The 576716-nt window shown below is 40.0% G+C and overlaps 7 protein-coding genes, 3 long non-coding RNA genes and 2 pseudogenes across 21 annotated transcripts in view; 9 read left to right on the top strand and 3 right to left on the bottom strand.

Moving 5' to 3' along the window:
- LOC307180441 (doublesex- and mab-3-related transcription factor C1-like) overlaps window positions 1-2460 on the top strand; it is a 4174-nt gene extending 1714 nt beyond the window's left edge. Inside the window, exons 4-5 of the mRNA XM_079910708.1 lie at window positions 651-798; window positions 1778-2460. Of these exons, the coding sequence (XP_079766834.1) occupies window positions 651-798; window positions 1778-1890 (261 nt within the window). The 3' untranslated portion in view covers window positions 1891-2460. The remainder of the gene's footprint in view (window positions 1-650; window positions 799-1777) is intronic.
- Window positions 2461-7610: 5150 nt separating this feature from the next.
- Window positions 7611-9401, top strand: LOC307180314. Its single transcript, XR_013825720.1, has 3 exons — window positions 7611-7637; window positions 8962-9125; window positions 9266-9401. It is a non-coding gene; the product is annotated as an uncharacterized lncRNA (long non-coding RNA).
- A 107286-nt stretch (window positions 9402-116687) lies between these two features.
- Window positions 116688-247392, top strand: PHKA1 (phosphorylase kinase regulatory subunit alpha 1). 5 transcript variants are annotated; one of them, XM_079911219.1, is made up of 32 exons: window positions 116688-117167; window positions 117904-118062; window positions 124400-124447; window positions 126468-126636; window positions 134680-134762; window positions 138266-138346; window positions 149586-149684; window positions 150641-150787; window positions 151764-151817; window positions 153154-153276; window positions 157111-157206; window positions 158516-158623; window positions 160078-160156; window positions 166491-166625; window positions 199536-199645; window positions 200702-200846; window positions 208829-208907; window positions 210850-211016; window positions 213392-213568; window positions 215150-215241; window positions 215600-215739; window positions 224593-224749; window positions 225224-225303; window positions 226463-226541; window positions 226682-226811; window positions 229974-230075; window positions 230977-231092; window positions 231222-231260; window positions 238586-238756; window positions 240913-240966; window positions 242996-243196; window positions 244403-247391. In XM_079911219.1, exons 1-32 carry the CDS (start codon window positions 117090-117092, stop codon window positions 244574-244576), a joined length of 3672 nt encoding a protein of 1223 aa, XP_079767345.1. In that variant the 5' UTR covers window positions 116688-117089; the 3' UTR covers window positions 244577-247391. The 5 variants fall into 5 exon arrangements, with proteins under 5 accessions (XP_079767345.1, XP_079767344.1, XP_079767347.1 ...); XM_079911218.1 differs by having other exon boundaries at window positions 231222-231269; XM_079911221.1 differs by lacking the exon at window positions 153154-153276 and having other exon boundaries at window positions 231222-231269; window positions 244403-247392.
- Window positions 207444-208481, top strand: LOC307180772 (large ribosomal subunit protein eL31-like). The gene has a single exon (XM_079911223.1). The coding sequence runs from the start codon at window positions 207529-207531 to the stop codon at window positions 207901-207903; it is 375 nt and encodes a 124-aa protein (XP_079767349.1). The 5' UTR covers window positions 207444-207528; the 3' UTR covers window positions 207904-208481.
- Window positions 247393-250732: 3340 nt separating the features above from the next.
- HDAC8 (histone deacetylase 8) lies at window positions 250733-495622 on the top strand. 2 transcript variants are annotated; one of them, XM_079911615.1, is made up of 11 exons: window positions 252313-252530; window positions 253051-253103; window positions 255666-255796; window positions 257976-258117; window positions 331653-331765; window positions 335548-335625; window positions 336215-336323; window positions 357503-357675; window positions 360194-360288; window positions 471692-471797; window positions 495342-495622. In XM_079911615.1, exons 1-11 carry the CDS (start codon window positions 252420-252422, stop codon window positions 495362-495364), a joined length of 1134 nt encoding a protein of 377 aa, XP_079767741.1. In that variant the 5' UTR covers window positions 252313-252419; the 3' UTR covers window positions 495365-495622. The 2 variants fall into 2 exon arrangements, with proteins under 2 accessions (XP_079767742.1, XP_079767741.1); XM_079911616.1 differs by lacking the exon at window positions 495342-495622 and having other exon boundaries at window positions 250733-252530; window positions 471692-471907.
- On the bottom strand, window positions 298758-441042 carry LOC307180951. Its single transcript, XR_013825834.1, has 3 exons — window positions 440796-441042; window positions 311822-312004; window positions 298758-299819 (listed from the first exon to the last, which is right to left on the bottom strand). It is a non-coding gene; the product is annotated as an uncharacterized lncRNA (long non-coding RNA).
- On the top strand, window positions 394535-395137 carry LOC307180735 (ADP-ribosylation factor-like protein 4A; annotated as a pseudogene). The gene has a single exon. The product of its transcript is annotated as an ADP-ribosylation factor-like protein 4A (transcript).
- On the top strand, window positions 409037-409792 carry LOC307180098 (eukaryotic translation initiation factor 1-like; annotated as a pseudogene). The gene has a single exon. The product of its transcript is annotated as a eukaryotic translation initiation factor 1-like (transcript).
- A 19676-nt stretch (window positions 495623-515298) lies between the features above and the next one.
- Window positions 515299-518119, bottom strand: LOC307180985. Its single transcript, XR_013825838.1, has 4 exons — window positions 517914-518119; window positions 516427-516587; window positions 515824-515979; window positions 515299-515510 (listed from the first exon to the last, which is right to left on the bottom strand). It is a non-coding gene; the product is annotated as an uncharacterized lncRNA (long non-coding RNA).
- On the top strand, window positions 517023-522731 carry CITED1 (Cbp/p300 interacting transactivator with Glu/Asp rich carboxy-terminal domain 1). 5 transcript variants are annotated; one of them, XM_079911688.1, is made up of 4 exons: window positions 517313-517416; window positions 517940-517958; window positions 521412-521536; window positions 522130-522731. In XM_079911688.1, the coding sequence occupies exons 3-4, from the start codon at window positions 521477-521479 to the stop codon at window positions 522655-522657; spliced, it is 588 nt and encodes a 195-aa protein (XP_079767814.1). In that variant the 5' UTR covers window positions 517313-517416; window positions 517940-517958; window positions 521412-521476; the 3' UTR covers window positions 522658-522731. The 5 variants fall into 5 exon arrangements, with proteins under 5 accessions (XP_079767810.1, XP_079767814.1, XP_079767812.1 ...); XM_079911686.1 differs by lacking the exon at window positions 517313-517416 and adding an exon at window positions 519053-519170 and having other exon boundaries at window positions 517746-517958; XM_079911684.1 differs by lacking the exon at window positions 517940-517958 and having other exon boundaries at window positions 517023-517416.
- Window positions 522732-538570: 15839 nt separating this feature from the next.
- On the bottom strand, window positions 538571-539062 carry LOC307180348 (reactive oxygen species modulator 1-like). Its single transcript, XM_079910547.1, has one exon. The coding sequence runs from the start codon at window positions 538873-538875 to the stop codon at window positions 538636-538638; it is 240 nt and encodes a 79-aa protein (XP_079766673.1). The 5' UTR covers window positions 538876-539062; the 3' UTR covers window positions 538571-538635.
- Window positions 539063-545545: 6483 nt separating this feature from the next.
- RPS4X (ribosomal protein S4 X-linked) lies at window positions 545546-551453 on the top strand. Its single transcript, XM_079911425.1, has 7 exons — window positions 545546-545620; window positions 546584-546661; window positions 547428-547608; window positions 547980-548077; window positions 549459-549630; window positions 550559-550716; window positions 551275-551453. Exons 1-7 carry the CDS (start codon window positions 545618-545620, stop codon window positions 551374-551376), a joined length of 792 nt encoding a protein of 263 aa, XP_079767551.1. The 5' UTR covers window positions 545546-545617; the 3' UTR covers window positions 551377-551453.
- Window positions 551454-576716: the final 25263 nt, after the last annotated feature.

The raw sequence follows: 576716 nt of genomic DNA, 5'->3' as shown, positions 1-576716 counted from the left end.
GCGAGAGTCTAATAACCGTCAGAGAAAAGTTCCTGGAGATGAGCCAAGCTGGCCCTTCAAGTGCCTTGGGAAACTTGATTGGGGAATATGGAGGCAAGAACCAGTCCTTGGACAGGGACAGTAATCACGTCACTCCAGGTGCCTTGAAGATTAAAACACAGACACCTCTGACTTCCCATAATCTTTACTGTTGCCTTGGGAGTTTTGAAAAAGCTGGGAGGAATTAGTGTCTCAGGAAAGATATAGAAAAAGAAAGGTACAGAAAAGAAGACAGTCCAAGCAGGGGAACGGACTTGTCCAAGCCACAACGACTAATGGCCAGCTGGCGTTCAGACTCCCACATGCAGATATTGCAAAATCCTTGCTCCTCTCTCTCTACTGGTAGTATGTGCCTGCCAGAGGGGTAAATCCCCTGGCTTCTCCTTTCCTTGTTCCTAGATGCTCAACTCTGATCCTCCAGCCCTGTGCCACCCTTAACCCCCTTCTACTGCAGCCACGGATTCTGGGGAAATTGTGGGGTCCAGAACCCTGGCAGGGGCCAAGCTTAGTGAAGGAGAAGAGCAGAAGGCCTCAGGGTGGCTGGGGACTGAAGGGGCACGGGGGAGGTGTGGGTTCCCAGCTCCCATTCTCTCACATCCTTTGCTTCGCAGGCTCCCAAAGCTTCCGACCAGGTCTCGGTTTCTGCCTCCTCAGAGTGGCAGCAAAAACTGGAAGCGGCCGAGGCTCTGCTGGCTCTGAGAGAATCTTCCCAGGCCCCTTCTGGCTCCATCTCTGTGCTCCAGCCCTGTGTTGCACCAGGTAGCCTGGTCTTTGAAAGGAGAACATGGGGTTGGGGATAGTTGGGAAATGCGAGGCGGTTGTGTTAAGCAGGGCCTGACTGGGAAGTCAGAGTAGGAGGGGGGTTGGGGGTTGAACCTCTTTGGGCCCAGGCAGCCAAGCTCCTCAGTCTGACTCTTGAAGTGGCAGTACATGGTTGTTCAGTGAATCATCGGTTTATCGAGCATTGTGCTCAACACCAAATGTCCAGTGCCCTGATGTCAAGAAATAAGGAAACCAAGTCCCTAAGAGTAGCAGGGACCTACCCTAGGGCATGCAGCATATCAAGTGGAAGAACCAGGTCTCCTGACTCTCAGCCCAGGACTTTCTATCCAGACCCCTGAAGTCTGCTGTGACCTGGGAAGGACATACATAGGTGGCAAGAGCCTAGTGCAGAAGGAGATCTGGTTCCTGCCTTCAGGGAGCTTCCAGTCTCAAGGTGGAGCATGGATGCCTTCACAAGTCGTGTTTTGCGGCTGTATCTCACTGATGAGCCTGGGGAGGAAGGACTGGAGGCGAGATAGACACCTAGGGAGGCTGAGAGGGAAGGCTGGGCACGGCCAGACCAAAATGGTGCATTCGGTATGGAGTGTGAGTGAAGCAGCCACCCTGAAGGAACTGCTGGAACAGAGGGGATGAGGGTGGAGAGGCTACCAGTCACGGAGGTCTGGCATGCCAGGCTTAGGAGGTTAGATCAGCCACTGTGGGTGATGAGGAGCCAGGGAATGTCTGAACTAGGGAGGAGCATATTCAGAGACACTGGGCTTGACAAAAAGAAATGTGGTGGCTGTGATGGAGGGTTTGGAGGAGGCAGGACTTGAGGTGGGCAAACCAGCAAGGGAGAGTTCTGTGCAATACAGTCCAGGTGACAAAGCCTTGATTGGGTGGAACAAAAAAGAGGGGAGAGCCAGGAGGGGAAATGGGTGTGACCTGACCCTGACCCCTTTCTTTGTGTCTACAGCTCCTGCTGGAGATAGAGGACTTCAGCCTCCTAACGCCTCTCTTGGACCTGCGCCAGCCAGCTCTGTTTCTCTGCCTAATGGACACCTGGGGTGCATCTCCCCCTTGAGCTAGAAGCCCAGAGGGGGAGAACTCACTAAAATACTGCCTATGTATGCATTTGCAAAATGCTTAATGTCCAAAATTCTTAATGTCTTTTTCTAAGCCCTTAGGCGCTTATATAAGCTTTCAGACCCGTTTTTTTATACGGGGCAATTCCTTGACTGAGGATGGATATTCTTGTACCTCCATCCTTTACTTTCTTGGATCCCAGGGCCTTTTAATGTCTCTTATGAAAACAGGGTTGTACAATCTAAGCTGATCAGTCTCTAAATAGGGTTCTGTGTGAGTCCATATGTTCATCTGCCAGAGGTTTTATTGGATTCGTGATTGTGAACATACTGACACGCTCATATACTTATCCATGCATGTGAAAATCTGAGGATGTTTTCATTTTGTGTCTAGGTTTGTGTGTGTGAGCAAATAATAAACCCTTGTTGTAAGGCACTGAGATATAGGAGTTGTTTGTTACCACAGTATAACTTAGACTCTCCTGACTCTAACAGACTTGTTCAATTCACTTTTCAAAGGGAGAAGCTCTTTACTCAATAACTGGGATTTCTTAACATGGCTAGATAAGAAAATGGTAGAGGAAAAAAAAAAGGGTAGGAGATTTATTCATTCAGCAAGTAAGTGCCTACGCCTTTCCTGGCATAGACTGCTTCCAGTTGTCCAGAGGGCCACAAATTGAGATGTCTGCAGAATCAAGCAGATTATATAAATGAGTAGAGCAGGCCAGATGGGGTCTGGCCAATTGACAGTGCATGCTCTACCTAAGGGGGCAGCTGTCACTTGGCTCTAGCCAATTGTTGCCATGCAGGAATGTGGGCTCATTGTTGCCCCATCTCCTGATTTTTCAAGAGAAGATGAAATTCTAGATTTCTATGTAAAATATCTCAATTTTCAAATGTTGGCTCTGGTTTCCTCTTTAAGCCCTTTACATGGGCCAAACAACACATCCAAGCAGGCCAACTTTGGCCAATGGAATGCCAGTTTGATTCTAGTCCAATATGTATTTTACAGTGGGGGGGAACTGAAGCCAATCAGGACAAGAAGAATCAAAGAGGGGAGATGAATTAGACCTGGGGACTACTTTTGAAGGACCCAGGAAATACAAGGAAGAATCATTATCATTTCGTTATTCTGTGTTCACCGTATGCTAAGCACATATAACCTCACAACAGCTCTGTAAGCTAAGCATTATTATCACCCTTTTACATATGAGGAAATGCGCTCAAAGAGTTGCACAAGTGTTTGAAGGGAAATGTTTAGCCAAAGATGGGTGGAGACTCCCTTCTCTTTGCCTTGCCCTAAATTAGCTAATAAATTTACTTTTTTACAAAGTGTCGAGTGAGAAGTTCAAAGCTTCAAGCCACAGACGCCCAGTCAGAAGGGTCTTTCAAGAATCATCCCTTTATTTCATACTCAAAGTAACAATCTATAGGAATTGATCAGATCTACCTGCACTTGTTTCTCAGTCCTCTGCTGATGTTCATGATCCTGCCCACCCACCCCCACCACACCCCGACACATGTTGAGCTATACCTCTTTTAAAAGTCTCTTAATGGCATAGTATGGGCGTCTTAGGACATTGTTATAAATGGTAGACGTTAAACATCTTTCGTGAACCATCCTTTGGTCGCAGGTTTAAAATATCACTTTACATAACAGTTGTGAGTTAGCCCTTGACTCTGGTATGGTATATAACAACACTGGTTGGATCTGAGGATATCCACCACACCAGGGTATCTGCAGAGTGGATCAATCTCAACCAGTGCCATGCAGGTAAATGTTTAACAACAGGCTCTGTGGGGGAGGACGAGGGTTGGAAGAATCGCACTGTGTTGTAGCATTTGCCGATTTCAAGCTACCAACTTGATGGCCTTTGACGCAGAGTTGGGAAGAGATGCATTTCCATCATTCAGTTACAATAAATAAGCACAATCTCAAGAGCATAGCTAATAGAAAAATGTAGGAAAATAATTAGGAGTCGATGACTTTTGATCATGTATTATGTTCGTTTTCAATATAATGTATGTAATGTAATTGTTACTGTATACGATTTAGTTTTAATGACAGCTGTGTTTAAAAGCTGGCTCACAAAATTCCCGACAATGTGATAGTCGCCTCTTATGTTCCAGTAAGAGTACCCTCCAGCACTCCACTGCTTTCGGCTCTTGCCCAGAGAGGCACCTCTTCCAAAATAGGTCACACTAACACTGCAGGGCTTGATAGGGCTGCTACCACTGCTTTCTGACCAAGAACAGACTAAAGTGAGGGGAGAGTATTCGTTATTGATTTTTTAAAAATCTTTAATGGAGCATAATTGCTTTACAACGGTGTGTTAGTTCCTGCTTTATAACAAACTGAATCAGTTATACATAAACATATGTTCCCATATTTCTTCCCTCTTGCGTCTCCCTCCCTCCCACCCTCCCTATCCCACCCCTGCAGGTGGTCACAAAGCACCGAGCTGATCTCCCTGTACTATGCGGCCGCTTCCGACTAGATATCTATTTTATGTTTGGTAGTGTATATATGTCCATGCCACTCTCTCACTTTGTCACAGCTTACCCTTCCCCCTACCCATATCCCCAAGTCCATTCTCTAGTAGGTCTGTATCTTTATTCCCATCTTACCCCTAGGTTCTTCATGACAATTTTTTCCCCTTAGATTCCATATATATGTGTTAGCATACGGTATTTGTCTTTCTCTTCGGACTTACTTCACTCTGTATGACAGACTCTAGGTCTATCCACCTCACTACAAATAACCCAATTTCGTTTCTTTCTATAGCTGAGTAATATTCCATTTCATTCATGTGCCACATCTTCTTTATCCATTCTTCCAATGATGGACACTTAGGTTGCTTCCATCTCCTGGCTATTGTACATAGAACTGCAATAAACATTTTGGTACATGACTCTTTTTGAATTATGGTTTTCTCAGGGTATATGTCCAGTAGTGGGATGGCTGGGTCATATGGTTGTTCTATTTGTAGTATTTTAAGGAACCTCCATACTGTTCTCCATAGTGGCTGTACCAATTCACAGTCCCACCAGCAGTGCAAGACTGTTCCCTTTTCTCCACACCCTCTCCCGCATTTATTCTTTCTAGATTTTTGATGATGTCCACTCGGACTGGTGTGAGATGATACCTCATGGTAGTTTTGATTTGCAGTTCTCTAATGATTAATGCTGTTGAGCATTCTTTCATGTGTTTGTTGGCAATCTGTATATCTTCTTTGGAGAAATGCCTATTTAGGCCTTCTGCCCATTTTTGGATTGGGTTGTTTGTTTGTTGTTATTGAGCTGCATGAGCTGCTTGTAAATTTTGGAGATTAATCCTTTGTCATTTGCTTCATTTGAAAATATTTTCTCCCATTCTGAGGGCTGTCTTTTGATCTGGTTTATGGTTTCCTTTGCTGTGCAAAAGCTTTGCAGTTTCATTGGTTCCCATTTGTTTATTTTTGTTTTTATTTCCATTTCTCTAGTAGGTGGGTCAATAAGGAACTTGATGTGATTTATGTCATAGAGTGTTCTGCCTATGTTTTCCTCTAAGAGTTTGATAGTTTCTGGCCTTACATTTAGGTCTTTAATCCATTTTGAGCTTATTTTTGTGTATGGTGTTAGGGAGTGTTCTAATCTCATATTTTTACATGTACCTGTCCAATTTCCCAGCACAACTTATTAAAGAGGCTGTCCTTTTGTGTTTCCGTACAAATTGTGAAATTTTTTGTTCTAGTTCTGTGAAAAACGCCAGTGTTAGTTTTATAGGGATTGCATTGAATCTGTAGATTGCTTTGGATAGTAGAGTCACTTTCACAATGTTGATTCTTCCAATCCAAGAACATGATATATCTCTGCATCTATTTGTATCATTTTTAAATTCTTTTATTAGTGTCTTATAATTTTCTTCATACAGGTCTTTTGTCTCCTTAGGTAGGTTTACTCCTAGATATTGTATTCTTTTTGATGCAGTTGTGAATAGGAGTGTTTTCTTGATTTCACTTTCAGATTTTTCATCATTAGCGTATAGGAATGAAAGAGATTTCTATACAATAACTTTGTATCCTGCAACTTTACCAAATTCATTGATTAGTACATGGCATTGTATCACAAAAGGGAGTTGAGTTGTCTGGAGGAGAGCAAGTAAATGAAGTATACTTGCAAAGTACCTTATAAAATGATTTTTATGTTATATATGCATTGAGATCTCAATGTATAAAATCTTACTATACATTGAATTGGGCAATTGGTATTGACATGTATACACTGATGTGTATATAATTGATGACTTATAAGGACCTGCTGTATAAAAACAATAAATAAAATAAAATTCAAAAAAAAAGAATGCATGAAACAAAAACGAATCAACTACTAGGACACAAAACCTCAACTAAGCCTGGGTGGAAATGGTGAAAGTCATATTCTCTGACTACAATGTATCAATAATAAAGCTGTAATTTAATGACAACAGTTTAAAGAAAAAGGCTCACCATTGTGTAAAATGGGAAAGAAACATGTCCTAAATAATTGTTTGGTTAAAAGAAATCCAAAGCTACCGGTAAAGAATATTGAGAACATTAAAAAAATAAGAACTCGTTCCATTAAAATGTAGAAGACATGGCAAAGTTATATGGAGGCAAACGCATAACCTCTTATACTTTATTATTTAATGGGGAATAACAATTTAAAAGAACAAGCACTTTAACACAAATAAAATGGAAGATGTTAGAGCAATGAAAATAATAAACTAGAAACTGAAAAAAAATAAATCTTACTATACATACCCCCCGACCTCTCCCACACACAATGCAGAGATGCAACGAGGCAATAGAGAATGTTAGTAGTGATACTATTGAACAGTGGAATTCAAGTGATTTTTATTTAATTACCTATATTTTTTTCTCTAGTGTCCAGGGTTTAGCAAAAATTCTCCTTGTCTGTCAAGAAGGCAAGAAATGGTAATTCTTTACAAAACTGGAAAATATGCTTAAAATTTTTTAATTACCTTTATTTCACCTATCAAAGATGTTAAAATTCCATTTTTCCTTTTATTTAAAAACACAGGAAAGTTTAAATAGGAAGACACAAATGATCTGTTCTTCACCAACGCACACCAAAAATAAATCATTGCTAAGATACTGATAGTTTCTTCTCTTCTTTCTGCTGTGTATCCATGAAAACTGAGATTTTAATTATTAAACGATATTTGGATTCAGGTTTGTCTCATGGCTTTGGGAGTCACCTTGATTTTTCCCATATAGTTAAACAGTGGTTACAAAACTATTTACTGAAATAATGCTTATTCTCCCCAGTGATTGAAAATGTCTTATTTATCATTTTGCTAATACTTGTGTGACGTTGCTACTGTTTCTTGTATTTAGCTTCTACTCACAGGCCTTGTGTCAAGATGAATGCATGTTTACATATGGCAGTGTGAGTATGGCAACCCAGTTTTTCTCGGGTTGCAAGGGCCAGATGATGTGATATTGATTTATTCAAGGTGCTGTTCATGATTGGCAACACCCTGGGAACTCAGATCTCTTGACTTTGGCACCAATGTTCTGTCTAGTAGACTCATCATTATACTTTGTGCCTCTTCATTTTCTTGATTTCCAAGGGTTCAACTACAACATAGGACATAAAACTGAGCAAAAATCAAAGTACAGGGATTAAAGGAAAAGGCTTTCTTAATCAGTGTCTTGTGTTTCAGGAGCTGGAGGTGGAAGACATCCACGCAATTCATGGGCCTCCAAGGTATACAACTACAGGTTAAAATAAGGGGACCGAAGAGCACAATGAACTGAGCCCTTTGTCTTTAAACTTAGGATAAGATGTTTTAGTATTTTTATTCATGGTATTTTTTCATTTCATGTTGTGTAACCTGAGTTTTGTACTTATACTAACAGTGGATAAAAGAAAGAACTGAATTGATTGGTTTTCCATCTTTCCCCTTTAATTTTTCTTGTTGAAGAAATGTGGCATGTCATTGTTTAAGTACAAGATGAACCTTGGGATCTGGCTAAATATGTTTCTAAAATTGTGGCGAGTCACTGTGTGAACAGAAAGGAATGGAACAGAGAGAAAGGACAGCCTGATAGGGCAAGATCAACAGTGCCAGTGCAGTCACTGTCCAAAAGACACCTTAAGTGAATCAGAGAATAGCAGCCGAACCAGACAAGACTGAATGGTAAATAAGCATTTAGACAGATGTGGTCTGGTGTATGCAACATTATAAATGAAGTGAAAAAAAAAAGATATTTACTACTGCCCAGGAAGGGAAAATGGAAAGAATAGACAATTGATAAAAGAAGAAATTCAGTAAACAGAGGAAAAATGTTCAATCCTCCCAATTATCTAAGTCATTTTAATGTATACAATAGGAGCAGCCTTTTGACTTTCACAATGACAGACTGCCACATGGTAAGCACTCAATAAACATTTGTTGGCAAATGAAGGAGCACGTATAAGAAGGGTTGTCTACATCTGGCAGTGACATCTTGGATCATTCAAAGAGCTCTGAATTGCCTAGCTGAACCCTCTCTAACAAAGGTTTATTTTATCACAGCATTATTCAATTTGTTGGGGCAGATCCTACAATTGTCACAAAACTTTTTTCTATTTTAATAAAGACAAATATAGAAATTAATGTTTCTCCTTATTTGTTTCTGAGCTAATGGAAATGGCATGAGGACTTTTCCTGTTCACTTAGGAGTGTAGAAGTAGGATGAAGCTATTAAATGCAGCAATTATATCATTTAGGAGATTTAGACTTAATGGGTTCACCTACTTGTCAGACTGTGTTTCTGAAGATAATTTCCAAATAAAAGCAACCCAAGCTCAAACAGAGTGGGGTGAAAAGGGTCTCCTAGCTCGAGGATCTAATGGGGGGGTTAAGGAGGGGACAGATGTTCATATCTTAATGCCCACCACAGACTTCAACCCTAAACCATGCCCTGTATATGCATTGGGACATCACTTAAGGAAGAACCCTGGGAGTCTTCCCCAGGGCTGTGTGAAGAGACAAATGATAGGGCTTATAGGGACTACTAGAGTGATGATATTTCCTTTCTTTCTGCAGGCTGTCAATGACCCAGATGAGGAACCCGTGGCCTTTGTTGTTTTGATTGATATTATTGAGAACAAATCTCAAGTCAGTGGCTTGTCAAGCCAACCTGCTGCTCCCCATGAGTCTTGGAAGACCCCATTCAGGAGAGCCCTGGATTGCTTCACAAGATGCTTTGGGTGAGAACTATGCCCCACCTTCTAACTCTCTGATTTCTCCCTTCCAAAATGTCTCCCCTTTCTGATAAAACAGGAGAATCCCCAGGTCTCCTGACTTCAAGGTTCTCCCAGATCAGCTGACCTTCCATTTTCCTTTGTAGGATATAATACACATAAAAATTCCATGGCCTGGAACCATGCATGCTGCAAACACAGACCCATGAATGGATATAAATACACCTCTACTGCCACATTCCCCTCTTCTGTTCCATTGGTTGTTTTGTAATAAATGCTGGCATGCTTGGTTATTTTTGCTTCATCATATTTGTAGTGTCTATCAATACAGGCAGCAACCTCAGGTGGGATGGGGTTGTCAGGATTGGTGAGGGTGGGGAGTTAACCATGAGGAGTTACCACTTTACTTAGCCCTATGAAGCTATACTTCCACCATCTAGGGGCAGTACTGCCTGTTCCTGAGTCACTGATGGAATAGGACTGTGACCAGTGGACAGTGTTTATTTTTCCCACAGATGTCAGTTCTCACCTTGAGTATGACCATTCCATGTAGAAGTTAGGAAGAAATAATCTCTCCCCAACCCTTAGCTCTCTAGATATACCAGCACATCATATAGTAGGCAGATGAGCTGTGATTTGAGGGGACCATTAGGCGACAAGTTGTCTCAGGATTCTAGAGAAAGGCCTTAAACTTTTTATTGTAATCAGTTTACAATCATCTCCAATATTTCCTTAAACTGAACCCCAGCAACATAGCACACCACCCCCAACATCAGGTTGTTCTTTCTCATATTAGGATGATTTTCCCCTTCCTCAGCTGCCCTTGGTAGGTATTGAAACATAATATTTTCCAAGAAAGAGGAAAGAATTTGGAGCATGAATGAACCTAACTCCCACAGACCTGGAGGAGACCTCCAGAGAATTTGTTTTAGGAATTTTCAAAATACATATTCCAGAGTAAACATGTATATTACTTACTAGATAGAATTAACAAGCCAAAAGCACATGCCACAATCAGCCACTTATACATATAAATCTGTAAATGAGTAGCAGTTATTTACAATTTGGAGAACACAGAAAAAACTCTTTCCAAAATCTGATGCAAACTATGAACTCTCTTCACAGAACAGTTCTTAGGCAGTCCACGATATTTTGCACAGAATTTCCCTGGAGAATTCAATCAATACATAGCAAAAATTAATACCAAACATACACAAAGTTTATAAGAAAATAAAGGAGGGAACACATCTTAACTCATTTTATGAGGCCAGCATTATCTTGATACTAAAATTCACAAAGATATTAAAAGAAAACTACAGGTCAATATTACTCATTAGCATAAATGCAAAAATCCTTAACAAAATACTATCAAATTGAATCTACTGTTACATAAAAGAGGATAATACATCATGAACAAGTGAAGGTTAACTCAGAATGCAAGACTGGTTCAACATTAAAAATCAAAATTGAAGGGCTTCCTTGATGGCGCAGTGGTTGAGAGTCTGCCTGCCGATGCAGGGGACGCGGGTTCGTGCCCCGGTCCGGGAAGATCCCACATGCCGCGGAGCGGCTGGGCCCGTGAGCCATGGCCGCTGAGCCTGCGCGTCCGGAGCCTGTGCTCCGCAACGGGAGAGGCCACAACAGTGAGAGGCCCGCGTACCGCAAAAATAAAAAATCAAAATAGAAAACTTCAGCTCCGTAAAGGACTCTGTGATGAGGATAAAAGAAAGCTACATGCTAGGAGGAAAGATTTGCAAAGCACATATCTCACAAAGGACTTGTATCTAGAATACATATTTTTTTAAACCTCAAAATTGACAGTAAAAAAATCCTCTAATTAGAAAATGGGCAAAGGACATGAACAGACATTTCACTGAAAAGGATATATAAATGGCAAGTAAACACACGACACGATGTTCATTAGCCATTAGGGAAATGAAAATTAAAACCACAATAAGGTATCACTACACATCTTTCTGAATGGCTAAAATAAAAAATAGTGACAACAACAAATGCTGACAAGGAAGCAGAGAAGCTGAATTACTCATACGTTGCTGGTAGGAATGTAAAATGAAACAGTTACTCTTGAAAACAGTTTGGCAGTTTCTAAAAAAAAAAACAAAAAACAACTGAACATGTAGCTACCATATGACCCAGCAAATGCACTCCTGGGCATTTATCCCAGATAAATGCAAGTTCATGTTCACACAAAAATCTGAGCACATTTATTTATAGTAACTTTATTTGTAATAGCCCAAAATTGGGAACAACCAAAATGTCCTAGGTAGCTAAATGACACAGTAAACAAAGTGTGGTATATCCATACTGTGGAATACTAGTCAACAATAAAAGAGAATGAACTGTTTATATACACAACAACTTGGATTTTTCTAAGGGCTTTATGCTCAAAGTAAAAGCTGGTCTGAAAAGATCATATACTGTATGAGTTCATTTATATAGTTTTCTTGAAGTTATGAAAGTCAAAATGACAAAGTTATAGAAATGAAGAACAAATTAGTGGTTGCCAGGGGTTATGGGTAGAGTGGCGGACAGGGAAGGGTGGCTATACAAGGGCAACTTGTGGTATCCTGGTGATAATAGAAATACCCTGTATCTTGACTGTGGTAGCGGACTCATGAACTTAAAAAATTGAAATCGAATGTGGCAAAATCTAAAAGAAACGACCGCACACGCACACACACACATACACGAGTAGATGTAAAACTAGGAAAATGTGTTTAAGATCAGTGGATTGCATCAATGCCAATATCCTGCTTGTGATAGGGTACTATAGTTTGTCAAGATGTTATTATTGAGGTAAATTGGACAAAATGCATACAGGACCATTCTGTATTATTTCTTAAAAATGCATCTAAAGAGGGAGGAGGTATGGAGATATATGTATACATAAAACTGATTCAGTTTGTTATACAGCAGAAACTAACACAACTTTGTAAAGCAATTATACTCCAATAAAGATGTTAAAAAAAGCATCTACATTTATCTAAAAATAAAAGTTTAATTAAAAAAAAGATGACATTGAAAGCTGGCCTTCATCCCTTGCTGGACGTTATATTCCTCTTAATACTACTATCAGTCACTTTGCAACCCAGGTAGATATGGTGGAGAGCAAAGGAGAAGGATTTCAGGAACCTGGTCCTCCAAGATTTCATCAAGCCACTGGAGCAACAAAATCTAAATCCTTCCTAAACTCTGGACTTCCTATTATTCAAGATAATACTCTCCTCATGGTTTAAGCCAATTTGAGTGATTTTTTGTTATTTGCTGCCTAAAATATCCTTAATGATATTCAGATAATCTGTGGGTGCTGTTTTCATTTGATTTGCTATAGGGTTACACATGAAGATTTTTAAAAGTGTGTCTAATATGTCCAAGAATGTCTCTTTCATTGATTTTTTCCCCCCTAGAATGTGTTTAGTTCTCTTGATCTGCATGCTCACAACTTTTTCTGACTTGGCCAGATGTTCCTCACTTACACTTTTGAGTATTGCTCCAGTTGCAGCAAGTGTGAATCCTCCTCAGGACACCCCTAATCTAGGGCCCTTTCCCTGTTCTCCCTTGTGATCATTGTTCTTGTCATCCTTTTCACCTATCTACTTTTTGCAACCGATTGTTTAATTTCGTTGGCACCATTAATATATGCTTTTCCTTTTTATACATGATACATTGTTTTTTTCTGCTGCTTCAAATGTGGATTTTAAATCTGCTACTACATTTTATTTTACCTGTCACTTTACTGATAAAGAAACTCTGGTTGGAAGATTAAAGGAAATTGCACAAGGGTGCACTGCTGGAAGATAGCTGAAGTGGGATTCAAACTCAGATATGTCTAACTCTAAAGCTGATGCTTTGCACCACAGTGCTCTTCTGAGTTGCTGGTTGATAAACAGGGAGGTAAGTCAGTGCCTGTGTCGCTGCTTAAATTTATAATTAAAACCTTCAAGTAGAAATTAGAGGTGAGGTTATTTTAAAATCTGACAGGCTCATGACTGTGGCAAAGTGGACAGATAGCTTATGCAAGAAGATTCATACTGGCAGGTTAGGCACTTTTTCATTCTCTCCCTCTTAGAATGAAGGAGGAAGGAATCTTTTTACTGTCTATTGCTGTAGCAACGCACTGATCCCCATAAATAAGGGTCTCCCACAATGCTGGGGGTGAAGGGGATTCTAATACGTGAATCACAAGAGGATTGACCATATGGATAGAATCAGATAGCTCATCGGACAGCCCTACTTTCCTCCTCCCTGCGCCCATCACTGAAACTCACAAGCAAGCCTATTGCATCTCACCCTGTCCCTGGTTTCCCTTCTCTTGGTTCCGCCCTCTGTCTCATTCTAGGTTCCGAGGCACTGTTATGTACTGAATGTCTGTGTCCTCCCCAAATTCATGCATTAAAGCCATAATCTCTACTGTGATAGTATTTGGAGGTGGGACCTTTGGGAGATAATCAGGTTTATATGAGGTAATGAGGATGGAGCCCTCATGAATCCGATAGTGCCCTTATAAGAAAAAGAGAGAAAAGTTCTCTCTCTTTCTCTCTACAAACACGCAGTGAAGAATGTCCATGTGAACACACATCAAGAAGGTGGCTGTCCGAAACAGACTCACAGATATAGAAAACAAACTTATAGTTACTAAAGGGGAAGTGGGGGATAAACTGGGAGTATGGTATTGACAGATGCACACTACCATATACAAAATAGATAAGCAATCAAGATTTACTGTATAGCACAGGGAACTAGATTCAATATCTTGCAATAAACTGTGATGCAACAATAAGGGAAAAGAAGAATATATATATATATATATATATATATACATTCATATATATATATTCAGTTATATGTTTTGAATAATTGAATCACTTTGCTGTATACCTGAAACTAACACAATATTGTAAATCAACTATACTTCAATCAATCAATCAAAAAAAAGGTTAGTAAGGAAGTAGGCCTTCACCAAGAACTGAAGAAAAAGGAAGAAGGATCCTAAAGGCAATTCAGATATCATCAGGGCTGCTACGCCCACCACAGGCCCAGAGTGCACAGGCCCAGAGTACACAGCTGTCTCCACCTTGGTTTCAAAGGGCAGGATCACTACAGAGAGCTGCAGCATGGGCTGGGCCTTCATAGAGAGTCATGTGGGCTGTGTCCTGCCTAGCTGAAGGGAGGGTTCCCCAATGAGTCGTAGGTGTGATGCTGCCTCCCCATTGGGCCTGAAGGGTGGAGCCAAAGAGGATTATTCTCCTGCCTTAAGATCTAATCATATTTGCCTTGCTGGGTTTTGGACTTGCTTGGGACCTATCACCCCTTCCTTCTTTCCTGTTTCTCCCTTTTGGAGTGGAAATGTCTATCCTATGTTCATGACACCATTACATTTTGGAAGCATGTAATTTGTTTGGTTTCATATGTTCACAGCCGGCGAGGAATTTTCATCAATATGAATCATACCTTGAGTTTCATCTATATTTGATTTAAATAATATTTAGATGAGCCTTTGGACTTCAGACTTGAGACTTGATGCTGCAATGGGTTAGGACTTTGGGTCTATTGGGATGGAATGAAAGTATTTAATACGTGAGGACATGAATTTTGGGGAGCCAGGTATAAAATGTTATGAACTAAATGTATCCCCCCACCAAGCTCATGTCTTTCACTAATCCCCAATATGATGGTATTCGGAATGGAGCCTTTGGGAGGTAATTAGGCTTAGATGAGGTCATGAGGGTTGGGACCCTCATAATAATATTGGTGTCCTTGTAAGAAGAGGAAGAGAGAAGAGATCTCTCCATCTCTCTCCATATGCGTGCACCAAGGAAACCATGTGAGCATATTTCAAGAAGGAAACTGTCTAGAAGCCAGGAAGTGGGGTATTACCCACTGAGTCTGCTAGCACCTTGACTTTGTACTTCCTGGTCTCCAGAACTGTGAGAAATAAATATCTGTTGTTTAAGCCACCTACTCTATGGTATTTTATTCTAACAGCCCAAACTAAGACAAGTGTATTTATACACTTACCTTTATGTGAGCCTTCTCTGTCATTCCTTTTTCACACATAGGCCAAAAGAAGTCTCTTTGCTCAGATGTCTTTCTTATTCCCTTTTTTCTCAAGGTTGACTAACTGCCACTTTTCCAGGTTGGCACCTCTTTTCTATTTCCCTTGTTCAAACCCTGATGAAAGATTTGCACAAATACTACATACTTGTGTAATCCTGAGCACAGATGTGGGTAGTAGTCGAGTGGGTGGTGGTGATTCTATGAATCTCCTTTTTATTCCAAGGTTCTAGGGCCTCTCCAGAAGGCCAAAGGCTCTACAATATTGATTTGAATTAAATAATTTTACTCTTTTCAAATGACTTGTTTAGCTATAACCACTTGTTAATGTGTCAACTCAAGTACAGCAAGTTAGGGAGACCCATTATAAGCAAGGTGTGGAAGGAATGATTTACACTGTTTGTGCTAGAATGTCAAGCTTTACACACACATGCAGAAACACACACACATACCCAAACAAACACACGTCTATATTGTTATAAATTTTAGATGAGTAGAATTAATTCCTTTGACTACTTACATTGGGAAGTATCATGTAGCCCAAGCAAACAACTACCAGCAGGTCATGTGCCTATACAATAAAGCTAATCTCAAATAAGTCAGACTTCCAAAAGTTAAGATGTAAATATAGTATGCTTACTGTAATAGAGTCTGATGTTTGACTGCTTGCATCTTTCAAGCTCCACACTTACCTCCTCCTCTTCCTCATCTGGGCAAGGTGCTAAGAAAGCCTAGGAGCGCCCTCCTTTTGTGCTAGTGGGAAGTTTAAACCATGCAGGGGACCCTCACCCTAGTCTCACCTTTTTACCACAAAACCAGTCTCTTATATTTGCTCCATCAAGTCATTTCCAGACCTACATGGGAGCCTGCCCTGTTCTCCCATGAAAGTCCATTGTTTGAGTAAAAAAAGAAATCTCTTTATACCCTCTTAATGCATGTGTGGCATCATCAGTCTCACCATCTAAACCAGTCTTGGATGGAATGGGTTCACCCTGATTCTTCAGGATGACCACCACAATTGACACCGTGAGAAGGGTATCTAGAAGATGACCATCACCACTAGGCCTTTCTTCTCTTACTTTGGCTTGCTAACTGGCTCTGTTATCTGCTGGCTAGCATGCTTTTTGAGTTATGCTGCTATCTGCTGGCAAGCTTATGCTTTTAGCTGTGCAGGGTCTTCAGGATTGAAATTCACTATACAACACCTATTTAGAGAAGGAGTCATTATCTCCACTGTTTCTCCATTTAACAGCCCAATTTAGCCTGTTCTTAAACCTGGAAAATACAAATGGTACACTTTGGTGAATTTCCACAACCCACCTAATAAGGTCCCAACACCCAATATTATTGAAACTACTGACTCCATCCAATCAAAAACTGGTAAATAATTTGCAGCTACAGATTTGGCTAATATATTCTGCTCAATGCCTATTTTAACAGCTTTTCAGTTGCAGTTTGCATTCACCTTCAAAGGGACACAGTACAAATTTATCTGGCTATCCATGGACGCCTCAACAGCTTTGCCATCATACACAATCTTTTCAGGTGTATAATTTCCCATTACTGCTATTATAAATTATTATAAACTTAGTGGCTTAAAACAATACACACTTTATTACCTTACAGTTACAGTGGTCAGATTTCCAAAATGTATCTCACAGGGCTAAAATCAAGATGTCAGCAGGGCTGCATTCTTTCTAGGGGATAATCTGCGGGGGAGTTTTTTTTGTTTGTTTTGGTTTGGTTTTTTTGCCTTTTACAGTTTTTAGAGGCAGCCCACATTCCTTGTCTCATGGCCCCCTTCCATCTTAAAATCAGAAATAGCATCACTTCAAACACTGCTTCTATTATTACAACTTTTCTGACTCTGATTCTCCTACATCCCTCTTTTACTTATAAACACTTTGTGATTACACTGAGCCTACTAAACGGATAAACCAGGATAACCTCCTTATCTCAATATCTGTAACTTGTATCACACCTGCAAATCCCCCCCCTTTTTTTGAGATGTCTGGTGTTCCTTAATTAACAGTAATTTTTTTAACATTTTTATTGGAGTATAATTGTTTACAATGGTGTGTTAGTTTCTGCTTTATAACAAAGTGAATCAGCCATACATATACATATATCCCCATATCTGACCCTTTTGTCATGCAAGATAACATATTCACAGTTTCTAGGGATTAGGGCATGGTCATTTTGTGGGGGGAGCCATCGTTCTGCATACCAGAGTGCAAGATATTAACTACATCCAATTTTCTCCAAGAGCATAGGTGTGACATTACAATGATGTCATACTTCTCCAAGCATATCATTTGACTCATTCAGGACATAAAACATTGATAAAGGAGGACAAAAAAGGAGATGGGCCATTGTCACACACATAACAGTGTCTCACTACTTCAGTTAAATTCTTGAAAATTATCTGATAAGCTGAGGGCTGCTCTACCTCTGGCATTGTCAAAGAAACAGCTATTGGCATTCAGCACTCACAATGTTAAGACAAACACAACATCTTTTAGGTCCTTTTGGTTCTAGAAGCAACAGATTTTCTCATTTACAAATTTTGCTTAAGCTCATTTCTTCTCTTATTTGCAAATAAACTCACTACAAAGTGTAACCTCCTATAATAAAAAGCTCTAGACTCTATACAAATTGCAATACAACAGGTATTCCCATTAGTGACAGCAGAAACTCCTTCACTATAGAGGCTTGTGTACATTCCTTTCATGCCTTCTGGCGTCTCTGACAATGATGGTCATAAGTTGCCCACACATTTCTGGTGCAAAAATCTGCTCTTCTCCAACCCATGCTACACAGCCTTAAAGTGACTACTGCTGGCCAAATACTGAGCCCTTCTGGGAATGGAGGGTATCACAGGACTGCACTTATGACTTTCTACATCTAGTTACCCATTATGCCTCAATTCATGGATATAGGAACTCTACAGAACTTATATGGCCACAGAGGCCCTTTTATTGAAATAAAATGGTACTTACATGATAGATCCAAACCTGAGCCCTCTGGTGTATCACACCGACAAGAGGAAATGATTTCCTTCTCCTCAGTCCCTTGACAGATCCAATGGTGCCAGAGGGGGTCCACTTCTCTTAGAACCCATTGGCCACCTGGGGACCCCGTTGGGAACAACTGAATGATTAGAAATGGGAGTCGATGTGCTACATGGTGGTATTGCTGTCATTGCATATGATAGTGCCTGCTGGAGAGCTGATGCTATCCATCCCATAACTGAGACATCACTGATAAAGGATGGGATCTAAAGGTCAGGATAATTGGCCAAACTTCAGGCAGTCATTTGCTGGCCATCTTGTCTGAGCAATGGCAACAATTCATGGTCCAAAGTTGCCCCAACTGGGGCAAAGAACTCTGCAAATTTCTTGCCTTATAGGTAAAGATAACCAAAATATAAATCAAAGTTGCACATTTCTCTGTACATAGTGGAGTCAGAACACAAAACTATACCAAAACTCTTCTAACTCCCTTCAGAATTCCAGACATCACTGATGGAAAGTAGAAGTTGTATTGAATGACTTATTCAAGAACTCAATGTTGTATATTTTGAGAAGTTAAAGAGTAACTTGAACATTTACTGGCCTCAGGCCACAAGTCCCATAGAGTGCCATAATGCTTAGTTAAACAGGTTTGAATTCAATTAAATGCAATATAACATATTTCAGTCATGAGTAAAATATCAGAGGTGAATTTTAATAAATAATCTGACTCCATTTTTGATGTTTGATTACTGAGAATATTTAGGCCCCACACCTCTCCTTCTCCCTCTTGCCCTACATCTGGGCAAACAAGTAAGAATGTCTGAGTGCTCTGTGCCATGGTGCCTGTGGGGATGTTCAAACTATGCAAACCCCCAGCCCATGTGTGGAAACCCTCATCTGGTCCTACTCCCTAAACATAATAAAAAACAAGGTCGCTTCTCCTCCTTTCACGGAAGCCAATCTAGACCATCTTGGCTGTCTACCCTACTATCCTCAGAAAGTTACAGTGTGTGAAGAATCAACCTATTAAGTTTTACTTTATATATCTATGATATCCTCAGTTGCCACATTAGATCCGATTTTGGGTAAATAAGAGCTGATCCCAATCTCCAGAAGCCACCACAAATAGTCAAATAGTTGGATCTACATGAATGATAAATGAGCATTGGTGAAGGGATAAATGAATATAAAATAAAATTTGTAACTTTTTCTTATTCTTAATTTATCAAGAAGATAAATGGTTTTAATAAACCATCTTGGATGGAGCACAAACACTGTACCTACTATGCAGAGTCCTTAAATCGTCTACCCTAAATATGCACAAAGAGCCAAAGGAAAACATGGACAAAAAAATAAATTGCAAAAAGGATTTATGAACAAAATGAGAATATCAACAAAAAGATAACAATTATAAAAGGAAACTGAAGTTGAAACGTAAAATAACTGAAATGACAAACAGCAGATTTCAATAGACAGAAGAAAGTATCAGGGAACCTGAGGACACGAAAATTGAAATTATTGATATTAAGGAGCAGAGAGGAAAAGAAAAAAGGAAACAAAGTCTAAGAAATGAGTGGGATATCAGCAACTAGATCAACATATGCATTATGGGAGTCCCAGAAGTAAAAGAGGGAGAGAAAGGGTGGAAAAAATATTTGAAGAAATAATGGCTGCAATCATCTCAAATTTAATGAAACACATGAATCTACAAATTCAAAAAGCACAAACAAATACAAGCAGGATGAACCCAAAGAGAACCCAGCAAGACGCATTATAATCAAACTGTCAAAAACCAAAACCAGAGAATATAAAAGGCAGCAAGAAGTGACCTATCACATACAAGGGCTTCTCAATAGATTGTCAGCCAATTTCTCATCAGAAACTAAAGTGCTTAATGGAAAAAAAAAACTCTCAATGGAGAATTCTATAACCAGCAAAAATGTTCTTCAAAAAAGAGGGAGAAATTAAGACATTTCAAGATAAACAAAAGTTGAAGGAGTTATCACTAGAACTACCCTAAAAGAAATGCTAAAGGGAGTCCTTTAGGTTAAATAAAAGGTAAAAATCACACTAGACGATAACTAGGATCTGTATGAAGATATAAAGATCTTTGGTAAATGTAATCACATGATAGAAACAAATGTCATTATTTTTTTTAATTGAGGGGTAAATGACATTATATTAGTTTCAGTTTTACAATATAATGGTTTGAAATCATCTATTTCTTCCTGATTCAAACTTGGCAGTTTGTATACTTCTAGAAATTTCTCCATTTCTTCTAGGTTGTCCAATTTGTTGGCATATAACTGTTCATAGTATTCACATATGATTTTTTGTACCTCTGTGTTATAGAAAATGTCACTTCTTATCAGTAAGCTATTTAAACGTAAATGGTTTAAGCTCTCCAATTTAAAGGTAGAAATTGGCAGGATGGCTTGAAAAAAATCACCCATCAATATGTTGTCTATAAGTGACTCACTTTAGATCCAAAGACACAAACAGGTTGAAGGGAAAGGATTGAAAAATGTGTAACGTGCAAAGACGAATCAAAAGAGAACTGAGATGACATAGTAACATCAGATAAAACAGACTGTAAATAAAAAAGTATTACAAGAGACAAAGAAGCACATAACATTGACAAAAGGGTCACTCCACCAAGAAGATATAAATATACACACACTGAAGAACAGATACACAAATTTTATCATGCAAAAATTGACAAAAATGAATGGAAATAGTATCTTGGTAAATAAATATTGAATGGCAATAGTAGTTGAAAATTTCAACATCTTGTGATCAATAAGGGATCAAGACATCTAGAAATCTAGACAGATCAATAAGGAAACTGAGAATTTGAACAATATAAACCAATTCGACCTAAAAGATGCATAGAACATTTCACCCAACAAGAACAGAATACATATTTTTCTCAAGTGCACATAGAATATTCTCCATGATAGACCATATGTTAGGTCATAAAACACTATCAATAAGTTTAAAAAATTGAAAGAGTACAAGACATCTTTTCTAACCACAATGGAATGAAACTACATGTAAATATCATAAGAAAAACTGGAAATTTCACAAATAATGGATATTAAACAACACACTCTTATTTTTTCCATAAAAGAAAACTTTACTTTGACTGTATATAATTTAGAAATGTTTAAAGTATAATGAGTGTTAGAAACAACACAACAAAATTTTAAGAAAGAAACAAATGCTTACCAAATGTCAACTCCCCAAAATTGATCTATGAATTTAGGGCTAAATTAATAAAAATATGAATAAGTTAACAAGGGTGTGATAGTTGATTTGATTGTTTTGTTTTGTGTTGTTTTGGTTTTATTTATTTTTTTACATCTTTATTGGAGTATAATTGCTTTACAATGGTGTGTTAGTTTCTGCTTTATAACAAAATGAATCAGTTATACATATACATATATCCCCATATCTCTTCCCTCCTGCGTATCCCTCCCTCCCACCCTCCCTCTCCCACCCCTCTAAGTGGTCACAAAGCACCGAGCTGATCTCCCTGTGCTATGCAGCTGCTTCCCTCTAGCTATCTATTTTACATTTGGTAGTGTATATATGTCCATGCCACTCTCTCACTTTAAACAACACGCTCTTATGGGTCACCATAAAACAGTCCAATGTATGCATTATGGAAATCCCAGAAGGATAACAAAAGAAAGAGAGAGCTTATTTGAAGAAATAAAGACTGAAAACTTCCTAAATCTGAAGAATGAAATGGACATACAGATCCAAGAAACTCAAAATCTCCAGCTATGAAAAATCCAGAGCGCCACATTTAGTCACAATATAATCAGTGTCTAAAGTCAAAGATAATCTTGAAAGCAACAAGAAAAAATAGTGATTCATCACATAAAATGGAGTTTCCATAAAATTGTCAGAGGATTTCCCTGCAGAAACTTTGCAGTCCAGAAGGGAATTGGGTGGAATATTCAATTTGCTTAAAGGTAAAGAATTGTCAACCAGTACAGAAATACCTCATTTTGTTGCACTTCACTTTATAGCATTTTGCGTATACTGAGGGTTTTTTTTACAAATTGAAGATTTGTGGCATCCCTGCATCAAGCAAGTCGATAGATAGCACCATTTGTACAACAGCATTTGCTCACTTCATGTCACAAATTTTGAAATTTTGGTAGTTCTTGCAGTGTTTCAAACACTCCACCAGAAAAAGACTATTAATCACTGAAGGCTTAGAAAATGATCAGCATTTTTTAGCAATAAAGTATTTTTAAATTAAGGTATTGAAAAAAAATTAAGGTATGTACATTTTCACTAGACACAATGATATTGCACACTTAGACTACAGTATAGTGGAGAAGGGATCAACATGGTGGAGTAAGAGAAAGTGGAGCTAACCTCCCCAAAAAAACACATTAAAAATACATCTACATGTGGAATAATTCTCACTGAAAACTAACAGGAAACTGGCAAAGGACTCTTGTAAAACCAAGGCTGTAAGAAAGATACACATGTAATTGGGTCGAAAGGGAAGAAAAGCAATCAGGCAAGGACCCATCCTCTGGGAGGGAACTCAGAGGAAAAGGAAGAATACATGGCTGGACAGGCACCCTGGGGAGTTAGTAAGTCAAGCCAAAGATTGGGCACCATAATCCTGGGGTCCTACACAAAGGAGACAAATCCCCTTGGCTGATTGGAGGACCCATGGGACACATAGAAGATCTATGGGAAGCCTGGACTCCACTTGTGAGGAGCTCCTACTTGCTGGCTAGGTACCAAGGCAGGGTGAAGAGAGGTCTGCTGTAGTGGCTGCTGAGTTTCCAGTGACCAACTAGCCCTCAGAAGCAGACCAGACATCTGACGGTGATCACTCCACCATAGCTCACCCCCTTACACACATGCAGTAGAGACCATGTGGCCCCACCTGCCCAGCAAAATGGTTCCACAACACAGCAGGAGCAGCAGAGGCTGAGGGCAGTGATCAGCTGTGAGAGACAAAGAGGATCTGCTCCCAAGGCAGAGGAGAGAGGTCTACTCTAGCAGCTGTGGAGTTTCCAGCAACCACCTAACTGCACGCCCAAGCCTGAGCCAAGTGAATGCTCTACCCTTGCTCACTCCATGCCCCTGTGGGACGCTGGATGTGGGTCACTGATGATGAGGAAAAAGAGTAGCCCATGGGACAGAGAGGTGATCTGGTCCCAGGGCAGAGCCTGGGTGAGGTAGCAGCAGCCATTGTTGGTGCTTACTCAAGCAGCACCTCAGAAGCTGCCCAGGTGTCTGACAGCAACCGCTCCAACACAGCTCATCTTCCAATAGCTGATGAGAGTCCATGCGGGCCCACCACCAGCCTTGCAGAGCAGTTCCTCAGCAGAATGGGGAGCAGAAGAGGCTGGGGACAATGATAGGCTGTGACAGAAAAAGGGGGAATGCACCCAAGGCTGCTTATGAGCAGAGTTGTGGGTACCCATACAAGCAGCACATCAGAAACCCGTCCACAAACAGGCCCCACCTGCTTCACCACTGCCCTACTCTGGGGCAAGTGTTCTAGTGTGAAAGGTAAAAACATGCTTAAAGGGAAGAGAGCCAGCTAGGTCCCAAACCTCAGGGCTTCTACTCCAGAAACTTGCCATCAGATGTCACCCCTGATAGGGCTGTGATGGTCACTGAGCATGGAGGAAGTCTTGCTTCACACTCAACACCAGCTCTAGCCCCTCCATCTCCAGCCCCACCCCCTACCAAGTTGATAGCTACTAGCACTCCCTGAGGAAAGACATTCATGAAACTCCTAGAAGAGAGTATAGGCAGAACACTCTTTGACATAAAACATAGAATATTTTTTGGATCTATCTCTTAAGACAAAAGAAATAAATAAATGGCATTCTCTGTATGGCCTACTTCACTTAGTGTGATAATCTCCAGGTCCATCCATGTTGCTGCAAATGGCATTATTTCATTCTTTTTAATGACTGAGTAGTATTCCACTGTATATATGTACCACATCTTCCTTATCCATTCATCTGTTGATGGATATTTAGGTTGCTTCCAGATCTGGGTTATCGTAAGCAGCACTGTGATGAATATTGGGGTGCATGTATCCTTTTGAACCATGGTTTTCTCTGGATATATGCCCAGGAGTGAGATTGCTAGATTATATGGTAGTTCTATTTATAGTTTTTTAAAATTAATTTCTATTGGAGTATAGTTGCTTGAAAGTGTTAGTTTCTGCTGCACAGCAAAGTGAATCAGCTATAAATATAAATATATCCCTTATTTTTGGTTTTCCTTCCCATTTAGGTCACCACAGAGCACTGAGTAGAGTTCCCTGTGCTATGCAATAGGTTCTCAAGAGTTATCTATTTTATACATAGTATCAATAGTGTATATATCTCAATCCCAATCTCCCAATTCATCCAACCCCCCCTTCACACTTGGTATCCATGCGTTTGTTCTCTATGTCTGTGTCTCTATTTCTGCTTTGCAAATAAGATCATCTATACCTTTTTTTCTAGATTCCACATATACACATTAATATTCTTGGTTGGCAGTTTTTTCTTTCAGTACTTTGAATATATCCATCGCCCTCTCTCCCACCCTGCAAGTTTTCTGCTGAGAAATCAACACACTGATATATTTCTGGAGGTTCCTGTGCATGTGATGAGTTGCCTTCCTCTTGCTGCTTTCTAAATTCTCTCTTTGTCTTTGACTTCTGACAATTTGACTATGTGTCCTGTTGAAGACCTCTTTATGTTCAGTCTATTTGTGGTTCTTTGCATGTTATGGATCTGTATGTTCATTTCCCTCTCTAGGTTTGAGAAATCTTCTCTCACTATCTCTTTAAGTAAACTTCCTGCTCCTTTCTCTTCCTCTGCTCATTTTAGTATCCTATAATGCATATATTGGGGGTTTGGAGGGGGTGGTTTTATTCCATAAGTCCCAAAGGCTGTCTTCATTTTTTCCCATTCTTTTTCCTTTGAGTCCCCCTGACCTGGTAATAGGAAATGAGCTGTCTTCCAGCTCACTATTCTCTCTTACGCTTTATCAACTCTGATATTTATGTTCTCTATTGAATTTTTCAGTTCAATTACTGTGTTCTTCAGCCCAAAATTTCTGTTTCATTCTCTTTTATGATTCTTATCTCTTTTATTGGACATACCAATTTGTTCATGTATTCTTTTCCTGATTTCATTCAGTTTTCTATCTGTGTTCTCCTGTGGCTCAGTGAACTTCTGTAATATAATTATTTGAATTCTTTATCAGGCAGTACATATATCTCCAGAAAGTGAAATATTGAGGGTTAGTTACTGGTGCTTAATTTTCTTTCTTTGATGTTGTCATGTTTCCCAGACTCTTTGTGATCCTTTTAGCCTTGCATCTGTGTCTGGACATTTAAAGCAGTAAGCACAGAGTCGAAGCAAGAAGAACTACAATCCTGCAGCCTGTGGAATGAAAACCACATTCACAGAAAGATAGACAAAGTGAAAAGGCAGAGGAACATGTACCAGATGAAGGAACAAAATAAAACCCCAGAAAAAAAACTAAATAAAGTGGAGATAGGCAACCTTCCAGAAAATGAAGTCAGAATAATGATAGTGAAGAGGATCCAGGACCTCGGAAAAAGAATGGAGGCAAAGATTGAGAAGATGCAAGAAATTTTTAACAAAGACCTAGAAGAATTAAAGAACAAAAGTCTAGGGCTTCCCTGGTGGCGCAGTGGTTGAGAGTCTGCCTGCCGATGCAGGGGACATGGGTTCGTGCCCCGGTCCGGGAAGATCCCACATGCCGTGGAGCAGCTGGGCCCATGAGCCATGGCTGCTGAGCCTGCGCGTCCAGAGCCTGTGCTCCACAACGGGAGAGGCCACAACAGTGAGAGGTCCGCGTACCACAAAAAAAAAAAAAAAAGCCTAGAAGAATTAAAGAAAAAACAGAGATGAACAATACAAAAACTGAAAAGAAAACTAAATTAGAAGGAATCCATAGCAGAAAAACTAAGGCAGAAAAACGGATAAGTGACCTGAAAGACCGAAAGGTGGAATTTACTGCCATGGAACAGAATAGAGAAAAAAGAATGCAAAGAAATGAAGACAGCCTAAGAGACCTCTGGTACAAAATTAAATGCACCAACATTCACATTATAGGGGTCCCAGAAGGAGAAGAGAGAGGGAAAGGACCCAAGAAAATAATTGAAGAGATTATAGTAAAAAAATTCCCTAACATGGGAAAGGAAATAGCCACCCAAGTCCAGGAAGCACAGAGTCCCAGGGAGGATAGACCCAAGGAGAAACACAGCGAGATACATAGTAATCAAATGGACAAAAATTAAGACAAAGAAAATTATTAAAACAACAAGGGAAAAATGACAACATACAAGGGAACTCCCATAAGGTTAACAGCTGATTTCTTATCAGAAAATCTATAAGCCAGAAGGGAGTGGCATGATACATTTAAATTGATGAAAGGGAAGAACCTACAACCAAGATTACTCTACCTGGCAAGAATCTCATTCAGATTTGATGGAGAAAACAAAAGTTTTACAGACAAGCAAAAGATAAGAGAATTCAGCACCACCAAACCAGCTCTACAACAAATGCTAAAGGAACTTCTCTAAGTGGGAAACACAAGAGAAGAAAAGGACCTACAAAAACAAACACAAAACAATTAAGAAAATGGTAATAGGAACATACATATCAATAATTACCCTAAATGTGAATGGATTAAATGCTCCAACCAAAAGACACAGGCTCGCTGGATGGATACAAAGACAAGACCCATATATATACTGTCTACAAGAGACCCACTTCAGACCTAGGGACACATACAGACTGAAAGTGAGGGGATTAGAAAACATATTCCATGCAAATGGAAATCAAAAGAAAGCTCATAACAATACTCATAACAGATAAAATACTCATATTTTATACTCATAGATTTAAAATAAAGAATGTTACAAGAGACAAGGAAGGACACTACATAATAATCAAGGGATCAATCCAAGAGGAAGATAATAATAATCAAGGGATCAATCCAAGAGGAAGATATAACAATTATAAATATATATGCACCCAGCATAGGAGCACCTCAATACATAGGCAAAAGCTAACAGCCATAAAATGGGAAACTGACAGTAACACAATAATAGTGGGGGACTTCAATACCTCACTTACACCAATGGACAGATCATCCAAACAGAAAATTAATAAGGAAACACAAGCTTTAAATGACACAATAGACCAGATATATTTAATTGATATTTATAGGACATTCCATCCAAAAACAGCACGTTACACTTTCTTCTTAAATACACATGGAACATTCTCCAGGATAGATCATATTTTGGGTCACAACTCAAGCCTCGGTAAATTTAGGAAAATTGAAATCATGTCAAACACCATTTCTGATCACAATGCTATGAGATTAGAAATAAATTACAGGGGGAAAAAAGTAAAAAAACAAAAACACATGGAAGCTAAACAATACGTTATTAAATATCCAAGAGATCACTGAAGAAATCAAAGAAGAAATAAAAATATACCTAGAGACAAATGACAACAAAAACATGATGATGATCCAAAACCTATGGGATGAGGAGGGACCTTCAAGATGGCAGAGGAGTAAGACATGGAGATCACCTTCCTCTCCACAAATACATCAAAAATACATCTACATGTGGAACAACTCCTACAGAACACCTACTGAAAGCTGGCAGAAGACCTCAGATTTCCCAAAAGGCAAGAAACTCCAGACATACTTGGGTAGGGCAAAAGAAAAAAAGAAAACACAGAAACAAAAGAATAAGGATGGAACCTGCACCTATGGGAGGGAGCTGTGAAGGAGGAAAAGTTTCCACACACTAGGAAGTCCCTTCACTGGTGGAGAGGGTAGGTGGGTAGGGGAGAAGCTTCAGAGCCCTGGAGGAGAGCACAGCAACAGGGGTGCAGAGGGCAAAGTGGAGACATTCCTGCACAAAGTGTCAGTGCCAACGAGCACTCACAAGCCTGAGAGGCTTGTCTGTTCACCGCCGGGATGGGTGGTGGCTGGGGACTGAGGCTTGGGCTTCAAAGGTCGGACACCAGGGAGAGGACTGGGGTTGGCAGCATGAACACAGCCTGAAGGGGCCTAGTGTGCCACAGCTAGGAGGGAGGGAGTCCAGGAAAAAGTCTGGACCTGCCTAACAGGCAAGAGACCATTGTTTTGAGATGCATGAGGAGAGGGGATTCAAAGCACCGCCTTAACGAGCTCCAGAGACAGGCGTGAGCCGCGGATATCAGTGCAGACACCAGAGTCAGAAATGAGACAATAAGGCTGCTGCTGCCACCACCAAGAAGCCTGTGTGCAAGCACAGGTCACTATCCACACCTCCCCTCCCAAAAACCTATGCAGTCCGCCACTGCCAGGGTCCCGTGATCCAGGGACAACTTCCCTGGGAGAGCACAAGGTGCACCTCAGGCAGTTGAAAAGTTACGCTGGCCTCTGCCGCCACAGGCTTGCCCCACATACCGTACCCCTCCCTACCCCCGGCCTGAGTGAGCCAGAGCCCCCGAAGCAGCTCCTACTTTAACCGTGCACTGTCTGGGGGTAAAACAGAAGCCCTCAGGTGACCTACATGCAGAGGCGGGGCCAAATCCAAAGCTGAGCCCCAGGAGCTGTGTGAACAAAGAAGAGAAAGGGAAATTTCTCCCAGCAGGCTCAGGAGCAGCGGATGAAATCCCCACAATCAACTTGATGTACCTGCATCTATGGAATACCTTAATAGACAGTGAATCATCCCAAAATTGAGGCGGTGGACTCTGGGAGCAACTGTAGACTTTGGGTTTCCTTTCTACATCTAACTTATTTCTGGTTTTATGTTTATCTTAGTTTAGTATTTAGAGATTATTTTCATTCATAGATTTGTTTATTGATTTGGTTGATCTCTTCCTTTTTTATGTGCATATATATTTTTTCCTTTTTCTCTTTTTGTGAGTGTGTATGTGTATGTTTCTTTGTGTAATTTTGTCTGTATATCTTTGCATTCACCATTTGTCCTAGGGTTCTGTCTTTTTTTTTAGTATATTTTTTAGCACTTGTCTTTGGTGGATTTGCTTTATGGTTTGGTTGATCTCTTCTTTCTTTTTGTGTTTTTTACGTTTTCATTTTTTAATTTTTAATATTTTTTAATTTTTTATCTTAATAAACTTATTTATTTTCTTTTATTTTCATTTTCTTTCTTTCTTTATTTTTCTCTCCCTTTTCTTCTGAGCCATGTGTCTGACAGGGTCTTGGTGCTTCAACCAATATTCAGGCCTGAGCCTCTGATGTGGGAGAGCTCAGTTCAGGACATTGGTCCACCAGAGATGTCCCAGCCCCATGTAATATCAAACAGCAAAAGCTCGCCCACAGATCTCCATCTCAACGCTAAGACACAGCTCCACTCAACGACCAGCAAGCTACAGTGCTGGAGACCCTATGCCAAACAGCTAGGAAGACAGGAACACCACCCCACCCATCAGCACAGAGGCTGCCTAAAATCATAATAAGTTCACAGACACCAAAACATGCAGCACCAGAAACGGTCCTACCCACTAGAAAGACAAGATCCAGCCTCATCCACCAGAACACAGGCATGAGTCACTTCCACCAGGAAGCCTACATAACCCACTGAACAAACCTTACCCACTGCAGTCAGACACCAAAACAATGGAAACTACAAACCTGCAGCCTATGAAAAGAAGACCATAAACACAGTAAGTTAAGCAAAATGTGAAGACAGAGAAATATGTAGCAAATGAAGGAGCAACGTAAAATCTCAACAGACCAAACAAGTGAAGAGGAAATAGGCAGTCTACCTGAAAAAGAATTAAGAATAATGATACGAAACATGATCCAAAATCTTGGAAATAGAACGGAGAAAATACAAGAAAAGTTTAACAAGGGCTTAGAAGAACTAAGAGCAAACAAACAATGATGAACAACACAATAAATGAAATTAAAAATTCTCTGGAAGGAATCAATAGCAGAATAACTGAGGTAGAAGAACAGATAACTGACCTGGAAGATAAAATGGTGGAAATAAGTACCACAGAGCAGAATAAAGAAAAAGGAATGAAAAGAATTGAGGACAGACTCAGAGACCTCTGGGACAGTATTAAACCCAACATTTGAATTATGGCGGTCTCAGAAGAAGAAGAGAAAAAGAAAGGGACTGAGAATATATTTGAAGAGATTAGAGTTGAAAACTTCCCTAATATGGGAAAGGAAATAGTCAAACAAGTCCAGGAAGTGCACAGAGTCCCATACAAGGTAAACCCAAGGAGAAACATGCAAAGACACATAATAATCAAACAAACAAAAATTAAATACAAAGAAAAAATATTAAAACGAGCAAGGGAAAAATAATAAGTAACATACAAGGAAAGCCCCATAAAGTTAAGAGCTGATCTTTCACCAGAAACTCTGCAAGACAGAAGGGAGTGGCAGGACATATTTAAAGTGATGAAAGGGAAAAAACTACAAGCAGGATTACTTTATCCAGCAAAGATCTCATTCAGACTCAACAGAGAAATTAAAACCTTTACAGACAAGCTAAAGCTAAGAGAATTCAGCACAACCAAACCAGCTTTACAAAAATGGTAGAGGAGCTTCTCTAACTGGGAAACACGAGAGAAAGAAGACGTCTACAATAACAAACCCAAAGCAATTAAGAAAATAGTAACAGGAATATACATATCAATAATTACCTTAAATGTAAATGGATTAAATGCTCCAACCAAAAGACATAGACTGGCAGAACGGATACAAAAACAAGACCCATATATATGCTGTCTACAAGAGACCCACTTCACACCTAGGGACACATACGGACTGAAAATGAGGGGGTGGAAAAAGATATTCCATGCAAATGGAAATCAAAAGAAAGCTGGAGTAGCAATTCTCATATCAGAAAAAATAGACTTTAATTAAAGACTATTACAAGAGACAAAGAAGGATACTACATAATGACAAAGGGATCAATCCAAGAAGTAGATATAACAATTGTAAATATTTATGCACCCAACAGAGGAGCACCTCAATACTAAAGCAAATAGTAACAGCCATAAAAGGGGAAATCGACAGTGACACAAAAATAGTAGGGGAGTTTAACACCACACATTCACCAATGGACAGATCATCCAGACAGAAAATTAATAAGGAAACACAAACGTTAAATGAAGCATTAAACAAGATGGATTTAATTGATATTTATAGGGCATTCCATCCAAAAACAATGGAATACACTTTGTTCTCAAGTGCTCATGGAAGATTCACCAAGATAGATCATAATTTGGGTAACAAATCAAGCCTTGAATATTTAAGAAAACTGAAATCATATCAAGTGTCTTTTCCAACCAAAACACTATGAGACTAGATGTCAATTACAGGAAAAAGATCTTTAAAAACTACAAACACATGGAAGCTAAAAATTACACTACTAAATAACAAACAGATCACCGAAGAAATGAAAGAGGAAATTAAAAAAATACCTACAAACAAATGACAATGGAGACACGATGACCCAAAACCTATGGGATGCAGCAAAAGCAGTTCTAAGAGGGAAGTTTATAGCAATACAATCCTACCTCAAGAAATAAGAAATATCTAAAATAACAACCTAACCTTACACCTAAAGCAATTAGAGAAAGAAGAAAAAAAGTCCCAAGTTAGCATAAGGAAAGAAATCATAATGATCAGACAGAAATAAATGAAAAAGAAATGAAGAAAACAGGAGCAAAGATCAATAAAACTTAAAGCTTGTTCTTTGAGAAGATAAACAAAACTGGTAAACTATTAGCGAGACTCATCAAGTAAAAGGGAGAAGACCAAAATCAACAGAAATGAAATGAAAAACGAGAAGTAACAACTAGCACTTCAAAAATAAAAAGGATCATGAGAGATTACTACAAGCAACTATATGTCAATAAAATGGACAACCTGGAAGAAATGGACAAATTCTTAGAAAACCACAACCTTGTGAGACAGAACCAGGAAGAAATAGAAAATATAAACAGACCAATCACAAGCACTGAAATTGAAACTGTGATTAAAAACCTTCCAGCAAACAAAAGCCCAGGACCAGATGTATTCACAGGCGAATTCTATCAAAGGATTAGGAAACAGCTAACACCTATTCTTCTCAAACTCTTCCAAACTATAACAGAGGGAGGAACACGCCCAAACTTGTTCTATGAGCTCGCCATCACCCTGATACCCAAACCAGACAAAGATGTCACAAAAAATGAAAACTAGAGGACAATATCACTAATGAATATAGACGCAAAAATCCTCAACAAAATACTAGCAAACAGAATCCAACGGCACATTAAAAAGATCATACAACGTGATCAAGCTGGGTTGATCCCAGGAATGCAAGGATTATTCAACATACGCATATCAATCAATGTGATGAACCATATTAACCAACTGAAGGAGAAAGACCATATGATCATCTCGGTAGATGCAAAAAAACCTTTGACAAAATTCAAAACCAATTTATGATAAAAAAAAAAACTCTCCAGAAAGTAGGCATAGAGGGAACTAACCTCAACATAATTAAGCCCATATATGACAAACCCAAAGACAACATCATTCTCAATGGTGAAAAACTGAAACCACTTCCTCTAAGGTCAGGAACAAGACAAGGTTGCCCACTCTCAACACTATTATTCAACATAACTTTGGAAGAATTAGCCACAGCTTCCAGAGAAGAAAAAGGAATCCAAATCAGAAAAGAAGAAGTAAAACTGTCACCATTTGCAGATGACAGGATACTATACAAAGAGAATCCCAAAGATGCTACCAGAAAACTACTAGAGCTAATCAATGAAGTTGGCAAAGTAGCAGGATACAAAATTAATGCACAGAAATCTCTTGCATTCCTATACACTAATAATGAAATACCTTAAAGAGAAATTAAGGAAACACTCCAATTTACCATTGCAACAAAAGGAATAAAGTATCTAGGTATAAACCTACCTAAGCAGACAAAAGACCTCTATGCAGAAACCTATAAGACACTAATGAAAGAAATTAAACATGATACAAACAGATGGAGAGATATACCATGTTCTCGGATTGGAAGAATCAACATTGTGAAAATGAGTATATTACCCAAAGCAATCTACAGATTCAATGCAATCTCTATCAAACTACCAATGGCAATTTTCACAGAACTAGAACAAAAAATTTCACAATTTGTAAGGAATCACAAAAGTCCCCGAATAGCCAAAGAAATATTGAGAAAGAAATGCGGAGCCAGAGGAGTCAGACTCCCTGACATTAGACTATACTACAAAGCTACAGTAATCAAGACAGTATGGTACTGGCACAAAAACAGAAATATAGATCAATGGAACAGGATAGAAGGCCCAGAGATAAACCCACACACATATAGTCACCTTATCTTTGATAAAGGAGGTAAGCATATACAATGGAGAAAAGACAGCCTCTTCAATAAGTGGTGCTGGGAAAACTGGACAGCTACATGTAAAAGAACGAAATTAGAACATTCCCTAACCATATACAAAAATAAACTCAGAATAGATTAAAGACCTAAATGTAAGGCCAGACACCATAAAACTCTTAGAGGAAATCATAGGCAGAACACTCTATGACATAAATCACAGAAAGATCCTTTTTGACCAACCTCCTAGAATAAGGGAAATAAAAACAAAAGTAAACAAATGGGACCTAATGAATCTTAAAAGCTTTTGCACAGCAAAAGAAACCATAAATAAGACAAAAAGGCAACCCTCAGAATGGGAGAAAATGTTTGCAAATGAAGCAACTGGAAAAGGATTAATCTCCAAAATATACAAGCAGCTCATGAAGGTCAATATCAAAAAACAAACAACCCAATCCAAAAATGGGCAGAAGTCCTAAATAGACATTTCTGCAAGGAAGATATACAGATTGCCAACAAACACATGAAAGGATGCTCAATATTGCTAATCATTAGAGAAATGCATATCAAAATTACAATGAGGTATCTATCCACCATTCCTCATTACTACTGATCATCTCCCCAATCCAAGCCACCATTATGTCACCTGAACAAGTACAGTAGCTTCTGTAGGTCCAATCCATAGACCATCAGAGGGATCTTAATTAAATGTAAATTAGGCAATGTGTTTCCCCTGATTTGAACCTTATATACACCATTTTCCACTGCAAATAAAATCAAAACTCCTTTCTATGGTCTGAAAGCCACCACACAGTCCAACCCCTGCCCAGATCCTGACCACAATCCAGGTTATTCTGCCTCTCTCACCCTAGTTGAGTACACTTTCTCCATCTCTTTTTTACATCTAGATAGTAAACAAAGCAGGGAATCAAGCCTGATATGTAGCATTTGCCCATTTCTAGGGTGTAAATACACCCATCTTGACCAATTCCAAGCTATGAATACAATGTCACTGGAAAGGGAGCTGGGCAGAGATGCACAGTTGTCCCCCTTTGTAGTGTTTCCACCATACAGATAACAGGAGGTGTAAAAGCTGCTAGAGCACAGATAATAGTAAATTTTATAATATAATTAGGAAGTAATAAATTTTGAGTTTTTATTGCCATTGCTTTCAATAAAATTTAATTGTAAGGTTAAAAAAAACTACAATGAGGTATCACCTCACACCAATAAGAATGGCCATCATCAACAAAATCGACAAAAAAAAATGCTGGAGAGGTTGTGAGAAAAGGGATCCCGCTTACACTGTTGGTAGGAATGTAAATTGATACAGCCACTATGGAGAACAGTATGCAGGTTTCTTAAAAAACTAAAAATAAAACTACCCTATGACCCAGCAATCCCACTACTGGGCATATACCCTGAGAAAACCATAATTCAAAGAGATACATGTACCACAATATTCATTGCAGAACTATTTACAATACCCAGGACATGGAAGCAACCTAAGTGTCCATCGAAAGATGAATGGATAAAGAAGATGTGTCACATATGTACAATGGAATACTACTCACCTATAAAAAGAAACAAAAGTGAGTTACTTGTAGTGAGATGGATGGACCTGTCATACAGAGTGAAGTCAGAAAGAGAGAAACAAATATTGTATGCTAACACATATACATGGAATCTAAAAAAAAAAAAATGGTGCTGAAGAACCTAAGGGAAGGACAGAAATAAAGATGCAGATGTAGAGAATGGACTGGAGGAATGGGGAGGGGAAGGGTAAGCTGGGACGAAGTGAGAGAGTGACATAGAAATATATACACTACCAAATGTAAACTAGATAGCTAGTGGGAATCAGCTGCATAGCACAGGGAGATCAGCTCAGTGCTTTGTGTCCACGTAGAGTGGTGGGATAGGGAGGGTGGGAGGGAGAGGCAAGAGGGAGGAGATATGGGGATATATGTATATGTATAGCTGATTCCCTTTGTTATACAGGAAAAACTACCACACCATTGTAAAGATATTATACTCCAATAAAGATGTTTAAAAAAAAAACCTATGGGATGCAGCAAAAACAGTTCTAAGAAGGAAGTTTGTAGCAATAAAATCTTACCTCAAGAAACAAGAAAAATCTCAAATAAACAGTCTAACCTTACACCTAAAAGAACTAGAGAAAAAAGAACAAACAAAACCCAAAGTTAGTAAAAGGAAAGAAATGATAAAGATCAGAGCAGAAATAAATGAAATAGAAACAAAGAAAACAAAAGCAAAGATCAATGAAACTGAAAGTTGGTTCTTTGAGAAGACAAAAAAAATTGATAAACCTTTTGCCAGACTCAACAGAAAAAGAGGGAGAGGACTCAATAAAATTAGAAATGAAAAAGAATTTACAACAGACACCACAAAAATAAAAAACATCATAAGAGACTACTGCAGGCAACTCTATGCCAATAAAATGGACAACTTGGAAGAAATGAACAAATACTTAGAAAGGTATAACCTTCCAAGACTGAACCTGGAAGATAGAAAATATGGGCAGACCAATCACAAGTAATGAAATTGAAACTGTGATTAAAATCTTCCAACAAACAAAACTCCAGGACAAGATGGCTTCACAGGTGAATTGTATCAAACATTTTGAGAAGAGCTAGCACCCATCCTCCTCAAACTTTTCCAATAAGTTGCAGAGGAAGGAACACTCCCAAATTCATTCTAAATGGTCACCATCACCCTGATACCAAAATCAGATAAATATGCTACAAACAAAGAAATTTACAGACCAATATCACTGATGAATATAGATGCAAAGTCCTCAGCAAAATACTAGCAAACAGAAACCAACAACACATTAAAAGGATCATATACCATGATCAAGTGGGATTTATCCCAGTGATGCAAGGATGCTTCAATATATGCAAATCAATCAATGTGATACACCATATTAACAAACTGAAGAATAAAAAACATATGATCATCTCAATAGATGCAGAAAAAGCTTTCGAAAAAATTCTACACTGATTTATGAGAAAAACTCTACAGAAAGTGAGCATAGAGGGAACCTACGTCAACATAATAAAGGCCATATACAAAAAAAACCCACAGCAAACATCATTCTCAGTGGTGAAAAACTGAAACCATTTCCTCTAAGATCAGGAACAAGACACAGATGTCCACTTTCGCCACTATTATCCAAAATAATTTTGGAAGTCCTAGCCACAGCAATCAGAGAAGAAAAAGAAGTAAAAGGAATACAAATGGGAAAAGAAGAAGTAAAACTGTAACTGTTTGCAGGTGATATGATACTACACATAGAGAATCCTAAAGATGCCACCAGAAAATTACTAGAGGTAATCAATGAATTTGGTAAACTTGCAGGATACAATATTAATGCACAGAAGTCTCTCGCACTCCTATACACTAACAATGAAAGATCAGAAAAAGAAATTATGAAACAATCCCATTTACCATCGCAACAAAAATAATAAAATAGCTGGGAGTAAACCTACCTAAGGAGGTAAAAGACCTGTACAAGAAAACTATAAGACACTGATGAAAGTAATCCAAGATGACACAAACAGATGGAGAGATGTACAATATTCTTAGACTGGAAGAATCAATACTGTGAAAATGAATAAACTACCCAAAGCAATCTACAGATTCAGTGTAATCCCTATCAAATTACCAATGGCATTTTTCATGGAACTAGAACAAAATATCTTATAATTTGTATGGAGGCACAAAAGATCTCGAATAGCCAAAGCAATCTTGAGGGAAAAAAACAGAGCTGGAGGAATCAGACTCCCTGACTGCAAATCTACAGTAATGAAGACAATATGGTACTGGCACAAAAACAGAAATATAGATCAATGGAACAGGATAGAAAGCCCAGAGGTAAATCCATGCACCTATTGTCAACAAATCTATTACAAAGGAGGCAAGGATTTACAATGGAGAAAAGACAGTCTCTTCAATAATTGGTGCTGGGCAAACTGGACAGCTATATGTAAAGAATGGAATTAGAACACTTCCTAACACCATACACAGAAATAAACTTAAAGTGCATTAAGACCTAAATGTACAGCCAGACACTGTAAAACTCTTGGAGGAACACATAGGCAGAACACTCTATGACATAAACAACAGCAAGATCCTTTTTGACCCACCTCCTAGAGTAACAGAAATAAAAACAAAATTAAACAAATGGGACCTAATGAAACTTAAAGCCTTCTGCACAGCAAAGGAACCATAAACAAGACGAAAATACAACCCACAGAATGGGAGAAAATATTTTCAAATGAAACAACTGGCAAAGTATTAATCTCCAAAATTTACAAGCAGCTCATGAAGCTCAATATCAAAAAAATAAACAACCCAATCCAAAAATGGGCTGAAGACCTAAACAGACGTCTCCAAAGAAAATACACAGAATGCCAACAAACACATGAAAGGATGCTCAACATCACTAAACATTAGAGAAATGCACAGCAAAACCCTAGTGAGGTATCACCTCACACTGGTCAGAATGGCCATCATTAAAAAAATCTATGAACAATAAATGCTGGAAAGAGTGTGGTGAAAAAGGAACCCTCTTGAACTGTTGGTGGGAATGTAAATTGATACAGCCACTATGGAAAACAGTATGAAGGTTCCTTAAAAAACTAAAAATAAAACTACCCTATGACCCAGCAATCCCACTACTGGGCATATACCCTGAGAAAACCATAATTCAAAGAGATACATTCACCCCAGTGTTCATTGCTGCACTGTTTACAATAGCCAAGATATGGATGCAATCTAAGTGTCCATTGACAGATGTGGCACATAAATACAATGGAATATTACTCAGCCATAAAAAGAAACAAAATTGAGTTATTTGTAGTGAGGTTGATGGCACTAGAGTCTGTCATGTAGAGTGAAGTAAGTCAGAAAGAGAAAAACAAATACCATATGCTAACACATATGTATGGAATCTAAAAAATACATGGTTCTGATGAAGCTATGGGCAGGGCAGGAATAAAGATGCAGACATAGAGAATGGACGTGAGGACATGGGGAGGGGGGAGGGGAATCTGGGGCAAAGTGACAGAATGGCATTGACATATATACACTACCAAATATAAAATAGATAGCTAGTGGGAAGCAGCTGCATAGCACAGGGAGATCAGGTCAGTGCTTTTTTACCACTTAGAGGGGTGGAAAGGGAGCGTGGGATAGAGGCTGAAGAGGGAAGGGATATGGGTATATATGTATACATTTATGTATACATATATGTATATAGATAGCTGATTATACTCCAATAAAGATATAAAAATAATAATAAATATTTTTAAAAATTTTTAAAGATTTATGATGCACATTAGGATCTGCAAATTGAGGCAAGTCCCTGAGGGAGGGAGGAAGTAACAGGGAGAGGGAGGAGAGAGAGTCTGAGAATACGTATATGACAGGAGCCCACTGTGGGACTTTTTAATAGTGCCAGAAGCAAACAAATTTCTTCCAGCCCATGGCAGGAATCGGGTAGTGGAAGAAGAAGAGCAGGGTTAACAGTGTGCAGGTGAGGCTGCTAAGAATGAATTTAAAAGCGAGTTTCTAGAACAAAGCTTTAAGTATAACAAATAATCCTAAAATTTGTATGGAACCACAAAAGACCCTGAAGAGCCAAAGCTATCTTGAGAAAGAACAAAGCTGGAGGAATCATGCATCCTGATTTCAAACTACACTATAAAGCTACAGTAAAGAAACAGAATGGTACTGGGACAAAAACAGACACATATCAGTGGAATAGAATAGAGAGCCTAGAAATAAACCCACACACGTATGGTTAATCTATGGCAGAGGAGGGAAGAATACACAATGGGGAAATGACAATCTCTTCAATAAGTGATACTGGGAAACTGGAAATCTACATTTAAAAACTGAAACTAGAACATTTTCTCACGCCATATACAAAAATAAACTCAAAATGGATTAAACAATTTAAATGTAAGACCTGAAACCATTAAAATCCTGGAAGAAAATATAGACAATTCACTCTTTTGCATTAGTGTTAGTAATTTTTTTCTTGGATCTGTCTCCTCAGGCAAGGGCCACAAAAGCAAAATTAAACAAATGGGGATACATCAAACTTAAAATATTTTGCTCTGTGAAGAAAACCATCAACAAAATGAAAAGGCAACATACTAAATGGGAGATGATATTCACAAATGATATGTCCAATAAGGGGTTATTATCCAAACTATTTGAAGAACTTATACAACTCAATAGAAAAAAATAATCAAAAAACAAAAACAATCCAATGTAAAAATGGCCGTAGGACCTAAATAGACATTTTTCAAAGGAAGATATACAAATGGCCAACAGGCACATGAAAAGATGCTCAACATCACTGATCATTGGGGAAATGCAAATCAAAGCCACAACGACGAGTTGAGGAAGATGGCAGAAGAGTAAGAGGCGGAGATCACCTTCCTCCCCACAAATACATCAGAAATACATCTACACGTGGAACTACTCCTATAGAACACCCACTGAACGCTGGCAGAAGACCTCAGACCTCCTAAAAGGCAAGAAACTCCCCACGTACCTGGGTAGCAAAAAAGAAAAAAGAATAAACAGACAAAAAAGAATAGGGACAGGACCTGCACCAGTGGGAGGGAGCTATGAAGGAGGAAAGGTTTCCACACACTAGGAGGCCCTTTGCAGGTGGAGACTGCAGGTGGGGGAGCGGGGAAGCTTCGGAGCCGCAGAGGAGAGCTCAGCCACAGGGGTGCGGAGGGCAAAGTGGAGAGATTTCCGCACAGAAGATCAGTGCCAACCAGCACTCACCAGCCCAAGAGGCTTCTCTGCTCACCCGCCGGGGTGGGCGGGGGCTGGGAGCTGAGGCGCAGGCTTCAGTCGGATCACAGGGAGAGGAACGGGGTTGGCGGCGTGAACACAGCCTGAAGGGGGTAGTGCACCACGGCTAGCCGGGAGGGAGTCCGGGAAAGAAGTCTGGAGCTGCTGAAGAGGCAAGAGAATTTTTCTTGCCTCTTTGTTTCCTGGTGTGGAAGGACAGGGTTAAGAGCGCTGCTTAAAGGAGCTCCAGAGATGGGTGCAAGCTGTGGCAAACACCGCAGACCCCAGAGACGGGCGTGAGATGCTACAGCTGCTGCTGCTGCCACCAAGAACCCTATGTGTGAGCATAGGTCATTATCCACACCTCCCCTCCTGGGAGCCTGTGCAGCCCGCCACTGCCAGGGTCCCGTGATCCAGTGACAACTTCCCTGGGAGAACGCACGGCGTGCCTCAGGCTAGTGCAACATCACGCCAGCCTCTGCCGCTGCAGGCTCACCTGCATCCGTACCCCTCCCTCCACCGGGCCTGAGTGAACCAGAGCCCCCGAATCAGCGGTTCCTTTAACCACTTCCTGTCTGAGCGAAGAACAGATGCGCTCAGGTGACCTAAGTGCAGAGGCAGGGCCAAATCCAAAGCTGAATCCCGGGAGCTGTGTGAACAAAGAAGAGAAAGGGAAATTTCTTCCAGCAGCCTCAGGAGCAGTGGATTAAATCTCCACGATCAACTTGATGTACCCTGCATCTGTCGAATACCTGAACAGACAACGAATCATCCCAAATTGAGGAGGTGGACTTTGAGAGCAAGATTTGTTATTTTTTCCCCTTTTCCTCTTTTTGTGACTGTGTATGTGTATGCTTCTGTGTGAGATCTTGTCTGTATATCTTCGCTTTCACCATTTGTCCTAGGGTTCTGTCCATCCGTTTTTTTTTTGTTGTTGTTGTTGAATTCTTTTAAAAAATTTTTTTCTTAATAATTGTTGTTTATTTTTTATTTTAATTATTTTATTTTATCTTTATTTTATTTTATCCTCTTTCTTTCTTTCTTTCTTTCTACTTTTTCTCCCTTTTATTCTCAGCTGTGTGGATGAAAGGCTCTTAGTGCTCCACCCAAGAGTCAGTACAGTGCCTCTGAGGTGGGAGAGCCAACTTCAGGACACTGGACCACAAGAGACCTCCCAGCTCCATGGAATATCAAATGGCGATAATCTCTGAGAGATCTCCATCTCAACACCAAGACCCAGCTTCACTCAACGACCAGCAAGCTACAGTGCTGGACACCCTATGCAAAACAACTAGCAAAAGAGGAACACAACCCCACCCATTAGAGGAGAGGCTGCCTAAAAGCATAATAAGGCCACAGACACCCCAAAACACACCACCAGTTGTGGACCTGCCCACCAGAAAGACAAGATCTAGCCTCATCCACCAGAACACAGGCACTTGTCCCCTGCACCAGGAAGCCTACACAACCCACTGAACCAACATTAGTCACTGGGGAAAGACACCAAAAACAGCGGGAACTATGACCCTGCACCCTGCAAAAAGTAGAACCCCAAACACAGTAAGATAAGCAAAATGAGATGACAGAAAAACACACAGCAGATGGAGGAGCAAGGTAAAAACCCACCAGACATAACAAATAAAGAGGAAATAGGCAGTCTACCTGAAAAAGAATTCAGAATAATGACAGTGAAGATGAAGCAAAATCTTGGAAATAGAATAGACAAAATGCAAGAAACATTTAACAAGGAGCTAGAAGACCTAAAGAGGAAACAAGCAATGATGAACAACACAATAAATGAACTTAAAAATACTCTATAAGGGATCAATAGCAGAATAATTTATGCAGAAGAACGGATAAGTGACCTGGAAGATAAAATAGTGGAAATAACTACTGCAGAGCAGAAAAAAGAACGAAAAGAACTGAGGACAGTTTCAGAGAATTCTGGGGCAACATTAAACGCATCAACATTCGAATTACTGTGGTCCCAGAAGAAGAAGAGACTGAAAAAGGGACTGAGAAAATATTTGAAGAGATTATAATTGAAAACTACCCTAATATGGGAAAGGAAATAATTAATCAAGTCCGGGAAGCACAGAGAGTCCCATACAGCATAAATCCAAGGAGAAACATGCCAAGACACATATTAATCAAACTATCAAAAATTAAATACAAAGAAAACACATTAAAAGCAGCAAGGGAAAAACAACAAATAACACACAGGGGAATCCCCATAAGGTTAACAGCTGATCTTTCAGCAGAAACTCTGCAAGTCATAAGGAACTGGCAGGACATATTTAAAGTAATGAAGGAGAAAAACCGACAACCAAGATTATTCTACCCAGCAAGGATCTCATTCAGATTTGAATGAGAAATTAAAACCTTTAAAGACAAGTAAAACCTGAGAGAGTTCAGCACCACCAAACCAGCTTTACAACAAATGCTAAAGGAACTTATCTAGGCAAGAAACACAAGGTAAGTAAAGGACCTACAATAACAAACACAAAAAAATTAAGATAATGAGAATAGGAATATACATATCGATAATTACCTTAAATGTAAATGGATTGAATGCTCCCACCAAAAGACACAGACTGGCTGAATGGATACAAAAACAAGAACCATATATATGCTGTCTACAAGAGACCCACTTCAGACCTAGGGACAAATACAGACTGAAAGTGAGGGGATGGAAAAAGATATTCCATGCAAATGGAAAACAAAAGAAAGCTGGAGTAGCAATTCTCATTTCAGACAAAATAGACTTTAAAATAAAGGGGAAATTGACAGTAACACATTCATATTAGGGGATTTAACACCCCGCTTTCACCAATGGACAGATCATCCAAAATGAAAATAAATAAGGAAACAAAAGCTGTAAATGATACATGAAACAAGATGGACTTAATTGATATTTATAGGACATTCCATACAAAAACAACAGAATACACATTTTTCTCAAGTGCTGATGGAACATTCTCCAGGATAGATCATATCTTGGGTCACAAATCGAGCCTTGGTAAATTTAAGAAAATTCAAATTGTATCAAGTATCTTTTCTGACCACAATGCTATGAGACTAGATATCAATTACAGGAAAAGATCTGTAAAAAATATAAACACATGGAGGCAAAACAATACACTACTTAATAACAAAGTCATCACTGAAGAAATCAAAGAGGAAATTAAAAAATACCTAGAAACAAATGACAATGGAGACACAAGTACCCAAAATCTATGGAATGCAGCAAAAGCAGTTCTAGGAGGGAAGTTTATAGTAATACAGTCCTACCTTAAGAAACAGAAAACATCTTGAATAAATAACCTAACCTTGCACCTAAAGCAATTAGAGAAAGAAGAACAAAAAAACCCCAAAGTTAGCAGAAGGAAAGAACTCATAAAGATCAGATCAGAAATAATTGAAAAAGAAATGAAGGAAACAATAGCAAAGATCAATAAAACTAAATGCTGGTTCTTTGAGAAGATAAACAAAATTAATAAACCATTAGCCAGACTCGTCAAGAAAAGAAGGGAGAAGACTCAAAACAATAGAATGAGAAATGAAAAAGGAGAAGTAACAACTGACACTGCAGAAACACAAAAGATCATGAGAGATTACTACAAGCAACTCTATGCCAATAAAATGGACAACCTGGAAGAAATGGAAAAATTCTTAGAAAACCACAACCTGCCAAGACTGAATCAGGAAGAAATAGAAAATATGAACAGACCAATCACAAGCACTAAAATTGAAACTGTGATTAAAAATCTTCCAACAAACAAAAGCCCAGGAACAGATGGCTTCACAGGCGAATTCTATCAAACATTTAGAGAAGAGCTAACACCTATTCTTCTCAAACTTCCAAAATATAGCAGAGGGCGGAACACTCTGAAACTCATTCTACAAGGCCACCATTGCCTTGATACCAAAACCAGAAAAAGATGTCAAAAAGAAAGAAAACTACAGGCCAATATCACTGATGAACATAGATGTAAAAATCCTCAACAAAATACTAGCAAACAGAATCCAAAAGCACATTAAAAGGATCATACACCATGATCAAGTGGGGTTTATTCCAGGAATGCAAGGATTCTTCAGTATACGCAAATCAATGTGATACACCATATTAACAAATTGAAGGAGAAAAACCATATGATCATCTCAATAAATGCAGAGAAAGCTTTCGACAAAATTCAACACCCATTTATGATAAAAACCCTCCAGAAAGTAGGCATAGTGGGAACTTTCCTCAACATAAAAAAGGTCATATATGACAAACCCACAGCCAACATCATCCTCAACGGTGAAAAATTAATACCATTTCTACTAAGATCAGGAACAAGACAAGGTTGCCCACTCTCACCACTCTTATTCAACATAGCTTTGGAAGTTTTAGCCACAGCAAACAGAGAAGAAAGGGAAATAAAAGGAAATGAAATCGGAAAAGAAGAAGCAAAGCTGTCACTGTTTGCAGATGACATGATACTATACATAGAGAATCCTAAAGATGCTACCAGAAATCTATTAGAGGTAATCAATGTATTTGGTAAAGTAACAGGATACAAAACTAATGCACAGAAATCTCTGGCATACCTATACAGTAATGATGACAAATTTGAAAGTGAAATTAAGAAAACACTCCCATTTACCACTGTAACAAAAAGAATAAAATATCTAGGTATAAACCTACCTAAGCAGACAAAAGACCTGTATGAAGAAAATTATAAGACACTGATGAAAGAAATTACAGATGACACAAATATTGAGAGATATACCATGATCTTGGATTGGAAGAATCAACATTGTGAAAATGACTCTACCACCCAAAGCAATCTACAGATTCAATGCAATCCCTATCAAACTACCACTGGCATTTTTCACAGAACTAGAACAAAAAATATCAGACTTTGTATGGAAACACAAAAGACCCCAAATAGCCAAGGCAAACTTGAGAAAGAAAAACGGAGCTGGAGGAATCAGGCTCCCTGACTTCAGGCTATAGTACAAAGCTACAGTAATCAAGACAGTATGGTACTGGCACAAAAACAGAAATATACATCAATGGAACAGGATAGAAAGCACAGAGATAAACCCACACACATATGGTTACCTTATATTTGATAAAGGAGGCAGGAATGTACAGTGGAGAAAGGACAGCCTCTTCAATAAGTGGTGCTGGGAAAACTGGACAGGTACATGTAAAAGTATGAGATTAGAGCACTCCCTAACACCATACACAAAAATAAGCTCAAAGTGGATTAAAGACCTAAATGTAAGGCCAGACACTCTAAAACTCTTAAAGGAAATCATAGGCAGAACACTCTATGACATAAATCACAGCAAGCTCCTTTTTGACCCACCCCCAAGAAAAATGGAAATAAAATCAAAAATAAACAAATGAGACCTAATGAAACTTCAAAGCTTTTGCACAGCAAAGGAAACCATAAACAACACCAAAAGACAACCCTCACAATGGGAGAAAATATTTGCAAATGAAGCAACTGACAAAGGATTAATCTCCAAAATTTACAAGCAGCTCATGCAGCTCAATAACAAAAAAACAAACAACACAATCCAAAAGTGGGCAGAAGACCTAAATAGGCATTTCTCCAAGGAAGATATACAGATTGCCAACAAACACATATCATTAGAGAAGTGCAAATCAAAACTACAATGAGACGTCATCTCACACCTGTCAGAATTGCCATCATCAAAAAATCTAGGAACAATAAAAGCTGTAGAGGGTTTGGAGAAAAGGGAACACTGTTGCACTGCTGGTGGGAATGTGAATTGGTACAGCCACTATGGAGAGCAGTATGGAGGTTCTTTAAAAAACTACAAATAGAATTACCATATGACCCAGCAATCCCACTACTGGGCATATACCTTGAGAAAACCATAATTCAAAAAGAGTCATGTACCAAAATATTCATTGCGGCTCTATTTACAATAGCCAGGAGATGGAAACAATCTAAGTGTCCATCATCCAATGAATGGATAAAGACTATGTGGCACATATATACAATGGAATATTACTCAGCCATAAAAAGAAACAAAATTGAGTTATTTGTAGTGAGGTGGATGGACCTAGAGTCTGTCATACAGAGTGATGTAAGTCAGAATGAGAAAGACAAATACCGTATGCTAACACATATATATGGAATCTAAGAAAAAAAATGTCATGAAGAACCTAGGGGTAAGACAGGAATAAAGACACAGACCTACTAGAGAATGGACATCAGGATATGGAGAGGGAGAAGGGTAAGCTGTGACAAAGTGAGAGAGTGGCATGGACGTATATACACTACCAAAAGTAAAATAGATAGCTAGTGGGAAGCAGCCGCATAGCACAGGGAGATCAACTCGGTGCTTTGTGACCACCTAGAGTGGTGGGATAGGGGGGGTGGGAGGGAGGGAGATGCAAGAGGGAAGAGATATGGGAACATATGTATATGTATAACTGATTCACTTTGTTATAAAGTAGAAACTAACACACCATTGTAAAGCAATTATACTCCAATAAAGGTGTTAAAAAAAATCTGTAAATGTCCTTTCACTGATCTTTGCCTGGAAGGTATTTACACAAATGGAGTTTCCCCCCAACGATTCAGCTGAAGTACTCACTGAGTTGGACCAAGGTTCTCAACTCAATAATATGTACATCTGAGACTCTTTATATTTCTTCCTATTCAAAGTGCCATCCTACCCATGGCTCATAGAAAGTTCATGCTGAATAAAGCTCTGATCATCTGTTGAATCCCTTCTTTGTTGAGTTTATTTTTTTCCCCTAGGAATAAGGTCTCTTGAGATTTATTTGATTATTGACCAGATTTGTGTAGCTCCCTGGGAAAATTGTTTTCTGGCCTTCTAACAGCTTCTTTTATGGTGTATCTTCTTGTGTAGTGTCTTAAGTGTCATTTGTCTATAAGGTGAAAAGTCAATAGAAATCTTTACGGGCACTAACCAAATACGTCTGTCCTTAAGCCAGTCTCAGAGGTGGAGGAGCACCGGAGGTCTCCTCAGACCTGTGCTTTTAGACATGTGTTGCCTCAAGTCACCATAGCAAAACACTATAAAGGCTTCTCCTCAGTCTTGTCTCTGTGTCCTTGAAAAATGCTTTGTTTAGGTTCACCTGCCCAGGATCAGGAGATTTTACATGGCCCCTGATTGGTGAAAATTGACCTTTCACCAAGTTTCTGAGACACCACGTTAAACAAGCATTATCCTTATGTATCTTTTTTCTCATGGGGTCATCTTAATCTAAAACTGCATTTCTTTTCAGCCAGGGACCTCTTTCCTTTATGTTTTCTCATTATAATGCTAATTGGTATACTTGTCTCTAACTAGCACAATTTCACTAGGGATAAATTTAAATTGCTGAAGACTTTTGTGGGACTTATGACATGAAGTAGATCTTTTCCTTTGAGAGGCATCATTAAAAAATAAGTGGAAAAAATCCTCATGAGGAGATAGATTTTCCTAGTTGTCTAAAAGAAAGAACTTTTTGTTTAATATACGAGGCAGTTCCTTCATTTCCATCACTTGGGGGATTAATAAGTGCTGGCTTTTTAAATTAAAGACTTTATTTTTCAAAGTATTTTTAAGTTCACATCAAAACTGAGAGAAAGGTACAAAGATTTCCCGTATGCCCTCTCTCCCCACACGTAAAGCTTCCTCAATTTGTAACATTCCCCACCAATGTGGTACATTGAGGAACCTACACTGACACATCATAATCACTCAAAATCCATAGTTTACATTAGGGTTCACTCTTGGTGTTGTACATTTTATGGACTTAGAATTTATCCATCATTATACTGTCATACAAAGTATTTTCACTGTTCCAAAATTCTCTGTAATCTATTTATCCCTACATCCCTCCTGGCACCCAATCCCTAGCAATCACTGAACTTTTTACTGTCTCCATAGTTTGCATTTTCCAGAATGTTATACACAATGAGCCTTGAACAACATGGGTTTTTTTGAACTGCATGGATCCACTTATACATGGATTTTTTTCAATAAATATATATTGCAGTACTACACAATCTGAAGTTGGTTGAATCTGTGGGTGCAAACCACAGATACAGAAGGTGAACTGTAAAGTTATATGCAGATTTTCAACAGCTCAGGGGTCGGCTGCCCTAACCACCTCTATGTTCAGGGGTCAACTATAGTTGGAACCAAACAGTATGTAGCCTTTTCAGATTGGCTTCTTTCACTTTGTAATATGCATTTAAGGTTACTCCATGTCTTTTTATGGCTTGATAGCTCATTTATTTTTATTTTTTTATTTTTTAAAGGGCTTCAAATGCTTGGCATTTATTTATTTATTTATTTATTTATTTATTTATTTATTTATTTATTTATTTATTTTTGGCTGTGTTGGGTCTTCATTTCTGTGCCAGGGCTTTCTCTAGTTGTGGCAAGCGGGGGCCACTCTTCATCGCAGTGCATGGGCCTCTCACTATCGTGGCATCTCTTGCTGTGGAGCACAGGCTCCAGAGGCGCAGGCTCAGTAGTTGTGGCTCACGGGCCTAGTTGCTCTGCGGCATGTGGGATCTTCCCACACTAGGGCTTGAACCCATGTCCCCTGCATTAGCAGGCAGATTCTCAACCACTGTGCCACCAGGGAATCCCTAGCTCATTTATTTTTAGTGTTCAATAATATTCCATTATCTGGGTGTAGCTCAGTGTATTTATTCATTTACCTACTGAACGACGTCTTTGTTTCTTCCAAGTTTTGACAGTTATAAATAAAGCTACTATAAACATCTGTGTGCAAGTTTTTGTGTGGGGATAAGTTTTCAGCTCCTTTGGGTAAATACCAAGAAATGAGATTTCTGGATCATATGGTAAGAGTATGTTTAGTTTTGTAAGAAACTGACAAACAGCCTTCCAAAGTGGCTGTAACATTTTGCTTTCCCACCAGAGATGAATGAGAGTTCCTGTTGTTCCACATCCTTGCCAGGATTTGATGATGTCAGTGTTTGGATTTTGGTCATTCTAAAAGGTGTGTAGTAGTATCTCATTGCTGCTGTTTTTGCTTTTTTTAATTGAAGAACAGTTGATTTACAATATTGTGTTGGTTTCATGTGTATAGTATAGTGATTCAGTTATTTTTTGCAGATTATATTCCATTTAGATTATTAAAAGATATTGAATATAATTCCCTATGCTATACAGTAAATCTTTTTGCTTATCTATTTTACATATAGTAAGTTGTATCTGTTAATCACATACTGCAATTTGTCCCTCACTCCCTCCCTCTCCTGTTTAGTAACAATAACTTTGTTTTCTGTGTCTTTGAGTCTATTTCTGTTTTGTATCCAGATTTATTTGTATAATTTTTTAGATTTCACATATAAGTGATATCATATAGTATTTGTCTGACTTATTTTACTAAGCATAATATTCTCTAGGTCCATCCTTGTTGCTGCAAATGGCAATATATCATTCTTTTTAATGGTTGAGTAATATCCCATTATATATATATATATATATATATATATATACATATATATATATATATATATATATGTATATGCACCACATCTTGTTAAGCCAATCATCTGTTGATGGACACTTGGGTTGTTGCCTTGTCTTGGCTATTGTAAATAGCGCTGCTATGAACATTGGGGTGCATGTATCTTTTCCAATCAGAGTTTTCATTTTTTCCAGATACTATATACCCAGGAGTAGAATTGCTGGATCATATGGTAGCTCTAATTTTAGTTTTTAAAGAAACTGCTATACTGTTTTCCATAGTGGTTGCACCAATTTACATTCCCACCAACAGTGTGTGAGCATTCCTTTTTCCCCACACCCTCTCAAACATTTATGATTTGTAGACTTGTTTTTTTCACTTCACAGGTCACTTTTTTATTATATTTAATTTTTTTTATTTTATATTGGTGTATAGTTGATTAAGAATGTCATGTTAATTGCAGGTGTACAGCAAAGTTATACATATACTTATATCCATTCTTTTTCAAATTTTTTTCCCATTTAGGTTATTACAGAATATTGAGCAGAGTTCTCTCTGCTGTATAGTAGGTCCTTGTTGGTTATCTATTTTAAATTTAGCTGTGTGTAAATGTCAATCCGAAACTCACAATCTATCCCTCCCCCCAACCCTTCCCCCCGGTAACCATAAGTTCATTCTCTAAGTCTGTGAGTCTGTTTCTATTTTGTAAATCATTTGTATCATTTTTTTTAGTTTCCACATATAAGCGATATTATATGATATTTGTCTTTCTCTGTCTGACTTACTTCACTTAGTCTGATAATCTCCAGTTCCATCCATGTTGCTGCAATGGCATTATTTCATTCTTTTTAATGGCTGAGTAATATTCCATTGTATATATGTACCACATCTTCTTTATCCATTTCTCTGTCGATGGACATTTAGGTTGCTTCCATGTCTTGGCTATTGTAAGTAGCACTGCAATGAACATTGGGGTGCATGTATCCTTTTGAACCATGTTTTTCTTTGGATATATGCCCAGGAGTGGGATTGTTGGATCATTTAGTAACTCTATTTTTAGTTTTTTAAGGAACCTCCGTAGTATTCTCCATGGTGGCTGTACCAATTTACATTCCCACCAACAGTGTAGGAGGGTTCCATTTTCTCCACTCCCTCTCTAGCATTTACTGTTTGTAGACTTTTTGAGAATGGCCATTCTGACTGGTGTGGGCTGATACCTCACTGTGGTTTTGATTTGCATTTCTCTAATAATTAGCAATGTTGAACATCTTTTCATGTGCCTCCTGGCCATCTGAATGTCTTTTATGGAAAAATGTCTATTTCGGTCTTCTGCCCACTTTTTATTGGGTTGTGTGTTTTTTTTTGTTTTTGAATTGTATGCGCTGTTTGTAAATTTTGGATATTAACCCCTTATCAGTCATATCATTTGCAAATATTTTCTCCCATTCCATAGTTATCTTTTTGTTTTGCTTATGGTTTCCTTTGTGGTGCAAAAGCTTTTAAGTTTGATTAGGTCCCATTTGTTTATTTTTGCTTTTATTTCATTTGCCTTGGGAGATTGATCTAAGAAAATATTGCTAAGATTTATTTTGCAATAAATAAAGAATATTTTGCCTATGTCTTCTAGGAGTTTTATGGTGTCATGTCTTACATTTAGGTCTTTAAACCATTTTGAGCTTATTTTTGTATACAGTGTGAGGGAATGTTCTAATTTCACTGATTTACATGTAGCTGTCCAGCTTTCCCAACACCACTTTCTAAAGAGGCTGTCTTTTCTCCATTGTATATTCTTGCCTCCTTTGTTGTAGATTAATTGACTGTAGGTGCATGGGATTATTTCTTGGCTCTCTATTCTGTTCCATTGATCTATGTGTCTGTTTCTTTGCCAATATCACACCGTTTTTATTACTGTAGCTTGGTACTATAGTCTGAAGTCTTGAAGGGTTATATCTCCAGTTTTGTTCATTTTTCTCAGGATTGTTTTGGCAATTCTGAGTCTTTTGTGGTTCCATATAAATTTTAGGATTATTTGTTCTAGTTCTGTGAAAAATGGCATGGGTATTTTGATAGAGATTGCATTAAATATGGAGATTGCTTTGAGTAGTATTGACATTTTTAAAATATTAATTCTTCCAATCCAAGATCACAGGATATCTTTCCATTTATTTGAATCATCTTCAATTTCCTTTATCAATGTTTTATAGCTTTCAGCATATAATCTTTCACCTCTTTGGTCAAGTTTATTCCTAGGTATTTAAATTTTTTGATGCTATTTTAATCAGGATTTTTTTAAACTTTCTCTTTTTGATATTTTATTGTCAGTGTATAGAAATGCAACAGGTTTCTGTATATTAAGCTTGTATCCTGCTACCTTGCTGAACTCATTTATTAGTTCTAACCGTTTTTGTGTGGAGACTTTAGGGTTCTCTATATAGAGTATCATATCATCCACAAATAGTGACGGTTTTACCTCTTTTACCTTCCAATTTGTTATCTCATTGTGGTCATTTTTTTCTTTGCTTTATTGTTATAATTAACACACAACATTATAGTTTCACGTGTACAACATAATGATTCAATATTTTTATATAGTATGAAATAATCACAATAAGTTCACTTACCATCTGTCACTATAAAAAGTTCTTACAATAGTTTTGATGGAATATTCCCTATGAGTACTTTACCTCCCCATGAATTATTTATTTTATAACTGGAATTTTGTACCTCTTAATCCCCTTCACCCATTTCATTGTCCCCCCACTCCTCTCCCCTCTGGCAACCACCAGTTTGTTCTCTGCATCTGTGAGTCTGTTTCTGGTTTTTTTGTTTGTTCATTTGTTTTGCTTATTAGATTCCACATATAAGTGAAATCACACAGTATTTGTCTTTTCTGTCTGGCTTATATAACTTAGCATAATACCCTCTAGATCCATCAATGTTGTCACAAATGGCAATATTACATTTTTTTTTTTTTTGGTACGTGGGCCTCTCACTGTTGTGGCCTCTCCCATTGTGGAGCACAGGCTCTGGACACGCAGGCTCAGCGGCCATGGCTCATGGGCCCAGCTGCTCCGTGGCATGTAGGATCTTCTCAGACTGGGGCACAAACCCGTGTCCCCTGCATCAGCAGGCAGACTCTCAACCACTGCGCCACCAGGGAAGCCCAATATTACATTTTTTATGCTGAGTAATATTCCATTGTATATACATAGCACCGGTTCTTTAGTCACTCATTTACCAATGAACACTAAGGTTGTTTCCATATTCTAGATATTGTACATTGGTGTACATATATATTTTCAAATTAGTGTTTTTGATTTCTTGGGATAAACACCCAGAGGAGAAATTTTTGGTTCTTATAGCAGTTTTTTTGTCAATGTTTTAAGGAACCTCCATACTATTTTCCATGCTGGCTGTACCAGTTTACAATTCCACCAACTTTGAACAAGAGTTCCCTTTTCTCTGTATCCTCACTAACATTTGTTTTTTGTTGTTTTTTTTTTTGATGATAGCCATTCTGACAGGTGTAAGGTGACATCTCACTGTGATTCTGATTTGCATTTCCCTGATCATTAGTGATATTAAGCATCTTTTCATGTGCCTGTTGGCCAACTGTATATCTTCCTTGGAAAAATGCCCATTCAGTTCCTCTGCCTATTTTTTTTTTTTTTTTTTTTTTTTTTTTTTTTTTTTTAATTTTTTTTTTTTTTTATTAACATCTTTATTGGGGTATAATTACTTTACAATGGTGTGTTAGTTTCTGCTTTATAACAAAGTGAATCAGTTATACATATACCTATGTTCCCATATCTCTTCCCTCTTGCGTCTCCCTCCCTCCCACCCTCCCTATCCCACCCCTCCAGGCTGTCACAGAGCACCGAGCCAATATCCCCGTGCCATGCGGCTGCTTCCCTCTAGCTATCTACCTTACTACGTTTGTTAGTGTGTATATGTCCATGACTCTCTCTCGCCCCGTCACAGCTCACCCTTCCCCCTCCCCATAACCTCAAGTCCCTCTGCCTATTTTTTAACCAATTTTTAAAAATTTAATTTGTATGAGTTCTTTATATATTTTGGATAGTAACCTTTTATCAGATGTGTCATTTGCAAATATTTTTTCTTAGTCAGTAGGGTGCCTTTTAATTTTATTGATGTTTTCCTTCACTATGCAAAAGCTTTTTAGTTTGATGTAGTTCCATTGTTTATTTTTCCCATAGATAGTTGCCCTATAAATAGTCAGAATTTTGGTGTGCCTGGGGGAGGAGGTGACCTCAGGGTCTTCCTACTCCATCATCTTGGCCACACCTCTTACAGGTCCTATGGTCTTTGTTTTAAAATCTATACTATCTGATATGAGTATTAATATCTCAGCTTAATTTTCTTTTTTATTTGCATAAAATATCTTTTCCCATCCCTTCACTTTCAGTCTGTGTGTGTCTCTAGGTCTGAGGTGAGTCTCTTGAAGGCAGCATACAGACAGGTCTTGCTTTTTTTATCCATTCAGCAACCCTAAGTCTTTTGATTGGAGCATTTAGTCTATTGACATTTAAAGTAATTATTGATAAGTATGCATTTATTTCCATTTTGTTAATTGTTTTATGGTTGTCTTTGTAGTTCTCTGTTCCTGTCTTCTTCCTTTGGTTTCTTCCCTTGTGGTTTGATGAATTTGAGGAATACTTTCTCTTTATTTTTGTGTCTCCATTGTATGTTTTGGCTTATGGTTACCATGAGGTTCATATACATTGACCCATATATATAACTATCTAGTTTAATGTGGTAATCACTTAAGTTTGAAGACATTATAAAAGCACTACATTTTTACTCCCTTTCCCCCACATTTTATGTTTTTGATTTTACATATTTTTATTTTGTATATCCCTTAACTAATTATTGTAGTTATAAGTGATTGTACTACATTTTGTCTGTTAACCCTCATAGTAGCTTTTTTTTTTTTTAGCTGCAGGGGTCTTCGTTGCTGGGTGTGGACTTTCTCTAGCTGCGGTGAGTGGAGGCTACTCTTCATTGTAGTGTGCAGGCTTCTCATTGTGGTGGTTTCTCTTGTTGCAGAGCATGGGCTCTAGGAGTGCGGGCTTCATTAGTTGTGGCACATGGGCTCAGTACTTGTGGCTCATGGGCTCTAGAGTGCAGGCTCAGTATTTGTGCTGCATTGGCTTAGTTGCTCCATGGCATGTGAGATCTTCCCAGACCAGGGCTCAAATCCATGCCCCCTGCATTGGCAGGCAGATTCTTAGCCACTGCACCACCAGGAAAGTCCCCTCATAGGAGCTTTTTAAGTGGCTGATCCAGTGCCTTTATATTTGTCTTTAACAGGGAGATTATTTTCTTTCATATATTTTCTTATTTCTAGCTGTGGCCTTTTCTTTTCTGCTTAAAGAAGACCCTTCAATTAGCTAACCTCTTGGATGCTCCTGTAGGTGCTCAGGATCGCTTTTCACCTGCCCTTTAGGGATCTGGGTGTCTCTGCTGCAGTATCTATTGTGCTGTGAACTGCATGGGTGGCAGGAGTGGAATGGAAGATGCCAGTGAGACCCCAGAAGCCAAGAAATAATTTTATTGATTTGGAGAGGAGTCAAGATGGCGGAATAGGAGGATGTGGAGTACTTCATTTCTCACAAGTACATCAAGTATACATCTATAAATGGAACAATTCTCACAGAGCACCTGCTGAACATTAGCAGAAGACTTTGGACACCTAAAAGGACAAGAAAAACTCCCCTCACAACTGGGAAGGATGAAAGAAAAAGAAAAGAGGAATCAAAAAAGGGACCAGCAACCCTGAGAGGAAGCTGCAGGTGAGGGGAGGTCCCTGCACTCAGAAAAATTCCCTCATGGTTGGGAAATAAGCTGGGGCATAAAGGCTCCTTTGGGAGAATCAAAGGAGAATGCAGCAGATGGTCTGTGGAAGGCAGGATAAAGGAAGAAGTGCACACATGTTCTGCGCCACAGCTCTGCGCATCCCAGACTGAGTTGCCTGCTATGGAAGGGGGCTGGGTGCTGTAAAGTGGGGTTTAGAGCACGGATCCAGGGAGAGGACAGCTGTTGGCTGTGAAAAGACAGCCTGAAATGACAGGAGTAAGGAGCTCTATGACCAGGAAAGTCTGTGGGAAAAGCTCGGGACACCATAGATGCAACGCATCATTGTTGAGTGGCGCGCAAGGGGCACGGCCACCATTACAACCCATTTCCCAACCCGTCAGCTTCTTCAGCTTCTGTGGGCACTGGGAGGGGCTCCCATCTGAGCAGGCTCACCCACCAATCAAGTGGAGGCCAGCTCTGCCTGCATAGACTCTGGGGTCCTGAGCCCTGCCCATTGCAAAGCCTCCTTGGGAATCAGCCCTGGGCTCCCCTGCCTGAGAAGAGAATCCACCAATGCTGGTGGGGGCAGAGTGCTAAAGCATGGGGTTAAGGGAGGGGATCCAGGAAGAGGACTACTGTTGGCTGCACGGATACAACAAAGGGTATGCGAGTGAAGGGCTACGCGACCTTGAATGCCCCTAGAAGAAACGTGGTCTGCCTAAGAAATGAGGTGTCATTTTTGAGTAGCATGCAAGGGGTGGAATCCCCACTGCCCCACACAACAGCCCCTGCCTCTGTGGGCACTTGGAGGGTCTCCCACAAGAGCAAGTGCACCACAGTCTGTTGCAACTGCCTGCTGGTCCCCACCACAGCAGGCAACTCGTGCACACCCCAATTGTGGCCACCACACCCTTCCCCAGTCTGAGGGAGTAAGTGTGCCCCAATCAGGTGCTGTTTTCATTCCCTTTCACATGGGTTGGAACAGATGCCTGAGGGTTGCACACATGTAGAGGTGGGGCCAAAACCAAACCTGAGCATCAAGGGTGGTGCAACTAAGGAAGAGGAACAGAAATATTTCCATGCAGCTGCAGAAGCTGCAGATTAAATCCCTGAGATCAGCTTGGTAAATACTGCATCTGTGGAATACCTGATTAGACAATGAGTGTTTCCACATCTGAGACTGGTCTAGCTTTTGCAGCAGTGGACTATGGGGGCAAGTACATGTGGGAGTTGAGCCAGGTCAGAGTCTGAGCTTGACCCACAGTGCCCACAGCAGGTCCAGAGACCTACTTAGAGGTATTGGAGGACCTCCTGGGGAGGCTGAGATTGGCTTTGGCTCACTGTGGGAGCAAGAACAGTGACAGAGGAGGCCCCAGGAAAATATTCTTATTACTATTATTCTTTTTGGTTTCTTTCATTTTCTTTAGTGTTGGATATGTTGTTTTAATTATTCTTTGTTTTTATTTCTTATTTTTTTAATATATATTTCTTTACTTTTCTGTTTTTACTTTACTTTTTTGATGTTTTGGTTTTTTCTCTTTTTTGTTCTTTGTTTTTATTTTATTTTTTGATTGTTTTATGTGTTTATGTTTTCTTCAGTTTTTTTTCTTTTTTTTCTTCAGTTTTTTGTTTCCTTTCTGTTTTTGTTTGATTTTCCATTTTTTTTTTGTTTTTGTTAGTTTAGTCCATACTGAGTGTTCTCATTTTTTAATTCCTTTTTTCGTTTGTTTGTTTGTTCTCTTGGGGTTTCTTTTCTTTTTTTTCTTTTTCTCTTTTCTGTCTGCTTCTTTATTTCTTACTGTTACCTTGGTTTTGTTGTTATCATTTTTCTTGGATTTGGTGTGTCTGTTTGTTTTCTTTCTTCCTTTTTTTCTGTGTGTGTGAGTGTTGTGTTGTTGTTGCTATTTGTATTTGCTTTTGCTATTTGTCTTGGGTTTTGTTTGTCTGTTTGTGTTCTCTTTTTTTCCTTTCCTTTCTTTATTCTCTGGCCACACTGCACACCTTGCAAGCTCTTGGATGCCCAGTCAGGGGTCAGACCTGGGCTTCCGGGGTGGGAGTGCAAAGTCCAGGACTCCAGACTGCCAGAGAATTCACGGGCCCAGGAAATATTAATTAGCATGCACTTTCCCAGAGGTATCCAACTCAACTGCAGGACCCAGCTCCACCCAACTGCCTGCAGGCTCCAGTGCTGGATGCCTCACACCAAACAACCAGTAAGACAGGAACACAAACCCACCCATTATCACACAGACTGCCTAAACCTATACTAAGCTCACAAACATCCCAAAACACATCACCTGATGCAGCCCTGCCTATCAAAGGGAAAAGACTCAGCTCTACCCACCAGAGCACAGGCAACAGTCCCTTCCACCAGGAAGCCTACAGAAGTCTCTGGACCACGAGGGAGCAGACAACAGAAGCAAGAGGAACTACGACCCTGCAGCCTGTGGAAAGGAGACCATAAACACAGTTTTAGACAAAATGAGACAACAGAGAAATATGTTGCAGACCAAGGAGCAAGGTAAAATCCAAAAAGACGAAATAAATGAAGAGGAAATAGGCAATCTACCTGAAAAAGAAATCACAGTAATGATAGTAAAGATGATCCAAGATCTTGGAAATAGAATGGAGGCATGGATCAAGAAGATAAAAGAAATTTTTAACAAGGGCCTAGAAGAACTAAAGTACAAATAATCAGTAATGAGCAACACAATAACTGAAATAAAAATTACACTAGAAGGAAAAATACCAGAATAACTGAGGCAGAAGAATGGATAAGTAAGCTGGAAGACACAATGGTGGTAATAACTGCCAAGGAGCAGAATGAAGAAAAAAGAATGAAAAGAAATGATTACAGTCTCAGAGACCTCTGAGACAGGACTAAATGCACTAACACTCAAATTATAGGAGTCCCAGAAGAAGAAGAGAAAGAGAAAGGGCCTCAGAAAATATTTGAAGAGATTATAGTAGAAAACTTCCCTAACATGGGAAAGGAAATAGTCAATCAAGTCCAGGAAGTGCAGAGAGTCCCATACAGGATAAACCCAAGGAGAAACACACCAAGATATATAGTAATCAAATTGACAAAAATTAAAGACAAAGAAAAAATATTAAAGGTAATGAGGGAAAAACAACAAATAACATACAAGGGAACTCCCACAAGGATATCTGCTGATTTCTCAGCAGAAGCTCTGCATGCCAGAAGGGAGTGGCAGGACATATTTAAAGTGATAAAAGGGGAAAAGCTACATCCAAGATTACTCTACCTGGCAAGGATCTCATTCAGATTCGAAGGAGAAATCAAAAGCTTTACAGACAAGCAAAAGCTAACAGAATTCATCACCACCAAACCAGCTTTACAATAAATGGTAAAGAAATTTCTCTACATGGGAAACACAAGAGAAGAAAAAGACATACAAAAACAAATGGTAATAGGAATATACATATCAATTATTACCTTAAATTTAAATGGATTAAATGCTCAAACCAAAAGACACAGAATGGCTGAATGGATACAAAAATAAGACCCATATATATGCTGTCTACAAGAGACTGACTTCAGATCTAGGGACACATACAGAATGGGAGTGAGGGAATGGAAAAATATATTTTATGCAAATGGAAATCAAAAGATAACTGGAGTAGCAATACACATATCAGACAATATAGACTTTAAAATAAAGACACAGGAGACAAGGAAGGACGTTACATAATGATCAAGGAATCAATCCAAGAAGATATAACAATTGTAAATATTTATGCACCCAACAGAGGAGCACCTGAATACATAAGGCAAAGGGTAACAACCATAAAAGGGGAAATTGACAGTATCACAATAATAGTGGGGGAATTTAACACTCCTCTTACACGAGTGGATAGATCACCCAGACATAAAATAAGGAAACACAAGACTTAAATGACACATTAGACCAGATACACTTAATTGATATTTATAGGACATTCCATCCGAAAGCAGCAGAATACACTTTCTTCACAAGTGCACACAGAACATTCTCTAGGATAGATCACATCTTGGGTCACAAATCAAGCCTCGATATATTTAAGAAAATTGAAATCATATCAAGAATCTTTCTAGACCACAATGCTATGATATTAGAAGTCAATTACAAGAAAAAAATGTAAAGAACAAAAACTTGGAGGCTAAACAATATGGTACTAAATAACCACGAGTTTACTGAAGAAATCAAAGAGGAAATTTTAAAAACCTAGAAACAAATGACAATGAAAACACGACCACCCAAAACCTATGGGATACAGCAAAAGCAGTTTTATGAGGGAAGTTTATAGCATTACAATCCTACGTCAAGAAACAATAAAAATCTCAAATAAACAAATTAACCTTACACCTAAACCAACAAAGGGAAAAAGAACAAAAAAAACCCCAAAGTTAGTAGAAAGAGAGAAATCCTAAAGTTCAGAGCAGAAATAAGTGAAAGATAAATGAAGAAAACAATATCAAAAGATTAGTAAAACTAAAAGCTGGTTCTTTGTGAAGATAAACAAAATCGATGAACCTTTAGCCAGACTCATCAAGAAGAAAAGGGAGGGGACTCAACTCAATAAAATTTGAAGGGAAAAAGGAGAAGTAACAACTGACACTGCAGAAATACAAAGGATCATGAGAGATTACTACAAGCAACTATATGTTAATAAAATGGACAACCTGGAAGAAATGGACAAATTCTTCGAAAAGTACAGCCTTCCAAGACTGAACTAAGAAGAAACAGAAAATAGAAACATACCAATCACAAGCACTGAAATGGAAACTGTGTTTTAAGATCTTCCAACAAACAAAAGTCCAGGACCAGATGACTTCACAGGAGAATTCTATCAAACATTTAGAGAAGAGCTACCACATAACCTTCAAAACCCTTCCAAAATATTGCAGAGGGAGGAACACTCCCAAATGCATTCTAGCAAGGCAACCATCACCCTGATACCAAAACCAGAGAAAGACATCACAAAAACAGAAAATTATAAACCAATATCACTGATGAACACTAACACAAAATTCCTCAACAAAATACTAGCAGACTGAATCCAACAACATATTAACATATACACCATGATCAAGTGGGATTTATCCCAGCGATGCAAAGATTCTTCAATGTATGCAAATCACCAATGTGATACACCATAGTGACCAATTAAAAACTAAAAACGATATAAGCATCTCCATAGATGCAGAAAAAGCTTTTGTCAAAATTCAACACCTATTTATCATAAAAACTCTCCAGAAAGTGGGGATAGAGGGAACCTACCAGAACATAATGAAAGCCATATATGACAAACCCACAGCAAACATTACTCTCAATGGTGAAAAACTGAAAGCATTTCCTCTAAGATCAGGAACAAGACAAGGGTGTCCACTCTTGCCAGTATTATTCAAAATAGTTTAAAAGTCCTAGCCATGGCAATAAGAGAAGAAAAAGAAATAAAAGGAATACAAATTGGAAAACAAAAAGGAAAACTGGCACTGTTTGCAGATGACATGATACCATACATAGAAAATCCTAAAGATGCCACCAGAAAACTATTAGAGCTAATCAATGAATTTAGTAGAGTCACAGAATACAAAATTAATGCAGAGAAATCTCTTCCATTTTCATACACTGACAATGAAAAATCAGAGGGCTTACCTGGTGGGGCAGTGGTTGAGAGTCCGCCTGCTGTTGCAGGGGACATGGGTTTGTGCCCTGGTCTGAGAAGATCCCACATGCCACGGAGCGGCTGGACCCATGAGCCATGGCCACTGAGCCTGCATGTCCAGAGCCTGTGCTCCACAATGGGAGAGGCCACAACAGTGAGAGGCCCGCGTACTTCAAAAAAAAGAAAAAGAAAAATCAGAAAGAGAAACTAAGGAAACACTCCCATTCACCACTGCAACAAAAAGAATAAAATACCTAGGAATAAATCTACCTAAGGAGGCAAAAGATCTGTACACAGAAAACTATAAGACACTGATGAAAGAAATCAAAGATGACACAAACAGATGGAGAGATATACCATGTTCTTGGATTGGAAGAATCAACATTGTGGAAATGAGTATACTTCCCAAAGCAATCCACAGATTCAATGCAATCCCTATCAAATTACCAATGGCATTTTTTACAGACCTACAACAAAAATTTTTACAATTTGTATGGAAAGACAAAAGGCCCCAAATAGCCAAAGGAATCTTGAGAAAGAAAAGCAGAGCTGGAGGAATCAGGCACCCTGACTTCAGACTATACTACAAAGCTACAGTTCAAGACAGTATGGTACTGGCACAAAAACAGAAATATAGATCAATGGAACAGGATAGAAAGCCCAGAGATAAACCCATGCTCATATGGTCACCTTATTTTTGGTAAAGGAGGCCAGAATATACAATGGAGAAAAGACAGCCTCTTCAATAAGTGGTGCTTGGAAAACTGGACAGCTACATGTAAAAGAATGAAATTAGAACACACCCTAACACCATACACAGAAATAAACTCAGAAGACCTAAATATAAGACTAGTTACTCTAAAACTCTTAGAGGAAAATATAGGAAAAACACTCTTTGACATAAACAACAGTAATGCCTTTTTTGACCTACCTCTTAGAGTAATGAAAATTAAAACAAAAATAAACAAGTGGGACCTAATTAAACATAAAAGCTTTCCACAGCAAAGGAAACCATAAACAAGATGAAAAGACAACCCTCAGAATGGGAGAAAATATTTGCAAAGCAATGGATAAAGGATTAATCTCCAAAATATACCAACAGCTCCTGGAGCTCGATATCAAAAACACAAATAACCCAATTAAAAAATGGGCTGAAGACCTAAATACTCATTTCTCCAAAGAAGAGATACAGATGGCCAAGATGCATATGAAAAGATGTTCAGCATCTCAGCATCACTAATTATTAGAGAAATGCAAATCAAAACTTCAATGAGGTATCATGTCACACCGGTCAGAATGGTCGTCATCAAAACATTTACATACAGTAAAGGCTGGAGAGGGTGTGGATAAAAGAGAACCATCTGGCAATGTTGGTGGGAATGTAAATTGACAGAGCCACTTTGTGGAACAGTATGGAAGCTCCTTAAAAAACTAGAAATAGAACTACCCCATGACCCAGCAATCCCACTACTGGGCATATACCCTGAGAAAACTATAACTCAGAAGGTCATGTACCCCAATGTTCATTGCAGCACTATTTACAATAGCTAGGACATGGAAGCAACTTAAATGTCCAATGACAGTTGAATGGATAAAGAAGATGTGGTACATATATACAATGGAATATTACTCAGCCTTAAAAAGGAACAAAGTTGGGTCATTTGCAGAGATGTGGATGGACCTAGAGTGTGTCATACAGAGTGAAGTAAGCCAGAAAGAAAGAATCAAATATCATATATAAACACATATTTGTGGAACCTACAAAAATTGGTACAGATGAACATATTTGCAGGGCAGGAATAGAATGTAGACATAGAGAATGGACATGTGGACACATGGGGGGAAGGGCAAGTTGGGATGAAATGGGAGATGAGGTTTGACATAAATACACTGCCACGTGTAAAATAGATAGCTAGTGGGAACTGCTGAATAGCACAGGGAGCTCAGCTCGGTGTTCTGTGACAACCTAGATGGGGGGGATGGGTGGTGAGAGGGAGGTTTAGGACGGACAGGATATAGGTATACATCTAGCTGATTCACCTCACTGTACAGCAGAAACTAATACAACATTGTAAAGCAATTTTACTCCAATAAAACATCCTCTAAAAGATAATAAATTTTTTTAAATGGGCAGAAGACCTAAATAGACATTTCTCCAAAGAAGACATATAGATAGGCAAAAAACACATGAAAAGATGCTCAACATCACTAATTGTTAGAGAAATGCAAATCAAAACTACAATGAGGTATCACATCACACGGGTCAGAATGACCATCATGAAAATAATCTACAAAAAATAAATGCTGGAGAGGGTATGGAGAAAAGGGAACCCTCTTGCACTGTTGGTGGGAATGTAAATTGATACAACCACTATGGAAAACAGTATGCAGGTTCCTTAAAAAACTAAAACTGGAACTACCCTATGACCCAGCAATCCCACTACTGGGCATATACCCTGAGAAAACCATAATTCAAAGAGATACATGTACCACAATGTTCATTGCAGAACTATTTACAATAGCCAGGACATGGAAGCAACCTAAGTGTCCATCGACAGAGGAATGGATAAAGAAGATGTGGCACATACATACAATGGAATATTAGCCATAAAAAGAAACAAAATTGATTTATTTGTAGTGAGGTTGATGGGCCTAGAGTCTGTCACACAGAGTGAAGAAGGTCAGAAAGAGAAAAACAAATACTGTATGCTAACACATATGTATGGAATCTAGAAAAAAAATGGTTCTGAAGAACCTAGGAGCAGGACAGGAATAAAGACACAGACGTAGAGAATGGACTTGTGGACATGGGGAGGGGGAAGGGTAAGCTGGGATGAAGTGAGAGAGTGTCGTGGGCATATATACACTACCTAATGTAAAATAGATAGCTAGTGGGAAGCTGCTGCACAGCACAGGGAGATCAGCTCAATGTTTTGTGACCACCTAGAGCAGTGGGATATGGAGGGTGGGAGTGAGACGCAAGAGTGAGGAGATATGGGGATATATGTATATGTATAGCTGATTCACTTTGTTATAAAGCAGAAACTAACACCACTGTAAAGCAATTATACTCCAATAAAGATGTTAAAAAAATACTTCCAGGATTGTGTCATGTATAAATGTGGCATTTTGTTAATTAAAAGAACCGTTTATTTTAATTTGGAAAATTTAATCTAAAGATAGTTTTCATTTCACCTTTCCTGGTTCCTTTTATATTCTGTGCCTCTAGACCATAGAAAATGTGTGGTAGACAAGATAATTAGAAAATCAGCATTTTACAAATGAGATGCCAGATGAGCGAGATATGTTATTTTAGAATGCAACTTGTAACCTTCACCTTTATGTGTTATAAACCTATATAGCCTGAAAAAAAATTTACAAACAATAAATGCTGGAGGGGGTGTGGAAAAAAGGGAACCCTCATGCACTGTTGGTGGAAATGTAAATTGATACCGCCACTATATAGTATGGAAGTTCCTTAAAGAACTAAAAATAGAATTACCATATGACCCAGCAATCCCACTACTGGGCATATACTTAGAGAAAACCATAACTCAAAAAGAAACATGTACCACAATGTTCATTGCAGCACTATTTATAATAGCCAGGACATGGAAGCAACCTAAATGTCCATCAACAGAGGAATGGATAAAGAAAATGTGACACATATATACAGTGGAATATTACTCAGCCATAAAAAGGAATGAAACTGGGTCATTTGTAGAGATGTGGATGGACCTAGAGACTGTCATACAGAGTGAAGTAAGTCAGAAACAGAAAAACAAATATATTAATGCATATATGTGGAATGTAGAAAAATAGTATAGATGATCTTATTTGCAAAGCAGAAGTAGATACACAGATGTAGAGAATGAAAGTATGGATTCCAAAGGGGAAAGGTGGGGTGGGCGGAATTGAGAGATTGGTATTGACATATATACACTATTGATAGTATGTATAAAATAGATAACTAAGGGACTTCCCTGGTAGTCCAGTGGCTAAGACTCTGCACTTCCAATTCAGGGGACCTGGGTTTGATCCCTGATCAGGGAACTAGATTCCACATGCCACAACGAAAAAAGATCCTGCATGCCAAAACTAAAAAACAAAACAAAACAAAAACATAACTAATGAGAACCTACTGTATAGCACTGGGACCTCTACTCAATGTTCTGGGGTGACCTAAATGAGAAGGAAATCCAAAAAAGAGAGGCCATAATGTATATGTATAGCTGATTCATTTTGCTGTACAGTAGAAACTAGCACACGATGGTAAAGCAAGTATATTTCAATAAAAATTAATTTTTAAAAAGATATTAAAAAATAAAATAAAGAAGGCCCTTTAACATTTCCTGTAAGGCCAGTTTCATGGTGATGAACTCCCTTAGTTTTTGCTTGTCTGGGAAAATCTTTATCTATCCTTAAATTCTGAATGATAACCTTGCTGGATAGAGTATTCTAGTTTGTAAGTATTTTACTTATAGCACTTTAAACGTATCCTGCCACTCCTTTCTAGCCTGTAAATTTTCTGCTGAAAAATCAGCTGATACTCTTATGGGATTTCCCTTGTATGTGGTTAGTTGTTTTTCTCTTGCGACCTCTAAGATTCCCTCTTTACCTTTAAATTTTGCCATTTTAATTATAATATGTTTTGGTGTGGATCTCTTTGGGATCATCTTGTTTGGGACTCTGTGCTTCCTGGACCTGGATGTCTGTTTCCTTCTCCAGGTTAGGGAACTTTTCAGCCATTATTTCTTCAGATAAGTTTCCTGTACCTTTCTCTCTCTCTCCCTCTTCTCCTTCTGGGACCACTATAATGTTAATGTTAATATGCTTGATGTTTGTCCCAGAGGTCCCATAAACTCTGCTCATTTTTAAAAATTCTTTCTTCTTTTTGCTGTTCTGATTGGATGATTTCCACTATTGTCTTCCAGATCACTTATGCATTCTTCTGTATCATCAAATCTGCTGTTGATTTCCTGCAGTGTATTTCTTTTTTATTTCACTAAATGGTTCTGTCTTATATTTTCTAAGTCTTTGTTGACATTCTCATTGTGTTCCTCCATTCTTCTGAGTTTGGTGAGCATCCTTATGAACGTTTCCTTGAACTCTTTATCAAGTAAATGACTTATCTCTGTTTCATTAGGGTTTTTCTGGGATTTTATTTAGTTCTTTTGTTTCTAACGTACTCCTCTGTCTACAAATTTTCTTTGACTTTCAGTTTTTGTTTTTATGAATTGGGCAAAGCAGGTACATCTTCCAGTCTTGAAGGAGTGTCTTTGTGTGGGAGCATCCCCTGTGTAGACTACTTGCACCTTGAGGCTTTGGCAGGCCAGACAGAGCTGAAGCAGTTGTGGGCCAAGGGAAGCCTCATGGCATGCCACACAAAAGCTACCTTGGCAGGGTGACTGGAGCTGGAGAGGGCACAAGCCTGGGGCAGTCCTGGGGTGCACCATACCTGAGGCCACCTTGAAGGATGGCTGGAGCTATAATGGGTGTGGTCCAGGGCGTGTTCTGGGGGAACTCAAACAGTGGCACTCACCATTGCCTCTGACTCTAGAGAGGGATCCAGCATTTCCCTACCCGTTTGGCAGAAGCTCTAGTGTTAGTACATGGATTTTCTTTCTGTATAGTCTAGATGCCCTTAAACTGCTGGGGGTTTTGCTGTGTCCCAGTGCAGGTGAATCTCTACTCAGGCACCTCAGCTATACCCCTCCCTACTGCATGTAACTACATCAGGGATGGAGTTCCTCTGGATATCATACCTCTGTCTTTCCTACCCATTTCTATGTGGTGCTTCTATGTGAAGTAGCTCTTTAATCAGCCTTCAGGTCTTCTTCAGAAGGAATTGCTCTATATGTAGATATAGATTTAATGTGTCTGTGGGAGGAGGAAAGCTCAGGGTCTTCTAAACCACGATCTTGGACCTGAATCCCATCATTGTTGTTTTAATTTCCCTGATGACGTATGGTATGGATCATCCTTTCATATGCTTATTTCCCATCTGTATATCTTTTTTGTGAGTTATCTGTTACTGCTGGCTTTTTATTCATGTGGCTTGATAGCGTGCCAGTGGCTCAAGTTGTGTAAACCAGCTATACTGTCACTCTCTTTAGTGTGTATGTTTATAAAAATTTGTTTCTCTACATCTAAATATTTTTTCTCTCCTTACAAGTACCCCTATAAAACGGATATAAAATTTTAAAACCTTGAGATGGTTTTACCTAAGAAGACAGCAGTAATAAAAGTGGAGTTTAATAGAAATGCTTCAGGATATTACTTACAATAGCAGAAATAAGTTGGCCATGATATGGAATCAACATTGGTTAGGTAATTTTAAGGATATTGCCTAAGATGTTTCCAATGTATATCCCATCTGCCAATGACACAATCCTGGCAATAGTATAAAGGTAGGACATGGACAGAAACCAAATCGTCAAGGCCCTTTCGAACACTTCCAAATGGATTTTACACAAATATCCCTAAGAAATGACCCATAAATATGTTCTAGCTATTGTTTGTAATTTTTAGAGTAGGTGTACTCTCTTAAATGGAGAGCTTTGGTTATAACGATTTTTAAAATTTGATTTTCTCTTCCAAAATTGAAGGTTTCCAATTTTACAGTAACAGGGAAACATATTTCACTGGTACTGTTATTAAACAACACTTTAAAGCCTTTTACTTAGAATCCCACTGTCCTTATCATCCACAGCTTCATGAAAAGTATTGAGAGCTAGTGGAATTCTCAAACTCTAATTATCAAAGCTCTCAGAAAACTTCAAGCTTCTAAGAGCCAAACTATGGACATTAGCCTTAACGACAATAAGACCAATCTCCTCTAGGATCTACAAGTTGTCTCCTCCTGAGTTAATAACAGGCTGCCTCATGCATTTGAAAATTGCTTCCAGCCCTAGATTCTTCCATAATGAAGGCTAATGTGTCTGAATATAAGAGATTGTTTGGTGTTTTCAGATGTATCACCAACAAGCACAAGCTTTATTTCCAGAATCCCACCCAAATAGCTTCTGTATGATCTGAAGCTCGGAGATTTAATGTTGCATAAATGACATAAGAGAAAAACCACCCTTGAGCCTCAATGAATTAAACCATATCAGGTACTCCTAATAACTGGCATAACAATAAAATAATGAGGTGTTCATCCTTGGAATCATATTTTTCAATAAGAAAGACATTGTCTTGGTCCATTTGGGTTACTATAATAAGATATCACAGACTGGGTGGCTTATAAATATCGTAAATTTATTTCTCAAAGTTCTGGTTGAGTGAGGGCCCTTTTCCTGGCGAGGGCCCTTTTCCTGGTTCATAATCAGCTCCTTCTCACTCTGACCTCAAAAGGTAGAAGGCACAAGAGATCTCTGTAGGGCCTTTCATAAGAACACTAGTCCCATTCATGAGGACTTCACCATTATGAACAAAGCTCCTCTCAAAGGCCCCCCTCCCTAATACCACCATTTTGAGAGTTTAAGATTTCAACACATGAATTTGGGGGGCCACAAACATTCAGAGGCTGGTAGACATACATCTTTTTGTCCTGACTACTAGGTGTCCATTCCACTGAGAGACATCAAACTGATAATTCTTAGGAATTCTCCAGAAGCAGGTGAATTCAGAAATACACTGATTCTGCATTCTGTTGGGCAAAACACACTCTCAAAGGGAACATACCTTGATGGAGCCCAAGCCTCAAGGCTTCTACTCCAACAACAGGAGACAAGACCCCATCCCTGACAGGACGGCAACAACCACCAAGCCAAGAAGAGGTTCCATTTCACATGCTGCACAGGCTTTAGCTCCTCCAACACCAAACACACCACCCCCGTCAAGGTGATAGCAGTCAGCACACCCTGAGTAAAGACATGGCTGGCATCCACATCAAAACCAGCCCCTGCCCCCAAAACATTTAACATACACAGTCTACATAGGGACACTCCCACATAAAAACACCACTTAAAGGCAACAATAGATAACTGTTTCTCCTAAATTCAGAGAGGTGGAGAAAGTTAAGGAAAATGAAAAGGCAGATGAACTACTCCCAATAGAGATAGTGAGAGAAAACCCCTGAAAAAATAAATAATGAAACAGAAACAATTAGTGTACCAGACAATGAGCTCAAAAAACTTGTAATAAAAATGCTAACTGAATTAAGATTTTTTTAATTCTTTTTTTTAACATCTCCATTGGAATATAATTGCTTTACAATGGTGTGTTAGTTTCTGCTTTATAACAAAGTGAATCAGTTATACATATACATATGTTCCCATATCTCTTCCCTCTTGTGTCTCCGTCCCCCCCACCCTCCCTATCCCACCACTCTAGGTGGTCACAAAGCACTGAGCTGATCTCCCTGTGCTATGCGGCTGCTTCCCACTAGCTATCTAATTTACGTTTGGTAGTGTATATATGTCCATGCTACTCTCTCACTTTGTCACAGCTTACCCTTTCCCCTCGCCATATCCTCAAGTCCATGCTCTAGTAGGTCTGTGTCTTTATTCCCGACTTACCCCTAGGCATTTCATGACCTTTTTTTTTTCTTAGATTCCATATATGTGTGTAAGCACACTGTATTTGTTTTTCTCTTTCTCACTTACTTCACTCTGTATGACAGACACTAGATCCATCCACCTCACTACAAATAACTCAATTTCATTTCTTTTTATGGCTGAGTAATATTCCATTGCATATATGTGCCACATCTTCTTTATCCATTAATCTGTTGATGGACACTTAGGTTGCTGCCATGTCCTGGCTCTTATAAATAGAGCTGCAATGAACATTTCGGTACATGACTCTTTTTGAATTATGGTTTTCTCAGGGTATATGCCCAGTAGTGGAATTGCTGTGTTGTATGGTAGTTCTATTTGTAGTTTTTTAAGGAGACTCCATACTGTTCTCCATAGTGGCTGTATCAATTTAAATTCCCACCAACAGTGCAAGAGTGTTTCCTTTTCTCCACACCCTCTCCAGTTTTTATTGTTTCTAGATTTTTTAATGATGGCCATTCTGACCGGTGTGAGATGATATCTCACTGTAGTTTTGATTTGCATTTCTCTAATGATTAATGATGTTGAGCATTCTTTCATGTGTTTGTTGGCAATCTGTATATCTTCTTTGGAGAAATGCCTATTTATGTCTTCTGCCCATTTTTAGATTGGGTTGTTTGTTTTTTTGTTATTGAGCTGCATGAGCTGCTTGTAAATTTTGGAGATTAATTCTTTGTCAGTTGCTTCATTTGCAAATATTTTCTCCCATTCTGAGGGTTGCCTTTTCGTCTTGTTTATGGTTTCCTTTGCTGTGCAAAAGATTTTAAGTTTCATTAGGTCCCATTTGTTTATTTTTGATTTTATTTCAATTTCTCTAGGAGGTGGGTCAAAAATGATCTTGCTGTGATTTATGTCATGGAGTGTTCTGTCTATGTTTTCATCTAAGAGTTTAATAGTGTCTGGCCTTACATTTAGGTCTTTAATCCATTTTGAGTTAATTTTTGTATATGATGTTAGGGATTGTTCTAATTTCATTCTTTTACATGTAGCTGTCCAGTTTTCCCAGCACCACTTATTGAAGAGGCTGTCTTTTCTCCACTGTATATTCTTGCCTCCTTTATCAAAGATAAGGTGACCATATGTGCGTGGATTTGTCTCTGGGCTTTCTATCCTGTTCCATTGATCTATGTTTCTGTTTTTGTGCCAGTACCATACTGTCTTGATTACTGTAGCTTTGTAGTATAGTCTGAAGTCAGGGAGCCTGATTCCTCCAGCTCCTTTTTTCGTCATCAAGATTGCTTTGGGGGGCTTCCCTGGTGGCGCAGTGGTTGAGGGTCCGCCTGCCGATGCAGGGGACGCGGGTTCGTGCCCCGGTCCGGGAGGATCCCACATGCCGCGGAGCGGCTGCGCCCGTGAGCCGTGGCCGCTGGACCTGCGCGTCTGGAGCCTGTGCTTCGCAACGGGAGAGGCCGCGGCGGTGAGAGGCCCGCGTACCGCAAAAAAAAAAAAAAAAAAAAAAAAAAAAAAAGATTGCTTTGGCTATTCGGGGTCTTTTGTGTTTCCATACAAATTGTGAAATTTTTTGCTCTAGTTCTGTGAAAAATGCCCGTGGTAGTTTGATAGGGATTGCATTGAATCTGTAGATTGCTTTGGGTGGTAGAGTCATTTTCACAATGTTGATTCTTCCAATCCAAGAACATGGTATATCTCTCCATCTGTTTGTGTCATCTTTAATTTCATCAGTGTCTTATAATTTTCGGCATACAGGTCTTTTGTCTCCTTAGGTAGGTTTATTCCTAGATATTTTATTCTTTTTGTTGCAATGGTAAATGGAAGTGTTTCCTTAATTTCCCTTTCAGGTTTTTTATCATTACTGTATAACCATGCCAGAGATTTCTGTGCATTAATTTTGTATCCTGCAACTTTACCAAATTCATTGATTAGCTCTACTAGTTTTCTGGTAGCATCTTTAGGATTCTCTCTATATAGTGTCATGTCATCTGCCAACAGTGACCGTTTTACTTCTTTTTCCAATTTGTATTCCTTTTATTTCTTTTTCTTCTCTGATTGCCATGGCTAGGACTTCCAAAACTATGTTGAATAATAGTGGTGAGAGTGGACATCCTTGTCTTGTTCCTGATCTTAGAGGTAATGCTTTCAGTTTTTCACCATTGAGAATGATGTTTGCTGTGGGTTTGTCATATATGGCCTTTATTATGTTGAGGTAGGTTCCCTCTATGCCCACTTTCTCGAGAGTTTTTCTCATAAATGGTGTTGAATTTTGTCAAAAGATTTTTCTGCATCTATTGAGATGGTCGTATGGTTTTTATTCTTCAACTTGTTAATATGGTGTATCACATTGATTGGTTTGCGTGTATTGAACAATCCTTGCATCCTTGGGATAAATCCCACTTGATCATGGTGTATGATCCTTTTAATGTGTTGTTGGTCCTGTTTGCTTGTATTTTGTTGAGGATTTTTGCATCTATATTCAGGGATATTGGTCTGGAATTTTCTTTTTTTGTAGTATCTTTGTCTGGTTTTGGTATTAGGGTGATGGTGGCCTCATAGAATGAGTATGGGTGTGTTCCTTCCTCTGCAATTTTTTGGAAGAGTTTGAGAAGGACGGATGTTAGCTCTTCTCTAAATGTTTCATAGAATTCACCTGTGAAGCCATCTGGTCCTGAACTTTTGTTTGTTGGAAGGTTTTTAATCACAGTTTCAATTTCATTACTTGTGACTTGTCCGTTCATATTTTCTATTTCTTCCTGGTTCAGTCTTAGAAGGTTATACCTTTCTAAGAATCTGTCCATATCTTCCAGGTTGTCCATTTTATTGGCATAAAGTTGCTTGTCTCTTAGGAAGCTTTGTGTTTCTGTCCTCTCTGTTGTAACTTCTCCTTTTTCGTTTCTAATTTTATTGATTTGAGTCCTCTCCGTCTTTTTCTTGATGACTCTGTCTAATGGTTTATCAATTTTGTTTATCTTCTCAAAGAACCAGCTTTTAGTTTTATTGATGTGTGCTATTGTTTTCTTTGTTTCTATTTCATTTATTTCTGTTCTGATCTTTATGATTTCTTTCCTTCTGCTAACTTTGGCATTTGTTTGTTCTTCTTTCTCTAGTTCCTTTAGGTGTAAGGTTAGATTGTTTGAGATTTTTCTTGTTGCTTGAGGTAGGCTTTTAGAGCTATAAACTTCCCTCTTAGAACTGCTTTTGCTGCATCCCATAGGTTTTGGATCGTCGTGTTTTCATTCTCATTTGTCACTAGGTATTTTTTGATTTCCTGTTTGATTTCTTCAGTCATTTCTTGGTTATTTAGCAATGTATTGTTTAGCCTCCATATGTTTGTGTTTTTACGTTTTTTCCCCTGTAATTCATTTCTAGCCTCATAGCATTGTGGTCAGAAAAGATGCTTGATATGATTTCAATTTTCTTAAATTTACTAAGGCTTGATTTGTAACCCAAAATGTGATCTATTTTGGAGAATGTTCCATGCACACTTGAGAAGAAAATGTAATCTGTTGTTTTAGGATGGAATGTCCTATAAGTATCAATTAAATCTATCTGGTCTATTGTGTCATTTACAGCTTCTGTTTCCTTATTTATTTTCATTTTGGATGATCCGTCCATTGGTGTAAGAGAGGTGTTAAAGTCCCCCACTATTATTGTGTTCCTGTCGATATCCTCTTTTATAGCTGTTAGCACTTGCCTTATGCATTGACCTGCTCCTATGTCAGGTGCATATATATTTATAATTTTTATATCTTCTTCTTGGATTGATCCCTTGATCATTATGTAGTATCCTTCCTTGTCTCTTGTAACATTCTTTATTTTAAAGTCTATTTTATCTGATATAAGTATTGCTACTCCAACTTTCGTTTGATTTCCATTTGCATGGAATATAATTTTCCATCCCTCACTTTCAGTCTGTATGTGTCCCTAGGTCTGAAGTGGGTCTCTTGTAGACAGCATATATATGGGAATTATTTTCATATCCATTCAGCAAGCCTGTGTCTTTTGGTTGGAGCATTTAATCCATTCATGTTTAAGGTAATTCTCAATATGTACGTTCCTATGACCATTTTGTTAATTGTCTTGGGTTTGTTTTTGTAGGTCATTTTCTTCTCCTATGTTTCCCACTTAGAAAAGTTCCTGTAGCATTTGTTGTAGAGCTGGTTTGCTGGTGGTGCTGAATTCTCTTAGCTTTTGCTTGCCTGTAAAGCTTTTGATTTCTCCTTCGAATCTGAATGAGATCCTTGCCAGCTAGAGTAATCTTGGTTGTAGGTTCTTCCCTTTCACCACTTTAAATATATCATGTCACTCCCTTCTGGCCTGTGGAGTTTCTGCTGAGAAATCAGCTGTTAACCCTATGGGAGTTCCCTTGTATGTTATTTGTAGTTTTTCCCTTGCTGCTTTCAATAATTTTTCTTTGTCTTTAATTTTTGCCAATTTGATTACTATGTGTCTCTGCGTGTTTATCCTTGGGTTTATCCTGTATGGGACTCTCTGCATTTCCTGGACTTGGGTGGCTATTTCCTTTCCCAAGTGAGGGAAGTTTTCGACTATAATCTCTTCAAATATTTTCTCTGGTCCTTTCTCTCTCTCTTCTCCTTCTGGGACCCCTATAATGTGAATGTTGTTGTGTTTAATGTTGTCCCAGAGGTCTCTTAGGCTGTCTTCATTTCTTTTCATTCTTTTTTCTTTATTCTGTTCTGCAGCAGTGAATTCCACCATTCTGTCTTCCTAGGTCACTTATTCTTTCTTCTGCCATTGATTCCTTCTAGTGCAGTTTTCATTTCAGTTATTGTATTGTTCATCTCTGTTTGTTCTTTAATTTTTCTAGGTCTTTGTTAAATGTTTCTTGCATCTTCTCGATCTTTGCCTCTATTCTTTTTCTGAGGTCCTGGATCATCTTCACTATCATTATTCTGCATGTTTTTTCTGGAAGGTTGCCTATCTCCACTTCATTTAGTTGTTTTTCTGGGGTGTTATCTTGTTCCTTCATCTGGTACATAGCCCTCTGCCTTTTCATCGTGTCTATCTTTCTGTGAATGTTGTTTTTGTTCCACAGGCCGCAGGATTGTAGTTCTTCTTGCTTCTGCTGTCTGCCCTCTGGTGGATGAGGCTATCTAAGAGGCTTATGCAAGTTTCCTGATGGGACCGACTGTTGGTGAGTAGAGCTGACTGTTGTCCTGGTGGGCAGAGCTCAGTAAAACTTTAATCAGCTTGACTGCTAATGGGTGGGGCTGTGTTCCCTACTTGTTGGTTGTTTGGCCTGAGGCAACCCAACACTGGAGCCTACCTGGGCTCTTTGGTGGGGTTAATGACATATTCTGGGAGGGCTCACACCAAGGAGTACTTCCCAGAACTTCTGCTGCCAGTGTCCTTGTCCCCACGGTGAGCCACAGCCCCACCCCCGGGGTCATTGCTCCTTTCCCTGGGTCCTGATGCACACACTACTTTGTGTGTGCCCTCCAAAAGTGGAGTCTCTTGTTCCCCCACTTCTGGCAAAGTCTTGTCATCAAATCCCAGTAGGCTTCAAAGTCTGATTCTCTACGAATTCCTCCTCCTGTTGCCGGACCCCCAGGTTGGGAAGCCTGACGTGGGGCTCAGAACCTTCACTCCAGTGGGTGGACTTCTGTGGTACAAGTGTTCTCCAGTCTCTGAGTCACCCACCCAGCTATTATGGGATTTTATTTTACTGTGATTGCGCCCCTCCTACCATCTCATTGTGGCTTCTCCTTTGTCTTTGAATGTGGGGTATCTTTTTTGGTGAGTTCCAGTGTCTTCCTGTCAATGATTGTGCAGCAGCTAGCTGTGATTCTAGTGTTCTTGCAAGAGGGAGTGAGAGCACGTCCTTCTACTCCACAATCTTGGTTCCAATCCCTCACTTTTTTATAAAGCAGAAACTAACACACCTTTCTAAAGCAATTATACTCCAGTAAAGATGTTACAAAAAGAAAAAGTAAGAGCACAATCTCTATCTTGTGTTCCCATTGTTCCTGACATGACTGATAAACTGTTCTTGGTATGACTTAGCAAGGTACCATATACATAGAGCATTCCTATTTGGGGTTTCCCTAGGAATGAAAAACAGATAATTGACCAGAACCCTGCATTTTAAATGTTTGCAAGAGTCAATCTGTCATTCCCATTAGAGAACAGGGAGGATGTAACCTCACAGGGATTATAAAGATTTATTTACTTGGTTGGGGAGAGGGTATAGAATACTTATGAGAAAACAAATCGAATCAGGTGATTGACTTCTGAGAGGATGTGGTTGGCTGAATGTAAGAAGGGGAAGCAGAATGAAAGCACATTTTCTGGAATATATACTGCTGAGGAGAGGAGTTTCTTAGAGGTTATAGTCCACTGCAGCACTTGGAAACAGAGATGGAGAAGAAAGAACTTTTTCACTCAATAAGTCTCTTGGAAATAATAGAAAATTGCCACCAGTCTCCTTCTTCAAAGGCCTAAGGCCAGGCCTGTTGGCCCAGACAAAGCTGTTTATGTCCCTTGGAGGTCTTTGTCTCTTGCACAAGAGACTTCTGGGGATTAAAGGCCTTGGTAGCACCAGTACTGGTAGGGTGATGCATTGACACTAGGCTTTCATATTTATTAAGAACAACTGGGTACTGCTTCAAAAACGTGGGAAATCAAGAGGCTCCAAGAGACAAAGAGATATAGAGAACAAACTAGTAGTTACCAGTGGGGGAAGGAAGGGGGGAAGGGCAAGATAGGTGTAGGGGAATAAGAGGTACAAACTACGATGTATAAAATAAATAAGCTACAAGGATATATTGTACAACATGGGAAATATAGGTGATATTTTATAATAACTTTAAATGGATTATAATCTATTAAAATATTGAATCACTATGTGGTACACCTGAAACTTGTATAATATCATACATCAACTATACCTCATTAGAAAATGAAGAAACATGCAAGAAATTGTGACTGGATTGAACATATTTTCAGAAGAAAATGAGGCTTAATATGAGAATTAAGAAGTTTGGTATAATTACAAATAAATAATTCAGAAAATCACGAGGAAATTCTTGACATCTGTTGGCCTATCTCAGAATAATTCATTTGGAATACTGTGGTCTTATTGATCATCAACGACTTTTCTAGTATTCAAGCACTATCAGCAAAAATGATCTCTGCATCATTGCTCAGAATTTGGCCATGCAGATTTGCATTTTTGTGTTTATTGCTGATATTTGAAGTACCATAAGCTTTTTATCAAAGTATAGTTGATTTACAATGTTGTGTTAGTTTCTGGTAGACAGAAGAGTGATTCAGTTATATATACATATATATGTATTGTTTTTCAGATTCTTTTCCATTATAGGTTATTATAAGATTTTTAATATAGTTCCCTGTGCTATACAGTAAAACCTTGTTGTTTATCTATTTTATATACAACAATAGTATCTCTTAATCCTAAATTCCTAATTTATCCCTCTCCCCTCTTTCCCCACTGGTAACCATAGGTCTGTTTTCTATGTCTGTGAGCCTTTCTGTACTGTAAATATGTTCATTTGTATCATTTTTAAGATTCCATATATAATTGATATCGTATGATATTTGTCTTTCTCTGACTTACTTTACTTAGTATGATAATCTCTAGGTCCATCCATGGTGTTGCAAATGGCATTATTTCATTTATTTTTATGGCTGAGTAATATTCCATTGTATATGTATACTACATCTTCTTTATCCATTCATCTGTTTATGGAAACTTAGGTTACTTCCATGTCCTGGCTATTGTAAATAGTGCTGCAATGACCATTGGGGTGCATGTATCTTTTCAAATTATAGTATTCTCCAGAAATGTGCTCAGGAGTGGGATTGCTGTATCATATGGTAGCTCTATTTTTAGTTTTTCAAGGAACTTCCATACTGTTTTCCATAGTGGTTGCACCAATTTGCATTCCCACCAACAGTGTACAAGGGTTTCCTTTTCTCCATGCCCTCTCCAGCATTAATTATTTGTACACTTTTTGCTGGTGGCCATTCTGACTGGTGTGAGGTGATACCTCATTGTAGTTTTGATTTGCATTTCTCTAATAATTAGGGATGTTGAGCATATTTTCATGTGCCTCTTGGCCATCTGTATGTCTTCTTTGGAGACATGTCTATTTAGGTCTTCTGCCCATTTTTTGATTGGGTTGTTTGTTTTTTTATATTGAGCTATATGAGCTGTTTGTATATTTTGGAAATTAAGCCCTTATCAGTTGCATCATTTGCAAATATTTTCTTCCATTCTGTAAGCTGTCTTTTCATTTTGTTATGGTTTCCTTTGTTGTGAAAAAGCTTTTAAGTTTGATTAGGTCCCATTTGTTTATTTTTGCTTTTATTTATTTATTTTTTTGCCTTGGGAGACTGACTTAAGAAAACATTGCTACTGTTTATGTCAGAGAATGTTTTGCCTATGTTCTCTTTTAGGAGTTTTATGGTGTAATGCCTTATATTTGTCTTTAAGCCATTTTGTGTTTATTTTTGTATATAGTGGGAAGGAGTGTTCTAACTTCATTGATTTACATGTGGCTGTCCAGCTTTGTCAACACCACTTGAAGAGACTGTCTTTCTCCATTGTATATTCTTGCTTCCTTTGTCATAGATCAATTGACCATAGGTGTATGGGTTTATTTCTGTGTTCTCTCTTCTGCTCCATGCATCCATATCCCTGTTTTTGTGCCAATACCATGCTGTTTCGATTACTGTAGCTTTGTAGTTTTGTCTGAATTCTGGGAGGGTTATGCCTCCAGCTTTTTTCTTTTTCAAATTACCATAATCTTTACATACATTCTAGTATCTTTGACTTCCAGAAAGTTTCCCCTTAACGTATTCAGCTAGAAAATTCTTATCAGGATGTTATTTAAGAACACAAAAGTTATCATAAACACTATCATGTGACAAAGCAGGAAGAAAAGCTTCAGAAAGTATTTCAGGGTTCTAGTTCAAGATGGCAACATAGGAGGATCCTAAACTCGCCTCCTCCTATGGATACACTGAATCTACAGCTACATACAGAACAATTGCCTCTGAAAAGAAACTCAAAAACTAGCTGGACAACTCCTACACATCAGGTGAATGAGAAAAAAATCCACATTAAAATGGGTATGAGAGGCTGAGACACAGTCTCACCATAAACCTTACTCCCATCAAGGTAACCCACAATCAAGAAGGAATTCACAATCCCAAACTTCTCCTTGAGGAGAGAAGGGTTTGAAATCCACATCTGGCATCCTAATGTTTAAGACCTGCACCTAAGAAACAAGGCCCCAAAACATCTCACTTTGAAAGACAACAGGGCTCACCTCCACAAGACACACAAGGCTATAGTGATCTGAGAAACAATTCTTAAAGGGTTCATGCAGACCCAACCATCGTAGTGTCCACAGCAGAGGCAGCAACTGAAAAGCACCCAAAACTTCTGTGAAAGTGGCCTATTTGCTTATCTTAAACCTTTGGTCTGGAGTGACATCAGCATCATGGCAGCATGACATGCTTTCTTCATCTCTCCCCTTCAATCTACAATTAGTAAAACATCCATAACTCAACAAAAGTTTCTCTACCCACACACCAGGAGACATACCTGTATGTCTGAAGGTGAGCGGACTGGAACACATAGAGGATGCAGAACCAGGGAGACGTTAGGGGCAGTGTCCGTTATTCCAGTCCCCCAGCTGCCTTGGCTGAGCCTGAAGCCACAGAGAACTCAGTAGTAGCAGAGGAGGTGGCACACATGACTCCAGCCTGCCAGCTGCAGCAGCACCAGCAGCTAAAGGTAACTGAGCTGCAGCTGTGGCAGGACCCACGACCCCAATCCCTCCAGCCAAAACAGAGCCTATGACTCTTGCGCCCAGCCCCCCGACCCCTGCAGTGGCAGCACCCACGAATCCAACAAACCTGAATGCAGTGGAGGTGATTAAGACCCTGGCTTCTTCCCCACACCCTCCTCCCCACCACTTCAGTGGAAATAAATGTTGTTTCTAATAAAAAATAGAAAAGTCAGTGAAACTAATAGCTGGTTTTTTGGAAAGATAAACAAAATTGACAAACTGTAGCTGGACTCACTAAGAAAAAAGGAGAGAAGACTCAGATAAATAAAATCAGAAACAAATGAGGATAAATTATAGCAGATAAAACAGAAATAAAAGGATTATAAGAAAATCTATTTGCTGACAAATTGGACAAGCTAGAAGAAATGGATAAAGTCGTAGAATCATATAATCTTCCAAGACTGAATCATGAAGAAATAGAAAACTTGAATAGACAAATCACTACTAAGGAGATTGAAACAGTAATCAATAACTTCCCAAAAAATGAAATTCCAGAATTAGACAACTTTACAGGTGAATTCTACAAAACATTCAGAGAAGATTTAAAACCTATCCTAAAACTCTTCCAAAAAATTGAAAAGGAGGGAATGTTGCCAAACTCATCTTATAAGACCAACATTACTGTGATACCAGAACCAGACAAGGACAACACAAAAAAGAAAATTACAGGCCAATATATCTGATGAACGTAAATGCAAAAATCCTCAACAAAATATTAGCAAACTGAATACAACAATACATTAAAAGGATCATACACCATGATCAAGTGGGATTTATTCCAAGGATGCGAGGGTGGATCAACATCTGCAAATCAATCAATGTGATACACCACACTAATAAAATGAAGAATAAAAATCATATAATCATCTCAATGGATGCAGAAAAAGCATTTGAAATGATTCAAAACCCACTTATGATTTAAAAAAACTATCAATAAAATAGATACAGAAGGAATGTACCTCAACATAAAAAAGGCAATATATGACAAACCCACAGCTAACATCATACTCAATGGTGAAAAGCTGAAAGCTATCCCTCTAAGATCAGAAACAAGACAAGGATGCCCACTCTCACCATTCTTATTCAACATGGTATTGGAAGTACTAGCCACTCCAATCAGGCAAGAAAAAATAAATAAAAGGCATCCAAATTGGAAAGGAAGAAGTCAAATTGTCACTATTTGCAGATGATATGATACTATGTATAGAAAACCCTAAAGATTCCAAAAATATTTCAGAAATAACAAATACAGTAATGTTGCAGGGTACAAACTCAATATACAAAAACCTGTTGTGGGGACTTTCTTGGTGGTCCAGTAGTTAAGACTTTGCCTTCCAATGCAGGGGGTGCAGGTTCAATCCCTGGTTGGGGAGCTAAGATCCCACATGCCTTATGGCCAAAAAACGAAAACATAAAACAGAAGCAATGTTGTAACAAATTCAATAAAGTCTTTAAAAATGGTCTACATCAAAAAAAATCTTTAAAAAAATCTGTTGTGTTTCTATACACTAATGAACTATCAGAGAGATTAAGAAAACAATCCCATTTATAATTGCAACAAAAAGAATAAAATACCTAGGAATAAATTTAACCAAGGAGGTGAAAGATCTCTATACTGAAAAATATAAGACATTGTTAAAAGAATTGAAGAAGACACAAATACATGGAAAGATATTCCATGCTCATGGACTAGAAGAAATAGCAATGTGAAAATATCCACATTACTTAAAGCAATCTACAGATTCAATGCATTCCCAATCAAAATTCTGACATTTTTCACAGACCTAGAACAAAAAAATCCTAATATTTTTATGGAACCACAAATGACCCCAAATAGCCAAAATAATCATGAGAAAGGTCAAAGCTGGAGGCTTCATGCCTCTTGAGTTCAACTATATTACAAAGCTATAGTAGTCAAAACAGTATGGTACTGGCATAAAAACAGACACATAGATCAATGAAACAGGCTAAAGAGCCCAGAAAATAAACCCACATATATATTACAATTTACAGCAAAGGAGTCAAGAATATACAATGGGGAAAGGATAGTCTCTTCAATAAATGGTGTTGGGAAAACAGGACAGTCACATGCAAAAGAATGAAACTGGACCACTATTTTACACTTTACAAAAAATTTAACTCAAAATGGGTTAAACACTTGAATGCAAAAATTGAAACCATAAAACTCCTAGAAGAAAGGATAGGTGATAAGCTCTTTGACATCAGTCTTGGTGATGATTGTTTGGATTTGACACCAAACACAAAGGTAACAAAAGCAAAACTAGACAAGTGGAACTTCATCACACTACAAAATTTCTGCACAGCAAAGGAAACCATAAACAAAATGAAAAAGCAACCTACAGAATGGTAGAAAATATTTGCAACTCATCTGATAAGAGGTTAACATCCAAAACATATAAAGAATTTATACAACTCAATAGCAAAAAATAAAATCTGATTAAAACGTAGGCAGATGATCTGAATAGGCATTTCCCAAAGAAGACATACAGGCAGCCAACATGTACATGAAAAGGTGCTCAATATCCCAGTCATCAGGGAAATGCAACTCAAAACCACAATGAGATATCAGCTCACACCCGTTAGAATGGATATTATCCAAAAGACAAGAAATAGAGTGTTGACAAGGATGTGGAGAAAAGGGAATTCTTGTGCAACATTGGTGGGAATTTAAATTGGTGCAGCCACTGTGGAAAACAGTATGGAGATTCCTCAAAAGAATAAAAGTAGAGCTGATAGATGATCTAGCAATTCCATTCCTGGATATTTATCTGAAGGAAATGAAAATACTAACTCCAAAAGATATATGCACCCCCATGTTCACTGCAAAATTATTTATAATAGACAAGATATGGAAATAACCTAAGTGTTCATTGGTAGGTAAATTTATAAAGAAAACATCATACACACACACACACACACACACACACACACACACAATGGAATATTATTGAGCCATGAAAAGGAAGGAACTCTTGCAATTTGCAACAACATGGATGGACCTTGAGGGTATTATGCTAAGTTAAGTAAGTCAGACAGAGAAAGACCAATACCATATGATCTCACTTATTATGTGGAATCTTTTAAAAATACCTAAACTCATAGATACAAAGAACAGATGGTGGTTGCCAGAGGCAGGGGTCGGGGTGGTCAAAATAGGTAAAGGTAGCCAAAAATACAAACTTTCTGTTATAAAATAAATAAGACCTGGGAATATAATGTACAGAATGGTGACTATAGTTAATAATACTGTATTGCATATTTGAAAGTTGCTAAGAGAGTAAATCTTAAAAGTTCTCATCACAAGAAAAAAAATTGTAACCATGTGTAGTGATGGTTGTTAACTAGACTTATTGTGGTTATCATTTTGCAATATATATGAATAGAATCACTATTGTTGTACACCTGAAACTAATATAGTTCTATATATCAATTATATCTCAATAAAAAAGATATTAAGAAAGTCCAATTCCATTTACAATAACATCTAAAAGAATAAGATATCTCAGAAGAAATTTAATCAAGGAGGTGAAAGACTTACACACTGAAAATTACAAAACACTGCTGAAAGAAATTAAAGACCTAAATAAATGGAAAGATATTCTGTGTTTATGAATTGAAAACTTAATATTGTTAAAGACGTTATTGCTATCCAAAGCGATCTACAGATTCAACACAATCCGTATCAAAATTCCATCAGCCTGTTTTGCAGAAATGAAAAAAACAATCTGCAAATTCATATAGAATTTCAAGGGGCCTCAAATAGAGAAAATAATCTTGAAAAAGAACAAAGTTGGAGGACCCACACTTCCCTACTTCAAAACATAGTAAGCTACAATAACCAAAACAGTATGATATCACTTGTATGTGGAATCTTAAAAAATGAAACCTATTAAAAACAGAGTAAAATGTTGGTTACCGGGGAATGGGGGTTAACAGTGATGGTGTTTAAGGGTACAAACTTATAAGGAATGGTAATGAATCATAGACATCTAATGCACAGTATAATGAATATAGACAATAATATTGTACTATAGTACATAACATGATAAATATAGCTACCTTGGCAATCATATTACAATATATAAATGTACCAAAGTAACATAGCTGTACACCTTAAATTTATACAATGTTACATGTCAAATTTATTCAATTAAAAAATTGAGATATGATTCACATAAAAAATAAACCAGTATGGTGCTGGCAAAGGATAGAAATGTGGACCAATGGACTAAAATTGAGGGTCCAGAAATAAACCCATACATTTATGACAAATTAATTTTTGACAAGTCCATTCAGTGGAGACAAGTTCTTTCAACAAATAGTACAGAGACAACTGATTTACGCATACAAAAGAATGAATTTGGGCCCCACTTCACACATATACAAAAATTAACCAGAAATTGATCAATTACCTAAATATAAGAGCCAATATCAGAAAACTCACTAAAGAAAACGTAAGGGTAAACTTAATAACTTTGGATTTGGCAATGGATTCTTAAATATAACACCAACAGTATGAGCAACAAAAGAAAAAATAAATAAATCAGACTCTATCAAAATTTTTAAACTTTTGTGCATAAAGAATGCTATCAAAAAAGTGAAAGAACAACTTACAGAATGGTAGAAAATATTTGCAAATCACATATCCAATAAAGTTTAATATCCAGAATAAAGAACTCCTACAACTCAACAACAAAAGAACAACCCAATCAATTGAAGTCACTTATGCAAACGACTTGAAGAGATGTTTCTCCAAAGAAGATATACAAATGGCCAATAAGCCCAACATCATTAGTCATTAGGGAAATGCAAATTAAAACCACAGTGAGATACCATTCATACCACTTCACATCTACAATTTTTTTTAAAAAGGAAAATAACAAGTGTTGACAAGGCTGCAGAGAAATTGGAACCCTCAAACCTTGCTGGTGGGAATGTAAAATGGTGCAGCCACTGTGGAAAACAATTTGGCAGTTTCTCAAAAATGTTAACATAGAATTACCATAAGACCTAGAAATTCCTCTCCTAGGTATATCCCAAAAAGAATTGAAAATAGAAACTTAAACAGGTACTTTTATGCCAGTGTTCATTGCAGCACTATTCACAATAGCTACAAGGTGGAAACAACCCAAGTGTCCATCAATAGATGAATGGATAAATAAAATGTGGTATATACGTGCAATGGAATATAATTCAACTGTAGAAAAAAATAACATTCTGATATATGCTACAATATGGATGAAACTTGAAAACATTATGCTAAGTGAAATAAACCAGACACAAAACACATAAAGTAGATTAGAGGTTACTGGGGCAGGGGGGAGAGGGAAAATGCAGAGTTAGACCTAATGAATACAGAGTTTCTATTTGGGGTGATGAAAAAGCTTTGGAAATAGTTAGCAGTAATTGTTGTACAACATTCTAACTATAATTAATGCCCCTGAGTTATACATTTAAAATGGCAAATTCTATGTTTTATATATATTTTAGCACAATAAAAAATTTTTTCAAAATAAAAAGAAAGAAATCTAGCATTACAGGAGACACAGCCTGTGCCCCACAACTCCTTTACCTCAATGTTTAAGAACATTCAAATTGAACACAGTAATGAGATACTGTAAGCCACAATTCATAAACAATGCTTGGCAGCAAACTTCTTTCAGTATCATCATAACAGCTGTATCTGAGGCAGCTGCTAACTTTCCTCTCTCTCTCTTCTGCTTCTTTGGTTACAGCTTTACCCTAACAACTTCTCTTTCCCACTCTGCCAGCATATTGGCTGTTTCTCACCAATAACTTCCTGTGAAAATCCTCTGCCTATATTTATGACCCTATCACCATGCTGTACATTATATTCCCAGGTCTCATTTATTTTATAACAGAAAGTTTGTATTTTTGGCTACCTTTACCCATTTGGCCCACCCCGAACCCTGCCTCTGGAAACCACCATCTGTTCTTTGTATCTATGAGTTCAGGTATTTTTAAAAGATTCCACATAATAAGTGAGATCATATGGTATTGGTTTTTCTCTGTCTGACTTACTTTCCCCCTGTGAAAATCCTCTGCCTATGTTTATACCCCTGTCTTATGACCAATCTATGGTCTAGAACAGGACTATTAACACTATCCTACTTTAGGTCATACCTCCAGCTTGACAAGACTGTTTGAATAGTCAGTCTAGAATATGGTAATTGACTAGGGCAAAGACATTTAATATTAAGCCTACATTTTACCTTTATCCTGGCTCTATGTGTCATCATAGATAAAATATCACTCTGAGCTCAACATTCTCATCTATAAGATAGAAATAGCAGCATCTTCCTCCAAGAGTTTTTTTTTTTTAGGATTAAATAAGATTAACATATGGAATGTATCTAGCACATAATGGAATCAGTAAATTTTAGTTAACTTCCACTTCTCCATAACATGTTATTAAGAGAAACTTCAATGCTGGGGTGGGGGTGGCCTGTAATTCTTACATTTTGAGAACCACATCAGGGGTATAACCTTACCTTCAGACACACTATTATTCATGCCTCTGCCAAGTAACAATCATGAGCTGAAGAGTGGATACGTTTGCCTTATTATGGCAAAACTTCTGTTATTCTGCACTAAAGGCACTTGACATTCAGACAAAACTCTCTTGTGAATAATTTTGCAAATTAACTACTTTTGAAGCAATTGTTACATCTTTTGAGTAAAGCTGAATTTTCATATATTTTACATATTAAGCTTGACACACTCTATAATAGAGTACTACAGTACTGAGAAAGTGGAATTACCCTTCTTTTTTTTTTTGCAGTACGCGGGCCTCTCACTGTCGTGGCCTCTCCCGCCACGGAGCAACAGGCTCCGGACGCGCAGGCTCAGCGGCCATGGCCCACAGGCACAGCCGCTCTGCAGCATGTGGGATCCTCCCGGACCGGGGCACGGACCCGCGTGCCCTGCATCGGCAGGCGGACCCCCAACCACTGCGCCACCAGGGAAGCCCAGAATTACCCTTCTTGCAGACAAAGAGTTATTCATTCATACATGTATCCATTCAACATATATTATGTGTCTGATATGTCATCTCCTGGGGATACAGAGATGAATAAACCATGGTTCCTATTCTCAAGGAGCTCACAGTCTAATGAGGGAGACAGACGAGTAATTAGACAATTACTAAATAGTGCACTAAGTGCTATGATTGAGGGGAATTTTAACAACAGGTACTCAATCCAGGCTGGTAGGAAGTGACACCTGAATTGTCTTGAAATTCATGTATGAGCTATAAAAGCATACACAATTGCTATTATTATTTCTCTGGATCTGTACATATGTATATAAGTTCATAAGAAATCTTCTGGAAGGATCACACCAAACTAAAATTTTTTATGCAACAATTATCTCCTGAATGCTTACCACATGCCAGGTGCTTTTCTAGGCACTTAGGATAAATCACTGAATGTGACAGAACAAGATCCCTGTCTGAAGTTGGGGCTTATATTTTGCAGGGGGAGATACACAATAAAAATTAAATTTAAATGAGTAAAATATATATTGTATGTTATAAGGCAATAAGTGCTATGAAAGGAAAAATAAAAAGTCTAGTAGAGATGAGGAGTGCTTGTGGAAAGGTAGTCAGGGTGCAGTATTAAATAGGGTGATCATGGTTGACTTCATTGAAAAGGTGCAAGTTGAGTAAAGACCTGATGTAGCTGAGGAAATTAGCCAAGTGAATACCTGGGGACATAGTGTTCCACGCAGAGGGAAGAATTATAGAAAGGCCCTAAAATGGAAGTGTGATTGACATGGCACATGGGAGAAACAGCAAGGTCACTACTGCCAGAGCCAAATGAATCAGAGACAGAACAGAATGAGGGAGGCTAGACAGCTAAGAGGAAAGGGAAGCCAGTTAGATGCTATCTTGTAAAATATTATAATAATTTTGGGTTTTACTCTGAATAACATTGCAGGAATTTGAGAAGAGAAATAATGTGCTATTTAATGTTTTAATATGATATAATTTAATGTTTTATCAATCTGGTTGCTGTGTGAAAAATAGGCTTGGGGAAAGGGGCAAGGGTGGGAGCAGAAAAATCAGTTAAGAGCTTTTTGCAATAATCCAAGTGAGAGATGATGTTGGTTCAAAGCAAGGTGATATCAGTTCAGGTGGTGGAAAATGGTGGGCTTCTGGATGTATTTTGTTGGTAGAACCAATTGGATTTCCTATGAATTTGGACATGGGTGGGAGAGAGAGAGATGTTAAGAATGAATCCAATATTTGGGCTTGAATAACTGGGATAATAGAAACTGTGGTTAGAGCAGATGTGGGGAGGATGATCAGGAGTTCAATTTTGAACATGCTAAATTTGAGATGTCTATTGACATTCAAGTAGAGAACATAAGTAGGCAGTTGGATATTTGGATCTGGAGTTCAAGAGACAGTTCTGGGCTGGAGTTATAAATTTGGGAGTCACTGGAATAAAGATGGTATCTAAAGCCTCAGACTGGATGAGAGCACCAAACAAATGATTGTTCTAGTTAGAGAAGAAAAGAGTGATTCAAGGAGTGAGCCCTGGGGACTTCACTGGTGGTCCAGTTGTAAAGAATCCACCTTACAATACGAGGGACACAGGTTTGATCTCTGGTCACAGAACTAAGATCCCACATGCTGCAAGGCAACTAAGCCTGCATGCCACAACTACTGAGTTCACGCACCTCAACTAGAGCCCACATGCTGCAAACTACAGAGCCCATGCACTCTGGAACCCATGCATCACAACTCCAGAGCCCACACATCCTGGAGCCTGTGTGCCACAACTACAGAGAGAAAACCCACACACCACAACAAAGAGCCCGCTCACCACAACAAAAGATCCAGCATGCCTCCACAAAGATCCTGCATGCCGCAGCTAAGACCCAACGCAGCCAAAAAAGAAAAATAATAAATAAATTAAATTAAATAATTTTTTTTAAATCCTTTAAAAAAATAAAAAAAGAGTGAGCCCTGGAACATTTCAATATTAATAGGATGGGGAGAAGACGAGGATGCAGCAAGAAAAATAAGAAAAATCAGGAGTGTTTGGTATTCTAAAAGTTAGGTGACAGATGAAATCACACCTCATTTGGAAGGTTTCCCTGACTCCCATGTGTGATTTCCTAAGGGCACCTAGCTGAGTAGCATCATTCATCCTATGTGGTCCTCTGTGTCCTCATCCATAAAATGGGGGAAAACTATTGCCCACCCCCTAGTGTTGTTGTGAGCCTTGAATGAGGCAATCTATGTGAACCTCACTAGTGCTTAATTAATATTACCTACTGTAGCTCTCTCTTCCCTTTAGACTGAATGGTCTTGAAGGACCCGAGGTCTTACTCATCTTAATATCTTATTTCTGCTTTTCCTTCTTCCTTCCCTACCTCTTGGCCATGATCCCCTAGTACAGTTTCTAGCACAGAGGGCACTCAATAAACTATTTTTGAATGAAAAACACCTACCCCCCCCAATTATTCCAACATCTTCCTAAACAAGTTTTATGTCTTCATCATTCTGATTTTTTTTAATACCCACATTGATGTGTTTCTACTTTGTACCTCTATATACTAGTCTGGTCAACACTTTGTGTCTCAAATGTGAGTAATTTATGGACTCTTTAAACATTACAATAGAGGATTAGCTCAAGAAGGTGAAGTGGGGGGAGGAGTCAAGATGGCGGAATAGGAGGATGTGGAATTTGTTGCTTCGCAGAAGTTCATCAAAAACACATCTACAGGGGCTCCCCTGGTGGCGCAGTGGTTGAGAATCCACCTGCCAAGCAGGGGACACAGGTTCGTGCCCCGGTCCGGGAAGATCCCACATGCCATGGAGTGGCTGGGCCCATGAGGCATGGCTGCTGAGCCTGCGCGTCTGGAGCCCGTGCTCCGCAACGGGAGAGGCCACAACAGTGAGAGGCCCACGTACCGCAAAAAAACAACAACAAAACAAAAATACCACATCTACAAACAGAACAATTCCCACAGAGCTCCGGCTGAACAGTAGCAGTAGACTTCAGACACCTAAAAGAATGAAAGAAAGAAGAAAAAAGAAAGGAAAAATAAAAAAAGAGACCAGCAACCCTGATGGGAAGCTGAAGCTGAGCAGAGATCCCCACATTAAGAAAGACTCCCTCACTGAGGGGAAATCAGCTGGGACAGAAAAGGAACTTCAGGGGATCAAAGGAGAATGCAGCAGACGGTCTGTGGAAGGCAAGACAACATAAGAACCGCACACATGATGTATACCACAGCTCTGTGCATTCTAGCCTGAATCATGAGTCACTTGTTGCGAAGGGGAGCTGTGTGCTGGAAAGACAGGTTCTGAGTGCAGACCCAGGGAAAGGACAGCTCTTGGCTTTGAAAAGACAACCTGAAGGGATAGGAGTAAGGGGTGTCACAACTGGGAAAGTCTATGGAAAAAGCCTGAGACACCATAGCAAGGTGTCATTGTTGAGCAGGGTGCAAGGGGTGGAGCCACAATCATGACCCCCTTCCCTACCCACCAGCTTCTTTGGCCTCTGCAGGCATTAGGAGTGGCTCCCACCTGAGCGGGCACTCCCACCCCTTGGGCTGGGGTTGCCTCCGCCTGCGTAGGCTCCAGAGGCCTGAGCACCACCCACCCCAAAACCTACTTGGGAAAGAGCCCTGGGCATCCTGCCCGGGACGAGAGTCCACCAAATTTGGCAGGGTCAGAGGGCTAAAGAATGGGGTTGGATGAACAGACCCAGGGAGAGAAATGCAATTGGCTGCACAGAAACAATAGAAGGGATGGGAATGAGGGGGCACATGGCTGGGAATGCTCCTAGAGGAAGTGAGGTCTGCCTGGAATGCAAGGTGCCATTGTTGAGAGGTGCATGGGAGGGGGTGACAATGCTCCCATACACCAGCTCCTGCTGCTGCAGCTACTGGAAGTACCCAATTGTGCTCCAAGCAGCCGCTGCTTTCGCTCCCATTCACCTGGGCAAGGATCAGATGCCTGAGGGCAGCACACAGGCAGAGGTGTGGTTAAAAACAAAACTGAACCTGAGGGGCAGTGCAACTGAGGAAGAGAAACGCAAATATTTCTATGCAGCAGCACAAGCTGTGAATTAAATCCCCAAGATCGGCTGGGTAAATCCTGTGCTTATGGAATACCTGAATGGACAACAAGTGTTTCAGCATCTGAGACCAGTGTAGCCTTTGCAGCACTGGATGTTGTGGGCAAATACACATGGGAATCAGGCCAGATCAGAGTCTGAGCTGGCCCAACAGTGTCCAAAACAGATCCAGAGACCTACCTAGAGGTATTGGAAGGCCTCCTGGGGAGGTGGCCCCAAGAAAATATTCTTATTACTAATATTCTATGTTGGTTTCTTTCATTTTGTTCAGTTGTTGGTGTTGTTGCTTTTATCATTTTTATTTTTTATTATCTACTTTTATTTTTTATCTTTTATCTTATGTAATTTTCTTAATATATATAACGTTTTTATTTTTATATTTTTCCTTTACTTTTTTGTTGCTCTATGGCTTTTGTCTTGTTTTGTTCTTCACTTTATATATTTTTTCCCTTTTGCTTTTTTTTCAATTGTTTTTAAGTGTATATTCTATGTTTTATTTGCTTTGTTATTGTTGATGTTGTTTACTTGCCTGCATTTCTGTTTTATTTTTCATTCTTTGTTTTTGTTAGCATAATCCTTATCAACTGTTCTCATATTAAAATTCTCTTATTTGGTTGTCTGTTCCCTTGTTTTTTTTTGTTTCCTTTCCTCTGTGTGTGTGTGTGAGAGTGTGTGTTGTGTTGCTGTTGCTGCTGTTGGTTTGCTACTGTTATTGCTATTTGCCCTGAGCTTTGTTTGTCTGGGTTTTGTTGTTGTGGTGGTTTATTTTTGTTTGGTTTTGGGGTTTTTTTGTCTTGTTTTGTTTTGTTTGTCTTTATTTAATTTCTTTTCTCTATATTTTAACAGTTCACACTGTGTGGCTTGTGGGATCTTGGTTCCCCAATCAGGGGTCAGTCCTGGGCCTCTGGAGTGGGAATATAGAGTCCTGGATGCTGGAATACCAGAGAATGCCCGGGTATAGGGAATATTAATTGGCATGTGTGTTCCTGACGGTATCCATAAACACAGTAGGTTAGACAAAATGAAATAACAGAGAAATACGCTGCAGACAAAGGAGCAAGGTAAAATCCCACAAGACCAAATAAATGAAGAAGAAATAGGCAAGCTATCTGAAAAAGAATTCACAGTAATGATAATAAAGATGATCCAAGATCTAAGAAAAGAAATGGAGAAAATACAAGAAACATTTGACAAGGACCTAGAAGATCTAAAGAACAATCAGTGATGAACAACACAAAAATTGAAATGAAAAACACACAAGGAATCAAGAGCAGGACAACTGAGGCAGAAGATCAAATAAGTGAGCTGGAAGATAGAATGGTGGAGTTAACTGTTGAGGAACAGAATAAAGAAAAAAGAATAAAAAGAATTGAGGACAGACTCAGAGACTTCTGACTTCTGGGACAACATCAAACAAACCAACATTCAAATTATAGGTGTCCCAGAAGAAGAAGAGAAAGAGAAAGGGCCTGAGAAAATATTTGAAGAGATTATAGCCGAAAACTTCCCTATAAACATAAATGCAAAAATCCTCAACAAAATGTTACCAATCCGAATTCAACAACACATTAAAAGGATCATACACCATGATTAAGTGGGATTTATCCCAGAGATGCAAGAATTTTTCAGTATCTGCAAATCAATCAGTATGATACACCACATAAGCAAATTGAAGAAAACCATGTGATCATCTCACTAGATGCAGAAAAAGCTTTTGACAGAATACAACAGCCGTTTATGATAAAAAAAAAAAAAACTCTCCAGAAAGTGGGCATAGAGGGAACCTTCCTCAATATGATAAAGGCCATATACAACAAATCTACAGCTAACATCATACTCAACAGTAAAAGCCTGAAAGCATTTCCTTTAAGATCAGGAACAAGACAAGGATGTCCAGTCTCACCACTTTTACTCAACATAGTTTTGGAAAGCCTAGCTACAGCTATCAGAGAAGAAAAATAAATAAATAAAAGGACTCCAAATTGGAAAAGAAGTAAAACTGTCAGTGTTTACAGATGACATGATACTTTACCTAGAAAATCCTAAAGATGCTACCAGAAAACTACTAGAGCTCATCAATGAATATGGTAAAGTTGCAGGTTACAAAATTAATACAGAGAAATCTGTTTCATTTCTATATACTAACAACAAATGATCAGAAAGAGAAATTCAAGATAGAATCTTATTTACCATCGCATCAAAAATGGTAAAATACCTAAGAATAAACCTACCTAAGGAGACAAAACACCTGTACTTGATAAACTATAAGATGCTAATGAAAGAAATTGAAACTGATATAAACAGATGGAAAGATGTACCATGTTCTTCTATTAGAAGAATTAATATTGTCAAAATGACTATACTACCCAAGGCAATCTACAGATTCATTGCAATCCATATCAAATCACCAATGGCATTTTTAACAGAACTAGAACAAAAAATCTTAAAATTTGTACGGAGACAAAAAAGACCCTGAATAGCCAAAGCAATCTTGAGAAAGAAAAACGGAGCTGGAGGAATCAGGCTCCCTAACTTCAGACTATACTACAAAGCTATAATCATCAAAACAGTATGGTACTGACAGACTATCAAAATTATACATCAATGGAACAGGATAGAAAGCCCAGAAATAAACCCATGCACCTATGGTCAATTAATCTACGACAAAGATGGCAAGACTATACAATGGAGGGATGACAGTCTCTTCAACAAATGGTGCTGGGAAAACTGGACTGCTACATGTAAAAAAATGAAACCAGAACAGTCTTTAACACCACAGACAAAAATAAGCTCAAAATGGATTAACGACCTAAATGTGAGACTGGAGAGTATAAAACTCTTAGAGGAAAACATAAGCAGAACACTCCCTGACATAAATCAGAGCAATCTTTTTCAATCTGTCACCCAAGTAATGGAAATAAAAAGAAAAATTAAAAAATAGGACCTAATTGAACTCAAAAGCTTTTGCACAGCAAAGGAAACCATAAACAAAATGAAAAGACAACCCACAGGATTGGAGAAAATAGTTGCAAGTGATCTGACGGACAGTGGATTAGTCTCCAAAATCTACAAACAGCTCATGTGGCTTAATATCATCAAAACCAACAACCCAATCCAAAAACGGGCAGAAGACTTAAATAGCCATTTTTCAAAAGACATACTGATGGGCAAGACACACATGAAAAGATATTCAATATAACTAATTATTAGAGAAATGCAAATCAGAGCTACAATGAGATATCACCTCACACCAGTCAGAAGGGCTATCATCAAGAAATCCACAAAAAATAGTTGCTGGAGAGGATGTGGAGAAAAGGGAACCCTGCTACACTGTTAGTGGGAATGTAAATTGGTAAAGCCACTATGGAGAAAAGTATGGAGGTTCCTTAAAAAATTAAGAGTGGATCTACCATATGATCCTGCAATCCCACTCCTGGGCATATATCTGGAGAAAAACGGTCCGAAAGGATACATGCACCACAATTTTCATTGCAGCACTGTTTACAATAGCCAAGACATGGAAACAAACTAAATGTCCAATGACAGAAGAATAGATAAAGAAAATGTGGTACATATATACAATGGAATATTGCTCAGCCATAAAAAAGAATGAAATAATGTCATTTGCAGCAGCATGGATGGACCTAGTGATTGTCATGAGTGAGGTAAGTTACACAGAGAAGCAGAAATATCCTATCGCTTATATGTGGAATTTTTTTAACGTCTGTATTGGAGTATAATTGCTTTACAATGGTGTGCTAGTTTCTGCTTTATAACAAAGTGAATCAGCTATAAATATACATATATCCCAATATCTCCTCCCTCTTGTGTCTCCCTCCCACCCTCCCTATTGCACCCCTCTAGGTGGTCACAAAGCACTGAGGTGATCTCCCTGTGCTATGAGGCTGCTTCCCACTAACTGTCTATTTTACATTTGGTAGTATATATAAGTCCATACCACTCTCTCACTTCGTCCCAGCTTACATTTCCCCCTCCCCGTGTCCACAAGTCCATTCTCTACATCAACGTCTATATTCCTGTGATGCCCCTACGCTCTTCAGAACCTTTTTTTTTTCTTTTTTAGTTTCCATAAGTATGTGTTAGCATATGGTATTTGTTTCCCTCTTTCTGACTTACTTCACTCTATGTGACAGAATCTGGGTCCATCCACCTCACTACAAATAACTCAATTTCACTTCTTTTTATGGCTGAGTAATATTCCATTGTATATATGTGCCACATCTTCTTTATCCATTCATCTGTCGATGGACACTTAGGTTGCTTCCATGCCCTGGCTATTGTATATAGAGCTGAAATGAACATGGTGGTTCATGATCCTTTTTGAATTATGGTTTTCTCAGGGTATATGCCTAGTAGTGGGATTCCTGGGATGTACAGCAGCTCTATTATTAGTTTTCTAAGAAATGTCCATGCTGTTCTCCATAGTCACTGTATCAATTTATATTCCCACCAATGGTGAAAAAGGGTTCCCTTTTCTCCACACCCTCTCCAGCATTTACTGTTTGTAGATATTTTGATGATGGCCACTCTAACTGGTGTGAGGTAATACTTCATTGTAGTTTTGATTTGCATTTCTCTAATGGTTAGTGATGTTGAGCATCCTTTCATGTGTCTGTGGGCGATCTGTATATCTTCTTTAGAGACATGTCTATTTAGGTCTTCTGCCCATTTTTGGATTTGGTTGTTTGTTTTTTTCACGTTGAGCTGCATGAGCTGCTTGTAAATTTTGGAGATTAATTCTTTGTCACTTACTTCATCTGCAACTATTTTCTCCCATTCTGAGGGTTGTCTTTTCATCTTGTTTCTGGTTTCCTTTGTTGTGCAAAAGGTTTGAAGTTTCATTAGGTCCCATCTTTTAATTTTTGTTCTTATTTCCATTTCTCTAGCAGCTGGGTCAGAACAGATCTTGCTGTGACTTATGTCATAGAGTGTTCTGCCTAGGTTTTCCTCTAAGAGTTTTATAGTGTCTGGCCTTATATTTAGGTCTTTAATCCATTTTGAGCTTTTTTTTGTGTATGGTGTTAGGGAGTGGTCTAATTTCATTCTTTTACATGTAGCTGTCCAGTTTTCCCAGCACCACTTATTGAAGAGGCTGTCTTTTCTCCATTGTATATTCTGGCATCCTTTATCAAATAAGGTGACCATATGTACGTGGGTATATCTCTGGGTTTTCTATCCTGTTCCATTTATCTATATTTCTGTTTCTGTGCCAGTACCATACTGTCTTGATTACTGTAGCTTTGTAGTATATTCTGAAATCAGAGAGCCTGATTCCTCCAGCTCCATTTTTCTTTCTCAAGATTGCTTTGGCTACTCAGGCTCTTTTGTGTTTCCATACAAATTGTGAAATTTTTTGTTCTAGTTCTGTGGAAAATGCCAGTGGTAGTTTGATAAGTCTTGCATTGAATCTTTAGATTGCTTTGGGTAGTATATTCATTTTCACAGTGTTGATTCTTCCAATCCAAGAACATGGTATATCTCTTCATCTGCTTGTATCATCTTTAATTTCTTTCACCAGTCTCTTATAGGTTTCTGCATACAGGTCTTCTGTCTCCTTAGGTAGGTTTGTTCCTAGATATTTTATTATTTTTGTTGCAATGGTAAATGGGAGTGTTTCCTTAATTTCTCTTTCAGATTTTTCATCATTAGTGTATAAGAATGCCAGAGATTTCTGTGCATTAATTTTGGATCCTGCTACTTTACCAAATTCATTGATTAGCTCTAGGAGTTTTCTGGCAGAATCTTTCGGATTCTCTATGTATAGTATCATATCATCTGCAAACAGTGACAGCTTTACTTCTTCTTTTACGATTTGGATTCCTTTTATTTCTCTTTCTTCTCTGATTGCTGTGGCTAAAAGTTCCAAAACTATGTTGAATAATAGTGTTGACAGTGGGTAACCTTGTCTTGTTCCTGATCTTGTGGAAATGTTTTCAGTTTTTCACCATTGAGAACGATGTTGGCTGTGGGTTTGTCATATATGGCCTTTATTATGTTGAGGTAAGTTCCCTCTATGCCTACTTTCTGAAGAGCTTTTATCATAAATGAGTATTGAATTTTGTTGAAAGGTTTATCTGCATCTATCGAGATGATCATATGGTTTTTATTCTTCAATTTGTTAATATGGTGTTTCACATTGATTTGCATATATTGAAGAATCCTTGCATTCCTGGGATAAACCCCACTTGATCATGGTGTATGATCCTTTTAATGTGCTGTTGGATTCTGTTTGCTAGTATTTTGGTAGGATTTTGCATCTATGTTCATCAGTGACATTGGCCTGTAGTTTTCTTTCTTTGTGACATCTTTTTCTGGTTTTGGTATCAGGGTGATGGTGGTCTCATAGAATAAGTTTGTGAGTGTTCCTCCCTCTGCTATATTTTAGGAAGAGTTTGAGAAGGATAGCTGTTAGCTCTTCTCTAAATGTTGCATAGAATTCTCCTGTGAAGCCATCTGGTCCTGGGCTTTTGTTTGTTGGAAGATTTTTAATCACAGTCTCAATTTCAGTGCTTGTGATTGGTCTGTTCATATTTCTGATTTCTTCCTGGTTCAGTCTCGGAAGGTTGTGCTTTTCTCAGAATTTGTCCATTTCTTCCAGATTTTCCATTTTATTGGCATAGAGTTGCTTGTAGTAATCTCTCATTCTCTTTTTTATTTCTGCAGTGTCAGTTGTTACCTCTCCTTTTACATTTCTAATTCTATTTATTTGAGTGTTCTCCCTTTTTTTCTTGATGAGTCTGGCTACTGGTTTATCAATTTTGTTTATCTTCTCAAAGAACCAGCTTTTAGTTTTATTGATCTTTGCTATCATTTCCTTCATTTCTTTTTCATTTATTTCTGATCTGATCTTTATGATTTCTTTCCTTCTGTTAACTTTGTGGGGTTTTTGCTCTTCTTTCTCTAATTGCTTTAGGTGTGAGGTTAGGTTGTTTATTTGATATGTTTCTTCTTTCCTGAGGTAGGACTGTATTGCTATAAACTTCCCTCTTAGAACTGCTTTTGCTGCATTCCATAGGTTTTGGGTCATCGTTTTTTCATTGTCCTTTGTTTCTAGGTATTTTTTGATTTCCTCTTTGATTTCTTCAGTGATCTCATGGTTGTTAAGTAGTGTATTGTTTAGACTTCACATGTTTGTATTTTTTACAGATTTTTTCCTGTAATTGATATCTAGTGTCATAGCTTTGTGGTTGGAAAAAGATCCTTGATACGATTTAAATTTTCTTAAATTTACCGACGCTTGATTTGTGACCCAAGATATGACCTATCCTCGAGAATGTTCCATGAGCACTTGAGAAGGAAGTGTATTCTGTTGTTTTGGGATGGAATGTCCTATAAATATCAATTAAGTCCATCTTGTTTAATGTATCATTTAAAGCTTGTGTTTCCTTATTTATTTTCATTTTGGATGATCTGTCCATTGGTGAAAGTGGAGTGTTCGAGTCCCCTACTATTATTGTGTTACTGTCGATTTCCCCTTTTATGGTTGGTAGCATTTGCCTTATGTATTGTGTTGCTCCTATATTGGGTGCATAAAGATTTACAATTGTTATATCTTATTCTTGGTTTGATCCCTTGATCATTATGTAATGTCCTTCTTTTTCTCTTGTAATAGTCTTTATGTTAAAGTCTACTTGGTCTGATATGAGAATTGATACTCCAGCTTTCTTTTATTTAACATCTTTATTGGAGTATAATTTCTTTAAAATTGTGTGTTAGTTTCTGCTTTATGACAAAGTGAATCAGTTATACATATAAATGTGTCCCCATATTTCTTTCCTCTTGCACCTCCCTCCCTCTCTCCAGGTTTCTTTTGTTTTCCATTTGCATGGAATATCTTTTTCCATCCCCTCACTTTCCATCTGCGTCTGTCCCTAGGTCTGAAGTGGGTCTCTTTTAGACAGCATATATGTGTTTTTGCATCCATTCAGCCAGTCTATGTCTTTTGGTTGGAGCATTTAATCCATTTACATTTATGGTAATTATCGGTACATACATTCCTATTACCATTTTCTTAATTGTTTTGGGTTTGTTATTGTAAGTCTTTCCTTTTCTTGTGTTTCCTGCTTAGACAAGTTCCTTTAGCATTTGTTGTAAAGCTGGTTTGGTGGTGCTGAATTCTCTTAGCTTTTGCTTGTCTATAAAAGTTTTTAATTTCTCTGTCAAATCTGAATGAGATCCTTGCTGGGTAGAGTAATCCTGGTTGTAGGTTTTTCCCTTTAATCACTTTAAATATGTCCTGCCACTCCCTTCTGGTTTGCAGAGTTTCTGCTGAAAGACCAGCTGTTAACCTTATGGGGATTCCCTTGTATGTTATTTGTTGTTTTTCCCTTGCTGCTTTTAATATTTTTCCTTTGAATTTAATTTTTGATAGTTTGATTAATATGTGTCTTGACATGTTTCTCCTTGGATTTATCCTGTATGGGACTCTCCGCACTCCTGGACTCAATTAACTACTTCCGTTGCCATATTAGGGAAAATTTCCACTATAATCTCTTCAAATATTTTCTCAGCCCCTTTCTTTTTCTCTTCTTCTGGGACCCCTATAATTCCAATATTGGTGCATTTAATGTCCCAGAGGTCTCTGAGACTGTCCTCAATACTTTTCATTCTTTTTTCTTTATTCTGCTGTGCAGTAGTTATTTTCACTATTTTATGTTCCAGGTCACTTATCTGTTCTTCAGCCTCAATTATTCTGCTATTGATTCCTTCTAGAGAATTTTAACTTTCATTTTTTTATGTTGTTCATCATTGTTTGTTTGCTCTTTAGTTCTTTTAGATCCTTGTTAAACGTTTCTTGTATTTTCTCCATTCTATTTCCAAGATTTTGGATCATCTTTACTATTGTTACTCTGAATTATCTTTCAGGTAGACTGCCTATTTCCTCTTTATTTTTTTGGTCTGGTGGGTTTTTACCTTGCTCCTTTATCTGCTGTGTGTTTCTCTGTCTTCTCATTTTGCTTAACTTTCCGTGTTTGGGGTCTCCTTTTTGAAGGCTGCAGGTTCGTAGTTCCCGTCGTTTTTGGTGTCTGCCCCCAGTGGCTAAGGTTGGTTCAGTGGGTTGTGTAGGCCTGGTGGAGGGTACTAGTGCCTGTGTTCTGGTGGATGAGGCTCTATCTTGTCTTTCTGGTTGGCAGGACCGTGTCCCATTGTGTGTTTTGGGGTATCCGTGACATTATTATGATTTTAGGCAGCCTCTCTGCTGATGGGTGGGGTTGTGTTCCTGTCTTGCTAACTGTTTGACATAGGGTGTCCAGCATTGTAGCTTGCTGGTTGTTGAGTGGAGCTGGGTCTTAGCGTTGAGATGGAGATCTCTGGGAGAGCTTTTGCCATTTGATATTACGTGGAGCTGGGAGGTCTCTAGTGGACCAATGTCCTGAACTCAGCTCTCCCACCTCAGAGGCACAGGCCTGACCCCCTGTTAGAGCACCAAGACCCTGTCAGCCAAACAGCTCAGAAAAAAAGTGAAAAAAATGAAAGAAAAAAATAAAATAAAGTTATTAAAATAAAAAATAATTAATAAAATTTTTTAAATTAAAAAGTAATTTAAAAAAAAGAAAGAAGAGAGCAACCAAACCAAAAAACAAATCCACCAATGATAACAAACGCTAAAAACTATACTAAAAGAAAAAAAAATGGACGGACAGAACCCTAGGACAAATGGTGAAAGCGAAGCTATTCAGACAAAATCACACAAAGAAGCATACACATCCATACTCAGAAAAAGAGAAAAGGGAAAAAAATTTATATATCATTGCTCCCAAAGTTCACCACCTCAATTTTGGGATGATTCACTGTCTATTCAGGTATTCCAGAGATGCAGGGTAGATGAAGTTGATTGTGGACATTTAATCCGCTGCTCCTGAGGCTGCTGTGAGAGATTTCCCTTTCTTTTCTTTGTTCACACAGTTCCTGGGGTTCAGCTTTGGATTTGGCCCCACCTCTGCATATAGGTCTCCTGAGGGAGTCTGTTCTTCGCTCAGGCAGGACGGGGTTAAGGAAGCAGCTGATTAGGGGGCTCTGGCTCACTCAGGCTGGGGGGGAGGGAGGGGTACGGAATGCAGGATGAGCCTGCAGCTGCAGAGGCCCGTGTGACATTACAAGAGCCTGAAGTGCTCCGTGTGTCCTCCCAGGGATGTTGCCCCCGGATCACAGGACCCTGGCAGCGGTGGGCTGCACAGGCTCCTGGGAGGGGAGGTGTGAAAAGTGAACTGTGCTTGCACACAGGATTCTTGGTGGCTGCAGCAACAGCCTTAGCATTTCATGCCCGTCTCTCGTGTCCGCGCTGATAGCCGCGGCTCACGCCCATCTCTGGAGCTCATTTAGGTGGTGCTCTGAATCCCCTATCCTCGCGCACCCTGAAACAATGGTCTCTTGCCTCTTAGGCAGGTCCATACTTTTCCCCAGACTCCCTCCCAGCTAGCTGTGGTGCACTAGCCCCCTTCAGGCTGTGTTCACGCAGCCAACTGCAGTTCTCTCCCTGGGATCTCAACTCCAAAGAAGCCAGAGCCTCAGGTCCCAGCCCCCAACCATGCCGGCAGGTGAGCAGACAAGCCTCTCAGGCTGGTGAGTGCTAGTTGGCACCAATCCTCTGTGCAGGAACCTCTCTGCTTTGCTCTCTGCACCCCTGTTGCTGCACTCTCCTCCATGGCTCCAAAGCTTCCTCCCCCACCCCCATCTCTGCCAGTGAAGGGGCTCCCTAATGTGTGGAAGCTTTTCCTCCTTCACAGCTCCCTCCCAGAGGTGCAAGTCCCATCCCTATTCTTTTGTCTCTGTTTTTTCTTTTTTCTTTTGCCCTACCCACGTATGTGGGGAGTTTCTTGCCTTTTGGGAAGTCTGAGGTCTTCTGCCAGTGTTCAGTAGGTGTTCTGTAGGAGTTGTTCCACATGTAGATGTATTTCTGATGTATTTGTGGGGAGGAAGGTGATCTCCACTTCTTACTCCTCTGCCATCTTGAAGGTCTCCCCCTGTATGTGGAATCTTAAGAAATGATACAAATGAACTTATTTACAAAAAAGAAAGAGACTTACAGAGTTAGAGAATGAATTTATGGTTACCAGGGGGAAGGGTGTGGGGGGGGAGATAGTTAGGGAGTTTGGGATTGACATGTACACACTGCTATATTTAAAATGGATAACCAACAAGGACCTACTGTATAGCACATGGAACTCTGCTCAGTATTATGCAACAACCTAAATGGGAAAAGAATTTGTAAAAGAATAGACTCATGTATATGTATGACTGAATCAGTTTGCTCTACACCTGAAACTAACACAACGTTGTTAATCAACTGTAGTCCAATATAAAATGTTTAAAAAATTACAATAAATTCTAATATACTTCTAAAAAATAAACAAATAAAAGTTGGGTGAAGAAAATAAATCAAGGAGGGAGTGATCAAGTGCATCACATGCTACCGATAGGTCAAGTAAGATGAGGACTGAGAAATGACCACAAGATTTAGCACATTTTTTAAATGGATGAAAGGAAGTCTTCAGACAGAGGGAATAGTGCAACTGTGTGAGAATGCACAGTGATTTCAGGCAACTGCAAATAATTTAAGATAACTAAAGTTTAGGGATATAGCAGAAACGAGAGAGCAGCACTGCTGGGTGGATACACACAGGCTAGATCACAATGTCATGCTAAAAATTTTGGATTTATGCTAAAGGCTATGAGAATCCACAGGAAAACTTTAAGTTGGGGAGTAACAGAGCCAAGTATTTAAAAAATCAATTTGAGACCAGTATGAAAAATGGAGAACAAATCTGAAGGCAAGGAAACCGGTTAACAGGCTGTTACTATAGTCCAGGGAGAAACTAAAGGCAGTGACAGCGGGGATCAAAATGAGAGGATGGGTCAGATAGTTAGGAAGTTGTAGGACTTTGTGACAATTTTGAAATGCAGGAAGGAGATATTAGAGGGAGGAAGGAGTCAAGGATGACTTGGGTTCTGGTTTGGACAAGTGGGTAGGGGTAACCATTCACAGAGGGAACACTGGAGAAAGAGTAAGTTTGGCAGTAAAAAAAATCACGCACAAAGGAATGCAGAAGACCATGTGGTATCTTGGAATTATACAGTATGTCACATATACTTTCTCATTCAATCCTGTTAGTTAGGGAGATGAGAAACAGGCTTGTAGAGATTAAGTAATTTACCCAAGTTTACACAGCCAGGATGTGAGAGTGTAGACTAGAACTCAAGCTCACTGTTCTTCCACTTCTTCAAAGCTACTGTGCCAAAGATTTTGAGGCAAGGAGGAAGAGCACTTAAAAAAATGAGTGAAGATGAGCAAGCGGAGAAAGAAGGGGACTCTCAGCATTTGAGGGCAGTTTTCCCAAATATCTTTTTCTTTAAGTCTGCCTGGATGGAAGATAGAGACAATAAAAATGTTGATCAGCAACATATTTGGCTTATTAAATTGAATGGTATGTTATATAAAGTAGGGGAGATAACAACTTGGTAGTTTTTCCACACCTCTCAGTGTCTTCTTGGCTTATCTTAATCATCCTAAGTTTGTCCCCAATAACTATCGATGAACACAGGAATAGTGCTGAATGGTCCAGGCTCTAGTAGTTCTCACAGTCTAGTGAGGGAGATAGACACATAATTATAATAGAGGGTAACCATAAAATCTAGGAAGAGAATTTAAAAATAAACTATTTTGGAATAATTTCAGATTCACAGAAGGGTTGTTGCAAAGGTAACAGAGAACTATTGGATAACAGTAACCCAGTTTCAGTTTCTCCTAATGTTATCATTTTACACTACATTTATCAAAACTAAGAAACCAACATTTGTACATTACTATTAACTAAACCCTAGACTTTGGATTTCACCAGTTTTTCATTTATGTCATTTTTCTGTTCTAGGATCCAATCTGGTGTCCCCCATTGCATTTTCACTTGTCATGATTCCTTAGCTTCCTCTGATCTATGGTAGTTTCTCAGTCTTTCCTAGTTTTTCTGGAAACATAGATATTTTAAAACATTACATATAATATACAGCATATTACATATACATATATTTTACAGATTGAACCCTCTTGATTACCTTTGCTGGGACACGCTAAAGGCACAAGCTTATTCAGTGAAAATCAGAGATGTAAAACATCTGAGGCAATGCATCAGATACCTTGTGCAAAGATTGCTACATATGCGCTGTATTAATGCACTGTGTTCATGGCAATTTTGCACAGTGCATTGAACTATGCATTGCCAATGGGGAATAAACATTGAACATATCATGCATTGTAATGTAATTATTATATGTATTTACCCATGTCTCTGAATTTTATTGCAACCCTGTACAAAGTAGTAATTTGTAAATTTAACATCATCCAAATAAAAATATCAACAGAGTTAATTTTTTAATTGGGCAAGCTAATTATAAGTTCATATAGAAAAATAAATAAGCAAAAATAACCAGGAAATCCTGGAAAAGAAGAATAGTGACAGGTAGCCCTACCAGATATTAAAATATTTTAAAGTTTCAATAATTATAAACAAAGGGTATGGCCACATAAATAGACATACAGACCAATTTAAAAAAAACGAAAGTTCATAAGTAGAAACAAATAAATATTGAAATTTAGGATCTGATATAGACGACATTTTAAATTAATGGAGAAAAGATAGACTATTTGGTAAATAGTTGGGACAACCGGTAGCCATCTGAAATAATAAAATAGTTCCATACTTAAGGCTGTACACCAGGATAAACTACAAATGAAAAAATGATTTGAATGTACAAAGGAAAATAATAAAAGAGCACTAGAAGAAAAGTTGGGAGAATTACTCTATAACATTGGAGTTTTGGGGAAAGCCTTTCTAACTATGATTCAAGATCCAAATGCCATAGAAGATGCCATCACATTCCATAAAAGACCAACACCCCAACAGAATATGGGCAAAACTCATGAACAAATAACAGAAAAGAAAATATAAATAGCCCTCAAAGATTCTTGTCCTCTAGATGACATGATACTATACATAGAGAATCCTAAAGATGCTACCACAAAACTACTAGAGCTAATCAATGAATTTGGTAAAGTAGCAGGATACAAAATTAATGCACAGAAATCTCTGGCATTCCTATACACTAATGATGAAAAATCTGAAAGAGAAATTAAGGAAACACTCCCATTTATCACTGCAACAAAAAGAATAAAATATCTAGGAATAAACCTACCTAAGGAGACAAAAGACCTGTATGCAGAAAACTATAAGAGACTGATGAAAGAAATTAAAGATGATACAAATAGATGGAGAGATATACCATGTTCTTGGATTGGAAGAATCAACATTGTGAAAATGACTCTACTACCCAAAGCAATCTATAGATTCAATGCAGTCCTTATCAAACTACCACTGGCATTTTTCACAGAACTAGAACAAAAAATTTCACAATTTGTATGGAAACACAAAAGACCCTGAATAGTCAAAGCAATCTTGAGAAAGAAAAACGGAGCTGGAGGAATCAGGCTCCCTGACTTCAGACAATACTACAAAGCTACGGTAATCAAGACATTATGGTACTGGCACAGAAACAGAAATATAGATAAATGGAACAGGATAGAAAACCCAGAGATATACCCACGTACATATGGTCACCTTATTTTTGATAAAGGAGGCCAGAATATACAATGGAGAAAAGACAGCTTCTTCAATAAGTGGTGTTGGGAAAACTGGACAGCTACATGTAAAAGAATGAAATTAGAACACTCCCTAACACCATACACAAAAATAAACTCAAAATGGATTAAAGACCTAAATATAAGGCCAGACACTATAAAACTCTTAGAGGAAAACCTAGGCAGAACACTCTATGACATAAGTCACAGCAAGATCTTTTTTGACCCAGCTCCTAGAGAAATGGAAATAAAAACAAAAATAAACAAATGGGACCTAATGAAACTTCAAAGCTTTTGCACAGCGAAGGAAACCATAAACAAGACTAAAAGACAACCCTCAGAATGGGAGAAAATATTTTCAAATGAAGCAACTGACAAAGGATTAATCTCCAAAATTTACAAGTAGCTCATGCAGCTCAATATCAAAAACACAAACAACCCAATCCAAAAATGGGCAGAAGGCCTAAATAGACATTTCTCCAGAGAAGATATACAGATTGCCAACAAACACATGAAAGGATGCTCAACATCACTAATCATTAGAAAAATGGAAATCAAAAGTACAATGAGGGCTTCCCTGGTGGCACAGGGGTTGAGAGTCCGCCTGCCGATGCAGGGGACACAGGTTCGTGCCCCGGTCCGGGAAGATCCCACATGCCGCGGAGCGACTGGGCCCGTGAGCCATGGCCGCTGAGCCTGTGCGTCTGGAGCCTGTGCTCCGCAGTGGGAGAGGTCACAACAGTGAGAGGCCCATGAAACGCAAAAAAAAAAAAAAAAAAAAAGTACAATGAGGTATCACCTCACACCAGTCAGAATGGCCAGCATCAAAATATCTACAAACAATAAATGCTGGAGAGGGTGTGGAGAAAAGGGAACCCTCTTGCACTGTTGGTGGGAATGTAAATTGATACAGTAACTATGGAGAACAGTGTGGAGGTTCCCTAAAAAACTAAAAATAGAACTACCATGCGACGCAGCAGTCCCACTACTGGGCGTATACCCTGAGAAAACCATAATTCAAAAAGAGTCATGTGTCACAATGTTCATTGCAGCTCTATTTACAATAGCCAGGACATGGAAGCAACCTAAGTGTCATCAACAGACGAATGGATAAAGAAGATGTGGCACATATATACAATGGAATATTACTCAGCCATAAATAAACAGAATTGAGTTACTTGTAGTGAGGTGGATGGACCTAGAGACTGTCATACAGCATGAAGTAAGTCAGAAAGAGAAAAATAAATACCGTATGCCAACACATACATATGGAATCTAAAAAAAATGGTTCTGAAGAACTTAGGGGCAGGACAGTAATAAAGATGCAGACTTGAAGACACAGGAAGGGGGACGGGTAAGCTGGGACAAAGTGAGAGAGTGGCATGGATTTATATGTACTACCAAATGTAAAACAGATAGGTAGTGGGAAGCAGCTGCATAGCACAGGGAGATCAGCTCGGTGTTTTGTGACCACCTAGAGGGGTGGGATAGGAAGGTTGGGAGAGAGATGAAAGAGGGAGGAGATATGGGGATATATGTATATGTATAGCTGATTCACTTTGTTATAAAGCAGAAACTAACACACCATCGTAAAGCAATTATACTCCAATAAAGATGTTAAAGAAAAAAGAAGATTCTTGTTCTCTCTTACATAAGAAAAATGCCAAATATAACTACTAAGATTTGTAACCACCCCCAAAATTGATAACACACTTTTTTTTTTTTTTTTGCGGTATGCGGGCCTCTCACTGTTGTGGCCTCTCCCGTTGAGGAGCACAGGCTCCAGACACGCAGGCTCAGCGGCCATGGCTTATGGGCCCAGCCACTCTGTGGTATGTGGGATCTTCTCGGACCAGGGCATGAACCCGTATCCCCTGCATCGGCATTCGGACTCTCAACCACTGCGCCACCAGGGAAGCCCGATAACACACTTTATTAGCAAGGCTGTGGGAAATTATACACTCTCATACATTCCTGGTGGGAATGCAAATTGATACTACCCTGATAAAGGGCTCTTTGGCTATATCTATTGAAACAAAAAATACATTTTTCATTGAATGAGCAATCCAACTTCCGGGTGCTTACCAATATACCTGAACATCTATAAAATAAAATATGTACAAGATTATTAATTTCAACTTTAGCATATAGCAAAAGATTGGAAACAATCCAAGTATCTATCAACAGGGTACTGATTAGATAAATTAAGGATCAATCACACAATAGGATATTATGACATATAAATGAATGAGGAAGATCTACTTGTATTGATATGGAAAGATATCCAAGTGAAGAAAAATAAAGGTGCCAATCAGAATGTGTAGTATTCTATACTATGTAAGAAGGAGATAAAATAGAGTATATATTCATAGTTACATAAAGAAACTCTGGAAAGTATGTATTTATTGAGATTAACTGATTGGAGCAATAGGGTGAATGGGAAAGATGGGAGAGGAGTAGGAGCAAGACTTTTCACAATATACCCTTTATTGCTTCAGTTTTGAATCATATGAGTGTATTACCTATTCAAGAAAAGGTAAACTACAAATAAAGATAAATATAAAACTCCAGGTTAGAATAACAAGATGAGAAAAGGGTTGTTCAATGAGTCAGTAAAGCATGCTACAAACTTTGTTGTGTTTCAAAAAATAACAGAAATACTGAATCATTTTAGGTATGTTAAAACATTTTATAGTTAAGTGTACATATTAAAAATTAAGGGCAGCCACTAAAGGAATATAAATGCAAACTATAGTTTCTAAGCCATCACAGGAAACAAAAGGGGATATAGACAAATTTATCAATTCAAGAGAAGGAAAAAATGTCAGAAAGCGTGGTAAAAAGAAAGTACAAAACAAAATGGTGAAAACAACTCTCCAAATGTGGCAATCATAATACACTTAAACAGGTGGAATTAATCAATTAAAAGGAAGATTTTCAGAATGAATAAGAGACATGCACAAGGTTATTTCTTGCAGCGTTATTTATAATAGGAAAAGGCTAGAAACAATCCAAATGTTCCATCAATAAAGGTCTGGTACATCCACAATATGAAGTACTCTATTGCTTTGAAAAGGAATTAAGAATATATATACTCTGATGGAGTGATCTACAGGACTTAATATTCATTAAAAAAAAAAGCAAGGTGGAGGGGCTTCCCTGGTGGCAGTGGTTGAGAATCTGCCTGCTAATGCAGGGGACAAGCCCTGGTCTGGGAGGATCCCACATGCCACGGAGCAACTAGGCCCGTGAGCCACAACTACTGAGCCTGCGCGTCTGGAGCCTGTGCTCCGCAACAAGAGAGGCCGCGATAGTGAGAGGCCCACGCACCATGATGAAGAGTGGCCCCTGCTTGCCACAACTACAGAAAGCCCTCGCACAGAAACGAAGACCCAACACAGCAAAAATTAATTAATTAATTAATTCCTACCCCCAACATCTTTAAAAAAAAAAAAAGCAAGGTGGAAAAAAGTGTGAATATGACATAAGAAGGGAAGAGATAGAAATACCTATATACATATTTGTTTCTATAGGGAGTATGAAGGAATAGCATAAAGAGACAGGGATTAAAAACTAGACTTCTTTGAGTATACTTTGTTCCATAGATTTGACTTTGAAACCATGTAAATATATTACAAAATTGTGAAACTATTTTTTTAAAAAGCAATCTCTAAAAATCAAAAGCAAAATGAAACAAATGAATCTGTGTATCCAGATGGTGACATAATAACACAGAAAGTGACTTTAAAACACAGCAACATTAATGTATATCCCTAACAGGATACATCTTAAGGTAAGGACAAAAAATCTATAAAAGAATCTTAAACTCTTTGTAAGTAACCATATTTTTGGTGGTATGGTGTTGGTATTGTTATTCTGAAACTGTTGTCTCTATATTATGGAATAAAGCAAATTAGTGATTATGTTGTTATTTTGAGAATCAGGATATTTGTTGTGGGAGAAAGGAGATATAGATTGTTGAGGTGAAGTAAAAATCCTATACTGTAGCCCTGAATTTAAATTGGAAGGATCACGATGCCCAGGGCCCAGATTTTTATTTCAAAATACCATTTCACACTAAAAAGAACCAGGACTCCTGAGAGAAATGGCTGATTTCTAGTCTGAGGTAGGAAACATACAAGTAGAACCTTCAATATCTTGCTTTCTCAGAAAACAAGGAGGTTATCACAGACCACTAGGGTTGTGTCAAAAGGACACAGGGGCCAGAGTGTAGGGACCAAAGATGGGACAATCTAAGCTCAGTAAGGAGAATAACTGTAATGGACTGAAATATATCAAATGTTTAAATCCATATGTTTATGATAATACTAAAAAAAGGTCACATTTGAAAAATGATAGATAATTAACTCATTATTTTGCAAGTCAATAAATAAAGGCATTTAACCTGCCTTTCCTATGTGAACTGTACCACTAGGTACAAAATAGTAGAGGAGGGGAAGTTTCTTTTTATAAAAGAATTTCAGCTAATAAATGAATATGGAATGATAGAATATCACTATTTTGCAACTCTTAATGAATAACTGGATCTTACCATTGAGAGACAACCAGACATTATGTGCCTCCTGATGGGAGAACTCCATATGAGCAGTCTAGCCAAGAAAACTGAACCTGAATCTGATTAAGCCTTTAAAGTGAAACACCAATCTGTAGGAAATACAGAAGACAGAGAATATGTTAATACCATGGGAATGGAATCAGGAAAGTCCAGCTGGGGAAACCCTACAAGACAAACAATCAGATTTCTTCAACAAATTGCAAGGAAAAAAGGAGAGATAAGAGGGAAAACCTATGGCTTAAAAGAGACTTAAAAACCTTATGAGACATATAAACCAAACGCAATGCATTGACCTTGTTTGTAGCTTGATTCTCTCTCTCTCTCCTTCACGCGCACACACACACACACACACACACACACAAAACACACACTCATTTCTGAAACAGTTGAGCAATTTGAACAAAGAAAGCATATTTGATGATATTAAGGAGTTGTACTTTTAGGAATAATAATGGTAGTGTGGTTATATTTAATAAGGCCTTCTTATCTTTTATAAGTATTAATATATAATATTTATGGATGAAAGGATATGAAGTCTGAGATTTACTTCAGAATAATATGGGAGGAAGAGAAGATGGGAGTATAAATGACAGAAACGAGATTAGCTATTAGCTGATAATTGTTGAAAATAGGTGGTGGGGCTTATTGTATTATACATTTTCTTTTTTTATAATAAAATATTTTAAAAATTTGTCCATTTATTGGGTCACAGAGGTATACAAAAATAAAGATATAATCAATCAATAAAGCTAAGAACAGGCTCTGGGAAAAGAGTAATAAAGGAGACAAACTTCTGGGCAGATTCATCAAATAAAAGAGAGAAGACACAAATAAAGTATGTCAGGAGTACAAAGGTGGCCATGATTCAGATTCAGAAAAGTCAAAAGCAAAGTTTTGCACAACTTTCTACTAATAAAGTTTGACCCCCAAAAGATATTTGGCAGGATCTGGGGAGTGGTTGTCACAACCTAGGTGATGGTATGGGGCAGGGGATGTGGGGGGGAGTGCTACTGACATCTAAAATGCACAAGACAGCCCCCACAACCAAGAATCATCCAGCCCCAAATGTCAGTAGTGCCAAGATTAAGAAACTCTGACTTGGATTAAATTGGCAAGCTTCTAGGAAAGTATTATTATCAACAATGACCCAAAAAGAAATTGAAATCATTTTCATAAAGCCACCTGTTTCCAAAATCCACCAGGTCAGCAAGTTCTGCCCGATGAGTTCTACCAAGACTTCAAGGAACACATGCTTTTCTTTTCACATAGACAGTTTTAGGAAATAGAAAAAGATGGGAAACTACCAAACTCATTTCACAAGCAAGCATAACCTTGTTACTGAAACCAAACAAGGACAGCATAAAAATAAAAGATTATAGGCCAATATAATTTAAAAACAATGATGCAAAAATTCTAAAAATATATTAGTAAATTGAATCTAGTGCATATTAAAAGAATAGTTTATCATGACCAAGTGATATGAATGAAAATATGGATAAAAATATGGATCATCAAAAGGAAACCTATTGATGTAATTCACACATTAACCAAGTAGAGGAATAAACTATATGACTTTTTCAATACATGCAAGAAAAGCATCCAATAAAATTCAACATTTATTCATAATAATATTAATGATAAAGTTCTAGGAAACCAAGGAGAGAAAGAAATTATTTTAAAGTGATAAATGGTAACTTCCAGAAACCTACTGCAGACATATTTAATAGTGAAACATTAGAATCAGTCTGTTAAAGTCTGGAACAAGAAATGATAACCACTATACCCACTACAAGAGTTATAAAGATTCGAAAGGTAAAGACACAACTGTTACTATTTGTCTATTTAGAAAATCCAAAACCATCACCTTTAAGCCAGTACATCTAGTGAGCTAACATAGAGACTGGATATAAGATAAACATACAAAATCATTTTCCTATACATGATAATAACCAATTAACGTATAACAGGGGAAAATGTTAATAGCAACAAAAACTAAAAAGTACCAAAAAATAAGCTTAACAAAAAGTACAACTCTTTCATGGAAAAAACTATAAAGTTTACTGAAAGAAATAAGAGAAGGTCTGAATAAATAAATAGACATTGTAGATAGGAAAGCTAAATATTCTCAATATATCTATTCTCCTCAAATGAATCCATAAATTCAGTGCAATCACAATAAAAATTGGGATTTTCCTTAGAACCTGACCAGATAATTCTAAAGTTCTTATGGAAGATTAAAGCTCAAGAATAGCCAAGGCAGTTCAACAATGGTGAAGGAATAGAAAAATAGATTAATGGAACAGACTAGTGATCCAGAAACAGACCCATGGGTACTTGACATAGCATTTCAAATCAATGGGAAAAGAATATTCATGAAGTGGTGTTAATGCAATTAGCACTAACATTTAGGAAAACATTGTTAAATTTCTATCTAAACCCATTAATAAAAATAAATTATAGAGGAATTAAGAGCATTATGGAAAAAAAGCAAAACAATAAAATTAATACAAAAAATAATGTGTTGATGATCTTGAGGGCAGGAAGGCTTTATCAATTTCTTAGGGCTGCCATAACAAATTACCACAAACTGGGTGGTTTAAAACAACAGAAATTTATTCTCTCACAATCTGGAAGCCAGAAGTCCAATATCAAGGTGTCAGCAAGGTTAGTTCCTTCTGGAGGCTCTGAGGGAGAAGCTAGTCCATGCTTTTCTCCTGGCTTCTTGTGGCTGTGGGCAATCCTTGGCGTTCCTTGGTTTGTAAATGCATCACTTCCATCTCTGCCTCTGTCTTCACATGGCTTTCTCCTCCCTATGTGTCTCCTTTTCTTAGAAGGACACGTATCGCTGGATTTAGGGCTCAGTAGGAAAATCCAGCATGATCTCATCTCCAGATCCTTAATTACATCTGCACAGGCCCTGTTCCCAAATAAGGTCTCATTCACAAGTTCTGGGTAAACATATCTTTTGTTGGGCCAACATGCAACCTACTACATAGGCCTTCTAAAATAAGACAAAAAGGAAGACTCATAAATTTGACTTCATTAAAAACTATATGAATGAAAAGACACCATAAATAATGTTAATAGAAAACCACTTATGGGAAAACGTTCATTATCTCTTTTGGATTTCTTTTTTTTTTTAAGTTAAATTACAGATTATGTAGTTTTTTAAAAAATCCTATAAATCAATAAGAAAAACAGTCCAATAGAGAAATGACTAAGTATATAAAGTTGTTACCCAGAAGAAATAAAATAAAATAAACAAATATTACATAAATTAAATAAGATAAACATAAAAAGATGCTCAATGACATTAGTATTCAGATAAATTAGGCTTAAGGTAAGATACCATTTTTGTACCCATCAGATTGCTCAAAATTAAGGTTTAATAATATCATGTATTGGTAAGGATGGGGAAAATGGAGACTTTCATATACTACTGGTTGGTGCAGATAATTTAAATGTGTTTTTGGATATATCAAAAATTTAAATGCGTATTTCCAAAACACCTGTTTGCATTCACAAGCAGACATACATGTATGTTCACTGAAGTATTTTCAAGAGTTCTAACCTGGAAACAAAGTGAATGTTCATCAACAGAGGAATGCCTACATAAACCACAGTATATGAAGTAGATCTCTATGTAATAACATGACTAGATCTTCATGACATAATTTTGGATGAATAAGGCACTCTGCACAACAGTAGGTACAGCATAATATTGTTTGCATTAAAAGAATACGCAGAAAACAACAATATTTTATATGTATTGCTGTGTGTGTGTGTGTGTGTGTGTGTGTGTGTGTGTGTGTGTAAATTCATAGGGAAAAATCTGGAAGGATACAAACCAATCCTGTAACAGTGGTTACCTTTGGGGAGGGAGATAAAGGAGACTGTGATTATGGGTGACAGACATGGGGAACTTTAACCTTACCTATAATATTTAAATTATTTTCATAAAGAATGTGTTTATATATTACTTATACAATTTTTAAAAAATTTAAAGAGAGTGAATGGGAAACAACAGAAAGGAGACAGTGTGTGAACTCTTTTTTCAAGAAATGTAATAATAAAAGATTTATTATTAATAGTGAGAGAATAGCTAAGCAAACTGGAACATCTCCTAGAAGGAAGATTAATGTAGACATTAACATAAAATGCAAAACCATGGAAAACATTTATAAAATGTGAAGTTTAAAAAATTTTGGATTTTTGAAAATTAGTATGATTAAAACTTCCAGGTAATATAAGGGAGCAACAATAAAATATTCCCAGGAACTTGGAAATAAAATGTTATTCAAGAGTTAAACTATAAAATTAATGTATGGTGAATCAAATGGAAAAATCACCTTCAAGAAATATAATGGCTTCCAGACAAGCAAGATTTGACTATAATTTGGGTGGATAGTTTTGACATATCTAAAGCAAGAATGTGTCAGTGAACCATGGAAGCGTAGAAAAAGGAGACAGTGAAGTCCACATAGAGCAGACTTGTTAGTTACTTAATCTTAGGGCGCCTTAGCTTCTCCATCTCTAAAGCGTGGTTAATCATAGTATTTACTTCATAGGGTTATCGTATAAAACAAAATAGCACTTGGTAAGGACGGAGGCTTACACATTATTAAAGGAAGGGAATGTGGTGGTCAGGCCACTATACTCCAATATAAAATAAACTGTTACTGTTCTATTTCTCATCAACAACCAGCATCCTGGTTTTCACACATCAGTCTCTCATGAGTTAATCAGTATGAGTCAGCCTCCTGAGACTGACCAGTTCAGGGACACTGAGGAGATCAAGTTTCTGAGATGGAAAGGTCCAGCCTGGACTGAGATTGAAAGCACCAAGGTAATGCCATCCAACAAGGCATCTTGGTAGCCAGCCAGTTAACCTTCCTTGGTGACACACTACCTTTGGCTTTTCTAATCTATTCATACTTCTGAATAACTTGCCAGGGAAGGTGGTCTATGCAGAAGGAATAAAAAGACTAGAAAAAATAAGCTAAAATATTAACAAGTGGTTGTTTGTGAGAAGGAATTATGGGTGATTTGCTCTACTTTTCTATACTTTCCAAGTTTTCTTTAGTGAGTATATATTACTTTAATATTTTAAAAACATCTTTAAAGGATGATGAGGTGAAGAAAAAGAGAAGGCAGTAGCTTCAAGGGGCCAAGGGTAGAGTTAGGATCAGAGTAGGAGCAGGCAAGCACTCTTTCTTCCAAAATGAAGTAGCTTTCCCTGGAAAGACTTTTTCTCCCCATGTGTACCTGGGCCTTTAAGTAGCTTGTTATTTGCCAGTCATGGCATTTGCATAACCAGTGAATGCGATGGAAACCATTTGCTTGAGAATTCTAAATGTATCTCTGTATCTAACTATATCGCTGGCTGGCCGTTGAACCCAAAAGTCCCAGATCTGAGTTCTTGAGCATTCCCTCCCTCTTTCTTCATCATCATTACCAAATATTTGCTAGTCACCTCCTAGGTGCCTGACTTTATGCTAATTTAGGCGGGGGTGAGTGTGGGTTGGAACGGAGGGAGCTTACGAGGAGAGACTATACTCCAATATAAAATAAAAATTAAATTGAAAAAAAGATAAACGAAAATGCAAAATCACTGTGGCCTAGGTGAGGTGGCTAGGGAAGGCTTAGAATCACAGATTTTCCGAGTTGGACCTGAAAGGTCAATCGGTCTAGTTCTCTTACCCCGCGATTCAGGGAGCAGGTGGTACTCAAACCTTGACTTGAAAGACGTGCAGGGTTTGGATCGACTGAGATCAAGATGTGGGGGTTGGGGCAGTAAACAAAGGGAGCAAAGGCCCTGGGGCCAGGACACCTAGCGGGGTGTGGTCCGATTACCCTGCGGCCAGTGATCAGCTTTACCTACAGGTTTCCTTTCTAGCTTCCCTTTCTGCCTTTATTTTCAGCTGAGTCTTTGTTGCCTCAGTCTTGTGACCTACGTACGCACGAGGGAGCCTTCCAAAGCCGTTATACAATCTCCTCCAGCTCCTCTCCGGCCAAGGCTGCCCTGAGCACCGCTCCCTCCCAGCCCAGTTCCCGCTTGGGGCACTCGCTTCCTCAAAGCACACCACTGCCCTCCTTCCCAAGCGCGCCGATTCGCCACTTTCTGAGGAATAAAGTATTTACCTTAGGGAGTTGTTTCTTGTTTGGTTTGGATCGGAGTAAGGAGTTGAATCTGAGCTTTGAGTCAAAAGGATAAAATACAATAAAGACCCGGAAATTCCAATTCTTTAGACCTTGAATGCAAACGATCGTTCTTTCCTTTTAGGTTTGAAGTTACCATAAGTTCCTAAAACTAGTCCGGCAGAAGAAACAGCCTCCCTAACATCCTGTGTCCACAGCAAGTGTGGACAACTGAAATAGTCATTTGAGGTGTTTCGAAAATAACCCCCTGATAGCACATTGCCTACGGTGACACATTCTCGTCCCCGGGGCGGGCTGGGTCGCCGGGGGCGGGGCGAGTCCCCAGGCGCCGAGCGCAGCTGCTGGGACACCGGGCGTCAGCCCCGCCTCCGGCTTGCGTCTCGTGGTAGGTGGAGGCGGCCCCGCGGCCTGTGACCTGCAGCTGCCGGCGGCCACGCTGGAGGCTGTGGGCCGCGGTTGTCTTCGGTCTCTGGGAGTGGAGCAGAGGATGCAGGAGGCACCCGCGGAGACCGGACGGACTTAAGAGAGACGGCGAGCGGCGCCGGAGGCACTCCAGCTGGGCTCTAGAGCGCGGGAGGCTCGGGCGCGCGCGGGGCTGTGGTGGCCGCGGAGGCCGCCTTGGCCGGGACAGCCGGCCCCAGGCCCGAGCGGTGGTAGGACTGTGCCCGGGCCTGGTACTCGGGCTTCCCACAGCGAGGGTGGGGCTGCGTTGGAGCCTCCTTTCTTGGAAAATCGTGGGCCCCTGTGGTACTGCGGCCGTCTCTCTGAGAGGATTGGAAACGGAGCGCGATGAGGAGCCGGAGTAACTCGGGGGTCCGGCTTGACGGCTATGCTAGGCTGGTGCATCAGACCATACTGTGCCATCAGGTAAGTGATGGGGTGTCGCTTGTGATCACCGAGGATGCGCAGTGTGATAACCTGGACGGAGACCCTGGGTGAACCTGTGTGTGTGTGTGAGGGGGGTGTATTGCAGGTTCTCCCACCCCCTAGCTGGGGAGGCCGTAAAGGACCCTGAAGAAAGGTGTTGGGCCAGGAACAGAACCAGAGTCAGGCACCATTAGCCACGAGTCCTGAGTCAGAGCTTCTGAGTCCCCCCTCCCAACCCTCCGCGTCCCCCAAACCACTGCTGGGTTCCAGGGGCTGGAGTTGTAAGATGTGTCGAAGCTTGTTTATCGACACCGCCCCCGGCCCGCTCCGCAGGCTTGGGAGTCGTTTCCTTCCCCTCCTCTGAAGGAAAAAGAGGTAGAACTTTTAGCCATCTTAAGACTAGACTGTTGTGAAGATCTGAAGTACCGTGTATATACTCTTCATTATAGTTTTTCTAATCTTTTAATGCTGATTTTTCGTTGGTAGTTCATTCTTTCTAAAACACCTCCTTTCTTTTAAGAATTCCCACATTTCAGACTTGTAAGGCTTCAGCCAGCTCTTTCCCTTTATTCAAGATAGCATTTGCTTGCACTTGGTCAGAAGAGGAGATTTTAAAACTCAGGAGTGGGGACATAGAAGAAAGACCAAAGTCCCTCAGTACCCATTTGATAGATTCTGTTTCCTCATATTAACACCCTATGGTTACCTGCCTGTCCCCCTTTTCTTGTCCTTACAGAATCCAGTGACTGGCTTGCTTCCAGCCAGCTATGATCAGAAAGATGCCTGGGTCCGGGATAATGTGTACAGCATCTTGGCTGTGTGGGGTTTGGGGCTGGCCTATCGGAAGAATGCAGACCGGGATGAGGATAAGGCAAAGGCCTATGAACTGGAGCAGGTACTCAATAAAAATACAAAGAGCTCTGGAACTGGGAGGAGGAGGAAGGAAATGTAGTCCACAGGAGCTAAGACAGATATGTTTTGCCTCTCACTCTTTCTTCACCTTGCTGAAATTGCATTCCATAAAGCTTTCCTGTATTGTACGGAGTTTTTTTTTTTTGCAGTGGAAACATGAAACTTGCTGATTCAGGGGGAGAGGACACAGTCTGTTCTGTTACAGTGGAAAATCCTATCCTCAGATCTTTGCTAAAATTTGTAATCCTCTTTCCAAGTAAATGTATTTTGTAGTCTCCAGCATATTTATTCTAATTGAGAAGAATTTTCGGCAGCAGGTATCTACCATTTTACTTCTTTTTTGAAAATGATAGGTGGTATTTATATGAGGGTAACTGATATAAATTAGCAGACTTTCCCAACTAGACACAAGTAAAAGACATTATTTGTTGATTTTTATACCTAGGCCACTGTTTCAGAGTCTGTTGTGTGTCCTCCCCCTGCCCCATACCCACCCTCACCCCTTGGGGCAAAATAAGGTCAGAGTCAACAGATGCCTTTAAGCCAACTTTTAAGGCCCTCCCCTCAGTAAAGAAGTATCCTCTATAGAACTGTTTAGACACAGGATGCTACGTCCTCTTGAATGACCAAGAAATTAATATTCTGGGCTACATGAGACTCTTAATGTTAAGGTACTCTGCCGTCAGTTATAAGGTGTATGTGAATTCTTTTACATTAGTGGAAAAGATTCTCTCCACACCAGCCATTTTCTCAAGTGGTCTCCCTCAGCTTAGGCAATCTGAGCTCCAGCCTTCATCTATAAATCAGAATATTGAGATTTGGTTATTTTTAAGGGCACCAACATATTGTGGGGTTATAGTCCTTGGCAGCAGGAAAGTTTCACTGTGTTGTCCTCTGCAACAGCAGGTGTTTCTTATTCCCTCAAGCCATAATTAAGAGGTACTTAGGTCCACCAGAAAAAAATTGTTGGAGTGTTTGCTCTAGCCCAGGAAGTACAGATCATAACCATTGTGACATACATAACCATTGTGAGAATTTGGAAAATATAGAGGAGTGTTAAAAAAAACATCTGTAATCTTACTCCCCTCCCTTATCCTATGTCCTACTCTAATGTTTTGCTATTTTGATCTCAGTATTTTGTTTGTCTTGTTTTGGTAGAAATTGATATTGGTGGAACAATACCCAAGATTTTATACCCAGTATGATTTGACAAATTTCTTTTTCAACACTGTTAGAAGAAATCTGTGTCTCCTTGTTGATCAGTCATTCTGCAGAGTTGACATTTTTCCTTATGTGGCCCAGGAAGAAAGAATGTAACAGAGGAAGAGGGGAAAAATGAACAGAAAATTGTTCATTCTAAAATTCTAATGTTTCATTAAATAATTTTTCACACAGAACAAAAATATTTTCCATACCACCTCAGTAATAACCTTGGGATGTCTCAAAAACATTATGGCAATAGGAAACATCTTCAAAAAAACACACATTTCTCTGGGAATTCTAAAATTTCTACCAACTTTCATTATAAATTAAAACAGATTATATTATTAAGTCTCATTAATTTTCTTCTCAAATTTGACTTAGTTAATTCAGACTAGGGATCAGAGAACCATCTCTGTAAAGGCCAGATTGTAAATACTTTTGGCATTGTGGGTCATGTGTGATCTCTACGCAACTACTCAGGTCTTCTGCTACTATGTAAAAGCAGCCAGAGATGATACATAAATGAATGAGTGTGGTTATGTTCCAGTAAGTTCTTTTTTTTTTTTTAATCAGTAAGTTCTATTTACAAAAACACACCGTGAGCTAGATTTGTCCCCACTCTACACGAATGATTCTAAACTCTGGCTGTGCGTTGGAATGATTTGAGAAGCTTTTAACAATTACCCTTACTGGACCTCACCCTAGAACGATTTAGATAAATCTCTGTAAGTGGAGCCCCAGGAGCATCAATATTAAAAAAAAAAAACTGCTCTAGTAATTCTAAAGTGCAGCCAGAGATAATCACTGATCTATGGCTAATAAGTGAGCATAGGTGAAATCAAATAGAATAAATTCATAGATTAAATTCCTGCCTACTGTGAGCCTTCCATTACTGTGTAGATTTTCCCAAACCATTGACTGTTAATCATTTCTACCCTTCCTTCCAACTCTCAACTAGATTTCTCTCTGAGAAATAATGTCAGAGAACTAAAGAGAATTCTGGATGAAGAGGGGACAAGGGTTTAAGTGACTGTTCTATCCTAGGTTGAGAATAAAAGTATGCACGTACATGTTTTTACAAATGCCCTTTCTCTTAGTCACACAGATAAAAACTCACACCCATAAAAATAAATAGACACACAAATAGAGATAGCTCTTTGGCTGCCCCCAGTTCCACTTCTTCCTCAGTTTTGTTCTCCTTGTGTAGTCTCTCATTTTTTCTCGTGTCTTTAACTACTACCTTTATGAGAATGACTTCCAAAGCTTCATCTTTAACTCTGACCTCACTTCAGTTTCAAACCCAGATTTTTATTTGTCTTCTGATCAGTTGCACCTGAATATCTTGTGGCTCCTCAAAATCAGCAGGTCTGAAACCCCACCTTCCCTACTAAAAACAAACAAAATAGACTACTAAACAACAGCAACTCACCAAATGTCCCTTTTTTTCTTACTGGTGTCCTCATTCTACTAGTCACCTGGGCAACATTACTTAGAACATTTCCCATAGTGTGTTCCATGGAATACTAGATTAACTAAGTTTGGAGCTATGTTAAACAGCAGGTTTCTTACTCTGTAATTTCTCAGAGCTTTTGATGTACTGATGTGCATTTTGAATCTAAGATGGGGGTGGATTTTACAGCCTTCCCAGAATTTCCTGGACTAGTGTTTTATAAAACAGTGTTTGAAAAGTGCTGCCCTTTTGGTGATTTTTGACTTGTCCCTTTTGCCTTTTGATACATGCAGACCAAAGTCTGTTAGTTCTTATAATTTTTCTCGAATCCATCCCCTCCTTTCTATTCCCTTCTGCCTCAACCCTAGTCTAAACCCTGATCACTTAGTGAAAGGGTTTAGACTTTAAGTTAAAACACTTAAATTATGTATTTTCATTCTCAGCAATCTTTTTGTAGTTCTCATTTCCCTACAAGTAAAATCCAAATGTTTTGGATTGGTAGACAAGGCTCTTTAGGGTTTGGTCCTAGGCTGCTTTTTCAATATCATATCATGCTGTTCCCCTGCATTCTACCCCCAGTTCCAACCAGGTTGGTGTCTTCATTACTTCTCTAACAGTACCTTGATAAAAATACCTGACCTTTGTGTAAAGACTTTTCATTGTACTGTATACTTTCCCATAATTACTAGTATTTTATTCCTGTAACACCCTATGAATTAGGTATTATTTTCCCCAATTTACAGGTGAAGGGATTGACAGAAGGAGATGAAGTTGGAATTTGGTGGTGTCATGAATACTACCTGGGTCTTATGACTTCAGATTCAGTCTTTTTGAATATTTCCTCCTCCATGGAAGCCATAGACATTCCCACCTCCAAATCATTTTATGAGCTGTTTCTTCCACCTGTGAAGCCTGCCATCAATCCCACTTTTTCTGTGGTTCCTGACCTCATAGACCTCTCAGTTTCACAGTGATCACTTCTTTCTCAGGACTGCTTTCTTGGAACTTCTAGATTACTTATGGTCTATGCCATTCAACATGTTCAGTTTTTCATTTAGCAAATTTTGTGTAATTGTTATGTGCCAAGCCCTACAATAGGTATAAAAAATAAAATGGGACAAAATGTTTATATTTAAACCTCAACTTTTAATTTTTTTAAATTTTAAGCTTACAGAAAAGTTTTAGGAATAGTAAAATGAACATATTTGCATGTACTCTTTATCTAGATTCACTAGTTGTTAACATTTTGTCATATTTGCATCCTCTCTATAAACATGTTCCCCCCCCAGGCACACAGGTTTTTTGGTAAGCCATTTGAGAGTTACTTGCAGGCATGGAATATATATTTTTAAAAACACAATCTGCTTATTTAGTCCATTGGCTTAAAGGTCTATTTCTGAATCTGGTCTCTGCCCCTTTTTCTTAAGGAGTTCATAGGGTGATAGGGGAGACAGATATATATAAACATAGTTACAGTGCATTAAGACAGATACTGTAGGTACCGTATTTAGGAGATAAGTACAAAGTTTTGTGGGAACACACAGGCAGGAAAGTCTAATTTCCCTTGAACAAGACAAGGAAGGGTTCATAGAGGAGTTGGGTTTTAAAGGATAACCAGGAATTGTTAGGTAGACTGTATTTGTAGTTTAGTGGGTTTTTTTTCATTCTTTCTTTCCTTTTTTTGTAGTTTAGTGTTTTTAAAAAACATATCTGTTCTGTCTCCCTTTTCTTTATGTTTTACAAAGCCTAGTAGAGTGCTTTGCATATGTTAGACGCTCATATGTATCTGATTGTAAATATATCTGGAGAGAGAGACAGGTATTAATACTTACATGGCTATTGTTGTGTATAAATAGTTATATATCCTTATATGGTCAGTTCACAAACACATAGATCCGTATCCTCAAAAAAAAAGATAGATTACAGGAGGGTATCACTTGGTGTGGTTAGAAGCCCTGGTGTATGTATAAACATGTATAATTAATGCCAACTAGTGCACCTGAATCAGGAAATGGGCAGTTTGGGGGAATACAAACTACAGATACTTCCCTTCATTCTTACCTCTCCGTGCTTCCTATTCATTTTATCCTGACTTGGAATTTGGAACTTGAGGACAGAAATGGCTGACAGTGGCCATTCCAAGAGGACAAAAGTGGATGGCAATCAGGACTCCTCCACTGCATCTATAATCTCCCAGGTTTGCTGTTTAAAGAAAATGTAGATGGTAGTAGTAGGGCTGGGTGGTGAAGAGAGTTGAAAGGATGGGATAGAAATCTGTGAGTATGTGGTGACATGTAGAAGAGAATTCAGAATTGAATAAAGTCACCCCATAGAGTAAGAAGGCTGTGTTTAATGCTGTCTGTAACAGTATATTAAAGGATGGTCTCTTTCATTAGGATCAGAGTAATGATAGAGATTTTCTTGTAGGGGTTGCAGTAAGTTTCATTACTTTATAACAAATGCTTCATGCTTTAAAAGGTGACAAGATCATGCACTGCCTGTTTGTTCTGTCGAGAGCACTCTCACTCCCTCTTTATTTCTTCCCTTGATCTGTAAGGGGAGGGGACCATCTGTAGACAGAAATTACTTAAAGAAAGGAAGTCTCCCAAGGAAACACTTTATTTTTCCCTCAGTAAAAGATTTCATAAAGCATTAGAACATAATTTAATAGGTACTTATCCTTGTCCTGCCTACTGCTTGTAGTCCCATTTGAATATTTTGAAGGAATAACAGAATGGTGCAGCTCCCAAGTAGATTAGTTTTCAGAGGTGTCCTGAAGCCACCTCTGAGGCAACATTCCCTGGAGTAACCTGGCTGTATTTCTTCTGGACTGTGAAACAGAAAGCTTAGAGAAATGGAGAAGCTGTTTGGTGCTATATTCTTCCAAAACATATTGCCTACCCATCCCAGTGTTGACGGGCTCTTCTAGTGTCATGTAGTATAACAAGTATACTGTTACTATACTATATTATAATTAAATATACTTATTATATTATTACTGTATGCATTATACTAACTAATATAGTACATTGTTATAACTGATAATCAAAATTTTGGAGTGTTATGATTAGAAAACTACTTAGAAATTGTCAAGTCCTAGCAAGGGAAATAGTGATGACTTGAGACTTAAGTTTGTGGCTTTTTTTTTCAGGGAAAGAGGGTTGAGTTGCACTAACAATTCCCCTTTACAGTTATTCTGAATTGAAGTTCATTTATTCTTTAGGGAAAATGTCCAGATAAATATTTCTGTGGACTCTTGAAGATAAGTCTTGGCTAGTTCAGAAAAAAATAAAAGTGATGATGCTGGCTTTTCTAGGACATAGGATATATTTTAAATATTCTCATAGCTTTATGATTTTTGAGCTGACTTGCCCATTTTTTTCCAGGTGGAATGTCCTCTAATAGGATAGTTGACTTAGTTTTACATAAGCCTGTTGGAGCTTGGATTTTTTTTTTTTTAACTTGAAGGAGTCACCAGCTGCAGCTTTTAGTTCCACTTTTAGCTACAGTCTTCTCTTCTGTGTACCTATAAAGTAAATGCCATGTAAATAGGAACCCAGGATAAGGTTACTTGTTCTCAAAAGATCATGTACCAACTGCAGTTGCTGAGTAAGTGTTCCTGCATCTAGTGATGTTTATAACAGCTTGTTTCCATTTATTTCTGCAGAGTGTAGTGAAGCTGATGAGAGGACTGCTGCACTGCATGATCAGACAGGTATGGCATTGTTAACATCACCCTCTCCAATAAAACCACATTGTAATATATATATATGGCTTATATGTTTTTCAGTTTCACAAATAGTACATACTAATTTTAGAAAATCTGTAGAATTGAGGAGGGAAAGGTCAACCATGATCTCACCACCCAGTTACCACTGAAGTATTACCTTCCAGTCTTTTCCCCCCTCTACAAATGATTTTTTTATATACTTCATCATTACTGTACATGCAATTATGTATATTGAGTAAAGGATGATACAGGTCTATAAGTTCTCCTCTGAAGCCCTTGGGACCAGATAAATTTTATAATTCAGAATTTTTCAGATTTTAAAAGGTAGTGCAGTGCACATACCATATATTATGTTATGCCCTCAGCAAGTCCAGACATCACCCTATCATCAAAAACATTAATCTCTCTATAGGAAAACATGCATTTTTACAATAAGTGGAATAAATAAAAGCTACAAATAGCCCCAAGTCAGTCTGAATCAGGTATTGCCACCAAATGAATTTTGGTACAAAACTTAGGGAGAAAAACCTTTTGGAAGTGTTTTAGATTTTAGGGTTGGAGATAAGGGGCCAAGGACTTATATCTTCTAGCATTAATATGCATTTTCCTGATCTTGAGTGAAGTTGAGCATCCTTTCATGTGTGGGTTGAAAATTTGTATTTCCTCTTCTATTAATTGCCTGTTAGGTCCTTTGCCTCTTTTTCTCTTGGGCTGTCTCTTTCTTGCTTATTTGAGGAGTTACTGTCCATGATGGATATTAATCCTTTGTCACATGTACTACAAATATTTTTTAGCTGTCTCTGGTTTATCTTTTGGGTTTGTTTATGATATTTTTTCCACTCAAACGTGTTTTACTAAAAGAAAAAGTATTTTACTTTTATCCTAGGAGATCTTTACACATGTTGTGCACTTTGACTCAGAATTGATTTTTGAGCCCAAGATTACATTTTATTAGAAGGAGAAATTGAGGCCCAGATTAATAAAATGACCATCCTGAGGCACACAACAAGTCTAAAGTAAAAAGAAATCAACTCTAGACTTCTGAACTTGATCAGTGATCTCTAGTCCGGTAGAAACTATCTCACAGCCATCATTTTTTTTTCCTTCTTTGCTACTTTTTAATTTTTTTGTATTTTAGATATTTGCATTTTCCACCTTACCAAATAGGTTTAAAGTCACTAATTTCTTGAACCATATTTAAAGGTATGATAGTTACTATCATATAGCAGATGCACACATGATCAAATTGAAGTTTCAGGAAATAAGTCTTTCATTTGTCCCTTGCACAGTGTTTCATTTCTGACCTTGGTTTCAGCTTTCTTTCACATCTTTTCCTTGTCATTCCATGGGTCTCTCCCTAGCTCCTTTCATTACTCCTTCAAAATATATCCTCTTCCCTCAAAATTCCTACCTCTGTTTCAGGAACAAATGTATCTTTTTTTTTTTTTTTTTTTTTGTGGTACGCGGGCCTCTCACTGTTGTGGCCTCTCCCGTTGTGGAGCACAGGCTCCGGACGCGCAGGTTAAGCGGCCATGGCTCACGGGCCCAGCCGCTCCACGGCATGTGGGATCTTCCCGGACCGGGGCACAAACCCGTGTGCCCTGCATCGGCAGGTGGACTCTCAACCACTGCGCCACCAGGGAAGCCCAAATGTATCTTTTTTAACAACTCAGTTATCTCTTACTAAGCTGTTGTCACCTCTCCACACCTCAGTTTTTATCTACAAAGTGGGAAAACAACCATCTGAAGAGTGAAAGAGAGGTAATGAATAGGAAATAGCTGGTTTTGATGGATATTATTTTCTAATTAAATTGCTTAAATTGAAAAACAGCAAGAGCAGACTTTCCTAATTGTATAAGTGTAGGGAAAAAGAGGTAAATGCATTTTAAATACTCACAATTGCCTGAAGACCAAATGGAATGATATGTATCAGATTACTACCAAAGTATGGCATATGGGTTGATTTTTCTGCATAGCCTTCTTTTACTGTTTTTGTTTTCTTCAGGTGGATAAAGTAGAATCCTTCAAGTATAGTCAGAGTACCAAGGATAGCCTCCATGCCAAGTACAACACCAAAACCTGTGCCACTGTAGTGGGTGATGATCAGTGGGGACACCTGCAGCTGGATGCTACCTCTCTGTACCTGCTCTTCCTAGCGCAAATGACTGCCTCAGGTCAGTACAAGGACAGAAGTACTGGGAACGACTGCAGTGTGGAGCACTTGTCCTGGCACACGTGGCTTCTCCAAAGGTGTTGGCCAGCAAACAACATAGCTGTTTACATTACTTAAAGATACACATTGGAGACATAATATTTTGCAAATTTTATACAGAGAAACAACTCGCTAAGGTAGTTAGTGTTCTTTTACGTTGAGAAACAAGTCTGGAGTACTAAGTAATATATATTTTTAATTGAGAACTGAGAAATCTGGGGTAGATTTTCTTTAGACAGGTATTTTTATCTTTTATTAATCCTCAGATGCTATAACATGGGAAAGAAGGACTATTGCTTATTCCCATACTGTGCACTGACAAGCCTATAGTTAGTGTCAACATCACCTGCTTTGTACTGCTCTTTATGAGTATATTATAAACAAGGCATCTGTTTACAGTCATCTAAATTATATTAAGGGAATTAACTTAGGAATCAGAATTCAGTGTTTTTTATTATTGAATAACACACCCTTTTCAGATGGTTTTGTTAATTGCTTTAGATGTTTTACCTGAAAAGGAAATTATGAGAACCAGCGTAATTCCCTTTTATTTCTCCTAAATTGGGGAGGACTATGAATCTGATTACATTCAGTTTATAAATTAAACAGGACTTTGCCAGATCTTCCTGAATAGATACCTATACTTCTCACAATACCACATTTTTGACATTTCAATTTCTTTATCTTTCTATCTAATTACAGAGCTCCTTGGTACTAAAGGCATTCAGGGTCAGAATACTCTTCTCCTTTTCTTGCAGAAATAAATACTTGGTGATAAAGCCTCCCTTTTTTTCTTTCCTCTAGAACAACGCACATCTCAGAGGCTGAATAACCTTTTCTTAAAATTATAATGTCTATTCACATACTTCTTTCTTTTGGAGGGGAGATTCCTCCCTGAATAAATATATTTTTTAGGTTTTATTTGTTTAAATAGAATGGCAAGTATAACTCCGTTTCTAATATTCTTCTAATACCAACTCTAGAGTGCTTTTCTACAAAGCAGTGTGTAAATATCCCTTGTGGTTTTTCATTTTGAGCCCAGAAGGGAAGCCGAAATATACTAAGGAGGCTTATAAGAGACATATTCATTCAACAAAAGTTTGTTGATTCCTGACTTAACATTTGATTTTCAACCCCATGAGCTGACTTTGATAGGTACTTGGAATAGGGTTGATATTTGATCAGGCCTTTGAGGAATAAGTTAGAATAAGTAGAAATTCACAAGTCAGAAAAGGGAAGGGAATAGCGTGACTATAGCACAGAAGTTTGAAAGATACTGGCCACCAAGGTAAGGCTAGGTGTCTTCTATGGTTAGAGTGCAAGATATTCAATAGGTCTGGAAAAATGGCAAAAGATGGAGCTGGAAAGTTGGGACTAACTGTTTAAGGGCTTGTGTACCATGCTAAGTAGTTTGGAGTTTAGTCTATAGTCAGTAGAGAGCCACTCAAGATAAATAATCAAGAAAGTTTCAAATGATTCACTCCAATAGCAGGAGGATAGATTGGATGGGGGAGTTAAAAGTTTAGTAAAATACTTTAGGCAAGAAATGATGCAGAACTTATGTAAGGCGGTTGCCTTGAGGATGAAAAGGATAGCTGTGAGAGATAATTGAGAGGTAGAATGTGAAAGATCTTCACGGAAAATGTAGCAATTCTCTGAACATTTTTGAATTCTTAAAAATTTCAACCTTGGTTAACAGAGGCTTAGACAGAAGCTGATTGCCACTTACAGGATAGTGGCAGAGAAGCTCCACAGACCCTCTCCCCAGCAAAATAGCCATAAATGGTGAAATTTAATTTTATAAAACCGACCATTTAAAGTCACTGGAAATTGTCCTAAGGGCACACAGCAAGTGGAAAAACATTTACTCAAGGAAATCTAAATCTTAACAGTAAGAGAGTATGGCATTTGGGCCACAACTATTCCCTCCCCTGCCCCAAGGTCACCATGACAGAAGCACTACTTGAAGTGGTTGTAGCCAGGAGTACAAGGCTCCCTCTCCCCTCAGCTCCCAGTCTAGGGCTATGATATCTCCCTGAGAGAGGTAGGTTGCCAGCATTTCTCACCATCCCCAGCTCTGTGTTGCAGAAGTTCTAGTCTAGCCAAGAACAATTAAGAGGTTTGGAACTCCCTTCCTACCCCCCAGTCCCACTCATGGAGTGGAAGCTTAATCCCAGGCAGAGCAGGCCAAGAATAATAGGCCTGGCCCACCTTTCTAGTAGCATGGATGATGGGGCTGGCCATAAGAACAGAAAGCTCCATAGCTTCTCCCAAGAGAACTGACTTTATCTGGAACAGAGTGTGGGAAAGTTCAAGCCTAAGGGCACTCAAAAACAATTGAAGATTTTGGTTCTAAGAAATTGAGAGGAGGCTGATAACTCAATAATAAGAGCAGCAAGCTAACCCATAGACTAGCTAGAAGTCTTAACAGAGAACCAAGGAAAGAGAGAGCTAAAAACAGCCCTCCTAGGGTTAGAACAAATTTCAAAGACTGGCATCAAAGACCACCTGAAGTGGGGCCTGAATTTAATTGAATGAGATTGTGGAGCAATTTATGCCTTGGGGCATTGTACAATATAATAGAACAATCAGCTGGCAATTAGTGGAGATTAACATCTGGGAAAGATACCAACAGAGGCAGATATTTAATGGATCACAAAAAGATACAGTCGCTAAAGCTAAAACCACTGTCTTCCTGGGGTGACAGTGTACATGTCCAAAGCAGCACCCTCTGAAGAACAACTTCAGAGGCTGCATACTATGGGGAAAATAAATTTCACCAAAATAATCCAAGTCACTAAACAAATAAACAGGTAAACAAAAAACAAGTCCCGTAGGGGAGGGTATCAATATCTATAGATTACTACAACATATTATCTATAATATCCAGTTTTCAGCAAAAATTTATGAGACGTGCAAAGAAACACGAAAGCCTGAGCCAACACAAGAAAAAAAGCAGGTAACAGAAGCTGCCTTTGAGAGGAAGCATATGTTGAACTTAGGAAACAAAGACTTCAAAGCAGTTACTATAAAAGTGTCCAGAAAGCTAAAGGACACCATGCTTAAAGAAGTAAAGGAATATATGATGATTGTATTTCATCAAATAGAGAATATCACTAAAGAGATAAAAATGAAGCAAATGGAAAGTTGAAAATGAAAGATTCACTAGGGAGACTCATAGATTTGAGCTGGCAGAGGAGAAGATCAGCATACTTGAAGATAGATCAACAGAGATTATGCAGTCTGAAGAATAAGAAAAAATAATAAAGAAAAATGAATAAAACCCCAGAGAAATGTAGGACACCAACTTGTGTAATAAGAGTACCAGAGGAGAGTAAGGACCAGAAAATATTTTTAAAGAAATAATGGCTAAAAACATCCCAAATTTGATGAAAAATATTAATCTACATATCTAAGAAGCTCAAAGATCTCCAGGTAGGATAAACAGAGATTCATACCCAGAAACATCATAGAAAAAATGTTAAAAGCCAAAAACAAACATCTTGAAAGCACTATGAGCAAAATTACTTGTTATGTATAAGGGAATCCAAATAAGATTATCAACTGTCTTCTCATCAGAAAAAAAGTGGAGCCCAGAAGGCAGTGGAATGATATATTCAAAGGGCTGAGAAAAGGACCTGTCAACCAAGAATCTTATATCCAGCAAAACTCTCTCTCAAAAACAAATTGAGATGAAGACATTCCCAGATAAACAAACAGTGAGAGAATTTGTTGCTAATAGACCTACCTTACAAGAAATACTAAAAGAAGTTCTTTATACTAAAATCAGAGGACTGCAGACAGTAATTGGAATACACACACACAAAGAGATCACTGGTAAAAATAATTATAAAATATGATATAATTGCATATTTCTTCTTTCTTAACTGACCTAAAAATCAATTATATAAAACAATATACTTGTATTGTTGGACTTATAGCATATAAAAATGTAAATTGATAATATCAGAACTAAGGATGTGGGTGGGAGCAAAGCTATATTGAATTAAGGAAATGATACCAAATGGTAACTCAAATCCACAGGAACAAATGAGAGAATCAGAAATGTTAAATTAGAAAGACATCCTGTGTTCATGGATCAGAAGACTTACTGTTAAGATAGCAACATTTCCCAAACTGATCTATAGATTCATTGCAATTTCTGTGAAAATCCCAGCTGTCTTCTTTGCAGAAATTGACAAGCTGTTCCTAAAATGTATATGAAAATCCAAAGGACCCAGAATGGCCCAAACAACTTAGAAAAAGAACAAAGTTGGAGGACTCACACTTTCTGATTTCAAAACTTAACTTGCAAATACTGTGATGCTGGCATAAGGATAAACATATAGAATAACAGAATAGAATTGAGAGTCAAGAAATAAACCATCACATTATGGTTAGTTGATTTTTGACAAGGGTGCCAAGATAATTCAATGGGGAAAGAATGGTCTTGTCAACAAATTATGCTGGGAAAACCAGATATCCCAGCATTTCCTTCTCACAAGGTTAAACAGAGTTACCATATGATCTAGCAGTTTCACTCTTAGGTATATACTCAAGAGAAATGAAAACATGTTCACTCAAAAGCTTGTGCACATACATGAATGTTCATAGCAGCATTGTTTATAATAGCCAAAAAAATGGAAGCAACCTAAATGTCCCTCAACTAACTACTCATTGGATAAATAAAATGTGATATATCTGTACAATGGAATATTTTTTAGCAATAAAAAGAAATGAAGTACTGATATGTGCTACAACATGGATGAACCTTGAAAACATGCTAAGTGAAAGAACCCAGACATAATATGTCACATATTGTATGATTGCATTTATATGAATATCTATTAAGGCAAATCTATAGAGACATAAAGAAGATTAGTAATTGCTCGGCAAGAGGTGGGGTAGGGGAACGATGGGACAAGTGTTGAAGGGAAATGGGGAGTGATGCTACAGATACAGGGTTTCTTTGGGGAGTGATGAAAATGTTCTAAAATTGACTGTGGTGATGGTTGCAGAACTCTGCATACCCTAAAAACCATTGAATTATGTACTTGAAATGGGTGAATTGCATGGTATGTGAGTTATATCTCAATATTGTTTTTAAAAATAAGGGAGAGAAAGGCTAAATTTTAGGTGAGTGCAAGTCAGTGTGTGGAGTAGAACACTGAGTCAGCCTCATTTCTCGAGCCCTACATATTTTAGTATGCTTTATACAGCACTGCCATCTTTAGCCTTACCCAAGCCTACTTCATTTAACCTGTGTGTCTCACCTCCGCATCCTCTGTTCTACAAGCAACACCTTGGCTCCATAGAAGGGACAGGAACCACAGGTCCTACATGTATGGCTTTGCTTCAAGAGACAGGTCCCTCTCCTGTGGTTGACAGGGTTGTTTAAGATCATTCAATAAGTAATTATTGAACATCTACTATTCAATATTGTTTAATACCACTCACATTAGTATGTGAGATACTTTTAGGGGCTATGTGAGATACTTTTGGGGACTTACAAATGTAAATAAAATTCCTTCAAATTCAGGTAAAGATTTATCTATGGTACAAGTAAAAAATAAGTTCATAAGAGTAAGAAAAATAAAATTCTGTGAAGCACCAAAGAGGGGAATCAATGAGAGCATCATAAGAGGAGATAGCATTTGAGCTTGGCCTTGAAAGAACAGTTAGGATTTCAAGATGTGGAGAAAGCCATGTAAACAGAATATCATGAGCAAAGGGACAAATGGTAGACATATGGCATTTATATGGTATAGTGACTAGTTAGCTGTGACACAAACCTAAGAGATGGACAAAACCAGTTTCACACCTACTGCCTTCTCTCAATCTCTGTTCAAGCACCTTGGCACACAAAGGTGACAAGATAAAGCTATGAAGCTGATATCCAATATTACTACCTCTCTTTTCTTTTTTCCTCTCTATCCAAGAAATTAAGGTAGGTCATTACTGCTACAAGAAAGACCCTTTGCTGCTGATGCTGCCCTGTGCTGTGGTTGCTGTTTTGACAGAGGCACGGATCAGGAGGAGTTTGCAATCTGATGATCTGAATCATATAGTCCTTTTTAATTTTAAAGTTAGAGTTCTGTGATTTAACATATTTGTCAATAGATCAAAGATTTAAATGCAAAAAAAGAAACGGAAAGTACTAGAAACATTCATGGGATAAAGCTTTTTAATAAAAGCTTCTGAAAAGAAAAATATACTGTAAACAAAATCAAAGTTCAAACAAACTAGGAAAAATACTTGTAACATATGATGGGCAAAATTCTAATTTCCTTAATATTTATTAATATATTAATAACAGAAGGACCAGCAATTCAATAGAAATTGGTGAAGGACATGAAAAAACAAACAGTTCATAGGAAAAGAAATAGAGTTGGCTTATAAACATAAGAAAAGACAACCTTACTCAAAATAAAAAAGCTACAAATTAAAGTGCAAGGAAATTCTATTTCTCATCCATTAGAATGGTAAAGATCAGAAACTTTTATTAAAGCCTGTGTTTACAAAATGTGTTGGAAAAAGGCAGGCAGCGCTAGTTGGTATGTAAACTGTGGAACTTCTTTGCAGAATAACTTGGTGATGATCATCAACATTTAATTGTACATGTGGTGAAGTATTTAGAGAGAAGTGTACCCATATTTGAAGCTTACTTTGAAATGTATCAAAAAATAAGGTGGACTGTTGCATGGATATATATGTGATTAAAAAGTACAGTAAAATGTTAGTGGTTGAGTCCAGATGGTGTGTAAAATCTACAGGTGCCATGTAAAATTCTTTTATTTTTTTGTCTGAAAATATTCAAAATAAAATGTTGGGGAAAATGCATAAATCTGTGACTCAGCAGTTAAGAATTTACCTTGATATACTGGTGCATGTACACAAAGATGTAAATACACAGATATTCATTGCAGCATTGATTGTAGTGATAAAAGATTAGATACAACCTAAATGTCTTTCAATAGGGAACAGGTTACATGAATAGCCATTCAGTGGAATGCTATGTAGCCATTAAAAAAATGAGGCAGATATATTTAAACTTTTCTCCAAGTTATATATGAAAAAGGTAAGGTGCAGCATAGTATACTACTCTTTGTATAATTTTTGTATATGCATAATGTATCTCTGAAAGGATACGGAGGAAACTGGTAAGACTGGTTTCTCCCAGAGAGGAGATTTGGCAGGGTGGGAGTGATGTGATTCTGGGTGGGGGAAAAACTTTCACTGTGTAATTGTTGGTATTTCCCTTGATGGCAGGGGAGGGGAAAGAAGTTAGTTTTTAAACAAAAATGGATCATATTGTGCATATTTGGAAGCAGTATAGCATCTTGGTTGGGAACTCAGTCTCTGAAGTGAAACAGAAGTTGATAGTCAATTGAGTCCTGGTTCCACTATTTATTAGTTACATGACTTGAGGCAAATGTTTAACTTCTCTAAGCCTCAGGCAGAAAACAGAGGTACCCACCTCTTAGGGCTGTTTTGAAAATTGAATGTATGATTCATGCAAAACATTTTATTTATAAGCCCTATCTTTATATAGCTTATATTTAGAATAATTATCATTTTTACTCCCCAAAATATGGTTTTGAGTTCTTAAAATCATAATCTTTATCTACTTCTTAGTATTTAGACTCCCTCCAAGTCTTCTTTGAAATATTTGTCTTTCTTTTTCCAGATGCCTAGGTTTGTATATTTAAACACAGCACAAATTAGTTACCTGTAGAATTAGGAGCCGGATACTTTCCATTAAAGCCTACAAATAACAATTAAAATTCTTTCATGTTAAAATATGGTGGTATCTTACTTAGTTGAAGAGTAGCCTAGGACTGATTTGTGGTGTTATTTTTATGCTTTAGGAATCAAAGTGTCTCCCATTATTCCTAAGCGGGAGTGGGATTATTTGGTATAGGGGGGTCAGTTAGTCACTGTGGCTGCCTGTAAAGCCTGTAGTGATAATTGACTAGCTCTATATCTTTATTCTCTTTTTCCTCAGGACTTCATATCGTCCACAGCCTAGATGAAGTTAATTTCATACAGAACCTTGTGTTTTACATCGAAGCTGCATATAAAACTGCTGTAAGTACTCATTTTGGAATGAATTATAAACATGTGATGTTCTTAAAATACTGGACAACCTAATCCTTCTCTTAATGCTCCCCTCATAGTGAACCAATCTATAACGCTTCTGGCAGAAATTGCCTTCAGCCTCTTTACTAAGCTCTGTCGTCCTCTGTTTGCCTTTCCCCAAGGGATTTACAGAGGCAGGAGGGTCAAGGTGCAATGCTTTCATTCCTTTCAAACTCTGTAATACTTCATGGTATGTATTGGGCAATCTGGGGCTAAATTGTGGTCTTATTTTAATGTTTGTGGTTAATGGGAGCAAGATGGCTAAGGAGTATTATGGGTCAGTTAGCTACTTAGAAGTAAAATTTAGTCATGTATTTAATATCATCTGTAGACATTGATTCAGTGCTTACTATACAAAAATAGTTACTCTTTCTTATGACTACATATGAGGTAGGTTTTTATTGTCATAATATATTTAACATCTCTCTCAGGGTTTGCTGTTCTTCATTGCATGATGTTCATTGTATTGAAAATGGCTGTGTCATAAGTAGTCCAGTTTTTTTTTAGCTGTTTAGTTGTTTTAGTTTGGTTAGCTGTTTTTTAGTTGTTACAGATGTGAGGATAAATCTGCAACCTGTCAATCCATATTTACCAGAAGGATAATTCTAACATAGACATATCTGATGCAGACAGACATTATTTGTTGATGGATTGCTTTGTTTTCTGATGCCATAGGCCTGCTGTGATCCAGGGTAAAAGCCAGTGTTCTCTGACCTCTCTGTTGCAGCCAAGGGTTGCAGCAGTAGAATTAATGATATTTGTGCCTTCTCATACTCTAATCTTTGCTGCACAGACTAGTGTAGAGCTGGGTTTAGGGGCAGATGAGACTCACCATGGGATAAATATGGCTTACCTTTCTGAAGCTCCATCTTTTGACTCAAAGATTTGATATTAAAAGTAATTTAAGGTAAATACCAAAATAAATATAGGTGTGTGTGCATGTGTGTGCATGCACATGCATGTGTGCACATGGGTATTTCCAAGTTCTGTTCAATGAGAGGGCCTAGAAGCCTGACACCACAGTGGCAATGAGGACCAGCATCCAAGTCTTGAATGTAACTATCATTCTCTAATAAAAGAAACCAGGATTCCTTGTAGAATTGGTTGATTCCAGGGCTGGGGCAGGGAAAATACGAGATGAGACTGTATTTGGGTATCTTATAGTGACAAAAAGTGAGGAAGTGTTCAGAAAAATGGAGCATGTCAAAAGGGCACAGGAGCCAACCTAGAAGAACTCCCAGTGGCCAGAGCTGGAACAATTTGAGCAAAATAAATAATGATAACATTTTATTACAACCCAGAGAATAACCTAAATATCTATAAGTTCATACTGATGTAAATAAATAGCTGAGTAAATAAATGAGGGAGAAAAGATAACTCTTCCTTAGAGAAGAATTGCAGTTAATGAGTGTAGAGGTAATGAAGGAACTAGAAAATCACCATTGAAATCACCACTGTAATAACTGTCACAGGTACAATTCACTGATGGATGCTAAATTAGTGGGTGGATGTTTGAGGAGAAACAAGATATTTGCACAATCGTAAAGTATCTCTCTGAAGATAATTATTAATTACAGGCACACCTCATTTCACTGTGCTTCCTTCGCTCTATTGCACTTCACAGTTAATTGTGTTTTTTTACAAATTGAAGGTTTGTGATAACCCTATGTCAAGCAAGTCTATTGGTGCGATTTTTCCAACAGCATTTGCTCATTTCATGTCTCTGTGTCACATTCTGGTAATTCTTGCAGTGTGTCAAACCCTCTGCCAGCAAAGAGATTATGACTTGCTGAAGTCTCAGATAATGGTTAGCATTTTTTAGCAACAAGGTATTTTTAAATTAAGGTATGTGCATTGTTTTTTAGACATGATACTATTGCACACTTAATAGACTATAGTATAGTGTAAACATAACTTTTATATGCACTGGGAAAGCAAAAAAATCATGTGACTTGCTTTATTGCAGTATTCACTTTATTGCTTTGGTCTGGAACTGAACCCACAATATCTCTGAGGTATGCTTGTAAGTAGTATAGTAATACAATAGTATAATAGAAAAATAGTAACAGTAGAATGGAGAAACTCTGCAGACACCACCTTAACCAAGTCATTAAGGTTAACATCACCAGTAATGACATCAACATCGTATACCTCTGATACGATGTGCTAAGAAGGAGCATAATGTCTGTAGTATTCTAGTATTCTTGCCAAAAATGCATAACCTCAATCTAATCAAGAGAAGACATCAAGCAAACCCAAACTGAGGGAAATCTATAAAATATATGACCACTAATCTTCAGGAAGTGTCAAGGTCATGAAAGATAAGGCTTGAGAAACTAACTGATTGGAAGAGACTTAAGGAGGCATGACAAATGCAGCATGGTATTCTGGATTGGATCCTGGAATACATAGAAAGGTCGGACTGCCATGGCAGTCCAGTGGTTAAGACCTCACCTTCCAATGCAGGGGGTGCGGGTTCGATCCCTGGTCGGGGCGCTAAGATCCCACGTGCCTTGCGGCCAAAAAACCAAAACATAAAACAGAAGCAATATTGTAGCAAATTCAATAAAGACTTTAAAAATGGTCCACATCAAAAAAAATCTTTAAAAAAAAGGCTATTAGTGGGGGAAAAAACGGTGAAATCCTAGTAAAGTCCATAATTTGGTTACTAGTATTTTACTAATACAAATTTCTTCACTTGACAATTGTACTGTGGTTATGTCAGGTATTAACATTAGGGGAAGCTGAGTGAAAGGTGTATGGGAACTCACTGCTATTTTTGCAACTTCTCTGTAAATCTAAAGTTATTTGGAAATGAAAGGTTTTCAAAAAGTAATTTTAAATGTTATCTTTGTATTATCCAGGGGCCGTATAGAACTATGGTTAAGAATGTAGGCTTTGGAGCACTTAGACTCTAATCCTAGCTCTGTTATTCATTAGCTATGTGACCTTGGGTGAGTCACTTGACCTCTCTTTGTACCTCAGTTTCATCATCTATAAAATGTAAAGATTAAGGAAGAAACTGTAATAGTGTAAAGTGCATAGGTAAGTGCATGGTACATTGTCAGTGCCAATAGAGAGTAAAATTAGACTGGATGTTTATGATAAAATATTTGGATGATGTTTAGGCTCTGTCTCCTAGACCCCCTAGGTGTCTGCTTTGATGAAAAATTTTGAGAAGCACCTCTTTAGATGAACTAAGGTACAGTTCTTAGTCCTGATCAACTGTCAAGATATCTTCTAACTTCTTGGAGGCCCCAATAGAATTTAAAACTACTGGGAGAATAGCTACAGGGGGAACCCAACTCATTGGCCTCTCCTTAATAAGCATTGTGGGCAAGCGTATGTATGGCGAGTTAGCTAATACTTGTGCCTTTTATTCAAGGTTTGTATATCTAGTAAGTGTTTAGTAGTGATGATTTGATAATGGTGTGTTGGTTATTTTATGCCAGGACTTCGGGATATGGGAACGTGGAGATAAGACCAACCAAGGAATCTCAGAATTGAATGCCAGTTCAGTTGGAATGGCAAAGGTAATTTTCCTTGCTTTGTTTTTACCAAGTGTGGGATAAGGAATTCTGGTACACCTTTGCCATAGATAAAGCCTTAACGTGAATGTGGACCATCATCAAATTAATTGGTCTTTTAAACCATAGGCAGTATTCAGAGTCTCCAGTATAACTATGGACATATAGGTGAAGACTTCTTTCATAAGTTCCAGATTTTTATGTACAACTGCTTTTGTAGCATATCTCTATTTACATATCATATAAAGACCTTAGAAAACATATCTTAAACTAAACTCATCATCTCTATCACTACAAAAGCAAACAAAAGGAGGCTTTTTTTCCTTCCATACACTAGTTGACAAAGCTTGATATCAGGGAACCATCTCTCAATCCTCCACCCCCCTCACTCTCCTGCATCCCCTATATTGTTATCTTCATCATCATTATTGTGTTCCACTTGCCTTCATCTCTTCCTTCCCACTGCTACTGCCTTAATTTCAGCTTTCATCTATGGAAACAGCAAGAAGGCATAAAATAGGATAGTAGGAATAGGATCAAACATATTCATTATAATGATAAATACACATGGCTTGATTTGTTTCCCCTACCTAGAGGCAAAGGCACAGATTGATTTAAACAACGAAGAAAGGAAATCCAGTCTATACCTATACCACCTCTAAGAGCTCTAAGATGACAAATTGCTACAGAAAGATTAAAAACAGAAGGATGGACAAAGTGTGGCCAAAATAAGCAAAAAAGAGTACGGGTGACTACGTAAATTCAAATGAAGTAGAATTCAAAGCAAAAAGTATTACATGGAACAAAAGAGGACAAAGAGGGTCCAGATAGAAGGCACAGCCTACAATGAGAAAGTCTGGCCTGGAATGTAGTTTCAATTAATACAGAGCAAAATGTATTAGAAATACAAGGCAAAATAGAAACAGTTATAAAGGGACAATTTAACAAAAGCCACTGCTAGGCTATGACAGATAAAATAAACCAAAAATAAGTTCATAGAAAATTTAAACTATATAATTAATGTGGTTGAATTAATTAATATAGAACTTTGTCCCTACAAAATATATATTCCCTAGGTAACCATTTTCTTTTTTATGTATTTTAATTACCAAAGTGATACAGATATTGAGCTTATTTTTAAAAACTAAACCCTACTCTATTTACCTCTATGTAACCTGAATTTTTAAATTCAACAATCTCACATTTCACTGAACAACATAACCAAACATCCTCTTTCATACAGGTAATCTAATTCATTCTTTTCAATATTTAATAATTACTTTGTTGATGATAATGCTTTAGTGTGGATCCTTGTACATATATCCTGGTGAACTTGCACAAATAGTTTTGTAGGATAGATTCCTAAAAGTGAAAACATTGGGTTAAGGGATATACACTTTATTTATTTATTAATGTATTTATTTATTTTGGGCTGCATTAGGTCTTTGTTGCTGTGCGTGGCCTTTCTCTAGTTGCGGCAAGCGGGGGCTACTCTTCGTTGTGGTGCGTGGGCTTCTCCTTGTGGCGGCTTCTCTTGCTGCGGAGCACGGGATCCAGGCACGCAGGCTTCAGTAGTTGTGACGTGTGGGCTCAGTAGTTGTGGCACACGGGCTCTAGAGCGCAGGCTCAGTAGTTGTGGAGCACGGGCTCAGTTGCTCCGTGGCATGTGGGATCCTCCCGGACCAGGGATCGAACCCGAGCCCCCTGCATTGGCAGGCAGACTCCTATCCACTGCGCCACCAGCGAAGTCCCTGCTTTCTCTTTCTATTTACACATACACATTATTGTTTTTGAACCAGTTGAGAGTAAATTGCAGACATGATGCCTCATGTCTCCTAAATAGTTCAGAGTGAATTTCCTCAAAGACTGTCCCATAACCATGGTACAATCATCAAAATCAGGAAATGAACACTGGCATTATACTACAACTTAATCCAAAGACCCCATTCAAATTTCTTTAATTGTCCCAATAATATCATTTATAGCAAAACACAAAAACAAACAAGAAAACCCTTATGATCCAGGATCCAATCCAGGATAACATGTTATGTTTAGTTGTAATGTCTCTTTGGGCTTCTTTAACCTGATAATACTTTAGACTTTACTCACCTTTTATGACCTTGGCATTTTTAAAGATTGTTTTATAGAACGTCCTTCAATTTGATTTTGTGTGATATTTCCTCATGATTTGTTTCAAGCTATGCATTTTTGGAAAGAATACCACAGAGGTAAGATGTGTCCTCAGGACATAATCAGGAAGTACAAGATGTGGATTTGTCCCATTACTCTTCATGTTAAGTTTGATGGCTTCATTAAGGTGGTATCTGCCATATTTCTCTGCTGTAAATTTGCTTTTTTTCCGCCTCGTAGTTGATAAGTATTTTGTGCCTGGATGATATCTGTTTAACCCATTAGGTCTCAGTTTAGACATTTCTCCAGGGAAGCTTTCCAGAACTACCTGCTATCCCAAAGACTAAGTCAGTTCTGCCTCACAATTGAGGAACTACAAATAACTAATAAATACATGAAAGAATATTCAACCTTATTAGCAAATTAATGCAACAGAATCACCATTTTTCTATCAAATTAGGGAAAATTTCTAAAATAATACCTGGTTTGCATTAAAGAAGGTTGTATCATACACTGCTGGTGATAGTTATATTGGTACAACTTGCATGAAAGGGAATTTAGCATTATGTCCTAAAAATTGTTTATATCCTGTACTTCAGGGAATTAGTGCTTAGAAAATAACTCATTCTACTCTGTTTTTATGAGTTTGACTTTTTTAGGTTCCACATATAAGTTATATAATACAATATTTGTCTTCCTCTACCTGCTTATCGCACTTAGCATAATGCCCCCAAGGTACATCCATATTTTCGCAAATGGTAGGTTTTCCTTCTTTCTTTTTTTCTTTATTCTTTTTGAATTTTATTTATTTTTTTATACCGCAGGTGCTTATTAGTTATCCATTTTATACATATTAGTGAATATATGTCAATCCCAATCTCCCAATTCATCACACCACCACACCACCCCCCACCACTTTCCCCCCTTGGTGTCCATACTTTTCTTCTCTACATCTGTGTCTCTATTTCTGCCCCGCAGACTGGTTCATCTGTACCATTTTTCTAGATTCCACATATATGTGTTAATAAAAAAAATTGTTTTTCTCTTTCTGACATACATCACTCTGAATGACAGTCTCTAGATCCATCCACGTCTCTACAAATGACCCAATTTCATTCCTTTTTATGGCTGAGTAATATTCCATTGTATATATGTACCACAACTTCTTTATCCATTCATCTGTCGATGGGCATTTAGGTTGCTTCCATGACCTGACTATTGTAAATAGTGCCGCAGTGAACATTGGGGAGCATGTGTCTTTTTGAATTATGGTTTCTCTGGGTATATGCCCAGTAGTGGGATTGCTGGATCATATGGTAATTCTATTTTTAGTTTTTTAAGAAACCTCCATACTGTTCTCCATAGTGGCTGTATCAATTTATATTCCCACCAGCAGTGCAAGAGGGTTCCCGTTTCACCACACCCTCTCCAGCATTTGTTGTTTGCAGATTTTCTGATGATGCCCATTCTAACTGGTGTGAGGTGATACCTCATTGTAGTGTTGATTTGCATTCCTCTAATAATTAGTGATGTTGAGCAGCTTTTCATGTGCTTCTTGGCCATCTGTATATCTTCTTTGGAGAAATGTCTATTTAGGTCTTCTGCCCATTTTTGGATTCAGTTGTTTGTTTGTGTAATATTGAGCTGCATGAGCTGTTTATATATTTGAAGATTAATCCTTTGTCCGTTGTTTCATTTGCAAATATTTTCTCCCATTTTGAGGGTTGTCTTTTCGTCTTGTTTATGGTTTCCTTTGCTGCGCAAAAGCTTTGAAGTTTCATTAGGTCCCATTTGTTTATTTTTGTTTTTATTTCCATTACTCTAGGAGGTGGGTCAAAAAAGATCTTGCTGTGATTTAGGTCAAAGAGTGTTCTTCCTATGTGTTCCTCTAAGAGTTTTATAGTGTCTAGTCTTACATTTAGGTATCTAATCCATTTGAGTTTATTTTTGTGTATGGTGTTAGGGAGTGTTCTAATTTCATTCTTTTACATGTAGCTGTCCAGTTTTACCAGCACCACTTATTGAAGAGACTGTCTTTTCTCCATTGTATATTCTTGCCTCCTTTGCCATAGATTAGTTGACCATAGGTGGGTGGGTTTATCTCTGGGCTTTTTTTCTTGTTCCATTGATCTGTGTTTCTGTTTTTGGCCAGTGCCATATTGTCTTCGTTACTGTAGTTTTCTAGTATAGTCTGAAGTCAGGGAGTCTGATTCCTCCAGCTTCGTTTTTTTCCCTCAAGACTGCTTTGGCTATTCTGGGTCTTTTGGGTCTCCATACAAATTTTAAGATTTTTTGTTCTAGTTCTGTAAAAAATGCCATTGGTAATTTGAGAGGGATTGCATTGAATCTGTAGATTGCTTTGGTAATATAGTCATTTTCACAATATTGATTCCTCCAATCAAAAAACATGGTGTATCTCTCCATCTATTTGTATCATGTTTAATTTCTTTCATCAGTGTCTTATAGTTTTCTGCATAGAGATCTTTTGTCTCCCTAGGTTGGTTTCTTCCTAGGTATTTTATTCTTTTTGTTGCAGTGGTAAATGGGAGTGTTTCCTTAATTTCTCTTTCAGATTTTTCATCATTAGCATATAGGAATGCCAGAGATTTCTGTGCATTAATTTTGTATCCTGCAACTTTACCAAATTCATTGATTACATCTAGTAGTTTTCTGGTGGCATCTTTAGGTTTCTCTATGTATAGTACCATGTCATCTGCAAACAGTGACAGTTTTACTTCTTCTTTTCCAATTTGTATTCCTTTTATTTCTTTTTCTTCTCTGACTGCCGTGGCTAGGACTTCCACAACTATGTTGAATAAGAGTGGTGAGAGTGGTCATCCTTGTCTTGTTCCTGATCTTAGAGGAAATGCTTTCACTTTTTCACCATTGAGAATGATGTTTGCTGTGGGTTTGTCGTATATGTCCTTAATTAAGTTGAGGTAGGTTCCCTTTATGCCCACTTTCTGGAGAGTTTTTATCATAAACGGGTGTTGAATTTTGTCAAAAGCTTTTTCTGCATCAGTTTAGATGATCATATGATTTTTATTCTTCAACTTGTTAATATGGTGTTTTCATATATTGAAGAATCCTTGCATCCCTGGGATAAACCCCACTTGATCATGGTGTATGATCCTTTTATTGTGTTGTTGGATTCTGTTTGCTAGTATTTTGTTGAGGATTTTTGCATCTATATTCATCAGTGATATTGGTTTATAATTTTCTGTTTTTGTAGTATCTTTGTCTGGTTTTGGTATCAGGGTGATGGTGGCCTCATAGAATGAGTTTTGGAGTGTTCCTTCCTCTGCAATTTTTTGGAAGAGTTTCAGAAACATGGGTGTTAGCTCTTCTCTAAATGTTTGATAGAATTCACCTGTGAAGCCTTCTCATCCTGGACTTTTGTTTGTTGGAAGATTTTTAATCACAATTTCATTACTTGTGACTTGTCTGTTCATATTTTCTATTTCTTCCTTGTTCAGTCTTTGAAGGTTGTACCTTTCTATGAATTTGTCCATTTCTTCCAAGTTGTCCATTTTATTGGCATAGAGTTGCTTGTAATAGTCTCTTAGGATGCTTTGTATTTCTGCGGTGTCTGTTGTAACTTCTTTTTCATTTCTACTTTTATGGATTTGAGGCCTCTCCCTCTTTTTCTTGATGAGTCTGGCTAATGGTTTATCAGTTTTGTTTATCGTCTCAAAGAACCAGCTTTTAGTTTTATTGATCCTTGCTATTGTTTTCATTGTTTCTGTTTCATTTATTTCTGCTCTGATCTTAATGATTTCTTTCCTTCTCCTAACTTGGGGCTTTGTTTGTTCTTCTTTCTCTAGTTCCTTTAGGTGTAAGGTTAGATTTTTTATTTGAGTTGTTTCTTGTTTCTTGTGGTAGGCTTGTATAGCTATCAACTTCCCTCTTAGAACTGCTTTTGGTACACCCCATAGGTTTTGGATCGTCGTGTTTTCATTGTAATTTGTCTCTAGTTTTTTTTTTTTTTATTTCCTCTTTGAGTTTTTCAGTGATCTCTTGGTTATTTAGTAATGTATTGTTTAGCCTCCCTGTGTTTGTGTTTTTTACGTTTTTTCCCCTGTAGTTGATTTCTAATCTCATAGTGTTGTGTTCAGAAAAGATGCTTGATATGGTTTCAATTTTCTTAAATTTACTGAGGCTTGATTTGTGACCCAAGATGTGATCTATCCTGGAGAATGTTCCATGTGCACTTGAGAAGAAAGTGTAATCTGCAGTTTTTGGATGGAAAGTCCTATAAATATCAATTAAGTACCTCTGGTCTATTGTGTCATTTAAAGCTTGTGTTTCCTTATTAATTTTCTGTTTGGATAATCTGTCCATTGGTGTAAGTGAGGTGTTAAAGTCCCCCACTATTATTGTGTTAGTATTGATTTCCTCTTTTATAGCTGTTAGCAGTTGCCTTATGTATTGAAGTGCTCCTATGTTGGGTGCATATATATTCACAATTGTTATATCTTCTTCTTGGATTGATCCCTTGAACATTGTGTAGTGTCCTTCCTTGTCTCTTGTAACATTCATTATTTTAAAGTCTATTTTATCTGATATGAGTATTGCTACTCCATCTTCCTTTTGGTTTCTTTTTGTATGGAATATCTTTTTCCATCCCCTCACTTTCAATCTGTATGTGTCCGTAGGTCTGAAGTGGGTCTCTTGTAGACAACATATATATGGGTCTTGTCTTTGTATCCATTCAGCGAGCCTGTGTCTTTTGGTTGGAGCATTTAATCCATTCACATTTAAGGTAATTATCGATATGTATGTTCCTATTACCATTTTCTTAATTGTTATGGGTTTGTTTCTGTGGGTCCTTTTCTTCTCTTGTGTTTCCCACTTGGAGAAGTTCCTTTAGAATTTGTTGTGTAGCTGGTTTGGTGGTGCTGAATTCTCTTAGCTTTTGCTTGTTTGTAAAGCTTTTGATTTCTCCTTCAAAACTGAATGTGATCCTTGCCAGGTAGAGTAATCTTGGTTGTAGGTTCTTCCCTTTCATCACTTTAAATATATCATGCCACTCCTTTCTGGCTTGTAATGTTTCTGCTGAGAAATCAGCTGTTAACCTTATGGGAGTTCCCTTGTATTTTTTTTGTAGTTTTTCCCTTGTTGTTTTCAGTAGTTTTTCTTTTTAATTTTTGTCACTTTGTTTACTGTGTGTCGCGGTGTGTTTCTCTTTGGGTTTATCCTGTATGGGACTCTCTGTGCTTCCTGGACTTGTGTGGCTATTTCCCTTCCCATGTTAGGGAAGTTTTCAACTATACTCTCTTCAAATATTTTCTTGGGTCCTTTCTCTCTCTCTTCTCCTTCTGGGACCCCTATCATGTGAATATTGTTGTGTTTAATGTTGTCCCCGAGGTCTCTTAGGCTGTCTTCGTTTCTTTTCATTCTTTTTTCTTTATTCTGTTCTGCAGCAGTGAATTCCACCATTCTGTCTTCCAGGTCACTTATCTGTTTTTCTGCCTCAGGTATTCTGCTGATTCCTTTTAGTGTATTTTTCATTTCAGTTACTGTATTGTTTGTCTCTGTTTGTTTGTTCTTTAATTCTTCAAGGTGTTTGTTCTTTATTTCTACCAGGTGTTTGTTAAACATTTCTTGCATCTTCTCGATCTTTGCCTCCATTCTTTTTCCAGGGTCTTGGATCATCTTCACTATCATTATTCTGAATTCATTTTCTGGAAGGTTGCCTATCTCCACTTCATTTAGTTGTTTTTCTGGGGTGTTATCTTGTTCCTTCATCTGGTACAAAATCCTCTGCCTTTTCATTTTGTCTGTCTTTCTGTGAACGTGGTTTTTGTTCCACAGGCTGCAGGATTATAGTTCTTCTTGCTTCTGCTGTCTGCCCTCTGGTGGATGAGGCTATCTAAGAGGCTTGTGCAGACTTCCTGATTGGAGAGACTGGTGATTGGTAGAGCTGGGTGTTGCTCTGGAGGGCAGAGCTCAGTAAAACTTTAATCAGCTTTTCTGCTGATGGGTGGTGCTACGTTCCCTCCCTGTTTGTTGTTTGGCCTGAGGCGACCCAACACTGGAGCCTACCTGGCTTTTTGGTTGGGCTAATGGCAGACTCTGGGAGGGCTCATGCCAAGGAGTACTTCCCAGAACTTCTGCTGCCAGTGTCCTCCCCGGAGTGAGCCACAGCCCCCCACCCCCGCTCCCGCCTCTGCAGGAGACCTTCCAACACTAGCAGGTATGTCTGGTTCAGTCTCCTATGGGGTCACTGCTCCTTCCCCTGGGTTCTAATACACACACTACTTTGTGTGTGCCCTCCAAGAGTGGAGTCTCTATTTCCTCCAGTTCTGTCAAAGTCCTGCAATCAAATCCCACTAGCCTTCAAAGTCTGATTCTCTAGGAATTCCTCCTCCTGTTGCCAGACCTCCAGGTTGGGAAGCCTGACATGTGGCTCAGAACCTTCACTCCAGTGGGTGGACTTCTGTGGTATAAGTGTTCTCCAGTTTGTGAGTCACCCACCCAGCAATTATGGGATTTGATTTTATTGTGATTGCGCCCCTCCTACCATCTCACTGTGGCTTCTCCTTTGTCTTTGGATGTGGGGTATCTTTTTTGGTGAGTTCCAGTGTCTTCCTGTCGATGATTGTTCAGCAGTTAGTTGTGATTCTGGTGCTCTCACAAGAGGGAGTGAGCGCACGTTCTTCTACTCTACCATCTTGAACCAGTCTCCTCCTTGTTTCTTATGGCTGAATGATATTCCATTATACACACATACAAACACACACACACGCACACATACATACACACACAGATGCAGGTATGCACACACATACCCCACATCTTCTTTATCCATTCATCTGTTGACAGACACTTAGATTGTTTCCGTACATTGTGAATGATGCTGCAGTAAACATAGGAGTGCATATATTTCTTTGATATCCTGTTTTTATTTCCTTTGGATATATACCCAGAAGTGAAATTGCTGGATCATATGGTTGTTCTAATTTAATTTTTTGAGTAACCTCCATACTTATTATTTTCCATAGTGGCTGAACCAACTTGCGTTCCCCCCAACAGTGTGCAAGGTTTGCTTTTATCCATGTCCTCGCCCATACTTATCTTTTTTATGATAACCGTTCTGACAGATGTGCGGTGATATTGCATTGTGGTTTTGACTTGCATTTCCCTGTTGATTAGTGATTTTGAGCATCTTTTCATGTACCTGTTGGTCATTTGTATGTTCTCTTTGTAAAAAATGTCTATTCATTTCCTTTGTCCATTTTTTAATTGAATTATTAATTGTGTATGTTCTTTATATATTTGGGATGTAAACTTCTCATTATATATGTGGTTTGCAAATATTTTCTCCCATTCTCTAGGTTGCTTTTTCATCTTTTTGATTATTTCTTTTGTTGTGTAGAAGCTTTCTATTTATTTATTTATTTATAAACATCTTTATTGGAGTATAATTGCTTTACAATGGTGTGTTAGTTTCTGCTCTATAACAAAGTGAATCAGTTATACATATACATATGTTGCCATATCCCTTCCCTCTTGCATCTCCCTCCCTCCCAGCCTCCCTATCCCACCCCTCTAGGTGGTCACAAAGCACTGAGATGATCTCCCTGTGTTATGCGGCTGCTTCCCACTAGCTGTCTGTTTTACATTTGGTAGTATATATAAGTCCATGCCACTCTCTCATTTTGTCCCAGCTTACCCTTCCCCCTCCCTGTGTCCTCAAGTCCCTTCTCTACGCAGAAACTTTTTAGTTTGATGTAGTCCCCCTTATTGATTTTTGCTTTTGTGCTTATACCTTTGGTGTCATCTAAAAAATCATTGTCGAGACCAATGTGAAGGAAGAGTTTTGTGATATCCAGTCTTAATGTTTAATCCATCTTGAGTTAATTTTTGTGTGTGGTGTAAGATAGGGGTCCAATTTTATTGTTCTGTATGTGATTATCCAGTTTTCCCAAAACTGTTTGTTGAAGAGACGATATCATTTTCCCATTGAGTGTTCCTGGCTCCTTTATCAAATATTAATTGACTGTGAATGCAGGGGCTTATTTCTGGGCTCTCTATTCTGTTTCATTGGTCTATGTGTCTACTTTTATGCCTGTATCATACTATTTTAATTACTATACCTTTGTAGTATAGTTTGAAATCAGGAAGTGTGATGCCTTCAGCTTTATTTTTCTTTCTCAATAGCTTTGTCTATTTAGGGTCTTTTGTGATTCCATACAAATTTTAGGATTTTTTTTATTTCTGTGAAAAATGCCATTGGAATTTTTATACGGATTGCATTGTATCTATAGATGACTTTGGGTAGTGTAGACATTTTAACAATATTAATCTTCTGATCCATGAGCATGGGGCTATCTTTCCATTTGTTTTTGTCTTAAATTTCTGTCATCAAAGTATTGTAGTGTTCATTGTACAGATCTTTCACCTCTTTGGTTAAATTTATTCTTAAGTATTTTATTGCTTTTGATGCTGTTGTGAATGGGATAGTTTTCTTTATTTCTTTTTTAGATGTTTTGTTGTTAGTGTACAGAAAACACAACTGATTTCTGTATGTCGATTTTATATCCTGTAACTTTACTGAATTTGTTGATTAGTTCCAACAGTTTTTTGGTTGAGTCTTTAGGGTTTTCTATATATGAGATCATATCATCTTCAAATAATGACAATTTTACTTCTTCATTTCTGATTTGGATGCCTTTTATTTCTTTGTCTTTCCCAATTGCTTTAGCTAGGACTTCCAGTACTACGTTGAATAAGAGTGGTGAGAGTGAGCACCCTTGTCTTGCTTTAATCTTGCAGGAAAACTTCCAATTTTTCACCACTGAGTAGAATGTTAGCTGTGGGTTTGTTGTATATGGCCTCTATTATGTTGAGGTATGTTCCTTCTATACCAAATTTGTTGAGGGTTTTTAATCATGAAAGTATGAATGCAGCCTCCATCTCAAGTGTCTCTGGGACAATATGGGAGACCAGAAAAACCCTCAGAGGCGGAATAAAGAATGTTATTGTATTTTCTGTTCTGCTGAACATATTTAAAATGATATCATGTTCATTGATATGATACCAGGGGTAGAGGGAGAAGAAATATACGCATTTGTAATGCTGAAGTTGTACTTTCCTTCTTTGTTCCTCAAAGGCAGCCCTGGAGGCATTAGATGAACTGGACCTGTTTGGTGTGAAAGGTGGTCCCCAGTCAGTTATCCATGTCCTAGCTGATGAAGTGCAACACTGCCAGGTAAGAGAATAATGGACAACGTTATAGAAAAATGTATTTTTACTCAGACTCAGATTTAGCATGAGCTTTAGAATAAGCAGAACTGAATGAGAGTACATAATCTGATTTATTACCATGTACCAAAAATGTCTTGTTAAGCATCCTATAGAGATAAGCCTGATACAGCATGAGCTATAACAGAGATCATAGTGCTGTTCTCTCACCCAAGGTTATAAAGTGATCCTATCACAGTATATGGAATTCTCCACTATTATTGTATCAAGGGTATATGGGCTCTGCTCCTGAGTATCTCCTTTTCTAAATATCCCAAGAGAACAAGAGGTGATCGATTTTGAGTGTTCTTCTTGATAGTGGCTCTGAAACTTTCTCTTGTCCCTGGTTGGCCCTCGGGTTAGATGTTTAGAGATTAGACTGTTTAAGTGGTAAATGCATATCTTCAGTTTTGTTTAGGATTACTCTCTGTATTGAAAGAGTAAGGTTCTTGTCATTGACAAGATGGCCTTTCTTGTCTTCTTCAAACCTTGATTAGATACCCATGGTGTTCTAGTGAATACAGTCTTACCCTCTAATTTTAAAAATGCAAAATTTTCCATGGAAAAGATAAATTTCAGGGATATAGGAGCTAAGCCTTCCACATCTTGCTTCCCAGCAGCTACATTTTATCTTTATGCTTAGATAGTTGCTAATGGAGCAACAGCATTATGAGTGGGATAATGATGTTAGAGTATTCTTTATCCATTAGCAGCTGCTTAAGAATCAGGATTAGGAGGCACTGAGAGCAGGATTAAGACAAGGGATGATTTATAGAAGTAGTCTTCTAAGCTTTCACTATTAAATCATTTTTAGATTTTCAACTGAATGATCCTCTTCAACATACATCTTTTGAAACTAAAGCTAATAACTTAATAATGCTGAGTTATTTACTAATGTGCCACATTTGACTTCCTTTCTTTTAGTCTATCCTTAATTCGATACTCCCCCGGGCTTCAACATCCAAAGAGGTTGATGCTAGTCTACTTTCAGTTATTTCCTTCCCAGCCTTTGCAGTAGAGGATAATCAGTTGGTGGAGCTCACAAAACAGGAAATCATCACTAAGCTTCAGGTATGTCCATATGTGCCTTTCTTTTCTTTCAGCTCTAATTTTAAGGCTAAATTAGTATCTTTGTGAGTCTTGAATATGACCTATGTTGGTGATTTAACCAAGTGATCAGGGTTAACATCACCAGTAATAAGATGTACTGATATCATGTACGCCCTGATATGGTGCACTGAGAAGCACAAAGCACCTCCGTGATGTCCTTCCCAGGAATGCGGTACCTCAATCTAATCATGAGAAAACATCAGACAAAACCAAATCGAGAGGCATTCTACAAAGTAACTGACAAACACTCTGCAAAAATGTCAAGATGATGAAAAACAGGGAAGGACTGAGGAACCATCACAGATTAGAAGAGACTAAGGAGACATGCCAGCTAAATGCAGTGGTATCCTAAATTGGATACTGGAACAGAAAAAAAGCATCAGTGGAAAAACTGATGAAATCCAAATAAGTTCTATACTTTGGTTAATAGTGTTGTACCAAGGTTAATTTTTTGGTTTTGGTAAATTTTCTGTGGTTATTTAAGATGTTAATATTAGGGGACAGTTGTTGAAGGATATACAGGGACTCTGTACTGTTTTGGGAACTCTTCTGTAAGTCTCAGATTATCTCAAAATTTTTAAACTGTGTTTTCTTTTTTAAAAAAACTGTGGTCTCTTATGAATTGTGTGAGCAGGACCGCATAGATTAGTAATGGGGCTGTCACAGACTTATCCTATTGTGGAAAGCCATGGAGAAGATAAAATAAAAACACTGCTTTAGGGAAAAGCCTGCAACTTAGCCCTCGCTTGAAATCACATTGCTGAAATCACTTTCTGCTGCTGGACTGATATCAGGGTTTTTTAAAATTATTTTTTAAGTATCATGTCTCTATTGATGATAGGTTGGCACATGTAGCTGTTGCAAAGGATACATTTCTGATTAATTATATTGCTGTACCAATGTTCATTCTTCTGGCTTGTTTCCTCTGCATTCCCAGGGTCGTTATGGTTGCTGTCGCTTTCTACGAGATGGATATAAAACTCCTAAAGAGGTAGGTTTGTTTTCCCCAAAATGAGTCCAAGGTAGGATGGTCACTACAGCAGCCTCATTCAGAGAAAATACCTCATTCAGAGAAAATACTTACCTCATTAATGGTACTTCAAATAATCACTAAATAGGATAACCATAACTGATGTTTGCTACCTTTGTTAGGATTAGTTGCCAGGTTTTGCTTGTGAGCCCTTCTGGATTAAATAAAATAGAGGAAGGTGTAGTCCTTCCACCTCTTGAAGTTGGTTAGTTTCAGGAAAGAGCTACTGATGGATGCTTAAGTCAGTGGATGAAAATTTCGGCAGAAACAGATTATTTACATAGTCTCAAAATATTCCCCCCCAAATATTTAATTATTACAAAGGGAAAAATCTTTCTGTCAGTAGATCCTTTTGGATCCCTTCCACCTTTTGCAGTTGGTTAGTTCTAAACAGTACTTGATCTTGAAAAGTTAACTTCCTTTCGTTCCACTTGTCAAAAGTTCTCCTTGGAAATATCAATGGAGAAAATTTAGTATTATTAAAAGGGAATGAATGGTTGGTAACCACTTTCATTGAAAATGTAAATATAGTTTAAGGCTCAGGTTTGCTGGTTGAGAGCCATTATATATTTTTTTAAATTACCGAGCTCAAACTCTTCTGGTTTACTTCCTGTCTTCCATTTTATTCTTTAAGCCTTTTGACTTCTGCCCCTACCAATCTATTAAAATTGTGCTCTGAAATATCATCATAATCTCCTAAGTAAGCAATCCAGTAGCCTTTTCTCAGTCCTTATTCTCCTTGACTTCTCTGTAGTACATCACTATTACCTACCCCTACATTTTCTTGAAATTCTTTTCCTATTTTAACTTCCACAACTCTACACCATCTTAATTTTTCTCCTCTTTCTGTCCTCCCTCACCAAATTGAGGGTTTACCAAGATTCTGTTCTTGGGCTGCTTGTTCATTATATATAGGTACTACATCCATAATTTGTGATTCGTGTGTCACCTCTATAAGGATGATTCCCAAACCCTCATCTCTTGCTGTCCTTCTGAACATTTCTATTTGTATGTTCTGCTGCTACCTCAAACTTAACAAGTACAAAACCAAACTCAGGCTTATTACAAATTAGTCTCACTTCCTCATACACCTGCCTGTAGTATCATTATTATACCAGTTCTGCTAGTTAGAATCACATGACAAAAGTACTTGCTAAAGGAGGGGAGTGTGTATGTGCTCTGCCTTCTCTGAAACAAACTATCAGTGGTGAAAGGCTGTGTTGTAATACCTCTGAACTAAAGATATAGTCTGACCTTGGAGTGATAAGACAGACTTTGTTTATTGTGTTTTTACCAGGATCCCAATCGTCTGTACTATGAACCAGCTGAGCTGAAGTTATTTGAAAACATTGAGTGTGAATGGCCATTGTTCTGGACATACTTTATCCTTGATGGGGTATTTAGTGGGAATGCAGAACAGGTAATGCACTGGGGAAAGAGCTTTTTAGCAGATTGTTATTATGTCTTCCTCTTTCAGTTAATGACTGTGCTGACCCTGTGTCCAAATGGAAGTCTTCCCTAATAGGGAGGAGACAGAGTTATCTTCTAGAGACTAGTAGTTGAGGGCACATGTTAAAGAGTTAGAAGACCTGGATATTGCTATCACTCAGACTTGACTTTTAATAAATATAGAAAGCAGAATAGCAAGTCCTGTATACTTGCCTTAATCATCAGAGGTACTTGAATTTACCTCCTGACTTTGTATGTCTTTTTTTTTAATAAATCTTGGAAATGATATTCTGACTTTAGCAAAAACAAACAAAAAACAAAACAACCACCCACTTATACCCTGTCCTCACCCCCCAAAATACAGTCATCATTGCTTTTTGAGCTACATGAATAAAGTAGTTTAGAAACCATTGTTGGAAAACAGTGAGACTGGACAATTTAATCAAGTTAGTTTAATGTCAGGCATTCTGCAAATTGGCTGTGTTCTAAACTTGGACATAAATCCAACACATTTGGAAGTCGTTTATACTTGGCTACATAAATACAGTTTTGTGTAATTTGAATACTTTGGCCAGTAGTAATCTGTAACTGCCAATATGAGTTTAAATAATAGGGGTACACCAAAGTTTCAGGGGCACAAAGTGCTGTTTTACTCTAAGCTTTATATAGAGTATCCTTATTTGAGCAAGAAATAAGATAAGCAATAATAGAGATACCTGCCCTATTTTGAGCACCCTATTTTTTTAAACCAAACTTTTAAAAAATATTTATTATTTATTTATTTATTCATTTTGGCTGCTCTGGGTCTTAGTTACGGCACGCAGGATCTTCATTGCGGCATGTTTAGTTGGTGGCATGCGGGCTTCTTAGTTGCAGCATGCGGGCTTCGGCATGCAGATTCTTGGTTGCATTATGCATGTGGGATCTAGTTCCCCGACCAGAGATCGAACCTGGGGCCTCTGCATTGGGAGCACAGAGTCTTACCCACTGGACCACCAGGGAAGTCCCTTGACCACCCTATTTTGATTCTACCATTTTTCTCAGTCCTTCTCAAATTCCACAGAATTGTTTCTCAAAAACTGTGCTTGCTCAAAGAAAGATTTATTTATTAAATGTGCCAACTAAGTACAAAGCATATTCAGGTGTTTTGAACTCTCAGGGGAAAAAAGGAGCTGGATGGCCTGGATTCTTATTTATTGTTTTTTTTTCCTGGCTTTGCTGCTGACCACTGAGTAGTCCAAGTACTGTCATTGACTTCTTCAGTTTCTCTGTACAGGCATACCTCAGAGATATGCAGGTTCAGTTCCAGAGCAGCACAAATATTGCAAATATCTCAATAAAGCAAGTCATATGAAATTTTTTGGTTTCCCAGTGCATATAAAAGTTATGTTTACACTACATTCTGTTAAGTGTGCAATAGCAGTATGTCTAAAAAAACAATGTACATACCTTAGTTAAAAATATTTTATTGCTGAAAAATGCTAACCATCATCTGAGCCTTCCATGGGTCATAATCTTTTTGCTGATACATGCTTTGAAATACTTTGAGAATTCCCAGAAATGTGACACAGAGACACAAAATGAGCAAATGCTGTTAGAACAATGATGCCAGTAGACTTGCTCAACACAGGGTTGCTGCAAACCTTCAGTTTGTAAAACAAAAACAAACAAACAGAAAGCAGTATCTGTGAAGCACAATAAAGCAACGTGCAATAAAACAAGGTATGCCTGTACATATGATGAGAATAGTTTTTCTTTCTTCATTGAAGAAGTGGATAGCCCTAAAATTCTTTGAATTTCACAGATGAAGACATATGATAAGTGCATGGTACAGTCAATTTGGCTATAATGAGACACATAGGTGTTCCCTAAAAATCACCATGCTCTGCATATTTGAGAAGTAAAAACTATAGGGCTTATGGGAAAATGTGGTTGGGGAAAACACTTAAAAAGTTTGTCAGAAATACATACAAAATGATAGGAACCTAATAAAAACAGTACCACAGATAGGCATTAATGGCTTTAACACATTCATTCATTACTCTTTCAAAAATTATATTCTGAGAAAATTATTTCAAGGGTGGCATACATTTAGATACAACGCTGCTCATCACTGTTACATTCATACAAATTAAGTCTGGTCGTAATTTAAATGTTCAACAAGAATGAAATGTTAAATTAGAGATCATGTGTATAAAATATGCTGCTATTAAAATGTGTATTAAAATTTAATATCATTGTTAAAAATTCAGATTAACTGTTGTTTTATACTTCAAATATAATTTTATTTTAGTGTTTGGTTTTCTCATAATTGAAAAAAAACAGTACCACAGCCTTATACACGTTAAATGGTTAAGAAATATATAAATACCACAAAGATATGGCACTTGTACCTTGAAAAACACCTGAAGTTTTCTTGTGGATATGTGCAACCATGTTCCTACCACCTCACTTGCAGGGCTCCCGTGCACACCACCCTACATGCCAGAGGAAGAGAGGAAAAGAGAGATAGCATAAGAGAAAAGAAAAAAAAAATATCAAACAGAGAGGAAAAATTAAAAAAATAGGGCAAGGAGGGAATAGAAGGGGAAATTAAATAGAAGGGAAGGCACAGAGCCATGCAGCCAAGTCGGCCATGAGAAGGGAGCAGCTCGGGAGTGGTAGGAGAGTTATCTGAAATTGGATGGAAAGTTGTAACACCACATGTGGATGGGTTGTGGTTCATGGTTCTGAGGTGTGTGCATGTGTGTGTGTTGTGTATTCTTACACGACTCAGTTCAGCTGAGTGCCTTCTCAGGTTGAAATTGTGCATAAGCAGATGTGAAATTCATGTTATGCTCAAATTGTTCTGTAATATATCAAATGCATTGGAACAAATTTGTGTTTTCAAAACAACTATCATAGCAGACTGACTGTTAGTTTTTCCACCATAAATTATAGTGGGGTTTTTTTTTGCTTTTTATTTATTACTAATCTACAGCAAATTTTTAAGCAAAAAAATGGAAACTTGATCATAATAGAAACTTAATTTGACAGGGAAAATACAGTTTTAAAAGCAATTACATGTAAAGTCAAGAAGCTGTACTCAGTGTAGTACACAGTGGGTAGAAGCATGTATGTGGAGGCAGGCTGACTTGGGCTCAAATCTGGGCTCATCCTTGCACTCGCTGTATGATCTTTCAGAAGCTCATAACCTCCTTGAGCCTTAATTTCCCTGTAAAAAGGCTTTAATTACAGACACCTGGATGGTTATTAAAATTAAATTTATTCATCAGCAGAACAGGAATAAAGATGCAGATGTAGAGAATGGACTTGAGGACGTGGGGAGGGGGAAGGGTAAGCTGGGATGAAGTGAGAGAGTGGCATTGACATATATACACTACCAAATGTAAACTAGATAGCTAGTGGGAGGCAGCCACATAGCACAGGGAGATCAGCTCGGTGCTTTGTGACCACCTAGAGGGGTGTGATAGGGAGGGTGGGAGAGACACGCAAGAGGGAGAGAATATGAGGATACATGTATACATAGAGCTGATTCACTTTGTTATATAACAGAAACTAACACAACATTGTAAAGCAATTATACACCAATAAAGATGTTAAAAAAAATTAAATGCGTTAAAAGTATGCAAAACTCCTAGCATAGTATCTGGCCTCCATCAGCATTTAGTAAATACTACTTCCCTTTCTTTCCTTTCAGTAGGTGAATATACCCCTTTGCAATAGGACCTTCTTTGGCTACAACCCTCCCTAGATCCCCAAAGGGAACTCTATGAATTTTGTTCCCCTTTTCTTTTCTCTACAGGTTCAAGAATACAGAGAGGCTCTTGAAGCAGTCCTCATCAAAGGCAAAAATGGAGTCCCACTTCTGCCGGAGCTGTACAGTGTTCCTCCTGACAAGGTAAGCTGGACGGTGCCATAACATGGAGCTGGGAGAAGAGGAGCAGCACCTCAAAAGGACTGCCTTATTTGAGTCAAATAATTTTTAATCTTCTGATTTTAATGTTCTAAAGTCTTTCTTTAGGTATAGAACAATTAAAATATGATTTTATTCCTTTGAAAGTATATTTATAAAGCAGACTCAGTTATGGCACTGTTACTGGGCAAGACGAGGGCAAGATCATATCTTATAGAGGTAGTTTCACGGGTGTATATTTGTCCTCAAACTCATCAAGATGCATATGTTAAATATGTATGGCCTTTCTATATGTCAGCCAAACCTCAATTTAAAAAAATAAAATGAGTTGTTCAGAGATTGATTTTTAAAAAAATCAAACTTTAAGGTTGAGAATGATACGGAGATCAGTAAGCCGAACTAGAGTGATGTTCTGTGTGAACTCTCAGTATTTGATATTTTCTGCTTTGAGGCTAGTCATCTGGGATTAATTGAGTAGATCAGGCTTGGAAAATGAAGTATGTCTCCATTTTCTCAAAATGCCAGTTCAAATTACCATTATTCCTCTTCTTCATTGCAAAAGAGCATTAGCCGGGGGAGAGATGCAATATTCCATGCTGGTGGGGATGAGTGGACTAAGCTCCTAGCAACATCAGCAGCATAACCTGAGAGCTTGTTAGAAATGCAGATTTCAGGCCTTTCCCTACATCTACTCAGTAAGAATATGCCATTGGACAAGATCCTTAGGTGGGGTGTATCCATGTACAGTTAGAGGAGCACTGCCCTAGACTGTAGTCATAGTGCTTGACTTTTCAGTGCATTGCATATATGACTGTTTTATAGAGTATGAATCACAATCCAGACTCGGGCTTTTTGTTGTCTAGTATTTTAAACCTCCTATTCTTTTTTTTAATTAATTAATTAATTTATTTATTTTTGGCTGCATTGGGTCTTCATTGCTGTGCACGGGCTTCCTCTAGTAGTTGTGGTGAGCGGGGGCCACTCTTTGTTGCGGTGCGTGGGCTTCTCATTGCGGTGGCTTCTCTTGTTGTGGAGCACAGGCTCTAGGAGCACGAGCTTCAGTAGTTGCGGCACACGGGCTCAGTAGTTGTGGCTCACTGGCTCTCGAGTGCAGGCTCAGTAGTTGTGGCGCATGGGCTTAGTTGCTCCGCGGCATGTGGGATCTTCCTGGACCAGGTGTCGAACCTGTGTCCCCCGCATTGGCAGGCGGATTCTTAACCACTGCACCATCAGGGAAGCCCTAAACCTTCTATTCTTTTCCTTTATCTCTTTATTTATTTATTTATTTATTTAGGTTGATGAAGAATATCAAAATCCTCACACTGTGGACCGAGTCCCCATGGGCAAACTGCCTCATATGTGGGGTCAGTCTCTATACATCTTAGGAAGCTTGATGGCAGAGGTAAGGGGAAACTTCAAGGCTCTTCCATTTTTCTGCTTTAGTCACCATAACAATCAGATTTGTGAGTAGCTCATTAAATCTGAAGGATATATCTTTTGCCTTTTGTATTCTGCCTTAATTACAGATTTTCCTCCAGATTCTTAGAGTGAGAGCATGGCCAGTCCTTGGCAAAAATCTTTCCCTCTGGCAACTATGTCCGTCATGCTTGCCCAGGGGTTCCTACCTTGGTACTGTACTTGAAGTTGCTCTGGGATCAGACCCTAGATAGTTCCTTTTCAAAACGCCCCCTAGTGCCTGTCTGGTAACTGCAAATGCAATTGTGCTTGGATAGTAATGACTTATAATGGATTTAAGTGCTAACTTTTCCAAGCAACATAATGTTTCATTCTTTAATTAAATAAACTGATAAGATAATTTTAGGTACCATGACAAGTGTTTGGGAGCATCATAGTTTTTTATTTGTTTGTTTGTTGATAAGGGGCCCTTTAAATGTTCCTTATATTAAACTCTGTTGAGACAGCTCTTAATGAAGCACTTTGGAATTTCTTAGTTTACGTCAGCTTATTTGTGACATTTTGAACCATAAGAAGGGTTCCCTTTCTCAAAGTTTTCCAGTTTTACTGAAAAATCTATTTCCCCATTATAAGTTATTATATAAGGTAAGCTATAACCCAGGCTCCTAGAGGATCTAGGGTGGGACTTAGCTTTCCTTTCTGAGCCATACTCTTCGACCTGTTTATGTATAACTGTTTACTTTCTGGAGCTGTTTTTATTTGTTTTGTTTTGTTTGTCCCAGTTTTATTGAGATGTAATTGACATATCACTGAGTTTCAAGCGTACAGCATAAAGTTTATCTTTAGTTGACATTATTATAAATGTAGCAGTAATGGGCAGAATGATTTGTTTAAAATAATCCTTACCTGGTGACTTTCTCATTCAATTAGAATAAATTAATGCTATGAAAAAATGAGGAGATGAATGGTATTCTTAAGGGCTGAGTGGGTGAGTTCATCGCATTTCATCAAAGGCAGAAACTCAGGTCAAGTCAAAAGATATCTGCTAAGCAGAAATCATAGCAAGCATATGCGTAAATATGAAAGCAACAGGACTAATGACTTAAATTATTGATTAGAAGCATTGTGATCTGATTGTCTAATCATGTGCATCCAGAGAAAGTGGAGGTATAACTAGAAAACTTTCTGTTTATCTTTTATACCCCATCTATTTCCAAAAAAATGATTTTTGGCAGCCACTAGAAATTAACTCCAGATAAAATTAATTTGGATGTGAATTCAGGAGTTCAAACATTTTCATACAGTAAAGGTATTTGTTTCCTTTCCATACATGCCTCTCACATGTTATGGTACGGGGTTTTGGCACTGGTATGTTGTTTCTCCTCAAACATTAGCTTTTTTGGAGATATAGTAATATGTCTTTTTATGGTTTTTCTTTAGGGATTTTTAGCTCCTGGAGAAATTGACCCCCTGAATCGCAGGTTTTCTACTGTACCAAAGCCAGATGTTGTGGTTCAAGGTATGTATTCTTATTCCCAGCAGCAGAAATTTAACATTAAAGGTCTGGTTTGGGCCAGTAAATGATGACTTTATTCTTTATGATGTATTTTGTTAGGCTTCAAAATGTATAGTATAAACTTGACTCTGTTTGGTTTCAAGATTTCTGTTAATCTTAATCATGAACAAATGCTTAACAAAGGATGTTATCTGATTCTCTTAATACTTCTTATTTCTGGAAACTCTTTTCTTATCACCATGATGATATTATAGCCTTCTGATTATCTCTGCTTTTGTTCTGAGCATTCCTTCTGTGCTTTTTCTGCTAGTATTTCTTTCTTCTCATATCCTCCTAATGGTTGTGTACTTAGTCTTACACTCTTGTCTTTCTGTATTTATACCCTGCATGTGTTTGCTAGGGCTGCCTCCTCCATAATACATTTGCTTCCATGGCTCCAACTATTACCTCTTTAGAGAGTACTCCAAATCTTTATTTTTTGTTCCTAGCAATCAACTTAAATTTTGAGGTTATCTACTCTATGCAAAACACTGGGCTAAGCTGTATAAACGTTTTAAGAAGTCTAGTCCCAATATATATACACAACATTTTCATCACTTATACTTCAAATGCAAAACTGACCTTTTTTTGTCTCCATCCTATTCTTTTACCTCTCCCAAGAAAAGCAAATCTTGCCACCTTCCTTAACTCTCTCAATGACATCACTATTAGGCTACTCTCCTAGGGTAGAAAACTCCAGGTGATTTTTGACTCCCCAGAAACGCTATCCAATGTGGTACTAGGTCCTCCTGAGAAGCTCCTCTGAAATGTCTCCACTTCAACCCCAACCTCCATTGGAGTTGATTCTATATAGAAAATAATCCTTAGTATTTTCTAAACCTTCTTATACTTGGCATCCTATGTGGTAGGATAGGATAAAGGTAGTCATAAAGGTAGTCTTTGCTTATCAATGTACAGGCGTATTTCATTTTATTGTGCTTCACTTTATTGTGCTTTGCAGATATTGTGTTTTTTACAAATTGAAGGTCTGTGGCAACCTTGTGTCAAGCAAGTCTGTTGGCACCATTTTTCCAAGAGCATTTGCTTACTTCGTGTCTCTGTCACATTTTATAATTCTAGCAATACTTCAAGCTTTTTCATTATTATTATATTTGTTATAGTAATCTGTGATCAGTGATCTTTGATGTTACTACTATGACTCATTGAAGGCTCAGATGATTGTTAGCATTTTTTACTAATAAAGTATTTTTTGTTTTGTTTTTTCTTTTTGTGGTACGCGGGCCTCTCACCGCTGTGGCCTCTCCCATTGCAGAGCGCAGGCTCAGCGGCCATGGCTCACGGGCCCAGCCGCTCCGCGGCATGTGGGATCCTCCTGGACCGGGGCACGAACCCGTGTCCCCTGCATCTGCAGGCGGACTCCCAACCACTGCGCCACCAGGGAAGCCCAATAATAAAGTATTTTTAATTGAGGCATTTACATTGTTTTTTTGGATACAATGCTGTTGCACACTTAACAGACTAAAATATAGTGTAAACATAACTCTTTTTATTTGGTTTTATTTATTTTTTAATTGAGGTATAGTTAATTTGCAGTGTTGTGTTAGTTTCAAGTGTACAGCAAAGTGATTCAGTTGTGTGTATGTGTGTGTGTGTGTATATATATATATATATATACATATATATATTCTTTTTTATATATATATATATTCTTTTTCAGATTCTTTTCCATTAGAGGTTACTACAAGATATTGAGTATAGTTCCTTGTGCTATACAGTAGATCCTTGCTGTTTACCTATTAATATTTTATATATAGTAGTGTGTATATGTTAATCCCAAACTCCTAATTTATCTACCCTTGCCACCTTGCTACCACTTTTGGTAACCATAAGTTTGTTTTCTATAAGCATAACTTTTATATGCACTGGGAAACTAAAAATTTGTGACTCGCTTTATCGTTATACTCGCTTTACTGCAGTGGTCTGGAACCAAACCTGCAACATCTCTGAGGTATTCCTGTACATAGCGAACGTTATATAAAAGACCATTACTCTTCCCCTCCCATGAGAAAGCTTGTTCTCCTTCGAAACTTATGCCATCTGGCTATATTGGTCTCCTGGTTACTCTCATTCATTCATTAGAGACTTTGAGGCTTGGCTCATAGCCTTCCTCTTCTTCCCCAATTCCTACCATAGTACTAGATTTCAGCATCAGAGTAAGTGCCATCTAATATTTTAGCCTCAAAATTCTTGGATATCTAGAACCCTAGTGACCCTTCCCTCTGCCTCTACTCCACTCACTTTTAGGACGAAACTTTAGAACTGTTTCACCTCAGATATTCCATTCCCAAAAGTCCCAATCACCAGTCATAACTGCATATTATTTCAGTTTTCTTCCCCCCGACCCATTACACTTGTGTCTATTTTCTCCTAGTCTACACTCCCCTACCTTTCGGTTGGTCATCTAAATCTCTTAATTACCAGCACACCAAACTTCTGCTACACCCACCAGAAAAATCACAGCCCCAGATCAGTTTTACTCTCTATATTTTCTGATCCTGTACCTGGCCTGCTAAAATCTTCTAGAAAAAAAAAAAATCACACAAATGAGCAGAGTGGTAGCATTGTAAATCCACAGTCTCCAACTTAACTAGGCCTACAGTGCCTCCTGTCAGTCCTTGTTCTTACTGTTAGTCAGCATTTTCATTCTCCTCAACTATTCCACACGTTCTCTGTTTTCAACCCCACTGCTTGTTTTCAACCTCATTCTTGGCCTGCTACTTTATGCTGGGTAATCTTAATGTTTTGATCTTTGTCAATTTCCCAACCCCCCCACTACAGTCTTACTTATATCTTCACCCAGCCTTGCCTCCTTTTCTTGAGTCTCAGAAAAGCTGTCTTTTCTCCTCTTCAGCACCAACTCTTCCTTCTGATGCTTGATCCTATCCTCTTCCCTAGCCTTCATAGAAACCTACTCTTTCCTATCTTCAAACTCTTCTCTGTTGGTTCTGATTTTTAATACATTGACATGTTCATCTCCCTCTAGTTATCCTATCCTTCCTTTCTCATCCAAACTTCCACTTCTTTACATTTCATTCATTCTGCATTCATTTACAACTAGCTTATCATTCCTCTGAAAGTGATTTTGCTTAAGTTATTGCCAAACTCGGTAGATATTTTTCAATCCACTTCTTAGAGGATCTTTCTGTTTCATTTGTTGTTTATGTTTCTGGAAACTCTTAACTCACATGTCTTCTGTGATACCATACTCCCTTGGCTCTCCTTCAACCTAAGTTTTGTACTTTTCTGTCTCATTCTGGGCTTCCTCTTCTTCCCCTTGCCCCTTAACTATTGGTATTTCTGGGAGTTTTGTCCGTAGCCCACTGCTCTCATTATTCAGAATATTTGTTATTGTCTCTCAGCTTCCTCCCATTCCTCACCTTTTCCCTTTTCCTGCCTCCTAACTTCTCCCCTCTCAGAAGATGACCTCACCTCCTATACCATAGAGAACATATAAGCCATGAGACAAGAACCCCTCACTCCCGCCCCCAGGCTTTTTCATCATCTGCGCATATCTTATATGTTGAAATTTCTCAAGGTTATATTCTAGGTCCTTTTCTCTTCTTTTCTATATATTCTCCTTGACCCATCTCTTTCTATGCTAATGACTCCTGAATATATCACATTCACTTTAAACTCAACATGTCCAAAATTAATCAGCTGCACTCTCCTAGTTCTACATCATCTGTGCCTGCTTTTCTCCCTATTTGCCTATGTCAGTAAATGGCACACTTTTCTCTCAGTTACACAAATAAACACATGAAGAATCATTCTCGGTATCTCTCCCTCTCATCTCCTACGTTCAGTTAACAAGTCCCAATTTCTTTACCTTCTAAATAATTCATAAATCCATCTAGTTTATCCAGTACCAATGTCATGATCCTAATCTAAGTAGTCAGCATCTCTTCCTTGCATTAATGCAATAACTTTTTTTTTAAATGCAATAACTTTTGAAGTGGTCTCCCTGTCTTCAGTGTAGGTCCACTACAGTATATCAGCTTATTCTTTAATCATCAACATGAATATGTTCTTTTTAAGACGGAGATCTGGATATGCTATTCCCCTGATTACAACTCTGCAGGGGCTTCCCATTGCCAACTTTCTTAACATGGCTTGCAAGGCTCTTTATGATCTGCTCCCTGACCCCACCTTCAGCGTCATTTCTCACCACTGCTGCTTCACACTCCATGTTCCTACTATAAAGAACTTTTTTTTATTATTCCTAGATCTGCCTTGTTCTCTGTTGCCCTTGAGCCTTTGTCTATGCTATTTCTTTTGTCTGGAACAGCTTCTCCCTTAGTTTTACCTTCACTTTTACCAGAATAACTCCTATTCAGCTCTCTAGCAAGACTCAGTGTCAATGTCATTTTCTCCAAGGATCATGTCTATCTTTGTATCCCTAGCATATGGCAGTACCTAGCACATAGGTGGTACCAAATAAGCATTTTCTACATACTTGATAAAACATAAACAAAAAGCTGAGTTGTTGGGGTTGAAAGTAGCCCTGGGACCCCAGAGTGTTGTTCATTTGCCTCTCCTTTAGTCCCCTTTACTCCTGCTACCAACTGCATTGCCCTCTGCAGAACCCTGAGGCTCAGGAGAATGCAATTTGGAAATCATTACCCAAGGATAAAATACAAGTTCCTTAAAGTGACACACATGCTCTCCATGATGATCTAACCCCTATTTGCCTTTCCAGATTCATTTTGTTGGTGGTTGGTGGGGGGGTTGTTTGTTTTTTGTGTGTTTTTTTCCACTGTGCAAGGTGTTTCATGCTACAGCAATATGGAAATGTATGTAGTCCCCACCCCATCTCTTACACACACACACACACAAACACACAAACACATACTTTTCCATTTTCATGTTTTATGATCATTCTGGATCTTCTACCTAAAATGGCTTTCCCAATTCCTATTCCCTTCTTTCTCCTGGCTAACTTATTCATTCTTTCAAGTTCACCTTAGACATCAGGAAGCCTTTTCTGAAACTTCCCCCTGCCAACTCCAGACTAGATAGTGTCACTCTTGGGTGATCACACAATGTTCTGTGCATATATTTATTTACTTAACAGGTTATTTTATAATGAGTTTATGTGTGTGTCACTTTCATTACACTATGAGCTCCTTGAGGGAGAGACTAACATATTCATCTCTAAATCCCTAGTGCCTAGCATAGTACCTTACCATTTAAGTGCTTAGTAAATGTTTATTAATGAATGAATAGATGACCACATATGTTTCCCTGGACTTTTGTCAGCCCACTATTATTCTTCCTCTGTATATTTTTCCTGGAGAATCTTTGTTGTTTTCAGTTAGAAGTAATCAAGATGGTGTTATGTCCAGGGGACTCTGTAATCACCATACCCTGCATATCCTGCCCCAGACCACAGCAGCACAACACCATGAGGTCCCCAAGGTAGAAAAATACACAAAAGATAATGGCAAAGGAATGCAGAGTAGCACTTTTTTAACTAGGCTTTTGCCCCCCAAACTCAACAAATACAATACTTGTAAGCTGGAATGAACCAAATGGCACCTTCATTTTCTTATAAACCCAATTCAACATATCTAGCAGTACTAGAGGAGCAGGAATAGGGTACATGTTTGCCCCTGGTGCTTAGCATTAAGCCAGCTGAGGCCCCATTCAGGTTATTGGCCTCCAGACAGATTATCAGTCCCACAGAGGGGGAATAAACAGAAGAGTCAGTGAGGTGGCCTGGACTTCTCCTTTGTGAGTATGATTACCACTTTTGAGACATGAGTGTGAGAGGAAGAAAAGGGAGCTGTCCAGGTTTGGCAGGCTCTGAGTCTAGAGAAGTCTTATCCCCATCCCCCAAAACAACTACACAGAGTTTCAAATATGGTACCTCAGTGCTTTATCCTGAAGTTACCTTGCCTTCTACTGTTCTCTAGCTTTGAGCAATTCGTACCATTAGGGTGTTCTTTATTATCCTCATAATGCTGTCCCTGGTCTTTTTTTTCCTATTTAAACATAGAATCACAGATATAAGTGAGTGTGGCATTCTCTAGAAGCACATAGGTATTTAGACAAAAAACAGAATTAAATATTCTAATCATGAAATCTTGTTTCCTTTTCCATTTAGATAATATCATTATGTACCAAGCATGATGATTGTTTCATCAAGTCTACAATAACTGTTAATTTCCTTACCTTCCTTTTGTTTTCCCTTCAAAAAAATATTGTGTGGCTCGAGAGATCTTTAGGTTCCTGTTGAAATAAAATTTTCTGTTGACCTCATCTTCTTTCTTTCCTATAGTTTCCATTCTAGCTGAGACAGAAGAAATCAAGGCCATTTTGAAGGACAAGGGAATTGATGTGGAGACCATTGCTGAGGTGCACCCCATCAGAGTACAACCAGCTTGTATTCTCAGCCACATTTATTCCAGCCTAGGTAAGGAGATTGGCCAGCCTGCTAGAATCAAAGCATTATTTGATACAGGCTGGTTTCCTTCCTTTTTATTTTTCTCTTGATCTTTATTGCTTTATTAAACTGCATCTGAAAAGGAATTTAGAGTCTCTGGAATCTAAGTTTCTAACCCTATATATCCTGAGCAGGCTTGATAATTTTCAGTGTGTTTTATGAACTCTTTGGTACAGAGGGCATGACTGTTATCAGGCAACTTTGTATCTTCATTCCAAGTGTGTGCTTAACCAACTTGTTCTTCTCCCCTTTCTTGGGACCTATATTTCCATTTTGAAAAAATGCTAACTTTATATACATTAATAGCCAAGGAACTTGTTTTTAGTTCTTTATACTTTGTCATGTAATGAATTAGTTGACAATATTTTAAAATTCCATTTCTTAATCTAATACTTATTTTTAATTAGTACTTATTTTTTATTCAACTTATATATTAAATTTGGTGATAGACACATTAAACAAATTACTACAAGTTAAAAATTTATGCAAGTTACTACAAATTTCACATTAAACAAATTACTACATTGTTAAAAAAAGGATGTGCAAAATTTCTAAACCACCCTTGTGGAAGGCTGAATAGTGGCCCCAAAAGATATTCAGGCCCTAATCCCTGGAACCTGTGAACATTACCATTTAAGGCAAAAGGGATTTTGTGGGTATGATTAGATTAAGGAGATTGAGATTGGTGGGGAGGATTATTTTGGATTATTCAGGTGGACCCTAAGTATAATCACAAGTCTCCTTATAAGAGATACCCAGAGGGAGATCAGACTGTAGAAGTAAGAGATGTGATGACAGAAGCAAGTGATCAGAGTGATAAGGCTGTTAGGCTTATCCTCTAGAAGCTGGAAGAGTCAAGGAACAGATTCTCCCCTGGAGCCTCCAAAAGCAACCAGCCCTGCTTGACACCTTGATTTTTATTTTACGTCATAGTAGCCATAAGGTTCATTTTGAACTTCTCATCTCCAGAACTGTAAGAGTATAAGTGTATGTTGTTTTAAGCTACTGAGTTTATGTTACTTTGTCATAGCACCAATGGGAAATTAATACAATCTTAAATCAAGCCACAAAGTAAATTTATAAATGAAGAATGTACCTTACATAGTAGATTGCCACTTACAAACCCTAGTTGTGTGTGTACTTTTTTTCTTCACCAAGAGTGGTCTGTTAGTAATTAAAGCCAAACCAAATTTTGTCCGGCTCAAAACCAGCCTCCATCCCTTTTTACTAACACCTACTCCAAACACTCAATTTCTGTGGCAGTTATGTAGGTCTAAACTGAGAGGGAATCAACCAAGGAGGGAAGGACCAACAGTCAGAGCTGACTGTTCTTTATCTTTCCTAGCACCCACATTTTATGCCAGCACGACCTGAACTCCCAGAGCTATTAACATTACATTTGGCTTTAGGAATATATGGATTTCCCCCACTCTTCCATTCTAGCCATAATGTAGAAAATCCCTTTTCTTTTTAAATTAAGTGCAAAGTTGGAAGTTCCTAAAGAAATTTTACCAAAAAAATGGAAAACTAAAATATAAACACATAGAAATTATCAAGTTTATTGAATATAGGTCTCAGGTCCTAATAAATAAAACCTAGCCACAAATTAGCTTGAATAGTACAAATTACTGAACCCCTGGTTCCCTCCACTGACTCAGCCCTATTAGTGGTAAATGCCAAGTCAAGACTCTGAAACTTCTGAGATTAATTTGGATTGATGCTTTACTAGGTGGGATGGGGTACCTCAGTCCTATCTAGAACCTGCTTCCTGGGTTTTTTTTTAATCTCCTTGGCTATTCCCTCTAGCTTCAGACTATAATGTACTCCTAGTCTCCAGATACCAGTCCCCTAGCACTAAATCTCTTGAAATAAGGAAGGTATTTCTCTATCTAGCCCAAATCTTACTCCATGAATATTATTTGATCTTGTAATCACTATCTTCTTTGCCCTTCTGAGAAGTCTCTATGGTTTGGGGTCTGTGGAAGTCCTGTTGATGCCTTTGATGTGATTCTCTCTGGCTCTCACTTAAAAGTTGATGCCTTTTACCCTTTTCTTCTTCACATCCATTGTTGTAAACTCAGCATAATCTTACGAGGATATAGGTAACTTCCAAGCTCTGGGACTTCATTCCTGGAATCTACCTGCATCACATCAGATCTCTCTAACAAACAGAAGCAAACTCCTTACTGACTACTTTTTCAAAGTCTGCACTTTGTTTTGGGCCTCTTACGAAGTTATTATTTCCTAGCCAGAGAAAATAGGGACTACTAGGTCTTCGGGACTTCAGTTTAATGAATGCACAAACATTTCAGGGACTCAAGTAGCAAGTTATATTTATTTTCCAAATGTGCTCCTTCATTCGCTTCATTCATTCATTCTTTCATAAGGCTCTATTGCTTACTTTTATGTACCAGGCTCTGGGTGTGATGCTGTGAGAGACATAGACATATAACCAAATAATTATAGTACAGTCTTATAAATGCTATAACAATGGCATTACGTACAAAGTACAGGAGAAAGAGAATAGATTTGCCTGGGAAGGTCAAGAAAGGCACGTTTTGATGATTTATAAAATGAGTGACTCTTCATAATTCTATTATTGCAATAATTTCACAATAACAAAAATGCTTTCTTTTAAATTTATTTATTTATTTTTGGCTGCGTTGGGTCTTCGTTGCTGTGTGCAGGCTTTCTCTAGTTGTGGTGAGCAGGGGCTACTCTTCGTTGAGGTGCATGGGCTTCTCATTGTGGTGGCTTCTCTTGTTGCAGAGCACGGGCTCTAGGCACCTGGGCTTCAGTAGTTGTGGCACGCAGATTCAGTAGTTGTGGCTCGTGGACTCTAGAGCTCAGGTTCCGTAGTTGTGGTGCCCAGGCTTAGTTGCTTTGTGGCATGTGGGATCTTCCCAGACCAGGCTCGAGCCCATGTCCCCTGCATTGGCAGGCGGATTCTTAACTACTGCGCCACCAGGGAAGCCCCAAAGTTGCTTTAAGGATATGTTGAATGACAGCTGTAATTCCACCAAGGAAAACAGGCTATTTCTTCACCAGGTATGTTCATTTATATATGTTCCCAGAAGTGGGATTCTGTGCCTCACCTCAAACACTCAGTATTTCAGTTCTATAATTTTTTTTAAAATTTTTAAATATTATGTTGTTAATCAACTTTGGGAACATAAGAACTTTATAGGAGAGTGCTGTCAGAAACATGGTGGAGTGAAAAGCTACCTTTGTCTCTCCCCTTGAAGCTACAACCAGTAAAACATCTACAACACAACGAAGGTGCCTTTGCCCAACACAACAGGATGCCAGAGAATTCCACACATCTGTACATCTATAGGTGGGTGAACTGGAACACATAGAGGAGGCAGAACAGAGGGAACAGTGGAGTTGGTACCTGCAATCCCAGCCCTCTGACTGTGGCAGCTGAGCCCATAGCTTCAGAAAACCCAATAGCAGCAGGGGAAGCAGCACGCATGACTCTGCCTGCCACCACAGGCAACTTAGCAGCAGGAACAGTGGGGCCTGGGACCCCATCCCTCCAGTCACTGAGGAACCCATGACCCCAGACTCTTGCCCCACTATTTGCATTGGCAGAGCCCCCGAACCTGACAGCACCAGACACATGGAGGCATCTGTGCAACCCCAGCTTCCCCTCCCACACTGTTCCCCTCCCCCCACAGCAGAGCCTGTGTCTCAGGGGATCTCCCACAAAAGAGAAGAGCCCATCATCCCAGTAATGACAGCAGCTCTGGCAGAAGCAATACAGCAATAAGCCTAGAGGCACAAGAAGCAACAGCAAAAGCACAGAGCCACACCTGTTACACATATGGTGGAGGCTGGAAAGTGCCAACTCTCAAGTATAACCAGAGGTAGCTCAGGTGAGCGAAACCAAAAACTTGTGTGATAGCGCCACCTACTGGAAAGCAAAAGAAAGGATTGTAACTCCTAACCGGTCATTTAACTTCAAATGTGCCAGCAGAGGAACAATTCATCAAGCAATATGAAGAATCACAGTAACACTATATCACAAAAAGAAAATGACAATTCTCCAGAAGCCAAACTTAAAGTCATGGAATATTGAGATCTAACTGATAGAGCCATCATATAGAGCCATCAAAATAGCCATCATGAAGAAACTCAATGAGATACAAGAAAACTCAGAAAGGCAGTGTAATGAGTCAAGAATAAAATTAATGAACAGAAGGAATACTTTACCAAAAAGATTGAAACTCTAAAGAAGAACCAAACAGAAATTCTGGAAATGAGAAACACAATAAACAAGATGAAAATGCATTAGAAAGGATTGGAAATAAAGCAGACAATATGGAAGAGAGCATTAGTGAACTCAAAGATAGAAACCTAGAAATGATACAAGTAAAAGAGGAAAGAGAAGTAAGACATATATAAAAAGAGGAAATCCTATGAGAGCTACACATCTCTTTTAGGAAAGGCAGCATTGGGATAATAGGTATCCCAGAAGAAGAGAGGAAGAGCAATTATTTAAAGAAACAATAGCTGAGATCTTCCCAAACATGGGGAAGAAACTGTACAATCAAGTCTGTGAAGCAATGAGAACACCTAATTAAACTCATTGCAAAAAGACCTTTTCCAAGACACATTAAAATTGTCAAAAGTTAATGACAAAGAGGGGACTTCCCTAGTGGAGCAGTAGTGAAGACTCTGTGCTCTCAATGCAGTTCCCTGGTCAGGGAACTAGATCCCACATGCATGCAGCAACTAAGAGTCCACATGCTGCAACTAAGGAGGCATCGAGCAACAACTAAAGAGCCCTCCTGCTGCAACTAAGGAGCCCATATGCTGCAACTAAGGATCCCACGTGCTGTAAGTAAGGAGCCCACCTGCCACAACTAAGGAGCCCACCTGCTGCAACTAAGACCCAGCGCGACCAAATAAATACAATTTTTTTTAAAATAAAGTTAATGACAAAGAATTTTAAAGGCAGCCAGGGAAAAAAGGATGGTGCCCTACAAAGGAACCCCTATTAGGCTATCAGCAGATTGCTCAGCAGAAACCCTAACATCCAGGAGAGAGTGAAATGACATTTTCAAAATACTGAAAGAAAAACTGTCACCCCAGAATACTCTATCTAGCAAAATTATCATTCAGATATGAAGGAGAAATAAAGTCTCCCAGACAAAAGCTGAGGGAATTCATCAACACTAGACCTGCCTTACAAGAGATATTGAAAGGAGCTCTTCTACCAGAAACAAAATAGCAAAAATACATAAAACTTTAAGCAGGGTGATAAATAGAATCAGAAAACTGCAGCTCTTTATCAGAACAGATTTTTAAACACTATTATAAAGGTTAAAGGGGAACAAAGAAAGCAGAAAAATAATTATAGCTATCTTATTTTGGTAACAAACCCACAACCATAAAAAGGGATAATTTGAGACAACAAAAACACTAAAAGGGGAGGAGGAAAAGGATGGAATTCATATAGGTGAGTGAACATAAGATGCTATCAGCAGAAAAAGGACTATTTTATCTATGAGAAATTTTATACAAACCTCATGGTAACCACAAAAATAAACATAAAATAGAGACACACACACACAGAGAAGAAACTGAGAAAAATATCACAGAAAACCATCAAACCAAAATGGCAGACAGAAACAAAAGGAAAAAGAAACAGTGGAGATATAGAGCTACCAGAAAACAAAAGATAAAATGGCAGTATTAAGTCCTCATATATCAATAATCAACCTAAATATAAATAAATTGAATTCGCCAAATGACACACAGTGGCTGGATGGATTAAAAAACAAGACCCAACTATTTGCTGCCTCCAAGAGGCACATCTCAACTCTAAAGACAAACATAGGCCGAAGGGAAGGGATGTAAAATGATATTCCAAGCAAATAGCAGCCAAATGAAGGCAGGTGTAGCCATATTCATATCAGATGAAATAAAGCCAAAAAAGGTAACAAGAAATAAAAATGGACAGTATATAATGATAAAAGGGACAGTTCATCAAAAGACATAACAGTGATTAGTATATACGCACCTAACATGGAAGCACCAAATTGTGTAAAACAATTATTAACAGGCCTAAAGGGAGAAATTGACAGCAACACAATAATAGTAGGGGACTTTAACACCCCACTTAACATCAGTGGTTAGATCATCCAGACAGAAAGTCAACAAGGAAACAACAGTCTTAAATGAAACTTTTGACCAGATGGATTTGATAGATTTGTATAGAACATTCCATCCAAATGCAGCAGAATACACATATGTTCTCAAGTGTATATGAAACTTTCTCAAGGATAGACCATATTTTGGGACACAAAACAAGTCTCAATAAATTTAAGAAGATTGAAATCACATCAAGCATCTTTTCTGATCACAATGGAATGAAACTACAAATCAACTACAAGAAGAAAACTGGAAAAATCACAGATATGTGCAGAATGAATAGCATCCTACTGAACAACTATTGGGGCAACGAAGAAATCAAAGGAGAAATGAAAAATTACTTGAAGACAAATGAAAATGAAAATACGACATATCAAAATCTATGGGATGCAACAAAAACTGGGAGGGAGGTTTATAGCAATACAGGCCTACCTCAAGAAACAAAACTGAGCAGCACCAGAAACCAGAGCCCAGGCTCCAGGACCAAATGTTGGCCTGGGCCAGGAGCTGGACCCCCACAGACTCATAGGACCCTCAAAGAGCTGCTGCTGCCAGGGGAGTCACTGGAACTCAGATGTCCCATCCTAGTGTTACCTTGCCAGCTCTGAGGTGGGGCCTGACAGTGGAAACCCCATCCCCTGCCCACAGGTAGAGAAGAATTTTTTTTTAGAAAGAAACAAAACTCTCAAATAAACAGTCTAACCTTACACCTAAAGGAACTAGAAAAAGAAAAACAAAACCCAAGTTAATTGAAGGGAGGAAATAATAAAGATCAGAGTTGAAATAAATGAAATAGAGGCTAAAAAGGCAATAGAAAAGATCAATGAAACTAAGAGCTGTCTTTAAAAAGATAAACAAAATCAACAAACCATTAGCTAGACTCACTAAGAAAAAAAGAGAGAAGGCCCTGATAAACAAATCAGAAGTAAAAGAGGATAAAGAACAATGGATACCACAGAAGTACAAAGAATTATAAAAGAATATTATAAACAGCCATACACCAACAAATTGGACAACCTAGAAGAAATGGACAGATTCTTAGATTTATACAACCTTCCAAGACCAAACCATGAAGAAATAGAAAACTTGAGTAGACCAAGTACTATTACAGAGGTTGAAACAGTAATCAAAAAAGCTCCCCCAAAACAAAAGTCCAGGTCCAGACAGCTTCACAGGTGAATTCTACCAAACATTCAAAGAAGATTTTATACCTATCCTTCTCAAACTATTGCCAAAAAATTGAAGGGAACACTTCCTAACTCATTTTACAAGGCCAACATCACTCTGATGTCAAAACCAGACAAAGACAACACAAAAAAAGAAAATTACAGACCAGTATTTCTGATAAACATAAATGCAAAAATCCCCAACAAAATATTAGCAAACCAAAGTCAACATCTAAAGCAAACCAAATTCAACATCTAAAGGGTCCTACACCATCCATGATCAAGTGGGATTTATTCCAGGGATGCAAGGATGGTTCACCATCTGTAGATCAATCAACGTGATACACCATATTAATGAAATGAAGGATTAAAAACCATATTATCATCTCAGTAGATGCAGAAAAAGCATTTGACAGAACTTAACCCTCATTCATGATAAAAACTCAATAAAGTGGGTATGCAGGGAACATACCTCAACAAAATAAAGGTCATATATGACAAACCCACAGCTACCATCATACTCAATGGTGAAAAATTGAAAGCTGTCTCTCTGAGATCAGGAACAAGACAAGGATGCCCACTCTTGCCACTCCTATTCAACATAGTATTAGAAGTCCTAGCCTGAGCAGTTAGGAGAGAAAAAGAAATAAAAGGCATCCAAATTGTAAAGGAAGAAGTAAAACTGTCACTATTTGCAGATGACATGATTTTATATAGAGAGAATCCTAAAGACTCCACCAAAAAACTATTAGAAATAATAAATGAATACAGCAAAATTTCAGGATACAAAATCAAAATATAAATATCTGTTACATTCCTATATGCTAACTATGAGCTAGCAGAAAGAGAAATTAAGAAACTAGGAATATGCTCAACATTGTTAATCATCAGAGAAGTGCAAATTAAAACCACAGTGAGATATCACCTCATGCCTGTCAGAATGGCTATCAAAAAGAACACAAATAACAAATGTTGGAGAAAAGGGAACCCTTGTACACTGTTGGTGGGAATGTAAATTGGTGCAGCCATGTGGAAAACAATATGGAAGTTTCTCAAAAAACTAAAAATAGAACTACCATATGACCCAGCAATTCCACTCCTGGCTATATATCTGAAAAAAATGAAAATACTAATTTGAAAACATGCGTGCACCCCAATGTTCACATTCACAGCAGAAGTATTTACAGTAACCAAGATATGGAAGCAACCGAAATGTCCATCAACAGATGAATGGATAAAGAAGATGTATACACACAATGAAATACTACTCAGCCATATAAAAGAATGAAATTTTGCCATTTGCAACAACATGGGTGGACTTGGAGGGTGTTGTGCTAAGTGAAATAAGTCAGACAGAGAAAGACAAATACTGTATGATATCACTTATATGAGGAATCTAAAAATACAACAAACTAGTGAGTATAACTAAAAAGAAACAGATTCACAGATATAGAGAACAAACTAGTGGTCAGCAGTAGGGAGTGGGAAGGGGGAAGGGGGAAGGGGCACGACAGGGGTAGGGGATTCAGAAGTACAAACTACTATGTATAAAATAAATATACTACAAGGATATATTGTACAGCACAGCGAATATAGCCAATATTTTATAATAACTATAAATGGAGTATAATCTTTAAAAATTGTGAATCACTATGTTGTACACCTGAAACATAATATTGTACATCAACTATACCTCAATAAAAATTTTGAAACACGATTTCTGGTGTATTGATAATTATTAAAATAATCCACTAAAATCTAAATACTGTACTCTGCTAACTTGATATCTACAATCATCCCTTTAAAATATACATGAGCAAGATATTCAACAACAACAACAACAACAAAATGACAATATCTAGGAATTAACCAAGGAGGTAAAAGACCTATACAGTGAAAACTATAAGACATTGTTGAAAGAAATTGAAGAAGAAACAAATAAATGGAAAGATATTCCACGTTCATGGATTGCAGTAATAAACATTGTCAAAATGTCCTTATTAAGCAATCTACAGATTCAATGTAATCCTTATCAAAATCCCAAGGAAATTTTTCACAGAAATAGAAGAAAAAATTCTTAAATTTATATGGAACCACAAAAGGCCCCAAATAGCCAAAGTAATCCTGAGAAAAAAGAGCAAATCTGGAAGTATCACACTCCCTGATTTCAAACAGCAAAGCCACAGTAATCAGAACAGCATGGTATTGGCAGAAAAACAGATACATAGATCAATGGAACAGAACTGAGAGTCCAGAAATACACCCATGCATATATGGGTGTGTATATATATATATATATATATATATATGCATACACCCATGCATATATGGGCAAGTAATTTATAACAAAAGAGCAAAGAACATACAATGGAGAAAGGATTGTATCTTCAATAAATGGTGTTGGGAAAACTGGACAGTCACATGAAAAAATATGAAACTAGACCACTGTCTCACACCATACACAAAAATTAACTCAAAATGGATTAAAGACTTGAATATAATACCTGCAACTGTAAAACTCCTTGAAGAAAACATTGGCAGTACACTCTTTGACATCAGTCTTACCATTCTTTCTAGCTATGTCTCCTCAGGCAAGGGAAACAAAAATAAACAAATGGGATTAACATTAAACTGAAAAGCTTCTGCACAGCAAAGGAAACCATCAATAAAATGAAAAGACAACCTACCAAATGGGAGAAGATATTTGCAAATGGTATATCTGATGAGGGGTTAATATCCAAAATATATTTAAAAAAAAACTCATACAACTCAACAACCAACCTGATTAAAATGAGCGGAGGAACTGAATATACATTTTTCCAAGAAGACTTACAGATGGCCAATAGGCACATGAAAAGATGTTAAATATCACTAATTGTTAAGGAGGTGCAAGTCAAAAACCACAAAGAGATATCACCTCATACTTATAAGATTGAGTGTTATGAAAAAGACAGGAATAGAATACTACTTAGCCATAAAAAAGATGAAACCTTGCCATTTGTGAAAACATGGATGGACCTTGAGGGTGTTATGCTAAGTGAAATAAGTCAGACAGAAGGAGAAACACTGTATGATTTCACTCATATGTGGAATATAAAAAAAACTATTAAAAGCAAACATGTAGATACAGAGAACAGAGTAGTAGTTACCAGAGGAGAAGGAACTGGAGAGTAGGGGGTGTGAAATCAATGTTTCCTCAATAAAAAAAAGAACTTTATAAATATTAAACTCAAATCTTTCTGTAATGCTAATTCTTTTCTAATTTATTAGTGCACAGAGATACATTTTCATAGTTATATTCAGTGTGTACATATTAACTTGTGCTGTTTTTTTCACTTATTCTTTCATGTAAGTATTTCCACATGTTGAAAGAGCTATATATTCATCAAATTTAAATAATTGTTTCCTTATTATTGGATACTTGAATTGTTTTCCAAACTTTTTATCCTTCTATGAATACCTTTTTATAGGCATTCATACATATACTCCTGTTTCCTTGGAGTATATTCTTAGAAAAAGGATTCTGGATAAAAGAGTATGAACAGCTTTTTAGCTTTTGTTACATGCTGCTGGATTATTCTTTAGAAAGACCAACCAATTTTTAGTGACATCATAAAATATACCTTTTTATTAATATTTTTACTACCCCATCAATGTTGGGTTTTTATCATTTGCTTTTGTTAGATCAATCGTTTTAATACACATCAAGTTATTCTAGTTTCCTTTCTTTAATTCCCAGTGAGGGTATGTGTTTTTTCATTTTTGCTTCACTTTTTAAAAAATTGTGTCTCCTATTGCTTGTATATCTATCAGGATCTGTACATTTTTGTATATATTTATCAATTCTTTATATTTTATTTAAGCTTTTGTCAATGAGGCTTGCATTGACTTTCTTTCTTTTAGATAATTATTTTCTTGCCTTTGTGCAACTTTTAGATAATTATTTCTTTTAGATAATTTCTTTCTTTTAGATAATTATTTTCTTGCCTTTGTGCAACTTTTAGATAATTATTTCTTTTAGATAATTTCTTTCTTTTAGATAATTATTTTCTTGCCTTTGTGCAACTTTTTCTACATCAGATACATCCATTTTATCAAGATGTATCTTTCATTTCTTCAGGAATTGTGAGTTTATCTCCTAGTTTCATTTGAATAGATATACTATTCTCATTCTCTCCAATTTTCACAAGTAGCAGGTTATCTGATTCCAAATTCCTATATACATGTTGACTGCAGGGAACTGGAAGATAGAGAAAAGTGCAAAAGAAAAGATAAAAATCTTTAAATTATAAATCTATAATTCTCCAGTCTCGGGAAATCACTGTTTCCATTTTGGAATATTTGCTTCCAATCATTTTTTGTAAAGTAAATACACAATTGTTTTTAGAAAAATGGTGTCAGAAAGAACAGTCTACAGTCTGTTTCTTGCAGCATAATATATGCTGAACCCTATTATATTTTCTTAAATAACCCCCTACAACAGTATTTTAATATCTATGTTAGCATAATATCATGAATTGGTTTTTGGTCATATTGATGATAAATTTTTTTTTCATAAAATAAATAGCCCTTTTTTTTCTATTTACTTTGCACATTATCTACTTATATTCTTTTCCCTTTTTTCTACTGGAAAATTGTCAGTTTCTTATTGGTTTATACAAGATTTATTATCCATGAGGGATGCTAACACTTTGTCTTCCATATGTTATTGCAATACGTTGCTATTTTACTATTTGCCCTTTAATTTTACATTTATTTTGATATAGAGAAGTTTTACATTTTTATGAAGTAAAATTTTCTCCTTTTTGATTTCTTTTTTGCTGTTATGCTCAAAAGATCCATCCCTAGATCAGCTACATTTTCACTGCATTTTCTCTTAGTTCTTTATGGTTACAATTTTACATGTAACTCTTAGTCTAGAATTTTAAGTTTAGTTTATCTTATGAGGTAAGAATTATAACTTGTTTGCCAAATACTTAGCCCATCTTTCCAGCACTGTTGATTGAATAGTTCATATAAACACTCTTTTGAAATGCCACCTTTATCATTTACTGTACATACATAGAATCACACAAGTATGTGAATACACACACAAGTATGTATATGCTTCTGGTCTTACTTTTTGGTGATGTTGATCAGTTTCTCCTTTCCTAGTACCACAGTTTTTAAGTTATCATAGTTTCAGCCTCACCAATGATTAGAGAACTGTAAGGTAAAACAACAATGAAATATAAGGTTTTGCCTATCAATTTTATAAAAGCTAAGATTGATAATATCCAGTGCTGGTGATTATGTGGGGAAATGAACACTCTCAGCACTCCTGGTAGTAATGTAAATCAGAGGCAGTTTGGCATCACCTGTAAAAAATTTTAATGCCCATACCTTTGTCCAACAACCTTACTTCTAGGAATCTATCTTATATAACACTCACATGAGTGCATAAGAATATATGTACAAAGATGTTCATTACAACATAATTTGTTGTATGGCAAAACAACATTTAGAAGCAACCTAATGTATATGAACAAGAATGGTTGAATTATGATATGTTGTGCCACAGTTTAAAAGAATAAGGTAGACTTTCAGCTTCCAGCTATGTTGAAATAGCTTTTATCAGACTAAGCTTCATAGTAAGAACAACTACCCTGGATGGATTTTAAAAATAAAAGTGAATGAAGGCGTCAGAAAGTAATTAAGACAGCCAAGACATGAGAAGCCAAAACCCTGGAGAGAAGAGGACCTCGGAGAAGTAAGCTCACCTCTCTCTGTGCACTCTCCTTTTGAGGCATTTGCTACTGCTTAAGCTGTGCTTGCATGGAGTGAGGGGCCAAGAAACCAAGTATAAAGTGGCACTGCTAGGAAGACAGAAATTCCATTTCAGGACCTTTTTATGTGGAAGGGGATATGATAAACACCTGAGGCTTTCAGTTGAATCCCTGAAGGATGGGCTACACCCTAAAAGTAAAGGCAAATCAGAAATAGACCATTTCTCGGAAAGTCTGAAACACAAAGCCTAAAACACAAATAAATGGAAATACATCCATGTTCATAGATTGGAAGAGTTAATATTGTTAAGACATCAGTACTATCCAAAATGATTGACAGATTCAATACAATCTCTATCAAAAACCCAATGACATTTTTAGCAAAAATAGAGAAGTTCATCCTAAAATTCATATAGAACCTCAAGGGACCCCAAAACAATCTGGAAAAAGAACAAAAATGGAAAACCTACATTCCCTGATTTCATAACTTACAAAACTACAATAATCAAAAGAGTATAGTATTAGCATAAGGAAATCTGTAGAAAAATGGAATAAAATAGAAATCCCAGAAATAAACCCTTACAGATATGGTAAAATGATATTTGACAAAGATGCCCAGTCCATTCACTGGGTAAAAGAACAGTCTTCTCAAGACATGGTGCTGGGAAAACTGGATATCCAGGTGCAAAAGAATGAAGTTGGACCCTTGCTTTATACCATATACAAAAATTAACTCAAAATGGATCAAAGTCCTAAACCCAAGAGCTAAAATTATAAAACCCTTAGAAGAGAATAGAGGGGAAAGCTGCATAACATTGGATTTGGCAATGATTTCTTGGAAATAACACCAAAAGCACAGGCAACAAAAGAAAAATTAGATAAGTTAGACTTCATCAACATTTAAAACTTATGTGTCAGTGAGACCAGCTCGGTGCTTTGTGACCACCTAGAGGGGTGGGATAGAGAGGGTGGGAGGGAGATGCAAGAGGGAGGTGATATGGGGGTTATATGTATACGTATAGCCAATTCACTTTGTTATACGGCAGAAACTAACACAACATTGTAAAGCAATTGTGCTCCAATAAAGATGTTAAAAAAAAACTTATGTGCATCAAAGAACACCATCAAAAGTGTGAAAAGACAACCCATAGAATGAGAGAAAATATTTGCGGATCATATATCTGGCAAAGTGTTAATATCCAAAATGTATAAAGAACTCATACAACTCAACAACAAAAACCAAAGCAACCCCCCAAAATCATCTATAGATCCAATGCAATCCTATCAAAATTCCAATAGCATTTTTCACAGAAATAGAAATAACAATTCTAAAATTCATATGGAAACATGAAAGACTCCTTATAGCCAAAGCAATCCTGATAAAGAAGAACAAGACTGAAGGCTTTAAACTTCCTGATTTCAAACTATATTACAAAACTATAGTAATCAAAAGAGTATGGTACTGGCATAAAAATAGACACATATACAAATGGAACAGAATCAAGGCCAGAAATAAACCCACACCTATATGGTCAACTAATGTGTGACAAGGGAGCCAAGAATGCTAAATGGGACAAGGATGATCTCTGACAAATCATGCTGGGAAAACTGGATATCCACATGCAAAAGAATGAAATCAGACCCCTATCTTACACCATTCATAAAAATTAACTCAAAGTAGATTAAGCACACACACACACACACACGTTTTTTTGGCTGCACTGGGTCTTCATTGCTGTGCGCAGGCTTTCTCTAGTTGTGGCGAGCAGGGGCTACTCTTCATTGTGGTGCATGGACTTCTCATTGTGGTGGCTTCTCTTGTTGCAGAGCGTGGGCTCTAGGTGCATGGGCTTCAGTAGTTGCAGCACTCAGGCTCAGTAGTTGTGGCACATGGGCCCTAGAGCACGTGGGCTTCAGTAGTTGTGGCACATGGGCTCACTAGTTGTGGTGTACAGGCTCTAGGGCACACAGGCTTCAGTAGTTACAGTGTGCAGGCTCAGTAGTTGTGGCGCACGGGCTTGGTTGCTCCACAGCATGTGGGACCTTCCCGGACCAGTGATCCAACCCATGTCCCCTGCATTGGCAGGCGGATTCTTAACCACTGTGCCACCAGGGAAATCCCAGATTAAGCACTTAAATGTAAGACGTAAAACTAAAATGCCTGGAAGAAAATATAAGGTAAAAGTTCCTTGACATCAGTCTTGGCAATGATTTTTTTAATATGACATGAAAAGCACAAGCAAAAAAGCAAAAATCAGTAAGTGGGACTACATCAAACTAAAAAGCTTTTGCCCAGCCAAAGAAAGAATCAAAAAAGTGTAAAGCCAACCTATGGGCTGGGAGAAAATATTTCCAAATCATATATCTGATAAGGGGTTAATATCCAAAAAATATAAAGAACTCATACAACTCAATAGCAAAAAAGGAAACAATTTAATTTAAAAAATGGACAGAGGAGGGCTTCCCTGGTGGTTCAGTGGTTGAGAGTCCGCCTGCCGATGCAGGGGACACGGGTTTGTGCCCCGCTCCGGGAAGATCCCACATACCGTGGAGCGGCTAGGCCCATGAGCCATGGCCACTGAGCCTGTGCGTCTGGAGCCTGTGCTCTGCAACGGGAGAGGCCACAACAGTGAGAGGCCTGCGTACCGCCAAAAAAAAAAAAAAAAAAAAAAAATGGACAGAGGACTTGAATAGACACTTTTCCAAAGAAGACATCCAAATGACCAATAAGTACATGTAAAGGTACTCAACATCACTAACCATCAGGGAAATGCAAATCAAAACCACAGCATGATACCACCTCACACCTGTTAGAATGGCTGCTATCAAAAACAAAAACAAAACAGGAAGGCTGGGAAGGATGTAGAGAAAAGGGAACCCTTGTACACTGTTGGTGGGAATGTAAATTGATAGAGCTACTATGGAAAACAGTATGGAGGTTCCTCAAAAAATTAAAAATAGAACTACCATATGATCCAGAAATCCCACATCTGGGTATATATCTGAAGGAGATTAGATATCTTCACTCCCATGTTTATTGCAGTGTATTCACAATAGCCAAGACATGAAAGCAACCTAAGTGTACATCAACAGATAAATGGGTAAAGAAAATGTGGTGTGTGTGTGTGTGTGTGTGTGTGTGTGTGTGTGTGTGTGTATAACAATAGAATATTATTCAGCCACGAGAAAAAGGAAATCCTGCCATATGTGCCAATATGCATGGATCTTGAGGGCATTTTGCTAAGTGAAATAAGTCAAACAGAGAAAGACAAATACTTATGGTCTCACTTATATATGGAAGCTAAAAACATCAAACTCATAAAAACAGTAGAATGGTGGTTGCCAGGAACTGAGGGGTAGAAGAAATGGGGAAGTGTTGATCAAAGGTTACTAACTTTCAATTTTAGGATGAATACGTTTCTGGGATGTAATGTACAGCACAATGACTATAGTTAACAATAACACATTGTATACTCAAAAGTTGCTATGAGAGTAGAGCTTGTTATAGTCTCACCATAACAACAACAAAATGGCAGCTATTTGAGGTGAAGGATGCATTAACTAACCTTATTATGGTAAACATTTCACAGTATATCTGCACATCAAGTCATCACATTGTACACCTTAAACTTACACAACGTTGTATGTCAATTATATCTCAGTAAAGCTGGAGGAAATTTTTTAAAATAAAAAATCACACAAATACAATTTAAAAAGGCAAAGGACTTGAATAGACATTTTTCCAAAGAACATATACAAATGGTCAATAAGCACATGAAAAGAGGCTCAACAACACTAATCATTTGGGAAATGCCAATCAAAATCTCAGTGATATATCACTTCTTACTCATATAATAGCATGGCTATTTTAAAATAAATAAATAAAACCAAAAATAACAAGTGTTGATGAGAATGTGGAGACATTGGAACCCTTATGCTCTCTTGGTTGGAATATGAAATGGTGCAGCCACTGTGGAAAACACTGTGGCAAGTTCATAAAAATTAAACATAGAATTGACCATCAATTGCACTTCTATATATACTTCTGTATATAATACCCAAAGGAAGGGAAAGCAGGAACTCAAAACAGATATTTGTCACTAATGTTCAAAGCAGCATTAATCCCAGTAGCCAAGAGGTAGAAATAACCCAAGTGTTCATTGACAGATGAATGGATAAACAAACTTTTGTATATATATGATAATATATTTTATATATTATATATATATAGGAATATTATTCATCTTTTTATTTAAAGGATGGAAATTCTAACACATGCCACAACATAGATGTACCTTAAAGACATTATATTATACTAAGTGAAGCAAGCCAGATAAAAAAGGATAAATATGTATGATTCCACCTATATGAAGTACTTGGTGTAGTCAAACTTATAGAGACAGAATATAGAATGGTGATTGCTATTCCAGAATTAAAGGGTGGTTGCCAGAGGTGGAGGGTAATGGGGAGTTACTGTTCAGTGGGTAAAAAGTTTCTGTTTGGGATGATGAAAAAGTCCTGGAGATGGATGGTGGTGATGGTTGCAGAACAATGTGAATGTACTTAATGCCACTGAGCTGTATGTTTAAAATGTTAAACTTTATGTTATATATATTTTACTACAATATAAGTCAATTAAATTTTAATATATTTTTTGAAACACAGATAATTCACATTTTGGGAGTTATCAGATGGGACTCATAAGCTATGTTAATATATTCCAAAAATAGGTTTAGAAGATGAATTTCACTAGAAAACTATCAATAGAATGTATAAAAAAGGATCAAATAGAATTTCAAAACTGAAAAATACAATAAATGAAATTAAGAATGCAATAGATGAGGTTAACACCATATGAGACACAGCAGAAGAGAAGATTAATGAACTGAAAAGTAAATCGGTAGAAAATACCCCGTTAAAGCACATAGAAAAAAGGATTGAAAATTAAAAGAGCATTAAGAGACAGAGGGAAAAGGTCTGGAGCTCAAGAACAAGAAAAAGAATGGAACTGAAACTATTTGAAGAGATAACAATGAAAATTTTTTTCAAAACTTACTAAAGATAATCAAGTTACACTTTCAAAAAGGCTAAACATCTGTGAGCAAGATAAATACAAACCTAAATTTAATAATCAAACCTCTGTAAACCAAGACAACGAGAAAATCTTAAAAGAGACAGAGTTAAGAAAAGATAACAACATTGCTTTCAAAGGAACAGTGATCAAGCATACAGATGACTTTTCAACAAAACCAATGAACTCCACAGAACAACTGATGGACACTTATAAATTACTAGGAGAAAATAACTGCCAGACTATAATTCTATATAATTCTATATCCAGGGAAAATATCCTTCAGAAATAAAGGTGATATTAAGGCATGTTCAGGTAAGTAAAAACTGAAAATATATTACTAGCAGACTCACACTAAAAGACACTAAAGGGAGTTCATTAGGCAGAAGAAAAATGATCACAGACAGAAGCATAGGAATGCAAGAAAAGAGAAATGGAAAGTGTAAATATAAAAGACTGTTGACTGTTTAAATCAACACTAATAACAATACCTTATGGATAAAATAACAAGTAGAAGTGAAATAAATGACAAAAATAGTAATAAATAAATAAAAGGCAGGATGTGAAGTCAAGATGTTATGAGATTCTTGCATTATTCAGGAAGTGTTAAAAACACTAATTTAACATAGCCTCTAATTAGTCAAGGATGCATGTTTTAATCTCGAAGGTAACTTTTGTCAAGTAGGAGTTCATGACAGAATTAAGCCCTACAGAAAATGGGGTTTTTCTGTTCTCCCGAGGGTGGTGCACACTAGTTCCATTTTAAATACAAGGAAGATAAGTTAATATATGCAATGAATATCTAGATAATTAAGACGTAATCTCTGGTGGAATCCAGTTGAGAAGAGCTTCTCTGGAGTAACCATTAAAAGAATAATAAAAGAATGTCTTAAAAGCTGATGGAGGGGAAGTGCTACAATAAAATTCTTGATTAATCCAAAACAAGGCAAGAAAAGAGAAAAAAAGGAATAAATGGGACAAATGGAAATCAAGTAGTAATATGTAAGTTTTAAATCCAAATATTCAGTAATTTTATTAAATATAAATGGGCTAAATGCTTCAATTAAAAGACAGATTGTCAAGTTGCATAATAAAGCAAAATCCAACAACATACTACATAAAGGAGACTCACCTGAAATATAAGGACACAGGTTGAAAATAAAAGGATGGAAAACAATATGCCGTGCAAATAGTAAACAAACTGAAACTGATGTAACTATGCTAATATCAAAGTTACTAAAGGCAAAAATATTAATAGAAATAATGAATAACATTTTATGGTGGTAAGGTGTCAGTTTAACAGGCAGCTATTAAAAATCTGAACATGCACATCCCCTGGGCCTATTATTTCCACTACTAGGTATATACTCAACAGAAATGCATACATATATGCTCTAAAAGACATGGACAATGTGCAGAAAAGAGTTAACATGACAGGTCAGAGAATGCTTTCCTTAGAAAGGCCTGCTTGCAAAGTTGGCCCTTGGCTAGCATCTGAAGACTTGGATTTCAGGAAGGTTTCCACCATCCCCTAACTAATAAGGACAGTTTGCTCTGTCTAAATTGAGCAAACAACATGGCTTGTGCTGAATACCTGATTTCCTTCTGAGAGTCTAGAGTTTTGGTGCAGGCCAGGCAGAAGGTGCTCATGCGACCAGCACTTAATAAAAATATTGAGTACTGAGTCTCTACTGCTGGTAGGCAACACTTCACACGTGTTGTCACAGTTTGATGCTGGAAGAATTAAACACGTGCTGTGTGACCCTACTGGGACAGGATATTGGAAGCTTGTTCCTGGTTTCCTTTAGACTTTGCCCCATGCATGTTTTTTTTCCTTTACTGATTTTGCTTTACATCCTTTTGCTATAATAAATATTAGTGACAAGTATGACTATTTGCTGAGTCCCATGAGTCCTCCCGTGATTCACCTCATCACCAAACCTGGGATGGTCTTCAGGACTCCCAACACACTGGTGATAGTGTTGGGATTGTCTAGAGTGGCCTTAACTCACTTAAATATGGCAAAAGCATTGTTTGAGAAAAGGATGGTAGAGGATGACAAACCTGTGGTACCTGGGTGTCTATGGAGTTATCCATGGTATGAAAAAGCAACTGAGCTGCTCTCTGTTGTAAGAGGTAGAAGTTACCTATGGAATTTGAAAATGTTAGATCCAACTCCAAGAGAGTTGGCTCGAAGGATCCTCTGGCTACTTTTGGCCACAGTGGCTAAAGTGAGGGGGGAAAAGTACAGCCTGGGTGATGCCTTTGGTTTTTCTTTTCTCCTCCAGGCTGGAGGAGAAAGGGTCCAAACATTCCCAGAGGTGAACTTTGAATGGGCCAAAATGTTGAAAAGTTTGTGTGCCTTTTGTTCAAGTGGGAGGGGATAAAAAGGTTAAATCACTTTCCAGTGCTAGAGCAAAGTTTTATTTAAAAAAAATCAGAGGGAGAAAAACACTAACCACTGCTGCCATAGCCCTCTAGCCCCACTCCCACATTACAGCTGGGATCTCCCTGCAACTATAACATTAAGCTTGTAAATGCTGGATTTCCTGCTCAAGGTTTGAGTAAACTTTCGATTAGGGGAAAAGGAGGAACTTTTAAAAATGGCTTTGTATTTTGTGGCTCTTGCATCTGGATGTATGACAAACATTGATGTAAAATGTTATATTCTTGTAGTCTCATAAAGCTAGAGGGATCATCTTGATCAGGAAAAGTTGCAAAAAAGAAAAAAGAGCATCACTAGGATACAATTACCTTGCTTTTTGCTGCCAGTGGGCAGATTGGAATCCAAACTCTTTGAGTATTGGAAATAAAACTAGTCTCCATAACTAATGATTTTTGTTATCATTTTTTAACTATTGGAACTTCTGGAAAAAGGAAAAGACAACATGAAAAGAGAGGCAGTCTTCAGGTGAAAATACACTTTTTGAGTTTAAAAGCAGTTTTTAGTTGCTAATGAGCTTTCGTGAAACCAAACGTCTGACTCTTAAGAAGCTGATGATTTTTTCATCCTGATGTGTGTATTTTTGACTGGGTTAGTTTGGACTGTAAGGCACAATAAGAAGAGCTTAGCAAAGTCTTACTTGTCATTTGGACTTGGACCTAGACCACGGTTGACCAGCCCTGCACCATCTCAGCGTTGATGCTCCCTAAGAAAAGCCACTAGCTTTTCTGGCATCCTAAATTCACAGATTCTGATTGCCTGAACCTGACTCTCAGCTGAAACCTGATAAGGTCTGCTATAGACTGTTCGCACATCAGCACCAGATGTGCTGAACTGAAAGGAGGCACAGGCTAAATGAACTCTAAATGAACTACGTAAACTTTAAATGAACTCAGACTTGGATTATTGCAGATTTGGATCACCCCTCTTGTGATCCTAAACTGTGAAACCATCCCTGGTGCTGGCTGGACCATTTGGGTCAGTTGAGTTGCAGATGCCCACAGGAAAAGTCTTGTTCTCTGATGAGACCATCTGAAATTGATCCTCCCATTGGCTGTATATTTCTGATACAAAAGCTGATTGCATTACTAATGTGATTTCTGCAAAAGCTGCAAATTGGAGGAGGGCCTAGCATGAGGAATGTGACCCCCTCCCCCACTCCTGACAGATCAAACTCTTGATCCTTTCTGAGGCTGTGTCACTGCTGTTGATGATTGTGTTTGACTTTCTAGATTAGTTGCAGCTTAAAATAGACTGATAGCCTGACTCTACTTACTTGCCCTTCCTCCTGATACATAAACCTTAGTAAGGCAGTGTGCTTATTAAAGGTAGCTGTCCCCATAAAGAGAGTGATCTTTTCTAGGCTGCTCACTGGATAAATGATCAGGATGAAAGGAGTGGGAAGTATGAAAACCCATTTTTTAAATATTTGAAAATTCAGGATTTCATCTTGACCAATTCCTGGACATGATATGTCTTTCTGAATAAGTTGTATAAAAGTGTTTGCCTCTGAAAATGCTTTTAAACTTCTTACATACAACTCTTCTAGGCAAAAGGTCTAGATGAGAGGAGAGGATGATTGTACAACTATAACAGCTAAATGGGACGCACAGATTTTGTAACACTGGAGAAAAAAACAAAACACCTGGGGAGGCATGAGTGAAGGATGAGGGCATTAATGATCTTTGATTTTTAGGACTGCTCCTGGAAGCTTTCCCCTCCTCCCTAATAAAAGCACGTGTTGTCTTCCCTGGTGCTGAGAGTGCTTTGAATTCAAACTGACTGCTGAGCCTAAGGTCAGATCTGACAGAGCTGACTCTGAGACAGCAGGTGGTGGCCTCAGCACCTCCACATGTCGTCTACGCTTGCAAGGCAGATGAACTGGTGCTATGAACAAACAAAATTGTTTGGATCCAGCTGCCTTCAGGAAACACTCCCTTTGAAACCAAGTTCTGAACTGAATTTTTTGGATTGGATTGGAAACCCTAGGGTGGGAGGCCTCACAGTGGGAGATTAGCCACATTAGGGGTTCTGTTAGCCTAAACTGCCTAATTAATGTATGTCCTGCTTGGGATGCCCTAACAATTGTAAACTTTTTTTTTTTTATCCAACGGTACTGCATATGCCCTCTGGAATTGTACTTGTCAGTGAGCCTTGACTATCATGACACTGCCTCAGCCCTGGAAGGCATTCAGGTCAGCTTCAGTTTACTGAACAGGCCTGTGCTGTGCCTGGATTGATGCCTCAAGCCAGGTTAAAAAGTAAAGGGTTAATTATGGAAACTTAAGGAGGAAGCCACCTGGTTTTTGAAGATACATGTTTATGATAATGGATTTCTTTTATCTGGCTCAATCTAAGACCCCTGAGGACATAACTGAGGACAATACTGCAGGTTGGTCTCACTCTACTGTGTAGGGTCCTACTGACAAAGGCACTTCGGCCAAGAGCCAAGGGGGTGGTCTGTACAAAGAGTTCACATGGCAGGCCTGAGAATGTATCCTTAGAAAGGCCTGCTTGCAAGATTGGCCCTTGGCTGGCATCTGGGGACTTGGATTTTGAGAGGGTTTCACCATCCTCTGAATGATAAGGGTGGTTTACTGTGTCTAAACTGTGCAAACAGTATGGCTTATGCTGAACACCTGCTTTTCTTCTGAGAGTCTGGGGTTTTGGTGCATGCTAGGCAGAGGGTGCCTATGTGACCAGCCCCTAATAAAAACAAACATTGGGCACTGAGTCTCTAATGAGCTTCCTTGGTAGACATTTCATACATATTGTCACAATTTGATGCTGGAGGAATTAAGCATGTGCTATGCAACTCCACTGGGAAGAGGAGTCTTGGAAGCTTGTGCCTGGTTTCCTCTGGACTTTGCACCATGCACCATTTTTCTTTGCTGATTTTGCTTTGTATCCTTTTGCTGTAATAAACCTTAGCCATTAGTATAGCTCTATGTTGAGTCCTATGAATCCTAGCGAATCACCAAACCTGGAGGTGATTTTTGGGACCTCCCAAACAACAAGAATGTTAATAAGAGCTTTATTTATAATAACAAAAAATTGGAGGAAAAATTCAAATGTCTGTCAACAAGTGGATGGATAAATAATTATACATTCGTACAGTGGAATATTATACAGCAATGAAAATGAATGAACTAATTCTATGTACAATAATATGGATGAATCTCATAGATATAATGTTGAGTGAAAGAAACCAGATACAAAAAGTAGATACTGTATGATTCTATTAATATAAAGCTCAAAAATGGACAAATCATACTTACTTATGATGGTGGAAGTTTGAATGGTGGTTAACTTTGGGGCCTGTGGGAAGTTAATACCTGGGAAGGGGCACAATGGAGGCTTCTGCAGTGCTGATAATGTTCCATATTTTGATTTAGGTTATGTGTTTGCTATGTAAAAATTCATCAAATTTTACATTTAAGATTCATGTACTTTATATATATTATACTATAAGCAATTTTTAAAAAAAGAACCTAGCATCCATTGATGGATGAAAAGATAAACAAAATGTGGTATATACATACAATGGAGTATTATTCAGCCTAAAAAAAGAGTAAAATTCTGACACATACTATAAAATGTATGAACCTTGAGACTTTATGCTAAGTGGAATAAGCCAGTCACAAAAGGATAAATATTGTATGACTCTACATATATTAGGTACCTAGAGTAAGCAAATTCATTGGGACAGAAAGAATGGTGATTGCCAGGGATTGGGAGGAGGGGAGCATGCGGAGTTATTGTTTAATGGGTACAGTTTCAGTTTTGGAAGATGAAAATTTTCTGAAGATGGGTGGGAGTAATAGTAGTACAACATTACAAATGTGCTTAATGCCACTGAACAATTTAAACTGGTTAAAATGATAAATTTTATGTATATTTTACCATAATAAAAAAGAAACAAAATGGAGGGAACAATGGATACTGCTTATAATATCAGTCTCAGGTAAAGTGTGTGTTTTACAGAGTGGACACTGGAATATAGAAAAAGACACTGACAGCTCTCTGGTTCTGTCCCTAAGACTGAAGCAACACTAAAAATGTGGCATATATGATAAGTATCATACATAGGATAAAGAAGGGGCAAAAATGAAATCCCCAAGAAAAGTGTGTCCCAGCACCCCCAAAACAGTAGTACTAATTCTGTCAGTACTGACATGAAAGGATATTTAATATAGATTTTGGGGAAAAAGAGTTTGGGAACAATGTGTATAGTGTTATCCTATGTTATAAAAGGAAAACATGTGTCTGAATAAATGAAATACTTCCTCATTGTAAGAGGCATTGTAATATGTAATAATTGCCTTTTGAAAGACAAAAAGAAATTCAACTACATTTAGCACAGGCATCAGTTGACAGGTATATTCTAATTTCAGAATGCTAAACTGTAAAAAGAAGACATCTTTTACTCAGAGAAATAAGGTGGATGTGTGTGAATGTGCACACGTGTATGTATACACATACATACGTATATACACACATAGACGACAGTGAGACACATGATGTATATACTCTATTTAAATTTTCATCAGAACTGTACCTTACTTTTGTGGCTGTCTGATAGTTCAAGTCTCCCACCTCTTCACAGTTTTCAAAATAGCTGCCCTACAAAGCAAATTTTACTGTAACCTTCCACAAAATTTCCTGTCAGACATAAGAATGTTAACATATCTTGACTTATTTGGATAAAATGTGTTTTCCCATTGAATAAAATCTGTAAGTACTATGCTATTGAAGGAGATCAAGATGCACTCTTTTTTCACTTTTTCCAGTTTAGTATGCCATCTTTAAACTGAGGACTTTTTTTTTTAACATCTTTATTAGAGTATCATTGCTTTACAATGGTGTGTTAGTTTCTGCTGTATAACAAAGTGAATCAGTTATACATATACATATGTTCCCATATCTCTTCCCTCTGGCATCTCCCTCCCTCCCACCCTCCCATTCCCACCCCTCTAGGTGCTTACAAAGCACCGAGCTGATCTCCCTGTGCTATGCGGCTGCTTCCCACTAGCTATCTATTTTACGTTTAGTAGTGTATATATGTGTGTGCCACTCTCTCACTTTGTCACAGCTTACCCTTCCCCCTCCCCATATCCTCAAGTCCATTCTCTAGTAGGTCTGTGTCTTTATTCCCGTCTTGCCCCTGGGTTCTTCAGGAACATTTTTTTTTCTTAGACTCCATATATATGTGTGAGCATACGGTATTTGTTTTTCTTTCTGACTTACTTCACTCTGTATGACAGACTCTACGTCCATCCAGCTCACTACAGATAACTCAGTTTCGTTTCTTTTTATGGCTGAGTAATATTCCATTGTATATATGTGCCACATATTCTTTATCCATTCATCTGTCGATGGACACTTTGGTTGCTTCCATATCCTGGCTATTGTAATAGAGCTGCAATGAACATTTTGGTACATGACTCTTTTTGAATTATGGTTTTCTCAGGGTATATGCCCAGTACTGGGATAGCTGGGTCATATGGTAGTTCTATTTTTAGTTTTTTAAGGAACCTCCATACTGTTCTCCATAGTGGCTATATCAATTTACATTCCCACCAACAGTGCAAGAGGCTTCCCTTTTCTCCACACCGTCTCCAGCATTTATTGTTTGTAGATTTTTTGATGATGGCCATTCTCACCGGTGTGAGATGATATCTCATTGTAGTTTTGATTTGCATTTCTTTAATGATTAATGATGTTCAGCATCCTTTCATATGTTTGTTGGCAATCTGTATATCTTCTTTGGAGAAATGTCTATTTAGGTCTTCTGCCCATTTTTGGATTGGGTTGTTTGTTTTTTTCTAATTGAGCTGCATGAGCTTCTTGTAAATTTTGGAGATTAATCCTTTATCAGTTGCTTCCTTTGCAAATATTTTCTCCCATTCTGAGGGTTGTCTATTGGTCTTGTTTATGGTTTCCTTTGCTGTGCAAAAGCTTTGAAGTTTCATTAGGTCCCATTTGTTTATTTTTGTTTTTATTTCCATTTCTCTAGGAGCTGGGTCAAAAAGGATCTTGCTGTGATTTATGTCATAGAGTGTTCTGCCTATGTTTTCTCTAAGAGTTTGATACTCTCTGGCCTTCCATTTAGGTCTTTAATCCATTTTGAGTTTATCTTTGTGTATGGTGTTAGGGAGTGTTCTAATTTCATTCTTTTACATGTAGCTGTCAAGGTTTCCCAGCACCACTTATTGGAGAGACTGTCCTTTCTCCATTGTGTATTCTGGCCTCCTTTATCAAAAAATAAGGTAATCATATATGCATGGGTTTATCTCTAGGCTTTTATCCTGTTCCATTGATCTATATTTCTGTTTTTGTGCCACTACCATACTGTCTTGATTACTGTAGCTTTGTAGTATAGTCTGAAGTCAGGGAGCCTGATTCCTCCAGCTCCGTTTTTCGTTCTCAAGATTGCTTTGGCTATTCGGGGTCTTTTGTGTTTCCATACAAATTCTGAAATTTTTTGTTCTACTTCTATGAAAAATGCCAGTGGTAGTTTAATAGGGATTGCATTGAATCTGTAGATTGCTTTGGATAGTATAGTCATTTTCACAATGTTGATTCTTCCAGTCCAAGAACATGGTATATCTCTCCATCTATTTGTATCATCTTTACTTTCTTTCATAGTGTTTTATAATTTTCTGCATACAGGTCTTTTGTCTCCTTAGGTACGTTTATTCCTAGGTATTTTATTCTCTTAGTTGCAGTGTTAAATGGGAGTGTTTCCTTAATTTCACTTTCAGATTTTTAATCATTAGTGTATAGGAATGCCAGAGATTTCTGTGCATTAATTTTGTATCCTGCTACTTTACCAAATACATTGATTAGCTCTAGTAGTTTTCTGGTAGCATCTTTAGGATTCTCTGTGTATAGTATCATGTCATCTGCAAACAGTGACAGCTTTACGTCTCCTTTTCCAATTTGGTTTCCTTTCATTTTTTTTCTTCTCTGATTGCCATGGCTAGGACTTCCAACACTCTGTTGCATAAGAGTGGTGACAGTGGGCATCCTTGTCTTGTTCCTGATCTTAGTGGAAATGCTTTTAGTTTCTCACCACTGAGGACGATCTTGGCTGTGGGTTTGTCACATATGGCCTTTATTATGTTGAGGGAAGTTCCCTCTATGCCTTCTCTCTGGAGGGTTTTTATCGTAAATGGGTGTTAAATTTTGTCGAAAGCTTTTTCTGCATCTATTGAGATGATCATATGGTTTTTCTCCTTCAGTTTGTTAATATGATGTATCACATTGATTGATTTGCGAATATTGAAGAATCGTTGCATTCCTGGGATAAACCCACCTTGATCATGGTATATAATCCTTTTAATGTGCTGTTGGATTCTGTTTGCTAGTAATTTGTTGAGGATTTTTGCATCTATGTTCATCAGTAACATTGGCCTGTAGATTTCTTTCTTTGTGACATCTTTGTCTGGTTTTGGTATCAGTGTGATGGTGGCCTCGTAGAATGTGTTTGGGAGTGTTCCTCCCTCTGCTATATTTTGGAAGAGTTTGAGAAGGATAGGTATTAGCTCTTCTCTAAATGTTTGATAGAATTTGCCTGTGAAGCTATCTGGTCCTGGGCTTTTGTTTGTTGGAAGATTTTTAATCACAGTTTCAATTTCACTGCTTATGATTGGACTGTTCATATTTTCTATTTCTTCCTGGTTCAGTCTTGGAAGGTTGTGCATTTCTAAGAATTTGTCCATTTCTTCCAGGTTGTCCATTTTATTGGCATAGAGTTGCTTGTAGTAATCTCTCATTATTCTTTGTATTTCTGCAGTGTCAGTTGTTACTTCTCCTTTTTCATTTCTAATTCTATTGATTTGAGGCTTCTCCCGTTTTTTTCTTGATGAGTGTGGCTAATGGTTTATCAATTTTGTTTTTCGTGTCAAAGAACTAGCTTGTAGTTTTATTAATCTTTGCTACCGTTTCCTTCATTTCCTTTTCATTTATTTCTGATCTGATCTTTATGATTTCTTTCCTTCTGCTAACTTTGGGGTTTTTTTTGTTCTTTCTCTAATTGCTTTAGGTGTAAGGTTAGGTTTTTTATTTGAGATGTTTCTTGTTTCTTAAGATAGGATTGTATTGCTATAAACTTCCCTCTTAGAACTGCTTTTGCTGCATCCCATAGCTTTTGGGTCGTCCTGTCTCCATTGTCATTTGTTTCTAGGTATTTTTTGATTTCCTCTTTGATTTCTTCAGTGATCACTTCGTTATTAAGTAGTGTGTTGTTTAGCCTCCGTGTGTTTGTATTCTTTACAGATTTTTTCCTGTAATTGATATCTAGTCTCATAGCGTTGTGTTCAGAAAAGATACTTGATACAATTTCTGTTTTCTTAAATTTACCAAGGCTTGATTTGTGACCCAAGATATGATCTATCCTGGAGAATGTTCCATGAGCACTTGAGAAGAATGTGTATTCTATTGTTTTTGGATGGAATGTCCTATAAATATCAATTAAGTGCATCTTGTTTAATGTATCATTTAAAGCTTGTGTTTCCTTATTTATTTTCATTTTGGATGATCTGTCCATTGGTGAAAGTGGGGTGTTAAAGTCCCATACTATGATTGTGTTACTGTCGATTTCCCCTTTTATGGCTGTTAGTATTTGCCTTATGTATTGAGGTGCTCCTGTGTTGGGTGCATAAATATTTACAATTGTTACGTCTTCTTCTTGGATCGATCCTTTGATCATTATGTAGTGTCCTTCTTTGTCGCTTGTAATAGTCTTTTTTTTTTAAGTCTATTTTGTCTGATAAGAGAATTTCTACTCCAGCTTTCTTTTGATTTGCATTTGCATGGAATATCTTTTTCCATCCCCTTACTTTCACTCTGTATGTTTCCCTACGTCTGAAGTGAGTCTCTTGTACACAGCATATATACTGGTCTTGTTTTTGTATCCATTCAGCCAGTGTGTGTCCTTTGGTTGGAGCATTTAAACCATTTACATTTAAGGTTATTATCTATATGTAAGTTCCTGTTCCCATTTTCTTAATTGTTTTGGGTTTGTTATTGTAGGTCTTTTCCTTCTCTTGTGCTTCCTGCTTAGAGAAGTTCCTTTAGCATTTGTTGTAAAGCTGGTTTGGTGGTGCTGAATTCTCCTAGCTTTTGCCTCTCTGTAAAGCTTTTAATTTCTCCCTCAAATCTGAATGAGATCCTTGCTGGGTAGAGTAATCTTGGTTGTAGGTTTTTCTCCTTCATCACTTTCAATATGTCCTGCTAGTCCCTTCTGGCTTGCAGAGTTTCTCCTGAAAGATCAGCTGTTAACCTCATGGGGGTTCCCTTGTGTGTTATTTGTTGTTTTTCCCTTGCTGCTTTTAATATTTTTTCTTTGTATTTAATTTTTGATACTTTGATTAATATGTGTCTTGGCGTGTTTCTCTTTGGGTTTATCCTGTATGGGACTCTCTATGCTTCCTGGACTTGATTAACTGTTTCATTTGCCATATTAGGGAAATTTTGAACTATAATCTCTTCAAATATTTTCTCAGCCCCTTTCTTTTTCTGTTCTTCTTCTGGGACCCTATAATTCGAATGTTGGTGCATTTAATGTTGTTCAAGAGGTCTCTGAGACTGTCCTCAATTCTTTTCATTCTTTTTTCTTTATTTTGCTCTGCAGTTGTTATTTCCACTATTTTATCTTCCAGGTCACTTATCCGTTCTTCTGCGTCAGTTATTCTGCTGTTGATCCCTTCAAGAGAATTTTTAATTTCATTTATTGTGTTGTTCATCACTGTTTGTTTGCTCTTTAGTTCTTATAGGTCCTTGTTAAATGTTTCTTGTATTTATTCTATTTCCAAGATTTTGGATCATCTTTACTATCATTATTCTGAATTCTTTTTCAGGTAGACTGCCTGTTTCCTCCTCATTTGTTATGTCTGGTGGGTTTTTGCCTTGCTCCTTCATCTGCTGTGTGTTTTTCTGTCTTCTTAATTTGCTTAACTTACTGTGTTTGTGGTCTCCTTTTCGCAGGCTGCAGGTTCGTATTTCCTGTTGCTTTTGGTGTCTGTCCCCAGTGGCTAAGTTGGTTCAGTGGATTGTATAGGCTTCCTCGTGGAGGGGACTAGTGCCTGTGTTCTGGTGGATGAGGCTAGATCTTGTCTTTCTGGTGGGCAGGTCCACGTCTGGTGGTGTGTTTTGGGGTGTCTGTGGCCTTATTATGATTTTAGGCAGCCTCTCTGCTAATGGATGGGGTTGTGTTCCTGTCTTGCTAGTTGTTTGGCATAGGGTGTCCAGCACTGTAGCTTGCTGGTCGTTGAGTGAAGCTGGGTGTTGGCGTTGAGATGGAGATCTCTGGGAGATTTTCGCTGTTTGATATTTATGTGGGGCTCGGAGGTCTCTTGTGGACCAGTGTCCTGAACTTGGCTCTCCCACCTCAGAGGCACAGCCCTGTCGCCTGGCTGGAGCACAAAGAGCCTTTCATCCACATGGCTGAGAATAAAAGGGAGAAAAAATAGAAAGAAAGAAAGAAGATAAAATAAAGTTATTAAAATAAAAACTAATTATTAAGAAAAAATTTTTTAAATGTAATAAAAAACGGACAGACAGAACCCTAGGACAAATGGTAAAAGTAAAGCTGTAAAGACAAAATTACACACAGAAGCATACACATACACACTCACAAAAAGAGAAAAAGGGAAAAAGATATATATATATCTTTGCTTCCAAAGTCCACCTCCTCAATTTGGGATGATTCGTTGTCTATTCAGGTATTCCACAGATGCAGTGTACATCAAGTTGATTGTGGAGCTTTAATCCGCTGCTCCTGAGGCTGCTGGGAGAGATTTCCCTTTCTCTTCTTTGTTCGCACAGCTCCCAGTGTTCAGCTTTGGATTTGGAGCCGCCTCTCTGCATGTAGGTCGTCTGAGATCCTCTGTTCTTTGCTCAGACAGGTTGGGGTTTAAGGAGCAGCTGATTCGGGGCTCTGGCTCACTCAGGACGGGGTGAGGGAGGGGTACCGTTGCGGGGCTACCCGGCGGCGGCACAGGCCGGCATGACATTGCAATAGCCTGAGGCGCGCCGTGTGTTCTCCTGGGGAAGTTTCCCTGGATCACGGGACGCTGGCAGTGGCGGACTGCACAGGCTTCCGGGAGGGTAGGTGTGGATAGTGACCTGTGCTTGCACACAGGCTTCTTGGTGGCTGCAGCAACCTTAACGTCTCATGCCTGTCTCTGGGGTCCACGCTGATAGCCGCGGCTCGCGCCCGTCTCTGGAGCTCCTTTAAGCGGCGCTCTTAATCCCCTCTCCTCGCTAACCAGCAAACAGAGAGGCAAGAAAAAGTCTCTTGTCTCTTCGGCACCTCCACACTTTTTCCCGGACTCCCTCCCGGCTAGCTGTAGGGCACTAACCCCTTCAGGCTGTGTTTACGCATCCAACCCCAGTCCTCTCCCTGGGATCGGAGCCTCAGCTCCCAGCCCCCGCCCACCCCGGTGGGTGAGCAGACAAACTTCTCAGGCTGGTGAGTGCTGGTCAGCACCGATCCTCTGTGCGGGAATCTCTCCACTTTGCCCTCCACACCCCAGTTTCTGCGCTCTCGTCCGTGGCTCTGTAGCTCCTCCCCTCCACCACCCGCAGTCTCCGCCCGCGAAGGGGCTTCCTAGTGTGTGGAAACCTTTTCTCCTTCACAGCTCCCTTCCACTGGTGCGGGTCCCGTGCCTATTCTTTTCTCTGTTTTTTCTTTTGCGCTACTCGGGTACGTGGGGAGTTTCTTGCCTTTTGGGAGGTCTGAGGTCTTCTGCCACCGTTCAGTAGGTGTTCTGTAGGAGCTGTTCCACATGTAGATGTATTTCTGATGTATTTGTGGAGACGAAGGTGATCTCTGCATCTTACTCTTCTGCCATCTTGAAGCTCCTCTAAACTGATGAGGTTTTTGTTCAGCTTTGTTGAGGCGTAGTTTACCCTGATAAGTTTGATAATCAGAATAGCTTTTGCACTTTTCATGGGCTTTAAGGAAATTCAGTGAATTTCCTTATGAATATAGATAATAACATTCTATCATTCATAGAACTCTTAATTTTTATATGCATCTAGATGATTTAGCTTCTTTATAAGAGCATACATTTCTTTAAGAACAGAGATAACTGCCTAGTCTTTCTCTTGGAAAGCCCCACAGTGCTTAGTATGGCCCTGTATATGACATGTACACTAATTTTGAGACACAGAGCTTAGTTTGTTCAATGAGGAAGTGTAAACTATTACAAAAATGTTTGCTGATAGGATTTGCAAAAATACCTTGACCATTTCTCAATTCTATATCAGGATGCAACAGCAGAATGAAACTCAGTGGAAGACCCTACAGACACATGGGAGTCCTTGGAACTTCAAAACTCTATGACATTCGGAAAACTATCTTTACCTTCACTCCACAGGTGGGTGGACTGAGCTTTAATGTGCATTGAGATGAATGGAAATAAAAGAGAAACACTATAGAAATAAAGCATTTAGTGGAGTTGAGACAAGTGTCAGAGTTTCATGTGACCTTGTATATATTAAGTTGCTCAATAAATAGGGTTGGCCAAAAAGTTCGTTTTGGTTTTTTCCATAAGATGTTATGGAAAAACGTGAACGAACTTTTCGGCCAGCCCAATCTTTGTTGGGTTGGACTGAATTGATCTTGAAGCACAGAGCTATGCCAAGTGACTGTGGCTACCAAGAGTAGTCCTGGGTGTTGCAGATTAAACAGTGATTAAGGATTTTATAAATGTTGGAGTACTTTTAAAAGTACTCTTTATTAAAGATTAAAAATACTGTATTCTTTATAAACAAAATATAGTCTTTTTTATTCAGCTACTGAATTAAGTGTTCTATTTGTTTTGGGGAAGTGCCCTTTTTACATGCCCAGAAATCTCTGATATCCTCTTCTAAACAAAAATGTCAGTACTGTTTTAGCCATGATTATACACTATTTATTAGCCTGATGTTTATTACCCATATTATAGTAGCAAGCCTTATTATATGTATGAATAGGAGGATAAACTATTTTCTGAAAAGAAAACTTAAGCTTTCTTTTGTCATCTTACATCTGAAATAGTGCAACTGAGGTATAGATGAAAGAATAATGGACCATAGATTCTATCTCTGATTTTGCCATTTGCTAGTCGTATAACTTTGCTAATCTACTCAGTGTCTCTTGGCCTTATTTTTTTATCTATTAAAAAGGAGAAAAGCCCTCACTGGGTTGTTAGCATTAAATAAAATCATGTACTTGAAAACACTTTGTAAACTATAACACACTAAAAATGTCCAGAACTACTGTTTGTACCAGTAAGCCACCAGATACTTTGGGAAGAATTAGGCATTAAATTTGGAGGTATTGTTGCCCCTGTGATATCTTATATACGCTTGTGTATATGTGAGCACTTTGAAATATTATTTGATAGTTGTGAGAGTAAATTATTCTGAACTGTTATTTTCCTTTTTCTCAGTTTATAGACCAGCAACAATTCTACCTGGCTCTGGACAACAAGATGATAGTGGAAATGCTTAGAACAGACCTCTCCTATCTCTGTAGCCGCTGGAGAATGACAGGCCAGCCCACCATCACCTTCCCCATCTCACACAGCATGCTTGGTAAGGATGTATGAGGCAAGGAACTAATGTATTTTTGAAATAACTCATGTGGTTGGCCCTTCAAAATCATAGAGTCACTGAAAAGCTACTTTTTGTCATTTATTCTTTCATCAGTTTTTTTAAGCTCTTGTTTTGTGCCAGGCACTTTTCAAAGCACGGGTGAATATGGCAGATGAGGTTTCTACTCTCACGGAGCTTATGTTTTAGAATAAATATGTAACAAATAAACCAATACACAAGAATATTTCAGGTGGTTTGAGAGCTATAATTCAAGAGATGTAATAGAATAACTTGTTTGGGGCTACTTCAGATAATTGGTTTCTAGGCCAATTTACAGAAACTTTATTAATACAATTCATTTTAAAGACAGTAATACTATATTCTGCATCTGTCTTACTCCAGTGGAGCATCAAGATTTTATAGATAAGTTCCTAAACTTCTCTTTGCAAGGCTTGCCTAACTGAAGCAATAAAATCTAGCAGGGAAAAGTAAAAAGCCTTTCAATTTATCTTTCCTTTATTAGCTGGGCTTCCTGACATTGCTTACTTGAAACTGAGTGAAAAGCTTTGTTGTTCTCTCAGTTCCTGGAGGACTAGAGCCAATACTGAAGCACTGCTTCCTTTCTGTATCTCTGCTGTTGCTTCCAAAGGCCTGTTTGTACTACCAAAGTACATAGAATTCCTTTTCATTAGAGAAGAATCCTTTGTCATAAATCATTCAAAGTCCAGACAGACTGTTAGGGATTTTGGTCACATCTCTAAAGTGCTTCAAAAGCACAGGAGTCCAGTGTACTTGTGTACCCATGAATAGTTGAAAGGTTCATTTCTACCTCGACATGTCTTTTCTGTCTGAGAAATACACACATTTTATCCAGTTTGATATAAATAAAGCACTCAAAAAATGTAAAAAAAAAGAAAGCACAGGAGTTGAGGAAGTAGGGTAGTCTTTCTTCTTTTTGTCTTTCTTCTTTATTTAAAACAATTAACAAGTGCCCATTTAATAACTACTGTGTTCCCAGAACTGTCTTTAGAAAGTATAAAGTCTAATTGGAGAAACAAAGCTAATTCACAAAATTAATAGAAAACAATTCAAGACAGTATATAAAGAAGTACTAAACCATTAGATTAGTATTTTACAGTGACAGTGATCAAGTTGTCAAAGAAAATTTCTTGGCTAGGTGGGACTTATCCAGGCTTTTTGGGATGTGTAGTATTCATATGTGAGGAGAGAAGAAGGAAAGGTACTTTAGGTGAGGGAAAAAATACCATGGGTGAAGCCTGGAGGCAGGGATGCCCTTGACTTGTGAGTGGACAGTGAAGAGGCCATGCTGAATAGAGTGGGCCTTTCATGTTGGAATATAATTATCAACAAAATTGGATTAGTCAAGTGGGGTCAGATTATGAAGACCTTGAAAATAAGCAGATAAATTTAAGACAAATTGTCTCAGAAGTCTGAAGCTATTAAAAGTCTTTGAGCAAGGAGTGATATGATGAAAGTGATATTTAGGGAATATTGACTTAGTGACAGTATACACTGTAGTTAGAAGAATCTGATATCAAGGAAACTAATCCAAGTATGAGGTGATGAGAAGATACACTGGATTGATGATAGTAAAAATTGAGTGGGAAAGAAGGATACAATAGTCATTTTAAACACCACCTGCAAGTCAGGTGTTGGCTGACTAGATATGAGATATGAATCAAGATAATGCCAACATTTAGAGAGACTAGGTAAATAATGCTGCCATTGATAAAAGCAGAGAAATTATAAAGGAAGATGCCAGTTGTAAAGGGGCATGTTGAGTTTATAGTGACAAAGAGGTTTCAAAATTGAAATGCCTAATAGTTGGGATGAGATATACAGCCATAGCTTGGGAAGAAGAATAAAATTAAGATCTAGATTTAAGTCACAAAGTTTTGATACTTGGAACATGGTCACACAACAAAAAACAGAAGTATCAATAGCAATAATAACTGCAATGTTTATTGAGCACTTTCTCTGTGCCATGCACTGAGCTAAGTCCTTTCAGTGCTTTATTTTGACATCTCCACAACAACCCTATTCAGGTAGGTACTGTTAATAGCCCCCATTTTATAGATGAAGAAGGTGATTCATTTTGTAGTCACAAAGCTAGTAAGCAACAGAATCAGGCCTCAAACCAGGTCTGTCAGTCTCCAAAACCTACATTACTAATAGCTGTGTATTTTTGTCAGGGAAAATTTTGTGCTGGTGAAATGAGAATGAACATATTAGTGATCACATTAAAATGTGAATTAGTTAAATTCTCATATTAAATATAGATTCCTAGGATAGGTAAAAGCAAAATCTAGCTAGATGCTACTTACAAAAGCTATCCCTAAAATAAAATTGTATGGAAAAACAGAAAATAAAGGAAAACATAAAGATATATCATGTAAACGCTAACAAAAAGAAAGCAATGATGGCAATATTAATATCAAAAATAGCAAATAGAATTCAAGGCACAAATCAGTAAATGGGATATAAAGGATATTTTATATTGATAAGAGTTATAGTACATGAAGACAGTGGAACATTTATAAATTTTTATATACTGAAGAATATCAATGAAATGCATAAAGCAGATATTTAGGAAAACTTAAGGACAATATGATAAATCCATTGTACAGTCATAGTGGGAAACGATAACATACCTCTATCATAATGTCACAGATCCATTATACAAAATCACTAAAGATATAGAGGATTAACAGACTTGATTTTTGTGTTTACGGGTGTATGTGAAAGTATACCCAGAAAGACAGAATACACAAAGAATGTTTATTTTTTAAAAATAGAAATAATATAGATGATATTGCCAGACATAGCACATAAAATTAATTAAAACAAAAATAATTTCTTAAAAACCTGACCATGAAGGAATTAAAATTTTTGCAAATAATTCTTTGATTAAAGAGGAAATCAAATTTGAAATTATATAGTGTTTTAAAATGAAAAATGATACCACTACTAATCAAAACTTAAGAGATTTGGCCAAAGTCATATTTAGAAATTTTCATATTCTTGAATATTTTCACTTTTGAAAAAAAAAAGAGTTCTGTTTCCAGACAAAAAGGAATAGACACTTCTCCCTATTCTTCCTGCTAAGTACAGCTAAAAACCCTGGACATTACTCTAATACAAACATAAGAAGACTCTGAAAGTTGGAAAAAAGAAGGGAGACTGGCTAGGGACTTTGAACCTAAGAAATGACACAGCAGTGAATTTCCTGGGTTTTCCTTCTGCCTCATATATCCTGGACTGGGTGCTGGAGAAGTTATCATCCCAGAAACACAAATGGGTACAGATTTGAAAAGGTCCAGGAAAGACCTTCTGCCTCTAGCCAAAGGAACAGGAAAGGGACAGCCTAGCCAGACAGAAAACTTCTAGACAATAAATGTGTTCTAATCTACCCAAATACCACAGAAAAAAACTACAGCCCCATTCCCATCCCTATCAGCGAGGCTGTGTGGGGAACCTAGACTACTGCCTTCACACAGTTGTGAAGAGGTGCCCCCTCCCTCCTTAGGGATAGTGTCTGAGAAGAACTAGTGGGGAGCTTAGACTTTCATCCTTACTGAACAGTAGAGGAACTCCTTCCACACCCACCTAGCAGTAACAAGGCAGTGCTCCCTTCCCTGCTGCACAATATCAGAGGAGACTTGCTGAATCAGAAGATTCAATAAGATCCACAGTCTTGTAAGATGATACCCCAAATTTCCAGAATACAATAGAAAATCATTCATACCAATGCCCAGGAAAATCTCAACTTCAATGAGAAAAGATGATCAACAGATACCAATACCAGGATGACAAAGATGTTGGAATTACAACAAAGATTTTAAGGCAGTCATCATAAAAATACTTTACCAAGCAATTAAAACCACACTTCAAACTTGAAAGTAGGAAGTCTCGGCAAAGAAATTGAAGAGATGGAGAACCAAATGAAAGTTTTAGAATTGAAAACTATAATAACTGAAATGAAAACTTACTAGATAGGCTCAGTAGCAGAAGAAAATAGACTGAACTTGAAGGTAGAACTATAGAAGTGAACAAGAGTAAAAACAGACTGAAAAATATGAACAGAGCCTCAGAGACCTATGGGACTAATAATGAAACATCTAGCATTCATGTTATGAGTCCCAGAAGGAGAGGAAAAAGAATATAGGGCTGAAAAAAGTATTCCAACTAATTATGGCTGAAAAAAATGGCAAAAGGCATAAACCTACAGATTCAAAAAGCTGAGAGAGTCCCAAACAGGAAAAACCCAAAGAAATCCATGCCAAAACATAATGATCAAACTCCTGAAAATTAAAGAAAAAGAAAAAATCCTGAAAGCGGTAAGAGAAATGATACATTGTCTATGTGGGAAAACAACTAGAATGACAGCAGATCTCATCAAAAACCCTGGAGAACAGAGGGAAGTGGCATAACATTTTTCAAGTGTTTAAAGAAAAGAATTAGTAAACTAAGAATTCTGTATCCAGTTAAAATGTACTTGAAGAATAAAGGGAAAAAAGACATTCTCAGGTGAAGCAAAACTAAATGAATTTGTCTGAAGGAGATCTGCTCTAAAAGAATAGCTTAAAGGAAGTTCTTGAAATAAAAAGGAAATAATGCAAAATGGAATGTTGGAACATCAAGCAAGAAAAACAACAGTTGAAAGAGTAAGAATACAGGTAAATACAATAGACTTTCTCCACTTCAGTTTTCTAAATTATGTTTGACGTTTGAAGGGAAAATCATAACACTGTCTGATGTGGTTCTCAAAGTATGTAGAGGAGATCTTTAATGCAGTTATATATTGGGGGAGGTAAGGGACTGAAAAGGAAATAAGTTTTTTTTCAAGCATAAACATTGTAAAGCAATTATACTGCAATAAAGATGTAAAAAAAAGGAAATAAGGTTTTTACACATCACTTTAAACTTGTGAAATGTTGACACTAATAGACAATGATATATGTATAATGCATGTTTGTATATATTATGTAATACCTAGGGTAACCACTAAGAAGTCTATACAAGGAGATAAAGTAAAAAACACTATAGATAAATCAAAATGGAATTCTTGTGTTTCAGAAAGCAGGAAGAAAAAATAGAAGAACAGAGGAACAAACAAAAAACAATAAGTAAAATGGCAGACTCATTCCTAATATATCAACAATTACATTAACTGTAAATAGCCTAAATATACCAATTAAAAGACTGAGATTGGCAGAGTAGATTTTAAAATGACCCACATATATGCTGTCTCCATGAGATTCACTTCATATGTAACAATATAGGTAGACTAGAATAAAATAATGGAAAAAATATGCCATGTAAAATTAATTTTAAAAATCAGAAGTGGCCATGTTAATATCTGGTAAAATAGACTTCAGAATAAAGAGAAAAAATATAGATAATAAAAATAATGTTAAGAATGAGGAAGGGGATATAGCAACAGAAATGGAGGAGTCTTTACAAATTATAAAATACAAATATTATTTGTATTATTTGTATTATTTGCCTAATACAAATGTACCAAATACAATTTTATAAATCTAGATAAAATTGACAAATGTCTAGAAAAGTAAATAATATAAGAATAAGCTTAAGAAATAGAGACACATATAGAGAACAAACTTATGGATACCAAGGGGGTGGGATGAATTGGGAGATTAAGATTGACATATATACAGTACTATGTATAAAATAGGTAACTAATGAGAACCTACTGTATAGCACAGGGAAACTACTCAGTGCTCTGTGGTGACCTAAATGGGAAGGAAATCTGACAAAGAGAGGGTATATGTATACATATAACTGATTCATTTTGCTGTACAGCAGAAACTAACACAACATTGCAAAGCAACTGTACTCCAATAAAAATTAATTTAAAAAAAGAATAAGCTTAATAAGAAATATGCATAAAACTATGTAAAAAATTATAAAGCTAATAAAAAACATAAAAGAAGATTTTAATTACTAGAGAGACATACCATGTTGCTAGATGGAAATAGTTAATATTGAGAAGATGTTCATTCTTATTAAATTAATCTATCAATTCAGTGAATTCCAAATCAAAATAAAGACAAATTTTTATGAACAAGCTGAATCTAAATTGCATATGGAAGAGAAAATGTACAAGAATAACCAGATTTTTTAAAAACTAGAAACAAGAGAAGATAGATCCATTGGAATTACAATAATGATAAAGACAGCAATCCAAATAGCAGCAAAAGAATATAAATAAATACATTTGGGAAAATCATTCATTTAGGCCTGCTACTTTACATTTTATGCAAAATTAAATTCTAAATAGATTAAACAGCTAAGCAACAAGAAAAACTATAAAAGTATTAGAAGAAAGTATGGAAGAATGTTTTTGTGATCTTGGGCTGAAGAAAGCTGTACTTTGCAAGATGCAGAAAGGAAAACTTGACAGATTTTAAAACATGAAAATCTAAATTAATCTTTGTTTCTAAATAAATATTTTATACAAAAATGAAGTGTGGTTGAGGCTGAAAGACAAATAATAAAGTAGATAAAATATTTGCCATACATATGATAGAGAAAAGGGTAATAGTCACAAAACATAAAGAGGCCTTGAAAGTCAATTGAAAAAAAAAAGATTAGTTTTTAAAAACATGGGAAAAGAGCTTTCCAACCCAAGCCTGGCAGAATGGCTCCTGCAAAGAAGGGTGGCGAGAAGAAGGGCCAGTCCGCCATCAACGAGGTGGTGACCAGAGAATACACTATCATCATTCACCAGCGCATCCATGGAGTGGGTTTCAAGAAGCATGCCCCTCGGGCACTCAAAGAAATCTGGAAATTTGCCGTGAAGGAGGTGGGAACTCCAGATGTACACATTGACACTGAGCTCAACAAAGCTGTCTGGGCCAAAGGAATAAGGAATATCCCATACCATGTCCATGTGCGGTTGTCCAGAAAACATAATGAAGATGAAGATTCACCAAACAAGCTCTATACATTGGTTTCCTATGTACTTGTCACCACTTTCAAAAATCTACAGACAGTTAATGTGGATGAGAACTAACAGTTGATTGTCAAAGTTTTCGAACCACCAAAAAAAAAAAATGGGAAAAGAACATGAACAGGCAGTTCATAAAAGAAATACAAATAGCCAGTCTATACATGAAAACATGCTCAATCTTACTAGTATTAAAATTAAAACAATGTATTTTTTAACGTATCAGATAAACAAAGATTAAAAAGATTATTAACACCATTGTTGTTAAAGATGTGGGGAAATAATCACTTTCTATACTGATGGTAGACATAGTGGCACAACTTTTTTAGTGTGCAGTTTGGCAGTCTATAAAGTTTTTAGTAAGTGTTCCCTTTGTTCTAACAGTTCTACTTGTAAGAATTTATCCTAAGGAAATAATAGAAAAATTGCATCACAGTGTTGTTTATAATACAACAGTCTAAATATCTGTTATGGAATCATTTTTAGCTTTTGCAAAGAATTAGTTAGAAAAAGTGGATCACAAAAGAGTATGTGTAGTATGATCCCCTTCACATAAAGTTGGATAATTGTTAGCCTTCTAAATATTTTTTATGCCTACACACATGTAAACCAAAGCTCATTGGATGAGATAATGTATAAAATGTTCAGCACAGTACTCAGCACATAACATTCAACATATGGTTGCTGTTGTTATTATTGTCAGCATTCAGTAATCATTCTGTGTTCTGCAATCAGGCAATGTGCTAAATACCTACAATAAATAAGATACTGTCTGTGAGGAACTCTCCTCTCTTGGTCATCATCCCTTACCATTTCCCATGCTGCACAGCGTCATTGGCTCTCAGATGAAGTGTTGAAATACAGGGTGGTCAACGAGGACTGTCTCATTTGTACCATCACCACCAGAAAGTTGGTTTAAAATAATTGAAAGATTCCCCTTATTTCAAAGTTAAAACCACAAAGATTGTTTTAAAATTCTCTTCATTTTAAGATGAAGATGGAACCAGCTTGAATTCAAGTATCCTGGCAGCACTCCGAAAAATGCAGGATGGCTATTTTGGTGGGGCAAGGTAAGTGACCTCTATGCACTCAGTAGTGAAATGTGAAATTTGGATGCTGGGTATAGTAATGGTAGACTTGTGATGCCTTTCTCTGTATCTTTAGCAACATATACCCATCCTATTCCAGGAGCTGGTGTTTGATAGATTGAATCAAGGAATTTAATGTTAAAGAGAAGGGTTGGAATTTTTCCCCACCCTGTTCTTTGCCTACACCCCATAAATTCAGTGGATCAGGAAACTTACCCTGGAAGGAAGGAAGAATGGAAGGGAGGGAGGGAAGGAGGGAGGAAAGTAGGTTACTGGACTAGTCAATTCTCACTGCTTTTCTTTTTTCCCTAAGTTTTTATTTTGAAAAATATCAAGTAGACACAAATATGCAAGAATCTTATTGAATACCATATACCCTCCCTCAGAACTCACCTGTTGTTAACATCTGTCCCACTTGTGTGTTCTCTCTCCCCCATTCCCTCCCTTCCTTCCTCTCCTCCCTCCCTTCCTCTCTTGTTCCCTACCCTTCTCCCTCTCTCACACATACATATGTGCGCACGCACACACACGCACACACACACACACACAGGCACACACACTTTTTTTGCTAAAGTGTGTGAGAGTTAGTCAGAGATATCATGACTCTTTAACCCTAAATACTTCAGTTTCTGTCTTCTAAGAAAGAGGGCATTCTCATACATGACTACAATATAATCAGCACACTCAGAAAAGTTAATATTGATACGATACTATTATCTAATACGGAGTCCATATTCAAAATTACCCAGTTGTCTCAATAATGTTTTCCCATAACTTTTTTCCCACTCCAGCTCCAATGAAAGATCACTCGTTGGCTTTTAGTTATTATATCTCCTTGATGTCTTTTAATCTAGAGCAATTCCCCAGCCGTTTGTTAATATTTCATTACAATTTTCATTACAGTTTTAAAGAAAGAAGGTCAGTTATTTTGCAGAATGTCTCTCAGTTTGTTTAAAATGTTATCTTCTGAGTCACTTTCCCCTGTCTGAGTTTACTCATTGGTGACCTCACAATGGACGTGTCTATTGCTTGCCAGCCCTTCCATGGGGAGAGCACTTCTCTCCATATTCTTCATAATCCTCCATTCGTGTCTAGATTCCATTATGCTTTCCGCAACAATCTTTGACCAAATGGCTTTATCTTCCATTGATCAATCAGTTATTACTAATGGGGTTGTAAAATCGTGATTCTGTGTTTCTATCATTCTTTGTACATGTATTAGTTGGAATCCTTCTGTTAAAAAAAAAAGCTCTCCCTTACCCCCTTTAATTTTGTAGTTTTATTGCCAGCATAGAGTCATAAATTCTTATTTTATTTTTATGTCATGCTTCATTCCATTGTCTATTTCAGTGTACATATTATTCAAGATCTGGCCATTGGGAGCCCCCTCAGCTGACTTCTTTAGAAAATCAGTACTATTGACTTTCCCTTTGGGTTTGGTTTTGCAATTGGCTTTATAAGTAGGGGAAGATATGGCTTACAATCTACTATAATTCTTAAAATTGTCAGATACCATTTTTTTCTTTTCAAAATGGTCTTTTTGAGTATTTTTTGAAATGATATGACAGATTTGTGGTGATTTATCTTCATTCTGTCCTAGCTTCTCTTGCAGCCAATGGAAGTTTTTGCCAGATATTTGGCATAGTTAGCAATATAGTATGTGGCAGTGAAAGCGAGCAAAACTGATCTGCTGGTGGATTGTGAACCCATAATTGTAGTCTTTATTAACATAGTACCCTAACCTATACTACACTATGTCTAGGAGTGCTGTAAATTTTCACTTTTACAAAATTTGTACTAATGTATAAACGTTAGTAATCCCCCAACAGAACATTCTAGATATCCTTTTTATCACTAAACTGTTGTTGTTTTGAAAATGATTTCCTCTGATTTTCTGTTTTCTGTTTACCCTGTTAATTGTCAGGATTCAAACAGGTAAACTGTCAGAGTTTTTGACAACATCTTGCTGCACACATTTGAGCTTTATGGAACCTGGACCTGAGGGTAAATTGTACAGTGAAGATTATGATGACTATGATAATGAGCTGGAATCTGGTGACTGGATGAATGGCTATGGTTCAACCAGTAATGGTAAGAAGGCTTCATAAATGCACTGGCCTTACTGGACAAGAATACAAAGTATTGTTGAGCATCCTCCTTAATATTTCTCCTGCCAGCAGTCTCACTCCTATTTAATACACCTAATACACCTTTTGTTTGGCTTTACTTTTCATTCTTCTACTTACCTTTGGTTTCTGGTCTAATATCCCTGTGGTGATTGTGGAGTATAGAGTTGGACTATCCCTTACTAAGGTTAGGGGAGATTTCTCTCCCAGGTACATAAAATGACTGGTACTTTAAAAATGGGAGGAAGCAATGGTGAGTGAGAGATATTTAATCAAGTATGTAGTAGGAACACTAGACATATACGTACTGCTTTTTGACATTAAAAAGCATAAAAAGTATAAAATTCCATCAGAGTTCTTTTATATAGAATATTATATAATCTATAATTTTATATTCTAATATATTCTATATATTCTAATTTTATATAGTTCTTTTATATAGAATATTATAGGGGTACATCAGAATCTCTGGGGAGGTCTGCGTAGTTTGAAAAACCCGATTTGGTACGCCTATTGCTTTCATATTACAACTAGACAAATAACGCAGAACAAAATCTAATTGGCTTCTATGAATACAAAGATGATATAGTGAGAAAGCATCGTGGGGGCCTGACAAACACCCTAAAGTGTTAAAATGCTGACCTAGGCAGGGCAAACATTACATTATTTGAATCCCACAGAGAGAAGGGCCAGTGGGAGTGAATTATTGTTCTAGTTATGTAAAACATGGTTTGCCTTTCACTGTCTGGTTTTCTGATTGTTAAGCCTATATCTTAAGGCAGTCAGTTTCTTTATCTTAAGAGTGGTGTGTTGGAGAGAAGAAAAATAAATAAATTAGCTTTCCTTAGTGAGCTAGCAAGCATAATCTCATATACAATAAACCAAAACACTAGCAGTCAGAAGGACTATTTTCTCATTTGGGCTCAGCATTTACTCACCTAAGTACCGTTTAATTCACTCTGTTTTTGTAAGTTCTAAAATAGTGTGAATTTCTTTGTTTGAAGAGTACATTAAATACAAGATTATTTCCTGTTATCAGTAATACCCAAAGTCATGATATCTATCTTGGCATAAGCTGAAATATTTTGAAAACCAAATAAGACTGGTCAGATATTGAGGTTGTTTGCTATTGCATAGGTAGTTGTGATTTACATCTGTAGCACTCATTCTCTTAGATTGCTTTCTTAAATATATCTCTTTAATGATATGTTTTACTAAGCTTGATATTATGCATTCTGGGTCACTTTCCCCTGTCTGGGTTTACTCATTGGTGGCCTCACAATGGACGTGTCTGTTGCTTGCCAGCTGTTCCATGGGGAGAGCGCGTCTCTCCATATTGTTCATAATCCTCTACTCAAGTGTCTAGATTGTATTCAAGGTTATAATATTTGTCATTAAGATGTCACTGAGTATGAGGTCCACTCCTGCAGCTCTGCTAGTTCCCATTAGTCACATCAGAGTACAGAAAGACATCTGGAGAGTTCCCCAGAGGTAATCAAAATCCAGATGATACATGACTGACGTAGCAAACTTCAGTATTGATCCAAACATTGGGCTTTTCCAACTATAAATGTTGCAAGTGTTCATGTAAAATCTGAAATGTTAAGCAGCCACAAGATATATGTATTTTTTTTGTTTCCATTATCCATAGTCAGAGAGAATGTTATAGAAGGTGTGGGGGGGAGGGAGAGACCAAGAGGATAAGGACTATATCTGTCTTCTTCAGCACTGAAACCTCAGCACCTAGTACACCACCTGGTCCATAGTGGGCAGTAAATATTTGGTGAATAAATGAAGGGGGTAACAAAAAAGACCAACGTGTGGTCAGTAGTCCTTTTGACACCAGTGCCACATGGAGCTTGTTTTTTCTTTAGCAATTGTAGATGCCATTTGTGGAATCTGTCTGTTTTCAGCTAGGCTCAATGTTTAGTAGAAGATTTTTGCCCTTCCCCACAAGTCTCCTCATACCAGTGAGACTCAAAGGGCCCTATTCTACTCCTCCACCACAACTGCCACCACCACTACCATCACACACACATACATAGATTATGAAATGCTCCACCTGGCCTATAATAAGCTCATACTACTTTCAGGGAACCTAATATTGTCTCAACAAAGTTGAAGAACAGGTGGATCCTGGTAAGTAGCCATAGTTTCTGAATAGTAAAGCTATGAGATTGTATAATGATCACCAGCTATTTTCCCCCATGATCTAAAACAACCTGGTTTTGGTGCTGTGTTGTGGGCACAGGAGCCAGTCATTCTGTTTGGTGGGGTAGATTGTGAAGTAACTAAAATGTTTATTTTTTTCTCTCCCCCCTCCCCCCACTAACCTTGCAGCTCGCTGTGGTGATGAAGTTGCTCGTTATTTAGATCACCTTTTGGTGCACACGGCTCCCCATCCTAAAGTAGCCCTTACCTCACAGAAGGGGGGGATAAATCGGTTCCGAGCTGCTGTGCAGACAACCTGCGATTTAATGTCCTTGATGACCAAGGCCAAGGAGCTGCATGTACAGAGTGAGTAATGCCATGACTCACTGGAGTCAGGAACAGGATGACATGAAGCCCAGGATGGGGGTGGAGTGTTTATTACAGTGTAGTCAGGAACTTTGTTTTGTTCACTGCTTTATCCCAGCATCTCAGACAGCACCTAGAACATACTAGATGCTCAAATATTTGTAAAATTAATGAATTTTTACAATTAAAAATGGGTAATTAATGGGTATAGTTTTGCTATAGATAGTGCTGTGTAGTCTGGTTTAACCAGTTACATAGCAAGAAGAGACAGAACAAGAGACATGGAGCATATTCAGTTTTAACATCAAAGTATTAAAATGTGGAAAGGATTTTTTCCTCCTTTGGAAAAGTTACTAATTTGGAAGTAATTTTATTTAAAGAGAAAGCATTGCAGACTATTACAAGATAGCCTTGCAATGGAAAGGGAGATATTCTCCCTTAAGTAAGCTAAATCTGGTTCCTTAGGCCAGCTGTAACTTATACAGTCAGTTGTTCCAGCAGTGTAGAGCTGTATTTGTCAACTACAGTATCATTCTTCAACAGCTTTACCATTCTTCTCCCCAAGACTACTATCCTCCCTCAGTAGTATTCACAGTGGAGGATGTCTTCTACCACACATTGCCAGGAGTAGTCATGGTTCCTAAGAGTGTTCAGTACCTGTATGATAGTTGCATATGAAGGGACAGAAGGGCTCCTTGGCCATACCTAGAGGACCTAAATGTTAACATTTCACAGATGATGAGAATGATTGAGATGCATGATCACACTGTCTAAAATTTTATTGACCATTACTAAACAAAGATATTAAGCATGATCATTGGGGAATCATTTAACAGTTAGAAAAGGGAAAAGCTTAGCATACATAGCCTTTGCGTATGCTTCCTTGACAAAGGGCTTATGCAAAGACATCAGCTTTATTAAGTTATACTTCTTGATTGTGAATCAGGAAACTTGAGCTTAATTCCCAGCTCTGCTACTTACTTGCTTGAACAGTTATCTGAGCTCTGTATCTCTCTTTCTCTATCTGTAAAATGGCAAAAATGACAAGAGAGTCTCTCCTTAGAGGTTACGGTAAGTGTTTCAACAATGAACTGTAAGTAAAAATCTTAGGAATATCTCGAAGTTGGTCAGCCACTACATTTTTTGATTCCCTAGATAGGGTCATCCGTTTGTCTGTTCTCAAGCAATTCCAACTGCTAGCAGCCAGATATTCTTCTGAGAGAGTCCAGAAAATATAAAATGTAACTGGGTTCTTTCTGTTATATGTGGTATTCTATTAAAGTATCAGTGATGGCACCATTGTGGTATTGATTACGTTTGTAGAATTTAATATCTTATATGTCCAGCTGATGCTATAATTCTAGATATTCCATTCAAAATATGTTGATTGATTGATTGAATATCCTTTGATTTATCTGACCTTCATATTTCTTTTCTTTGCTATTACCAAGAAAGGGTAAACTTCTCATTCTTGTTCTATAAAGAACCAACCCATATGTAACTTCATTGTTGAGGTCAACTGTGCATTTTTATTAATCTCTTAATTATCTAAGCTTTTCCGTAAATATCAACCTCTTGCAGATGTACACATGTATCTTCCTACAAAGATATTTCAGGCTTCCCGGCCTTCACTCAACTTACTTGACTTACTTCATGCACCACAAGAGGACCAGGTAAATTTGCACAGGAGGTATTTCTATCAGCTTTTTGCAAAACTGCCATTCTTACAGAAAATAATAGAACTAGCCATTATGGTTTCTACTAGTAACTGGTGGTAGGCAAAATGCCACCATGGTGAAGATATATGTCCTTTTTAGTTCACTTTTTAAATGGGCAAGTTTTTCTAGTCAGGCTTAAGAAAACTAGATTGCTGTATCATGCATTCTGAAGGTGTCATTGTTTTTGCTTTACTTTTTGTCAGAATTTAGGAAACTCTTATGGAAAAGGTTTAGAAAGTGAAAAGATCAACACTCTAGGGCGTTATTTAAGGTGAGCACTTGTGGATTTTTTTTGTCTTTTCTCAAACTAAAGGTTCCCTCTGTTCGTGTAGAAATACATCTTCCTAGAGACCCATCTGGGGAGGTGGACTTCAAAGCACTGGTTTTACAGTTGAAGGAGACCTCCAGCTTACAGGAGCAAGCTGATATCCTCTACATGCTATATACTATGAAGTAAGTGATGGATATTATCAATCTACTTTCATGATCATATAGAAAACGAAGTATAGCATAGTAAGTATAGCACTGCTCTGGAGTCTCACTGATGTGGATTTGAATAGTTTTGCAACCTACCCACTGTGTAACTTTAAAGTCTCAATTGTCCTCATTTATAAAATTTGGATTATACCCACCTCATAGAATTGTTTTAAAGATTAAAATAAGATAAAATATCTGCAGTCTCTAATACAATGCCTGGTACATAGTAAGTGACTAATAACATAAACATTATTATCATTATTATGGTTATTTTAAGCCTCCATTATTTGGTAAAATCTATAGATAAATAAATTTTAACTCAAAAGAAGTAAAAATATGGAGGCTTACAGGAAAAAAAAAGTAGCATTAGTGAGTGTTTGCTGTGTGTCAGGCACCCTCTGCTAGGTACATTTTATCTAGGTACCTCTAACTCTACGTACCTTGAACTCCTCTTTCCTGTCCCCCAAATTCCCCCACAAAATTACCTGTTCTTCCTCATTTATTCATGTTGTCAGCACCATGAAGAGGCAGCATGGACCCCCGCCCTCCCCTAATTGGTTTTGGATGTCATGACTGATGATGCCATACACATACCAGAAGGGTGTGGGTCCTTAAAAAGCAGGGAAAGAGGCTGGATTTGGAATTTTATTATGATTAGGAGGTGAGACTGGGATGAGGGTTCATTCTCAACAGCACCAAAAGAGGGAACACTCAGACTTTTTTATCAACTTGCCCAGGAGTTGGCTGGAAAGGAAAGGGGAATGGTAGGACTTGAAAGCAGTCAGCAGTCAAATATCAAAAATGGAGTCGCAAAAAAAGAAAAAAAAGTGGAGTCGCTCCTATGAAATTCTCCATCTCTATTGTTGGAATCAACACCTACCTAATCATCAAGCCTTCTCCCTATATCCAGTTAATCACCAAGTCTGTCCAGTTTTACCTCTAAATATTTATCTTCTGCATCTCTAATATTGCTGCCTTCATTCAGACCTATGTCTCTCCCTAGGACTATTGCTACAGTTTCCTAACAAGTCTTTCTACTTCAATCTAGTTTTCCTCAAACGCATCCTCAACAGAGGAGGGAGAGTAACTTTGATGATGTTGCCGAAATGCCCAGGCTTACACAAAAGTAGAGAGAATAGTGTGATGAACACTTCTGGACCCATCTCCCAGCCTGAACAACTAGAAACTCATGGTTAATCTTGTCACATCTATATTCTCATTCTCTCTTCCTCCTGGATTATTTTGAAGAGGATACACCAAACATTTTATCATTTTATTCTTAAATATTTCAGTATTATTTCTAAAAGACAAAAACCTCTTAAAACATAACCACAATGGGACTTCTGGTTCTGGACAAGATAGAGTAAATGCATTTCTCTCTGTTCCTCCTGCTAGGTACAGGAGGACATTATTTATAAAACAAACATAACAAGATGTTGAAAGGTGGAGAGAAGGCAGCAGGCTGGCTAAGGACCTCATGATTCGAGGACTGAGAGGGTGCTGACGTCCCCAGGTTTTCTTTGTTGCCTCACTGGGTGCTGGAGAAGCCAGCAGCCTGAAAAGGCCAGTCAGTGGGCACAGACAACAAAAGCCCTAAGGAAAACCCGTTCTTCCCAGACAAAGGGCTAGGAAAGAGGCACTCTAGCAACACAGACAACTTTTAAACAATAACCACTCTATTCCAGCCAAGCACCAGAGAAAAATCTGTGGTGCTACCCCTGTCAACAAAGGCTGAGTGGAAAGCCCAGACTTCTGCTCTCACCAAGGCAGGCACTGCTCCACCTTTCTCACTGCCAGGGGAGTGTCAAAGAAGGCTAGGTAGGGATTTGGGACTTTCATCCCCTCTAGGTGGTAATGAAGTCCCCTTGGCCTGACTCCAGAGTCTATGCCATTTCCATCAGATTATGGTGTTTAATGAGTAAGTAAAAAAGGAAGCTGAAAAGCCCGCCAGCACTAAAGTCAAAGTTTTACACATCCAATTTTATTAAAAATAGCCCAAACATATTTTAAGCCATTTAGGGCCTGCCTGCTTTGTATCCTCCTCAAAACTCAACCTGTATCTGCTAGCAAGAGATAAGCCCTGGGCCATGAGTGTCCCAAACCATTGCTGCCATTCAGAACTTTCTAACCTAGAGCCTCCCCACAGTGCTACTGAGGGACTACACCTAGACCTGTAACCCCCCTCCTCCCCTCTTCCCTGGGAGTTCCCTTGCCCTCCTCCTGTTATGGATGGTAGAACTTGTGCCTTATATAAGCCTCCTGACAGTCTGATGCTGGGAGGGACTTTGCCTCTCATACAACCCTGTCCAAGTGCCAACTGTTAAAGCTTGTTATGTGCTACTACCAAGAAAAAGACATGGGTTTTATTACCCCGATACCTCTATTCCTTTCCTTTTTCCTTTAGGATAAGCAGTCTGTTCAAAAAGTATCAGTTGAATACTTATGTACCAGTCACAATGCTAAATGCAGAGTAATGAAAAGATAGAGTAGGTGAGAAGAGATAAGGGTTAAGGACAGAATGACTAATGACTGTAGCTTGAATGAAAACTGAAGATTCAGCAGGGTCATTGGGATAGGCAAGCAAAGGCTTGAAACACTCATGCTTTCCTACCAATTCAGATAGTCCATGGTTGACTGCCAATTCTTCCACTCCTAACACGAGTTTTCTTCATCTAATCCTGTACATACTAACTTCACCATAACATCTGATCAAAACCTGTAATCTCACTAGAACTAGTTACTCTAGTATCAAACCACTTGAGTAGATTGTTTGATGTGCTGCATGGTTTTTAATACACTTGGAATTCTGCCCAATATCCCTTGTGGATTTGAGTAGAAACTGGGAGGTGGGGTTTCCTATGTCTGTTGACTAGTATTCCTTCTGTGAGTTGTCTGTTCATAACCATTGTTTGCTCTCCATTGGGTTATTTATATTTTCCTTATAGTAATAGTATATATTACTATTTTGTTTGTTATATTTGTTGCAGATATTTTGTCCAAGGAATTTGTGTTTTAACTTTGTTCATATGCTTTTCTCTATGCAAAACTTTAGTTTTTTAAAAAATATATTTATTTATTTACTTATTTGGCTGCACCGGGTCTTAGTTGCGGCACGCAACATCTTCGTTGTGGCGTGGGGGATCATTAGTTGTGGTACGTGGGATCTTTAGTTGCAGCATGTGGTGTCTAGTTCCCTGACCAGGGATCGAACCCCGGCCCCCTGCCTTGGGAGCGTGGAGTCTTAACCGCTGGACCACCAGGGAAGTCCCAAAAGTTTTGTTTTATGTAGTCTTTTTTTTTTGGCTTCTGAGTTTCTTATCATGCATGGGGAGAACCTTCTCCCCTCCCAGAATTTAAAAATATTTTAAATACCTTTAAGAATTTTAAAAAATTTAAGTCCTTAATCTACTCAGAATTCATTTTTATGTCTTCTTACTCAACATGTCTAAAGTCAAATTCAGTCTTTACCAGAAACCTACTACTGCCTGACGCTTTTCATGGTATTATCATTCTTTCAGTCACCCAGACTTGAAATTGTGTCAACATCAAGTCCTTCTAATCCCCTGCCTCTCCCTACCACATCACCACCACTACTGTTGGGAATCAGTGACCAAACCTATATCGTCTATAATCTAACTTTCAACCTTTACCATTGCTCCCCCATCACAATGTGAATACTGCCACCAAAACAGCCTGCTACTTATCACATCCAAAACAAAGCCTGTACATGACCACTTTCAGACCTTGGTTCATGTTTTTTCCTCTGTCTGGACTACTCTCCTTTTACCACATCCCATCTCTCTTCGTTGGAATTCTAGCTATCCATCAAGACCTGGATCATCTGTCACCTCCATGAAACTTTCTCTGATACCTAGGAATAAAAAGGATCTTCCCTGATTATGAGATCTCATAACATTTATTTTCATATTATTTATTTTTATTTTGACTATTTCAAACTTAGAGAAAAGTTGTAAGGATAGTACAAAAAAAAGTTCTGAGAAAACCATAATTCAAAAAGTCATGTACCACAGTGTTCATTGCAGCTCTATTTACAATAGCCAGGACATGGAAGCAACCTAAGTGTCCATCAACAGATGAATGGGTAAAGAAGATGTGGCACATATATACAGTGGAATATTAGCCATAAAAAGAAACAAAATTGAGTTATTTGTAGTGAGGTGAATGGACCTAGATTCTGTCATACAGAGTGAAGTAAGTCAGAAAGAGAAAAACAAATACCGTATGCTAACACATATATATGGAGTCTAAAAAAAAGAAAAACAAATGGTCATGAAGAGCCTAGGGGCAGGATGGGAATAAAGACACAGACCTACTGGAGGATGGACTTGAGGATATGGGGAGGGGGAAGGGTAAGCTGTGACAAAGTGAGAGAGTGGCATGGGCATATATACACTACCAAACGTAAGGCAGATAGCTAGTGGGAAGCAGCCGCATAGCACAGGGAGATCAGCTCGGTGCTTTGTGACCACCTCGAGGGGTGGGATAGGGAGGGTGGGAGGGAGGGAGACGCAAGAGGGAAGAGATATGGGAACATATGTCTATGTATAACTGATTCACTTTGTTATAAAGCAGAAACTAACCATTGTAAAGCAGTTATACTCCAATAAAGTTTAAAAAAGTAATAAAATTAAATTAAAAAAAGAAAAAAGTTCTGGATATCCTTCACCCAGATCCCTCAGATATTCACACTGAGCTTTAATATCTCTCTCCCCCCCCGCCTCCCTCCCTTCCTGTCTTGTTCTTCATCATCTCATCATCACCATCACCACACACACATTTTTTTTCTGAACCATTTGACAGTATGTGGCAAACATGATCCCCTTCTACCCCCAGATACTTCAGTGTGTATTTCCTAAAGACTAGGAATTCTCTTATATAAGCACAGTATAATTGCCAAAATCAGAAAATTAATGTTAATATAATACTGTTATCTAATCTACAGACCTTAGTGAGATTTGTTGGTTGTCCCAATAATGTCTTTATAGCAAAAGAAAATCTAAATGATGCATTTCATTTAGTTCTTATGTGTCCCTCATCTCCCTTAATCTGGAACAGTTCCTAAGTCTTTATTTTTAATGTTATTGACATTTTTGAAGGATACAGACCAGTTGTTTTGCAGAATATCCCTAAATTTTGGTTTATCTGTTGTTGCCTCATAATTAAATTCAGGTTATGCATTTTGGGCAAGAATGCTACTGAAGTGATGCTGAGTTCTTCTCAGTGTATCCTATCAGGAGGCACATAGTATTGATGAGTCCCATTTCTGGTAACTTTGACCACTTGGTTAAGGTAGTATCTTCCACGTTCCTCCACTGTAAAGTTACTATGTTATACTTCAAAATTAAAACTATCTTGTAGAGATCTACTTTGAGACTGTGAAAATATCCTGTTACTCTTCAGACTTTCATTCACTGTTTCTTGAATCCATTGATTCGTATAGTATAGATTTAGTTTTATTATATTAAACATTTATATATAATTTAATATATTGAATAGATAACACATTATCATGGTTCAAACATTTTAAAGTACAAAAGGATACAGTGAAGGGGTAAAAAGTCTTTCTCCCACCTCTGTTCCCCAGATACCTGGTTCCCCTCCTCATAGGCAATCAATGCTATTGATTTTTTGTGTATCCATCCAGGGACATTTTATGCATATATAGGTAAATACAGATATATATGTGTTTACTTTTATACCTGTTTACCCAAATGGTAGATTGAACACCTTTTCTTAAGTTTAAAAGCCATTGGTACTTATTTTGCCAGATGTTCTTTTGTTGTTTTTTATTTTCTTATCTATTTGTTGGAATTCTTTTTTTTTAACCTCTTAATCTCCCTCACCTATTTCTCTGCTCCCCCCACTCCTCTCTCCTCTGGCAACCATGTTTGTTCTCTGTATCTGTGATACTATTTCTGCTTTGTTATGTTTGTTCATTTGTTTTATTTTTTAGACTCTATATATAAGTGAAGTCATACAATATTTATCTTTCTCTGTCTGACTTATTTCACTTAGCATAATATCCTCTAGGTCCACCATCCATGTTTTTGAAAATGGCAAGATTTAATTCTTTTTTATTGCAGAGTAATATTCCATTGTGTGTGTATGTATGTGTGTATATGTATATGTGTGTGTATGTGTGTGTGTGTATGTGTGTGTGTGTATATATATATATATATATATATATATATATATATATATATCTCACATCTTTATCCATTCATATTGATGGGCATTTAGTTGCTTCCATATCTTGGCTATCATAAATAATGCTGCAATGAACAGAGCTGTGCATATATCTTTTCAAATTAGTGTTTTCATTTTCTTCAGATAGATACCCAGAAGTGGAATTGCTGGATCATATGGTAGTTCTATTTTTAAGGGTTTTGGTTTTGCCTTTTTTGAAAATTTTATTGAAGTATAGTTGATTTACAATGTCATGTTAGTTCAGGTGTACAGCAGTGATTCAGTTTTTCATATATATATATATATATATATATATATATATATTCTTTTTCAGATTCTTTTCCCTTATAGGTTAGTACAAAATATTAAGTATAGTTCCCTGTGCTATATAGTAGGTCCTTGTTGGTATTTCTAAGTTTTTGAGGAATCTCCATACTGTTTTCCATATGACTGCACCAATTTACATTCCCACCAACAGTGCATGAGGGTTCCTTTTTCTTCACATCCTCACAAACACTTGGTATTTCTTATCTTTTTGATGATGGCCATTCTGACGGGTGTGAGGTGATATCTCATTGTGGTTTTGATTTGCATATCCTTGATGATTAGTGATATTGAGCATCTTTTCATGTGCCTATTAGCCATTTGTATGTCTTCTCTGGAAAAATGTCTATTCAGATTCTCTGCCTATTTTCAATCAGATTGTTTATTTTTTTTGATGTGAATTGTATGAGTTGTCTGTTTTGGATATTAACCCTTCATTGGATATATCATTTGCAGCTGTCTTCTATTCAGTAGGCAGCCTTTTTGTTTTGTTGACAGTTTCCTTCTCTGTGCAAAAACTTTTAGTTTGAGGTAGTCTCATTTGCTTATTTTTGCTTTTGTTTCCCACACCTGAGGAGACATATCCAAAAACATATTGCTAAGACCAGTGTCAAAGAGTATACTGTCTATGTTTTCTTCTAGAATTGTTATAGTTTCAGGTCTTACATTTAAGTCTTTAATCCATTTTGACTGTATTTTTATATATGGTGTGGGAAAGTAGTCCAGTTTGATTCTTTTGCATGTGGCTGTTCGGTTTTCCCAGCACCGTTTATTGAAGAGGCTGTCTTTTCCCCATTGTATATTCGTCTCCTTTGTTGAACATTAATTAAACATATAATTGTGGGTTCATTTCTGAGCTCTCTATTCTGTTCCATTGGACTGTGTGTCTGCTTTTGTGCCGGTTCCATACTGCTTTGAAGACTGCAGCTTTATAGCATAGTCTGAAGACAGGGAGCATGATTCCTCCAGCTTTTTCTTCTTTCTCAAAATTGTTTTGGCTATTCAGTGCCTTTTGTGTTTCCATACAAATTTTAGAATGATTTGTTCTAGTTCTGTGAAAAATGCCATTGGTATTTTGATAGGGATTGCATTGAATCTGTAGATTGTCTTGGGTGGTATGGTCACCTTAGCAATGTTAATTCTTCCAATCCATGAGCACGGTATGTCTTTTCATTTGCTTATGTCACCTTCAATTTCTTTTATCAATGTCTTACAATTTTCTGAGTGCAGGTCTTTTACCTCCTTAGTTAGATTTATTCCTAGGTATTTTATTCTTTTTGATTTGATTTTAAATGAGATTGTTCTTAATTTCTCTTTCTGATAGTTTATTGTCAGTGTATAGAAATGCAGCAAATTTCTGTATATTAATTTTGTATCCTGAGACTTTTCTGAATTCATTGATGAGTTCTAGTAGTTTTTTGGTGGAATTCTTTATATATTAGGAAAATTGGCCTATGAATTGCAAATATTTTTCTCAGTTTGTAATTTGTCCTATGACTTTGCTTATAGTGGTTTTTGCAATAAGAGTTTTGTATATTTATATATACATATATATATATAAATGTATCAATCTTTCTTTTATGGCTTTTGGTGTATAGTTCACAGTTTAAAAGTCCTTGACTCTGAAATTATAAAATAGTTCTCCCATATCTCTTTTAGTACTTTAACACTTAAATTTGATACATTTGGAATTTTGGTGTACAGTGTGAGGCATGGATTCAGTGTTTTATCCAGATGGCTACTTGATTGTCTTAACATCATTTAATAAATAATCTACCTTTTATCATCTATTAAACTCCCCAATTTCATAGCACTTCATATATCTTTTATGGTACTTCACAGTTGACTTGTGGTATAGGAACTTTTACGACAATAATGTATATGATGTGTGTGTGTGTGTGTGTGTGTGTGTGTGTGTGTGTGTGTATATATGTATCTTTTAAAAATAAGCACACATTCTTCTTACTTCTTCATTAGTTCCCTAAGTGTAGCATACTTTCTGAACTTTCAGTAGTTAAATTAAATCTTTAACTTTAATTTCAGCTACTTTGAAGCCCATTAAGAGGGTAAAAGAATGTATTTTGTCAAAACACAACTGAAACTAAGACTTATTCTTGTCTAGGTATTCGGCTTTCAGTACCAACTTAAAAATAGTTTTATGAGAATTCGTAGTAAATAACATTCATTTCCTAATGAGAGAAACCTATCAAAAACAGGCATATTCTCTATGACACAAACAAAGTATTGTTGCCTGTAGCTTTATTTATAATTAATGTAGACCTGCCTTTAACATTCCAGAGGACCTGACTGGGACACTGGATTGTATGATGAAGGGAGTGCAACAGTCAGAGAGCTGCTTACTGAGCTCTATAGCAAAGTTGGAGAAATTCGTCACTGGGGCCTGATCCGATACATCTCTGGAATCTTAAGGAAGAAGGTGGAAGCACTCGATGAGGTACTATAAATTCTTCTTGAATTTATACCAAATCTAAATGGAGGTGCTTTTTATAAATTGGTTTCTGCAGTTGTTTTTTAAGGCAGTCACCACAGCATCTAACCGTTTAAGATGTTGTTTTTCCCACATAACATTTCTGATTATCAGGTAGCTTTTTTTGTTTACGAATGTCAAATATATAATACTGAAGCATATAAACTGTAGACTTATAGAGGTGTTATAAACTATGAGGATTCTAGGTCTTAAGAATGAATTTATACTAGGCTAAAAGTTCCTACCTTTTAGGAGATAAAAATACTTCATTGTTCCTTCCTAGAAATCCCTCTTTTCTGATCTTCATCGCATTTCCTGAGGAAAAGATTGATGTGTCATTAAGTTAAGGGGGAGCAAAGGTTTCTAGGCTGAAAACAGAAAATTTCGTGGAAATGTGAGGTGTTATGGGAAGGATAATACTATTATACTATTTATTCCTAGGCCTGCACAGACCTTCTCTCCCACCAGAAACATTTGACAGTGGGACTCCCTCCAGAACCTCGAGAGAAGACCATCTCTGCGTTAGTATGGTTTTTGTTTGGGTTTGATGAAGCTTCTCTGAGACTTTAAGGAGCTGTGTGGACTGACTGCAATTCTCTTGTCCTAATCTATAAGTGGATGATAAGTGTGTGAGCTTCTATCAGGGACAGTGAATGTGAGAATGTTGGTAGTGATAGGACATGAGTAAATGAAAGAGAAGGCTCACAGGGAGTAGTACTCAAATGTATTTTGCTCTTTTGGGGTTTTTTTGTTTGTTGTTTTTACTTATTGGCTTTACCAAACGTTTTATTCAAAAAACAAACAAACAGGGCAACTGGAATTAGCCCCCACAAAAAATCAGCTATACTCTAGACTTTGTTCCAGGCCTCTCTCCTTGGCTTATAGATGGCTGTTTTTTCCTTATGTCTCTTCACATTTCTTCTCTCTCTGTGTGTCTCTGTGTCCAAATTTCTCACTTATAAAAGACACCAGTCATATTAGATTAGGGCCCACCCAATTACCTCACTTTAGCTTACCTCTGTAAAGACACTCTGAGATACTAGGGATTAGGATTTCAACATAGGAACTTAGAGGGAACACAGTTCAATCCATAACACCTTATTCCTGGCAAACAGAACCTTTTATTTCAAATCAGATCAATTTTGTGGCTACTGTGGGCAATCCAAAAGAAGATGGCATGCCCCATGCCCCCAGAGTGCTTAGTATCAACAGGAGAGTCAGAAGTGTAGGAGGGTGTGTGTGTGTGTAAACTGATGAAACTATAAAAAATCAGTATAACTCTATAAGGTGTGATTGTAAAGTAATAAAATGTCTTCCAAAAGGCACAGCTTAAATTTAGTTTATTACTTTTTAGCCATAATAGTTACTTGTCAAATGTTAAGAATTAACCATGAAAGAGTGGTCTGGAAGGACGTCATGGGGTGAGTTTTAAATACAATTTGGAAGGAGAAGGGCAATCCAGGCTTAGAGACGGGAGAGCAGAGCTCTCCTGAGTTGATATGGGCCAGAGTGCTTTGGGGAGGCAGTGAACTTTGAAGACTGAAAGAACCAGAATGCTACCAGTAATGATGAGATGTTGAGACACTGACTTGGACTTGGGAGGAGCTTTTTTATTTTCTCAATAAATTTAGCTTTAAGTAGTTGCAGAATTTTGTCTTTCTTCACTGTCCTCTTCCTTAGACCTCTGCCCTATGAAGTACTCACTCAGCTGATAGATGAAGCCAGTGAAGGGGACATGAGCATTTCAATTCTTACACAGGTGAGCAGAATTATAAAGCCTAATCTGGTGATTGATATTTAAAAGTTTGTTTTCAGTTGATCTGGCAATTTCTGAAGACCACAAAATAAGCCTTGTGAGATCTAGGGCATAATTTTTGTCTATATTCATTCCATGCACAGGAAATAATGGTATATCTAGCCATGTATATGCGAACTCAGCCTGGCCTCTTTGCTGAAATGTTTCGACTTCGAATTGGTCTGATCATACAAGTTATGGCAACAGAACTGGCCCACTCCCTTCGATGCTCAGGTATTCAATTAAGTAACTGTTTGAGGCAGAATTCACTTTTAATAGAGTTCTATTGAGTTTTGAATCAGGAGGGAAAGGAATCTAAAAGATTTTTATCGGTAGCTCAGAAGCTGCATATAGCAGTCTTGTTCCCATGTTAGTCAGTCTCTATACAAGTCAAGGGACTGCTATGACAAATTTATATATTAGTTATCAACTTCAAAATTCCACCTCCTAGGGGCTCTGCACTCCCAATGACATTCCTACTAACTCCTAGAGTGATCCGAGGCATACATCAAACTAAGTGTGATAGACTGGGTTCAATTCTGATTCAGGCATGGCCACCTCTGGCTGTCAGATTGAGTCACCACATCAGTTTGATTATAGTGTCAGTATTCTGTCTAGTCAACATCAGGATCAAATAAAGGAAGGCAATATTTCTATTCATATTTATCTGACAAGACTCTTTTTGATATTAGCTATAGGTATATTTGGCAAGGTAGCAATTTTAGTTAGAAGAATAGATGGGGCCTTTGGAAACTGTAGCACAGAATTATGGGGAGACCCCGTGGCATGACTATTTTTTCCTTCGGTATTTGATTTCAACAAGAATGGCAAAGTAATAGAGATAGGGATTGAATACAAAGATAAAATCACAGTTGCAAAACTCAATTTTAGCCATTGTTTCAGTTACATTTCCCCAAAAGGCTTTTAATTGAGCTGTTAGCAAGTAGCTAAATTTATTGGTTTGAATCTAACCTAAATTACATGAGATAATGTATATTTAAATAACCCTTTAAAGGAATAAAGCTAATGATTATTTTATACCTACCATATGCCAGACACTGTACTTTTTGCTTTTTATTTACATATATTATCTCATTTAATCCTTACAACAACCAACTGGAGAAGGTATTTTTATCTCACTTTTACTGATGGTAAAAGGAATTGAAACTCAAACTATTGGATGTAAAATAGGCTCAAGAATGTATTGTATAAAGAAGATGTGGCACATATATACAATGGAATATTACTCAGCCATAAAAAGAAACGAAATTGAGCTATTTGTAATGAGGTGGATAGACCTAGAGTCTATCATACAGAGTGAAGTAAGTCAGGAAGAGAAAGACAAATACCGTATGCTAACACATATATATATGGAATTTAAGAAAAAAATGTCATGAAGAACCTAGGGGTAAGACAGGAATAAAGACACAGACCTACTAGAGAACGGACTTGAGGATATGGGGAGGGGGAAGGGTGAGCTGTGACAAAGCGAGAGAGAGGCATGGACATATATACACTACCAAACGTAAGGTAGATAGCTAGTGGGAAGCAGCCGCATAGCACAGGGAGATCAGCTCGGTGCTTTGTGACCGCCTGGAGGGGTGGGATAGGGAGGGTGGGAGGGAGGGAGATGCCAGAGGGAAGAGATATGGGAACATATGTATATATATAATTGATTCACTTTGTTATAAAGCAGAAACTAACACACCATTGTAAAGCAATTATACCCCAATAAAGATGTTAAAAAAAAAAGAATGTATTGTACAACACAGGGAATATAGCCAATATTTTGTAATAACTGTAAATGGAAAGTAACCTTTAAAATTGTATAAAAATTTTAAATTCTTTAAATAAAGCTAATGAGCAATTTTTAAAAAATGAAACTCAGAAAGGTTAATAACTTGCACGAAGTTACATAACTGGTAAATAGTGAAATTTGAGTCCAAGTCTGCCTGATTCCAAATGATCGCCAGTTCAGCACATTGTTATAAGATTACATGTATATATATTTTTTTTTCTCAAGCTTTGGTATCAACTGATGTTTTATGAGAGTCTGATTATTCAATAATAAACCTCAAGAAGGGATAAATCCGCAAACATTCTTCACTTTTCCTTAATTGCCCATTACAGATTTTTTTTTTCCTGTGGATTCATCAAACCATGGCTATTTATTTCTTCTAGGATAAATCCGCAAACATTCTTCACTTTTCCTTAATTGCCCATTACAGATTTTTTTTTTCCTGTGGATTCATCAAACCATGGCTATTTATTTCTTCTAGGATAAAGTCAAGATCCCTGGGTCTGATATTCAAGACCCTCAACAGTCTGGCCTCTACCTCCCACTTCAACAGTACTTCCCACTAATTTTATCAGTCCCCATCCTTGGAGATTGATGTCTCCTCTTATTTCCAAAGCATTTATTGTCTCTACCTCTCATTTGACACTTAGTATAGCCATGCCATGTTTTACTGTTGTTTATCTTGTTTACATGTCCAGTCTTTCCCAAATAGTTGGTCAGCCTCACAAGGTCAAGTACCATGTCATACCTGTTTGTATTAACATTGTTTAAAATCATGACCTACATGTAGTAAACTCATAATAGGTGTCTGATGTTGATGAACAAATTCAAGTTATATTCTCAATATTCTTCATAATTTCATAGATTCATATCTATTCTCTTTTTAAATCCCCATATTTCCAGATAGAGAGAAGTTTTGATTATTTTAGCCCATCTTCATAGATACAATCATTGCTTTCTCCGACTGGTTTCCAGTTCCATTGTACTCCTTTCATCCTTCCCACTTTCAAATAAAGATTCTACTGAGTATCCTAATGATGTGGAAGAGGGGTGAAGAAGAAATCAAGGGCCTAGTTAATCCATAAACTGGATAATCAGTCCTTAAATTATTAAGAATCTGTTGGAGGATGAATACCTAGGCAGTATGGTGCTGGAAATTTATTTTCTTTAACATCTTTATTGGAGTATAATTGCTTTACAATGTTGTGTTAGTTTCTGCTGTATAACAAAGTGAATCAGCTATATGTATACATATATCCGCACATCCCCTCCGTCTTGTGTCTCCCTCCCACCCTCCCTATCCCACCCCTCTAAGTGGTCACAAAGCACCGAGCTGATCTCCCTGTGCTATGCAGCTGCTTCCCATTAGCTATCTATTTTACATTCAGTACTGTATATATGTCAATGCTACTCTCTCACTTCATCCCAGCTTACCCTTCCCTCTCCCTGTGTCCTCAAGTCCATTCTCTACGTCTGCGTTTTTTTCTTCCAATCAAGTGACTCAGAAATTCTAAGCAAGAAAGGAAATAGAGAAAAAAATAGGGTGAGAGTGGCAGGTCAATTAGAAATCCCTCTGTTCTAACATTTCTGCTGAGTAGCTGAGGAAGCCACAGATGGCCTGATGAATCTCAGTCCTTCAGCCATGAAGAACCTCCTGCATCACATTCTCAGTGGCAAGGAGTTTGGCGTGGAACGAAGCGGTAAGGTTGAATCACTGCATTTCTATTTCAGAATGTTTGTTTTAAATGTCTCATTGATTTTAAAGTGTTTCTTTTATCAGCGGAACTTTTCTCCCAAATAAATAGGACCCCAGTATATGAAAGTTAAAACCAAAGCTGTCTTCTGGAACAAGATTTGGAAACCACTGTGTGTCTTTTTTTCCCTTAAATGATATGTCAGTTAAGTAGATTACTAGCATATTTTGTTTTGGACTGTTTTATACATTCCCTTACATTATCTTAAGACTCTACTTTAGGACAACTAGCAACCTGTATCATCTGAAACTTTCTTGTATTCCAGTTGCCAATAATTCAGTAGCACTTATAGTGGTGTGTATGTGTGTGTGTGTGTGTGTGTATGTAGCTGCTACAGTGCACCTGATACATCCTTTCATTTTTAAATTCAAATACGTTTAGGGGTCTATCACAAATTAACTTTACACCTGCACTTGGTGGTTTGGTAGTGGTATTTGATATCAAGTACCTAAAACATCAGAGCAAATTAAAAGAGTTATCTCTCATGCTTAACTTTTAGACTTAGAATAAATAAATATATAATGTCAGATGGATGGATACTAGACCTTAGATAGTTATAAAGCAGTGTTCCTCAAGCCTTACTGTTCATAAGAATCACTTGGGTATCTTGCTAAACTGCAGGCTTTAATTCTAGAGTTGGGCCTAAAATTCTAACAAGCTTCTAGGTGAAGCTAATGCTGCAGGCCTGTGGACCACACTTTGAATAGCAAGGTTTAGTTGGTTGTTTGGTTTTTATTATTATTAACATAAAAGGAGGACATACATCTAAGTCTTTTAAATGTGGTGGAGAAAAAAATTTGAACCTGGTTATCCTCCCTCTTTCTCTTTAATCTGTCATGCTATATAGTTCGTCTCACTGATTCAAATATCAGCCCTGCTATTTCTATCCGTGAGATTGGTGCTGTTGGAGCAACCAAACCAGAACGAACTGGGATTATGCAGTTAAAAAGTGAGATAAAGCAGGTAAGATACTACTTGGGAACTGAGCTGGGATACTTTCATATTTAAGAACATTCTTTTGGACTCAGACTTTGTTAAGATCATGTATTTTGTTTCATATTCTGAGTTTAATTTGAGCCATTTATTTTTCAGGTGGACTTTCGTAGACTGTCTATCTCAACTGAGAGTCAGGTGAAACAAGTAGGGATCCTTTAATATAGATTAACTTGCCTTTAGTTCTATAAAACATGCATGAGCTTATGGCTTTTTTACAAATAAGATAAGCCACAGAGTAGCTTGTTTGATTCTCCTTTTTAGCAATCTTTCTGCAGATAGCTTTCATTTTTCTGGGCCAAACTATCTTGCTGATTTTAAGAGGAAAGTAACTTGTTTCTGATAGCAAGAAATTGAAACCTTGAATTCCTCTTGTTAGGATTAATACATAATTTTGGAATTAATTTTATGGAAGTAGACTTACATTTCTTGCTTTTAAGAACCAGACTAGGTAAGGGCTTTTTTAAACATCTATTTTCAGTTATTGTCCAGAAATTAGATTTTTATCATTGTCATGATAGAGGTATACGAAAGGTGTTGTGAACACATAGAGGAAAAACATATAAATCAATCTGAGAGTTGGTGGGAGTCACCAAACATCATACTGTAGGCTGTTACTAATTTTTTCCTTGAAGATGAGAATAGATGAGTTATTGTGTTATACAAAGAAATAATTAACACAAACTTCCATAGTGTTTTTCAGAACTCTGGGAAATGGTGTGATTTCAAAGTCTTTTAATGAAAAGCTTAAAAATACTCCTTCTACTTCCAAAATAGACTTATGCTAGCTTACGATATTAAAACACGTCCAGAAGAGGAAAGGCAAAATGGAAATTTTGCTTGTTTGTGTGCTTGTGTGTCTGTTTGTTTTAGGAGTCAGAAACCATTTAGGAAAATAAAGAGCCAATGCTTGATGTTTAACTTGAAGTAAACTTAATTTAGGTATACCTATCAGATACCCTTTTATGTTTATATTATGCAAGTACAAGACCAGAATGGAATAAGAAAGGGCCTTGTGATAGAAAAGTGTTCACTTTACAGGATTTTTTCCTAGACAATTTGTATAATATGACCATTTTCCTATCTGAAAGGTTAAAGAACTACATTTCATACTGAAGAGTTAAAGTGATGTTCCTGGTAAACAGTTCTTGTTTTGGTTGAGAGTGATTGGCTAAATACTTCATGGTTGTTTATAGTCACAGAGTATTACTTACATGTTCATTATATATTTAGAACTTGAAGTCCATGTTCCCAGCTAGATTAGTATGATATTAAGGACTTGACCTACCCACCCAGCTATATCATTTAATTTTTTTTACACATACACTACCTATAGGACTTTAAGAAAGCCAAAATCATTAGGACTGTAATTTAGAGGATTGAGAGCTCTAAATTTTCATTACTTTCTTTCTTCTAAATACCGATTTCCATCCTCACCTGCCTGTCTGGTATTTTGTATTGTTCTAAGCCCTTTTCTCTGCCACTCACCAATGCCCTCTTTTCTGATTATAGAAAAAATACTTGTAAAGGTAGTTTTATTTATTTTACCCTTTACCATGACTTTTAGAGTCAGGCTATTTCATCAGCTTTTCTAATGATAACATGCTGGCTAGTTACTTGAATAGTCTGTAATTTTACTCTACTAATAACTTTTAAAAACACATAATGTTTGCCTTGCCTCATCCCCTTTAAAAATTTATTTTCTCAAATATTTTTTATAGCCCAATGGTAGTCATCCCCTGGGTGTAGATTTGATGTCACTGTTTTTTTCTGGTAACTGCTGTTATCTTGTATTATATGACAATCAGATTGACTGAAAAAAAATGAATCAGGCTTCCCTGGTGGCGCAGTGGTTGAGAGTCCGCCTGCCGATGCAGGGGACAGGGGTTCGTGCCCCGGTCTGGGAAGATCCCACATGCCGCAGAGCGGCTGGGCCCGTGAGCCATGGCCACTGAGCCTGCACGTCCCGAGCCTGTGCTCTGCAACAGGAGAGGCCACAACAGTGAGAGGCCCACATACCGCAAAAAAAAAAAAAAAAAAAGAATCAAAAAGTAAAATTTATACTTATAAATCAACTTCATGCAGGGTGATATCTTTCCATTTCTTTTCCAAAAAGGCAGGTGAGGGGGTTCAACTCCAACCTCTTTTCCATTTCAGAAAACAAAATTCAATTTAATAAGTATTTATTTGTTAAGTATCTGTTCAGTCATTTATTCTTTTGACTAATATAATTAATTAAATGCCTGCTATGTGCCAGGCACTGGAAAGCATCGGTATCCGCTGGGAACTTGTTAGAGATGTGAAATATTGTTCTCATCCTAGGCCTACTGAATCAGAAAGACTTAGGTGAGGCCCAGCAATCTGTGTTTTAATAAGCTTTCTAGGTGATTCTGATGCACTTTTAAGTTTGAAAATCACTGGGTTACCTATTCTTATTGTTTATTCATTTGTAAATATTAATTGAGTGCCAATTTTGTGCCAGGCACTGGAAATACAATAGTGAACAAAACAGATGTGGTCCTTGCCCTCATGACGCTTACAGTTTAGGAAGACTGATCTCTGATTTAGTTTCCTTGGTTTAAATCAATAATCCATAATGGCCTATGATTTCAGATTTCTTAGGCTGAAGAGATTAAGGCCAGATGACAACCAAACAAAAAATGGAAAACAATTTGGAAACAATATTGGTATTTCTGTTGACTTTAACCAAGTATATACCCTGTAATGAATTAGTGTAGTATGACTTGGCCAACTTTGTCATATCTACATTAATAAAGGAAGACAGAGGCATAGAGGAGGAGTTAATCTAAAAGCTCAGAACTATTGATATTTGGTTTTGGAAAACAGTCTGAATAGCCTTTGTGGTTTGACTCCGCTTTCAGCAGCCTAGGATCTTTTTTTTTTTTTTTTTTTTGCGGTATGCGGGCCTCTCACTGTTGTGGCCTCTCCCGTTACGGAGCAACAGGCTCGGGACGCGCAGGCTCAGCGGCCATGGCTCACGGGCACAGCCGCTCCGCGGCATGTGGGATCTTCCCGGACAGGGGCACAAACCCGTGTCCCCTGCATCGGCAGGCGGACTCTCAACCACTGCGCCACCAGGGGAGCCCAGCCTAGGATCTTGATGGTAGAGACGAAGACAATGAAGATAAATCAAATGGAGTTCATCTACTTGGTGCATCAGTGTGATAGTCACTGGCCAATAGAAGTGCCTTAGGGCACTTTTCTCTTTTACATAGCAGTGGTGATATAGGCATTTGATCCAAATTAAAATGTAAGAAGTTCTTTTCTCAGAAAATATTTCTATTACCTTCTTTTTATTTTATATTTATTTCTGAATCTAAACTGTCAAAGAAACACTTTCCCCAATGTATTTTATCCTTTACTTTTATAAGTTTTATGTTGTAGCATGTACCAATACTTCATTCCTTTATATTGCTGAACAATACCTTACTGTATTGATATACACCACATTTTATTTATCCATTTATCAGTTGATGAACATCTGAGTTGTTTCTGGGTTTTGACTGTTATGAATAACGCTGCTATGAACCTTCATGTACAAGTTTTTGTGTGGACATATGTTTTTATTTCTCTTGGATATACATCTAGGAGAAGTGCTGGGTCATTTGGTAACTATGGTTAGCATGAGGAACTGCCAAATTGTTTTCCAAAGGGGACTGTACCATTTTACATTCCCACTGGCAATGTCTGAGGGTTCCAATTTCTTCATATCCACACCAATCCTTGCTATTGTCCATCTTTTTGATTCTAGCCATTTTAGTGGGTATGAAGTGGTATCTCATTGTGGTTTTGATTTGCAGTTCCCTAAGGCTTATGATATTAAACATCTTTTCATGTGCCAATTGACTGTTTGTTTATCTTCTTTTGGAGAAATGTCCATTCAGATCCTTTACCCATTTGTTAATTGCATTATTTGTCTTTTTATTGTTGAGTTGTAAAGATTCTTTATATATTCTGGATACAGGTCCCTTATCAGATATGTGATTGGCACATAGTTTTTCCCATTCTGTGTGTTGCTTTTCACTTTTTTTTTTCTCTGAAGCATATCAACCACACAATTTACTTTCTTGATAGTGTCATTTGAAGAACAGAAGTTTTTAGTTCGGGTGAAGTCCAATTCATCTAATTTTTCTTTTAGTGTTCTATCTAAGAAGGCGTTGCCTAGCCCAAGGTCACAAAGATTTATTCCTATTTTTTAAGAGTTTTGTAGTTTTAGCTCTTACAATTAGGTCTATGATTATGTTTATGGGTCCCCAAGACCACCTCTCGGGTTCAGTGATTCACTAGGAGGACTCACAGGACTAAGCATACTCAAAGCTATGACTTATTACAGCAAATGAATACAAAACAAAGTCAGCAAAGGGAAAAGGTGCATTGGACAAAGTCCAGGGAAAACAGGCACCAGCTTCCGGAGTGCTCTCCCAGTAAAGTCACACAGGATGCAACTCCCCGTGCAATGAGTTGTGACAACATGTATGAAATATTGCCAACCAGGGAATTTCATTTAAGACTCAGCACCCAGGGTTTTTACTGGGGGCTGGTCACATAAACAGCCTCTGTCTGGCATGTACCAAAACTCTAGACTCCCAGAGGGAAAGCAAATGTTCAACATAAACCATAGAGTTTCCACAAACGGTTTAGGCACAATAAGCCACTGTTAATCAATTCTGAGAATGGTGGAAACCCTCCCAAAATCCAGCTCTCCAAATGCCAACCAAGGGCCAATCTTATAATCAGGCCTTTCCAAGAATAGCATTTCTGGCCTTCTATATTAACTCTTTTTTGCACAGTAACCCATTTGGACTTAATTTTTGTGTATGGTGTGTAGTAGGGGGTCCAACTTCATTCTTTTGAATGTGACTATCCAGTTGTTCTAGCACTATCTCTTAGATAGAAGACTGTCTTTCCTCCATTTACTTTTCTTGACACCCTTGTTAAAAACTGACAAAAATGCAGTGGTTTATTTCTGAACTCCCAATTTTATTTCACTGATCTACATGCCTAGCCTACGCCTGTATGACGCAGCCTTTTTTTTTTCCAGAGAAGGAAGGATTTATTACTTGCAGCAAGTAAGGAGAACACTTGTTTTCCCAAAGCAGTGTCTTCTTGACACAGTCTTGATTATTGTAGCTTTATAATAAATTTTGAAGTTGGGAATTGTGAGTCCTCCAACTTTGATCTTTTTTAAGATTGTGTTAGCTATCATGGGTCCCTTGAATTTTCACATGAATGTTAGGATAAGCTTGTCAATTTCTGCAAAGAACCCAATGGGATTTTGATAAAGATTGTGTTCAATCTATAGATCAGTTTTGAGAGTATTACCATTTTAACAATATTAAGTCTTCTGATCCATGAAAATAGGATCTCTATTTATTTAGGTCTTTAATTTCTTTCAACAGGTTTTGTAGTTTTCACAGTATATGTTTTACACTTCTTTCATTAAATTTATTCCTAAGTATTTTATTCTTTTTAATGCTGTCTTAAACAAAATTGTTTTCTTAATTTCATTTTCAGATTGTTGATTGCTACTGTTTAGAAATACAATTAATTTTTGTATATTGATTTTATATCGTGCAGCCTCACTGAACTCATTTATTAGTTCTAATTGTTTTTTAGTGAATTCCTTATATACAAGATCATGTCATCTGCAAATGACTTTCCACTCTGAATGACTTTTGTTTTCCTTCTTAATAGCCCTGGATAGAGCCTCCAGTACAATACTGAATAGAAGTAGCAAGATTGAACATCTTTGTCTTGTTCTGATCTTAGGAGGGAAAACATTCAGTCATCAACCATTCATTATGATGTCAGCTGTGGGTTTTTTGTAGATGCCCTCTATTAGATTTAGGAAGAACCCCTTTGTTCCCAGTTTGTTGAGTGTTTTTTATCATTGAAGCGGTGTTAGAATTTATTAAATGCTTTTTCTGCATCTATTAGGATGATATGGGTTTTATCCTTTATTCTGTTGATAGGGTGTATTACATTGATTGATGTCCAGATGTTAAAACAACGTTGAACTCCTGGAATAAATTCTACTTCATTGTGTGTATTAAAAGGTGTATCATCTTTTTTATATGTTGCTGAATTTTTAGGTTTGCTAGTGTTTTGTTGAGGATCTTTGTACCTCTGTTCATAAGGGGTATTGATCTGTAGTTTTCTTGTGATGTCTTTGTCTGATTTTGGTGTAAGGCTAATACTGGCCTCATAGAATGAGTTGGGAAGTTCCTTCCTTTTCTCTTTTTTGGAAGTGTTTGTGAAGAAGTGATATTAATTCTTCTTCAGATGTTTGGTAGTATTAACCAGTGAAGCCACCTGTACCTGGACTTTTCTCTGTGAAAGTTTTATAATTACTAGTTATATCTCTTTGTTATAAATCTATTCAGATTTTGTTTCTTCTGGAGTCCATTTGGATAGTTTGTGTCTTTCTAGGAACTTGTGGTTTTCACCTAAGTTATATATCAATAATTTGTTGACATGTGACTGCCTTATGTCCTTATAATGTCCTTATAATCCTTTCTATTTCTTTAAGGTTGGAAGTGATGTCCTCTTTTTCTATCCTGACTTTAATACATTTCCTTTTTTTATTTTTTGGGTATGTCTAGCTAAATATTTGTCAATTTTTTTGATGTTTATTTTCAAAGAAACAAATTTTTGGTTTCATTGATTTTTTTCTATTATTTTTGGTTCTCTATTTTTCTTTCTGTTACAGTCTTTGTTATTTTCTTCTCTTTGCTTTCAGTTTAATTTGCTCTTCTTTTCTTCTTTTTTTCATTGTCTTAAGGTAGAAGGTTTGGTTATTGATTTGAGATCTTCTTTTTTAATACAAGTATTTATAAAATAAACTTCTCTTTAAGCACTGTTTTAGCTGCATCCCATAAGTTTTGGTATGTTGTGTTTCCATTTTCATTCATCTCAGAGTGTTTTCTAATTTTCCTTGTGATTTCTTTCTTAACCCACTGGTTATTTAGGAATGTGTTGTCTAATTTCCACATATTTGTAAATTTCCCAAATTTCCTTTTGTTACTGATTTCTAATTTAATTTCATTGTAGTAAGATAATATACTTTGTGTCTTATTTCAATTCTTTTAAATTGAGACTTGTGTTATAGCCTACAGGAGCAACAAACCAAGCCATAGACCAGTTAGAAGTTTAACAGAAATAACCTGGCAAAGAGACAGTGAAGAACCTCCCATGTCATCAGTATTTTTATGGCTTTTCTTATGTATCACTAGATGCTTTCTGAAAGGCTCATACCTGTTTACATTGCTGCTATCTACTCATAAGTCTTCTAGCTTCTCTATAACCTTTTTGTCTTGGGTGTTACACTTAATTTGTGGTTTATAATTCTGCTGAGTGTGTTTATTATTCATTGTGCTATAATACTTTAATCATAGAAACAGATAACTCTTGATTTATGTTCTTTCCTCTACTTTTCTCCCAAGTCACCTGGAACCTCTATGAGTCCAAGTATTGGGTCCTTCCCTAGTGCATGTGGTCAACAGACATCTAAAGATAGTCGTCAAGGTCAATGGCAACGCCGAAGAAGGCTGGATGGAGCACTAAACAGAGTCCCAATTGGATTTTATCAAAAAGTATGGAAAGTTTTGCAGAAGGTGAGCATAATACACTGTAGATGTCTCTTTATTTCACACACCCCCATGAAATTATCAGTCTCCTTGTCTGAGATATGACATGACTATGATATCACTGCAATTATATAAAAGTCATGTGCTCTTATGGATAAAACCTAGAAGAAAACATTAAAATGAAACAGTTGATTTGTTATTTTGACATTACTGATAATTTAGTCTCTCTCCATAACTGTTACTGTTGCAGTGTTTATAAATGAGATTTCAAAAATCATCACTTCTCTGCTTTTTGGCCATGGTTGGATATTGTGGGACATTGTGATACATTTACTGCTAATCAAATGAATGTGGTGATAAAGACTCACTTTCTTTGTAGCTATTGTAGAGTAGAAATGTTATTTGTAGCAATGTGCTGTTAATAACAAATGTTACTACAGTAAAACAACTGTGGCATCTGGGAAGCTTTATGAGACGCTCTTACCTATTTTTTTTCTTGGATGAAAACTACTAAATAAATGCAGTCATAGTGATGCTAATAGTCCAGAGACTCTACTGGTGTGACCAATTTTTGTTTTTCTGTCAAAGGCCTAGTTTGCCAAAGACTTTCAAGGGGACATCACACCATTATGATTGTGACAGATTTAGAAGGCCAAGAAGACTATTGTACTCATTCATAGATCTCATTCATAGTCTCATAGGTGCCACTTTTTGCTTCATTGCCCTTGGTAATGACCTGAAGAACACTTCAACCAGGACTTCAAAACCTTTAGTTATGTTTCTCCCCTTAGCACACTGATATTCCAGGGACAGAATCAGGTGATCCTTTGGAAAGGTGAAATTTGATTCCTCGAACTATCAACTCTGGCGATCTTCCTTTCAAAGAGTACCTATCAGTTATTTTCCTTCCATTTAACTGCTATAGCACAGTGGTAACAGATATGTGCTGTATCTCTCCAGCTCTGCCTGGCTTATGGCAATTCAGTTTCACAGACTACATGTAGTAGGTGCTCTTCTACCCAGATACCATGGAAAGTGTCTGTTCTTGTCATCAAAGAGTTTAATCCATAGTTATCTTCTTACATAGCAGCTGTAATGCAAGGCCAAAAGTGTTATGATAAAAGTGCAAAACCAGAAGGCTGTGAGAATACAAGGGAAGGAACATTCAAGTCTGACTGGGAAAATTGGGTATTTTGTGGCAGAATCAAAGCATGAATTTGAAATCCTAATGTAAAGGGGAAAAACAAATGCCGTCTGTTTTTATTTTCATTCCATTCCTTTCAGAGTATGAATGTAACATAATCACTCTGCACATATGTTTCAAGGCTGGTAATTCTCAAAGATTGTTATTTGGCATATGGAACATGGGATGGAAGTGTCTGGTAGGGTCGATAAACTTTTTGGATTGGAATATTTATCTGTGGTTTAATATATAATGTTTTGATTTATTTAAAATCTAAAATGGCAAATCATTAATTCCCACTGCTTTTTAATAATTGAATTGATGGTGGGGGGAAGATAAAATATCATTCGTTCATACAGTATTTCTTGAGCATCTGCCATGCACTAGGCAATGTCCTAGGTGCTCACAGGAATACAACAGAAAACAAAACAGACGACGATCTCTGTCCTTATGGAACTTACATTCTACTAAGGAGAGACAATAAATAAGAAACACAATAAATAAGTAAATTATACAGAATGTTGAAAGATGACATACTGTAGAGAAAGTAGAGCAGAGTGAGGGGATCAGGAGTGCTGATGGGGGATGCTTAACTAGAAAATGTAACTATGCATGTCTGGTAAATGCATATCTTGAGTTTTTTCTCTTCAGCCCAAAAAAATCTTTATGAAAGTCTATTTGTGATGGCTCTGGGACCTACCGTAGTATCCTCTCAGATAGTCTCTGAATCTTTAGGGCTAGACTATCTCAGCAGGTAGACCTTCCCGACCCTTCCACTCCCCTAAGTAGAGGATGAAGCTTGAGTTCCCTATAGTCCAACCCTGCTTCTTGCCACACAGTAAGCGTAACCCCTTGGCAAAGACCCGTGGGCTGCAGGGCCTTTCCCTGGCCTGTGATTACTCAGCATCTACCCAGGGGAACACACTTAGAAATACTAAGTGTCTCCTTACAGTCTCCCAGTTGTCAGCATATCCTGGGTGACGTTTTTGCTGTTTTGCAGTGTCATGGACTTTCTGTGGAAGGTTTTGTTCTTCCTTCTTCAACCACTAGAGAGGTAAGATTCTGTGTCTTTCACATTTATTTGATTGATAGCTTGTCTGGCTAAAGTATTTCAGTGATCTCTTTTCAAAATAACAAATCTATGCTTTTATAAATCAACTGAACAAGAAATGCATTGGAAGAAAGGAGAGAATGTTCTTAAAAAATAGAATGGGAATATTAGAGAATAATTATGTGTTACATTAATTATATAAAGGCAGTTTCTTTTAATGGTTGATTAAGTTAGGCTGATTTATGTGAGTGTTGCCAGAATTAGAAATGGCAGATGAGATAGAAATCTAAGAATGAATGAATGAATGACTTCTCATGTCCCCATCCTGCTCATCCCTACCTTTCTCTACTAACATGTTTGTAGACTATAAACCAGTGATCATAAACCAATGGTCCTTAGCTCTAACTATATATCACAGTAACCTGAGCTCCTATCTCCAATTCAGTGGATTAGACTCTCCAGGGATGGGGCATGAGCACCTGTACTTTATTTTTTTATTTTTATTTTTTTTAATTTTATTTATTTATTTATTTACTTATTTATTTATGGCTGTGTTGGGTCATCGTTTCTGTGCGTGGGCTTTCTCTAGTTGCGGCGAGCGGGGGCCACTCTTCATCGCGGTGCGCGGGCCTCTCACTGTCGCGGCCTCTCGTTGCGGAGCACAAGTTCCAGACGCACAGGCTCAGTAGTTGTGGCTCACGGGCCTAGTTGCTCCGTGGCATGTGGGATCTTCCCAGATCAGGGCTCAAACCCGTGTCCCCCGCATTGGCAGGCAGACTCTCAACCACTGCGCCACCAGGGAAGCCCGAGCACCTGTACTTTAAAAAAAAAAAATCCTTAGAATAATCCTGATATATCACCATGGTTGGAAAACATTGCCATGAACCACAGACATAGATTAGGAGGTGCTTTTATATTTCGCTTTTTGCCCAGTCACACTGAAATTATAAAGAAATAGCTTTTATACAAAATCAACAAAGGAGCGAGAATTGGGAAGCTGAGAATAGTAAGACTGGATAGTAGAAAATTCTCAAAAACTCTGGAGTTCTTGTAGATCATGGCTGCAAGGGTGGGTACAGAAAGTTAATGCTGTGTTTCAGGGCTCCACTCCTTCCTAGAAGCCTCTTCCCTAGTAAAGAACACTGTGTCCTCTCTTGGTCTTCTCTCTGCCTTTAAGCAAGATTGAAATGTTAACAGAATTAATAATAATACATACCTGAATGTACCTTTAAGAGTCTCCAAAACACCTTTACACAGTCTTTAATTTGATCTTCAGCACAACTATGTGAGATAGCTAAGGAAGGCATTGTAGTTCCTAGTTCACAGATAAGCATACAAATTTAGAGAAGTGAATTGTCCAAGGTCATAGAACCAGTAACTGACAAAGACAGGACTTGAACCCAGGTCTTTAGACTTCAAATCTACATTGCCACCCTAAAGTATATACTTAATACAGTTTTACCAAAAATTAGCCCTCAATCCCCTTCACCCTAAAATAACTTCATATTTCTTCATGCCCTTTTTAATCTAACAGTATATAAATATTTTACATAATCCTCATCATCACGTATATACAATTTTAGTTTCTACTTAGATTTTTCCTTTATCCACAGTCATCTTATTTATTCTTTTAATGATTCTATAGAAACTCATGAAGTTGCTGTACCATGATATGCCATTATTTACACAACCATTCCCATGTTTAGATTACTTCTAGTTTTCCACTTGTGACTAACGCTGCTATAAAACACTCTTGCACATAGGGCTTTTCTCCTCTCTTGAATTATTTCCTTAGGATGAACTTCCAGAAGGAGGATTATGGATTAGAGGGCATTGATACTTTTATGACTCTTGTTATGCTTGCCAGATTGCCTTCAAAAACAAGATTGAACCTATGTACTCACTCAATTATATTAAAGGAGACTGAAGCAGTACTCTTGGCTACAGTATTTCTTCTGCCTTTCAGAATAGGTAATTGATGTCTCCTGCATGATGGGCTCTTAGGAAGTGATTTTCTTCTTCTCTATCACAGATGACTCCAGGTGAGATTAAATTCTCTGTTCACGTGGAGTCTGTCCTGAATCGTGTACCTCAGCCGGAGTACCGCCAGCTTCTGGTTGAAGCCATCCTTGTCCTCACCATGATGTCAGACATTGAAATTCATAGTATTGGAAGCATCATTGCTGTGGAAAAAATAGTGCATATTGCCAATGACTTGTTTCTTCAAGAACAGGTAGGCAAACCTGTTGTTTTCTCAAAGAGGAATGTCTGATACTAACCTGACTGCATTCAGAGCTCTTCAAGAAGCCAAGGTCACTTTCTTGTGTCCTCTTCCTCATAGCTCTTTTCTAGGCCCCCTTTGTAGTGGCTCTGAGCTCTATCTGTAAAAGAAGTAAGCTGTGGGATGACCTCTGTCTTTTACCATGAGTTTTGTGGTTGTGTTACATGGTAAAGTTGCCTGGAACTCAGGAGACTTTTATGCTTTTCGTCATATTTCAGACTACTTTTATCACACTACTTTTCGTAGCGATAAGGACTTAATAAGAAACTATTGGGTAGTATATCCTTTCTGGACTATTAAGGAAAAGAGAAGATTTGATTTTGGTTTTGTTTTGGTTTTGCTTTTCTCTCTTACCTGTAGGAAAATATTAAAGTGAAACTTTTAATTCTACATTTCCTTATTTTCTTAATAAATCTTATTCCAGGAAATAAAGCACATTTTAAAAATGCAAACTATTGAAAGCTTTCCAAATATTTCTTAGATTAAGAGTAGGACCACATAAAGTGAAGGACATGCACTGCTGTTAATAGAACAGTCTCCAAAACATGTAATCAGTGTTTCATTCTATTAGGCCCTGGGGGGGAATGCAAAGGAAATTAAAAGTTTCTCTAGGACTTTTCAAGGATTTTCTAGGACAGTCCTAATTTTAAATATTCTGATTGCTCTTAGTTCGTTGTAGCAGAAAATGTGATCCCTTTTAGGCATAGACTCTAGATTGGAAAGCTTGAGGTCTATTTGAATTAAGTTGACTTAGAAAGAAATAATGATGAAATGCAAGATAAAATAATACATGCTGAAATCAGTGGTACTAGAAGGATTCAGACCAAAGTCCCTCTAGGGTGATTTGTAAGTATTAACATTTGACTCTTTAACAAACACAATTGTAATTACCTATTATATTTAACTTTCAAAAATTCAAAACAATTAATGCTTTAAAAATAATTTCATGTGATTTTAGGATCTAGTGAAAAATGCATATATAGAAACTCATAGTCACCATTTTGTGCATAACCCTGATCCCTTCCTGTCTAAACAGCCTAAGATCCAACTAGTTGGTGATGGGGAGGAGGCTCTGAGTTATTCTAATCAGGACTTTAATTAGTAGGATTAGTAATTTTTCCTTTCCCCTGTGTTCTCCCACCCTTAAAAACCAAACAGAAAACCCTCGGCGCAGATGATATCATGTTGGCCAAGGATCCTGCATCTGGCATCTGTACTCTTCTGTATGACAGTGCACCCAGTGGCAGGTTTGGCACCATGACCTACCTCTCCAAGGCAGCTGCCACCTACGTGCAGGAGTTCCTGCCTCACAGCATCTGTGCCATGCAGTGAGGCCTCTAGGCCCTGGCTGCTGGGAGCCTTTTGACAGCTGGCTCCTGCCTCATTGTGCATGGAACTGAAATGTGATGGCCTGATCACTCCCGACCGTGCCCCTTTCCAACCCATCCCTCCCAAGAAGAGCGAACTTTTCTGATAAACTAACTGGTGTAGAAGACGTGAACCCTTGCCTGGAGGCATCTGCTCACCCAGGCTTTTCAGTGCCTTAATTCTTTCATGGTTCATAAAAGTTTGCATGTGTTTTTATTCTCTAGATCTGTTACAACCTTAGTTTTCTAACGCCTGTTTGGGGAGCAGGTGTTAATAATAACTTATTCCTAAAGTTTGATTTTTCTTATGTTTGGTTCATTGTGTGAACGAGTAGTGGGTGCTTTGGAACATTATTTCAAGTGAGTAAACCCTAAATTGTTGGACTTTATGCTGCTATAAATTGGAAATGTCTATCCTAAGTGCCTTTTCTTGGGAAAAGAGTACCAGATCATGGTTTTCTTCTTTACTCACATGCTGCCTCACACTGAATGATGAACTCCTTTCTGTGCAGAACTTACTGTCTCTGCTTTTGCCTTCTCTATATCGGCACACATAATTCTTACTCTCCCTTTGGTGAAATATCAAAAAAATGCAAGTGCAGTGTGCATATTTAAGGATTTCAGTATTAACACTTAAAATCACATTTTATGAAGATTGCTGGTACTCAAAGATGTATTTGTAGTAGAAAATGTAGAATAACCCAGAGAAATGGAGCCAGGATCCCAATTCCAGAAAGGAGGGGGGCAGAAGAGAAGATGTCTGGGTAGAGTCTTACACCTAGGAAACAGAGAAGGAATTAGAGATGGGTTAGTGCCCTGAAGAGAGCCTTGTACACTAATCCATGGCTCTGAAGAGTGGGCCAGCATACAACACAGAGAATAATTGAAGCCTCTGTCTTTGGCGAACAGGCATATAGCAGTCCAGTCTATAGCTGCTTTACTGAGCACTCTTTCTTTGTGCTCACCTGGTCTCCGTCTCACTCACCTATTCACTCTCTATAGCATCCACCCCCTCCAACTCCCTGCCCTCCTATCTACTTTTAAACTCATTCATTTACATTTTTACTTCCTGATTCTCTGTGTTCATATCTATGTATATCTTGATATCTGCAGGCATGTATCTGTCTCTCGTAAACACCTGCATTTGTATGTGTGTCTAAGCACACGTGGGAATTTTTCTGAATGTTAAGTAGTTTTGACATGTCTGTATATCTGTCTTTATCTACATTTGACGAACTGAGTTAAGTATGTAAATATGAGTGTTGTGTGTGGGAGAGGGGTGTGACTATGGCCTCAGGCTGATATGCAAAAGATAGTGGAGGATTCCTTGAGTCCTCTTTCCTAGTCTCATGTTTAGGTAGCCAGTTGAAGAATGTTTCTCCTAACTTTCTGTCTTAGTTCCAGGCCACTATAACAAAATACCATAGACAGGGTAGCTTAAACAGCAAACATTTATTTCTCACAGTTCTGAAGGCTGAGAGATACAAGATCAAAGTACCAGCAGATTCAGTGTCTGGTGACGGCCCTCTTTCTGGTTTGTAGATAGCTGCCTTCTTGCTGTATCCTTACATGGCACAGAGAGAGTGAGCTCTCGGCTCTTCCTCTTTTTCTCAGGGCACTAATCCTACCATGGGGACTCTACCTGATTATCTCCCAAAGGCTCCCACCTCCAAATACTTTCACATTGGGGATTAAGGCTTCAAGATATGAATTTTGGAGGGATGCGAACATTCAGTCCATAGCATTTTCCTTCTCCTGTTAAGACTCTACTAATTTCCCTGTTTATACTCAGATAACCTCCTACTTCAATCCCCTATTTTCCTTCAGATTTTTTCAGGTTTTTCTCCAAGAATGGGGATGGGGGATTCTCTAAATAATTGTAACAGAACCAGTGACAATATTATGAGTACACATGAATAAATGAGCATAGTAGGGTGATAGAAAACAGATAGTGGAAACAAAGAAAGGATGGCCAAACTTTTCAGTACCTCTCTTATAGGAAATGGAAACACACAGTAAGTAGCTTTCTGATTACGTGATTTTCTGGTCACATATAAAGAAAATTTACACCCTGTTCTGAAACTGTCTTTTCACTGGCTGCAAGTGTACCCCAGCCACAGAGAGTACATCTGGAGTGGCACAGTTGAAAGCCACCACTCCCTCCCACACAAATTTACCTGAACTGACCCTGATGGCTACATTTCTCTGGGTTTATGAAGTTATCTATCACTATGCTTCCCACACACAGCTACTTCACTTTTAAAGCAACTGTTTAGAAAACTTGATTCATATTTTGTTCATTTTAAGCATGTGGTACTAAAAAACACATTGGACACTTTTTAAGCACTTATGTTTTGAAAACAGAATAAAAAATTAGAATTTCCAATTAAATCATGTCTGGTGCCAATGTGCAAAACTTTATATGTGTTTCTGTGATTGGAGTTTATTTCATGGCTCTATTTTACATACTCTAATTATGCGGTACAGTCAAAGTTCATAATTGGGTCAAAGTAGAATAATATTAATACATAAATCATATATTATACATTATATAATATGGTATGTAATATATGTAAAGAAATGCAGTTTTATCATTCGAGTGCATGACTGCTCAAACTAGGCTCACTGAATTCCAACTAGCTTATTGACATCTGTCGGGAGCCTGTTCTGATGAATGAATAAGACTGATTTTTGGTCAGCATTAAAATTGTTTGCAGGTGGTGCTCCTGCACAACTGGAGGGTACCTAAAAACAGTTCGTTCTCCTAAGTGTTATAACTATTCGGCAGAATCTTGTTCAACTACTCATTAGCCTTTTGTGTAACAAGAGAGGGTTTATCCAGCAAGGATGAACAGTCTCTGCAGTCCCATCCTGGTTAATTAGGTTATACTACATTCTGAGAATTTTATGCAGCTGATGGGTCCAAAGTTATTCTTACTCTGACCCTTTTCTACTTACCAAATACCTAGTACCTGTACTAATGCAATGGAGATAAATATAGTGTCTTCCACACTTAGTCTTCATTTCCTATTAAACTTGAGTGACCTTAGGTCTTGGTTTGCCCAGGACAGTCCCCGTTTATGCCTGTTGTCCTGGCATAATTATTAATAGCACTCTCTGTCACTCAAAAGTGTCCCAGTTTGGATGGTATGGTCACCCTCTATTTAGCAGAAGTCCGATTTCTTTTAAGGCTCGGCCTAAAAGCAAAGGACCTGTTCTCAAACCAGTAACAGTACTCTTGCAGTAACGGTATGTGGGTGAGGATAGCAATGGGGTGGAGACTTTCCCCCAAATTGAGGAATATTTGGCATAATAGCTCTTAAATGATAATCAATATTTGAGTGCTTACCAAATGCCAGACATTGTTATACAGGCACTTGGTATGACCATCTTATTCTGTTTTCACAGTCACCATGTGAGTTAATTACTGTTGTCATCCCCATCTTCCATATGAGGGAACTGAGGCGCTAAGCATTATAAGCAAATTGTTGAAAATCAGACAGCCAGGAAGTGGTAGAGCTTGGATCTGAGCTCAAGCAGTTTGACTCTATAGAGTTCACATTCTCAACAATGACACTCTCCAAGGAAAAGACATTAGGAAGTGGTGTGAAAACAAGGGTCAGTTGGTTCACTACAGTTGAGATATCAGTGGGCATATTGTAAAATGCACAAAGAAGGTGGCCAGAGGGGTGGTGACTTCTTAATGTGTTTGCTTTCCCTTCTGCCTGCTTCTGCCACCAAGTGAAGGCAGAGGAGATCATCAAAAGAAGTGGCATAGCCCATCCTGACCTTGCTGGTTCAAAAACTACCTTTAGCAAAAATGGCTAAGGAAAGTGAGGCCAAGAACTTGTCCAGGGTCACCACACTAGTAAACTTTGGAGCCAAGATTCAACCTATTTCCTCTGACTTCAAGTCCTCTGACTGCAAATCTGGTGCTTTGAGAAAGGTTTTCTTCCCAAGTTAAGGATAGTATGGGTATTAAGCTTGTGGAAAGTTGAGGTTGGGACCTGTGGCATGGTTTGTGCTCTATCTTAATCATGAATAAGGGTGCAGCCTCCCTGTGGGATTTGCTGTTGCAGATCCTTGTGCAACAATTTATCTTTTTCCATAGTTGAATCATCTTGCCACATTGTATGCCAAATGAGGATACTGTTTCCAGTTTAAAAGCAATGCTCCCCATGTTGAAGTGTTCAGCTACCTGTTGCTAGAACTGAAAGAACACATGGAAAAATCAATTTTCACATCAGAGTCCAGACTTTAGAGTCTCAGTTGGCCAGTCTGTATCCTGCCCTCCTTCTCCACTGTCTATCCATGAAAAGCCCTAGACAAGTCCTGTTTCCTCCTTATATTGCCAACTTGTCATGATCTCACCTTTTAGTCAACTCCTACAGCCCCATAGACTCCTTCCCCTCTGTAAACATGTGCATTTCTCTCTTATTCTAAAAAAATATTCCTGGGCTCTGACATCCCCCTAGGTTGATATACTATAATAATTCCTTCCTTTCACAATCAAATTTCTTCAAAAAGGAAGTTACACTTGACAGCATTGGCTTCACTCATTAACCCCTTGCAATCTGGCTTCCTCCCTTGCCTCGTGTGTTTTTCATAGAGCACCAGTGAACTCCTAATGGCAAAAGGGGTTTCTGACCCTTTTGCAATACATGACATTGTTACTACCTCTCCCTTCTTGTAACCCTCTCATCCCTTGATTTCTGTGAAACTGTACCAGTTCTCACCCAACTATTACTTTTTTGTCTCCTTTTTGGCATCTTTCTCTCCCAACTCCCACAAACGGCATTCTCCCAAATCACTCTCTTCTTCCTAGCTCAAAGATTCTCACCATGGCGTGGGGCAGGTTTTAAAAAGTGACATGATCTGATTTACATTTTTTAAGAAGCTCACTCTGCGGCTACAAAAAGAATGGATTGTAAGTCAACAAGAGTGGAAGTAGAAGCCAGCTAGGTATTGCAGGAAGTCCAAGTGAGAGATGACAGTGCCAGGACTGGGGTGGCGGCAGTGCAGAGGAGAGAAGTGGAGGTAGTTAAGACACGTCTTGGAGGTGAAACCAATGGAAATTGATGGATTAGATTTGGGAGTGAAAGAAAAGGAGGGAATACAAATAACTCCCAGGTTTCTGGCTTAGGCAACTGGATAGACTTTGGTATCTCTACTGAGCTATGAAAGATGGGGAAGGGGTGGCAAAGACTTGGATAGGAAAATCAGGAGTTTGGTTTGAAAATGTTAAGTTAGATATGATTAGACATTGCAGTGGAGACAGCCATGTTCCCTTGACTATCTCACCCACTGTTATGACTTTAGCTATCTCTTATCTATGTGGGGAAATAAACTGGGTTAAGCACCTGCCCTACCCTCTGAGTTCTTCCTTCTCATTTCCCTCTTCCTTATATTGATACTGCTGGCCTTCTCTTCACACAGACTTTAAGAATTTTCAATAACTTCTCCATCTGCTCTCACCAATATTCAAGTACTAGTAGTAAGGAAGTCCTGTTGAACCTACCCTGTGCATTGTTTCTCCCTCTCTGTTTCCATTGTCCCTACCCTAGTTTAAATCATCATTGCTTTGGAATTCCCTGGCGGTCCAGTGGTTAGGACTCCATGCTTCCACTGCAGGGGGCACGAGTTCTAACCCTGGTCGGGATCCCGCATGCCACGCGGCACAGCCAAAAGAACAAAAAAACAAAACAAAACCATAAATGATCATTATTTCTTATCTGATCCATTGCAGCACTCTCACTGCTTGTAGTCTTTCAATAGTTAATCTTCCCTACACACTACTGCTGTAGAAATCTTTTATTTTAAGATTTCTGTTTATATGTCTCCCCATTTCCCACAGGGTGAAGTCTATTCTCTTTAGTCTAGTATTCAAAACACTTCATGAGCCAGCCCCTTCAACTAAACTAGCCTAGAAATGTTCTCCTTTTTGTTTTTGCTTATGCTGTTGATTCTAGTCAGCATGCCCTCCCCTGGCTCCCTTCTTCACCAGGTAAAATCCCATCTATCCACTAGGACCCTCTCAGATGTCACTGAATAAGAACCCTAGTTGCCATTTACTAAGTACCAGTTATTAAGTACTTAATGCTTAGTTATTAAACAAGCATCCTACATTCATTATCTGACTCTGCTTCTTGTGTATCCGTCTCAACTACAAGAATGCAAATTCCCTGAGAGCAGAGATCAGACTGTAATTCATCTTGAGGATTGAATCCTCAGCTGTACTGTACACTTAGTTGATGTCAGATAAAGTTTGATGAATGATTGAATGATGGCAGAACTTTGAGCTAATTGCTATGGGAAGATACAAAAGGAGCATGAGAGCTTACATTCTAGCTAAAGAAACACATCGCAGGAGAAAAAAAAAATCCAGAATACTAAGTATTGAGGAGATACTAAATGGAGGGTTGAACAAGGTTAGATTTAACACAAAGTCATCCTGGAGGAATCAAGTTTATATAGTAAAGGGAATGTTCAAAAACTTCGGTGTCAGGCAGACCTGGTTTTGAATTCCTGCTTTTCTGTTTGTGTGTGTGACTTTGAACAGTTACTTTCTCTAAACTGCATCTGTAAAATGGGTGTATTACAACCTCCTTTATAGGACTGTTGCAAGGATGAAATGAGATAGTATATCCAAGTGCATATCACAATACTCCATAAATGTTTAAAGAGTAGGGGAAAAAAGCAAACTAGAATATTGGATTGTCTGAGAGGTTAATTCATGTTGATGTGAGAGTTGGGGCCTTGGGCATTGGCTAGTTTGTGTCAGATCATAGGGGCCCCCAGGAACCTGGAAATACTGATGGTAATTCTAAAACTGCTCCAGGATACTCTTTAATGTGAACCCTCACACTAAACCTAAAATATTTCCCTAACTCTTGTATAGCTGCAGAGAAAAAAAGGAGGGAAGGAAGAAGAGCTGCAGTTTCCAAACATCACTGAAAGTATCTGCTTACACACTTAACTCCAAGTGAATTTTCAAGGAGTGATTTGACATCATTGCTTGACTGGAATCTACGAAGCAATTTACAAAGTACCAGCCAGCGTCTTGGGAAAGTGGTACCAGCTTTGCCAGAGTGAATTATTGAGATTGTTAACTCTTATATGGACATGGATAGTTAATGATGAAAAGCAGTGAACTAAGTTGCAGCACAGAATTGACTGTGTAAACTTTTCAAACAGTTTGTACCATTAATTAATCCCCCACCAAAAAGAGCCCGTCTGATGTGTTGGGTGGTGCTGGGCTCTTAGTGGCCACACTGTGTCTGTCTTTAGATATTTATATGGGTGTGTTTGCAGATTGAGACAATTCATAAAGCGTTGACGGTGATCCATTTTTTTTTTTAGCGCTAAAACTCAAATTCGCGGCTATTTTAGTAATTAGCCCTGACTCTTCCGCTACTCAAATCCCTCGAAACTACATCTCCCAGCATGCTCTGAAGCTGGTCTGACTTCATCTCAAATGGCCCCGTAGGGCAACAATGGTTAGTTTTGACTGTGCTTATTTGTGCTATAAAATATCGATCCTAATTGGCAGCTATTTGGGCTTTTATATCTGCCGACCTCCGTTTTTGAACTGTAGTCACTAAATGTAGGGGTTCTGGCCTGACAAGGCCCATGCATTTCTTCAATTGGATGGGGAGCAGGGACAGTGTCACCGGCGATCTCGAAACTAGGAGGGAATGTTGACCAGGGAGCACCGCTGCGGCCGATCAGAGGAGCAGGAACCGGAGCCCGGGCTGAGTCCGAAAAAAGCCGGATCCGGACGGTGGCTCCGGAACGGCTGTAAGTGGAAGATGGAGGAGCCGGAGGAACCGGCGGACGGTGGGCAGTCGCTGCCCCCGGTTTACATTTACAGCCCCGAGTATGTTAGCATGTGCGACTCCCTGGCCAAAGTCCCCAAACGGGTAAGAAAGGTTGGGATGAAAGACCGTGGGTTTTGGGGGTGTGGGTGGGGGGCCGGTGGACGGGAGGGCATTAGGAAGAGAAGAGGATACAGGGCTGGGGGAAATCTTCAGCAGAAATTTGGGCGGCTGTACCAGGTGATGGAGGAAGTGTTCCCTTAGAGAGTTTCCTGAGAGCGCAGCGGGGCGTCCAACGGACAGGTGGGGGTGGGGTGGAGGTGCGGGGGAGGGGGAAGGGATGGCATGGAGGGGATGGTGTCTCTACTGCCAGGGATCCCCGAAGTGGAGAAGAAGCTGCAGGAGAAAAGTGTTCCAACACCTCCGTAAGGCCCGATAGCTTGCTCCTTAGCGATTTAGATACTTTGTATTGTCTAAAGTGCTTTGTAACTGTTAAGTAAAAAGGGAGGGGAGTTAAAAGTTAGTTCCTTTGTTCAGGATGATGAAGTCGATGGAATTTCTCTGAATTAAACATTTGAGACTATTTTCTGCCTTTTTTTTCTTCCTTTTTTGCTGATGTTTTTAGGCCAGTATGGTACATTCCTTGATTGAAGCATATGCACTGCATAAGCAAATGAGGTAAGTTGTGCTTGAACAGAGCCCTGAACCCAGGTGTTCATAGCCTTAACTTCCTGCTTCACAGTGGGGCTAATTAGGGAGAGAATGGTCCTTTTTTAAAAGTTTTTTGTGATTCACAGTGTTGGTAATCTGCCTGTAACCTAGTAAAAGCTCTTGAAGAATTAAGAAAACTCGAAAAAAGTACATGAAGCAGTTAAGAAATAGGACTTTATTGCTGGGAGGGAAGTATCCTAGGGATAGGTGTTTTGTGGAGGTTTCGGGGTGAGTACTTTTGGGTACTAAAACCTATCTGATAGAAAAAAAGATGTTCAGCTGGGAGGTGTTCTGGTTTTGGGGTTGTTTGTTTTTTGTCTTTCCTAAGCCAGCTCTGAGAGTATGGGTTCAACTTAAGACTTTTAGATACACCATTACCACCACCAAACTTTAATGATGAGCCTGGAGACAGTCAAGACCAAAGGAAACTCCTGGAGCCAAGGCCATAACTCAGCACAGAGCTAAGTGCTTCTTTAAAAAAAAACAAAAAAATGAAGTTGCTGTTTGTTGTTATAAGAGTAAATATTAGAACCCTGACACTTGTAGGATTATTTGTGACATTTTCTGGCCAATTGGATGAACATCTGTCTATGCTGGCTAGTGTGATATGCTTCATTTATCTCCCAGAAGGTAGTGTAAATTTTATCCTTATTATTAACAAAATCATTTATTGAGTATCTTCTTTATGAATGTTTTTCAACCGTTTTTTAACCCATAGGTTTGGTAAACAGAAAAACTACATGCTTTCCATTAAAGTTATTTAACAGTTCAAAAAATTACTTTGACAAACAAGAAATCAAAGCAAAGCAAAACTGTCTAATTTCCTTGCTGTTAAGTAGGGAGGCTCTCAGTAAGGATTTGTTAAGGAAGAGGAAGGGTATTAAAAGAGGGAGCAATTAGGGCCGGGAAACATGGTACAAGAAACTGTAAAATTTTTATTTTAATGGGCAGAGTTATCACTTCTGAGGGTGTAGACATGTTTTCTTGAAGAAGAAGCAAGACTCCTTGGATCTTAGCTATATATATTTACTTTTTGAGGCTGAGCTTGCTTGGTGATGGTAGTAGCCTGTATAACCATATTAATTCAGGAGAAACTCACGGGCATGTTCCCCTTCAGCAAACAAAAAAAACACTAATGCCTCCCTGTGGCCTGGGTCATGCGTTTTAAACTTGAATGTGCATATGAATTACCTTGTTAAAATACAGATTCTTTTTTTTTAATTGTATAGTTGATTTACAATGTTGTTTAGTTTTTGGTGTACAGCAAAGTGATATATATATATATTCTTTTTCATATTCTTTTCCATTATGGTTTATCACAGGATATGGAATATAGTTCCCTGTGCTATACAATAGGACCTTGTTCTCTTTCCATTTTCTATATAATAGTTTGCATCTGCTAAGCCCAAACTCCCAATCCAAAATATATGGAATGTTTCACAAATTTGAGTGTCATCCTTGCATAGGGGCCTTGCTAATCTCTGTATCATTCCAATTTTAGTATATCTGCTGCTGAAGTGAGCACTGAAGTACAAATTCTGATTCAGTAGGTCTGAGGGGAGGCTGAAATTCTGCCTTTCTAACAAGCTCCCAGGTGATGCTGCTGCTGGTCCACAGACCCCCCTTTGAGTGGTGAGGGCTAGAGAGCAGTAGTGGCAGTGGCAGAGTCAGGAAGAGGATATGGGGACTAGGCAGCTAGAAGTTAGAGGTGGTTAAGTCCTGTTGTTAGGTTAGCACCCTGTATTCTCTCCGTCACTCCTATTTTCACTTCTTGTGAACAGTGGGTTGAGAGCTTCTGAGCAAAGCCCAGTTCTAGCCTGTTTGCTCCTTCTCTCCTTCCTCTCAGAGGCAGATGTGAGGGACCAATTATAGAAACTTTCACATTTTTTGGTTGCCTATTTTTTAATCCTTTAATATTAATAATAATGACAGTTATCCACAAGGCATTTTCATGTATGTTATCATTTAATCTTCACCTAAGTCCCATAAGATATCCCCACTTTACAGATGAGGAAACTGAACTACAGAACAGTCAGCTTATCTGAGGTTATAGAGCTGGTAATTAGGACGGGAAGCCAGTTCTCTGACTCCAAATTCAAAATTCATGACAATACAGCTGCCTATTAAAGTAAAAATGTAGTTGAAAGGATTGTATTTGCCCAATTAGGAAAACTGATTCAAATGTAAATATCTCTTCCTACTGGTTTGTCATGAAAGTTGTAACTCACAGAGCAAAATTTGTCTAATACCTGATTATTTAACTTAAATATAATAACTCTTTTTTTTAACCTGCCTATAAACTCAAGGGAGATATCTATCCTCTCACCCCTTTTTAATGGAGTCAACATGTAGATGTGAGGAAATGAAGACTGTATTGCAGTGGAGGAACAGAACGTGTTTATTGCTTCAGCCTCCTGGAACCAGAAGCTGGAAGTTGTATTTTCACTCCAACTGCTGGCTCCTGCTTCCAGGTTCTGGCATACTCTGGATCTGACTCACTCACCTTTCTTTGTTCCCTGTTATTATTAGGATAGTTAAGCCCAAAGTGGCCTCCATGGAGGAGATGGCCACTTTCCACACCGATGCCTATCTGCAGCATCTCCAGAAGGTCAGCCAGGAAGGAGATGATGATCATCCAGACTCCATAGAATATGGACTAGGTAAAGTCATTACTAGGCAATGATGGGAGATAGATGACCTCCATCTATAGATCATAACTACTTAATCTTTTATAACTTGCATGATGGTCTTTAATACTTTTAAATTAACAACTAATGTGTTAACCACAATATTAATCTTCCTTTAACCACACTCCCATATGAATTGAGCAAAATTAATGCTGGATCAAATGGAGGAAAACCTTTCAGTTGCTTGGCGCCCTAATAGCAGTGCCCAGATTGGGTCTGGCTGTATGTACACTGATTTAACTGTCCTGTGACCTTATATTTTAACTTCAGTGTATATTTATATTCTTGCTAAGTTTGATGCCTTATCTCTCATTAAACAGCTGCATTTTTAAAAGCCATAAGTGGCCAATAGGATAGTCTAGAGAAACAACATGATTTAATAGAAGAACACTGGACTGGAGGTATGTGTATAGGGCGGGGGTGCGGGCTTAAGACACCAGGGGGTCCCAGACCTGGCTCTGTGTCATCACAGATATGACATATCACCTCTCAGTCCTCAGTTTCTCCATCTATAGGATGTGACTAGTTAATCTTCAAGGTTTAGTCTTTCTAGCTGTAATACTGAATAATTCCTTCCCCGACATTGAAGGTGTTTAGCTCTCATTTTGGAGCTGGTGTTAGCACAGTAGCTTTCTGGTAGGGTATGTTGTTGTCATACCTCAATCTACTCCTCCTAATAGGGTACTGGACCCAATTCCAATGTGTGGAGGGGGGAATTTCCCCCCACACCACCAAACAATGCTCAGGACACCAGCTTGGTGTCCTACAATTCAACTCAGTTCTGATACTCTCTACCCGGAGAGAGCATCAGATTCCACAGGTGAAGTGCTCAGTCCCACAAGACTTCTCTCCACATCAGACATCAGTTGCAAACCCAAGCTGTTACCTGTGCTCTGGCTGACAGGCTGCAAATTGGAGGTTCTAGCAACCTCACCAACTCAGAATGCCAAGCACAAGTCCAAGTTGTTACCTGTACTTCTGACCAACTCTCTATAAATCAGAAATTCCCATGACCCCCTCGAATTTAATTAATTTGCTAGAGCGGCTCACAGAACCCAGGAAACCCATATATTCACTAGATTACCAGTTAATCATTAAAGGATATAACTCAGAAACAGCCAGATGGAAGAGGTGCATAAAGGCAATGTATGGGGAAAGGGCATGGAGTTTCCATGCCCTCTCCAGGTGTGCCACTCTCCCCAAATCTCTACGTGTTCACGAACCCAGAAGCTCTCCAAACCCTCTCCTTTGGGGTTTTTATGGAGGCTTCATTACATAGGCATGAATGATTAAGTCATTGGCCAATTGGTGATTAAGCTTGTTGACCTAAACAAGTAGGCTGCCAGATATTTCTCCATCAAAGATGGGTTTGTTTGGGATCAGCAGAGAATTGCAATTTGGGGTCTGCAACCATGGTAAGCCATGGCAAGGGAAGGAGAACACTTTTACAGAGAGGGAAAGGAACTTGGGAGAGCTATGGTTTAAAAAAAAAAAAAAGAGTCCATGGCTTTTTCATTGAGTCCTTGCCAGGAAAGAAAAGTCTTTCTTCTTGTTAAACTTGGTTATTGTTTCAGGGTGTGAGAGCGCCCCCTTCTGGTCTCCTGACTATTTAATTTAAGTTTCTGTTTATTCATTTTTTACAAACTCAATCACCAGTTCCTCTGGCCTCACACAGGAGGTCAGGGGGATGGAACTGATAGTTCCAACCCTCATAATTCTACTGGCAACCAACCCCCATCCTTAGATGTGGTCCACAAGTTACCTCATTAATACAACCAAGACACATCTATAACTCATCATTTAGGAATTCCAAGAATTTTAGGAACTCTGCCACAAACTGGGAAGAAATACAGTTGATCCTTAAACAGCGCATGGGTTAGGGGCACCCACCCTCCGTGCAGTCGAAAACCTGAGTATAACTTATAGTTAGCCCTCCACATCTGCAGTTGCGCATCCGCGGATTCAACCTACTGCTAATGGTGTAGTACTGTAGTATTTACTGCTGAAAAAAAATCCACCTGTAAGTAGGCCTGCGCTGTTCAAACCCATGTTGTTCAAGGGTTAACTGTATATTCTTTATTATAAGTCATAATATCACACCCCTCTTTATCCAGCTTATTTTTTAACAAGCTCTTCTGATGTTTGCCTGAAGGTTATGACTGCCCAGCCACTGAAGGAATATTTGACTATGCAGCAGCTGTAGGAGGGGCTACAATCACAGCTGCCCAGTGCCTGATTGATGGAATGTGCAAAGTAGCGATCAACTGGTCTGGAGGGTGGCATCATGCAAAGAAGTAAGAAAATGACCTTTCTGCTTTCTATCTCTTTCCTTGAGTCAGTTTCTTATTTATGTAAACTCTTATGTTTATTGTATTGGCAGTTATTGAGAGACGTGGGGGGTGTGTGTGTATGACACTTTACTACACCTTCTGAAGAGATACAAGTAAAATAAAAGATGACATAATATAGTGGAAAGTGTACTATTGAAAGTCAGGACACCTGGGCTTTATGCCTACTTTTTCTACAAACTTGGCTGACTGACTTGGACAGATTAACCTCTCTCGGTCTCAGTCTCTTCATCAGGAAAATGGGCAGAGCAAAGGATATTAATCTAGATATCTAGACAATCTCTAAATTCCTTTTAAGCTTTCTGGAAATTCCCCTGTCTTCAAGGAACTTATACTCTAGAAACATTATTAAAACTAGAATAATTGGGGAGCAACATCAATTTTGGTACCAATTGAATATATGTATGAGATGAAGAGATTTAGCAATAAGGAGCAGTTAATCATGGAAGTCTTGGAAGAGGTGAATTTTGGAGCTAGTTCTTGAAAGGAGTGGCAAACAGATTTTTGAATAGATGGAGAATTGATGAGAACAGATTTAAAACAAAAGGCTGAAGAATCAAAAAGGAGACTTAGGGCTTCCCTGGTGGCGCAGTGGTTAAGAGTCCACCTGCCAATGCAGGGGACACGGGTTCAAGCCCTGGTCTGGGAAGATCCCACATGCCACAGAGCAATTAAGCCCATGCACCACAACTACTGAGCCCATGTGCCACAACTACTGAAGCCTGCGTGCCTAGAGCCCGTGCTCCGCAACAAGAGAAACCACTGCAATGAGAAGCCCGCGCAACACAATGAAGAGTAGCCCCCACTCGCCACAACTAGAGAAAGCCTGCACACAGCAACAAAGACCCAATGCAGCCAAAAATAAATAAATAAAATAAATAAATTTTTTTTTAAAAAGAGGCTTATGCTGCCATCTCTAAGCAGCAAAGTGGCAACTTAGAGGTGTTACCCTAAGGAGAAAGGGCTTGTGCAACAGCTATTGGGTGCTACTTGGAGTTACAGGAAAAGTCCTTTCTGAGTTTGATGTTAACGTTTCAAACAGCTATACTCTGTGTCTGACAGGGACTGCTGAGCCTTATTCAGCATTTGGTATCTTGCTTAAGATGGCTGTAGTACATGTTGGAGGAGAAGGATTTTATTTATTGATTTATTTATTTTTATTGAAGTATAGTTAATTTGCAAAGTTGTGTTAGTTTCAGCTGTACAGCAAAGTGGTTCAGTTATACTTTTCAGATTCTTTTCCATTATAGGTTATTACAAGACGCTGAGTATAGTTCCCTGTGCTATATAGTAGGTCCTTGTTGTTTACCTATTCTATATATAGTAGTGTGTATCTGTTAACCCCAAACTCCTAATTTATCCCCCCCTCCAGAGGAGAGGGAATTTAAAAACTGAATTTATCAATGTGCTATTTGAGTGAAATAAAGCAGCAGTGGTAGGAACTGCCAATGCATCATTCACACACCAGTTGTTCATACTATCTGCCATGACCTTGATACTCTAGTGCTCTTGAGTCTAGAGAAAACAGCACTTTATTTTTCAGAATAAAATCTTGAGCACAACTTCAGCATATGCAGATTAAGGTAATAATATGGAATTCTTTTCATCAAATGGATAGATTTCATGACCAAGGAAATCCTTGAGTAAGTTTACTACTAGAATCTACAACTGAGGTGGTGGAGCATAGAGAAGCTGTGTTTAGTAATGAGTTTTACATGGTCTTAAAAACAAAGAGAAACAACCTGCCTTTTGTTAGTTTTTGCTCTATTAAAAAAATTCAAAATCAAGACAGTAATCTCTAGGAGGGAAAAATGACCCTGTCTGCTTCAAGCTATAGATAAAAGGGACAAAACCAAGCTTCTCTGAACCAAGGACTTCTCTGCCTTCTCATGCTTAGCAAGTTGAAAAGAAAAGTAGTGTGGTTTCATGGGAAATGCCCAGTCCTACAAGTCAGCTCTAGTTTCTGCATGTGGCACTGGAGCAGCTTATATATTTAAATTCACCACTTAAGGCCTCCTAGGGCCTGGGTCAGTTTGCAGTGGAATACCCAGGTACCTGCCACTTCTTATTACTGTTTTGCTGCCAAAGGAAGCACACTCTATCTCCAGCCAATTATGGCTGCCTCTGGGCTGTATGCAGGCGTGGGCATACCCACACGCCATTATCTTAACTGTTTCAGACAGCTTGCAGCTGATCCTACCTGGAAACAGACATGCCTGTGGTAAATATAAATTACCAAGAGTCTCTAGAGATTGCCCCAATTCAGGTCCAAATTCCAAGGCGTTCTTGGCGCCTCTAGAACCTCTGCAGATGGAATACAGGCATTTAGCCCACAAACTTACATCTAGCGGGCATTTATCTCTTACAACCACAATATCTGTTTAAACCCCCGTATCCCCAAATACATGTACAGGTTCATACATGCCATTTATTCATTCAGCATGCATTGATTAAGCACCTACATAGTGTCAAGCATATTTTTATCATTACTAATAAGCAGAGATACAGAAATTGAAGCATGGCACATTTTTCCCCTACCAATTTTGAAAAAGAAATCTTTTATTTCAAAATATCCAGGTGCTGGCAGGATTACAGTGAAATTGGCACACTCTTTGAAAACGTTGGAAATGTTAAGAGTGGGGAAAATGTTTGTACCTGTTGACCCAGTACTATTATTCCCAGCAATATTCTAAGGAAATAAACCAATTCTGCCCTCAAGAAGTTTATCTCTTAGAGGTAAGACAGCAAATAATTGCATCTGAAAGCCAAAGAAGAGTGATTTTCAAAGAAAATTCTGCAAAAGAAGAGTAATGAGAGACTAATGCTATTAGATATTAAACATAAAAAACTGTGATAATGAAAACACTGGTACCACTGGTATAAGATTAGACAAATGATGTTATAGTATACTCCCCAAAGAGACTGTTGCATATAAGAATTTAATCAGTTATAAAGGATGTGTTACAAGTGATTGGAAAGGATTGTTCAGTAAATGATGTTGTGACAGCTTGTAGCATTTATACTCTCATCTCCTGTAATAAACTAAAATAAGTGGCAGCTGGATTGAAGAGTTAAATATAAAAAAGCAAATTAGGAAAAAAACCCTAGAATGAATGAATATTCATCAGGCTTCTAAAGGGGAATAGTTTTCTAAGCTTAGGAAAGAATAGAAGAAAAACAAAGGAAAAGATCAACATATTTGTATAAAATTTTAAAACCAAAATAACTTTTATGGCCATTTCAAAAATAAAATCTAAACACAGACTAGAAAGGCATATTTGACATAAATATGACAAAATGTGACAGGTTTGCATTTTCTCAGACATTCATACAGTATGATGTATAAGAAGAAATATGGGCAAAGAACATGAATAGACAATTTACAAAGGAGTTTTAAGCACAACTGGAAAACATGGGACAATGTTCATCACTACTAATCAAAGAAATGCAGATAAGTAGGTAACTTATCTAGCCTATCTTTACCTATCTTTACCTCTTTACCTAGCCTATCTTTAATAGAACTGAAAAAAAATGGTACTGAGTTTGCTAGTAATAGTGTGGTTTGGGTCAACCCCTTAAGAAAACAGTTTGGTAGCCAGCATGTATTAATGCCCTTTTATCTAGTAATCTACTTCTGAGAATGTTTCCTAAGAAAATAATTCAAAATATGGAAAAGAAACCTGAAGATATTTACCAGTGTTATTTATTTTTTAAAATTAGACATAACATGAATATCTAGCAATAAGGAAAGGGTGAATCCATTCCATGGAATATTATGCTATTATTTTAAATGATGATTATGAAGACTATGGGGCATTTCAGAAAAATACTTCTGGGTTAATAAAACAGGTTTTAAAATTGTTTGCACACTGCAGTTACAACTTTGTAAAATACATGCATTTTTTTTAGTACATGCATTTTTTTAAAAAAAATTAGTGGGAATGATAGTAGTGGTTACGTTAGGGTGACAGAATTAAAATGATTTTTTAATGTGTTTTTCTAGTTTTCAAAATTTCAGTAATGAGATTTTTTCTAACTTTTGCAGCTAAAATTTTACCAAAATAAAAAGAGGCAAAAAAATAGTTACAGCAAATATTAACAAAGGGTTAAAATCATTAACTATTCTAACTGACTTTTTAAAACACTAATATTCAGATAAATTAGTAAAAGACATGAACAATTTACAAAAGAGGAAACAAATAGTAAACAAACATGAAAAAATATTTAGTATCGCTAATAATTAGAGGAAGAAAAATTGAAACATTATATATACATGTATATATTTTACTTCTACCAAATTTGAACCAAAGGAAGAAAGCTCTTAACTCATACATCTATTATTCTTGGTAATCTAAGGAAATAAGCCAATCCAAAATATGGAAAAGCTGTGTATATGAAGATGGTAATTTCTCTTTCACGTATAGTAGCCAAGAAGAAAGGAGGGAAGGAGACCTAAATATTCAACAACAGTGGGATGGTTACGTAGTATACTGCAACATATCCACTTGATGGGCTACTATATAACTATTAAAAATGGTGGTTAGGACAACTGCATAACAAGAAAAAAATGCATATCGTATATTGTTGGCTTTGCTTTTAAAGGGCAGGTAGCTACAGCATCATATATTCACTCTGATTAGAGATATGTAAAAAAAATATCTGCATATGAAAAGAATTTCTAGAAGGAAATACAACAAAATGATACCAGTGACTTTGTGACGATGATGATAGTATGATATATATATATATATAATATATATACATACACACACTATATATATATACTATATGTATATGTGGGTATACACACACAGATATATACATGTACCTTTTCTCTGTTTTATATATTTTCATATATTTTCTCTAATATGATTATATTACTTTTATTAATAAAACTTTTTATAATAAAATCTGCTTGGAACAAAGTGGGAAGCTGTTACAATAGAGGCATGATATGGTCGGTGTATGCTAGAGTTAGGCACAAGGTAGTGGGGTGTCCAGAAGGAGTGGAATGCACCACTTACTAGTTGTGTATGTGACCTTGGGGTTATTTCAGGAACAGCATGTGCAGAGGCACAGAGGTGTGAAAGCTGAGGGCACTTCCAGGTCTATAATTAAAGCTGAAACCAAGGGCTCCTATAGGCAAGTGGCTGGAGGTGAGGTGGGAGAGGTATGAAGGGTCCTGTTTGCCAAGCTGAACAGCTTGGACTTGATCCTTCAGGTCAGTGGTTCTTGACCTATTTTGGTCATGGACCCCTCCGAAAATCTGATGAAAGCTATATAACACTGTCCCTAGAAAAATGTACATACACAAATTTTTCCTTATAGTTTCAGAAAGTCTAAGGATCTCCTACAGCCCATGTGTGGATCCCTGGTTAAGAACCTTGGTTTAAAAGAGTAAAGAATCACTGAAGGAATCTTTAGCCAGGAAGAGGTAACATGATCAGATTTGCATTTTAGGAATATGATTCTGGCAATAGTTGGTAGATAAATTGGTGAGTGTTGGGGGCCAGAATGTTGACAGAGAAATCTGTTAGGACCTTTACTGTGATAATAATCTATCCTAAAGGAGGTGAAAGCTGTGGTGATGAGCATAGATGAGAGAATAAATTCAGGAGTCATTTAGTAGCTAGAATAGGTAGGAATGGTAACCAGTTTGATATAAATGATAAGGAAGGAGTGATCTAGATTTCTTATGTAGATGACTGAGTAATTGTGTTACCTTTAACCAAGAAGAGTAGGGGATGGGGACTGCTCTGCCTATGGAGCATCTAATTAGAGATGTCTATTACAGAGTCGGCAATGGGGTCCAGCCTATGACTTCTCAACTTTAATGTGCATACAAAATACCCAGGGATCTTATTAAATTGGAGATTCTGGTTCAGGTCTTGGGGGAACCTGAGAATCTGCATTCCTAACAAACTCCCAGGCAATACTAAAGGCTGCCAATTTGTGGCCCATACTTAGACTAGCAAGAGGCTGGAGCTCAGGAGAATCATCTTCACTGAAGATACAGATTTGGGAGCCAGCATGATAGGTGGTAATTAAAATTAAGGAAATAGACAAACTAACCTGGGAAGCATGTGTAAAATAATACAGGGGAAAAAACTCAAATAATGAGCCTTGTGGAATGCCAGTGTTTACAAGGCAGGCAAGAGAAGAAAGACCTACAAAGTTGAGTCTTGAGAAGGAGTGGTGAGAGAGATAGGAGGAGAATCAGAAAAGACTTATCAGAGAAACCAAAGGTGAACCTCAAGAAGACCGGTTTGGATAGCAGTGTCTTCTGCTGCTGCAGAGCGTGTATTCTCAATGGGAGTGATACTGCCCCCAAGGGAGCAAAAATTGATTCTTGCTGGGGCAGGTGGTAGGGAAGCGGGGGCGGCAAGAAACTTAGATGTTACATAGTTTATGGTTTTCCAAAGGGTCACAGTACATAACAGATGTACAGTACATCTGTGATATAAAATTTCGCGGAGAGGTCAATTAGAAAAAGGTGTCTAAAAAGGCTCCTTGGGTGAGGGAATGATAATGAAAAAATGGTTGAGAAACAGCTGTACAGAAGGAAAGTAAGATTTCTCAGTAAGGAGGTTGTGGTTAAGAAGACTTCAAAGGATGGAGAGGAGTGTGCTGGGGAGACAAGTAGGTGAAGGGCCTTGCAGAAGCAGCACTGTGAAATAGCTTGGCGGATTGGGGGAACTACACACATTGCTGGAGGGTTAAGGTTCAAAGTAGATAATGGCAGCAGATGAGGTAGAAAAGTAGGAAATGGCTCATGAAGGGCTTCATGTATGTCGGAGTCACTCAGTTGAAAAATGCAGATTTCTAGACCTCTCAGAGATCTTGATCAGGTAGGTTTGGACTGGGGCATCAGAACCTGCACTTTCAAAATCTAGGGGTGATTCTGATGCACACACTTTGAGAAACTCTTCAGTAGGAAATGGGGGGGCACTGAAATATTATTTTAGGTAGTAACGTGGTTAGATTTGTGTTTTAGGAAACTGACTGTAGTTATAGAGGATGGATTGAAGGAGGTGTAGACTATAGGTCGAGGGACTGAATTGGGTATCGGCACTCTCACTGACAAGTGATGAGGACCTGAACTAAGGCAGAGCAATGAGAGTCAAACCCAGGCAATCTAACTCTTCAACCTGTGTACTTAACCCCTGAATTATACCACCTCAGTACACGGGAGTAGGTGGTGGTATGCAGCAGAGGTAGTACCCAGGGAAATTGGATTCTGAGATTTGGAGATGGAGGTGGAAGCTGGAACTAGAAGCAGATGTGTTGCCTGTATATGAAATGGTAGCACAAACCAGGAAAATGGGTGTGATTACTTAGGGAAAAGGCAGAGAGTGAGGAGAAAAAGAAAATAGAGCCTAGAACCCCAGGAAATACCAACTTGTAATGGGCAAGTATAAGAAGAAGCCCCAGTGAGTTCAGCTGAAAAGCAGCAATCAGGACTGGCCAGGTAATCGAAATAGAAAGGGACCATAGAATACCAAGGGAGCAGAAGAGTTTAAAGAAGAAAAGAGCTCTCAACAATCCAGAGCAGTACTGAAGTGTCAGTCATATTTGGCAATTAATATAGTCATTAATGACCTTGGTAAGAGAACTTTCTGGAGAGTGATGGGAATACAAACTGTTGAGGGGTGAGCAGGAACTAAAGAAATGGACAAGAAAGGAACATTAATCTGTCCAAAAGTTCAAATGAGAAAGAAAGGAGAGGAGGGCAGTGGCCAAGGGAAACAGGGTTGAGGGCTGACTTGTTGGGTTTGTTTTAAGAGCTTTGAGAACATTTGTAGACTGAAAGGGAAATAACGGAAATATGAGAAGGATAAGAAATGGAGCAAAGTCTCGGAGGAGGCAGGAGAGGATGGGAGGAATGGCTTTGGGAGGAGGAGACCCACCTCTTCTGAAGCCAGAGCAAAAGGAGTCAAGGAGGGTATAGCAGAGAAGTATCTGGGTTGCCTACTAGTGAGTGCTGGCCCCATGGCCTCTACTTTCTCCATGAAATGACTCTTGTCCACTTCTATCACTTGCTCACAGGCCTCTTTGAATTCTTTGATTCTGCTTTTTGTAGTCAGTCTCTTAAGAAGCCATCTTGTCCCATCTAGATCCCCTTAAATGGGACTCACTCTTTCCATGTAAACATGTACTAGGAGGTATTAAAACCCAGCATGGGACAGTGACTCCTAACCTCCAGAATTTGCCGAGATCGCATCTTCTTTGTCCACTTTGACTGGCTGTTTCTCATCCTCACCTCTTCCTGTTTGACTCTGCATTACAGCTCCCAGTATTTTCCTTTATCTCATTCTGATAATCCATTTAAGACTTATTTCCATCTCTAGCTCAACCTGCCCTTCTTCTTGCCACAATTCTGTTATTTGCCATCTTATCCCATGACATTTCAGCCTTCCACCTGGTGACACGGGATCTGTGCCAGCTGGGCCCCCTCTGCCTGCTTCGCTGCTAGGAGAGGAGAGATTATTGCCCTAGAATGCCATTGGTTTCTGGGACTTCCACCTGGGGGCAGTGAATGATAGAGCCATATAACTCTGCCTTGTGTCTTGGCAAACTCAACAAGAAGAATATAGAATGAGACCTCCAGCTCTTAGTTACCGTCCAGCTAGCAGTTGGGATCAAAGCTACTAGAGCTCTGTTCTCAAGAGCTCCAGCTCTTTATGCACAGAGTGAATGACAGTGGATTGCATTCCAGTTCCAGTTCTCCAGAGTGCTGTATGTGCAGTATAACTCATTAACCAAGCAGCCAGAACCCCCCTCCTCTTCTGACATCATCCCACCTCCAGCCTTTCCAAACCAATAGATGACTGCATGAAAATGGAAACCTGGATTCAGGGTCAGCCACGTCGCCTCAGAACCAAGGCAGACTCCTCCTTCAGCCATGGAGCGCATGTCCTTATCACTTCCTCTTTACACCCATTCCATCCTGGCACCTGCAGAACAGACCCATCATGAGACAAAATAAACAAACCTTTCCCATAGTAGCCCAGATCAGATGAGATCTAGGGAAGATAGTCTAATACAGTGGTTCAGTGTTGCACAGGGAATTCCAGCTCCATCAGTTACCAGCTGCAAAACCTCTCTGTGCCTCAGTATCCTCAGTTGTAAATTAGGGATAATAATAGTACCCACCTTATAGGGTGATGGGGCTTAAATCTGATCATTGTATTAAAGAGCCTAGCAAAGAGCCTGGCACATAGTAAGTGTTTGATGAAAGTCACTTATATCCAGATTGGGTTACACCCAGGGGGTCTTAGGTAGCCTCTCAGGCAAGTCTCTGGTCCAGTGGGGTCCCACTGCCTGTCCAGCTAAAGTGAGCCCTGGTACTGTTTGTCACCCACTGCACTTCCACGTCCCCTTTGCCCGTAAGCTCCTGGCTGAAAGTAGACTATTCACGATCAGCTTAAAGACTCAGGCCCTTTGCTTTATCAAAGTTTCACTGCCAGCCTTCCCTATACCCCTACTCCTCCCAAACATCACATGAATTCACTGTTCGACCTCCACTACTAGGTCCAGCCCATACTCATAAGGCAAATGAGGATACTCCTTACCAAGAGACAGTGGGACCACCCCTAATTGGCAAGGGTGACTGTGCTGTAGTGCTGATATCCAGGACTTTTCTTCTTCCTAAGGAGCAGGTGCTCTCTGAATCTAAAATCAAGGCCTTCTATAAAATAAAAACTCTGGACAGCAGCTGGCAGCGGAATTCATCAGATTCTCCATCTCTTCCACATTAACCTTGAGACCCTTTCTGAAAATAAAAAGCAGGGAGTTCTTCTTGTCAAGATTATTCTGTCCTCAGTGTAATCACTATTCAAAATCCTTTCTGTTACCCCAGAACCTTCTAGCTCAATTCCATAAGGCTCTGGCCTTCACAGGGTTATGTATCCCCTAGGGGCACCTACAACCTCATCTGGATCAAGAAAGGTAATGAATGGAGGATTCCTGTGCAGTGTCCCCACTTGCTTCCAGCAAATGAGATTACACACCACCTCCTAGAATATTTACCTGGGCAATATTTTGATAAATTCGCTTAATGAGATGTCACAGAATGTCTGAGCTGCGTGGTAGTTGAATGATTACAGTAGCACTATCCCCAGGCCAAGCCCCAAAGTGTGAAAGTGATATTTCTGGGCAGAGTTTACATAGTGCTGGATAAGATGTACATTTTTCTAAAATGATTGAAGACATCAGCAACCCCTTGATACTGCCCACAATTCATCTACTACCTCTGCATCTTCACTTCCCCAGTATCCTTTCTCTTAAGGAGAAATGAATTTGGTCCCCAGACACAAAAATGACCTTCCCGTAGCTGAAGGCCTTCTACCCCAGCCCTGGTCTATACCACTGACTAATGCCTTCAACATCCAGGTACAGGGGTGTGGGTGAGGAGGGGGTGATGGGTGGGGAGTATTGTCCTGTCACAGGAGGACCTAGGTACTTTTGATCTCTGGACCTAAGCTGGCCCTAAACAAGGCCAATTACCCCAAGTGGGAATGAGAGCTCTTCAAGGCCACCTTCAAGATAGGGAGACACTTCCTTTGAGAGGGACAAGCAGTTTGTGATCATGAGCTCAAATTGTTATAGCGCAGAGGAGCCGGGGCAGCAAGTGTAGAACATAAAGATCCAGGTCCATCCTGGGGCAGCCCAGAGGTTTATGTTGTTCCAAGATGCCCCATTCTGTTAGGATCGGGGGTTGCCTGTGCCCAAGGGCACCCCTCCAGTGGGCCAACATAGCCTATTCAGACTTGCATATAATCTCATGGAGTGTGTTTCGTAATGTGGCCTGCAGCCCACCTGCATCTTAATTCTAAAATGAAGATTCCTAAATCAGACCCACTAGGGGTAAAGCCCAAGAATATTCTTTTTTTTTTTTTTAACCAGTGTCTCCCTAAGGTGATTCTGATGCACAACACAGTTTGAGAACTCCTGGACTAAGGGTTCTTCTAGTTGCCCCATATCTGACCTAACCTCTGGTATACCTCTGTGATCCTACAGTTGAGACAAAGACACACCAAGGTAACCTTCAGGTCCTTGGGATATCATTCCAATGAACTTCAGTGCAGATTTTTCCTCCTCCCACATCTGTAACGCCTTCTTAGTGGTGGATCCCTCTTTCCCAGCCATTGCTGCCCATGCATCTAAAAGGCCTTCCACTTTCACAAGTTCCATAGCCATCTGCTCTCCAACCACAGCCTCCAGTTCATATACTAGTTTTGGAGAATGCCATTCAAAGTCCTCCTCCCCCACATTTACCTCTCCACCATACCACTACCAGCAGACAACCTTCCAGGCCATATGGATTGACCAGGTCCTGGCGGAGCAGCAGTACTGCTACACCTCTGATACATAATACGATTGGTTCTCCACCTCCAGCCTCCTCAGAATTCATTTCTAATCCACTATACCCCTCCATCCAGACCTCTTCCCTTCATGGCATTAATTATTTCCAGCCCACTCTCACCCTGGCTATTTGCTAGAACCACTGACATCCCTGAGTCTGGTCAATATCTTGACTACCCAAGTATGGACCACCCAAGGGCACATTCTGTTAGCTTTCACCATACAACATGGCAGAGGGGGTAAGAGCAGGGACTCAAGTCACACTGCCTGGGTTTGAATCCCAGCACTGCCGCTTCCTATGTGATCTTGAACAACCTGCTTAAACTCTGTTCCTTGATTTCCTCACCTATAAAATGGAGATAATAATAGTACCTATCTCACAAAGCAGTTGTATTACACGAACTAATGTGTGTAAAGTACATAGACTAATACTTGGCCCATACTAAGCACCAGAAAGTGTTTGCCATATATGAATTACACTAACTGGATCATTCAGGTGTGATTTCCTTTTGGCACAGGCACATCTGCCATGGCAGAAATTGAAGGACTCTTACCTGGAAACCTTTGAAGTGAAATTCAGTCATCCGCCCACACACCTCCTACATCAGCAGCCCATAGAACTTCATGCCCTTCTCACTCCATGATCACTCATCCAGTCTTGCTACTCCCCGATGCACTTGTCTACCTTGTACCCTGCGATTATCTCCAGCAATCTAAGGCTGAGAGACCAGTTTCATCATGAAAGAGGTGTTAGCTTTCCAGTGGCATCATGGTTGGCCCACTGTCTGATTCACTGGAAGGTTGTTGATCAGGAAGTATTTGCGGGGGGGCACTCAAAGCAACCTTGATCTCATAATCTTATTATAGGTATGCTTTCCCAGCTCAACCTCAGCATTCTCTCTCTTTTTTTTAAATTTATTTACTTTTGGCTGTGTTTGGGTCTTTGTTGCTGCATGCGGGCTATCTCTAGTTGCGGCAGGGTGGGGGGGGCTACTCTTCGTTGCGGTGCACAGACTTCTCTTTGCAGTGGCTTCTCTTGTTGCGGAGCATGGGCTCTAGGTGCGCGGGCTTCAGTAGTAGTGGCGCACGGGCTTAGTTGCTCTGTGGCATGTGGGATCTTCCTGGACCAGGGCTCAAACCCTTGTCCCCTGCATTGGCAGGCCGATTCTCAACCACTGCACCACCAGGGAAGCCCTAGCATTCTCTCTTAAATGTAATTCTGGCATTCGCTTTCAGGTCTAGGTACCAGGGAAGGGAGTAAATGACCCTCTTACTTATGCCCTGCCCCTTGCCTCCACCTCCTGACCCCAGATCCACTGGACCTGTCTACCCAGTCTCACTAGTAAAGGAAAAGATCAAATTGCTATGCTCAAAAACCAGGGGAGAGATCTTGAAAGTATGAACAAAGGTGGTGACAGTGGATGTGAAAAGGAAGAAGAGCACTTGAGAGTGATTTTAGAGGCATAACTGACAGAACTTGGTGATCAGTTAGCTCTTGGGGGTAAGGTGAAGGGAGACATCAAAAATACCCAGTTTTTTGCCAAAGTAGGAGGCAGTATTGTTAGTAAAATTGGAAGTGGCACACCGAAAGACATACAGAGATGTCAAGGGATTTGTGACATAGAGAAATCTGAGTGAGTAAATGGATAGCTAGGTAGGAGATGGTAGAGAGTAAATTGATTGGTGGGTGTGTGGTTGACATCCCAAACTTAATATATGTCCAAAAGCTAACTCCTAATCCCCCCTCATACGGCAGCCCTACTCTTCCAGTTGTTGAAACCAAACATGTTGGAATCATCCTTGACTCCTTTTCTTTCACACCCCACGTTCAGTCTGTAAAAAATCCCAACTCCATCTTTAAAATATATCCAGAATCTGACCACTTCTCACTGCCTCCAGCACTATAACCCTAGTTCATCTCTCTCGGATTATTGCAACCACCTCCCAACTAGTGTTCCTGCTTCTGGCCTTGCCCCTGTTAGGTCTATTCTCCACACAGCGGACATAGTGATCCTATTAAAACAGAAGTCAGATCCTATTACTCCTCTGTTCAAAACACTGCCTTGGCTCCCTGTTTCACTGAGTAAAAGCCAAAGTGCCTACCGCGGCCTACAAAGCCCTGTGCATTCCCCCTATTTCTCCTTCCCCCCCTGTAGAACTACTGTTCTTTTCCTCGCTATTATCTGGCCACTGGACTCCTCTTTTCCCTTGAACATACCAGGCATGTTCCCACCTCCAGGCCTTTGCCCTTCCTGTTCTCACTGCCTGAAATATCCTTCTCCCAATTAATGACCCTTTACCTCCTTCAAGTCTTTGCTCAAATATCACTTTCTCAGTAAGGCCTTCCCTGACCACGTTTTTAAATTTGCACTGCAGAAAAGCCTCCCATTGCCCTTTCCCTGTTCTATTGTTCTCCATACTATTGATTGTCTAAAAAATTATTTAATTTACTTATTCATTATTTATTTCATGCCTTACACCCCTTCCCACTAGAATTATAAACTTCATAGGGGGTAGGGATTTTTATTTGATTTTGTTTATTACTGTAGCTTCACTGCCTAGAACTCTACCTGGCACATAGAAAACTTAAAAAATTTTCGTTGGGTGAATGATCGAGTATGAAAGTTGGAATGGATGGGCAGAGAGAGATGAGTGGGAAACATTGATTCCCAACCCTTTGGGGGAGTGTCTCTCCTGGTACTACCAGTTGACTTATGGAATGTCAATATGTTTGAAAAATAAAGAATAAAGTTATTTAAATTGGAAAGATGAGTTAGTGCCTTCTCAAGGTAGGACTTCAATAGATATTGGTTGAATGAATCAATGGTAGTATCGTAACAGGTATTATGAAATTAGAGAGAGGGAGAGGGAGAGAGAGAGGGAGCGGAGAGAGAGAGAGAAGGAGAGAGAGGAGATTCCACACAGCAGTCAGAGGTCTGAGTGTTCACGAAGTCCAATGAGTAGTCAGCACGTCAGATTTCCAGCATATTGAACATGACCTACCAAACTGTGGGTTATATAAGCTTTGCATTTTAACCAAGAGACCAATAGAGGGCGTGCGAGGTTAAATCAAGAATGTTCTCTGCTTGATGAGGTTCTATTAACGTCATCCACATTTATATTTATTGATCTGATGTTCATCTAAACTGTTTCATCAGTTCAGAGTGTTCTCTTGAGCTAATTTCTTTCATGAGCCCAGTATCTGGCTCATAATACTTCTTTAATAAATATATATACTTTGAATGAAAGAATGAATATATAGAATCAAGAGATTTTCACCTTGAAATTTGTGTTTTACTAATTAACCATGGTCAGTATTTCCATTAAGAAACTATCCTTCAGCGTTCATAACCTGACTGACGAATAGAGCTCCCATGGTCCTTGGTGCTTACTGAATCCTTAGGCAAGAGGAGGGCAAGAGTCTGACTTGGAGTTTGGGTGCTTTGTCTGTGTAAGCGATAGTGTTAGACAACATCAACATCGTAGTGCCTGAGGTAGGAGTTGCTAAAGGCCCAGGCTGCCTCTGCTCCCATACCAGCTCCTCTCTCCATCAGGAGGGGCTGGCAGCTGATGGAGGATGCAAGTCACCAGGGATGGCTTGTCCCCCACCCCACCCCCCCAATTGTTAGTTTGACTTCTGCAAATGGGGATTTCACTGCTTTTGAAACCTGCTGCCTACAATGTGTTTTCAAGATGTAGGGTTGTTTGGGATGAAGAAAGTTAAATAGGCTTTGCTTATTATCTTAATTATCAACTGTTCCCACTGAAATTCTCTGAAGGGATTTTGGGTGCCTGGATTTGCGGCTTTCTGAGCTGGATTACTATGGGGGTATGGAGTCCTTGTCCTGTTCTTATCTGATGGCTGAAGTCTCTGAGTGCCCTTGATCCAGGCCCGTGAGCTAGGCCCTCAAGTATTAGATCTTTTTCACTAGTGTAATCATTTCAAATAGCCTGAGAAATAGAACCCACTTTTAATAAACTTTATTTTTTAAGAATAGTTTTTCATTTACAGAAAAATTGAGCAGATAGTACAGAGAGTCCCAATGTATCCCATACCCAGTTTCTCCTATTATTAACATCTTACATGAATATAATACATTTGTTAAAATTAATGAACCAATATTGATATAGTTCATAGTTTATTCAGACTTCACCTAATACTGTTTTTCTGTCCCAGGATCCCATCCACGTGTAATGATACTATGTTACATTTAGTTGTCATGTCTCCTTAAGCTCCTCTGGGCTGTGACATTTTCTCAGGCTTTCCTTGTTTTTGATGACCTGGACGGTTTTGAGAAGTGCTAGTCATAATATTCAGTAGTATGCCTTTTTCAGTCTATTTTAGGTATTTTAATGTGTTTTTCAGTCTATTTAATGGAATCATTTCAAATAGTCTGAGACATACAACCTTTCTTTATTGTTCTTCCCAGTACCTGTTTTTATAATAAATCTGAACAGTTCCTGAAGCTGGTCCTTGCTAGAGCAGGGCAAGTATCTACAGCATTGGTGAATTTTTCTACAACAGTGTGCACTTTGAGTAAGCCTTGCAATTTATTGTCCATAGTCACCAAACCCGTGCTGGTATCATCTTTTCTCAGAAAACTTAAATGAAAATTGAAGGTGCAAATTCAAAATGTGTATCTATAGAATTAATTGGTCTGACTTTCTGTTTTTTTCTAATGTCTGAATTGTAGTGAGAGTCTTTGTTTCCTCAGTTTTGCTGTTTAAATATAAGAACCAAGAATTCTGTGGAAGAAGAGAAGAAGGAATGAGAGTTGGATAGAGCCACGTGTGATTCTACAGTTTTACCTTCATTTAATTTTCTACCCCAACCTGTCTTTAATACGAACTGTATTATCACTAAGATAAAACTCAACTTTCTTTTTCTTTTTTCAACGTATTTTCAAATATTTAATCCAACTACCCACACACATTCTTTTTTTCTTTTTGACATCTTTACTGTAGTATAATTGTTTTACAATGGTGTGTTAGTTTCTGCTGTATAACAAAGTGAATCAGCTATACATATACATATATCCCCATATCTCCTCCCTCTTGCATCTCCCTCCCACCCTCCCTATCCCCCCGCTCTAGGTGGTCACAATGCACCGAGCTGATCTCCCTGTGCTATGCAGCTGCTTCCCACTAGTTATCTGTTTTACATTTGGTAGCGTATATATGTCCATGCCACTCTCTCACTTTGTCCCAACTTACCCTTCCTCCTCCCCGTGTCCTCAAGTCCATTCTCTACGTCTGCGTCTTTATTCCTGTCCTGCCCCTAGGTTCTTCAGGACCAATTTTTTTTTAGATTTCATATATATGTGTTAGCATACGGTATTTATTTTACTCTTTCTGACTTACTTCACTCTGTATGACAGACTCTAGGTCCATCCACCTCACCTCAAATAACTCAATTTTCTTTCCTTTTATAGCTGAGTAATATTCCATTGTATATACGTGCTACATCTTCTTTATCCATTCATCCGATTATGGACACTTAGGTTGCTTCCATGTCCTGGCTGTTGTAAATAGAACTGCAATGAACATTTTGGTACATGACTCTTTTTGAATTATGGTTTTCTCAGGGTATATGCCCAGTAGTGGGATTGCTGGGTTGTATGGTAGTTCCATTTGTAATTTTTTAAGGAACCTCCATACTGTTCTCCATAGTGGCTGTACCAATTCACATTCCCACCAGCAGTGCAAGAGTGTTCCCTTTTCTCCACACCCTCTTTAGCATTTATTGTTTCTTGATTTTTTGATGATGGCCATTCTGACTGGTGTGAGATGATATCTCATTGTAGTTTTGATTTGCATTTCTCTAATGATTAATGATGTTGAGCATCCTTTCATGTGTTTGTTGGCAGTCTATATATCTTCTTTGGAGAAATGTCTATTTAGGTCTTCTGCCCATTTTTGGACTGGGTGGTTCATTTTTTTGATATTGAGCTGCATGAGCTGCTTGTAAATTTTGGAGATTAATCCTTTGTCAGTTGTTTCATTTGAAAATATTTTCTCCCATTCTGAGGGCTGTCTTTTGGTCTTCTTTATGGTTTTCTTTGCTGTGCAAAAGCTTTGAAGTTTCATTAGGTCCCATTTGTTTACTTTTGTTTTTATTTCCACTTCTCTAGGAGGTGGGTCAAAAAGGATCTTGCTGTGATTTATGTCATAGAGTGTTCTGCCTATGTTTTCCTCTGAGAGTTTTATAGTGTCTGGCCTTACATTTAGGTCTTTAATCCATTTTGATTTTATTTTTGTGTATGGTGTTAGGGAGTGTTCTAATTTCATTATTTTACATGTAGCTGTCCAGTTTTCCCAGCACCACTTATTGAAGAGGCTGTCTTTTCTCCATTGTATATTCTTGCCTCCTTTATCAAAAATAAGGTGACCATATGTGCGACCCACACACATTCGTATACAATCGATACCACTAAATTTAGTTGGAATGCTAGTAAGCGACATTCACTTCCTACCTGGTCTTTACTAGAATTCAGTGGATTTTTCTTCTGAGAAACTTTTTTTTCCCCATGCCTTTTATATCTTGTCTTTGGAATTTAGTAAAAAATGGCTCTTTAAGCTCTTCTGGAGACTGGGGGCAAATCAGGGTAAGGTATAAGCAGAGAGGAGTTGAAATCACTAATCTTGCCTGATGTACTTTAATATAACAGTAATTATAGATCATACAAGGTGGATTGAGTCAAGGGGTAATTATGGACTTTATTCCAGACAACTAACAAAACTTCTTTAAGAGATTATTATAGTTTCCATTAGGAGGTATCTTGAAGGTTGTTAAGCTCTTATTAATGCCTTGACCAGGAATTCCTACCTGTGAATTTCCTATAGGAGAAATAGATACCTGTAAAGAAGGTGCCCCAATTAACTTTAGAGACTTGCCTTTCAAGGCTTATTTCATATAAATAATATCAATGTCTAGTAAAAATTTCTCAGAAATGCATGCTAATTTTAGGAAATGTGGTGTAAATAGTTGGAATTCAAGCCTTTTACTTGAAATAAAGTTAATTATTGGGGGGAATAATACAAATTGTGAAACTTTGAAAATTGTTCAGGTAAATAGGGGTTTTTCCACCATATTAAATGGCAACTTTGGAATAGGCTTCATGTTGAATTCAAGTCCTGGAGACTGAGCTATTAATTTATGTGTTAGTACTCCAGTACATTTCTGTTTCTGATGAAGGTTGGTTTTCTCACAGGCAATATCAGTGGCTAGTTAGCTCAGGCATTTAGAACATAGTGCTAATAGGACCAAGACCATGATTTTCGTCCTTGTACAAACCAGTTAGTTTCCGCTGATTCCAGTGCTATTGGCCGCACCATTTACCTTGGCTGACCATCTCTTCAAAAGCAAGGAAGGCCAAGCTGGGAGATGCAGACTGAGAAGTGTAAATCTTTACCACCTTTGAAAGAACAGCCCAAAGCTCTGTTTCTCTTGATGCAGGGTCAATTGCGTCATTTGCACGGGTTTGCCTCACTGTGTTGTTATGAGTACTCTAAAATGCAGAACTATGTCCATTGCCTTTTCTGTTTTATATTCTATTAGCTCAGGAAAGATTTTCATTCCATTGAGCACCAGACTGGGGGGTATATTTTTGGAAGCAAGTGTAGGTGTACCAGAGCCAAAAAAGGTTGGGAACAACTGTAGACAAACTGATCTCACTGTTCTTAGAGCTGCCAACTCCAGGCACAGAGCCCTTAAAGTGGACTATAAATGTAAAGTGGGTGGTTAAAAGAAAATCCGTCATGTGGGACTAATTTCTGGTTTCCCACAATCAGGTGCATGTATTTTGTGTGTGTTTTTTATGTGGAAAGAAGCAGGTGTGCATAAAGCTGATTTATTTAGCTCTGTCAAATTAAAATTGGGGTCTTAATGAGAGAAAAATTGTGAGTTAGATAATTAGGACAGTACTTTGGATTTTTTATGCATGCCTTTATTTAAACTTATCATGATAACATTTCTGTCAAGGAGGTGGGGTATGGTAGGAACTTTTTGATAAGTCAAAAAACTGAAGCAGAGAGACACAAGGTCCTACCTCAGTTTCTATCATTGGAACATGTAAATCTCTAAAAGGACTTGCTGGACGTAACTATGAAATCAAATTACAGAAGATTTCTGGTTTTTCAGTCTCCCTCTTTGACAGAGGAAACAATGGTATTATAAATAAATACAGAAACTCTTGATCTGTAAAAGTCATTGAGTCAATTCTCACAAGAGACAGTGACATGAACTGGCCGCAGGGGTAGTAAACAGGGTGTTAGAAAAGGGAGCCCACAGAAGACCTGACGAGGCTTGGACATTAGGCATGGAAATACCCTATTATATGTTAACCAGGGCTTCCCTGGTGGTACAGTGGTTAAGAATCCGCCTGCCAATGCAGGGGACATGGGTTTGAGCCCTGGTCTGGGAAGATCCCTGTGCCACAGAGCAACTAAGCCCGTGCACCACAACTACTGAGCCTGTGTTCTAGAGCCCACGAGCCAGAACTACTGAGCCCATGTGCCACAACTACTGAAGCCCGCACACCTAGAGCCCGTGCTCCGCAACGAGAGAAGCCACCACAATGAGCAGCCTGCGCACCGCAATGAAGAGTAGCCCCTGCTCGCTGCAACTAGAGAAAGCCCGTTCACAGCAACAAAGACCCAATGCAGCCAAAAATAAAATAAATAAATAAATAAATTTATTTTTTTAAAAAAAAATATATATGTTAACCAGTCATAAGCTATAATGACACAAGCTAGGATTTGTTGGTTCACTTTTCCTTCCCTAGATCATTATACTCAGCAGAGAGGAAAAGAAAGCTGTGTTCTAATAGTGATTTCAGCACTGTCTTAAAGATCCAAGTATAGGTGTGCTCCAATTTAAGAAAACTCAGGGAATAAAAAACATGCATGTTGCCAAATGGATAGATACAGAGGTTGGATGGAGAATTCATTTTATAGAAGGAGCCTTCACTATGACAGAATTCATCCACTGAGTTCCTTAAATTAACTCCTCTGGTGAATTCAAGATTTGATTTGCAGAGTCAGTTATCACATAACTTTTTAGAAGTGTGTCTGCCACCGGTTTACTTTAGTAATACTATTTGTAAAATATGTATATTTTACAATACATAGTCTGTGTACCAACATAAAGAACAGATTTCAAGAATTTTATTTTCCTGATTTTTCGTAATACCATATGACCTGTGTAGGTTTACAGGTGGGTCAAGGCATAAAAGCAGGATTATGAGTACTGTCTAGAGAGAAGGAGAGACATGCTAATACCAAGAGAGGATTAGAATTAGATGGGCAAGAGATATAAAAAGGAAAAAAACACTTAAAATTTTTGGCCAGTTTTGATTTCTGCGATAGCCACCTTGCTTTCCATCTCTGGTGTACCTCTCACCTCTGACCAGTTAGTTTAATTTTTCTCTCCTGCTGATCTCCTATAAACATTTCAGCTCTTAAACATAGAAATCATCCATGACAGTACAGATAGCATCATTTAATGAAGCAACAATAGAAGCACCAATGGCACATTCCTGGAATGATTAAGAGGTTTGATTAGCAAGTACTGGAAATAAGGGGAAAAGTACCTTATTTGAAAGTAAGAATGCAACTTTGTTAAGCACAAAGTTGATTTGTGCTGGATCATAAAGGCTATAGGCTTGGGTGGGGGTGCCCTTAAATGCCAAAATTACAGCTAGAAAGACTGCCCTTGTCCTGAATTACCAACAACCATGGAAATTTGCAGAAGTTCCAACAACTGCAGCACTGTAGAAAATGGACAAAATTGTAAAAACTTTTCAGAACTTCTAGCAAATTGCAGTTAAACACCCAAAATATATGAAATAAATAAATTTCTAAAGGGCATCTCCCCACATCCAAAAAAAGCATCAGCTGTTTTCTTTTTTTTTTTTTTTTTTTTTTTTTTTTTTTTTTTTGCGGTACGTGGGCCTCTCACTGTTGTGGCCTCTCCCGTTGCGGAGCACAGCCTCCGGACGCGCAGGCTCAGCAGCCATGGCTCACGGGCCTAGCCGCTCCACGGCATGTGGGATCTTCCCAGACCAGGGCACGAACCCATGTCCCCTGCATCGGCAGGCGGGCTCTCAACCACTGCGCCACCAGGGAAGCCCTCAGCTGTTTCCTTCATCCTTCACGTAACAATCAGCATATTTCAAGTTCTGAAACTACCATCTCTAGCTCTACTAGGACAGGCCTCTTGAAAATGTACATTTCAAGAATCATAACTTCTTTCCATTTCTTTAGATATTCTTTAATTTCTCTCAATAATGTTTTTGTAGTTTTCAGTATACATTATTTTCCAAATACAAATATATTTTTCTTGCCCTTCTTTTGTTAAATTTATTCGTAGATGTTTATTCTTTTTGATGCTATAATATATAAGTAGAATTTTCTTAATTCCATCTTTGTATTGGTCATTGTTATGGTATAGAGATACAATTGATTTTTGTATTTCGATCTTGTATCCTGCAGTCTTGCTAAAACTCATTTATTACTTTTAACGGTTTTTAGTAGAATCCTTAGGATTTTCTGTATACCAGATGTCATACTAGCCTCATAAAATGAGTTGAGAACTGTTCCCTCTGCTTCTATTTTCTGGAAAACATTACAGGTAATTGGTATTATTTATTCCTTAAATATTTGGTAGAATTCACTGGTGAAACCATCTGGGCCTGGGCTTTTTTACAGAAATTTACACGATGACCCTAAAATTCATATGGAATTGCAAGGGACCCAGAATAGCCAAAACAATTCTAAAATAAGAAGAACAAAGTTGGAGGACTCACACTTCCCAATTTCAAAATTTTCTACAAAGCTACAATAATCAAAACAGTCTGTTACTGGCATAAGGAAAGGCATATAGGTAAAAGAATAGAATTGAGAGTTGAGAAATAAACGCATACATCCATGGTCAGTTTTGGACAAGGATACCAAGACCATATGATGGGGAAAGAATAGTCTCTTCAGCAAATGGTCCTGGGATAACTGGATAACCACATGAAAAAGAATGAATTTGGAGCTTTGCTTCACACCATATAGAAAAAATAACTCAAAATAGATCAAAGACCTAAATGTAAGACATAAAACTCTTTGAAGAAAACTTAGGAGTAAATCTTTGTGACCTTGGGTTAGGCAGTGGTTTCTTAGATACAACACCAAAAGCACGAGTGACAAAAGAAAAAATGAACTGGACTTCATTAAAATTAAAAACATTTGTGCTGCAAATGATATCTGCAAGTAAGTAGAACGACAACCTATAGAATGTAACAAAATATTTGCAAATCACATATCTGATAAGAATCTTGTATCCAAAATATACATAAAACTCTTACAACTTAGCAATAAAAAGACCAATAACCCAAATGAAAAACATGCAAAGGATTTGAATAGACAATTCTTCAAAGAAGATGTACAAATGGCCAATAAAGACATTAAAAGATGTTCAACATCATTAGTCATTAGGGAAATGCAAGTCAAATCTGCAATGAGATACCACTTCATACCCACTAGAATGGCTGTCATCAAAAAGATGAACAATAGAAGGTATTCAAGAGGATATAAAGAAATTAGAGCCCTTATACACTGCTAGTAGGACTCTAAAACGGTACAGCCATTTTGGAAAACAGTTTGGCAGTTCCTCATAGTTAAACATAGAATTAAAATATGTAACCCAGAACTTCTACTCCTAAGTATATACCCAAGAGAATTGAAAATGTATGTCCACACAAGAATTTGTATGCTAATGTTCATTGCAGCATTATTCACTATAGCCAAAAGGTAGGGAAAAATCAAATGTCCATTAACTGATAAATGTAAAATGTGGTATATCCATACAATGGGATATTGTTTGACAATAAAAAGAAAGGAAGTACTGATAGAGGGTAAAATATGGATGAAACTTGAAAACATTATGCTAAGTATGGATGAAACTGAAAACATTATGCCAAGTTAATGAAGCTAGTCACAAAAGACCACATATTTTATACTCCATTTGTATGAAATATTCAGAGTAGGTACATCTATAGAGACAGAATGTAGATTAGTGGTTGCCAGGGCCCAGGAGCTTTCAAGAAAAATGAGGAGCAGTGACTGCTAATGAGTACAGGGTTTCTTTTTTGAGTGATAAAAATGTTCTAAAATTGATTGTGGTGAGGTGAACATACTAAAAGCCATTCAATGGGTAAATTGTATGGCATGTGATATATAGCTCACTAAAGCTGTTTTCGTTTTTTTAAAAAAGAGGAAGAAGCAGAGCTTCTGGGGTTTATAGTAGACTTGTTATATATTTTAGTGACCAGAAAAGAAATTTTTTTCTGAATAATCAACCTTCTATTTTTCTGTTCAGTGGAAAAAATGGATAAAGAAACAGAGGGATTAACTCAGAGATTCCTCAGACTCAGAATTCTGATCATTGTTTTACTCGTTTAAATAATATAGATTTTATATAGCAATCCACAGTTAAAACATCCTCTCTGCAGTACAGACGTTCTATTGTGGGTGCTTTTCACATGAAATAGAAATCAAAGACATTGGTTACCCTTCATATATAAAACACAAGTCCAGACACTTGCCAGGATGGCTTTAAAAGTCCGGCCTTAGCCTATCTTTCTAGCCTCATCACCTACCACTCCCTGCTCTAGCCAGTTCTTTTTTTTTCACAACTCCTCTGTGCCTTCCTATGTGCTCCCTCTGTCTAGAATGTCCTACACACCTCTTCTCTTCCTGGAAAACTACTTCTCCTTCAAGACACAGCTTAATTGTCACCTTCCTGGAGTTCTTCCCGACTCCCATAGACAGAATTAATTGCTCTTGCCTCTGTTTTAATGGTATTTTGTTTTTGCCTCTAGCATATCGTGTTATAATGTGTTAGTTTAGCAGTCTTTGACATCTAAGCCTTCAATAACAGAAACCAAGTGTTACTTCTGTATCCACTGAATGTACCAAGTATATGCCTGGCCCATGGTAAGAAAATAATCAATGTTGGATGGATGGATAGATAGATAGATAGGCAGATCGATAGATAAACTGAGTCAGCTTGCTGGTTGTGGTCTAGAAAATGAAGCATAAAATAACAGTCTTCCCTACCCAGTTTCTTGATTATCAGCAATACGTAAGTATTACCTGAGTCACTCTGAAGTGTCTAGTATCATGGAAGAACTAAATATATGTAAAAATCATGATCCCTGCCCTTAAGGATCTTACGTAATTGAACAGATAAGATTCAGATGTGTGATGTAACTAGAAAACAACATAAAATAGCATATAATAGAGTGTTCAACAGTTTAGAGCAGATTATAATTGCCATCAGAGTTCAGTGAAAAAGAGACTATATTTTGTTCCCACTCTCAGGTAATAGGGCTTCAGGGCACAGCATTTCAGGCAACTGAGGGCCCTAGAAGTGCCCCCTAAGTAGATTTCCAAAATGGCAACCGGAAGCTAACAGCTACCAGCACCGTGGTGGGCAAGCAGTAAGCTGCACAAATAATCCCCAAGCTGGCCTAGTCAAGGGAAAAGCAAGTCATGGCTCCTTGGAGCATTTTTAAAGCTTTTAGGCTCTCTTCTACTCAGTAGGGAATCCCTGTATCTTTATCTCTTTTACAGAACTTTTTTAAAAATCCACTTATTCCCAAGTATTTATCAAGTGCTATATTGGTTTCCTATTGCTGCTCTAACATTATCACCCATTTAGTGGCTTAAAACAACAGGAATTTATTCCCTTACAGTTCTGACAGCCAGAAGTCCAAAATGAGTCTTACACAGCTAAAATCAGCATGTCAGCAGGGCCACGCTCCCTCTGGAGGCTCTAAGGGAAAAATCTGTTTCCTTGCCTGGTGTCTAGAGCTATATTCCTCGCTCATGGTCCCTTCCTCCATCTTCAAAGCCAGCAGCTCAGCTTCTTCTTTCTGACTCTGCTTCCACTGTGTGGCCTTCTCTTTTGTGTCAACTCTCCCTCTGCCTCCCTTTTATAAGGACACTTATGATCACATTAAGGGCATACCCAGATAATCCTGGATAATCTCCCCATCTCAAATCCTTAACTTACTTACATCTGGGCATTAAAACGTGGACAGCTTTGAGGACCATTATTAATTCTTCCATGAGTAACTACTCCATAGCCAGCACTGTGCTAGGCACTTTATACCTCTGCTACACTTATTGTATCATAGTTTCTCTCTCCTGCCACACTGTAAACTCCTGGAAGAGAGAGTCCTATTGCTTCCCCTCTCACAATGCTTAGCATGTGGCCTTGTTTGTAATATTATATAGACACCCAGTAAATGATGATTAATGAATGATATGAGCCACGCACTGTCACATAGTCGAATTTAAATTAATTTCATTCAAAAAATGTTTATTGAGTCAGAGAGGGGAGTGGTCTTTGATATCAGAATAGTCAGATACAATTCAGCAAACAGTTGTTGAGCTCCTACTATGAGCCCGATACCTTGCTGGTTTTTAAAGATAAGGATAGGAATAAGGCTATCCTGCCCCTGAGGAGAAATAGTGAGCAGCTAAATGTGCCTGGGCTGGCTAAGAAAGGTCTGGTTGGTGGAGAAGCCATGTCCCAGTCCACGGGCACCTTTGAGGGGTGCAGGTTAGTGGATGCCCCATCCAGAAGGAACCCCAGGGATCATCTAGCACCACCACCACCATCACCCCCAATCAACACCCCACCTTCACCTCCCTGTCTGCTGTTGAAATTCCCTCTCCAGCATCACTGCCTAGCATTCCCTAGCCTCATTGCACACCTCTCATCACAGGGAGTTCACTTCCCCCAGCAGCAGCCCATTTGACCCTCAAGCCATTCTAAAAGTTAAAATTCTTTCTGCCCTTGAGCTAAAATAATGCTTTTCCCAGCTCTTCTGCCTCCTGCAGCCACATAGAATAGTCTGCTTTCTTAGTCCAGCACAGCCTTTCAGATATTTGTAGAGACTCCCCTAAGTCTTATCTTCTTATTCATCCGTTTATTCAGTCAACAGATGCTCTCTGGGGACTTCCCTGGTGGTCCAGTGGTTAAGACTCCGCGCTCCCAATGCAGGGGGCCCAGGTTCGATCCCTGGTCAGGGAACTAGATCCCACACACATACCACGAGTAAGAGTTCTCAAGCTGCAACTAAGGGATCCCTTGAGCCGCAACTAAAAGGAGCCCGCCTCCCGCAACTAAGACCCAGCACAACCAAATAAATAAATATTTTTAAAAACGCTCTCTGAACATCTCTTGTGTGCCTGCCACTGTGCTAGGCACTGGAGATACAGACACAAGTGTAACAAAAGTCTGTCCTCAAGGAGTGCCCAGTCTAGCCGGGAGGCAGCCATGTGAATAGTGTGACAGGGCAAGTGTTCTGGCAGAAGGAGATACAATGGGCTGTGGGGTTTGGGGCTGGAGACCAACCAGCTACACCCAGGGCTCTTAAGAGGTCAGGAAGGTGCTTTTTGAGCTTGGTCTCATCCATTCACTCAGTATTTATTGAATACCTACCGTACATCAGGTACTCTGCTAGGTGCTAGGGATACAATAATGACCTAGGAATTTACCAGGCAGAGTATGCCAGGAAAAAGGATCAACATTTGCAAAGCCAAGTAGGCCTTCACTTATTTAAACATTTGTTTTGGTTGTTGAATTTTTACTGTATTCCAGGCAAAGATGCTAGGCTCTGAAGATATAGAGATACAGACACTGTCCCTGACTTCAAGAAGCTTGTGGTGAACTGGGAGATACTGACAAGTAAACTAGCATTCTGACTTAATGTGGTTAATGGTTGTAATAGGCACAGGGTACTAGGGAAGCGTAAACTAAGACACTAAGCTCAGCGGGGCTGTGGGGAGGTACTGTGTTCAGAGCAGGCTTTGTTGAAGTATTGAGTCTGTTGTGATGCTTGAGCTGAGTGTTCAGGGGCAAAAAAGTGTAAGCCAGGCAGATACAAGGGAAAAGGATAAGGAAAAGGGAACTGAACATGCAGAGGTGGGAAGGCATGAGAGAATAAGATTTGTGAGGAGAGTTGGCAAGAGTTGAGTATGGCTGAGTCAGGAAGTTGGTATGGGCCAGTGGCAGGAGGTGAGGCTGGGAACTGATATGAGGCCAGATCCTTAAGGACCTTGTGTACTATACTGAAGTGTTTGGGCTTTATCCTGAAGGCAGTGGGGAGCCAGAAAAGATCATTAAGCAGGGAAGTGACAGAATCAGATTTTTCTTTGACAAAGATAACTCTGGCCACAGTGTGGAGGATTAAATCCAGGGGATGAGAGTAAAGGCAGGAAGATGGGTTAGAAGGCTGGTGCAGTCATCCAGGGGGGTGATAATGAGGGCAGTGGCAGAGGAAACAGGAAGGAGGAGCCAGAAGGAGGATTTCTGAAATAGAATCATCAGGGAGAGGAAGACAGAATAATCAAAACTGTCAGTAGGGTTGCCAGTTTTAAAAATGACAGTAGGATTACAGGAGGAAAAGTGGGTTTCAGGAGTGATGATGAATTCATTGTTGGTCGTGGCGTCTCTGCTCTGGGGTACCTGAGAGGCAGCACGATGTCTGGTAAGCAGAGTCTGGAGTGCAGCAGAGTGATCTGGCCCTGAATGAGAATGGCATGTGGAAGCAACAGTCCTTAATTCAACAAATATTTATTGAGTGCCCAAATGTCTTACACACGGGAGGAGGTTCTTGAGTTTCCTGGGGTTACAAAGAAGAGTAAGACAGTCTGTGCCCTCCAAGAGCCCTGCCTCGTCAGGAAAACAGATGTAGAAACAAACAACGATAAGGTAACAATAGAGGTCTGCACAGGATGTTGTTTCGGGAGCACTGACAAGAAGCACCTAACCTGAGGGAGAAGAGGGAAGGCCTCCTAGATTTAAGTGCTGTCTCAGCTGAATCTTGAAAAACAGGAGTTAACCATACAAAGAAAGAGGGAAGGGTCTGGGCAAAGGGGACAGCAACATCAAAGTCAGGGAGGTGGGGAAAAAATGCAGTGTATACATTTCAGTATTGCTAGAGTACAAAATAGCAGAGATGAAACTAGAGTACATAAGGGCTGGGTCATGGAAGCCCTTACCTGCCATGTTCAGGTAGTTTGGACTATCAGCAATGGGGAACCAGTGTAGGTTCTAAGGAGAATGACATGGTCACAGCTGCATACAAGTGGTTCACTCTGATGATTGTGTTTCCTCCCCTAGAATACAAGCTCCATGAGGACAAAGATTTTTGTCTCAGTGCCTAGAATAGAGAGCATCTAGCAGACACTCAGTAGGTATTTGTTGAATGAGGGAATTAACATAGAGCATCAATGTGAGGGGCCAAGATTAAAGGCAGGGAGGTTGTGACAATAATCCAGAGTGTAAATGATGAAGGCCTGGCCTGAGGTTGGCAATGGGAGATGCAAAGAAGGTGCTGGAGTCAAGAACTATGTACTAAGCTTTGTAGGTAGATGGTGACACCTGCAATGATTTTATCCTCCTTTTATTTAACATACTGATGGTCTGCTGTGTCCTGGATACTTCTAGATGCCAGGGATGCAAAGATAATTAAGATATATGCCCTGCTCTTAGGAAGCTCTCAGTTTAGTGGGGTAGACAGACCAACCTGTGGAAAGATAGATATGGTACAATGTATGTATTATGTATTCATCCTATGATAGAGTTCTGGACTGGTGGGGGCACCATGTGGAAATGGCTAACCCATGTGGGGAAAGGCGTCATGGTTGTGACATTCGAGGTGGTTGTCAGACACGGAAAAGGGTCCTGCCAGGCAGAGCAGGGAGAGTATGGAATTTGGGGTGAAGAATCACGTGCGGGTATGTAGAAGTATGAAAGGGTTTGGTCAGGTTCCAGGACCAGTGAGAAGCTGGGTGTGGCTCTGCTACAGGGATGACAAATAAGTTTTACCTCATGTGCTAACTGCACATAATGCTGATTCTACCTCCTAAATGTTTCTTGACTCCAACCCCTTCTTTGTACCCCCCACTGCCAATCTCAGGCCAGGCCTTCATAAAGGGTTGTATTAAGAAAGATTCTGAGGCCCCATCGGGGCTTAATGGGAAAAAGTAATGTGATCAATTAGCAATGTCTGCCATGGGTGAAAAAAAGAGGAATAGCAAGTATGCATGTCACATCCCTGGGCTAGAGGGTAGGAAGTTGGGAATGGCAGGAACTGGTATCTTAAGAGTCCAGTTTCGAGACTGCTGAAATTGAAGTACTTATGAGCTAGAGGTGTTCAGCTGATTGGTAGATAGAGAACTCAGAAGATAGGTCAGTGATGAAGATGTAGATTTTTGGAGTTATCTGTGAGCAGAGCAGAAGCAGATAAACTTTTCCTGTAATGGTCCAGATAGTAAGTATTTTAGACTTTGCAGGCCACAAGGTGTCTGTTGTACCTATTCAACTTTGCTGTTTTAGCTTCAGAGCTAGCATAGACAATATTTAAGTGAGTAGGTATGGCTGTGTTCTGATAAACCTTTATTAACAAAAACACATCAGGCTGGATTTGGCTTGTGGGCTGTAATGTAGACGATATACAGCATACAGTCACAGGATGTAATATAGTCTAGTTGGCACCAGACAAGACTTGGGTTTCAGCCCCAACTCTGTACATACTAATTTTGTGACTTTGGACAAGTCAGTTAAACTTTCCTGACTCTGTTTCCCCCTCTATAAAATAGAGCTTCATGCTAGTACCTGCCTTATGTGCTTCCTGTGAGGAATAACTTAACGGAGCTATTCCATAGCAGCACTAATTACAGTACCTGGCACATGGTAAATGCTCAATAAATGTTTGCAATTATTCATATCATTATTACTATCGGGATTGTTCATGTTGTTAGAGATTTCAATTACGATCATAAGAATGGATAAGATCACTGAGGAAAAGTGGGTGGGGCAGAGTGAAGAGAGAGCATCAACATTTAAGGGGCAAATAGAGAGGAAGAAGCCAGAGAAGAAACTGGCAGCATGGTAGAACGGGACTCAGAAAGAAGTAGTGTACAGGAATCTAAGGAAGGAAACTCTTTTAAGAAAGGGATGAGAGGCAAATGTCGTCCACATTAGAAAAGTGAGCAAAGGACATGAAAAGGCAGTTATCCAAAGACATATGAAGAGGCAATAAACATATAAAAAGTTGTTCATCTTCACTGGTAATCAAAGACATGAAAGCAAAATTGTGTGTTTTTGTTGTTCGTCTGTGAGATTGGCAAAGATTTAAAAGATTGAACAGTGTTACGAAGGCTATGGGGAAACAGACACTCCTGTGTACTTACTGCTGGGAATGTAAATTTTTTTGGACTTCCCAGAGGACACTTTAACAATATGTATCAAAATGAAAAATAAGCACATTCTATGAGACAGCAATCTTACTTCTGGGAATTTACCCCAAAGGAGATAGAAAATTGTACAAATGGATTTTTAAAACACATGTAACAACATTGTTCCCAGCATCATGATAGCAGAAACAATCTAAAATATTCAACAGTAGGAGAATTATTACGGCAGATACACACAGTGGAATAGTATTCAGCCATTAAAAGTTATGACATAGCTCTACACTTATTGACATGGAAAGATGTCCATGACACATTATGGAAGGTTATAAAGCAGCAATGTAACATTTTCTTCATTAAATAAAACTTTGCTTCCTAGCAAACGGTGGTTTTGGGTTTTTTCCCTGGTAGTGAGATTTCAGGTCATTGCACTTTTTGTTAAAGTTTAAATAGTTGAACATATTTTATTGAGCATGTGTCATTTATAGAAACAATAATAAGTAGTGTGCTGGTAAATCAGATCTCTGAAAAAAAGTGAAGCCCTAAATTTGTAGCATTTGCTAATTTCAGTGATATAAATAATCCCAAGGGCTTGCAAAATTCCTGAATATTGAATAGTCAGATCTCACTAGCTGACTATGACACAACACTGACAATAACTCTATTTCAAACAAAGGAAAGAATCAGGGTATGTTTACTAGTGTCAGATGCTGATCAAATAAGTTGAAGATTAAAAATTACTCGTCACTGGTGAATGTGGTAAAAGGGGTGTAAGTGGAACAGACAGTTGCAGAGTAAATGGGAAAGAAGGAAGTGGAGAAAGCAAGCAATTTTGTAGAAAAGCAAAGGAAAGAAATAGTCACTTGAGGGAGATAATCAAGGAAAGTTTAATTGGGCAGGGTGGGGGGAGGTTTGGGAAGAAATACCAAACAGGAGAAGTAAGAACTTTTTCATTTCTTACTTTTGAATAACCTTTAGAGTTCACAGTGTGCACATGAATGTTCTTGAAACAACCCTTAGAGTTGGTGTTATCATTCCTGTGTTGTGTGTGGGGAACCTGAGGCTCAGAAAGGGGAAGTGCCTTGCCTCAAGTGTCACAGAGAGTGAGCCATATTTGTGTATACCTGTTGGAGTCCACCCACTGGTTAAGCCCTGAAAATACCAAGATGGAGAAAATGTGGCCACTAACACCTATACCCCAACCCTTCTTCAACCTGGGTCTTCCTCTCCCATGGTTTTAGGTTCTTTTTCTGCTCACCTTCGGTAGGCCATGGTAAGCCATGAACCTGGATATGGATTGTTTGTCCCTGCTTTGGAGGAGAGGAGAAGAAAGTCTAGCATGGGAGGGCAAGGGTTACTAGTGACAATGAAGTTGAGTCTGTTGAGGACTGAGAAGCGTCTGTGGGATTTGGCAATCAAATGATTACTGGTATAATTTTCAGTGCTGTAAAAAGAGAAGACTGAAGAGCAAATGAACGATGAGAAAATAAAGGCAGTGGAGAAGGAGACAGGTTGAGAGAGAGAGAAGGGGAATTATAGATGAGGCTTAGTAAAATATGGATAATTTTTAAAGCACTTCTTTGTAATGCTCAAATTATCCCAAATTTGGCCAATAGAGCCCCTTCAAGCCAGCTCCTATGTGTTTTTCACATGACCCCATCAGTTCTTTAGTGCATCTTTGCTTTCTGGTGAACAATGTTTCCCCAATTCACACTGGAACCAGCCAGTTCTCTCAGGAGCTCTGGTTCCTGAGAATAGGAAATGGTATTTCAGTACCACAGTCTAGGCATTAGGTATGCTCAGTGCTACTGATGTGCACTGCTTTTAGGCCTTTTCTGTAGACTGGGCTAGGAAATATATTTTTTAGAAATTGTGAAAGTATTAATGGAAATGGATTATAGTGGTAAAATAATAATGATAATGATAATAATAATCCATTAGTCCGACGGGGAGGGTGAAGGTTAAGCTGGGACGAAGTGAGAGAGTCTCATGGACATATATGCACTACCAAATGTAAAATAGGTAGCTAGTGGGAAGCAACTGCATCACACAGGGAGATCAGCTCCATGCTTTGTGACCACCTAGAGGTGTGGGATAGGGAGGGTGGGAGGGAGATGCAAGAGGGAGGGGATATGGGGTATATGTATACCTATAGCTGATTCAGTTTGTTATACAGCAGAAACTAACACACCATTGTAAAGCAATTATACTCCAATAAAGATGTTAAAAAAAAAAAGAAAAAAAAATAATTGATTTTGGCAAAGATCATCAAATTGCTGGTAAAACCATTGGGTAAAAAGTTCTTGGGGAACAGGATATTCACACAGTCTCAAATTATCACCCCACAGATTCCTTGATAATTACAAATGTACATTTACAATGGGAAAATCTGGCAGTCACTAGGTTAAACAAGTGATTAAACCCAGCATTGTCAATACCAGGACAACCTGACATTGTGCCTCCTGATGTAATGTAATAAGAAGTACAGAACACCACTTATGAAATATTCTTGCCAAAAATGTTTAACCTGAATCTAAATATGCAGAAACACTTAGACAAACCCAGAATGTGGGACATACAGTAAGTCAACTGGCCTGGACTCTCCAAAAAGCCATTATCATGAAAAACAAAAGAAGGTTAAGGAATTGTTCTAGAATAAAGAGAACAATGAGCTCTAACAATCAAAGGCAGCGTGTCAACCTTGAATGGATTATGACTGAGGGGTGGGGTGGATCACAAACAGCTATGAAAGAGGTTTTTGGAATAATTTGGTAAATTTAAGTATGTAATATACTTTAGATGATATTATTGAATTAATGTTGATTTTTCTTGGGTATGATAATGTGGAAGACTTTCTTAGGAGATGCATGCTGAAGTATTTAGGAGTGCAGTATCCTCATATTTGTGTCTTACTTTCAAATGGGTCAGCAATAAGTGGGGGGGAGAGAGAAAGAGAGAGAGAGAGAGAGAGAGAGAGAGAGAGCTGCACATATGTGCACGTGTGCATGCGTGCTTGCATGTTTGTGTTTGAAGAGAGAACAAATGTGGAAACTAGTAGCAATTTGTGAATCTAGGTGAAAGATACATGATTGCTTGTCCTATTCTTTCAGCTGTTCTATAGGTTTGAAAGTTTTTGAAATAAAGAGTTAGAGAAACACTTCTTTTTAAAACCTTTGAAAATGTATGGTTGAAATTGAACAAGTGGTGCTGAGACAGTTGGATCCACAGATGCAAAAAGATAACATTAGACCCTTGCCTCATACCATACACAAAAATTATCTCAAAATGGATGAGACCTAAATGTAAGAGCTAAAATTATAAAACTTTCGGAAGAAAACAGGAGAAAATCTTTGAGACTTTGGTAAGGCAACGATTTCTTAGATGCAACAACAAAAGCATGATCCATAAAACAAAAAATTGATAAACTGGACTTCATCAAAATTAAAAACTTATACTTCAAAAGACATCATTATTAAAATGAAAATACAAGTCATAAACTGGGAAAAATAATTTGCAAATTACATATCTGATAAAGGTCTCATATCCATAATATACAAAGAACTCTTACAATTCAATAATAATAAGACAGACAACCCAATTTAAAAATAGGCAAAAGATTTGAATAGACATTTCACCAAAAAGATATATGAACAGTTAATAAACACATGAGAAGATGCGCAGTATCACTAATCATTAGGGAAATGCAAATTAGAATCAAAATGAGATACTATTATACACCCACAAGAATGACTGTAACAAAAAGACAGATAGTAAATGTTAAGAAACTGGAACCCTCATACATTGCTGGTGGGAATGTAGAGTGGTGCAGACACTTTGGAAAACAGTTTAACACTTTCTTAAGAAGTTAAATATAAATTTATCATACATCCCAGCAGTTCCACTCCCAGTAGAAATAAAAACATATATCTACAAAAAGACTTACATGTGAATGTTCATAGCAGCTCTATTCTATTCTGTTCTGTTTGATTATTAATAATGACCAAAAAGTGAGAACAACCCAAATGTCCATCTGCTAATGCATGGATAAACAAAATGTGGTATATCTATATAACAATACTATTCAGGGATTTAAAAAAGGAAGGAAAAACTGATACAAGCTACAATGTGAATGAACCTCAAAAACATGCTCAGCAATCATGCTCACAGGCATTTACCCAACTGAGTTGAAAGCTTAATGTCCATACAAAAACCTGCACACAAATGTTCATAGCAGCTGTATTCATAATTGCCAAAATCTAGAAGCAACTAAGAAGTCCATCAATAGATAAATGGATAAGCAAACTCTTACATCCATGCAATGGAATATCATCAGCTATAACAAATGAGCTACTATGTATTGTATAATTGAAATTAGCTAAGAGTATAACAAATATTCTCACCAAAAAATAAAAAAGATAAATACGTGAGGTGACGGATGTGCTAATTAATTAGGTGGGAGCAGTCCTTTCACAATGTACATGTATATCAGATCACCAAGATGTACACTTTAAATATCTTACAATTCTATGTCAGTTATACCTCAGTAAAGCTGATATTTTAAATGACCTATCAAGCCATGAAAAGACATGTAGAAAATTTAAATGCATATTGCTAAGTGACATAAGCCAATCTGAAAAGACTACATACTATATGATTCCAACTATATGACATTCTGGAAAAGGCAAAACTATAGAGGCAGTAAAAAAAAAAAAAAGGTGATTGCCGTGGGCTTGGAGGAGAGGGGAGGAATAATTAGGTGGAACAGGGGATTTTTAGGGCAGTGAAACTATGATGTGATTCTGTAATGGTGAATACATGACATCATATGTTTGTCAAAACTCACATGACTGTACAACACTGAGTGAACCCTAATGTAAGCTATATATTTCAGTTAATAGTAATATATCAATATTGTAACAAATGTAGCATGCTAATGCAAGATGTTAACAGGGGAAACTGTATGCAGGGGAGAGGGTATATGGGAATTCTCTGTCCTATCTGTTCTATTTTTCTGTAAAACCAAAACTTCTTAAAAAAAAACCTATTAATTAAAAAAAACATTATGCTAAGTAAAAGAAGCCAGATAGAAAAGACCACATATGTATGCTTCTATTTATGTAAAATGTCCAGAAAGGCAAATCTATAGAGACAGAAAGTAGATTAGTGCTTGACTGGGTCTGGGGGTAGAAACAGGGATCAGCTATAAATAGCATGAGGAGTCTTATTGGAGGGATGAAAATGTTCTAAAAGTGGATTATGGTAATGGTTGCCCAACTCAGTAAATTTATTAAAAATCATTGCATTGCATACTTAATATGGGTGAATTTTATGGTATCTAAATTATACCTTGATAAAACTGTAAAGGTATGCATTTGATCTCACAACTTAAAACTGTTTGTTATACATTAGTTCCTTATAACTGTGAATCATATAAATAATGTATAGTGAGATTCCATGTTCATTGATCAGAAAACTTAATATTGTTTGGATGACAGTACTCCCAAGTGGATCTACAGATTCAACACAATCTCTGCCAAAATCCCAGCTGGCTTTTTGTAGAAATTGACAAGCTGATCCTAAAATTCTTGTGGAAATGCAAGAGACCTAAAATAGCCAAATCTTGAAAAGGAACAAAGTTGGAGGATTCACACTGTAATCAAGACAGTGTGATACTGGCATAGAATAGGCATATTGATCAATGGAATAGAATTGAGAGTTCAGAAATAAACCCTCACATTTATGGTCAATTGATTTTTGACAAAGATACTAAGACAATTCAATAGGGAAAGAGCAGTTTTTTCAGCAAATGGTGCTGGGACAACTGGATCCACATGCAAAAGAATGAATTTGGACCTCTGCTTCATACTATACATAAAAATTAACTCAAAATGGATTATAGACCTAAAAACTAAACTATAAAACTCTTACATCATTGCTCATTAGAGAGATGCAAACCAAAACCGCAATGAGATACCACTTCACACCCACTAGGATGGCTAAAGTCAAAAGGATAGATAATAACAAATGCAAGTGAGGACAGGTAGAAATGAGAACCCTCATAAATTGCTGGTGGGAATGTAAAATGGTGCAGCCAATTTGGAAAACAGTTTGGCAGGTCCTCAAAAGCAAACCATATAACTGCATATAACCATGCACACCATTATCCATTTGATGTTTCTTAGGAATAACAAGGCCAGTGTGGCTAGAGCAAAGAGAGTAGTGGGGACAGTGTCAGGAGAGGACAGAGAAGTTGACAGGGGCTCCATCATGCAAGACCTTGTGGACACCACGGTAGGACTTTGGATTTTATTGTGAACGTGATGGACTTCTGAGCAGGGATTCTTGGGACTTAGTGAGTTTGTAGTATCCATTGTAAGGAGTGAGAAAGAGACAATTAGAAGTCAACGATGACTGGGCAGCCTTGAAGGCCCACCTGTGACTGGGAACCATAAATGTGTAATGGTGTACATCTGCAGTTACACAGTTTATTCCAACAGCACTTGACCATCCTCGCTTTGGGAGCAGAATAAACATTCAAGTGGTCAGACTGATTTAAGGTTGGGATTTGAAGTTCAGATGCTAGAAGGAAACTGGCTAAGGTGGTTTACCAGGGTAAACTAATTCCTAAGTGCGTGCTCAGGTAGGTTCTTACAGAGAAAAATTGAATTTCCAGGAGCCCTTAGGGAAGGAAATACTGTATTTCTGCCTTTTGCCTTCTTTCACTGCTTTGCTGTAAACAATTAGAAGCAATTAATTTAGTGAAAAGAACATTAAGAGTCAGAAGACGTAAACATGAGCCTTAGCTCTCCCAGTGACTGTGACACCAAGGGTAAACTGTCAAAACTGCCAGCTATAAGAAGGCTAAAGAAGTCATCTTTCTTGGGTAAATCATTCCAAGAAATTCACTTTGTGCCATTAAATAAAACTCTTGAACCTTTCTTGGCAACAATTCTTCCGAATTTCATCATGTCTTGCCAAATTTCGCCCATTCGGCCTTGTGCTAATGCTCACATACAATATCTCTTCATAGAAGAAAAGAGAGCTCAAATCAGATGCTATACCTCCTCTGCTCAAAACCCTCCAATGGCTTCTCATCTCATTGAGAATAAAGTCCAAACTCTGTGTGATGGCCCCTGTGATTTGGTCCCATCAGAACTCATCTTGTACCACTCTCCCTCATTAACTGTGTTCCAGCCACACTGGCCTTTCTGCTTCTCAAATAGGCCAAGGGAGTTCTTTCCTGCCTCAGAGCTTTTGCAATGCTGTTCTTTCTGCCTGGAAGACTTCTCCATCTCAGTATGGGTGAGTTTCTTTTCACTTTTCAGGTCTCTGTTTAAACATCACCCATTCAGAGAAGCTTTCCTGACCAACCTATATGAAGTAGCCCCCACCCAGACCCCATTACTCTCTATCACATTACTGTGTTATTTTTGTAATATCGCTTGTCACAATATATTGTTTTCTTGTTTGTTTTTGTATTTTTCCATCTGCTTCCACACCCCCTACCCCCCAGACACCGCAAGATCCTTGAGAATAAGCTGTTATCTATATTATCTGTTCATCATAATTCTCAGAATATAGAACAGAGTGAGTGTTCAATACAAATGTGTGTGTTGAGGGAGGAAGGAAGGGAGAAGCCTCATTTGTGACTTGTGCCCAGTAAGTAATCCCTCATTAAGATTATTCCTCAAGATGTTTAGAGCAATGAAAATATTCTGTATGATACCATAATGATGAATGCTTAGTATTCTACATTTTTCCAAATCCACAGCGTGTACATCAAGAATGAACCTTAACGTAAACCGTGGACTTTGGGTAATTATGATGTGTCTATGTGGGTTCATCAGTTGTAACAAACACACCACTCTGATGGGAGATGTTGATAGAGGTAGGGCTATGCATGTGTGAGGGCAAGGGCCGTGGGGAAAATCTTTGTACTCTCCCCTCAATTTTGCTGTGAATCTTAAAGTACTACAAAACTGTCTTAATGAAAAAAATAAAATTAAAAAAGAGATACAGTTCTGGAAAACAATATTATTGCTCAAACCCTTAGTTATTTGTGTTGCCCTCTACTGGACTTTTTTTGTAAGTGGGATAAAATCCTGATTTCCTGACTGATCTTGAATATTAGAAAGAGGATTATCATTTAAATTTTTTTAATTTATTTTTATTGAAGTATAGTTGATTTACAGTGGGTTAGTTTCAGGTGTACAGCAAAGTAATGCATTATACATATACCTATATATATGTAATTTTTTTCAGATTCTTTTTCCTTATAGGTTATTACAAATAAGGAAGACTATCACATTGTAGACTTTCAGAGTCAGAGAGAACTAGAAGTCACCTATTCTAACCTCTCTTTCCACGTAGAAACCTTTTCCACAGCATCTATCCCAGGAATTCCTTAAAGGTGCTTCAGTAGCAGCTACAGGAAGTAGAGGGACTGCTAAATGTATAGGGTTCTGGACCCCCAAATGTCCATCCCCTACTCACACTTTAACCAGAGCAGTGCTGATTTTGTTTGTTTTATATGTTGGGATTCCACATAAAATTTCATTTGTAAAAAACATTCTGCTGCTTAAGAAACATTTAAAAACTACTGATCCGACCTCTGCCCAAGCATGCACACCCACTAGGAACTCGCCATCTTGATATTCCTTCATGCTGTTTCCACATCTCTGTCTTCAATATTTAAAGATGCTGCTACTGACAGCAATCACCACTTATGCATGTGCTTGTCACTACAAAGACAAATGTGCCCCAAATGGTTCTTTCTCCATTTAAAGCCTGACCATTGGTTTGAGGGAGTAGCCATGAGTTGAAGAAGCCGTTTATTTCCCAGATTAAGTCTACCAGTGGCCTACAGCTATGCTGCAATACTCAGAACCACTTCAAAAATGACCTTCCAGCATATCTTCCACCCTCTTTATTTGTCTCACATTAGTGAATTACCTTCAATATTTCATTTCACCCTAGTGATATCCACCCACTTTGCCAGTTGATTCAAGTCATTTCAATTTTAAGTGTGTCTGTCAAACAACACTGCCACATCTAACTTTATTTTGGGACATATTTAATGCAAAGCTCCCTATTCTATCACACATTTAAAAAAAAAAGCTAATGACATGTCTCTACATCTAGGTCCAGCCTTATGAAAACCCATGCTTTGTTTATTTGTTTGTATGTTTTAAGAGGGATGTTGGGCGATGAGTTATGGGCCCTTAAAGTTTCCTGATTTGGGTACTGACCAGTCTTTTAGTGATCTGTTCACATGTTTTTCTAGTTTATCATGTTTGAATTTGTAAATGTATAATCCGAAGTTTATTTTTCTCTTTATTCAAGGTAAATAATATGAATCTTTTTCTCCATTTTTTAGATATTTCACCATTCCTATCAATTCTTTAAAATTAAAAAAAAAAGCTTTCTCCAGGGCCTATCATGTGCCAAGTACTGTGCTAGGTACTGACAGTATAAAGATGAATAAGGTACAGTCCTTGCTCGCAGAGTGTTTATAGCGTAATAGAGGAGGCAGGTACAGGAAGTAATCGTTGCAAGCCAGTTTGCTAAGCACTATGGTAGAAGTTTGAAGAAGCTACTAGAACACAAAAATAGGAATCAACTTTCTCTGCCTGGGAAAAGAAGGTGGAACTTCGGGACATCTTCACAGCTAGATCTTAAAGGATGGGTAGGAGGTTGTTAGGCAGAGGAGATGGAAGTCATTCTATGTCCAAGATGACATATATGCAAAGCCCCCAGGCACTTGCAGAATATAATATGTTTAAAATAGGGGGAAAGTCTGATGCAGTTAAGTGTTGGATACTTGAGGGGGATGATGAGATGAGGCCTGAGAAACAGGCAGGGACAAAATTATGAAGGGCCTTGCGTCCTATGGTAAAGAAAGGATCTTTTTTTCCTGTGGGCACAGGGCCTCATTGAGGGTTTTTTAAGCAGGGTACTGATATTGTCAGAATCATGTTTTAGGATGCTGTAATGAGCAGTGTAAAAGGTGCAATCGAGGAGGGAACTATGGGAGGAATACAGCACTGCTAGAGGCTCTGGAGCATGCAGCCAATTCCTTAAGTACCCTAGGATGTAAATCATTTTTGTTTCTCAACTGTGAAAGAGGACTAGCCATTTTTTCCAACTTCACATGGAGCTGATGAGAGTAAATGAGTTCATAAGTCCCCTGAGCCCCTTAGAAAAAAGCTTCCAGATTAGGGCTAGGTGGTTGGAAGTCGAGACAAGCATAGTCTACACCATATACTTTTAACACTTACTCATGCACATCTTACATATTTTTTAATATGTGTATTAGTCTTTTCTTACAACTCAATTCAACTCAGTCATAAGCTCTTCAAGGGCAGGGTCCATGATATCTTGCATCGTCTACAACCCCTCGTACAGAGACAGAGCACAGAATGAGTCCCCAGCACCTACCTGCAGTTTGATCCCATACAGTGTCCCGTCTTATGTGAACTACCTGAGACTGAGGCATCCGAGGAAGGCCACAGGACTAGTGGGAACCAGCAGTGATGTTATATTTCAGGGCTCTTTCTCTAGGGGTGACCACAAAGATTCCAAGCCTTGTTCAACCAGGCCTATGTGTGCCAGGAAGGCCGTTTACTTCCTGCCTTGGGCATGACAGCTCCTTATTAAATATAAGACATAAATCATGAAAGTTCACTTTTTATGAAATAGAAACAATTACCATTTCACTAGGAAGTCACAATCTACAAGTGAAAGATGTTGAGTAGAGTATATGTATATAATAATTGTGAATAATATTTCAGAATTTAACTAGTCCTTTGTTTGTAGAAAAGGTGTAAAAAGAATGTTCAGGGGCTTCCCTGGTGGCACAGTGGTTGAGAGTCCGCTTGCCGATGCAGGGGACACGGGTTCGTGCCCTGGTCCTGGAACATCTCACATGCCACAGAGCGGCTAGGCTCGTGAGCCATGGCCGCTGAGCCTGCACGTCCGGAGCCTGTGCTCCGCAACGGGAGAGGCCACAGCAGTGAGAGGCCTGCGTACTGCAAAAAAAAAAAAAAAAAAAAAAGAATGCTCAGAATTTTATATCCTTTCTTTCGGGTATTTATAATTAACGTAGACATAACAATACAACACTCTAGATGTTTTTAATCCAAGTTTTAAACAGTGTCGGTAATACATAGTCAAATTTTGTGCAGGGGCTTCATCCGATGGCCAAAAGGATATTTGAGGAACATCCATATTTTTTCTTGTATGTCAAAAATTACCCTAGATTTGCATCAGCAGAAGCCAGAGAGTCTGAAAGCATTCCCTGCAATTTTAAAGCAAGCACCCTCCTCTCTCTCCTGATTCGACAGAGGTTGTGATCAGTTCACTGAACACAATGGCATTTCCTCCTGTCCACACCTAATATAAACTCCAGCCAATTTAATGGGGTCTATTACGTAGGTTGGGGATGCAAGCACATAAATTCTTTGGCTCTTGAGATACTCGTCTTGTGTGCCAGGACCAGGTGCAGAAATACAAATACATATATATTAAGCGTGGGCCAGCTGCTTTGCCAGTGCTTTTGTGTTTTTTCTGTTTAACTAGAAAAGGTTGAACAGGCACGATTTCCATCAATTATACCTAATATGTTATTTTTCTTGTGGAGGAAGAGAGTACATTTAACTCCTCAACCCAGTATTGATGTCTAAACCATTGAGGTTTTTAAGTTCATTAAATGAGAGTTTAAAGTAAAAAATGATGTTTTTGATTAACCAGAATGCTCAGGGAGGGAATATTCTGGTTAATTAAATTTTCTGGTTCAGGAAAAAGTTACACCACACTTTTTTTGTTGTTTTATACATATTCTTTAACCTCTTTAAAAACTTTATCTGTATATTTATGCCTTAGTAAACGCAGTAGACTGGAGCTGGTTGAATCTTACTGCTATCACTTAGAGTTACCCGGTGTTTCTACGCTCTAGATTCTAATTGGCTAAGATCATTGGAGGTAGCAGATATTGACGAAATCTGGGCTGAACCTGGGGTACACGCTGGGAAATTGCTTTTGGAAACTTGTTTGGCTTCTTCTCATTTACTTCCTTCCCTAAATGCAAACTGTATGAAAGAAAAATTCACTAGCCAAGTGAAGACTTTGATTTGCTAATCTATACTTTACTGAATAAAAACATATTTTAGAGCAGGAAAATTCCACCTGTGTCATCTGAGAAAAATGTGCTAAAGAAGCTTAGATCCAGAGAAATGAGACCTTGTATGTCCAAAGGAAACAACAAGTGAATTCAGTTCATCATGACCTGTCTATTCAGTTTATTCCCTAGCTGAGTTAATCTTACAGCAATTTTCAGGGACCCACTCACCACCTTGATTCTTCTGTAGTGCAAATGTTAGGTTCTGTTTATAAACTACCTAAGATTCTTGGTGGTTAATCGAACTGCTTTGCACTTTTTCCGTTAGTTTACCTTGGACTGTATAATTATCCAAAGGGAAATATGGTCTGTGGATTCTAAAAGTGGCCTTCTGGCACTTTTCAACATAATGAATTCATATTTGCTTTTCTTGATTCATTTTAAAACAAATATTACCTATTTCTACTCTCCCAAGCCTTCATTTGTCTTCAGTAGTGACTGCTTATCATGCCAAATGGTGTGTAGAGAGTGAGAACTGTGTAGAATTATGTTGCTGTCACATTTATTTCCTGGATAACATTTTCGGTTTTGTCACACAGTTAATGGATTTGTTTCTGTTAACAAGTAGGGCCTTCTTGACCTAATCCTTTTTCACACATATTCCTGTATAAATTCTAAATCCAAAGGTGCTAGCTTAGTAGCTAAATTGGGTTTATAGAGGAAAGAACCACCGCAAAGTCAATTTGTGCAAATTTGACCCTGGGTCATTTACTTGCCTTCTTTTTGGAGGGGGGTGTTTAAAAACTCATTTATCCCAAATCCAAATAACCTGAAAATTGAAATGATTAAAGTTTGCTGGGTTATTGTAGGAAACATCTGGAGAGAAAAGTTGCTCCTAGAAGGATCTCTCATGGTTCATTTTTTTTTAACATATTTATTGCGGTATAATTGCTTTACAATGGTGTGTTAGTTTCTGCTTTATAACAAAGTGAATCAGTTATACATATACATATGTTCCCATATCTCTTCCCTCTTGCGTCTCCCTCCCTCCCACCCTCCCTATCCCACTCCCCCAGGCGGTCACAAAGCACCGAGCTGATATCCCTGTGCTGTGCAGCTGCTTCCCACTAGCTACCTACCTTATGTTTGTTAGTGTATATATGTCCATGCCTCTCTCTCGCTTTGTCACAGATCACCTTCCCCCTCCCTGTATCCTCAAGTCTGTTCTCCAGTAGGTCTGTGTCTTTATTCCTGTCTTACCCCTAGGTTCTTCATGACATTTTTTTTTTCTTTCTTAAATTCCATATATATGTGTTAGCATACAGTATTTGTCTTTCTCTTTCTGACTTACTTCACTCTGTATGACAGACTCTAGGTCTATCCACCTCATTACAAATAGCTCAATTTCGTTTCTTTTTATGGCTGAGTAATATTCCATTGTATATATGTGCCACATCTTCTTTATCCATTCATCTGTTGATGGGCACTTAGGTTGTTTCCATCTCCGGGCTATTGTGAATAGAGCTGCAATGAACATTTTGGTACATGACCCTTTTGAATTATGGTTTTCTCAGGGTATATGCCCAGTAGTGGGATTGCTGTGTCATATGGTAGTTCTATTTTTAGTTTTTTAAGGAACCTCCATACTGTTCTCCATAGTGGCTGAACCAATTCACATTCCCACCAGCAGTGCAAGAGTGTTCCCTTTTCTCCACACTCTTTCCAGCATTTATTGTTTCTAGATTTTTTGATGATGGCCATTCTGACTGGTGTGAGATGATATCTCATTGTAGTTTTGATTTGCATTTCTCTAATGATTAATGAAGTTGAGCCTTCTTTCATGTGTTTGTTGGCAGTCTGTATATCTTCTTTGGAGAAATGTCTATTTAGGTCTTCTGCCCATTTTCGGATTGGGTTGTTTGGTTTTTTCTTATTGAGCTGCATGAGATGCTTGTAAATTTTGGAAATTAATCCTTTGTCAGTTGCTTCATTTGCAAATATCTTCTCCCATTCTGAGGGTTGTCTTTTGGTCTTGTTTATGGTTTCCTTTGCTGTGCAAAAGCTTTGACGTTTCATTAGGTCCCATTTGTTTATTTTTGTTTTTATTTCCATTTCTCTAGGAGGTGGGTCAAAAAGGATCTTGCTGTGATTTATGTCCTAGAGTGTTCTGCCTATGTTTTCCTCTAAGAGTTGGATAGCTTCTGGCCTTCATTTAGGTCTTTGAACCATTTTGAGGTTACTTTTGTGTATGCTGTTAGGGAGTGATCTAATCTCATACTTTTACATGTACCTGTCCAGTTTTACCAGCACCATTTATTGAAGAGGCTGTCCTTTCTCCACTGTACATTCCTGCCTCCTTTATCAAAGATAAGGTGACCATACGTGCGTGGGTTTATCTCTGGGCTTTCTATCGTGTTCCATTGATCTATCTTTCTGTTTTTGTGCCAGTACCATACTGTCTTGATTACTGTAGCTTTGTACTATAGTCTGAAGTCAGGGAGCCTGATTCCTCCAGCTCCGTTTTTCGTTCTCAAGATTGCTTTGGCTATTCGGGGTCTTTTGTATTTCCGTACAAATTGTGGAATTTTTTGTTCTAGTTCTGTGGAAAATGCCAGTGGTAGTTTGATAGGGATTGCATTGAATCTATAGATTGCTTTTGGTAGTAGAGTCATTTTCACAATGTTGATTCTTCCAATCCAAGAACATGGTATATCTCTCCATCTATTTGTATCATCTTTAATTTCTTTCATCAGTGTCTTATAATTTTCTGCATACAGGTCTTTTGTCTCCTTAGGTAGGTTTATTCCTAGATATTTTATTCTTTTTGTTGCAGTGGTAAATGGGAGTGTTTTCTTGATTTCACTTTCAGATTTTTCATCATTAGTGTGTAGGAATGCAAGAGATTTCTGTGCATTAATTTTGTATCCTGCTACTTTACCAAATTCATTGATTAGCTCTAGTAGAGTTCTGGTAGCATCTTTAGGATTCTCTATGTATAGTCTCAAGTCATCTGTAAACAGTGACAGTTTTACTTCTTCTTTTCCAATTTGGATTCCTTTTATTTCCTTTTCTTCTCTGATTGCTGTGGCTAAAACTTCCAAAACTATGTTGAATAACAGTGGTGAGAGTGGGCAACCTTGTCTTGTTCCTGATCTTAGTGGAAATGCTTTCAGTTTTTCACCATTGAGGATGATATTGGCTCTGGGCTTGTCATATATGGCCTTTATTACGTTGAGGAAAGTTCCCTCTATGCCTACTTTCTGCAGTTTTTATCATAAATGTGTGTTGAGTTTTGTCAAAAGCTTTCTCTGCTTCTAGTGAGATGATCATATGATTTTTCTCCTTCAATTTGATAATATGGTTTAACACATTGATAGATTTGCGTATTTTGAAGAATCCTTGCATTCCTGGAATAAACCCCACTTGATCATGGCGTATGATCCTTTTAATGTGCTGTTGGATTCTGTTTGCTACTATTTTGTTGAGGATTTTTGCATCTATGTTCATCAGTGATATTGGCCTGTAGTTTTCTTTCTTTGTGACATCCTTGTCTGGTTTTGGTATCAAGGTGGTGGTGGCCTCGTAGAAGGAATTTGGGAGTGTTCCTTGCTCTGTTATATTTTGGAAGAGTTTAAGAAGGATAGGTGTTAGCTCTTCTCTAAATGTTTGATAGAATTCGCCTGTGAAGCCATCTGGTCCTGGGCTTTTGTTTGTTGGAAGATTTTTAATCACAGTTTCAATTTCAGTGCTTGTGATTGGTCTGTTCATATTTTCTACTTCTTCCTGATTCAGTCTTGGCAGGTTGTGCATTTCTAAGAATTTGTCCATTTCTTCCAAGTTGTCCATTTTATTGGCATAGAGTTGCTTGTAGTAATCTCTCATGATCTTTTGTGTTTCTGCAGTGTCAGTTGTTACTTCTCCTTTTTCATTTCTAATTCTATTGATTTGAGTCTTCTCCCTTTTTTTTCTTGATGAGTCTGGCTAATGGTTTATCTATTTTGTTTATCTTCTCAAAGAACCAGCTTTTAGTTTTATTGATCTTTGCTATTGTTTCCTTCATTTCTTTTTCATTTATTTCTGATCTGATTTTTATGATTTCTTTCCTTCTGCTAACTTTGGGGGTTTTTTGTTCTTCTTTCTCTAATTGCTTTAGGTGCAAGGTTAGGTTGTTTATTCGAGATGTTTCCTGCTTCTTAAGGTGGGCTTGTATTGCTATAAACTTCCCTCTTAGAACTGCTTTTGCTGCATTCCATAGGTTTTGGGTCGTTGTGTCTCCATTGTCATTTGTTTCTAGGTATTTTTTTATTTCCTCTTTGATTTCTTCAGTGATCACTTCATTATTAAGTAGTGTATTGTTTAGCGTCCATGTGTTTGTAATTTTTACAGATCTTTTCCTGTAATTGATATCTAGTCTCATGGCATTGTGGTTGGAAAAGGTACTTGATACAATTTCAATTTTCTGAAATTTACCAAGGCTTGATTTGTGACCCATTATATATGATCTATCCTGGAGAATGTTCCATGAGCACATGAGAAAAATGTGTATTTTGTTGTTTTTGGATGGAGTGTCCTATAAATATCAATTAAGTCCATCTTGTTGAATGTATCATTTAAAGCTTGTGTTTCCTTATTTATTTTCATTTTGGATGATCTGTCCATTGGTGAAAGTGGGGTGTTAAAGTCCCCTACTATGAATGTGTTACTGTCGATTTCCCCTTTTATGGCTGTTAGTTTTTGCCTTATGTATTGAGGTGCTCCTATGTTGGGTGCATAAATATTTACAATTGTTATATCTTCTTCTTGGATCGATCCCTTGATCATTATGTAGTGTCCTCCTTTGTCTCTTCTAATAGTCTTTATTTTAAAGTCTATTTTGTCTGATATGAGAATTGCTACTCCAGCTTTCTTTTGGTTTCCATTTGCATGGAATATCTTTTTCCATCCCCTTACTTTCAGTCTGTATGTGTGTCTAGGTCTGAAGTGGGTCTCTTGTAGACAGCATATGTATGGGTCTTGTTTTTGTTTCCATTCAGCCAATCTGTGTCTTTTGGTGGGAGCATTTAGTCCATTTACATTTAAGGTAATTATCGATATGTATGTTCCTATTCCCATTTTCTAAATTGTTTTGGGTTCGTTATTATAGGTCTTTTCCTTCTCTTGTGTTTCTTGCCTAGAGAAGTTCCTTTAGCATTTGTTGTAAAGCTGGTTTGGTGGTGCTGAACTCTCTCAGCTTTTGCTTGTCTGTAAAGGTTTTAATTTCTCCATCAAATCTGAATGAGATCCTTGCTGTGTAGAGTAATCTTGGTTGCAGGTTTTTCTCCTTCATCACTTTCAGTATGTCCTGCCACTCCCTTCTGGCTTGCAGAGTATCTGCTGAGAGATCAGCTGTTAACCTTATGGGGATTCCCTTTTATGTTATTTGTTGTTTTTCCCTTGCTGCTTTTAATATGCTTTCTTTGTATTTAATTTTGGACAGTTTGATTAATATGTGTCTTGGTGTATTTCTCCTTGGGTTTATCCTGTATGGGACTCTCTGTGCTTCCTGGACTTGATTAACTATTTCCTTTCCCATATTAGGGAAGTTTTCAACTATAATCTCTTCAAATATTTTCTCAGTCCCTTTCTTTTTCTCTTCTTCTTCTGGAACCCGTATAATTCGATTGTTGGTGCGTTTAATGTTGTCCGAGAGGTCTCTAAGACTGTCCTCGGTTCTTTTCATTCTTTTTTCTTTATTCTGCTCTGCAGTGGTTATTTCTACTATCTTATCTTCCAGCTCACTTATCCGTTCTTCTGCCTCAGTTATTCTGCTGTTGATCCCATCTAGATTATTTTTCATTTCATTTATTGTGTTGGTCATCATTGTTTGTTTCATCTTTAGTTCTTCTAGGTCCTTGTTAAATGTTTCTTGCATTTTCTCCATTCTATTTCCAAGATTTTGGATCCTCTTTACTATCATTATTCTGAATTCTTTTTCAGGTAGTCTGCCTATTTCCTCTTCATTTGTTAGGTCTGGTGCGTTTTTATCATGCTCCTTCATCTGCGGTGTGTTTTTCTGTCTTCTCATTTTGCTTATCTTACTGTGTTTGGGGTCTCCTTTTTGCAGGCTGCTGGTTCGTCGTTCCCATTGTTTTTGGTGTCTGTCCCCAGTGGCTAAGGTTGGTTCAGTGGGTTGTGTAGGCTTCCTGGTGGAGGGGCCTAGTGCCTGTGTTCTGGTGGATGAGGCTGCATCTTGTCTCTCTAGTGGGCAGGTCCACGTTTGGTGGTGTGTTTTGGGGTGTCTGTGGACTTATTATGATTTTAGGCAGCCTCTCTGCTAATGGATGGGGTTGTGTTCCTGTTTTGCTATTTGTTTGGCATAGGTTGTCCAGCACTGTAGCTTACTGGTCGTTGAGTGAAGCTGGGTGCTGGTGTTGAGATGGAGATCTCTGGGAGATTTTCGCCGTTTGATATTATGTGGAGCTGGGAGGTCTCTTGTTGACCAGTGTGCTGAAGTTGGCTCTCCCACCTCAGAGGCACAGCTCTGACTCCTGGCTGCAGCACCAAGAGCCTTTCATCCACACGGCTCAGAATAAAAGGGAGAAAAAGTAGAGAGAAAGAATTAGTAGAAGTAGGAAGAAAGAAAGAAAGGAGGGAAGGAAGGAAGGAAGAAAGGAAAGGAGAAAAGAAGGAAAGAAAGGAGGGAGGGAGGAGGGAAGGAAGGAAAAAAGAAAGAAAGAAAGGAGATAAAGTAAAATAAAGTATAATAAAGTTATTAAATTAAAAAATAATTATTTAGGAAAAAAAAGGACGGTTAAAACCTTAGGACAAATGGTGGAAGCAAAACTATACAGACAAAATCTCACACAGAAGCATACACATACACCCTCACAAAAAGAGGTAAAGGGGAAAAATCATAAATCTTGCTCTCAAAGTCCACCTCCTCAATTTGGGATGATTCATTGTCTAAAGGAGGTAAAAAAGGAAGGAAGGAAAGATGAAAGAAAGAAGAAAAGAAGGAAAGGAAAGAAAGGAGGGAGGGAGGGAAGAAGGAAGGAAAGGAGGGAAGGAAGGAAAAAAAGAAAGAAAGAAGATACAGTAAAATAAAATAAAGTATAATAAAGTTATTAAATTAAAAAATAATTATTTAGAAAAAAAGGGACAGTTAGAACTGTAGGATAAATGGTGGAAGCAAAGCTGTACAGACAAAATCTCACACAGAAGCATACACAGACACACTCACAAAAAGTGGAAAAGGGGAAAAAATCATAAATCTTTCTCTCGAAGTCCACCTCCTCAATTTGGTATGATTCGTTGTCTATTCATGTATTCCACAGATGCAGGGTACATCAAGTTGATTGTGGAGCTTTAATCCGCTGCTTCTGAGGCTGCTGGGAGAGATTTCCCTTTCTCTTCTTTGTTCTCACAGCTCACAGGGGCTCAGCTTTGGATTAGGCCCCACCTCTGCGTATAGGTCGCTGGAGGGCGTCTGTTTTTTGCTCAGACAGGATGGGGTTAAAGGAGCCGCTGATTCTGGGGCTCTGGCTCACTCAGGCCGGGGAGAGGGAGGGGCGCGGAGTGCGGGGCGAGCCTGCGGCGGCAGAGGCCGGCGTGACATTGCACCAGCCTGAGGCCCGCCATGCGTTCTCCCAGGAAAGTTGTCCCTGGATCCCGGGAACCTGGCAGTGGCGGGCTGCACAGCCTCCCGGAAGTGGGTGTGGAGTGTGGATAGTGACCTGTGCGTGTACACAGGCCCCTTGGTGGCGGCAGCAGCAGCCTTAGCATCTCCCGCCCGTCTCTGGGGTCCGTGCTTTTAGCCGCGGCTCGTGCCCATCTCTGGGGTCCGCGCTTTTAGCCGCGGCTCGCGCCCGTCACTGGGGTCCGCGTTTTTAACCGCGGCTCCCGCCTGTCTTTCCTTTAAGCAGCTCTCTTAAACCCCTCTCCTCGCGCACCAGGAAACAAAGAGGGAAGAAAAAGTCTCTTGCCTCTTCAGCAGCTCCAGACCTTTTCCCGGACTCCCTCCTGGCTAGCCGTGGTGCACCAACCCCTTCAGGCTATGTTCAAGCCGCCAACCCCAGTCCTCTCCCTGCGCTCCGACCTAAGCCCGAGCCTCAGCTCGCAGCCCCACCCACCCCGGCGGGTGAGCAGACAAGCCTCTCGGTCTGGTGAGTGCCGGTCGGCACCTATCCTCTCTATGCGGGAATCTCCCCACTTTGCCCTCCGCACCCCTCTTGCTGTGCTCTCCTCCGCGGCTCCGAAGCTCCCCCCTCTGCCTCCCGCAGTCTCCACCCGCGAAGGGGCTTCCTATTGTGTGGAAACCTTTCCTCCTTCACAGCTCCCTCCCACTGGTACAGGTCCCGTCCCTATTCTTTTGTCTGTTTTTTCTTTTTTTCTTTTGCCCTACCCAGGTACGTGGGGAGTTTCTTGCCTTTTGGGAGGTCTGAGGTCTTCTGCCAGTATTCAATAGGTGTTCTGTAGGAGTTGCTCCACGTGTAGATGTATTTCTGGTGTATATGTGGGGAGGAAGGTGATCTCCGTGTCTTACTCTTCCGCCATCTCTACTACTCATGGTTCATTTTTTAACCAAAAAGTTCTTAAATCCAAATCAGAAAATGGCAAAGGGGATAGAAACCGCCAGAAAAAGTAGTGAAGTGGTAAATTGGGAAAGACAAGTAAAGAGGTAGGAGAAAACTGACAAAATAGACTCATTTCACCAATGTTACAAAATTGAAATGGTAAGGACATGGAAGCAACCTAAATGTCCATCGACAGATGAATGGATAAAGAAGATGTGGCACATATATACAATGGAATATTACTCAGCCATAAAAAGAAACGAAATTGAGTTATTTGTAATGTGGTGGATGGACCTAGAGTCTGTCATACTGAGTGAAGTGAGTCAGAAAGAGAGAGACAAATACCGTATGCTAACACATATATATGGAATTTAAGAAAAACAAATGTCATGAAGAACCTAGGGGTAAGACAGGAATAAAGATGCAGACGTAGAGAACGGACTTGAGGATACAGGGGGGGAAAGGGAAGCTGGGACGAAGTGAGAGAGTAGCATTGACATATATACACTACCAAATGTAAAATGGATGGCTAGTGGGAAGCTGTTGCATAGCACATGGAGATCAGCTTTATGCTTTGAGACGACCTAGAGGGGTGGGATAGGGAGGGTGGGAGGGAGACACAAGAGGGCGGGGATATGGGGATATATGTATACATACAGCTGATTCACTTTATTTTACAGCAGAAACTAACACAACATTGTAAAGCAATTATACCCCAATAAAGATATTTAAAAAATTGAAATGGTGAAAGGGGAATAGACATGAAGGAGAAGTAGAGGAAATTACGAGAAAGAGGATAAGCAATAGATGTTGATAGAATGATATCAAAACTGTTTAGCAAACTGATGAAGCTTGTGGGCTGAGGAGCCCGTGGCTGCCTAAATTCAAATTCAAGATCAGCCACTTCCTAACTGTATGACCTCGGACAAGTTACTTAATCTCCCTGTATTTTAGTTTCCTCATTTGTAAAATGGAAATAATAATAGTACCTACCTCACAGGGTTATTGAGAAAATTGATTGAGTTAACATATTGAAAGCACCTAGTATAGTTCCTGGCACAGGGTAAGCACTCAGTAAATGTTGGCTATTATTTTTATTATATGCCAACAAGAGAGAAAAGTCAAACCATACTACCAGCGGGTTCCAAAATAGCTATAATGAAGGAAAAGAATTAGAAGAGTTATGCTAACACTAAACGAGAAAATAGATATCTGAGCAAGTCTTAGGAAGGTTCAAATAAGGAAACACTGAAAATCTATATTGCTGACTTTTGATACCAGGACTGGGAGATGACTGTTGCAAAATCTTTGCCAGTAACAATTAAGCTGTTTTGAATAGTGCAGGTATCTGGCTCTGCCTGGGTGAGGTAGCCACCTGATGTTTTACATAAATATCTTGATGTCATGATCAAAGAATCCCTGATCTCTGGCCTCATGGACATGAAAACAGCAAATGCATATTAGCAAATGCAGTTGACTGGGCCCTGTGCTTTTTCTTAAAGATTGACTTTGTGGTTTACAGTTCACCAGGGCAATAAGAAGCTAGATGTTTCTGGTAAAGAGAAAAAAAATTGCCTCACCACAAAGCTGCAGACACATTTCTCAAAGTTTTCAGAAATGTGTTTGTTGAACCTGATCTATCCTCTGAATACATTTGTGTTGATGATATGAAAGACAAAATGTACTTGAGGAAATGATTTTATCCAGCTATTGGAAGAGGGAGAACATTGATTAATAAGTAAGGAAGGGGGCCTGGGGTTTTATAGAGGCAGGTAAATAAGAGAGTCATCTGCAAGTTTTATAGGAATCATTAGGAAGGATGGAGACAGGTCTTATCTCAGAATAATAGGCCAGGGTAGGATGGTCCCTTGCAGTTAGCCTTTTCCTGGAAAACAAAAGAGCAGGGGTGGGGGTTCTTAACCATCACTGCTTTCTGGGGAGAACAGGACTCAGATAAACTTCAACATTGTAATTTCCTCCTTTTGTTTAAGACAAACATCATCCATCACCAAATAATTCAGAGGCAATCATAAGCCACCTGAGTAGGGTAAACAAGCGTCTAAGAAATAGTCTCGTGAGGACTCTTGGTGTTATTCCTATAAAACCATCTGTCGAGAGGTGGTGGCAAAAGTCAGTTTTATGGTCTTGGAGGTCAGGCATCTTAAAAGGGGGAAGAATAAACTGAAAAACAAGAAATAGTAATGAAAAAGATTATATTATAGTAAGGAGCCAAGAATTGGACCATGAAGGTAACCAGTCAAGTGAATTCTAAGACTTAAGTGGAGGAAAATCCATTTTGCAGCACCATTTATGGAACTAGGATATAAGTACTCTTGGTGACAATGTCCAAAGTCTAGTTTACCTCTCATATACGGATGTGTATGACCTGAACATTTCTCCAGACTTCCTTAGTGGTCCAGGGAGCAGCTTGTTCAAGAATTCCAGTCATGCATGGTCTGCTGCAGTGATGAGTTCTTCCAGGTTTATTTCAAGTCATGGGGCTTTAGTTTGCAGGGCTGCCTCATATCCCAGAGAAGAGAGAAAGCTGTAAGGAAACATAGGGTCCCAATAGGGATTTGGGCAGTCAGGTGTTAGTTCTTGGTGTCTCCAAGTTAGGCAGCAGGAAGAAAATTTGGAAAAGTTAGTTTTGAGGATATTAGCCAGATATTGAAGAAAACTGGAAAAATTGAAAAGTTGGTAAGCATCAACAATTTGGGCAGGGTTATAGGGTCCAGCCCAATTTCAAAATAGGTACCAAAACTGGTTTTTCCACACAGGGATGGAAGTCAATTATATCTCTACCACAGAAAACAAAGTTTGCATACTCATCAGCAGCCTACGGTTTATAAAGAGATGCAAAATTGTTCAAAGACAGTAACTAGATTCTGATACCCTGGTATGTTGTGCTATAGATAAAGCAGAGTTTTCCTATGAAACAAAAAATTTCTCTATACAGTCACCTTCTTTTGATCAAAGATAATCTCAAAGAAAGATTATTCTTTTTTTCTTTGCTGTACGCGGGCCTCTCACTATTGTGGCCTCTCCCGTTGTGGAGCACAGGCTCCGGAAGCGCAGGCTCAGCGGCCATGGCTCATGGGCCCAGCCGCTCCGCGGCATGTGGGATCCTCCCAGACTGGAGCACAAACCCGTGTCCCCTGACTCTCAACCACTGTGCCACCAGGGAAGCCCAGAAAGATTATTCTTAAACTCAAAATAAGACTGATCCCACAAGCAACAAAAGAAAAAAATAGAATAATTGGACTTGGTAAAACTTTAAAACTTTTGTACATCAAAGGACATCATCAAGAAAGTAAAAAGACAACCTACAGAATAAAGGAAAATATTTACAAATCATATATGTGATGAGAGTCTGGTATCCAGGATATAAAGAACTCATACAACTCAACAACAAAAAGACAAACAACCCAATGTAAAAATTGGCAAAGGACTTGAATAGACGTGTCTGCAAAGAAGATATCAAATGGCTAATAAGCACACAAAACAATGTTTGACATCATCAGTCATCAGGGAAATGTAAATCAAATCCACAATGAGACACCACTTCATGCCCACTAGGATGGCTACATTAAAAAAAAACAACAACAACAGAAAACAACAAGTACTGGTGAGGATGTGGAAAATTAGAACCCTTATACATTGCTAGTTAGAATATAAAATGCAGCCCCTGTAGAAAACAGCTTGGTTATTCCTCAAAAGTTAAACATAGAATTACCATATGTCCTAGCAATTCCACTCCTAGGTTTGTATCCAAAAGGATTAAAAACAGGTACTCAGAAAAATACTTGTACACAAATGTTCATAGCAGCAATATTCACAGTAGTCAAATGGTGGAAACAACCCAAATTTCTATCAACAGATGAATGTATAAACAAAAGTGGTATATGCATACAATGGAATGTTACTCATAAAAAGGAGTGGAAGTACTGATGATTGCTATAACATGGATGAACCTCAAACACATGCTAAGTAAAAGAAGCAGACAACCTGAAAGAGAAATTAAGGAAACACTCCCATTTACCATTGCAACAAAAAGAATAAAATACCTAGGAATAAACCTACCTAAGGAGACAAAAGACCTGTATGCAGAAAACTATTAGACAATGATGAAATAAATTAAAGATGATACAAACAGATGGAGAGATATACCATGTTCTTGGATTGGAAGAATCAACATTGTGAAAATGACTATACTACCCAAAGCAATCTACAGACTCAATGCAATCCCTATCAAACTACCACTGGCATTTTCCACAGAACTAGAACAAAAAATTTCACAATTTGTATGGAAACACAAAAGACCCCAAATAGCCAAAGCAACCTTGAGAAAGAAAAACGGAGATGGAGGAATCAGGCTCCCAGACTTCAGACTATACTCCAAAGCTACAGTAATCAAGATAGTATGGTACTGGCCCAAAAACAGAAGTATAGATCAATGGAACAGGATAGAAAGCCCAGAGATAAACCCATGTACATATGGTCACCTTATTTTTGATAAAGGAGGCAAGAATATACAATGGAGAAAAGACAGCCTCTTCAGTAAGTGGTGCTGGGAAAACTGGACAGCTGCATGTAAAATAATGAAATTAGAACACTCCCTAACACTATACACAAAAATAAAATCAAAATGGATTAAAGACCTAAATGTAAGGCCAGACACTATAAAACTCTTAGAGGAAAACATAGGCAGAACACTCTATGATGTAAATCACAGCAAGATCCTTTTTGACCCACCTCCTAGAGAAATGGAAATAAAAACAAAAATAAACAAATGGGACCTAATGAAACTTCAAAGCTTTTGCACAGCAAAGGAAACCATAAACAAGACCAAAAGACAACCCTCAGAATGGGAGAAAATATTTGCAAATGAAGCAATGGACAAAGGATTAATCTCCAAAATTTACAAGCAGCTCATGCAGCTAAATATGATAAAAAACAAACAACCCAACCCAAAAATGGGCAGAAAACCTAAATAGACATTTCTCCAAAGAAGATATACAGATTGCCAACAGACACATGAAAGGATACTCAACATCACTAATCATTACAGAAATGCAAATCAAAACTACAATGAGGTATCACACCAGTCAGAATGGCCATAATCAAAAAATCTACAAACAGTAAATGCTGGAGAAGGTGTGGAGCAAAGGGAACCCTCTTGCACTGTTGGTGGGAATGTAAATTGATACAGCCACTATGGAGAACAGTATGGAGGTTCCTTAAAAAACTAAAAATAGAACTACCATACAACCCAGCAGTCCCACTACTGGGCATATACCTTGAGAAAACCATAATTCAGAAAGAGTCATGTGCCACAATGTTCATTGCAGCACTATTTACAATAGCCAGGACGTGGAAGCAACCTAAGTGTCCATCAACAGGTGAATGGATAAAGAAGATGTGGCACATATATACAATGGAATATTACTCAGCCATAAAAAGAAATGAAATTGAGTTATTTGTAGTGAGGTGGATGGACCTAGAGTCTGTCATACAGAGTGAAGTAAGTCAGAAAGAGAAAAACAAATACCATATGCTAACACATATATCTGGAATCTAAAAAAAACAAAAAAGGTTCTGAAGAACCTAGGGGCAGGACAGGAATAAAGACGCAGATGTAGAGAATGGACTTGAGGACACGGGGAAGGGGAAGGGGAAGCTGGGACGAAGTGAGAGATTGGCATGGACATATATTCACTACCAAATGTAAAATAGATAGCTAGTGGGAAGCAGCCGCGTAGCACAGGGAAATCAGCCCGGTGCTCTGTGACCACCTAGAGGGGTGGGATAGGGAGGGTGGGAGCGAGACACAAGAGGGAGGAGAGGGCTTCCCTGGTGGTGCAGTGGTTGAGAGTCCGCCTGCCGATGCAGGGGATGCGGGTTCGTGCCCCGGTCCGGGAAGATCCCACATGCCATGGAGCAGCTAGGCCTGTGAGCCATGGCTGCTGAGCCTGGGCATCCGGAGCCTGTGCTCCGCAATGGGAGAGGCCACAACAGTGAGAGGCCCGTGTACCACACACACACACACACACAAAAAAAAAAAAAAAGGAGGGAGGATATATGGGGATGTGTGTATATGTATAACTGATTCACTTTGTTATAAAGCAGAAACTAACACGCCATTGTAAAGCAATTATACTCCAATAAAGATGTTTAAAAAAAAAAAGCAGACAGAAGATCACATATTATTCTTTGGTGCCACTTATATGTAATATCCAGAATAGGTAAATCTGTAGAGACAGAATGCAGATTGGTGGTTGTCAGAGACTAGCGGGAGGGAAGAATAGGGGAACAACTGTTTGATTAGTGCAGGGTTTTCTTCTGAGGTGTGAAAATGTTTTGGGAGTAGATTGAGGTGGAGATTGTGCAATGTTAGAAATGTACTAAATGCCACTGAATTGTATGCTTTAAAATTGTTATTTTTGTATTATGTGACTTTTACCTCAATTAAAAAATATTTAAAAATAAAAATTAGGCCTTATTAGAGAGCCTGATCACTTATATAGGTGCAGCAAAAATGGTAATTTACCATATACACCTTAAGCTTGCTTTGTTGGAATTTTTCATAAGAAATCTCATTTTGAAAATTTAAAAGCCTATTAAGGCTAGGAAACCAAACTGAAATGAGTTTACCTGCATTACCTATAAATTTGGAAGAATTTCTCTCTTCTTACGTTACCACAAATATTCTAAGGTTCCAGAGCCTGCCAGGAAGTAACCTTCCTTACTCCCTTGTAAGGCTGGGAACACTATAAGCCAGGTACCAGGCTAGATTTCCCAAGAGAGTTTTGTATGTATTGGCTCAATAAAGTCAACCTTAGTTCATTAAAAGTGTCAGATTAAATCCGGTTCAACAAGCATCTTTCACAAATATGACATTCCAGGCAAGGCCCTGGTTACATAACCAATGCTTCCAGTCATGTCCTGATAACAAGTAGGACAGACAGATTCTCATTGAACCTATACAGGTAATTATATTGCTGTGAAAATAAAAATAAGGTAAGAGTTTCCAAATCCTGGAGGGCTCAGGCACAGGGACTGTGACAAATAAAACATATAATGGCCAGTGAGGGCATTAATGAATCTCTAGGCACTTCCTATACAGCATAGAATTCCTCACATATTTATATTAATAACATTTTGCCTATACCAATTTAACTTATGGAAGGCTAAGCATCTCTTCTGGTTTGGCAACTTCTCATGCATGTCATCAATAGTAATGTATCAAATAAACCTAATTATTTCTAGCACCTCTTATTTTCTAAGGTAGAAGAACAAATCCTTTGTGATTTCACGGAGGGCCTCTGGATTTGATTAACATAGGATAATGGATTACTGAAAAACAATACTTGGTTCTCAATGACAATAAAAGATTTTAGAAGTGAGCATAGGAGGTAATATGATTATAAAGAATCTCATCTCTTGTAAGTGAAAAGACTTTGCTTTCTTAAATAATCAAGGACGTAATAAAGACAACATAAACCATAGAAGGCTATTCTGATAAGACAGAATCTTTGTTATCGAGGAAGATTAGACAAAAAAGCAAAACCTTTACAACCTGTTATTAAAAGAAGGAAGTCAATCCAAAAAATTTGTCATTTTAGCAGAGAGAAAATCAAAATCTAGTTTTGCATCGCTATAATACTTGATACTAAAGTTCTTTTTCGAAATCTTGTAAATAAGCCCCATCAAACCTTAGCTAACTTTGACCCCAACAAATAAAATCCTCTTTGGATTTCAGAGGCTCTCTGGTGTTTTGGTAAATCTAAATGAATATTGCCTTTAATTTTTCCAATATATAATATATATAACCATGTGATTCATGCTGCAAGTGAAATCAGGAAGCAGTACAGTGTTGAAGCAAGAGTAATGTTCACTTCATTTGTCTTCCTGATCCTTGTACTTTATTTTACACGTCAGTATCTACATTACATACTTGTATTTTCTGTGAAAGAAACAAATAAATCTTGGCAGTTTGATTTTCAAAAAAAAAAAAAACTTTCTATATCCATACACATCCCTTATAGTACAACTTCTCAAACTGGCAAAAAAGAACATGTTCATTAACAGACCCAAATACATATAACCTCTCTGTAGCATGTAAAAATAAGAAACAAAAGTATATAAACCCCAAAATCATGCTTAGTAATTAATGCATTCTCTTACCTAGAAATGATCGAGGTACCTAATGAATATCCATTAAGTAACTCAATTTAGTATCAGCCCACAGTCTTCAGTTACCTAAAGATCTTTTATTTTTATTTTATTTTACCTAAAGATCTTATAAATTATCTTCAGGCTGACGTACTACAAAACATAATTACTGTTGAAATAAAGTTTGTCAGGATAATGACTCAATTTGTTTAAACAAATTAACATTTGTCATAATCTCAGACATTTAGTAGAAGTAATATTAGCTCATTCAATCAGTAAACCTGTACAAATTTAGGAAGAATATACCCAAGTACAATAAAAATCTTCAAGTATATTATACTTAACACTGATAAAGAAAAAACAGCTGATTTTAGTAAACCAAAATTATTAAATTAGTCTTGTTTCCCAAAGATTTACATAAATTATACAAACTTAAATTCTTAAAACATTTGAGCTTGTTTTTATAAGAATCCTTTTTTAGCACATTAAAGGTCTTGAAAGTTCAATTTCCTTATTTTCTGGGAATTTTAGGAATATTCTGTTTATCTAAGCACTTATTTATTTCTATAAACCAATGAGAATAGAGCTCTTTTAATTTAAGAAAATATTAGGAGAATATTACACACTGACAAAGCCTTTCTGAATTACAGACGTCATCATCATTATTATTCAGTCAATTGTCATAGGGGAAACGTTCATCAATAAGGAACATCTCAGAAAAGAAAGGGGAGCCAGGAGTTTTATAGAGTAAGGTAAACAGGAGGGTCATCTGTGACTCTAATGGGCGTCATGGGGAAACACGAAAATGGTTCCCTTTTTTTTTTTAACATCTTTATTAGACTATAATTGCTTTACAATGTTGTGTTAGTTTCTGCTGTATAACAAAGTGAATCAACTATACGTATGCATATGTCCCCATATCTCCTCCCTCTTGCATTTCCCTTCCACCCTCCCTATCCCACCCCTCTAGGTGGTCACAAAGCACTGAACTGTTCTCCCGTGCAAGCAGCTGTTTTCTACTAGCTATCTATTTTACATTTGGTAATGTATATAAGTCCATGCCACTCTCTCACTTCGTCCCAGCTTACCCTTCCCCCTCCCCGTGTCTTCAAGTCCATTATCTTCGTCTGTGTCTTTATTTCTGTCCTGCCCCTGGGTTCATCAGAACCTTTTCCTTTTCTTTTTTACATTCCATATATATGTGTTAGCATATGGTATTTGTTTTTCTCTTTCTGACAAACTACACTCTGTATGACAGACTCTAGGTCCATCCACCTCACTACAAATAACTCAATTTTGTTTCTTTATAATGGCTGAGTAATATTCCATTATGTATATGTGCCACATCTTCTTTATCCATTCATCTGTGAATGGACACTTAGGCTGCTTCAATAACCTGGCTATTGTAAATAGTGCTGCAATGAACACTGGTACATAACTCTTTCTGAATTATGGTTTTCTCAGGGTATATGCCCAGTAGTGCGATTGCTGGGTCGTATGGTAGTTCACTTTTTAGTTTTTTAAGGAACCTCCATACTGTTCTCCATAGTGGCTGTATCAATTTACATTCCCACCAACAGTGCAAGAGGGTTCCCTTTGCTCCACACCCTCTCCAGCATTTATAGTTTGTAGATTTTTTTTTTTTCGGTACGCGGGCCTCTCACTGTTGTGGCCTCTCCCGTTGCGGAGCACAGGCTCCGGATGCACAGGCTCAGCGGCCATGGCTCACCGGCCCAGTGGCTCCGCGGCATGTGGGATCTTCCCAGACCAGGGCATGAACCCGCGTTCCCTGCATCGGCAGGCTGACTCTTAACCACTGCGCCACCAGGGAAGCCCTATAGTTTGTAGATTTTTTAATGATGGCCATTCTGAACGGTGTGAGGTGATACCTCATTGTAGTTTTGATTTGCATTTCTCTAATAATTAGTGATGTTGAGCATCCTTTCATGTGTTTGTTGGCAATCTGTATATCTTCTTTGGAGAAATGTCTATTTGGGTTTTCTGCCCATTTTTGGATTGGGTTGTTTGTTGTTTTGATATTGAGGTGCATGATCTGCTTGTATATTTTGGAGATTAATCCTTTGTCAATTGCTTCGTTTGCAACTATCCTCTCCCATTCTGAGGGTTGTCCTTTCGTCTTGTTATGGTTTCCTTTGCTGCCTAAAAGCTTTTAAGTTGCATTAGGTCCCATTTGTTTATTTTTGTTTTTATTTCCATTTCCCTAGGAGGTGGGTCAAAAAGGATCTTGCTGTGATTTATGTCACAGAGTGTTGTGCCTATGTTTTCCTCTTAAGAGTTTTATAGTGTCCGGCCTTACATTTAGGTCTTTAATCCATTTTGATTTTATGTTTGTGTATGGTGTTAGGGAGTGTTCTAATTTCATTATTTTACATGTAGCTGTCAAGTTTTCCCAGCACCAGTTATTGAAGAGGCTGTCTTTTCTCCATTGTATATTCTTGCCTCCTTTATCAAAAATAAGGTGACCATATGTGCGTGGGTTTATCTCTGGGCTTTCTATCCTGTTCCATTGAACTATATTTCTGTTTCTGTGCCAGTACTGTACTGTTTTGCCTACGGTAGCTTTGTAGTATAGTGTGAAGTCCAGGAGCCTGATGCCTCCAGCTCTGTTTTTCGTTCTCAAGATTGCTTGGCTATTCGGGATCTTTTGTGTTTCCATACAAATTGTGAAATTTTTTGTTCTAGTTCTGTGAAAGATGCCATTGGTAGTTTGATAAGGATTGCATTGAATCTGTAGATTGCTTTGGGTAGTACAGTCATTTTCACAGTGTTGGTTGTTCCAATCAAAGAACATGGTATATCTCTACATCTGTTTCTATCATCTTTAACTTCTTTCATCAGTGTCTTACAGTTTTCTGCATACAGGTCCTTTCTCTCCTTAGGTAGTTTTATGCCTAGGTATTTTATTCTTTTTGTTGCAGTGGTAAATGGGAATGTTTCCTTAATTTCTCTTTCAGATTTTTCATCATTAGTGTGTAGGAATGCAAGAGATTACTGTGCATTAATTTTGTGTCCTGCTACTTTACCAAATTCATTGATTAGCTCTAGTAGTTTGCTGGTACCATCTTTAGGATTCTCTATGTACAGTATCATGTCATATGCAGATATTGACAGTTTTACTTCTTTTCCAATTTGGATTCCTTTTATTTCTTTTTCTTCTCTGATTGCTGTGGCTAAAATTTCCAAAACTATGTTGAATAATAGCAGAGAGAGTGTGCCACCTTGTCTTGTTCCTGATATTAGCGGAAATGGTTTCAGTTTTTTACCATTGAGAACGATGTTGGCTCTGGGTTTGTCATATATGGCCTTTATTATGTTGAGGTAGGTTCCCTCTATGCCTACTTTCTGCAGTTTTTATCATAAATGGGTGTTGAATTTTGTCAAAGGCTTTTCCTGCATCTACTGAGATTATCGTATGGTTTTTATCCTTCAGTCTGTTAATATGGTGTATCACACTGATTGATTTGCCTATGTTGAAGAATCCTTGCATTCCTGGAATCAACCCCACTTGATCATGGTGTATGATACTTTTAATGTGCTGTTGGATTCTGTTTGCTAGTATTTTGTTGAGGATTTTTGCATCTCTGTTCATCAGTGTTACTGGCCTGTGGTTCTCTTTTTTTGTGACATCTTTTTCTGGTTTTGGTGTCAGGGTGATGGTGGCCTCGTAGAATGAGATTGGGAGTGTTCTTCCCTCTGCCCTATTTTGGAAGAGTTTGAGAAGGATCGGTGTTAGCTCCTCTCTAAATGTTTGATAGAATTTACCTGTGAAGCCATCTGGTCCTGGACTTTTGTTTGTTAAAGATTTTTAATCACAGTTTCAATTTCAATGCTTGTGATTGGTCTGTTTATATTTTCTTTTTTCTTTTTTCTTTTTTCTTTTTTTTTTGTGGTACGCGGGCCTCTCACTGTTGTGGCCTCTCCCGTTGCGGAGCACAGGCTCTGGACGCGCAGGCTCAGCAGCCATGACTCACGGGCCCAGCCGCTCCGCGGCATGTGGGATCTTCCCAGACCGGGGCACGAACCCGTGTCCCCTGCATTGGAAGGCGGACTCTCAACCACTGCACCACCAGGGAAGCCCTGTTTATATTTTCTATTTCTTCCTGGTTCAGTCTCGGAAAGTTGTGCTTTTTTTAAAAAAAAAATTAATTAATTTTAACATCTTTATCAGAGAATAATTGCTTTACAATGGTGTGTTAGTTTCTGCTGTATAACAAAGTGAATCAGCTACACATATATCCCCATTTCTCCTGCCTCTTGTGTCTCCCTCCCACCCCTCTAGGTGGACACAAAGCACCGAGAAGTTCTCCCTTTCCCATACTCCTGCTTCCCACTAACTATCTATTTTACATTTTGTAGTGTATATATGTCCACGCCACTCTCTCACTCCGTCCCAGCTTACCCCTCGCCCTCCCCATGTCCTCAAGTCCATTCTCTACATCTGCGTCTTTTTCCTGTCCTACCCCTCGGTTCTTCAGAACCAGTTTTTTTTTTCTTACGTTCCATATGTGTGTGTTAGTATACAGTATTTTTTTTCCTCTTTCTGCCTTACTTCACTCTGTATGACAGTCTCTAGTTCTATCCACCTCACTGCAGATAACTCAATTGCATTTCTTTTTATGGCTCAGTAATAGTCCATGGAAATATGTGCCACATCATCTTTATCCATTCATCTGTCGATGGACACTTAGGTTGCTTCAGTGTCCTGGCTATTGTAAATAGTGCTGCAATGAACATTGTGGTACATGGCTATTTTTGAATTATGGTTTTCTCGGGGTATATGCCCTGTAATGCGTATGCTTGGTCATATGGTAATTCTATTTTCAGTTTCTTAAGGAACCTCCAAATTGTTCTCCATAGTGGCTGTATCAATTTACATTCCCACCAACAGTGCAAGAGGGTTCCCTTTTCTCCACACCCTCTCCAGCATTTATTGTTTGTAGATTTTTTTTTTACAGTTTTCTTTTAACATCTTTATTGGAGTATAATTGCTTTACAGTGGTATGTTAGTTTCTGCTTTATAACAAAATGAATCAGTTATATATATATACATATGTTCCCATATCTCTTCCCTCTTGCGTCTCCCTCCCTCCCACCCTCCCTATCCCACCCCTCCAGGTGGTCGCAAAGCACCGAGCTGATCTCCCTGTGCTATGCAGCTGCTTCCCACTAGCTATCTACCTTACGTTTGGTAGTGTATATATGTCCATGCCTCTCTCTCACTTTGTCACAGCTTACCCTTCTGCCCCCCATATCCTCAAGCCCATTCTCTAGTAGGTCTGTGCCTTTATTCCTGTTTTACCCCTAGGTTCTTCATGACATTTTTTTCTTAAATTCCATATATATATTAGGACACGATATTTGTCTCTCTCTTTCTGACTTACTTCACTCTGTATGACAGACTGTAGGTCTATCCATCTCATTACAAATAGCTCAATTTCATTTCTTTTTATGGCTGAGTAATATTCCATTGTATATATGTGCCACATCTTCTTTATCCATTCATCCGATGATGGACACTTAGGTTGTTTCCATCTCCAGGCTATTGTAAATAGAGCTGCAATGAACATTTTGGTACATGACTCTTTTTGAATATGGTTTTCTCAGGGTATATGCCCAGTAGTGGGATTGCTGGGTCATAGGGTAGTTCTATTTGTAGTTTTTTAAGGAACCTCCATACTGTTCTCCACAGTGGCTGTATCAATTTACATTCCCACCAACAGTGCAAGAGGGTTCCCTTTTCTCCACACCCTCTCCAGCATTTATTGTTTACAGATTTTTTGATGATGGCCATTCTGACCGGTGTGAGACGATATCTCATTGTAGTTTTGATTTGCATTTCTCAAATGATTAGTGATGTTGAGCATTCTTTCATGTGTTTGTTGGCAGTCTGTATATCTTCTTTGGAGAAATGTCTACTTAGGTCTTCTGCCCATTTTTGGATTGGGTTGTTTGTTTTTTTGTTATTAAGCTGCATGAACTGTAGATATTTTGATGATGGCCATTCTGACTGGTGTGAGGTGATACCTCATTGTAGTTTTGATTTGCAGTTCTCTCATGATTAGTGATCTTGAGCATTCTTTCATGTGTTTGTTGGCAGTCTGTATATATTCTTTGGAGAAATGTCTATTTGGGTCTTCTGACTATTTTTGGTTTGGGTTGTTTGCATTTTAGATATTGAGCTACATGAGCTGCTTGTATATTTTGGAGATTGATCCTTTGTCAGTTTCTTCATTTGCAAATATTTTCTCCCATTCTGAGGGTTGTCTTTTCGTCTTATTTATGGTTTCCTTTGCTGTGCAAAAGCTTTTAACTTTTATTATGTCCCATTTGTTTATTTTTGCTTTTATTTCCATTTCTCTAGGAGGTGGGTCAAAAAGAATCTTGCTGTGATTTATGTCATAGAGTGTTCTGCCTATGCTTTCCTCTAAGAGTTTATACTTTCTGGCCTTACATTTAGGTCTTTAAACCATTTTGAGTTTGTTTTTGTGTATCATGTTAGGGCGTGTTCTGGTTTCATTCTTCTACATATAACTGTCCAATTTTCCCAGCACCACTTATTGAAGATGTGGTCTTTTCTCCATTGTATATTCTTTCCTCCTTTATCAAAGGTAAGGTTACATATGTGTGTCGGTTTATCTCTGGGCTTTCTATCCTGTTCCATTGATCTATGTTTCTGTTTTTGTGCCAGTACCATACTGTCTTGATTACTGTAGCTTTGTAGTATAGTCTGAAGTCAGGGAACCTGATTCCTCCAGCTCCGGTTTTCTTTCTCAAGATTACTTTGGCTATTTGTGGTCTTTTCTGTTTCCATACAAATTGTGAAATTTTTTGTTCTGGTTCTGTGAAAAATGCCATTGGTAGTTTGATAGGGATAGCATTGAATCTGTAGATTGCTTTGGGTAGTAAAGTCATTTTCACAATGTTAATTCTTCCAATCCAAGAACATGGTATATCTCTACATCTGTTTCTATCGTCTTTAACTTCCTTCCTCAGTGTCTTATAGTTTTCATCATACAGGTCTTTTGTCTCCTTAGGTAGTTTTATGCCAGGTATGTTATTCTTTTTGTTGCAGTGGTAAAATGGGTGTGTTTCCTTAATTTCTCTTTCAGATTTTTCATCATTAGTGTGTAGGAATGCAAGAGATTCCTGTGCATTAATTTTGTATCCTGCTGCTTTATCAAATTCATTGATTAGCTCTAATAGTTTTTCCAGTAGTATCTTTAGGATTCTCTATGTACAGTATCATGTCATCTGCAAACAGTGACAGTTCTCCTTCTTCTTTTCCAATTTGGATTCCATTCATTTCTTTTCCTTCTCTGATTGCTGTGGCTAAAACTTCCAAAACTATGTTGAATAATAGTGGTGAGAGTGGGCAACCTTGTCTTGTTCTCGATCTTAGAGGAAATGATTTCAGTTTTTCAGCATTGAGAATGATGTTGGCTTTGGGATTGTCATATATGGCCTTTATTATGTTGAGGTAGGTTCCCTCTATGCCTACTTTCTGGAGGGTTTTTATCATAAATTGGTGTTGAATTTTGTCTAAAGCTTTTTCTGCATCTCTTGAGATAATCATATGGTTTTTATCCTTCAGTATTTTAATATGGTGTATCACGTTGATTGATTTGCATATATTGAAGAATCCTTGCATTCCTGTGATAAACCCCACTTGATCATGGTGTATCATCCTTCTAATGTGCTGTTGGATTCTGTTTGCTAGTATTTTTTGAGAATTTTTGCATCTCTGTTAATCAGTGATATTGGCCTGTAGTTTTCTTTTTTTTGACACCCTTGTATGCTTTTGGTATCAAGGTGATGGTGGCCTCGTAGAATGTGTTTGGGAGTGTTCCTTCCTCTGCTATATTTTGGAAGAGTTTGAGAAGGGTAATTTATAGCTCTTCTCTAAATGCTTGATAGAATTCTCCTGTGAAGCCATCTGGCCCTGGGCTTTTGTTTGTTGGGAGAGTTTTAATCACAGTTTCAATTTCAGTGGTTGTGATTGGTCTGTTTATATTTTCTTCTTCCTGGTTCAGTCTCGGAAGGTTGTGCTTTTCTATAAATTTGTCCATTTCTTCCAGGTTGTCTATTTTATTGGCATAGAGTTGCTTGTAGTAATCTCTCATGATCCTTTGTATTTCTGCAGTGTCACGTTACTTCTTCTTTTTCATTTCTAATTCTATTGATTTGAGTCTTCTCCCTTTTTTTCTTGATGAGGCTGGCTAATGGTTTATCAATTTTGTTTATCTTCTCAATGAACCATCTTTTAGTTTTATTGATCTTTGCTATTTTTTCATTTATTTCTGATCTGATCTTTATGATTTCTTTCCTTCTGCTAACTTTGGGGGTTTTTTGTTCTTCTTTGTCTAATTGATTTAGGTTAAGGTTAGGTTGTTTATTTGAGATTTTTCTTGTTTCCGAGGTAAGAGTGTATTGCTATAAAGTTCCCTCTTAGAACTGCTTTTGCTGCATCCCATAGGTTTTGGGTCATCGTGTTTGCATTGTCATTTGTTTCTAGGTGTTTTTTAGTATCCTCTTTGATTTCTTCAGTGGTCTCTTGGTTATTTAGTAAGGTATGGTTTAGCCTCCCTGTGTTTGTATTTTTTACGGTTTTTTTCCTGTAATTGATATCTAGTCTCATAGCGTTGTGGTTGGAATAGATACTTGATACGATTTCAGTTTTCTTAAATTTACCAAGGCTTGATTTGTGACCCAAGATATGATCTATCCTGGAGAATGTTTCATGAGCACTTGAGAGGAATGTGTATTCTGTTGTTTTTGGATGGAATGTCCTATAAATATCAGTTAAGTCCATCTTGTTTAATGTGTCATTTAAAGCTTGTGTTTCCTTATTTATTTTCATTTTGGATGATCTGTCCATTGGTGAAAGTGGGGTGTTAAAGTCCCCTCCTATGAATGTGTTACTGTCAATTTCCCCTTTGATGGCTGTTAGCGTTTGCCTTATGGACTGAGGTGCTCCTATGTTGGGTGCATAAATATTTACAATTGTTACATCTTCTTCTTGGGTCGATCCCTTGATCATTATGTAGTGCCCTTCATTGTCTCTTCTAATAGTCTTTATTTTAAAGTCTATTTCATCTGATATGAGAATTGCTACTCCAGCTTTCTTTTGATTTCCATTTGCATGGAATATATTTTTCCATCCCCTCACTTTCAGTCTGTATGTGTCCCTAGGTCTGAAGTGGGTCTCTTGTAGACAGCATATATATGGGTCTTATTTTTGTATCCCTTCAGCCAGTCTGTGTCTTTTGGTGGGCACATTCAATCCATTTACCTTTAAGGTAATTATCGATATGTATGTCCCTATTCCCATTTTCTTAATTGTTTGGGATTTGTTATTGTAGGTCCTTTCCTTCTCTTGTGTTTCTTGCCTAGAAAAGTTCCTTTAGCATTTGTTTTAAAGCTGATTTGGTGGTGCTGAACTCTCTCAGCTTTTGCTTGTCTGTAAAGGTTTTAATTTCTCCATCAAATCTGAATGAGATCCTTGCTTGGTAAAGTAATCTTGGTTGTAGATTTTTCTCCTTCATCACTTTAAATATGTCCTGCCACCCCCTTCTGGCTTTCAAAGTTTCTGCTGAAAGATCAGCTGTTAACCTTATGGAGATTCCCTTGTGTGTTATTTGTTGCTTTTCCCTTGCTGCTTTTTGTATGTTTTCTTTGTATTTAATTTTTGATAGTTCGATTAATATGTGTCTTGGCATGTTTCTCCTCGGATTTATCCTGTATGGGACTCTCTGTGCTTCCTGGACTTGATTAACTATTTCCTTTCCCATATTAGGAAAGGTTTCAACTATAATCTCTTCAAATATTTTCTCAGTCCCTTTCTTTTTTTCTTCTTCTTTTGGGACCCCTGTAATTCGAGTGTTGGTGTGTTTAATGTTGTTCCAGAGTTCTCTGAGACTGTCTTCTTTTTGTTCTTTTTTCTTTATTCTGCTCTGCAGTAGTTATTTCCACTATTTTATCTTCCAGGTCGCTTATCCATTCTTCTACCTCAGTTTTTCTGCTATTGATTCCTGCTAGAGAAGTTTAAATTTTTTTTATTGTGTCGTTCATCATTGTTTGTTTGCTCTTTAGTTCTTCTAGGTCCTTGTTAAACGTTTCTTGTATTTTCTCCATTCTATTTCCAAGATTTTGGATCCTCTTTACTATCATTACTCTGAATTCTTTTTCCGGTAGACTGCCTATTTCCTCTTCATTTGTTTGGTCTGGTGTGTTTTTACCTTGCTCCTTCATCTGCTGCATATTTCTCTGTCTTCTCATTTTGCTTAACTTACTGTGTTTGTGGTCTCCTTTTCTCAGGCTGCAGGTTCGTAGTTCCCGTTGTTATTGGTGTCTGCCCCCAGTGGCTAAGTTTGGTTCAGTGGGTTGTGTAGGCTTCCTGGTGGAGGGGACTAGTGCCTGTGTTCTGGTGGATGAGGCTGGATCTTGTCTTTCTGGTGGGCAAGGACATGTCTGGTGGTGTGTTTTGGGGTGTCTGTGGACTTATTATGATTTTAGGCAGCCTCTCTGCTAATGGGTGGGGTTGTGTTCCTGTCTTGCTAGTTGTTTGGCGTGGGGCATCCAGCACTGGAGCTTGCTGGCCGTTGGGTGGCGCTGGGTCTTAGCATTGAGATGGAGCTATCACCAATTGATATTACATGAGGCCAGGAGGTCTCTGGTGGTCCAATGTCCTGAACTTGGCTCTCCTACCGCAGAGGCTCAGTCCTGACACCAAGCCCGAGTACCAGGATCCTATTAGCCACATGGCTCAGAAAAAAAGGGAGAAAAAAAAGAAAGAAAAAATAATAATGATAATTTTTTAAAATTATTTAAATAAAAATTATAATTATAATAAAAAAGAAGAGAGTAACCAAACCAATAAAGAAATCCACCAATAATAGCAAGCGCTAAAAACTAAACTAAGATAAGCATAAAAATCAGAAACAAATCAGTCACAGACAGCAATCCCCACATCTACAGTTTCTCCCAAAATCCACCGCCTCAATTTTTGGATGTTTCATTGTCAATTCAGGTATTCCACAGATGCACGGTAAATCAAGTTGATTGTGGGGATTTAATCCACTGCTCCTGAGGCTGCATGGAGAAATTTCCATTTCTCTTCTTTGTTCACACAGCTCCTGGGGTTCAGCTTTGGTTTTGGCCCCATCTCTGCATGTAGGCCGTCCTCAGGCATCTGTCCCCACCCAGAGAGGATGGGGTTAACGCAGCGGCTAATTAGGGGGCTCTTGTTCATTCAGGCCTGGGGGAGGGAGGGGTACAGTAGTTATAATTGGAATGCCAGGCGAGCCTGTGGTGGCAGAGGCCAGCATGACGTTGCAGCTGCCTGAGGTGTGCCATGTGTTGTCCTGGGGAAGTTGTCCCTAGATCATGGGACCCTGGCATTGGCGGGCTGCACAGGCTCGTGGGGCAGCGGGGGTGTTGTGGGTAGTGACGTGTGCTTGCACACAGGATTCTTGGTGGCTGCAGCAGCAGCATTAACATTTCATGCTTGTCTCTGGGGTCCGAGCTTATAGCCGTGGCTCACGCCCATCTCTGGAGCTCATTTAAGCGGTGCTCTGCCTTCTGTGGGCAGACAGGAAAGGAATCCCCTCTCCTTGCACACCCTGAAACAATGGTCTCTTGCCTCTTAGGCAGGTGCAGACTTTTTCCCCGGACTCCCTCCTGGCTAGCTTTGGTGCACTAGCCCCCTTCAGGCTGTGTTCATGCAGCCAACTCCAGTCCTCTCCCTGGGATCTGAACTCTGAAGGCTGAGCCTCAGCTCCCAGCCCCCACCCGCCACAGCGGTGAGCAGACAAGCCTCTCAGGCTGGTGAGTGCTGGTCGGCACCCATTCTCTGTGTGGGAATCTCTCCACTTTGCCCTCTGCACCCCTGTTGCTGCTCTCTCCTCCGTGGCTCTGAAGCTTCCCCCCCCCGCCGCCGCCGCCCACCCCCGTCTCCTCCAGTGAAGGGTCTCCCTAATGTGTGGAAACTTTTCCTCCTTCACAGCTCCCTCCCAGAGGTGCAGGTCCCATCCCTATTCTTTTGTCTCTCTTTTTTCTTTTGCCCTACCCAAGTACATGGGGAGTTTCTTGCCTTTTGGGAAGTCTGAGGTCTTCTGCTAGCATTCAGTAAGTGTTCTGTCGGAGTTGTTTCACATGTAGATGTATTTTTGATGTCTTTGTGGGGAGGAAAGTGATCTCCACATCTTATTCCTCCGCCTCTTGAAGGTCCCCCCTGAAAATGGTTCTTTCTGGAATATGCCAGGACAATGTGGTCTTTTGCAGTTAACTGTTTCTCAGAACACAAAAGGGTGAGGGGTCTCCTACCAATGCTGATTTCTAGAAGCATGGGGCTCAAAGTTCAATACTGTCAATGACATGACTCTGCTTTGTCAGTTTTGTCTGTGGAATTTCTCTGTATTCTCTTTTGTATGCCATACTATTTCTGCTTGCCTTTTTTGTTTGTTTTTTGCTTTTGTTTTTCTGTGCTTATGACTTGGTTCCCTAACTTAATTGTAGGCTCTCTGAGGGAAGGAAGTATGTCTTATATTGATTTGTATTGCTCCTCTTCCCCAATGCCCCCCTCTTTTTGCCTAACAGTGTTCCATCCCAACTACCCAAAAGTTATTGACTTCAGTAGAAAGACATTATTTCTTTTTTGATGTGCTAAGATAGTAAGTAGATATATAAATTGTAAGCTTTTCATAATTGGAAATAAGCATCCAAGAACTTTTAAAGTTACATATTTAACTCTTGTTTACAGGGAATTCAGGGATGGACAAACCTTTTTCTCTAATTGGTTTCTTTCTGCTTGCATACATAATGCCAACCTATTCTTTTGCTTAGGTGATCGCTGAGTTCACCTTCATGAGCAAAGTCTGTGTCTACTGGTATTTTTACCAACTTCCTGCTGTCTGGTGTACCTGTCTCATTGACTCAGCTTGTGAACCAGGGCATTGTTCAGAATATGAAATATTATGGAAGAGATTTCATGAAGGAGTTTATGCATTGTGTAGGCAATAAAAAGACCTTACAATCTCATAGTAACAAAGATGCCATTTTAAATGATGCTCATGCCTAGAATTCTGTTTCAAATAAAATATCAGGGAGAACACAGGAAAAAATGGGCTGAATGTTCAAAGTGTCTGTGGAAGCAAAAGAAACTGAAGCATTTAAGATGAGGCCTTAAAAACAAATTATAACACGTTTGATGATAATGTTCTTTTACATCTACTCAACAAGGCTTAATGGAAGCGCAATAAAAGACTAGGTTAATGTTGACAAGAGTTTAAAGCGACACAGTATCAGTGATAGCAAAAACGGTAAAGGACATCAGTGAAGTCAGTGAAGACAACTTTAGTGAAGGAGACAAAATAACTTTAGAAGAGGCTGCTTCAATCACCATTGTAATAATTGCATATACGGAAAGGCAACCACACTGCACTGCCCAGGAGGTCATGCATTTGTACATTCTCCACTCAGCTTTTATGAGCAACGAGTGCCAAGACTTACTCACACACACAAAAAAAATTTCTAGGTTATGTCATAGGGTCAGTACGGAGAAATCAAGTCACCAACATCTTCTGCATATGGCTGAGCAAGATAGTCTTTAAAGCCCCTTCTAGAGTCTAGCTTTCTTAAACTCCTATAAGTAGTCATCAGTGTTCATCATGATGACCCCAGGATACTACAATTTTTAAAAATGATTTCTGAATCATTAGAGAAAGGTTCTGTTTTGTTCGATATAGTTATGATATTTTAAATCTTTGAAAATCAGGGATCCCGAATAGGAAATATTACCAATCAACCTGAATATTTACTTTACCAAAACACTTCATTCCCTAATCATTCTGGGCCGTTTACCATATAATGTTCTTAGGTAGATTTTTGTTTTTCTTAAAAGAAGGGGAAATTGTAAGGGACTAGATCTCAAGGGTTAGATCCTTGGCTAAAGACTCCCTTGGATTGCTTGTGGCTGTTGGCTGTAGCAACTTGTTTTCTTGCAGAGATGAAGCATCTGGTTTTTGTTATCTCAATGATGCTGTCCTGGGAATATTACGATTACGACGGAAATTTGACCGTATTCTCTATGTGGATTTGGATCTGCACCACGGAGATGGTAAGCCCTTCACTTTCAAAGGTGCTTTGCTGCTAGGACTGCAGGTTTTTATCAGTAAAGCTGCTTCTAGGCAACTGGTAACAGGAGAAATGCCTCTTGCAATTGAAATTTTCCTAATCCAGAATCCTGAAGTAGGTAGAGATTCTTTTAACTGATGCAATGCCTCCTGTGCTGACCAAGCTGCTTTAAAATACCAGATTCTTGTAATTTCTCCTCCCCTCTCCTCCAGTAGCAAAGCTCTCCAGTAGAGAACTTTAAGAAGTGGAAATCAGGGTAAGATTTCCTAGTGTTTACTCCAGTGCTTAGTGACCTCCCTCAGTCCACTTCCATAGGTTCTAAATGAAATCTGCAGTCAGAGCTGAGAGTCCTGATGCTTCTCTTAAAATAGAAGAGGTGCATGGTGGACTAACATTCTGAATTTTTCACCAATAGGGATACCAACTCATGCAGAGATCAGAATCTGTGCTTCTTGCTTTGTATTGCTAAAATATTTAGTCCTGCACAAACTCAGGGCACCTTCTCTAACTTTTAATAGCAGCAGACTCTAACAATTTGCCTTAACCCCATTAATCCTCTCTTAGAAGACTTCACTAAAAGGATGTATTAAGCCCTCCTGTGTACTTTTCATCTAGAACGTAGAGCTGCAGTGACAGTTACCCTCATTCTGTTTCTTTACTATAGCCTGTGTATGACACATATTTCCATCGATCTAGGACACTTATCCAGTCAAATTAGTTAAGGATATTCCTTCCCTGCCCCCATATCAGTGATTCCTGCTTCCCTGTTTCCGGGGATCTTTTGAGACAAACTAACAAAACCAAGGCATAAGAGATGAAAAGAATAGTATGTGATGGAAGCTAGGGTCAGCTCTGCTGCCAAAACAGAAAAAGGAAGAAATTGTGGGAGAGACCTCCCAGGGAGTTCAGCTAGATGGACGCTTCCATGGAATGGTGACAGAAAATTAAAGGTAACAGAGAGAAGTGAGAAGGGTTAAAACAACCAACACACTACTTTGAGAACCATGTCCAATTAATATCTGAATACTTTGCCAATGCAGAATCCAGCCTTGCTCAAAACCCTTCAGAGGCTCTTATTGCCTATAACAAGGGTAACATTTGGCCGGTGGCTTGTTTTTGTATGACCAGAGAGCTAAGAATGTTTTTTTACATTTTACAAGGTTGTAGAGCAGAAAAAAATACAATAAAGACCATGTAGTTTTCAAAGCCTAAAATATTTACTATGTAGCCACTTGGTTTGCTAAACCTCGGCCTATAGCAATGGTTCTCAAACTTGAATGTTGATCAGGATGACCTGGTGGTGGGGAGAGCTTGTTTTAAAATGCAGATTCCTTGGCCACATCCACCAGATATTCAGATTTAGTAGGTCTGGTATGGAACCTGGAAATCTCCATATTAATATCACCCCAGTTGTTCCACAGGCTACACTTTGAAAACCAGTGTTCTTCAAGGTAAAGTCCACATTATTTGCCCTGTCTTTCAAGGCCTGCCTCAAAGAGGCCTCACCTCCTCTCTCCAGCCTTCTCTCTTACTACTTGCTGTCCAGGCTACTCTATTCAATGATGCCCAGACACGTCTCACTGTTCCCTCCTCCCTGACTTTGCGCTACTTTTTCCTAACTTAGTTTTGTATTCTTTTCCCCTTTTGCATCTTCAGGTTCTACCCAAGAGCTCAAGTTGGTAGCAGATCTGTCCCAACGACTCCAGCCCAAGTGGTCTCTCCCCCTGTTCACTGTATTGTCCTGTATTGTTTCTATCACTGATTTGATATTTAATTATATATTGTCTTATATTGTGAGCGAATTCTTTAATGTGTATATGGCTTCTCCTCCCATAGAAACTTTCAGTTCCTCCAGAGCAGAAATCAAGTTATTTACTTCTTTCTGTCCTATGCAGTGGCAGGAACAAACAGACCTATGCCTATAGTAGTGGTTCAGTAAAATATTTGTTGAATGAATGAGTGATTATGAAATTCAAACTCTTAGTATCAGAGTTCAAGAATAGAATCAAGTCTATTGAACCATGTAAGAATGAAAGAAGACTGTCACCTGAAACCATTCTTTCCATTTGCAATGTTATTTCTATACCATTTATAGTTTCCTGTTTTAGCCAACTTTTATGGTGTGTTTCATTTCGGTTTATTTCCCCTCTTCAGCACCTCCCTTCCAGTGACCCCTGCCCCACCTCCAAACTCTTACACATTTGGTTTATTTTAAATCTCCCATGATTCCATAACTGGCATCCTGCGGTGGCCTCAGCAGCACCCCTACCCCATCTTCACCTTCTTTCAGCTACCTAACCACTCTTCGCTTTCACAGCGAGCCCCATACCCTCCTCTTTGTCTATGTCCTTTCTTAAAGTATGATTTTCTAACAACACCTAATGGCATCTCCCATGAGAAGTGATACAAATGGCTACTAAACATATGAAAAGGTGCTCAACACCATAAGACTCAGAGAAATGCAAATTAGAACAAGACGGTTCTTTCTGCCTAAGATTAAAAAGAATAATGATACCCAGTGTCAGTCATGATGTCAGAAAACGGGAACTCTTACACACCATTGAGAGAAGTATAAATTTGTACCACCTTTCTGGATGGATAAATAATCAGGATTTTCATGAATTATCCTTGTCTATACTTCCGTTTCTAAGTTAAAATGCTATTTTAATTTATTTCCTTTTGTTTTATTTTGTTTACCTAATGCCTTGTGCCTGGAGCCTTTAACTGGTTTTAACTGCCTCCCCAAGGCAAAACATAAGGCTTGGGAAATTCAAACATACCTGTGATATACAAATAGAGTCAATATTTTTTTAAGGTCTCTGTTGGCCTCTAATGAAGACTGAAAGCATTAAGTAAACAGAGACAATTTCTTTATTCAAAGTATCAAAGAGGGTAATACATGAATTTGCTAAGAGTTCTTCCATTTTACAAACGGATTATCTGAATACAGTATGTGGTTCTGGGAGGAAAAGTGTAGAGGTGGGCAGCATGTTTATCTGAATAAGTAGTGGCTTGTTAGAGACATCTTCTATCTCCCAGGCCTCTCTTCATTTTCTGACTGTTAAAATGGAAAGGAGACTCCTTTCTAGAAGTTTTTCCTCCTGTCTTTCTCCAGGCTTTAAAAAGCTGTCATTCAAGCTGCTATTAAGGGCTACTTCCATGTTTTAGCCAGAAACATGTACTATAAGTTACTTAGTACACACGGAACTTTGGGTGAACTGCATTTATAACCAAATCTGTATTATAGAGAGGCATTTTATAATTAGGTTTTCACTATGTAATGCCTAATGTTCGTATTGGTCATGTTTTTCAAAGGGTTGCCACATTGTACTTCTTTGAAAAAAATCCCAAGAATTTAACTTAGAACCACTGAAACAAAACATAAAACTTCCAAGATGGTGCCAGTTTCCTTTATGCAGCTCTGTTGACAATGCCTCAATTATGAGCTCCAGCCCTTCCCCACCTTTTAGAACAGGTTGTCAAAGAGAGCCTGTGCATCCCCATTGCTTGGAAATGTCCAGCTTTAACTTGAGTGAATTTGAAAAGGAACCCCAAACTTCGCTTGAGGCCAGAGTTCTACCTCATCTTGTAATGACAGAGATCCAAGACCAGAGTTTTGTTACTTTTATTCCTCAGCTTGCTAGCTTTATTATTGCTACCTTCTCCTCTCTCTTCCTTCCCACAGCTGCTTTCTAGAGTTTCAGTTGTTGAAAACAGAGATTTGTATATATGAAGTGATTCTTCTGCCATTTCTTTCTCTGGTAGGTGTAGAAGATGCCTTCAGTTTCACCTCCAAAGTCATGACGGTGTCCCTGCACAAATTCTCCCCAGGATTTTTCCCAGGCAAGTGATCTGTGTGCTCAGTATTACATTTGAGGAATAAATACTGCAGTTCTATACATTTCTTATATCTTGTATTTCGATAGCTGCATGCTGTGAATGCCATATTGGTGCTACTCCATGCAAAACATTTAACATAGGTCATTTCAGGTGACAGCGATAAAAGGAATGTAATGCTGCTGCTTTTTCCAGATGATTTTCATGGACTGTCAATAGACAGCTCACTTACACTTACAGTACTATCAGGTAGCCTGTGTAACCCTCAACATCCTGATAAGTGCGATGATATATTAGTATTATGTCAATCTGAGACGTATGAAAAATCTAGTGAAGAAGTTAATCTCTATTTTTTTTGTTCATTTGATCCAGCAAGATGGAGACTAAGGTTTTCCCATTTTCTTACAGTTTTCCTATTTCCCCAATACTGTTTACAACAGTTTTTTTTTAAATTTCATTCCCTTAGAAACCATCATTCATTCAAGATTGTTCTGCTAATTGACCTTTTGATTTTCTGAATTGCTATCAGAGAAGCCTTCAAGTTTTCTAATTCTCATGTTCTTAAAACTGTTCTCCGTGTTCCTCTCTTTGACAGGAACAGGTGATGTGTCTGATGTCGGCCTAGGGAAGGGACGGTACTACAGTGTAAATGTGCCCATTCAGGATGGCATACAGGATGAGAAGTATTACCACATCTGCGAAAGGTATAGCTGCAGTGCTGAGCCAGTAACAAGTACATTACTTTTCTGTAGGATGCAATGGCCCCCAATCCCACAGAATTCTTGTTTTCAAAGAACCATTTGAAAAAAAATTAAAAAGCTACTATATACTCACATAGCTTTTGTACACTGCTCACTATGCTTATTTGATCAGGTAACCATCCCCTGTCTGGGAGAGCAGAGTGTTTGGACCAGAGCCACACTCTCAGTTTGATCTTACCTGCCACTCTGTATGATTAAGGCCTTCCCAAGAGCAGAGCTTCTCGGCTGTCCTGGGGAATCCCTTGCCTACTAGTTTCTTAGCTAAAACCTGCATATAATATGATTTCATTAGCCTGGGAGGGTCAGTTTCGGCTTTCTGTTATGGAGATCTGCTTCCATCCACTGGTGTGAATATTAGAGAGTTCTTTATTACGAGTTCTTGAGTTCTATCCGTTGTATTAAAATTGGAGTCAGAAATCTGTTCTTTTTGCGCTATGGTTAAGGATTACATTACAGCCACTTGTAGGCAGACAGTTTGGTGCCACTGTGTAGATCAGACCATTGGGGCTGAAAAGCCCTACGGAATGGGGAAGAGGGTGGCTAAACTCATATTTGTGAAAATTGAGATTGGTCAGGTACAAATTCACTGCTGACATTGGCAGTAGAGAAAGTGAGTCTGACTAGAAGTCAGCAAGTCAACATTACTTAAGGTTGAGGGGATTGAGGTGCTTTTGATCCCTCTCCCACTCGGCTCAGATTTCTCCCAACCTTCTGGTGGAAACAGGGACTTCCCCAAGGAGCCTGCACTGGCCGTCATCACTGGCAGTTGTATAAACAAAGTAGAAGTATTAAAAAATAAAAACTTTATGCTTCAAAGATGCCTCTTAGCTCAAGAGTTTTGGCAAGCTGGGTCATCAGCAGCAGCCCTAGCCTCTTCATATTTTGATCATGTCCCCTGGCTACCTCTGCATTGTCAGACTGAAAAGGCCTCTTTTTCTTTTATTTTTTTGAGCCTGCCATTGATGGTTTTAATTGCCCTTCTTTGTTCCTCTTGGGCTCTGTTCTGTCCTTCTTGATATGTGCAGATCAGAGCTGCTTACGTAACTTTACCAAAAATGTCCTGTAGTTCTATGTAAAAGGAGAATTATTTTGTTTTTCTTTTAATCCCCTTATTGACAGTGCCCAACATTTTGTTGCCTTTTTTTTTTTTTTTTTTTGCCATATCAGGAAAATAGGTTGTTCTCTTCAGTGCTCTGTCCACGGGGTTTCCTAGAGCTTTTTCCTGGGCCTTAATTGAAAGGTCAGCACTCATCATCCTGCAAGTGTAGTTTGTAATCTCTGGCCTTCCCTAAATGGATTACCTTACATGTGCCCCTATTGAAGCTCATCTGCCAGTCATAAAACCTCCTGAGGTCTTCCTTTCTCCCCATCACCTTGGCATTTCACTGCCCAGAAAAGCTGAGTATCATCTGCAGACTTGAGGATTTCCCAGTGCCCACCCCCAAGCCAGTCTACTACTTACCCTTCTTCAATCAGAAAAATGTCTGTTTCTCCCCTAAATTTCCTTTCTCTCTCTAAACCAGTTCCTACTACATGATTTTTAAAAATTGTAATCCCATAGAATTTCATGTTTAAAAACAGCCTTGGTATCAAACTTAATTAAACATTTTAAAAGTGAGTTTAGCCCCAAGGAAAAGCTCCGTGGAGGATCACACATGATTTCCCTTTACAGAAACCATGTTGCCGCCTCCACCCCGGTGTTCAGATAGCCAGCGTTTATTAAAGATTCTTCTAGCTTGCCTACCAGAGTACCAGACACTCGTCAGTTTATAGTTCCCAGGGCCCGTTTTACCTGTGGAGCCGCACCGGCAAACCTCACAGCGATCACCTAGAATAACAGGCTCCAGGTTTTGATTAGAGGGACAATCATTTTTCCCTTTGACTTCTTTCAGAAGTCATGTGGTCAGGGTGTTGCATGAAGGCAGTTCTGATTCCAAGGGTGTCAAGAAGGCTTTCTGACCCAAACATCTCTCCCATCTGTTGGACTAATATCTGAAATTCCTTTAACAGGAAACATACTTTTATTCTACAATTAGAAATAGGCCTTAAAATGGAACCTCTCCTCCTTACCCTAACTCTGCCATGGATGTACGGTTCCACAGAGCTTTTCTTGACAGCAGATTTTGAAAGGGTTAGAGTGTGAGCACCCTGAGCATTCAGAGAAGCAGTAATGGGAAAGGGGCACAAACAAGAAAACAATCTTTGCCACCTAAATAGTTTTGCAGAGGGTCAGCCCTAGTAACTGTATCACTTAGTCCCAGTCATTATGTTTTTGACTATTTCTAGTTTGTTGCTTAGAACCAGAATGTCTTGTTCATTTACCATTATGACATCTGGCTCATCTGCCTACCTCAAAAGACAGACTAGACGGAAATAGCTCACTTGTGTAAAAAGGTCATTCAGTTCATCTGCAATCTCTTTTTCATCCTTTTTGTTCTATGAGCCCACTGGTTTCCTGGCTCACTTCTTACCTGTGATAAATAAAGGACCTCTTATTGCTGGTTCACTTACAAGATGCTCTAATTTTCGTTTGCCATTAATTTGCTCCTGAACTACATCTCCCTGTGGGATTCAGGAGCCCTTTTTCTTTCCCTTCCTTCCTTCTTTTCTTCCTTTTTTCCTTATGTCTTTTTCCTCTGCTGTAGCCTTTTTTCACTTTGCCAGCTAGGCAGGAACTTAATGGTTTCATCTTAAGGTTGAATATACTCTCTTTATTTTAAAAAAATGTCTTAGGGTTTCCTTTTTAATAGACTGGAAATGGAATCTTTACCTGAAGGTTTTCAGCACTAAAAGCTCCATTTTATGAAAAAGACAATTTCACAGTGAGAGCTCCCTAGGTCATTCCATGCTAATTTAGAAGGGCAAGGGTCACAATTCCCAAAAGCTTCCCATAATTTATATACAGGCAAAGTTTGATGGGAGAGGAAAGCTGTTTTGCCAAAAGGACCGTTTGCTAATTCCCAGGCTCTGTCATCTGAAAGAGAAAATACTGCTCTGCCTTTGTTTAACCTGTTTGCTCTCTAATTGTATTTGAATGCAATATGAGATAATCTTAATAATGTTTAAGCTACTACCCAGAAGGCTGTGTTGATGACTTTGGGAACATTTATAGTTAAGGAGTCTAGGAGAAAAGGACAAATAACCAGTACTTCTTGCTGTTGGTTCAAGAGGAGTACCTCTCTGAACCCTTAAATCTTGCAGGATGACCAAACTACTTGCCCACTGTGAGCTGTCATGACATATGCATAACTTGAAGAAGAATTTCAGAGTTGTGTCCAAACTTCTTAGTTTGTATCCTACCTATAATTTTACAGCCCTAACAGCCAGAAAGCATTCTTTACTAAATGTCCAGTTATTGGGATATATCTCATAGGAAAGCTATATATATGGTACTTATGGTATGTATGGATACAAAGCATACTAAAGTTGACATAATATTTGGGGGAAAAAACCTCACATTTCGTTAAGAATATTCAGCTATTCAACTTTGTAAAATAATTAAGTGCAGACACTGCATAAATATTTCACCAAAAGGAAAACACATTGTTAAACAGGCTTCTCAATGAATAGGACTTATGAAAGGCCCTGTTAAGCAGGGCTTCTCAATCAATAGTAGTCTTTATATCCACATATGCAAAACTTTGCTAGTAAGAGCTATCAGTCCAACCAAAGAAATAATCTTATTCTAGTGAACTAGGGTTCACAGTAGTAGTTATTAAAATAAGAATCTTCCTGTATTTGGCCTGTTTACCTTGAGTCCTATGGCTTATATTCTGTAACTCAAAATTAAAAGAAACCTTTTTTTGCCATCAAAGACCATTGACCTAAAGAAAACTTCAGGGACTCCGGAAGTTAAAAGAACAACAACAACAAAAATAATATTTTTGCCTCCTTTCTTTTATGAGAGAAATATTATACTTTTCTATTTTAAATAATTTTTATAGCCCTTCAACTGTTTTTTTCAAATGATTCTACTGTGCTTGGGATAACCAGGATAGCCTACTCAGAAAGAACTTGTTCTCTAGGACAACAGCAAGCTCATTAAAGGAATAGCTCATTTAAACCCAAGCTTTTATTCCTGTGGGGAATTCCTTCTTCCATCTATACTGAGCTCTGCTGCTATTCAATGAGGAAGAGAAAAAAACCATATAGTGTCTCTGTGGTTTATATTTATTGTGTGAGAATTTTCCTTAGAGCCTGACATGGCCCCTGAAATACAAGTCAGTAGTGTTTTAAGCACAGGATTCATTCCTTATGGGTCTGGGGCCAAAATTCACCTCTCTGAAGCCACTCTGACCTTCCTACAAAAGAATCAAGTGCCTCAAGTCACCTTATAGGATTTTTAAACATTAATTAACAAGAATAAAGGGGGAGCAAAATACAACAACATAGGGGATTTGTTTATATTTTAGTATAATGCCACTATTTTATTCATTCATTCGACAAATATTTATTGAGTGTCTGCTTCATGCCCGCCCTGTACGTAGGTACTGGTGGTGGTAAACAAAACAGATGAGGCTCCCACACCCTGGAGCTTAGCTCCTAGGGAGGACTTGCCTGTGCCAGGAATTGTACTAATCATTTATTTGATTTTTTCCATTTGATACTTATAGCAATATACAATCTATAATACCTGCAAAGGTAGGTATTCTTATTCCCATCTTATAAATGAGAAAACTGGAGCTTAGAAAGGTTGATTTGTTTAAGGTCACACAGCTAGCATTAACCATCGGCTACATTGTCCCCAAAGTATCACATGGAAGTATGAAATGTTTTCACAAGGAAAAAATACCACCCCCCAAAACTTCTTGGAAATTTTTATCTCCGGGGATTGCAGAAAAGTCCTAAAAAAAGAAAACCATTTAAGATTATGCAAATGAACCACAAGACCTGTAGTATACACAATCCATTGTGCTTATGTTTGTGAAAGTACAACTTAGATTTTTGCCAATTAAAAAAAAGCTCTTAATCCTAAGGATTTAATTTGTAATTTTATGCATCAAAAACAAGAATAAATATTGTGAGATTTTACTTATTAGGTTTTAAATTTCTGATTAAAGTTTGGAAACATGGAGATTCTGTAAATCTGCTTTTTCCTTTATTTTCAACGGAGAAAATCCTGACTTCCTTCTTTAGAAAGTGAATAGTGTCACATGTCATTATATAGAGGTCTCCTCACACAATTCTTTTCATGTGTTTTTTGGGGGACTAGTATTGCTGAAGACTTTTAACATTATGCATTTTTGCAACTGTAGGCATAATTTATATCATCTCTTGGTCCTAGCAGGCCATATCTACATATAGGGTAGAGATTCTCCATCCATGCTATAATTTGTTCATCCAATACCAATGGAATAAAATGAGAACCAAGGGACATCACTAAAGGATATTTAAGTGAAATGTTTTCTTTCCCTATTGAATTTTAATGTTATATTTAAAGAAGAGATGTTTTAATGATGATAGGTTTTTCTTTCATTATAATGATGTCATCTTGAATTTATCTTCCACTTGGGACTCCAGATTCCTTATCATTCAGTTTTAGAAGCAGGTAGATAGATCCTCAGTGAAAGAGAACCCAACGATTATAGCCTAATCATTTGAGCTTGGTGATGTGGCAAATCCTATAAGAACACATAATCATACATAAATATTTTAAGCAATACAAATTTTTTCAAAATTCTCTTTCATCTGATGAGAAGGGAAGAACTCTTTAGAAATTTGCATTTGAGAACAAAAAATTATATAGCCTTACTTCCATCTTCATCCCCATTTTCATTACACTCTGAGAGCTGGTGAAAATTCTTTACAAAATTACCTCTCTTTGGGGCTTCCCTGGTGGTGCAGTGGTTGGGAGTCCGCCTGCTGAGGCGGGGGACACGGGTTCGTGCCCCGGTCCAGGAACATCCCACATGCCGCAGAGCGGCTGGGCCCGTGGGCCATGGCCGCTGGGCCTGCGCGTCCGGAGCCTGTGCTCCGCAACGGGAGAGGCCACAACGGTGAGAGGCCCGCGTACCGCAAAAAAAAAAAAAAAATTACCTCTCTTCAGTCGGGTCACACCTATACCACCTTGATCATTACTAGGTCACTATGGCCCAGTGATAAAGGTCATGGAAGCTGCTACTTCCTTGTATGAGCCTGGAACGTCGAACTCAGCCCTCCATAAGTAAGATATTTGTAGTCAATGCTTTTGTTCTGTTTGATAAACTTCTATTCTGCCTCTGTGTGGTATGGCAGATGCAAATTGCCTGTTGTTTCTGGAAAATGGATGACTCAGACACTAATTAAATTCACTGTTAACATTAGGCACAGGTGGAAATGAGACCAAAGCGGGCCATTCATTTAATGTTCCTAATTTGATGTGTCTTTTAAAATATAATATTAAATTCAAAAGACATTAAGTGCCTAAGAGTATAGGATAATTTGGAGGGGGGGAGGCTACTGTGCTTAATTAACTGTGTTGTCCTGAACCCTCCATCAGTGAGCCTGCCTTGTTCCCCGTACTTGGTTAGGGTGGCAGTGGAGAACTGGTTTTTTTTCCCTCACCTGATCCTTTGAGCTTTATATCCAGGTGGTTAGAAAGACAGTTTTGGTTTTTTTTTAACATCTTTATGGGGTATAATTGCTTTACAATGGTGTGTTAGTTTCTGCTTTATAACAAAGTGAATCAGCTATACGTATATCCCCATATCTCTTCCCTCTTGCATCTCCCTCCCTCCCATCCTCCCTATCCTACCCCTCTAGGTGGTCACAAAGCACCGAGCTGATCTCCTTGTGCTATGTGGCTGAGAAGGACAGTTCTTATATCCTTCTTCCTCGCTCGACCAGTGGCTTTCATGACAAGTTCCTAAACTCCTGCACCAAGTAGCCCTGACACCATGACAGCCCCTACCCCTAAGCAGTCTTCCTAGGCGATTTATTTTTTTTTCATGTAAGTCCAGGAGGACCATCTCCTGGAATTCGGTGGGTTTGTTCTGTCACTATGATGTGTACCTTCTCTGCTCTCTTCTTAGTGCTGAATGATCCCTGCCCCCTGGAGAAAGTGACCTGATTCTTCTTCCACAGCAGTAATAGGTTCTGAGGCTAGAACATGCTCTGAAACTACCCAGAGGCAGGAAGACCTGACTCATAAATGGAAAACTTGAGAATTACACCCTCTAACGTAGGGCTGCCCTGAAAAGAATCCTAAATTTGAATATGTCTGTGCTTGGTGGGACATTCTAACATCAAAATTCATATTACTCCTCTTAGCTTCTCTCCACCATGTACCCCCTCCCCCTTCCTAATTCTCTCCCCTCTCGTATTCTTTCATCACTGCTCTGTCCCCTCGCTCTAGCCTAAAAAACCTGCCCTTTACGCTCCACTCTCACAGGTTACAGCTCTGAATGACTGCCTGACACTGTCATTCACCCGGCAGCAGCCAGCACTGATGAGCTGCCTGCTTTGTTGTATCCTGTTGACATAGGCTGTACAGAGATTTAGTTAAATCTGATGTCCCCCACCTGACAAAAAGGCCCAATGCTAAGTTTGGCCGGGCTTTGCTCTCCATGTGCTGTTACCCACTGAACCATCAGGAAAGAGCCATACCCATTGGTACTTAAAGCAGGACCAAAGAAAAGACACCTCAAAGAAAGCCATATCAAATAATCAGCTAACAAGTTAAAAAGCGAAAGGGTATGTGCATTTGCCTAGAGACCGTGCAAGTGCTGCTGAGGAGTGAGCTGGATGCAAAGGGGTTTGTATGTGCTCGCCCTGGGCAGGAGAATCCTGCAGAGGAAGGTGAGGGATGCTGGGGTTGGGGCAGGGTGGTAGGGGGACCACCTTAAATATATTAGGGATGAAAGTAGAAAAACATCTATCCTATTTAATTATAGGCAAGCCTCACTAACTCAGCCTAATAAGAGGAAAGCCAGTCTGAATTATGGAATATTTTTAAATACATTTTTATTATTTTCAAGCACTGGACACGCTAGTAATTCAAACTAGACTAACAGCATCGTACAGTACCTCAGGGAAAGGGCTTTAAGAATCATTTGTAATTAGCATATCAATTATTTGTATACAAGTGGATGTGCAAAAAGTGCATAAAAAGTTTATTCTCTTAAGTAGGACAAACATTCCCCAGCACAGTCCTGTTTACACTATTAATTTGCTTAGCCAGCCCTTTTTGTGCCAAGATAGATGTATGTAAGACATGCTTATTTCCTCAGGGAAGAATGAATCGCTTCCCTATGTTTAGTCCAGTAACTAAGAAGCAGAGCGCCACTTGATTGGTTTGGGATTTCCAGGATATGGAGTTTTGAATTTGCATACAGACTAGAGAGATTTCATATGGAGAAGATCTGGCAGCCGTTGCCAGAGACCCAATTTCCCCATCTGGATTTCATTGGAGTGATCTGGATTTCATCAAGCAACAGGACACTGATCCTAAATGATCCACCAGACACTCTAACATAGGCATGTTTAAAATACATCCTGCCCCAGAAAAATAACTGCTAAAATATGATGAGTTGGAGTTAGTCTATGTGCAGTACTTAAAAGTAATAAAAATGCATTTATTTTTAAGTCCCACAAAAACCATGCAATATCAAGTTAATGATGAAAATCAATCCCCAAACTCTTTTCTTGCACACCTCATTGTGTGACGGCATGGCAGAGATTTCCAATCATCTGGGAAAGGATATTATATTTTGATGAGCTGCACCAGGTGCTAACTATATGGCAGGATTTCGACTTTGAATCTTAGGGAGGCCTCCTGGGTAAAGAAGGGTGAGGGAAGGGCTAGGGTCATGTTTATTGTTAGCAAATCATTATTGTCTACCTAAGTTCAAAAATCAGAGCAAGTGAATTGAAAAAGAAGAAGTATCAGGTATATAGGGAGTGTAGAAAATATGATTAGGAAATGAGAAACAGAGATATAGGCCTATATTTCTACCCGTATGTATTAAAACTGTGCTCTAGGTAAACTGTGAATTCTTCAAGGCTTAGAGAGTAAAAACTAAGTGCGGAGAGCGTAAGCACAAGCAGTAAATATACACACAAATGTTGTAACTACAGTTTGGAATGACTCCAACTCTCTCCTTTCCCCCAAGGGCATCACTATCCAGGGTCTGCAAAGGCCAAATAGCTGTTTGGCTTCCAATCTGATTTTTTGCTAAGAAATCAGAGAAGTCGGTTTCAATTTTAATAATATATTCTCCCAACCTCTATCTAACAGAAAGGCACTTGTGTTTCTGCCCCTTCTTAAAGTGAATTTTGTGTTTGGTGAAAGGTAATAGATTGGCAGCACTGGAAAAGGAATTACTGTATTCCCAGAACAGGTATAACCAGGCAGTGACACTCTGAAATTTCTCTCTGCCTTTGGGGAACATTAGAGTACCATTCAGGAAGTCACTGCTATGGTGTGCTGTGCTGAACTCAACAATATCCTAGTGGGCTGAAGGAATTAACATAGCACTCGAAGGGCCTGACTTAAGGCCATTCATTTATTCATTCAACATTAGGGAGTGCTTACCATGTGCTTGGTGCTGGGAGAAGACTTTTGCAAATGTTATATCATTTAATCCTCATAATAACCCTGTGAGGGAGAGAATATTCTTGTTTTACAGAGACGGTTCAGAGAAGTGATTTGTCCAAGTTGCTATTGCAAGCACTGGATCCAACTTTGTCTGACCCCCAAGTCCAGTGTTCTCCCTGAACTCCATGCTGTGGAGGCTGCAAAGGGGGTGGATGAGACATGCCCAAATAATGTGATGCATAGCAAAATGTAATCTGGGCTTGTGTGAGGGGTGCTGGTGGTTATAGAGCAGTAAAATGACCTACCTCAGGTCAAATAAAGAGTCATTAGTATAGCTAGACTTAGGATTCATATTCTTTAAGCCCTCTTCCATTTTGGGGTTTTTTGGTTTGGTTTTGGTTTGGTTGGTTTGTTTCGGTTTAGCTCTCCAAACCAGCCTGCCTCTCCACCTACCCCACCCCCTGCGCAGATAATATATATTCTGCTTCCTAGGGCCTTGGGCCTTTCAGAATGCGGAGAGCCAAAGAGCACTGGGGTTTAGTGAAAAGAGCACTAGATTTGAATTAGAATTAGTGTTCTAATTCTAGCTCCGACATTCACTCTAGGCCTACCGCCCTTTAATTCTAGATGACTCACTTTCCCCTGTGTGAATGAGAATGGTGTACTTCAAAGAGGTAAAGAGATAAGTAATAATAAACTAAAAATAGTGCACAGCCCTTTTTGTTGCCAAGGTGACATAATTGATGAGTGGAATTACTTACTACAAAGCATGTTAGAAAGGGATGCCAATTAGAATCTGTGTTTCTGTATAATGGACTCAGCAATGAGAGAAAAGATGCCCCTGTAAAATATTAAGAAACTACATCTTAAAAAATAAAACAGCAAAAGCAATCTGAGGATTGTTTGGGAAGGTTGGGGGTTTAGAGGTTTGAGGTTGGTTTGTTTGTTTTTCTTTTATAGCTTTGGGTGTTTTGTTTTGTTTTATCCTAAAGATGTTAATGGAATCAGTACACCTTGTCTGATGCTAAAAGCAGAAAGAGAGACTTATAGGAAATTAAATGTCTTCTGGATATGTCCAAGAGGCACCCATGGCCCCAAACAAAATGACACATCATCCTCACCTCAGGGAGCCCCCCCACCCCAGTTCCCTGCATCCCTGAACCATTTGTAATAGATATTCAGGAATCCCCGAGGCATTTACCATATGCTGCATCCCCCGCAGGTTGAGTTTTTGCAGAATGAGTCAGCAGTACCTGAGTTGAGATATGACTGAGGGAATTTAGAGAAGACAATACCTGTGAAAAGTTGACAAGCTCCCATTTGAGACTGATTAGCCATCTTTGAGTCCTTAACGCAATCCCCCCTCTGAATCCCATACAGTGCAATAGGTTTAAAATGTTTATCATAGAAAGGGTTTTGCTGTTGGCAATAAATTTTCTCACGTTGACTTTGGAAGCTCACAGTGTTAGTAGCAAATATTTCTCTCTTCTCTCCATTTCCTGCCCTTCTTGGTTTTTCAACTTTGAATTCCTCATTTCTTTAATCTATGTTGAGGAAGTCTCTAGAGGGTGCTGAGGGTGCTTGTTGGAAAATACAAAGATGATAAGGCTGGTCAAGGCTGATTTGCAAGCGAGCAGTTAGGAGACAAACCTTCTAGGAGTATGCACCAATCAGTGGTCTAGCTATAGAGGGGCAAGTCTGGGTTACCAAATCTATCACCAACATTGATTAAGAATAATTGTCACACCATCTTTCTGGCATTCCATTTCCCTGAGAGGAATCTTTTAGAACTTTATGTATTTAAAAACAAACAAAACAAAACCAGGTTCCACCACTGGTATTAGAGGTAAAGTGGCACCAGTGAATGATCCCAAGGGTACACCATAGAAGCTGTGGTCTACCCTGATGGAATAAAAGAAAAGGGGATAATGCTACAATTTGGTTCTTGGGCTTTTCCTTTTATCTAAAAGCATCATTAACGTCATCACCCCTGGCTTTTATCAACCTCCGGCACCAATCACCTTCCCCAAATCAATGCCTGTAGAAACAGCTGCCACAGCCTCTCATCCTCATTTGCATAGCCTTGTCTGAAGAGCAGACTGCTCAATACTGAGGGATCCGGTTTCTCATCAAGAAAATTGCTATTTCAAATGAATATCTTATGTGTTTATAGGGAAGTTACTAATGTAGTATAATGAGATGCCTGTCCTCCCCCTCCTTTCTGGGTAAGCGATTTTATACTTTCCCAAAACCTAAAATTAATGATTGCAGTGTAGCAGATAGTACTGTTACAGTGGTTAGGGAAGCTTTCCCAAAAGCAATCTGGAATGATATTTCATTCATTTATTCATTTAATAACTATTTATTGAATGCCTCCTATGTATAAAGTATTAAGCCTACCCTCAAGGGAGCTGGTGGAAATTTTTAAATTATAGATACACAGAGAGATATATATTCACATTCATACACAGTCTAATAAAATGAAACATGGAAAGTTATAAGAACCATAAGAGATAAAATGCAGTGGGCACTCAAACGGAGAAGATACTTCAGAAAAGGGCTTAATTGAGGAGGTAACATTTGATCTGGCTTCTAAAGGGTAGCTAATTATTATATCTTTACAAAGTGTGTAAATGTGTATGTGTTTATGAAATCTGGGTCAAGTTTAAATGTGTGAGATTGCAGGGGAAGATGCTCTATGCAGAGGGTACAGCAAGATCAAAGTCAGAAAGGCTGAGCTCTGTACAGAGAATAGCAATGGTTTAGTTTGTCTGGACTGTCAAGTGCATGAGAAGAACAATTTGCAAAGATTGGAAAAGTGGGTGGGAATCACCTCACGCGGGACCTGGAATTCTTGGCAATGAAAATTTGTACCATGTTCTGCAAGCATTTGGGGAACTGCCGAAGGTTTTAGAATGAGGGTATAGTATAATTAGAGCTAAGGTTAACACTCGAAAAATAATAATGCAGTGCCTGCTACTGCTGTTATACAAAATAATGTGTGAAGTGGCTGGAACAAGCACCTGATGCACGGTAAATCATGGAAGCAGGTATATTGTGGTGATTTAGAACATGGACTGGTGCCAGGAGGCCTGGGTTCAAAAGCCAGCTTGCCACTTAATAGCTGTGTGATCTTGTACAGATTTCTTAACCTCTCTATGCTGCTGTTTCCCCATTATAGAATAGGATTAATGATAACACCTATTTTATAAATTGTTATGAGTCACATGAGCTAATACATATAAAGTGCATAGAACAGTGCTCAGTTTTTAATAAAGTACTCGATACATGTTAGCTGATATTATTATCATTTTTTATTCATGAAGGAGATGGAATTTGAGTGAGCCTTTAAAAAATAGATATGATGTAGACATGTAGAAAGGTGACTTTCAGGCACAAGGAAGTGCATGACAAAAAGGAAGTGCAAGGTGAGTGGGTTGAACCATGGACAGTTCAGTTTGCCTACAGAATAACGTAGGTTAAGGAGTTATTAGAAAATAAGATTCAAAAGGTAGGCTGGAATCATATAATGAAGGACTTTGAATCATAAACTAAGAATTTTAAGCATCATCTAAAGACAATGGAGAGATATTGAACGTTTTTGAGTAAGGAAGTGACTTGATCAAAAACCTTCCCTAAGGAAAATTAATCTGATGGCGGTGTGTGGGGGGGGGGGGTGTTGGATTAGAGAGGTAAGAGACTTGAGGCAGAGAAATTAATTAGGAAGCTATTGGTGTAATCCACAAGGAGGTCATAAGTGCTAGATTAGAGTACTGCCATGAGAGCATGAGAGTGGAAAGGACAGAATAGGAGAGGGATTGGTGCAAGTCTGGTAACTGAAGAGGAGCAGGGAAAGGGAGGAATCACAAAGGGCCTCAGAGTTTTGAACACAGATTACTGAAAGGATGGGGTATTGTTAGAGACAAAGAATTGAAGAAGAGGTAAGATGATAGGTTCGGCACGGTCAAAATGGAGCTTTAAATCACAGATGACTGTAGAAATTGACAAGCTGATCCTAAAATTTATACAGAAATTCAATCCGGAATAACCAAAAAAAATCTTGAAAAGGAAGAACAAGGTTGGAGCACTTCCCAGCTTTAAAACTTACTACAAAGCTACTGTAATCAAGACAGTGTGGTGCTGGCAATGAGGCTAGACATATAGAGCAATGGAATAAAGTTCAGAGTCCAGAAATGTGTACAGTCAATTCATTTTACTCAAAGAGTGCCAAGACAATTCAATGGGGAAAGAATAGTCTTTTCAACAAATGGTGCTGGGACGACTGGATCTCATGCAAAAAAAAGTGGTTTTGGACCCATACCTCATACCATATACAAAAGTTAAGTCCATATAGCCTAAACGGTCTAAATGTAAGAGCTTAAACTATAAAACACTTAAAAGAAAACATAGATGTAAATGTTCATGACCTTGAATTAGATATTGCTCTCTTAGACATGACACCAAAAGCACAAGCAGCAGAATAAATATAGATAAATTGGACTGCATCAAAATTTAAAACTTTTGTGCTTCAAATGACACTATCAAGAAAGTGAAAGACAACCCATAGAATGGGAGAAAATTTTTGCAAGTCATGTATCTGATAAGGGACTTGTATTTATAATATATCAACACTTACAAATCAATATTAAAAAGAAAAATGGCTCATTTTAAAAATGGGCATAGACCTTGCTCTAAAGAAGATATACAAATGGCCAAAAAGCACATGAAAAGATACTCAACATCATTAATCATCAGTGAAATGCAAATCAAAACCACAATGAGATACCACTTTATACCCACTAGGATGGATATCATAATTTTAAAAAAAACAGAAAATAGTAAGGGTTGGTGAAGATGTGGAAGAATTGGAACTCTCATCTGTTACACATTGCTGGGGGGAATGTAAAATGGTGCAGCCCCTGTGGAAAACGGTCAGGCAGTTCCCTCAAAAGGTTAAACACAGGGCTTCCCTGGTGGCACAGTGGTTGAGAGTCCGCCTGCCAATGCAGGGGACACGGGTTCGTGCCCCGGTCTGGGAAGATCCCACATGCCATGAGCGGCTAGGCCCGTGAGCCATGGCCGCTGAGCCTGCGCGTCCGGAGCCTGTGCTCCGCAACGGGAGAGGCCACAACAGTGAGAGGCCTGCGTACCGCAAAAAAAAAAAAAAAAAAAAAGGTTAAACAGAGAGTTACCATATGACCCAGCAATTCTACTCCTAGGTATATTAGAAAAATGAAAACATGTCCACAGCAGCATTTCTCATATTAGCCAAAAAGTATAGAAATAACCCAAATGTCTATCAACAGATGAATGGAGAATAAAGAAAATGTGGTATATACAAACAATGGAGTATTATTTGGCCATAAAAAGGAATGAGGTAGTAATACATGGATGAACCTTGAAAACATTATGCTAAATGAAATGAAAGAAGCCAGTCACAAAAGACCACATATTATATAATTCCATTTATATGAAAGGTCAAAATTAGACAAATCCATAGAGACAGAAAGTAGGTTAGTGGTTGCCAGGGGCTGGAGGTCGAAGAGTGGTGGGAATAGGTAGTAACTGCTATTGGGTACAGTGTTTCTTTGGGGGATGATGAAAATGTTCTAGGGAATTCCCTGGTTGTCCAGTGGTTAGGACTCCGTGCTCTCACTGCCGAGGACCCAGGTTCAATCCCTGGTTGGGGAACTAAGATCCCACAAACCACGTGATGCAGTAAAAAAAAAATGTTCTAAAATTCATTGTGGTGACGGTTGCACAACTCTGTGAGTATACTAAAAGCTGTTGAGTTGTACACTTTAAATGGGGGATTGTATGGTATGTGAATATTGATAAAGTTGTTTTTTAAAAAAATATTTTAAAAAAAGATTTTTTAATGGAGCCGTAGCCATTGATGATGACCAGATGCAGATTTTTGAGTAGTATCCACCATCAATTGCTTCTGAGAAATTGATAAAGATAACAGAAAAAGCTTTTGGATATCATGACACAGAGCTCTCTCTCCCTTCAAGAAAGCAGTTTCAGGAGAGCAGTGAGATCAAAAACTGGATTACAAGAAGTATGTAGAGGTGGCCAATAAGTAGACAAATTTGGCAGTGTTGAAAAGGGGATGAAGAGATGGACAACTTGTAACCTAAAGGAACTGAATCAGTAGGAAGACAGAGACTAAAGATGTAAGAAAGAGCTCATTGCTGATACATGGCCCTTAGAGCAACAGGAAAGAGAATGTAGTGCCCAGCTGGTGAAATTAGCCTCAAGGAAGAGAAGGAATATGAGGGAAGACATTTTCAGGTAAAGAAAAGAGGTAAAAGAAGGCATTTATTAGACATAGCTTCAACCAGCTCACTCAAGCATGAGGCAGAAAAAGTTTGATCTTGAAAGATACACCTCAAACTGTTTCTCATCGTTGACTGAGCTGATTGAAACTATGTGTAATGAATCAGGAGTTACCTCTAGAGAGGGAGTAGAGATGGAGAAAAGGAGTTTTCTTTCCCTTTTATTTGATAGACTTTTATGTTTGATTTTTTAGCATGAAGAATGTATTCATTATATTTGTATTTTTAAAAAATCAGACTAGATGCTGCAAGAAATGTAGTTGTTTACCAATTGGAGGTGAAGCAAAGGAACTGCCAAATTACACTGTGTACAAAATACCCTACCTTTTTCAAAGCTTCTAATTACCCTTTTCTCTACCCATCTGAAGCCCTCTTCATCAGAACTCCCTGAGGACTCATTTTCCCTTCCTGGTTATCATTAAAACAACTCTCCCAGAAACACCTGCCTTCCTTTATCCTTTCCTCCCTCCCAGTACCACATATTCATGACTGTCATATGTATATGCTTTTCTTGTGTGTCAGTGTGTATTGCCCTATCAATACTACCATAGGAATATCTCCCAAATCCATCTCTTCCTCCCGACCCTTGCTGCCACTGGCCTGGATGGTTGCAAAAACCCTCTTGATGGGCTTCCCTGGTGGTGCAGTGGTTGAGAGTCTGCCTGCCAATGCAGGGGACACGGGTTTGTGCCCCTGTCCGGGAAGATCCCACATGCCATGAGCGGCTAGGCCCGTGAGCCATGGCCGCTGAGCCTGCGCGTCTGGAGCCTGTGCGCCGCAAAGGGAGAGGCCACAACAGTGAGAGGCCCGTGTACCGCAAAAAAAAAAAGAAAAAAAAAACCTCTTGATAACCTTCACTGTATCCTACGCTGTAATCAGAGGATCTTTTCAAAATGTAAATTTAATCATGCCTTGTGCATGTGGTGCACACGCACGTGCACACACGCACGTGCACACACATTTGAGACATTTCATACCCTTTAATGAATTCTTTTCTATTGAAGTATAGCTGATTTACAATGTTGTGTTAGTTTCTGATGTACAGCAAAGTGATTTATATATTCTTTTTCATATTCTTTTCCATTGTGGTTTATTACAGTATATTGAATATAGTTCCCTGTGCTATACAGTAGGACCTTGCTATTTATCTGTTTTATATATAGTAGTTTGTATCTGCTAATCCCAAACTCCTAATTTATCCTTCCCCAACTCCCTTTCCCTTTTGGTAATTGTAAGTTTTCTATGTCTGTGAGTCTATTACTGTTTCGTAAATAAATTCATTTGTGTCATATTTTAGACTCCACATATAACTGATATTATATGATATTTGCCTTTCTCTGTCTGACTTACTTCACTTAGTATGATAATCTCTAGGTCCATCCATGTTCCTGCAAATGGCATGATTTCATTCTTTCTTATGGCTGAGTAGTATTCCAGTTATATATATATATACATATATATATATATATACACATACACACACACACACATACATATATACATACATACATACCATGTCTTCTTTACCATTCATCTGTCAGTGGACATTAAGGTTGTTTCCGTGTCTTGGCTGTGAACACTGGGAATGCATGTATCTTTTCAAATTAGAGTTTTCTCTGTATATATGCCCAGGAGTGGGATTGCTAGGTCGTATGGTAGCCCTATTTTTAGTTTTTTAAGGAACGTCCATAGTGTTCTCCACAGTGGCTGTACCAGTTTACATTCCCACCAACAGTGTAGGAGGGTTCCCTTTCTTCCACACCCTCTCCAGCATTTGTTATATGTAGACTTTTTAATGATGGCCATTCTGACCAGTGTGAGGCAGTTTTGATTTGCATTTCTCTAGTAATTAGTGATGTTGAGCATGTTTTCATGTGCCTCTTGGCCATCTGTATGTCTTCTTTGGAGAAATGTCTGTTTAGGTCTTCTGCCCATTTTTTGATTGAGTTGTTTGGCTTTTTTGATATTAAACTATATGAGCTGTTTGTATATTTTGGAAATTAAGCCCTTGTCAGTCCATCATTTGCAAATATTTTCTCCCATTCCATAGGTTGTCTTTTCGTTTTGTTTATGGTTTCCTTTGCTGTGTAAAAGCTTATTAAGTTTGATTCCGTCCCATTTGTTTATTTTTGCTTTTATTTCTATTGCCTTGGGAGACTGACCTAAGGAAAACATTGGTATGATTTAGAGACATTTCATAGCCTTTAAGTAAAAGTCCAAACTGCCTGGCCTATCTGGCCCTTTGTGCTCTAACCCACGTTTACTTCACCAGCCTCACTCCCACCACTCCCTGCTCCAAGCTTTCATGCTCTGGTGTGTGCAGTTCCTTCTGTAAACCTAGTCCCTTACCCATAACCCCCACAACCCTCCCTGCTTCCATTTTCCATACCTTCACCCCCATGTGCCTGTAAGCTTCTCCTAATTTTTTATTTTTATTTTTTTTGTGGTACGCGGGTCTCTCACTTTTGTGGCCTCTCCCGTTGCGGAGCAGAGGCTCTGAACACGCAGGCTCAGAGGCCATGGCTCACGGGCCTAGCGGCTCCGTGGCATGTGGGATCTTCCCGGACCGGGGCACGAACCCGTGTCCCCTGCATCGGCAGGTGGACTCTCAACCACTGCGCCACCAGGGAAGCCCTTTTTTTTTTTTTTTACTTTTTATTTCAAGATAATCATGCATTCACAGAAAGTTGTAATGAAATGTACGGGGAAGTCTCTTCTTCCTACAGCCTCCTCCAATGTTGCCATCTTGTACAATTATAGTATAACATCAAAATCAAGAAGTTGACATTGGTACAATCTATAGAGCTTATTCAGTCTTCACCAGTTAATACATGCAGTCTGTGTGTGTGTGTGTGTGTGTGTGTGTGTGTGTGTGTGTGTGTGCATAGCTTTGCATAACCACAACCACCAGCACAGTCAAGGTACAGAACTGTACCATCACCACAAGGCTCTCTCATGCTACCCTTTTATAGCCACATTCATCCCTAACCCCTGGCAACTGCTAATCTCTTCTCCATCTCTCTAATTGTTTCACCAATGGTATATAAGTGGAATCATGCAGTACAGATTTTGAGATTGGCCTTATTCACCCAGCATCATTCTCTTGAGATCCATCCAAGTTTTTTGCATGTATCAAGAGTTATTTCTTTTTATTGATTAGCAGTATTCCAATGGTATGGGTGTACTGCAATTTGTTTAACCATTCACTTGTTGAAGTACATCTGAGTTGTTTCCAGTTTGGGTTGTTAAAATAAAGCTACTATGAACATTCATGTACAAGTTCCTATATGAAAATAAGTCTTAACTTCTCTGGAATAAATGTCCAAGAGTGCAATTTTTAGATTGTATGCCAAGTCCATTTTTAGTTTTGACAGGAACTGCCAAATTATTTTCCAGAGTGTCTATACCATTCTATATTCCCACCCAAAAGGTCTGTGTGATCGAGTTTCTCCACATCCTCACCAGCAATTGATATTTTCACTGTTTTTCATTTTAGCCACTTTGATAGGTGGCTCACTGTACTTCTCATCTTTTAAAACCTGACAAGAGTTACTCTACTTCCTCCTCTGTGCCATCACTGATATTTCATTTATCATTGTGTTTTAATTATTTATCGATATAGTCCGAGTCTTCCCCTCTGTTCTGAGCTACGTGAAGATAAGAGCTGTGCCATATTCGTCATTTTTTTTCCCTGCAGCATCTGATACAGTTACATACTGGACACACAGAGGGCACTCAGTAAATGTGTGCAAAGTAAGGGAAAGAATGAAAATGGAAAAAACGTTAGTCTTGCTTGCCTCCCCCTCCTCCTCGTTAAGCTGTAAACCTTTTTAAAACAGAAATCACACCTTCCTCTGTGTCTCCCAGCAGCAGTTAATAGGGTGCTCTGTACATGTAGCTGCTCAATAAATGTTGGCTAACTATTCAGGTGGCTTATCTTCCCTCTGCACCCAGGAGATAAGCACATGAAAGAGAGAATAGGCCTGAGTATTCCTGTATTAAAGATCATATGTCATAAGTTTTATAATATCTTATAATCTCCACAATCACTGAATATTTGTCTGTGTAGATGAGAAATCAAAACAAAACGGTCTTTTGAGTCAAAGAATGCCTCTGCAACTGAGCACTTTTCAATAGTTTCAATACCCTGGTTACATATGAATTTTGGAGGACAGCATTTCATATCCCTGCATTCCTTTTGCAGTTTCAGAAGGATCTGGAATTTTTCTATTTTTGCTGAACTGGTATAATTTGACATGTTGATTATGAAGGGGTCATTAACCCCAAACATTTTTTATCACTTTTTGACTCTGCATTTTCTCAACTCTGAAGTATGTTAATTTGCACTTGTTTATATGTCTCTGTAAGAGTTACTCAAGCCCTAGAGGACTGGTATATGTTTTGTCTGGGAGCTAGATTGTAAGCCCCTTGAGAGCAGGGACCTTATAACTCCTAGGAATGCATCCTGGACATTGTCAACATTCAATTAATGATAATACTAGAAACTTGCCTAAGGTCATCTGTCACAATAACAACTTCCTTTTCATCTCTAAGGCTTCTAACTGTCAGGAAAAGCTCTTAGGTTGATTTGATAACATTGAATGATTCTACCCAAAATTATGCTCATTATTGCCCACTACAATTTGTTCTTTAGAGTGCTTTCAGATTTATAATTTTGGATCAGTTATTATGGTTCCCTTCCCTATAATACCCTGGTTACATCCAAGTTTGGGAAGGCTGCATTTCATAACCCAGAAGTCTTTTAGCCTAATACAAAGTAAGCTGATAACATCTATGCTTTCAAAGCGTTTAATTCTCTTCACCAACCCTCATTGATAACTAGGTGGTGAACTCCAAGTATGTTGACAATCTTAACTTATCAGATATAATCCTTAATTCAGTGTATTGTCCTATTTTCACAGATTATAAAATGGAGTAAATGTATACTAAACCAGTCCTATGGCTGTTGAAGTTAAATTGATATGAATATTTAAAGGAAGTCTGAGTTCTAAAACAGAAAAGCAAATTTGGTCCTTGGTGAGGATGGAGGTAGGGGGAAATTTTTTTGTAAGTCAGGTTTTCTGAGCTACAATTTACATGCAGTCTGATTTACCCCTTTTTAGATAGAAAGTTTGATGAGTCTGACAAGTTGGATTTTTTTCCCTTCACTATTTGCTGATTCAACTATACCTCCCACTACCCTCCACAACCACCCTTAGACCAAACTGCCCTATCTTTTCCTGACATTTTGTCTCCTTTTTCTTTTCCAGTGTACTAAAGGAGGTGTACATAGCCTTTAATCCCAAAGCAGTGGTCTTACAGCTGGGAGCTGATACAATAGCTGGGGATCCCATGTGCTCCTTTAACATGACTCCAGTGGGAATTGGCAAGTGTCTTAAGTACATCCTTCAGTGGCAATTGGCAACGCTCATTTTGGGAGGAGGTGAGTACAAAGGAAGGTCACCACGAGAATTTGTTGACCTTCCCCCATGTTTTGTCCATTGACACTGAGGAAAACTTGGCTTTCTAAGATTGGATAATACCAACCTGCCCATGGTCCAGAAGGCTGAGTCAATGAACCTGCCACCTTCACAGTTCAGCATAAGGAAGTACTCTGACACACTTCTCCTCCTCAGCCTGGCATGTGCATTGACTCCTTGGCACTCTGAAGTCTAAGTTTCCATTCCTGAAGCAAAGGTGCTTTGGTTAAAGGTGACATCAGATCTTATTAAGAATAGAGAATGTTAACCCCAGTGGACTTTGATCCATCTTCTCTCAGTATAGCCTTTGAGTCCCAGTTCTAATCATTATCTTTTGGAAACATACCACTAAAATTCTAACCCTACTCACATATAAGTAGTAAACGCATGAATTAATTGAATATCTAAGCTGAATTCAAGAACAACTTCTCCCCCACTAAAAAAGCATGGATTTGTTACAATAAAGCAAAATTGAGAGATCTAAAGTGTCTCTTAGGCATTTTTGCCTTCAGAGTGTACCTTGTGCACAAAACACTTTGCCTTCAGTGTTTTGTATTACTTAACCATCAGAAAGCTGGGTCTATTCAATAGAAGCATTTACACATTTGTGAAAGGAACCTTTCACAAACCTCAACTACCTTTGAAGCTGCCTTGCTTAGAATCTTCTGTCTATCTGGCACAATCTTTATTCCATTAGATGAATGGACTGGTGTGTTAAAATAACATGATCAAGCAGATTGAGCTTAAAATTTATGTATTATGGAAGCGCTAATAGTTTGTTGTTTGTCAAACTGTTGTAAAAACCAAATTAGAGGAGATTGTGGGAAGGCCTTATGAAAATGAGTGAGCATTCAACACAAATACACAAGCCTGGTCCTTGGGCAGCCTCAAACCCTAGAGGGATCGAAATTAAAGGTGCTTACAAGAGACAACCTCTTATGAAAAGCTGGAGAGAAATGTATTAACTTCAACTCAAGGAAAAGATAAAATTGATAGGTGCCGCGGACATATTACTTTCCTTGACGGCACTAAAGACAGTGATTATGACACAGGTAGGGCCAGGGGGAAGAAGAAAAGCCCTTTCCTCAATATACATCTGTGTGAATCCGACTTTTGTTTAAGGCTACAGCCTTTACTTAGCACTTTCAAAGCCTCTTTGCTTTCTCAGCCCCAAGTCTTGGCTTTTGAATATATAACTCTTCTTATGTAATATGTGTATTCCTGAAAATACCTGTGCATAAATGGAATTTTTGCAAATCAAATCATACTGCATGTATGCCAGAGAGAGCTTGCTACTTAAAACCTATGGGGGTTCTTTTTGAAATCAAATAATCATACCCAATAATTTGATCAGATAAATTCAGATTTTCCATGTCAGGAGTGTTTAAAGTAATACCTGTACTATTTCACTTCAATTCTCAACCCCCAGTAACACATAGACAATTGGCAGAGATGGCCACGTGCCCAAACTTCAGTGGATCCCATTGAGGCCAAAAAGACACATTGTAGAAGCCCCAGCATCCCTGACCTTTCAAGGAATAGAAAGGCTTAAGAAAAGGGCACCATATGTCTCAATCTATACATGTTATTCCAGTGTAATTATTAATAGTGTCCCTTTTTTACTCTTAAAAGTGTACCATTGTGGATGATAAATGATATGGTCACCCTACCTAAAATAGACCAGATTCTATTTCCCTCAGGCTGCACTGAGGTTAGGAAATCTTTCCATTTTATCCTTACACTCTTGGAATTTAGTTAAAAGCCAAATGTTCTAGTGCTTGCATGGCAGAACACATCTATTCAGCACAAAAATATGCTGATTATTAGCCAGTATAATATGGCTGCTGGGTGACTGTGACAGGACCTGACGAGGTGAGTCAGAGCGTCAATCAGCAGTCCTTTTCTCATCTCATTCTCTTTGATCTCTGCCACTAGGCCTGTATTTTGTGGAGAAAAGGAATGCTGAAATGAAAAGAAAGAAGTCTGTTTCTGTCAGCATTTTCCTTTTCTCTTTCCTGGAGGTTTTCAGGGCTATATCTGCCAATAGCTTTAATATACAAGTCACATCCAGCAGTCATTTTATAGAATTGTTACAAAATTCATCACAGAAACCTTCACTTTGAGTAGGTCACCTCAAAAGATCTGGGTTCCAGGGATCTCAGTCTTACCAATGACTCTTGGTGAAATTGAGGACTTTGGAGTCCTCGGGTGCATATTTGTTCGGAGATGAGGGCCTTTTTAATCTTTGTAGGCCTTAGACTTCCCAGTTCCACATTGTGCATGGTCTGACTGCTTCACTAAAGACTGCCTACTAAGTGGTTCAAAAATATCATAAAGGGATGTTTAGGTGAAATTCTGCAAGTTAGAATTATCTTTCTAGCCCTTTTGTTAAAACATTTTTCTCTCCTTCCTTACCCCCCTTCCCTCTCCTGCTGTTCTGTGACTATTCTTTCCTAACTTCACAATTCTTGATGGAGACAGGAGGCTATAACCTTGCCAACACGGCTCGATGCTGGACATACTTGACCGGGGTCATCCTAGGGAAAACACTATCCTCTGAGATCCCAGATCATGAGGTAAGTAAGGCTCTGACAAGTCCTCTCTTCTTTAAGGGGAAGAGCTGAGTCATTCCACCTAATCAAAATCACGTCCTCACCACTCAATACCGTTTTGTTGAGAGACACTCCAATAACAATAACACACTGTCTTGGCAGAATAGTGGACTCTTGTTCCAAAATATCCAAGACCTTCTGCCTTTTTTTACAAGAGATCTCAAAGGCCAACCAACTTTAATTTCTCAATTAATTACAGAGACTGTGGGAAGGGGTCACCTGTTCACACAAAGAACTCTTTGGGATATGTGCATATTTTCATCCCCTAGACTCAAAAAAGAAGGGGCAATTTTTTTTAAATGTAGAAGCTGGGTTCTCCTCTATCTTTAAAAAGTCCTATTGGTGGTATGTCAAACCTCTGTTCTTTGGTGGTAGTCCTGGTCTCTCAATTTTCTTTGACTGATGTAAAATTTAAAAAACACACAATCACCACCAAGACAGGTCTGGTATTTTTCCAGCGATTAGTGGTGCACAAAAGTTGGGGCAGGACCATCCAAAATGTGAAACATGTCATTTGAACCTTTGCCATTTTCTTTAGTCATATGAGATGGGCTTTATGTTTTCCAAGGCATGGATGTCTGTTCTAGTTTTCTCAAAACAGGTGTCATAGAAAGCTCTCTGAGAGCTGTGAGTGTGCTGATGATCCCCTTTATCTGAAGGTGTACCCCTTCTCTTCCCACCCACCCTGACACCTGGTGGGAAGCGTGTTATCATAGATCAGGATGTGTAGCTGCAGGCTTTAGACTGTGACTTATAATAATGAATCAGTGGCTGCAACCCCACCTTCTCAAGCCATCTCCCAAGGAGTCGAGATGGTACTTGGGTTATAACATTTTGATTCCTGCTCGATGCAGAAGCTGTACACTTGGGAGCATTATGCTTTTACAAGTTACTATTATTTTTTAAAAACTAGAAACAAACTAATCTTCCAATTTTCTTCTAACCACAGGTGAGGTATAATATGTATCTCAGAAAAACCACTCTATGTGTCTAGAATACAAATAGAAGGCACTCTATAATTTCAGACAATTTGCTGGTGTCAAGGTTAATAGAAGTCTCTTTTCTTGACTTGACTTACCTTTATTCAGTATTTGGAAGCTTTATGAAATATAAAGGTAAGCGAACAAATTACATTTGTGAACAAATATAATCGCTGTTATTGCCGTGGGAATATCTCAGATTGCATTGCAATTTAAAGCGCTGAGACTTTAAAAACTGATCAAGTTATGTCAAAAAGTAGTTTTAAGATGTAGAAGCCTGAATTGAGAATGAGTGTTCTGTTCCTAGGAAACAATGCAAATCTATAGATTCATCTATCTTAAAAGGTTGATAAAATTTTAATAAAGGTGAATACTGCCTCTGGTACCTGGAGATGCCTGGCTGGTTGTGGACTTGGCCTTCTAGATAGACATGTCCTGTCTTTATACTGATATAGCCTGCTAGATTAAATGAGATATAATGTACGTCAGGTGCCTAACACACAGTTCTTGGCACACAACAGGCATTTTTGAAATGCAGGTTTTCTCCTTCCCCTTTGTATGCACCTAACAACTTCTGATACCCAGACATTTATGACTTTGTCATTCATAAATTTGTCCAAACCCTTTCGAATCCCTTCTGTCATATCCTTCTGGTATAAGAGATGTGAGTCATCCAAGAGGGAACAAAGAAGAAAATTGAAATGACAGTCTTCCAGGTACAATAAGATAACATTTTAATGAAAATTGCCAAAAATAGCCCACACAGTGTAAAGGCATATGTAAGTTTTGTGCCACAATACACAGTTGCACACAAATATCCTTGCAGTCCTCTGTAATCAGATCAACAAATGGTGGCTCAAAAAATATTTACTGAGTGCCCGTTGTGTGCCAGGCACTATACTAGGTGTCTTGGAAGATACAAAGACACTAAGACATCATCCCCTACCTCAAACAGCCTGGGATAAAGGGGGGTATGAGTGCTGAGGAGATATGTAGATACATAAATAAATATATTACACAGCAGAATAAGAGCCACAAGACTATAGGAACAATGGCTATGGATATGTGCCTCAAATATAAAGGGGATATAAAGGAGTGCACAAAATACCCTGCCCTCTATGAGCTGAAAATGTAATTGAGAAATCTAATCGGTGAAAAGGTCAGGACAGTGCTGCAGGCAGCCACAGTCTGCTGGCTAACCCCCTCACTGTCTTCCCTCTCAGTCTCGGCTTTTGTTCTTCTGTCTCCTAGGATAATAATCCTCCTCCTCCAGATGCCCTTTCCCCATCTCTCTATGATCTTCCTCAGTCCAGCTTAAAGCCCTATGCCTTTAAAAATCCCTTACCTAAATATACCAAGGCCCTTTGAGCTCTTCCTTCACGTTCATTTGTTCTTTTCATTCCTTTACCAAATATTCATTGGGCCCATACTGCTTGCCAGGCCCTATTCAGACCTGATACAGGGATACAAAGATTAACAAGATAAGCCCAGTGCTCTAAAAAATCTCATCATCTAATAGAGGGGACAGAACAATGTGCTCAACCCAGGACAGATGAGGAGCGTAGAGGAAATGTTTCACCAAGACTTTAAATTGAATATTGGAGGTTGACTGGGAGTTTGCCAGGTGAAGCAGATGGAAAGGCATTCTGGGCAGAAGGAATAGAAATTGGAAAGGACCTGGTGCCTTGTGTGACCAGGGAGAAGTTTGATATAGTGGAACACAGTGTTTATGAGAGAGAGAGAAGGATTAAGGCTTGAATGGAAATTGGAGCCAGATTATGAAGAGCCTTGAATGATGCACTAAAGAGCTTGCACTTTCTTCTGTGAAAACAGATGAGCTTTGGTCTTTAGAAAGCTCACTTGATAGAGCATGGAAGATACATTGCAAAAGGGAGAGAGCTGAGAAGGTCAAACCTGTTAAGAGGTTCAAGGACACTCCTATCACGCTCAAGTCTGTACCATTCCTTTGGTCATCTGTGGTTTCGGTTGTCTGCATTCCCCTTTAGTGCTCATCAGAGTGTTAACACCCACCAAGTTGATGTTCATTCATTGAATGAACAATTGAATCAATGAGTGTTTGAATAATAAGTGTCTCAACATTCGTACTGGAAAACTTATATTTTTAAGATGGAAGAATTGGAAGCATAATCTAGCCTTTTTCTGGAAACTATTTAACCCCAGTAGCAACTACCCATTCTTTGCAAGAAGTACCAGCTATCCCAGTAGGAAATAGATGTATCCATGGGAAAACACTAGATCACCAATGGAAGGAAGAGAGTTGGGAAGGCAAGTATTGGAAGTGATTAGTGGTGAAATTTCAGGCATAACCCTCATGAGATACAAAACCAATCATGCCCTAAAGCCATTGATCAAGGAGTTAGTTCCAGCCCAGGAATCGGGGAGCCAGGTTGGCCAGCCAGGCATGGAATAAGGAGGCAATCCCACTGGAAGAAGAGTTGGGCCCAGCGGGGAAGGTGAGAGGAATGGACCCTGCCCATATGACTGGCCCAAGTATCTCTACCATAGGGAAAGCCCAAAGGTGACATGGGGTCCCATAAAAAGACCAGTATGTGGCTAATTTAGCAAATCACCCACTACATGTAATAAGGCTTATGGACTATTATATAAGAATGTTGTGTAATCCAGTAATACTATTTGGATCCTATGATCTAGGATAGAGTAAGACAGTTATATTATAGACAATTATATTCATTTATACGTATATGTATACAGATATATCAGGTATGTGTATATACCTGAATCATAAAGTAGATCTTTAAACAAAATTTAGTGAACAAAAAATATTTATTTAAATAGACTCCTTTTGATGGACTGGTTAGACAAGTTATGCCTCATTCATATGAGGGAATATATATAGCCATTGAAAAGAATTAAGCTGATTTATATACAAGTGTATGTTACTAATGTAAAACAGTCTTGCATTGCAGTCTGTAGGTTTCAGTGAATTCATAGATTGATTTGGGGCAAAATAATATCTTAATATTTACTCTTTCAGTACATGAATTTGCTATCTCTTTCCATTTACTTAAGTCTTTAATTTCAAATTTTAATTTATACTTTTCAGTGAACAGGTCTTGCACAAATTTTGTTAAATTTATCCCTAAATATTTCATGACTTTGATGTTGTTATAAATGGTATTTTTAATTTCAATTTCTAATTGTTTGTTGCTAGAATATAGAAATACAAGTACAATTGATTTTTTTATATTTATCTTGAATAATGTAACATTGCTAAACATTAGCTCTAGTAACTTTTTTGTAGATTCTTTAGCATGTTCCATGTATACCAACATGTCATCTGTGAATAAAGAGACTTTTACTTATTCCTTTACAATCTTCATGCCTTTTATTTCTTTTTCTTGCTTTATTACACTGGTTGGGACCTCCAATGCAATGTTGAATAGAAGTGGTGAGAATGAACATCTTTGTCTTGTTCCTGATCAGTGGGGGAAAGCACTTAATCTTTCACTATGAAGTATGAAGTTAGTGGCAGGGATTTTTTTTAATATCCTTTATTAGGTTGAGGAAGTTCCTTTCTATTCCTAATTTACTGAGAATTTTCCTCACAAATGAGTGTTGAATTTTGTCAGACGCTTTTTCTTCATCTATTGAAATGGTCATATGGTGTCCTCTTATTCTGTTAATACAGTAAATTGCATTCACTGTTGCTTTTTTTTATGTTAAACTAACCTAGCAGTCCTGAGATAAACCCTACTTTGTTATGGTATATTACCCTTTTTATATATTGCTGGATTCAGTTTGTTGAAATTTTGTCAAGGATATTTGTGTCTATGTTAATGAGGGACATTGACCTTTTTTTTCTTTTCTTTTCTTTTCTTGTAATATCTTTGTCTGGTTTTGATATCAGGGCTATGCTGATCTTATAAAATGACTTGAGCAGTATCCCCAAGTCTGCTGTTTTCTGAAAGAGTTTATGTAAAATTGATACTGTGTCTTACTTAAATGTTTGATAGAATTTGTTAGTGAAAATATTTGAGCCTGGAGTTTTGTTTGTGGGAAGGTTTTTAATTATGAATTCTATTTCTTTAATAGTTACATGGCAAGTCAGACTTTCTATTTCTTCTTGCTTCCATGTTGATAATTTGTCTTCAAGGAATTTGCTTATTCACTCATAATTTTCCCTTATTGTTCTTTTAAAGTCTATAGGTCTATAGGACTATAGTGATGTCCCCTCTTTAATTCCTAGTATTGCTAATTTCTTCCCTTTTTTCTTGGTCATTTTAGCTTATGGTTTAACAGATTTAGTGAACTGTATTTTTTTCAGAGAACCAGCTTTTAGTTTCATTGACTTTATTTTTCTCTTTTCTATTTCATTATTTCTGCTCATATCTTTGTTGTCCTTCCTTCTACTTATTTTGCATTGATTTTTAGTTCTTTTTCTAGTTTCTTATGGTAGAAACTTAGTTCATTGATTTCAAGCCTTTCTTCTTTTTTAATATAAGTATTTTATGCTGCAAATTTGCATCTAAACACTGCTTTAGCTGCATCCCACAAATTTTGATATTCTCTTCATTTCCATTTGGTTCAAAATAGTTTCTAATTTTCTTCTTTGACTGATGTGTTATTTATAAGTGTGGGTTTTTAAAAATTTATTTCCAAATATTTGAGGACTTTCCAGATATTTTTCTATTAATATTAACTTTCATTTTGTTGTGCTCAGAGAACATACTTTGCATGATTTCAGTCCTTTTATATTTATTGCAATTTGTTTTATGGTCCAGCATATGATCTATCTTGGTGAATGTGTCATGCAATTTGTAAAGAATGTGTATTTTGCTGCTGCTGGATAGTATTTTCTATCATTATCAATTAGGTCAGGTTGGTTGAGAGTGTTATGTCATCTATATCCCTACTGATATTTTGTCTGCTTGTTCTGCCAGTTACTGAGAGAGTTGAAATCTCAACCATGATTTTGGATTTGGCTATTTTTCCTTTTAGTTGTGTCTGTTTTGGCTTTTTGTATTTTTGAGGCTTTGTTATTAGATGTATACACACTTAGGGTTGTTATATCTTCTTGATGAATTGACCCCTTTATTATTAAGAAATATCCATCTTTATTTCTGATAATATTCCTTGATCTAAAGTCTACATTGTCTGATTTTATTATTGTTGTACATGCTTTATTATGATTATTATTTGTATGGTATATCTTTTTCTGTCCTTTTACTTTTAAGCTATTTACGTCTTCATATTTACAATGGATTTCTTGTAGACAGCATAAAGTTGGGTCGTGATTTTCTTGTCCAGCCTGACAATCTCTGCCTTTTAGTTGGCATGCCCAGACCACTTATCTTTAAATTAATTATTTATACCTTCAGGTTTAAGTCCATCTTCCTATTTGTTTTCTATTTGTCCCCTCTGTTGTTTATTTCTTATTTTCTATTTTCCTGCCTTCTTTTGAATTAAATGAATTTTTTAAGGATTCCATTTATTTTCTGTATTTGCTTATTAGCTATAACTCTGTTTTAAATTTTTGTGGTTGCTCTGGGGTTTACAGTATGCATTTTCAACTTATCATAGTCTACCTTCAAATAGTATTACACTACTTCATGTGTAATATAGCACCCTTGTGACAGTATTCTTCCATTTTTCCCTTTTACTTCCATGTGCTATTGTAGTCATATATTTTACTTTTGCGTATGTTATAAACCCCATGATACATTGTTATTATCTTTTAAACTGTCAATTATATATTTTAAATTTTTAAAATATTTATTAATTCATTTAAAATAAGACTAATATTGCCTGTGCATGTTAGCACAAATAACATGTTGTAATTTTTTTAAAAAACTGTATTTTCCAAGACAAAAAGAAATCTCATGAGAAGAATGGTAATGCTATACATTTTTGCACAACTCTATAACATCTGGCTTAATAGATGACAGCTGACTTCTCATACCTGCTTCTACATTCAATGTGTTTTGATATTATTTTTGTTAATGTATATGGAGAAGATCCAACTTCACATAGATCTGTAGATGGAAAAGGGAAGTGTATTTTAATAACTTTTACAGGTCATTATGGATATTCTTCTTTGATACTACACAAAAACTCCATGGTAGTTTCTTAAAGGTTAATGCTGTGTGGAACCTGAAAACGTATCAGTGAACTTTGTATGTACTGTTACATCAAAATTCATTGATCATCTTGTACTCTGAAGGGATATTTGACCCATCTTATTCATATTGATTATTTGGAAAATATCGGTTCACTAAGTTATACAGATATTACAAATGTTGAAACACTTTATGCAGTATCAGAAATCACATTAAACTGATATGAATGCTGATTTCATTGGAAGAAAGCTTAAGTTTGGGGAAACTGTCAAGCTTATAGTGGCAGAGTGAAGTTTTTCAAAATTCTGATTTTCATTCAAAAACGTGTGAGGGACTTCCCTGGCAGTCCAGTGGTTAAGACTCCACACTTCACTGCAGGGTGCACAGGTTCAATCCCTGGTCGGGGAACTAAGATTCCACATGCTGTGTGGCATGGCCAAAAAAACCAAAGTGTATATTATCATTGGCAAAAAATAGTGTCAGTTATTGATATTTAACCTAAATTGGTAGGCTCACTTCATTTTTGAGAACATATCTGCCAAACATCCGAGTATTTAATCATGGTTTCTCCATTAGTTATTCTTCCTCACAAAAATGATATTCCATGAAAAGTAGCTGTTTAGGTCACAACTTAATCACAGATATGCTTTTCCTCAAGACAACTTCCTATTTTATCACACAGAATATTAAATCCAGGATCAAGATTTGATAATTTTTAGTGCTTCGCCAAAGCCATTCTTCAGTGAAACGGGGTTTTTTCTTTTTACTGTGTGTACACGGCAACAAAGAATACAATAAATGCTGGTATACTTTGGTACTACTCCCTTAATTTATATACCATGGTTCCAGCAGTTTTACCCACCATTGCTTTTGCACATTCATATGAATATAGTTGCTCTGGCATAAACCATATTTTATATTCATATATATATATATCATATATACCATAACCAAAAATATATACCATAAACATATATATGCATAAATATATAATATAAAATATATAAGTTGCTCCAGGATAAATGATGAGATTGAAACAAGTTATTCAGCACTTTCAATATTTTAGTACCACTTGTGATTGTTGCTAACCGTTCACATAAAAAAGGTCTTCTTCAAAGATTAGTGCTGATACCATATGACTACAAGCAGAACAGTAAGTCTAGCCACATTTATAGACTTGTCTGTTTTTAAGGTGAAAGTACAGTTCCACAAATGAGATAATAATTAAGTCTTTCCCTGAAAACTAATGAAAGAAATCATAGAAGATCTAAATAAATTGAGAGATACTATATAAATGGAGTGGAGAGTCAATATTGTAAACATGTCACCTATGGGAGAAAATGTCATATAAGAAGAAAACCCAAAGAAGAAAATACTAAATCAAAAGATGGATTTAGCACAGTTGAAGGATATAAGATCAATACATAAAAATCAACGATATTTCTATATACTAGCAATGAACAAATGGAGATGGAAATTAATGTTAAGAGAATGAAAGGACAGGCCACAGACTGGGGTAAAATACTTACAAATAATAATCCAATAAAAAGGAGATATATCCAGAATACATAAATAACTCTCAAATGCAATATTAAGAAAATAAGCAACACAATAAAAAGTAAAAGAAAAAAATAACTAAATCTCCATGTTTAGAGCTAAATGTTTAAATAAATAAGTTACTGTGCCATTGAAAACAGGCAGTGCTATGAGTTATTTTACTAACCTTTCATCCAGTGGGCATTGAGCAATGTCAACTGTCTAAGGCTTCACTGATCTCTAAGCTATTATGTGAATTTCTCCAGCCCATGCAGTGCAATAACTTATGCATAAGATGCTTCAGTGGCTTTTTCATTTCTAGTTTGAAAAGCTCTAACAAACAATTTTTGGTTTTTAATAAGCTCATCATGTCTACACTTAAAATATTCAATTTCTTTCCCTTCCACTATGAATGAATGGTCTGAAAATGATGCCACAACTTAAATAATGAATTATTTTGAAACTATATGAAAGTGTTCTGTGGCTAAGACACTGCAAGGTAAATTAATGACATATATAAAGATAATTGTAATCATGTTTTCATTCATTACTTACAATTTCACCACATGTTTATGAAGTAAATATCTTCCTTCCTTGAGTCAGAGCCCTCACCAATACTGCAGTTTCATCTTTTTCAGCATCTTCAAACATAGATATTGCAGCTTAGGTTTGACAAAGCAAGTCTTCTAATCTCCTTTATTAAGCCAACAATCTATATTCTTGTTGTGTTCTATCTAGGTGGAAGTAAAATTCTAGGATTTCAAAATAATGGTTTTCTAAATAAAAATAGTTACAGAGATTATAGCAGGTATGACTAAGGGTACATTTTCCATGTCCTTCTTATGGTTAGGGAGTCCAGGTACTGGTCATGGTGCCAGTACTTCAGAGGGGAGAACTGAGAAGCTTAAATGAAGGGATGGAAGAAAAGACCCAGAGCCCAATGAGGCAAGCGATCTCATAGTAGGGGCACCTGCTGTATGGACCCCAGCAGGAGATGCAGGGAGACTAGATAACTACTCATACCAGCCAAGGGATGCAATGCTCAGGCTAGAATGCATCTATTAGCAGCTCTGGACCACATCTCCTATATCCACAGCTAGGCTGTGCCACCTTTTGACTGGACTGTGTTGCTCCACTTACTCTGCTACCAGGCTGACAGCCTTCCTCACTGCTCCATGGTCTTCAGTGGCACTCCTTTGCAGTCAGCAAATATACAGCCACCACTGGACCTGCCTCTCTCAACGCTGCCCTAAATTATCATTTAAAGAAATTTAAAGATGAGTTAAAAAAGATCTTTTATATTTACACTTTGCAGCATTTTTCAATCCTTTGTGTAGGTCCAGGTTTCCATCTGGTAAAAGTTACATTCTTTTAAAGAACTTAACTAAAACAACTTAAGTTTTCTCATGGTATAGGTCTGCTAGCAACAATATCTCTTGGCTTTTGTTTGAAAAGTCTTTACTTTGTCTTAATTTTTGAAGGATATTTTCACTAGATATAGAGTTCTAAGTTGATCATTTTTTTCCTTCAGAACTTTGAAGATATCACTCCGTTGTCTTCTTGCTTGCACATCTCCTCATGAGAAGTCTGTAATCATTCTTAGCTTTATTCCTTTGTATAATATATACCTTTTTCCCCCCTTCTGGCTGCTTTTAACTTTTCTCCTTGTGACTAGACTTCAGCAACTTGATTAGTTTGTCCCGGTATGGTTTTCTTTGTGTTTATCCTGTTTTGGTATTCATTGAGCTTCTAGGATCTGAGGGTTTATAGTTTTCATCAAATTTAGAAGTATTTCAGCCATTATTTATATTATGTCCTTTCTTTTTCTCTTCTACTTCTGGGACTCCAATTAAACCTGATAGATCAGTTCTATTGTCCCATAGGTCACTGCAACCCCCTTTTTAAAATTTTTTTAATTTTTAAATTTTTCTTTTATTTATTTATTTATTTTTGGCTGTGTTGGGTCTTCATTGCTGCGTGCAGGCTTTCTCTAGTTGTGGCGAGCAGGGGCTACTCTTCGTCACAGTGCACGGGCTTATTGTGGTGGCTTCTCTTGTTGCAGAGCACAGGCTCTAGGCTCACGGGCTTCGGTAGTTGTGGCACATGGGCTCAGTAGTTGTGGCTTGTGGACTCTAGAGCGCAGACTCAGTAGTTGTAGCACATGGTCTTAGTTGCTCCATGGCATGTGGGATCTTCCCAGACCAGGGATCGAACCTGTGTCCCCTGCATTGGCAGACGGATTCCCAACCACTGCACCACCAGGGAAGTCCGTGCAACCCCCTTTTTTTTCAGTCTTTTTTTTCTCTTTACTATTCATTTTGAGGAGTTTCTATTGCTTTGCCTTCAAGTTTATTGATTTTTTGTTCTGCAGTATGTAACTGCTGTTAATCCCATCCAGTGAAATTTTCCTTTCGAATATTTGACTTTTCATCTCTATAATTTCTATTTTTAAAAATACTTTCCAAGAAATTAAATCTTTTTAAAAAGCTAACCAAGAATAACATCTTTCCATTTCTCTTATTGTGTTCCTATTTTCTTTACATCCTTGAACATATGGAGCACATTTATAATAGCTGTTTTAAGGTGCTTGTCTAGAATTCCATTATCTCTGTCATTCCTGAGTCTGTTTCTGTTGACTGATTTTCTCTGGGTTGTAGATCACATTTTCCTGCTGTTTAGTTTAGTTTAGTAATGTTTAGTAATTTTTTTAATTCAGTATCCAACATCATGAATTTTGCATTGTTGAGTGCTGGATTTTTTTGTATTGATTTAGAGAGGATTGTACTTTTTTCTGATATTGTGGATATCAGATAAGTGGATAAGTTATTGTGGATCAATTTGATCCTTTCAAGGTTTGTTTTTAAGCATATTTAGAGTAAATCTTGAGTAGCCTTTAACTCTAGGGCTAATTTAGCCCATTTTAAAGGCACTGCTCTGACGTTTCTACTTATGCCCCATGTATTCAGTGAGGTCTCTCCACTTTGGTCCTGTGTGAACTCTAGGAAGTGTTCATCTTACAACTTCTCAGTAATTGTTTCCCTGGAAGTTTTTCTAGACTGTCTTTGTGGAGTTTTACTCTGTACATGTTCAGATTGGTATTCATCAAGAGACTCAAGGGGACCTCTATGCATACTTCTATTACTCTTTTTTTGGCTTAGCTCCATTCTCACAATTTCTAATTGCCCTGGCCTTTCAGAACTCCAGTTTCTGTCTTCTCTACTTGTAGATTGCTAGGGTTGCAATCGTGTTCTACAGTCCAGGGATTACCTCCAGGCAGAAAGCTGGGGTGGTGGTAGGGCTCACCTCATTTGTATCCCTTTTCTCTCAGATCACTGTCTTGTGTTGCCTCTTGTCCAGTGTCTGAAAATAAATGTTTCATATATTTTGTCAATTTTCCAGTTGTTTTCGAAGAGAAAATAATTCCACATCTTCTTTCCCCTCACAGCCAGAAGTGGAAGCCCTTTAATTATCTGCTCTTAATTTTTTTTCTGCCTTCATTTTTGAATATTTTTTCTGGATATAAAATTCTACATTGACAGTTTTTATTTTCTTCTGGCCTCCATTATTTCTGATGGAATGTCAGTCTTATCATTGTTTCCCTGTGTATAATATGTCTTATTTCTTTGGCTGCCTTTATAAATTTATCTTTGGTTTTCAGAACTTTGACCATGTGCCTTAGTGTACTTTTGTTTGTATTTACCCTGTTTGGGATTCCCTGAGTTCCTGGATCTGTGGGTTGCAGTTTTGGATATAATTTGGAAAATTATCAGCTGGTACTTCACTTTTTTCCCCCTGTTCTCTTTCTTCTGTCTTTCTGGGACACCAGTTACACGTGTGTTGGATTGATTGATAGTGTCCTACAAGTCACTGAAACTCTCATTTTTCTTCCAGTATTTTTTCTCTATGCTTCAGTTTGCTTGATTTCCATTGATCTATCTTCAGGTTACTAATTCTTTCTTCTTTAGTATTCAATCTGCTATTAATCCCATCCAATGAATTTTTTATCCCATCTCACCCAATGATTTTTTTAAACTTCTTCACTTTGAAATGTTTTAGATCCAGAGAGTTGCATAGTACAGCAAGGTCCCATGTACCCTTCACTCAGTTTCTCCCAATGGTAATATATAACTGTGGTACAATATCAAAACCAGGAAATTGACATTGGTACAATACACAGACCTTATTCAGATTTGACAAGCTTTACATGCACTCACTTGTGTGTGTGTGTATGTGTGTGTGTGTGTGTGAGAGAGAGAGAGAGAGAGAGAGAGAGTGTGTGTGTGTGTATTTACTCCTTTGCAGTTCTATCACATATATAGATTCATGTAACCACTACCACAGTCAGGATACAAAACTGTTCCATCACTACAAAGACTCATGCCTTGTGCTACTCTTTTATAACTGCTGCTGCCTTCTTCTCTTCCCCCACCCCATTCCTAATCCCTGTAAGCCACTAGTCTGTTCTTCATGTCAACAGTTTTTTTCATTTAGAGAACGTGATATAAATGGAATTATGTAGTATATGACCTCTTGAGATTGGCTTTTTCACTCTGTAATCCCTTGAGATCTGTCCAAATTATTTCATAAATAAATAATTCATTCCCTTTTATTGCTAAATAATATTCCATGGTATAGATATACCATAGTTGTTTAACCATTTATTCACTGAAGAACATTTGAGTTGTTTCCAATTTATGGCTATTAAAATTAAGCATTCATGTATAGTTTTTGTTTGAATGTAATTTTCCATATCTCTGGGATCAATGCCCAGGAATACAATTGCTGGATCATATGGTGTGTATAGGTTTGCTTATTTAAGAAACTGACATTTGTGCTTTCTTTTTATTACTGTTTACACAGTATATCTTTTTCCATCACTTTTATTTCAACTTCTCTATATCATTATATTTAAAGCGACTCTCTTGTAGACAGGCTATTATTGGGTCATGTTTTTAATCCATTTGGCCAATCTCAGTCTTTTAATTGGTGTGTTTAGACCATTTGCCTTTAATGTAGTTATTGATAAGTTAGGGCTTAAGTCTGCCAGTTTATTGTTTGTTTTCTGTTTGTTCCCTATTTTCCTCCTGCCTATTACTTGAACATTTTTTAGGAATGTCACTTTTATTTATCTATAGTGTTTTTCAGTGTTTCATATAGATTTTTTAGTGATTGCTTTAGGTATTAAATTATATATATGTAACTTACCACAGTCTATTGGTATCAACATTTTGCTACTTTGAGTGAGCTATAGAAGCCTTACCTGCCTTTATTTCCCTTTACCTTCCTCTCTAATATATCTTAAATTTTTCCTCTACATGCACTGAGAACCACATTAGACAATGTTATAGTTTTTGTTTCAACCATCAAACTTAATTTTTAAAACTCAAGAGGAGAAGGAAACTGCTCTATTTACCCATATTTTTACTCTTTCTGTTGTCCTCCCTTCCTTCTTGATGCTCTAAGATTTCTTCTTTTATCATTTCCTTTCTGTTTGGAGAACTTCCTTTGCCCATTCTCTTAGGGTATGTCAGATGAAGATAAATTCTTTTTGTTTTCCTTCATCTGAGAATGTCCTGATTTGTCTTTCACTCCTGAAGGATATTTTCACCAAGTATAGAATTCTGAGTTGGCAGTTATTTTCTTTCAGCACTTAAAAAATGTGCCTTTTTCTTCTGGCTTCCATGGTTTCTGATGAGAAATCCACTGTCATTCAAATCATTGTTTCCATAATGGTGGAAATGTAAAATGATGCATCATTTCTCTCTATCTGCTTTCAAGGTTTTGGTTTTGCTCTTTTGTCTTTATTTTTCGAATATTTGATTATAATGTTATTTGTAGTGGATTTCTTTGTGTTTGTCCTGTTTAGGTTCATTCAGATTCTTGAATCTGTAGGATTATATCTTTCACCCAACTTGGGGATGTTTCAGCCATTATTTCTTTGAATATTTTTAAAATTCCATCTTATTTATCTTCACCTCCTGGGGCTCTGATGACACAAATGTTTGATCTTTTGTCTTGTCCAACAGGACCCTAAGTCTCTCTTCATTATTTTTTGGTCTATTCTCTCTCTCTGTTTTTCAGATTGGGTAATTTCTATTGCTCTACTTTCAAATTCACTAATTCTTTTCTCTGTCATCCCCATTTTCCTATTAAGCCCATCAGTAAGTTTTTTTGTTTTGGTTATTGTATTTTTCAGTTCTAAAATGTCCATTCTTTATGTCTTCTGTTTCCTTGTTGATACTTTCTATTTTTTCACTTTGTTTCTGGCATGCTTCTGAATGCTTCTAATTGCTTCTGAAACATTGTTATGACAGCTACCTTAAAATCCTTATCAGGTAATTCTGACATGTGTCATCTTGGTGTTAACATTTGTTGATTGTCTTTTCTCATTCAAGTTGAGATTTTCCTGATTCTTGGTATGATGAGTGAGTTTTTATTTGAACTTGGAGATTTTGGATCTTATATTATGAGACTCTGGGAACTCTGAACTCTGTACTCTAATAAGCCTGCAGCTTTCTTCTTGAGCTCTACCATATACCACTAATGGTAAAATATATATAACTAATGAGCCTTACCCAGCATAGTTCCCTTCTTTCAAGGGTTGAATTTCCTCTAGTTTCTACCTGGTTTTGGATGTTCTATACTACCTTCAACTTATCATGATTGTTACTGTGATAGAAGCTACTCTATCATTACCAGAATACAGAAGTCAGGACTTACTTTTCATTGTATACCTTTTGGTACCTTTTGACGTTTTGAAATATTGGTAATATTTGAAATATTTTTGGTAATATTGGTAATATTTGAAATACCTTTTGACGTTTGAAATATTGGTAAAACTACTCACAAACAGGGACATGTTTCTTCTTATCCTCAATGCTGAGAATTTGGTACCCAGTAAGTGCTTAAACATTAAAAAAACTGAACATAGTGCTGCTGTATTGGATGCTATGTGGATTTAGCCTAACAGCCCTTGCTGACACGGAGCTCATAGAACAAAATATTTAAAACATATTTAAATGAAATATTATCATTTTATATGAACAAATGTGAGTATGAATAAATACAAATACTACAAATTTTATATTTGAGTTTTATATTTAGATGAGGTTATAGTACCAGGCATTCAGCAAACTGTCATTCTATTGCAGAAAAGCTTCATAGAAGTAGAATCTAGGAACTTTTGAATGAGAAAAGAATTTAACATTTATTAAGTACCAATTATATCCCATGTAAGTATATCCATATGCCAGGTCCTTTACATAAATTATCTCATTTATGTCTCTTAGCAACCCTGGGAGGTAAGCATTATCCCCCTATGAGAAAAATAAGACTCACCAACTAACTTGGCTAGTAATGAAACAGCAGAGCCAAGACTGAAACTCAAATTTTTTGAATTTGGGGCTTATCCTCCTCTACTTTAAAGAATAAGACCCAGGGTTTTAGTATAAACAATACATGGGAGAAAAATAAGCATTTATTAAACATCTACTTCTGACCACACAACATGCCACATTATTTCATTTAGTTCTCAAAGCATTATTTTATTCGATCCTTACAGTAATGAGAAAGGAAGAAAGAAAACTAAGATTTGTTGAGCACTTGTTGTGTGCCTAACACTTCAGTAGGGCTTATGTAAGTTCCCTCACATGGTCTCCTAACAGCCCAGTGAAACCTGTATTGCCCCCAAGCTAGGAAGAAAGTAGGCTGAGCTTCCTTCACACTTGCCTGCCTCCCGAGGCAGCTCTAAAAGACATCCCTCCAGGATGCATGTTCCCAAACATTTTGCAGAACCTATATTCCACAAAATAATGAGTTTTTAAAGTACAGTCCAGGTAACACAAAGGTCTTTCCATACGAGTTGCTTTTTAATCTTTTGGTGGTCATGGACCCCTTTGAGAATCTGACGGCCCCTCCTCCCATATAAATGCTTACAATTACACAATTTTGGATACAATTTCAGAACATTCAAAAATTTCCTAAAGCCTGTCAATGGACTCTTTGTTTAAAACAAACAAACAGAAACCCACTCTAAAGAACAGAAATAAATCTTAGGAAACAAGAGAGCTTATTAATGCTTCAATTATTGAGTTTTACAAATCCTCTAGAACACTAACCACCTATATTTGACCATTCTATTATGTTTCACAAAGTAGATATTAGTCCTGTTTCTCTTTTGATTTTTGAGCCTTGGCACTATTAACCTTTCTGGTGGTATAATTCTTTGTTGGGGGGTGTTGGGGTGCTGATCTATGTGTTATAGGATGCTGAGCAGCACCCCTGCCCTCTACTCACTAGATGCCAGGAGCACACTCCCTGCATCTCCCAGTTTTGACAACCAAGAATGTACTCAGACATTAACAAATGTCCCCTGGGAAGAGGCAAAATCACCCCCTGTTGAGAACTGCTGGTTTGTACTAATTACAGTCGTCACTCCTGAGTCACTCACAAGGATAAAGGGCCTAACATCCAGACTTTTAAAAAGTATTTCCTTTTCTTGCTTGATTAAGATCTCCTACAATACTTCTCAACTGGGTTAAGCAAGATTATTCATCTCCCAATTAAATTGCTACCTGAAGTTGTAAAGCTTTTCTTACAGAAGGGACCAAAAGGAACTTCACATAGCCACCCTGCTTTACTGATTGAATGATTGACTTATCAAGTCAGTCAGTCATTCAAGGAATACTTATTGAATGCTAACAAAGTGCCAGACACTGTGCCAGGTGCTGGGGCTACAATGGTGACCAGTGTAGATATGGTCACTGCATCACGGAGTGTGCAACCTGGTGAGGAAGACAGACTACAGGGCAAGTAAAAAATAAGTGAAGATATTTATAAACTGTGGTAAGAGCCATGATGGAAGCACACAAAATACAGAGGTAGCGACTAACAGAGGGACTTAGATAGGCTCACTAGGAAAGACACTCTAAAGATGTGATATTTTAGGCTAGAACTCAAAGGGTGAGAAGTGCCAGCCAGGTTCAAAAAAAATCAATTAGAGGGCAAATGTTCCAGGCAGAGTAGGCAACCATGTGGAAAGACCCTGAAGCAAGAAAGAGCTTGGTGTGTTCTGGGTATTGGAAGAAGGCTACTATGACTAGCGCTAGTGAGTAAGGGGCAAGGGGCCAGACCCTGCAGGGCTCTGTAGCCCATGGTGAAGAGTTGGATCGCATTCTTAATAGAGTGAGAAGCCACTGAAGGCTTTTAACTAGGAGAGGTACCATGATTTGATGTACATTTTAAAACAACTCTGGCTGCGGTATGGAATGGAGGGTGGGTGGTGTGAATGGAAGTATAGAGACCAGTTAGGAGGCCAGGTGCCAGTTGAGAGATGGTGGTGGTAGCAGTGGAAATGAGAATAATGACATATTTTGGAGATAGAACTGACATAATATGTCAGGGTGAGGGTGAGGGAAATGGAGGAATCAAAGTTTCTGACTCAAACATTTCAGTGGTGGAATGTATTGAAATGGGAAAGACCAGCTTGGCAAAAGATAGAGACATTCTTTTCCTAGTCAAGTGAGCCACAAATGCGGATACCTAACTTTTCCATGAAAAGGGAGGCAGTTCAGTTCAACAGGCACCTACTATATGGGCACAATGCTAAGTGCTGAAGGTACAAAGAAGTAAAAGACATATCCCTTTGCTCAAAGAGCTTACAGTCCAGCAGGGGAGACAGACATACATAGGCAACTTCAGTTCGTTGTGTTAAACGCCGTTAGAGGCATGTACAGAGTCTATAAGGTCATAGAAGAAAGCAAATTACTCAGACTGTGTCAGAGGCATGGGAGTCAAGGAAGATATCCTGAAGATGATGTCTGGCTAAGGACTGAGCCGAGGATTAGCCAGGCAGATAAGTGTGTGAAAGTATAGAAGGTTAAGGAAACAGCAGTAGAAAGGCACACAGCCATGAAACAGCATGATGCCTTTAGGGAATTATAAACAGTGCAGTATTACCAGAACATAAGTTTGAAGGCAAGGAATGAGAGGAGATGAGACTAGATAATAACATTGACAGTAGCAAACAGTTATTGCGCACTTATTATATGCCAGGCAGTGTTCTAAGTGCCTTACATGGATATGTCATGTAATTCTCACAATCATAATACCAATATGGAAACTGAGACAGAAGGAGATTGGGTACCTTGCCCAACGTGGCACACCATCAGAGCTGAGATTCAAAGCAGGCAGTTTAACTCCAGAGCCCATGCTTTTAACCACAGAAAGCTGTGTCATGCTGAAGAACTGAGAATGTACCAACAGGTACTGCCAACAGGCAGTACTGAGTCATGGAAGGGCAGTGACATGGTCAGATCTGTGTTTTGCTGAGATGATTCAGGATAGATTTAAGAGAGACCAGGCTGGAGACTGTTGCAATATGTCAGGCAAGTGATGAAGAGAGTTTAAAGTAGGGATGAAGACAATGGAAAGATTTAAAAAATGTTTAAGAGACAGAATTAGCACAACTTGGTGATTAATTGGATTCTGAAGGTAAAGGAGGAGAAATCTAGGATGTCACCGTGGTTTTGATGACTGGATGACATTACTGCATGATGAATACAGGAGGAGGAGCACTACAAGTGAGCCAGTTTTTACGTTGAGTACCAGGTGCCAGTAGAACACCCAAGTGGATCTGACCAAGATGCAGTTGGATTTAAGAGTCTGAAGTTCAGGGGATATATTCAACTGGATATAGATCTGAGTATCAAGAGTGTGTGATTCAAACCATGAGAATAAAGAGATTACCTGTGAAGAGTGTGTAAGAAGGAGACCATAGAGCCAAGGAGGGGGTCTTGAAGAATTTCAGTGTTTAAAAGACCAGTAAAAATGAGCTTACAGGGCTTCCCTGGTGGCGTAGTGGTTGAGAGTCCGCCTGCCGATTCAGGGGACATGGGTTCATGCCCCGGTCCGGGAAGATCCCACATGCCGCGGAGCGGCTGGGCCCGTGAGCCATGGCCGCTGAGCCTGCGCATCCGGAGCCTGTGTTCCGCAACGGGAGAGACCACAACAGTGAGAGGCCCGTGTACCGCAAACAAAATAAATAAATAAATAAAAAATGAGCTTACAAAGGAGACTGAAAAAGTATGTTAAGGATAAGCAGTATAGCACAGTGATTAAAATCATGGACTCTGGATCCAGTCTGTATGATTTTTTATTCTCTAGGCTCTGCCACATGCCAGCTGTGTGACTTTTGGCAAGTTACTTCACCTCTAAGCCTCAGTTGTTTGAGAATTAAATGTACCTGTAATTAATGTAAAGCCCTTAGAATAGTGCCTGATAAACACACAGTAATTATTAGCTAATACTTACTAGGAAGAAAAGCAGAGTAGGATTATGGAAAACAGAAGTTGAAAGTTTAAGATGAAGAGAATTCTCAGATGTGTCAGGTATAGCTGAGAGGTCCAATAAGCTATAGACCTACAAGTATGAAGTAGAATTTGGCAAAATGGAGGCTACTGGTTACCTCGATGAGAAAAATGTCAATTATATGTGGAATCTAAAAAAAATGATACAAATGAACTTATACAAAACAAACAGACTCACAGACAGAGAAAATAAACTATGGTTACCAAAGGGGAAAGGGTGGGGGATAAATTAGAGGAGTTTGGGATTAACGTATACAAACAGGTATATAAAATAGATAAACAACAAGGACTTACTATATAACACAGGGAACTATATTCAATATCTTGTAATAACCTATAATGGAAAAGAATCTGAATATATATATATATATGTATGTATGTATGTATAACTGAATCACTTTGCCGTACAGCTGAAACTGACACAGCATTGTAAATCAACTATACTTCAATTAAAAAAAAATGTCAGGGGACTTCCCTCGTGGCCCAATGATTAAGACTCCACACTTCCACTGCAGGGGGCCAGGGTTCGATCCCTGGTCGGGAAACTAAGATCCCACATGCCGCATGGGGCAACCAAAAAAAAAGAAGAGAGTCAGTGAGTGGAAGGGATAGAGGCCAGACAACTGTAGGTTGAGTGGTGAATAGAAGGTAAAGGAAATGAAATGACAGCAATGGGTAGGGCTAACTCTTTCAAGAAGCTTGCCATTTAAGACAAAAATCTCAAGTGAAGAAAGAAATATGTATAAGGATGCTCACCTTAGCTTTTTTGTATGATAGCAAAACCACAGAACTGTCCTAAATGTTCAAGAAGGAAGAGATAGGATGTCCATAGTGGGGTTAGGGAAAGTGGTAAATATTGGAACAGTGATTGAGAAGAATAGGAGAAGAAGCTCACCAGAGATGAGTGAAAGGATCATGAAGAAGCCCACAAAGTGTATGTGCAGTTGGAAACCAGATTGGTGATACCAGTCTGTCCCTTGGTGCAGTTTTCTGCAATAGTGGCAGAACAGAGAAGGCACATTGCGGGGGCTGACCTGGAGTGATGATTATTCCAGGCAGATGGGGCAAAGGGACAGAGGTTGAAGGTGATGGTGAAAGAGGGCTCAAGAGTATAGTCATGTGGTCTAGGCTGGATGTGGAGTCAAAAGGGGGCAGGCAAACCAGGAGAAAATAGGGATCAGGGCACTGGGGTGTCTTTGTGAGGTCAGAAAGCAGAGAGTGGGGTGAAGACACAAGAGAATTGGTAGGACCAGAACTTGGACTCAGTGTAAGATATTGGAGGCAACATGATAGAAAGGGCATAGATTTTAAAATCAGACATACTGGAATTTGAATTACAGCTCTAATATTGAATAGCTATATGACTTTAGGCAAGCTCCTTGAACTCTATAAACTTCAATTTTCTTATGTGCAAAGAAGGTATAATGACCCCTGTCTCACAGAAAAACTGGCACATGGTCATGGTCCGATAGCTGTTAGCACCCCCCCCCCCCGCCATGTCTCCCACTCAACACTTACTGGGCACCGATTATGAAACATTCTTTTCTGGGGACACCAAGATAAAGGTCACTTCACTTCCTTTTAGGGACTTATGGATTAGGAAAAGTGACACAAATACAAGGAGGTAAATAACAATACAGTGTAAACAGATAAATTAAAGTTCTAGTTGCCAAGTACAATAATAGCAGGATGAACACAGTGCTGTGGGAATGCATTGCAGGTGTGACTAATAGTGCCTAATGGAATGAGGGAAGGCTTCCCTGCAAAGCTGTTCAGCCCAATTTTTAGTTCTAATGTAGCTTGAAAGAAAGTAGCAGGAAATGGGGAGATGACTCTTTAAGGGCGAACAGCTGAGAAGCTTTTGCTTTTATTTTCCCAGACAGTGTTCCAAGGGTCAACAGTTTCAAAAGAAGGTGTTTGTTTAAGGAAAATGACCTGTGGGGGTCTGTTACTGAGGAGAAGTATGGAATGAAGTGAGAGGCATTTAAAACGATTGAGAGGAAAGGCAGTAATTAAGAGTTTAAGGTTACAGGGGAGGTAAAATCTGGAGCCCAGGTTAGGAGTTTACTCCTAAACAGGATACAAAATAATCCTTTCTCTAACATTGAGGGGAAAGACGGGGGACTTCCCTGGCCGTCCAGTGGTTAGGACTCCACGCTTCCACTGCAGGTGGCCCGGGTTCAGTCCCTGGTCAGGGAACTTAGATCCCACAAGCTGCATGGCGTGGCCAAAACAAATTGAGGGGAAAGAAAAAAAAGATACAAATAGACAAAGATAATTTACATCTAAAAAGAGGAAAGAAGTCCATTTCTGGAAATTGCATTCTAGCTGTATGCAATTTTTCTTGGTTTTTATAAACCAAGAATATTTCCTTAATATATTCACAACAAATTTGAGGAGCTAATCACTACAACGGATAGAGCTGCCAACTGTTGGTGAAATGGAAGCAACAGAAATAAAGAGCCTCCAAGCCCTCCCCTCTGCACCTGGGCAAAGGGGGTGCTGGCAGCTGCGGCAGCAGGAGAGGACAGTGACAGGGAGCGGCCACCTTCTCTCACTTGCTTTCACCTTCAGTTCTTAACTGCTTACTATATGAGTCCCTATTGCCCACTCTAATCTTTATTTGCTCCAATCCACACATGAGCATACCACATGAAGCAATTTTCCAACCTGAATTTTGCCCACTTCTGAATAGAATTGGCAGCCCATGTGGCAGCTGTGCTGACTTAATGGACCCAAAAACACTTGGCTGCATCACGCTCTCTCCTGACCTTTGCAACCACCAACTCTCCCTTTCTGGGATAATATCCCACAGTTACTTCCCTGGCATGCACCTGCAGGAAGTAGACTTTCTGAAATGAGACTTGCTGGCAGTGACATGGAGCTAGCATCTCTGCCTAGCCCCATGAGGAGCATGGTAGGGGGTAGACTTAGGCACTGGGAATTTACCAACTGCTTTATGCCTAATACCTCTTCAAATTACACCATTTAATAAAATCAGATGAATTAATTAAAACTCTGCATTGTAGAGACCTTCAATTAATTGCTGCTTTCTTGCTTCTGCTCTAAGCACATGCCACGGTAACAAAATGTCTGTACAAATTGGAAACGGTCTCCTTGTCCTTTTACTATTAACATGAAAAATGTCTACATTTCCTGCTAGATCACGCATTGGCCTTGTAAACTTTAGGACTTTTTTTATAACCAGGAAAAAATTCCAGGGGAGGATGAGTATCCCCATAAGGAGATAGAGTTTCTTCCAAGATAATGAAGAAAACAATTTCTCCTCAGAGGAATACTACAGAGGGATGAGAGCCCAGGAAGATGAAGAGACTCTGCTTCTTTAAAGAGAATGAGCAGACCTCACTGAAAAGAAGCATAAAAGAAAGAAAACTAACCTTAATTGAGCACCTACTGTATGCCAAGTACTGTGATAGATGCTTTCACAGGCCTTATTTCATTTAACCTTCACAACAACCTTGTGAGGTGTTTATCTACATTATAGAAGAGAAAACTGTGTCTTAAAGAGTTAGCTGGTTGGTCCCAAGGTCACACAACTAGTGAGTGAGTAGTAGAGGAGAGTAAGGGAAAATCCGCAAAGATACTTGGACAAGAGAATAGACCCCTCTTACCCCATTTTGAAACGAGTGGATTGGTTTCTTTTAAGACTCAGTCATTGCTTCTTATAAAGCCACCAATCCAAGAAGATCAGGGCCCCACACTTATGACCTCATTTAGCCTTAATAACCTTCTAAATGCCCTGTCTCCAAATACAGACACATTGGGTGTTAGGGCTTCAGCACATGAAGTTGGGGGAGTCGGGGGGACACAATTCAGTACATAGCAGATGAGATGCATAAAATATGTGACTGTACACAAAGCTGTACTTGCTGTTTGTAATACTGCTAGGAGGTTTGGGTTCTTCAAAAACAGGAATTTGGGGAATTCCCTGGCAGTCCAGTGGTTAGAACTCTACGCTTTCACTGCCAGGGGCCCGGTTTCAATCCCTGGTCAGGGAACTAAGATCCCATAAGATGTGTGGCACAGCCAAAAACAAAAAAAATGCTTCTAAAAAAAAAAGAAAGAAAAACAGGAATTTTGATAAATTCTATTTTGTACAATTTCCATGAAAAAAGTATTATGATTTATTTATAGTTGTACATGCTGAATTGACTATAGTTTTGAAAGGAGGAAACTTTCATTTTGACTAAGTATCATTAAAAATACAAATCCTGGGGCTTCCCTGGTGGCGCAGTGGTTGAGAGTCCGCCTGCCGATGCAGGGGACACGGGTTCGTGCCCCGGTCTGGGAAGATCCCACATGCTGCAGAGCAGCTGGGCCCGTGAGCCATGGCCACTGAGCCTGCGCGTCCGGAGCCTGTGCTCCGCAACGGGAGAGGCCACAACAGTGAGAGGCCCACGTACCACAAAAAACAAAACAAAACAAAACAAAAAAATCCTTCACTTAAAATTTAAATGTGATGATTAGAAGAATTTTCCACAGACTAACTTTGGGCTTTGTACATTTCAAGCTTTGTTTCTCCTCTGCTCCCCAACATGTCTAAGACAGGGCACTATAGGATACATTCATATGGCTATAATACCTCTGGCTCTCTCTGTTTTGTGTAAAGATGCTGGGTGAGCCAAGACATCAGGTTATGGGAGCATTCCTGAAGCCATTCCTACACCATTAGCAATAAATTAACTATACACATAAGTCATTGCAAACCACATAAATATATCCCATTAAACCCAAACTAAATCTATCCACAACTCAATTTCCTCTTAGCCACTCCAGTGCCACCCAACACAAGGGGGATGTCTGATGGAGGAAAAGTCAGACTGGAGAAAAGTCTTAACTGAATATGGTTAAATATCTTACTTTGCAAATTAGATTATATATTTTTTTTTATTTTATATAATGTACATATTATTTTACAAGGGTATATATATATATATATATACCCTTGTAAAATAATGTTAGGGCTCCTCCCAGGACCTTGGAAAGTGTCTGTCCAAGTGAGGGACTTTGAAGATTTATGATTAGCTTCATTGTAAATTAGCATCCAAAGAAAGATATATTCAAGTTGCTCTAAGTGATCAGCAAAAGTTTCATAAGGGAGGTAATATATGAGCTGAATCTTTAAAGATACTCAAGGGGAGGACATTTCAAGAAAAGTGATTGCAGGTACAAAGCCAGAGAAAGGTAAAAGAGCACATGATCTTGGGGAACTATAAATAGTTTACTATGTATGTAGGGTATCTGAGGAAATAGTGGGAGATGAAGCAGCAGAGGCAGACCTGCAATTGAAAGACATCAGGCTTTTAGAAAGTCATGGAAACTCTCGCTTATATTCTTCCCTAAGCTACCTTAAGTTCTCTTACCTTCATTGGGAGAAAGAAGTTAGTTTTATCCGTTCCTGTTATGGGTGTGATACAACAACTAGACAGGAAATCAGGAAAGATAAAGAAGAACTCAACACAACCATCAACCAAGAGGATCTAACTGACAGTTATAGGACACTTCACCCAATAACAGCAGAATATACATTCTTCTCAAGCACCCATGGAACATATACCAAGATATACCATATAAAAATGATGGAGTAGGCAATGCCGAGCTACCATCACTCCACAGAAGCATAGAAAAACAAACAGAAACTGTCAGAAACAACTTGTCAAAACTCTGGAAACAGTCAAAGGTTTACAGCAATCAAGAAAATGCCAAATCAAAGAAAAGTCAACTTTACAATGGTAAGAAACCACAGTGAGTTATCACTTCATACCTGTTAAGATGGATATTATTTTTTAAATGGAAAATAGCAAGTGTTGGTAAGGACATGGAAAAATTGGAACCCTTGTGCCTTATTGGTGGGAATGTAAAATTGTGCAGCTACTGTGGAAAACAGCTTGACAGTTCCCCCAAAAGTTAAACACAGAATTACCATATGACCCAGCAATTCTTCCTCTAGGTATATTCCCCAAAGAATTGAAAGCAGACACTTGTATATCACTGTAATTACAGCATTATTTTAAAAAGCCAAAAGGTGGGAACAACCCAAATATACATCAAAAGATGAATGGAAAAACAAATATGGTATTTACATACAATGGAATATTACTCAGCCTTTAAAAGGAATGGAATTCTAATACATACTACAATATGGATGAACCTTAAAAACAGTATGCTAAGTGAAATAAGCCAGACACAAAATGGCAAACAATGTATGATTCCACTTATATGAGGTACTTCGAATAAGCAAATTCATAGAGACAGAAAGTAGATTTAGAGTTTACCAGGGGTTAGGGAGAGGGAAGAATAGGGAGTTATTGTTTAATGGGTTTGTAGCTTATGTTTAAGATGATTAAAAAGTTCTGCAAAAAAAAAAGTTCTGCAAATGCATAGTGATGATGGTTGCAGTTTTGTGAATGTACTTAATGCCACTGAACTGAACGCTTAGAAATGACTAAAGTGGTTTAAAAATTTTTTTTCAACAAGGTGTTGGAAGATATAGTTGAAGAAATCTCTAAGAAAACAATTAATAGGTAGAGAGATGAGAAACGGAAAAGAGAAAAATAAGAAAATTAAACAATTAATCCATGAGGTCCAACATCCAATAAAAATAATTCTTGAGAAGAAAATTAAGGAGAGGAAATTATCAAATAAATAATAAAAGAAAATCTCCCCCAAACCTAAGGACATTAATTTCCAGACTGACAGGGCCCACTGGTTGCCCAGCACCATAAAGGAAAAACACACCTCAAGTCATATCATAAAACTTTAGAGCAAAGGGGAAAAGAAATTATTCTAAAAGCTATAAAGCTTCTAGGGAGGAAAATTTGGGGTCACACAAAAAGGTTCTAAAATCAGAATGCCTTTGGACTTCTTATCAACAATACTGAAAGCTTGAAGACATTGGGCCTTGAATTCCATATGCAGCCAAACTACCAATCAATTGCAAGGATAGAATACAGACATTTTCAGGCATGCAAGTTCAGGAATCTTGGAGTAGGTACCCAACAAAACGAGGGCAGTAAATCCAGAAAGCAGAAAACATATGATCCAGGAAACAGAGGATCCAATGCAGGAGAGAACAGCAGGGATTTCTCAGGATGGCAGTGAGGAGAAGGTCCCATATACCAGCTGTACAGAGGCCTAGAAATCAAACAGTCCAAATTGGAGAGCTTCAGGGAAAGGTTCTGAGGAGAAGGTGGAATTCACAGATTGCCTGGTGTGGTTGACAATACTGAGAATACTACAGTTTTGTCAAAGAGTGTGGCATGAGTTAGTGATAAATACATAGGAATTGATATGCATTAATGATAAGTACATAGAAAGCTAGACAACATATATAAGGTGAGGTAATTATTAATTCCAGGAAAAAAATTTCCAAGGAAGGAAAAGTAGCCATACTGTATAGCAGCTGGCTCAGCTGTGAACAGTATTTGTTGTCACCATAACTTTAAACACTGAATGTTAATTTGGCCAACAATTCTGGGATAATTAAATGTGGAGTATGAGACAAGGTGAAATGTGTGTGTAGATGGATGTGGGAGATAGTAGTAGGACTCAATTATAATCTTCCATAGAAGGAAGTCAGTAGAGCATATCAAATATTGAAAAACAACTACCAATCTTCTCATTTTATTTGAATATATACAGAGAAGTACTAGAAGTGACTAAAAGAATGAAATGTGGCTGTTTGTTGGAAATAGAAATTGGAAACGTGAAGGGATAAGTTAGAGAACTGCTGTGTGTCATCGTAAGACTTAGGTAATGTTTAACTTTGTAAACTATGTGCATGTTATTAAACTATTACTTTGATCAAAATACAAATGAAATAAATAAAAGTTAAGGGTCATATCAAGGTGTACCATGTAATCCTAGTTCAAATGCAATGCCCCCTGGAATAAACTGTTAAAGGAAAACAACAGCTCATGGTACAAGTAAAAAGGTACCTAGCTTTTTAATGGTAGGAGAGCTTTATGGCATTTTTACTTGCCCTTGTCCTACTCCCATCCCAACTGGGCAGCACTCTCGAAAATATGTTCCTAGTGTAGAACCCTGGACCATGGTTCAAGAGGGAAGAGAGTAGACCTTATTTGAAAATTACTGTGTAGATTTATTCTAACCTGTCAGGGGCTACCTGGATGACAGATGCAGGGTACTCATCTCTGTTACACCTAACTTGAAACTCAACTAGGTCATAAAAGTGGTGAGCATTGCTTGAAAACATCGTAATGTAGATGAACAACCCACAGATTCCTGAGGCAAAAGATTGCAGTTTAGACATAAAATAGACAACCTAAGGCCTGGGAGGAAAAGCCAGAGAGAGTATTTCTTTGGAAAATGAAGGCAGTCAAAAGCACCTGTGTATATGGGGAAATGCCCAGGGCATATAGCATGCTCAGAAAAGACCTGAGAAGACCTTAAAGACTGGAAGAGGTGTTTTTTGTCATTTTAAAAAACTCCTGACATTCAAGGAAATCTGTCAAAATGCTAGCAATTCACTAGAAGCTTCAGGCACAAGATCAGTGAATTTGAAGATAGGAAAATTAAAATTACCTAGTCCAAGGGACAGAAAGAAAAAAAGAATGAAGAAAGGAGAACAGAGCCTAAGGGACCCATGGGACACCATTATGGGAGTCCCAGAAGAAAAAGAGAGAGAGAAAGTCAGAAAGAATGTTTAAAGAAGTAAAGGCCGAAAGCTTCCCAAATTTGATGGAAGACATTATCTACACATCCAAGAAGCTCAATGAATTCCAAGGAGGATAGATGCAATCCACACCAACACTCATTACAATCAAACTCTTGAAAGACAAACAAACAGAATCTTGAAAGCAGCAAAAGAGAAGCAACTAGTCACATACAAGGGATCCTCAATAAGATTAAAAGCTGATTTCTCATCAGAGACCATGTAGACCAGAAGGTGGTTGGATGACATATTTAAAGCACTGAAAAAAAAAAACCTGTCAACTAAGAATTCTATATTCGGCAAAATTCTTCTTCAAAATTGAGGGAGAAATTAAGACATTCCCAGATAAACAAAAGTTGAGGGAGTTTGTTAACACTAGACCTACCTGAGAAAAAATGGGGCAAAAAGAAGTCCTTCAAGTTGAAATGAAAGGACACTAGACAATAACGTGAAGCTATATGAAGAAATAAAGTTCTCTGGTAAAGAGAACTACATGGGCAAGCTAGTATTGCACTTTTGGTTTGTAACTCCACTCTTTCTTTTCTACATGACATAAAAAACAAAGCATAAGAATAATTATAAATCTGTTATTGGGCACACAATATCTAAAGATGTAATTTGTGACAACAACAACATAAGGAAGGGATGGAACTGAATAATAGCAGAGTTTTTATATGCTATTGAAGTTAAGTTGGTATCAATTCAAACTATATTATAATAAATTTAGGATGTTAAATGTAATTCCTATGGTAACTACAAAATAAATGTTCTTTTAATGTACAAATGGAAATGAGAAGAGAATCAAAAAGGTTCACTACAAATAATCAACTAAATACAAAAGAAGACATTAATGTAATAAATGAGGGACAAAGATAGTATAAGAAATGGCAGAAAGCCTTCCTTATTAGCAAACACATTAAATGTAAATTAATTAAAGTGTCCAATTAAAGGCAGAGATTGGGCAGAGTAAATTAAAAAAAGAAACTACGGTGCAACTGTATGCTGTCTATGAGAAATTTACTTTAGATCCAAAGAAATAAGTAGGTTGAAAGTGAAAGAAAGGATGGAAAAAAATATTCCATGCAAATGGTAACCAAAAAGAGCTGAGGTTGGCTTATACTAATATCAGACAAAATCGACTTTATGTCAAGAAGTGTTACAAGAGACAAAGACATTATATATTGATAAAAGGATCAATTCATCAGGAATATATAACAATTATAAACCTATTTATACTATACAACAGAGCCCCAAAGTGTAGAAAGCAAACATTTACAGAATTGAGAAGAAAAATAGACAGTTCTACTGTAATAGTTGGAGACTTCAAATACCACTTTCGATAATAGTTAGAACATCTAGACATAAGGGCAATAAGGAAATAGAGAACTTGAATAGCATTATAAACCAATTAGACCAGAAGGATACGTAGAGAGAACATTCCCCCCAACAACAGCAGAATGCACATTCTTTTCAAGTGGACATAGAACATTCCCCAGGATTGACCATATGTTAGGCCACAAAACAAGTTTCGATACATTTAAGAAGATTGAAATCATTCAAACTGTCTTTTCTAACCACAGTGGAATAAAGCTAAAAGAAACAACAACAGAGGGGAAAGTGAGAAGTTCAAAAATATGTGGAAATTAAGCAACACACTCTTAAAACAACTAATGGATCAAAGAAGAAAACACAGTGGAAATGAGAAAATACTTTGCAATGAAAGAAAATGAAAATGCAACATATAAAACTCATGAGATGCAGCAAGAGCCATAATCAGAGGGAAATTTATACCTGTAAATGCCTACATTAAAAAGAAGATCTCAAATCAATAAACTACTTTTACATCTTGAGGAACTAGAAAAAGAAGAGATAACTAAATCCAAAGCTAGCAGAAGAAAGGAAACAACAAAGATTAGAATAGAAATAAATTAAATAGAGAATAGAAAAACAGTACAGAGAATGAACAAACCCAAAAGTTGGTTCTTTGAAAAGAGGAACAGTGACTTGCCTGGTGGTGCAGTGGTTGAGAATCCGCCTGCCAATGCAGGGAACATGGGTTCAAACCCTGGTATGGGAAGATCCCACATGCTGCAGAGCAGCAAAGCCCATGCACCACAACTACTGAGCCTGTGCTCTATAGCCCATGGGCCATAACTACTGAGCCCATGTGCCACAACTACTGAAGCCCGTGCACATAGAGCCTGTGCTCTGCAGCAAGAGAAGCCACCGCAATGAGAAGCCCACACACTGCAACAAAGAGTAGCCCCCATTCACTACAACTAGAGGAAGCCCACGCACAGCAATGCAGCCAAAACTAAATAAATGAATAATCTTTTTTTTAAAAAAAAGAGCAACAAAATTGACAAACCTTTAGCTAGACTGATAAAGAAAAAAGAGAGAGAGAGAGAAGACACAAATAACTAAATTCAGAAATCAACGGAAGGACATTGGGACTTCCCTGGTGGTCCAGTGGTTAAGAATCTGCCTTACAATGCAGGGGACGCAGGTTCAATCCCTGGTCAGGGAACTAAGATCCCACAGGCCGTGGGGCAACTAGGCCCAAGCACCACAACTACTGAGCCCATGTACCACAACTAGAGAGCCCACAAGCCACAACTACAGAGCCCACATGCTCTGGAGCCCACACGCCACAACTAGAGAGCACGCATGTCACAACTACTAGACCCACACACTCTGGAGCCCATGTGCCACAACTAGAGAGAAGCCCGTGAACCACAACAAAGAGCCCACACACCTCAACGAAAGAGCCCACATGCAGCAACTAAGACCCAGTGCAGCCATAAATAAATAAATAAATAAATAAATAAATAAATAAATGAAGGACATTATTGCCAAACTTACAGAGATATGTTTTAAGATTATAAGAGAATGCAACTAACAATTGTATGCTAACAAATTAGATTGCCTAGATGATATGGACAAATTCTAGAAATAAAAAAGTTACCAGAACTGACTCAAGAAGAAATATAGCATCTCAATAGATCTGTAACAAGTAAAATATTTAAATTGAATTAGTAATGAAGAACCTCCCAACAAAGAAAAGTCACAACCAGATGGCTTCACTGGTGAGTTTTACAAAACATTTAAAGAATTAATACCAATTTGCCTCAAACTCTTCCAGATAACTGAATAAGATTGAACACTTCCCAACTCATGCTAGGAGGCCACCATTGCCCTGATACCAAAGCCAGATAAAGACCTAACAAGAAAAGAAAATTACAGCCCCAAATATCTTATGATTATAGATGCAAAAGTCCTTTAACAAAATACTAGGAAATTGAATTCAACTGCATATTAAAATGACCAAGGGGAATTTAACCCAGGTGTGCAAGGATGGTTCAACGTAAGAAAATCAATCAATATAATACATCACATTAATATAACAAAGGGGAAAAGCTACATGATCATCTCAATTGATGCAGAAAAGGCATTTGACAAAATCCAACACCCACTTATGATAAAAGCATTCAGAATGTCAGGAATAAACAGAAACTCCTCAACATGATAAAGGGCATTTACGAAAAACCTACAGCTAACATAGTCAATGGTGAAAGATGAACACTTTCCCACTAAGATCAGGAATTAAGACAAGACACCCACTTTTACCACTGCTATTATACTAGAATTTCTAGCCAGAGCAATTAGACAAGAAAACAGGAAATAAAAGGCATTAAGATTGGAATGCAAGTAATAAAACTCTCCCTATTCACAGATGACATGATCATACATATAGAAGATTCCAAAGAATCCACATGAAAGCTACTAGAGCTAATGAACAAACTCAGCAATTTTGCTGGTTACAATACACACACAAAATCAAATGTGTTTTTATACACCAGCAATAAACAATCCAAAACTTTTTAAGAAAGCAATTCCATATAGCATCCCAAAGAATAAAGTACCCAAGAATAAATTTAACCAAGGAGGTGAATGACTGGTACATTGAAAATTACAAAATATTTGCTGAAGGAAATTAAGGAAGACCTAAATAAATGGAACAGCATCCTGTATTCACGGATTATAAGACTTAATATTGTTAATATGTCAGTACTGCCCAAAGCAGCCTATAGATTCACTGTAATACCTGTCAAAATCTCAACAGCCTTTTTTTTTGCAGAAATGAAAAGGCCAATCCTCAACTTCATATGGAATCTCAAGAGGCCCCAAATAACCAAAACAATCTTGAAAAAGAACAAAGTTATAGGACTCACTTCCCAATTTCAAAACTTACTACAATGCTACAGTAATCAAAACAGTGTGGTATTGGCAGAAGGACAGGCATATAGACCAATGATATAGAATTGTAAGTCCAGAAATAAACCCATACATCTATGGCCAATTGATTTTCAACAAAGATGCCAAATTCATTTAATGGGGAAAGAATTATCTCTTCAACAAATGGTGCTTGGACAACTGGATATCCACATGCAAGACAATGAAGTTGGACTCCCTACCACACACCATATGCAAAAATTAACTCAAAATAGATCACCAGTCTAAATATAAGACCTAAAACCATAAAATTCTTGAAGAAAACATAAAACATAAATCTTCATGACCTTGGAATTGGCAGTGGATTCTTAGACATGACAACAAGAGAAAAAAATAGATGAATTTGACTTATAAAAATTTAAAACTATTGTGGATCAAAATACATTATCAAGAAAGTGAAAAGAAAATCTATAGAATGGGAGAAAATATTTGCAAATCATCTAATAAGGATTTAATATTCATAATATATAAAAAACTCCTAAGCTCAACAAGAAGACAAATAACCCATTTGAAAAATTGGCAGGCTGGGTGCGGAGCGGTGAGGTGAAGGGATCGTGCTGCAGGGACAGCAGGCCTTCCCCGGCAGCTGCCGCAGGTCAGATCATTCACTCCTGTGGGCTGGCGCAGCCACAGGGAGCACCCTCTGGCCAGCGGACAAAGGGTTAAACACACCAGTGGTGACCGCGGGCTGGATGTGAGAACCTCGGCACGGTGTCCGCACTGCAGGTGCACCCGGGTGGGCGGAGCGAGCCGGCTGGCGGTGACGTGACCGACCGGCCGAGGCTCCCCTTCCCCTGCAGGGGTCGCTCGGCTCTTCCACAGGCGCCCTCTTTTCTAACTTGAAGGCAAAAGGTGGTGCCTGTGGACCGAGGGAGAGCCTGGCTCTGCCATGCTGGGAGCGGCAGTTACTTTCACCAGTTAGGGCGCAGGGGCGCGTGTGGCATGGACGCGCTGACACAGGTGACCAATGGGATTGGGGCTCAGGGGTGGGCCACGTGGAGTGGGTGTGGTCATAGTCTGGAGCCACGGTTTCTAGTGAGGCAACCACCAGAGTTGCGTGGAGAGCTAAGCTGAGTGGCGGTGGGGTGCTTCTCTGCCCCCAAGTAGAAAAGCCTACCAATGCTTTCTCATTTGGATCCAGGCTCCAATTCGGGAGTCTGGTAGCTGGATCCCCTAGGAAGAAGAGTTCTCAAGCAGTAAGAAGAAAGCCTTTCAGTTTGGAACACTTCTTTGCAGATGGAAATGGGGAATGGATTGTCAGACCAGACTTTGATCCTGTCCAGCCTGCCTTCATTTCAGTCCTTCCACTTTGTCATTATGGGTTTGGACTCTGCTGGAAAGACAACTGTGTTATACAGGCTGCAGTTCAATGAAATTGTAATACCGTACCTACCAAAGGATTTAACATGGAAAAAATTAAGGTAACCTTGGGAAATTCTAAAAGTAACTTTTCACTTCTGGGATGTAGGTGGTCAGGAGAAATTAAGGCCACTGTGGAAGTCATATACCAGATGCGCAGATGGCATTGTGTTTGTTGTGGACTCTGTTGATGTTGAAAGGATGGAAGAAGCCAAAACTGAACTTCATAAAATAACTAGGATATCAGAAAATCAAGGAGTTCCTGTGCTTATAGTTGCTAAAAAACAAGACCTGAGGAACTCATTTTCTCTCTCAGAAATTGAGAAATTGTTAGCAATGAGTGAACTGAGCTCATCAACTCCCTGGCATTTTCAGCCCACCTGTGCAATCATAGGTGATGGACTGAAGGAAGGACTTGAGAAACTACATGATATGATAATTAAAAGAAGAAAAATTTTGGAGCAGCAGAAAAAGAAAAGATGAATGGTGATAACCTTTTAGGTCTGTGTGGAGTAGGTTTTCTGTGGTCTGATTTTGACAAATGGAAGAGTGTCGACAGCCTGGTTTGCCTGCCTGCCCTCCTGGATGCTGTTAAAGCTTTGTTTGGTTGAACAATCAGATGTCCAACTCTGTTGCCTTGTGGAAGATGAGTAAATACAGTGCTTCTTAAAATGGCCTCTTCTCCCTACCCCACAAATCTTTTGGTACTACCATTTTGGGAAGCCAAGCAAAGATATAAAATTGACCAGAAAACAGCTGTGGAAATTTGACCTGAAGTTAGTGAAATAAAACTTTGAAGAGTGTCAGCCTAAAAAAAAAAAAAAAAAAAAAATTGGCAATGCACAGAAATCTCTTGCATTCCTATACACTAATGATGAAAAATTTGAAAGAGAAATTAAGGAAACACTCACATATACCATTGCAACAAAGAGAATAAAATACCTAGGAATAAACTACCTAAGGAGACAAAAGACCTGTACGCAGAAAACTAAGACACTGATGAAAGAAATTAAAGATGATACAAACAGATCAAGAGATATACCATGTTCTTGGCTTGGAAGAATCAACATTGTGAAAATGACTATACTACCCAAAGCAATCTACAGATTCAATGCAATCCCTATCAAACTACCAATGGCATTTTTCATAGAGCTAGAACAAAAGTTTCACAATTTGTATGGAAACACAAAAGACCCCGAATAAAAAAAGCAATCTTGAGAAACAGAAATGGAGCTGGAAGAATCAGGCTCCCTGACTTCAGACTATACTACAAAGCTACAGTAATCAAGACAGTATAGTACTGGCACAAAAACAGAAATATAGATCAATGGAACAGGATAGAAAGCCCAGAGATAAACCCACGCACATATGGTCACCTTATTTTTGATAAGGGAGGCCAGAATATACAATGGAGAAAAGACAGCCTCTTCAATAAGTGGTGCTGGGAAAACTGGACAGCTACATGTAAAATAATGAAATTAGAACACTCCCTAACACCATACACAAAAGTAAACTGAAAATGGGTTAAAGACCTAAAGGTAAGGCCAGAAAGTATTAAACTCTTAGAGGAAAACATAGGAAGAACACTCTATGACATAAATCACAGCAAGATCCTTTTTGACCCACCTCCTAGAGCAATGGAAATAAAAACAAAAATAAACAAATGGGACCTAATGAAACTTAACACCTTTTGCACAGCAAAGGAAACCATAAACAAGACGAAAAGACAACCCTCAGAATGGGAGAAAATATTTGCAAATGAAGCAACTGACAAAGGATTAATCTCCAAAATTTACAAGCAGCTCATGCAGCTCAATATCAAAAAAACAAACAACCCAATCCAAAAATGGGCAAAAGACCTAAATAGACATTTCTCCAAAGAAGATATACAGATAGCCAACAAGCACATGAAAGAATGCTCAACATCATTAATCATTAGAGAAATGCAAGTCAAAACTACAGTGACGTATCACCTCACACCAATCATAATGGCCATCATCAAAAAATCTGTAAACAATAAATGCTGGAGAGGGTGTGGAGAAAAGGGAACCCTCTTTCACTGTTGGTGGGAATGTAAATTGATACAGCCACTATGGAGAACAGTAGGGAGGTTCCTTAAAAAACTAAAAATAGAACTACCATACGACCCAGCAATCCCACTACTGGGCATATACCCTGAGAAAACCATAATTCAAAAAGAGGCATGTACCACAATGTTCACTGCAGCTCTTTTTACAACAGCCAGGCCATGGAAACAACCTAAGTGTCAGTTGACAGATGAATGGATAAAGAAGATGTGGCACATATATACAATGGAATATTACTCAGCCATAAAAGGAAACGAAATTGAGTTATTTGTAGTGACGTGGATGGACCTAGTGTCTGTCATACAGAGTGAAGTAAGTCAGAAAGAGAAAAACAAATACCATATGCTAGCACATGTATATGGAATCTGAAAAAAAATGGTTCTGAAGAACCTAGGGGCAGGACAGGAATGAAGACACAGATGTAGAGAATGGACTTGAGGACATGGGGAGGGGGAAGGGTAAGCTGGGGCGAAGTGAGAGAGTGGCATGGACTTATATATACTACCAAATGTAAAATAGATAACTAGTGGGAAGCAGCCACATAGCACAGGGAGATCAGCTCAGTGCTTTGTGACCACCTAGAAGGGTGGGATAGGGAGGGTGGGAGGGAAGGAGACGCAAGAGGGAGGAGATATGGGGATATATGTATATGTATAGCTGATTCTCTTTGTTATAAAGCAGAAACTAACACACCATTGTAAAGCAATTATACTCCAATAAAGATGTTTAAAAAAAATTGGCAAAGGAATTAAATAGACATTTCTCCAGAGAAGATTTACAAATGGCCAATGAGCTCATGAAAAGATGCTCAACATCATTAGTTATTAGGGAACTGCAAATCAAAACCTCAATGAGAAACCACTTTACTGGGATAACTATAATTTTTAAAATGAAAATAGCAGGTGTTACTGGGGATGTGGAGAAATTCGAACTCTTGTAAATTGCCACTGGGAATGTAAAATGGCACAGCCACTGTGGATAACAGTTTGGTGGTTCCTCAAAAAGTTCAGTATAGAATTACCATATGACCCAGCAGTTACACTCCAAGTTATATGCCCAAAAGAACTGAAAACAGGGACTTAAACAGATACTTGTATTCGGTGTTTACTGTAGCATTATTCACAATAGGCCAAAGGGGAAATAGCTCAAATGTCCATCAGTAGGTGAATGGATAAACAAAACGTGGTATATCCATACAATGAAATACTATTTGGCCATAGAAAGAAATGATGTTCTGATATAAGCTATGACATGGATAAACCTTGAAAGCGTTATGCCAAGTGAAATAATCCAGGCACAAAAGGACAAATATTTTATAGTTCCACTTACACAAAATATCTACAATAGGCAAATTCATATAGACAGAAAGTAGGTTAGAAGTTACCAGGGATTGGGGGAAGGGAGAATGGTGAGTTATTGCTTAATGGGTACAGAATTTCTATTTGGGGTGATAGAAAAGTTTTGGAACAGATAGTGGTGATGATTGCACAATACTGTGAATGTACTTAATACACTGAATATTATACTTAAAATGGTTGCAATGGCATATTTTATGTTTTATATACTTTATCACAATGATATTAAAATTTTAAAAATAAAGATAGACCACATCGTGGACCACAAAGAAATCTCAGCAAATTTAAAAGAAGGAAATCAAACAGGGTATATTTTCTGACCAAAATAGAATCAAACAAATTAATAAAGGATAATAGGATAATCTCCAAACATTTAGATACTTAAAGAACACACTCCTGAATAATCCATTTGTCAAAAAGCAAATTTCATGGAGAATCACAAATTACATTTAAATGATTTAAAATGAAAATACAACATATCAAAATTTGTGGGACACAGCTAAATCAGTGCTGAGAGGGGAATTTACAGTACCAAATCCTAAAAAAAAAAAAAGGATAATCTCAAATCAATAATTTAAGTTGCCACCTTAACATACTAGGTAGAGCAAATTAAATGAAACTGAAAACAATAATAATATAGAAAATGAAACAGAAAGGTGGTTCTCTGAAAATGTCAGTAAAATTGACAGATCTCTAGCAGGACTGACAAATTTAAAAACGGAGAAGACATAAATTGCCAAAATCAAGAGTGAAGTGGGGTATCACCACAAACCCTACAGACATCAAAAGGGTAATAACAGAATACATCTAACAACTCTACACACATAAACTTGACAAGTTACATAAAATGAACTGCTTCCTCAAAAACCACATACTACTGCAACTCGCCAAATATGAAATTATTTGAATAACCTATAACTATTAAGGAAATTGAATTTGTATTTGAAAACTCCCAAAAAGAACGCTCCAGGCCTAGATGGTTTCACTGGAGGATTCTACCAAATGTTTAAAGAAGAATTCAAACCAAATCTAAATCTTTCCAGAAAATAGAAGAGGAAGAAACACTTCACAACTCATTTCATTAAACCAGTGTTATCCTGATAACAAAACCAGACAAAGACAGTACAAAAAAAGGAAAACTACAGACCAATATCTCTGCTCTGTGCATTCCATAGCTGAAAGACATAACAAGCAGCATCTGAGGAGCATACAAAACAAAAAGGAAAAAATAGAACTGTCCCTATTTGCAAATGACATTATTGTCTACAATACAATCCCAAGGAATCTACAAAAACCTCCTAGAACTAATAAATGTTTTCAACAAGGTCTCAGGATACAAGATTGACATACAAAAATCAATTGTATTTCTATGTACTATCCATGAGCACATGGAAACCAAAATTTAAAATACAATGCAATTTATAATCAGCTTTTAAAAAATGAAATACTTAGGTGTAAATCTAACAAAGAATATACCAGGGCTTCCCTGGTGGCACAGTGTTTGAGAGTCCGCCTGCCGATGCAGGGGACACGGGTTCATGCCCCAGTCCGGGAAGATCCCACATGCCGTGGAGCGGCTGGGCCCGTGAGCCATGGCCACTGAGCCTGCACGTCCGGAGCCTGTGCTCCGCAATGGGAGAGGCCACAACACTGAGAGGCTCACGTATTGCTATATATATATATATATATATATATATATATATATATACACACACATACCAGACTTGTATGTTAAAACTACAAAACCCTGATGAAAGATATCAAAGATCTACATTCATGCAAAGACATACCGTGTTCATGGATTAGAAGACTCCACGTAGTAAAGATGTCAATTCTTTCCAGATTTATGTACAAGTTTAAAATAATTCCTATCAAAATTCCAGTATGTTTTTTGAAAATATAGACAAGATTATTATTAAATTTATATGGAAAAACAAAGGAACTAGAATAGCTAAAACAATTTTATAAAAGAAGGATGAAGTGGGAGGAATCACTTTACCAATTTTGAGATTTAATATATAGGTACAGTAATCAAGACTGTGTGGTATTGGCAAAGGAATAAACACATCAAAGAGCAGAATAGAGATCCCAGAAACAGACCCACACAAATACAGCCAACTGATTTTTGACTAAGGTCCAAAAGCAATTCAATGGAGGAAAGACAGCCTTTTCAATAAATAGTGCTGGTGCAGTTGAACTTCCATCAGCAAATTGGTAAATTTAGTTTAAGAAAAAGTAGAAATCTATTTTACTGTTTTTGCAGCTTCTCTTTAGATTTGAAAATTTTCAAAATAAAAAAATTGGGGAAGAGACATATAAAATATATTGCAATTATATTTATTTACAGTGGAAGATATACCTGTTGGGTAACCACAATAGTCTTATCTACTCCAAGGGCATTTCTTTCCCAGGATCAAGGGACCTAGGAAACTGAATTAGTAAGTCAGAAGGTTACTTGATGAGCATGGAATCAGAGTAAAGGAAGTGACTGTTTCATAATTGAGTCTACATCCTTAGGGACCACAATATGTGTGTCTGTCATATACGTGGTCTACCCAGCTCCCTCTGCTCTCCAGCCACTGCACAAATGTACACACTTCCCTCTCCCATCCCTTCCTGTCCCTCTGCATAGTGAGGAGTGGGGGGTGCTGGACAAACAGTCACATATCTTCACTCTCTAATCCCTCTTTTTCAAATAACTCGTACACCACCTCTCTGTAGCACCTTATTCTTCAGAGAGTTTACAGTAAAACTGATTAGATTGCAGCTTTCTTCGAGTACATTCCAGTCTTGCAGATATGCCCTGATCACCTTGATTACACTTGGATATTTCCCAGGTCTCCATCAGCAACACATCTACAACCATGTCTTTGTGTTATTTCACTCTCAGAATCATTCTGAGCCTATCTCCAAATTCCCGGGTCACCTTACTGCAGCCTAGACTCTGACTACACTTATTTCTTTAGTTTGATTTATTTTGTCAAGGTCCCATCATAGACAGATTTTTTTTCAAGGTGTTGACAATATTACTGCTGCTTTTGGTGTCTTTGCCACTGCTCTACAAATGTATTTTTGCAAACAGTATGACCTAAAGAAGGTATAATAGATGAAATGATAAAATTAGATTTTATATATATATATATATATATATATGAAAGTGCTTTGAAAGTTAAAAGCACTGAACATATAAGAGATGATTATTGCTGTAATTTAATAGGTAAAGCCACTGGCTGCTTCAGGCCAGCCCTCATAGGAGAGGAGCACTTGAGGATACTCCAGCCAGTCTGCTCTGTAGTTTTTCCACCTCACATTTCTCTCCCATTTTCAGTCACATGATGATTAAGTCTCTGGGGAATGAATCATGCTGCCAAAGCCACAGAGACTGATTTATAAAGCACACCTCAAGGTGGTCATTTATAATGAGCAGTATATTAGGCAAGACAAGACTTTGATCAACAGCATAAAGGCCCTCCTGGCTGGTGGGTCGTCCCAGTCAAGAAACAAGTTATACACCATAAAGCTGCTCAGCAAACACCTAATTAGAACAAAAGGAATTGGATAGTCTCCAGAGTTTTGTTCTTCTTTTAATCAAGCCTAGGTACCTGAGAAATTGCCCTTCTCCATACTAGGAATAGTTCTGTCTACAGAAGCAAAGACGCCATTGTCCAAAAATAGACAGTCCTCTCCATGGTCGTTCCTGGAGATGCACTGACAGATTTTCTCTTGTTCACCCATCTCACTTTGCCAGTCATCTAAGTACCTGTCTTTACAGCATTACCTCGAGACAATCATGTTACAATTTTTGACATTACAGTTTACCTTAACATTAGTAACATTTTAGGGTGGTCATTTCTTGACACCTTAATATCTCCGTTTCGCAATATACAACAGGTTACCATGGCAGGCAGGCCCCATTGTTTACCACTTCAAAATGTGCTCATCCAACAGTGCCACAAAGAAACTTATGCTTCACTTCTTAAACTTTTTCATCTTTTTCCCCATCTGCCAAATAGCCAAAGTGCACTCTAGTGCCTTTAGGATATTACCAAAAGCCAGTCTGTTGCTTTGGTGCAAAAGTGTGGGTGCTACCTGAAGGCAAAAAGGAATACCTGCAGGTCTGTACCCAGCACCAACTGGGAACCAGAAATCTAGTCTGCTAAAGTTCAAAGGGAATGGAGAAACCTGAAGCTTAGAAAAGATAAATGATTCAATAAAATAGTATATATGAAAGTGCCTAGCGCAGGCCCTCAATAATAGTTAGGAAAAAGAAATGAGCAAATTGTCCAAGGTCTCCCAAATAGTGAGTGGTAGGGCCAAAACTCACGTAGTTGTTTCCCCACTAACACAGTGCCTCAAAAGTCATCTTGAAAAATATTTTGCTTTCCATCCTACTTTTCAGAAGTATTTTGTGGGGAAGAGCAGAGAGAAGCATCTGCTCGTATTTCATTGTAGACTGGAACTTGTTGACTTCAGCGTCAGAGTAACTTTCTCTGAAGCCTTCCCTGAGCCCCTTCTTGTTAGCCCCAGCGCCCTTTGATTAAATTCTGCCTTTTATTATCACTTGCACTTCCTTCTCTCCTATTTCTGGCCTCCTGAATATAAACTCTTGAAGTGTCCACTCATCTTTATACGTCTCACAGTGAGGCCCAGCGTAGAGTCTGGCATATAGTAAGTACTCAACAAATTTCTGGTAATTTGAATTGAGTTCCATTAGCTGCAGCTTCTGTGATTCTCCATGATTTTTTGCCTGAGCCCTCTGTCTCCTGTCTCAATTCCTTTTAACAGTTTTTACTACGAGCTGGGTGAAACTAGTTATGCTATCCTCAAGATTCCACGGAACTCTTTTCAAAATCTTTTCCTCCATTTTTCTTCACAGCTCCATTTTTGGTGAACTCTGCTTCCATCACCCCTTTCATTCATTCATTCACTCATTCACTCACTCACAAATGCACAGTGAAGTAGACAGAGGGGCCCTACCTTTTAGAACTTGTAGTCTCCTGGGAGATCAGCAGTAAACAAGTAATAAAATAATTGCAGATTGTGATAAGTGCTAAGGAAATAAACAGATGATACCGAGATCAGGACTGACCTCTCTGAGGGGATCAAATCTAGGTCTGAAGTACCAAAGCCATGAAGAACCCAGCCAGACAAAGCTGCATTTCAGGGAACAGCATGTGAAAAGGTAGGAAAGAGCTGGATATGCTCAAGAAAAAGCAGAAAGGTTGTGCGACTGGGGTGTATTGAGTGAGGTGAGGGGGGTGGGATGAGGTCAGAGAGGCAGGCAGGAGCCACACTATGTAGGAGACTAGTAGGCTGAGGTAAGGAGTGTAATCTGACTCTAATTGTAGTGGGGGTCAAAGAGTTTTTAAACAGAGGAGTAACGTAAGCGAATTGACATTTTTAGAAGATGGTGCTGACTACTGTGTGGAGACCACATAGTGTGGGGACAAGAGAGGGTGCAGAGACCACTGTCCAGGCTAATACACTGGTCCAGCTGAGGACTGCTGGGGCCTGGACTAGGGTGGTGGCAGTGAAGATGGTGTGATTCAAGAAATATTTTTGAAGTAGAATTGAAGAATTCTGGATTTGCCGATAATTTGAATGGGGAACCTCTTTGTTTTACTCTTTAGGAAGGTAAAGCACAGGAAGACTAAGTTAATAGGGAATAATTTTTGTGCTGTAACTGAACCCTGATTTCCTAACTGCTGGTCTCGTGTTCTTTCTGTGTACTACTGTGCTTTTCATAATCTTCAGCAATTCTCACTACCTTTGTGTCTTCTCCCAAATGCAATCATTCACCAAATCCAGCCCCCTCCTTTTCTGTGCCCCCTGAATCTCCTGCCTGCACTTGCCATGCCCATTCTGCTCTGGGTTATTGTGACTGCCTTCTGGCTGGCCTTGCTGCCTCCTTCCAGCCTTGCAGTGCAGGTCATTTTTCATGGCTTCGCTTCAACCGTGTCTCTAATAACTCTCCAGCAACTCCCTACTCATTCAAATGAAAATCCAGACTTTGGGCAGTGGCTTCATAGCACTTCCCCAGCTAGGTCCACCCAACCCTTCCTGTTTGCTCTCGTCTCCCATTATAACCCAGCCCACATCTTCAATTTTAGTCTTTTTGTGGCTACCCCTCCCAGCTCTGAGCTATTAGGCCAGCTGCTTTGTGTATGAAATTCCCCTCTTTTGCTCTCTCTTCTTGACTAGCAAGTCATAGATTTTTCCTGAATCATTTCAGTCATTCATTCTTTATTTCATCAAATAATAATTGAGTACCTCCTTTGGGCCCGACACTACTAGCTACTAGGCATGAAAAAATCAGTAGAGATGGTACCTGCCCTCAAGCAGCTTGGAGTCTGTTGGGGGAGGCAGATCTGTAATCAAATAATCACGATGTGTTGTATTAAGTGGCCCAGGGGCTATAGATACAGAATGCTGGAGCTACACACAAGAAGTAGCAACAAACCCTACTGAGGGAAACAAGAAAGGCTTCACAGAGGAGGTGGCATTTGAATTGAGTAGAAAGGTATATAAGTATTTTTGAAGGTGAAGAGAAAGAGTAAGGGCATTTCTGGAAGAAAGAATCCATTGTTATTTGATAATCATAATAGCTAGCAGGTACTGCTTTTTCAGGTATATATATACTTGTGATAGGGCGGCATATGCTGGGATTATAGTGACAGGTTCAGTACAGCTGGAGTATGGGACACATAGAAAAGCATATTGGAAAATGAGAATAGAAGGAGAGATTGGGACAAGATTCTACAAGCAGTAGGAGCCAGGAGAGATTTTTTTTTTAATTTATTTTTTGGCTGTGTTGGGTCTTCATTGTTGTGTGCAGGCTTTCTCTAGTTGCAGCAAGTGGGGGCTACTCTTCGTTGTGATGCATGGGCTTCTCATTGTGGTGGCTCCTCTTGTTTCAGAGCACAGGCTCTAGGCATGCGGGCTTCAGTAGTTGTGGCTCACGGGCTGTAGAGCACAGGCTCAGTAGTTGTGGCGCATGGGCTTAGTTGCTCTGCAGCATGTGGGATATTCTTGGACCAGGGCTCGAACCCATGTCCCCTGCATTGGCAGGCAGATTCTTAACCACTATACCACCAGGGAAGTCCCCAGGAGAGATCTTTAAAAGAGGGAGTGGCAGGCTTCCCTGGTGGCGCAGTGGTTGAGAGCCCGCCTGCCGATGCAGGGGACACGGGTTCGTGCCCCGGTCCGGGAAGATCCCACATGCCGCGGAGCAACTAGGCCCGTGAGCCATGGCCGCTGAGCCTGCGCGTCCGGAGCCTGTGCTCCACAATGGGAGAGGCCACAACAGTGAGAGGCCCGCGTACCACAAAAAAAAAAAAAAAAGAGGGAGTGGCATGATCAGTTTTGGAACTGTGGCAGCTACAGTTGGTACACAGGTTATAGAACCATGGAGGTGATTACAGAGGTCACGTGAGAGATGAAGGCTTCAACCAAGGTGAAGGCAGAGGGAACAGAGAAGAGGACATATCTACACTAAGACTGACAGGGTTGGGAGTCTGATTGGACATAGTGGAGTGGGAAAAAGCAGAATCAGGAGATGACTCCAAGATTTCTAACAGGATACCATTAAGTGGGATAGAGAACAGAAGAGGAGAAAGGGTTTAAGACAGAAGATCACGAGTTTATTTGGAGCAATCTGAGTTTGAGTCACCAATCAGCATACAAGTAGAAAAGTCCAGGAAGCAAATGGGTACAAAAGTATGGTGCTCAGAAGAAAGCTTGCCACTCACAGCATCTAAAAATTCATCCATTCTCTAAGCGCTATATCTCTTCCTGTGTATTCTGAGTGTTATGCTAATTGTACACTTGTCTACCCTAAAAGTCAGGGGTCCTCCTCAGTATGAAGCTTATGTCCTTGCAGTAGCCTACAAGACCCAGCATGGTCTGCCCTCTATCACCTCTCTGACCTCATTTCCTACTGCTCTGTCCTCCACCACACTGTCCTGCTTGCTGTTCTTAGAAGGTATCAGGCACAAGGCACACTCCCACTTCAATATATATTTTGCACTGGATGTTTCCTCTGCTTAGAATGCTTTACTGTGGATGTTCACATGACTAACTCCTTCAAGTCTTTGCTCAGTTGCAACTTTTTCAATGAGACTTACCCTGACCACCATATTTAATACTATAGTTGCCCATCCCCACTCCCTGACCACTCACACTTTTTTTTCACCAATAGCACTAATCATCTGCTAACATACAGTGTAATTTACTTATGTATTATGTTTATTGTTTATCAACTCTGTCTCTCCTCTAGAATGTAAGCTTCTTGAGGGCAGAGATTTTTTTCTTTTATTCACTAATATATGTCAAGCACCTAAAACAGTGCTTGGAGCATGATAAACACTCAGTATATATTTATATTTGTTGAATAAATGAATGGGAGTATAGGTTCCTGCATCAGTCTCCCTTCTAAAATTTTTGTTTGCATGGGCCTTGTACCCTCAGGGCCAAATAGAAATATAGGAAGAGGAAATGAGTAGATATAAGAATAACTTAATGCCATTTGGCAGCCACACATTTCTGGTGTATTAAAATAAAGCCTTTCTTAACTGGCTCCTTTCATAGTTTGTATGACTTATTGCTACTGTAGCAAATTACCACGAACTTAGTAACTTAAAACAGCACAAATTTATTCTCATACAGTTCTGGAGGTTAAAAGTCTAAAATGGGGCTTCCCTGGTGGCGCAGTGGTTGAGAGTCCGCCAGCCGATGCGGGGGACACGGGTTCGTGCCCCCATCCGGGAAGATCCCACATGCTGCGGAGCGGCTAGGCCCGTGAGCCATGGCCGCTGAGCCTGCGCGTCCAGAGCCTGTGCTCCGCAACGGGAGAGGCCACAGCAGTGAGAGGCCCACGTACCGCAAAAAAAAAAAAAAAAAAAAAAGTCTAAAATGGGTCACAGGACTATATTCCTTCTGGAGGTTCTAGGGAAGAATCTGTTTCGTTGCCTTTTCCAGCTTCTAGAGGTCTCCTGCATGCCTTGGTTCATGGTTCCTTCCTCCATCTTCAAAGTACATCACTCCAACCTCTGCTTCTGTCACCACATCACCTCTCTGACTGTGTATTTCCTGCTTTCCTGTTTCCCTTATGAAGATCCTTGTAATTACATTGAGTTCACCCATATAATCCAGGATAATCTCCCCATCTCAAGATTGTTAATCATGTCTGCAAAGTCCCTTTGGCCATGTAAGTTAGCATATTCACAGATTCTGGGTATTACGACTTGCACATCTTCAGGGAGCAAGCATACAGACTAAGACACAGATTGACAAGGGTTTGTTCAAAGGTGTAACCTAGTTCTGAAGACACCACACACCCTGGAGACATGTGTAGATTCAAATGTTCTAGGGCAGCACTATCCAATAAAACTTTCACAATGATGGAAATGTTCTATATCTGCACTGACCAATACGGTAGCCACATGTGGTTATTGAGCACTTGAAATGTGGCTAGTGGGACAGAGGAACTACATTTTTCATTTTATTTTATTTTATTTTCACTAATTTACATTTAATAGCCACATGTGGCTAAGTGGTTAGTATTGGACAACAGAGGCCTGCAGCTGGGGGAAGGGACAGACAGTAAGGAAAATTTTTTTGTCTAAGTTTTAACTTTGAGTAGAATTTTTTTTTAAATACCTCCCTGAGATTTTATGACACCTGGTTTGGAGATTGAATATATATTATGTGAATGGCACAAAAAATCACAGGCCACGATTTTTAATTTAAAGTGGACCTAGGTTTGTGATGCCTCAAACACCAGGGAAAATCAAATTGAAAGCTTTCATGGGAGAACACTGTTACTCTCGGGCCACATGGAAATCCCACAGAGAGTTCTAGCAAAGTCCTTCACAATCAAAAGTCACAATTTACACAAGAAAACCAACTTCCAGGAGGAAGCAGTCAACAGGGAAAAAAAGAAAGGTAAAACATAACTAGACCCACAAAGATTTTAGATATTTACATTATCATATACAGGATATTAAATAGATATGTTAAATACATTTAAGGAAATAAAAAAGTACAGAGCAAGAGACTATCAAAAATGACCTGCTACCGCATAGCACAGGGAGATCAGCTCGGTGCTTTGTGACCACCTAGAGGGGTGGGATAGGGAGGGTGGGAGGGAGGGAGATGCAACAGGGAAGAGATATGGGGATATATGTATATGTATAACTGATTCACTTTGTTATAAAGCAGAAACTAACACACCATTGTAAAGCAATTATACTCCAATAAAGATGTTAAAAAAAACGACCTGCTAGGTTTGAAAAAGAACTAAATAGAATACCTAGAAATGAAAAATATAATAATTGTTATTAAAAACCTTGATGAAGTTTTATGCATCAGTTGATGAGAAATTAGGAAACTGGAAAATACATCTGAAAAAATCACACGAAATTCAAAAAAGAGGTACAAAGAGATGGAAAATATGAGTGCTTAAGAGATATGGAGGATAAAGCAAAAAGGCCCAATATTAATCTCTTTAGAATTCTGCAAAGAAATAATAGAAAAGGGGGAGAACCATTCAGATAAACCATAGCTGGAAAGTTTCCAGAATTTTGAAAAAACAAAAATCTGCAGGTTCGGCAAAACTAAGAAATTCCAGGCAAGATAAATAAAAAGAAATTAATATCTACATGCATCACAGTCAACTGCAGAACACCAGAGACAAAGATAAGATCTTAAAACAAGCTACAAGGAAAAGACTGATCACATACAAAAGAACAAGTAGACCAATAGGTGACTTCTCAACAGCAACATTGGAAGCCATATTAGAATATAATGTTGAAAGTGCTTCGAGAAAATAATTTTCATCTTAAAATTATATATACTGTGGCCCACTCACTGAGCCGCCACTGAGGACTCAGCAGCTTCCCCCTCGAGCCCCCTCGCTTCCTGACGCTCTGTCCCCCCCACCCGCCTTTTCCAGCCGCCACTTTCTGCAGGCCATTTCCACCGAGGAAAAGGAATCGTATCGTATGTCCGCTATCCAGAACCTCCACTCTTTCGACCCCTTTGCTGATGCAAGCAAGGGTGATGATCTGCTTCCTGCTTGCACTGAGGATTATATCCATATAAGAATTCAACAGAGAAACAGCAGGAAGACCCTTACTACTGTCCAAGGGATCACTGATGATTACGATAAAAAGAAATTAGTGAAGGCGTTTAAGAAGAAATTTGCCTGCAATGGTACTGTACTTGAGCATCCAGAATATGGAGAAGTAATTCAGCTACAGGGTGACCAGCGCTAGAACATATGCCAGTTCCTCGTAGAGACTGGACTGGCTAAGGACAATCAGCTGAAGGTTCATAGGTTTTAAATGCTTCTGGCTCACTGAAGCTTACGTGAGGATTTCCTTGCAATGAGCAAAATTTTCCTTCTGTCCCTTGTCACAAGTTTAAAAACCTCACAGCTTGTATAATGTAACCATTTGGGGTCTGCTTTTAACTTGGACTAGTGTAACTCCTTCATGCAATAAACTGAAAAGAGCCAAAAAAATTATATATACTGTGAAACTGTCTTCAGAGAATAAAGGCAACATAAAGGCATTCTAATATAAAAAAAATTTAAAGCATTTACCACCAACATTTGTCACTGAATAAGGAAAATTATCCAAAAAAGAAGTTCCGAGATATACAAAAGAACTTTAAGTAGAAAACAAAAGTTAAACATGTGGGTAATATTAGTAATTTATAATTTGTGGGATTAAAAGAAGACAAAAAACACAGAATTTAAAGGCTTCACAATAGCAACTCATGTTGTTGAGGATTAGAGTCAAAACATTTTAGGGGTCCCTTCAAGAAGAGGGTACATATGTTAATTAACTCTAGGTTTTATTGAATTAAGTAAGCATGTTAGAATTTCAAAGATAGCCACTAAAAGAAGAGAAAAAGAATGAATATCTTCCAAAGTAATAGAAGTGGAAAAGTGGAACAAGAAAAAATCAATTGATTCAAAAGAGGAAAAAACTCAGCAAAAATGGAACTCATGGAATAAAATAAGACAATATAAATAAATCCAAATATAAGTCTTTTTCTTAAAATACAGTTTTGGAAATTTAAAAACACTTTTAAATAACTCTTTAGGTCAAAGAAGAAATCTTAATGGAAATTAGAAAATGTTTAGAAATGAGCTTGTATGTTGCACCTAAAGTGGTGGTTACAGGGCTGTTTATAGCCTTAGGAGAGTATATTAAAAAGGAAGAGGGAGTTCTGTGGTGGCCAGGCTTTCACTGCCATGGCCGATGTTCGATCCCTGGTCAGGGAACTGAGATCCCACAAGCTGTTCAGTGCGGCCAAAAAAAAAGGAAGAAAGGCTGAAAGTTAATGAGCTAAGCATTCAACTTAAGAAGTTAGATAATAAACAATAGAATAAATCCAAAGAAAGCAGAAGGAAGGAAATAATAGACACAAAAGCAAAAATTATTAAAATATAAAACAAAGTAGAGAAGATCACCAAAGCCAAGAATAGCAAGAGTCTATGGCATTTGAGCCATGACTCAATCCCTTATCACAACTCCCCCCACCCCACCTCTGCTTTGCAGAATCTCTACCCCAAACTCACTACTCTGGGCAGATGCAGCCAAGAGGATGGAGGTTCCTTCCCCCTGCAGTACCCAGTCTGGGGTTATGATCTCACCAAGGGAAGGTCAGGCTGCTGGAATTTTTCATCTCTCCCAGCTCCATGTTGCAGAAGCTCAAGTCCAAGCAGGCATGGTCAAGAAAACCAGATCTCTTTTCCTCCACCCAGCTCCCACTCTAACCTGGGCAAAACTTTTTGGCCAACCCAATATAAACCCTGAACTGTGATAGTAGCCTCCAAACCACAAAGATATCCAACAATAAAGGTTAAAAATCTAACTGACTTGGGAGGCTTAAGCACAACCTTGACAATAAATGGCTTGTGCCAACCCAGGAGTAACCCCTAGGTAGTCAAGCAAAGAAATTTAAAACAAGGGGAAAAAATCAGAGCAGGGACATCAAGCTTTATACTATAGAGAGGATAAACTTTATAATTTTCATTCAAGTTATCAAACAAATAACCAAGAAATTAAAAGCCACCAGCCTGGGGTGGGGTGGGGAATCAGTATCCCATAGTTCCTACCATATATTGTCTACAATGTTCAGATTTCAACAAAAAAATTATGAGAAAAGTAATTTTTTCCTGCCCCTCCTCCAAAAAACAGGAAAATATGACCCATACACAGAAGGAAAAAAAAAGAAAAGAAAAGCAATAAAAATACTCTCTTTAAAGAGGCTCAAGTGGAGGATGTAGCAGACAGAGATTTCAAAACAATTGTTATAAGTATGCTCAAAGAACTAAAGGTTGCTTAAAAGAAGTAAAGGAATGTGTGATGGCAATGTCTCAATAAATATAAATTATCAATAAAGAAATCGAAATTAGGGCTTCCCTGGTGGCACAGTGGTTAAGAATCTGCCTGCCAATGCAGGGGACATGGGTTCAAGCCCTGGTCCAGGAAGATCCCACATACCACAGAGCAACTAAGCCCATGCGCCACAACTACTGACCCTGCGCTGTAGAACCCATGAGCCACAACTACTGAAGCCTGTGCACCTAGAGCCTGTGCTCTGCAACAAGAAAAGCCACCACAATGAGAAGCCCATGCACCACAACAAAGAGTGGCCCCTGCTCACTGCAGCTAGAGAAAGCCCACACACAGTAACAAAGACCCAATGCAGCCAAAAATAAAATAAATAAACTTATTTTTTTAAAAAAGGAAAGAAATGGAAATTATAAAAAAGAACCAAATGTATATTCTGGAGTTGAAAAGTATAGTAACAAATGAAAAATTTGCTAGAGGGGGCTCTACAGTAGATTTGAGTTGGCAGAAGAAAGAATCAGTCCACTTGAGGATATAACAATAGATATTATGCAATCTGAAGAACAGAGAGGAAAACTGAAGATGAACAGAGCCTCAGCGAAATGTGGGATATAAATAAGTGCATCAATATATGCATAATTGGAGTACTAAAAAGAGAGGAGAGCATTAAAAGGACAGAAAAAGATATTCAAAAAGACTGCTGAAAACTGTTCAAATTTCTTATTTTCTCCTTTTTTTTTTTTTCCTTATTTTGGCCACACTGCCTGCACGGCTCACAGGATCTTAGTTCCCTGACCAAGGATAAAACCTGGGCCCCAGCAGTGAAACTACAGAGTCCTAAACACTGGACCACCAGGGAATTCCAAAATTTCTCAAATTTGATAAAAAAAAAACTTTACACACCCAAGAAACTCAATTAATTCTAAGTAAACCCAAAGAGATCATACCCAGTATCATCATAGTAAAATGTTGAAAAACAAAAAGAAAATCTTGAAAGCAGGAAGAGGAAAAAAAACACATCACATACAGAGGAACCCCCATAAGATTAACAGCTGACTTCCCATCAGAAGCAATGGAGTCAAGAAGGATGATATAGTCAGACTACTGACAGTTAAAAAAAAAAACACCAAGAATCATATATCTGGCAAAAATGAAGGTGAATTAAAGACATTCGCAGATGGAAAAAAAAAAACAGAGAATTCATTGCTAGGATACCTTTCTTTTTTTTTGACTTAGTGTATTATTTATTTATTATTTTGGAGTATAATTGCTTTACAATGGTGCGTTAGTTTCTGCTTTATAACAAAGTGAATCAGTTATACATATACATATGTTCCCATATGTCTTCCCTCTTGCATCTCCCTCCCTCCCACCCTCCCTATCCCACCCCTCTAGGTGGTCATAAAGCACCGAGCTGATCTCCCTGTGCCATGCGGCTGCTTCCCACTAGCTATCTACCTTACGCTTGGTAGTGTATATATGTCCATGCCACTCTCACTTTGTCACAGCTTACCCTTCCCCCTCCCCATATCCTCAAGTCCATTCTCTAGTGAGGTGGATGGACCTAGAGCCTGTCATACAGAGTGAAGTAAGTCAGAAAGAGAAGAACAAATACTGTATGCTAACACATATGTATGGAATCTAAGGGGAAAAAAAGGTCATGAAGAACCTAGGGGTAAGACGGGAATAGGGTACCTTTTATTACGTATATTTTTATTATTTTGGCTGTGTTGGGTCTTTGTTTCTGTGCGAGGGCTTTCTCTAGTTGTGGCAAGCGGGAGCCACTCTTCATCGCTGTGCACGGGCCTCTCACTATCGCGGCCTCTCTTGTTGAGGAGCACAGGCTCCAGATGTGCAGGCTCAGTAGTTGTGGCTCACGGTCCCAGTTGCTCCATGGCATGTAGGATCTTCCCAGACCAGGGTTCGAACCCGTGTCCCCTGCATTGGCAGGCAGATTCTCAACCACTGCGCCACCAGGGAAGCCCAGATACCTTTCTTAAAAGAAATACTAAGTGAGGTTCTTCAGGCTGGAAGCACGTGATGTCAGACAATAATTTGAATGCACATGAAAAACAAGGAATGCTTATGAAGGTAATTATGTGGGTAATTAGAAAAGGCAGTGTAATTGCATATTTCTTCCCCTTTCCCCTCTTGACTGATTTAAAAATCAATTACATAAAGCAATATGAATATGATTGTATTATTGGGACTATAATATATAGAAACATAACATATTTGACAATAACAGCACAACAGAAGGGAATGGGAAGAAAGCTGTACTGAAATAAGGAAATGACAATAATGGTAATTCCAATCCACAGAAAGAAATGGAAAGAACCAGAAGAGTAAGAATGTTAGTGAACACTATAAATATGTATTTATTCTCTTCTCTCAGTCTTTATTTATTTATTTATTTATTCATTTATTTATTTATTGTATTTTGGCTGCACTGTGAAGCATGAGGGATGGTTCCCTGACCAGGGATCAAATCTGGGCCTCTGCAGTGTAAGGGCCAAATCCTAACCACTAGGCCATCAGGGAACTCCTCTCAGCCTTTTTAAAAGACATAAAATTATATAAAGTAATAATTACAGCCATATATTGTTGGATTTATTACATATATAAATATATATGTATGTATGACAATGATATCAAAAAGGGGGAGGCAATGAAGCTATATAAAATGTCTGTATTTCGCTAGAACTAAGTCAGTATAAATCTGAAGTAGATTCTAATAAGGTGTATATTATAAGCCCTAGAAAAACCACAATGAAAATAACTCAAAAATAAATAATTTTAAAATTCATTAAAGGAATTAAAATGTTACATGAGAAAATATCCACCTAATACTAAGTAAGATAACAAATATAGACATGTGACATATAGAAAACAAAAACCAAAATGGTGATGTAAATCCAAGCATATAAATAATAACAATAAATGTGACTGAATTAAACAATCCAATCAAAAGAAAGATATTATCAGACTGGATTTTAAAAAAAGACAAGGTCCAACAATATGCTGTCTACAGGAGGCACACTTTTCATCCAAAGGCACAAATAGGTTGAAAGTAAAAGGATCAAAAATGATATTCCATACAAACAACAACCCTAAAAAGCTGGAGTGGTTAAACTAATATCAAAATATAGACTTTATAGGGAATTCCCTGGCTGTCCAGTGGTTAGGACTCCATGCTTCCACTGCAGGGGGCATGGGTTCAATCCCTGGTCAAGGAACTAAGATCCCACATGCCACACGATGTGGCCAAAAAAAAAAAAAAAAAGGAAAAAAAATAGAGACTTTATAACAAAAAAAAATTACTAGAGATGAATAGGGACATTTCATAATGATAGAAGGGTCAATCCATCAGGAAGATACAATTGTAAACGTATATGTACCTAACAACAGAGTCCCAAAATACATGAAACAATAATTGACAGACTGGACAGAGTGGAAGAGAGAAATAGACAAACAATAATAGTTTGAGAATTCAATGCCCACTTTCCATAATGGATAGAACGACTAGGCAGAAGATCAAGGGAATAGAAGACTTGACCTAAACTAGACCTGACATAGATCTATGAAACACTACACTGGAAAACAACAGGACAAACATTCTTCTCAAATGCACATGGAACAGTCTCCAGAATAGACCATAGGCTAGGCCATAGAGTGTAGAAGGAGTGAAATCATACAAAGTATGTTTTCTGACCACAATGAGATGAAAGTAGAAATCAATAACAGGGAAATTTGGGAAATTCACAAATATGTGGAAATTAAAAAGCACATTCCTAAAATGACCAGTGGGTCATAGAAAAAACCACAAGGGAGGGACTTCCCTGGTGGCGCAGTGGTTGAGAATCCATGTGCCAATTCAGGGGACACAGGTTCAATCCCTGGTCCAGGAAGATCCCACATGCTGCAGAGCAACTAAGCCCGTGTACCACAACTACTGAGCCTGTACTCTAGAGCCCATGAGCCACAACTACTGAGCCTGCGCACCACAACTACTGAAGCCCATGTGCCTAGAGCCTGTGCTCTGCAGCAAGAGAAGCCACCGCAATGAGAAGCCCGCGCACTACATCGAAGAGTAACCCCCGCTCCCGCAACTAGAGGAAGCCCATGCACAGCAATGAAGACCCAACGTAGCCAAAAGGAAAATTTTATATTTAAAAAAAAACCACAAAGGAAAACAGAGAATAATTTGTGATGAAGGAAAATGAAGAAACAACATACCAAAATGTATGAGATGTAGCTAAAGCAGTGCTCAGAGGGAAATTTGTGGCTATAAACACCTATGTTAAAAAGAAAGATCTCAACTCAATACCCAACCTTTCATCTTATGAAATCTGAGAAAGAAGAGCTAACTAAATCCAGAGCAAGGATAAGGAAGGAAATAACAAAGATTAGAGAGGGAATACATGAAAAAGAAAAAATAGAAAATCACTGAAACCAAAACTTGTTTTTTGAAAATGTCAACAAAATTGACAAGCTTTTAGCTAAAATGACTAAGAAAAAAGAAGCAAGACTCAAATAACTTAAATCAGAAATGAAAGTGGAAGCATTACTACCAATTTTACAGAAATAAAAAGGATTATACTACAACTCAATAGCAAAAAAATAAAATCCAATTTAAAAATGGGCAGAGGATCTGAACAGACATTTTTTCAAAGAAGACATACAGATGGCCAACAGATACATGAAAAGTTGCCCAACATCACTAATCATCAGGGAAATGCAAATCAAAACAACAATGAGATAACACCTCACACCTGTTAGAATGGCTATTACCAAAACGACAAATGTTGGAGAGGATGTAGAGAAAGGGGAACACTTGTACACTGTTGGTTGGATTGTAAATTGGTGCAGCCATTATGGAAAGCCATTATGGAGATTCCTCAAGAAATTAAAAATAGAGCTACCATATGATCCAACAATTCCACTTCTGGGTATTTACCCAAAAAAATGAAAACACTAATTCAGAAAGATATATACACCCCCATGTTCACTGCAGCATTATTTACAATAGCCAAGATATAGAAAAAACCCAAATGTTCATCAGTGGATGAAGATGTGGTATATACAGTCATCCCTCAGTCTCCTTAGGAGATTGGTTCCAGGACACCCCACAGGTACAAAAATCCACGAATGCTCAAATCCCTTATATAAAAAGGCATAATATTTGCATATAACCTATGCACATCCTCCTGTATACTTTAAATCATTTTTAGATTACTTGTAATACCTAATACAGTGTCAATGCTATGTAAATAGTTGCTAGCATGCAGCAAATTCAAGTTTTGCTTTTTGGAACTTTATGGAATAAAAATATTTCTAATATTTTTGATCCATGGTTGGTTGAATCTGTGGATGTGGAACCCAGTGATACAGAGGGCTGACTGTGTATACAATGGAGTACTATTCCACCATAAAGAGCAGGAAATCTTGCCATTTGTGACACCCTGGACGGGCCTGGAGGGCATTGTGCTAAGTGAAATAAGTCATAGAAAGACAAATATCACATGATCTCATATGTGGAATCTAAAAAACAAAAACAAACAAAAAATAACCAAGCATAGATACAGAGAACAAATTGCTGCTTGCCAGAGGAGGGGGCTGGGGGATTGGCATAGATGAAATGGGTGAGGAGAGTGAAAAAGTACAAATTTCCAGTTATAAAATAAGTCATGAGGCTGTAAAGTATAGCATGATGACTATAATTAATAACACTGTATTGCATATTTGAAAGTTGCTAAGAACGTAGGTCTTAAAAGTCCTCACTGCAGGAAAAAAAATGTTGTAACTATGTTAAAAAAAAAGGGTTATAAGAGGAATACTATGAATAATTTTATGCCAGCAAATTATATAATGTAGATGAAATAGGAAAATTCCTATAAAGGTACAAACTGCCAAAACTTAAGATTCAAGAAGAAATAGAAAATCTGCATAGACCTGTATCAATTAAACAGATTGGATTAGTAATCAAAAACTTCCCACCAAAGAGAGGTCCAGGACCAGATGGCTTCACTGGTAAATTCTACCAAATGTTTAAAGAAGAATCAAAAGCAATCCTTCCAAACTCTTCCAAAAAATAGAAAATAAGGGAACATTTCCTAACAATTTTATGAGGTCATAATTACTTCAGATTTCAAAACTTTTTACAAAGCGAAACTAATCAAAACAGTGTGGTATTGACATAAGGGTAGAGATATAGATCAATGGAATAGAATTGAGAGTCCAGAAATAAACCTTCATATTTATGGTCAATTGATTTTTGGCAAGGGTGCCAAGAAAATTCAGTGGGGGAAAGAATAGTCTTTTCAGAAATGGTTGTCTACATGCAAAAGAATGAAGTTGGGCCTCTACCTAACAACATGTATAAAACTTAAAACACATCAAAGATGTAAATGTAGTGCTGAAACTATAAAACTCATAGAAAACGTTGGTGTAAATCTTCATGACCTTGTATTAGGCAATGGTTCCTTAGGTACAACACCAAGAACGTAAGCAACAAAAGGAAAAAAATAGATAAATTGGACTTCATCAAAATTAAATACATACACTGGAATTCATTGAAATTCCTTTCTGTTACTAGCAATATCTTCAAGTAAGTGGAAAGACAGCTCATAGAAGTAGAGAAAATATTTGCAAATCATATATCTGATATGGGACTTGTATCTAGAATATATAAAGAACTCTTACAACTCAATAATAAAAGACAAATAACAATTTAAAAATAGGCAGAGGATCTGAATAAACATTTCTCCAAAGAAGATATACAAATAACCAACAAGGACGTGAAAAGATGTCCAACAATATTAGTCGTCATGGAAATGTAAATCAAAAACACAATGAGATAACAATTTCCCACTCATTAGGATGGCTAGAATCAAAATGACAGATAACAATAAGTGGTGACAAGATGTGGAGAAATGGAACCCTCACACACTACCTACTAGTGGGAATGTAAAATGGTACAGCTGTTTTGGAAGACAGGCTGGTAGTTCTTCAAAAGCTAAAGCATAGAGTTACATTATGACTCAGCAATTCCACTCCTGTACACCCAATGAAAACATATGTCCACACAAAAACTTGGACACAAATGTTCATAGCATTGTTCATATTGGCCCAAAAAGTAGAGACAACCCAGATGTCCATCAACTGATCAATATATAAGTATAATGTTGTATAGTCATACAATGGAATATTGTTTGTCAATAAAGAGGAATGAAGTACCTGAAGACCACAAATTCTATGATTCCATTCATATGAAATGTCCAGAATAGGCAAATGTATAGAGACAAAAAGTAGATTAGTGGTTGCCTAGGGCAACATGAGGTGAGGGGATGGAGAATGACTGCTAATGAGTACTGTTTTCTTTTAGGGGAACAAAAATATTATAAAAGTAGATTGTAGTGATGGTCACACCACTCATGAATACACTAAAATATATTGAATTATATACTATGAATAGTTAAATTGTATGGTATGTAGATTACATCTCAATAAAGCTGTTTCTTAAAGAGATAATGGTGGTTTGAACTAGTGTGGTATCAGTGTAGATTGTGCGGAGTGATAAGAATCTGTATATATTTTGAAGGTAGAGGAGGATCTTCTGACATATTGTGAGTGCTGTGAGAGAAAGCAAGGGCTCAAAGATTTTGCTCTGAGCAACTGGAATGATGGACTGAGCAACTGAGAGAGAGACTGTGGGAAGCTCAGTTTCGGGTAATAAGAGTTCAGTTTGGACATGTTGAGTTGGAGATGTCAAGCAGGAGGAAGGAATATATATATTCCTTCCTTACACACACACACACACACACACACACACACACACACGCATGATAGCTCCAGAGAGTGAGTTGAACTAGCATTGCAAAATAGGGTGTTAGCATATGGATAGAATTTAAAACCATGAGAATGGATGTGATCACCAAGGGAGTGTGGATAGCTAGTGAAGAGAAGAGGTCTAAGGACTGGCCCCTGGAACAGTCCAACATTAAAATGTTGGGGAAATGAGGAAGAACCAGCAAAGAAGACTGAGAGGGAATAACCAGTGAGGTAAGAGGAAAATCAAAAGTGTGTGCTGTCCTGGAAGCCAAGTGAAGAAGTGTTTTGAGGAGGAGGGAGTGACCAACTATGTCATATGTTGCTGAGAAATCAAATGAGATGAGGACTGAGATGTGACCATTGGACTTAGTAGCTGTGTAGTCATGGGTGACCTTGCCAGGAACAACTTTGATGTAACTAAGTGAAAAAGTCTGATTGGAATACATTTAAGAGAGAATATAAGGAGATAAGTCATTTCTATAAACCAACAACAAGAATCAAAACTGCAATTTTTAAAAAGATACAGTAGCAATAAAAATATAAGGTATCTATGTAGAAAATCTAACAAAGGATGTGTCAGAGATCCTCTATGGAGAAAATTATAAAACTTTATTGAAATAGAGAGCCATGTTCTGTACAGGTAGGGCTAATCAATATTGTAAAGATATCCTTTTCCCTGAGTCAATCATAGTATAATTCCAATCAAAATCCCAATAGGGTTTTTCATGGAATGTGACAAGTTGGTTCTACAGTTTATATGGGAGTGCAAAGAAAAGCCAAGGCGTTCTTGAAGAACAAGGTAGAAAAACTTACTCTCTCAGATATTAAGATTTATCATACAGCTATAGTACTTAAGAGTGTAAGTAAAGAGGTTTGACAAATAGGCCAATGGAACAGAATAAAAAACTCAAAAATAGACTTATTCCTGTTTGAAAATTTGTTGTATGACAGGTAGCATTGCAGATCAGTGGGGGAAATGATTAATTCTATAATAACTAGTGTTGGGAAAATTGGTTAGCCATAAAGAAGTAATAAAATTAGATTCCCATCTCACATCAAACACAAAAATCAATTCTGGGTATACTAAATACTTTAAATTTTTAAAAGAAAATATAATTCAGAGGTTCTCAACTGGTAGTACCTCCACCCAGGGAACATTTGAAAATGTATGGGAGTGTTTGGGATTGTTATAATGACAGGAATAGTGCTAAAGGCATTTGGTACCCAGGGTCCAGGGATGCTAAAGTGTCCTGCAATGTAAGAGCCAGCCCCACATAAAGAATAAGTGCCCTGCCCCAAATGCCAGTAAACTCTTGGTCACAAAGAAACATGATAGGAGAAATTTTCTGTGATATTGGGATAGGGGAGAATTTCTTTAAAGAAATACAAAAAGCACCAACCATAAAGGGAGAAAGTAATAAATTCAGTGACATTAAAATGAAGTGCCTCTTTTCACCAAAAAACCCCAGAAAGTGAAAAGGCACAAAGTGGAACACCATATTTAGTGCTCATATAACTGACAATGTATTAGTATTTGAGATATACAAATTTCATATACCAATACATAAGAAAGAAAATCTGGAAGAAAAATGAGCAAAAGATATAAACAAGCCTTTCACAGAGGAGGATATCTGAATGCCAAGAGACATGAAAAAGTGCTCAACCTCATTAGTAATCAGGGAAATGCAAAATAAAACCACAAGGAATTAACACAACATTGTAAGTCAACTATACTTCAATAAAAAAAAAAAACAAGGAATGACCAAAAAAGAACATCATGAAATTCCATTTTGATCCACCAGATTGCAAAAAATGATGTAAGTTAAATAATCCTAAGTGTTAGTGAGGATGTGGAGCCGTTAGTGAGGATGTGGAACACTTACACTTCTGGTGGGAGTGTGTATTGAAAGACCTATACATTTGGGTTTGGCATTATCTAACAAATTTGAACATGTGTGTACTTTACAACTGACTGATTCCACTCCTAGAAACAGACCTTAGAGAAACTTGGGCAAGTGTACTGTAAAGAAAGTTTATAGCAATGTTTAGAATAGGAAAAAAAAAAAACTAGAAACAACAGATGTTCATCAACAGTAGTGTGTCTCTCTTGTAGTAGACTTAACGGTGAAATACTAGGCAGCAATGAAAAGGAATAAAACACCACTGCAGATAACCATGGGAGAGGTTCTCAGGCACGATTCTGAGTAAAAACAAATTACAAAAAAATTTAGCATGATACCAATATTTACAGTTTGAAAGCAAGCAAAACTAAAGAGTTTGTTGCTTAGGGATAGCCGTATATGTAGGAAGACGATGAAGAAATGCAAGGGAGTGACTTAAGTTCATGATCGTGGGTACCTCTGGGAGAAAGGCAGGGTGATGGGCTGCAGAGGAGCCTGCAGGGAGCCGCAGTGGCGCTGGTAATGTTCTGTTAAGGCAGATGGTGGGCTCACAGGTGTTGATTCTATTATTATGCTTCATGATTTATATATTAAGTATATTTCAGGTAGAAATTACATACAAATATGATTTACATATATTAAGCATTTTGTGTATATATCAATTGCATCATTTCTTTAAATGAAGGCTGGAGAAGGAGGGGATTCTCCCGCTCCTTCTGAAACTTTCAGGCTACAAGCGGCAGAAGAGAAAAAAACTCTTTTAAGCAGTTGCCTCTGTTCACAGCAGCAGTGTTGCCTTTGGGGGCACAGTGCTCCCCGGTCTCCTCGTCCTGCGGGCCTTGGAACCAAAGGTAGGCTGCAAATGGCAGGATGGCCCTTTCCCAGCTGGGTCAGGAGTACAGGAATAAGCACTCCCTCTCTCATAATTAAGGCTGTGCTCAGTCACCGGGCCTGCCAACATTGTCATGGGATAGCAATTGAAACAGCCAGGAGGAAAACACACAGACTTTGCCAAGGCAGATACATTTGAGGGTCTCTGAAGGTGGGGGTGGGAGAGCAGACAGGAAACATGGAGCCAGTAGAGAGAGGTCAGACTGCTTTCAATGGCTCGTGTGACCCTGGGCAATTCACTTCCCTTCTCCAGGCTCCAATTCCTCCCCAGTCTTCTTCGGGGTTTAACTGGAACATACTTTATAAAGTTGCTTCCAGCCCGAACACCCAAGGATTCCAATTCTAAGGCCACTTGAGGGGAAAACGTTTGCACATTTACACTCCTAGTCTCCAGATTGGTGAATAATTAAGCTCCTCTCTATTGATCAGAGCTGCTGACAGTAGTGCTGAGTTGGCTGTCTGATAGTGTGGAAAAACAAACCCACGTGCAGCTACAAATGGCCATTCTGGAGTAAGAAACTCCCATTTACACAATTAGCCTTGAGAATATAAATAGAAGTAGAAGCAAAACTGTCCCCAAGCCTGTGCAAGCCTGTCCTCCCTCCTCCAGACTGCCTTTGACAACAGAGGTTTCTGTCTCTTCGTTCACAGCCTTCCTTTGGCGTTCTTCCCCACATGCATGTTTTGAGGGGGGAAAAAACTCCCGTCTTTCTTTGTCAAGTTTTCCCCACTTAACCTCCCTTACCTCTACATTTTTCCTCGTTTTAAACCAACCACCATCTCTACCAGAAGAGACTTGTATGAGTAAAATGAGCTTTGTCATTTGGAGGTTGGACTAAGGGTTAAATTAAAGAGACAGCTGTCTATACAACTGGCTAGAATGAGGGGAGGGCTCGGCCGCATTTGTGCCAGCTGCTTCTTACTTTTATTCCTTCCTGCTGTTTGTCTCCCTTCCACCCCTCTGGCCAGGGCTGCTGAGCAGCAAGCCTCCCCGAGCTACTGGGAAGTTTCAAGTAGTGAGCTGGGGCTAAGGGGACCTAACGTCCTCCTGTCATAACTTCCCCTAGACAAAAGATGTTTAGGTCTCAAATTTGGAACTGAAAAGGAAATTGAAAATGTACAAGCCACTTTTCCATCCCTTGTAGATAATCACCTTCCCCTCCTTCAAAATCTTCTAGGCTTGTTTAAAGCCATCTTTTGCTCTTAGCGCTTTTTTCTTTCCCTTGAACTGTAGTTTTTTTGTTTTGTTTTTCTTAGCAGCACTTTTGAGGAACTGCTTTTCTAAAGGAAAGAGAGACTATGTGTTACTCTGGGTGAGTCACTGTTCTTTAGTCAATGCTGGTGAGAATCTCAAAGATTAACGAAGATTGCCAAGGGTGGCTGCAGTCCAGCACCCAAACGCTCACATAATTTGCCCCTCTTTCCATTTTAGGGTGAAAATAATCATGGACAAGAGGGGGAGGGGATTTATGTGAATAAATAAGATACTGTTTTACAGCCAAGGCAACATTTCAGATTCTCAGCTGGCAGAAGAATTCTTGAGGCTGATCTGTAGTAAAAGCATGAGCAAACTGCTAAATGGAATGCAAAGAGAACCCTGGGCTTAATCTCCGTTCCAGTCAGTCTACAGAGGAGTCTCAGAGCAGTACTATTCCTGGAAGGCAAAGTGCTTACCCACACACTGCCCCACCCCCAGCGTGAGAAATCTAGGGCCTCCAGGACTGTGCCAGCACCCTGGCTCTTATTTCTGCAGTCCAGTTGCTTTGGTGAAATAGGAGTGTACACTGCCTCTCCATGAAAGGACCACTCTGAAAGCGATTTATAAACTGTAAAGTACCAGGGGACGTCAGGTGGCCCTGTCACTCACCCATTCTCTTGTATACTGCACTCCTTCAGTTGTCTTTTCTCATTATTGGACAAAAACCACAGAATTTTGTGGTGAGAGGTCAGGCCCTGCATATAATCAATCATGCACAAGTCCCAAGGCATAGAAGCATAAATAGGCCTTAATTCTGGATTTCCTAGTCTACACATGGAGAGCATTTGCCAGCCAGCAACCTCACAAAGACGTCATAGAATGGTCAAGGAATGACCCTAAGAAAGCTTTTGGTGGGGAGATAGCTTTAAAGCTTCTTGAAGGAAAAACTCTCAATTTCAAGATGCTATTATTATTCCTGCATTGAAGTAAAAGCCCTGGTGTTCGTATAGCCTTTTATTCCAATGTCAAATATCTGATGACTCCTCACAACTTTGCTTTGAGGTGGAGAGAAGGCAGTCGTGCCGTGGTCGCTGTCTCCAGTGGGAGGCTCTGCCTACAGTGACCAGATGGTAAGATCAAAGAGCCAAGGCCCATCCACTTCATGGACTGGTGACTCCTTGGACTGTATTAAAGGACTTCCATCTCTGGCTAGAACCTCACCCAGACTCTATATTTAGTAAACAAAGGAACTTGAAATTTGTAATAAAATTAAATTAAAAAACAAGAACTTTATCATTCCATTCACCCATCTGCCCATTGTTTATTTTGAGTGTGTACTTAACAGCACTTTCCAGAACAGAGTAATCCCTATGTAGAGACAAAGATGGCTCTAATACCAGGGCAGTGGTGTGTGTGGGGGGGAGGAAGGTTGCATTCCTTCCCTCCCCATCCTCCTTTTCCCAGAGCCCATCCAGCTGACAGGTGCCAGAAGGGAAGAAATGTTAGCAAATGTTAGTTTCCAGCCCCAAAGAAGCTGTCACAAAAAGGAGACAGAACAAGGCAGCCTATAAAATCCTTCAACTGAGGGATGTAGCGAGACCTATCTAATTACACAAGATTAGAAACGGTTTAACTTGTTGAGAATGTGCTACATGTGAAATGAAATAAAATGACACCTCTGGCACCCTGTAATGATACTGTGTTGGGAGGAAAGCACAAAGGGTTTGTTCACGCTATATCAGTAACACCAGTTTTTCTCATCCAACATTTTCGACACATCTGGTTTTCATATGGTGGTCTAAGTGAAGTAAGTTAACTTTTCACCCACTGTTCTGGCCCTCCTTTTCTTTCTTCACTGTACACTTCCATTTGTGTTGGCATTGTCCGTCTCTCACCCATCCCTCCCCAAGCTAACAGACGTGGAAGAGGATTATGCTGAGAAACTTGGCTTATCTCTGGGCTTTTGATTATTTTACTGTTCAAACAGTGCTAACACAGATTTGAAAGCAAGACTGGTCTTTGTTCCAGCTAAATACAACAGAGTTTAGCTTTGGCCTTCTACTTAATATGTTCAACTACCAATGCTGAATAAGAACTCCCTAAGTAATCAATGAGTCACAAAACCTCCTGATTTTCAAAATTAGGGAAAGATGATCTCAATTTTTTTTTTTTTTTGGCCATGCCGTGTGGCATACAGTATCTTAGTTCCCTGACCAGGGGTGGAAACCGTGCCCCCTGCAGTGGAAGCACAGAGTCCTAACCAGTGGACCGCCAGGGAAGTCCCCTCAGTTACTCTTAACTAGAATGCTCAGAAAATGTGGAGTTGGCCTAACTGGTTTCTAGGTAACACAGGAGTGATTGACCATTTTGTGCCTGTATTGACCAAAAAATATATATATATAGTATTGATATTTGGTGATTATATACTAAAGGTCTACAAGATAGGTGTATTTCCAATGAAAGTAGCATTTGCAAACTATAAAGTGAGTTTCCTTCTACACAACCGTCATCAGAAACAGAAAAAGGGTTTTATTCCCCAACAACCAGAGAAAAATTAGTAGGATTTTGCAAATGGCTATGATTAAAAGCCAAAGTTTAGACATTTTTAGTGCTTTGATACAAAAAAGGTTAATAATGTTGACTCGGTTTTTGTGGTTTTTTACCTTCTTTAGATTTGTGCCTCACAGGACTTTGTAAACAGCAAAATTTGTAACTCTAAGCTGACAGGGGTTGTCTACTGTGATTATAAGGTACAATTTAAGCTGTGTGAGATCTCGACTCTTTAAGGACCTTTTCCTGTGTTCTGAATTTTCTCTGGACTGCAGATTGTAATTAGAAGGAGAGGGGCATGAATGATCTACAGGTCTTCTAAGAGGTGCAAAATCTTTCAGGTGGCTTCTGATGAATTTTTCCTCTGTCTGAAAGCAATCCAGCAGGGAACTTCTGTAGCAAATGCCTTAACCCCAAGAAGTAACTAATAATGGACCATTTCATGCCCTCTGGCAAGCCAGTGGGGGTGATGGTTTGGGGCACATGTACCATTCAGTGACTGGAACATCACAAGGATGTCTGTCTGTGAAGGGCTTGTGCCTGCTATGTGGCGCCATAAAGGGGCTAGCAAGAATTGCTGTCTATAGCCTTGACCTAAGAGAAGCACCATTTGTACCACATTCAATGTCAGCAAACCTTCCTTCATTAAGCACATACTATGTGCAAAGCCTTGTTAGGTTTCTGTAACACTCTCTGTAATGTGTTACTAGATTTATTTTCCAAAGTGGTCAGGGAATTTCATCAATCATTTACTGACTACTATATGCAGGCATTGTGCTGGGGATACCAAGATGAATCAGAGGTGTTCCCTGACTTATGGAGCTCAGAGTACAGTGTGAGAAAGAAAAAATTACAATGGAGTATGAGAGTAGAAGTTCTATGCAAAGAGCTTTGTGAGTGTAGAGAAAGGAATGATTCTCTCAGGAGGACATCAGAAGGGCTCACCAAGGAGATGATATTTCAGTTGATATCCTGAAGGATGGGTAGGATTTCACCAGGCAGACAGGAGAGGGGGAAAGAGAATTCCAAGCAGAGGGAACAGCATGTGCAAAATCTTGTTAAAGCACATTAGACAGTTCTTTTTATCATCACTTGAGAGGGCAAATGTAAGTTGTACTGATGTTGAGCTTGGATTTTTTTTCTCATGATTACATTGCCATTTTTAAATACAGGACATGATATTTTAAGGTAATGACAAGAAAAGACCTGATAGATTTGAAAGTTCTCCTTATTAAGCTGTGATGCTTATGTAGTATCTTGCACATAGCAGGCCCTCAATCAATGCTTACTGAATGATAAATCCCATATCTCTTTCCATTTATAAATTGCTACTCTATCAAGAATCAGCTTACAGAGCAAAACTTCTGCCTGTGACTTAGGAATGGATGTTCATAGTTCTGCTCTCTGTCACCTCAGCCTCCTCTACCCTTGAGAAGTATGTCTCTGCAACTGAACCTTAATTGTGTTGGTGAGTGGTAGGGAAAACTGCCCTTGCTTTGAAACCTCAGTAACACAGATTTCTACTTGGAGGGCCTCTATCTAATTGAAATCCCTCCAAAATGCCTTTTGAATGGGGCAGTGCTCGTGTTGATGACATAGGGGATTGCTATACTAGAAACAGTAGTGATAATAGCTAATATGGACAGGTACACCTCACATTTTAAATTTTATAATAGAACCTAAACATGATTGATCAAACAATTTATATGGCAGTAATAAAGATGTGACTTGTCTGCACTGAACAGCCTTGACAGCGTAACGTGGTACTGTCTATTCTTTTTTGCTTAAGAAAGAGAAGATAAATTTTTATTATTTTTATAAATTATGCAATACGGGCTTCCCTGGTGGCGCAGTGGTTGAGAGTCTGCCTGCTGATGCTGGGGACACGGGTTTGTGCCCTGGTGCAGGAAGATCCCACATGCTGCGGAGCGGCTGGGCCCGTGAGCCATGGCCACTGAGCCTGCGCATCCAGAGCCTGTGCTCCGCAACGGGAGAGGCCACAACAGTGAGAGGCCCGCATACCGCAAAAAATAAATAAATAAATTTAAAAAAGCAATAATCTTTAGGATAGCAATAAATTTTTGCCTTGAAAATTACCAGGGAATAGATGACAGAGAATGTAGTTAGATATAAACCATTTGCAAATTATATGCAAGTACACTTGTAACCCTTTTATTGGGTGTCTGGATCCAGTCTTTGGGAAAATTCCCACCAGGGAATCTTGTTTCATCGTGAATCTAAAATGTATGAGAAAAATACTTCAGTTCCAAACCTTAGCAGCCATGTGACTGGCTCTTTCAGGCCTAATCTCTATAGCTACACCTTTCTAGAAGCCACAATACCAGGCCACAGAATGTACTCTCTCTCAGCCCCTCCATTGCACTAGGTAAATACTTTCCACAAATAGTCATTGAGTGCTTCCTAGAGCCAGGCACAGTGCTGGGTTCTAATAATACAGAAGTAAATAAGACAACCGCATCCCTGCCCCCATGGCGCCCTAAGGCTAGTGAAATGGCTCGTATCCTCTTTTGGGTCATAGTCCTTTTGAAAATCTGATTCCAACTGGCCCTACTACATTACTTAAATATTAAGGTGGCAGCTTCCTGTTTTCCCAAAGAAAAGCAAAAACTTTTGTCCCTGTTGAATGGAGTCATGAAATCCAGTGTAGGAGGTTATTCTTTCTAGACGTTAACCTTTATCCTCTTTTGGAGCCTGTAGTATGGTAGAAAGAATGTGGGATTTTGAGCCAGTTTGGGATTCTGATCCTCTAACTAGCAGTGGGACCTGGGTAATTTACCCAGTGTCTCAGAAGCTCAGTTTTCTCATACGCACTATGCAATGTGATTGTGAAGACTGAAGGAGTCCATGTGTATGAAGCACCTCACACAAGGTTGGTGCTCCAATCCATGTTAGTAAGTGAGAAAACTAGATTTTGAACCCAAGTTTTTCTGACTCAGAAACCTAGTCTCTCCACTTCCTTACAAAGGGTCTGAAAATACTGGCTTATATTTAAGTCTCACCAAAACTCCATAAGGGAAGGAAGAAATACCACAGCTGAAGAAGCAAATGGATAGAAAGGAAGAAATATGCTAATTTGTTTAGAGACACTTAGGACATCTGTGACAAAGCTGACACTAATTCCAGAGTCTCAGTGTCCTTTTCTAGCTATGAACACTCAGCATCTCTCCTTGTGCAGTTGTATCCTTCTATAGGGATTTTTTGACTACCACCATGTGCCCAACGTGGTTGTAGGTGCTTCTGGTGATTTAAAAGACATGATCTATGACTTATAGGAAGTTATAGCCTAGTGGGGAGGCAGAAGCTATACCCAACAAACAATTAGAGAAAAATTGCTTAAGATGGCATATAAATAAGGACCAGTACTATAGCCAATATTAAGTGTATCAGTCAGCTTGGATTGCCATAACAAAATACCATAGACTGGGTAGCTTAAATAACAGAAATTATTTTCTCACAGTCTAGAGGCTAGAAGTCCAAGATCAAGATGCCAGCATGGTAGGTTTCTGATGAGTGCTCTCTTCCTGGTTCATAGATGGCTGCCTTCTCTCTGTGTCCTCACATGGGAGGGAGAGAGAGTAAGCTCGCTGGTGTCTCTTCTTATAAGGGGACTAATCCCATCATGAGGGCTCCACCTTCATGACTTCATATAAACATAATTATCTGCCAAAGACTCCATCTCCAAGTACAGTCACACAAGGGGATTAGGACTTCAACATATGAATTTGGGAGGGACCCAGTTCAGTCTATAGCACTAAGTGTTATAACCATGAGGGCATGACTTCTCTTTGTTTAATTAAAATTTTTACTAACACTACTAACATTTCAAAATGTTAATGCATAGTGTAGTCATTAAGGCTTTTTTTTAAACAAGGTGTATCCTAGTCACTGTAGTGTCACTGCTATGGTTTGTACCCATATCAACTCCTGCCTGTACTATTGCAATAGTCTCATTCACTCATTCATTCATTCAACAAGTAGCATGCTTACTCTGTGCTACACACTCGGGAATCCAGTGCTTAAGAAGCTGGGTGTGAATCCTGCCTTTAGGTGCTTATATTTCAGCCACGGGGACAACATTTAAAACTCACTTACGAAATTAATTATTTAAATCCAACTGAGATGAGTGCTACCAAGTAGAAGTAGAGGAAGTTGAGAGCATATGACATGAAAAGGTTCTCTAATCTTGGGAAGCATCAGATTCACTGCAATGAGATTAAAGCTGAGCTCTGAAGACCAAGTAGAGGCAACAAGGCAAGATCTTGGAAGAAGAGCTTTCCTGGCAGAGGAAACACCATGTGTGAAGGCCCTAGGAGAGAATAGAGCAGTGCTTCTTTGAAGAACTGAATGAGAGGCAGTAAGGCCAGAGCTGGGAAGTCCAGGGAGAGTAGGTGAAGTTGGAGAGATAATCATGGAACTGGTTATTATAGGACCTTGTAGGCCATGGCAAAGACTTAAGACTTAAGAGCACCAAGTAATGGGCAGCTGTTGAAGTGTCTTAAGCAAGGGAAAACCAAGATGTGCACATGTATGTATTAGTCTTCTCTGGCTGCTATAACAAAATCCCACAGACTGGGTAACTTAAACAATAGAAATTTATTTTCTCACAGTTCTGGAGGCTAGTTGTCCCAGATCAAAGTCCAGCAGGGTCAGTTCCTGGAAAGAACTTTCTTCCTGGCTTGCAGACAGCCACTTTCTTGCTGTGTCCACACATTGCCTTTCCTCAGTACATGCACAAAGAGGGGAAAGGAACAGGGAGAGGGAGAAGGAAAGAGAGGAAAAGAGAGGGGGAATGCGGGAGGGAGAGAGAGAATGGGATCAAGCTCTGATGTCTCTTCTTATAAGGGCACTAATCCTATGGGATCAGGGCCTTACCCCTATAAACTTAATTATTTCCTTATTCTACATATTGTCACATTGAAGGTTAAGGGTTCAAAACATGTTGAATTTAGCCTGTAGCAGTGTGTTATGTGTGTGTGTTTCATATCAGTTTTATTTTGAATTTTTGAATTTTATTTTCTTTATTTTTTTTATACAGCAGGTTCTTATTAGTTATCTATTTTATACATATTAGTGTATATATGTCAATCCTAATCTCCCAATTCATCCCACCACCACCACCCCCCCCCCCGCCACATTCCCCCCTTGGTGACCACACGTTTGTTCTCTACATCTGTATCTCTATTTCTGCCCTGCAAACTGGTTCATCTGTACTATTTTTCTAGGTTCCATAAATATGCATTAACATATGATATTTGTTTTTCTCTTTCTGACTTACTTCACTCTGTATGACAGTCTCTAGATCCATCCACGTCTCTACAAATGACCCAATTTCATTCCTTTTTATGTCTGAGTAATATTCCATTGTATATATGTACCACATCTACTTTATCCATTCATCTGTCGATGAGCATTTAGGTTGCTTCCATGACCTGGCTATTATAAATAGTGCCGCAATGAACATTGGGGTGCATGTGTCTTTTTGAATTATGGTTTTCTCTGGGTATATGCCCAGTAATGGGATTGCTGGGTCATATGGTAATTTTATTTTTAGTTTTTTAAGGAACCTCCATACTGTTCTCTATAGTGGCTGTATCAATTTACATTCCCAACAACAGTGCAGGAGGGTTCCCTTTTCTCCACACCCTCTCCAGCATTTGTTGTTTGTAGATTTTCTGATGATGCCCATTCCAACTGGTGTGAGGTGATACCTCATTGTAGTTTTGATTTGCATTTCTCTAAGAATTAGTGATGTTGAGCAGCTTTTCATGTGCTTCTTAGCCATCTGTATATCTTCTGTGGAAAAATGTCTATTTAGGTCTTCTGCCCATTTTTTTATTGGGTTGTTTGTTTTTTTAATATTGAGCTGCATGACCTGTTTATATATTTTGGAGATTAATCCTTTGTCCGTTGATTCATTTGCAAATATTTTCTGCCATTCTGAGGGTTGTCCTTTCATCTTGTTTGTAGTTTCCTTTGCTTTGCAAAAGCTTTCAAGTTTCATTAGGCCCCATTTGTTTATTTTTGCTTTTATTTCCATTACTCTAGGAGGTGAATCAAAAAAGATCTTGCTGTGATTTACATCAGAGTGTTCTTCCTATGTTTTCCTCTAAGAGTTTTATAGTGTCCAGTCTTACATTTAACTCTCTAATCCATTTTGAGTTTATTTTTGTGTATGGTGTTAGGGAGTGTTCTAATTTCATTCTTTTACATGTAGCTGTCCAGTTTTCCCAGCACCACTTCTTGAAGAGGCTGTCTTTTCTCCATTGTGTATCCTTGCCTCCTTTGTTGTAGATTAGTTGACCATAGGTGTGGGTTTATCTCTGGGATTTCCATCCTGTTCCATTGATCTATATTTCTGTTTTTGTGCCAGTACGATATTGTCTCGATTACTGTAGCTTTGTAGTATATTCTGAAGTCAGGGAGTCTGATTCCTCCAGCTCCATTTGTTTCCCTCAAGACTGCTTTGGCTATTCGGGGTCTTTTGTGTCTCCATACAAATTTTAAGATTTTTTTGTTTTAGTTCTGTAAAAAATGCCACTGGTAATTTGATAGGGATTGCATTGAATCTGTAGATTGCTTTGGGTGGTATAGTCATTTTCACAATATCCATTCTTCCAGTCCAGGAACATGGTATATCTCTCCATCTGTTGGTATCATCTTTAATTTCTTTCATCAGTGTCCTATAGTTTTCTGCATACAGTTCTTTTTTCTCCCTAGGTAGGTTTATTCCTAGGTATTTTATTCTTTATGTTGCAATGGTAAATGGGAGTGTTTCCTTAATTTCTGTTTCAGATTTTTCATCATTAGTGTATAGGAATGCAAGAGATTTCTGTGCATTAATTTTGTATCCTGCAACTTCACCAAATTCATTGATTACCTCTAGTAGTTTCCTGGTGGCATCTTTAGGATTCTCTATATATAGTATCATGTCATCTGCAAACAGTGACCGTTTTACTTCTTCTTTTCCAATTTGTATTCCTTTTATTTCTTTTTCTTCTCTGATTGCCATGGCTAGGACTTCCAAAACTATGTTGAATAATAGTGGTGAGAGTGGACATCCTTGTCTTGTTCCTGATCTTAGAGGTAATGCTTTCAGTTTTTCACCATTGAGAATGATGTTTGCTGTGGGTTTGTCATATATGGCCTTTATTATGTTGAGGTAGGTTCCCTCTATGCCCACTTTCTGGAGAGTTTTTCTCATAAATGGGTGTTGAATTTTGTCAAAAGCTTTTTCTGCATCTATTGAGATGATCATATGGTTTTTATTCTTCAGTTTTTTAATATGGTGTATCACATTGATTGATTTGTATATATTGAAGAATCCTTACTCCCTGGAAAAAATCCCACTTGATCATGGTGTATGATCCTTTCAATGTGCTGTTGGATTCTGTTTGCTAGTATTTTGTTGAGGATTTTTGCTTCTATATTCATCAGGGATATTGGTCTGTAATTTTCTTTTTTTGTAGTATCTTTGTCTGGCTTTGGTATCAGGGTAATTGTGGCCTCATAGAATGAGTTTGGGAGTGTTCCTTCCTCTGAAATTTTTTGGAAGAGTTTGAGAAGGATGGGTGTTAGCTCTTCTCTGAATGTTTGATAGAATTCACCTGTGAAGCCATCTGGTCCTGAACTTCTGTTTGTTGGAAGATTTTTAATCACAGTTCCAATTTCACTACTTGTGATTGGTCTGTTCGTATTTTCTATTTCTTCCTGGTTCAGTCTTGGAAGGTTATACCTTTCTAAGAATTTGTCCATTTCTTCCAGGTTGTCTATTTTATTGGCATAGAGTTGCTTGTAGTAGTCTCTTGTGATGCTTTGTATTTCTGCGGTGTCCATTGTAACTTCTCCTTTTTCATTTCTAATTTTATTAGTTTGAGTCCTCTCCCTCTTTTTCTTGATGAGTCTGGCTAAAGGTTTATCAATTTTGTTTATCTTCTCAAAGAACCAGCTTTTAGTTTTAGCTTTTAGTTTTATTGATCTTTGCTATTGTTTTTTTATTTCTACTTCATGATTTCTTTCCTTATACTAACTTTGGGTTTTGTTTGTTCTCTTTCTCTAGTTCCTTTAGGTGTAAAGTTAGATTGTTTATTTGAGATTTTTCTTGTTTCTTGAGGTAAGCTTGTATTGCTATAAACGTCCCTCTTAGAACTGTTTTTGCTGCATCCCATAGGTTTTGGATCGTCGTGTTTTTGTTGTAATTTGTCTCTAGGTTTTTTTTTTTTATTTCCTCTTTGATTTCTTCAGTGATTTCTTGGTTATTTAGTAAGGTATTGTTTAGCCTCCATGTGTTTCTTTTTTTTACGTTTTTTTCCCTGTAATTGATTTCTAATCTCATAGCATTGTGGTCGGAAAAGATGATTGATATGATTTCAGTTTTCTTAAATTTACTGAGGCTTGATTTGTGACCCAAGATGTGATCTATCTTGGAGAATGTTCCATGTGCACTTGAGAAGAAAGTGTAATCTGCTGTTTTTGGATGGAATGTCCTATAAGTATCAATTAAATCTATCTGGTCTATTGTGTCATTTAAAGCTTATGTTTCCTTATTAATTTTCATTTTGGATGATCTGTCCATTGGTGTAATTGAGCTGTTAAAGTTCCCCACTACTATTGTGTTACTGTCGATTTCCTCTTTTAGAGCTGTTAGCAGTTGCCTTATGTATTGAAGTGCTCCTATGTTGGGTGCATATATATTTATAATTGTTATATCTTCTTCTTGGATTGATCTCTTGATCATTATGTAGTGTCCTTCCTTGTCTCTTGTAACATTCTTTATTTTAAAGTCTATTTTATCTGGTATGAGTAGTGCTACTCCAGCTTTCTTTTGATTTCCATTTGCATGGAATATCTTTTCCCATCCCTTCACTTTCAGTCTGTATGTGTCCCTAGGTCTGAAGCGGGCCTGTTGTAGACAGCATATATATGGGTCTTGTTTTTGTATCCATTCAGTGAGCCTGTATCTTTTGGTTGGAGCATTAAATCCATTCACGTTTAAGGTAATTATCAATATGTATGTTCCTATTACCATTTTGTTAATTGTTATGGGTTTGTTTTTGTAGGTCCTTTTCTTCTCTGTGTTTCCCACTTAGAGAAGTTCCTAGCATTTCTTGTAGAGCTTGTTTGGTCATAGTGAATTCTCTTAGCCTTTGTGTGTCTGTAAAGCTTTTGATTTCTCCATCGAATCTGAATGAGATCCTTGCCCTGTAGAGTAATCTTGGTTGTAGGTTCTTCCCTTTCATTACTTTAAATATATCATGCCACTCCCTTCTGGCTTGTAGAGTTAGTTTCTGCTGAGAAATCAGCTGTTAACCTTATGGGAGTTCCGTTGTATGTTATTTGTCATTTTTCCCATGGTACTTTCAATAATTTTTCTTTGTGTTTAATTTTTGTCAATTTGATTACTATGTGTCTCGGCATGTTTCTCCTTGGGTCTAGCCTGTCTGGGACTCTGTGCTTCCTGGACTTGGGTGGCTATTTCCCTTCCCATGTTAGGGAAGTTTTCGGCTATAATCTCTTCAAATATTTTCTCGGGTGCTTTCTCTCTCTCTTCTCCTCCTGGGACCCCTATCATGTGAATGTTATTGCGTTTAATGTTGTCCCAGAGGTCTTCAGGTCTTCAGGTCTCCCAGGCTGTCTTCATTTTTTTTCATTCTTTTTTCTTTATTCTGTTCCGCAGCAGTGAATTCCACCATTCTGTCTTCCAGGTCACTTCTCCATTCTTCTGCCTCAGTTATTCTGCTATTGATTCCTTCTAATGTAGTTTTCATTTCAGTTACTATATTGGTCATTTCTGTTTGTTCTTTAATTCTTCTAGATGTTTCTCCTTTAATTCTTCTGGGGCTTTGTGAAACATTTCTTGCATCTTCTCAATCTTTGCCTCCATTCTTTTTTCGAGGTCCTGGATCATCTTCACTATCACTATTCTGAATTCTTTTTCTGGAAGGTTGCCTATCTCCACTTCATTTAGTTGTTTCTCTGGGGTTTTATCTTGTTCCTTCGTCTGGTACAAAGTCCTCTGCCTTTTCATTTTGTCTATGTTTCTGTGAATGTGGTTTTCCTTCCACAGGTTGCAGAAGTGTAGTTCTTCTTGCTTCTGCTGTCTGCCCTCTGGTGGATGAGGCTGTCTAAGAGGCTTGTGCAAGCTTCCTAATGGGAGGGACTGTTGGTGGGTAGAGCTGACTGTTGCTCTGGTGGGCAGAGCTCAGTAAAACTTTAATCCGTTTGTCTGCTGATGCATGGGGCTGGGTTCCCTCCCTGTTGGTTGTTTGGCCTGAGGTGACCCAACACTGGAGCCTACCTGGCTCTTTGGTGGGGCTAATGGCAGATTCTGGGAGGGCTCGCACTAAGGAGTACTTCCCAGAACTTCTGCTGCCAGTGTCCTTGTCCCCATGGTGAGCCACAGCCACCTCCTGCCTCTGCAGGAGACCCTCCAACACTAGCAGGTAGGTCTGGTTCAGTTTCCTATGGTGTCACTGCTCCTTCCCCTGGGTCTCGATGCTCACTCTACTTTGTGTGTGCCCTCCAAGAGTCGAGTCTCTGTTTCCCCCAGTCCTTTCAAAGTCCTGCAATCAAATCCCACTAGCCTTCAAAGTCTGATTCTCTAGGAATTCCTCCTCCCGTTGCCAGATCCCCAGGTTGGGAAGCCTGACGTGGGGCTCAGAACCTTCACTCCAGTGGGTGGACTTCTGTGGTATAAGTATTCTCCAGTTTGTGAGTCACCCACCCAGCAGTTGTGGGATTTGATTTTATTGTGATTGCGCCCCTCCTACCATCTCGTTGTGGCTTCTCCTTTGTCTTTGGATGGGGGGTATCTTTTTTGGTGAGTTCCATTGTCTTCCTGTCGATGACTGTTCAACAGTTAGTTGTGATTCTGGTGCTCTCGCAAGAGGGAGTGAGTGCACGTCCTTCTACTCCACCATCTTGAACCAATCTCCCATATCAGTTATTTTTGAGCAATGCATCTTTAATCATGTTATCCCCCTGTTTCAAATACACACACACACACACACGCACACACACACACACACACACACACACACATCCTCACCCTCCCAGAGCTTACAGATCCAAAATTCCCCTTAGTAGAGTACACAGGATCCTTCTAGATTGTACCCTAATCTGTTTTTCCCACTGCCCTGAACATGGTTCCAGCCATGCCTTTGACCGAGATATTCCTATACCAGGAACGTCCCTCCTCCCACGTGACTGCCTGATAAAATCCTATTCTTCCTTCAAGCTCCAACTCCCATGTCATTTGTCTGTGAAGTCCTCCCAGGCCACCCCTCCCCTCCATAGTCAATCACTTCTTTCTCTGGGATCCTATAGCACCTGACACATACTAACGGTCCCTGACTTACGATGGTTCAATTTACAATTTTTTAACTTTATTATGGTGTGAAGGTGATACACAATCAGTAGAAACCATACTTCAAATTTTGAATTTTGATCTTTTCCCAGGCTAGCAACATGCGGTGCAATAGTCTCTTGTGATGCTGGTCAGTGGCAGCAAGCCACAGCTCCCAGTCAGCCATGCGATCACAAGAGTAAACAACTGACACACTTATAACCATTCTGTACCCATACACCCATTCTGTTTTTCAGTACAGTATTCAATAAATTACATGAGATATTTAACACTTTATTATAAAATATACTTTGCGTTAGATGGTTTTGCCGAACTGTAGGTTAATGTAAGTGTTCTGAGCATGGTTAAGGTAGGCAAGGCTAAGCTATGTTCAATAGGTGTATTAAATGCATTTTTGACCTAACGTATTTTCAACTTACAATGGATTTATCAGGATGTAACCCCATCGTAAGTTGAGGAAGATCTGTAGCTATCTGAGACCTTATCATATTGCATTGTAATTCATTTACTCAGCTGTTTCCTCCAACTAAACTAAATGCAAGGGCAAAAACTGTATCTTTTTCAAAAAGACATCAAAACCTGTGATGCTTCTCTCCATCCGCAATTCCTACCACAGTGCCTGGAAACAAGTAGGTACTCATATATAATGATGATAATAATAATAGCAAACACTCATAGGGTGATTACTACGTGCCTGGCACTGTTCTAAGTGCTTTAGATGCATTCGCACATCTGTAGTGTCAACAATTCTATTATAGCCCCATTTCACAGGTGGCTTGCCCAAGTTGGCAGAATGAATAAGTGGCAGATCCAGGATTCAGACCCAGGCAGGCTGGCTCTGGAGTCTAAGCTCTTCCCCACTGCACTGTACAGCCTCCCAGTGTTTGGGTTGTTCACTGCTGTTCTTCAGACTCTCTTTCCAGCAGGGCAGTCTTCTCCTCCCACTCCACCGTTTCCCTACCTATTATTTAGTTGGAGCCTGGGAGCTGCTTCCCCTTACACCAGGAAGTAAGGGGACTTCTCTACTAAAACCAGAGGCTACAGCAGGAAGAGAGCTAGAGAAACACCTGCCCACCCCCTCCATCCTTCCCCTTTTTCCTACTACCCCACTGCTCAAGCACCAGATGGCTGTTTTCTTCTGCCATAGGAAGAAGCCAAAGGGTTTTCCTCTTTCCTCCCAGTCTCATTTTTCTACCCTACTTAGCTGCCATCTCCTCCCTGCCCAACATTTTGTAGTCTAGAAACTAGGCTTAGCTAACTCCTGTGAACTCTAGTTCACACACAGGCTCAAATTGAGTGTGTGCCCTGTAATGCCCCCAACTGGCCTATCTCATTTTGCTCTGCCCGATATTTTGGTTATTTTAGTTTTGGTTTTGAGGCCGAGTGGAATTTTTGGTTTTGATTCCCTCGTGAGGAAGAGATCCCTGCCGTTCTACTATGAGCTAGTGCTAGAGTGGAGCCCTCACCGCCACCTCCCAGACTGAGATAGCACATACAAACAGAAGGTGGCAGGCAAGGTAACAATGGCACAGTTGTGTTTATTCTCCCACTTTGCATTCCTTCAGCATTTAGGAACTTGATTTTGTGCTTTTTTTTTTTAGATTTTGAGAATTCTTAGAAGGGAAAAGGTGATAATAGGGTAAAAGCATGGTTCCTGGAGCCAGATATACCCATCACTTACTGTGTGACCTGAGGAAGTTATTTAATCTCTCTGTGCCTCAATTTCCTCATTTGTAAAATGGAGCTAATATAGTACCTACTTCATAGGGTGTTTGTAAGGATATAATGAACCAACCCATGTGAAACACTTAGAACTATACCTGGTACATAGTAAGGGCTCAGTAAACATCAGCTAATATTATTTTTAAATACAGTATGGTAGCAGAGAAGAATATAACAAATGCACATATTCCCACCATTCAGAAATGAAATTGGTTAAGATTTTATCTTAGCTGTATGTCTTTTCTTAAAAATATTTACAGATAAGTTGAATATTCTGTGACCCTCATCCCAGTCCTATTGTACTTCCAACTCCCCAAAGGCATCTATCATCATGAATTTGATGTGTATCTTCCCAGTCCATTTTCACAGTAATCAGAAATAAGATATGGTATCAGGGGAAGGGAGGAGTTGGTAAGTGGTACGTTTGGGTTTTTTTACACAAAAGGTACCATAACGTGCATATCATTTTGCAACCTGCTTTTTTCATTCAATGTTTTTTTGAGATCTATTCACATAGATCTAGTTTAGTCCACTTAACTGCTCTATTGTATCTCGTTGTATGGCTCTTCTGTTTTATTTATCCATTCACATCTGAATGGACATTTTGGATCAGTCCTGATTTTTTGCCACTGAATTCAGCCAATTGCAGTGACCATTCTTATACTTGTCTCCTTGGGCACATGGGCAAGTTTCTGTAGAGCACAGAACTGCAAATGGAATTGCTGGGTCATAGGATCTATCTATCTTCAATTTTTCTAGACACTGCAGACTGGCAGAGGCAATAGGATACAGTGAGTAAGAGTATGACCTGGGGTCCAATGGATCTAGGCTCGGATCCCAGCTGTATTACTTCCTAAGCTGTGTGACTCTGGATAGTTCTTTGTGCCTCAGTTTCCCTATTTGTAAAATGAGAGTAGTACATACCTCATAAGGTTGTTGTGTGCATTAAATTTAAGGTGCTTTAGTGACTAAAACATGGCAAGCTATTATTCTTTTTTACTATTTTTTATCACATATTTTCCCCTCAAATATAAGAATAGACCTTTTATAAAGTACAGATATGGGGCTTCCTTGGTGGTGCAGTGGTTAAGAATCTGCCTGCCAATGCAGGAGACATGGGTTTGAGCCCTGGCCCGGGAAGATCCCACATACTGAGGAGTAACTAAGCCTATGTGCCACAACTACTGAGCCTGCGCTCTAGAGCTCACGTGCCACAACTACTGAACCCACGTGTCACAACTACTGAAGCCTGCGTGCCTAGAGCCCGTGCTCCACAACAAGAGAAGCCACTGCAGTGAGAAGCCCGTGCTCCACAATGAAGAGTAGCCCCCACTGACCGCAACCAGAGAAAGCCCACACACAGCAACGAAGACTGCACCACAACTACTGAGCCTGTGCTCTAGAGCTCGCGTGCCACAACTACTGAGCCCGTGTGCCACAACTACTGAAGCACACACATCTAGAGCCCGTGCTCCACAATAAGAGAAGCCACTGCAATGAGAAGCCCGTGCACCACAATGAAGAGTAGTCCCCTCATGCCGCAACCAGAGAAAGCCCGCACACAGCAACGAAGACCCAACGCAGCCAAAAATAAAAATAAAAATAAATAAAATTTTAAAAAAATAAATAAAAATAAAGTACAGATAGGTGAATAGAAAAAAATACTAGAGGACATTCATTAAAATAACTGGCATTAGAAATGAGTGATTTTTTCCTGTGTGCTTTTTTATGTCTTCCAAGTTTTCTACAAATGAAAAGTAGTACCTTTGAGATTAGAAAACAAAATCACAGTAAATGCAATTTTTAATGAAAAAGAATATAAAGGAATTGAATTTTTTTTTAAAAAAAGAAGAAGGGACTTACGTGGTGGTCCAGTGGTTAAGACTCCGTGCTCCCAATGTAGGGGGCCCGGGTTTGATCCCTGGTCAGAGAACTAGATCCCACATACTGGCAACTAAAAAGATCCCACATCCCGCAACTAACGAAGCTGCATGCTGCAATGAAGATTCCCACGTGCCACAGCTAAGACCTGGCGCAGCCAAAGAAATAAATAAATGTTTTTTTAATTAAAAAATTTTTTTAAAAAGAAGAATTTCTCTTCTGGTGAGCAGGGCACTGCAAGAATAGTGAAAGAATTCTCAAGGAGTAGTTTTGTAACGATTTAGAAACAATCTAAATGCTTATCAATAGAGGCTTGGTCATTGTGAAATGAACTCCAAGATAATGATTAAATAAAAAGGACACATTCAGGCTAATGTATAAAGTATGTTACCATACTGTGTCAAAAGTATATTTTTATGCTGACATATTCAGTCTATCTCTTGAAAGAGTTACAAAAATGCTGGTAAGGTAACTGGGTGTCTAGGGCATGACAAAGACTTATTCTTTTACTAACTACTGTTTCCTACCTTTGGAATTTTATACTGTATGCATCTATTACTTACTCAGATTTTTTTAAATAAAAAATTTTAAGTAGCTTATGCTAGAATTTAATGGGCTTTTCACAATTGTCAATATCTCCTCAACTGCCTTTAATCTAGCTTCCAAAGTTAGGGGAAGAGGTTAGATCAGGGCCCTGACTTGCCCTGGCATCTGGCTTGAGAGCATGTACTCATAACAGCTATGCTGCCGCCCCACCCCCAATGCAAAAAGGATTCCATTATCCAGGCACCAAAGGATGGAAAGTGGTTCTTGGAGAGCATAACAGCCTGAGTAGAGGAGTGGGTGCCTGTGTGTGTCTCTCTATGTGCAACTACAAATAGCTATGTGAAAAATGTAAGGTGGAGAATGGTAGAAGATGTAGCTAGAGGCCAGGCTATGAAGCCAGTGTTTTATGAGTCATGCTAAGGAGCTTAGACCCTCCTATCATAGATGTGGTATCACTAAAGGGTTTTCAGTAAGGGAGTAGTAAAAAGATCCAATTTTTGAGAGTTTACATGGGCTGCTGTACAAAGGATGACTTTGAGAGATAGGAAGAACAGCTGAGAAGCTAAAAGATGATGAAGGCCTGAATTAAAAGTGTGAGCTAATGGTGCTTTGTGACCACCTAGAGGGGTGGGAGGGAGATGCAAGAGGGAGGAGATATGGGGATATATATGTATGTATAGCTGATTCACTTTGTTATAAAGCAGAAACTAACACACCATTGTAAAGCAATTATGCTCCAATAAAGATGTTAAAAAAAAGAAGTGTGAGCTAGGATTTGAACCCTGGCCTGCCTGGCTCCAAAGATCAACTGTTATTTCTCCATGTGACACACTGCCTGAAGAAATGAACAATTGAGTTCCTTTGTACCAGCTTTCCCCACACTAACACCAGAAGTATTAGCAGCAGATATACGTCTTCATTTACCTTGAAACAATAAGGAAAAGGCCACCTCTTAAGAAATTCTGTAGATTCAGAAATTTAAAAGCAATTCCTTTTAAAGGAGGAAACCTTGAAATACATGCTGTCACCTTTCTGGTTTGGCTATTTTCATTAAGTACTCTTGCTAACAACATCTTGGGGAAACAGGAAGTTTGCATCCTTCCTCGTTCTTTAAATATTTTGCTTTACTATTAGTATAAATTGCCCAGTATAACTTATACTTCAGATATTGAAACTTCTAAAGAAGAGTATCATCTGTAAATTCCCAGTTTCCAAAACAATTGGAATATGAATAACACTAACATTGCAATTAACATATTTTAATCTTTGATGATTCAAAAGGCAATTCATGAATCCAGGGTGTGTCATGGTCAATGTTAAGAACATCATTATCGGGAATTCCCTGGCAGTCCAGCAGTTAGGACTCCGAGCTCTCACTGATGAGAGCCCAGGTTTGATCCCTGGTCGGGGAACTAAAATCCCACAAGCCGCATGGCATGGCCAAAAAATAAATAAATAAAAAGAACATTTTTATCATGAGCTCCTAATAGAAAGGGCAGGGTTTACTCATGCTCTATCTATCCTCAGTGCCTAGTACATAGCAGACTTTCAGTGGATGAATGGATGGATAGGTGGGTGGATGGATGGATGGTAGAGAACTGTGGCAGTAGAGTAGATAGACTCTTCTGATACTTTAGCTTTCCTAGTGCCATCTTGCATGTCTTGCTTTTGCTTATTTCTCCTATAAGTAGAATACAGAATAGCAAGGCTAAGAAGATTGGTCTATAGGAGCTTGGGGGCAGAAGATGGAAGAAATCATTTAATGAGCCTTAATTTTGTTAAAAAACAGCTTTATCGAGGTATAATTCTCATACCACAAAATTCACCCATTTAAAGTGTGAAACTCAGTGGTATTTAGTATATTCACAAAGTTGTGCAATCATTGCCACTATCTAATTCCAGAACATTTTTGTCCCCCCTAAAAGAAATCCCATACCCACTAGCAGTCAATCTGCATTGCTCTCCTCACAACCCTAGCAACAATTAATCTACTTTCTGTCTCTATAGATTTGCCTATTCTGGACATTTCCTATGAATGGAATTCTACAATATGTGTTCTTTTTTCACTGGCTTCTTTCACTTAGCATAGTTTTCAAGGGTCATCACATTGCAGCGTGTATCAGTACTTCCTTTCTTTTTTTTTTTCTTACCATATAGGAGCTTTCTGAACCAGTAATTTGTGGTTTAGGTTATCACAGCATTTCCTGCATTTTGGACAACTAAAGGAATTCATCTGAAACTGAAGAGAAGCCAGCATGAATACAAGCCAGAATGAATGAGATTACGGCCATCCTCATCTTTGGCAGTGGCACAATTACGTTGAGCCAAAGATCTGTCTTAACGGGATGGCAGGCCAAAGTTATGTGTTGTGACCTCCCGTTGGCACTGGTCTAGTCTGGGAAGGTCTCATGGGTGCTGGTATAACGGGATGAGGCAAGTGCCTCATAGCTTGTGTTTCTGGCTTGGGCAGAGCTTGGGTGCAATTCCTCACCTTCAGACATCTGAGAAAAGTATGTCGGGGATCTCCTGGTTCCATTTGTTCTGTTTGCCAGTGGGCAGAGTACACTGCACTGTGCAGACAGGTTAGACAGTTTATTGTAGGCTGATGAAAGCAGATTAAAAAACCATCAGCTTGGTGGGAAACTAGCTCAGAATCCAATCCAAATGTCACATGAAATATTTACACAGCCAGGAGATAAACCAAGGGAAACAGTGTGCCCTTTGTGTGTGCCTCTGAGTGTGCAGGCACACACAGAGCTGCTGACCATTTGTCAGCTTCCAAGATTTATTCTGCTGCTTCTGGCAAGGGACAGCCTAATGATTTAATAGTTTGTCAACACCTACACAGAGAAACAAGGACTGGCACTTCCTCTTTTCTTATTTTCTTTGCTTTAAATGGGAATTCCTATTCTAAGTCACTGGAACCTGGAAATCAGACTGTCAGGTTTCTCTTGAGTTGAGTGCACAGTTCCTGAATCTGAACATGATGAATGTTATAACTTTCCTGTTATACAAACACAGGGTTGCTACCCTTTCAGAAGAACCCATTGAGTTCATGTCCTAAAGCCTGAGTGTTTGCTTCAGACCGTTGCCGTGAGCCAATTTCAAATGGAGTGAAACTGTTTTGTTTCTGTCCCATGAACCTCTTGAGTTGAATGCCTGCTTGAGCAATCCAGTGCCTAGTTGCCACATTTACGTTTGAGACGGAGAAGTTATTTAGAGGATTTAGTGTGGAAGACTGGATTTCTTGTATTATTCTCCAGGCATCCTTTGGCAGTTGTAAGTTCCCTGAAAGCAGGAACAATATCCTCTTCAGCTCAGCAAATCCCACAGTGCCAAGTATAGCGTCTGACACACAGTCACCTTACGTGACTGATTTTCAGACAATTCAACCATGATCTATTGAATAGAATGACAACTGGACCAGAGAGTTACATTTTCTATTAGAATCATACCTTGAGGACACTGGGTTTTTAATCCCAAAGAAAGGTAGTATAGTGAATTAGAACTTTACTTCTCAAACTTCAGTATGCATGTGAATTACCTAGGTCTTGTTAAATGCAAATTCTGATTCAGTAAGTCCAGGGTGGAGCCTGAGATTGTGCCTTTCTTGCAAGCTCCCAGGTGATACAATGCTGCCTATCCAGGGATCACACTTTTGAGTAGCAAGGATCTAGAGCTATGTTGTCCAATATGGTAACCACTAGCACCTGGAACATGGCTAGTACAAATTGAGATGTGCTGTAAGTGTAAAATGCACATCAGGTTTCAAAGACTTAGTAAGAAAAAATGTAAAATATCTCACTAATAATTTTATATTGACTATATATTGAAGTAATATTTTGAATATATTGAGTTAAATAACATATGTTCCTAAAATTAGTTTCACCTGTTTCTTTTTACTTTTTAATGTGGCTACTCAAAAATTTTTAAATTATATATATTATATATGTGGCTCACATTATATTTCTACTAACCAGCATTAGTCTAGAGCAGAGGTCAGAAAACTTTCAGTAAAGGGCCAGATGGTAAATATTTTAGGCCTTTTAAGCCCTATGTTCTCTCTGTCCCACTATTCAACTCTACTGTTGTAAGCACAAAAGCAGCCTTAGAGAATACATAAATGAATGAGCATGGTTGAGTTCCAATAAAACTTTATTTACTAAAACAGGTAGAGGTAGTAGCGTTGGAAACTGACTGCCCACAATCATGGTGAAAACCATCAGCCTAGCAGCCACCAGAGGGGGCTGAACAGTGTTGGAGCTCCTTCAAAGCCTCATTCCCAGAGAATTATTATTTGACCTGTCTGGTGGTTCCCTGGAAGACCCCACTTGCAAGACTGTCTTTATTAGACCTGACTCAAGGGCTCATTCAGTGTGCAAAACTTTTCCTCTGGGGCATTTGTCAAAAACAATTAGAGGCAAATGATTGACTTCACAGCTGCCTGAGGCAGTGGATAACAGTTGGGGCAAACAGTAGGCTAACCAAAACACTCAAAAGGAAAAGCTAGGGAATGAGATGTCTATAGGGTCTTTGAAAAGCTTCAACATATTCCTGGGAATCTAGAGGGACACATGCATGCCCAGGGCTATGTGCATGCCCAGAGCTATGTGCGTGCTCAGAAGAGACCTGAGAAAGGCCTAAGCTCTCACCTCTGGCTGACCTTCAAGCTGTGCACAAGTGAAATGTAAAGAGTTATCAACTGCCTGGCTGAACGTTGATGATGTGCCCCCACCATGCACACAGAACCTCTTGGCAAAGACTGGGAAACTTACAAGTTCCAGGCATTTAAGGACACCCCTGTCCAACCATTAGCTGATCACTAAGCTAACCAAGTAGAGGGAACTCCCTGGTGGTCCAGTGGCTAAGACTCTGCACTTCCACTGGAAGGGGCACAGGTTGGATCCCTGGTCAGGGAACTAAGATCCTGCATGCCGCACAGTGTGGCAAAAAAAAAAGTTAACCACATAGAGACTACAGTAGCCACACTTGACAAGAATATAGACTTTACAAAATTATTTCAGAAAAGTCACTAAACAAACACTACCAGCATTAACAATAAACCCTGGGGAGGGAGAGAATCTGATTTCCAGAGTTAACTCATTATTTTATTTTATATTGGAGTAGAGTTGAGTAACAGTGTTGTGTTAGTTTCAGATGTACAGCAAAGTGATTCAGTTATACATATACATGTATCTATTCTTTTTCAAATTCTTTTCCTACCATTATGTAATTTTAAATGTCCACTTTTCGACAAAAATTATAAGACATGCAAAGAAATGAGAAAGTATGGTCAATATACGGGAAAACATTAATCAATATAAACTGTCCCTGAGGACATCTAGGCATTGGACTTACTCAACAAGGACTTAAAGTCAGCTATTTTAAATATGCACAAGGAATTAAAGAAAATTATGAGAACAGTTTCTCACCAAATAAAGAATATCAATAAAGAGGCAAAAGTTATAAAATAAAATAAAATAGCAAACACAAATTCTGGAGTCTAAAAGTAAAATAATTGAAATGAAAAATTCACTAGAGGAGCTCAACCGCAAATTTGAGTAGGCAGAAGAAAGAAGTAAACTTGAAAATAGGTCAATTGATATCATCCAGTCTAAGGAGCAGAAAGGAAAAATAATGAAGAAAAATGAACAGAACTTCAGAGACCTGTGTGACAATATCACACAGGTGTACCACCTGTGTGTACCAACATACATATAATGGGAGTCCCAGAAGGAGAGAAGAGAGAGAAAGGAACAAAAAGAGTATTTGAAGAAATAATGGCCCAAAACTTACCAAATTTGATAAAGACATTGATCTACACATCCAAGAAGCTCAACAAACTCAAAGGAGGATAAAACAAAAAGATCCACACTGCAACACATCATAAACTGCCAAAAGACAAAGACAAAGAGAGAACTTGAAGGCAGCAAGAGAAAACTCATCACATACAAGGAATCCTCAATAATATTAACTGACTTTTGATCAGAAACCAGAAACCAGATATTCAAAGTGCTGAAAGAAAACAAAGTCAACCAAGAATTCTAAAACTGGCAAAACTATTCATCAGAAATGAAGGGGAGGGACTTCCCTGGTGGCTCAGTGGTTAAGAATCTGCCTGCCAATGTAGGGGACACGGGTTCAATCCCTGGTCTGGGAAGATCCCACATGCCCTGGAGCAACTAAGCCTGTGCATCACAACTACTGAGCCTGTGCTCTAGAGCCCGCGAGCCACAACTACCGAGCCCACATGCCACAACTACTGAAGCCTGCATGCCTAGAGCCCATGCCTCACAACAAGAGAAGCCACCACAGTGAGAAGCATGCACACTGCAACAAAGAGTAGCCCCTGCTCACTGCAGCTAGAGAAAGCCTGCATGCAGCAGTGAAGACACAATGCAGCCAAAAATAAATAAATGAAATAAATAAATTTATTTTTAAAAAATGAAGGGGAAATTGAGACACAGATAAACACTGACAGAATTTAATGCTATAAGAAATACTAAAGGGAATCCTTAAGGCTGAAATGAAAGGACACTGGACAATAATTTGAATCTATATAAAGAAATTAAGACCACTAGTAAGAGTCACTACATAGGTACATATAAAAGTACAAGCCTATTTTTCTTTGTAACTTGTTTTCTCCTACATGATTTAAAACACACCTGCATAAAGTAATAATTATAAATCTTCTTTGGTAAATGTGCCATATATAAAGATGTAATTTGTATGACAATAAAAGCATAAAGGAGGGGTGCAGGAATGGAGCTATATATCAGTAATAGCAAAGTATTTGCATAATGTTGAAGTTAAGTTGGTATTAATCCAAACTAGATTGTTAAAAGTTAAGATGTTAATTGTAATCTCCAGGTCAACCACTAAGGCAAAAACTACACGCATATATACACACATATATATTTATATGTAATACATTTAAATATATTTAAAGTAACAAGGGAATTTAAATGGTACACTAGAAGTTATCTATTTAGTTTTTAAAAGATGGTAATGGAGGAATAGAAGAACAAAAAAGTATAAGATGTAGAAAGCAAATAGCAATGTGGCATATGTAAACCATACTTCATCAGTAATTACATTAAATGTTAATCAATTAAACACTCCCATTAAGTCAGAAATTTACAAAATAAATTAACAAAACATACTCCAACTATATGTTGTCCATAAAGAGAAATACTTTAAATTCAAGATTGCAAAAGATATATCATGCACACAGTAACCAAAAGAGAGCTGGGTGGCCATACTAATATTAAACAAAATAGACTATAAAACAAAAACTATTACTAGAGACAATGAAGGACATTTATGATGATAAAAGTGTCAGGCATCAGGAAAATATAACAATTATAAATATATATGCACCTAACAACAGAGGCCCAAAGTACGTGAAATAAAAACTACAGAATTGAAGGGAGAAATAAACAATTCAACAGTAATAGTTGGAGACATCAATAGCCCACTTTCAATAATGGGTGAAACAACTAGACAGAAGATCAGCAAGGAAATCAAAGACTTGAACAACACTATAAACCAGCTAGACCTGACAGACGTCTGTAGAACATGCCTCCCAACAACAGCAGAATGCACATTAAGTGCACATAGAACATTTTCCAGAATAGAATGTATGTTATACTATAAAACAAGTCTCAATAAATTTAAAAGGATTGAAATCATACAAAGTACTTTGGAATGAAATTAGATGGAAAGGAATGAAATTAGAGAGCAATAAATGAAGGAAAATTGGGAAGTTCACAAATATGTGTAAATTAAATAACCCACTCCTAAATGACCAAAGGGTTAAAGAAGATATCACAAAGAATGTTAGAAAAGACTTTGAGATGGATGAAAGCCAAATCAAAACATGCCAAAACTTATTACATGTAGTGAAAGCAGTGCTTAGAGGGAAATTTTTAGCTTGCAAATGCCTATATTTAAAAAGAAGAAAGATCACAAATCAATAACCTAATGTTCCACCTTAAGAAACTAGAAAAGAAGAGCAAACTAAGCCCAAAACAATCAGAAGGAAAGAAACAATAAAAATTAGAGGAAAATAAGTGAAAAAGAGAATAGGAAAGCAATAGAGAAAAATCAATGAAACCAAAAGCTGATTTTTTTTTATAGATTTGATAGGAAAGATCATGGATCAGAACGGCCTCAGACTTCTTTTTTTTAATGTATTTATTTATTGCTGCTTTGGGTCTTCGTTGCAGTGCACAGGCTTCTCATTGCGGTGGCTTCTCGTGTTGCTGAGCACGGGCTCAAGGCGCGTGGGCTTCAGTAGCTGTGGCACACGGGCTCAGTAGTTGTGGCTCACGGGCTTAGTTGCTCCGTGGCACGTGGGATCTTCCCGGGCCAGGGATCGAGCCTGTATCCCCTGGATTGGCAGGCGGATTCTTAACCACTGCACCACCAGGAAAGCCCCAAAAGCTGATTCTTTGAAAAGATCGACAAAATTGACAAACCTTTAGGTAGACTGACAAAGGGGGAAAAAAAAGGAGAAAAGATTCAAATTACTAAAAGCAGAAATGAGAGTGGGAACATTTCTACCAACCTTACAGAAATAAAAAGGAGCATAGGGCTTCCCTGGTGGCGCAGTGGTTGGGAGTCCACCTGCCAATGCAGGGGACATGGGTTCGATCCCTGGTCCAGGAGGATCCCACATGCCGCGGAGCAACTAGGCTCGTGGACCACAACTACTGGAGCCCGTGTGGCTGGAGCCCGTGCTCCACAATGGGAGAGGCCATCGCAGTGGGAGCCCTGCGTACCACAATGAAGAGTGGCCCCTGCTCTCTGACACTAGAGAAAGACCGCAAGCAGTGGTGGGGACCCAGTGCAGCCAAAAATAAGTAAATATTTTTTTAAAAAAGGAGCATAAGAGAATACTATGAACAACTGTATGTCAACAAATTGCATAACCTAGATGTAATGGACATATTCCTAGAAAGACACACACTACAAAAACTAACTTAAGAAAAAATAGAAAATCTGACTAGACCTATGACAAGTAAAAGAGATTTAATTAATATTTTTTTAATCCCACAAAGGAAACCCCAGGTACATATGGGGTTTTACTGGTTAATTCTACCAAACATTTAAAGACTTAACACTAATCCTTTCATTTTAAAAAATGGAAGAGGAGGTAACACTTCCCAATGCATTCTATGAGTCAGTATTACCCTGATACCAAAACTAGACAAAAACATCACAAGAAAACTACAGACCAGCATCTCTTATGAATATGGGCACAAAAGTCCTCAACAAAATACTAGCAAACCAAATCCAGCAACACGTAAAAAGGACCATACACCATGACCAAATAGGATTTATCTCATGAATGCAAAGTTGTTGTAACATCTGAAAATCAATTAATGAAATAAACCATATCAATAAAATAAAAACAAAAACATGATCATCTCAATAGACACAGTAAAATTATTTGACAGAATTCTATACCCTTTCATAGTAAATAACACTCAACAAATTAGGAAAAGAAGGGAACTTCAACTTGATAAAGGGGGGGATCTATGAAAACTCTACATCTAATATCATACTTAATGGTAAAAGACTGAAAGCTTTTCTCCTAAGATCAGGAGCAAGACAAGGATGTGCACTCTTGCCAATTCTATTCAACATTGTGCTGGAAGCTCTAGCCAGGGCAATTGGAGAAAAAGAAATAAAAGGCATGCAGATAAGAAAATAAAGTAAAGCTGCCACTATTTTCAGATGACATGATTTTGTATATAGAACTCCTAAGGTATCCATACAAAAATATTATTAGACTTAAAAAATGAGTTCACATGGCCAAAATCCAGAACATCAAATGCTGGCAAGGAGTGGAACAACAGGAATTCTCATTCATTGCTGGTGGGAATGCAAAATGGTACAGCCACTTTGGAAGACAGTTTGGTGGTTTCTTACAAAATTAAACATTCTCTTACCACAGGATCCAGCAATTGCACTCCTTGGTATTTACCCAAAGGAGTCAAAAACTTACGTCAACATTAAAACCTGCACACGGATGTTGAGAGCAGCTTTACTCATTATTGCCAAAACTTGGAAGCAACCAAGATGTCCTTAAGTAGGTGAATGGATAAACAAACTGTGGTACATCCAGACAATGGAATATTATTCAGCACTAAAACAAAATGAGCTATCAAACCATGAAAAACTTGGAGGAACCTTAAACACATATTACTAAGTGAAAGAAGGAGTCTGAAAAGGCTACATACCATATGATTCTAACTATATGACATTCTGGAAAAGGAAAATTTATGAAGACAATAAAAAGATCAGGGGTCGAGGATGGATAGAGAGATGAATAGGTAGAGCATAGAGGATATTTAGGTCATTGAAAATACTCTGTGTGATACTATAATGATATGTCATTATACATTTGTCCAAACCTATGGAATGTCCATAGGGTAAACTATGGACATTGGGTGATAGTAATGTGTCAGTGTAGGTTCATCAATTGTAACAAATGTACCACTCTAGTGGTGAATGACATTAATGAGGGAAGCTATGCATGTGTGAAAACAGGGGGTATATGGGAAATCTCTGTATCTCCTCAATTTTGCCGTGAGCCTAAAACTGCTCTAAAAAAATAAGTCTTTTCAAAAAATGAGTTCAGCAAGTTTGCTGGATACAAGATCGATATACAAAAATCAACTGTATTTTAATACATTAGCAATGAGCAATCCAAAAATGTAATTAAGAAAAAAATCCTATTGCAATAGCATCAAAAAGAGTGAAATGCTTATAAATAAATTTAAAAGAAGGAGTGCAAGAGTTGTACACTGAAAACTACTGGAAATTGTTGCAAGAAAGTAAAGACCTATACGTATGGAAATACATCTCATGTTTATGGATTGGAAGATTTACTATTCTTAAAATGGCAATGTTCCCAACATTGATTTACCAATTCAACATAATTCCTATCAAAATCCCAGCTAGTTTTTCCTTTTTTTAAGAAACTGACAAACTGATCCTAATATTCATATGGAAGTGCAAGGGACCCAGAATATCCAAAACAATCTTGAAAAAGAACCAAGTTGGAGAACTCACACTTCCTGATTTTAAATTTTACTATAGAGCTACAATAGTCAAGACAGTGGTACTGGCATACAGAGACCTATATAGATCAATGGAATAGAAATGAAAGTCCAGAAATACACCTATATATCTGTGGCCAATTGATTTTTGACATGAATGTCAATACTACTGAATGGGAAAAGAATGATCTTTTCAACAAATGCTACTAGGACAACTGGATATCCACATGTGAAAGATCATGAAGTTGGGCCCTTTTCTCACACCATATACCAAAATTAACTCAAAATGGATCAAAGACCTAAATGTAAGAGCTAAAACTATAATACCCTTAGAAGAATACTTGTACGCATAATTTCATAGCAACATTATTCATAATAGCCAAAAAAGTAGAAACAACCCAAATGTTCATCAGCTGATGACCGGATAAACAAAATCTGGTATATATATACAATGGAATATTATTCAGCCATAAAATGGAATAAAGTACTGATACATGCTACAACATGGATGAACCTTGAAAACATGCTAAGTGAAAAAAGCCAGATACTAAAGACTACATAGTATATGATTCTACTTATGTTAACTATCCAGAATAGGCAAATCCATAGAGACAGAAAGGAAATTAGTGGTTGCTAGGGTGCTGAAGGGTGGGGAAATTAATACTTAATGGGTATTCAGTTTTCTCTGGACTGATGAAAGTGTTCTGGAATAGACAGTGGTGATGGTTGCACAGCCTTGTAAATGCATACTACTTGTGAATATCTGAATTGTGTACTCTAAAAGGGTGAATTATATCCGCAAGGGAAAAAAAATAGACAGAGGGACAAATTTGATCCATGGGCCATAGTTTGTCAAGTCCTGGTCTAGAGCAGCGATTTTTAGAGTCACACAGACTAGATATAGAATCCTAATTTTCAATTTATGAGCTCTGTGACCTAGAACAAGTTACTTAACAGCTTTAACCCTCACTTATCTTTATATAATGGTGATATGTACAGTAACTCTGAGGCACAGATAGTATAGATAACCTGCCCAAAATCACACAGCTAGGAAGTGATAGAGACAAAATTAAAACCCAGGTGATCTGGTCCAGAGTCCATGCAATAAATGTTGAGTGTGAACATGATTATAATCATCATCGAGGGCTTCCCTGGTGGTGCAGTGGTTGGGAATCCACCTGCCAATGCAGGGGACATGGGTTTGAGCCCTGGTCCGGGAGGATCCTACATGCCACGGAGCTACTAAGCCTGCGAGCCACAACTACTGAGCCCACGAGCCACAACTACTGAAGCCCGCGTGCTCCTAGAGCTGGTGCTCCGCAACAGGAGAAGCCACCATAATGAGAAGCCCGTGCACTGCAACAAAGAGTAGCCCCGGCTCGTTGCAACTAGAGAAAGCCTGTGCACAGCAACGAAGACCCAACACAGCCAAAAATAAAATGAATAAATAAAAATAAATAAATTTTAATATATATATATATATAGTTATAAAAAAATCATCATTGAGTTTAATACATATCCAAGTATACTGATCCCATTTCTCCCTTTGGTATCTGAGCACATATTAGCACCTCTGCTTCCCTAGCATTTGATTTAGGGTGAGGATGCTTCCCAAGCCTCCAATGTTCTGCTAGGGAGCATGTTCATTCTTTCATCCGTCCATTCATTCGTGTGTTCATTAAACATGCATAGTATCTGGCCTACTGTGTTCTAGGCCCTGTGCCATATAAATATAAAAAGAGGTCATGGACATATATCCACTACCAAACGTAAAATAGATAGCTAGTGGGAAGCAGCCACATAGCACAGAGAGATCAGCTCGGTGGTTTGTGACCACCTAGAGTGGTGGGATAGGGTGGGTGGGAGGGAAATGCAAGAGGGAGGAGATATGGGGATATATGTATATGTGTAGCTTATTCACTTTGTTATACAGCAGAAACTAACACACCATTGTAAAGCAATTATACTCCAATAAAGATGTTTTAAAAAAAAAGACAGATTCTCTGTCCTCAAGGAGCACAAAGTCTAGACGGGAAGAGAATCATAATCCAGGTGGTAAGGGCTGTAGTAGAGATTCGTTAAAGGGTGCTGTGGAAGTGGAGAAGACCAAGGGCAGAGTGTGGAGGTGGGAGGAAGGAAGGACCTGTGAGAGCTTCCTGGGGAAGTGGTACCTAGAGAGGAATGTGGGGTAATCAGGAGTAGGAGGGGACAATTAAGTCAAGAATGAGGTTAAAGTGTATACACAGGCCGAGAGGCCCAGGAGCCCTTGGCAAAACCCCCAGGCACAGGGTCCAACATGACCAAAAGCCAGGCTGCAGGGGGGACCTGGAAAAGCTCATAAGGGCCTAAGTGCCATGCAAGTTTGGTCTTGAGCAACTACTCAGCATTCCCTCTCCACCTTACGCGACATTATTTTCTTTGCCACACGTATCACCATCTGATGTACATCCTTGCTGTTTATTTACTGTGTCTCTTCCCACTGGGATGTGAGCTCCCTGAGGACTGAGACTTGGTTTTGTTCACGTTTGTTCTCTGCTCCATCTCCTTTGCCTACCACAGGCACATGTTTGTATTGCCTGGCTACCGTAGGCACGCAATAAATATTCTCAAGGGAATGAGTGAAATAAAATGAAGAAACTCATGTCCTGAGGGCTCTAGGTAAGATAGCATTACGATACAGACTCAACATCTAGGAGCTTACAGACTAGAGAGGGGGCCTAACAGGTGGTGGACATGAGCCCCTATTACACTCTGTCTCCTCTCTTCCTACACTTCCTGCCTTCTCTCCCAGAACTTTCAGACTACCCCCTGACCATTCAAATTTCCTCTTCCCTCACACACATTTCTCCACCCCAGCCAGGACTTTGCACTCCCTGACGGTGGCCCATGCCCCAAACTGCCCACCCTCCTGGCTCTGCCCATCCCAAATCCCAGTCCTGAGATCTGTCTGCATCTACTAGGTGTTGTTAGCATGATCAAACTAATTTTCACTAATGTACGCATCACTGTCAGAGCAGTCTAGGGTATATGAATTTTTTAACTTTTTGTTATGGAAACTTTCAAATATATACACAGCAGAGACAAGAGTATGATGAACCCGCATGTACCCGTCACCCAGCTTCAACAATTACCGACATTCTGCCCTTCTTATTTCTTCTGTTCCTCATTTTTTTCTTGAAGTAGTTGAAAGCAAATCCCAGGGACCATACCATTCCACAGTTGCTGGACTATAAATATTTCAGTAAGTTTCTCCAACAGATAAGGACCTTTTCTTAAATAACCACAATACCATGATCAAAGCTGGCAAATTAATAATTCCTTAATACCATCTAATACCAGTCACTGTTAAGTTTTACCCAGTTGTCTCAAAAATATCTTTCTGCATGGACTTGTTCAAACCAGGATCCAAACATGGTTTACACATTAGGCATATACTATTTAGGCTTAAGGCCACTTGGTAGAATTTCAAGCCTCATGGGAAATCACCTCAAAGCACCTCTGAACATTCCAGATTCTCTAACCCTAGGAACTTCAGTGTGGCCTCTCCCTAGCTGGAGAAAGGAGCTAGCCATCCAACCCTTCATCAGATCTTTTTTCGGTTTCCCAGTAAGGGATGGAGGGATTGTTGCCTCAGGGTGGGATGGGGAGGGGAGAACCAGAGAAATGCCTCGCAACTGGATTTCTGCTCTGCCTCCTATCCAGACCCCCCAGTCTCCACCCCCATCCTGGCAGACCTCAGAAATATTTGGTTCAGCCGTGTAAAAGTAATCGTAATTGCAGTCATTCCTGAGAGCTGCTTACCATTATGCCTAATTACAGTACAGCACAATAATCATTATGTTTATCATTAAAGATGTGTCAGATTGACTTTGCCATGAGTTTGATTTGATTTCAATACAAAACTGCTTCAGTATACACAGCCTTCAGAGCTTATTGCTTCTGGTCCCTATCAGGGAGCAGGGGGCCAGTTGTTGGCAAGCCAGCAGCTGAGCATCCCTTCCCGTCCTGTCCTGTCCCTCCCATCCCATCCCATCCCATCCTGTCCCGTCCAGTCCCGTCCACTTCCGTGTGCTCTGACTGCTGCAGCTTAGGCCGGAGGTGCCAGCCCGCCTGCCCTTCCTCTCTTCCTCTCCACGGGCTGCACATCTGGGCTCAAGGCAGAATGATTCACTTACAAACAGAAATACCGAAAACAACAGAACTCTGCAGGCTCTGCCAGCATCAACTGCTGATTCCCCCGTCCACAGGGATCTCAGTCAAGCTTCTTATTGACTCAATCCGTGCAACATCTTCATTATTCTGCCCACTGGGGGGAATGGAGAATGTGAGATGAGCCGATGTGTCCAAAGTCATCGAGTTCATCATTAGCAGAACCAGAAGGAGAACCGGAGGCTGTGGCTGCTGAGCCGGAGCTTCTGTGGGAGCCGAGGCTGGGTCAGGCTCTGTCCATTAGGCCTTCCTCTCTGGTAATAGATGCATTTTCAGTTTTCAGATGTACAAGATGATGCTGTCTGTGCTGCTGGGCAACTTCTTGAGAAGCAGGCACCTGAGAGTTGAGTGGGGGGGAGGGCAGCACTTTTCCAGCTCACGTTTACAAGTTGTGGGAACCAAGCTAATAGCCAGGACCATACCTTGCCTCATAGGTACATTGTCAGGCTGCCTCCGCTGGCAGGTTTCTTGCTGCTTGCCAGCACCGAGGCAGTCACTAATCAGGTAAACCAGTGTGGAAGAAGCATGTCTACCATATCAAATCATTGCCAAATGAGCCTTCCTTTTGGGTCCTCTGCAGACCTGATAAATGTGGCCGGCTCACGTATGCTCAGATGCTCATTCATTCAGCTGGCCTTGAGTGAGGCCCATCTTTGTTCCTGCTCTGTGCTAGGTAAAGCTACCATCTGGTCTTTGCTTCTGAGAGCTACACTCCTGGCCGAATGGGGAAGAAGGGTGTGTAAACAAATGTGTCAGAGTGGGCCTTAGGGCTGTAAAAGACCTTGTGAGGGCACAGGGAGCAAGGATCTCGCTTTTGGGGAGTCGGCAAAGACTTCAAAGAGGTTACATTGGAGCTGGGTCTTGAAAGATGAGTAAGAAGGGAGGGCCGGGCATTCTCTGCACAAGGAATGGTGAGTGGAAAGGCAGGGAAGTGTGACAGAGCATGAAGAAACCCAGGATCCTTTTGCAGATGTAAGCTATATAACTTTCCATTACGGTATCTCAAGGGCTTAATAATTTAAAGTTAGACTTCCGGGTAAACTATCACTCCAGCTTACTGATTTTCCATGGCCTTTGCTTCCCCACCCCACCACCACCCCCGCCTCTGCTTCTGTGCCAGCCTTTTGGCCTTTCTGCAGTCCTCTGCACTTAGCTCAAAAGCTGTGGTGAAACATGCCATTTCAATTTGTTCATTCTAAATTTTGCACCAATCACATTGGCCCACTGAATGGCTTAGCTATATGTTCTAGATTTCTCGGAGCAGCAAAAGGAGGCTGTTTTTCCCTAGAGTCAATCCCAAGGAAGCAGAGCCTGCCTGCCATGGGGAGGGATGGCACAAAATCTCTGGAGACACCTGGACTCCATGTGCTAGGCCTCTGCTGCCCCATGTCTATTCTCAACCAAATGGCCTGTTTGCTTAGCTGCTGACTGCTGTCTTCATTAAAGGGACATTAAAACACTTGGTTTGAGTGTAGCAAGGTAATGAATAGTTCTTGTGTGGACTCTTAAGTAAACTATTAGGGGACTTGCCCCAGTACACCTTTACTAATCTGCTGATGAGCATTAGCCACTTCTAGAGCATTGAAAGGGCCCACGAGTTAGAGTTTTTGTAATGAAAGTGACCCCCCCGCCACCATTTCTGTAGCCTCTAGAGCTTTTCACAACATTTCTTCCATTGATCCTCATAAACAACCCTTTAAAGTTGGGAGGGTGGAGATCTGTGTCCCTATTTTACCAACTGGGAGATTGAACCTTGTGGGGTTAAATGATCCCAAGTTGTTCCAACGTTATTGGAACCGTCATGATCACGGTGCTGGGAGCTTTCCTACTACCACGAGCTACCTGCTGCTGAGCCATCCTCCCCCCATGGCTGGGGGGAGGCGGGGGGGATGGAATGTGGGCAGAGGCAGCGCTCCCACATTTACAGGACAGCTAGCTGCCATCATGCATGCAGTCTACACACTCCCTGCACCGTTCGCTGCACACTCGCCTTAAGAAGGACCTCCAAATGTTTCCCGTGTTAGTCCCACGCTAGTACAGTAAAGAGCGATAAAGAGCAACCTCAGGAAGCAAATACCCCTCCAAGATGTAAGTCATTTACTCCCTTTTTACCAGCAGGATCAGGTTCAACCTGCATAAATCTATTTTGGCGTATTTTAATTGCTTGTAAACTGTTTCCTGGATATGCCACCGACCATGAATAATTAGAATGATTTCAATCACTGGGTTTTTGAAAGTGAACGGGAGGGCAGACAAGAAGGGGCTGCTCAGAAGGGAGAGTCATTAGTTAAAGCCTGAGTGGGAGCATTGTCTCCTCCATCTCTTGTTTTTTTCATGATGTGACTAAAGCCGCCTGTTTTTTAGCTACTCTGGCTGCCCTTCATATTTTTATGCATCTCTCATGTTAAGTAATGCTAGCTGCTGACAATGACCAGACCCAAGTGGCCAGTGTCAGAGTCATTCATTCACTCATCCAAGATGGATGGAGCACCTGCTATATGCCAGGCCCGGACAAAATCTCAAGGATAAGAAAAAGAATAATGCCCAGTTCCCAACCTTGAGGAGACCATGGCCTGGTGGGGGAGATGGGCACATAGAGAAACAATTACACTATGGTGTGATAAGTACTAGAATAGAGAGGTTGACAGCAAGCTGTGGGAAAGCAGAGGAGGAACTTTCTCCATCGGGGGCGGTTGGGGCCAGTGCAGCCGAGAAGCAACATTTAGCAGGGGTGCAAGGGAAGCAGAAGACTTGACCAGATAAGGAGGAGTAGGAGAGACACTCCAGTGCAGTGTGGCTACAGTGTGGAGGCCAGAGCCTGGCCCGTGGTGTGAGATAAGACTGGAGGAGTCAGTTGCGCCAGACTGTGAAGGCCTTTGTATGTCCTGCCTGAGAGTTTGGACTGGGTCCTACAGTCCGTGGGGAGCCAACCACGGTTTTTAAGCAGGGGGAATGACATGATCAGATCTGAATTTCGGACGGAAAACTCAGGGAGGGAGGGGAGACAGGGAAATCGGTTAGAGGCTGACTCAGAGAGCACAGCTTTGCTTTATCTTCCCTCTGGACTCCAGGAGCTCTTGCCTGCATGTCTATTATGGCACTTACCGCAGAGCGTTAGAGCTGCTTGTTTGCACAGCTGCCTCGCCATCCACTCCTTGGGGGCAGGGGCTGAGTCTCAGTCATCTCTTCGCACCCAGAGCCTGGTACACAGGAGTCCTTGGGAGACATTGGTATCAAGCGAATGAGGGAACAAATGAATCAATAGGATATAAGCAAGTTCAACTCTGATTTGCTCCCAATTAACCACTGTGATGGATATATCAGACAGAAATCCTACTCTGATAGAATATCAAGTCCATCCATGACTTTTCCTCTGCCTCTGCCAAGCCCATCAACCTATCATTGTCCATCACAAAGGAACGATGTGCTATTCAGAGAAGACAAGAAAGTTGCTTACAGAGCTGTGCTGGTGCTACTTATGACCCTGTACTCTGTTCTTTCTCATAAATTAATTTTTGATGACTTGTTTAGAACGTATCTTCATTGTCTTCATTCTGCTCCTTCTGCCTTTCTTACCTTCTCTCCCTTCCTATTTAAATCTCGTTCGTCCTTCGAGACCAGTTCAGTTGCTTCCCATCACGCATCACCCAGCCCCACACTCAGAATTCCCACTTGAGTTCCCATAGCTCCAGAGAAATGACTCACCTGTAGTGTTCATCTCATCATAGTTCTTCCTGCACCTCTCTGCCTTCTCTACTAGACTGCAGGCTCCTCAAGGCCAGGGATTGTCTGCTTCATCATTGTCTCCCTAGCATCTCCCCACCCTGCATCCTGCCTCAGAAGATAACCAGTGAGTGTTTTCAAATAATACCCCAAGCATATTGCATGCTGTCTGGCTGTCCCCTTAGAGATAGTGCCAGTCTTGGGAGTACCCTATGCCTCTCCCTATCTTCTTGCACCCAGTGAGATATGTTTTTCTTCATCTGACAACTGGCAAGAAGAAAAATCATTGTTCGTCAAACAATGGGAATATCTCCCAGAGATAGAAATCCCCTAATCTCTATCCCCTAATCCCATATCATTTGGGGTATTTTGAAAGCACAAAATCCAGTGCCTCTAAACAAAACATAAGCACACTGATCCATTCAGGGTCATAAATTCAAATCTTTGCTGAGTAGCTTATTGTATGATGGGTCTCACCTATGGTGCTGAGTGAACAAAAAGAGAAGATGAACATTCTCTTTGAAGGAGTTATACTGAATTAGCTCAACTTAGAACACAGTCAGCATCAGGTACCAAGAATTCAAGTTTTCCAGGTAGAAATGTCCGGCAGACAATTATTAATTCAAGTCAGAGGCCAGGGATAAACACTGAACCCAAAAATTTAGGATCTCTGCATGGAAGTGATTTAAACCACAGCAGAGAGTGTAAACTCTTGCAGAGAGAGAGAAAAGAGCTGAGAGGACAACCTGAGGGCACCTACGTTTAAGAGATAGGTAAAGGAAAATGATCCAGGGAAGGAGACTGACAAGGAACAGAGAGAGGAGTGGTGATGAGAGAGAAGACAGTGCCAAAGATGAGGCAGTAGTTGATGACAGGTGCTGCAGAGAGATCAAATAGGGTGAGCGATCACTGAAAAGAAGACATTAGGTTGGGTAGTTAGGGGGTCGCTCTTGGTCTCCTAAGGCAGGAATAGCAAATATAGGGCACGTATGACTACATCCCTCCAGCCCCCACCCTGCCTACCATGTATTCCCATGAATTACTTGACAAACTGATTTGGGCACATTTTCCTGCTGAACCTAGACACAGCCTCAGAATCCTTCTCAACATAGTACCCCCAAGCAGCTACTACCAATCAATCAGAGTTGCCAACAAGCTAAAATCTCTTTGCCATTCTTCTAGAAAACAGTTCAGTGGAGGTGTGGGGAAGAATTCAGACAGCAGCATGTTGAAGTGTCTGAGAAATGAAGAGGTCAAGGCGCTGAAGAAAAAAGAGATCTTAAGAAGTTTAGCAGTGAAGGAACAGAGAGGGCAGTTGCTTGAAGTAGTGTAAGGATCGGGCCAAGGCAGCACTTACAGTCCTCTAGTAGAATCCATTTCTTTTTTTTTTTTTTAAGGCCGCACCCCGCGGCATGCAGGATCTTAGCTCCCCAACCAGGGATCAAACCTGCGCCCCCTGCAGTGGAAGCGCAGAATCTTAACCGCTGGACCACAGGGAAGTCCCAGAATCCATTTTCTTAAGGTCATCTTAGTACTTGTCCAGCAGCAAGCCAGGTAAAGCAATATCCCTGTACTCTTCCTTCTTCTATCCCCACCCTTGGCTAAAGGAAAAATTGATGTAAAAAAGCTTTGTGTGTAGGCTTGTTTCCAAAATATTCATTTGATCAACAGAGACATATGGTATAACCAGAGTTGGCCCTGCACATATTTATGAAGGAGGAATTCTCTCTAATAGTGGAAATTTGAGGATCAGCCGTAATGTGGGGAAGATATTAGTCTTGGCCAGGGCCCTTCCCCCAAACCCCTTGAAACCACACCCTGAAGGAAAGCCTTGGCCTGCAGGGAGTCCCCCTAGTGAAGTGGCAGCCACCCTGCCCTTGTCTCCTCTGCCACCTCCTCTGTGCCTCCCCTTCCTTGCCAATTTACCCCATACACACGTTTTTATCTCCTCTCCTTTCTTTCACCTCTGTCCCCCTGCCTCTTTCCTGCCACTTCCAAGTTCTCATTCCCTCCTCCTCTCTTCCATTTTTCTCTCTCTCTCTCTCTTTATTTTTGGAATTTGCTTATTTTTTTTGGCTGTGCGGCATGTGGGATCTTAGTTCCCTGACCAGGGATCGAACCTACATCCCCTGCATTGGAAGCGTGGAGTCCACTGACCACCAGAGAAGTCCTCTTCCATTTTTCTTAGTCTCATTCATTTGGATCCTTCTCTTCTTGTTCTCTCTACCCTCTTTCTGGCTTCAGAGTTTTGGAATACAGGGTAAGCTCTTCACAAGTTCACCCTCATTCACTCTGAATGGACATTAGTAAAGAAATTCAGTTTTGCTACTATCCATTATATGTAGAACTCCTGTTTCTTTGTACAGTTGATAAAGCACAATAAATAATAATAATAATATCTATCATTTAATAATAACATTTACTGAGCACTTACTATGCTCCAGGCACTGTTCTATGTGCTTTACATGAATTAACTTACTGTCACAACTCTACAAGTACCTTCTCTTATTATCCCCATTTTACAAAGAAAACCAGGGCACAGAACAGTTAAGTAACTTGCCTAAGGTCACACAGCTAGTAAATGGTGGAGCAAGGATTTAGGGCTCATCCCCTATGACTCCAGAAATCTCATTCTTTAACCACTATGCTTTTTGCTTCCTGTTGTGATGGAAAGCCCACTGGACTGAAAGTCCTAAGCCATGGGTTCAAGTTCACATCTGTTACTTTAGCACTGTGATTTTCTACAAGTCACCTCACTTGTCCAGTGACCCACACGTGTGAGGACAGTTTACTGTACTCTAGCCAGTACCACACAGTTAAGCTTAGATTTATTCCTCTGCCCTTCCTGTAATTATCTTTCTCATTTAGATCTTCATCTCCTCAAGAGCAGTCACCAGAACTTATTCTTTGTTTGTACTCAGCTTCCCCTCAAGAACCTAGAATAATGTTCAGCACCTAATAGAACATGTGCGTGTACACACACACACACACACACACACACACACACACACACACACACTACTGTGGGTTAACTAACATAGGAACCTTACTGAATACACAGTACACTAAAGGGCTATATATGTGTGTGTGTTCATGAAGCCTCTAAGTACTTTAGCTAATGAGATAAGACTAGTTAATACTGGGCATATTCTTCATTTAAATATAATCGGTGCTCAAATGAGCTAAGAGTTCCCAGGTTTACCTGATTATTTTGCTTAATAAAATTTTTTATACCAATAGTTAAAATACCATTAAAACTTCTGGATAATGAAACTATTTCCATGCCTTATTTATTCATTCACTTATTCATTCAAACAGTTCTTGGCACTGGTGTATGCCTCACCATGAAGCACTTCTTAAGTAGGCACCCTGTTCAAGTTGTGAGATGAGCTCCACAGGTGGGATACAGATACAGTCTAGACGGGGCTCTGGGTTTCCATCCTCGTGTCCACTCCACATGTAACATCTTGTCTCCAGTAGCCCACATCTCCCCGACCTCTCAGTCATGCTCTGGACAATCCTAATTCCCCGTTCCCCTGCCTACAAGCAATCGCCTTTGATGTGCTGCTTCCTGCCAGTTCAGTCCAACGACTAACGGCGTTATTATTTTTGTTTGTTTGTGTTGTAAAGCCATGGCAATAAAATTTACTCCCAATAATACCACTGCAATTTTGTGTCCTTAAAATGTACCATAAGTGATATATGTAATAACTGAATTTCCTGTAAATAGAAATGTTTTTCTGGGGAAAAGAGGGCTTTTTTGTTTCCATCATGGTTGGGCCCAGGTTCTTTGATGGAGTAATTGGTGACATAAGAAAGGTTGAGAAACATCTTACAAGACCGTGTTATGGTTCAAAGTGCTGATGCTCTGTCACTCTTGTTGTGATGAGTTCTGTTCCCAGGGTGAGTCAAGACAAGAAATGCTCTTCCTGGCCAGGGCCCACATCACAATCACCAGCACGACCTCCCTAGCTGATGACAGAGCAAAGCCTCAGGGGTCTGTAAGAGGGATTGGCATCAACCTTGGGCTTACCCTGATAGGATCAAGTCTAACTTCTAGGAAGGGGTAAACCTTGAGTTAGCAATAAAAATTTTGAGAGCTTTTTGGAGTATTATAAAAAGGGGTCTGGCTTTTTATACTGACTAGGAGGGAGGGATGTTAGTTTAGCCGCAGGAGTCTATTGCCAGTGTGGCAAGTGTATTCCTTTAGGCATCTTTCTCATGCTGAATGTCATCCCTAAGGCTCTAAGAGATTTTACTTTACCATTCTGTTTCTTCTTCTCTGGTTGCTCTTTTTCTGCCTAGTTACTGGCTCTTTTTATCTCCCTACTACATTAGTCCTCAGCCATGACCTCACTTCCACACACCATCATCACATCTCCAGCTGCCTGCTAGACGGAGTGACCCACATATCCTACTGTCATCTCAAACCCACGAAACCCAAGCCCATCCCCTTCCCTGAGCCAGACTAGCTCTTCCTACTACTTTATCCCAGCTCTATCACTGGCACTGATTCTCCTACTTACCCCGACTCAAAACCTAGGAGTCAACTTTGACCTCCCCTGCTCTCTTTCCTCCACAGCCAACCACTTACCAAAGTCCTCGGAAGTCTACCTTCACAATGTCTCTTTCCCATCCTCTCCATCCCCACAGCAATCACTCTTGTTCAAGCCCTTGCTATCTCCCCCTTGAACTATGGCAGTGGCCTCCACACTGGTCATCCAGCCTTTGTATACTGTTCCCAGATGTCCTAAGGCACAGCTCCAGTCCTGATATGCCTGTCACATCAAGTCCTGTCTCCTCAACCTGGGGTTCAAGGCTTCCCTTGCTCTCCTTCTAGAACTTTAGCCAACTTCCCAGACTTGTCCTGCCTCCACTAACTACCCTCCAACCCCACCCCATCCCTGCCTATTTGCAATCGCCCATCCTTCAAGACCCTGATTCTCCCTACTGGATGTGCATGTCTTCAGAATTTCATTCCTTCAACAAACATGAATTGAGTACCTATTATTTTCCAAGCCCTATGCTAGGAGCTGTAGGTAATAGAAATATGAATACAACAGTATTCTTCCCTTGTGGCACTCTGGCTAAGGAGCTAGAAAGACAGATATAAACAACTCGAAATCCCTATCAGGCTGCCTCTGACTCCCATCCTGTGGGCTCTTCCCCTCAGCCTATAAATATACTTTTAAGACCCTCCCATCTTAAAATACCACCCTACTCCAGTCCCACCCCTGTACCAAACTCTTAAAAAAAGGAGAGTGTATGTGTGTATTCTTACCGTCATTCTTTTTTTTTTAATTTTTATTTATTTATATATTTTTGGCCACACCACATGGCATGTGAGATCCTAGTTCCCTCACCAGGGATCGAACCCACACCCCCTGCATTGGAAGGGCGGAGTCTTAACCACTGGACCACCAGGGAAGTCCCCATCATTCTTACCTCTACTTCTTCCCATCACCTCTTCAGCCCCCTCCAGTCAGGCCTTGTCCACACCCTCCACTGACTTTGCTGCAGCAAAGATCTTCCCATGGACAAATCGGAAGACCACCCTCCTTTTACTTTAGCTGTCTGCGACATCTCAAATCATCACCAGAACTGTTTCATCTCCCTCTGTCCACCTCTGAAGTGTTGGCTGTTCCCCATGATTCTTTCCTCACCTCTCTTCTCTTCTCTTACTCTATAGGAAGCCTCCCATGCTGGCCAAGGCAATTCCTTGGCAATTCTCATCCAATTCCTTTATGTCATTGATAACTCCCAAATCTATAACACATATTCTGTATCTTAGGCCCAACCTCTCACCTGAATTACAGACCACTGTATCATCACGATTCTGACCCTAAACATGCTCCCCGTTGAACCCCCCTCACACATATACACCCCACCACAAACCCTTGTCCTCTGCTTGTATTCCTCACCCTGTCACTGTACCTCCTACACCGTGGGAAATCCTTGACTCTCTCTTCTGCCTTACTTCCCACATCCAACTCACTGTTTAGTCCTATTGATGCTATCTTTTAAGTTTTTCACTCTCGGTTCCTCCCACAACTGTTCTGGCTCAGGCCCTGTTACCACTCAACATGGCTCTAGCACCAACCTTGTCACTGGTCTCCCTATTTGCATTCCTCCCCTCAGATTCCATTCCATTCTCTACACTGTAGCCATTGAGTCCTCTCAAGTGCCCAGCTGACCTGTTCATCCCCTCATTTCCAAGCTCCCCCAAGTTTCCATTCACTTATGCCACAAATAGTTACTTGCCACCTCCTAGGGACAAGCACTGTTTTGGGAACTGGCACTGACATTGGGGAGCAAAAGAATGTTCGGCCCTCGTGGACCTTCTAGTCTGGGATCAGGCCAAATGCCTTGGTGTGGGGAACACGCAGCGCCTACCGTGAAACTCATGCTGCCTCCCCAGCCTCGTGTCCTGATCCTCCTTATGCCCTACCCTCGAGCAACATCAAATTGTGCTAAATATGCTGTTCCATTCCACAGTCCCTGCTCTTGCCCAGGCTCTCTTGGGAATGCCTCCCACCCACCAGGCCCCCTTTGCAGACCCCGCCCTACACAGTCAGTTCCTCTGGGGTAGTTTAGAGGCTCCTATGGGTAGTGCTGATCTCCAGAATGACCTGGGTTCAAATCTCACACCACACGTGCTAGCTGTGTGACCTCTGTCAAGTTATCTGACTATTCTGTGCTTCAGATTCTCATCTTAAAATGGTAGTAATTCTAGAACCTCCACATGAGTTGGTTGTGAGAATTGTCAGTCCATAAAAAGTGTGCAGACACTTTAAGTGCCTGACACATAAGAAGCCTTAATCAATATTAACTGTTAACTGTTATTGACATAGAAAACAAACTTATGGTCACCAAAGGGGGAAGAGGGGGATAAATTAGGAGTTTGGAATTAACATATACACACTACTGTATATAAAATAGATAACCAACAAGGACCTACTGTATAGCTCAGGGAACTATACTCAATATCTTGTAATAATCTATAAGGGAAAAGAATCTGAAAAAGAATATATATATACATATATACGTATAACTGAATCAGTTTGCTGTACATCAGAAACTAACACGACATTGTAAATCAACTATACTTCAATTTTTAAAAAGAGAAAAAACATTAACTGTTATTACTTGTGACTTTAGTATTATTGTTATACCTCTCATCATACTGTTCTCATCATACTGACCCCTCCTACTAAGCATATCTTACAATCTTTGCACCCCAGTGACTAACCTAATCAGGTTAGGTACTTAATAAAGTATCTATTAAGTACCTACTGACACCTAGTCAGTAGGTACTTAATAAATGTTGAAAGGAAGGATAAAAGGATTGGCTGTGCCGGGTTTGTGGTTTGGTTTCCTGTGACCACATAGGATTAGGAAGGCATAACAACAACCTTAAGGCTTCTTCTGAATATCTTCTTGACCAAATATCTAAGCGTATGCTGTTTGCATTGCATGAGCAAGAGCTGGAGGGGAGTGAGCAAGAAAGGCACATTGAGCTGGCCTGAACCGAGCAAGACTGAGCTATTTTCCTTTCTTTATTCATTGACTCTTGGGTCGAGAAGGGACCTGCTCCCCTCAAGTGCTATTCCCTTCCACTCCCATCCTTCAGCCCCACCTCATCCTTTCCATTTGCCCCATTCCTGCTACCATGTTCCCCTCAAACACGCATAAATGGAAACCCAGAAAGCAAAAGGAGCACTGAGGAAAAAGGGGAAGGGGTGGAGAAGGGTTAGCACCTCCCTTCTTCCTTTGCTGAGATCAAAGCCAGCCGTTTGCACTTGCCAGCCCCCTGGGCTCTTTCATACCCTGCTCCACCTGTCTGGGAATGGCATCGCCGCTTGCCTGTTTCCTTTCCTCTTCAACACTGGAGGGCAATTTCAGGGTGGGGCTTTGAGCTATTTCTACTGCTGGCCAAATCCCTCCACCCCAACATCTTTGTCTTATTGATCAGATTTCCTTTCCACCTTGCCAGTAAGTAACAAGTGGATGAGCACAGGGCAGGAAACTATGAGAGAAGTCAGTTTCTCCACCGGCTCTAGGCGGAGCTCATGGTTTAAACAAGCGGGAAGCCACTGGGACTGCTGGGCTTTGTCTGGCAGGAGGAACAGGCTCTTCTTTCTGCATCGTGGGGGGCCCCCAGTGCTTGGCCCAACATCCCCCAGGGTCTGGGTGAGGCACTGGTTAGGCAATAGCTTCTTGCCTCAGAAGAAGGGAATTCACATGTACTGACATCCTACCCTGCGCTGGGCCCTGTGGTCGGCCCTTTAATGTATATTATCTCTGTGATTCCTAACAACCCAGCCAGGTCAGGATTTATCATTCCTCTGGTAGCAAGGACTGAAAGAGATTACGAAGCTCGCCTGAGGCACACAGCTCTATTGGGTATGAAAATCCAGCTCTGCCTAACTCCGAGGCCGGGGCTCTTGCCGCCTCATCATGCTTCCTCATGCTTCCTCAAGAGCCGAAAAACTGTTCATGCCATAAATTGGCTCTTTGCATTATTCCACAGAATTAACTGAACGGCCAGCTAAATCTTTTGTGAATTAATGTAATTCAACATAATTTTAAAGTAAAGGTTGAAGGAAATTCAACTCTACAGGCTCCACAAAGAGAATGCGACAGAAGTTTCTGCCTTTGCAGAGTTCATGGTCCCGTAGAAAGGAGTTAACGAGTGCAAAACTAAAAGCATAATATAACACAGAAACAGAAATACCACGAGAGAGCCAGAGAGGGGAAGAGGGCACCGCACCACCTTTGCCTTAGATACAGCCTCTGCCTTCCCGGTGCCTGTCACTTCCCTCAGCCCCAAGCAGAGCCTCCCAAGGCTAGGACCAGTCAGCTGCCATGTGGAACTGGATCACAAAACAAGGACTTTCTTAAATCATCTGGGCCCCCTAGCCTAAGAATAGTGCGAATAAGCAGGACCTGGGAATAATATTTGATTAGCAAAGGTGGGAAGATGTTTAGGAGCCCACGCTTACCTGCAGCCAGCCTGCTTCAGCAAAGAATGGGTTATTTATGGGTTAGTTAAAGCCAGGTGCTCATGCAGCCAGGACAGGAGCCTTGATCCCAGTCAAGCTGAGCTCTCACGTGGCAGTCAGTTCTGGCCCCAGCTGACCGTCTTGCAACCATGTGCTCTTGGCCCAAGAGGGGGCTAAAGCCAGAGAACGCGGCTGAGCGTGCGGCAGGCCCTCACAATGAGGACACGTTGTTCCAGACGCTCAGCCCGAAACAGATAGCTCACAACATGCCTTGCTGACAGAGGATCAGCAGTGTTATCTTCGTAGATGGAGACAGAACATTCCCTCCTCCTAGACCTCAGCGAGGCCCCCTGACTCTGATTTTTATAGCACTTTGATGCCACGGGTTTGGGTCCCCCAGAGTGGCTTCTTCCTTGCAGCTGCCTTTCTTCTATTGCTCTCTCTAAACCTGTCTTTCCATACCCGTGAAATGAGTGTACTACTTGACACCTTCTGGAGGAGGAGAGGCCGTCCAAGGAGAGAGGGCCACACCTGTTTGAAGCCTTCTCTTCCAGAGTCAAGCCCACGAGGTTCTCGGGCTTGGACTGAGGGGCCCTCCTTGGCTAAAAATACAAACCTCTCAGGTTTCTTTGATCAGAATGGGAGAGTTAGTTTCTGGATGTGTCCCCCAGGTAACCCCTCTTGTCCATTCCATATATGGATGTGGTAAAGATGATCTCTAATCTACAGAATTCGGGGCTTCAGGCATCAGAGAGTAATAACCCCAGCAGGAAGGAACTAGACCCCTCTTGCCTTTTTAGTTCAGTCCAAAAAAAAAAAAAAGCATTATAAGCATTGGCACAGTCTTGGTCATTTTTCTTTTAATTAGATGTGTGGAGTCTTCTGTCATGGATGTGCAAAAGCCATCTCCCCATCAAATTACTCCCATAGATTCCACAAAGATGCTGTTAGAATCCCTAGAGATTGTTCCACAACCTCTCCCATGGTACCAGATGTACATCCAGACTCTTAATAAGGATAATTTGGTGGCAATGGCAATCACCCTGGATTATTTTCTTAGAGGCTCTTTGAATGACATCAAATTCATGACACACAGCAAGATCCCTTTTGCTCATGCCCTCTGTACCATTTTTTTCCATGGAATTTGAATTTCCCTGGCTTACTTACCACCTAACAATATCACTATTGAAAGCACATAATGTTAAGGACCATATGCTCTCTCTCCAGAGAGTGTGCACAAATACTATTTCTGTTAAAAACTAAACAGAAATAGTAGCTTTGCATATTTCCCATTCAAAGGCTTATCCCAATTGAATGATTCCCTTTGTCATGGGGTGTTTTTCCCCAAGCGGGCCCTAATAGAGGAGCTGAATCAGATATTGTGACTTACCAAAGGTCACAAGGAATCATCTAGTGAACTAGAAATAGAATCCAAAGACCTTTATTTTGATTCCCTGAATTTAAAAACAAATAAACTCTACTACGGAGAAAGAAAAACTAGAGAAACCAGGCTCATTTGACATTCCCGGGTCAGGGAATTCAAGACAACCAAAACTAACAGGCAGCTGCCTTGGTCTGTGAGGACTAAGGAGGTGACTAAAGCACAGGTGCTGCCTGCCTTCAAGGAGTTGATAATCCAGTGCAGGGAGATCAGGTCGCCGTTGAAACATCTCTACACACTGCAGAACGTGCTTGGGAACACCCAGAGGACCCCAGAGGAGGGTTTGCCCATCTTCACAGCCCCCGCAGCAGCAGGCACAGTGACCTGTACGTGACATGCCGGCAAGCACTGTCGATTTGTTGAACAAGGGCCATAAGAGATGTACCAACAGAACACTCTGGGGGTTGGTGGAGAATGAGGGACAGCTTTGTGAAGGAGGCGACATTTGAGCTGTGCCTAGAAGGATGGGGAGGTTTTTCACAGGCAGCAGGGGTTGGGGGAGGGCCTTTGCAGACCCCAGGAAAGAGCAATGGCAAAGATCCTCGGGGGGAGGCAGGGGGTGGGGGAACGAAGCCCAGTCTCATTTGGGAGAGCCCGGAGCAGACAAGTGTGGCTAGAGAGCAGGGGGATAGAGAGGCTAGAGAGAAAAGTTGAGACATGAGCAGAGAGGACCTTGAACACCAAGCCAAAGAATTTCACAGTGGACTGTCATGGGAGGTTTGAAAATGGGGAACGGTTTCCTGCTGCATCCTCCTGCCCTGCCCACCTGGGCCTCCCTTACCTTGTCAGTAGCGGTGGATTTCTCTTGATTGTTCTGTTTGTATGTGGTTTGGTTTGGAGGTTTTCTGTGGTTTAGTTTGTTTTTTGGCCTTTCACTTTTCCTTACAGTTTTTCACAGCATATGGTCCTGATTATGTGCTGGAAATCACGCCAAGCTGCCGGCCAGACCGCAATGAGCCCCACCGAGTCCAGCAAATCCTCAACTACATCAAAGGTGAGCACCACCCCTCGAGTCCTGCCCTCCTCATTCCACCCAGCTTGTGGTGACCCATCAGTGGGGGCTTCCCCCAATACCATTTGTCATTTGGTGGCTAATCTTTGCACCGACTTGGAAGGGAAACCTCTTCTTGGCCTGAGAGCTTGTTGGAATTCCGCACTGGTCACTCTGGTTGGGATTGTCATTTGGCCAGCTAATGTCACCTTCAGGGGAACAAAAGGTTCAACTTTAGGCACCTCCAGTGGAAAGCCAGTTCTAAAGTGTGCCCTGGAACTCTCCCTTTGAAAAGGGCAACAGTAAAATCCTCTCTAAGATGAGGGAAAATCAAGTCAATTCAGACTTGGGGTTGGGGGTAGGGGTGAAGGGTGCTCACAGACATTCTGTTCCAATGCGTTTCCTTGGTTCACTAGAGCCTCGAGTGACTGTGAGCCCACAGTGAGTAGTCAGTGATTCTGAAGGCCTGGGAGTGGGTTCCCCAGTCTCACTTAGAGCACTGGAGATGTGGCTGCTGCCCTACTCTTCCCTTCCCTGAGGCTGGCCTCCAATTATTCTGGCCTCTGGACAGAGGGAAAATGGCAGTCATCGGGTTATCACCCTCTTGATCACACTGTCCACTAGCTGTTTGGGGACACTATTGGTAGACCCCCCCCTCCCAACCCCAGCTGCTGCTTCTCAACTCAACTCACTTCATCTACCATTTTTTAAAAGTCATTTTGGCACCCACATTCCTGTTTAATTGAATGTGTGTACGTGTGCATATTTTTTTGGATCCTAATTATTTGCGAAGTTAAGAGGCCAAAGGTATCACATTGCCTATCCTGGAGAGTGAAATTCCCATGTTTATTCATCTAACAACCAAGACAGCACCAGTTCTCCTAACTTTGACTCCCTCATTGGAATAGAATCTAGCATGAAAGGGAGGCCTATTCTGTGTCACAGTTAGTCTGAGGGAACACGTTGTATCCTGGGCGTCTTTGCCGATGGTGATGTTAAGGCCCCGTCCTCTAGTGCAGCCAAGTCTGTGACAACAGCTGAGTCCATACGCAGGGACTCCACGTCCCAGGCTCCTTTGACCAGAGAAAAGTTTCTAAGCTCAAGAGTCATAGACTCATAAGGTTGTGCTCATAGCAATGCTTTTTGCCCCTCTCAGGTGTCCCACATCCCTCAGCCTTTCCCTGACCCTGTAGTTTCAAGCCACCTCCCTCTGGCCTCTCAATGGCTACCAGCCTCAGAAGTCCTCACTTCCTAACCAAATCCTCCTCCCTCCTCCAACCTTTTTAAGGCCTTTAAAATCCTTCTTTTCCTGGCCCTTCTTCAGCCCTTCTCACTGCACTGCAGCCCCGATTAACACTCGTGCTCCCACCCTAGTTTCCTACTGCCCTTCTCAGATCCTGGACCAACTTCTCTTACCCCTTTTCCTTCTACCTTGCCATTTTCCCCTCATCCAGTCTCTAAATCCTGGTAGAGCACAGACAAAGCAATAGAAACAGAGAAACTAAACAAGGCTCTGCAGCTACTTGCTCAAACCTAGGTATGTGCAGATATCTGTATGCCCTCATGCTTTCCTGCGCACATACCCAAGCACTTATCTCCAGAGACTGGTGGCATCTTGCTATTGAGGAAATGGAAATGACAAGCGAGAGAAGACGTAAGGAAGGTAATTCAAAGGGAAGAGAACTAGGAAAGGTTAAGAAACCCAAAAGAAGAATAAATTTTGAAAAGACTTGAAATAAAGGATTAGTTTGAGGGTTGGTTAAAAAATAGTAATAATAATAATAGAAAGTCTTAGAGGATATGTAAGTTACATGGAAGTCAAGATTTTTTAAAAGATCCTAATAGGTTAAAGCAATATTCTGGCTGCAACGCCATGAAATTAAACTGGGAGGAAATATATGGACTAGGAATTGGGTCCTCAAAAGCAACTGGACACACACAAGATGGGAAACATGGCTTTGCAGCATTTTGTCTGCAAGAGAGTTAGGGAGTTTCGTCAGTGTGAGTCACCAGGGCAAGGTGGCCTCCAGAGATGCTAATGCAGTATCGACCTCACTTTAAAAGAACTGGAGACAAATAGAAGCATATGCTCCAGGAGGTCAGTTAGGATGGGGAGAGGACTGGAGCCCAGGCTCCAAGAGATCTTGTTGGAGGAGCTGGGCTTTTGGAGAAAAGAAGACCCAAGGGGATGTGGTTCTATATCTCTGAGAGGCTGTCACAGAGCAGAGGGCATAGACAGAGTCTATGTGGTCACAGGGCACAGATCTAGGATCCATGTGTAGATATTATTAAAAGGCAGATTTTCATTCAAGAGGAAGAAGAATTTTCTAACGATTAGAGCTGTCCAAAGTGGAACAGACTGCCCAGAAAGGAATGAGGTCTCTATTGCTGGAGACATACAAACAGAGACAAGACAGTCACTTGACTGTCATATCGTAGACAGCCTCCTGCATTTGGAGGAGGGTGATTATACTAGGTTATTGTCAATGTTCCTTCCAATCCTAAGATTCTAGGATGCTGTACATTAAAATGAGAAAATAGAAAAACAATAAAAAGAAGATGATGAGAGTGCAGGGGTTGGTAGATGAGTCACAGTTGGGGGGGCACGGGGGAGGTAATGCTGTGTATAGGAAAGAATTGATGAGGAGAAGAAAAGAAACTAGATGGCTGAGAGTGGGTGGGGAGCCAGGACAGCAAGTGGAAGGGCTATAGAATACTAGGAATCTTCAGATTTTTCCATTTAACCATCCCTTTCATATTGATAAAGTCTTGTGTTCTAGCCATGCAAATGAGCAGAGCACATAAGTCCAGAAGCGAAAAGAAATTCAGTTGAACCTAGAAGAAATGAGGCTAGAAAGAAGTCCAAATGTTGCTAAAAATGGCCAGGCTAACCTGCTATACTGAGACCGTGCCCCTCCAGCCTGGTGACGCATGCTGCCATCAGATAGTGTGTTGCCATGACAATGGTCAGTGTGGAAAGGCTGCTGAATTTTCTGCATTCTGAAAGATTTTCCTGAACCTGCCTACAAGACTATCATTTGTTCTTGCATATAAAACCTCTGTGAGGCTGGCCATTTCTCTCAGTGCCTCCCTCCCCCCACTCATTCCCACCCCCCATTAAACACAAAGGTAGTGGGGCAGAGGCAAGGATTATTTGGGGGAGGTGGATGGCAATGAGGGAGTGGATGGATTAAGCTCCACTCTATGGGAAGGAGGTTCACCAGCATATCTGGTTGAATTTGTTTAACCTTTGAGCTTGGGCTTTCTCTCTTTCTCACATCCCTTAGAAGCACAAAAGGTGGGATTTTTAACCTATTGGAGATGAAACCTGAGGAGGTTCATCGTATAGAGATGCATTCCATATGCCACAGGATGACTGGAGGCACAGGCAGATTTGGACCTCACCTTATTCCATCTTTACTGCCCATTAGACTTTCTAAGAGAGAAAAATGACAAAAATAAAACTATGGAGAGTCCATTCAAGCTGTTAGCTTTATACAGAGAAAAGCTATGTGTTGCTCCCACAAATCGTTCTTCTCGTGCCAATGAATCTTGAAGATATGTGTCACTGTTCACAAGGAAGTGTGGGTTACAGAGTGGATCGCTCAGCCTAGCTCATGACCACTACTGTAAAATCACCCTCACACCATCTTCATGTGCTCAGACTTGTTTGTCTTTCCTCTCTGGTTGACGTACTCCAGAGGAGTTGGCTCACAGTGAACCTTCCAGAGTTGGAACAGTGCTGATGTGATCAATCCCCAGAGGCAGCTAGCTCCCTGAGCCTGCCTAGCTCTGCATGGGGAAACAGGGGTAGAGGTTTTCTAATCCCTGGTACTGATGACATTTGAATCAAGTAAAAGTCCCTAGGGGGCCAAAAGCTTCATGTTGCAGCCCAGGCCCGACCTGGTGGGGGAGGGGGAGGGGAAGGTGAGTTGTATATATGTGAGTATGTGTTGCAGTTGTAACTGGAGGTTTCTACGCTTGGCTCTGTGTTCCCAGATTCTACCCCAAGTTTGCCTAAGTTAGAAAAGTAAACAAATGGGACCAGGAGGAAAGAAGCAGGAGGAGAGGAGGAGGTGGGGGGAGGACACAAGAGGAAAGAGCAGGCCTTGTGCCCATCTGCCCTTTCTGACCCTTAATGAAGGAGGCTTAGTATGGCAGCCTCTGTGGTGCTGGGTTGGGGAGATGGGCCAGCAAACTGATATGGGTGTGGGGAGAGACACCACAGGAGAAATAATAAGAGTAATAGCTACTATTTATCTTACAGATGAGGAATTCAGAGAGTCTCAGAGAGGATAAATGACTTGGCCAAGGTCACCTTTATTCAGTCATTCAGCAAGGAATTACTAAGCACCTACTCTATGCCACACACTGTGCTAATAGGTGTTGGAGCAGACATTTGAACCCGGGTCTGTCTGAATTGAGACTTTGGAGTCAGGCTGTTTGGCCTTTCCAGTGCCCCTCCTCTCTTTGCAGTGTTGCCCTATCAAGGCTACTCATCATCTGCTTTTCCCAATCACCCCTGGTAAACCCCTCCCACCTTGTACTACACACCCAGCTCCTTCCTTGTGGCTGATCCAAAGCACCTGAAATCTGATGTCTCTCTGGAAATGGGAGGAAATCAGCCATGGACAACATTTGAAATTCTGGTCCCTGACCTAGGTCTTTTAGCCATGCCCCTCTCACCCCACCATACTGTAATTGAAACTTCCACTCCATTTTGAGATGAGTAGAGAAGTAAAAGAGAAGGACAGAAGGTGGAAGAAGCCAGACCACGTGACTCCTGCTGCCTGAAGTGTGCTGTGGTCACCAGGCCCAGTGTATTTACAGTTCCACAGCCCCAAGCTGAGACCCTTTGCACATCTACCGGTAATATTCTTTGGAGAACCACTGTGCTGAATGTAAGCAGCACCTCCTCTAGCAGCCTGAAGTCTGGGATTGACATTCTTCTAGGGACTAGCAATTGGGGCATCAGGTCTGGGCATGTCCAAGGCCTGCTGGAGCCCCCAGCTTGAAGCAGTGCTCCTGCCCTGTGGGACTCTACACCATGGAAACTCGGCTTACTTCCACACCTTCTCTTGCTTCCTGAGAAGCCATGAGGGTAAATTGAAAGTCAGGGTTGGTCCCAAGACAGACTGACCATTTGCTTTAGGGCTTCTTGGAAGGACTTTGGAGCAGGATTGTGGAGGCTACTCTGAGCCAATTTGCATGACTTCAGGTGAGGATCTCTGTGATGTCCATCCCTTATCTCCCTTTGCCATCCCCTATCCTTTCTTCAGCCCTCTTCAGCCCCCTGTGGTCTCTTCCAGGAGCCTCGCTTGCTTCACTAAAGTGTGTAAGAATTGGAAAGGTTGGTTATTGTTGTTGTTACTGTCATTGTTAAGCAAAAAAGTTGTAAATATATCATGCTGAAAATTTTAGAAATTCTAAAATTAAAATGAAGGCTGCTCCCCAAAGTTCTAGTAACTTTGACGGCGGCTTTTAACAAAGGATGAAAACCCTTGGCAGGTTACTTTTGAAGACTTGAAATACCTACCTAAATCCAGGAGGTGGGAACTCCCATTATTGAAAGCCTACTGTGGGTCACCATGCTGGATTCTTTACATTTCATCCTCACTATTACCTCATGAGGTAGGAAACTGGTGCCCGCAGAGCTAATGTAACATGCCCACAGTCACGTAACAAGTAAGTGGTGACATCAGGATTTGAATCTAGGCCTGGTGCCCCTCCTCTTCTTGGCACTATTGCTCAGTCAAGTCTACTCATCATCCCTGTCCACTCTTTCCAGTCGCCCCTAGTAAACCCTTCCCACCTTGCAATGTCTCCCAAAGTGAGGTTCTGAATGAGGTCAATTTTAAGAAGTATCATTGTGTCTCCACTTTAAAGCCCAGCTAAATCAATCAATGAATATTTTTTGGAACTTCCCGTGTGCTTGGTGTCATGGGAGATATAAGAGAAGTTTAAGACATGAACCCTGCTTCTAAAAAACAGCTGAGAAGTCTAGGTGAGGAGACAAAACTAACCCCCTTAGACAGATCAGGACATAATAAGGGCTGGTGCAAGGTAGAAGAAGAAGAGAAGTGAGAAGAGAAGGAGAGTGCTTTCAGAAGGCTGGGATGTTTTGAATAGATAGAATAGGGAAGTGCTCATATGCAACGGAAACTTGGATAGGTGGGAGCCCGGGGCAGTTGGCAGGTTTCCTTGAATTTCAGGCTGAATTGTCCATATCAGATACAATAAATTGGGAGCCATTCTAGGTTCTGGAATTAGGACATGCCATGATGCAGTGATGTTTGGATGGATCATGGTGGTATTCCAAGGGTGAGCCTGCAAAGACCTGGACCAGAACAGTGGTGGTAGGCTACTCCCTATCCTATTCCTCCCGAATGGCTGAGAGCTGTTAAGAAGAGAGTATCAACAGCACTTAGAGGTATGTCATTTATAGGGGATCAAGGAGAAAGGAAGGAGTAAAGATGACTCTGAGGTTTCCAACCTGGATACCAACTGGGATGGGGAGCCATTGAGGCTGGGGGATAGTTTTACAGAAACATATACTTGATGTGTTCTCTTTCAATACATTGAGTTTGAGGTATGATACAATATCAGTATAACTACATGGAAGAATTTGTTGCAGCCAATTAAAAATAAAGTTTTAAAGATAATTTGATGACAAGAGAATAATGCTCATGGTAACAATCTTAAGTGAAAAAAGATATGAAATGATTTAATACCATATAGTCTCAATTTTGTAAATATACATAATGTGTGTGTGAGTGAGTGTGTGGATATGCATAGAAAAACACTAGAAGGAAATACACCAAAAGTGCTAACAGTAGTTATCTTTGATGGTAAGATTGAAATTATGGGTAATATTTTACTTGTTCTGTATTCTTTTTCTGTATTTTTCAAAATTTCTAGCATGAACGTGTATTGCTTTTATAGTCAGAAAAAAAGAAATACATGTTGGAGCTTTTTAAGACAATAATCTTTTATCAGACCTTATGTCCCAGTTTTTGGTTTACAAAATCTGGTCACTGTACCTGCACATAGCTGGAAAAATAAGGGACTGGAGATGGACTATTTTACATGTTTGAGGTACTGATTCCTTTCTTAGGTACCTCTAGTAATTCTAGGGTGCTTCCATTTGTCTTGAAAAGCATGTCATGATATAAAGCCTCTTCAATCTAGTAGAAGGGCTGAAAATCCAGATAGCTCCCTAGGACCACCTCCCTTTCCAAAACTGTCATTCACTCCAAGGCAACTGTCTCAGTCTTTTTTCTGGGTTTTCTCTTCTGCGCCATTGATCTATGTACCTATTCCTGTCTTGATTACTGTAGTAGCTATATAATAAATCAGGTAGAGTGATTCCCCTTTCTTTTTCAAACTTGTTTTAGCTATACTAGTTTCTTTGCCTTTCCATATAACCTTTAGAATAACCTTGTCTATATCTTTAAAAAAAAAAAACTTGATGTGATTTTGTTAGGAATTGTGTTTACCTATATATCAATTTAGAGAGAATTCCAATCCATGAACATGGTATGTCTCTCCATTTATTTAGATCTTCTTTGATTTCCTTCATTAGCATTTTGTCATTTCCAGCATACACATCCTTAACAGGTTTTATACCTAAGTTTTTCTTTTATTGTTTATTATGTTTTTCATTTTGGTTTCCATGTGTTCATTGCTAGTATATAGAAATACAATTTTTGTATATTGTTCTTGTATCTTGTGACCTTCCTGAACTCATTTAGTATTTCTGGCTGTTTTCTTGTAGACTCCTTAAGATTCTCTACATAGATCACCATCTGCAAATAGAGACAGTTTTATTTCTTCCTGTCTGATCTATATGCTTTTTGTTTCCTTTTCTTGCCTTATTACACTGGATTAGACTTCCAGTGTTATGTTGAATAAGAGCAGTGAGGACAGACATCCTTGCCTTGTTCCAGAACTTAGAGGGAAAACATTGTCTTTTACCATTAAGCATGATGTTAGCTATAGGTTTTGTAGATTTTCCTTAAAAGTTGAGGCAGTACCCCGCTATGTTCCTAGTTTTCTGAGAATTTATGTCATAAATGGATGCTGAATTTTATTTAATGCTGTTTTTGCATCAGTTGATGCTAATACCAGTATATATGTAATTTTTCTTTTTAGCCTTTTAATATGGTAGGTTACATTGATTGATTTTCAAATACTGAACCAGCTTTGTATACCTGGGATAAACCCCACTTGTTCATGGTGTAAAAAAAAAAAAAATATATATATATATATATATATATATACACATATATATATATATATATACACATACATATATATACATATATTTGCTAATTCTAGGAACTGTTTGCTAATTCTAAGAATTCACTGCTAAGGATTCTATTTGCTAATATTTTGTTGAGGACTTTACATCTATATTCATAAGGGATATTAGTCTGTAGTTTTCCTTTTTGTGACACCATCATTTGCTTTCAGTATCAGGGCAATACTAGCCCTATAAAAATGAGTTCAGAAGTGTTACCTCCTCTTCTGTTTTCTGCAAGAGAGAGTATAGAATTGATGTTAATTCTCATCTTTAGTAGAATTCTCCAATGAGACCATCTGGACCTGAAGGTTTTTTTTCAGGAGGTTTTTTTTTTATTTCTACTTTGATACCACTGTGGTCAGAAAACATGTTCTGTATAATTTCAAATATTTTCAATTTGTTGAGGCTTGTTTTATGACTCAGTGTATGGTCTATCTTGGCATGTGTTCTGTGAGTGCTTGAAAAGAATGTAATATATTCTGCTGTTGTTTGGTGGATTATTTGATCAATGTCACTTAGATCCTGTTGGTTGGTAGTATTGTTGAGTTATTCTATATCCTTGCTAATTTTCTGTCTAGTTGTTCTATTATCAATTTCTAAGAGAGTGATGTTGAATTCTCTAATTCTAATTGTGGATCTATCTGTTTTTCCTTATAGCTGTATCAGGTTTTGCTTCAGGTACTCTAATGCTCTGTTGTTTGGTGCATGCACATTTAGGATTGCTGTATCTTCCTGGTAGATTGACCCTTTTACCATTAGGTAATGTCCTTCTTTGTCCATGGTAATTTTTTTGTTGTTCTGAGGTCTACTTTATCTAATATCAATATAGCCACTCCTCCTTTTTTTACTAATGTTTCATGGCATATATTATTCTATCCTTTTACTCTCAACCTACTTATATTTGAAGTGAGTTTCTTGTAGACAGCATGTAATTGGATCATTTTTTTAGCCACTCTGCCAATCTTTGTCTTTTAATTGGTGTATTTAGATCATTTATATTCAATGCAATTTTGATATTAGGGATTAAATCTGCCATTTTATTTTGTGTTTTCTCTTTGTTCCCTCTATTCTTTGTTTCTCTGTTTTCTTTACCTTTACTGTTGGCAACTTATACCTTTGTTCAAATTCCATTTTGATTTATCTGCAGTAATTTTGACTGTATATGTTTGTATAGGCTTTTGAGTGGTTGCTCTGGGTATATATTATACATACGTAGCATATCACAGTCTACTGGTATTGCCATTTTACCAGTTTGAGTGAAGTGTAGAAACCTTACCTACTTTTAAGTCCCTTTCCCCTCCCCCATTTGTAATCTAATTGTGTTATTATATAATCTAGTGATATTTCCTCTATATATATTCAGAACTACATCAGAGAATGTCCTAATTTTTCCTTCAATCGTCAAACATAATTTAGAAAACTCAAGAGGAGAAGAAAAATCTATGATATTTACCCATATTTTTACCCTTCGCATAGTTCCTTCTTTCTTCCTTCAAGATTTCTTTTTTTTCTTAATTTTATGTATGTATTTATTTATTTTTGGCTGCATTGGGTCTTTGTTGCTGCACGCGGGCTTTCTCTAGTTGTGGCAAGTGGGGGCTACTCTTCGTTGCGGTGTGTGGGCTTCTCATTGCGGTGGCTTCTCTTGTTGCAGAGCATGGGCTCTAGGCTCGTGGGCTTCAGTAGTTGTGGCTCACAGGCTCAGTAGTTGTGGCTCGCAGGCTCTAGAGCACAGGCTCAGTAGTTGCGGTGCATGCGTTTAGTTGCTCCGCAGCATGTGAGATCTTCTCGGAGCAGGGATCGAACCCGTGTCCCCTGCATTGGCAGGCAGCTTCTTAACCACTGCACCACCTGGGAAGTCCCAGTATTTCTTCTTTCATCATTTCCTTTCCATGTCAAAAACTTCCTTTAGCTAGTCATTTAGGGTGGGTCTAGTAGCAACAAATTCTCTTAGTTTGCCTTCCTCTGAGAATATTTTCATTTCCCCTTCATTCCTGAAGGACATTTTCACTGGATGTAGAATTCTGGGTTGACATTTATTTTCTTTCAGCACCTGAAAAATGCTGAACCACCTCCTTCTGGTCTCCATGGTTTTTGATGAGAAAACCACTGTCATTTGAATTATGTTTCCCTTATAGGTAAGCCTTTGTTTTTGTTTTTCAGCTTTCCAGATTTTCTCTTTTACTTTAGTTTTCAGGGATTTGATTATGATAGATCTTGGTTTGGATCTTTGACTTTAGGCAGTTTGGAATTCAGTCAGCTTCTTTAATCTGCAGGGTTCTATCTTTTGCCAAATTTGGGAAATCTTTAGCCATTATTTCTTCAAATACTCTTGCAGTCCCACCTTCTTTCTCCTCTTCCTCTGGGACCTTGGTGACATGACTGTTAGACCTTTTATCATAGTCCCATGTGATCCCTGAGGTTCTGCTCATTTTTTTTTACTATTTTTTGTCTTTTGTTCAAATTAGGTAATTTCTATTGTTCTATATATTCCAGTTTACTGATTCTTCCTCTGCCCTCTCTGTTCTGCTGTTGAGCCCATCTGTTGAGTTTTTTTTATTTCACTTATTGAATTTTTCAGTTCTAAAATCTCCATTTAGTTTTTCTTTACTTCTATTTCCTTGCTGAGACATTTTTTTTCATTTGTTTCAAACATGTTTATAATTGCCTGTTGAAGTATTTTTATGATGCCTGCTTTAAACTACTTGTCGGATATTTCCAACATTGCTGTCATTCTATGTTGGCCTCTCTTGTTTGCCTTTTTGTCATTCAAGTTAAGAGTTTTCGGTTGTTGGTATGAGTGATTTTCTATTATATCCTGAACACTTTAGATATTTTTATGAAATCCTGCACCTTATTTAAATCTTGTTTCAGCAGGCTTCCTCTGACACCATGCTGGCAGGGAAGGGAAGCACCACCCCATTACCGCCAGGTGGGGGTAAAAGTCTAGGTTCCCCACTCAGCTGTCATTGACAGTCTGGGGGGAGGAGGGGCACTTCATTACTACTGGGCAGGGGTGGAAATTCAGGCTCCTCACTCGACCTCAAGGTACCACCCTGGCCAGGGATGGCAGTGGCACCTTGTTACTGCTCCCCATGTGGCCTCCACTGACACAGTGGTGGGTGGGCCTCCTTGCCATTGAGCAGGGATGAAAGCCATGGTTTTTCACTCTTCCTTTTCTGACACCACCCTCATGGGGTGGAAGGGAAGCCTGGTTACCACTAGGCTGATTTTTAATTTTTATGTTTCATTCATTCAGCAAACATGTAATTGGTATTAATATGTGCTAGGCACTGTTCTACATGATAGAGATGTAAAGAGGACAGGTGAAGGCCTTGCCCATCACGGAGCTTACATTCTAATGGGGGAGATAGACAGTGAGCAAATAAATAAATAGTTAGTGGTTGGTTACTGATAAATTTGGAAAGAGTGCTATTTTAGATAGGATAGCCAGTAAAGGCCTCCCTGAGGAGGTGACATTTGGGGATAGAGTTTAATGCAGTAAGGGGAGGAGTTTTGCAAAAATTGGGATGAAGAACATTCTAGATGAAGGGGAGAGCAGGATCAAAGCTTCTTAAGCAGGAATGAATTTGGTGTATTTCATGTATGTATGTTTTAATGTGTATTAAAAAGAAATATTGGGGCTTCCCTGGTGGCGCAGTGGTTGAGAGTCCGCCTGCCGATGCAGGGGACGCGGGTTCGTGCCCCGGTCCAGGAAGATCCCACATGCCACGGAGCGGCTGGGCCCGTGAGCCATGTCCGCTGAGCCTGCGCGTCCGGAGCCTGTGCTCCGCAACGGGAGAGGCCACAACAGTGAGAGGCCCGCGTACCGCAAAAAAAAAAAAAAAAAAGAAATATCAATATAACTGCCACATCAAACACTTTGATTTCACACACACCTTGCTTAGGATGAATTTAAGTTTTTTTTTTTAACAGTGTAAGAGAGGTTTCCACATAAGTGATATGTGAACATGGTGAAATTCTTAACAGTACTGAAGTTTAGGAAACAAACCTATCCCTGAAGTGGATAAAATTATTAGCCCCATTTAACATAGGAAAGAACTTAGGGAGGTTGATTAGCTTGTACAGGGTCACACAGCAAGTAAGGGAGGGAGCTGGGATTCCACATGGGAAACTGAAGATCATACCCAAAGTTCAGAAGAAGAAATACAGAATTTTCTTTCTGCCAGGTAGAGCTGATGGTTGTTGTATGCAACAAACCAAAAACTTTTGAAGAATATTTGGAGGCCTCTAATGTGTTTAATTAAGCTTTTTTTTCCTGTTTGTCCAAAGTTCATGCCTAAAGCAATTATATCACTTTAGTCCTCTCCAGCCTTTAGCTCTAAAATAATCAAGGGGCAAAAGGGGTGTTGGAACTTATTAGGGAAAATAAGGTAAACCACTCAGGGTTCTGGAATGACTAACTGTTGACAATTGTCTCCATCTACCCAGAGGCACTTTAACCAACTGAGATTCAGGTGCTGTCTTTAGCACTGCCGCCAAATCCAGCAGTGCTGAGGGGCAGTGTATGCCAGAGTAAGCAGGCCCAACCTCCCTGGCCTTGCTGCCAAGGGACAGCCTTTGCAAGATTCTCACCACAGAATTCCAGAGGAAACTCTGCAGACATCCCAACCCATGGACTGCTCTGCTGTACCTGGACAGGGACATCCCCAAGCTACAGTCAGGTCACCAAAGAGATCTCAGTGTTTGAGAAAGGAAAGCATCTTTATAGGCTCCTGGTTTACCCACATCCTTCTCCCTCTTTGAAGCTCCAAGCATATTTTGGAGGGAGATTTCATAAAGATTTCTAAATTGAGTTAGAATTTCAAGTCTATTGTGACATGCAAATTAGTCCTGCTTGCCCGTTGGCAGCAATGCAGCTGAAGTGCCTAGAGACGGGCCATAAAATGAAAACATCAAAGTGATTAAATGTGCCCAAAGAGCATAATTGAGTGCATGAATAAGAGAAAATAAAACAAATTGATTTTCTCCAGTGCCAGAAAAACAGAATAATTGAGAACAAAATAATAGACTTTGAAGTAATCAAAGTGAGGAATGCACCATAGTGACATAGAAACAGCCAGTTGTGGGAGAGATTTATTATGTTTCTGTTATCATTTTTACAACTTTAATTTCATTAGCTAATAAATACAAATCAATTGGAAAATCAGTCAACCAGAGAGGAGGTGGTCCCCAGCCAAGATTTTTATTCACATCTCTAAAACAGGCTGAGGCGGTGATCCTTTATTTTCATAGGTGCACATATCCCCCATGAGCTGGAAAACAAGTTCTGGGAGGCCTCTCCGCTTTGGAGGTGATGATGTTCTGCTCTGCCGTCACTTTCCACATATAGGTTTACCGACTCAACTTTCCAAAGGATCACTTTTATACCCCGCCAAGGTTTCCAACAGACAGAATTGCATGAGTACAGCATCTTGATTTACCAAGATGACATTTTCATGGCACTAACCGGCACCTATGGTCTTGCACTGGGTCATTCTGAATTCACGTAGTGGTGGTGGTAGTGGCAGCTACAGCAGCCACAGCACCTGCCACTCTCACAATACTGCTAAGCATCTGTGGGTCATTGCTTCTATCATCATGTTCCACCCCCACTCCGGGCGCACCACCACCACCATCACCACACACACACACACACACACACACACACACACACACAAGTGACACGGAAATTTAACCAAGAAGGCCAAGCAAGAGTATGCCACCCCTTTGGTGTCCAGCCTGGCAGCCACAATGCTAGGGAGGAGCAGGGGAAGGAAGCCAGGCTGGGAGACTTCTTATGCTGGCAGTAGCGATAGAGCATTGGGGACACCAAGCTATGCTGAGACCAGGTGCTTGAATATCACAGAGCCAACGTGAAACCACTGCAGAACTATTTTTATGGCTCCTCCAAGGAAGGAATCCCTCCACCCCACTCCTCGGCTGTTCACGGGTGGGCTCAGTGGCGCTTCACTGCAGGATCCACAATGATGGCTGATACAGTGGTGTTTTTTCCTTTCACGGGACCTTGAGCTACCGTGGCAGCTGTTGGCACTTCCAGATGTTCATGACACACCCTACCTTCGGGGCTCCACAGTTAGAGGCTATGCCTTTGGCTCCAGTAAAGGTCTTCGGGACCATAGGGACTGTAAGCCAGGGTGTGCAGAACAAGTTGGCAGTGCTGGGACTGGCACTACTTGCTAGCTACATCAGGATGGCATGGTTCATAGATTGTGCCTGCCAGGCAAATTTGTCCTGGAGAATTTCTCTTCCAGGAAGCACCTAGAAGCTGAAAGGAATCTCTATGACCTTCTGTGGCATCCAAGGCCCAATCAGGATGTACTTTGAGGGGAACAGGGAATGTTAGCACTTCGCTCTTTCGTGTAAGAGAGCGAGAGTTTGTCTCCAGTGCAGGCCTAAAATCCCAGCTTCCATTTCCCACTGGTGTTTGGGTGGAGGAAAATGGAGCAAATGGCTTTCACAACTCTAAATCATTATACAGATGTAAGGCTGTATTATTCTTCCTACTGCTGCTATTCCCATTACCCTGGATTTCCCGGCCCAGAATTTTTGTCTGAAAAAGAAATGTGGAGAAAGCTCATGGACCAAAGAACCCGGAGCTGTGACTCCAAAGCGGCTAGGAGGCATCGCCCAGACCGGCAGATAGACTGCTCGAGGCTGAGCTCCACGAGCTGGCTGGCTGGCAGGCATGCAGCACACTCCTGTGATGTCACCTCTCCAGTCACTTGTGCCTATCCCTCCACATGGAGCCAGCAGATTTAGGCACAGGAGGGGAGAAAAAATGAATCATAGGCTATTTTAGAAATCGCTTCGATTCCGTTTGAGACTGCAGTAGTCCCTTGCAAGTTAAGACCAGAGCGCCCGAAACATCAGGGTAACATCCTTTAAGTGCTGATATCCTATAAATGCCAGAAGCCTGGGGGATTAATTCACAGCCTCAGGTTCTAATTCAGGCCAGAGGCAGGAAAGTGGTAATTAGTGGTTATACTTAATTGTCATTGAAAGGCTTTCTGATAACAGGGGGGATCTATATTCCAAGAAAAACAATATAGTTGACAATTTAGAGCTAAAAACTAAAGTCAGCGATCCGTTTCAGCACATGCCCAAGGCTTCATAGAAATCCTTTGTTCTGCCATTGTTCCCAGGTGAAGAGTGAGACCCCGAAGCCCGGTGTGATGGGGCAGCAGCTGGGGAACTTGCTCTAGCCTTAGATCACACTAGATGGGCCTCCTCCCCATCTTAAAATTGTTCAGAGGCTCCCCATGGCCTCTAGGGTAAGACCATGGTCTTCTAGGCTCTTGATAATCTGGCCTCTGACCATCTCTGCAGCTTCATAGCACACCTCCCACCCCTGTCCCTGACCCTCATCCTGTGCTCTGGCCACAAAAACTTTGCAGGTGCCTTTATACATCCTGCTCTGTTCCTGCTGCCTGGAACATTCTCTCTCCCTTTGCCCTTCAAGATGCCACCTTCTCCGTGAAGCCTTCCATGCCCTCTCTTTGTATGCCCTCAGCACTCTGTACAGACTGGTATTATATGGGCTTGTTGCTATGGACTATGATGTGTTTGTCTCCATATATGCCTTCCTTGCTAGACTGAGCGCTCCTTGAGGGCAAGAACTGTGTCTTGTTCTCCTCTGTGGCCCCAGCACCCAGCATAGGGCCTAGCCCACTGTAGACATGGGGAGGGGGTGCCACATCCAAGATTTGCAGATACTAAAGGCTCATGGCAGCAAAGCAGCCCAAGCACCAGCTGTCCAAAAGTGATCCCTTTTATAATTTTTCCCAAAATGTGCCTCATGTACCTCTGCGTGAGAGACAATTTGAGGTGACACAAAGACATTTTTCATTTAATAGTCATATTTATTTTAATGTATGTTTTAAAATCTAAGCACAACCTTATTGTTGTTATCATTATTGTTATCATTACTTAGGATAAATGAGGCCAAAATAAGTATTAAAATGTTTAAAGTAAGTTGATATAAAGAAAAAGAGTTACTATGAATACAGATGTTAAGTCAATATGACAACATTCCTGAAAGGGGTACTCCTATAATGAAAGTTGGAACACTTTTCAGCAGTCCTAAATTCACATCTCTGTTCCTCTATGGTGCCACTCAGCCTCCAAGGGTTCTGGGGTCGCCCCCAACATTCCTCCAAACTGCTGTGATGCTGACAATCTTCAGAACTTATTTGCCACTTAGCCTGGTGGCATTGAGGCTCTTTTTGTAAGCATATGTCAGCTTACCTCAACCATGTTTCTAAGGGCTTTAAGAGCAATGGCCAAGCTTTAAGCCTCTGTGGCCTAAATGGGATAGTGCTTTATCAGCTGCCCTGTAGCTCTAGAGATGTTCATTCCTTCAGTGAATATTGATTGATCAATTCCTGAGCGCTGTTGAGGGGGCTAACAGTAGTGATAAGCAAGACAGACACGTCCCTGCCCGCATGGAGATTGTGAGGGGAGACAGACAAGTTAGCAAATAAGCACGCAGGATATGTTCAGTGTGCTAAGGATATTGAAGAAAATAGAGCAGGATGATGTGACAGAAAATGAGTGACTGGGGGTGGCCACTTAGACTGGGTAGTCATCAGGCCCCTCAGAGGTGACTTTTGGATTGAGACCTGAGTGATGAGAAGAGTCAGGAATGACAATATCCAGGAACAGAGCATGCCAGGTGGAAGGAATAACACGTGACAAGAAGGGGGAGCCCGAAGAGGGAAAAATGATTCGTGTGTTCCAGCAACATAAAGAAGCCCCGTGTGGCCAGGACAGAGTGAGCAAAGAAGGTGGTGGCAGACAGGAGACCAGAGACGGGGTCAGGCCCTGCAGAGCTTGGTGGCTAAGTAGTTTGGATTTTATTCCAGGTGTGATTGGAAGCCATAGAGGGTTTTGAGCAAAGGAGTAACGTGGTTTGACCTGAGTTTTAACGAAATACTCAGGCTGCTACATAGAGAAAAAGGTGTAGGCGACAAGGATGAAAGCAAGGAGACCAATGTTGAGGCTATTAGAGTTGTCCATGCAAGGGGTGACAGTGGCTTGGAGTAAAGTTATAGCAGTGAAGGTTGAAGGGAAGTGGGTGGATTTGGAAAATATTGTGGAGGTAGAATTGACAGGACTTGCTAATGGATCGATAGGGAGGTTGTAAATGAAAGAGCAAATAAGAATGACCCCAGTCAATGTCATGAAGAAAATAAAAAGCAAAAGGGAACTGTTCTATATCTGTACTGTCCAATATGGTCACCACTGGCAACGTGTGGCCATTTACATTTAAGTTATTAAAATTAAATTTAAAATTCAGTTTCTCACTTGCACTAACCACATTTCAAGTGCTCAGTAGCCACAGGTAACTAGTGGCTACCATATTGGGCAGCATAGATATAGAACATTTCCATCATCCCAGAAAGTTCTATTGGACAATGCCACTGTACATTAAAAAGACAAAAGATTACAAGAATAAAAAGACAAGCCTCAGATTGGGAGAAATTCTTGCAAAACACATATCCAGTAAAGGACTGTTAGCCAAAATATACAAAGAACTCTTAAAACTCAACAATAAGAAAACAACCCAATCAAAAAAATGGGCCAGTGATCTTAACACACACCTCACCAAAGAAGCTGTACAGGTTGCAATTAAGTGTATGAAAATATGCTCACTATCATTCACTAAGGAATTGCAAATTAAAACAATGAGTTCCACTACATACCTATGAAGAGCTAAAATCAAAACACTGACACCACCAAATGTTGACAAGGATGTTGGAGCAACAGGAACTCTCATTCACTGCTGTTGGGAATGCAAAATGGTACGGCCACTTTGGAAGACAGTTTGGCAGTTTCTTCCAAAACTAAACATAGTTTTAACATACAGTCCAGCAATTATGCTCCTTGCTATTTATTCAAATAAGATGAAAACTCATGTCCACACAAAAACCTGCACATGAATGTTTATAGCAGCTTTATTCATAATTGCCAAAACTTGGAAGCAACCAAGATGTCCTACAGCAGGTGAATGGATAAACAAACTATGGTACATCCAGACAATGGAATATTTTTCACTGCTAAAAAGAAATGAGCTATTAAGTAACAAGATGTAGAAGAACGTTAAATGTGTATTGCTAAGTGAAGGAAGCCAGTCTGAAAAGGCTACATGCTGTATGATTTTAACCATATGACATTCTGGAAAAGGCAAAACTATAGAGACAGTAAAAAGATCAGTGGCTGCCAAGACTTTGGGGAAAGGGAGGGAGGGATGAATAGGTGAAGAACAGGATTTTTAGGGCAGTGAAACTATTCCATATGATAGTGTAATGGTGGATATGTAACATTATACACTTTTCAAAACTCATAGACCTGTATAACACCAAGAGTGAACCCTAATGTAAACTATGGACTGTACTTAATAATAATGTATAAACATTCATTCAACTGTAACAAATGTACATTCTAATGAAAGATGTTAATAATAGGGGAAATTGCCTCTGAGGGGAGGAGGGGGACAGGGGGGTATGAGAGCTCTCTGTACTTTCTGCTCAGTTTTTCTGTAAACCTAAAACTGCTCCAAAAATAAAGTCTATTAATTAGCAAAAATAAAGCCTATTAATTAGCAACAGGGACTTCCCTGGTGGTCCAGTGGGTAAGACTGCGGGCTCCCAATGCAGGGGGCCCAGGTTGGATCCCTGGTCGGGGAACTAGATCCCACAGGCATGCCACAACTAAAGAGTTCGCATGCTGCAACTAAGAGTTCGCATTATGCAACTAAGAGTCCACATTCTGCAACTAAAAGATCCCGCATGCCACAACTAAAAGATCCCGCATGCTGCAACTAAGACCCGGTGCAGCCAAAATAAATAAATAAATTTAAGAAAAAAATAGCAACAACAACAAAAGACTAGAGTGCTCACCAGCAGCTAGTACTGGCAAAGAATAGACACTCCATAAGTGTTGATTGAATAAGTGGATGAATAAATGAGTCAGTCAATGAATCAATAGAACCCAAGCCTCCTGGGTCCCAATTCAGTGCTCCTTCTTCTTTTTTTTTTTTTTTAACATCTTTACTGGGGTATAATTGCTTTACAATGGTGTGTTAGTTTCTGCTTTATAACAAAGTGAATCAGTTATACATATACATATATCCCCATATCTCTTCCCTCTTGCGTCTTCCTTCCTCCCACCCTCCCTATCCCATCCCTCCAGGCGGTCACAAAGCACCGATCTGATCTCCCTGTGCTATGTAGCTGCTTCCCACTAGCTATCTACCTTACGTTTGGTAGTGTATATATGTCCATGCCTCTCTCTCGCTTTGTCACAGCTCACCCTTCCCCCTCCCCATATCCTCAAGTCTGTTCTCTAGTAGGTGTGTGTCTTTATTCCTGTCTTACCCCTAGGTCCTTCATGACATTTTTTTTCTTAAATTCCATATATATGTGTTAGCAAACGGTATTTGTCTTTCTCTTTCTGACTTACTTCACTCTGTATGACAGACTCTAGGTCCACCCACCTCACTACAAATAACTCAATTTCGTTTCTTTTTATGGCTGAGTAATATTCCATTGTATATATGTGCCACATCTTCTTTATCCATTCATCTGTTGATGGACACTTAGGTTGCTTCCATGTTCTGGCTATTGTAAATAGTGCTGCAATGAACATTGTTGTACATGTCTCTTTTTGAATTACGGTTTTCTCAGGGTATATGCCCAGAAGTGGGATTGCTGGGTCGTATGGTAGTTCTATTTTGTCGTTTTTTAAGGAACCTCCATACTGTTCTCCATAGTGGCTGTACCAATTTACATTCCCACCAACAGTGCAAGAGGGTTCCCTTTTCTCCACACCCTCTCCAGCATTTATTGTTTGTAGATTTTTTGATGATGGCCATTCTGACCGGTGTGAGGTGATACCTCATTGTAGACAACTACTTTAAATTTTTAAAGAATATCATGTGGCACGTCAATATGTGGAGCTAAACAAAACAATTTTGGAAGCAAGATGTGGTCACGGGCTCCCAGTTTGTGATCTCTGGGACAGCTCTGCTTTACACCCACGGCACCTCATTTCATTCTCAAGTATCTTGGTTTCAACAATAAATTATATCGTCACCCTATCTCTGATGTACAAGATATACAGGCCCACATGGAGATGGGAAAGTATGGATGGGGCACATGTAAGCTAAGGTGTTAAACTTCATTCATAGGTGGTCGGGAGCTGCTAAAGTTATTTCGGAGCAGAGGAGGCACGTGGTCACAGCTAGAATTGTGCAGGGGACAGCTCCAGAGGTGCGAGCACCAGTTAAGAGGCTGTTGCAGTGACCTGAGTGATGAGAACTGGTAATAAGGTGGAGACAGGGGAACAGAAAGGAGAGGACATATTTGGGAGACATCTTGAGGTTAGGCTTGGCAACTCATAAGATGTGAAGGGAGCTTGAACTAAGAGATGAAGAATCAAAGATTATCCAGAGATTGTGAGCTGAAAGGTTGAAAACACCCAAACCATGATCCAAAAAATTAACTTTTGCTTTGCAAGAGTTAGAAGAATGAAAAGACAGGGAATTCCCTGGTGGTCCAGTGGTTAGGACTCTGTGCTTTCACTGCCGAGGGCCCAGGTTCAGTCCCTGGTCAGGGAACTAAGATCCTGCAAACCACATGGTTTGCAGCCAAAAAAAAAAAAAAAAAAAGGATGAAAAGACAAGTTATATACTGAGATAGAATATTTGCAAATCATATGTGCAACAGCAGATTTTTATCTAGAATATATAAAGAACTCTCCAAACTCAACTGTAAAAAAAATTCAATTAACAAACAACATGAAGAGGATATACAGACAGCAAATAAGTGCATGAAAGGACATTCAACATTATTGACCATTAAGAAAATGCAAATTGAGACCACAATAAGAGATCCTTACACACCTATCAGAATGGCTAAAATAAAACCTAGTGACACCACTAAATGCTGACAAGAATGCTGAGAAACTAGATCTTTCATACATTGCTGGTGGGAATGCAAAATGGTATGGCCACTCTGGAAAACAGTTTGTCAGTTCGTTATAAAATTAAACATGCAACTACCATAGGACCCAGCAATTGCACTCTTGGACATTTATCCCAGAGAAATGAAAACTGTGTTTACACAAAAACTTGTACGTGAATGTTCATAGCAGCTTTTTGTGTAATAGCCAAAAACTGGAAACAGCCCAGATGTCCTTCAGTGGGTGAGTGGTTAAACAAACTGTGCCATGTCCATACCATGGAACAATACTCAGCAACAAAAAAGAAGGAACTTAATGCACCCAATAACCTGGATAGATCTTTAAGGGCAGTGTGCTGAGTGAGAGAAAAAAAAATCTCAAAATGGATTATATACTGTATGATTCCATTTAGATAACATTCTTGAAATGACAAAATTATAGACCTCGGGACCAGATTAATGGTTGTCAGGCTTACAAATAGGGGGTGGAGGGGAGTTAACAAGGTAGCGTTGAGATCTTTGTGGTGATGGAATATTTCTGTATCTTCTTGTGGTGGGGGTTACACGAACCTATACATGTGATAAAATTTCATAGAATATACTCTTACACACAAACACTCATACACACACACACACACACACACACACACGAGTGCATATAAAACTGGTGAAACCTAAATATGGTCTGTGAATTATACCGGTGTCAATTTCCTGGTTTTTATATTAAATAATAATTATGTAAGATGTTTCCACTTGGAGAAACTTGGTGAAGGGTACCAAAAAAGGAATGAACTACTGATACACTGAAAAATTTGCATGAACCTAAAAATTTGCATGAAACTCAAAGGCATTATGCTGCTTGAAAGAAGCCAGTCTTAAAAGGTCACATACTATTTGATTCCATTTATATGACATTCTGGAAAAGACAACACTTATAGTGATGGAGAATAGGTCAGTGGTTGCCAGGTGGTAAGAGGGGGAGGGGAGGATGTGACTGCAGGGGATTTTGGTGGGTAATGGGACCAGTCTGTTTCATGAATCTTTACGTGTGTTAAAAATCACAGAACTGCACATACCAGAAACAGTCAATTTCACTGTATGTCAATTTAAAATTAAAAATTAAATCAGATAGGGCTTCCCTGGTGGTGCAGTGGTTGAGAGTCCGCCTGCCGATGCAGGGGACACGGGTTCGTGCCCCGGTCCAGGAAGATCCCACATGCCGTGGAGCGGCTGGGCCCGTGAGCCATGGCCGCTGAGTCTGCGCGTCTGGAGCCTGTGCTCTGCAACGGGAGAGGCCGCAGCCGTGAGAGGCCCGCGTACCGCGCAAAAAAAAAAAAAAAAAAAATTAAACCAGATAGGCATGTGGGTGCTGATTTGTTTTTCTTTCCTTCCTTTGTTCCATTCAGCCATTTATTCAGCCATTTATTGAGCACCTACTATGTGTGAGACACTGTGCTAGACTTTGGAGATCAACCAAGAGTAAGGCAGCCCATGTCCCTGCCCTCATAGAACATCCTTCCTGTTTTAGAGGAGAAGTGGTCAGTAGGGTTTGGAGCCCAGTATTTCTGCTTGGGGAAGTGGGACAAGGAGAAGACTGTGGAGGGACCAAGGGAGCAAACTTTTCCTTCCTAGAGCCCAGTCCTGTAGGATTTCAAGTGATTGCTTTTCCAAGATTCTTAGACCTGAGGGCTGGGGGAAATCCCCAATTCGTATTTCACAGGTACTCATGAGAGAAAATGCTAGGAGGGTTGTGCCTTGCTAAGCGGGGGTGGGGGGTGGGGGGTGGGGGGTGGGGGTGGGGGGGAAGAAAGGTTGGGGGCAGGGGAAGATCTGATACAGTTAGTGAGATGCGAACTCTGAAAAGTGTTGCTGGAATGTGTGTGTGTGTGTGTGTGTGTGTGTGTGTGTGTGTGTGTGTGTGTGTGTGTGTGTGTGTGGCTTAAAACAATCAGGGCTGGGTTCAGCTGAGTGGTTCTTCTGCTGGTTTTGGCTGGGTTCACCCAGCACTGCAGTCAGCCAGCTGTCAAAGGCCTCACTCACATGTCTGGTGGGTGGCTGGTGGTTGCTGGCATAACTGGGCCAGATATCTCTCACCATCCAGCAGTCTAGCCTGAGCTTGTTCATATGTTGGGGGTCTCAGGGTTCCCAAGGGCAGCAAAAGAACTAGCTCCAAAATGAAAGTGCCTTTTCTTAGCAGCTTTATTGAGGTATAATTCACATATGTTACCTGAATTTGATTTTTGTTTTCTCTCCTGTTTGTAGGGAATCTGAAGCATGTGGTCTAGTTGACAAAAAGAGATCAGGTTTCCAGAGCTGAGGAGCAGTGCCTGTAATGAAGACAGCGTGTTTATGGGAGCAGTGTGTGGAATTTGTGACTGCAGGGGAAATTTGGAGGAATTTTACTTCCTGAAAATTTCCAAGGGGCACCAAGTGGCAGCTGGCCTCCTGGGGTGAGGCAGGCAGGCACCCCAGAGGCCTCAACTAGACCTAGGGGAAGACAAAGATTTCCAACACTTAAAGTGTTTATTTTTTAAAAACACACAGATGCCGTTTTTAATCTTTGAAAATTATTTTTAAGCAAGTTGGGGAGGGGGTATTTTTATTTTCTTAAAGGAGACAGATCAGAAGCTGGAGGAAATCATGGAGATTTGATTGCCAGTTTGTGGGGCGGGGGGAGCTGACAGGCAGGGTTTGGGCCTCAGGACCATCCAGGTGGAGCCTCGGGGGGTGGGGGAGGGGGGCTGGTCAGCAGACTGGGAGGTGGGGAGAAACCCACCCGTGTTGTTTTCAGGATTGCGGATCTATTTTGTTTTTTAATAAAATCTTTGAAAACCTACCTCTCTGTGCCATTGTCCTCATTGTAAAGTACCACTGACAGCACACACAGTTCTGAACATTTCCTCTCACTGAAGTATCAAGAATAACCCTCCTGCTTCCCTGTTCTGCTCTGACCCAGCCTGGGAGGCTGACTCTGAGAACTGGATCCTGCTGAGGAACTAGTGTGTCTCCACTAAGTCCTGGGGACCGTAAGCCAAGCTCTGACCTGTGCTGGGGCCTGCCCAGGGCTCACGGGAATACAGGTGCTGCAACCATGGAAAGGGTCTTGCTGGCACCCCACGGAGGAGCTGTCCCTGCCTGCGGAGCCACTCAGGGATAGGAAGAGCAGGTGGCATGTCAGAGACAAGAGGGACATCTTGATGAATCGAAGCTACTTCCCGTCAAGTGTAGACAATCAGCACACTTGATGAAAATGGGATACAGTTGTGATGCATTGGTGTTACTATAACCTCAAAGGCGAAGGAAAGATGGCAAAATGCAGATGGGGGTGTCACGAGAGAAATGAGGAAGCAGAAGGGACAGCCAAACGTCACGATTTTGGAATTCGATTCGCCAAGTATTTATGCAGCTCCTACAGCTACTGGGACTTGGATGGGAGACAAGGACACAGCCCCATCCTGGCCATCTAGGAACTCCCAGACAAGGCAAAGTAGGAGGGAAAGAACCAGATCCCAACATGCTTCGTGCTCTGTAGCCAACATGAATCCCGAGCTGTGGGAGCACTGGGGAGATAGCAATTCGCCCGGCGGGGGCGGCATCCCAGAGCGTTTCAAAGGGGATGATATTTGAGCTGGGCCTCGTAGGGTGAGTTGTATTTCTCCAGGCTACTGAGGGGGGAAGGGCATTCGGCAGAAGAGAGTGGAAAAAGCCTTGAACGTGTCCTAGGCTGGGAATAGCCAAGCTTTTATTAAACAGCATCGGGGCGCCTGGTCGGCTAGGAATACCAGTCACTTCAAATGCCCACTATCCTAATTATACACTCTCGGCTTAAGGACAGTTTTACTTATGCCAAAATGAAGGGGGGTTTAAAAAAATAGAAGAGGGAGGAGGCGCTGAATGGGGCAGGTGGGGTGTGGGGAGGCCAAGGAAGGCAAATGAGAACTCTGAATTCCCAGCCTGCAAGGGACCACCCGCCAAGATTTGTGGTCTCAAAGGCTTGCTGGGTCCGGTATCCCAATCCTTTCTAAGGGACCCACCCCCCCAAAATCATCACCCAAATTCCTGTGAAGGGCTCAGCCCTAAGAGGCAACCACCTGGTAAAGTGGTGAATACTACTGCTCCATTTTCCTTTCAAGGGGAATGGGCCTGAACCAGAAGGAGCCCTTTCTCACCAGCACTGGCCCTCATGGCTGAGCCCTAGAGTGAGCTGTTGAACCGAGGCCAGGCCTGTTCCTGAGAGACGGCATCACCTCAGTGGCCTTCAGGATTCCTTTTCATTTGATTCTTGTTGAAAACATTAGGCGAAAGAAAAAAATCCCATAGATGGAAGTAGGAATCATTTTCCATTTTTTACAATTAAAATTGAAATACCAAACAAAGGTGGTATTCCCAAAACAAGCAAGAGAGATCAAGAGTTGCTCCGGTCGGTCTAAACTCATCAAATTGTACACAGTAAATATGTGCAGCTTTTGATCTATCAGTTACACCCTCAGTAAAGCTGTAAAAAAAAAAGAAAAGAAAAGAAATACACCAAGATATTAACTGAGGTGGGCTTCTGTGGAGGAAGAAGGTATAAAGATGGTTTAATTTTGGTTCTTTCTACTTTTCAATATTTTCCCAATTTTCTCTAGTAAGCAGGGTCTAGTTTTGTAATTGGAAAAATAAATACATAAACTTTTTATTAAAAGAATTGATCTGCAGATAAAGTTACAGATCAAAGTAAATTCAAGACACCCACTGAGGAAGAGTTTGTGCTCAGGCCCTGGGACTGTTCTAACCACCCAGGAGGTTCTGAGCTGGCAAGGAAGACTGATCCGGCTAGAGGGTTCCTGATTTACAATTCACTCAGCTGGAGAGGGTCTTTTTAGATAAGGTGGCTTGAGGGCGGGGCAACTTTGTACCCAGTGTGAGCCTGCCTTCCCTTCAGGAAACAGACGCCTTTGTGCCCGCAAGGACCAGCCATCATAACCATAATAATAATGCAAAGCAAGCATTGGAATATGCCCCATTTTAAAAATCGCTTTTATTTGGAGTATGTCACTATCCACCCTGCTGGGTGGGTATTATCTTCTCTACTTTATAGATTAGCAAACTGAGGCCACAAACTGTGAAGTAACTTGCCCAGTTGTCAGTGGCAGAGCCAGGAAGCCAACCCACCTGGAACTACAAGTTCCCTTTTCCCCCTGCCCACACTGCATGCCGCTGAAATATTTTTAAACTGTGACTTTGGAGTAAACAACTTTCTTTTTGCTTCCAAAGTCCAAGCTGGACCAAGCCTCATGCTGCTCTCCGGCCCTCCCCACACAACGACAACAGTATGTAGTTGTGTGCTTCTCAGCAAGTTACTCGACCTTTCTGGGTCTGTTACCTTATCCCTGTAAAGTGGGGCACATACATAAAAAGAAACGAAATTGAGTTATTTGTAGTGAGGTGGATGGACCTCGAGTCTATCATACAGAGTGAAGTAAGTCAGAAAGAGGAAAACAAATACCGTATGCTAACACATATATATGGAATCTAAAAAAGAAAAAAAAAATGGTTCTGACGAACCTAGGAGCAGGACAGGAATAAAGATGCAGACGTAGAGAATGGACTTGAGGACACGGGGAGGGGGAAGGGTAAGCTGGGACGAAGTGAGAGAGTGGCAAGGATTTATATACAGTACCCAATGTAAAATAGATAGCCAGTGGGAAGCAGCCGCATAGCACAGGGAGATCAGTTCGGTGCTTTGTGACCACCTAGAGGAGTGGGATAGGGAGGGTGGGAGGGAGACGCAAGAGGGGGGATTTGGGGATATATGTATAGAGATAGCTGATTCACTTTGTTATACAGCAGAAACTAACACACCATTGTAAATCAATTATACTCCAATAAAGATGTTTAAAGAAACAAAAACAAACAAACAAAACCAAAAAATATATATATATATTGTACATGCCTATATTTGCATAAAACACCTTTGGAAAGATACACAAGAAACTGGGACACCTCAGTTCCCTCCAAGCAGGGGAACCCGGTGGCAGGTGGCAAGGGAGTAAGGAAGACTTGCACTGTGTTCCTTTTTGTACCTTTTGAGTTTTGAACCATGTGAATGTATTGCCTGATCAAAAAAAGTAAATAAATATATTTTTTGAAAGCCAATGGAAAAATCCCAAGCCAGTTTCCCTTTGGGGAGGTGGATCTGCCTCTGTTGCCTTCAGTGTGAGTGGTCTCAGAAAGAGGGGTATATTTCCACTTCTATATTTAAAAGACTCTTTCTAAGGCAGAAAGACTTCTTTATAAGAAAATCAACTATTGTCGTTCAACAAAAAAGGAAGAAGGAGGAAGAAGAGGAAGACAAGGAGGAGGAAGAGAAAGAAGAAAAGCAAACAGCCATCAGGCCGAGCAGGTTTTGACATCTCTAAGCCCCTGCACAGAAAGCTCCAGCAACTCCTCCTCACCTGCCTTTGCTAAGGACGAGTCTCCAAACCTTCTCAGTGCTGGGCCCCAAGCTGACCAGCAGCACATATGCACTTTGGCCTCAGACTGTCTGGGTCTGACTCCCCTCCCTGTCACTCACTAGCTTTGTGACATTGGCCAAGTAAGTTACTTTCTCTGAGCCTTAGCCTCCTCATTGATCAAATGGAGATAATCCCTGTACTTACTTCATGGGGTGGTTTTGAGGGATCAAAGAGATCATGAAAGAAAGTACATAGTAGTGTACATATTAGCTGTCAGTATTAGACACTGTTCCTGCCCTAAATGAGAGCCCAGTCTAGGCAAGGAAGCTTCCTGACATTCTCTGGCTTCAGGAATTAGGGGAATAATATACAAATTCATGTGGCTGTGCATTGGTATGTTGTTCTGGGGCAAGGAACCATAGCTATTATCAGATTCTCAACACTCAAAGGGGTTTTCATGATTCCCCGAAAGGATGAGAGCTACAAATGTAGAGGTAAAGACAGACATATATAGAGCCTTCGAAGATGGGGGCCTTCTAAGACCCTCACCTTTTAGAGTCTCTGCACAGGCTAGTACTTCCACCTGGAATGCTCAGATCTTCCCCAGACTGGCTCCTTCTAGCCGCGCCATCTAAAGTAGCCACCTTGCTCTCTTTATTCCAAAACACCATTTATTTTTATACCATTTATCATTATCTTATTTTTATTCCTACACACACACACACACACACACACACACACACACACACACACAACCCCTAGGAGGGTGGGAATTTGGGCAGTTTAATTGTTGTACCCCAGTGCCTGGCATGGTACCTGGCACCTGTAATTCTCCATACATACCTATGGAATGGTGAAACTACACACTCAGACAAAGCAACGCCTCACGCTCTGGGTATTATGGGACACAGAGGCGGGACAGGCAATCTAGACTGGGGGCAGACATTCCTGGCAAAGGCACATGAAATTTAGGGAAGTGACAAGCAGTTTGGTGCTGCTGGAACACAGAATATTAGAAAGTATTCAAGCAAACCAACTATAAAAAGATATTTTTCAGACAATAGGACAAATTTGGACAGGGACTAGGTGATGTTAAGAAATTATTGATAATTTTGTTAAGTATGATAACAGCATGGTAGTTATATATTTATCTAAGCCCTCAGTTGTTAAAGATGCAAAGTGAAGTATTTACAGGTGAAATAATATATCTGGGGTTTATTTTAAAATACTCCAGAGGGGGAAAGTGTATGGGGGTGGAGATAACTGAAACGAAATTTGAAAAATGTCGATCACTGTTGAAGCTCGTTGGATGGACACATGGAGGTTGAATGTACTATTCTCTCTACTTTTGTGTGCTTTTAAATTTCCATAAGAAAAAGTTGTGATATATATTAGTGAATGACAGGAAGAACAATAGCAGGGGCCAGATCACAAAGGGCTTCCTGTGCCAGGTAGAGGAGGCTAGACTTAATCCTGCAGGTAAGGAGCCATCAAAGACTTTTTTTTTTTTTTCTTTTTGCGGTACGCGGGCCTCTCACTGTTGTGGCCTCTCCCGTTGCGAAGCACAGGCTCCGGACGCTCAGGCTCAGCGGCCATGGCTCACGGGCCCAGCCGCTCCGCGGCATGTGGGATCTTCCCGGACAGGGGCACGAACCCGTGTCCCCCGCATCGACAGGAGGACTCTCAACCACCGCGCCACCAGGGAAGCCCCATCAAAAACTTTTTAGCCAAAGAGTGGCTTGATCAGATTTGCATTTTAAAAACATCGTTGTAGCCGCTGGGACAACAGAAATGAGCCTGCTGAGGCCCAGCTCCAAAGTGGCTGACAAGCCTCTGTTTACTCCTGATGGATTGAGTCCTAGTGCCTTCCTCTCTCAACCTGACCACAGTGCCTTTCTTACTTGGTGAGGGGGGGGATGGGGGGAGGTAATGGAAAGACTTTACTTTATTTTTGGCAGTAGACGCTTGAAGTACAAACATTCAAACAATAAGATAATGGTTCCCTCATAACCCCATACTCAGCAATCACCACTGTTAGCAGTTTGGAGTTTATATCTCCAGACTTTTTTCATTTAGTCCATAAATTTTTATTGAGCACCTACTATGTACCATGCAGCATGCCAGGCACTGGGGTTATATCTGTGGACAAAACAGACAACAATCCCTGACCCCAGGGAGCTGGCATTATGCATATATGACCATTTGACTTTTTTTTTTACATGAATGAAATCATCCTTTCTGTTAACCTGACTTTTCTCACTTTGTTATATGCCATGGACAGCTTTCCATATCAATCCACAAAGAACTACCATATTATCTTTTATGACATATTTCAGACATACCAAAAAATCTGGATACCATAAAGTGGTCACATATGGATGCTCCAAAATTTGTTTAACTTGTCCCCTAATGCTGAACATTCAGAATGCTCTCATTTTTCCTTACAAATAAAAACACTGCACAACAAAAAAACTACTAGAGCTAATAAACAAATTCAGCAAAGTTGCAGGGTACAAGGTAAACGAGCAAAAATCAGTGTGTTTCTATATCCGGGAACAACCTGAAAAGGAAATTAAGAAAATTCTATTTACAATAGCATCCAAAAGAATAAAATAGTTAGAAATAAACCTAGCCAAAGAGGTGAAAGACTTGTATATCGAAAACTACAAAATGTTACTGAAAGAAAATGACACAAGTAAATGAAAGACATATGTGTTCATATTGGAAGACTTAATTTTGCTACAGTGTCACTACTACCCAGAGTTATCCACAGATTCAATGTAATCACAATGACCTTTTTGCAGAAATAGAAAAATCCATCCTGAAATTTATATGGAATCTCAAGCAACCACAAATAGCCAAAACAATCTTGAAAAAGAAGAACAAAGTTGGGGCATCCCTGGTGGCACAGTGGTTAAGAATCGGCCTGCCAATGCAGGGGACACGGGTTCAAGCCCTGGTCCGGGAAGATCCCACATGCCGCGGAGCAACTAAGCCTGTGCACCACAACTACTGAGTCTGCGTACCACAACTAGTGAAGCCCCTGCACCTAGAGCCCGTGCTCCACAACAAGAGAAGCCACCTCAATGAGAAGCCGGTGCACCACAACGAAGAGTAGCCCCCGCTTACCACAGCTAGAGAAAGCCCACGCACAGCAACAAACACCCAACACAGCCAAAGATAAAAATAAATTAATTAATTAATTTTAAAAAAGAACAGGACTCACTGTTTCTGATTTCAAAGCTTACTACAAAGCTACAGTAATCAAAACAGTACATTAATGGCACGAGTATAGACATACAGACCACTGGAACAGAATTGAAAGTAGAGAAATAAACCCACACATTTATGGCCAACTGATTTTGGACAAAGGTGCCAAATCTATTCAATGGGGAAAGAATAGTCTCTTCAACAAAGGGTACTGCAAAAAATTAAAAAATAAACCACAAAGTTGGACCTCTACCTCACACCATAAATAAAGATCAACTCCAACTGGATCATAGGGGACTTCCCTGGTCGTGCAGTGGTTGGGAATCCGCCTGCCAATTCAGGGGACATGGGTTCGATCCCTGGTCCGGGAGGATCCCACATGCCACGGAGCAACTAAGCCCATGCACCACAACTACTTAGCCTGCACTCTAGAGCCCACGAGCCACAACTGCTGAAGCCTGCATGCCTGGAGCCCGTTGCTCTGCAACAAGAGAGGCCACCGCAGTGAGAAGTTCGCGCACCACAATGAAGAGTAGCCCCCGCTCGCAGCAACTAGAGAAAGCCCATGAGCAGCTACAAAGACCCAACACAGCCATAAAAAAATTAATTTATTTTCTTTTTAAAAGTAGATCATAGACCTAAATGTAAGAGCTAAAACCATGAAACTCTTAGAAGAAAACATAGGTGTAAGTCTTCATGACCTTGGGTTTGGCAATGGATTCTTAGATATGACACCAAATGCAGAAGCAGCAAGAGGAAAAATAGATAAATTGGACTTTTTCAAAATTAAATACTTTTGCTGCTGCAAAGGACGTTATCAAGAAAGTGAGAAGACAACCCACAGAATGGGTTAAGATATTTTCAAATCATATATCTGATAAAGATCTAGTATCCAGAATGTATAAAAAACTCAGCAGCAAAAAGACACACAGCCCAGTTTAAAAATGGGCAAATAACTTGTTTAACCATTTCTCCAAAGACACAAAAATGGACAATGAGCAGATGAAAAGATGTTCAACATCATTAGTCATTAGGGAAATGCAAATCGAAACCACAATGAGTTGCCAGTTTATTCCTATTTGGATGGCTATAATAAAAATAAAACAGAAAATAAAAAGAATCTATGAAGATATGGAGAAATTGGAACCCTCATATATTGCTATGGGAATGAAAAATGGTGCAGCCACTGTGGAAAACTGTTTGGCAGTCCCTCAACCAGTTAAACATAAAATTTCCATATGACCCACCAATTCTAGTCCTAGGTATATGCCCCAAAAGAATTGAAAATGGATGTTCAAATACTTGTACATGAATATTCATAGAAGCAGTCTTCATAATAGCCAAAAGGTGGAAATGACTAAAGCGTCCATCAATGGATGAATGAATGAAAAAATTGTGGCATATGCATACAGTGGAATATATTCAGCTGTAAAAAAAGGAATGAAGTACAGATACATGTTACAGTACTCGAAAACATCATGCTAAGTAAAAGAAGCCAGACACCAAAAGTTGCATAGTGTATGATTCCATTTATATGAAACATCCAGGATAAGCAAAAGCATAAAGACAGAAAGCAGATTGGTTGTTGTCTGGGCACAGGGGGAAATGGGGAGTAACTGTTTAATGGGCATGGATTTTATTTTGAGGTAATAAAAGTGTTTTGAAACTAGGCAGCGGTGATGATTGCACAACATTGTGAATATACCAAATGCCATTGAGTTATTGACTTAAAAATGGCTAATTTTATGTGATGTGAATTTTGCCTCAAAGAAAAATTATTGCAATGAAGATCGTCTCACTTACACCCTTGCACATTTGTTGTATTATTTCCTTATGATACCTTTGTTGAAATGGAACTGCTGGATCAAAGGGCGTGGACATTGGGCTTCCCTGGTGGCGCAGTGGTTGAGAATCTGCCTGCTAATGCAGGGGACACGGGTTTGAGCCTTGGTCTGGGAAGATCCCACATGCCGCGGAGCAACTAGGCCCGTGAGCCGCAACTACTGAGCCTGCGCATCTGGAGCCTGTGCTCCGCAACAAGAGAGGCCGCAATAGTGAGAGGCCCGCGCACTGCGATGAAGAGTGGCCCCCACTTGCCACAACTAGAGAAAGCCCTCGCACAGAAACGAAGACCCAACACAGCAAAAATTAATTAATTAATTAACAAACTCCTACCCCCAATATCTAAAAAAAAACAGCGTGGACATTAAAAACAAACAAAACAGATGATGGATTTTCATCCCCGGAAGTGTTCATTGTTTGAATTTTGGTTGCTGTGATTTTATTAGTGAGATTGGACAAGTTTTTATATGCTTAGCAGTAAGTTATTAACTATCTGTCTCTTCCATTACACTCAAGACCTTTCCCACCTGTTCATGTCAGCACTCCTGACTGGCACATGGTAGGACTTTAGTCGTAGTGGTGAGGAGCTGAAGGGAAAGCAGTGACTGTCAGCTCTTCCTGGTTCCCCCAGGTGCCAAGGCTAGCTCTCAACGTCCAGTGCAGTTCTAACACACATTCCCCCAGAAGTCACCTAAACGCTGTTGGGATTCACACTGTGAGTGGCATGGAGGGCATGGGTTTGTATTAGTTGGAAATGGAGATAAAGACAAAATAAGGGTGAGAATGAGGGTTAAACTGCGAGGTGGGAATAATGTTTACATGTGTCTGTGAATGGAGACAAACAGAAGAGAAACCACCAAAATCACAGCTATATACTGGGGGCAGGGGGTGTCATTTGTCAAGGCCTTCTCCAGTCTTCCCTGGCTGGCTTCTCTGCCAGGCTTGTGGCCGCTGCCAGACTGGACTTCCTCCTCTGAAGGCACCTGTCAGCTCCATGGCATGGTCCTGGGGTTACCAGCCTAGAAGGCGGGAGAGAGGGGCAAATGCCATCCTTCCAACCCTACCCACTCTGTCCCTGAGTTACTGGGCTCTCCTCTACCAGCCTTCATCTGATTTTCACTCATATTCTTTTCTCCTTTGAGGAATATTCTGCAGAATCTGTTTCATATTCCACTCCTGAGCCCATGTGGCTAATCTCTGCCCCATCTCACTTCTGACTCTCCTGCCACTTCTCTCTCCCACACCCAGAAGTTGGACTCTCCAGCTCAGCCATTCCTTCATTCAGCAGATATTTATTGATAGCCTGCTATGTGCCAGGCAGTATACTAGTCATCAGAGATACAGAAGTGAACAAAACACAAAAATCCCTACCCTTGTGGAATGTGCATGGTAGCTGGACAGACAGAACAAATATAATATGGCAAGTGGTGATGAGTCCTATGCAGAAAAATAAAGCAAGGTAAGAGTTGAGAGTGACAGGATTGCTGTTTTAGATAGGGTGCCCAGGGAAGGCCCATGTGAAGAGGTGACATTGAGCCAAGACCTGAATGCAGTGAGGTGACAAGCCATGTGGCTCCCCTGTAAAGTGTTCCAGGCAGAGGGAACGGCAAATGCAAAGTGCCTGAGACAGGAACCACCTTGTCACATGTGGAAAACATCAAGGCCAGTGCTCCGGAAGCAAAGGGGATTGGGGGGAGGAAAGAGTGCAGAGAAGTAGGAGGGCCCAGGTCCAACAGGCGCTGTAAGGACCTCGACCTTTGCCCCTGGGGGAGATGGAGCACTGTTTGAGGCTCCTGAGTAGAGAAGGACGGGATCCCTCTGGCTGCTGCGTGGAGAACAGACTGGAGGGCATGGGGGAGCAAAGAGACCAGTCAGGAAGCTGCAGCAGTGATCTAGGTAAGAGACGACAGTGGCTATATATGTATAACTGAATCACTTTGGTGTACACTTGAAATTAACACAGCACTGTAAATTAACTATACTTCAATTTTTTTTAATTAAAAATGAGAGACAGAGAGAGAGAGATGACAGTGGCTTGGACCAGAGTGGTGGCTGTGGAAGTGGTGAGAAGTGGTTTGGCTCCTGGATGTACTTTAAAGAGACAGCTGACAATCTGCTTATCAGTTGAACATAGGGTGAGAGAGAAAGACAAGGTTTGGGGCCTGAGAAACTGAGTGAACAGAGGTGCCATTTACTGAGCTTGGGAAGCTGGTGTGGGTGGGGGTGGGATGGGGGACGGGGGATCAAGTGCCTTACTGGCCTGAGTTCAGGAGAAAGGACTGGGATCTCTCCTGGAAGCTTAGGGCTCAGCTCAATTGCTTGCTGGTGGGGGTGGAGGGTGGATGGACAGAATGGAGGCAATGCACATGGTTTACTGAGTAACAAACTGTACCAGGCTCCACGTATAATCTGCCCGCGCCACCTTCAGTGAGCACATCAAGGCTGAATTTCTTAACGTGGCATCCTTACTGACCCCATCCTGTGCTGCTCTCCTAGTTCCCATTAATGCCTTTGCACATGCTGTCCCTAGCACCTGGTGAATGCTGGCCCTCTGCTCAGATGTCATCTCTTCTTATCTCCCGCTTGATTTGATCTGTCTGCTTTTCTATCTCCCCCACTGTATTGGGAACTCCTTGAGGGCCAAATTGGCACCGTGGTCCCCTCTGAGGCCTTGGTGACCAAAACGGGGACGAGCAGGGGCTCAGCTCATGTCTGTGGCCTGAAGGAACAACTATGTAGGAATAGCAGCAGCCCTGAGCCCACCCCGATGGGTCGGGAGGCTTGACTTCCCACACAGGCATATGTGACAATGAGGAAAACAGGGCCAAGGAGGTGAAGTCAAGCTTGGAACTGGACTTGGATTGGAAGTCTGACTCCATCCCCCAAGCAGCAGGGAACAGGGGTCAGAGAAGAGTAATTACTCACATGTGTACAGCACTTGAGAGTTTATAGCCACAGACATTATCTCATTCAACCCTGGCACAGCCTCATGAGGTAGGTATTCTTACTTTTCCCACTTTACATGGAAGGAAACTGAGGCTCAACGAGCTAAAGTCACTTGCCCAAGGTCACACAGCTAGGAAGTGGCAGCCTCAGTTCTTGAACAAAGGTCAATCTGATGGCAGAGCCCCGGGCTCTGGACCTCAGACTAAGTCAGGCCTCGAGCTGGCTGGGAAGGTGACCAGTCGGGTCTGCACAGCCGTTTCCCCCTCCCTATCTGTCCCTCCTGTGTACCAAGCTGGTGGCAGTATGAATTGGCATTTACCCATCCCCTCAGACCAGGCGAGGCCAGGGCCAGACAGCCTGGGATTCAGATGCAGCAGGGATCATCCAGAGTCGAGACTCCAAAGGTATCACTTGGTAGAAGTTTGAAGAAAATGCAAAGAGGCTATGGGAACCTTCCTTCCTCTTCCCAAGGAAGGCTTCAGGGGTGAGCCCCATCAGGCTGGCTGAGAGTCTGTCCCAGCCCAAAGCCCCTTCTTTCTGGTTGGGCGCGGGGCCCAGAGAGTTCTTGGCTGGCAGCAGCTGGGCCCTTGCACCTGTGGGTCTGGCTCCCCTGCTTCACAAACACACGCCCCCACCAAGCTCGGTGCTGCTTCCAGATGGCCGGTCACTTATGCCTTCACCCCACTTTGGGCCTTTCTCTTTCTCATTTGATTTCTTTTCCTTGCCTTGTTTTCTTCCCAGGCATTCACCCTCTTGCTCTTTTGCTCTCTCCTTCTCTCTCCGCTGAATACATTTCTTTCTGCTCAGTCTGTCTGTCTCTTTTCCTCTGACTCTAACCAGGTAGCAATGCAGTGCTAGCTTCCTCCTCTGTAACAGTGTGAGGTTCAGATGAGGTCATCTTTCCAGGCCCCACTGGCTCTGACATTCAGTTTTGAGGAAAGGCAAGAACCTTGGGGTGGGGGGTAGCTAGAGAGCAAGAAAGGGAGACAGAAGCAGGCAGAACTGGATTCAAATCCCAACATCCTCATTTGCTAGCTGTGTGACCTCAGCAAGGTTGCCTCATCTCTCTGAGCCTCCTTCTGTAAAATGGGATTGATAATAATAGCGATGACTCAGTGGGGGAGAAGGGGCTGTGAATCGACCCTGCTCACGGGTGGGAAAGTCCTTTAGGAACTATAAGGGGCAGGTCCCAGCAGACATTACGTTACTTAGCAGACAGTGAGGCCCACTGGTCCCTAGCAGAGGCTCTGGGGCCTGGTTTGAATCTTCAGGCCAAAACTAACAGGGTGTAGGACACAGGCAAGCTGCCTAACATCTCTGTGCCTCAATTTTCCTATCAGAAAAATAGAGATGAGGTAACAATAGTAGTCGCCCAGCACCTCAGGTTGTTGCGGGGATTCGAGGAGAGAATAAATATGGAACACTAAGAACAGTGAGGGTCTGTCACCTAGTAAGTGCCCAGGAAACGTTACCATTGATGTTTTTCATCAGAGCTGGGAGGGATAAAACTCTCCTGAGGTGGCATTCTTTTTTTTTTTTTTTTTTTTTTTTTTTTGCGGTATGCGGGCCTCTCACTGTTGTGGCCTCTCCCGTTGTGGAGCACAGGCTCCGGACGCGCAGGCTCAGCGGCCATGGCCCACGGGCCCAACCGCTCCGCGGCACGTGGGATCTTCCCGGACCGGGGCACGAACCCGCGTCCCCTGCATCGGCAGGCGGACTCTCAACCGCTGCGCCACCAGGGAAGCCCCTGAGGTGGCATTCTTAGGGGTGCTAGGCCACTGCAGGAACATCAGCCATGTGCTCATCCAGGCTCATCCCTTTGCAGGGCTTCCGAATATGTTTGTTCAGATCATACCCCACACAGGGACCCCTGAAATTCAGCCTGTGTTCCTCCTGCAAAGCCGCGTGCCCCGGGGTGAGGGTTGTGTAAATCCCAGAGGGAGCAGCACCTGTTACTAATTGGTCCTCCCAGAGGAGGTGCCTTTTTGTGATTGGCACAAGGAGCCTGGATGTGCTGGCGGAGGGCATTGTCTCAGTGTGGAGCCAGCAGAGGGACCTTGGGTCACTGGGCCTGTGGTCCTCTCCTCGTGGCTGGCAGCAGAGTCTGCACCCTGACCCCCTGAGCTACCTTAGATCCTCCATCTGTCTCCAGCTCTGATTGCTGATCTCCAAAAGGATAAGCGTCTGTGGCTGTGGGGATCCAGGGAAACCTTTCCAGTCCCCCAGGTTGTACATGTGAGATGCACCCTAACCACATTCACACAGCCATGTTTGTCTGAGCCAACCCCAGAGGCAATCAGGGAAGTCACCCAAGCTGGGAGACTTCTCCATGCCAGCAGGGCTCTGACTAGAGGAATAGTGGGGTCCATGATGGATCATGAGTGGAAGTCTGAGGTCTCAGATGCGATTGAATGTTGGGAGGCTGGGAAGGCAGGACCCCAGAGCCCAAGAGAGACAAGGGCAGGGTAGTACTCCCAGCACAGACATGAGATTGGGGGCCAAGGGGCTGCCACATCACTTCAGGGCTCAGGTGAGGGGAGCAGTTTCAGCCTGATGCTGCAGGAATCAAGGCCAGACTAAAATGGCCTCACCTTCTGAAGGATGAAGTCAGCTGTGCTGACCTAAAAGTGGCGGGTGGCAGAAAAGAGAGAGTACACAAGACCCCAAAGACTTGTGTTCTAGAAGCTGAAGTGAATCGAGGGAAGGCCTGGTATGTTGAGGCCCAGCCAAAATGTATTTAGCAAAGTAAGATGAGGCCCCTGTCACTCCGTGGCATGGGGAAATTTATGGACTGAGATCCCTTCACAGCGCCCTTTAGGGATTTGAAGCCTGTAGCACGACTGTGCTGGGCTCTAGGGTCTGCGGTGAGCAGAGGAAAGGAGCACTGCAGTGAAGCACCAGTGTCCTGCGCCTGAGGAGAAAGCCCCTCTCTGTGCTTGCGGAGAGACGCAGGGGAACGTTCCCCCCAGTTTGGCCGAAAGTCATCCTGCCAATTGCTCTTTCTGACACAACCTCACACTTTCTTTCCAGTCCTATATTCCTGGCTGTGTGCAAGCTATTTCCACTTGGATGTTCTGCCAACAGCTTAAACTAAACATGCTTAAAGCACAGTTTCTCTTCCCCCACAAAAACCTCACACCTTCCCAAGGCCTCCAGCTTCACTGCTGTCACCCAAACAGCCCAGGGCCTGGCTGGCCCAGCTGTGTCTCTTTCTCCCCGACATCAGCACCTTTCTCCCTCCCTGCCTTTGAACCTTGTGCTTTTCCCTAGATAATATTTTTCAGAGTCGTCTTTGCCATCCTCGGGCTGCAGCCCTCTCCCAACCCGCACCTCATCCCTGGAGACTCCTGCCGCATACCCTAACCGGGCTCCCCCCTCAAGGGTCTCTCCCTCAAGCTGGGCCACGAATACCTTCTGCCCCACACACATTGACCACCAACTGCAGTGGGAGAGGCCGAGCATCCGTTCTAGAAGCAAGAAGAGCATAGACACCGATAACAGAGGAGCAGGGAGCCTAGAGGGAGAGTTTGGCCTTAGGGGTGAGTCCCACCCTGTTGTGCATCTCAGCTCCGCTGCTTACTAGTTTTGCAATCTTGGGCCTGTTATTTCACCTCTCTGGGCTCAGTGCCTTTCTCTCTAAAATGGGGTGATAGTGCTGACTTCCTAGGCCTCTTGTGAAGTTAAATGCCAGGAGGGAGCACAGAGAAGGGGCATATACTGGAATGACATCCCCAAAGCCTGAAGTGGGCGGAGCCATGAAGGATGTGAGAGGCTGGGTGGCCGAAGCTGTTTGCATATATTTGAGGTTTTCCCATTATGTACAAATAACAGGAAATCAAGTAGGGAATCAATTCGACTGGCCCCAGTTGTTGGCCCTTTCTAAACTTCCCCACCCCCCTGTGTAAACAGGAAACCAAGGCTACAATCTCTGAAGCTGACTGGAGTGCCCAAGGATGCCCTGTTATCTCCCTGCTCTCTTCTGTTTTCTGTTTCTCAAGGCCATTTCCCCAGGACTAATCTTGTTCCCTGTTCCCCTCTTCTTCTTCATCCTCTCTTCTTTTCAATTCTCCTCCTTTTTTTTTCTTTTAACACAGGAGCAGAAGCGAGTGCGGGTCCAAGCCCGCTGGCCTGGGGCAGAGGAATGCGACCGCTCCCTCGGCGCGGGGCAGCCAGGCCCAGGCGCTCACTCAGGCTGGCAGCGGCAGGCGAGGCGCTGGGGAGGCTCCGGCACCTTGCTCCGAGGGGCTGGAAAGCGCTACAGACGTTAGCTCATCACTCCCTGGCAGAGGCTAACCGGTCTGCTATTCTCACTAGCATCTTCCAGATGGGGAAATGGAGGCACAACCGCACTCGGTGTGGTTGCAGACTTGCAGGATCCCAAGGGGGCTTCTGGGCAGGGTCTCCAGATGAAATAAGGGGAGAGAGGCCACCCTGACTTCCCAAATGGACTTGTAGTCCTTGAGATCCTACAGGAGAAGGAAGAATACAGGAAAGAACTGTGATCCAGACTGCAGTATCTGGAGGGGGCACGAAGGAAGGATGGGAGGCGGTGGCTAGGACTGACCATCTCCTGAGCCCCTCACACATGATGGGGTCCCCAAACAGCTGCAGCTTCACTCACCAGCCCATTAGGAATGACTCACCACTCCTACTGCATTTACGATGTTTGCCCCACCCATTACCTCTGGAGTAAGAGACAGCAGGGATAAAGTCTGCATGACCAGACACCAAAGGGTCTTTCTATGATGCCGGTGGGTTATGATGTTTTCCTCCTGGTGCTTTTCTGTTATTTCCAATTTCTGTGCAGGGAACAATTATGACATTTATCGCCAGACGAAATGTTAATATTTTTAAATTGTTATAAAGAAGCAGCAACTGGGATGTGGTGGGGAGCCCTGGGCTTGGAGTGAGGAGCCCCAAGTCAAGCCTACTGTCTCACTTCCCAACTGTGTGACGGGTTGGGCAAGTGACTTCACCTCTTGAAAACCTCTGGTTTTCTACAAAATGGAGATAATCAACCCCACAGGGTTGGCATAAGATTATAAGATGATGGATGTGAAAATGCTTTTTAAAAAGTATTTATGGAACTTTTCAAACATAATCACAAGTAAACATTATAATGAAGGCCCATGTACCCCTCTTCAACAATTATCATCGCATTTTTTTCTATATCCCCATCCACTTTTCTCCCATCCCCACTGGAATATTTTAAAGCAAATCCCAGACATGCCCTTTTTTCCCATAAATACTTCAGTATTGAATTCTTTTTTACATTTTTCATAACTAAAAGATAATACATGATAGCTGTAAAAAATTTGGAAAATGAAGAAATCCTGTATAAAAGAGAAAACAGTACAGCTGAAACTAACACAACATTGTAAATCAACTATACTCCAATAAAATTTTTTTTAAAAAGAGAGAAAACAAAAATCACCCGTAACCCTACCACCCAGAGACAACCACATTTTGGAGTCGTCTATTATTTATTCTATGCACACCCACATATATATACATTTTTAACAAAAGTGGGATCCTACTGTATATGCCATTTGTAAGTATTCATTTTATTTTAACTATAAAAGTAATAAAATCATATTAAAGAAGAATCATAATCCTTTACCACTTAATATAAAAACTGTTAATATTTTAATACATTTCCTTCCCATTTTTTTCAATTTACAGCCATACTGTTAACACCAGTGGGATTGTACTGATTACGCACTTTTCAAATTATGCACCTGTTTTAATTGTAAGAAAATAATATAATCTTATAGCAGAAAAATAAAGGAAAAGAAAAATATCATCCATAATCCCACCATTCAATTATAATCACTGTTAACATTTTGGTGTTCTGTTTGTTTTTTTCTAGGTTTTTTTTTTTCCTTAAGAAACTTTTTTGGGGGGGTGGGCCACACCCCGCAGCATGTGGGATCTTAGTTCCCCAACCAGGGATCAAACCTGTGCCCCCTGCATGGGAAGTGCGGAGTCTTAACCACTGGACCACCAGGGAAGTCCCTATTTTGGTGTATATTCTTTCAATATTTTTTCTATGCACAAATAATTTTAACAATAGTAGAAGCATACTGTTTACGCAGTCCATTAACTATAAACTTATAGTAAATTATAAGAATAATATAATCATATTGCATAACAGAGAAAAGAGAAAAAAAATGCCTCACAATCCTACCACCCGCCTGACACTGTTGTTTTCCTGACCATTGCTTCATTACCCATATTCATACATGGTTGGAAACAGTGAGTACTTAATTTTCTGCTCTTTGTGCCCTTTGCAACTTGGCATCATATTTATGCAACTTTGTACCCTGTGTCTTTTTTTTAGTTAATATTTTGTTGTGAACATTTTCCCATGAATAAAAGAGTTTTTGAAATCAGGATTTAAAAACAATGTTTTTTAGTATCAAGGTACCAAGGGCCGCTCCTTCACCATGGACATTTAAATTGCTTTCCATTTTTCACTATTACAAACAATTCTGCTCCAAACATTCTTAAACAAAGACCTGTGCTTTTATGGGAGATCCCTGGTGGCCTAGTGGTTAGGACTCCAGCCTTTCACTGCTGTTGTCCGGGGTTTGATCCCTGGTCGGGGTTTGAACTGAGATCCTGCAAGCCACGTGGCAATGTGTGCTTTTTAACTTTTCTACACACTTATTGTATATGTTTCTAGAGACCACTCTGTATGCAAACGGGCTGTCCTGTAAAAAGTCATGGTCTTTTTTTGCTCCGTAATTTGCTCCCATCATAAGGCTCAGACAGCCCTTGGTTCTGGAAGGTGGGATTTTGAGAACAAACCTGCATTTTCCTCTTTCTCCCCTTCCTGAGTTTATAGACCTGCTTCATCCCCTCACAGCCTGGTTTTTTAATTAATCAGTCAGCAAGTATTATTGAACCTGAAGTGTGTAAGCTGAGGCAGGACTAGGAGGCAAAAGGAAAAGAATCAGAAGGCACAGCATTTGTGGACCACTTACTACACAGCAGGCATCAACCCAAGCTTTTCCTTTGATCCTTGCAACAAGCCCACGGAGTTGCTCCCATTATAATCCCCATTTAACAGATGGGAAAACTGAGGCCTGAAGAATGAAGCCATTTGGCTTAAGATCACAGAGCTAGTAAATGGCAGAGTAGGGATTTAAACCCAGGAGGACTGACCCCTGAACCTGTACTCTTGACCACAGTTTAGATGTCCCCTTACCCTCCCAGGCAGCAAGGTGCAGGGGTGAGGGTGAGGACTCTACACTCAGCCTAACCTGGATTCAAACACCGGACCTCCTGGCTGTGTGAACTTGAACAATCTCTGGGACTCCTTTTCACCTTTGGTAAACCCTACCTCACAGGGCGTGGGAATTAAGTGAGATGATGGTTGGGAACATGCCAGGTCCAATGCTGGAGCACAGAAGGTTCTTGCTGGGTGATCATCCCTGTCCTCTCCTTGGTTTGCGAGCTCGCAGTCTAGTTGCCAAGTTAGAGATAAGAGTTCAGCGGAGAGCTCTGAGCTCTGCTGGAACCGACTGGGAAGTCAGTGATCCAGGGCATATTTGCAGAGAAATGCAAATGTCTCCTTTGCTCTCTCCCTGCCTCTGAGACTAACCTCCCCTTCCATCTGCCCCCCAAAGGAAAAGGGTGGCTTTTGTGCTCCAAAGCTGAGTGCCCGTAGCCCCTCTCTTTCCTGCTCCCAAGGAGGTGGACAGTGGAGATGACAGGAAGTTACCAGTGGGGAGACCCTTTCTGGCATGTGGGCAAAGGGAAATGTGGCGGAGGGCGCTCCTTTTTCTGCCCTTCAATGGTCCGGATGGGGGAGGGGGCTGGCTGTTGAGCAACTGCTCCGGAGACACTCCAGAAGCCGAGATGAACATATGCCTCTTTCTAACAATTGGCCTGGGAGCCATCCAATAGATGGAGGGCGGATCCGCCACCTCCTGGATCCGGAGCCTTCCGCAGAGACGCTGTCGCGGTTTCCAGACCCTCTCCCGAGCGGGGGCTGAGGGGGAGGGTAGGTCGGAGGTCCAAATTAGCAAAACACAATTCGAAAGCCCGGGGTCGCTCACGTCAGGCAAACACCAAGATGGCTTGAGGGTGTATTTCACAAGCAAACTTTGTAGGGTTTTAGGGTCCCGATAGATCCCGCCTTTTATCAGAAGGAAACTGGGCACGACCTACAATCTTTGTGCAAAGTGAGAAAGTGCAAGGATGGTGTGTGGGATGTGATTGTTACTGGGGTTTGTGTTGAGGCAGGGTGAGGGGAAGGAAGGGAGACAGGCAAGATAGCTTTGGGGGCTGGGGAATGGGTTTACCTGGCGTCCAGAGCACTGGCCCCAGCTTACTCCAGGCGTCAAGGAAGGGCCTTGATCTGTCCCTCTGTTTGCTCCTCATCTTTACGTCAGTAAGCCGGTCAGTCCATCGACAAACAGAACTTTGTTCAAAGAGCAAATGCAGGGCACTTTGGGGTACTAAAGAAAAAGAATAAGAAAGAAAGAAAAGAGAAAAAGTGGGAAACAAAGAAGAAAAGGAAAAGACCTTTAGGTCTTCAAATCCAATTAAGAAGACAGAACACATACACAGTGAAAATGACTTCATGACATTCCCTCCCCCCTTTTTTCTTAACATCAGGACTTTTAAAAAAGAGCATGTTTTATAAACACTGTAAACTGAGTAGTTATTGCTGAAAGGGGCCAAGAAAAGAGAGTTTGGTAGAAGGGTAGTCCTGGTGGCCTTCCTGTAAGAGGCGAGATGGGAGCTTGTTGGCCAGGAGGAGCATGACTGAAATGAAGCAGAAGACCCGGACCTCTTTTCCGAGGAGATTTGTAAGATAACATCCTAACCCGAGAAAGATGTGCTCCTAATGCAAAATGTTATTCTTATTACCTGGAATGATTATATAATGATAATAAAATAACCTGGCATACTGGGAACGCAGGAGTCGTCCCCGCGAGCCCCGGGGCAAGCTCTTCATACCCTGCTGCCTGCTCTTGGCCTTTCGGCTGTGCCTCGTGAGCTGCACCTGGCCCCACGATCCGTGACTTATCTCCACGTCGCAACCCGCCAGCCTCCTTCAGCCCTGGATAACCACAAGAGAGAATCCCTTGAACCCAATCCCAGCTCAGGTCTTCGAAGGAAGCCACCGCTGCGGGACGGATAGGCCCTCCAAGAAGCTCTGCCTAGAATCTGGCGACTTTAAGGGGAAAGGGACCCCCAGCCTCGGCCCTTCAACCAGGGAGATGGTGCAGCCCAAAGGGAGCAGACAGACTCCGAGAAAGCCCTGCAGAAAACCCAAATCGTGCCCCTTGGACCCCGTCCCTTGTTCGTCCTCCTCCCCCAGGTCATTTCCTGAGCCCATAGCTCTCCCCCCAACTCCCTGAAGCCCGCTCTGACCACCCTCTAGATTTAGGTCAGAAAACAGACACTAACAGCTCTCCCTCGCCTCAGCGAAATTACTAAGTGGAATTTATTGGGCAAGTCCATGCAGGGCGGTGGGGAGAGACTGTGCCCGGGGCCCGGGCCCCCGCCCGCTTTAGAAGCGCAGGCGTCGGCCGGGGGCTCGGGGCTCGGGGCGACCACGGCCTGGGCCCGCCAGCCGCACCCCGGGAGCCGTGGCCGGTCCCCGGCGCCGCCGGACCCGCGGAGCCGCTCGGACTCCGTTCCCCAGCCGGCCCTTCGCTTTCACACGATCCGCGGTGACTGCACCAGCTCGAGCGCCTTTAAAGGGCCACACACGCCAGCCGCCGCTATAAAATGTTCCCAGCGGCACAGCTGCAGAAGGGGCACCGCTGAGCTGCCGAGAAGAGGCTCGCTCCGCCCGGCTGCCCGCCCACAGCCCGCCGGAGAAGGGTCGTTCCTGGCGAGGAGGAAGAGGGCTGAGGAAGGCGCAGCACCCGCTCTGGCCCTCGGTGAGTATCCAGTTCAGATTTTGCCACCAACTCGCCCACGAGCCAGGACATGTGCTAATAATGCCCTAAGCCGGTTATAAAGACGTGGAAATTGGGAGGGGGGAGAGAAAAAGGGGGAAAAGGGTCTGTCCTTCCTGGGATTCCTAGCCGAGGCCAGCCTGCTCCCGTGTGCGTGTGCGTCAGGGCTCTCCGGGCGGCAATGGGGGCTTGAGACCCGGTTCCCCCGCGCCGGGAAGGGAGCGCGGTGGCTGCTACCGCCACCGCCACCGCCACCGCCCCGGAGTCAGGCGCCGAAGCTGCGGGCGGGCGGGCGGGCACGGGCGCGGGCCGGGGCTGCTTGGCGCGGCACGGTGAGGTGCGGCGGCGGCGCGGCGCGGTGGTGCGGGCTTTTCCCAGGCGCCCCGGGGTCGGGTGGCACTGAGCGCGACCGGCTCGCGGCGGCGGTGGCGGCGTGCGTGCCAGGGGCTGGGGGCTCCGCCGCTGCGCCCGCGGCTCACCAGGCTCCGCGCTTCCCTCTCTCCAGGGCAGGCGGCTTCGCGGAGGTAAGCCGGGCCGCCCGGTAGGGCGGTGGGCTGGGCGGCTGGGCCGGGGACTCCAGCGGAGCGGGCGCAGGGAGCGGGCGGGGGCCGGGCGGGCCGGGGGTCTTTGGGGGACTTGTTTTCTGTTTGAAAGCTGCTCTGCTGGGGGGGCGGAGGGGCCGCCGCCCGCCCGCCCGCCAGCCAGCGAACCGGCTCGCTCGCCAGCGCGCCCGCCTGCCGGCCGGCCGGGCCAAGCGCCCGCTTCTCCTGGGGAGACAGCAGCACCTTTTCTCCCCGCGCCCGCGCTTTCTCCAGCTTGGCTTCCACCGACTTTGCTAATCGCCCGGACCGCATGTGGACGCTCCGGCTCTGGGGCTGCACAAAGCTCAGGTTTCCTTCGGGGTCTGAAGGCGAGAGGGGCTTTTCGGACCGAGTTCAGCGGAATTGAGGGATGGAAGTTAGAGAATTTGGGCAACTTGCCTCTACTGCCTGGTCGACCTCTGCTCTCCCCCACACTCACGCCCCCCTCCCCCACGCGCACACACGCACACACCCCTCTGCCTATAAACGCCGGCGGCGGGGCCGGGCCGCGCACGGAGTCCCTGCCTCGCCAAGCGCCGGACTTGGAGGCAGACAGACCTGGCTGCGAATCCCGGCTCCGCCACTTTCTAGCGCTGTGACCTTGGGCAAGTTACCGAACCTCTCCGAGCCTCTCACTCTTCTCGTAGCGGAGTGATAGCACTGACCACAGGCGACTTGGCTAGGGGGTAGGCTCAGCCCGCGGCCGCGTCGGGTGCTCTGCGGGCGCTCAGTAAGTGTTGGTGAGGCGCGGGAGTGGCCGCAGCCGGCGCCGGAGTGCGCCCCCGCGCGCGGTAGCACCGCGGGGCCCCAAACTCGCCGGGGAGGCCGAGACCCCGGGCCCCTCCCCGCCTGTCTATCCTGTCTCCACGATCGGTTCCTGATACGGCACTCGCGGGATCGGACGCTCGGGGCCCTGGCGGCCTGGGTGCTCGCGGTCCACCGTGCAGGGATGCTCCCGGCCGCCCCCAGCTCCAGCGGCTCCACCTGGGATGTGGCGAGGAGGGCGGCCGAGCTGTCCGCAAACAACGGGCCTTTAGTTTTCAGGTGGCGAAACTGACTGGTCTGGTTAGAGCGCATCCAAGCCAAGCCGCAGTACTGTTTGGATTTTTAAATTTCTCCTGAGTGAGAAAATAGCAATCGAGATGGAGCCATCCGGTTGGTGCCATTTTAACTTTTGGTCCCCCAACAGGTCAAAGACGCGACCCCCCTACCTGCCTCTCCCTTCTCTCTTCTTCCTCTCCCTTTCCCACCCTCATCTAGGCGATAGGGGGCTGCCGGCCCACGGGACGGTCTGTGAAGGAGGGCGGGCTGCGGGACCGGGAACTGGTGGCCCGGGCCCGCGAGGCACCCGCAGGAGACGAGGCACTTGTTGCTCTGGGTTGCCCAGCCGTCTCTCGCAGCTGTTTCGCAGTGGCCGGCTCGAGGCTTGGAGAGAGAGCTGGGACGTTCCTGTGCTGCCACGTTTTGCCTTCGAATGGGCTGGGTGGCAGAGGGGAGACGAAATCGGGGAAGCAGGGGCAAGGATTCCGATCGAGATGCGGTTGCCTCTTCAGACGGATACAACAACACTTACTGAGCGCCTATGGAGCACAGACCCAGGCCGGGGGTCGGGGCTGGTGGAGGGGGAAGCGGCGATGGGAGGCAACAGATCTGAATGCAAACAGGGTCCTGCCTAGGGGAGCTCACAGCCTGAAGGGGGAGACGTGGTAAAATGGTCTTCCCCAGGAACTGATATCAGAACAGAGATACTTTTCTCTTGCACTCCCTCTCTCTTTTTTCCTTTTTCTTTTTTTCCTCCTCTTTCTGTTTCTTTTTGTTGTTGCTGCTGTTTGTTTGTTTTTTTCTTATGCACATTCGGGTACTTGGTAGCATAAAGAAAGAAGAAAGGCTGGATAGGAACAGGAAAGGATGGACAGCCACCCCCCTCCCGACATTTTTCTTAGGACATGGAAATTGCTTGATACTGAAGGTGCTGGGCTCTTGAAGACGACACGGATTAGATTCCTTGTCTTGTAATCACTGGCTTGAAATATTCTCTGGTTGCCTCAGAGAAGAAACAGGGCTCCAATCAAGCAGTGGTGGCAGACCCAGCAACCGATTGTTTTCTTGTGTTTTCTGCCCCCCTTCCTTTTTCTATTTTTCTTGCCTCCCTCCCCTACAAGTAAGCGGTGCAGAGATGATAAAGAGGGGTAATAAGTGCCCACTTTCTAGAAGGGTCTGAGCAGATTCTTAATGACCACTGGGGGAGGGAGGTGTCACAGAGAATTCTAGCCTTGTTGGAAAGATTAGAGACTTTTGAAGATGCTGAAGATTCTTTGGGCCAGGAGGTATTTATAAATATGACATTCTACATCTCTAATTCATCATGAAGGCTAGAATATATGGGGCTTTAAAAAAAAGCTTCTGGGAAAATAACTTTAGAGTCTTCAGAGATTGTTTATTATTATTATTTTCTGGTTTGGGGAGATTCTTTTCCCTTCATCCCCTTATCTTATCCCTTTGGCATTTGACCTAGGGGATCATTTCTTCAGGAGCCATTTGAATCATTCTAGGTATGATGATTTGGCCAGCGGTCAGATGAGGCATGTGGGCACAGGAGTGCTGGCTCCTGCTCCCTTAGCCACTGCCACCTGATGGGAAAGCTGTTGAACCTCTGTACCTCAGTTTCCCTCCGGGAAGAATTATGCCCACCTGTCACTACAGATGAGTGTGTCTGGGCTCAGAGCAGGTGTCCTGGGAAAACCAAGTGCTGCTGCCAGGTCTGTCTTGGAGGGGGCTTGTGGTGTGGAGGAAATTGAGACATCCCTAGCTGCTCTCTGGCTACTTCAGAGCCCCCAGACTACCCTGATCATCCCAGCTTCTCTCACACGAAACCATGGCTGAGGCAGGACTTTGGAGCCCCATGACATTTGCTTTGGGGACCTATTCCTTCTCTGGGTAGCAGCCCCCAGCTTTCTAGGTCTTCCTCGCCCTGACGCCTTCCTACTTTCTCCCAGTTCTGGTGGAGACCTAAATGCCTCCAATCTGAATGCCTGTGGCCCTTTGAGACAGTGTGCTACTTACTCAAGGACATTGCTGTCCTCAGAATCAGGAAGAGTGCACCCCACTTGGGGCTCTGACATCACTGGCATGAGGAAACGGTCATATGTGTCCCCTCTTGGTGATGTGGGTAGCTGGCTGTCTGGGCAGCACCTGGCCAAATCTAGCACCTTTCCTGCCTCAGGCAAAAGTTCCAACTGGATCTCCTCCCTCTGCTCAGGTGGTCTCTGGTCTTGGGTCTAACCCGTCACCATCCTTGCCTTGTAGCTGTGTGGAGTGGCCCAGCTTTGGGCTTTGCTAGTACCTGCTTGGTCAATAAAGCCTTTGCCCTTATTACCTCTTCTCCCTCACATACAGCACAACAGCTCCAGCTGGCAGCATCACATCCCACCAATTTATCCAACTTCTGCCAAGGCTCTGAAATGCCAACTATGTCGAGGCCTGCACTTGATGTCAAGGGTGGCACCTCACCTATGAAGGAGGTAACTTTTGCCATTTTACAGTCGGAGACACTGGAGCCGGAAAGACAACCAGGCCAGGGCCGCGGCCATGTGGTAGGCCCTCCTGGCTGGGGTATCTGGTGTCCTTTAGCAGACTGGAGACAGCAGGGCTTTCCTGGGAGAGAATGAAAATAGCTTCTACTTAAACATGGTCACTTTGAACCCACTAGGGGTATTGAAAGATGGCAGAGAATGGAGCAGAGAAGCAGAATTCGAAAAAAACTGCTCCATTGTCTCAATGGATTAAAGTGAGGCTGAGAAGAGGGACAATGAGATCCCATTTGTAGAATGGCGAGCTGAAGGCAGAATCGGGGGACGGAGACGAAAGCAGTGAACTCATTTAGGATGACGGGTGCCCAGCATGAGGACTTAGGCCTGAGCACAGTGCTCGGAGCCAAGGTGGCAGGAGGATACTTGAGCCTAACTCAAGCTAGGAAAGGAGCCTACCTTTCCAGGGGGCCTTCTTGCTACTTCCCCACCACTAGCCCCTGATGAAGCACTTTTTGGGCCTGATGAATGGCGAGGAACAAAGCCTGGAGCAGGGGTACCATACTCTGCCTTTCTCTGTCTTCTAGGATGCCAACCCAGAGATGAGCTCTCTGGCCTACTCTAACCTGGCGGTGAAAGATCGCAAAGCAGTGGCCATCCTGCACTACCCCGGGGTAACCTCGAATGGAACCAAGGCCAATGGGGCTTCTGCTAGTTCCTCGGGATCTCCATCTCCAATAAGCTCTCCTACTGCCGCCCCTCCCACTAAACCCCCACCCTTCAACCTGAACCCCGCCCCTCACCTGCTGGCCAGTATGCAGCTGCAGAAACTTAATAGCCAGTATCATGGGATGGCCGCCGCCACTCCGGGCCAACCTGGAGAGGCAGGGCCCCTGCCAAACTGGGGCTTCGGGGCTCAGGCGGGAGGGGCGGGGTCACTCTCTCCTTCTGCTGGTGCCCAGAGCTCTGCCATCATCGATTCAGACCCGGTGGATGAGGAGGTGCTGATGTCACTGGTGGTGGAACTGGGACTGGACCGAGCCAATGAGCTTCCGGAGCTGTGGCTGGGACAGAATGAGTTTGACTTCACTGCAGACTTTCCATCTGGCTGCTGATGCCAACTGTTCCTAAAGATGGAGGAATAAAGCCACCAATTCTGTTGTAAATAAAAATAAAAGTTACTTACAAGAGATGGTCCAACTGGAGGTGCTCTTCATTGAGGTCTAATGGGGTGTGGCATGGTCTGACATTCTTTTAGCAATTCTGAGACCCATGGTGTGGTTGCCTGAGACCCATGGTGGGGTTGCTGGTGGATAGCTGGGAGGGAGCTGGGCTGGATGGGAGGAATGGGGAAGACCGAGGTGGGGTCGGGGGGGTGGGGAGGGGAGGCTCCTCACTGAATTCCTGCTGCCACTGCCATCACCACTGCCATTATGTCTCCAGGAGTCCAAGTACCTAGCCTCACTGCCCTAAGACCCCAGGAACACTGTCCTATTCGAGGTTGATGACAGGGGCTGGTTGGGAGCATTCTTGGAAGAAAGGCTGATCCAGACCCTTCTATAGCATCCTGGCCACTTGTGCATCCAAGTCTAAAGGGTTGCCCTAGCCACGTGGCACACGCTTCACCAACTCTAAAAGGCACCCCCACCCCATCTCTAGAACCAATCCAGATGATGCAGTAAGGCCACTCCTTGCCTTTTTGCCCTTGGGCAATAAGTATGACCCAAGAAGGATCCTATGACCTGGGAGCTCAGATTTCTCTGGAAAATTGCAAAAGCTACAGACCGTTAAACTGAGATTTTAGATGCCTTCAAGTCCTTCAGACAGTTGCTCAAGCCCCACCTCCATGCCTGGGACATGTGTGCCCTAACTCTGGCCCGCACTGTATGGGGACAGCCCATTTCTCTGAGCTGGCCTCCATTTTAGAGACATAGATCGGAGCTGGGCTCGACAAGGTCAACATTTGGGGATATATCTGTTGCCCTTAGATTAACTGCTGAGGAGGCAGTAGCTTTAGAAGCATGCCAAGTGACAGGACGGCAGCATTGAACTGGATCCCAGCCTTGAGGTGGAAGGGGGCAGGTGGGGGCATGGGGCTGGTGTGGAATCCAGCCCTGTCCTCATTGACACAACCGAAGAGCCTAGAGGCTCCTCTACCCACATTTCAGACTCCCAGAGACATTCTTCCTTGGACACTGTGAAAACTAATCAGCTTTTCAGGACTAGCATGGGGCCTGTCCCCTAGAAAATGCTTTCGAAGGAGCCCACCGAAAGAGGCAAGGCATTGGATTGAGCATTCCCTGAGCATCTGCTCTGGGCCAGGCACTCTGCTAAGTATCAGGAGCATAAATTAAGGTTTGTACCATTGAGGGAGTCCCCCATCTAGAAGGAGGAAGGCATCAACAAATTACAATAAAACAGTATTTCCTATAACACAGGCGGAAGGTCCTATTCGATCCCAGAAAAGGAAACAGCTCCATCTGCCTGGGAAGTCTGGGGAAAGCTTCCTGGTATTGAACTGGTTCATTTGTTTGTTTTGATATCTCACAAGTAATAAATACATGATCCAATCTCTTTGTGAAAAGTAGAAACTCTACAGATAAAGCGAAAATACCCTTTGACCAGCTCTCTCCCTCAATCCTGATCGCCTCTTGCCCTCCACTGAGGTAGCAACTGTTTATCTGTTTGTGGTGCATCCTCGCTGGCCTTGCTCTGTGCCTTTACACAAAGACTTATCTACCCACAAAAACAATTGGGTTTAAAAACAAGACCAGAGTCAGCCAAAGAAAGAATGAGTGAGGGGTAAAGCTGTTATGTAAGTGCATGTTCATGAAAGGGTCTGTACTAGCTACACAACTGGAGCTTAGCAAGCAGGGTCATAGGGCTGGGACGGGGTGTGAGAGGAGGGGACTAGAAAGAAGTTTGCAAGAGGCTGGGCTCAAAGGGCCTTCTAGGCCAAGCTGGGAGTGCGCCTTTATCCTTGGTACCACCAGCCCTGTGGCTTGTGGAGCCTCTCTGGAAATTTGCAGGAAAGCAAAGAATTAACCAACTTTGATTTTTAGAATGATCCTGCTGAAGGTGTACGGTTACATTTGTCTAAGGCTGTGAACAGGAAGACATGGGGTCCTAAGGGATCTGGGGAGGCAGGGTGAGCGTGTAGGGTGGTAATCGTTTATTGCTGGAGAAGGGGCATTTTGGGGGGGGGGCGGACATCACAGAGTACAGTTGGGGGAAGGCAAGGAAGCCTCTGCCCCTGCCCCACCATTTCATGTTCAGGCCTCTCACAACAAGACCAGGCACGTTCATTAGGTCTCCAGGAAATTCCTGAGCCAACTCCAAGCCTCACCCTGGGCCAGGTCCTAGGGGCTAGGAAGCAAGGTTCCCAGATACACACAGGTAAGGAACGTTGCCTACCCACAAGGAGCTTGTAGCCTGGGAGCAGGTGAGGATGTGTAAGCAAGAGTGCCTCCTAGAGGCCAGGAGCTGTGCTGCTCCCTGGGGACAAATGTGGGGGACCCTGTTCCGGCTCTCAAGGAACTCACAGTCCAGTGGCAGAGACAGCCATGGTCTCGAAGGATACATTGTATTTCCATAAGGCAGCAATTGTGTTAGGGGACTGAGGGGAGGGCATGGCCTTCAGGCACAGGGAACAACTAGAGCACAAACTAAAAGATAAATCAGGACATGGTGTAAACCAGAACCAACCGTTAGGAAGCCCATGGCTTTTTCAAGGAAGGGCAGAAAGTGCAGCAGCTTGACTTCCTTGAAGGGCAGAAGGCTGAGAGAAGGTAAGTTAGGATCAGATTTTGCAGTTGCTTCTACTTTATTCCACAAGCAAGGGGAGTATCATTCCACAAACACGGACTGAGCACCTACTATATACCAGGCATGCACAAAGCATCTGGGCATAGGCGACGAGCACATTGCCCTTGCTCTCATGAAGCTTGAAGTTTAGCAAGGAGATCAACAACAGTCAAATAATCATGCAGATCATTAAAACCATAAATCCTGAGAAGTGACAGGAACAAAAGGTATAGGTGCTACGAAAGAGTGCAATGGGGAATTTAATTTCTTTTTAAAAAAATTTTATTGAAATATAGTTGATTTACAATGTGTTAATTTCAGTTGTACAGCAAAGTGATTCAGTTACATATGTAACTTTTTCAGATTCTTTTCCGCTATAGGTTATTACAAGATACTGAGTATAGTTCCCTGTGCTATACAGTAGGTCCTTGTTGGTTACCCATTTTATACATAGTACTGTGTATATGTTAATCCCAAACTCCTAATTTATCCCTCCCACCCCTTTCCCCTTTGTTAACCCTAAGTTTGTTTTGTATGTCTGTGGGTCTGTTTCTGTTTTGTATATACATTCATTTGTATCATATTTTTTTAGATTCTACATATAAGCGATATCATACGATATTTGTCTTTCCTTGTCTGACTTACTTCACTTAGTATAATAATCTCTAGATCCATCCATGTTGCTGCAAATGGGGGACTTAATTTCAATTGCAGTATCCAAGAGGGCTTCTGAAGATTTTGAATAAAGGAGTGTTGTGGTCAGCGCTTGCATGAGGAAAATGAATCAGGCTACAGTGTGCATGAAAGATTGGAATTATGGTGATGCTAGAAAGCTGTTACAATGGTCCAGGCAAAAAATAACAAAGACAGGAAATTAGTCTATGATGAAAAAGTAGCATTTCAATGGGAAGTTGTTGTTCAATGATTAGAGAGCTTCACTTTTGATTTTTTTTGGGGGGGGGGGCTGTGTTGGGTCTTTGTTGCTGCGCAAGGGCTTTCTCTAGTTGTGGCGAGCAGGGGCTACTCTTCATTGCAGCACATGGCCTTTTCATTGCAGTGGCTTCTCTCGTTGCGGAGCACGGGATCTAGGCGTATGGGCCCAGTAGTTGTGGCGCACGGGCTCAGTTGCTCCGTGCCATGTGGGACCTTCCGGGGCCAGGGCTCAAACCTGTGTCCCCTGCATTGGCAGGTGGATTCTTAACCACTGCACCATCAGGGAAGTCCCTAGAGGTTCACTTTTGTAAGATAAAAAAGTTCTAGAACTCTGTTGCACAACAATGTGATAACACTACTGAACTACACACTTAAAAGTGGTTAAGATGGGAATTCCCCGGCGGTCCAGTGGTTAAGACTTGGCATTTTCATTGCTGTGGGCCCAGGTTTGATCCCCAGTCGGGGAACTAAGATCCTGCAAGCTGCGCAGTGCAGCCAAAAAAAAAACCAAAAGGTTAAGATGGTCAATCCTTTATGTGTTTTTTTACCACAATTTTTAAGTTAGCATTTCAAAGTAGAGAGGAAATGAGGAACTATTCAATAAATGCTTTGGGATGACTGGATGCACTAGCTCATACTGGACACCAAAATTATTTCCAGATGGACCAAAGATTTAAAAATAAAAAATGAGGGACTTCCCTGGTGGTCCAGTGGCTAAGACTCCACGCTCCCAATGCAGGGGGCCCGGGCTCGATCCCTGGTCAGGGAACTAGATCTCACATGCCACAGCTAAGGGTTTACATGCCAGCCACTAAAGATAATGCATGTCACAACTAAAGATTCCAGTTGCCGCAACTAAAAGATCCTTCATGCCGCAACTAAAATAATGATCTTGCATGCCACAAGGAAGACCCCACACACGGCAATGAAGATCCCGCGTGCTGCAACTAAGACCCGGCATGGCCAAATAAATAAATATATATTTTTTAAAAAATGAAACCATAAAAGTACTAGAAGAAAATATGAGGGGATTTAAAAAGAAAATCTTGATATGAGGAGACCTTTCCAAGAATGACACAAAACCCTAATCGAAAAAAAAAGTTTATGGCAAAAAAAAAGAAACAAAAAAAAGTTAAAATCAAAAGGTAAGTGACAGGCTTGAGAAAATATATGCAACTCATAATGAATATGAAAACAACTCTTACAAAGCAAGACGTCAAAGACCTTCAACCCAATATAAAAATGAGCAAATAATAGCAAATAATAGCAAAGTGAAATACAGAAAAAGAAATTTAAATGACTTTAAAACTTATCAAAAGATGCTCAAATTCACTCATACTAAAAGAAATGTATTTTAAAACTACACTAGGGGACTTCTGGTTCCAGAGCAAGATGATGTAGACTCACTTTTCTCTGTTCCTCTTCTTCAAATAGAACTGTACATGCTAGAAATTATTCAACAGACAATGACGAAAAGGCTCTGAAAGCAGGAAAGCAGGCTAGAAACTTCAGGACTTGAGGAATGACAACATGGTGAGTTTCCTCAGTTGTTTTTTTAATCTTCCACATACTGGGTGCCAAAGAGGCCTGCAATGGCAAACCACCAACAGCAACCCCCCCCACAAACACACACACACACGCGCGCACACACACACACACACACACACACACAGGAATTGGGAAAGGAGAAGCCCAACAGAGACCTAGTTGGGGGACCTAAGCTCTGCTCCACAACCAGAGCTCCAGGTGGTGGTCTGATCTGCTTGCAGCAGCAAAGCTTTGGACTGTCTCAGTCCCCACTCCAGAACTGGGAAACCAGCAGGAAGCCTGATTTGCGTGCAGTGGTAGCAGTAGCCCTGTATCTTCCTACCCTCCACTGAATCAGTGGCATAAGGAGACGCAGGTACAGTGGCTTCAGCAACTTCCTCTTCCCTCAGAAGATCACCCAGCAAAAACAAGCAGCTCAGGGAAGTGCCTTCTGCCACTGCAGATAGCACCAGCAAGGATGGAGCAGGAGCCCCACAGACAACAGAAGAATGAAGCAGACAAAAATAGCATTGCAAGGGCTTGGAAAACTAAACTGTCACTTGAACTACAACCCACAGAAGTAGACTAAAACATACATACTAAACCTAAACAGGTAACTGCCTACTAAAATAGAAGATTGAAATGGGACCAAGAGTCTCCTAACATAACCAAAATGTTCAGGATACAATAGAAAGTCACTCATCATAGCAAAAGACAGGAAAACCACAATTCGAATGAGAAAAGACAATCAACTGACACCAATACCAAGATGAATCAGATGTTGGCATTACCTGACAAGGATTTTAAGGCAGCCATCATAAAACTCACTGGATAGACTCAATAATGGAGTGGAAATGACAGATGGTAGAATCAGTGACCTTGAAGACAGATCAATAGAACTTAGTCAATCTGAACCCACTAAAACAGCAGTAAGCTATGATAAGTTATGTGTGTTTATGATACTACCTAGAGCAAGTACTAAGAAAACTAAACAAAGCACTATACAGATTCAGAATCATTATAAGTAAATCCAAATAGAACTCTAAACTATGTTCAAGTAACTCACAGGAATGCAAGCAAAAATAAACAAAAGATATTGTAAGTCAACTACACTTCAATTTAATAAATAAATTACTTGAATAAACAAAAGAATGAGACACGGAAAACAAAATGTCTGACTTAAGCCCTGACATACCAATAATCACTTAAATGTAAGTAGACTAAATATACCAATTAAGAGAAAGAGAAAAGTAGAGTGGAAAACCACACCATCCCACAACCCAACTATATGCTGTCTAGAAGAAACATAGCAACATATGTAGGTTGAAAGTAAAAGGATGGGGCTTCCCTGGTGGCGCAGTGGTTGAGAGTCCGCCTGCCGATGCAGGGGACGCGGGTTCGTGCCCCGGTCTGGGAAGATCCCACATGCCGTCGAGCGGCTGGGCCCGTGAGCCATGGCCGCTGAGCCTGCACGTCCGGAGCCTGTGCTCCACAACAGGAGAGGCCACAACAGTAAGAGGCCCGCGTACTGCAAAAAAAAAAAAAAAAAGTAAAAGGATGAAAAACAAGATATATCACGCAAACATTAATTTTTTTTGGCTGCACGGCTTGTGGGATCTTAGCTCCCCACCCAGGGATTGAACCCGGACACTCGGCAGTGAGAACATGAAGTCCTAACCACTGGACTGCCAGGGAATTCCCAACATTAATTTTGTAAAAAGCAGAAGTGGCTATATTAATATCATATAAAGTAGACTTCAGGGCAAAGAAAATTACTAAGGACAAAGAGAGACACTACGTTATGTTAAATGGGTCAATCCACCAAGAAGACATAGGAATCCTAAATGTGTATGCACTGGCAACAAAGCTTCAAAATACATGAAGCAAAAACTGGGAGCTCTGCAATGCAAGAGACAGATCTGCAACTAGAGTATGTTCTCCAGCTACAGTGGACTCAATCTAGAAATCAATAACAAAGATAACAGAAAATCTCCAAACACATGGAAACTAAACAACGTACTTCTAAATAATCTATGGGTCAAAAAGGAAGTCTCAAAGGAAAATTTTAAAAGACGTATTGAGCTGAATGAAAATGAGAATATGACATATCAAGATTTGTGGAGGGACTTCCCTGGTGGTGTAGCGTTTAAGAATCCACCTGCCAATGCCGGGGACACGGGTTCAAGCCCTGGTCTGGGAAGATCCCACATGCCGCAGAGCAACTGAGGCCGTGCACCGCAACTACTGAGCCTGCATGCCACAACTACTGAAGCCCGTGTGCCTAGAGCCCATGCTCCACAACAAGAGAAGCCACCACAATGAGAAGCCCATGCACCGCAACGAAGAGTAGCCCCCACTCGCCGCAACTAGAGAAAGCCTGCGTGCAGCAACGAAGACCCAACACAGCCAAAAAATAAATAAATAAATTTATATAAAAAATAAAAATTTGTGGAGTGTAGCTAAAGCCAAGAGGGAAATTTATAACACTAAATGCTTGCATTAGAAAAAGAGGGAAGGTTTCAAACCAATAGTCTATTCTTACCTCAAGAACCAAGAAAAAGTAGAGCAAAATAAACCCAAACCAAGCAAAAGAAGGAAATAATAAAGTTAAGAGAAGAAATCAATGAAATTGAAAATGGAAAAACAATGGAGAAAATCAATGAAACAAAAAGCTAGTTCTTCAGAAAAAAAATCAATAAAATTGACAAACCTCTAGCAAGACTGACACAAATAAAAAGAGAGAAAACATAAATTACCAATATCAGGAATGAAACAGGGGCTATCACTGCTGATTCTGAAGCTATTAAAGGGATAATAAGGGAATACTACAAACAACTTCATGCTCATGAATTCAATGTAGAAGAAAAGGACTAATTCCTCAAAACCCAAAGCTACCAAAACTTGACCAAGATGAAATAGATAATCTTAATAGTCCTATAACCACTAAAGAGATTGCATTTGATTAATTAAAGAGCTCCTGGAAAAGAAATCTCTAGACCCAGATTTTTTTCACTGAACAACTTTATGAAATATTCAAAGAAGAATTAACACCAATTTTACACAATGTCTTCCAGAAAATAAGAGGAGGAAATACCTCCCAAGTACTACCATGATCCCAAAACCAGACAAGGACAACACACACAAGAAGAAAACTGCAGACCAATATCTCTCCTGAACTTAGTTGCAAAATTTCTAAACAAAAATTTAACAAATCCAATCCAATAATATATAAAAAATATAATACACCATGACCAAGTGAGACTTATTCCAGGTAAGCAAGGTTGGTTCATCATTCAAAATTCAATCAATGTAATTTACCATATCAGCAGACTAAAGAAGAAAAAACATATGACCATATCAGTTAATGCAGAAAAAGCATTTGACAAAATCCAACACCAAATCATGATTTAAAAAGAGAAAATTACCTCTCAGTACACTAGGAATAGAGTAGAATTTTCTCAACCTCATAAAGAGCATCTCATAAAAAAACATAAAAACCCTACAGCTAGCATTATACTTAACGGAGAAAAACTAAATGATTTCTCTCTAAGATCAGGAACAAGACAAGGATATACATTCATCGTTCTTATTCAACATAACACTGGAAGTAAGGCAAGTGCAGTTAAGCAAGAAAAAGAAATAAAAAGCATACAGATAGAAAGAAGGAAAGAAAGAAAAGAGAAAGGAAGAAAGAAAGAAAGAAAGAAAAAATTTCCCTATTTGCTAATGGTATGATTGGCTATGTAGAGAATCCCAAGCAATCTACAAAAACACTCCTAGAACTAATAAGTGAGTTCAGCAAGCTCAAAAGATACAAGATCAACACAAAAAAGGCAACTGCATTTTTATATATTAGTGATGAACACATGGAAGCCGAAATTTAGGGCGTGACAGTACCATTTACAATTACTATCTACTATGTATGAAACCTGGTCAGGATCTGTATGCTGAAAATTAAAATATATTGGTGAAAGAAATCAAAGAAGATCTAAATAGGTTTACAAATTTCATGCAATTTCTATCAAAATCTCAGCAAGTTTTTTTTTGTAGTATTTTTTCATACTTATTCCAAAATTTATAGAGAAAGGCAAAGGAACTAGAGCGGCTAAAACAATTTTGTTAAAGAAGAATAAAGTGGGAAATTTTCAGGCAGTCCAGTGGTTGGGACTCCGCCCTTTCACTGCCGAGGGCCCGGGTTTGATCCCTGGTTGGGGAGCTAGGATCCCACAAGCCGCGCGGTGCGGCCAAAAGAATAATAACAACAATAATAATAATTAAAGAAGAAGAAAGTGGGAAGAATCACTTTAATCGATGTTAAGACTTACTATATAGCTACAGTAATTAAGACAGTGTGATACTGGTGGAAAGAGAGACACATAGAAAGATCAATAGAACAGAATAGAGAACCCAGAAATAGACTCACACAAATATAACCAAATGATTTTTGACAAAGGTGCAAAAGCAGTTGAAAGGAGGAGGGATAGCCTTTTCAAAGAATGCTGCTGGAGCAATTGGATATCATATAAAAAAATTAACTCAAGTTGGTAACTGATTAGATTGTAAAACATACTGCACAATTTTAGGAAAAAAAACATAGAAAATAATCCTCAAAACTTAAGGTTAGGTGAAGAATTCTTACTTGACACCAAAAGCACAATCCATAAAAGGAAAAATTGATAATTTCAATCTTGCCCAAAGTAAAAACTTTTGCTCTGTGAAATCTATGTGAAGAGGATGAAAAGACAAGCTATAGACTGGGAGAATATACCTCTAAACCACTTTTGACAAATGACTAGCACCTAGACTACATAAAGCACCCTCAAAATTAGCATATGTAAAGAATCCCCCAAATTTGACAATAAAAAAACAAACAATCCAATTAGAAACTGGGCAAAAGACTTGCACAGATATTTCACTGAAGAGGATATACAGATGGCAAATAAGCACACGAAAAGATGTTCAGTATCAGCCATTAAGGAAATGTAAATTAAAACTACAGAAATATAGATCAATGGAACAGGATAGAAAGCCCAGAGATAAACCCACGCACATATAGTCACCTTATCTTTGATAAAGGAGGCAGGAATGTACAGTGGAGAAAGGACGGCCCCTTCAATAAGTGTTGCTGGGAAAACTGGACAGGTACATGTAAAAGTATGAGATTAGATCACTCCCTAACACCATACACAAAAGTAAACTCAAAATGGATTAAAGACCTAAATGTAAAGCCGGACACTATAAAACTCTTAGAGGAAAACACAGGCAGAACACTCTATGTCATAAATCACAGCAAGATCCTTTCTGACCCACCTCCTAGAATAAGGGAAATAAAAACAAAAATAAACAAGTGGAACCTAATGAAACATAAAAGCTTTTGCACAGCAAAGGAAACCATAAACAAAACGAAAAGACGACCCTCAGAATGGGAGAAGATATTTGCAAACGAATCAATGGACAAAGGATTAATCTCCAAAATATACAAGCAGCTCATGTAGCTCAATATGAAAAAACCAAACAACCCAATCCAAAAATGGGCAGAAGACCTAAACAGACATTTCTCCAAAGAAGATATACAGATTGCCAACAAACACAACAAAACAAAAACTAACAAAACAAACAAGGATGCTCAACATCACAAATCATTAGAGAAATGCAAATCAAAACTACAATGAGGTATCAACTTACACCGATCAGAATGGCCATCATCAAAAAATCTACAAACAATAAATGCTGGAGAGGGTGTGGACAAAATGGAACCCTCTTGCACTGTTGGTGGGAATGTAAATTGATACAGCCACTATGGAGAACAGTATGGAGTTTCCTTAAAAAACTAAAAATAGAACTACCATATGACCCAGCAATCCCACTACTGGGCATATACCCTGAAAAAACTGTAATTCAAAAAAAGACATGTACCACAATATTCATTGCAGCACTATTTACAATAGCCAGGACATGGAACCTAAGTGTCCATCGACAGATGAATGGATAAAGAAGATGTGGCACGTATATACAATGGAATATTACTCAGCCATAAAAAGAGACGAAATTGAGTTATTTGTAGTGAGGTGGATGGACCTAGAGTCTGTCATACAGAGTGAAGTAAGTCAGAAAGAGAAAAATAAATACCGTATGCTAACACACATATGTGGAATCTAAAAAAGAAAAATAATGGTTCTCACGAACCTAGGAGCAGGACAGGAATAAAGACGCAGGCGTAGAGAATGGACTTGAGGGTATGGGGAGGGGGAAGGGTAAACTGGGACGAAGTGAAAGAGTGGCATAAACTTATATATACACTACCAAATGTAAAATAGATAGCCAGTGGGAAGCAGCCGCATAGCACAGGGAGATCAGCTTGGTGCTTTGTGACCACCTAGAGGGGTGGGATAGGGAGGATGGGAGGGAGACACAAGAGGGAGGGGATATGGGGGTATATGTATATGTATAACTGACTCACTTTGTTATACAGCAGAAACTAACACACCATTATAAAGCAATTATACTCCAATTAAGATGTTTTAAAAAAAACTACAATGAGATATTACTACTCACCTGTCAGAATGGTTAAAATAAAAATTAGTGGGCTTCCCTGGTGGCGCAGTGGTTAAGAGTCCACCTGCCAATGCAGGGGACACGGGTTCGAGCCCTGGTCCGGGAAGACCCCACATGCCACGGAGCAGCTAAGCCCGTGCGCCACAAGTACTGAAGGCCATGCACCTAGAGCTGGTGCTCTGCAACAAGAGAAGCCACGGCAGTGAGAAGCCCGTGCACCGCAATGAAGAGTAGCCCCCACTCACCACAACTAGAGAAAGCCCGCACACAGCAACGAAGACCCAACACAGCCAAAAGTAAAATAAATAAATTTATTTTAAAAATAAAATAAAAAATAAAAATTAGTGACAACCCCAGATGCTGAAAAGGATGCAGAGAAACTGGATCACTCACACATTGTTGGTGGGAATGTTAACTGGTACAGCCACTGTGACATAGAATATGGCAGGTTTGGGGTTTTTTTAAATTAATTAATTTATTTTTGGCTGCGTTGGGTCTTCGTTGCTATGCATGGGCTTCCTCTAGTTGCAGTGAGCAGGGGCTACTCTTCGTTGCAGTGCACGGGCTTCTCATTGTGGTGGCTTTTCTTGTTGAGGAGCACAGGCTCTAGGCACCCAGGCTTCAGTAGTTGTGGCACATGGGCTCAGTAGTTGTGGCTTGCAGACTCTAGAGCACAGGCTCAGTAGTTGTGGTGCACGGGCTTAGTTACCGGACCAGGGCTCGAACTTGTGTCCCCTGCATTGGCCGGTGGATTCTTAACCACTGCGCCAACAGTGAAGTCCCAAATATGGCAGTTTTAATCAAAGTAAACATGCCCTTACCATACAACCCAGCACTTGCAGTCTTGGACATTTGTCTCAGAGATATGAAAATTTATGTCCACACAAAAACCTGTACACAAATGTTTGTAACAGCTTTATTCCTAAAAGCCCCAAACTGGAAACCACTCAGATATGCTTCCCTGGGTTAAACAAACAGTGGTACATCCATACCATGGAATACTATTCAGCAATAAAAGGGAATGAACAACTTGGATGAACATCAAGGAAATTATGCTGAATGAAATACAGCCAATATCTAAAGGATACATGCTGCATGATTCCATGTATATAACATCCATGAAATAACATAATTATAGAAATGGAAACGGAAAACAGATTCCGGGAGGCTAAACAAGAGCACAGACAAACACTGGAATTAGACTGGCTTCTAAATCCAGCTCCACCGTGAGCTAGTGGAAGTTTGGGTGAGTTACTTAATCTCTTTGAGTCTTGATTTCCACGTTCATAAAATGGTTTGGGTTTTGTTGTTGTTGTTGTTAGGCCCAAACACTTAATAAGTATTTATTTCCTAAAAAAATTAGTAGCTGTTTTGTTAAATACACACAAAAAAATCATATATAAACTATTTTTTTTGGCCGTGCAGCACTGCATGCAGGATCTTGGTTCCCTGACCAAGGATGAACCCAGGCCCCCTGCAATGGAAACGTAGAGGGTTAACCACTGGACTGCCAGGGAAGTCCCCATAAAATTGTTTTCATTCATTTATTCAGTCAGTCAACAAATACTTAGTTCCAGGTGTTGAGGAAAGCAATGAACAAGACAGACAAAAATCTTTTCCCTCATAGAGGTGACACTAGTGGGGAGAGAAAGGCAATAAACAAACATACTAATTAATACATATCAGCAGAGAGGATACTATCAGGAAAACTAAAGCAAAGTGAGGTGAAGAGAAAGCATATGGAGTGCTTAGCAGAATGCTAGAACATATTAAATATTCAATAAATATTAGTTGTTACACACTGTTATTAATAATCAGTAAAAATGCTATTTTTAAAGTTTTACATGTTAGTAAGGGTGAAGGGAAATGAATACTCTCATACACTGCTGATGGGCGTGCAATTCATACAGTCTCTTTGGAGGCCAATTTGGCAGGTCTTTAAAAATACCCATGCCCTATGACCCAGCAAACTGAACTCTGGAACCAAACTATCTGAGTTCAAATCCTGGCCCTGCTATTGACCAGCTGTGTGACCTTTGGTAAATTGTTTAACCTCTCTGTGCCTTGGTTTCCTAATCTGTAAAACGAGGATAAAAACATGGGCTTGTTGTGAGGATTAACTGAATTCACATATGTAAAGCATTTAGAAGAGAACTTAGCATACAGTAAGTGTTATATATGTATTTGTTGCATAAATTCCCCTTCTCGATATCTACCTAGGGAAACACACATGTGCGCCAAAAGCAGGTTCAGGGATGCTCATCTACAGCATTGTTTGTAGCAGTAGAAAAAAATGAAAACTACCTAAATATTCATCAATAAGGCGATGGTGAAACAAAGGAAGGTATAGTGGTACTATGGAATCCTATGAAACAGCTAAAAAAAATGAAGTAAATCACTATGTTCTAACATGGAAAGATCTGTGACAAGTGTTTTTATGTACCAAAAAGCTAAATTCAGAATGATACACATGGGATGATCCTATCTAAACATACAATACTGCATATATATATATATACACATATACATATACAGAAATTTATCTCCATACATAGAAAGAGACCTGGAAGGATACACTTCAAATTGATGTCATTAGAGCTGTTACCTGGTGGGGAGTGTTGGGGGGAGCCTGATTGGATATAAAAGTGGTCAAAAATGATTTTATATTTTACAAGGAGAATATATTCATCTGTGACTTATGTGATTAAAAAGAACTGTTTTACATAAGGTGGATAGCTGGTGGGAAGCAGCCGCATAGCACAGGGAGATCAACTCGGTGCTTTGTGACCACCTGGAGGGGTGGGATAGAGAGGATGGGAGGGAGAGAGACGCAAGAGGGAAGAGATATGGAGACATATGTATATGCATAACTGATTCACTTTGTTATAGGGCAGAAACTAACACACCATTGTAAAGCAGTTATACTCCAATAAAGATGTTAAAAAAAAAAGAAAGAACTGTTTTAAAGTTTAATGAAGAAGTAACCAAAAGTAACCAAAGGGAATTATCTTTTCAACAAATAGTTCTGGAACAATTGGATATCCATAAGAATAAAATGAACCTCTATCCATATCTTGTTTCATATTAAAAAGTTAACACAGGGCTTCCCTGGTGGCGCAGTGGTTGAGAGTCCGCCTGCCGATGCAGGGGATGCGGGTTCGTGCCCCAGTCCGGGAGGATCCCACATTGCCGCGCAGCGGCTGGGCCCGTGAGCCATGGCCGTTGAGCCTGCGCGTCCGGAGCCTGTGCTCCGCAACGGGAGAGGCCACAACAGTGAGAGGTCCGCGTACCGCAAAAAAAATAAAAATAAAAATAAAAAATAAATAAAAACATTTGTGGATCAAAGAACTCCAGGCAGTGAAAAACAACCCACAGAATGGGAGAAAATATTTGCAAATCATATATCTGATAAGGAATTAGTATCCAGAATATCTAAAGAACTCCTACAACTCAACAATTTTAAAAAACAGACAACCCAATTCAGAAATAGGCAATGGACTTGAATTAGATATTTCTCCAAGAAGATATACAAATGGCTAATAAGCACATGAAAAGATGCTCAACATCACTAATCATTACGGAAATGCAAATCAAAATCACAATGAGGTATAATTTCTCATCCATTAGGGTGGCTATTATTTTTTTAATGGAAAATAACAAGTGTTGGTGAAGACGTGGAGAAATCTGGAACTCTTGTGCATTGCTGATGGGAGTGTAAATGCCATTATGGAAAACAATTTGGCAGTTCCTCAAAAACTTAAACATAGAATTACCATATGATCCAGCAATTCTGCTTCTAGGTATAGACCCAAAAGAAATGAGAGAAGCAACTCAGATACTTGTACACCAATGTTTATTGCAGCAGTATTCATAATATCCAAAAGGTGGAAACAATCCGTGTCCATCAACAGAGAATGGACAAACTGCAGTGTATACAAGCAATGGAATATTATTCAAACTTAAAAAGCAGTGAATGTGGGATAGGGAGGGTGGGAGGGAGGGAGACGCAAGAGGGAAGAGATATGGGAACATGTGTATATGTATAACTGATTCACTTTGTTATAAAGCAGAAACTAACGCACCATTGTGAAGCAATTATACTCCAATAAAGATGTAAAAGAAAAAAAGCAGTGAAATTCTGAAACATGCTACAATACGGATGAACCTTGAAAACTTTTTTTTTTTTTTTCCAGAATACTCAGACTTGTTTTATTATAGTACATGGGCTGGGAATGATGGGAGGGGGTGGATGTTGTGGGCAACCACTGCCCTGATTAGCACCGGATGCCCATCCCAATGGCCATGAATGTGCCAAAGGTGCCGCCACTCTGCATCATGGTTTTCCCGATGCCGCCCATCAGCTCCCGACCCCGCATTCTGATCCTGAGACAGGAAAAGGTGCCGAAGAGCGCCCCGGCTGCCATGCCCACGGCACAACCCATCACAAAGCCCATCTTCACGCGGTCGAAGCAGCTTGGCTGTGACTGTCCATAGGGGCCCACGGCCACCGGCATCTTGTTCGTGGCCTCAGTCGCTCAGCTCTACGTCTCGAACCTTGAAAACTTTATGCTAAGTGAAATAAGCCAGATACAAAAGGACAAATATTTTATGATTCCACTTATATAAGATACTTAGAATAGGCAGATTCACATAGAAAAAGTAGAATAGAGGTTACAAGGAGTTTAGGAGAAGGGGGGAAAGGGGAACTACTGCTTAAGGGGTACAGAGTTTCTGTTTGGAAAGATGAAAAGGTTCTGAAAATGAATAATGGTGATGATTTCACAACATGGTGAATGTATTTTTTTAAAAAACCTATTCAAGTATAGTTGATTTACAATGTTGTGTTAGTTTCTGGTGTACAGTAAAGTGATTCAGTTATATATATATATATATTCCTTTTCATATTCTTTTCCATTATAGGTTATTACAAGATTTTGAATATATTTCCCTGTGCTATACAATAGGACCTTGTTGTTTATCTATTTTATATATAGTAGTTTGTATCTGCTAATCCCAAACTCCTAATTTATCCCTCCTCCCACTTTTCCCCTTTGGTAACCATAAGTTTCCTTTTAATGTCTCTGAGTCTGTTTCTGTTTCAGAAATAAGTTCATTTGTATCATATTTTAGATTCCACATATAAGTGATATGATATGATAGTTGACTTTCTCTGTCTGACTTACTGCACTTAGTATGATAATCTCTATCTAGGTCCATCCATGTTGCTGCAAATGCTATTATTTCATACTTTTTTTTATAGGTGAGTAATATTACATTGTCTATATGTACCACATCTTCTTTATCCATTCATCTGTTGATGGACATTTAGGTTGCTTCCATGTCTTGGCTATTGTAAATAGTGCTGCTGTGAACATTGGGGTGCATGTATCTTTTCGATGTGAATGTATTTAATACCACTTAAATGTACATTTTATTTTTGTTTGTTTGTTTTTATGTTTTCACCGCGCGCTGAGCAGCATGCGGGATCTTAGTTCCCTGACCAGAGATCAAACCCATGCCCCCTGCAGTAGAAGCATGGAGTCTTAACAACTAGACCACCAGGGAAGTCCCCTAAAAGTACATTTTAAAATGGTCAAGGTGGTAAATCTTATGTATAGTTTACCCCAATAAAAAAAATAAATTAAAGACTGATCTTAACATATGTTGGTGAGGATATGGAGTAACTGAAACACTGTTAATGGGAATGTAAAATAATAAACCTCTTTGGAAAACAGTTTGGCAATTTTTTCAAAAAGTTAAACGTACATCTACCATATGACCTAGCCATTCCACCTGTAGGTATTCACCAAGAGAAATAAAAACATTTGTTCATAAAAAGACTTGTATAGAAATGTTCATAGCAGCTTTATCTGTAATTGCCCCAAACTGGGAACAACCCAAATGTCTATCCAAAGGTGAATGGATAAATTAATTGTGGTATACACAAATATATCCGTGTGTATATGTATATATACATAAATGTACTATATGACATATACAATGAGGTACTATTCAGCAATAAAAAGAATAAACTATTGATGCATGCAACAACATGGATGAATTTCAAAATAATTATGCTGAGTGAAAGATGCTAGACAGGGCTTCCCTGGTGGCACAGTGGTTGAGAGTCCGCCTGCCGATGCAGGGGACACGGATTCGTGCCCCGGTCTGGGAGGATCCCACATGCCGCGGAGCGGCTGGGCCCGTGAGCCATGGCCGCTGAACCTGCGCATCCAGAGCCTGTGCTCCGTAGCAGGAGAGGCCACAACAGTGAGAGGCCCGCGTACGGCAAAAAAATAAAAATAATAAATAATAATAAATAAAAAAGATGCTAGACAAAAAAAATAGAGTACAGACTAGAAGATTTCCATTTATGCAAAATTCTAGAAAATGCAAATTAATCAATAGTGACAGAAAGCAGATCAGCAGTTGCCTGGGAGTGCAGGGGGAGGAGCTGGAGTGAGGGGTTACAATGAGACGTGAGGAAACTTGGGGCTGATGGAATTTCACTATCTTAGTTGTGATGATGGTTGCATTGGGTGTATACGCACATCAAAATTTGTCAAACTGTATACTTTAAATATGTACCATTTATTGTATGTCAATTATTCCTCAATAAAGCTGTTGAAAAAAAATAAGTTTCAGAAGGAAGTAGCCAGAAGTGGTCAGGAGGGAATTGGAGCACTAATTCATTGACTGAGTCACTATGTTCTATGCATTTGATACATCATCTCTGATTCTTACAACAAACTGAGAAGTAAGTATGGTTATCCCTATTTTCCAGATAAGGCATCTGTGGTTCAGAGAGATTAAGCCATTTGCTCAAGGGCACACAGAGATAGATTTAAACTGTGCTCTTTCCATTCTGCCTCACTGTCTCGCAGCAATGTGAGAAAGTGAGGAGAAGTCTGTGCTGGTTCATCGATTGCTGACAGTAAGTTGATCAGGGGATCTGAGGCATGAAACGTTACTCTTTAAGATGGAGAGTGAAGGGCTTGGACCGCTCCACTCTTGGTGTGACTTATGAACGTGAACCACTCATACACATAACATCCCTCTGGCAATCTGGGACAGGATGCTGGGGATGTACATCTCAGTTCCCTACTCACCATGCACTACATGATTTCATTTATGAAATGCTAAAGCAGTTCTTACAAAACAACAGAGAAAACAAAGATCATTCAATAGATTACAGTGAGAAAATTGATTCAGCATTTGGGGAAAAACTAGATTTTTTTCAGTTTATCTTTTATTCTATTTATCTTTATCAACCCCAAGTTGATAAAGAATTAAATACATGTTATTAAATAGAATTGAGTATTTAGCAGATCTTTGAACTGAGGGTAACCTTCTAAGCTTTGAAATGACGAGAAGAAATTACAAGAGAAAAGATCAACAGATCTGGCTATATAAAATTTTGAAACTTTGTACATAGAAAAATATAAGCAAAAGGAAAGTAACTAATTGGTAAAAATATCTGCCTCAAATATGACAAAAGATGAATTTCTGTGCTCTATAAAGCACTCATGCAAATTGATCAGAAAAACACATCCCTCAGGGACTTCCCTGGTGGTCCAGTGGTTAAGACTCCAAGCTTCCAATGCAGGGGGCCTGGGTTCCATCCCACATGCCACATCTAAAGATCCCACATGCCGCAACTAAAGATCCCACATGCCACAACTAAGACACAGTGCAGCCAAATAAATACATAAATATTTTTTAAAAAACACGTCCCCCAAAGATTAATGGGCAGAGATACTTCACACAAGGGGTAATGGAACGAGTAAAGAAGTGTATGGCAAAATGTTTAACCTCACTAGTGATTTTTTGAAGTGCAAATTAAAATAATTACATTAGTAAAAGTTAAAAGTAAGTGATTACCAGGCTGACACGAGTATAGTAAAACTGCAAGGATGCTCTGAGGAAGGTTTTTGGCAATACACATACACCACTATCAAAGTGTTCAGACTCTTAACACAGTGCTGCCTTTCCAACAGCTACTGCCAACCACTCCCATGGACTAAGCACAGATGTACCAGTTCTCCCAAACGGGAGTCTCCAGCCCAGACCATATACCTGAGCTCAGACTTGTGTCTATAAAACATCCCCAGCTGGTGCCCCCTCCCCCTCAGTAGTTCCCAGTGAATGTACCACTGAGTCACCAAGCCAGAAACCTGGGAATCATCCTAATTACCTCCTTGTCCCTCACCCCTGCACAAACGTCATTTCCCAGTCAGATCCTGCCAATACTCCATCTGCAATGTCTTTTGAATTTCCCCGCCCCCTCCTCCTCCTCCCCACAATCACAGACCTGGGTCCCACCCTTCTGTTTCTTGCTTGTGTTGTTGAAACAGCCCTGGCCCATCTCCTCCAAGCCACTCACACTTCCTTCAAACCATTCTACAAGGAGAAGTCAGAGTTATCTTTCTAAAACACAAAGCTGATCCCGTCCTCTTTAAAATCTTTCAGCGGCTCCCCATTGTCTACCTACAGGTTAAAGTCCAAATTCTTAAGCTTTAACAGCCCTTCGTGTTCCAAACTGCCTCGCCACCATCTTTCCTCTGAAGATCTTCTCCTGGCTTTCCGTCCCCTCCTCCCAGCCTGCCTCTCCCATTGTAATGTGAATTCCTTGAGAGCAGGAACTAGATCTTAATTATCTCTATTTCCCTGGCTCATAATACAGAGCTTGACACAGAGTAGGCACTCAATAAATGTTGGGTGAAGGAATGGTTTTATTCTAAGGTAATCATTCCACTGAAGGAAAAAGCCATATAAAGGAAACTGTTCTCTGTAGCAACATTCATAATAAAGAAAAGGTACAAAAAACTAAATGTTCAACAATAAAGAACTTTTATTAATTATGGGATATCCATTTAATGGAATATGATGCAGCTGTTAAAATACTCATTATGAAGATTATGTAGCAACTCAGAAAGTTTTTATAATATAATAAAAGCAGAATACAAAATAGTCTGTACGCTAGGCCTAAAATTATGTAAAAGTATGCATGCACACAAACTGATCAGAATGAGAACAGGAACAGGAACAAATGAATACAGATGATGTGTTTAGGGTGTTTGGGGATGTACTGTTTTGTGATTTTCTTAGCTCTTTCCCAATTCCCTTTATTGTTGTTAGAATGTCATTTGTCCATAAATACAAATTGACAGAGAAAAAAATATACTGAAAATGCTTTGATTCCGTCAAGTCCTTTGACAAGCTGTGGTACAAAAACAAACCAACCACTGACCTGGGAGGCAAGAGACCAGCCTCCCTACCCCATCCCCCACTCCCAGCTAACTGCGTGATCTTAAGTAAGATCTTCAGCTCTAACCAGACATTTTTCCTATCCTCTCAAGCTGGAAGTCCCATGGTCTTTCCTCACTCCCAAGTGAACCCCCATCATATCTGTTGGCTGCACCACCATCTTCCCAATGCCCTCAGACTGAATACCTCAAAATGCACCTTCTAATTGTCTCATCATCTTCTCTCTCTCTAATCCCCACCTCCAATCAATTGCCCCTTCTTGCTAATAATCATCTATAGCATGCTTTACTATGGATCTAGTTTTAGACAAAGAGGAGTCCCTGCCCTCCTAGTGAATACTGTCTGATTGAAAAGAGCCAACCATTTTTTTCTCTCTTGCTCCTCTGCAGACTGCTGGGGGATGAAGTGGAGGGCAGAGACAGAGACATGTAAAATGGAACCTCCTCGGTTAGGAGCTTGACCCATGGTGGGAGGAGGTCAGGCAGAGGCTGGATGCTCTCAGGGATAGTACAGTGAGACTTGGCACAATGAGTGGGATGTTGACTCAGTTTGTTCATTCAACAAGTATTTACCAGCGCTATGCTGGACATAGCGCTAAGCTCTCTGTTAGGTGGCAAAGGTGAATTAGGCAGGCTCTTTCATGGAGATACTCACAGTCTAGTGGAGGACAGACGAGGAGTTTGAACTGAGGGCTCTGGGACAGAAGAATGTGGGATTCACCCTGCCTGAGGGGACCGGGGCTCACAGAGCCAGAGGGACCTGAGCTGTATGCATCTCCAAGGCTGACAAGTGGGATTAGGTGCCCAGGAAGGGGGTTGGGCTATTCATGGCAGTTCCAAGCTGAGGGATCATCGGGTCCACAGGCAGGAGGCTTGAAAGAGGCGGCTTTGTCAGAGCAGTAATACCTTGGAGTGGCTTAAGCTTTGAGGTTTGGGATAGGGTAAGGGAGCAATGGGTGTCTGGGTGCAGGAGACAGGAGGTGACGGGCAGAGGGACCTGAGGGGCTAGGCAGGAGGCCCAAGGGCAGTTTCAAAGTAGGGAAATCACAGGATCGGATCTAAGTTTTAGTTAGATAACTGGATGGTCTCTAATGTTCCCTCTCGTCCCTGAGACTTTATGGTAAGTGCTAAATGCGTTGTACAGAAATCGAGGGGCAGAGTTCAAGCAGAGATCCTACCCTCCCACCCCTTACACTCCACCCCCTCGGTAATCTGCAGAGAAGGGAGAGAAAAAAATATTGATTCTTCCCAATTTACAGTATGGGCAGGTTGACTGGCTTGAAGGAACTTGGAAGAAGAAGCAGACAAGATATATGTTTAAGAAATAGTATTAGATATTCATTTCAATGTATTCTTTTTTAAATTTTATTTATTTATTTGAAGCATAGTAGATTTACAAAATTGTGTTAGTTTCTGGAGTACAGCAAAGTGATTCAGATATATATATACATACACATATATGTATATGTGTATATATATATATATATATATATATGTATATTCCTTTTCAGATTCTTTTCCGTTACAGTTTGTTACAAGATATTGAACTTAGTTCCCTGTGCTATACAGTAGGACCTTATTCATGTCAATGTATTCTGTTGATTATATGATCATGTATATGTGGACCTTAAGTAGCCTCACTTTGCCCTCTCCTTAAAGACAGGGAGCTTGTCTAGCTCATCTTTGTTTGTCCAGCACCTCACACAGAATCAGGCGCCCCAGAGGCGCTCGGGAAACACTGGACGGGGGAGGGCGGAAAGGGAGGGAGGAACTCGCCCTTGGGAGACACCCCTTTTTCGGCAGCCGTTCCCAAGCCCCGGACCTCTGACCTCCCACCAGCAGGTGGCAAGATAGCGTCCCCGCGCGCCGCGAAAAGGCGGAGCTAGGCGGAGCTGGGCGGAGCGTCCGAAGCCCCGGCGCGCGCAGCCGTGCAACCTCTTTTCTCGGCGCTCCGGAAGTAGGTGGGCCTCTTTCCGTGCCTAGCGCAGATATGGTAAGGCAGCTTCTTTGCGAGCTCTTGGGACTCATCAGCCTCCATCCACCAAGGGCTGGGGCTACCAGGGGCTGCGGGGCTCCCACAGGGGGTGGTCAGGCGGAGGCGAAGGGAGGGCGATTGGTGGGGTGGGCCCAGGGGTGCTCGAGGGCTAGGGCGAACACCGGCTGTTGGCGATGGGTGGTTGGGGGATGATCGGTTCGGCTGGCGAGAAGGCCTCGGACTCCCGGCCGGCCACACCCGATCACGCATCATGCGGCCCTGGGAGGAGCGTCTTGCTTACCAGGCTGGAGCCCCGGGTGGGCCCAGAGGACAGACGTCGGGCCCGGGGAGGGTGGAGAGTTTTTCCGTCGTGTTTTTGGCACGGCCTGACTTTACGTAGTGTGGCCAGTAAGCCTCTGTATACGGCATTAAAAAGGTTTCCTTCTGCATTTTAAGGTGAAAAGTGATCTCACCTTTAGAGTTTGAGTAAGCCACTGTTTGCACGTGGTTGTGCTGAGGTCAGATTAAGTCTCGCATCTAACACTTTAAAACCTGACATATTTCGAGAAATTGTCTGTTTGATAAGTAGAAGCACAGATTCTGTTGCTGGCTGGCTGTGTGCCAGGAGGTCCAACCCCTGGCTATTTCACCAGCATAATGTCCTAGTAAAAACAGCCTCTAGAAGCATATGCACTTTTAAGTGGTAACATAAATAATTGGAAAAATTGTTTTTAAAGACAGTTAACGTTCTCTGTACAATGAGAATGCTGGTTGCAGTTTGTGAAACCTACAGTATTTTGCTGTATGCTATGTATACATTTGCTTCTCCGCCTTTAATCACGGCCCTGTGCTTTTTACATTGTCCACATTTTGCTGAAGAGGAAACAGATGCTGGTCTTTAGAGAATAGTTGTAGTTGTGTAAACTGTTCTTGAAAAGACCTGAAACTGTTTAACAGTATTAAAATCGAAAACTCCTTCAGGCTCGTGGTCCCAAGAAGCACCTGAAGCGCGTAGCAGCTCCAAAGCATTGGATGCTGGATAAACTGACTGGTGTGTTTGTAAGTATCATTATATTGTAAGCATGTTTTTTGTGTTGTAAATATCTTAAGGGATGTGTCTTTTACAGTTTTATCCAGATATGATTGATGTATTTAAGGGACACACTCTATACTGCTCCTTTATGTGTCAGGCATCCCTGATTACTGTATCCTGAGTTACTCTCTTCTTAAGGGCCCTGTGTTATCTAGCTGTGCCCCACCTCTTACCTAATAATTCTGTGCCTCATTTCTTCTACATACCACATGTATGCAGGACCTCAAATGTTCTTAACGGGCCTGGTCCTCTGAAAGGAAAATGCTGTAAAACTTTAAAGATCTGGAATAGTTTTGCACACTTTGAATACCTCTTGTTTACCCCAGTTGGGGGGGGGGCGGGTGATAGTCTGGTGAATCTCAGAACTTGAGGGGTAGTTTGAGTGAATCCCACCAATAGTTTAAGATAACTTTTTTTTTTTTTCTGCACTGTGTCTTCGTGGCTGTGCGTGGGCTTTTTCTAGTTGCAGCGAGCGGGGACTACTCTTGGTTGCAGTGCGTGGGCCTCTCATTGTGGTGGCCTCTCTTGTTGCAGAGCGCGGGCCCAATAGTTGTGGCTCGTGGGCTCCAGAGCACAGGCCCAGCAGCTGTGGTGCACGGGCCCAGTTGCTTCACGGCACATGGGATCCTCCCAGACCAGGGCTCGAACCCATGTCCCGCTCATTGGCAGGCGGACTCTCAACCACTGCGCCACCAGGGAAGCCCTAAGATAACTTTTAAAATCATTTTACAGGCTCCTCGTCCATCTACCGGTCCTCACAAGCTGAGGGAATGTCTCCCCCTAATTATTTTCCTAAGGAACAGACTTAAATATGCTCTAACAGGAGATGAAGTAAAGAAGATCTGCATGCAGCGTTTCATTAAGATTGATGGCAAGGTCCGCACCGATATAACCTACCCTGCTGGTTTTATGGGTAAGTGGTTAATGGTGGGCACTTGGTGCTCCTTGATTTTTTTTTATCTCCCTCTCTAAAGTGGTGGGCTTTTTCAGTCTCAGAAATAAAGCATGACTTTCCCTCTCAAGAGTTTTACTTCCATATTGTAGGGCTGCAAATCATAAATCATTTCTCAAAACCAAATTTCAATTCACTTCAGATTTTACGGGTCATAAAAACAGGGTTTTGAAAATTAAAGATCAGCTAGCCATCATTGATCTTAGGAATCCTTGTTAATATTCGAAATGGGAAGCACACGGGGTTTTTTTCCCCTTATAGTGTGGGTATTGTTCAGCATGGGGTTACTGGGGGTCACTATAGTAACCTTAGTTATTACCATTTGATATCAGATGTCATCAGCATTGACAAGACTGGAGAGAATTTTCGTCTGATCTATGACACCAAGGGTCGCTTTGCTGTTCATCGTATTACACCTGAGGAGGCCAAGGTGAGTGTGGCAAGCAGGCTGGGCCTTCGTTTAGTAAAAGTACTTGATTCTAAGTTATTAAGTACATGGACCGATCCATTGTGGTGAGGTAGGTAGATTAGAATTACTCATAATCTTATACCTAGAAACAGCCAGTCAAGTTAACATCCTCAACAGAGTGCTTTTTTTTTTTTTTTTTTTTTTTTTTTTTTGCGGTACGCGGGCCTCGCACTCTCCCGTTGCGGAGCACAGGCTCCAGACGCGCGCAGGCTCAGCGGCCATGGCTCACGGGCCCAGCTGCTCTGCGGCATGTGGGATCTTCCCGGACCGGGACATGAACCCGTGTCCCCTGCATAGGCAGGCGGACTCTCAACCACTACGCCACCAGGGAAGCCCCAACAGAGTGCTTTTTATGGCAGAAACGAATTCTAGCTGAGCAGTGACTTCTGCTTGCCTTTTTTTTGAGGCAAGGAGAGTGATTCCTAGGAACGTTTGAGTATCTGAAGTATGGGTCCTTTAAGGATAAAGGGCCAGAAAACCAATATCTAGTTCAATCCTACTGGCCCTTTGTCTAGCTTTACTCTGGGGAGGGGAAAGGTATTAGTGGAGGGGACCAGTAACCCTCGGGGCACTAGTTTGAGGTAACTCAAAAAAGGTTACAGACATTGATTATTTAATCCAGTTTGTTGTGATGGTTTTATGCAAAAGTTCATGGCTTCTTGAATTATTGGCTGTAAGTGAAGGTTAATTCAATTGGATGAATCAGCTAATTTCCTTAGCTACCTTGTTACCAGCAGGCTGGAGGGCACGTCCATTGGCATCAAGGTGATTTGATTTACTTAAAGGATGTCTTGGAGTGAAATGCTTTGTGAAATTGTTGATTAGATGAACTGGTAATACAATTGCAGTTTGTGAGACAAAACTCAATTGTGATGTAGAGGGAGCCATTAAGAGGCACTTGTTAGCTGTCTGGGTGAGTTGGAGGGAAGAATTCAGATGCCCCTTGAGACTTAAACGGCCTGGGGAAGGGGAGGTGATTTGCATTGGAGCAGGGAGGAAATGGTGGTGATCATCCCTCCACCTGGGAGTTTGAGGTTGTGAGGCCTTAAGTGCTTTGAACTTTTAACCTTGGGGGTGATGCAGTACTACAGAGGAAATACATAATAAGAAGGCTAACCTAGAAGGGGGGCAGTGTGCAAGATGAATTTATGGGGGAGTGGGAAGAAAAGTCAGGGACCCCATTATTCAGCTGCAGCTCAGGAAACAGCCTGTTCTGTGTGGGGGCTGGTACCTTCAGCTGCTGGTTGCACCTTTAAGCTGGTGATTTGTGGCTTTGAAAGAACTGTACTCTGGAGCATAGTGCATGTGAGCTAGACTAATGTGGGTAACCCATGTGTTTCAGTATAAGTTATGCAAAGTGAGAAAGATCTTTGTGGGGACAAAAGGAATCCCTCATCTGGTGACCCATGATGCTCGCACCATCCGCTACCCTGATCCCCTCATCAAGGTGAATGACACCATTCAGATTGATTTGGAGACTGGCAAGATTACTGATTTCATCAAATTTGACACTGGTAAGCAGGCTGTGCTACTTAAGCATTCTCTTTAAAGGCCAGACATAAGAGCTGTTCTTTACTTTTATTTTTAAGTTAATTTAATCAAGCCCTATGACTTGCGCAGGGCCTGGGTACAGGGTTTTGTTTGGCGTTTGGGGGGCTCGAGGTGATTCTGATGTGCGCCTAGTTAGCAACAAAAGCTAGATGTCTTTTGTTGATGTAGTAACGGATTGGGAAGGAGGCAACTCTTAGTTTTAAGAAATGTTCAGAGAATCTGTAAACCCTTATGGTGTCTCATTTCGGCATGGCTTTGTGGTGGCAATGGGGGTTAGAGAGAGGAATATGTTCTGAATTGTGGGGAGGGAAGTCAGCTAAGAATGTTTTCAGTGGGGAGTTGTGAGAAGCTGTGAACAGGTAACTGCTCCAATGCCCAGGTGTATGGTATTTTTACCTCAGGGATCCAAGTGCTTAGAATATTCTGTGTGGCAGGGATGAGGTCTTGTATAACACGTTCTCAGGCCTGCTCCAGATCTCAAAAGCCTCCCCATCCATGGAAGTGGCTTGAGGGCTGGGCAGGGAAGTCTAACAAAAAAGCAGAACAAACTTAATTGAGATAACAGCCCTTTGTAATGCTGTCATCACCCCCCATATCTGTTCACAACAGTAGCAGAGAATTGTGTCTTGGAGGAACAGCAGTAGTCCAGGCAAGACATGGTAAGGACCTAGTGAGGTGGGTGCAGTGGAGTTTATTACATTTATTAGCTGTACAGGAAAGATAGGGGAAATCTTAAAAGAGGGCCCCTGAGAGTTCTAGCTTGGGTAACAGATCCATGGAAGTGAATTCAACTGGGGAAAAAAGATTAACTTTGTTGCAGACCTGTCTCTCATTCACTACACAAGGCACGGTTCCTTGCTCTGAGCAGATTGTCTGTTCCTTCCTGCCTAGGTAACCTGTGCATGGTGACTGGAGGTGCTAACCTGGGAAGAATTGGTGTGATCACTAACCGGGAGAGACATCCTGGTTCTTTTGATGTAGTTCATGTGAAAGATGCCAACGGCAATAGCTTTGCCACCCGGCTCTCCAACATTTTCGTTATTGGCAAAGTAAGTCTGGGTCTCTCTGTCTTCTGCCTAGTCCAGAGAAACCTGTACAATGCAGGTACTGGCTGGGATTGCAGTGCCTGGCTCCTGCTGGCTCTGCTGAACCTAGTGTAAAGCCTCCTCTGGGATAGGGCTCACAACAGGGCTGAGGCAGATCTGTGCGTTTTCAGTGTCAGAGAATCAGCGGCGGACCAGTTCACACCTGGGTTGGTGGAAAGTGCCAGTAATGGGATGAATATGCCTTATAGTTAGGTTCTTTCATTTGTGCCTGTGTTGGGGGGGGGTGCTTTTTGGAACTAATGCTTGGCCTTGGGCACTATTTCAGTACTTCTGAGACTAATTATGAAGGGTATTGTAGTTTGCATCTACAGATACGGGCAACAAGTTTAAAGTGGGTATTTCTGATAAACCAGCATCAAAGTGTCTTAAGACTGCCTGACTGTTGCTGAGTGTTTTCACAGACAGGCTTCTCTGTTCCTCTAGATGAGAAGACAAATGTAGCATGTGCCAACCTGTTGATGGTGTGTAGCAGGTTTTGATTCTCCTTGTTTTCTCCTCCAGGGCAACAAACCATGGATCTCTCTTCCTCGTGGAAAGGGTATCCGCCTTACCATTGCTGAGGAGAGAGACAAGAGACTGGCAGCCAAACAGAGCAGTGGATAAAATGATCTCTAAGTGATGTGATTGGGAAAGGCTGTACTTAGAAATAATGCTACGTAATTAAAAGCCTTTTTAGTGTTTGTTGTGGTTTGGGTTTGGGTTTGTTCGTTTGCTTTGATTTACATTTTCCTTTCTACTTTATAACATGAAAAGTAGATTGAATTTTCAGGCAGGCTTGGGCATTCTGGGATGTGAATCTGTGTCTCCTATAGGCCGGACCTGGGTGGTGGTGGGAGGGAGAACACATCAAACTTGGCAAAGAAGGAGCAGCAAGTAACTGAAGAATGGAGAGAGCCAGGGAAGCCCATAAGGCCAAGCTCCCTTACTTGGCTGGGACCTCATTTACCCTGTTCTCTTAGCCTTTTTTAAAGAAATGATTGCCCTCTTTGGTCTTCATTACACTACGCATACACAAGCCTGGCTCATCTGTTTTTCCCACGTCTGTGTCCAGCTTTGGATACAGATCAGTATAGAGTTATGGGCTCCTGATGTTGCAAAGCAGTGCACTTGCTTGGACTTAGTCCTCTATCATTCTCCAGCTGCCACAGCATTCAGTCCTCAGTTCCATTCCTTAGGACTGCAAAACCATGTTTGCTTGCCAGTCTCAAGAAGAGGTGCCCCTGATGCAAAGGGCCAGCTGTTTAGATCTGTTCCTCATTTTAAGCCCTGGGTCTCTTACAACAGTGTCAGTTACCCTGCAGTGTGATAACAACCAGCTCTCCTTCCTGTTACCCTACAATGTGCGTCTTCCAGCTGAGAACCAAAACCGCCTTGGCCTCCTATAGCAGGGCTTTTCAATCTTCATACTATTGGGCCAGATAACTTGTGGGTGGCTGCCCTGTGTATTGTGGGATGTTGAACAGCATCTCTGGCCTCTACCCACCAGATGTTAACAGCATGCCCTTCTGTTCTTCCCTGTTGTGATAACCAGAAACTGACTTGAGCCATAGCCAGATCCCCCATGGGAGCAAAATTGCCCTGTGTTAAGAACCACTGCCCTCTAGATCTCATCATCACCTTCATTTAACATCTTATTGCAGACCACTTAATCTCCCTTGCCCCTCATGGCAGGATTTGGAGTGAAAAACCGTTGTTTTGGACGTCTTCCTCCATCTGAGGCATGATGAACCTGTGAAATCATTGCATATTTAACTGGGCATGTCTAATGGTCATCTCTGGTGCCCAGGCCTGTGGTCCAGTGGATGAGGAAGCCTGTTGAGCTGTGGCTTGGGACAGCATCTCCACTCCTGGCTGCGTCCTGGGCTTGGAGTCAAGCAGTAGAATACTAGTCTTGCCAAAGAACTGAGCAACATACAAACTAGTCAGCAAAAGTAGGATGCATGCCCAGGTGTCTCCCAAGCCCAGGTTTGACACCACAGGGCATCTCTGCCTTCCATATTGCAGACTAAAGCACAATTGGCTGGGGCCACAGGACTGCTGCTTAAGCAGGAGAAAGGGAATTTCTGCAGAACTGGGTCCAGCCAAATCCAGTGGGAGAGGGGTATGGAAGTGCCAGACACGTTATTTCAGCCTAATTCTCTTGCCAGGAGTGGAGCTTATCCAGAAAGGTAATTACGATGAGGGGCCAGATCAGAAGTAATCTTTATGGTGCCCCTTGAGAAACAGGCAGGGAAGACTGAAAGGCTAGAGGGCAGGGGTCACTGAATGCTGGTGGATTCTTTTGCACTTTCTAGGTTTGTCCTGAGTCTCAGCAGATGATGTAAATGATTTGAATTTTAGCTAAGGAACCAAAGCAAATATGGGGGATGAAAGGCCTCCAAGTTGGTTCTTTCCACAAGTGCAGTGGTTTCCTAGATGCTGACTGGCCAGCCATCTTTTCCAAATGCGGAATTGGTGTATTTGGCTGCATTCTCTTCACATCACCAGAATTTTTTAAACATTTTAAGTTTATTTTGGTTATTTCTTAAGCTAGCATGCGGATTTTTTTTTTTTAAGGAACTAGTCCCAATGTGGGTGAAGATTTCCATCCTCATACCAAGTTGTATCGGTGGACTTAGCGAAAGCAGCCTGTATCATTAGAATGAGCTACAGTTTCCAAATATATGGCTTGAGTCTTTGTAGGCTTAAGAAGGCTTCCAGTTTGATTCATAAAATCTTAGAGCTAGAGGGAATCTTAGAGATCATCTCAGCAGAAAGGCAGAAAAATGGTCCCAAGATAAAACTGACTGAAGCAAGCAGAACTTTATTGGGTTTGGTTTACTTCCCTTGTTCCTTTAGCAGGCTGGGCCTCATGCTCCACTCAGGGCAGCACAGCACAGGTTTGAATGAGAACGAGAATACAAACAGCTAGGACTTGTGTAGAACCTTATAGTTCTACAAGAGCCCTCTTGATTCTTTGAGATCCAAATCCTGTGTTGTTTCTAAACCAGATGTTAAAAAAGGGCCATAACCACCCCTCTGCCCCCTGACTCATGCCAATCAGCTCTATACAAAGTCTTTGCCATCTCTTTTCACAGCAAATTCTGTCTTACCAGCTACTCAAGTCAAACACTTTGGACTTGTCCTTGATTCTACTTTTCTTATGTTCCACACATAATTTTATTAGAAAATTCTGTTGGTTCTACCTTCAAAATATATCCAGAGTCCACATTGGGTGATATTTAGGAATTACTGGTCATTTTTTACATGATAATCATAAAGAGTCCTTATCTTTCTGTGACACATAATGAAGGGTTTGCAGAAGAAATGACAAGCAATCTGGAATTTGCTTTAAAATAATCTAGTGGGTGAGGAATATCAAACAGGATTGACCATGTACTGATAATGTTGAAGCTGGGTGATGAGTACATGGGGTTCATTACACCAGTCACAACACTTCTGTATATGTTTCTTTTTTTCTTTTTCTTTTTTTTTTTTTTTTGACTGCATTGGATCTTCATTGCTGTGCACGGGGTTTCTCTGGTTGCGGCAAGCAGGGGCTACTCTTCATTGCGGAGCACGGGCTTCTCATTGTGGTGGCTTCTCTTGTTGCGGAGCACGGGCTTCAGTAGTTGCAGCACGTGGGCTCAGTAGTTGTGGGGCATGGGTTTAGTTGCTCTGCAGCATGTGGGATCTTCCCGGACCAGGGATTTATCTTTGGCTGTGTTGGGTCTTTGGTGCTGCGTGCGGGCTTTCTCTAGTTGCAGTGAGTGGGGGCTACTCTTTGTTGTGGTGCACGGGCTTCTCATTGCGGTGGCTTCTCTTGTAGCAGAGCACGGGCTCTAGGCGTGCAGACTTCAGTAGTTGTGGCTCACAGGCTCAGTAGTTGTGGCACACGCGTTTAGTTGCTCCACAGCATGTGGGATCTTCCCGGACCAGGGCTCAAACCCGCGTCCCCTGCATTGGCAGGCAGATTCTTAACCACTGCGCCACCAGGGCAGTCCCCTCTGTATCCCCTCTGTATATGTTTGACATTTTTCACAATAAACTTACAAAGGGACAAAAAAATGGTAAGGTGTCTGCCCTCCCCCGGCCCCCAAACAATATCAGACCACTTCTCATCACCTACATTGCTACTACCCTGGTCTGAGCCACCAACAACTCTGGCCTACATTATAGATTATAGCATTAACCCCTGACTGGCTTCCTGGCTTCCATCCTTACCTCCCTACAGTCTCAACCCAGCAGCCAGAGGAACCCTGTTTAAAGTGTGTAAGTTAGGTCACTCCTCTGCTCAGAGGCCCCAGTGGCTCCCATCTCACTGAGATTAAAATCCACCGTCATCACAAGGCCCCATGAGGCCCCCTACAATCTGGCCTCTGACTTCTTCTCCTACTACTCTCCCCCTGGATCAATCTGTGCCAGCCACTCTGGCCTCCTGCTGTTTATTTTTTGTTTGTTTCATTTTTGTTTTGTTTTGTTTAGTGTTTTGTTTCTCCTGCTGTTTCTTGAACAAGAGAGGTACTCTCCTGTCTTAGCACCTTGCATGGACTCTATACCGCTAGTTTATATTATGAACTTTCAAATATATAGGAAAAGCCAAAAGAGTAGTACAGTGATCGCCTGTATAGACACTAGCTAGATTCAATAATAGTTAACGTTTTGTCACATTTGCTTTATTTCTCTGTGTAGACATGTACACACACATACACACACACCTATTTTTCGAACCCTTCGAAAGTCAGTTGAAGACATCATGACCTTGAGTTCCTGGTGCCAAGAAATGTCAAGTGCTGGCTCTCAGGGGCTCCACTCAAGGAGTTAATTTCCACGTTACCTTGGGTAACTGGACACCCAAGAGAGATGCTGTCTTTTCAGGGAGGACTTATCCATCCTAAATCAGGGAAATCTGCTCATCTGCCCCAGGTTGTTGGGCCTGGAAAATTCCCCAAACCCAAAGATCAATCCTAAAGGCCAAAGAGAGAATGAAAAATGAAAAGGTTTGATTTGCTCAGGCAGGAGTTTGTGGGCCAATTTTTTTTCTCTACCATTTTGATTTCTGAGGATGTGGTACTGTTTGGACAATAAATAACAATAATAAAGAATATTCCCATGAGACAACAAATAGCCCTTATTAATAATAATAACAACAACAGAAAGAAGAAACTTCTCAAGAGCCAACAGCTTTTCAGCTTATTCCAGGGACTTTCGTAGGGATATGCTCATGTGTTTTTCTTAGCTTTTCTAGCAATGGTGAACATGTATAATTAGTGGTGTGCTGGTAAATCTTAAACATCTAGCTCTCTGGAAAAAATGTGTGTGTGTGTGTGTGTGCTTATCTACATAGGTTTATTGTACATTTTACTGATATAAAGGATGTATAGGGCTTCCCTGGTGGCGCAGTGGTTAAGAATCCGCCTGCCAATGCAGGGGACATGGGTTCGAGCCCTGGTCCGGGAAGATCCCACATGCCGCAGAGCAACTAAGCCCGTGCGCCACAACTACCGAGCCTGTGCTCTAGAGCCTGTGAGCCACAACTACTAAGCCTGCACGCCACAACTACTGAAGCCTGCATGCCTAGAGCCCATGCTCAGCAACAAGAGAAGCCACCGCAATGAGAAGCCCGCGCACCGCAATGAAGAGTAGCCCCTGCTCACCACAACTAGAGAAATGCTGCGCGCAGCAATGAAGACCCAACGCAGCCAAAAATAAATAAATAATAAATAAATAAAAGGATGTATAACACAATTTGCAAGTAAGAAAGTAGGCAAGACTCTTTACTGTGAATTCCATATAGCCAGTTGATTCTCACAGAATGTTTTCATTGATTTTTGCCAAACTCTTGTATCCATATCAACCTATCATCATGGTTGCAATTGACAAAGAAATGTAGTTCTGACAAGTGTTGATATTTTTGTTTGCATTAACAAATAAGACAAAAGTGAAACAACCAAGACATATGTTAGAACTTCACTCATTTGTCAATGACATGAACAACTTATTTGCTGAATCAAATAATACTTTTCAAATACTGAGAGAATGTTTCCGTATTTTTTTGTACAATTTACAGTGTAATGGCTACAAGACACAGCACGTTTCTAAGTTTTATCAGCATTTTAACATTTTTCTCCATTAGTTCCTTAACTCTAGACAATCAACAAAACAGTAATCAAGTCCTGATTTGTAGTGTTTACCAATTTCCATAGCCGATTTCAAGCTACCACCATGAACAGGCAGCTGGGAAGAAGTTAGCAGTAGCACACCATTATATAGCATTCCCACCATGAGGATACAGCAGGCGCAAATAACCTCAAGATTATAGATAATAGTAAAATGTAGTAAAATAATTAGGAAGTGATGAGTTTTTAGTATTTATTTATTACCTCTATTGAATATAAGTTACTTGTCAGTTTATATATTAACATTTAGAATTTTTTCTAATTGGTATTTTTTTATTGGAGTATAATTGATTTAAAATGTTGTGTTTGGGCCTCCCTGGTGGCGCAGTGGTTGAGAGTCCGCCAGCCGATGCAGGGGACGCGGGTTCGTGCCCTGGTCCGGGAAGTTCCCACATGCCGCGGAGCGGCTGGGCCGGTGAGCCATGGCCACTGAGCCTGCGCGTCCAGAGCCTGTGCTCCGCAACGGGAGAGGCCCCAACGGTGAGAGGCTCGCGTACCACACACACAAAAAATAATAAATAATAAATAAATAAATAAATAAATAAATAAAATGTTGTGTTTGGGCTTCCCTGGTGGCGCAGTGGTTGAGAGTCCGCCTGCTGGTGCAGGGGACACGGGTTCGTGCCCCGGTCCGGGAAATTCCCACATGCCGCGGAGTGGCTGGGCCCATGAGCCATGGCCGCTGAGCCTGAGCATCCGGAGCCTGTGCTCCGCAACAGGAGAGGCCACAACAGTGAGAGGCCCAGGTACCGCAAAAAAAATTAAAAAATAAATAAATAAAATAAAATGTTGTGTTAGTTTCTGCTGTACAACGAAGTGAATCAGCTATATGTATACATATATCCCCTCCCTCTTGGACCTCCCTACACCGCCCCCATCCCACCCATCTAGGTCACCACAGAGCACCGAGCTGAGATCCCTGTGCTATTCAGCAGGTTCCCACTAGCTACCTATGTTACACATGGTAGTGTATACTTCTGTCAAACCTGATCTCCCAATTCATCCCACCCTCCCCTTCACCCCCTGTGTCCACATGTCTGTTTTCTATGTCTGCATCTCTATTCCTGCCCTGCAAATATGTTCATCTGTACCATTTTTCTAGATTCCACATATATGCGTTAATATGCGATATTCCTCTCTTTCTGACTTCATTCTGTATGACAGACTCTAAGTCCATCCATCCACATCTCTACAAATGACCCAATTTCCTTCCTTTTTATGGCTGAGTAATATTCCATTATATATATGTACCACATCTTCTTTATCCATTCATCAGTTGATGGACATTTAGGTTGCTTCCATGTCCTGGCTATTGTAAATAGTGCTGCAATGAACATTGGGGTACATGTGACTTTTTTTTTTAAATTTATTTTTGGCTGCATTGGGTCTTTGTTGCTGCACATGGGCTTTCTCTAGTTGTGGTGAGCAGGGGCTACTCTTCGTTGTGGTGTGCAGGCTTCTCATTGCGTGGCTTCTCTTGTTGCGGAGCACAGGCTCTAGGTGTGCGGGCTTCAGTAGTTGTGGCTTGCGGGCTCTAGAGCGCAGGCTCAGTAGTTGTGGCACACGGGCTTAGTTGCTCCGTGGCATGTGGGATCTTCCCAGACCGGGGCTCAAACCCATGTCCCCTGCATTGGCAGGCGGATTCTTAACCACTGTGCCACCAGGGAAGTCCACATGTGACGTTTTGAATTATGGTTTTCTCAGGGTATATGCCCAATAGTGGGATTGCTGGGTCATATGGTAATTCTATTTTTAGTTTATTAAGGAACCTCCATACTGTTCTCCATAGTGGCTGTATCAATTTACATTTCCACCAGCAGTGCGAGAGGGTTCCCTTTTCTCCACACCCTCTCCAGCATTTATTGTTTGTAGATTTTTTAAATTGTGTCACTTCCTCTTCAAAGCTTTTTGTTCAAACACACTGCCTGTAGAATCAGGTCCAAATGCCTGGGCTACCCTTGCAAGCCCTCCCCAATGTGGTCCTGAGCTATTTTCTCAATAGGGGAAAACACGCTAGCTCCCGATTCCCAGGTTTCTATTCCCCGCAACTTCTTTGTTGGAGTCAGACCCACATAGTCACCTGCCACCCGGAGTCTCCTCTTGGACATCTCCTCAGCATGTCCCAAGTAGAATGCATCCTTTTCCTCTCCCTCCTGCCCCCACAGTGCTTCTATTCCTATAGTCAATGATTTTCTTTTTGGCCCTCAAATTTACCCCGTTCTTGTCTCTCTTCATATTATTTGGACACTTTTTTCTTCCAGGAACATTTTTTTTTCATTCCATTCTCCTGCACTCCCCTCCCCTATCTGTTTTTTTCTGGCGGACTCTCACCCATCCTTCCAGTCTCAGCTGAGATGTTGCTTCCTCTGGGAAACCTCTGGGAAGAGTAGGGGCCCACGGCCCACCATTTCCCTGTTCTTCTCATCATGGAATTTACCACACTGTATTATAATTGTCTATTTAATTGTCTGTCTTTTCCAGGAGACTGTGAGATCCTAAAGGCTAATCTTGCTCACTGCTGTATCCCCAGTATCTAGCCCAGTAACTGGCACATTGTGGGTGCTGAATGAATGAATGAATGAGAGGTATATCCTGCAGTTCCCCTACAAATCCTTCCCTCCATCTGTCTTGTATCCTTACTGCACACCTTGTACTTTTTCATTTTCAAAAAACAAAAGCCACTGTTTTTGCTTGTGCTTAAGGGGACAAGGTCAGAAAATGTCACCTTCTCAAATTGGAACTAATACAATCAACAATAAATAGATGAGATCAGCCATCTGCAAAATAATCCACTTTAAGGGTTGGTTTGTAAATGTGGTACCAATGAGACAAGGGTGCTTCTCAGGTCTCTATGGTGACCAGCATGTTGCCACAGGCTGGGAATCTGCCAAATATAAAGAAAGCAATAATGTCAATCAATTGTAACCTGATTGCTGGAGATAATGCTGTATAAGCAGGAGGGCCCTTGTCTACATGAGGTCTTGAAAAGAGTTGAGCCAAAGAGTGACCCATTTTCTGTGTTTGATTGTCATCAAGTGCTACATGCAGTCCTTTGCAGTTTACAAAGCACCTCTGTGTGTTACCTCAGTGAATCTCCATGATGACCCTGCCAAGTGGGCCTTATTCATCATTTTACAGATGACAAAAATAAAGTTCAGGGAGGTGAGTCAGCTTGCCCTAAATCACTCCCTACCACTAACGTCCACACCTTTACTAAGCCCTCAGGGAGTGAGAGGTTTATGAACCCAAGGACAGAAATACCTCTAGGGCAGAGACAGAAAGTTCTTGCCTGACCAGGTGGTCAACCCACCCACTTGGGTTCAGTCTGATTCTGTGCTCAGTTAACAGCTGTTGGCTTTGAAGAGGTTTGGCTCAGGGCCTTGGGAGGTGGGTAGGAGTGGTGTGGGGGAGGATTGCTGCCAGGCCAGTCTTTTGTTCACTCAGCAAACATTTACTGGACAACTACTATGAACACAACAGTGCTAAGAGATTGGAATATAGTGGTGAATGAGACCACAGAACTCCTCCCCAAACTGACGGCCTAATTCCAGGAGCCTGACAAGTAAATGTTTATAAATATGGTGTGATGGACGCTTTGAGAAGGGAAACACAGGGTGCTCTGGGGACCCATAGAAAAGCCATCTACAGTGGTCTGGGAGGGTCTAGGAAGGCTTCCCAGGGGAATCGATGCCTGAGCTGACAACGGAAGGGACTTAGCAACAGAAAAAGGGGCTCGAGGAACCAGAGGATGGGAAGAAAAGAACTTTCCAGGGTTAGATAAGCAACAGGGACCTACTGTATACCACAGGGAACTAAACTCGATATTACGTAATAACGTATAATGGAAAAGATTCTGAAAAAGAATATATATATATATATATTTATATATATAACTGAATCGCTGTGCTGTACACCTGAAACTTATACAATATTGTAAATCAACTATACTTCAATATAATTTTTTTTAAAAGAATAACTTTCCAGGGAGAGAGTGAAAAAGCTGGGAGGCAGGGTGTGGTGAGAGTTTGTGGCAATGAAAAGAAGGGAAAAGATGTGGTGGGGGAGGATTGTGAGAGGTGAGCCTGGAGAGAGAATCATAAAATCCAAAATCATATAATAATAACCTCATAATAATAATGTATAATACAATATAAGAAGATCCACGATGTTATTAATTGTAATTATTAATCATTAGTTGATTCAATCAATAATAGTTTATATGACTGATACTGCTAAGTTTATAATCATAAGATCTCACTTGCAGTGAATGATTAAAGCACATCTTCTCAGGGCACGGAGCTCAGTGCGTTCCACACACTACCTTCTGTCAGTCTCACAACAAGCCTACCAGGTAGGTGCTGCTATTGTCCTACTTTACAAATGAGAAAACTGCAGGTCAGAGAGTTTAAGAAGTGTACTGAAAGTCACATTCGCTATTAGGTGGCTGGTCTGACATCAGGATCGAGGTTTAATGTCGACTCCAGAAGGCATAAATTACGAATTTGGGATTAACGTATACACACTACTATATATAAAATAGATAAACAACAAGGATCTACTGTATAGCACAGAGAACTATACCCGATATTTTATAATATAACCTATAAGGGAAAAGAATCTGAGAAAGAATATATAATTATATGTGTGTATATATATATATGCATATATATATACACAAATATATATATCACTGTACTGTCTACCTGAAACTAACACAACATTGTAAATCAACTGTACGTCAATTAAAAACATGTATATAGGGGCTTCCCTGGTGGCGCAGTGGTTAAGAATCTGCCTGCCAATGCAGGGGACATGGGTTCGAGCCCTGGGCCGGGAGGATCCCACATGCCGCGGAGCAACTAAGCCCGTGTGCCACAACTACTGAGCCTGCGCTCTAGAGCCTGCGTGCCACAACTACTGAAGCCTGTGCGCCTAGAGCACGTGCTCCGCAACAAGAGAAGCCACCGCCATGAGAAGCCCGCACACCACAATGAAGAGTAGCCCCCACTCTCTGCAACCAGAGAAAGCCAGTGCGCAGTAATGAAGACCCAATGCAGCCAAAAATAAATAAATAAATTTATAAAAAAGAAAAAAAAAGAAAAAAAAGAAAACATGTATATAGACTCCAGAGCCTATCCTGGAAAATGGCTTGCCTAATAGCACAGTGCCTCATCACACATGTATAGGAATTTGGACTTAATCTTTTAATTAATTAATTAATTTATTTATTATTTTAGGCTGCATCAGGTCTTCGTTGCTATGCGCGGGCTTTCTCTAGTTGCAGTGAGTGGGGGCTCGCTGAGGTGCAGTGGCTTCTCATTGTGGTGGCTTCTTTTGTTGCAGAGTATGGGTTCTAGGTGCGTGGGTTTCAGTAATTGTGACACGTGGGCTTAGAAGTTGTGGCTTGCAGGCTCTGTACTTGTGGCACACGGGCTTAGTTGCTCCGTGGCATGTGGGATCTTCCCGGACCAGGGCTCAAATCCGTGTCCCCTGCATTGGCAGGCGATTCTTAACCACTGCGCCACCAGGGAAGTCCTGGACTTAATCTTAAGAGAAAGTCATAGAAGAGTTTTGGGCAGAGAAGAGACACCCAGATTTTGTTTTCAAAAGCTCACCCTGGCTTCGGGGTGGAAGATGGACTGGAAGGGAGGTAATAGAGGCAGAGAGGGCAGGGGAAGGCTTTGCTTTCTACTTCCTCTCTCAAATGGTGGTGGCTTGGACTGGGGAAGTGGTGGTGGTGATGGAGAAAAGGCAGTGGATTCATGAGATATGTAGGAGGTAACATTGACAGGCCCTGGTGCCTGATGGGATGTGGGGAGTGAGGGCAAGAAAACTTTGAGGATGCCTCCTGGGGCTCTTGGCTTAAGCAAATGGATAAATGGAGGAGCCATTCCTCAAGAAGAGGAGCACGAGAGGAGGAAGAGGTTTCAGGGAAGAAGACACCCATGCAGTTCACACTGCAGGGAGAGCACCAAGTGGTCCAAGAGGCAGCTGGAGAGATGGTTCTACAGCCCAGAGAAGAGGTGTGGATCAGGCATCAGGAAAAAGAAGGCATCAGCCATGGAGGGATGAGGTCTTCCAGGTGCACACAGTGAGCAAGGCAAGGGCAGATGTACCCCACCCGTTTGTAGGAGAACCAAGGGTAAAGGGCCTGCAGGGAACAGCGAAGAGTTGGCTTGCTCCTCTGGGAGGAGACAGCGGGCAGACCTGAGGTAGATTAGAGACTTCAACTTCTTGAACTGAAAGGACCTTTGGAAGGTATTTAGTTCAAACCTCTCTCTCAATTATAGATGCCTCCACAAAGAGGGACATTGGGCAGCCCCATTGCCAATTTGAGCACTCATGTATTTTGTAGCAAGGATGAGGGCTGGGGGGGGGCTGGGTCTTCAGCCATGGGGAGGGCTACTGAGAGCCAATCCCACTCCCTCAACCCATCCCAGTCCCCCTTGGGATACAAGGCTCTCACCTGTGTGACAAGGGTTTGATCCAACTGTTTGAAGAGATAGTATAGCATAGTGGTTTAGCATACGGCCTTTTTTTAAAAAAATTGCTCAGTCTCTCTCTTTTTTGTTTTTTAAATTAATTAATTTATTTATTTTTGGCTGCGTTGGGTCTTCGTTGCTGCGTGCAGTCTTTTTCTAGTTGTGGCGAGCGGGGGCTACTCTTTGTTGTGGTGTGCGGGCTTCTCGTTGCGGTGACTTCTCTTATTGCGGAGCACGGGCTCTAGGTGTGCAGGCTTCAGTAGTTGTGGCACGTGGGCTCAGTAGTTGTGGCTTGCAGGCTCTAGAGCACAGGCTCAGTAGTTGTGGCACACGGGCTTAGTTGCTCCACGGCATGTGGGATCTTCCTGGACCAGAGCTTGAACCCGTGTCACCTGCACTGGCAGGCGGATTCTTAACCACTGTGCCACCAGGGAAGTCCCAGTCTCTTTTTTAAAAAATTTATTTTTATTATTTTTTAAATCTTTAATTCAAGTATAGTTGATTTACAGCATTGTGTTAGTTTCTGGTGTACAGCAAAGTGATTCAGTTATACATATATACATATTTTTTCATATTCTTTTCCATTATGGTTTATTACAGGATACTGAATATAATTCCCTGTGCTATACAGTAGGACCTTGTTGTTAAGCATATGGCCTTTACAGCAAGACTGCCTGCGTTCAAAACCTCCACCAACATTCACTAGTTGTGTGACGTTGGGCAAGTCAGTTTACCTTCTAACGCGATTCTCAGCTTTCCCATCTGTAAAAGGGGATAATAATTGTACCAACCTCATAGCGTTTGTTGTGAGGATAAAATGAACTAGAACAGGGACTTCCCTGGTGGCACAGTGGTTAAGAATCTGCCTGCCAATGCAGGGGACATGGGTTCAAGCCCTGGCCCAGGAAGATCCCACATGCCGTGGAACAACTAAGCCCATGAGCCACAACTACTGAGCCTGTGCACCACAACTACTGAAGCCCATGTGCCTAGAGCCTGTGCTCCACAGCAAGAGAAGCCACCGCAATGAGAAGCCTGCTCACCACAGCTAGAGAAAGCCCATGCACAGTAACGAAGACCCAACACAGCCATAAATAAATAAATAAATTTATTTATTTTTTAAAAACTGAACTAGAACATTCCCTGGCAGGTAGTAAACTCTATTGAATGTTAGCTGATCCTGGCCAACAAGGATGTATCTGACCCATTACAGTTTCCAAATCCAAATTCTCCAGGGCCCAATTGCTCAATAAAAATGCTTAGGGCAGGACTTCCCTGGTGGTGCAGTGGTTAAGAATCTGCCTGCCAGTGCAAGGGACATGGGTTCGAACCCTGGTCCAGGAAGATCCCACATGCCGCAGAGCAACTAAACCCGTGTGCCACAACTACTGAGCCTGCGCTCTAGAGCCTGCAAGCCACAACTACTGAAGCCCATGTGCCTAGATCCCGTGCTCTGCAACAAGAGAAGCCACCGCAATGAGAAGCCTGCGCACCGCAATGAAGAGGGTAGCCCCCCGCTCCTCGTAACTAGAGAAAGCCCGCACACAGCAACGAAGACCCAACGCAGCCAAAAATAAATTAATTTTTTAAAATGTTTAAAAAAATGCTTAGGGCATTCGTATAGCAGGAACAACAACAAAAGTGTTTGAGGAAACAATATGATAGCTGATATTTCAAGAGACTCCATCAAAGGAGTCATCACAGGAAAAATCCGAACTTGGTTGGACTTTCCCTTTTTACATTCTGTAATAAGTTCTACTCTGAATCACCTACTGATAGCAGTAGTATTGAGTGTAGATTTGGTGGGGGGGTGGTTTACAGGTAGAATCTACATCTTTTCAGTAGTTAGAGCCTCTGGATCATAGTCTCATATAATCCCATTTGAGCCTCTCCTCAAGCCTGCGAGGGAGGTGTCATTTATATCTTTCCTTGTAGAGCTAGAAAATAAGGCTCAGAGAGGTCAAGAACCTTGGCCCAAGTTCACACAATGAATAGGGATGGGGCTGGATGGAAACCCAGGCAGTCTGTTGCCTGAGCCTCCCATGAAGTGGAGGGTTGGTGTTTGTGGTTCTGGAGGGGGGTTCCTTGGCATGGGCCTATTGGTCCCATGTAAGGGGAATTCATGTTTTCATGCAAGGAGTAAGGGAGTAAGGAGGCCCTGGTGGTAGGCCCAAGGCCAGGGTGATTCAGGCAGAAGTCAAAGATGGCTCTTTAGGAAAGCCCCCTCCTTGGGGGCCATATGTTCACAATCAGTATGTGTACCACTGGGGTGGGAGGGGCGGGCTGTCCTGGTCAGTGGCCAAGCCAGATGTTTGTCATGTGACTCCCCACAGCGCAGAGCTCGCTACCCCTCACCATGTGGGAATTTGTGTGCCATAGCTCCAACCAGCTTCATCCCTTAATTCAGAAGGTTTCAAAGATCCTCTGGGCCAAGGCTGGCCCAAGGCAGAGCCAGGGAGGAAGAAGGTTGGCCTCCCATCCTCTCACAACTCCCTGTTGGGGCCCATTTCCTCGCACATGACTTTCTCTTCCTCACACTTTCTTTTTTTTTTTTTTTAACATCTTTATTGGGGTATAATTGCTTTACAATGGTGTGTTAGTTTCTGCTTTATAACAAAGTGAATCAGTTATACATATACATATGTTCCCATATCTCTTCCCTCTTGCATCTCCCTCCCTCCCACCCCTCCAGGTGGTCACAAAGCACTGAGCTGATCTCCCTGTGCTATGCGGCTGCTTCCCACTAGCTATCTACCTTACGTTTGGTAGTGTATATATGTCCATGCCTCTCTCTCGCTTTGTCACAGCTCACCCTTCCCCCTCCCCATATCCTCAAGTCCGTTCTCCAGTAGGTCTGTGTCTTTATTCCTGTCTTACCCCTAGGTTCTTCATGACATTTTTTTCCTTAAATTCCGTATATATGTGTTAGCATACGGTATTTGTCTTTCTCTTTCTGACTTACTTCACTCTGTATGACAGACTCTAGGTCTATCCACCTCATTACAAATAGCTCAATTTCATTTCTTTGTATGGCTGAGTAATATTCCATTGTATATATGTGCCACATCTTCTTTATCCCTTCATCCAATGATGGGCACTTAGGTTGTTTCCATCTCTGGGCTATTGTAAATAGAGCTGCAATGAACATTCCTCACACTCTTTCTATGCCCACATGCTCCCTGTCCTCCTGCAGCTTTCCCCACCATAGGACGTCTACTAAGGCCTGCCTGGCCATTGGCTCCATTTCACCCTGCCTGTTGTGAAGGATGAATCCCTTTGCCCCTCTTTTCCTCCTAACAAAGCCCCACTCATCCTTACAGTCCCATCCAATGTTGGTTGGCCCTCCTATGAAGCTTCTTCAGCTTCCCCAGAAAGGGAAGGGCAGAGGGGCAAGTGCTCAGGGAGCACATACTCTGTGCCAGCTGTAGCTCTGGGGGTTTTACATACCTCACCTCATTCAATCTTCACAGCAGCCCCATGAGGTTCTACAGGTAAAGGAACCCGGGTTTGGTGATGGAAAGCAACCTGCCCAAGGTCCCACAGCCGAGAAGGGCAGGGATCTAGCGCAATTTAACTCCCAAGTCCCTATGAACTTGAACTCTCTCCGGATTATACCGCACTGCCTGTCCCAGGACATGTTCCTCCTTGATCACCTTCAACTCCTTTCTCTTTATCCTACCACATGTCCAATCCATCAGCAAATCCCATTGGCTCTACCTTCAAAGTATATCCAGAATCTACCACTTCACCATCTCCACAGGCACCACCCTGGTCTAAGCTCCCATCATCTTTCACCTGGATTACTACAGTGGTACCCTAAGTGCTCCTTTGCCCCCCCCCACAGTGCTCCTAACTGCTTCACCCTTGCCCCTCACCACCCTCCACCTCAAAACACACACGGTCTATTTATCACACAGAAGCTAGAGGGAGCCCATTAAAACACAAGTCAAATCATGTGTCTTCAACTCAAAATCCTGCCCTGGCTCTTGTTTCACTTACAGTGTCCGTCCTTATGTTGGCCTACATGGCCTGTGTGCTCTGTTTCTGCCTCTCTCCTAACCCTCTCTCCCTTGCACACTCTGCTCTGCCTATTCTGAACTCACTCCTGCTCCTCCGGATACACCAGACATGCTCTTGTTTCAGGGCCTTTGTATATACTGTTTCTTCTGCCTGGAACATTCTTGGAAATCTGCACAGCTTGCTGCCTCACTTCTTTCAAGTCTTCATTCAAATGATACCTTCTCAGTGAGACTTTCGCCATCACCCTGTTTAAAATTTTCCACCCCGGCCCTACCAATGCTTCCTGGCTTCCTGTTCCTACTTGCCTGTTTCATTTTTCTCCCTTGTTTGCACTTATCGCCAACTGTGATGGTTCATTTTATGTGTCAACTTGACTGGACCATGGGGTGCCCAGATATTTGGCTAAACATTATCTCTGGGTGTGTCTGTGAGGGTGTTTCTGTATGAGATTAACATTTGAAACCGGTAGACCTGAGAAAAGCAGATTGCCCTCTCCAATGTGAATGGGCCTCACCCAGTCCATTGAAAGCCTGAATATGATAAAAGGTTGAGGAAGAAAGAAATCCTTTCTCTCTGCGTGAGGGATATCAGTTCCCTCCTGCCTTTGGACTTGGACTGGAACTTATACTATCAGTTCTCCTGGCTCAGGCCTTTGGACTTGGACTGGAACTATCTATACCATTGGCTATCCTGGGGCTCCAGCTTGCCCACTGCACGTCTTGGACTTCTCAAGCCTCCAAAATTGCGTGAGCCAATTCCTTATAGTAAATCTCTTTATGTATATATACACATCCTATTGGTTCTGTTTCTCTGGAGAACCCAGACAAATACACCAACCAACAGTATACTTTCATTATTTGAGAAAAAAATTGTTGGTCTCCCTCCACGCCAACGTAAACTTCATGAAGGCAGGGATTTATGTCCGTTTTGTTCACTGCTGTATCCTCAGCACAATGCCTGCGTACTTAATAAATATATGTTGAATGAATAATGGCCCTTATAATTGTACCTTGTTTGTGTGTCTTGTGTATGTGCCTGGGGGTGTGTGTGTGTGTGTCTCCCAGGAGTCTGTGACGTACTCCACCACAGAATGGCCTTTGCAGCCCTAATGCCAGGCAAAGTGTCCACCACCAAAAGTGCCCAGTACATATTGAATGAAATGCCTTGATATGATCCATCCAGAATGTTGAGCTTCCAGAACTAAACAGGTGCGGACAAAGAATATTGCCTGCCATTCCAGTAAACATCAAATGTTGCCGCCATCAAGCAGTCAGCCACTGCAGCCTCCCCCCACATGCATCCCTTCAAGGTGCACCCTGAGGGGAATTCAAATGGAGAAAAACAGAAAACATTCCTTTGCTTTGGATACTGACTGGCCTTAGTTAAGATGTCATATCTAAGGAAGAATTTCCATGACCCCAGACTCTTGCATCTACTCATACGTAGAAAAAGCACTAAAATAATTGAGATAGCTGATCCTCATGACTAGCAGTAACTTTTCCCAAGATGTATGCTTGACATTATGTATTTCCCAGGTAAAAAAAAAAGAAAATCCTGTGTATCCTGGCTCCTCCCCTACCTCTTTAGGAGTGGCTCCTGAGAGCTGTGTGAGAGACCGACTCCCGGGCTACAGTCCTCAGTAAGGTCCCCCTCCCTCCCACCCCACGCCCCCAAACTTAACTGGAAACTGTTAGGTTGCGTGTTTTTCTTCAATGGGCACAGGACTGAGCCCTCCTCAGTACCCTCCTCAGTACCGACTGCAGGAAGACTCCCTCTCTGTTTCCCCCACCCCGCCCCAAACCCCAACCTCGGCTCGGCCACCTCCGCCCGGCCTCCCTCCCTCCCTCCCTTGCCTCTTCCCTCCCTTCCCCCAGCCAAGCCCTCCGCGCCCGCCCGGGTACAGGCGATTATCTGGGGGTGGTAATTATTGCGAGTAAATTGGAAGTTGTTTTGCCCAGGGCTGTGTCTCACGCAGGTCGATTTGTATGCTTCTTGGGCACTTGTGACAATCCAGAAATGCCATAGCAACGGCCCCGGCGCCACCGGGCTCCGGGCGGCCGGCAGGGCCCGGGGTACAGCCACACTCCCAAGCTGGCCTCCCGGAGCCTCGGTTTCCCCGTTGCTACCACCGGATGTTATACTAACCCGCACGCGGGCTGTCGTGGGGCAGAAACAAGATAATGGCTGGAACAGTTTGTACAACTGTAAATCGAGGGCCGGTTATGAGAACAATGATTATTCTTCTCTGTGGGATTGTCTCCTTTCCCATTTATTTCTCCCCGCCTTTCTGCGGCTCCCCCTGCCGCCTCGCCCCCGCCCGGAGCCAGCGCCTGCCAGATTCCCCCGCCGCCGCAGGAGCGAGAGCCCTGCTGGCCCGCCTTTGTTCAGTGCAAAAATCACGGCCCCTGAACACCTTTTGGCGATGAGGCCCACAGAGACACTGCCAGCTCATCCCGCGGGGGCCAAGCCACTGATTAAATTGTATTCACTCTGCCTTTCGGTCATTCAGATGGGCTGGGACGAGGCCAGCTGGAATTAGTGACAAATTTGAAGCAGAGAATATTGACAAAGAAAGGACGTTTTACTGCCTGCAATGACACGCGATAATTCAAAAGAGGCTCCCTGAGTGTTTCCAAGGAGAGATTTAGTTAGGGAATAGATAAGACTTTTGCTAATTATTTGGATAGACGCAGACCTTAAAGTCCTTAAAATCAGTTTTGTTCCTTCCAGGGAGATGGAAAACAACCCTTCCTTCTCCAATCGCCTCCTCTGTATCTAAATCTGAGATCCTGACAAAGAGAAGGCTTTGAAAACAAGAAAGCACTGTTGAACTATTCATTCATTCCAAACATTTTTAAAGCACCTACTATGTGCCAGAACTATTTTGGGTATTGGACATCCAGATATGGAGCTAATGTTCTAGAGGAGGAACAGACAGTATGGAAGTAAGCAGAAAGGAGATAAGTTTAAATAGTAGTAAGGGCTCTAAAGGATATCAACAGGAAGGTCTTGAGGGAGAGGTGGCTGAGATTGAAATGATAAGGAGCCAGCCATACTAAGATTTTAGGGGAAGGTGTTCCTGGCAGAGGGAATAGCAAATGTAAAGACCCTCTGTGGAAATGGGCTTGGTAGTTCCCAGAAAGCCAATGTGGTTGAGGTGAAATGAACAAACAAGATGAGATTCGGACAGGCCAGGTCACTAGGGATTTGCAGGCCACAGTAAGAAGTTTGGATGGTATTTTCAGTGCATTGTGAACTCACTGAAAGGTCTTAAGCGAAGGCGTGATGTGATCTGGTTTATATTTTTAAAAAAGATTATTGGCTGCTGTTTGAAGAACGGATTAGATTTTCCTAATAAGAAAAATGGACTGGGAGACAGGAATAGGAGTACAGGGGCTGGTTAGGAAGCCATTGGTAAATGCCAGGTGGCTTAGGCTTGGGTGCTTGCAGTTGGGTGGGGAGAAGTGGAGAGCTTCAGGACGTATTCTGAAGACAGAGCCCACTGGGCTTGGTGATGGATTAGGTGAGGGACAGAGAAGAGACAACGCTTCTAGTTTCTGGGTTTGGGACTTGAGCAAGTGAGTGGATGGTGGTGTCATACATAGAGATGGGGAAGACTGGAGCAGATGAGGTTTGAGGGTTGGGAATCAATACTTCTCTTTTGGATGTTTTCAGTGTGACATTTCAGGGACGCCTTGGTATAGGACTCTGGGGCTCAAGTGAGAGGTTTGGATCTAAGAAAGACATGTGGGAGTCCTTAATATTTAGCTAAGAGTTCTGGGAATTCTTGGTGACTTGTTCAAAGCTAACAATAGGCTAGAACAGAAATGCGAGATGGGGGTGGGGATAAATGCCTCCCTCCCTGCCTCCAAAACAATACCCTTGCCCTCCACTTGAATGCCCTTGACGTGTCTCAGTGAAGACTTACTCTCAGGGGAGATGCAAAATAAAACTATCAGGTATGCCTTTTTAATAGTCAGGAAGGTGAAGATCAGAAGGTTGGAAAACACTGTTAGCAAAGATGTGGGGAAACAGCACCCTCATATGTTGTTCATGCGAATGTAAGTTTGCCCATCCCTTATGGAGGGCAATTTAGCAGGTTCTATCAAAATGAGAAAGACACATACACTCTGACCCAACAATTCCACTTTTAGGAAATTATCCTACAGATATACTCACATATATTCACAGAAATGCATGTACCAGGATATTTATTGCCACAATGTTTGTGATAGCAAAAGATTGGAAAAAATATCCATCAACGAGACTGGTCAAATAAGTTAAAATGCACTCTTACAATGGCATGTACGCAGCCATTAAAACAAAGGAAGCTCTTGAGGTTTTTATTTACTATTTTTTAATTGCGATGAAATTCACATAACATTAACTTCACTCATTTTGAAGTGTAAAATTCAGTGTCTTTATGGTTTTTTTTTTTAACATCTTTATCGGAGTATAATTGCTTTACAATGTTCTGTTAGTTTCTGCTGTATAACAAAGTGAATCAGCTATACGTATACATATATCCCCATATCCCCTCCCTCTTGTGTCTCTCTCTCACCCTCCCTATCCCACCCCTCTAGGTGGTCACAAAGCACCAAGCTGATCTCCCTGTGCGATGCAGCTGCTTTCCACTAGCTAGCTATTTTACGTTTGGTAGTGTATATATGTCCATGCCACTCTCTCACTTTGTCCCAGCTTCCCCTTCCCCCTCCCTGTGTCCTCAAGTCCATTCTCTATGTCTGTGTCTTTATTCCTGTCCTGCCCCTTGGTTCATCAGAACCTTTTTTTTTTTTTTTAGATTCCATATATATGTGTTAGCATACGGTATTTGTTTTTCTCTTTCTGACTTACTTCACTCCATATGACAGACTCTAGGTCCATCCACCTCATTACAAATAACTCAATTTCGTTTCTTTTTATGGCTAATATTCCATTGTATATATGTGCCACATCTTCTTTATCTATTCATCTGTCGATGGACACTTAGGTTGCTTCCATACCCTGGCTATTGTAAATAGTGCTGCAGTGAACATTGTGATACATGCCTCTTTTTGAATTATGGTTTTCTCAGGGTGTCTTTATGTTTTTATGTGAAACACTGTCCAAGATATATTGGTAAGTGCCTACCTCACTTACCTTCAGTTCCCACCTCTGCTGGTGATAGTGGGAGGGACTTTTTCCAATGGGTATCTTTGAAAAGCCTCCATGACCCAGGATGCTGAGAGGGTTTGTTGCTAGGGAAAGGTGGCAGTAATATATTAATCAGTGGTTCTCAGACTGCTGCACATTAGTGTCACCTGGGGAGATTTTTAAAATGCCCTTGCCTAGGCCCCACCTCTAGAGATTTTTTTTTTTCTTGGTACGCGGGCCTCTCACTGTTGTGGCCTCTCCCGCTGTGGAGCACAGGCTCTGGACATGCAGGCTCAGCGGCCATAGCTCACGGGCCCAGCCCCTCTGCGGCATGTGGGATCTTCCCAGACTGGGGCACGAACCCGTTTCCCCTGCATCAGCAGGCAGACTCTCAACCACTGCGCCACCACGGAAGCCCAAGATTTTTGATTTAATTAGTCAGGGGTGGGGCCTGGGCATGATTTTTTTAAATTGAGGTGTAATTAACACATGGTAAACTGCATAGGTCTTTTTTTAAAATTTATTTTAATTTATTTATTTTTGGCTGTGTTGGGTCTTCTTTCCTACGTGCGGGCTTTCTCTAGTTGCGGCGAGCGGGGTCTACTCTTCGTTGCGTTGCGCCAGCTTCTCATTGGGGTGGCTTCTCTTGATGTGGAGCACGGGCTCTAGGCACAAGGGTTTCAGTAGTTGCAGCATGCAGCCTCAGTAGTTGTGGCACACGGGCTCTAGGGCACGTGGGCTTCAGTAGTTGTGACGTGTGGGCTCAGTAGTTGTGGCTCGCAGGTTCTAGAGTGCAGGCTCAGTAGTTGTGGCGCATGGGCTTAGTTGCTCTGTGGCATGTGGGATCTTCCCGGATCAGAGATCGAACCCATGTCCCCTGCATTGGCAGGCGGATTCTTAACCATTGCACCACCAGGGAAGTCCCCAATCATTTTATTGTTGATTTGTAGGAACTCTGTGTATATTCTGGATACTAGTCCTTTGTCAGATACATGTATTGCAAATAATATCACTGTTTAAAAGATCCCCAGTGATTCTAACATGAATCTAGGGTTGAGAACTCCTGGTACACTAAAGATCAGCCCCAGAGGCTCCCTACTTTTATGGGTCTACAAATCTGCCCCCTGGCAACTATGCCTGAGGACTGGTTCTTCAATCTATGTGAACGTCCAGGTCTGTGAAGATTTTAGGAGTGAGGGGTGCCTTGTCAGTCTTCTTCCTGTGGATCTGTCTGGCTTCTTGGACAGGTCTATTCATCTGAATTGTTTTCTTATCCTCTGATATGAGACCTTGGGTAAGTGTTTTCTTGTCTCCACCCTAAAATTTTCCTCATGTGAAACTTGACCTTATTGCTTGACCCCTTCTTATCACCTTGAGATGGTGTGTGTCAAAGGGACAAAGATAAGTTTTCTCCTGAATGGAGCAAGCTATATCCCAGGCACAGAAGGAGTGTGAATTTATGTATCTCCTCTCAGCCATCATCCTCAGTCTGCCTACCTGCTCACTGATAGGGAGACTTACTTTCTAGTAGCCTTGGCAACCATTCACCAAGGGGCTGAGAGTTGATAGCCTGGTCCTGGTCTCTTTGAATCTGCTGTGTACTTGCTTCATGACCTTACATAATGCAATTAACCTCCCTGAGTTTTTATATCTGTGGCTGGTCAAGGAGAACTGTCATTTCTTGCTTGTTGTAGGGGAAATGGCTGGCATAAAGTAGGTGCTCACAAAGCCATTAGTTCCCTCAGAAGGGGAGCTGGGAAAGCTTGGCTCTAGGAGCAGTGCAGCTGGACTGTGAGAGGAGCTCTCTGCTTGGGGATTTGCCATGCCCTCAACATGCCCTGGTGTCATGTATCTGCCCCTTCCCTCTACACCTTCAGAGGCCTAGACTGGCCAATGTCCCTCCTGCTGTGTTGTCCTCAGCCCTGCCCTTCTTGGCTAATTTGAACAAAGCATCCCACGAGGGCCCCTAGGCTCTTTAAGCTCAGAGCAGATGGCTGGGAAGCCAGTTCTTTGGGACATACAGTTCCTGACTCAGATCTGGGCAGGGGGCCAAGGCCTTCGAAGGGCTGGAGAAAAACGTAACCCTCATCGCCCACACGAGAGCTTGTAGTTTTTACTGTCTGTCTCTTTTAGTGCCAAAGAGGCAAGAAAAAGGATCACAGAGGTTACGATTAGGTCCCCCCCCAACCCCGCCTGACACCTCCAGGAATCTCTTCTTGCGCTTCCAGGGTGGAGCCTTGATTCCATCTTTTGGGAGAGGCGCCCATCCATGTAGGGAGGCTTTCTCTGCTGCTTCAGGGCGGGGTGAGGAAGCTGAAAAGGAACTCACAGGGAGCTCCCAGAAATGCCCTTGACCTGGGGAACAAGTGGGTACAGGACATCCAGAGAATCTACCAACCTGGCTAGAGCCCATCCATCTCACAGCCAAGCATGCATGACTTTGTCCCTGCCCAAGATTTGGGAAAGGAATAGAAAAGGAAAATCTTGTTCCTGGGTGTAACTCAGATTCCTTTACGCTATTTCCAGGCCCCTCTTGAAGCAGGTTCAAGAGGGAAACAGGGCAATGCTGGCAAGAGGAGTGGTTGGGATGGGCATGCTTGGACCTCCCCTCTTCCCTGGTTCCTGGTCCCTATTATTGTTTTGGATATATCAATCCCACCCACAGCCTCATTTGAGCTCACTAACATGGTACCCATTGCTCTCCTTTAGGATTGGTGAATTGACAATTCATCCATCCATCCCTCTAACAAATATTTACTTATCAGCTACTACGTGTAGGTACTTGCTAAGCTCTGTGAAGCTGTAACTGTGCAAAAGACAGATCTGTCCTTCACACAGCTCATGTGAACATGGGGAGCCAGAGAGGTAATCAGGCAGCCACATTCCAAGGACTAAATCTAAAGATAAAGGCAAGGTGTGTCACATTGCATCACAGAGGACCACTGTTGAGAAGGTCTCTGGAAGGAGGGAGACCTGAGAGCCAAGGAGTGGATTAGGGGATAGTGAGACAAAAAGGAAAGTCCAGACAGAGGAAACAGCACGTGAGAGGGCCTAGAGGCAAGATTTGAGTAAGTGGAGGTGGTTCAGTTTGAGACGATCATGGTGTGTGTGTGTGTGTGTGTGTGTGTAGGGGCTGTGAAGAAGTGAGACATAAGGCGGGAGAAGCAGTCAGGCGCCAGATCAGGGAGGCTTTGTAAGCCATGGTGAGAAGGCAGGATTTGATTTTGAGGGCAAAGAGGTGGCTTTGAAGGGTTTAGACTGGCCCATGACATGATCAGATTGGTGTTTTTGCAAGATCACTCTGGTTTCTGGGTGCAGAGACAATGAGCAACAGGCACAAATATAAAAGCTGGAAGAAAGTCAGGAGGCTATTGCAGTGAGCCAGGTTAGAGATAATGGTGGCATAGACCAGAATGGTGGCAGTGGAGATTGGCAGTGGCAGTTGGATTTGAGATATATTTTGGAGGTAGAGGCAACAGGACTTATTGGTAGATTGGAAAGAGGCCTCCCCGTTTCTGACTTGAACAATTGGGGGATTGATAGTGCTGTTCATGGAGACATGGAATATCGAGGGAACAGGTGTAGGGGAAGGTAGGAAATGAAGTCAGTGTCCTTTTGAGTTCGAGCTTCCAGGAAGACATGTCCTGTAGCCATCTGGCCATATAGGTCTGAAACTCAGGAGAGAGGATGAGGTTACAGACAGAATTGTGATGTGTTGGGAGTGGATGAGGTAGCCCAAAGAGAGTGGAGGATGCAGCACTGTCCTTCCTGTCAAAGGATTCCCTCCCCTTTGGTGCCTGCTTCAGCCCAAACCCTAGGTGACAGTTTAGAAAGCACTCATCAGACTTTGCAATATAGTGCAAAGACCCTGTGGATAATCCTAACTCCTGGCTCCCTCTTTCCTCTCAGTTCCTGTCATTTCCACAGCATCTCAGGCTGACTTGACTAGTTTCCAATAAGAATTTATCCAGCCCCGGGGCTTCCTTGGTGGCACAGTGGTTAAGAATCCACCTGCCAATGCAGGAGGCATGGGTTCAAGCCCTGGTCTGGGAAGATCCCACATGCCGCGGAGCAACTAAGCCTGTGTGCCACAACTACTGAGCCCGTGTGCCACAACTACTGAAGCCTGCGCGCCTAGAGCCTGTGCTCC

Source organism: Stenella coeruleoalba (genome assembly GCF_951394435.1).
Source record: "Stenella coeruleoalba genome assembly, chromosome: X".
NCBI lineage: Eukaryota > Metazoa > Chordata > Mammalia > Artiodactyla > Delphinidae > Stenella > Stenella coeruleoalba.
The sequence above is the reverse complement of the archived record's forward strand: the minus strand, read 5'-3'. Positions and strand labels throughout refer to the sequence as shown.

Excerpts from the sequence above, each read along its gene's own strand:
- PHKA1 (XM_079911218.1), top strand. The coding sequence starts at position 117,090 with ATGAGGAGCCGGAGTAACTCGGGGGTCCGGCTTGACGGCTATGCTAGG. Across the intron at positions 213,569-215,149 it reads CAAGGAGCTGCATGTACAGA|ATGTACACATGTATCTTCCT; the intron begins GTGAGTAATGCC and ends AACCTCTTGCAG. Across the intron at positions 215,740-224,592 it reads TACATGCTATATACTATGAA|AGGACCTGACTGGGACACTG; the intron begins GTAAGTGATGGA and ends TTAACATTCCAG.
- LOC307180772 (XM_079911223.1), top strand. The coding sequence starts at position 207,529 with ATGGCTCCTGCAAAGAAGGGTGGCGAGAAGAAGGGCCAGTCCGCCATC.
- HDAC8 (XM_079911616.1), top strand. The coding sequence starts at position 252,306 with ATGTTGACCAGGGAGCACCGCTGCGGCCGATCAGAGGAGCAGGAACCG. Across the intron at positions 253,104-255,665 it reads GCACTGCATAAGCAAATGAG|GATAGTTAAGCCCAAAGTGG; the intron begins GTAAGTTGTGCT and ends TGTTATTATTAG. Across the intron at positions 360,289-471,691 it reads CTGAGATCCCAGATCATGAG|TTTTTCACAGCATATGGTCC; the intron begins GTAAGTAAGGCT and ends TTTTCCTTACAG.
- CITED1 (XM_079911686.1), top strand. Across the intron at positions 521,537-522,129 it reads GCACCTCACCTATGAAGGAG|GATGCCAACCCAGAGATGAG; the intron begins GTAACTTTTGCC and ends TCTGTCTTCTAG.
- LOC307180348 (XM_079910547.1), bottom strand. The coding sequence starts at position 538,875 with ATGCCGGTGGCCGTGGGCCCCTATGGACAGTCACAGCCAAGCTGCTTC.
- RPS4X (XM_079911425.1), top strand. Across the intron at positions 546,662-547,427 it reads ATAAACTGACTGGTGTGTTT|GCTCCTCGTCCATCTACCGG; the intron begins GTAAGTATCATT and ends ATCATTTTACAG. Across the intron at positions 548,078-549,458 it reads TTACACCTGAGGAGGCCAAG|TATAAGTTATGCAAAGTGAG; the intron begins GTGAGTGTGGCA and ends CATGTGTTTCAG.